This window comes from Lissotriton helveticus, chromosome 10, assembly GCF_964261635.1.
Source record: "Lissotriton helveticus chromosome 10, aLisHel1.1, whole genome shotgun sequence".
In the NCBI taxonomy this organism is placed as follows: domain Eukaryota; kingdom Metazoa; phylum Chordata; class Amphibia; order Caudata; family Salamandridae; genus Lissotriton; species Lissotriton helveticus.
The window spans coordinates 890,646,632-891,223,347 of record NC_136071.1 but is presented as its reverse complement, the minus strand read 5'-3'; the positions used below and the strand labels follow the sequence as shown (position 1 = coordinate 891,223,347).

The following is a 576,716-nucleotide window of genomic DNA, read 5'->3' as shown; positions in this document are numbered from 1 at the left end:
GAAACGATAGTTATTGTTCCTTTAAGTAAGTCCGTGTGCTCATTTCCAAATCATGCTTTTCATTAAAATTCCTCAGTGGATCGTGTCACATTCAAGCATGCTGCATTTCTTAAAGAGCGCTGTGCCCTCGAGTCACGAAAGGTAGCTGACTCGGGCCTCGTGCTGCTGGATGTCACTTCTCTCCCAGCAGGTGATGGTGCTTCGGCCACGGCCGGGCCGCCGTGTAAAGTATCAAAACACAAAATGCCCTTAGCATTCACCAAAGCACTCAACAGTTCTCTTGCCATTCGGCCTTTGTTAAGATGCATGCCTTTCTGCTTCACAGTTAATAGGTTGCCTGACGCGTTTCAGGGTCGGAACCCCGTCTTCAGAGGCTGCAAAAGATGACACATAGAAATCGTTTCAATTAGCATTTCCGACTGTTTTTAAATACCAAGCCCCACAGTGGGCGTACGCTGAGTGCATTGTCACACTGATACTTGCTGGGACTTGTAGTCTGTGAAACGATAGTTATTGTTCCTTTAAGTGAGTCCGTGTGCTCATTTCAAAATCATGCTTTTCATTTAAATTCCTAAGTGGATCGTGTCACATTCAGGCATGCTGCATTTCTTAAAGAACGCTGAGCCCTCGAGTCACGAAAGGTAGCTGACTCGGGCCTCGTGCTGCTGGATGTCACTTTTCTCCCAGCAGGCGATGGTGCTTCAGCCACGGCCGGGCCGCCGTGTAAAGTATCAAAACACAAAATGCCCTTAGCATTCACCAAAGCACTCAACAGTTCTCTTGCCATCCAGCCTTTGTTAAGATGCATGCCTTTCTGCTTCACAGTTAATAGGTTGCCTGACGCGTTTCAGGGTCGGAACCCCGTCTTCAGAGGCTGCAAAAGATGACACACAGAAATCGTTTCAATTAGCATTTCCGACTGTTTTTAATTACCAAGCCCCACAGTGGGCGTACGCTGAGTGTATCGTCACACTGATACTTGCTGGGACTTGTAGTCTGTGAAACGATAGTTATTGTTCCTTTAAGTAAGTCTGTGTGCTCATTTCAAAATCATGCTTTTTAATAAAATTCCTCAGTGGATCGTGTCACATTCAAGCATGCTGCATTTCTTAAAGAGCGCTGTGCCCTCGAGTCACGAAAGGCAGCTGACTCGGGCCTCGTGCTGCTGGATGTCACTTCTCTCCCAGCAGGTGATGGTGCTTCGGCCACGGCCGGGCCGCCGTGTAAAGTATCAAAACACAAAATGCCCTTAGCATTCACCAAATCACTCAACAGTTCTCTTGCCATCCAGCCTTTGTTAAGATGCATGCCTTTCTGCTTCACAGTTAATAGGTTGCCTGACGCGTTTCAGGGTCGGAACCCCGTCTTCAGAGGCTGCAAGTACACAAAACATGGTATCCATACTATCCACTCTAAATTTGCTCACCTCAAACATCTGTTTTTCTATCCATGCTGAGATAGAAAGGGACAAAGTTTTTTGCCATTTCTACAGCAAAGTCTATAAGCTTAGGTGTAGTATAGTGGCATTTAATATATATAACTCTTTGGCAATGTTAACTGGAGCAGCAACGCAAGTTTATGTCATGAGGTACACGGAAGGGTGCAGTTTGTTGGGAGTGAGCCCCTAAAAGCTGGGTCGTTTTGATGGAAGAAATGTGCACAGTAGTCCTGCAGTGGGGGGCAGCATCATCCATGAAACAGATGGAGGGCAGAGGATTGGAACTGTCATGACCGTGCAATGGCACAACAAACTGGGCTTAAAAACTTGCTAGCTGCTCCGGGGACCACTATGGGTGAATAAATGCTTTTAATGGGACATTTTTATGCAGGACCTACTATAGGTATGAACTTTATTCTCTAAAGGACTACCAAGTCCAGTATGCAATGCGCGACATGAAGCGTGGGCCAACTGTGGGTGTGGCATAAAGGAAGTTCAATAAAATGCTTTAACCGAGAACCGCCTGCGAGATTGTCTGAGCTATGACCTTTAAAAAGAGGTAAGGAACCTCGAAACACGTCAGGTCTTTGGCAATGTTACCAAGAGCAGCAACTCAAGTTTATGCCATGAGGTAGACCGAAGGGTGCAGTTTGTTGGGAATGAGCCCTTAAAAGTTGGGTCGTTGTGATGGGAAAAAAAAAAAATATATATATATATATATATATATATATATATATATATATATATATATATATTCACTGAAAAAACCATAGGTTTTACACACGTTATAGTTAGGAACTAGCATTTACAAAACCTATGAAATTCACTGAAAAAACCATAGGTTTGACACCAGTTATAGTTAGCTGGAAATTTTACTGATATAAAACCAATGAAATTCCACGTTATAGTTAGTTGGACTCACTATAACTTGCGCGTGTAATGCACTGCTGATGACGTCACATATTACATCACTCATGACATCACTGATGACACCATCCAGTGAATGTGTGTCTTTCTGAAAAATAAATATGTGTTATATATGTATATATTATTGAATATCTTAGTGAATACATATATTACTGAGTAATGCTTAAATATTTAAATATATGTATTAGTGTTTCACTTTGTGTATAAGTGGCTCCATGGGTTGATGAGTAGGTACATGTGTATGTATATAGGTTATTAGATGTTTTTCTTAGTATCAGTATGAGTGTTTGCATGGTTTGGTGGGAGTATTACTTACTACATAGATGCAAGAATGGCTGAGTCTCTGTTTGAATGTGTTTTGAAGACAGCATATGTGCAGGACTGTATGGGTGGATTAGTGTGCATATGTCTCTGTTAGTGAGTGAATGACTGTCTTATTAGTGTCTTTATCAGTAACTACATATGTTTTAATGTAGTATATGTGAATATTGATGTATATAAATGAGTATATGTGAGAGTGAGGGATTGTAAGAGTTCCTGTTTAAATTAGTATGTGTTTCTATAAGTGATTTTTTAAGAGATTAAGTATGTGTAAGTTTCCTTAGAAGTAAAGTGGTAGTGTGTGTATAGCTGTTTATGCAAATAAATGGATGTTCAATAGTTTATTTGCATGTGTGAGTATGTGTGTGAATAACTTTTGGATGACTGTCGGTGTGTAACAGGATGTGTAGGTGTATCACTACATATGATTAGTGAATATATGTATGAGTGAATATATAGAACTGTTGGTGAATTAGTGCATGTGTATATAGATGGTGGAATTATTGAATTGGTTGTTGTAACTGGTATGGGTATCTCCATTTTTTTGAAAATTTTAGTTTCTATTTTTGAATATGTGTTTCAAGGGTTAGATTATAGTGAAAGGAGGTCTGTCACTGTGTCACAAGGATGGTGTCATCAGTGATGTCATGAGTGATGTAATATGTGACGTCATCAGCAGTGCAGTACACGCGCAAGTTATAGTGAGTCCAACTAACTATAACGTGGAATTTCATTGGTTTTACATCAGTAAAATTTCCAGCTAACTATAACTGGTGTCAAACCTATGGTTTTTTCAGTGAATTTCATAGGTTTTGTAAATGCTAGTTCCTAACTATAACGTGTGTAAAACCTATGGTTTTTTCAGTGAATTTCATTGGTTTTTAAAATGCTAATTCAGAAATATCTCGTGTATGCAACCTATACTTTTGTCAATAAAGTTCTGGCAATATTTTTTTCGGAAAAAATCCATTTTCTTCACTGTTCAAGTTGCATAGAGACTCCTTGTAAAGCGATACAGAATTAGAAAGCCTGTACCTTGCCTTTTTTTCAACGCATTAAAATTTGTCTATAAATAAAAATAGCCTTTCTAAACTTTCGTGCACGACCCGGTGTGCGCACTCTCGGCAACAGTTCTCAATAAAATGGATAGCGCATTTCCAAGCTTTCGTGCGCGACCGACTGCGCGCACCCGCCTATATATTTCGTGAAAACTTTGCAATCTGAACCTATTGAATTTCTTCATAGACCCATCAAAGAACTTATAATACGTCAAAGAGACCTAACCTAGGCTTCTTTTTTAATATTATGAAAATTTTCATTAAATGGAGCCGAATGTCTTTTTAAACTTTCGTGTGTTACCGAATGTACACACCTTGGTATTTTAAAAAAATATATAAAAGGTTTTATACTTTAACAATTGTATGCTTGAATCGAGCTCAAAAGATATATTAAATCCGAATATGTTTGAATTTACTTCTTTTCACGTTTTGAAACTTCGCTGAATTAGACCGCTACTTCCAAATGATGTACGTGACTAGATACTATCACCGCGTACACGTCCTGAGACGCGCATGTGAAGTCATGTGACTTGAAAACAACACTTCCAATTGGTTCTTAGTAGTTTCTATTCTGCAATTTACACGGAGGACTCCACCCACTTCCCTCACTATCTTTTGTACTCTCAAAAGAGAACAACGTTCAACATCCTTCGGAAGACTTTGCTGAAATGGCTGCCGCCCCGCATTCATCTTCCGAATCTGAAGGAAATGAGCGACTACCTTTAAAAAGAAAAAAGGAATCTTTTATTTGGCAATTTTTCACTTATCCTGAAGAACAAAAGAAAGTTAATGCGCCAAAAGTTACCTGCACGATATGCAATAAGGTTCTCTCAAGAGGAAATCCAAGAAAAAAATATTCCTTTTCCATACATACCATGGTGGGGCATGTCAAACAAGTGCACCCTGTTGAATTTGCAAAGGCATCGACAAGAGCCCTGGCCACGCTATTACCATCAGAGGTGGCCAGCACATCTTCTGGTGGACGACCTGTATCTCCATCGAGTGCTGTGATGGACTTGAGACCATATCTTGCAAAGGTGCACATGAAATGCAACGAGTGTGGAGAAATTCTTCTGTACGGAGAGCAGAGCCTCATTCTTACTAAACTAAAAATTGAGAGTCATAAATGCCCCGAGAAAAGATGTAATGTAAAAAGGTATTTCTACCGCGCAACTTTCACTCCAGGGAGTATCTTGGCGCTCAAACACAACTCAGATGGAGGAGTTGGGGGGAAACAGCAGATGTCTTTAAGTATTACACACACTACACCAAAGTTCTACAGGTGGCATCAGACAAAGAGAAAATCCAGGTTTTTAAAGCTTTCCTGAAGGGGGCTTCCTGGGAAATCAACCGCAATAAGAGAGGAAGCTTTAGTGCCCAACACTGAAAGGGATTTGCCACCTTTTGTGGCCAATTTAAAATGGGGGGGGGTGAGTAAACACTGATGCTCGGATCTCAGACAGCGAGCTGGGTAGTATCTTTTAAACCTATTACATAAGTAGGTTGGGCCGCGTTGGTGAAATGCCCTAAAAGTGATCAGGAGAAGTTTAAAGAAGATTCTTTTGCCTATTGGCAGCCAATGAAGGGTGTTTAATGTTGCTGAGGCTGATGACCTACGGGGCAGACGTAGTACAAGACGGGCCGCCGCATTTTGGACCATTTGCAATTTATGGAGAACATTTTTATTTGCTCCAACATATAGTCCATTGCACTAATCTAGTCTAGAATTAATTAGGGCCACGGCGACTGTTTTCCTCGCCGATAACGGAAGAAGATCAAAAAACTTCCTTAGTGCTTTGATGATCTGAAAGCACATGCCTGCTACTGCCACGGCCTGAGGTTTAAAAGATAACTGATGGTCAAATTTCTTCATTTCATTTCGATCCTGTGTCACACATGAAAATGTTGTTGCAAGTTTAAAAAATCAAACACAACATAACACTTGTTTTAAAAAAAAAAAAAAGTTCTTTTCACAACTAACTCATTGTACGAAAAAGAGCTCCAGGAGCATACTATAAAGGGGGTTTATCTCCGCTTTTTTTGCTTTCGTTCGTGCGCGACCGTGTGCGCGCACTCGCCTATATATTTCGAGAAAACTTTACAATTGCAACTTATTAAATTTCTTCATAGCCCCATCAAAGAACTTATACTACGTCAAAGACACTAAACCTAGGCTTCTTCTTTATTATTATGAAAATTTTCATTAAGTGGAGCCGAATGTCTTTTTAAACTTTCGTGTGTGACCGAATGTACACACCTTGCTATTTTCAAAAAAATATATAAACGGTTTTATACTTTAACAATTGTATGCTTGAATCGAGCTCAAAAGATATATTAAATCCGGATATGTTTGAATTTACTCCTTTTCACGTTTTGAAACTTCGTTGAATTAGACCGCTACTTCCAAATGGCGTACGTGACTAGATACTATCACCGCGTACACGTCCTGAGACGCGCATGTGAAGTCATGTGACTTGAAAACAACACTTCCAATTGGTTCTTAGTAGTTTCTATGCTGCGTCAATACCTACGCCTGCTTCAAGCACATGCACAGTTTTGAAACAGCATGGGCCTGAAGGGAAACGACCACTACAACGAGGCCGTTTCAACGAAAACTTTAACCACGCATGCATTACAACGCATGCGTGGTTACAACGACAGCCTTTACCACGCATACTTTTACTACGAGGTACGTAGTAAAGGCATGTGTGGTAAAGGGTACATATAAAAAAAAAACACTCACCATTAGACGTGATGTGCAGGCAATCGGCATCTGAGAGGAAGGAAAAGGCCGTTTTTTTTTTTTACTAATGACGTCACCACGCTAAAATATGTGGAAAAAGATAGGCGTGTAAATAGCATTCCGCTGTAACGCATGCGTGGTAAAGGCATGCGTTACAATGGAGTTCGTTGAAAAAACATACAACCCTTACCGTTTATTAGAGGTAGATCGTCCGACTCCACCGGAGGACACCCCTAATAAAAAACACATATATATAAAATGCGGACTAGCCGCTGTATCGTACTAGCAAACTTTAACTTAAAAATCGTTAGAGAAAACAAAAAGAATAGAGCAAAATCAGTAGGCCACTGATAGGATCTCTTTTTGACCTCGCTAAAATAGAAACATTTGGAACAACCCCTCATGAGAAATATGAAACTAGTGAGAGAAACCGAGCTCCACGCCATGATGGCTGCAACATAGCTCGGCGCCGCCGCCCACCCCGCCCAAAATAACGACAAACCCTATGCAAATATTATAAATAAATACAACACACCAGCAAAGTAACAGAGTAAAACGTTTTATTAAATAACTATTTACATGCCAGCATGCTGCAACATGAAAACAACACTTCCAAAATGATCGACTACCTTTAAGAAGAAAAAAAGAATCTTTCATCTGGCAATTTTTCACTTATCCTGAAGATCAAAAGAAAGTAAATGCACCAAAAGTAACCTGCACGATATGTGACTCGTTTCTCTCAAGAGGAAATCCAACAAAAAATATTCCTTTTCCATACATACCATGGTGCGGCATGTCAAACAAGTGCACCCTGTGCAATTTGCAGAGGCATCGACAAAAGCCCTGGCCACGCTATTACCATTAGAGGTGGCCAGCACATTTTCTGATCGACGACCTGTATCTCCATCGAGTGCAGACATGGACTTGAGATATTTAACTATATATGGTCTATAACCTATGGTTTTTTCAGTGAATTTTCAAGGTTTTGTAAATGCTAATTCCTAACTATATATGGTCTATAACCTATGGTTTTTTCAGTGAATTTGCTCCGCCGCCCACCCCGCCCAAAATAACGACAAACCCTATGCAAATATTATAAATATATACAACACACCAACAAAGTAACAGGGTAAAACGTTTCATTAAATAACTATTTACATGGCAGCCTGCTGCAACATCGATCCAAATGCATGACACTGTTCCTGTCAAGGTAGCATAGCTGGCGGCCTAGGGGTGGAGGACCATTGTGCAAATACCCCGGGGAGGACTCTGGATATGCTTGGTCCCTGAGATTCTTCGATGTCACTGCCTTCCACAAATGTCATAAGTCCTGGATGTTGGGTGCCATAGTTGAGGGTTTGACCTAAAAACACGTCCTGCGGTGCCCTGGTCCAACCATAACATATACCTGCGCCAGGAGACGGCGTGGGGTGCACTGGAAGGGAGAGGCGGCGCAAACGAGCCTCCCCCACCTCCCCAGGTGGAGGTTTCTCAGCTACACCCCTAAAGACACGTCCTGCGGTGCCCTGGTCCAACCATCACATATACCTGCGCCAGGAGACGGCGTGGGGTGCACTGGAAGGGAGAGGCGGCGCGAACGAACCTCCCCCACCCCCCCAGGTGGAGGTTTCTCAGCTGCACCCCAGCACTTCACTCGACATAGGCGGCCGGCTCCCGGGGTCCGGCGGAACTTTTAGCCTTTTGGTGACTTTTCCATTCTGGACCTTGTCCCACAATCCGTTTGACCTGAAGACACGTCCTGCGGTGCCCTGGTCCAACCATCACATATACCTGCACCAGGAGACGGCGTGGGGTGCACTGGAAGGGAGAGGCGGCGCGAACGAGCCTCCCCCACCTCCCCAGGTGGAGGTTTCTCAGCTGCACCCCAGCGCTTCACTCGACAAGCTGAGTTGCGCCCGCTCCTGCGGCACATTGCCTCACTCGGCCAGCTCAATTACGCCTGCTCTTGCTATTACAGCGTCTCACCCGCCATCCGGCTGAATTGCACCCACTCTTGCGGTACAGCAACAGGCGGCTGCCACGGAGCTCAGGAAATGGCGGTCGGCTCCACAGACTTGGGCCTGGCCTGCAAGGATGACTCCGGACAACCCTGGAACTCGAACGCTTCACTGCTACGGCATGGGCCCCATTCCCAAAAGCGTCCCATCAGCCTTGAAGATTCTACAAGAGTCACCGGGGCCCCCGACTCCCGCAGAGTTCCGGTGGGAAGCTTCTGCCATGATTGCTCGCAGAATGGCCACGACGTAGCCACGGGGTGCTCTCATGCTAACGCCAGCTTCAGTCTGAAACATCCAGAAACACTGTAGACTACCAATTCAATCAGTTCCGGTGGAGCCCCAACGACGTATCGCGTTGTTGCATAATGCGTCATATGACACGCCGCGTTAGCGCACCCGGAAGTCCTCCGGTGCGCGAGGCGCGAAGCGCAGCTTCCCGGAAGCAATCCGGGGCGCGGCGCGCAGCGCGTAACGTAAGCATAACAGGTCATGTGACTTGTTAATAAAGCTTTTCATTGGTTTAGAAATATTTTTATGAGCATATTTGACTATTTTATTAAAGACACTACACATAACCTGTTTTTCAAGTTATGTTTAATTTTAAATGAAACGGTTTACATTTTCACTTTTTATTTCCAGTAAATTTTAAAAATAAATGTTTATAGTTCCATATGCTGAAGCACGTCAGCTTCCCACCCTATGTCATACAATTCTGACAAATCGGCATCCTCATCATGTTCTTCATCATCCTCAGGATTTAAATCATCTAAGGGATCCACTTCCACTGACGTTTCAATGACAAGTTCAACGATAAGATCGAGATCAACGGATTGCTCATTATCACTCATGGTTAATGTTGTCGTTATCTTTAAAGAAAGAGAACAACAATGAGATGTTGCAGAGTAAGAGACAAATCTCAGAGACTATAATAGTAAACAGGACTCATCTCTTTTTAACCTTGGATAAGCCTCACCAACTCTGTGTCCCCTGCTCATACTTAAATGTAAAGGGGCAGATTTATGTTAACTGGCGCATCCCCAGAGATGCACCAATTAATGTGCACCACTGCTCTGCCACCCATGGTGTGCCGCATTTACAATGTGGAGCACCATTGAGCAAAAACAACACAGATGCGTCACGCATCTGTGCCGCAAAAGCAGCACATTGCAGGAATCACGTCGTAAGCGCGACATGTCTACTGCAATGCACAGGAGCAAGCCACACATTGCATGGAGCATCACTCCTTATGCCTGTTTCAAACAGGCGTAAGGATTTGATTCAGCAATGCTATAAAGCCGACTCAGTGAAATCTTCTAAATTTCACTGTGTTAGTTTTACAGGGCTTTCATGCAAATGAATGCCCACCCTGCAACAAAACGCCTATATGAAACCTGACGCAGGTTTCATGTGGTGTAGAAAATGAAAATGTATATGTACATAAGCGGCGTTCATTTGTGTTCACCCTCACCACTGTTGGAGTTAAAGCGAAAGTCACGGCACAGTGGCCCCGCCATCTTGCCCCCTTTTAGGCCCCATCACGAACATAGATAGCCCCACATAGCAAAACGTGATCTTATCGCCTGCCCAACTTCAGATCTGACCCCCCCCCTTTTGCTCTCATGTCCTGTCGGAATGTCCGGCTGTAGATTACAATCACATGTTACATTTGGGAGGGGAAACGACATCAGAGCGACAAATATTAGAAATATACCACAAAACAGCAAAATAACAGGTTAAAACGTTTTTATTCTTGAACAAAAATATATTAAAACAACTATTTACATGACAAACGGCCGCAGCAACAAACCCACAATGCATTTCGCCGTCTACTTGACGCCGTCCCTGTCCCTCCTTCCCCAAAGTAGCAATGTTGGGCTACTTTTGGGATGCTTTCTAGTAGGGTTTTTGAGCGTCAGAAAGTCTACAAAAGCCGTCGGCAACGGCCTGGGGTGGAGAACCATTACGCGAATAGTCCGGAGGCGACACCACGCGCCAAGGCCTGTCCCCAGGATGAACCAAGGGATCCATTCCTGGGGCCGTGGCAAAGAGCGGCCGGCCGCCATCGGCCAGAGAAGGCATGGGCCCTACCCGAGTTGTAGTTGTCTTCCCATTCTCTTCTTCTTTCGGCGCCTTGCAGACCACAAGGGGGGGATGTCTTGCATATGCCTCCGACCCCCCCCCCCTCTCTTCATCGCCTGGTCCGGCCATAACAAATGTCAGCAAGATGCCGTGGGGTGCACTGGGAGGGAGAGGCGGCGCGGACGAGCCTCTTTCGCCTCCCCAGGTGGAGGCCCCTCAGCTGCACCCCCAACGATCCACGCACCCGGCAAAGGGTTCGTCCACTGTGGCGGTATAGGGACGCTCCACGAGCCCAGCAAAGGACTCGCCCACTGTTGCGGTACAGCGACGCTCCACTCACCCAGCAGGGTCTCGTCCACTGTGGCGGTGCAACGATGCTTCGCCCGACAGGCTTGAGTCCATCTGCTCCTGCAACCCAGTGACTGCCGGTGGTTGCAGATCTCCTAAAAATGGCGGTCGACTTTGCAGGAATGGGCCTGGCGTGAAAAGTTGGCCTGGTCGCCTGTTAACCAGAAAATGGGCCCCTGTCTTTCCTTTCAAAATGCTGCCAACAATATTTTCTGAATGGAAGACACCTGTCCAGAGGCGTTCTCCTCAACTTTGAAGATTCTACGAGAGCTGCAGAGGGCCCTCGGCCTCCGCGGGCCTCCGACCGCCCCCGATGGAAAAGGACTGCCATGATTGCCCGCAGAACGACCAAAGCGTAGCCACGAGACGTTGGCGCTCTCATGCTGACGCCAGCCTCAGTTTCAATGACCAAAAATCCTGCAGACTACTGATTCGATCGGTTCCGGTGGTACATCAGTATGACCCGGTAGGAAAGATTGTTGCCCCTCCCTTTTCTTTGATTGATGGTTCATGTCACCGGTCCCTTCTGTTGCCCCTTAACGGAACTTCTGGACTGCCGAAAGAGATTCTGGTCCAACCCCGAGTTGGTGGAGACATTTTGACTATACTTGGGCCCGCCTGACCCCACCCAAAATGGCGCCGATATAAACGAAACTCGCAATTCCCCGTTGTGTTCCGGATGCTCAGACTTCAGATCATGAAATATGGATGCAGTTCTTGAAGCACATGGCGGGAGGGGATGAGTATTGCTTGAACATTCGGACAATGAATTGATATTAAGTTCTGACGCATCATTAATTACAGTATTATTGAAAGGTCGATTTTTCAACACTGATGGTACTTGCCCACAATGAATTTTCGATATGATTCTATTGCACTTATCGTACCTTGATGAAATAAAATGACCACCGACTCAGTTATGTTTTCCTCAGATAAATATGCCCTCTTGTACAGCCCCAGTCTGCTCCGTGGCTGGCCCACGTGTTTTAGGCCTGCATTTGTGCGTCATCACTTACGTGGTTGTATGCCTGCATTTGTACGTCATCATTTTTTAATAAAGATTTTGTGAAAACCAAATATAATAGTAGCTCTTGAATTGGTAAGTTCGAATACATAGCCATTGTTTCCGATCTACGTAAAATACAGGCGAAATAAAGCAAGTCGGTTACTGAAAGGTCAAAAATCAAAGTGGCCAGAAATAGTGAAAATGTAAATGATCCAAGTCTGTTACGTGTATTTTTTTCTTTTGTGCAACATAAGGCAATCGATAAAGGTCCCGGAGTTCTGTTTTACCTTGTATGCCACATATCTCAGGGAAATTGTTTCAGGTGTACACAAAAGAAAAACTCGAATTACTAACAATTTTTGGGGCAGATTTACAAACCCCTATCTCCATGGGAACGTCACTTTTTGCGATATTCCACTTACTATGGCTTAACGCTGCTTTGCAAATAAGAACCACTTTCATGCAATACTTAACGTGAAAGAGGTGGGCAGTGGGTGTTGCGATGGGCGTTCCACTGCAACAGCCATTGATTTTTTAACGCTGCTTCCTATTTACAAGGGCAGCGTAAATAGGAGACTGCGCCATAATTAAAACCAGGAAACACCTGGACTTAACTTGATGAAACGAGGATAAATGCTTTATTTCTCCTCGATTTTGCTTTTTTCATGTGTGCTGCCTTATGCAGTACACATGGAAAAAGCAAAACGCCTTGGATTTTTTATGTTCAGGAAGGAGGATCTTCCTGTACATAAACAATCTTCCCCTGCACGCAGTCACACTTGCACTATGGTGCAAGGGTGCCTGCATTGCCGCTACCCTGCTAAGTGTAGCGCAAGCGCAGGGGGAAACACAGGGCTGCACCATATTCTTGTAAATATGGCCAAAACCCTCGTTTCCGAAGTGGTGGACCGTGTCATTAAGCCAAGGAGGATAACGACACGCTCCTCCACTTCTGTGAATTTACAAAAAACTAAATAATTTAATGGGAAGATTGGTGCTGCATCCCAGTGACAAACCTTTACATGGCTGGTTTTATTTTGCTGTTCGAGGCTCCTGCTCCTGCAAGGGCCAGTCTGGAAACCAAAAGCAGCCCTAGAAAATGTTTTCAGACCAGTCCCCATACGGTGCATACCAAGTGCAATGAGTGAGCCTGACCACTACAGAGGGTGCTTTGGAATGCTCTCCCCCAAAGGTTTTTGGGAAACAATGGTGCAGTCTACAACACAGTTATCATTACAGATTGAATTTTATTAGCTTTCAAAGAATAGTAAAAACTCTCCTCTCTCCAGCAGGTACATTAATCACTGGTGTTATCTTGACACTTTTATTGTTGCTCCAAAACTGATAATTCTGCAAGGAACTTTGAAGTGCTTTTAAAACTGCTGCCTGCGGACCCCCTGAGAATGGGTCAAGGACCCCTGGGGGTCCGCGGACCACAGTTTGGGAAACACTGGTCTAACCACTAGCATTTTCATGTATCGTTCCTAAACTGAAAAGCCAGAGACCTTCATCCATTTATTAATATATAATGAGCCTTAGTTATGTTAAAAGTAACGCACCGGCGGCTCAAGGCCTTCATAAATCTGCCCCAATATACTTCCTCATAAGAGTGTATAATTAATTTTGCTAAACCATATTCATTTTTCATCAACTATACCGTTTGTATTTTATGTACTAGTGGCTATACCGATTACTTTGTTTTTTACAATGTCTGCACTCGTATTAGATAAGAAACTTGCCTTGAAAACAGTGCATTTCTGAATAAACAATTCAAATATACACGTTCTCTCTTTTAATCCATAATCTCAACTAAAATGATTGTATATTGAAACAGTATTCATGAGTTCCACGTAACTTCAGCTGTACTAACTTAATATTTTCTTTTGTCGACCTGATTTACTCATACTAGAACCCACAGGCCTATAACAGCCCGTGAACCCTTTCTTTTACAGTACATGACAAAACAAACAGTTACAGACTTACCTTTACCAATGCTTTGTACGATGTACAACAGTGACAGTCACAAAATAGATATTCGTTTGACGGAAGTCTCAATTATGCTGCTATCACTGCAACCAAAATTCAATGGCACAGATATCCAGTCAATACAGACTCATATATGTCTCTTCAGCCAATCATATTTCCTCCCACAAAATTTTGTATTCAAATTCACATTTCAGTTGGTTGTCCCTCACAATATTTTCAATGTCACATAAAAGTCACCCATCACCCACTGCCATCTCTGGCTGTTTCCATGGTAACACCTCATTCTGCACCTGGCTGAAGGCACAGGTCAAAAGTTCATATCTCAACGTTCTACAGCAAACTAACAACACTGTTTTCCCTCCAGAAACACCTGCCTATCCACAGCTCTGTTACATGTCATTTTTTTCACACCCAATACTACTTTTTCTTTTACATAACATTAACATGCAACGTAGTCTTCAATCTTCACGTATTAGAATCAACCAATCATCTTTTGTTTTTCAACCACACCAAGCCTCATCCATTTTTTTTATCCTGAATTTCAGCTTCTAACTGCCATTCCACTTCCACAACCCATCGGAGCACGACTGCATCTGCCTTGAAAATGAAGGTTTGGCTTTTAGGACACAGCTATATTCACTGGAGTGGAAAATATGCAGCAAGCAGACGAATTTCCAACCTTGATTTACCAAATGTGCAGATAACGTGGATTGGGCAAAGAGGATTAAGATGTCACCAATTAATACCATTGGTGAAAACTTTTATGCATCTCCCAGAACCAGACCTTATAATTGTGCACTGTGGTGGGAACGATCTAGGCACATTGACTGGGGTAGGTCTGGAAATGCTTCTAAAAGACACCTTTAGACAATTGATGACACTTTTTCCTCGAACTGCCTTGGTATATTCCAATATATGCCAAAGACAGAAATGGAATTGGTCCAATCAACATTGTGCACAAATTGAGAAAGCAAGGAGACATGTTAATAAATCTGTTTCTGCTTTCCTCAGAGATTATAGCATGGGTTCTATTTACCACAACAACTTGTGTTACCACATGCAAGACATCTATAGGACAGATGGTGTTCATTTCACGGATGAGGGAAACAAAATCTTCCTCTGCAACATCAGACACTGCATCGGTACTTACTTATAAATGCAGAAACAACTCAATAAACACAAGGGCTCTTTTCAGAGCCACCTTATATCAAAGCACTCAAACTTCTGATTTATCTCCATTTTCACACTCTTGTAAATAGGTGTGCGCACCCGAGTGCGCGCACCCCGCAAATTTTTTTCGAAAAAAAAAATATATATATATTTTCGCCTTTAAGGACCTTACTGCACACCCTGAGAAAACCTACGCAGCAAAACAACCTCTACCTTCTCCCCTTTCCATGTTCCAACGCTTTGAAATGACAATATATTTACTCGCAGTGACAAAATGGCGGTCAACACTTCCTGATTTCCTTCGAATCGAACGTTAACAGACGTCACGCAGCAAAAAAAAAAATCCGCTCGCGCGCAGCCGCTCGAGTGCGCGCACCCGTCCGCGCTTATAGATATATAATTGACTTTAACTTTAATTTTCTCAGCAACTACTGAACGGATTTACACCATTCCACAAAAAGCGTAATCTGCGAGCCGGACTCTACAGTTTTGCCAAATTTCTTATAAATCCATTCAGCCGTTCGATCTGTAGCCGTGTCTAAACGTCCTATGGAAAATAACATGGAGAAAACACGTTTTGGGACCCCCCTTTTATCTCAGCCCCCACTTCACCAATCCCCCCCGAATTTTCAGGGAAGGAGCGCAGTGGACCGAGCCATCTTCTTTGAGAAATTCGCAAAGATTCATCCACCAGGGCCAAAGTTAATCCAAATAGAATGTTGACGATTTCCTATGGAAACTAGGTCCTAACTATAACTACCTACTGGCGACCGCCAGTAGATATATATATATATATATCATTCCCAACAAACTGCACCCTTCGGTCTACCTCATGGCATAAACTTGAGTTGCTGCTCTTGCATATATATATACCAGAATGAAGTTAAGAAAATACTAACAGCGGTAAATGACTGAATAATAATCTTCGAGAAAGACATCATTGAAAGGAAACAGAGGAAGTTATAAAGCGACGAGAGGTACTACAGGTCCGGGAGAATCCTGATATTTGCCAGAAAATTCGATAAATTACGCACCAATCTAACCAAAGATCGGGCATTGGGAGCCGCAGACAAAGGAAGATGGGAATATTGCAATATGGCACAAGTTTGAGCTCTGATGTGGGATCCATGGATAGCACCTGCTCCTTTCCACTGGAAATCACGTCTTTTTCCGAGGAACTGCGCCTCATGCAGGAGGCAAACAAACACTCAATAAGAGGAAGAACGAGGTTTCAAGGAAGAGGAGGAAAAACAAAAGCAAAAGAAGGCGACACCAGAGGAGCAAAGAACGACAACACTGGCGCGGGAACCAAGGGCCAGAACCAGAGGGGAAAGTCATGGATGAACAAGAACTCACTGTAAGGAACCTTTCGAATCGACTTTTGACCCCAATGGAAGAACAGATCTCAAAACTATGTTTAACCTTTTGTCCAGATTTTCCCATTGATTACACGCAAACCCGCATTGATGTGTATTGTTTTGTAAGTAAACTGAAATTGTTTAAGATTCACAAATTCAGAAAACAAAATCAGACTATGACAGCAGCAACGGCAGACCCCATGCCCCCCTCTATTAACGACATTGAAATCTTAAGGACACTAAATAGTATTGGTGATGAACAGGAAGCACATAACACACAGACAATAGAACTATCGAACCCGAGCATTATCACTACAGTTTAAACTCAAGGGCAAGATCCTTCAAGACCCAGTGTTACTCCATTTAGAGCTAAATCCAAATACAGACCACAGATCCCTAAAGATAATATTGATGTCTTTCATGAGATGGTGAATCACGACATTCTACAGCTCCTCAAAAAACTGGTTACTAATTCCAATTTAACTAGAGTACAAAGAGAGACGATAAAGGGTCTCTAAAACGATGATAGCATTATTAAAAAGTCAACAGATAAAGGTGGAAACATCGTTTTATGGGATAAAAAGAACTATATCCAGGAAGCCATGAGCTCAATAACTTGACATGCTACAGGAAAGTAGATGAATCTTATCTTACTAAATTGCAGGTTAGGTTTTTCGACCTCCTTAAGGGGTGGACAGACGAGAACCTCTTGAACTGGGATGAACAGAAATGATTTTAAAATGACACACCAACCATACCTAGTTTTTACCTCCTACCAAAGATACACAAGGAACTCAAGCAACCACAAGGGTGGCCCATAGTATTATCCAAAAACAGTCTACTCGAGAATGTTTCCATGTACGTGGACCATTTTCTATCAGACTATGTGAAGGATTTGACATCCTATATTAGAGACACGAAAGACTTTCTACAAAAGATAGAAAACATACATTGGGACAATAATTACTGGCTTGTGTGTCTGGACGTGGAGAGCCTATATACGAGCAGTAGGCATAGGGATGGACTGAAAGCGTGTGAGCACTTTCTGAAATCTAGAAGTATACACCTGTTAGCACATACTAGGATGATACTACAAATGATTGAGATATGTCTTCTGGAGAAAAAAAATCACATTTAATGGGGTACTATACAAACAAGTGCAAGGAACTTTAATGGGCACCTGCTTCGCCTCCAGCTACGCCAATCTCCTGGTTGGCTGGTGGGAGGAGCAGGTGCTCTTGAGTGAATCCATGGAAAATTAGACCAATAAGGTCAATATCTGGCTCAGGTTCATTGACAACGTCTTCTTTGTATGGGAAGGCAAAGAGGAGGAATTGCTTAACTTTGTGAGAGAACTAAATGAGAATGCTTTGAATTTGAAGTTTACCATGCAGCATAGCCAAGGAACAGTAGACTTCTTAGATATCAGACTTACTGTGAAGGGAAACAAACTAGAGACGGATATTTTTAGAAAAAGCACCATCGGCAACTCAGTACCACATTCAGCAAGTTGCCATCCCCCTAATTTTAGGTGGAGCATACACTTTGGTGAGTACCTCCGGGCAAAAAGAAATTGTAGCTCAGAAGAAGCATACAAAAAGAACAAAAAGGAGACGACACAGAGATTTCGAGCCAGAGGGTATCCCCTTGAAATACTCAAAATGGGTGAAAAAAGAGCAGATGAGACAGAAAGCAACGAAGCACTATACATAGCACCTAAACAAACAAACAGAGACAGACTCACCCATAAGATTCATCACAACATATAACTCCCAATCTAGTCTTTTCAGCCAAATAATCAAAAAGAGATGGGACATTCTGACACAAGACAGAATTATTAGAGAGAAACTAGGCCCACATCCAGCTATAACATACAGGAAGGGCCCATCCATTAAGGACAAGATCGTTAAGAGTCACATGAATAAGCAGAAATTTATGTGGCTAGACAAATTGGGAGGTTTTCACCGATGTGGCAAATGCAAGGTCTGCAGTCACAGCGAGAATGTGAAAGAGGTCACTCTACAGAGAACCAATAGGAAGTGGTACATCCGTAAGAACATACAGTGTAGCACTGATTTTGTAGTCTATGTTATCACTTGCCCATGTGGTAAGTGGTACATAGGTTTAACAACTTTTCCGGTCAAGAAAAGAATACTTGAGCACTGGCGTGCTATTACTAATAAGGACTTCAGTTATAGCGCGGCCAGACATTTCCACCGGGAACATAATGGGGATTGGACAAAGGCGAAATACTTTGCCCTTGACACCATCGCTAAAAACCCGAGAGGGGGGAACAGGATTCAAGCATTGCGTAGAACAGAATCCAGATTCATTTTGCAGGCTGGAAGTGTAGTTCCGTTTGGGATGAACATTAATGAAGAGATGCATGTGCATCTATAAAATAGATACAATAAAGCCAACCGTTGTACCTTTCAGAAACTAGAGTTCCTTGTATTTGTTGAGATTTTATTTTATCTGTAGTAATTATTATGTCACTTACCCCATCCTTGTTACATTTTATTTCCTGTATCCCTTCACTATTATATAACGCAAGTGATAAATGTCGATTGTCATTTAGAGACATGCATACCTAGTCTAGACCTAATTTCCCATGACCTAAAACACATACTGTCCGAGATCTGTAGAAGTGTGGCTCAGGGGTTAGAGGCAGCAGACCCGTAAGCTGAGATCGGTCCTGGACCAGGGTTCAATTCCCGCCTCGGCGGGTCTTGGGCTAAAAATTCCACGGACTCAATAATTCTCGCCCGGTGCCTCCTCGACTCATGGGTTCACACTCTGCGACTATGGGCAATAGCTTGCTTAATCTCCACAACGGCCCCTCGCGGCGGGATGCCTGACTTTCACCTTGTGGATACCCTGCTATCTCACAGGGGAATACCAGGAAGGGTTCCCTAAGCAAGCGCCGGGAAACCCACTGCGGGTAGCTGTGCGCTATATAAGCTCAACTACATTTACATTTACATTTACATCTGTATCCTTGGTCTAAAATTGTAGAAACCTGGTATTGGAACAAAAACTAGCCTTCTTTATCTTTGATTGTTTCCCTGAGATTGAACATATGGATCTTATGATCACCATTACTACCATTAAGAGCTACATGCAAGAAGATCTAGGTGTTTGTTACCACATTCATGTTCTCCTTTTCTAGAAAGTGGTCTGGGTAACTTCACACTTGTGACCAGTTACTGGTTACATTCATATGATCAATTATTGGGGACTTTTTTCTGTATAATTTAGGATTATTTTTCTTGGATATAATTTGGACAGTTTTCCAACTTCAAATGTCAGGGTACCAAACCCTGGATTTGTTTCTTTGTTTCTTGATTGAACAACTGTGATGGCATTGAGACATTATGATGGGTACTACACCATAGATTGTTCTAATTAAACAGAATTGAGTTTCTATTGTCGTCTTGCACAGGGTCAGGGGGACAATAACACACGACATCTCTTCCTTGACCAAATATCAAAATAGTAACGTTTTATTCGAGAAATGACAACACTTTATGCTTTAGTGTACACATTGCGTTATATCACTGGAATTATTTATTTGCCTTTTATCACTTACTTGTATAATGCTGTTTGGCTGGGGATGGCTCTAATCCCAAGTCTTTCCTTGATTTCTATTCAAATGTCTTTAAAAAAACAGAACTTTGAAGTATGGTAATGTGACCAAGAGCTGGATAGCTCAAAACGCGTCTTTTGTTTTGCCCTGAAATAAATACTTATTGATCAACTTGGATCGGTGTGGCTCGTGCTTGCGAGATTTTGGCATGTGAACAAGGGCGAGTGGTGCCTGAAACACGTCAGGAAGAAAAACAACAGAAAATAAATTACTTGCCTGAAGTTTGTGGTTCCTTTGGTATTCAAAGCAGCGTGCACGAGGTTGGTGAGCAGACGAAGGTTCCATTTGGATTTGTATATATTTATATATATATCAAAAGAATTCCCTTGCAGGCATAGAGTGACGCATAAATTATGCAAAAAAGAAGGAGAGAACTCTGGGTAGTTCCCAAGTTTAAGCGGAAGGCAGCTCCTGTATAAAGCACCCTCAACACCAGCGACACTCTAAATTTGCTCACCTCAAAAATATATATATATATATATGTATATATATTTATATATATATCCTAAAAAAAATATTAAAGTGGAGATATGCATCAATAGGTAGCAACATTTTAATTTGCATTAACAATCTTGGCAATTCATTAAAAAAAGTTAAAAAAATAAAAACACTGAAATTCGCCAGTTACATGTAACTGACATAGGTATAACTTGCACCACCATAGGTTTCAGATGTCATCAGTGATCTAATATGTGAGGTCATAAACAGTGCATTACATTAGTGCAAGTTATATTTATGTTTCAATTTCCATTTTCAAAAATCTTTATTCGGTTATTCATACAAACAACCATAAAAGCACAGTTCAATAAAAACACAGTTAAAATTAGATCAATCTAAAAACCACATCCAGAATTATCAATCACCATTGATCATGTACAGTGCAATGTTAAAAACGACAATTCTAGACAATTAGCCCTCCATGCTATCTCTAAATCTTGGGGCTAGTTTTAAAAAGCCAGTTACAAATAAAGTGCAATCGTAAGTTAGCAACTGTAAATAACAAAGTGCAGGTCTAACCTGGGTAAAGTTCAATTTTTTAAGAAGAGGCTTTAGATAAAACCTCCAAGGTATATCATAAAAAGGACAAACAAATAAAAAGTGCACCAGGTCCTGCGGAGACACATTGTCGCAGCCGCAGGGCGGTAGCACTTGACCTCGGTGATTACCCTTTGGAACAGCAAGCAATAGGTGGAAGAGGTCCAGACGGAACCTGATTAACAGGAAGCGATCAAAACCAGACATCGGCCAGCACAAATAAGGTTCCATGTTTGGTGTAGATTTCAGAACAACATATTTCCAGACACTACTTTTATTCAGTTCCACCTCCTCACGATGCAGAAACCGTGAGAGGGAAAAGGTTTTCCTCACATACTCAACATCAGCTCTGCTGATAGAGTCTGGACTTACAAAGAGCTCCGGGCGCCCCAGTTCTGAGAAGCAATCTTTCAGATATTTTAACCACGGGATTTTAAGCATATTATCCCAGGATAATGCTTCTCTCAGAAGTTGCTGATTAAGTGGCAGATCTTTATTTAACCAGCATTTTAACCAGCAAGTTAATGGCCGTAGTGCTATGGTGTCACTTAAAAAGGGAATGCCTAGTTCTTTATGCACTATAAAGCTGGCCATTCCCCTTGGGACCCCCAGCAGCTGTTTCAGAAAATTATTTTCTGCCACCAAGATCGTTGACTGCCGTATGCCCCCATAACTCGCTTCCATAGCAACCTATCGCCACACTCTTAGCCTGATACATTTTTAACAATGCAGCAATTGGGCATTTGCCCATTTTCCTAACAAAGTTAAAAATGGCCGCATTTGCCCGGGTTATCTCCCCCCTTTTCCTCTGGACTGCAGGGCCCCATTTCAACTGGTTGTCAAACAGGACACCCAGGTATGAGAAGGTTTTTGTGGTAGGAATCTTCTCCCCATTAACATGAAATAAGAACGTCTTCTTATAACCTTTCCCTACGTTCATTACAAAGGATTTTGTGTTGTTAATGGCGAGATCTCGGGATTTCAAAAAACTATTAAAGGTGTCAAGTAGCGAATGAAGCCCTTTTGCGGTCCTTGTCAACAAAACGGCGTCATCCGCATAAAGTAAAACAGGTAACCCTTTACGCCCAACATAGGGGTAATCTGCATCAGTGTTTAAAAGGTTCTCCTACAGATTATTAATATATAAATTAAAAAGAACGGGGCCAAAATACAGCCCTGTCTGACTCCCCGATACACTCCAAAATCCCTTGTTACATTTAACTCCTGAGAGTAGCGTACATCGGCCCTTGTGTCCTGGTGTAGGTCCGCCAGCAAATTAACAAGATTTTGCTCCACGCCCATGTTGCCCATTGCCTCCCAAAGCTTAGCCCGATTTACACAATCAAAGGCTGATGAGAGGTCCATAAAGGCCATGTAAATTGTACCCTGACGTGCTAACGTGTATTTTCCCAGGACCATGTACAAATTGAGACACTGTGAGATGGTGGAGTGACCGGGCCTGAAACCCTATTGAATCGGGGAGATTATGTTATGCTCTTTCGCCCAGGGTGTTGGTCTATTCAGAATTACTCCCCCGCTACTTTAACCACGGAGTCAATTAAAGATATTGGTCTATAACAGGAGGTGTTGTTACGGTCCCCTTTCTTAAACACTGGGACTATCGTGGAGGCCCCCCATGACCTAGGGCATCCATGTACAACGGCTGCGCTGAGCACAGCGGAAAGAACAGGCGCCCACAAAGATACACGTGATTTAAAAAGGTCCGGGGGCAGACCATCAGGCCCTGGAGCTTTATTACTTGATAAGCGCTTAATTCCCTTTTCGACCTCACAAATAGAAAAGCACAGAGGGTTATCTTCTAAGACACCTTTTTTGAATTCTGGTTGTGGCATTTTAATATTAAAAATAGAGCTAAAATGAGTGACCCACTCTTCTTCTGATATATTAGTGCCCATAGAGGAATCGCCTGGTGATTCAAATAGCGGTTTGTTTATAATTTCCCAAAACTTCGCACTATTTCCAAGAATTTTGGGGTCTAACAAGTTTTCCCAAATAGAGGCCTTCACTTCTGTTTTACGTTTAACTAAGGCCTTTTTATAATAAAGGCGTGATGCCCTAATTCGTGACGGGTCTCTAGGCCTGGCTTTTAGGGTCGCCTTTAAATCACGACTTGCCTTAGAGCAAGAGTGATCAAACCACTTTGGGCCACTACGAGCCTGCCCCACAAAAGGTACAGTTAACATTGCCCCAACTTTTGATACAATACCATCAAAAGCTGACAGGATCTCCTGGGCTGCAGGTACTGAAGACACACAAAGTGTCAATTCAGTGCCACACGTGTTATTAATTGTTTCGTACAATTGGTCCGAGTTTACCATTGCCCACTTTAAACGTCGTTTACCGTCTGTGCATTTTAGAACCCCACCATCTAACCTCTTCCCACGAGGTTCTAGCATCTTACCACCCAGTTGAATACAAACTGGATTGTGATCGCTGAATTGGTTCTCCTGAATTTCAAACCCTAATATAGAAATACCAAGGATACCAGAAAGAAGTATATGGTCAATATAGGATCCCCCGTCTGGCTTTTATATGTGGGTACATCATGAAGAGTGTGGTCATCCATCAAAGACATGGCCGAGGTTAGGTCAAATTAATTCAAGAGATCATTCAGCAAGTTACCTCGGCGAGTGTGATCAAAGTGGAAGCCTCTCAGTCTGTGGCAACCCAGTAAACCCGTTACAGTATTCACTGGGTTCCCGCAGGGATGTACATTGAGGTCCCCTGCAATAAGAATATGATGTGAAAGGCTCTCCAGGTTATTCCTGAGAAAATTGCCTAGGTCCACAAGCCTACACTCCCCTTTTTGGTTTACAGAATTATGAAAATTGATCAGGGTTAATGATTTTTTCCCTCTCTTGACCATCAGCACTTGAATGTCAGTGTTACAAAAGGGATATCTTTTAACTGTGCATGTTAGTGCTAAATCGATGTACACAGCCAATCCCCCTTTGGCTCTACTGCTTCATCATGGAACGGCTGGTACAAAGAAACTTTTATACCCTTCTATGAATACATTGTTCCCAACCAGCCATGTCTCTTGGAGGCATATCACCAGAAAGGATCTTATAAAGGTGAACCAAGTCGGGTCACTAATTTTGCCCGCTAGCCCGGCGATATTCCAAGAGATTACATTAACACTAGAGGCCGTCAATTCTGCCGGGGCTAAAATTCGTGCCCCTATATCTTTTCCTGGGGGAACAACAGGACTGGCTTCAATACTGTCCCCTGCGATTATTTTCGATTTAATGTCATTACTCTGCACAGTTGTTTGCGCTTGAGTAGGTTCGCAGGTTTCTACGGGATAAACTTTATGTAGACCTTTATGATTCAGTGGTTCGTTATCTACCACCAATTGCCCTGGATGATTCTCGGCCTCATCTATTACCCTAGCAATGTCAACTGTCATTATTTTTTAACTATCCCTTGAGGCAGATAAAGGATCCAGAGCTACCTGCCCCTGATCCCTGTTTACTACCCTACTTCGTGATTCAGGGGAATTATATCTTGCTGGTATCGCGTTTTTTTCGCAAAGTCAGTCCACTCCCTCAAGGCCTTCCTGGAAGTGGAAGGCATCAAATCGATTGAAAATAGGAACCCTATATTGGTTATCATAATGATCATAGTACCTACTTTCTTGGGTATAATTTGAATGCATATTACCATAGGCCATGTATTGGTTATCATGATGATCGTAATACCTACTTCCTTTTGTATAGTTTGAAAACATATTTCTTTGGGCCATGAGGGACGGTGGATAGAAGTAACTAGGTTCAACTGTTTGGATCCTACTTTCTAAATCGCCTTCCCTCCAACAGCAGATATAGTTTACTATACGCCTGTCTTTGAAATTTATAATGATGCAATCGCCTTCTAGGTCCTTTTTCCTTTGACCCACCCAATGTATTCTTCTGACATGAAGTATTTGGCCATTTAGTGATGGGGGAATGGGCCTATATCTGGTTAGCCAATGGCTAACCTTATTTTTTAATTTGCGATCATTTTCTGTCTTCCCCTCTCTTAGAGTTGGTACACCTATCATGACCACAATAAAAGGGTGGGATTGAGGTGGCAAATCAATGCGTACATTCTTGTTAACTGGCCTTGGTCTTTTAGATTGCTCCAGCTGGCTATTGCTAACATTATTGTTCAGGCCCTCTGCTGCCCACTCGCTCTCATCCCTCCCATTTGTATTTTCCGATCCTACATCCCTAGGCTGTGCACTAGGAGGAGGCGTCTCATCCCTACTCCCACCTGTATTCTTTTGAGACTCCTTAGATGGTTCCTTATGCCCTTTATCTAATGGTGTCGGTAGCTGTAACTGTTTGGCCCACTTACATGTGACTGATACAGGTTCTTGGGTATTTTTATTTTTTAATGGGTTCGCTGGCTTATCGCTAGGTTTATGTTGAGTCTGTGTTTCGTGGGATTTAGCAAATTTTATCAGGATTTAGTTATTTTTCTGTTGCACTTCTTCTATTTCCTCTAATTTCACCCCTATCGCTTTGACCCTTTCACACATGGGGAGCATAAAAGATCTCATTAGGTGTTCCATTCTTAACATGAGGGTCTCCACACAAGTGGTGTTATCACTCGCCTAATTAGTTAGTTCAATAATATCATGTCCTGTGATTCCCTGAGTGGCTATTGTCTGTGTTTGGTCTGCTGATGTAATAGGTTGTACTGTCCTATAAGTGATCCTCTGTGTGTGGCTCGGATTTCTCCTCTGCCCGGATCTGAATTTGTGCCTTACATCTTTCGATTTTGCCCTGGGTTTGTTAACAACCCTCACAATTCTTCTAGATAACAATTTACCTGTGTGCCCTTTCCCTCTCAAGCACCTATTTGAGGGGGTCACTTTATCAGATAGTATACTAACTTCGTTAGTGGTGCAGACATTAATCCCTTCTGCTCCGTCTAACACATTGATGAGATTGGGGGGTTCTACATTTATCTGCATGCTAGGAGTCAGTGACAACCGACTTTCCCGGTTGTCAAAATCAGATGGTGGGGTTTGGTCTAGTGGAATTATCCGATTGTTATCTTTGTCTGGGAAACCTGCAAATGATTGCATAAGGATAGAATCCTGTGAGTACGCTGTAGTAGTAGAAGTGCTTGCGTGCATATTAGTGCCCTGGATTGACTGATTAGATAGGCACATACTTGGGGGTAAAGAAAGGCGCCTCTCCGTGCTCTCTATCACATTAACCACAACTCTTATGGTCTTTTGGAGCATTCTGTCTATAGCGGTAAGGCTTGGTAGTGGTGTGGTGACTTGTGCCTTTTTCCTTGAGGTAGATCTAGTCGACATTGGTGTACTTTTAGTCTTGTTCATGTTGTTTTACCTCGGTACAGTTATAAATATACTATACCGTACCCCCCTTAATTGGAGCTATTGTGCAGTCAATATAAATGAACTTGCATCAATAAGGAAGTCCAATTGCCAAGTACTGAATCAAATGTATAAAGTATGGGTTTATAAAATTCACCTTGATCACGGTTCCAGGGGGCGCGAAGAAAAGGGGAATGGCCCAGCCCAGCCTCCACATGCCTCTGAGGGCCACAGAGGGCCCGCCCTTTGCCCAGGCTTAGCCCGGCGTGTCCCGCGCGTGTCCCGCGACGCGGAGGCTGCAAGGTCTTTATGGCGCCTCCGGTCGCGGTGATGATGGGGTCAGAGAGCGCCGCTAGGGATCCTGGGTAGGCGAGTCCTCCACTCGGCAGCCGCAGATGACAAGCAAGCGGCAGCGGGAGAACTCGCGGCAGGAAGGTCCGGTAAAGAGCCGCTTTCAGCAGTATGATGGGTGAGAAGTGTCCCAAAAATGCCACAAAGGTTGCGAGCACCACCCGCTCCTCAGAGGCTGCAAGGTCTTTATGGCGCCTCCGGTCGCGGTGATGACGGGGTCAGAGAGCGCCACTAGGGAACCTGGGTAGGCGAGTCCTCCACTCGGCAGCCGCAGATAACAAGCAAGCGGCGGCGGGAGGACTCGCGGCAGGAAGGTACGGTGAAGAGCCGCTATCAGCAGTATGATGGGTGAGAGGTGTCCCAAAAATGCCACAAAGGTTGCTAGCACCACCCGCTCCTCAGAGGCTGCAAGGTCTTTATGGCGCCTCCGGTCGCGGTGATGACGGGGTCAGAGAGCGCCGCTAGGCATCCTGGGTAGGCGAGTCCTCCACTCGGCAGCCGCAGATGACAAGCAAGCGGCGGCGGGAGGACTCGCGGCCGGAAGGTCCGGTGAAGAGCCGCTATCAGCAGTATGATGGGTGAGAAGTGTCCCAAAAATGCCACAAAGGTTGCTAGCACCACCCGCTCCTCAGAGGCTGCAAGTTCTTTATGGCGCCTCCGGTCGCGGTGATGATGGGGTCAGAGAGCGCCGCTAGGAATCCTGGGTAGGCGAGTCCTCCACTCGGCAGCCGCAGATAACAAGCAAGCGGCGGCGGGAGGACTAGCGGCAGGAAGGTCCGGTGAAGAGCCGCTATCAGCAGTATGATGGGTGAGAAGTGTCCCAAAAATGCCACAAAGGTTGCTAGTACCACCCGCTCCTCAGAGGCTGCAAGGTCTTTATGGCGGCTCCGGTCGCGGTGATGACGGGGTCAGAGAGCGCCGCTAGGGATCCTGGGGAGGCGAGTCCTCCACTCGGCAGCCGCAGATGACAAGCAAGCGGCGGCGGGAGGACTCGCAGCAGGAAGGTCCGGTGAAGAGCCGCCATCAGCAGTATGATGGGTGAGAAGTGTCCCAAAAATGCCACAAAGGTTGCTAGCACCACCCGCTCCTCAGAGACTGCAGGGTCTTTATGGCGCCTCCGGTCGCGGTGATGACGGGGTCAGAGAGGGCCGCTAGGGATCCTGGGTAGGCGAGTCCTCCACTCGGCAGCCGCAGATAACAAGCAAGCGGCGGCGGGAGGACTCGCGGCAGGAAGGTCCGGTGAAGAGCCGCTATCAGTAGTATGATGGGTGAGAAGTGTCCCAAAAATGCCACAAAGGTTGCTAGCACCCATATTTATGTTAATAACAGGACCATATGAGGGCCGAGCTGCGATTTTTATTTTTGTCCCCTGGGATGGTTCCTATGGGATCCTGCCACAAGGGCTATCCCTAACCTGCCCCGTTCGATATGTTTTCAAAACTATTTTCAAGACACAGAGCTCTGAGTCCTGTAATGGCACCCACAACAATCTTCCTCATGATGCTGCCGTCAATCACATTGAGGGACTCCCGCAGACCCGACCAATCAGAATTATATTTTTTGTTGCTTGTGGCAAAAGACAGCTATAACCTTTGTTTCTCTAAAACGGCTACCCAGAAATACACAAAATCACAAAAAGCACACTCTCTGGATATATGTCTAGCTTTCTGTCAAATGGTGTGTAATTCTGTTCTGCTGTTTTGTGTGTACAGTTGACTAATTTTTCCAATACAAATGCATAGGGGAAAAGAGCCTTTTGGGGTATTCCGGTGCTCCCTTTTTCTTAGCCCCTGCTTGACGGATCACCCGAAACTGCCCAGGCAGGAGATGATGTGGATGAATGCTTTTGGGGAATATTTTCATAAAGATTGATCAAATTGTGCCAAAGTTTATATCAAAACAAACTACGCTCTTCCTATGGAAAATCTTGCCCACGTCTAGCTTTACAGTGACTACTGCCTTTGTGTAGTATATATATATATATATATATATATATATATATATATATATATATATATATATATATATATGTATATGTGTATATATATATATATATATATATATATGTGTGTGTGTATATATATACATATACATATATGTGTGTATATATATATATACACACATATATATGAGTGTGTGTGTGTGTGTGCGTGTGTTTGTTTGTGTGTTTTTGTGTGTGTGAGAGAGAGAAAAATAGGACTAATGTACATGTAACTGCACACAAGTTTACTTTATGCCAGTGGACATCGGATTCTGTAGGCAAAACGTATGCACCCTTCCTAATGAAACTCACATGAAAATTAGAACAAGAGTAATGTGCTGGTGTTCTTGGAAAGGTGTGCTTACCAAAGTGAGAAACACAGCAAAACGTTGCGCAGTTCAGTAAATTAGTTCAATGTCTCTTAGCTTTCACATACTCTCCAGATAGACATCCACAAAAAACTTACACTGGGAGCTTTAGCTATGGAATTGTATAGTTTGCTCTTTAATGCCACACAGCTCTAATTTCTTGACTCGCTACAGGTCAAAGTCGGGACTACCTGTTTTTTTTGTTGCATATTTTATATAGCGCGAACTCGACCCGAATGTATTGGAGCGCTTTACATGAGCACCGTATTTACATTACACATTCAGGCACGGGGAGATTAAATGATTTGCCCAGAATCACAGGATGTGGACGCGACCTTGAGGCTCGAACCCTGGTTTTCAGCACCAGCGTCGGGGGTTGACATTAAAGGAGTTAATCTCCCTGCAGGTCTTTTCTAAATAGCCTCTGAGTCCATTTCACTCCTGATTTGCTTCTTGATGTTTCACTTCGTTCCTCCCAGAATAGCACTATTTCAATTAATGTCAGCCTTTCTTCAAGACACGTAATTTCATTTTCTTTCCCCAGCAGAGCTCTCATTCAATTGATGTCCATTATTTCACTTGGCTCTTGATGCTGGATTTCAATTTACTTGAGGAAAGGAAGTTTCAAAGGCTGCTTTTCTTCGCCAGGAGATTCACATCGCAAGTCGGAGCGTAATGGTCTTGCCTACAGTTATCCTCTATTTTTTATATGAGCAATGTAGCGCTAGATTCATGGGCAGTCACTAAGGACATTTGTCCTTGGCAGTGACAATGGAAGGGGCAAACAAAAAAAAACTGATGTTGTCTGGATTTGGCATAACCTTCAATGGATTTCCAAATGTTTGTTTTCACTGCATGCTGTCTTCCTGGCATCACTGAACAGAAGAAGCACCTCTGCTCTGTTATCCATATGGTGTCTACAATGGCTAAAATATAGCACAGCCTTTTTACATGCCCAGTTCGCCATCATCAGAAACAGCAAACCAGGAAGCCAACAGATGTCTCAACCGCAGGACTTCCCATCAACTAGATGTCTGTTCCATTCTGTTCTAAAAATACATTTGTAGAGTGCGAAAAGTACTAGGATTTAAACCCATTGCTGAAAAAGCTACGTTTTGATCTGTTGCCTATATTTAACCAGATTGGAGAAAGGTTCCACTTTATAAGAAAGAGAATTCATTATTATTTGCCCCTGAAGTCTAAAAGATCTTACGGCACAACAAGCATTCCTGAATTTAGGAATGTCAAACAAATTATGAGCCACAGAACATAAAGATTATTCTGTTTTACGTAAATAAAGGATGAGTGGTAAAAATGTAACTTGCATTAAGCAGGGAGATTTGAAAGTAAACCTCTGGCTGAATGGGAACCAATGTAGCTAGCTCCTGGTTGCTCTTGATATCCGCAAGATCAGATAAATGGAAGAAACCTACACAGATCTCTCAAAGTGGAAAAGGAGGCAGGTTTCACTTCTGGGAGGTGGGGTTGAAACATCCCCTGGGGCCACCAGTAATGACTATTTCTTTTACTTGTACGTAATGTTGAATATGACTAACTTAACCACAGCCAGAACAGCACTGGTCTGATACCCACTATGGTATCCACACTACCCTGTTACATAAGGCGTTGTAGTTATGCCACATTTCACAATGTGAGATTATATAAGGGCATATATCAGACCATGATCCACAAAGTAAAGAACCATAGCCCACCCATTATCTGCAAATTATTTTCTCAGCTGCTGTGGAAACACTGAACTGCCTATTCATATGTATATATGTTAGAAATGTCATTTCTGGTAGGCAGAGTATGCACACTGTCAAAGCAGGAGCCACAATCCTAGTCAGGGTAAGACCCTGCACAACCTAAATTACCTTGTGCTCACCCTCTGGTAGCCTGGCACAGAGTGGTCAGCATTAACTTAAGAGGCCATTTGTTGTGTATTTGTTCAACACTCAAACAGTAGAACAGTGAAAACACCACAAAAGCCTCCACAATAGTTTAGAAACATAAAGTATGACTATTTATAAAACCAGACAAAACGATGAAAATCCAATATGTCGAATGTGAGCTATTGATTCTGAAGGAATAAATGTCACAGTAGCACTTAGAAGCAAATAGCGCTTAAAGAGTTGATTGGTCATGCTGGACCGGGACATTGTCAAAAATTCAGGCCAACCGTGAGTGAGCAGGGGCCGGAAACAAGGACCCACTTAGGCCTGCAGGACAAAAGTACATTCATCCTAGGTTCAGGTCAACAGAGGTGGCGTGCAGCAGCAACGGTGTGACAAGGGCCATGAGCAAAGCATCTGTACCAGAGTGTGGCAGGTCCAAGTGTGATGCAGCATCTCTGAGTGTGGTGCGCAGATCCAATTCCAGTGGCACCAGATGATAGGTCAATAACACTGGGTCCAGGACTGGGTTGGCACCTCTTGGCAGGACAGACTTACCAGAAGATGAGCCCACGGGTTGGAAACGGAAGGTTTTAAGTCTTTTGTGTCCCTGAAACTTAGGCAACAGGAGGCAAGCCTGCAAGCTCTTGGAGTCACTGTGGGTTCAAGTGAATCAGGTTCAGTCCTATTCACCCAGGCAGAGAGAGAGCGGCAGCAGCAGGGCAACACAGTGAGGCAATAGGTCAGCAAACAGCTGATCCATCAGAATGGCAGTTCTTTAGCAGCACAGTGGCTTCTCTTCTTCATGGAAGAGTGCTCAAGGTCCGGAAGTGCACTACTTTGGTAGGGTCAGAGACCTGGTACTTATAACCAAATGAGCATTTGAAGTGGCGATCACTTCAAAGAAGGGTCTTTGAAGTGCTCAAGGTTCTTTCTTCCCATCCCGGGCTCCATTAGGGGATAATCAGCCGTTTGCGTAGGGTCAGGCCACTACCTACTGATGTGTTTTCCATCCCTTACCTACTTTCCTGCCCAGGAAGAACCATCAGAATGCAGATGTATGTAGATGGCTACTCGGACACACCTAGCCTTCCTGTTTTTGTGGTTGTCAAGAGGGAATGCACAAAGTGTAGCTGTCACCCACCCCAGGCAAGTATTGGATGCAGGCTGCAAGGCACACAGAACTAAGAGCAGAGAAATTCCCACTTTCTTAAAGTGGCATTTCTAAAACAGTAACGTTAAATTCAACCTTCCGGTAAAGAGTATTTGTCATTACCATTCCAAAGATATAAAACATAATGCAGCTTCTCCTTTCTGATAAGGAATTACAGCTTAAAAGTGTGTTAAGGAATTCACAGTGTTACCCTATGAGAGGAGTAGGCCTCAAAGTGGTGAAAACGAATTGAACTGTTTGTCAGTACCAGGTCATGTAAAACGTAAGAGTACATGTCCTACCTTTAACTTACAAAGCACCCTTCCTTTAGGGTTACCGAAGGACTACCTTAGGGGTGATATAGGTGTAATAAAAGGGGAGTTAAGGCTTGACAAGTAGCTTTAAATGCCAAGTCGAAGTGGCAGTAAACTGCACAAACAGGCTCTACAATCGGTGGCCTGACACAACTCAAGGGGCTACTTATGTGGGTGGCACAGTCAGTGCTGCAGGCCCACTAGTAGCGTTTAATTCACAGGCCCAGGACACATGTAGTTCACTTTACTAGGGATTTATAAGTAATTTAAATATGCCAATTGGGGACGAACCAATATTGCCATGTTTATGGGTGAAAGCACAAGCACTTTAGCACTATTTAGCAGTAGTAAAGTGCACAGAGTCCTAAAGACATCAAAGTAAAATATTGAAACTGTTAAAATATTGAAGAGACAACACAATACAAATATGACTCAAATTCATAAAACTAGAGTCATTTTAATAAGCAAAACAACCCAAAAATTCAATAAAGAAAATCGGGGATATGACTTTTTAAAGATTTAAGATAAAAAAACACCAAGAAACTGTAAATCACAAATATAATTCAATGATCGCATGGGCCGGGATCAAGGTGCAATATCAGGCCTAGCTCGATGGACCCTGGTTGGACACAGCAAGCAGAATGGTTCCAGCGAACGTCTAGAGGTCTAAAAGTTAAAAAACTTTTTGAGATACGAAAACCCAGACACCCAAAGAAGGTGTGCCAGGAGGCTCCTGGGATGGAATTAGAGAAAGACCTACTTGAATTTTCTTGCTGGTCCACGCCATGTTAGAAACCTGGGAAAGAAAGAAAAACAAAAGGACTATAATTTCCACTGGGAATCGAGAAAATAGAAAACAACAAAAGGATGCGGAGGCAGAAGATAAAGGGGAGTAGTCAGGCACTGAGAGGGAGTTGAGAAAAATGTCGAAAGCAGACAGTGGTGATGGGGCTCGGAAGATAGCAAAAGTGAGTCAGAGAGGAACTGCAGGATCGAACCTGACAGACAAGAGAAGAGGAGCCTAGTGAATTCCAACCCGTGCTAGCAGAGGGAAGTGCAGGAAGATATTCAACTGACCCCTGCTGGAGAAGTTGCAGGTGCGTAGAAAGGTTATGGGGTGGAGGGTAGGAATGGGGACACAACAAAAACGCTAGCATCTCACCCAAACCATGGAGTAACACCCCACTCTATCATTCTTACTGTTTTCTTTTAGTTTTTTTCTTTTATATTTTTGGAGTCAGACTCCTAGAAGAGGGAACAATGAGGAAAGAGAAGGAAACCCTAATGCATGGAAAAGGCCGCTGAAAGTTCCACAAGGTTTCAACCTTCAGTAGTTTTTTTCCCCAGTCATTGTTTTCCTGACCCAAAAGAAGGGAATAAGGGAAGAAAGGAAGGAAGAGAAAGTAAATCTTCCAGGGTTTGAGTAGGAGATGACAGTCCATAGTAAGGAGAGGATAGGCAAAAGACATAAAATACCAGATTAAGGAAGAAACAGGGAAGAACCCTTAAGTACAGAGAGTTCGAAGAAAGAGAAATAGGGCTCTTCAGTTAAAGAGAAGAACACACACCTGTGGCTTTTATTCTTTTGCAGAGGTATCCAGACGGTGTGATCACTAGAAGGGAAGAAGAAGAAGAAGATGACAAGGCAAGCTACACTCCAAGCAAGCCAGCTGGTTCTCTCTCGCCCTTCATGAGTCCAGATTCACCAGTAGACAGCTCAAGAAGAGATGGAGGAGCAGCAGGAGTACTGTAGACCACTCAGCCTTCTAAACAGCTGTCATCAAACATCACCTCCTCATTAGAATAACAAGGAAAGTGGCTCTACAAGAAAGGATTTCCACCAACTCACTCAATAGCAAAGAACTCTTTGCTGTGGTCAAAGAATTCACCAAACCCAGTACAGAAACAGCAGATATTCCACCCTCCCAAGAACTCTGCAACAACCTCAGCACCTACTTCCACCATAAGATTAAGCCGATCTATGACAGCCTCGATACCAAAGATCCTCCCACACCACCCGCAACCACGACACCCAATGACACCGGACCCCGGCAGACCCTGCTCAGCTGGACTCCCCTCACCACTGATGACACCCTCAAGATCATAAAGAACATCTCCTGGGAAGGTATAAGATTTTGACACATTTCCAGGTCTACTACTAATGGAAGATCTAGAAATGCGCCAAAATCCTTGGGTTGATGCATGGAAGCACCGATGCTCTACCCATGGAACACCTCCCTGGGGCAGAGTAACGCGTGGCTTGATAAATTTGACTTTAGTGTTGTTTCACCCTTGAGCCCCCTTGGATAGCGCAAAGGCAACGCAACACTATGATAAATATGGGCCAATATTCTGTGAAGCTGTTGCCAATAAACATCAGAAGTCAACTCAAGAAGTAATAATAACCAAGATGCCAGACATTTCCCATTGAATGCCTGATGATAGAACTGACTGCCATTAAACAATTCATGGGCTCAGTGAATTGAAGCACAAAAAAGCGTGATCAAAAGGCAATCTATGACGAATGACCATACATTGCTCAGTACAAAACTAGATACCACTGAATGGAGACTGACACTTGTGGAGAGAAAACTAAATGAACACACAGACTGGGAGCAGGTAAGAAGTCAGAGGAAAACCATTGATTTGCAGGACTGGGACCTCTACAAAGGCAGCAGCTCACATAAGCAACACCTGTAATACAAGATGAAAGGGATACACTAGAAGCTGTCACACACCCTGGGCAATGAAATAAATAGAGAAAGATCTCAATTCAAGAGCAGAGATGAATCCAGATCATCGCGCAAAGATGATTGATATTAACCTATGCCATTGTTATTTTTTTAAACAGGATCCAGTATAATGGTAGGTGTGTTAATACCAAGGCCTAGCCGGGCTACTTGAAACACACCAGAACCTTCATTCAGAGGTAAAGATGTTCTGTAGGTTTTCCTAATTTTGCTATGAGTATGTAATAGTTTGTTTTTATTTATTTATCCATCCTAGGGCATAGATAACTCTTGGTTATATTACGACTCTGCTATGAAATCTTTATACTGATAATATAGTAACAGTAAACAATTAAAACACATGTGGACAGTTAATTTTGACGTAATTTTATTGTCTTGAAACACTTAGGGGCATATTCTCAAGGAGCTATCGCCTAGTTAACGTCCCTTTATCGCAGCCAAAGTCGTGATAAATGTATTGCCCCATTCACAAGCTGGTGCTAACAGCCCATAGAACCAGTTTACCTGTGATACCAGCCGTAAAAAACTTTGCCACAGAGGACCCTGGCAACTATCGCTAATGAGATGCAGAGTAGGCGTTCCTGTGCAAATAAAAACCACCACTCCGCAACATTCACAATGACCAGCCAGATCGTCGATAAGATCACAAAACATGCAATAAGGCGCATTAGAAGCAGGAAATTAACACCTGCTCTGACCTGGTGCAAAGCCGGACTGCAGCCAGCACCACAAAAGGGAGTCTAGCCCACAGCCACACCTGAAGAACAGCAGATGCCCTGGAGCTACTGATCATGCATCTGGCAGAACCAACAGGGCCACAACACCCACCACCACCACCCCCAGTACCGCCACCTCCACCTGGATCCTCCCCCACACCACCCCCCTGGACCACCACAGAGGCAGCGGAGGCACAGACCGCGGACCTTCAGAAAATGCACCAGCCTCATAGACATGACACCAGAGTATGTAATTGATCACTACAGGCTCAAAAGGACAATCTTCCTCCGCATCCTGAACATCATTGCCCACAAGCTGACTGTACCAACACAGTGGACAACTCCACAGACAAAGCTGCTGGCCGTGCTGCCTCTGTTGGCCTCTTGTACCTTCCAACCAACAACTGCCAGATTCGGAGGAGTCTCACAGCCAGCCCTATCAAAGTTCCTCAAACCTGTCCTGGATGCCATTAGGAGCTGGGTACCCCGGGACCTATACTTGCCCCACACTGCGCAGGAACAGCTGGAGACCAAGAAAAGCTTCTACGCTATAGCTGGATTCCCACATGTTTTGGGACAATAGACTGCACACATGTCCTACTTGTGCCCCCTGCAGACACTGCACACAATTACCGCAACAGAAAGCACACACTTTCTATCAATGTGCAGGCGATAGTGGACCACCAGGGACTATTCACCAATGTCGTCGCCAACTACCCAAGCAGTGTCCATGATTCCTACATCTTCCGACAGTCCATCATCAACCAGTGCTTCCAGGATGGCACCTACGACAATGCCTTGCTCATTGGTAAGTACCAAATGAACACACAACACACACCTCAACTCCACAATCATGCAGCTCACAACTCTAGGAATGTGCACGTTACAAACTCCCATACAACATGCCAAACAGCATGCCCACCCACCGGACACAACAGCAAAACTCACTGTGAGAACCAGGGTCCACCATGCACAGAAGCCATCAACAGCACGGCACCTCAGCCACATAATAGCAGATTTTGGGGAGAGGTGGGAACTGGGCATATGCAAAAGGGGTAAGTGACCCATGAATAAGCATGTACACAATGCCAAGTGTGGCGTGGATGTGAGGGCCAGACTGTAGTATGCAGACCACACACATATCCATGTCGACTTAAACCACTAGTGTATGGAGTGTACTGGACAGTGGACGCAAACATGTCACCCCAACCAGAGGGTAAGATTCTGGAAATGTAGCTTGTTATGTCCCCTTTGAGGAACACCTGCCTCCACCGCCTTATTGACAGATTGCTGTAACTGATGCATCTAGGGCATCCACCAGTTTGTCTTTGAGGAGAGGACCCTGTTCCTCCTCGTTATACCCATACTCGTCTCAAAATTGGCCCTGCCTTGCAGCGCGATTCGTGCAAGGAATTATATATCGCACTGGAAAAAAAAGAGCCAAGTCATAATTCCCCAGGAATTAATAAAGAGGTAGCAACCCTTAGTACACAGTCAAACCACACTGCCCTCAGCCCTGCTGTAGTCACTAATTATTCCATCCCCCCCAGAGGGAGTCCAATTCAATACAATAAGCCTGCACCCGACTTGGGTCATCCTTATTTTCCAGCCTCGGAAAGGCGTCAGAATCAGAAAGCCAAAATAACTCACTGTTCTGTGTGAAGTTCTACTTTGAAAACAGCGTGGAACGAGGAGGAAACTGCCATTGGGCGTCGCGTAGCCCAAAAATAGCCAAATTGGGATACGCGACATCAGGCTCATTGAATAAGCAGGCCCGATTAGGGAAGGCACCGTTGACCCACAGCGGGGACATCAGAGGTAACACGGTGGGGCGAGCCGCGATGCAAGAATTGCTTTAATCGCGCTCGCCACCACCCGATCCCACAAATCCAACGCCACATTTGGCAGAAGACCACGCTGCTGCATAAACGCAAGCGCACCTGTACAAGACTGCGAACTACCGCTGCAGCACCACAAAGACTACTAATGACATTCAACAGTAGTCAAGAATAATATTCACTACAACTAACCCTGGGCGTAGTTTGCATAGTAGCACTACGCATAGTTACTCGAAGTGCCCTTCGCACTACGCGAGCTGCGTAGTGCACTGTACAAATGCTGTTCGCACTGATTGCACAGTGCTGAATGCTTGTCCGCACTGTGCAATCAGTGCAAACCGCATCTTGCACAGTGCAAGCGGTTGTTTTCTGCCGCTCGAGTAGATTTCTACTCGAGCAGCAGCTTTCTCGGCACGGACTGGTAGTTTCTCAACGCGAGCGGTCGCAAGCATATGCGACCGCGTTGAGAATCTCACCAGGAGGTTTATTTTCCACGCTCGCGATTGGCAACATGATGATGCTGATCGCGAATGAGGTAAAAGTCTCGCCGGGATGTCATTTTGCTAGCTTGCGGTCGCCAACTTGTCGTTGAGGACTGTGAGCAAGGAAAAAATTACTGCTACGCGTGTTTGCACTGTGTTCCGTGCAAATCGCGTAGTGCAAAGTAGTGCAGACTTTGCAAACTATGGTAGCGTAGCGTAGTACTTCGCCAAGGGTTAACTATGCCCATAAGGTAATAAACATTTAATGAAAAATATTAGTAATGAGTCACATGATGCTTGTCGTCCTTGCCGTTAGGCTACCAAAAATACAAGGGAAAGAGAGAGGAATTAATTGGTGTTATCCTCCCATTCAAGGACACTAACTGGAAGCCGTGCCCTTTCAACATGGCGCTGACTGCTGCTACAGTGCCTCGCTATTTTTACAACAGGCAGGAGGAGGTGGCTAGCCTCTGTTCTGGGACGTGCCCTGTGTCCTTCCACTCAGCATGTGGGGAGAGCTGTGGTGCACGGCCCCTTTGTCCCAGAGTGAGCGTGTACTACTGAGTGCTGCATTTCTCACCAGCCTAGCACGTGTTCAGCACTCTGAGAGGCTGGAGGATAAAAAATTTGCTAGCCAAACATTTTCAATTCCATTAAGGACACAGAGGCAAGGATTATTGCTTCTATTTCTTTACTGTTAAATTCGCAGCAGCCAATGAAAACGTTTCAAAATAACATTAAACTACATTTCCCATGATGCTCTTGCAACCAATCATGTCCCATCAGACCCTATGACAGCCACCATCTCCTTTTCATGAGCCTCTTTCTTTGCTTGATAGTCCAAGTGCGTACATTAATTTGACATACAATATTGTTATCATCCAACGTGTAATAACTTTAACCAAGAACTGGGACGTCGTCCAACCTCTTCAACCGGAAGAAAGATTACTCTGATTTGTTTTCTGAACCTGGAATAAATGAAATTGAAAAAACCCATAATCTCTCTTGAGCAAAATGCATATTACATACCAGTGGGTACTTTATTACAAGAATCATTGAAATACAATCGGTTGAGATAATCCTTGCATCCGTGTCCTTAATAAAAATTGAAAATTTTGGGCGCAAATGCTAGCGATTTTTTATTCTATTTCAGGACCAGAGGCTCCGATTATTGCTCGTTTAACACTTATCAAATACTACTGAAGTTAAATCCCCCACCGGTTTATAATAAAACTGTTTAAATGGAGACTCTGATGACCAATCAGCAGATCTCATAATGTTCTGAATAGTTAAACCAAACATAAAAGTTCCGAACACCATGGCACCACGTATAGAATGTGCCCCAAATATTTGGGTATCAATACCAGCTTCCTTCACGACTGATTTTAACCATCTGGCTATCTTAGCCGCTGATACTGGTTTGAACGTTTTTTGCATTGCAATTAACAGTTGTGTTGAACCCTCTGGTCGCAAGGACTGCATGTACTCTCATAGGTTTTTAGGCATTGGATAACACACAACTTAACATTACTGGGAAAACCACTATATTCTATACTACGTGACAATGTTTTCGTCCTGCCAGTAATGTTAAAGAAAATACTTGGCTATGGCCTGCAAAAAGTGCTGATCTGAAATTATTTACTGACCGGTATGACAAACCTTCTGACGCTTTATGCAACAGGAAATTCACAACATGGGATAATTCTGCACCCACGGGATCCACGTGCCATTCCAGGCAAGAACGTATCCAGCATTTCCAAGCTGATGAGTAACTCTTCCTTGTGGAAGGGGCCCAGGCTTGCTTAATGAATCCGGACATTTTGTCCGAAATGCCTGGCATTTCCCATTGTTGCTGGAAAGCCTCCATGCCATCAGGGACCACTGCTCCGATGCTACCATCAGATGTAGTTCTCCGTGAGGGCCCTGGAAATCATCCAAGACCAGGGGAGCATCCTGGATAAGTCGCAACTCATCTCCAATAATATCGGGAACCAGGGCTGTGACTTCCACAGGGGGGTCACCAAAATCACTTCTGCCTGTTGTTGGGCTATCTGGGTCATCACTCTGGGTATTAGAATGAATGGAGGAAATGCATAGTTCAGATTCATTGACCAATTCTGGAGAAGGCGTCTGTTGCATTCGCTAATGGTCTGGCTTCCAGCTGAAGAACGTCTACAATTGCTGGGTCAGTCTGGATGCAAAAAGGTTTATTTTGCAAGGGCACCACACTGCCTGTAACCATTGGAATAGGCGAGGTTGGAGTTGCCAGTTGCTGTAATCCTTTAGAAACCAGGAATTCCAATCGAAAACAGTATTCGACTATCCTGGAATGTACTCCACTATCACCGATATCTGGTGACTCAGGCAACTGTGCCAACATTCCTTTGCTATCTCCACTACCAGGGACGACCTTGTACCTCCCAACTTGTTGATATATCGCACTGCTGAGATATTGTCCATCCTGAGTAGGATGCAGCAAGAGACCTGTTTGGGGGAAAGTGTCCGTATCGCAAATGACCCTGCCAACAACTACAGACAGTTGATGTGGAGGGATAGTTCTTAAAGTGACCATCTTCTTCCATCAGAGATATCTCTGCAGCGTGCTCCCCAGCCCCTGTGGCTGGCACCTGACTCTATAACAACGTCTGGTTGGGAGCCAAAGACGTTGACCCAACCACCAATGCATTTCTTCCCTTACTTCCTGTGTCAGTGGGACCAGATCCATATATGACAGACCCTTTTGAAGGTGTTGGATTTTTAGTCTCTGAAGAGCTTGATAATGAAGAGGGCCCGGGAAGATAGCCTGTATTAACGATGCCATTAACCAGACTATTCTGGCAATTGTCCTGAGGTAGACCGTCTGTTTGTCTAGCACTGATGTGAGCTCTTTCTTGAGATCCCGTAATTTTGACCGGGGAAGACTCAGTTGAGCTGTCTGAGTCTATGACAAGACCTAGGAAGTCCATCGTCTGAGAAGGACATAGAGCCATCTTGGGTTTGTTGATTACAAATCTCAAATTCTGCAGAAGGGACATTGTCATCTGTAAATGAAGGTTGGCTAGGGATTGTGTCTGAGCCATGATAAGTATATTGTTTAGGTACACTATTATGCAAATGCCCTGATCTCGTAGATGGGCTATCTCCGGCTTCATTACTTTGGTGAAGCACCATGGATCCAAGAAAAGCCCGAAAGGAAGGGTCAAATATTCGTACTACTGGTTCCTCCATCGAAACTGCAGGAAGCACGAATGGGGAGGAAAAATAGCAATTGTCAGGTAGGCATCCTTTAGGTCCAGCCGGACCATCTGTAGAAAATAGAAACCTTCTCAGGGGTCTCACTGATAATTGGTCCTTTTAACACCATCAATGCAGTCAGATTTACAGCGGTGCGCTGCAGATTGCGTAATCCCGCGGTTCATGACGAGCTCAGCTCGTCATCTGTGTACGAGAGGTGTACCTCATGACGAGCTGAGCTCGTCATGAGCGTGGAAGGGGTTAAACCAACAAAGAAGAAATTGGCACAGAAGCTGAAATGTAAAAAGAATGCATTTATTCACCTCAGATGAGGGAGACTATGTCATACAGAAGTCTTAGCAACTGAACGAGGCAGTCCAAGGAGTACAGAAAACAGAGGCCTTATATATGCTTTGGGTTACATAGTCAGCATAAGACCAAGGGGCAGTCCTGGCTCATGTAAGCATGCAAAATGACTAATATGGGCATACAAGATCTGCTTGCTCAACAAAGTGGGAGGAGCTAACAGTTGCTAATTCTGGTGAACACATCCTGACATTTACAGACTAGGAACAGCTGCAAGGACAGCTGCAAGCTCAACTGAGCATGTGCGAAGCTGGAAGATGCCAAATATAGTTTGTTTCTAGGCAGATTACGAGAGCAGTCAACACTGAGGGAGGACAGAGCACATGGCGAGCACGTGGCAACACATGGCAAACAAGATGGCTGCCAGAAATACAAGATGGCTTTCAGCTCATTTTTATAATTTTATCAATATCCTAATTCATTGCTAAGTGGGCATTTTCCATTCTAAACATTTCATTAAACGGGTATGTATGAGGTTTAAGCAGGAATACAAGGAGAACGGAGCATTGGCCACTATCACAAACAGAATTATAATTTCTCCTAGTCCTAAGGAAATCCTAAAACAGTCTAGTAAAAACATTTTCAGGGCTCCCATGCCTTTCAGTTTCAGAATGACTAACAGGACATATCTAATGAAAACATTTTTAGTAAACTTTTCCATTGTTCCCTTTATAAGGGCTAGAAAATTAATCATATTTGGGACCAGGAGGACCACACAGTGCCATAATAAGTAAGTAAATTTCTTTATTGTTCGGTTAATTAAAACCATTACAATTTGTGGCATGCTACAGCATTTAAAACAGAATTCTTAAAATATTAGCAAGGAAATAAATAGGAAAAGGAAAAGAAAGGAGTTAAAAGAAGGGTTTACGTTATAAAAGGTTTACGATACAAAGAGTCCGACCAGTCGTAGCAGGATTTGCTGTAAGACAGATTTATCTATCAACAGTGACCTTAAGTCTCGATGGGGGTCCGGCAAGCGGCAGCGTGCCTTGTTTTCTCCGCGAAGCTGTCCAGGAATTTTACTAGTCTGCAGATCAGTTGGGCGTCCGCTGAGCATAAGGCCTTGACTATCACGGACTGGCAGGTATGGATTCCTAGCTCAATGAGTTTGTCCTTGAGTCAGTGCCGCCGTCCGTAGTGCATAGCTGGGCAGATGCAGACTATGTGTGTAAAGTCTTGGTTAACTGCACTGCAGAGATCTCATTCAGTTGTTACGTGTGGTCTCCATACCGTGCCATAGGAATAAGGACGAAGAGCTGCAAAGGGCTGATCCTCCTCAAAAACGGGACATCCAAAGGGTTACATTATTGACAAAAAGAAGAAGTCGTCCTTGGGGAAATTGAAGCCGCTGTACAACCAACCAGAGGGGAGTCTTCTCCCCGTGTCCATTTGAGCCTCACAGGCAGGCTCTTGTTGTTTCCACGGTGGAGCTGCACAACTCGCAACTCAAGAATCACAGCCCAGTTTCAAGGAAAAAGTCTCTTCTTTTGGGATAGGGCAGTCACCCATCAGGGCAAATGCTCTCAACGATCCTGTCCAGTGTCTCAGGCAGTGCACCAGTTGCCTTCATTTCAATCTAGCAGGCACCAGAGACACAGCACCTGCACCCTAAACTCAAGTCCTTCCCTAACTCCTGTATTGCTCTGCTGGCGCACTGCTCATTCGTTGGGGCCACACATTGCATCCAGTGTACCCAGGTATCTCTTGAGCAACAAACAAAGGAGCAAACTTGCATTCACTTCGGGACCAGGATTCAGATGACTGATGCTAGGATCTCTGAAGCAACCCTTGTTTCAAAAGGGGTCCCCTCAAGCAAAGCCTCTTCGCCTTTCTGGTCGGTCTGTGACTCTCAGCTGGGCATCAAATACTTGATCCATAATTTCTCCTTTCTGATTTGTGACCCCGTCTTTCACCCAAGACAGTGGCAGGGGTACACACTTGATCACAGGGCTTCCGCCTTCACTGAGGTCCTAGTTGCCAGCAATGCCTGTGCTGGTTACCTTCACTTTGGCTTCAAGCTGGACTGGTGCTGACGCTGACTCCCCAGGCTGAATCTGATGTCCGGGCCCCTCTGGCAATGGTTGTAAGGCAGCAAATATCTATTGGTGGACAGAACAAAAGGTCTTTAGATAAGGCACAGAAACAGTCTATCAACAGAGAGGATAGTCTCAGAATATTTCCTAGTCTTTGGACGCCCCATATATTAGCAAGGCACCCAAGAACCACTTTCATCTATCTATGAGAGAGTAAAAAAACAACAGCCTGGACCTATTGGCAAGTATGAAAGGAACTCTTTGGTGAACTGACTATACTAAATCATCACCCAACCCCAAGCAGCCAATGAAGTCTGTATTAATTTACTAAATTCAGAGAAAAAGAGAAAAACAACACAGACATACCCTAAATCCTTACATTGGTGTATTCCTGTGTACTAATCTGAAAACCCTCAAAATAAAAAAAGGAAATGTTCTAAACTTTTACTCATAAACTTTACATTATTTGTATAGGACTGCAGACACTTCTAAAATGATTCTTCATAATATAAGCACCTACATTGTACGCTTAGGACCATGCTCTCATGTTATAGGGGCAACAGAAAAATCTAAAACTGCTAATTTAACAGGGGTTCTTATCTATAAAACAACATTTCCTTCAAAAAAATTTTTTGCTAAGGATCACATGGGCATCTTCCCTGCGTTCTACCTTTCGTTAACCAAACCCAGCAACATAAGCTCTAATAAGGACTGTCAGTTTATTTACACAGACTAGCTAATAAAAAACTAGCAATGCTCTTACAAAACTATGTAGCATGAGAATAACATACAATAATGGTGTTATCACCTTAAGACTTGTAGAACAAAAACTACCCACATCTAGTTCCCCTTAAAGGTCAAAATAAGGGAACAACAATCTAGACTACTGATCCTGTCATAATCTCATCAAACAGGATGGGCAGTAACATAACATATACTTATTCATTTTATTAATGCTAACAATGTTTAAAACAGTATTACTGAATAGCCAATTAATTGTCTCATTGCTATTTCACTGACAACTTAGGCTAAAACAAAATTAAGAAAAATAAAGAGCAACATACATCTTACCTAGCCTTAATTTGTAGAGGAGATAGCCTCCTTCCCCCATTCTGACAGTAGGAAACCTGAAACAGGTGTCACTTCTGTCAACACTATCAAACCCTATTTGTAACAACTGGGCGTAAACAAAGTTATAGGAGGTACATAGCACTTTTGAGAGAGCTAAAAAACATGAATACCCAAACCCCAATCCTTTTAGCAAATGTACAAGTGTAACATGAGGGCGAATTAATTCAAAATAAATTTCATTGCCTCAGCTTTTGAATCCTCAGACTAAAAGCATTAGTGCTGCATATATGTGGCAAAGCTTATCTGTTAATCAAAGTTCACATATACCATTATATCGTTTTCTATCATATGAGTACATAAAGTGCTTGCTCTTGCCAATCAATCAATCAGAACAATTTGTAAAGCGCGCCACATACCTGGAAGGGTCTCAAGGCGCTGAGGGGGGGGGTCCATTACTGCTCGAAAAGCCAGGTCTTGAGTTGCTTTCTGAAGGAGAGACGGTCCTGGGTCAGCCGTAGGTGGATGGGGAGGGAGTTCCATGTCTTGGCCGCCAGGTAGGAGAAGGATCTTCCTCCGGCGGTGGCTCTGCGGATGCGTGGTACGGTGGCGAGGGCGAGGCTGGTTGATCGCAGCTGGCGGGTGGGCGTGTAGAAAGTAAGGCGGTTGTTGAGGTATTGGGGCCCAGGTCATGGAGAGCTTTGTGTGAGTGGGTGAGGAGTCTGAACGTGATCCTCTTGCTGATGGGGAGCCAGTGCTGGTCTCTCAGGTGGGCGGAGATGTGGTTGTGGCGAGGGATGGTCAGGACGAGTCATGCGGAGGTGTTCTGTGTGCGTTGAAGTCTTTTCTGTAGTTTGGCAGTGGTTCCCGCGTAGAGGGTGTTCCCGTAGTCCATTCGGCTGGTGACGAGTGCCTGGGTGACCGTCTTCCTGGTTTCGGTGGGGATCCATCGGAAGATCTTACGGAGCATGCGCAGGGTGTTGAAGCAGGATGACGATACGGCGTTGACTTGTCTGGTCATTGTGAGGGCGGAGTCCAGGATGAAGCCTAGGTTTCGTGCGTGGTCTGTTGGCTTGGGGGTGGTGCACAGGGCAGGGGGCCACCAGGAATCGTCCCAGGTGGAGGGGGATGATCCCAGGATGAGGACTTCCGTCTTGTCTGAGTTCAGCTTCAGGCGGCTGTTCTTCATCCATTCGGCGACGTCTTTCATTCCCTCGTGTAGGCTGGCTCTGGCGATGGCCGGGTCGTTGGTGAGGTAGAGGATCAGCTGGGTGTCATCGGCATATGAGATGATGTTAAGGTTGTGTTGGTGTGCAATGGCTGCGAGGGGGCTCATGTAGACATTGAAGAGGGTGGGGCTGAGCGAGGATCCTTGAGGTACGCCGCAGATGACTTCGGTGGCCGCGGATCGGAACGGGGGAGGCAGACTCTCTGGGTTCTTCCGGCGAGGAATGAGGTGATCCACTCCAGTGCTTTCCCTTGGATTCCGATGTTGCTGAGGCGCTGTATTAGAGTGCGGTGGCAGACTGTGTTGAATGCTGCAGAGAGGTCCAGGAGGATGAGGGCAGCTGTTTCCCCGTTGTCAAGCAGGGATCTGATGTCGTCGGTGGCTGCGATGAGGGCGGTCTCGGTGCTGTGGTTTGCTCGGAAACTGGACTGTGAGGGGTCGAGGGATCCGTTTGTCTCGAGGAAGGCGGTGAGCTGTATGTTGACGGTCTTCTCGATGACTTTGGCAGGAAAAGGGAGGAGCGAGATGGGGCGGAAGTTCTTGAGGTCGGTGGGGTCCGCTTTCAGTTTCTTCAGGAGGGCGCTGAGCTCGGCATGCTTCCAGCTCTCCTGGAAGGTGGCGGTGTTGAAGGAGATGTTGATGATGTTCCGGAGTTGGGGTGCGATGATGGAGCCGGCCTTGTTGAGGACGTGGTGGGGGCAGGGTTCGGTAGGGGATCCGGAGTGGATGGTGTTCATCGTGCGGGCGGTGTCTTCGGTTCTGACCGGGGTCCAGTTGCAGAGGGTGGTGGTGGGGGGGCATTGTTTCGGTGGTTGGGAGCGTGGTTGCTGCGTCGAAGCTGTTGTGTATGTCGGCGATCTTACGGTGGAAGAAGGAGGCGAGTGAGTCGCAGAGGTCTTGCGAGGGTGTGATGTCATTGTTTCCAGCGCTGGGGTTGGAGAGCTCTTTGACGATGCTGAAGAGTTCCTTGCTGTTGTGGGCGTTGCTCTCCAGGCGTTCTTTGAATGATGTCTTTTTGGTGGTGCGGATCAGCTGGTGGTGTGTGCAGGTGGCGATCTTGAGGGCGGTCATGTTTTCTGTGGTCTGGTCATGGCGGCAGGCTTTTTTGAGGGTGCGTCTGTTTTTCTTGGATGTTTTGAGTTTGTTGGTGAACCACAAGGCTTTTTTGCTGCCGTGTCTGCTGGGAGGGTTCTTCAGTGGTGCGAGGTCGTCGGCCCAGTTGATGAGCTACTGTGTGAAGATGTGGGCTGCTTCGTTGGGGTCTGTCGTGTTGGTGGGAGGGTTCTGGCAGAGGGAGGTGGTGAGCTGGTCGGCGGTGATCTTGCTCCAGCTCCTGCGAGGAACTTGTTGCGGGTGGTGGTGGGTCGTGGTTCTCTTGAAGCTGAAGTGGATGCAGCTGTGATCGGTCCAGTGAAGTCCGGTCGAGTGGCTGAAGGCGATGTGCTTGCTGGAGGAGAAGACGGGGTCAAGCGTGTGGTCGGCGTAGTGGGTGGGGGTGTTCACCAGTTGCTTGAGTCTGAGGTTGGCGAGGTTGTCCAGCAGGGTAGTGGTGTTGCGGTCGTTGTTGTTCTCCAGGTGGAAGTTGAGGTTCCCTAGGAGGATGTAGTCAGAGGAGGCGAGGGCGTGCGGGCTGATGAAGTCTGCGATGGCTTCTCAGAATTGTGTGCGTGGTCCCGGGGGTCTGTAGATGAGAGTGCCTCTGAGGGTGGTCTTGGGGTCGGTGTGTATCTGGAAGTGGAGGTGCTCGGTGGCGGTGAGGGTGTTGTCGGAGTTGGTCGTGATGCGGATGGTGTTCCTGTGGACGATGGCGATGCCTCCTCCGGTCTGGTTGACGCGGTCCTTCCGGGTGATCTTGTATCCGTCCGGGATGGCTATGGCGATGTCGGGTGCTGAGGAGGCGTTCATCCATGTTTCCGTGAGGAAGGCGACGTCTGGAGATGTTGAGTCGAGCAGGTTCAAGAGTTCGACGGCGTGTCTGTGGATGGAGTGGGTGTTGAGCAGGATGCACTTGAGGTGGTTGTTGCTGGTGCCTGACCTTTCGGGTGCAGTGATGGTCCGGAGGCAGGTGAACTTGCAGGCTTGGCAGGTGAAGGGTCCGTGGGTGCGTTTCGATGTGGTTCGGTGGCAGGCGGGGTTGCGGTCGGGTTTGAGTGCGTTGAGGGTGGCGGCGTTGTACGTCCATCGTGTTGGCTGGCATCTTCGGGGGCATGGGGTCCTGGCGTTGGGCGCGGTACAAGCCCGGACGGGCGCAGATGAGCTTGCCTTTGGCGCGCCTTCGGCACGGTCGCTGCGCGGTCTCCATAAGTGGGAGGGGGAGGAGGGGTCTGCTGGGAGGCGGGAGGGCAGGCTGCCAATGGGCACAGGGGGGCAGGCCACAGGGGGGTCAGTGGCAGGAAAAAACAGCAGGGTCAGCGGCGGGAAAAGCGGTGGCAAGGGGTCAGGGGCTGCTGGCACACGGGGGTGCAGGAGAAGGCTATCAGGCTGAGGAGGCGGCTGGCTGGCAGGCTGAGGAGGAGCTGTAGCGGCGGGGAAGCGACCTACCCGAGGGTCAAGGGTCGCTGTCTCCGTCACGCAGCAGCCTCCCTTTAACTGGGGTCAGCTGGGAGGCGGGAGGGCAGGCTGCCAATGGGCACGGGGGCGGGGCCGCAAGGGGGGTCAGTGGCGGGAAAAAACGGCAGGGGTCAGCGGCGGGAAAAGCGGCGGCACGGGGTCAGGGGCTGCTGGCACACAGGGGTGCAGGAGAAGGCTGGCAGGCTGAGGAGGCGGCTGGCTGGCAGGCTGAGGAGGCGCTGTAGCGGCGGAGAAGTGACCTACCCGTGGGTCAAGGGTCGCTGTCTCCATCGCGCAGCAGCCTCCCTTTAACTGGGGTCAGCTGGGAGGCGGGAGGGCAGGCTGCCAATGGGCATGGGGGGCGGGGCCGCAGGGGGGTCAGTGGCGGGAAAAACAGCGGGGGTGAGCGGTGGGAAAAGCGGTGGTGCGGGGTCAGGGGCTGCTGGCACACGGGGGTGCAGGAGAAGGCTATCAGGCTGAGGAGGCGGCTGGCTGGCAGGCTGAGGAGGAGCTGTAGCGGCGGGGAAGCGACCTACCCGAGGGTCAAGGGTCGCTGTCTCCGTCGCGCAGCAGCCTCCCTTTAACTGGGGTCAGCTGGGAGGCGGGAGGGCAGGCTGCCAATGGGCACGGGGGCGGGGCCGCAAGGGGGGTCAGTGCCGGGAAAAAACGGCAGGGGTCAGCGACGGGAAAAGCGGCGGCACGGGGTCAGGGGCTGCTGGCACACAGGGGTGCAGGAGAAGGCTGGCAGGCTGAGGAGGCGGCTGGCTGGCAGGCTGAGAAGGCGCTGTAGCGGCGGAGAAGTGACCTACCCGTGGGTCAAGGGTCGCTGTCTCCATCGCGCAGCAGCCTCCCTTTAACTGGGGTCAGCTGGGAGGCAGGAGGGCAGGCTGCCAATGGGCACGGGGGGCGGGGCCGCAGGGGGGTCAGTGGTGGGAAAAACAGCGGGGGTGAGCGGTGGGAAAAGCGGTGGCGCGGTGTCAGGGGCTGCTGGCACACGGGGGGTGCAGGAGCAGGCTGGCAGGCTGAGGAGGCGGCTGGCTGGCAGGCTGAGGAGGCGCTGTAGCGGCAGGGAAGCGACCTACCCGAGAGTCAAGGGTCACCAAAAAAGGTAAAACTTCTCCTTCTCTCCCCTGTCCTCTTTCAAAAAGTTTGAGAGGTCAAAAAGTCAAAGCAGACCTTGCTCTGGGAGCCCTGCCAGGCCTCTAAATATAGAATTGACATTTAACCCTTCCCAGCTGTCCTATTCTGGATTCAAGGGTTTCCATGCAGCTGTCCCAATTCAAAGTCACCCTAGAGACAGAGCTGGAAAGCACTCATCCCTCTGTTTGTCAGTGTAGAGTTTAAGAGAATAACTTCTGCTGGTTTTTTATACATATTTTCAATTATAAGCAGTGTGCAGTATACTTGTCTAACATTATAGAGGTCAGCTATTTGTTTTATACCAAAATGTATGCATTTAGTGAAGCCTAAGGCACTTTAAAAGCTGCTTTGAATTTCAGAATTTGTTTTTAAATTAGTGAATTTTGCCCAATTTTGACTTTGATATTTGGGGCACTTAAAAATGAATATCCTATCATTCTTTTGCATAATAGGAATCCTCAGAATGTTTTCTAGATAGCCCAGTAGTGAGAAATCCGAAATACATCATATATACCCTTATAAAAATGAGTTTATTGCACCTGCGCAGAGTGATATTTCATATGCAAATTTCCTCATTATGCGGTACAACACAACTTAAATTCAATTTTGATGCTAGGAGGTCACACTATGAGATTAAGCTTTATAGATATTAAAAAACAAAATTAAAAGCACTTTTTTTTAAATAATTTTATTCATAATTAATTTTAAAAAAATTACAACCAATCATTTTGATAATTCCACATAGGAAAAGCAAGCTTCATTCCTTGCCTATCATATTTAGACGCATTCATTCATAAGCCTAAGCACAGAAGACTAACTTGAAACATGAAAAGTTTTGTGCCACTTTTTTAAAAAGGACAATCATTATTTAATATCAAAACCAAGAATGTGCTTATGTAAAAAGGCCTTAAGAAACAAAATCCCTACTTTAAATGTTTTCCTGTTATCCAAAATAATTAACCTCATTTTTGTAACTTTTTAAAACAGCAGTCTGAAATGCAGGATTTTACCCCATGTTTAACTGACAAAATCCTAGCTGAGTCAACATTCCTGTCTCTCCGTGGCCTACAATCAAAATAACAGCTGCTGCTCAGGGGCAGTTAAAACACAGCTGTTTTTAGTGTTGGAATGTAAGCATGGTGGCAGTCTATTCAAACTGAGGCATTTCAATGCATGTTCTATAATATGTGTTTTTAGTTCAGCAACATCCAACTTACTCAGATGATGTGTTTGCCTGTTTATATCTAACACAATGTATCTAAGGAAAATGTTGTAACATTTTATAATTGTTTATTTATTGCAAAACACACACTTTCGTTTTTGAGGCCTATTTTATTCCTATTCAATGTGAATCCTAATGTTATCTTTTTAGCATTGTGGCCGTTTGTACATGTGCATAATTGCTTACTCTATCAATTTAATAGTAACATGCAGTTAGTTAGAATATCATATGGTTCATTTCTGGATTTTTATTATTTTAATTTAATACTAGCAGCCCGTCCCGACGTTGTCCGGGTATGAAATAGAATGTGTGTATTTGGCAAGGGCAATTTATTTTAAAATCTCACAGTAGACAACATTTTTTGTTTCATTAGAATCGGGACGGAGAAGGCCCAGCTGCAGCCCTGGTTGATGTTAGCAGGCGCGTGTAATTGGTGTAGTGATCCGCCGCCTGACCCCGGCTACAGCCCTGGTTGATGTTAGCAGGCGCGTGTAATGTCGTTGAATGAGATAGTTATCAGCCGCGGGTAAATCCGTTTAATGAGAGCGTTGAGTGACAGCTAGTAGGAGAGGCTGCAGTAATTGTCCCCGCAGACACGCTCATTTGCGTGTTCCCCCGCTTGAGGCCCAGATGCAGGCCTGTTTGATGTTAGCAGGCGCGTGTTCCTCTGCTTGAGGCCCAGCGGCAGCCCTGGTTGAAGTTATCAGGCGCGTGTAATTAGTGTACTGACCCGCCGCCTGAGCCCGGGTAGAGTCTGTTTGATGGTAGCAGGCGCTGGTAATTTCGTTGAATCAGAGAGTTCAGCGACAGCGCGCAGGAGAGGCTGCAGTAGCGCTACTTACCACACCTCCAGCTGAACCCGTTTGTCACGCCCCCAGCACACGGCCACAGCAGACGATCTTCTGATTAATGTACGACCCACATGGCATGAAGGGCGGAACGTAGCACACGCCCCCAGCGTTTCTCACGCCCCCAGCGTGCCCCTTGATGCAGCGCAATTGCGTTCACATGGCATGAAAAAGCTGGACACATGCCGCCAGCGTTTCTCACGCCCTCAGCGTGCCCCTTGATGCTGCGCAGCAACCTAATTGGCGCTTGTATGAACGACTCACATGGCATGAAGGGCGGACACACGCCCCCAGCATTTGTCACGCCCCCAGCGTTTGTCACGCCCCCAGCACACGCCCACAGCCCACGATATGATGGTCGTACCACACGCCCCCAGCGTTAGTCACACCCCCAGCCCACGTCCACAGCACAACGCAGACACGCCCACAAGGGACTACTTTGCTGGCACGGTTCTTTTACCTTTTAAATGTATATGGTGGCCGTCTGCATAGCCTATGTCCTTCTGCTGCAACTGCCTTTTCCAACGCTGTATTGGGTGTTGTGATTGGTGCAGTGGTTATTGAGATTACCCGCCTCAAAGGTTTGGGCTCTCTCTTTATAATATTAGTATGGATTAATTAAATGACATTTTGCAAAGCAGACTGATGACAGCAAGAAAACACAAACAAACACTTTGAGCTCATTCCAGACATATACAGAAGGGGTCATGCACTCAGAACACATGAAACAGCGCGTTTAAGGCTAGCCATTTTTACACAAAAGAGCGCAATCGCTATTTACTCACAGAATTATCACTAATGGGAAAACCACAAACTACATAGACATTTAAACACGCGATTAACCCACCGATCAACACTTAGGACAGAAACAAAGGACAGCCCACAAACTGTGCTTAAACCAAACCATTTGTAAATACTAGTTGTAAGTCATATTTACAAGAAGAGCTTCTCAATAGTATTCCAAAAGACTGCAAAAAAACAGCCCAACAGGCTGTTTCATTTCCAAGTAGCCAAAATACACTCAATTCACTAGCTTTGGCTGGCAGAACACCAAACAATTGCTCTGCATAGCTCCATTTATAAAAGTGCGCAGAAAAGGATCCTTGTTTGTAATATTGTCATATTTTAATTCCATTGGGGTACAGAGTCACCAAGGAAGAAATATGTTTTTATACCTAAACCTATGTAGGTATTCCCTCTAGGGGAGCCAGCTAATTCACTTCACATCTCACTATGGTACCTCCAAAAAGCAACACATTCTTCGATGTGTGCTTGAAACAGGCATGCCAAAAATATTGCAGAATATGCAAATATTATAACCAAAGTAGCGCTTAAGGTACTCTTCGTACGTTGAGCCGTTCAAACAAATTCAAACAGAGAAAAATCTCCTCATTACCTGCCTACATAAAACACATCCAGTTTCCCTTTTTTAGTAGATCTGCTAAGAGATGGATACCCTCCATCTTGAAGTGCTTGTAAACCATGAAGTGGTTGCATTCCCTCCAGTTTAACACTAATCTGTGACCACCACCCTCCTTCTGCACCAAGAAAACGTTGTTGCAAAAACCACGAGCCCCGTTGTCGCAATAGGCAATCCTGTGCTTCCGCAGCAAATCTTCTATCTCTGAAGGACTTAAAACCATACAAATTTATGTCGGACTGCTTCACGAAGTTAAAATATCGGTATTGATGGATAGAGGGAAGTTTCAAGAAGAAAAAAGTAAAAGGAAAAAGTGTCACCACAGTGGCGAGCATGGGTGAGGTGGCCATGCATGTGAAGTGATTTAAGCAAACCTTAATGGGTGAAGGAGAATCAACAGTCACTAGAGAGATGGGGAACTTAGGAGGTTCAGGGGAAGGGCGCTATTCAACAAATGAGTCACCAGATGAAAGGAGAGGAGTCAGAGGGTATCTACCCGGTTAACATACTGGACTCTATAGACGTTCTCTACCGGGCTCGGGCCTAAGTGCCCCTCTTTCCCCTATGCGTTACCTTCAAACTTTAACGGAGGATTCATCTCCAGCCCGCAGGGCTGCGTCTCGGGCACTTCTGGAGGCCAAGAATTCCCTGAACTGCCAGCGGCTAGAGCGCGGCAGCACTGTGAGCCATACACTTCAGGTGGTTCCAGGGTCTTCCTGCGCTCACCTCCCCACTCTGCTTCCCGCACTCACTCACTTTTGGTCTACGGCAAGGCTCGCAGGACACGCCACAGCAAGTAGGCAGACACAGCTGGGTCACGTGACAGCAGGAGCACAACACTCACCAGCTTAGAGTCGTTCCGCCTTATGTTGGAGGTCAACTGACCAGACGTTGCCTGACCCTCACATTGGCGGAGGCCATTTTAGGAAGATAAATAACTAATGTATGGCACTTGGAATAAATACTGAAGGAAAGTACAAAAATCCTTTATTTAATTACATACTGAAGGTTGGCAATTTCCCAGGTAATCTTATTTTCCCATAATAATTTCTGAAATTTATATTTTGCAGCAACATAGTATTTATTAGTAAAGATATGCTCTTTTGTGTGCCCCGAAAAGCCAGGGTCCGTGCGTGTGCCATCTGTTTCCAATTAGCGCTGGCGTGATAATTGGAAACAGATGGCGCTGCTGCTCTCTCCCGAGCACCCTAGGCCATGCACCCGCCTTAGGCCAATTGCATGCTGTCTTTCTTAGGAAGACGCATGCAAAGCCCAATAGCAAGTGATTTAAAAAAAGCACACGCACAAGTGTGTGTTTGGATTTTAAAACCCCTTACTAAATGCCTCGCAGAGCAGCGCATGCGCGCTGGCTCAGTCGAGAACTAAAAACGACAAGGAACCCCATAAGGGGCAAGTGCAGAAATCAAAGAAGAAAAAAGACAAGGTACAACATCCATCCCCCTAACAAAAAAAAACGATAGAGGCAAAAGTCAACAGTCACCGCACTGCCAAGCCCTGATGGGAGAGCCACTGGCCTTATCTAACAACCCTGAACGCTTCCAACAGCCAAGTGGTGAGGCGGTTAACTCCGCAGCTCTAAGGTCAACAGAAACAATGTGCAAAGATACTAATAAGGCCAAACCAGGATACACTGCTCAGAGAGCCCAGAGAGCCTAAACGGCCTCTTCCACCAACTAACGATTGCCCTAGCTGGAGGTTCACAGATAAAGAGGTCCAGGATGGTGTGCAAGACTCAAAACAAGTACCCCTCCCCCCCTCACCCCCCTCCCAAGTTGATAACACCCAAGGCAAAACCCAGGGAATACTATGGAAGGAACATCTAGTAATCAAGTGAAAACACAGTCCAAAGAAGTAACCAGCTTCGTACATGAATCTGCACCAATGGCCACAGCAACTCTGCATCTGCCAGCAACATAAACATCAAGAACCACGCAGCAAGAAATACAGGCTTTGGTTTTCGACCCCCTATACACTTCTTAGGGCCATCAGGATACGTTACATTGAGGTAATATTATAAGATTAATTAAGGCAATCCCAAATCTTGCCGGTATAAGTTCAAAGGACCTGCTCTCCATAGAGTTCATACGTACTGCTAATGCTCCAAGACGATAGGCTACAAAGGCAATGTAGAATTCAAGTAAAATTGCAGAGATAATCCTAGCAGAACTGGACACATTCCAAGACTGGGGTATTAACATCCCCCCCTTCCAAAAACCAGCCTATCCATCTCCATTATTACAAAGCATCCTAAGCCCTGGACCAAAAATACATCATGCACACTCAAACTCCGTAATTAGAGAAGCTCAGGGTAGATCGCGAAAACAGAGTGCTAGCAGTCAGCCTGACCCACAAGAAATATTTCGGACGGCATCAGCCTCCAGAAGCCAAGGATTCAACAGGGAAGTATTATCCCATACTATAATTGTGAGAAGTTAGCCTGGCATATGATGTCCACTATTCCAGTGGGCACCTTGCACCAGTCTAAACCACCCTTATTGATGGTGGTTGTAAAGTCAACCTTATAGACAAGCTATCCTAGTGGTAGCATGGACCAGCAGTCTTAAGCTAAACTCCAAAGAGCATGTGAATCTGTTTGTTTTACCAATTATAATCCCTTGAATACCAAATGAAAGGACACCACCCAAAGTATATATCAAATATATATGTATTTATTTCCAACACAACCTTTCTACACTCTTTATGAGGTCAGAGATCGAAGTTCAGCACAAGTTACTCAATTAGCATACTATAAGTTGCACAAATACAGTCATGCCCTAGGGGCCTCACATACCATATACTAAGTAAGTGGTGTAAGGACCACTTCAGAAATAGTGAATAGGCCTAGGGCCTAGGAAATAGCTGGGGCTACACTAGACAACCGAAGGTTAGGAAGTAGGAGACCCACGGGAGACGCGTGCAGTGTCTGAACACAGTCGCGAGTTACCATTGACTTACAATGAGAACGTAAAGGTTGCAAAGTTAAGGATTTAGGGCAGTTCCGGATGGACTACAACAAAACCACTTTGAAGTAGGACACTTCGAGAGTCAAGACCCACAGGAGCATGGGAGCACCGGAGTACTCGTGTTACCTCACCCAGGGAAGCAGGGTGCATAGATGCCTTTTGATGTCGGGTTTCGTCGATCGCTTCAATGGAGATCTGCAAAGAAGTGCTGCAGGCGACCAGATGAAAAGTGTCCGGGTGGATCCAAGGGTGGATAGAGGAACTGAAGAACCTGAAAGCAGAGGGGACAGAGTCTGGGTCACTAGCCAGTGACCAGGAAGGAACCAGGCGATGTCGAGTTGATTTCAGGTGAAGAGGTGAAGCTTGTCTCTGCAACCACGAGGACCAGAAGGTGTTGACGACAACTGGGAGCTGGATTCGAGCTGTCCCACAAAGGATCTAGTTGACTGCTGCGTTGGTATCCGAATTGGACCCAACAAGCCTTGGCAACCGCAACCCACGCAGGAATTAAAGATTGCCCTCGAGTCAGACCTGCAAGGTCAAGGGAGCTTCTCCTTTGGAGGGAAGCTGGAGCAAGCATGGAGCAACCAGGCCAGTGGTTTAAATTGAAAAAGGAGTCTTCAGAGAGCTAACTAGCCAGTGGGCTAGCAACTGGGAAGACGCATCGAGCTGAAATGCAGGAGCAGGCCCCACGCCGCACTCGTGAAGTGTGGAGGGCTTAGCTTTGGTGCAAATGGCGCTCGGATCTGGGGCTTCTCATACCCCAATGCACAACTGCGAGTTACCTCAGGAGTTGATGCAGTCAGCAAAGTGCAGGAAGTACAGTGTGTCCAGGCCCACGTCTCTCGTGTCCGCCACGGGTCTCAGCTTTGCTGTAGAGGTGGATCGGAGTCAGAGAAGTCTGGAAGTTTCGTTTCTGTGTCACTGAGTCTTCGGGTTCCGGCAGGAGCATCAACAAAGCAAACCGGCAAGTTACTGGTGGTGCCTGCTTGCACAGGGTGGTCACTCCTTGACCACAAGGGAGATGTCTTCAGTGTTCTAGTCGAAATAGAACATCGAAGGTCCAAGAGTTTCTTATCAGAGTTTTGTTCCAGGATAATCTAAAGTCCTTGGGACACAGCTCCTATCTTTATACTGATTTTAGGGGCTGGATTACCTGCTAGGTCCGATCTATGGGTGGACCTGGGAAGGGGGTGGTTACACCCCTTTCCCTTTGTCCAGTTTCCTGCCAGAGCGGGGCTGGAGTGCCCCAGCAACTGGTTTGAACCGGGCTCTGCATGGAGCACCTTGTGTGCCCCAGGCAGTGTCTGGAAAAGCATCTTTCCATTCAACCCACCCTGCCCCAATACACTAAAGGCTGTCTGGGTATTGTCCAGGCCTCCCTTGCTGGAGTTTCGTCCAGCTGCAGTAGGTCAGACTCATGGCTGTGGCAGCAGCATCCATTTTGTGATGCTGAGGCTCTGTTTAACTTTAACCGGGTAAAGCAGTAACTACATGTCTTCTCCCTCTAGAAGGGTGGAATGCTACCCCCGCCGCCAGGACTGGCGGGGGGGTAGTATTCCAAAGTGTTTGACAACTTACACGACATGTTTTGATAAAGCCAAACCAAAGTTAGCATTAAACGCAAGGATTATAATGCACTTAAGAGTATATGGTATGGCTATATCATAGAACAGCTATAAGGAGATGGTTCCAAAAGCTGCAGAGGGGCTCAGCTCATGCTAGGGCACCCTCTCACATAAAACAAAGCACTCTGCCACCAGGATTGTTAAGACCTGCCATAGGAGGGACTTATAGGTTACTATGTATCTATCTATAAGGTAGATATAGATATACTATATCTAAGTAAGGGGTGATTACCCCACCTTACCCAAGCTGAGTGTCAGTTTATATGGCCAGCCAGGGGTGGTATAATACATGCTGCAGCCCCTGGTAGACCTTGGATACACCTATGACCTGGGTATCTATGGTACACTATATAGGGGCTCACAAAGGTGACCCAATACCCAATCTGGTATGTACCTAAAGTACATGGTATCAATTTAGAGAGAGAACAGCTGGGCTGTGGGTCTGATTAGCAGGCCCACAGCCACACTAACGTCGAAAAACCAGAGAATCACAGCAAAAAGTGGGGGTGACCATAGGAAGCAGACCCTACTCTCATACAAAAATCACATGCTAAGTGGGAGACTAACGCTACTCACAGGATGAAGGCCATAGCAAGGCAAAGGGGACCCCATTTAGACTATGCTCATGGAACATCACTGGTTTAGCAACAAAAATAGAGGACCCGGATTTCCTGAGTTACATTAGAACTTTCAATATAATCATGCTGCAAGAAACCTGGCACACTGATCCTAAGCACATTCAGGGCTTCATATGTTTCGCCACACCAGCTACAAGGGGCGGCAGATTCGGACAGCAGTCTGGGGGGCTTGCCGCCTATGTCATACCTTCAGCAACTCTCATGGGCTTGACCTCAGCAGCAATAATAGCAGTTAAAATTACCATCTTCCTCCAGGGCAAAGAAATGGAGGTGGGCCTAATCAACTCATATATCCATTGCAAACGCAAAGAGAAAGACTAAAAAAAAAATTCACCAACCGAGTGGCAAAGTATGCAACAGAGATGAAAACATTTACGTCTATCCTGGCAGGGGACCTAAACCAATATCTCTTTGGCTCATCAGAAGGAGAGGGGGTAACTATCCAAACTGGAATCCACAACATCCCCATCCAATGCGCCCCACTGCATGGAAGGAAGAAATGCTTCAAAAGCTGCCTTCTAAATGATCTAGAACACCTAAACCTCTGAGCTCTTAACAGCAGATTCCCTGATGACTCCCCTCCAGTCGACTCATTCTATTCTGCAACAACAAGTTACATTCTGGAAAACCGTGAGTGAGATTACCCACCCTCATCATGAGGGCATCACGTCAGACACCTCGGAAGCAATCTTGGTGGAATTTCTTCCTATTCACTTTAACAACCAAAAAGGAGGCGTCGGAGCACAAATTCCTAAAAGCTGGCCACCAGAAGAACAAGCTGGAGACTGCAACACAAGACGAGGGTGCAGAAGTTGCCAGCCACTGAAGACATAACATCATGCGAAGCTAGCAACCCCCTGTCACTTTTAATAGAAAAGCAGATCGCCTAAGGGAGGAAAGAAGGGGCTCCGGGACCGAACAGTATTCCACCTGCACTGTTCAAAACAAAGACAGAGGACTGGGCTGACATCCTGCAACCTCTTTTTCTGTAAGTCAGGCTGTTAAACAGAATACCCAAATCTTGGAAGGGCTCGACATTTGTGCCAATTCACAAAAAATGAGACACAGTGAGCATAGTAACTACTGTTTAATTGCCCTGATAGATAATGAAGCAAAATAATGTGCAGGCATCATATTAGAGGAGCTCACATCCTGGACAGAGGCAAACCAGATAATACCGTTGAACCAGGCTGGCTTCCGCAAAATGGCCGGCGCATCAACAAATATTCTCACAATCTCTTTACTGATTGACGCAGCAAAAACCTCTAACCTATCCTTACATCTACGTTATATCAACTTTAGTGCTGCTTTCGACAACGTGGAGTGGGCAGGCTGTGGGGGAAATTGGCCCTCTAGGGCATCCCACAGCCTATCTTAAACATTTTGTCACTTCTTCATACAGACACCTGAGTGCAGGTGAAACTAGGCGCCGGCACCCACCTCTCCTCAAAAGTCCCCACAACAAAAGGACTGAAACAGGGTTGTGTGCTCACGCCCACCCGGTTCAATCTATTCATGGCCGACCTCCAAAAGGCACTCGAAACCTGCAATTCCCCCTCACCCAAGCTAGGTGGCAAAACATTGACCAATCTTATGTATGCAGATGACGTAGTTCTGCTTAGTCATACTTACGTTGGTCTTCAACATCTATTATCGGAAGCCCACCCTGTTCAATCTATTCAGGGCCGACCTCCAAAAGGCACTCAAAGTCTGCAATTCCCACTCACCCAAGCTAGGTGGCAAAACATTGACCAATCTTATGTATGCAGACAACGTAGTTCTGCTTAGTCATACTTACGTTGGTCTTCAACATCTATTATCGGAAATGCCGAATTACGCCATAGAAAACAACTTAAAAATAAATCTGAGTAAGACTCGGTCAATGACAATGAACAAAAAAAACTGCAGAGGAACTGGTTTATGGGTGGCACTAAACTTGAACCAGCTCACAAGTACAAGCCCCTAGGAGTTATAATCGACAAGGACGGGTAATTTAAGTGCCAGAAAGAGGAAATAAGAAGGAAAGGGAAGTTAATATCTTTATCAATGAAAAACCTTGCAAATAAATTGATGGAGCCGACACTGAGCCCGCTTCTGAAGGTTGTCCAGGCTAAACTACTCCCCTTAATTACCTATGGCAGTGAGGCAATGCCAGGCAGAGATGCCAAGGTTCTGGACAGCACACTGGTCAAAGCATATAGGACCATGTTCTGCCTCCCACATTATACTTCACAGGCTCAAAGAAGGCTGGAGTTCGGTCTTTTACAGCAAGGCCAGATCTTACATCATCTGCTGGCATGAGATCAGAAGCGCCACTACAAACACGTTAAATCATCTGCTATGGCAGGACATCCAGCATAGAGAATCCTCCTAAGTGAGAAGCTACCTTCAGCTAGCCCTGGAAACCACCAGGCTCAAAGAACTCTGGGGCATACAACTCGGCCATCTAACCATGAAAAAACTGGTCTGGAAAGGCATAAAACAACTTGTGTCAGGCTCCTCCGTTCCGAATCCTCAGGGTTGTATCGATGCTCTATAGGGGCCAACCTCTGGATAACCCCAAGTCTGGCATATGTAACCCACAGACTATTGGGGTAATCGAGCGGGGGAAGGAAAGGGTAGGGGCTGCGGGGAGGGAGATTGGTAGAAAACACAAAAGACACAAAATAAGTACAGGGTCTAACTTCAATCCTTCAGAAGCAGTTGTGTGTAATAACCCCCCCTCTTATTTCCCCATTTCTCTCCCCTCACCTGTAAAAGAAAGAAGGTGTGACCTATCAGGTAGAAGAGAGCAGAGGGTTGTGGCAGGTTCACTGCAAAGCAACTAGAATCTCTTAATCAGGGAACAAGAAAACACACAGATGTAACATACAGATATGTACCCCAGGGGTCTAGTTATACAAGCATAATACATAAGCCCAGTACCCCCCTGTTTCACCTACCAACTATGTGCTCGAGGTGGGAAAATAATGCCTTGCCTATAAGGGGCATCACCCTCTCTGTAGGCACTCTCCTATAACAGGTAAAAATAAGAGAACGTAAGAATGTTAGCCTCTTGACTATCTGGGCAATAACGTCTTGTCCAATAGATCAGAAGAGGTATATGCCAGCGACTGCTATGTCCGCAGTATCACTAGCATATTAAACAGCAAATCCAAGATTGTATAGGAATGGTTTCTTTAGATATCCCAGCTGATTTGTCTTTCCCTAGAAATCAACAGTACAGGATAAAGTATTAAGGAATGTTTCTTTTAATCAGAGCTTGACTTTCCAAGTTATGTTTCACCACCCGAATCTGGTGTTTGTAGAGCCCAAAATGACACCAGATTCATATAACTCCTCTGCAAGAAAACCAGGCAATTGGTCTCCACCAACAGAGGAGTCTGAGGCACGGGGTATTGGCACAAGGATTCCTCTGCAAGAGACCTAACGACCTGTCTCCGCCAACAGAGGAATCAATCACAAAACGAAAACCGGAGAATTTAGACTCCACTGCAGTATAATCGGGGTTTCCGATTACTGCCAACAACGAAGATCAACGATGTAGTTAGGAGCGCAACTTGCCTCCAAAAGAATACAGGAAATATCTGTAGTGCGAAGCGCACTCTTACTGCCCCTTTACCGGTGGCAATCCAAACGGTCCACTTCAGATGAGTCCCTCTGAATTATCGTCCAGGAGCGTTCTAACCGCGGTCCTCTACTTCCGCGTATGACGTCACGCGAATCACTTCTCGCGTGATTCGCATGGCATGTAGGGATTTGTAGTTCAGTATATCTTTGTCGCGAATCCGGCCACACAATCACGGCAGTCAGTGACTACCGGCGGCGGAACCTGACAGTACATTCCCGTTCCCAGAATCACTGACTGCCAGATGGTTTGCAAAGATACAGTCTATGGAACCAGGCCACCAATCTAGGTGCGTGAACTGCCCCAGCCGGTTCCCAGGAATCCCCCTCAGGACTGTAACCCTACCAAGACACAAAGTACCACAACTTACCCCTCACCCTCTTAGAGTCCAGAATACCCTTAACCTCGTACTCCTTTTCCTGCTGCACCTATAGAGGATTTGGGGGTTTCCTCACAGGTTTCTGGGAAGGTTTCAAAAGGGAAACGTGAAAAACCGGATGTATCCGGAAGTGGGAAGGCAATCTCAATCTGACAGCTACAGGATTTATATGCTTCTCCAATCGGTAAGGACCAATGAATTTAGGATTAAAAACACTGTATCTCTTAAACCTGATATGTCTGGTGGATAACCACACCCAGTCCCCAGCTTGTACCTTTCCTTAGCCACCCGTAGATTGTGCCTAGCCTCTAGCAAGGTTTTACGCATGCTTACCAGCCTATCCTGCAAGTCAGGGAGTTGAGTAGTAGAGCCAGGGAGGACTAACGGAGTGAAGTGTGGATGGAACCCATATGTACAGTTGAACGGGGTATATTTGGTAGATGTATGGAACGCATTGTTATAGGCGATCTCGGCTGCCCATAATCCATCCACCCAAGCATCAGTAGGGGTGTCAACATAGCATCTAAGGTATTGCTTAAGGGTTTGATTCAGCCTCTCAGTTTGGCCGTCTGTTTGGGGATGGAAACTAGTGGATAGAGCAGAGTTTATATGTAACCTAGAACACCATTCCTTTTAAAAACGTGGAGTGAATTGGGCCCCCCTATCTGACACTATGATTTGTGGAAAACCATGGAGTCGAACAATGTGTGTGAGAAGCAAATGTGCCAGTTGACCAGCAGTAGGTGCTTGTGAGCAGGCTATAAAATGACCCATTTGGGACAAGTAATCTACAACCACGATAATAGCCGTCTTTCCCTGATCCCTGGGTAACCCCACTATAAAGTCCACTGAGATTCTTTCCCATGGCGTTTCAGAAGTGGGCATGATTTGGAGCAAACCCTGTTCTGGTCTATGATCCGTCTTCATTTGGGCGCAGGTATGGCAATCTCCTACCCATGTATGGATGTCTGGGCGAACCATGGGCCACCAAAAGTGGCGTAACACTTTCTCCAAGGTTTTTACTCCTCCCATGTGGCCTGCACTCGGAAGGTCATGACATCATTTGAACACAGTTTTTCGTAGGCTGGCAGTTGGTACAAGCACTTGGAGGCCCTTCATGATAATGCCTTGACGCACCCTCCATTTGGGGTAAAATTTGAGCCATTTCTTCCACTCGTGCGTTTGCTGTCCCTTTCGGGTTTTCTCCAAGAAGTCGTCGGTGTGCATCACGCAAAGCACTCTGCTAGGTTCAATGATAGCTTTGTCTGACGTCTTATTCGCATGAAGAGTGTTATTTTGTCTTGTAAGTGCATCAGCCTTCTTGTTGTTGTTGCCTGGTCGAAAGGTCACCACAAAATGGAACTCGGCAAAAAAGAGCATCCAACGAAGCTGTCGGGGAGTGAGATTTCGTGCTGCTCGCATAAATTGCAGGTTGCGGTGATCAGTGTACACCGTGACTAGATGTGATGCCCCCATCAGCCAATTTCTCCACTCCATGAAAGGATCTCTTATCGCAAGGAGCTCCTTTTCCGCTATGGTGTAATTCTGCTCCGCAGAGTTTAGTTTCCTGGACATAAAGGCGATGGGATGGAGATATCTTGTGGTCTCATGTCTCTGTGATAACACCTCACCTACTGCTACTTCTGAAGCATCTTCTCCCACTACAAAAGGCAACTCGGGGTTAGCATGGGTGAACACTGGAGCAGTGGAGAAGGCTTCCTTTAGTTGATCAAACGCCTCCTGTGTTTCGTTGGTCCAAAGAAACGGGGTCTTTTTTCTTGTCAGTTTGGTTAGGGGGCCTACCATGTTGGAAAATTGCCTGATAAACTGTCTATAGAAGTTCGCAAAACCCAACAGGCTTTGTATGTCTTTGATGTTACAGGGACGTGGCCAGTCTGCTATGGCTTTGACCTTCCTTTCTGACATGATTTGACCTGAGGGTGTGAGCATAACCCCCAGGAATTCCACAGTAGTAACATGAAACTCACATTTCGTGAGTTTACAAAATAAACGATTTTTTTGCAATGCTTGCAGCACTTGACATACATGAGTGATGTGTTCGGCTTCCGTTGCGGAATATATAAGAATGTCGTCAATATAAACAACAACAGAAATATCCAGATATTCACGCAACACCTCGTTGAGGAAGAATTGAAACGCCGCTGGGGCATTACAGAGCCCAAAGGGCATCACCAGGTATTCGAACAGCTCATACCGCGTCTTGAAGGCAGTCTTCCATTCGTCCCCTATGCGCATCCGTACCAGGTGGTATGCCCCTCTCATATCTAGTTTTTTATGAATTCCAGCCCCTTTTACTTGCTCTAATAGAACGGAGATCAATGGAAGTGGGTACTGTTTTTTTACTGTAATGGCGTTCAATGCCCTGTAGTCAATGCAACACCTCAATTCCCCGTTAGCCTTCGGGATAAAAAAAGGGGAGAGGCTGCTGGTGACCAGGATGGACGAATGAACCCCAACTCCAAAAGCTTGTCCAGATAGGCCCTTAGTGGGAGATTTTCTGGTTGAGTAAGAGCATAAATCCACCCACAAGGCACCACGGCTCCTGGGACCAAATCAATGCGGCAGTCAAAATCCCAGTGTGGGGGAAGTTCTTTTGCTTTGGTATCACTAAACACCTCCATGAATGTTTGGTAGCAATCGGGCAAAACTACGTCCTTCTCCGCCGCCGTGGCTATATGATGCCAAGTGGCTAGAACCACTGAGGGCCGGGTTGGTAACATATTACAATGATCCTGACAGAACTCTGAACGTAGTTGCAGGGTCTTGTTAGCCCAATTTATGTTAGCCTCGTGTTTCTTTAGCCAAGGAAGACCTAGGATCACACCGTAATGTGGGGCTTGAATGATGTTAAACGACACCCATTCTCTGTGATAATCTTCATATGTAATGTCGTATTCAGGGGTGTGGTATTTGATGGGTCCTGATTCTAGCTGCTTACCATCCACTGCGTAGACTTGTTACGGGTTGTCTTTCCGGATTAGCAACACCCCAGCCTCTTGGCTTCTTCCTGGTCCATAAAACATCCCATTGCTCCAGAATCTATCATGGCCCTAATAGGTTTTGTTTCCTGGATTATCCCAATGGTCATCGGGATAAAAAAATATTCTGTATCACAAAAAAACAGAAAAATCCACTGACGGGATGGTACTTCCGCCTGATACATTCCTTTTAGATGTACTCAAGCGCTGCAGTTTTCCGCCCCATTCTCTGATGCCACTGTAGCCAGCTGCCCAGATCAGGATCAACCGTATTTGGGCTTAACAGGACACTCCCGGAGGAAATGCCCCTTCTTCCCACAGTACAAACACAAGCCCTGCTTGCGCCGATGATCTCTCTCACTAAGTGTTAACAAGGCTCTCACTGTGCCTATTTCCATAGGTCAGGTTTTACAATGGTCTTCTCATGGGTACTAGCACGATCGTACAAAGGAGTGTACTTTTCATTTCTTTTGTGTTCCCCTTTCCTCTCTTTAAGTCGGTGATCCAATCGTAGCGTTAGATAGATGAGGGCTGCACAGGTGCTTGGATGAGGTTCTATTTGGGCTAGGACATCTTTTAACTCCTCGGTAAGGCCTTGATAAAAGATGACTGATTGTTTAGCCTCTGGCCAATCGGTTTCTGCTACCAACCTACGGAAGTTGTTTAAATAACTAACTAAATCCATAGACCCTTGTTTGAGCTCAAGCAGGTCTTTGTCCGCTGAGAAGCTTTCAGCCCGACGATCAAATGTTTTCTCGAACTCATTCCTAAACTCATCCCAGTCGTAAAGCAGGGGGTCATCTCTCCCGACTATGGGGACCGCCCACTGCGCTGCCTCACTGCCTAAATAAGAAATCAAGAAAGCCACCCGTGCCTGGTTAGTGAGAAACATCTTGGGCTTGCAGGTAAAGTGTAGCAGTACCTGTGTCATGAACACTTGGACCTTTTTAATATCCCTGTGGTATCTCTCGGGAGGAGCTAATGGGACCTGCAACGGTATTTCTACCACCAATGATGTTAGGTGTGGGTTACCACCGGCATAAAAAGGATTACTCTGCAGTTGATCTACTCGGGTTTGTAATACAGCGCTTTCTTGTATTGAGGCTGCTAGTTCTGTCTGGATCAGAGCTAATGCCGCCATTACATCATCCAATGTGGCCGTCCTAATATCAACCCAACCGGGAGGAAAAGAATTCGTGGGCCGATAATTCTGTCAGGCTCTTCCGTTCCCAATCCTCAGGGTTGTATCGATGCTCTATAGGGGCCCACCTCTGGATAACCCCAAGTCTAGCATATGTAACCCACAGACTATTGGGGTAATCGAGCGGGGGAAGGAAAGGGTAGGAACTGCGGGGAGGGAGATCTGTAGAAAACACAAAAGACACGAAATAAGTACAGGGTCTAACTTCAATCCTTCAGAAGCAGTTGTGTGTAATAAACACCCCCTCTTAATTCCCCATTTCTCTCCCCTCACCTGTAAAAGAAAGAAGGGGTGGCCTATCAGGTAGAAGAGAGCAGAGGGTTGTGGCTGGTTCCCTTCAAAGCAACTAGCATCCCTTAATCAGGGAACAAGAGAACACACAGATGTAACATACAGATATATACCCCTGGGGTCTAGTTATACAAGCATAATACATCAGCCCAGTACACCCCCTGTTTCACCTACCAACTATGTGCTCATGGTGGGAAAATAATGCCTTTCCTATAAGTGGCATCATTCTCTCTGTAGGCTCTCTCCTATAACAGGTAAAAATAAGAGAACGTAAGAATGTTAGCCTCTTGACTATCTGGGCAATAAAGTCTTGTCCAATAGATCAGAAGAGGTATATGCCAGCGACTGCTATGTCCGCAGTATCACTAACATATTAAACAGAAAATCCAAGATTCTATAGGAATGGTTCCTTTAAATACCCCAGCTGATTTGTCTTTCCCTAGATATCAACAGTACAGGATAAAGTATTACGGAATGTTTCTTTTAATCAGAGCTTGACCTTCCAAGTTAGGTTTCACCACCCGAATCTGGTGTTTGTAGAGCCCAAAATGCCACCATATTCATATAACTCCTCTGCAAGAAGACTGGGCAATTGGTCTCCACCAACAGAGGAGTCTGAGGCACGTGATTTTGGCACAAGGATTCCTCTGCAAGAGACTTAACGACCTGTCTCTGCCAACAGAGGAATCAATCACAAATCGAAAACCAGAGAATTTAGACTCCACTGCAGTATAATCGGGGTTTCCGATTACTGCCAACAACGAAGATCAACGATGTAGTTAGGAGCGCACTTGCCTCCTAAAGAATACAGGAAATATTCGTAGTACGAAGCGTACTCTTACCGCCCTTTACCGGTGGCAATCCAAACGGTCAGCTTCAGATGAGTACCTCTGAATTATCGGCCAGGAGCGTTCTAACCGCGGTCCTTTACTTCCGCGTGTGACGTCACGCGAATCACTTCTCGCGTGATTCGCATGGCATGTAGGGATTTGTAGTTCAGTATGTCTTTGTTGCGAATCCGGCCACACAAACCACGGCAGTCAGTGACTACCGGCGGCAGAACCTGACAAATTGATGGAGGACAAGGCAAGCCTCTCAAATAGATCTCATGCCTGGATGACCGTGAACTCTTACAAATCACTTGCCCCACAAGCATTCTTTAATCAGGGATATCCCAAAGCCATAAAAATTAATTTTCTACTGCATAGACTGGGGATCTTTCCATGTGCTCAGCTTCTTCCACCATGGATGAGGGCAACATCACAAGACACTTGTAGGCGGTGTAACACCAAGCAAGGAGATGATTTGTTCATGCAAGGAGCTGCATCAAGAACTGCTACAGTTCCTTAAAGCACTCCTTAAGCAGAAAGGTATCCACACCAGGAGGGAAGCAGTGTTGGCCTGCCTAAACCCGGAGAACACACAACTGAGCTGTAGACTGTAGACTGGTAAATTACCTTATGCTGGCCGAACAAAAAATGCCCAAAATGCCGAAAATGTAATATATCTAACATAAACACGGAGCTCTGGTGTTACCTGACAGCCTTCAGATGGGAAGAGCTTTATTTAGACCACACCAAGGACAGACCACTAGCACTTTAGTGAATAAGCTCGTAACAAGTACAAACAATTGAACAAAATGTCCATACAACACGGGTCTAGGGGCAAGTCCGGCTCGAGCTAAAAATCAATGACCGCACTGCACTTTACCCTGCGAACTAATGACATTCATCAATGCCATTACTGTTAACTCCGATTTTAAACTGTACACTATTTTTCTATCCTGGGTTTTAACTGATTTTACTTGAAGATATTTTTCTATAACATAGTGCTCGAATAGGTGGCAATGGTTGATGAAATTATATTGAATATTTGTTTATATTTCTTTTTATTTTTTTAAAGCTTGTATTGCAATGGTTTTCGGTAACTATGACAAAAAGTAAGGTAAACTTTTGTTTGACAAGAAGGCGACCGGAGAGGAGATCAAGAACTGAGCTCAGTAGGCTGGGGATTGAAAATGCCCAAAATATCCCTATTTAGCCCTTGCCAGCCCTGCTGCTTAATGGAACCGGAACATAAGAACTAAAACTCCATTGATTCGTGGCTTCAGACCTTACCTGAGTCGATTGAAAGGAATCCTATGCTTCAGGAACAAGACTTCGCTGGTGACGACCCTCCACTTGACCAAACTCACCCACATTACCTTTGCCGGATAGAGGTCCTCCGCGATACCGCTGTGACAGGAAGCGATCTCACAAGAAAAACATCAGGACATCGGCTCCTAGTTCACATAAGAACACCCCAAGGAGAGTGCACATCTCCAGAAGCAGCACTGCACTATCCAAGATTCTGAAAGTAACGACCCACCCGCGCAAATGAGCTGCCACGACGATGAAGGAGAACAGGTGTCCCGGTGTAAGCACACATATCGGAACGAGCGCTCAGTGCAGGACCGGGCACTCCGACTCTCTTCCCACTCCGAGTCTCTCATCGCAGCAGTTTTTCAAGACCCCAAAAGGTGACGACCTGACCGGAGTCCATCCTCCACCTCATCGCCAGAGAGGAGCGAAGATTGTAGCAGCTTTTTGAACCCCTGATGATCTCTGTGGCATAGTCGCAGCTAACGAACTGCAGGCACTTTTCCCTCCCTCCCTCTTTCCCCCTGCCGCAATCATCACAGGAGTCTAGCTGCGCGGTGGCTTACACTGCCGTTAATCAGTACCAACCCCTTAGCGCTTGCAGTGTTCTTTGCAAATTCAAAAAAGCAGCAGCAGTCAGCATATTGGGACACATCGGACTTGCTTAATTAACAGGTCATGAAGAACTAGACCGCATGGCGTTCAACGATTTTAATGTTATGCGTGATTCAAGGAACCAGCCCTACGGATTATTTTTGGTTTTAATCATTAATCTAGACGTTTCCCCTATTTTGCTTTGTTTTTTTTAGTTCTTTTTCCCCTGCTCATTCCAGCACCGGATTAATTAGCTACATCGATGGCCCGTTAAACATGACAACACCACCATTTTGCTCACACGTTGTAAATAGGAGCAATTCCTCCCCTCAAAGTGGCAGGCTTAACTAACTAATTAGAGATTGCCTCTTCCTTCTCTACACCAAGCCATGAATAAGACATAGGACTACCTCGCTCTACACAATACTAAAAAGAAACAAAGGACCAACAACTGCAACCTATGGAAAGAGACAGAGGACTTTACCCAGATAGGCAATCTCATGGAAAGAGTGATAGGACTATACACTTGAGCCAAACCATCACTGGTCAAACAAGCAGCCATCTTGGAATGGCTTTTCTATTAAGCCAGACCTATGATGACTCTGTTGGCATGGGTGCACTCCACACCACATCGATCAGGATTCCCAGATATTGTTTTTTCCAATGCTGGGCTGCTCTGCCGCACCTCCACAATAGTCTCTGCTACTTACAGGTCACACCTGCTACCAACCGCCTCTCTACATAATCCTACATGGAGCAACCTTTTCATCTCTCTCCATGGAAATTGAGAAATGGGACAACCTTTGTACAAACAAGATAGCAACTATATTGGAGTGATCTATAATTTGGCACTTCCCTCATTATTCAGTCCAACCACTCACCGCTACAAGACGCAACGGCGCAACTAACTTCCCTCCTATCGATTCATATAGAACCCGAACTCTCAGTCTTTAACTATGCCTCCGCCAAACCCCTCCCAGAACTCTAAACCCGTATGCTATGGACCCAAGTCATGGTCCATAAAGTACAGAGAAAATCTGACAAGTAATGCTAAAAAGAACCTCAAAACAGCACGCAGAAACACTTATAGTAGACAACTACCACACCGTGACTAATGGCAAAATGAAAACTAACTTAATCTTTTACACAAATTGCCAGAATAAGTGGAAAAACACCTTCCTTCACTTTCAAGTCACCAAACAGTAAATATTCCCTATAGCGAAAAAATCTCCACAACAGTCATCCCTACCTTTAAAGGGGAACTCACAATTTCCATCTTCAGAACAGGAAACATTCTCATACAGGCCACTGACCCTCACCTCACCATTTTTGATCAGCACTTCCCAACACTTCTCTCCTCTCTTACTCATCAGTACCATCAAACCCAATCCCCCCCACCCGACAAGAAACCTGGAACCAGCCCAATTGTGGAGTAGTGTGGCTCACTGGTTAGAGGCGGCAGACCCGGGAGCAGAAGTCGGCCCGGGACCAGGGTTCAATTCTCGACGCGGCAGGGTCGTGAACTTGGATCAGCGGACTCGATAATTCTCGCTTCGGTGCTTACTCTAATCAGGGGTTCCACTCGGCAACTCTGGGCATTAGCTTGCCTAATCTCCACAATGGCCCCATCAATTCCGGGGATGCCTGGCTCCACCTTGGGGACTCCCAGCAGGGACCATCCCACAGGGAAAGCCAGGACGGGTTCCCCAGAGTTATACAGTGCCAGGAAACCTATGGACGGGTAGCAGTGCGCTTTACAAGCTCAAATACATTTACATTTACATTTACATTTACAATCCCCCTCCATGGACGACCCATGCTACAACTCATGGACGTCCACCATCACTAAATATAATCTCAATACCCCTATCATCACACTTCGCCGCCAAACACCCTCTACAATGGTTTCAACCTACACCACCGGGGCCAGCAAATGCACAGTTAATAAACACCACAAGATTGATCCTCAGCGAGGCAGATCAGATTCAAACAACAGTATTTCTGTTACGGAACACACTACAGGCACCCCCCCTTGACTTCTGGAGACTCTACTCTACCCTTGGAAACAATCCTCAACGTCAGCACTGTCCCTACTCCCCCTGCCCAAACCATCTCCATACCCAACGTCAGCAGTAATCCCTCTGACAATGACCTCCCTCAAACCACTGCACACTCTCCCCCGACCCTCCGCCACATGCCCAACCCGTCCCCACCTCTAATCACTCTGCCAATCCCCTGGACACGGACTTCCTCAATAGCATTGCTCACTCCCCTCCCTTGGACCAAATACCCACAACACCTCCTCCTAACATCTGGACCAGAAACAACAATGACCCGATTCTTCATGTCCAATCTACCCTTACTCCCAATCCCACTGATGCCACTCAATCCCACAACCTTGTACCCTCTCATTCCTCAGACCGTAGTCCCACACCACTTCAGACAAAGGCAATATGCCCTTTCGGCACACTTACCCTGCTTCTTACCCGAAAGGAGCAGAAAATTGACTCCCTAGCGGCACATATCCTACACCTACAGCTAGACCTTCCCAAACGGATAAAGCCACCTTGCTAACGCAATCCGGGCAACTACACAACTTCCCCCCTTACAGCTTCTTCCTCTTCCCCATTTAGCACCCCATGGCCCACCAACCCTGTGAGGAAGCAGGCCCATCGAGCTAGCCGAGCTCTTCGCCCCATCTCAGAATGAGAAGCAGATGAAACCAAAGACTCTTACTTCTAAATTAGCCAGAACTCGGCCCGTTGACAATTCCAGTTTTTGTGAGCACTAATAGAATCCCTAGACTAGTCCTCTCACCCAGACCCCCTGCTCAATACACTCCTATACATACAGTACACACCAACTCTGAGTCTCACCGTCCTCTATCATGCATTCTCCTCAATTGTAGATCAGCAGTACAAAACGCCACAGGTATTACTGAAGTTATATTTGCGGAAGAAATAGACATTGCGAGGGCGCACACGCAGAATGGCCACACTGTAGTGAGGCTCCTGCAGCCTGGCCAGAAGATCCTACAATTATCCTGCTCTACCGACACCAAAACCCAACTTACATTATGCAAGGGTGCTGGACAACCTGAAATGCAATACCGGTGAAAGTTTGAAGACGATTCGATTTCCCAAACGGAAGTTAGAGGCAGCGAAGTTTTTGACCAAGAGCGGCGCCGGAGCCTGGCGAATCGAGGCGCCGGGAACGAGTGCCTACTCTGCACCTCGGCGTCCCACGAGGCGAACACGCCCGAGAGAGAAACCGCCTGAGACGAAGCGCTCATCACGCAGCGTAGCAGCGGTGCAAAGTTTACTGAGCACCGACCTGACACCGAACGCTGCTGCACTTCTCGTGCCACCCCTGTGGAATTTCTGGAGATCGGAGGGCTGTGGGGAACCGGGCCGAGGCGTTGTGGTGAGACGCGCTGCCTGCTGTCCGGCTGAGGAACGGTAAGCACTGTCGGCGGGAGGTGAGACGCCTGAGGTGACCATACGGGGATCCGGAGCGCTGCGGCCGGTGAGAGGCCCCCCCCTTGCTGCACATACCTGGCGGCCTTCCTCTTTCATACTGGAGCGAGTCGGGCTGAGCGCTGCACGGCCATTTTCGGACTTGGCCGACTGGGGATTTTTTCCTTGGGCCCGGGACTTTGCGTTGCATCCCACTGCCGAGACCTGAGTTATAAAAAGAGGGGTGGTCGATTACAAAACAGTTAAACACAACATTACTTCAACAAAGAGGTACAACCACCAAGTACGTGTCTTTTGGGTTGTATTTAATCCAACTATTCATAATCATTTACTGCAAATAAACATATATCATATTTCATATTCATACAATACATGGTAAGTCTTATATCGTTATTCAGTCGGTGCTCGGTGATTATCAAATCAGAAAAGAAATATAAAGGGGGTGGGGTGTGTTTGGAAAAGAATAGGGGACAAAGAAAAGGAATTGTGTCCATAAACAATTCTGTCCTATTCACAGAACATTTCTAGTCATATTGCAGATCACAGTTGTTCCCAAGAAGTACACTATACACAGGAGCTAAGTTTAGCAGGTTTGGTAGGGTGTGTATGTGTTGAAAATGTTGTCGACGTTTCGACCCCCAAGTTAAGGGCGGGTGGGTCCTCAGTTTGGGGTCTTCCTCAGGACAGTTAAAAACAGTGATAATGAGCACATGCCCAGGCGTTCCGGTGATGTTCCCTTCTGAGTTGGGAATCGTGCCTGTGGCGTGGTTCTTTTGTTAGCCCGTTCTTTGAAGAGCAAATGGTCTCTTACAAATGTAGTGGATGCCAAGGTACGGTCTGTCCAAGGGTGGGGCAAGCGTCCTCCATCCAAAGGGCAGTGGAGTTCGACGTGTAGGTGAGTTACACCGTCTGTGTTACTGCTGGCGTTTGAATCCCAGGTCACTGGGATTCAAACGCCAGCAGTAACACAGACGGTGTAACTCACCTACACGTCGAACTCCACTGCCCTTTGGATGGAGGACGCTTGCCCCACCCTTGGACAGACCGTACCTTGGCATCCACTACATTTGTAAGAGACCATTTGCTCTTCAAAGAACGGGCTAACAAAAGAACCACGCCACAGGCACGATTCCCAACTCAGAAGGGAACATCACCGGAACGCCTGGGCATGTGCTCATTATCACTGTTTTTAACTGTCCTGAGGAAGACCCCAAACTGAGGACCCACCCGCCCTTAACTTGGGGGTCGAAACGTCGACAACATTTTCAACACATACACACCCTACCAAACCTGCTAAACTTAGCTCCTGTGTATAGTGTACTTCTTGGGAACAACTGTGATCTGCAATATGACTAGAAATGTTCTGTGAATAGGACAGAATTGTTTATGGACACAATTCCTTTTCTTTGTCCCCTATTCTTTTCCAAACACACCCCACCCCCTTTATATTTCTTTTCTGATTTGATAATCACCGAGCACCGACTGAATAACGATATAAGACTTACCATGTATTGTATGAATATGAAATATGATATATGTTTATTTGCAGTAAATGATTATGAATAGTTGGATTAAATACAACCCAAAAGACACGTACTTGGTGGTTGTACCTCTTTGTTGAAGTAATGTTGTGTTTAACTGTTTTGTAATCGACCACCCCTCTTTTTATAACTCTGTACTGACCCAGGTCGATGAGGTAAGGGTTCACCCCATTATTACCTACCACTGCCGAGACCTGAGCATAGGGGACGAGCTGCGCCCATTCACCACGTGCTGTGACTGGCCTGGAGACGGTTACTGCGCACCTGGTTGGGGATCGGCCCGTTGAGCAGCAGGAGATACGAACTGGAGCCTTTGCCAGGGAGCCGTGTTGAGGCCTGGTGCCCGCGCTCAGGCCTGAGCTTTGGCGCTGGGCGTACAGAGTGAACAGACACGGTTGGACTGCACCGGCGGAGAGCAGCAACGGGTGCCAGCTAAGCGGTAAGGGAAGGAACTACTGCTTCGTCGTATTTGTGGGCGCCTTCATGGTAAGGCTGGACAGAACGGGATATTAAAGTGTGCACTGGCGCAGAGACTGAGCGCTTCCCGGCGGCGGCACTGCAGCGCACTGACTTATTCCTATCAGTACGTAGGCCCAGTGCCTAACTCAAACTTATCACCCACTTTCACCTACATGAGAAGGCCCTAGAGACACTCGGAGTTGGCGGATGCTCTTCTCAGCGTCGTAGCTGTACGTCCTTCCTGCTCACTTGGCATTCCTCCGGATACCTAGGGCAACGACATACAGTGTGACATAACTGCGGCAGCGATCATCTGGGGATAGTACTAGATCTGACTCGCCTTTCTTGCCCTGTGTGCAGTGGATGGGCGCTGGTGCCCGCTTTGGCTGGACGGTAGAGAACGGCTATTGGTGTTGCGTCCCCAGGGCTCGTTGACTGCCGCGACTCACGAGCTACAGCCTGTGGAGAACCCTCCTGGCCTGGCGTGCTGAGGCTGCGGTGAACGCTTGCTGCCTCCATATCCTGCCTTTCTTTGTGTACACGGCTTCGGCTGCCACAAATAAGTCCAGACATCTTCTACTGTGCTTTTGAATATTGGCTCTTGCCCTTCCAGAGAGGAACGTGGGAAGTGATCCACCTCAACTACTGCGTTGCTCTGCAGGAGAATCACAATGGGTAAGCCGGATAATCGACAGCCTAAACTGACTTTTGAGTCCTCGACTGCTAAAAAAGGCCTATGGAATGTACCTGACGCTGGGGGTTCGCAAAGTCCACCTGCCACTGGAGTGAGTTCTAATGTGCCCACGTCTGACATACAACAGCTGATGCAGGAAATGAGGCAAGGCTTTGCTACAATCGTGGATAAAGTTGACTGTATGTCATCTAGGATGGACGCCATTGCACAGAAAATGGATGTACATGAAGAGCGAATTGCTGAAACTGAAAGGCGTTGTCTCTGCGAATGATGACACCACAGCATCACATACCACTCAGCTCTCGAGAATGGATAATATCCTCAGGGTTATTGCTGCGAAGAATGAGGAGTTGGAAGCCCGAAGCCGGCGTAATAACATTCGTGTCATAGGCGTGCCGGAATCCACCAACACTGGCCGGATGGAGGAATACGTGGAAAAGATACTCCTTGCTGCGGTTGGGCCTGACGCGTTCCCCAAACAATTCATTGTCGAAAGAGCACACTGTCACAAAGTGTACCTGAATTCCTTGAGTTTCCGTAGAAGCGGATGGCGTGAAGGAGAGGTTCCCCGCTGAATATTTCCCAGCTCCCCCACTCCCCTGAACCCAGATTTCTCTAAGCCCAGAAGAGTAAGGGAAAGGGGAAGTGGAATGAAAAAGAGAGACTGCCACACAGGTATCACCAAGACTCTTCAGTATTTCTGGTCTGGTCTCACCTACAAGATTGAGCACAACATTAATACAGTTCCCAAATATACTGTGGCACAGAATTAATTCCTCCTATCCAAGATCCTACCTGTGTACTGTGTGGATTTAGCTGCTCTCTATCAAAAGTGTCCAAAGAGAATGAGTGAGTTGCTTGACCCTGACTTGATAGCCCTTGAAGTAGTTCAGGAGGCGTTAGGTGATATTTCAGTTGGTATACATTGGTATCAATAATATGCATATCATTTAGTACCCCTATATACTTGTAGACTGGTAGCCGGGGAAGAACTCTGCTGAGAAGGCTCACTCTCTGTAAGGAAGACTTAGTTCTGTAATGACGCCTACTTATGACCTTTAATGTTCAGTCAGTTCATAGAAAGAGTGTCTTTACTCAGTACACAAGACTCGTTTTGGCTCCAAACAATGTCTCTACAAGTCTTAGAAATTGTGCTGAGCAGAAGGACAGAAATCCGGAAGATATCTCAAATTGAATAAACGAACTTGCAAATCATAATTCAGAAAACTCCTACCAGTGGTCTTCGGTAAAGCTGGAACACAGGCAAGCAGGACACCTTCCTGCCGAATTACCTCACAGACACTGGGCACAGGAAACGAGAGTTTCACTCTCAGACCAGAGGTACAGAACGGGAAACGCTGGAAGGCGGCCGTCGAGGAATTTCAGGGAGCCGCTACAGGTTCCTTCACTGAGAACATCCGGAATTAGGAATAATGAACTTGGACACTTGGTTGACGCAAACCTAATTTAGTACTGAGGTTTACCGGAAACAAAAGGGAATGATAATTCCCTGTCAGAAATGCGGCTTAAGGGAACGCTAGAGAAGCGCGACCTGCCGCCGGAAAAAACTACAGTTGAAGTGCGCAGAGAGGTATTCTCGAGCACACAAAATGGCGGATTGCCGCCTACTGCTAGAGCGCTAACTGAACGCGCTAATGGCACAACCAGGAACCACTAATCTACTAAGACCACGATTTGGCCAGACGCTGCCGCCAACTCCAGAGGGCTGAGACGGTGGGAACAGCAGGTCTAGCCAACCCCTTACAGACCAAGGAGATAGATTTAAAACGAGGTCTGACAGTACCCCCGCCCAAGGGCCCCTCCCTGGGTTTCTGTGGATAGGTCTTGTGAAAGTCAGCAACCAACTTGGGGGCATGGACATTAGAACTGGGTTCCCAAGATCGCTCTTCAGGGCCAAAACCTTTCCAATCCACTAAATAGAAAAGGCTGCCTCTTCTCTTCTTAGAGTCTAAAATTCTCTTCACCTCAAATTCTTCAGCAGAATGAACTTGTACAGAAACTGGGGGGCGAGTTTGTCTCAGCATTGGGGGGCTCTGCTTGAGTAAGGAGACATGAAAGGTGGGGTGAATTTTCATGGATTTAGGTAAAGTGACCCTGACACAGACAGGATTGATCATACGCTCAACTGGGAATGGACCTACAAACCTAGGTTGAAACTTCCTATTTCCAATTAATCTCATATGTCGGGTAGAAATCCAAACCAAATCCCCAGCCTTATATTGTGGACTCTCTCTCCGTCGTTTGTCTGCTTGTTTCTTATATCCAAGTTTTGCTTTGGAAAAATTCTGAGAAGCCAACTGAAATGTCTTCTGTAATTTCTGAATCACTTCCTCAGCAGCTGGAACCTCTGCCTCTTCCCCACCCAGGATCATATTTGGATGTCGACCAGAGTTCAAAAAGAATGGGGAGAAACCAGTAGCTGAATGAACTGAATTATTATAGGCAAACTCCGCCGTGCTCAACAAATCAGGCCACTCTCCCTCCTGATCCATTAAGTACAAGCGAAGATACTGCTCCAAATCCTGATTCACTCTTTCTGTCTGACCATCTGTCTCTGGGTGGAAGCTGGTAGACAGACGGGAATCTACTCCCAAACCTTTCAAAAATGACCTCCAGAATCGGGAAATGAATTGTGGTCCCCTGTCTGAAATCACTACCTTGGGGACTCCGTGTAGCCTAACTATGTGTTGGACAAACAACGAGGCCAATTGTGGGGCAGTGGGTAAGGCCTTCAAAGGAATAAAGTGACTCATTTTGGTGAACTGATCTACTACCACCCAAATGACTGAGTAACCCTGGCTGGAAGGTAATTCCACAATAAAATCCATTAAGATGGTATGCCAAGGAGAGGGGGCTGTAGGTAAAGGCAGAAGCAACCCCTGAGGGGACTGTCTAGAACTCTTTCCCTTAACACATTGCTCACAAGTGGCTACGTACTGTCTCACCTGAGTGTCCATCCCTGGCCAAAAATAGGTCCTCTTTACTAGTTCCAAAGTCTTGTCTGCTCCCTTATGACCAGCTAGGGGATGATCATGGAGCTGCTGAATGACTTCCTTTTGCAGGGTTTCACTCGGAACAAACATCTTTCCTCGCACAAATGGCTTCCCATCTCGAACCTCCCGATCCTGACCTTCCATGATCCAATTAGAAAATTCCTCTTTGCAGAACTCTTCTCTGATCAAATCTCCAATTTCCACGATGGCCACCACTTTTTCTTGGGGAATGATGTAACCTTCCGTGGTCATTTCTGCCCCTCCTTCAGTGCTGAGGCGAGAAAGAGCATCAGCTTTACCGTTAGCAGATCCAGGTTTATAAGTCAACACAAAGTCAAAATCTGCAAAGAATAGTGACCAACGTAGCTGACGGGGTGTAAGGGTTCGTGCCGATTTCAAAAATTGCAGATTTCGGTGATCCGTAAAAACTGTCACCACATGCCTAGCCCCCAATAGATAATGTCTCCAAACCTGAAACGCATCCTTCACTGCTAACAACTCCTTGTCAGCGATCGAGTAATTGATTTCTGCAGAGGATAATTTTCTGGAGTGATATGCCACTGGATGCAGCTGACCTGTCTGTTTATGACGTTGAGACAAAATCCCCCCAATGGCCAGGTTGGAAGCATCGGCTTCAATGAAAAAAGGTTCCTTCATATCGGGATGTTGCAAAATTGGGGCGGAGACAAAGGCTGCTTTTAAGGATTGGAAGGCTTCGTCTGAGTCCTCCTTCCAATCAAAACGGGCATTTTTCTTTAGCAATTTAGTAATGGGACTAACCTTCTCGGAAAAATTTTGAATAAACCTTCGGTAGAAATTTGCAAATCCCAAAAAACTCTGGATTTCTTTTACAGACTTGGGAGCTGGCCAGGAACGAATTGCTTGCAGCTTGGAATCATCCATGTATACGCCTTCTGGAGAAAGAATAAACCCCAAAAATTCCACCTTGGTGGAATGAAAAACACATTTTTCCAATTTCACGAATAAATGGTGTTCCAGGAGTCGTTCCAAAATTGCTCGAACATGACCCACATGATCTTCTTGATTATCAGAGAAAATGAGGATGTCATCAATGTATACCACTGCAAAACGATCTAAAAACTCTCGCAGGATATCATTTACGAAATGTTGAAAAGCAGCAGGGGCATTGCATAAACCAAAGGGCATTACTTGGTATTCGAATAACCCCAAACGAGTCCGGAAAGCCGTCTTCCATTCCTCTCCTTCGGCCATACGAACTAGGTGGTAAGCCCCCCTCAAATCCAACTTGGTGTAGATTCGAGCATCCTTCACTTGATCTAAAAGTTCTGAAATGAGAGGCAATGGATATCGGTTCTTTTTTGTAACCAGATTCAAGGCTCTATAATCGATACAAGTCCTCAGAGAGCCATCCTTCTTAGGAATGAAGAAGAGTGGAGAAGACACTGGGGACTGAGATGGTCGAATGAAACCACAGGCCAAATTTTGCTCAATGTACTCTTTCAAATGGAGATTTTCTGGTTCCGATAGAGCATAGATCCGACTACAAGGTAAGGAGGCTCCAGGCTCCAACTCGATCCGACAGTCGTATTCTCTATGGGGTGGCAATTTATTCGCCTCCTTTTCATTGAACACCTCTTGTAAATCTTGGTATTCGGGGGGAATTTCAGGTATCTCCACCGCACAAATCATTTGAGCATGATCAACGAATCCCAATGAAGTGGTAGACTGCATCTTTTCCGATGGTGAATGAAAACAATGCTCAGAGCAAAAAAGGGAATTCATTTCCACCGTCCGACTCGCCCAATCAATGTGAGGATTGTGCTCTGTGAGCCATGGTAACCCCAAAATCATCTGAAACTGTGGAGCGTCAATCAAATTGAAATGAACATAACTGCGATGCTCTTCCGGTCCCAAAATGGTGATCTTCTCGGTGTCAAAAATGATGGGTCCCGAAGATAGATTAGTTCCATCCACTGCCCGCACCGGCTCTGGGCGGGGTTTTTTCTCAAATTGGATTCCCAAAGATTTTGCAAAACGAATATCGCAGAAATTTCCAGTTGCCCCAGAGTCTAACATAATGGCAACATCATCCTCCAAAGAATTTCCAAATTGGATTTTGCAGGACAAAATCAAATGAGGGGCCGCTGACTGCAGGGTGTTTGCTAAAGATTGAGATCTGGGAGTTGTTTCTTGCGAACCTCCCACCAGAGCAACTCCATCTACTGGTGGGATTTGTCTTTTACCCATTGCCTTGACTTTGATTTTTTCGGACATTCCCGAACAAAATGACCAGATTGACCGCAATACATGCAAAGTTTTCCAATTTGACGTTTCTCTCTTTCCTCCATGGTGAGAGGGCCCCTCACCATTCCAATTTGCATGGGTTCCTCTCCAGGAATGCCTTCACTATTCTTGACCGGTTCTACACGTACCCGATCCAGCCGAGGAGGGAATGTTTTGAAATCCTTGCGTTTCTCACTCCGCCGCTCTGATTGTCGTTGGTCTATCTGGAGCACTAAGTCTATGAGTTCCGACACATCTGTGGGTCTCTTGGGAATTTGAGCAAGACCATCCTTAAGCTCATCCTTAAGTCCTCTGTAGAAGATTGCTGCCCTTTTTTCTGCTGGCCAATTAGTTTCTACAATTAATTTACTAAACTGCGCCAGATAAGCCACCAATTCTTTATTCCCCTGTTTTAAATCTAAAAGTTCGTTGTCGGTGGTCTGGGAAATGGTTCTTCTATCAAAAATCCGCAAAAATTCCGCTTTAAAATCTTCGAATTTATACAAGACTGGACTGTTAGAAGTGACCAAGGGCATGGACCACGCTGCTGCGTCACCACTCAGGTAAGAAAGCACGAAAGCCACTTTGGACTGGTCCTCCTTAAATAGAATTGGCTTGCAAAGGAAATGCAAAGAGCACTGGGTCATAAATATCTGCGCCTTATGAGGATCCCCCTGAAACCTCTCTGGGGCCGCCAACGGAATTGTCGGGGACATGGCATGTACCACCTGTGTGGTTAAATTTGAGGAGGAGGTAGGGGATGGATCAAAGGTTGGAGCTTTTAACCCCCCAAAGTTCGGACTGGGACTCATCGACAGCTGGTCTAATCTCTGACGAAGGTAGCCAGCTTCTAAATTGGATTTCCTAACTTCTTCCCTGGTTTCACTCAATTGTTTCTGTAACCCTTCTAGTACAGATGCCAACGCCTTCACATCTAGGCCTTCAGCCATCTTGCTCGGACGGAAGAATTGCAGGGCACTTCAATCTGTCACAAAGTGTACCTGAATTCCTTGAGGTTCCGTAGAAGCGGATGGCGTGAAGGAGAGGTTCCCCGCTGAATATTTCCCAGCTCCCCCACTCCCCTGAACCCAGATTTCTCTAAGCCCAGAAGAGTAAGGGAAAGGGGAAGTGGAATGAAAAAGAGAGACTGCCACACAGGTATCTCCAAGACTCTTCAGTATTTCTGGTCTGGTCTCACCTACAAGATTGAGCACAACATTAATACAGTTCCCAAATATACTGTGGCACAGAATTAATTCCTCCTATCCAAGATCCTACCTGTGTACTGTGTGGATTTAGCTGCTCTCTATCAAAAGTGTCCAAAGAGAATGAGTGAGTTGCTTGACCCTGACTTGATAGCCCTTGAAGTAGTTCAGGAGGCGTTAGGTGATATTTCAGTTGGTATACATTGGTATCAATAATATGCATATCATTTAGTACCCCTATATACTTGTAGACTGGTAGCCGGGGAAGAACTCTGCTGAGAAGGCTCACTCTCTGTAAGGAAGACTTAGTTCTGTAATGACGCCTACTTATGACCTTTAATGTTCAGTCAGTTCATAGAAAGAGTGTCTTTACTCAGTACACAAGACTCGTTTTGGCTCCAAACAATGTCTCTACAAGTCTTAGAAATTGTGCTGAGCAGAAGGACAGAAATCCGGAAGATATCTCAAATTGAATAAACGAACTTGCAAATCATAATTCAGAAAACTCCTACCAGTGGTCTTCGGTAAAGCTGGAACACAGGCAAGCAGGACACCTTCCTGCCGAATTACCTCACAGACACTGGGCACAGGAAACGAGAGTTTCACTCTCAGACCAGAGGTACAGAACGGGAAACGCTGGAAGGCGGCCGTCGAGGAATTTCAGGGAGCCGCTACAGGTTCCTTCACTGAGAACATCCGGAATTAGGAATAATGAACTTGGACACTTGGTTGACGCAAACCTAATTTAGTACTGAGGTTTACCGGAAACAAAAGGGAATGATAATTCCCTGTCAGAAATGCGGGCTTAAGGGAACGCTAGAGAAGCGCGACCTGCCGCCGGAAAAAACTACAGTTGAAGTGCGCAGAGAGGTATTCTCGAGCACACAAAATGGCGGATTGCCGCCTACTGCTAGAGCGCTAACTGAACGCGCTAATGGCACAACCAGGAACCACTAATCTACTAAGACCACGATTTGGCCAGACGCTGCCGCCAACTCCAGAGGGCTGAGACGGTGGGAACAGCAGGTCTAGCCAACCCCTTACAGACCAAGGAGATAGATTTAAAACGAGGTCTGACACACACCGCTCGCTTGGACTGCAGCCTAAACCTGGGGCTCCGCCACGGCCAATCATTGCTCGGCTCCTAAATTACCGCGATGGGGATACTGCATTGCGTGCGGCACGCGCCAACCAAAACCTAACATGTGATGGAGTCAATTTTTCCATTCATCCTGATTTTACGCCCATAGTACAGGAGCAAAGACGTAAATTTCTTTCTGTCAAGAAGAAACTCCGTGAATTGCAGATAGACTATGCTCTCCTGGTTCCTGCCAAATTGAGGGTGACCCATCAGACAAAGCAGCACTTCTTCACAAATCCGCAGCAGGTGGATGATTTTTTGAAAACTCTACGGCGGGCGAGACCGAGACGGCGTGAAGATGAAGACGAGAGGCAGGAAGATGAACGTTCGATGAATGGTGATGAATAACTTGGAGTATTATGCTGTCTCAGGGACACTCACTATGATGCTCACAGAGACGCCTCTGTTTTGAGAAGCCGAACTTATGGCCGGACATACCATGGACGGGTATTGGACTGTTGGTGGTAATGTATTCCAGGCGCCACCCCCTGCCCTTAGACTGGGCCCTAATGAGGCCGGACAGGACGAAGGGCAAGGAGGAAGGGGTGGATATGTGCATGCCTCAGATGACCCCAATAGGGAATTCCCCATTGGTTTTTTTCTGCACACTGGGGCTGTGGGGTTGTTTGATTAATGTCTGGGGTGGTGGGTGGGATGGGGATACTGGCAAGTTGGGGATGCTTCAGTGAGAGGGGGGTGGGACTGAGTGTTTTGAGATCCAATTGGTGGTTGATGCTATCATGACTGCTGTTGAGAATTTTCTCTCCGAAATGCTTACTGATGGTTTGTTGGGGACTAGGCTGTCTGTTTTATTTGCAGGAATGGCAGAACTGGTATGTGTTCGGGACTTGACTTTTGTTCTGTCCTGGTTTGTTGTGAAGGGGGAGATGTATCGCATGTTCCTTCAGAGGGGGGAGGGTGGGACACGTGACCTTACGTTTTTTTGGATAAGATTTCTTGCATGGTAAATTGGCACTGTAATGGAAGTTTCTACTGCTGACAGGGTGGGTTGCTTCAGTTGGGGGCAGGGGGGGTTGGTTGTTTGACATTTCTGGTAAGAGTTTGGGCGCAATGACTATCACAGAGATGTTGCATTTGTATCCATTCAAACCTAAGTTGGACGACAGGCAGGAGGGTGCTCTCGCAGTGCATTTTGTACACACAAGAGATAATACACAACACTTCACTAGCATGTGTGGAGCCGTGGGGCTTCAATCAATCAATCAAGTCATTTATATAGCGCACTACTCACCCGTAGGGTCTCAAGGCGCTGGGAGGGGGGGGGTGCCGTTACTGCTCGAACAGCCAGGTCTTGAGCTTCTTCCTGAAGGAGAGGTGGTCTTGGGTCAGGCGCAGGTCGGACGGGAGTGAGTTCCAGGTCTTGGCAGCCAGGTGGGAGAAGGACCTTCCTCCTGTTGTCGCTCTTCGGATGCGGGGGACGGCGGCGAGGGCGTGGCTGGTTGATCTGAGGAGGCGCGTGGGAGTGTAGAAGTTGATCCTGTTGTTGAGGTAGCTCGGGCCTTGGTCGTGTAGGGCTTTGTGCGCGTGGGTGAGGAGGCGGAAGGTGATTCTCTTGTTGACCGGGAGCCAGTGCAGGTCTCTCAGGTGTCCGGAGATGTGGCTGTTTCGTGGGATGTCGAGGATGAGTCTGGCTGAGGCGTTCTGGATCCGCTGGAGTCTCTTCTGGAGCTTGGCGGTGGTTCCGGCGTAGAGGGCGTTGCCGTAGTCCAGTCGGCTAGTGACGAGGGCCTGGGTGACAGTCTTCCTGGTCTCGGTGGGGATCCACCGGAAGATCTTCCGTAGCATGCGCAGGATGTTGAAGCATGACGAGGAGACGGCGTTGACTTGTCTGGTCATGGAGAGGGAGGAGTCCAGGATGAAGCCCAGGTTGCGTGCGTGGTCCGTCGGTTTGGGTGCGGTGCCCAGGGCGGGGGGCCACCAGGAGTCGTCCCAGGCGGAGGGCGAGGAGCCCAGGATGAGGACCTCCGTCTTGTCTGAGTTCAGTTTCAGGCGGCTGGTCGTCATCCATTCGGCTACCTCTCTCATCCCTTCGTGCAGGTTGGCTCTGGCGGCGTCGGGGTCGTTGGTCAGGGAGAGGATCAGCTGGGTGTCATCGGCGTAGGAGATGATGTTCAGGTTGTGTTGGCGTGCGATGGTCGCGAGGGGGCTCATGTAGACGTTGAAGAGGGTTGGGCTCAGTGAGGATCCCTGGGGTACGCCGCAGATGACTTCGGTGGCCTCTGACTTGTACGGTGGTAGACGGACTCTCTGTGTTCTTCCGTCGAGGAAGGAGATGATCCATTCCAGTGCCTTGTCCTGGATTCCGATGTTGCCGAGGCGCTGTACTAGGGTGCGGTGGCAGACAGTGTCGAAAGCCGCGGAGAGGTCCAGGAGGATGAGGGCCGCTGTTTCCCCGTTGTCCATCAGAGTTCGAAGGTCATCGGTGGCGGCGATGAGGGCGGTCTCGGTGCTGTGGTTCGCTCGGAAGCCAGACTGTGAGGGGTCGAGGGATCCATTCGTCTCGAGGAAGGCGGCCAGTTGTTTGTTGACGGTCTTCTCGATGACTTTGGCCGGGAACGGGAGGAGCGAGATGGGACGGTAGTTCTTGAGGTCGGTGGGGTCTGCTGTGGGTTTCTTGAGAAGGGCGCTGAGTTCGGCGTGCTTCCAGCTCTCCGGGAAGGTGGCGGTGTTGAAGGAGGTGTTGATGATGTCCCGCAGGTGGGGTGCGATGACAGCGTCGGCCTTGTTGAAGACGTGGTGAGGGCAGGGGTCGGTCGGAGATCCGGAGTGGATGGAGTTCATTGTGCGGATGGTGTCTTCGGTGCTGATCGGAGTCCAGGTGCGGAGGGTGGTGGTGGGTGGCGTTGTTGCGGTTGTGGCTTCCGTTGGTTGGTTGCTGAAGCTGTTGTGTATGTCCGCGATCTTGTTGTGGAAGTAGGACGCGAGGGAGTTGCAGAGGTCTTGCGACGGGGTGATGTCGTTGTTTGCGGCGTTAGGGCTGGAGAGCTCTTTCACGATGTTGAAGAGTTCCTTGCAGTTGTGTGCGTTGTTGTCCAGCCGGTCCTTGTATGTATTTTTCTTGGTGGCGCGGATCAGTTGGTGGTGTTTCCGGGTGGCGTGCTTGAGGGTGGTCATGTTGTCCGTGGTTGGTTCCCTTCTCCAGACTTTCTCGAGGGCTCGACAGTTCTTCTTGGAGCTCTTGAGTTCGTCGGTGAACCATGGTGTTTTTCTGCTGCAGGGTCCGCTGGGTGGGGTTCTCAGAGGGGCGAGTTCGTCTGCGCAGTTGTTGATCCACATCGTGAGGTTGTCAGCGGCCTGGCTGGGGTTCGCTGAGCTGGCGGGAGGGTGCTGGCTCAGGGAAGCGGTGAGCTGGTCGGCTGTGATCTTGTTCCAGCTTCTTCGGGCAGCCTGTTGCTGGTGGTGGTGGATCGTCGTTCTTTTGAAGGTGAAGTGGACGCAGCTGTGGTCCGTCCAGTGGAGTCCTGTTGCGTGGCTGAAGGTGACGTCTTTGCTGGATGAGAAGACGGCGTCGAGTGTGTGTCCGGCGAGGTGGGTGGGGGAGGTCACCAGTTGCTTGAGTCCGAGGTTGGCGAGGTTGTCGAGCAGGCTGATGGTGTTTCGGTCGCTGTTGTTCTCCAGGTGGAAGTTGAGGTCCCCCAGGAGGATGTAGTCGGCGGAGGGGAGGGCATGCGGGCTGACGAAGTCGGTGATGTCCTCGCTGAATCGTGTGCGTGGTCCCGGGGGTCGGTAGATCAGGGTGCCTCTGAGGGTGGTCTTCGGGTCGGTGTGGATCTGGAAATGCAGGTGTTCAGCGGTGGTTAGGGTGTCGTCGGTGTTGGTCGTGATGCGGATGGTGTCTCTGTGGATGATGGCGATGCCTCCTCCCGTCAGGTTGGCGGTGCGGTCCCTCCGGATGATCTTGTAGCCCTCCGGGATGGCGATGGCGATGTCTGGGGCTGAGGAGGCGTTCATCCAGGTCTCGGTGAGGAAGGCAACGTCGGGGGCTGTGGTGTCGAGGAGGTTCCAGAGTTCTACGGCGTGTCTGTGGACGGAGCGGGTGTTGAGCAGGAAGCACTTGAGGTGGTTGCTGCTGATGTTCGGCTTGGCGAGTGCTGGTGCAGGGCAGGTCCGGATGCAGGTGAACCTGCAGGCGTGGCAGCTGAAGGGTCCGTGGGTGTGCTTCGGGGCGGCTTGGTGACATCCTGGGGTGCGGCCGGCGTTGAGTGCGAGGAGGTCCGCGGCGTTGTAGGTTCGTCGGGTCGGCTTCCGTCGGTGGGGACCAGGGGTCCTGGCGCTGGTCGCGATCCGGTCGCGGACGGGCGCAGACGGGCTTACCTTTGGCGCGCCTTCGGCGCACCCGCTGCGCGTGGCCGCTGCGCGTTCGCACGGTCGCCATATAAGGCGAAGTGCGCGGGTGGGCGGAGCAGCTGGGAGGCGGGAGCGGGGAGGGAACAAAAGAGAAAGGGGCGGGGTAACTGGCGGTGGCGGGAAGCGGGGAGGGAGAGCGGCGAGGGCGGCGGGAAAAGGGTAGACGTTAGCACAGAAATACAATGTCACAGAAAACAGCACAAATTACGGCAAAACAGGCAAACTTACGGGGGAAAAGAAAAACAAGCACAAATTACGGCAAAACAGGCAATACTTACGGGGGAAAAGAAATACAAGCACAAATTACGGCAAAACAGGCAAAACTTACGGGGGAAAAAAAGACAAGCACAAATTACGGCAAAACAGCTGGAGCCGAGCGCACAGGGAGACGCAAGGCGGCCGGCGGCTCGGCAGTCAGGCACAACGGGGCAGAGGGGCACACGCAGCAGCTGGTGGCCGTGCGGCGCGGGGGTGTCCCACAAGTGGGTTCAGGGCTATTTGCCTACTATGAAGAAGGTGACTCGGGAGCTGCCGCGTGCGGCCTTAGCCCTCCCCAGACGCGCCGGATGTGCTATGCATTACCGTGTGACCGGCTTACCAATGGGGGATACTGATTTAAATATATTGACATGGAATGTGAGGGGCTTGGGAGACCATAGGAAACGGCGTCAGATTCTATCATACTTGGATCGCCATGCAGTGCACATAGCCCTGCTCCAGGAAACTCATTTTAAAGCACAGGCTACTCACACCTTTGCCAGCCGTTGGGCGATCAACACTGTCTTCTCGTCCTTCTCGACATATGCCAGGGGCACAGCGATACTAGTAAAGAGAGGTACGCCCTTTGTTATGGCAGGTACCAAGGTAGATCCCCAGGGGAGGTATTGTATGATGTGGGGTAGATTAGGACACATTGCAGTCACCTTGGTGTGTTGCTACGGCCCCAACATAGATGACCCTCAGTTTTTCACGGATTTATGGGTGGCCATTGTAGGAACAGGCCCACAGCACCTAATATGGGGGGGAGATTTCAACACTACTTTAGACCCGACCATTGATAGGTCTCACCCATCCCGCCACCATTATACTAGGGCAAGGATGACAATTCGTGAAGCACTCGTGGATCACAATCTGATTGACACCTGGAGACATCTACACATGGACACATGGGAGGGTGCACACTTTTCGGCACAAGCACGTTCGTGGGCGAGACTGGATTATATATTTATATCTCCCCAGTTTTACACTGCACTTAGTACATCTCACCACCTCCCTAGAACGTACTCTGATCACTCGCCTGTGAAAATTACTTTGCGATCAGCAGATTTGGGCCCCCCGGCCACTGCCTGGCGATTGCAACCCACGATGTTACTTGACATTACATTTCAGGAAGATTTACGCGAAGAATGTTTAGATTTTTTCAAGAGGAATGAAGATTCTGTCAATGACGTAGAAACTATCTGGGACGCATTCAAGGTAACATTGAGGGGGATCTGCATAGCTAAGGGATCGGGAGTTTTGAAGAGCATAATGGCACGATTAACGACACTAGAGATGGAGCTTAAGAACCTCGAGGCGTCATTAGCTAGCTGTCCTGATGATGCCACTCTCTCAAGTATACGTGAGAAACTGTCTGAGTACACTGATGAAGCTGCTAGGGAATCCAAGTTTAGGGGCAAATATTGGATAGCTCGCAGATATAGTGAAGGCGAAACACCAGGGAAAGCTTTGGCTGCGACGATGAAATTGGCACGGGCCCCTAACGTTATCCTGGAACTCTAAAATCCAGAGGGAGAGGTGTTTAAAGACACTGCGCATATCCTCACTGCCTTTGTGACGCATTACAGCACGCTGTACACGTCCACTAGGTCTGGGGACCTCCGCTTGCATGAATATCTTGACGATGTCTCCCTTGGTTGGCTAAGTGATGCCCAGAGGGCTTTTTTAAGTGCCCCTTTCGAGTTAGACGAGGTGCGTGATGCTATCATGCACATGCGGTCTGGGAAGGCTACGGGACTAGATGGGATCCTGATCAAATTTTATAAAACGTACATTGACTTTATGGCCCCGGTACTACGAGAGGTCTACGAAGATGCACTGGAAGTGGGCCACTTGCCCCCCTCTATGCGTGCAGCACTTATCACATCGCTTTTAAAGCCGGGAAACCGGCGAATAAATGTGACTCATACCGGCCCCTCTACCTACTTAATTGTGACGTGAAAATACGTGCCAAATTGATCGCTACTCGTATTAGTCTCTTACTCCCTACCCTAATTCTACCCGATCAATCGGAGTTCGTCCCGGGTAGAGCGACGTCACATAATTTACGTACTTTTTTTTCAGTCCTGAACTCAGTACGCGAAGACCAACCGATGCGGCCATTTTCCTTGATGCCACGAAAGCCTTTGACTCTTTAGAGTGGGATTATGTGTTCCGCATACTGGAGCGTATGGGCTTTCCGACAATATTTATTTCATGGATAAAACTATTATATGAGGCTCCAGTGGCCAGAGTGCTTATTAATGGCAGACTTTCCTCTGAATTTTCCGTCACTAGAGGCACTAGGCAGGAATGCCCCCTGTCGCCACTCCTGTTTGACATAGCTACAGAGCCACTTGCGGCAAAATTGCGGCAGCATCACAAGGAAAAGGCACTGAGGTGTTTCCAACGACAAATACTAGTATCCATGTACGCAGACGATATTACGTTATAGGTACGAGATCCTATTGAAAACTTGAATCCCATTTTAAGAGAGTTTCTTCGATTCGGTGGGCTCTCAGGAGTTCAAATCAATTGGGATAAGTCGTGCATTTTCCCGCTCACGACATCCACTAGACGATTCGGACTGGATTACCCTATTACTTGGTGTGAAGGAGATTTTAGATACTTGGGTATCCACATTGAAAAAGACCGAGATGAATTATTAAGAGCCAATTATGGCACGACGATGACCTGCATTGTGGAAAACATTACGAGATGGATCACCCTGCCTCTTTCCATGGCGGGTAGGGCATCTTTGATAAAGATGGTAATCCTCCCACAATTGTTATATCTCTTCTTAAACATTCCTTTTTACCCAGGCAGGTATTTCTTTCAACAACTACGAGCGGAACTCATCAGATTAGTATGGGGCGGAAAATCGCCTAGGCTAAAATGGGACGTTCTCACTAAACCATACAATCAGGGTGGATTTGGCGTTCCCGACTTTGAACTATATTATCAAGCTGCTCAGGATCACTTTGCTTTCTTCTGGATGCGTCAGCCACGGTATATGCCCCAACTGGCGGCTGAACACTGGTTGGCCCATCCAATCCTCATAGAGGGCGCGCTATATGCCTTAGTACCAGGCAGAGACAAAACACCCTCGACTGTGATGAGTACAGTAACCGCATGGACCAGACTTGCGGCTAAATTGAAGGCTGAGATGCTATATGCGCCTCTATTGCCTCTCGCTTATCATCCAAAGGTGCCGCTACTGCAGGAGGCGGGGTTTCGCCTGCTGCTCCAACGTATCCATGTTACGACCTGGGGCGACCTGTACCTGAATGGCGTATTTCGTTCTATGGACCACTTATATGAAGGCATACAGCCATCTCCACTTGACGTCTTTCTGTATATTCGGCTATGGCAGGGACTGAAAGCGCTTACGCCTGATTTCCCTCGTGAACCCCAGATTTTTATTCCATTGCAGCGCATACTCCAAGATGACACACCGAATAAACTGGTATCGACGATATACCGAATAGTACATACACAAGTAGACGCCCCACCATTAGCGGCTAGACTAAAATGGGATCAAGAACTGGAGGTGCCGCTCACGGACCACCAGTGGGAATTCTGTCTCCAACAAACGGAGCGCATTTCCTCTAGCAGCAGATATAGAATTATGCATTATAAGTTTGTGCATAGACTGTACTACACCCCGGCCCGAATGTGCAGATTTCAACTTCGCACCACTGATAACTGTGACAGATGCCACGCCCAGGAGCTGACTTTTTGCATCTGGCATGGGCGTGTGACGCAATCCAACTCTATTGGCGCCAGGTGTTCGCAGCACTGTCCAAAATGATTAATACAGAGTTAGACCCCTCCCCTATACTGGCACTACTGGGATATGTGGAACCCATACAGGCAGCACATCGTAAATTCACTGCACTTGCCTTATTAGTGGCTAAAAGAAGAGTTGCATGTAGATGAGGCAGGGGCAGAGCCCCAAAATTTAAGGACTGGATGCGAGACCTCACTTATTGCCAAGAACAGATAAATACATATTCGGAGTTACTGCCGGCCACCTCACGACCTGCAGATATATGGGCACCGTTGCAATGTTACCTATTAGACGGAAGCAACACTATAGACGATGGAATGACTCCCCTTAGGGAGGCCTGAAGTTTCTCTATGTGAGATTAGTTAAACACGCACACGAACACATGGCACTGAGAATGTGGGATTGAAATGTCAAAAGGAATGATAAATGAGCCATACCTGTGGGGATAGGGCTGCTCTGATGGGCAGATATATATGGCATGACGTGCTTGCTTGTGGTTTCGACACTGGGCTTGGGGAATATGTGCCCTCTCATATTGATTGAACAATATTGGAGTTCTCCTTTTATAGCAATGTGTTTATGCTACCAGGCGCCTGTAACGCAGGGGGGATGCTGATTAGGAACGATGTGGGTCTAGCTGATTACAGCAAAGTAATATGATGCTGAGAAGATATAGGCTCTGGCTCCTTGGTTCTACACAGGCACTGTATATTTTTTATTGAAATGTGTTCTTGTGAATGCACCATTTGATGTTGTATTGTCGCTTAAAAATTTTCAGAAATAAAGTTTAAAAAGAAATAGACATTGCATTCCTCACAGAATCCTGGCTCGATGACCATTCTTCCCCCATCCTAAACCTTTTCACCCCTCCAAGCTACATCATCATAAGACATGACAGACCAATCAAAACTGGTGGCGGCCCAGCTATCATTCATAAAGAAGGAATACCGATTACCAGATTAAAACCCACAAAATATCGGACTCTTGAGTACCTAGGTGTTGAAGTTACAGACAAAGGCACCACGCCCATCAAATTTCACACCATCTACCATCCTACTGGTGAACGTAACCTCTTCATTGAAGAACTAACCAACCTAATAACTTGTTTCTCCCTAACGGGCCCGGAAGACGTATTCCTGGGGGACTTCAATATCCACTGGAACAACCCTAAAGACACCACAACCAGAACCTCTCTAACCTGCTTGAAATCATCAACCTCAAACAACTCTGCAATGAACCAACACACAGCAAAGGAGCAACTCTGGATAAAATCATCACCAAAAACGAGCGGAGATCGATTTCTCCCATTGACTGGTCCAACCACCACCTCATAATATTTAATATTAACTCACACGTCAGAAACCATCCTATAAGACTGGATAAACCTAAGCACTGGACCAGGAACATCAAAGGAGTCCCCATAACCAAACTGAAATCCAGATTTCAGGCCCATATACTACCCCAGCCCTCCAATATGACAGCTGATGACCTCATAACCCATTTTAATGCCACAATGACAGAGGTATTAGATAAAGTAGTACCACTCAAACTCAAACATTTGAGATCTACAAAAGCCAAATCTTGGTTGAACGTGGATCTTAATAACAAAAGAAGACAACACAGACAATCAGAAATGACTTTGAGAGTTAACCCTTCAACTCTTAACCTAGCGCAACTTAGATCAACCCGGTTGGCATATAAAAAACACATTTTTAGAGAAAAGGACACTTTCTTCCACAGCCAACTAGACCGGGCGAAGAACAGACCTAAAAAACTCTTCAACATTGTCAAAAGTCAAACAAACAGCACACCCCCACAAGAAATAAAAGCCACCATAGATTGATGCAAAGAAATTGCCAGCTTCTTCACAGATAAAGTCTGGAAAAAAATTAGCAAATTTTCATACAAACCTCAAATCCTCCCTGTCTCCCAACTTGCCCCACTTTAGCCACCCTTGACCAAACAGAGCGTAACCATACCACGGACAACCAGGCCCGCTTCCAACTGAAAAATGACGCTAATTGGTCGAACTTCGAACTCATGTCAGAAATCAAAGTCTTCAATATAATTGCAAGCTTAAAGCCTACTTCTCACACTATGGTCCCCTCCCATCCACAGTAGTAAAAAAACTCAACCACATTATTACCCCTTTCTAGACAAAAATCATCAACTCTTCTCACTTCAGGTTGTGCCCCAGACTCCCTTCAGCTAGGACAAATCACACCTATACTCAAGAAACCAGGGGCAGACCGCAACAAGCTCAACAACCTCAGACCTATCTCCAACCTTCCGTTCTTAGCTAAAACATTGCAGAAGTACGTTCTCCAACAACTTAACAAACATATGGATAACTTCAACCACCTTTCGGTTGGGTTTCAGGAAAGGTTGTAGCACCGAAACAGCGATGCTCAATATTGCAGATGACATCCACAGAGCCTTAAATGAAGGTTAAGCCTGCCTCCTCATCCTTATTAACTTATCAGCAGCATTTGACACAATCAACCACGAGCTTTACTTGAGACTCTAAAAAGGCGAACTGGCATTAATGACACAATATTAGAATGGTTCACTTCCTTCTTGCAGCACTGTTCACAACAGATTAAAATCAACTCCTGCCTGTCTGTACCACCACGAGTCAAATTTGGAGTCCCGCAAGGATCGATCCTCTCACCATCCCTCTTCAATCTCTTCATGGAACCTCTCGCACTTATTCTGAAACAAGCAGGGGTTCAATACCACTTATATGCAGATGACACACAAGTCTACTACAAAACGTCAAACACCTCGATGTCACGCTAACCAAGATGCAAACCTGGTTTAACGCAAACCATTTAAAACTTAATCCAGGCAAAACAGAATTAATACTGTTCTCTCAGAGAAGTAACCACCGACAAACTCAAGACTGGCTCAAGAAGCTTGATGCTCTAAACTGCTGCCTCGTCCTATCCGACTTGGTAAAGTCACTTGGCATTACCCTGGATAAGAACTTGTCAATGAAGGACCACATCAAGAACTTTGCAAAAAGTGCGCTTTACTCTCTAAAACACCTCAAGAAAATTAAACCTTTCATTCTTCAAGATGATCTCAAGACAATGTTACAATCCTTAGTCCTTTCTAAACTGGACTATGGAAATGCTATCCTAACAGGGTCTCCAAAAGCTTACCTAACCTCACTAAGGTCAGTCCTTAACATGGCAGCTCGACTCATAACTGGTGTAAAAAGATTTGAACACATCTTACCAACCCTAAACGCTCTCAACTGGCTTCCCATAGAGGGTAGATGTATTTACAAACTGGCCTGCATCACTCACAAGGCCCTTCACACCCAATCCCCCAACTACCTAAACAGTGAACTAGTAAAAGTAGTAAAATCCAGAACCCTGAGAAGCACCAACTAATTTCTTCTCATCCCTCTGAAACTGAAAAAGAAAACGACGCAGTGCCGGTCCTTCTCTGACAACGTACCCAGGATGTGGAACGCACTCCCTATTGACCTCAGATGCAACCCCTCCTTTGCTTGCTTCAAAAAGGACCTGAAACTTCTTCTACGCAAGCAATACTTTACCGACCAAGGTCAACCATCCTAGAAATCAATAGTATAATGGAGTCCCCCCCTCACTCTGACCTTCAAGGATAGTGATTACCTGACGGTGTAAACTACAGGCGTCTTTCTCCCCTCATTGGATACTTACGTTTTTTTGTCTTTGCTTTTAATTCTAGGCATCCTCGTGTCCTGCAATGTTATGCAATTTTTCTTTTCCTTTGTGTATGTAAAGTGCCGTGATACCCACGGGTCTAGTCAGTGGTATATAAAACTTTATAAATAAAAAAATAAACTTGGATTTAGCTACAGACTGCTGATCCGACTCGAGGTACAGGAAACACATATTTACTTACAGATGCATCAATCAAAAACCAGGCCTGACTTCTAGTACACACGCCCTACCTCCCTTGTGGGCAGTTTCCTTGCTTCATCATAAGTGTTGAACAGCTGCTTCCAGGTACTATTTTTCCTCAGAAATTTGGCAATGTCTTCCCGGCCCGAGCCCCCTTGCAAAGCTCGCCGGGGGTGTAGAAGATGATGTGGTAGCAGAGGTGGCTCTCCTCCATGGTGGTGAAATTCCCTGGCAGCTGAAACTCTCCATGCCGAGGATGGCCTTCAGTTTGTCCCTGCCAGCCTGTAGAGCTTTCTTGCCTTTGGGGTTCTTCTTCATGTCTATGAAGAAGCTCACTTTGGTGTTGCCGTCGCTGATGGCCAGGTCCACGTGCTACCCTGGCATTACGGCGGGCGTGTCGACTTCTGGCTGTGTCATAGCCTTTCTTTTGACTCCAGCCGGGCCTGCGGGGGTGTATGGTTCGTCTCCACCGCCCGCTCCGGTGAACTCTGCATGGTACCTGCGCTGCAGCCAGAGACGGTCCCAGTAGCAGACCCTTCATCTCCGCGAAGAGGCTGAGGCTCAGACCGGCCTCGTCGATGAAGAAGGCCTCCATCTTCTCTTCACACAGGACCGCCCTCTGTAGGATGCGCGTCACCTGCAGGTAGTGCCTGGAGTCCAAGCACTTCAGCAGCCTCTGCGCCAGGGCCTCCAGCACACCAGGGGGGCAGCAGGTCGCAGACATAGGTCTCGGAGATCAGACGGGCCACCTCCTGGGGGTCTGGGGGGCCTCCAAGCTGCAGACGCCCTCCAGCAGCTCGTCAGAGCAGCGCTGCTCCCCGTCACACTCCGGCGGCTTTTCCTTTTCCATGGGACTCTTCTCCGTGGGCAGGTCGTCCTCCTGTAGGTGCTGTAGCAGTCACTCGCAGGCCTCCTCCAGGAGATTTCATACGTAAACCTGTGCACAATGGTCGTGTGCGGGCATCAGAGGGGTCGCAGCAGCCATCCCGGGGGTCCAGCAGGCTCACTCCGCAGAGTGGGAACTCTTCAGTGCAACACGAAGCAACACAACACAAAGCCTGTAGAATGCAAGAATGCTTCACCAGGCTCTGACACAGGCTGGGTATGTCCGCAGAGGGAGGGCCTTGATCTAGCCTGTAGAAAGTGAGATCACCTGTGCTCCACCAGGCTCTGACACAGGCTAGGCGTATCCACAGAGGCAGGCCTTCATCTAGCGTGTAGAAAGCAAGATCACCAGTGCTTCACCAGGCTCTGACACAGGCTGGGTCTGTCCGCAGAGGCAGGGCCTTTATCTAGCCTGTATAAAGCGAGATTACCTTTGCTTCAGCAGGCTCTGACACAGGCTGGGCGACTCGCATTTGCAATGCAATAGATCTTAGATTTGCAAGAGTTTGAGCTGTTGGCATTGTAAATGACAATGCCTTTTATTTACGTGTTGATTTTTAAAACATAAATAAAAGGCATTGCCATTTACAATGCCGGTAGCTTAGACTCTCGCAAATGCGAGACCTATTTAATTGCAATTGCTTGTTTTTGAAAACTGCATTATGACAAAAACACAGGGCCAGTCATCAGTGGCTGAGGGAGTGGGGAAGTCAAGAGGAGGCCCATGCACTCATCCCAAGAACCCGAGGTCAGACAAAAACTGTTATATTGTTCTCTTATGATTGTTTCTTCATGGTCTTGTTGTTTTGTTAGATTATTACTGTTTGCATGGTTGTCCTTTTTCGGACTCTTCATTGCCCTTCATTTGGTGCATGCTTAGTTATGCAATACTAAAGGTTCGAATTGGGTTTTGGGTGGTTGATGGATGCTGGTGGATGAAAGCTAATCATGGTCTTCAAAAACTCGTCTTACTTCCTCACCCCAACTGAGAGACCACCTTTATTACAAAAAATCATTTCTCAGATGCGTGTATTTCACCTTTGCCTGATGGTGAGCATTCTGCTCTTTCAAGGGGCTCTATGCATGTATTGGGGCTCTGTGGTGTCGCAGACAACTGATTTAACATACTTCCTTGTTTTTTCTAAACTGCAAAAGCTGCGCGTGAACACCGACAAATGCGTCATCATTTATTGTTGCGGGGAGGTGTGCATGTGTATTGGGGATGGGTGTGAGATGGACGCGTAGAAAGCTTCGCAAAGTGCCATAGGTTTTAAAACCCTACTGATCCCCAGACTGATGCCTCTTCCGGCAAATGCAAATCCAAGTCAGGGACATGGCCCAATGTATGAGCACTAGCTAATTTGCCCCATGCGACCATGGAAGAGCACGGATATTCCACACCAACCTCTACAGAAAGTGGGAAAGGAAGAGTAAGCAAAAGGTGTATATATAGACACTGACACTGAGTCTGCTAAGTCAGATGCTGAGGGACCCCCACAAAAGAAGAAAGCGAGGAAGACTGTCATTCTAGTACCCGATATGATGCCTCAGAATCCGTTCACCCTCTTCACTTTTAATCCAGCAGATATTGCTCCTCAGATTGGGCACCAGCTAGCGTATTACTTTCATGAAATCCTCAGGAAAGGATTTGACAAGGAAGTTCGTAACCGCTTGCGGTTGGAATGCCCCAGATCAGATATTCCAGACAAGGTGGTGGAAAAACCAGACATTGATGCCAGCCTTTTGACATTGCTGAAAAAGTTTGTTAACGATCCCAAAAAGGGAATTGAACGTACCTGGCGGAACTGCCAGGACAAATTACTTGATGTGGCAGAACCCCTAGCCAAGATTCTGGAAATGGCCCTAGCAGCGAAAGAACCGGCAAACCCTGTGGATCCTGACATTCTAGCTGGCTGGACGTATAGAGCAATATGCCTCCAGGGCAATGCAAATTGCACCATCTCCACGGAGAGGCGCAAGTCATTACTCATGAGAATGGACTCAAACCTAATAGAACTGTCTTCGGCTGAACCAGGTCCCCTAGCAGAGGGTAATCTCTTTGGAGAGACATTTGTCAAGGATGTCTCAATTACGTAGGCACGTTTACGCCTCTAGACAAAGCTCAATAGGGGATAAAGACAGTGTTTCAGGCAGGTCTTTTTAACAGGGCCGGGAGAGGCAGGGGACACTCGCCAGGCCGTCAATATTACCAAGGTCCTCCAAGAGGAGAGTAAGTGCCGCTTCAATCGAGGTGGACACAGAGCGGGATTCCAAGCTTAGAATTCCACAGGTAAGAGTTACTGAGATATCACAGTTACCTTTGTTCAGTCATACTTAGTTTTTTCTATACAACTGGAGAGTGTTGTCACAAGATGCATGGATTTTACAGACAATTCAAGGGTTTCACCTAGAATTTTACCGGACTCCACACCAAGACTCATACTCGAGACAGCTCAGTTTTCCCAACAAGAATGTGCTTTGAATTTTTCCTCTCTCCCTCCCTCCCTCCCCGAAGGGTCTGCTCAGAGTGTTTCCTCCCTACCTCCCTGAAGGGTCAGCTCAGAGTGTTATCTCCCTCCCTCCCCGAAGGTTCCACTTAGAGTGCTTCCTCCATCCCTCCCCAAAGGGTCAGATCAGAGGGTTTCCTCCCTCACTGCCTCCCTCCCTCCCTCGCTCACTCCATCCATCCCTCTCTCCCTCTCAGAAGGGTCAGCTAAGAGTGTTTCCTCCCTCCCTCCCCGAAGGGTCGTCTCAGAGTGTTTCCTCCCTACCTCCCTCCCTCTCCCTCCCTCCCTTTCCAAAGGGTCGGCTCAGAGTGTTTCCTCCCTTCCTACCTCGGTCCCTCCCTCCTCAAAGGGTCAGCTCAGAGTGTTTCCTCCCTCCCTCCCTCAGTCCCTCCCTCCCTGAAAGGTCAGCTCAGAGTGTTCCCTCCCTCTCTCTGTCCATCCCTCCCTTTCTTCATCCCTCCCTCCCTGAAGAGTCGGCTGAGAGTGTTTCCTCTGTCCCTCCCTCCCCGAAGTGTCGGCTCATAGTATTTCCTCCCTCCCTACCCGAAGGGTCGGCTCAGAGAGTTTCCTCCCTCCCTCTATCCCCCTCCCTCCCTCTCCGAAACATCGGCTCAGATAATTTTCTCCCTCCCTCCCCAAAGGGTCGGCTCAGAGTGTTTCCTTCCTCCTTGCCCCTCTTCCTCCCTCCCTCCCTCCATCCCTCCCTCCCTCTCCGAAGAGTCGGCTAAGCGTGTTTCCTTCCTCCCTCCTTCCCCAAAGGGTCGCGCAGTGTTCCCTCCCTCCCCGAAGGGTCTGCTCAGAGTGTTTCCTCCCTCCCTCCACGAAGGGTCAGCTCAGAGTGTTTCCTTTCTCCCTCCCCCTCCCTCCCTCCCTCCCTCCCAAAGGCTTGGCTCAGTGTTTCCTCCCTCCGTCCCTCCGTCCCTCCCTCCCTCCCCAAAGGGTCAGCTCAGTGTTTCCTCCCTCCCTCCCTGAACGGTCGGCTCAGAGTGTTTCCTCCCTCCCTGTCCCTCCTTCCCTCCCTCCCTCTCCATCCCTCCCTCCCTCCATCCCTCAATGAAGGGTTAGTTAAGAGTTTTTCCTCCCGCCCTCCTTCTCCGAAGGGTCGGCTCAGAGTGTTTCTTCCCTCCCTCTCCGAACAGAGATTTGGGACCTGCTACACGATTAACCAATGGACTTAATTTTCTTCATGGAAACCTGGCTCAACCCTGCATCAGCACCTGACATCGCCACAGCGGATCTCCATCATTCACAAGAACACTGTCAGTTGCACTACCTCTACAGACATGTCATCCAACCATGGAACACCTGTTGTTTAAGCTCCAAGTCTCAGACAATTTCATCCTAAATGGCATTCTCATCTACAGACCACCGGGACAGCACACCAACTTCACTGACTATCATGGAGATCGTCGCACTACTTGCTTTCGAAACTAGCAATTACATCCTACGCGGAGACATGAACATACATCTAGAAGACCACGCTGATCACAGCACTCACTGAAGACCTTGGAGGCCTGGGCCTCACCCAACAAGTAAAAGGAGCCACTCACATCGCCGAACACCACCTGGATCCTAATTTCACCACCTTCTATTACATCAGAGTCAAGGGGAATGCTCTGATTGGCTGTTCGCAACCTGAACAGAAAGTTGCAGCCTCCATGTTATCTTTCGGGAATGATTACCGGGGCTGAGAATGTCTGTGAAAGCCCACACAAGGGGTCAGGGTGGAGATACTCCGACCCTATGGTTGAAAAATGGACGTGTTAGTGACACAAGTTATATGTCCAAAATTGATTTTTTTTAATCGCACAATGCTGCGACAACGCTGCGACGGCTTGTGCGACCCCGCGGGGGACGTCAACTATCAACGTCTCCTGGACAGATGATGCCCCCATCAAGTTCAGCATCCCTATTCTGGTCCAATGCACAAGCACCACTGCCAGACTAGATCACAAAAACTGGAACAGCAGCACTAACAAGAACTGAATAACCACTCTCAATACCTACCAACCTGAACACAACTGCATCGCCAAAGTCAATGTCAAGAGTAACAAAGGCAGACACCTGGTTCCGCACCTCACGCTAGTTCCAATAGGTAATGTTCCTGCGCAATCAACCCCAGTGCCAGCCGTTGCGTGATGCCTCTGTGCTTCAGACCCAAAAACATTTTCAACAAGATGGGGGTGCACCAGGTAATGAAGTCCAGGAGTCGAATTGTAGTGTCAAGAAAATTCTTTATTTCAAACTCATAAGTCAAATCAGCAAAACGAAAAGCTCAGCCAATGCGTTTCATTCCCTCACAGGGAACTTCATTAGGGCTTCCATAAATGTTCAAATAAAGTGCAAGATCTAAAATGTCCAATATGTGGTTTCAGTTTCGGCATGTACTGCGGGAACTTCCCAATAAGATTCCAGATTCAGATTCAGAGACCCTGTATTCAGACACCTGTAGTGTTCCAAAGTGACAGTGATGAAGAATAAGGAGTACACGACCTGCGACTAGAGATCATGGTCTGTTCCATGCAGGACTTATAATACCTGAAAGCACTCCGGACTGTTCCAGAACAATACACTGGATCTGAATTAGCATACTGACTGCCCGTGCTCTTGATCACTTTCACTTTGGAACACTACAGGTGTCTGAATACAGGTTCTATGAATCTGGAATCATATTCCCTTTAACATTTTCCAACTATAGCCTGATTTCCCTGCTAGAGTTTCCAGCCAAGTTCTTTGAGAAAATCATCAACAGATGTCTCACTGAATATTTCAACGGCCACCAACTCCTCAACACCTATCAGTCTGGTTTCAGACCCAATCACATCAGGGAAACTGACTTTATTTCCACCACGGATGACACCAGCTTGACTCTGGACACAGGAGATGCGGCTGCCCTCATTCTCCTGGACCACTGCACAGCATTTGACGTGGTCTCCTAGCCCATCCTCATCCAAAGCCTACGCAACATCAGAATCCAGGGAGAGACACTCTGATGCAGCTGCTCCTTCCTGATTAGAAGGACACAGTCAGTCAGCTTGACATAATACCCCTCGGACACCTCTGACCTCATCTGTGAAGTTCTGTAATGGTCTTACCTGAGCCAAACCCTCTTCAACGCACACATGATCCCTCTTGATAAGCGTGGCTCAAATCCACCCGAGTGACTTACCGCACTCACCTATAATTACCAAGTAAGAAGTCAGCCGGACAGTGGCGAAGAATAAACAAAGTATTTTATTAGGCCACAAACTCCCATATGAGAGGGCCCTGTCCGACCTCACCCCTAGGAGTGCGCCAAGAGGACTGCCTCATATCATCACAGCAATACATTATAACATGGTACAGCAGAGTAAAACACGCCCATACTGGAAAAGTACTGGACCCCGGAGAGGGCAAACAATGGCCTCATACAAGAGGCATCTGCACCTGCAATAGCAACATTTGGTTATCTCTGCCCAAGGCCGCGGAACCGGGCCTCAGCATCTCCAGCGCATGAGAACATTACTGATTAGGGTTTTTGTTATTAGTTTCGATCACAGTTAGCTAACAAACGAAAACTGCTGCGTCCAGGGTTTTTCCTATTCCTACGGGAGGGGGAATGAGCGAGTGCGACTCGCATGCAGAGAGAAAGATCCAAAATGGTGGCACACAAGCTAAGAAAACTGAATAATATCACACACATAAATGAATAATGAGATGGAGAATATAAACGTAAATGCATAAATGAATATATCATTAGTTAGACACATTATGCTAACTCATAAATGTAAATGTAAGTGTAAGTGGGCGGGGCATCGGAAAATGAAACCTATCAGAACCTCCTTTTAGCATTATGTGGCTAACATGGGCGTAGCCTTTATTAGCTGAAAGATAAGGTCTTTACACATCATACTAGTGACGGGGGAAAACATATCAATCAAAAACATCATCATCAATAAGCATCAACCAGTTAACATCATAAAGCTCCATGTCATTAGAAACAGGATACTGGTGGGTCGGTCTTTTAGGATGTTGCAAATTACTGACACACATGGAGCAACAAGGGGGAAGGCAATAAACACATAGGCAACAAGTCAGCAATATACCCACTACTCCTACCACACCCATCAAAATCTTCCAGCCCCAAGAGGAGAAAACACCCCATAGCCATGTCTGTAGTGACCAAGTACCAGTGTCCTGATGAAGTTCAGTCGCTAATCTATGAAGTTTCTGTACGGCTAAATTAACAGTGAGGGCCGAGTCAGGAATGTACACACAGCAAGACGTCCCGATGACGCGACAGGCTCCAACCCTATCAGCAAGAATGACGTCAAGCACCATCCTATTCTGAATCGTAAATAATCTCATAGCCTGCATCTCAACAGACATATTAGCTGCAATGTCTGCCTCAGTATTCACTACTTTCTCCATCACCCTTGACAGTCCCCGAATAGCCCTACTGTTAAATATGGGACCCCAAAACGGCAGTAAACCCTTAGAAAAATCTGTCCATTGCTGCAAAGAAGTATCAGTCTGATCTACATCCTCAACTTGGAGTGCCCTCCTTTGACTCTGTCCAGGCATTATAGCAAACCGACGATGGGTCTTATGATAGTCTGAGGGTGCTACATAGACAGGAGGAAGCAGATAAGCCAGATAGCAGACCCCACCCCAACCCTCAGGCAACCACAGGTATCCATTGTCTCCACAAACAAAGTAAATATTGGGGGGAGTGACCAAAGAAGGACTAAGGGGCAGGCGAATCGAGGCAGTCACATTGCAAGAACTGTCCCCAACCTTTACAAGGCCCCTCCCCAGGATACAGAAGAATGGTGAGGGCCCAACAACTGCCAAGGGCACCAAAGAATTCCTACTATCGTTTGTCACAGCAGGCTGTCTATAAGCCAGAGAAGAGTTCAACTGTAGGAAACTCTCCCTAACTTTGTCAGTGTCGTTAGGAGTCACAAATCGTCCCACTTTCTTCGAGCATGTTTCCAGGAATGTTTGATCAAAACGTCCGTCCGTAAACAACTGTCCAAGAGAAGAGGTGGGCATAGGGCGTACTCGCATTGTCAGAGTAGATCCTTTACTAGGTAATCGAGGATCTAGAAAGTCAGGTTGTTGAAAGAATTTCACCATGCCAATTAAAGTATACCATCCCACATAACTATTCACAGGAGTTAAAGGGAGTGCTAGCAATCTATCCTTTTTACAGGCAGCAGAAGGTAGCAACCCACAAACCCAACAATCTGTCACATTATACACAGCATGGGCATGATGTAAAGTCTTGATAAAAACATTGTCACGGTAACCTTTTCGCAAACATTGTTCACCATAATCAACAGTAACCATATGGTGCTCGGGAAGGGCAGAAGGGGTAGGGATAAACATGTGAACAGGATAGGCTTCATCTAGGAAGAACAGTATTCCAAGAATGATTAGAAATACAATGATGAGTATTACAATGGCCACAATTTTTCCTTTCCGTGACAGAGCGAGCCATGGAGAGTCGGGTTCTGGTCTACGAGGAGCTGCAAAAGGCTGCTCCTCCTCAGGAATGGGACAGCCAAAGGGGTACATGTTCCCCAACTAGAAGTCCAAAACTAAACTAAAAAGGTAATCAAATAGTCACAGTCACACCGAAGCTGGCCAGGGGGGAGTCTTCTTCACCCTCAGAAGGGATCTTCTCCCTGTGTCCGTTAAAGCCTCACAGGCAGGCTTCTATTGTTCGCTCCCTAATCCCACGACGGAGTCGCACAGCTTTTTGCAACTCAGGAGCACTTAATCCGGGCCCAGGCGCAATCCTAGTGTCCCATCTGATAATGTCTCAACAGTGCACCAGGGCTCTTACCAGCAGTCCGTCCCTAACACTTAACTATTCTTCAGCACTGTTCTTTTCTAGTCCCTATCTCAGCCCTTCTTCCAGTGCTCAGTTCTCCTTCTTTCCCTTCCTGGGCCGTAGATTATAACGAGTGCTCCCTCGCACCTCTGGATCTGTGAACAAAATGGGGGGCTCAATGGCAGTGGACTTATCTGCTGATGTTTGCTCACTGTGATCAGGAGAGGCCTCACCACTTGCAATCAGAGCTGGCCTCTCCTTTCTTTGATCCGGCTCCTCACCCCTCAACAAAGCATCCGAGAAGGGTATGTACCGAGGAACTACTTCACATTCGTCATCAGCAATGCCGTTTCTCACCCATTCGTCATATGGCAGTGGCAGTGGGACGCGCTTCACGTGGGACGCATGTGTCCACGCCTTGCTGCCCTGGATCTGGAGTGCGGTACAGGTGGTGAGGAGAAATTGCCTCGGCTCCGACCACCTTGGATCCAAGCAGGACTTCCGCTGGTACTTCTTGATTACAACCCATTCCCCGGGTTGTATAGTGTGTCCTTTCCCTTCCGGCAGCAGCTTCAGGGTGTCTGCTACCTGCTGATGAACAGAATGGAGATCTTTAGTCAAAGCATAAAGGTAATCTATCAACAAAGGGTATTCTATTTCCGAGAAACATTTAGGCCTAGGGACACCCCACACGTTGGCCGGACGGCCAAAAATGACCTTGTGGGGTGAGACACCTGTCGTGGAATTGACTGTCACTCTAGTGGAAAGCAAAGCCAGGGGAGTTAGTCTGGCCAACGTAACCCTGTACTCTCTTGTATCTTGGCCATCTTTAACTTCAGAGTCCCATTGAACCTTTCTACCAAACCCGCAGCCTGGGGGTGTTGTGCTGCATGAAATTTCCGTGATATCTGTAGTCCCTTACATATCTGTTTCATCAATTCAGCATTAAAAGATAAGCCGTTATCACTCCAGATCACCCGGGGAAATCCGTAACAGGAGAAATATTTCTAACCGAAACGTGGACTCGGGAGGATTGCCTAGTTGAACTGGGTTTGGCCTGTCCCCCAGGTTTTAAAATCATCCACACCCCTCGGCCGAAGAATCGCGGGGGCGGCATCGGTATCATTTATCGTGAAAAGCTGGGTTTTTCCCAGCTCAATATCAGCGAGGTATCGGGCTTCGAGTTGATGGGATTTTCCCTCAGAAACCTGGAGAAAAAATCTGACGGGGAAGTTACAGCGGGTGCAGAACATGGCCGCCAAGCTGGCTCTCTCCCGCCCTAGGTCCAGCTCTTCCACTCTTGCTCTACGAGACCTACACTGGCTCCCGGTGGGTTTGCGGATACAGTTCAAAGCTGCATGTCTGGTGTTTAAAGCTGTACACCGTCAGGGCCCCATTCCTCTGCAAAACATGTTTACGTGGTACTCTGCTCCACGGCCCCTCCGCTCTTCCTCGGCTCATCTTCTTGTGGTCCCGAGGTTTCATAGAGTGAGGATGGGGGGCCGCTCTTTTAGTGTGGCAGCGGCCAAATTTTGGAACTCCCTGCCACTCTCCTTGAGGAGTCACAAGGACTATCTTCCGTTTAGGAAAGCGCTACAAACTCATCTATTTCCAAAAACGGCTTGAGCGGTTACAGTGCACGGCTTCTTGATCAAAGCGCCAGGATGCCCTTTGGGTGACAGGTTCTGCGCTCTATAAATATATTAAATAAATAAATAAATAAATATTCCTTTATCAACATCTTAGCTGTTGAGATAGCTGTAAAGTCCTTAGTTGGGAAAGCCTCCACCCACCTACTAAAAGAGCATACCACCACCAGGACGTACTTAAGGTTATTGACTCTCTCCATTTCAATATAATCCATTTGGATCACTTCAAAAGGAAAAGAAGGGGGAGCAAAATTGCCAACCGGAACAGGTGTTCCCTTTCCAGGATTATGTCTTAAACAAACCATGCACTGCTGCACTAAATGTGTTGCCACCTTTGAAATGTTCTTATTACTCCACACTGGGTCTAGTAATTTACATATTCCTTTCACACTAATATGAGCTGGCCCATGAGCCATCGTCACCATTGGGAGAACATATTCGTCCGGGAGTAACCAACGTCTTTTGCCTGACACATCCGTCCAACACTCATCCGAGTCCAACCGCCCCCCACCATCGTTCCATGTCCTCAACTCATCCTCAGTTGCTTTTTCTTGTATGTTCCGCACACTTTGTACAGTATTCATGAACATGTCAACGTCCGGTACCCACCTAGCTGGTCCTGCCACAAACATTCGTGGGAGTTTTGTCCTAGCTGTCTCCTTAGCTGTCTGATCTGCAAACGCATTGCCCCGTCCTACATCATCCATCACCGCTTTGTGTGCACTACATTTGATCACAGCCAGTCGTCTGGGAAGCGTCAATGTGGTCAACAGTCGTAATATCAACGGACCATTCTGGATCCTTTGTCCGTGTGATGTCAAAAACCCCCATTCTGCCCACAGTCACCCATAACTATGAGCCACGCCGAAGGCGTATTGGCTGTCAGTGTAAATATTCACATCCAGTCCTTCACTCAATTCACACGCTCGCATCAATGTATTATTTCTGCAGCTTGGGCTGAGTGTACGGGACCCTAAAAGTCTCCACCGCTAATTTCAATGTTGTGACTGCATATGCTGCAGTTGAGGTACCATCCGCAAGTTTAAAACAGGAACCGTCAACATACAGCTCCCCGTCGGGATCATCTAGGGGGTGCCCGTTAAATCTATCCTTCCCTTCGTCTCCTCCTCTGTCCGAAACAAACAATCATGGACTTCATCGTCCTTTTCATCTGAAGGGATGGGTAGCAACGTGGCCGGGTTCAAAGTGGCACATCTTGTAATCGTAACATGGGGTGCGAATAATGTGATCTCATAACCAGTAAGATGAGCACTAGTTAAATGCTGCATCTGCGTTCTGTTCAATAAAATGTCCGCAGCATGCGGTACCATCACTGTGAGATCAGAACCCAGCACGAGCCCCGCCGATTGTCTAATTGAGACCGCAGCCGCTGTAGCCCTTAGACAAATCGGCAACGCTCTCGCCACATTGTCAAGCATAGCAGAAAAATAAGCGCAAGGTCTCTGTTTCCCTCCAAAACATTAAGTTAGGACAGACAACGCGCAACCTTCCGCCTCATGTACATAAAGCACAAAAGGCTTCTGGTAATCAGGAGTTCCCAAAACAGGTGCAGAACACAAAGCAGTTTTTAGTGACTCAAAAGCTTCTTGACATGCTGGAGTCCAGGGTAGGGGTTCACGCACCTCCTTAGTAGTCAGATACAGAAGGGGTTTGGTTAGTAAAGCATAATTAGGTATCCACTGGCGACAATACGAGGTTATGCCCAAAAATACACGCACCTCTCGCTGCGTGTTAGGTACAGCCATGTTAGTTATCACCTTGATGCGCTCCGGTGTCAACCTCCTCCCCTCCTTCGATGGGAGATGACCTAAGTAGGTAACCTCCTGTCGACAGTATTGAAATTTAGAAAGGGACACTTTGTGTCCATTTCGAGCCAAATGGTGCAACAATTTAAACGTAGCATCTCGACACCCATCTTCGGTGTCAGATGCTATTAGAAGATCATCTACATATTGCAATAAAACATTGCCCTTGGGGAGTTCCAGATCATCCAATTGAGCCTTCAAAGCCTGACTGTAAATGCTGGGGCTCTCTGTATAGCCTTGGGGAATTCTACAAAATCTGAAGTTGCGGCCAGCCAATGAGAATCCGAAAAGATGACGGCTGTCAGGGTGTACCGGGATACTAAAGAAAGCATTTTTCAAATCCAAAACAGAGAAATAACTAGCAGTGGGAGGGATCATTGTCAAAATCGTTGTAATTTCAGAGATCACCGGATATTGAGGTTCAACCACTTTATTAATGTGGCGTAAATCAATCACAAAACGATAAACATCAGGTGCACCATCACCTGCATCAGCAGAGGGTCTTTTAAGAATCGGGAGAATGGGGCTATTACAAATGTTAGAAGCCGTCTCCTCCACTTCACCCGACCGTATCAAATCCTGTCGCCTCTCCTTCCTCTACTACGACTCCCATTTCTTCTTAATTCTATCTTATTCAGCATCCTCCTTTTCCTACTTTTTTGCTTGTCTTCCGCCCCCTTCCATTTCCTTTGCTTTTATCTTCCTTTTTAGTCGGTTTTGTTACTCTGGGGTTCTTATTCCTTTTCTTTTTTCTTTCCTTTTCTTCTCTGCTCTCTCCTTTTCCTTTCTTTCCTTTTCTATTTTCTTCTCTCTATTTTCTTCTCTTATCTTATATTTTTACTCACATACTCCTTGCTTCCTTACCTTCTAGATCATGGCATCATTGCTATTTTTTCTTGCTTATGCCATATCTTTCGTACAATGTTTTCACATGCACTATGTTTTATTTATCAATTCCTTCTGATGTACTCTCCCTCCATTTGTATATGCATTTGAATTTTCATCAAAAAATTTTCAATAAAAAAAAAAAATAATAAAAAAAAAATTTCAACACAAATCCTGTATTATTTGTAGCAAAGCCGTTTCACCCTCCCTAGATATTTTATACTGCGGTATTCGGGGCAATCGGGCTCCCACCTTAACCTTGATGGACACGGGGTCAATATCCATCTCTCCCACATCAGTATCACCACTGGCCCACAAAGTCTCCGGAATCCCCACAAACTCAGCTGGAAGAGGCTCGTCTTTTGAGAAGCACTGTTGCGCACGCGCGACAGTATTACCCAAAGTGATGTACACACCGTCCGGAGAACAGTAAATAGTGGAATGCAATCTCTTCAGCAAATCCAAACCCAGCAAATTCCCGCCACAATTCGAAGTCAAAAGAAAAGGAGAGTCAACGGTGAAAGGACCAATCGTAAGTGTAAGAGGCTTAGAAATGGGGCTAATTACCGGAGTACCTGAGAACCCAACGGAAACATTATTCCTGCCAGACAGAGCCGCACCTGGGCCCTGAGAACATGCTACAGAACTTTTCATAGCACCCGTGTCCACCAAAAACTCTGAGGAGACCCCAACAAATCAGCAGTCACATAGGGTCCTCGTTGATCAACATCCACAGAAACTGGTCCCATGCTCTGTCCTACGCTGTCCTAGTTGTGGGAGAAGCCAGTCATGTCATCCAATGCGTATGTGTCGTGGTAGTACTGTCTGTCTCTGTCATGGTTACCCTCAGTTTGAAAATGTTGTCGATCCCTCTCTCCATCAAAGTAATTTCTCCCTGGACGCCTTCCCTCATCAAACTCTCTGTCATCCCTGCGAAATTCACCACGACCTCTACCTCTACCTGGTCCAGCATAGGACCGAGGCTCTGGACAATCTCTCCACCAGTGCCCCTCCTTTTTGCAGTTCGCACACCGATTCGGCCCCAAACTCTCTCTCTTCTCTCCCCTTCCATAACTACTTCCACCTCGACCCGCTACCATAGGTGGGGCTCCTCGTTCCCGGCCCTTCGACACTTGCTGCAGCAGCACCCTTGTCTTCAAATCTTTGGCTTTCTTTTCCTGTCTGTCTTTGTTCTCATTCGCTCAATGTTCATAATATTGAGCCATACTCAGAATACCAGAAGGGGTGGACGTCGTCCACGTACTCTCCGATGCCTGCAATCTAGCCGATATTTCTGGTAACAAATTAGTTACGAACTTATTCACGAAAAGTCACAAGCCCCCATCCTGAGAGAGATCCTGACCACTAAAATCCATAAAGGCTTCCTCGAAACGAGTAAAGAAATCCAAAACCGCTTCGTCCTTTTTTTGTCTACATGCTGTCAACTTATCCCAATCCACCTTCTTTGGAGGAATAAGAGAGTGCATACATTTTATTATTCGCCCTGGTAATGCTAAGATCTCAGGTTTCGGTTTTTCCCCTGGCTTCCGTTCCTTGTCCCAGTCCTTAAATTCCTCCCAAGTACCTCCCAATTCCTCCGCATGATCCGTACCCTTCACCTGCCTCCACACATCCAGCGGAACCAGTAATCCAAAAAAACAATTCTATGTCAGCTAAAGTCATAACCGTCGAGGAAGCTGCTTCCGTCAGTTCTTTGTAACAAGCAGTCGTTTTTTTTCTAAGTCGGGCAACTGCGCCTTCAGCGCCAACACCTCGCTCCGTTTCCAAGGCGTGTATACCCACTGTTCCTGGAAACGAGCCTCTACACGAGCTCTGGTCACAACATTAGTTAATGGGTCTACCACTTCAGGCACTTCAGGATGGAAGATAGGGTGGACTTCATGCATTGGATGCACTCCAGAAAAATAGGGCCCTCGTCTGACGGCAATTCATTTCTATATTCCAGCAAACCCGCAAATTATGTAACACATCCCTCATACTAGTATTAGCCCTATAGGCTCTGTCCTTAATGTCATAAAGCACCTGGGGCGCCGTTCCCCCATAACCCTGCTCCCACAACGCTATCAGCGTCGTTGACATATGCCATAAAGCGTACTGCTGCATCAGAGGCTCATAATCCTTCATTGTGGACCAGATGTCTTCCAGTGCGTATATAGGATTCCTGGCCCACTGACAAGCCTGATTAGACACTATCGTTTTTTATCCAACCCAACAGTAGAACGTGTAAGCAATTTACGTACTTGGGAAAAAAGCCCACTTCCGGCACCTCGAGTCGGGGTCGGCAACTCACCTTGGGGGGTAGCGCTAGCAGAAACAGTAGGAAATGCAGGAGAGATCACAGAGGAGGCAGGTGAGCTTGGCGCAAAGAGAGAAACCAAGGGCGCAGTCACGGAAGAGGTGACAGAAGACAATGCTTGTTCAACATCTCTCAACAAAGTAGGAGCCGAAACAGAGGAAGTGGGGGTGCCGGACAAGGGAGGAACAACCGTTTGTGGAACTGAAACCACCGCAGGGGAAGCAGAACCTGTCAACACGGGGTACAATGATTGCGAAGCATATGGGGGAGGGGGCCGAGCATTCAAAATGTCCCCCATCTCATCTTGTTCTTCCTCTCTTACTACATAGCTTTTATCCGTCTGTAACCGATGAAGTCTGTCTGCGCGGTCAATCTGTATCTCATTCTCTTTCTTAGTATGTTCTCTCGCCTTTTGTGTCATCGTCTGAGCCACCTTCTCCTCTCTCATCTGTCGTTCTCTTACTTCTTTTTGCCACATCCTCAAGGAATCGAACATACTCTGGCGGCTACGCTTAGCAAATAATCTGTCCTGCAAATAATCTAGTTTTGCCACATCGAAAGAACCAGTCAACGGCCATTGCAAATCTACGTTACCCTTGGTATACTTGTGCCACAAAGTATTGAACAAAATCGGAGTAAATCCATGTTTAACATACATCTCAAAATTAGGTGAGCCCTCCACTGGGGCGGGTTGGCTCTCAGCCAATCTAGTGTCCGAGGCGCCGCAGCAGCACCCGAGGCACCGTAGCTTACTGAAACACGGCATCTTCACCCACTCAATCACACACCAACACGAAATTCACACTCACCCTCTCACTGACACCCAGACCGCACAATCACTACTAGACACACATATATATATTCACACTTCCTATGCATCAAATCCTTGCCAAACACGTGTTACCAAAATGGGACAAGGCCCGTCGACCAAGTCCTGGGGAACCTGGACCCTACCGCAGACTGAACAGTACACTCACTGTTCCGAGGTTGGGGAACACATCCGCCACCCGGGCGGCACTACAAGCCGCTGCGCACTTTACCACGGGAGACCCGGGACCCGCTCCCAGCAAACCACACACACTAGGGGTTCAGTGAGTCCCAGAATCCACCCGCAATGAGCCGCGCCTCGACAGCAGTACCATCCGGTCGGATGACCACAAGCAAACGTCCACCCAACCTCCGCCAAGTCTGTCAGAGCACCACTTGCACTCTGAGTTCCCCGGAGCACACAGGCTCCTCCAACCACTAGAGACACGCCGGTCTCGGAAACACACCAGTCTCTTGGAGCGTTCCAGCTCCCTCAATCAACAGTCGGACCACTCACCTTCTATACGCGGTACCGACCTCTACCGTTCTCCACCGCCGGCTGCTGGGACCAACACGGTCAGCTCCAAAGTTCCGCCTTCCGGACCCCGGCGTAAGATCATGAACCGGGACCTCTCCCGATCAGCAGGGTGGGGCAGCGCTGAGAGAACCAAGCTCGGCATCAAATGGGTACCCAGACCCACCGTGCCGACCAGAGGGTCCCCGGCCTTCTGCTACCCACTTACGGGTGAGAAAGATCCTTATCGCGGGGTCCCTGTTCGGGCACCATCTGGTAAGCGTGGCTCAAATCCACCCGAGTGACTTACCGCACTCACCTATAATTACCAAGTAAGAAGTCAGCCGGACAGTGGAGAAGAATAAACAAAGTATTTTATTAGGCCACAAACTCCCATATGAGAGGGCCCTGTCCGACCTCACCCCTAGGAGTGCGCCGAGAGGACTGACTCATATCATCACAGCAATACATTATAACATGGTACAGCAGAGTAAAACACGCCCATACTGGAAAAGTACTGGACCCCGGAGAGGGCGAACAATGGCCTCATACAAGAGGCATCTGCACCTGCAATAGCAACATTTGGTTATCGCTGCCCAAGGCCGCGGAGCCGGGCCTCAGCATCTCCAGCGCATGAGAACATTACTGATTAGGGTTTTTGTTATTAGTTTCGATCACAGTTAGCTAAGAAATGAAAACTGCTGCGTCCAGGGTTTTTCCTATTCCTACGGGAGGGGGAATGAGCGAGTGCGACTCGCATGCAGAGAGAAAGATCCAAAATGGTGGCACACAAGCTAAGCTAAGCAAACTGAATAATATCACACACATAAATGAATAGTGAGATGGAGAATATAAACGTAAATGCATAAATGAATATATCATTAGTTAGACACATTATGCTAACTCATAAATGTAAATGTAAATGTAAGTGTAAGTGGGCGGGGCATCGGAAAAGGAAACCTATCACTCTAGCCAGCATCCTCTACTCCCACAACATTAGCTTTTAAATGTATATGTTTCCCCTTTACCAGATACAGTAGAAGCCTTCTGCTTTTCCATTGTGGCTTACACTGACAACACTCAGAAGGTGGTATCTCTGCCTGGAGGCCGTGGCACGCTGGACAGAACTAAACTGCCTCAAACCTAACAGCAGTACAACAGAGATTCTTATTATGGGTATTCAGCAAGATCTTTGGGACCTTTCCTGGGGCAGAAGGCAATCGGGCATCTGTCAGCAGCCAAACAATTGATGAAGAATTTGGGAATATGACTGGATTATGAACGTAGGCTTGATCACAAGTTTAATGCAGTGACTGTCTGTTGCTGTGGACTCCCAAGATGTCTCAGAAAGATTCTCCGGCTTTTGCCTAAGTCCCTCAAAAACTATAATACAGATACCTCCGGGTCTAGCCAGCGCTATATAAAACCCTTTAAATAAATAAATGATGGCAAAGTTTTGTATCCGGACTTCCTAAAAAAGACTACAAACGATTCCAAACGGGGCTGAATGCCTCCTATGCCATATCCCTAAACACATTCCTGTGACTGTTGTTAAGGGCCTTAGACTGGCAGCCTGTCGAGAAGCACCTCTGTTCAGGACGCTGTGGTTTACCTATAGAGCGCAGTGCAATCGTGATCACAGTAACTTAGGCATCTGCTCGACCCTTATTATCAGAGTTGTGTAATTTCTTTTTTAAGTCGGTCCTACTCTAAAGATTCTCTTTGTGTCACTCATGTTAAAGAATTAATCTGCACATTAGGATCTCCAGTAAAGTTTCAGTTTAGTGAAATGTATTTTTAAACGTACCTTTCATGGAAGTGAGATCGGTTCCGTAACACTGTATCACTTACGCCATGTTTGAATAGGTTTTACACGTTTTATTTTCTACTCTCTAAATAGCAGAGCCTCATTTTTTTCTGGTCATAATTCTGCATTAGCTCCTAGAACACTGGTGCAGAAATAAGAATGTTAAAAATGTGTGAAACATAGCACTCCCCATACCATACTATTCAATGAGGCACGGATGAAGGGTTGGTATTGGTAAAGGAAGAGAAAAAGGGTAATATTTCCTATCTGCCACTCTTAGTTCCCGCTAAAGGTAGCCGAATTTCTGCCATCAAGTATTCATGGACCCACTTGCATAAATCGCTCCAAATGAAGCTTTATAAATTGCATTAAAAATGAAAAACGAGTCACCTCCTGGGGCGTAACTTCGAAGGGGGAGGGGTTATGGGGTTGTACACCCCCCTAAATATATTTATTTTCTAATAAATAGTTGGGTGCAGGTGCTTCCAGTGCTGTATGGCGAGGTGTCGGTAGGATTTCACCAGGTAGTTATACATACACACAGACAAAAATGCACACACTCTCTTTCCCTCTCTCTGGTTTGAAAGACTGCAACAATATCGGTTATTTTACAAAATATTGTGTTTTCTCTCAGTACTCCCACCAATCTGCATTCCTTTGCCTTTCCATTGCCCTCCGGGCCCCTCTCATGCACCCTGCTACTCGTATAATGTTTTTAAACATTATATAACAGCGTTATTGATGGAAAACCTGAACCTCACCCACCACCACCAATTATCTTACTGACCAAGCTACGCCCCTGGTCACTGGCCTACTGCGCAATCCAGAGTGTCATTTCATTATATATATATTGTTTTAACCAGACGTGCACCCTTGAAACCAGTAGCGTATGCAGTGTGCCATGGTCCCTAGGGAAAAGTAAGAAATGGGGACCCTGACTGCTGTCTGAATTATAAAATACAACCATAATCAGGGGTTTGTGGGCCCGTCATGCCTCTGGGCCTCGGTGCACTGCACCTCCTGCACCAATGGAAGCTACGTCATTGACTGAAATTCGCATTCTCCACCAACAGAACTCTCACAATATAGACTGAACTAGCAATGCTACTGATAAGGGCCACCTGTTTTTATGGAAAAGGAAACTTGCGGTGTTGTTGTCTGTAATGGGTTTGTTATTGTGTGTAATAATTGACCGTGCCAAAAATTGTTCTGTTTTTTGGGTAGCCGCCGTCATTCTCGGTAACTAATGCTTGCCTGCATTCGATATTTCTATGTATAAGGTGAGTAAGCATAGCTGCACATTTCCCATGTCGATATGTGGTCTGGTGCTCCAGTCCATTTTTTTCTTTGAATTTTGCTACTCGTAGGTATTTTTTTATTTTGGAATATACAACACTAAAGGTCCCATAGTTCAAAGAAAAAACCCGGATTGGCAAACCCAGTAGTAATCAACCAACCAAGCGAAACCGCTTGCCCTCTGTGCAGTGTTGCTTATCCCTGCTGGGAATTCTTAAGCAAAGCTAATCAAATTTCTTTCATGACATTTCGCAAAATACTCAACATTTGGTTTTTGTCAGGGGCTGTATCTGAAAAACATTAAACAATACATTCACAATGAAACATGGAAGTTTATGACTGTAACCTATGTCATTGGAGGTCATATTAGTGTTTTTCAGATACAGCCCCTGACGAAGGGCCGTGGGGCCCGAAATGCATAGGGCAACTGGGCATTTCTCGAAAGAAAGGATGGATTGTTAAAGGAATGTATCGTAAATGTAAACTGAATATTATGAAATGTAATAATGTTCTGATCAATTGTATACTTTCAGTAAAAAAGTATTGACAAAAACCAAATGTTGAGTATTTTGCGAAATGTCATGAAAGAAATTTGATTAGCTTTGCTTAAGAATTCCCAGCAGGGATAAGCAACAGTGCACAGAGGGCAAGCGGTTTCGCTTGGTTGGTTGATTTTATGTATTAAGCGCAATTGGGACATTGTGCAAACCTCAGTAGCACGCATAGAGTAGTTTATTCTTAAACAGCTCAGAAAAAGTTAATAAAAAAGGAGTGCCCTTCCTCAAACGATTTCTGTTAAAACCCACTAGTAATACCTGGAAAACTTGGCAGGGCTGGTAAAGGTAGGGTTGTACTGACCCTTGGCTTTATTTCAGCAAGCATTTACACCTATTGCATGTGCTGAACATGTGTGCATCAGTGAAGCGTGTGCGTCTGTTACCTTTCTGTGTGTGAAGGAAGCTTGATTTACTGCCGCCCATGCAATACCTCTTACTTTAAGGAAAGCTTGCACTGCTTGAGTCAGAAACTTGAGACAAAAGTAATTAATTTACCAAATATTTCACAGTGGAATTTGAATGACAGCACTTGCTAATTTGGGGACAATGGTATATAAAGTAATGGGAAATGTAAGTCTGGTATACATTTTTTTTTCACTGAAAAGGACCTAATTAGTGCATTTCTAGCATAATTCAAATTTCGGCTTTGTCTGCTGTTTCATGATTACTGCTTCCAAATCTTTGGAGACGCTTTATATGCCCGCCTCATTATTTATAGTTGCCTGTTAAGCCCTCGTTATGTACTTTAGCAGTTGCTCTGCTCTCAGAACTTGTCAATTCTTTATAACCTGGGGAAAACTCTGCTGTCTAGGGGTGAGATTTTCGATCTATGTATCGTTTTATTGTTCATTCTAATACCTTCCAATAAAATGTTCTTTCAAATTAAGTGGTGATAAACTATGTGAGGGGAGCGGAAAGGGAAAAATCAAAGTGTATAGGGAAACGCTTTATGCATTTAGAAAACTGATGAGGCCATGACAAACTGCATTTCATGGACTATTCCAACTGCCTGTACAATCTGTAGCATTTTAGCCATTGTTTTGGGAAAAGTGAGCTGTGCCGTTGGCTGTTTCAAAGTTCTCTCGGCCACGGTAGTGCAGTAGTAGAGCTAGGCTCTCTTGCCACTCTATGCCTGGAATATTCAATGAATGCCCATTCAGAATCCCATGGAAAGGTACCACACCATTTGTGCCTATTGTTTTTTGTTGTTGTTCCAACACTCTTATTAAATTTGATCTCTTTCGATAGGTTCGCAGACCAAGTGAATAGACATGCACCAGTCAGTGTAACAACTTACATGTTATTTATGTAAGATTTTTAGCTGTAATGTTAAACTGCTTTTATTTTTTATAATTCGTAATATTGCAGATTGTTCTTAAATAACTAACCAGTTCTGAACCACTCGACTGTTTTAACACCTCAGATTATTGTCTATGGGGGCATTGTCCTTGAGAACCACTAGTTTGCACCTGTGTGTTATCCCACTTTTGAAGTAGCAGTGATGTCTGATTTCTTATCTGTATTGATTTTATGTTGTATCTTTTAGGGCAAAATTGCCGAAATAAAGATTAACGAACGAACGAATAGACATAAGCCCACCAGATGTGAGTGATGAATTTTTTTTCTTCTGTAGGTATGCTTTTATGATTTTAACACTTAAAATCGAATAAAGCTCGTTTTGATTTGAGTATTACAGAAGAAACAAACTGGTAACAAATGGCATTCAATAGAGGGCTACCTGCTGCATCAGCCACACATCTTGCTACCATAAGGATGCACTTCAAGTGGAGAGAAGAAAAACTCCACCCAAAACACTGTAAATTTGGTGTCTGGAGCACACTATAGAGCAATAAATCCAGGCAAATTAGACAATGAACAGGCAAATCTCGAGATCCTATTTTATTTCAGTCCATTACAAAAAGTGGGCAAAGCAATAATCCAAATCCACGGCCTGTTGTGGACCCTGTTTTATTACCAAACATGTAGGACAAAGTGAATGGATTAATTGGTAATAAAACGCTATTGCTGTGGGTTTTACAATGAGGGAATCCATGTAAGAGTACAGCAAAAATGCTGGATGTAGTCTGATACAACAAGTGGTCAAAGAAATAATTCAAATTCATGGCCTAATGATAGCTGTCTTTGCCCTTGGTAAAGAAATCTTTGCGAAAATTCAAGACAACTGACACATGTTTCGTCAATATGAATTTACCAAGACTCCAATGACATGCTGGTAAAAGATAAACCAAATGCAGACAACAGTGAATGATTAGAACAAATCTGAGCAGAGTGAGAGAAGATTAAGTTGAGAACGTGAATGTCGCTCTTGTCATGCTATCATTAATGCCACACAATACACAATTCCAAGTAGCTACCAAGCAGCTGGTGGGGATCTGGTTCTCAGTTTACTGTGACACGTACCGCTGTGAACGTTAAACACAGAGACTTGCAAATGACACGCAGAGCACTCTAGAGTGAGAAAAGTTGCCACTCCATACCGTGAATAGAAACCATTTAAATGGTTGTCTTTGAGGACAGAAATGCGATAAGTGTAAAACTGGGTCTCTACCTTAAATCTAGTAACAAAGGGCCAGATGTAGTTAATCCCAATTTACCTATTCTTAAATACCGAATTTTACCGATTCGGTATTTAAGAATAGGTAAATGGGATGTAGATATATTTTCGGTAAAAATTACCGAATCTGTAAGATTCGGTATTTATTGAATCGATATTTACCGATTCGGCAATTGCCATTCATTCCTGTGGGCCTGGAGGCCTATAGGAATGAATGGCAATTACCGAATCGGTAAATACCGATTCGGTAGTATGGGGGAAACATTCAAGGGTGCCAGGGTGTCACTTTGACACCCTGTGGCACCCCTGAATCGTGCTTGTGTGCAGATGTGGTACACATACATGCCCTAAGGGCATGTATGTCTGCCACTTGACACAGTGCAAAATGCACAGATTTGCATTTTCAAAGGTATTAGTTATTTACCACCAACTTATAGTTGGTGGTAAACAACGAATCCTTCCAGGTGAAAAGCACTTACTTGAGTGCTTCCTACATTTCAGATTCGGTAATTTACCGAATCGGTATTTAAGAATTCGGTAATTTACCGAATTCTTAAATACCGATTCGGTAAATTACTGAATCTGAAATGTAGCCACCTACATCCCAAATGCCTAAAACCGGTCGGTAACGGCGGTAATTTCGGCTGTTACCGACCGGTATTGGGGTTCCTACATCTGGCCCATAGAGTTCTAAAAGATAACGGAAGTGCGCCAGGTAAGGAAGTCCAGTCAGTCTTGCTTTTTCAAAACCTTTATTTGTACTTATTCAATCGTTTGTAATTTCTTATTTACACATACTGTTCAGCCAACACATTTTGTTCCAAACTGTAGGAACTTCATCAGGTCTTTATCATTTGCGTCAGTAAATACAATCTCCACAAATAACTCAATATCCTTATTCCAGCTCAGCATGCTGATAGATTAGGGATTTCCCAAGGCATCACCGTGTCCGTTTCGGAATACCTTGATAAGTATCCTGCTTCTTCCTGACGGGTGATTAGCAGAGCTATACAAATCCAAATATCATCAATATTATTATTATTACTCACTCCAATAGCAATATCCCAATTGCCAATGATAAGACTGTGCTGGTAACATTGCATTGCAAAACAAAAGCAGTGAGAAATGTAATCTCAAAATATCACAAGTGTTAAGACACTGCAAATAAGAAAAACAAGGGAAGGATATTAAATATCCTGACAAAAAGTAAAAGCCCTTACCTCTCCCAAAGGATATTATGGGGTTACCCTATTAAATGTAATAATTGGTACCTTTTGATTGGGAGGACGTAGGAAAGTAATGTTTGGGGTCTGAGGAATTGTTAAAACCCTCTTTAATGGTAAAGTCAGATTTTAGGTTCCAATTCTGAAAATTCCACTTTTAGAAAGCTGGCATTTTCTTCTCCTACCCATTTGGTTCCTGGGTCACATGACTAGGATGAGTTGGCAGTTGGCGTTTCCTTTTTTCTCATGGACAGTATCACACAGGAGAGTCTGGGTGTTGACAGGATGGGCCATCTCTGTCTTATAGGAGGGTGTAGCTATCACTTACCACACTTGCACTTCAAAGGCACTTGCTCACCTCACACACCAAGCTCTTCACATTACCTATTGTGCCCCAGGCAGACTGGACCACGGCAGGAAGACATAAAATTCCAGACACCGCTGTAGGGGGAAACTACAAAAGCTTCTCTCCCTTCAAAGTGGGCACCTGGTATAAAAAGGGGCCGTAAGACCCACTAAAGATCATTTCTGGATCTATGAAAGCCTCAGAAGAAGGACTACTGCTACCCTGCTGCTCTACTGCAAGAAGGACTGCCCAGCTGCTCTGCTGTCAGAGAGATTGCCCTGCAGTCTGTGGAATAAGGACTGAGTCTACAAACTTAAACCCCAACTATCAGCGTTTCAAAGGGCTAGCTAGCTGGCCTACTGTTCTGAGCTACAGGGACATAACAGGATCCTCTGCACCAACACACCTTAACGCATGTATCTAAATACAGGACCTCGCTTCATAGCTCCTGTCAAAGGCTCCTCGATGCCCACACCACACAAGCCATTACAAGGACTTCACATCTTGAGGTGACAGGACACAAGGTACTTTTAACAGTGGACTGAACTCAGTCCTGTATCTGACCCATGCTCTATCGCGGACGGCTTGACTTGTTGACTAGGACACAGTGATTTTAAGCACTATTTCTTATCTAAAACTTTACATTTGCATATCTCCGGATCTAATGTTTGTTTTTTGTTATTTTGGTGTCAAATAATTTATTACATTTTCCTCTTTTTTTCTAAATTGTTGTGGGATTTTTCTTGTGTTGTGTTTTCATTTTATTACTGTTTGTGTGCTACATGTTTCACCATTCTAAAGTGGCTGAGAAAAATTGTGTGGATGCTCCCTAGCCCTACTCAGAGAACCCTAGTCCAGGCTCTTATTACATCTAGACCGGACTACGGTAACATCCTCTATCTCGGAGCCAATAAAGATGTTATTCGAAAGCTTCAGAGAGTACAAAACTCAGTGGCCAGATTTCTCTTTCAGACTCTGAGAACTGCCTCTACTTCTGCTTCTTTGAGAGATCTTCATTGCTTGAGAATTGAGAATCGGATCACGTTTAAAGTTCTGAACTATATGTTCAGAATTAAGCACGGCACGGCTCCTATGTCTGTGCAAAATGTAGCCCATCTTTACATACCTTCTCGCACTCTCCGATCTACTACTCACGTTAAATTTCAGGTGCCAAGGATCCGACTGGCCCGCATGGGCTGCCGTTCCTTTTCATATTTGGGCCCTGTTCTATGGAATGCTCTTCCGCTGTCTATTCGTACTCAGATGAATGTCACACTATTTCGCAAATCCTTAAAAACCTAGCTTTTTAATCAGTAAGCTCTTCTTTACTATTCTGTTGTTGCCTCCACTGGGCGCCAGGAAACACTTGCGGGTAGCTGTTGCGCCTAGATATACATTTAAATAACATAACATAAATACTCTACACACTGCCTCTAGGTTAACCCACGCTGTTTCTGTGCCAAGCTACTAGAGTGCTAAGCACATGTTAATTTGGTGAGGTCTGTGGTTCCCCCCCCCCCCGACACAGATTGTGGCTGTTGTTGGTTCAGTGGGTGTGAGCCCTTTGCAAGCAACTGACTTTCTCACAACCGTTAATTCCCAAACAAGTTAGTACCGTATTAAAGAGAAAATAAATATAAAGAGGATTAATAACTATAAATTGCTACCAGTGATTGCCTGTGATCCTCACTGTAAGTAAAAAACATTCTTTGAATTGACAAAGAATTAATGTTTTATTGGTAATTTTGTTTTGCACTTTTTTGCGCTGTGGATACACATGATAATACATAGGGCTGAATCTTGATTGGGATGTGCTGCAATATGCCCACTGGGCGACACTGTAATGTTCCATATATTTGATGAACCCATTGTCCTGCAATGATTTCATTACTGTATTGTTTAGATTATTATATGCACACTGTTGGTTGAATATGGAGTATAATATTATATATACATGTTTTGATAATGCTTTACATAGATTGATTCTAGATTTGTGAGTGTTAATTTATAGGCTGTTTTGTGTGGTCGTGAATTTACTAATTGTATTTTTGGGAAGCAGTGGGTCTTCTATTACTTTTACAGTCACTTATGAAAAACGCTATACTCCAGTCCACTTGGGGTGAACTCACTTGATTTCTGTTTAATATGGATTAATTAGGTAACTGTATTACCGTATGTAGTCCACTTTCTATTGCCAGGAATTTATATTTTGAGTAACTATGTTTTTGCCCACATGGACAACATGATTGTACTGCCGTGTTTAACTTGATTTGATGTCAGCAAATAAAATTGATGTATATTTTCTCAAGCTATCGCTAATCATTGCTGTCTTATTTTGGACTGCATTTACTATTTATTTTCTGTTGAACTTTGTTTTTCTTGGAATATTATGTACTACTTGACACCATTCAATATGATTACATGTTCATATCTGTGGGGAGTATGGTTTCTATGTTCATGAAATCACACATATTCATTTTCAGAGGGTGGTGGGCCCATTGATTTGAAAAAGGCATTCTTGACTAAATGTGTTTTCATGATTGTGTGAATGAATAGCATTCCAGATAACAGCTACTCTGGAGTGCTGCATCGTCTTTCCTGATAAAAGAGCGAGAGGGAATCGATGTATGTATGTGTGCATATATGTATATTCACTGAAAAAACATAGGTTTCAGGCATGTTATAGTTTAGAAATTAGCATTTAGAAAACCTTTGAAATTCACTCAAAAAACCATAGGTTTCAGGGGCGTTATAGTTAGTTGAACATTTCGCTCGTACAAAACCAGTGAAATACCCCATTATAGTTAGTTCAGCTAACTATAACTTGCGCCCCTGCAATGCACTCCTGATGACATCACATATTACGTCACTCATGTGGTGAGTGTGTGTGGGGGTGGGTGGGGGGTGTGACTCTGTGCATTATTGTGTGAGTGGGTAATTCACTGGGTGTATGGGATCAAGAGTGCATCTGTGAAGGGCTGTAGGATTGGGTGAGGGTGTGTTGGTGAGTGAATGGTTGTCTCAGTAGTACACGTGTGAGTAACTATATATGTGAAAGGCAGTATATGTGAGTGTTAGGGTATATAAATGACTATATGTGAGACTGAATGATTGTGAGAGTGACTCTATGGATGAGTGCGTGCTTGTATCAGTGATTGTATAAGAGAGTACGTATGTGTTAGTATCTGTATGAATAAGTGAGGTGGTATGTGTATAACTGTATAGGTGAGTAAATGGGAGTGTGAATTATTCCTTGCATGATTGTCTAGGTGTGTAAGTAACTCTATGGATGAGTGGTGATGTGTGAGTGTCTGTATAGGTGTATGAGTGCAAATGATAGTGGTGTATTGATAAGTGACTGCATATATGAGTGACAGTATGGGTGAATGAGTGGACATGTGTGTAGACCTAGGAATTAGTGAGTGGGTATGTACCAACTGGTATTGGTGTGTCTATGGTTATAAAAATGGCAGTCTTTAATTTAGAGTGGGTGTATCAAAGGTTATATTTGGGTGTGAGAAGATGAATGAAATTATCACATGGATGATGTCATCAGTGATGTCATTTGAGATGTCATCAGTGATGTCACTGACCATGTCATGAGTGATGTAATATGTAACCTCATCAGCAGTGCATTGCGGGGGCACGAGTTATAGCTAGCTGAACTAACTATAATGAGAGAATTTCACTGGTTTTATACGAGTGAAATGTTCAACTAACTATAACGCCCCTGAAACCTATGTTTTTTTTCAGTGAATTTCAAAGGTTTTTTAAATGCTAATTTCTAACTATGACATGCCTGAAACCTATGGTTTTTTCAGTGAATTTCAAAGGTTTTTTAAATGCTAATTTCTAACTATAACGTGCTTGAAACCTATGGTTTCTTTGATTGAATTTCTAAGGTTTTTTAAATGCTAGTTTCTAACTATGCCTACTGAGGTAGGATATGTGAAGAAAGAAGAAAAAATGCACAGAAAGAAGCAAAAGAAATGCAGAAAGAAGCAACAGACGTCCACAAAGGCGAATAAAAGTGCAGGAAGAAGCAATACATGTGCAGAAAGAACCAACAGAGGAGCAGAAAGAGGCCTTGTTGCAAAATCATCCTGTGCCCACAACTTTTTCAGACGGGTACTGGTGGCAACTGACTCTAACCATGCCTGGAGCCAGTGCTATGCAAAAAGACACTTAAAATACAGTGAAAACACATACGTACACTAGGGAACACTATGCGCTGGGGTACCCCTGTGATTAGCATGACCTCCTCTGTAAGGCCCTAGTACGTAATAGGGCAGGGGAATTAAAACTATCTCTAAGTCAGAGGTACAGAAATATGCTACTTTAACTAGTAGTCTCATTTGCAGAGTAGTGGAGAAAGGGTGCTGGGCGTCCAGCCAACGCTCAGGAATTCCGCTGTGTAGGACTTACAGGAGGTACCAGGAGGGATTCTTGGCCCCCAAACTGCCTCAAGAGTAAATTGGACTTCATCTCCCATCCCGTAGTCTGCCATGAGGCATATTTGCAGAGTGGTAGAGAAAGAGGGCCATGGCCTCTGAAGACGTCTTAGTAATCCCACTGTGTGGGACTTACTTGAGGTAACAAGAGTGGTAGTTGGCCCCCAAGGACATCCTTGGAGGCCAACGTCCCAAACTATTACCTCCAGTCAGTCCCACACAGCAGCATTGGTAAGTACTCGTACCAGGCCATGCCCACTTTGCCCTCCACTCTACAAATGTGCTCCATGGCATGCTCTTGGATGGGGATTGAAGTCCCCTTCACTGCTGGGGGTCCTTTACAGGCCAACTAGCCTGCCTTTTACCTCCAGTAAGCCCCACGCAGTGGGATTAGTGAGAGGTAGGCAAAGGCCATACCTCCTTTCTCCACCACCAGAAGGCTATCCTCCTGTTGGCCAAGAGAGCCCCCCAGATCTGCAGCTCAACAATGATTGGGAACAGCTATAGGAAGGTAATATTCCTGGTAAGCCCCAAGGCTACCTAGTCCACTGGTCAGTGCCGCATGCACCACTTACTGCCCAAGACTACCCAGAAACCCACGCTCCCTGCTGCATCCATGTAGAGGGCCAGGTCGGCACTGGTTGGTTTCACAACAGTGTACCATTCTGCCACAAACTCTGTCTATATGAGCAAATCATCTCTGACCTCCTGGAAAAGTCTAGTATGATGATGTTTGGCCCGGAGGCCAGACATGGGCCTAGCCATGTTTTTGGAACAGGCCCTTCTTATTGGAATGACCCTGAAAGCCAAATTCAGCTGCCGCACCAACACTTGGAGCTGGAGCAGAATCACTTTCTTGGCCCCCAGGCATGCATCAATTGGTAGCCGGAAGGCAACCACCTTTTCTTGGGGTAGCCTACAAACCCCTTCCCCAGAATGTATTTCTTTCCCCAGGAAGGACAGTGTGGTTGTTGGACCCTCCATTTTGTCCGCTGCCAATGACACTACCATTGCATGTGCTAACTCACAGAAGCCCAGCAGGGACTTCCTGCACACCGGGGAGGTCAAGGGCTTCATGAACAAGTAATCATCCAAATAGTGTACAATGTTACCTGAAGCCTCCAGGTCTCTCACTGCCCACTCGAGAAACTGCGAAAGGCTTCAAATAGTGAGCACCCCATAGGCATGCACATGTAGAAACACCCCTCAAAGGTGAACTCTAGGAGGCGGGTGTCCTTCGAGTGGACCAGAAACAGCAAAAAGCAGCGTCAATGTCTGGTTTTGCCATCAAAGCACCCTTGCCTAGCTTCTGCAACTTGGCCACCGCCTCGTCTAAAGAAGTGTGCCATCTGCACACTGCTCCTGCTCCACGCTGTCATTTACTGATAGCCGGTCTGGAAAGGATACATTGTGATTCAGGTGGAAGTTGCCTGGCTCCTTCTTTGGGACTAGCCCTTAGGGGGAGCAGATTAGGCCCTCCATTGGCTGGACATTATACAGGCCCATCACAATCCCAGCACAGACCTCCTTCAATATCTTTACCCTTGCTATCCCTGGCTGCTTTGCCACCAACTGCTGATTTTTGGGGGGTCTGAGGCTGGTGCAGCACTTGACGGGATCCAAAATCCATCCCTAAATCCATAATAAAGCAGGTGTGCATTGTGATAATTTTTGTATTTACCCAAGAAATGTGCCAGTATGTGCAAGTGAATAGGAGAGTGGGTCTTGGCTAGTGAAATGTGGGTGTTAGTGCTCATTGAGAGGCGGGCTGCTCTGTTGTCCTTTTGTGCTTCATGAAAGACTTGGTTTAGGGGGGACCCTGGATGACACAAAATAAGTATAAGTGCTTGAATGTACTGTCCGGCCCTATATGACACTCGTTGATTTACTACCAGCAGGCTGACTTCTTGTCCCCCGCTCCTCTCTCTGTCTGAAAGTGCTGAGGCTGGGAGAACCTCCCTTGCCATGTTGAACTCTTCTTGCTAAATATTAATCTCACTCTGGTCCCAAGCCACTTGGGTCTGTTTGTCTTCATTTGCCTTATTACGTCAAATTGCAACTGGGCTGAACCTTAGAAGTCTGACGCCACACTGTGTATCAAAGACATGTACCCAAACAGTTGCTGCACTAAGGCAGGGAACTTCTCTGTGAGGGTAGCAGAGTAAATGGAGAAAGCCGTCACCCAGTTCTTCAGGTGCCACTCCATCCATACCTTCTTTGCTTTCTGTTCACCAAGCTTCCCCTATTTACCTTTCCCAGGAATCACGCCCACGTTAATTAGATCAAATACATCACAGAAGTCCCCCTTGTGAATCTTGTCCCTCTTCTCTGCCGCTATGTGCCATGCTATCTCCAAGGAGGGGGTCACACTGGGTGATGCTGTGCCAAACAGGACTGGAGTTGAATGAGGCCTGTGCAATCCTAACACCAGTTGGGGGTGTCGCCATCCCCGGTTGTGCTCAAACCTGTGCTGCTGCAGCGCTGGACCTACTAGTCCCGCCCTTCATTCCCCCACCCGGCACTGCCGAATCTATACCAGATCCTGGAGTAGGCATCTGCGCAGGCACACTACCTAGTACCTGGCTAACCCCACCCAGTACCTTGCTAACCCCACCCATTTTAGGTAGTAAGGATGCAATTGAAGCTGCTTGAGTGTTAACTTGGGGTGCCACGGGCATAGCTTCCCCCTGTAGAGTCGGGAATATGACAACATTAATTTGTCCCACCAACCCCACATTTACATTGTACACTTGCCTCGTGGTGCCCTGTTCCACTGGGGAGGAGGTGCCCCATGGCTTGCAGACTCACCATTTGCACAGGGCGTAGCCTGAGGCTGATTAACTGCCCCAGATACTGGGGCTGGCACACTCCGATGCCACTTGGCCCATGCTGGCTGTTTCGCCCCTGGGCCCTCCTACACCCTCTTTAGTGCCCAGTTGATGCTGTGAGCCTTCGCCGCCTTCCATAATTTGCTAAATGAGTGGAGCTCCTCCTGCATTTCACGGTTATCAGCAGATAAACTTTTGTGCTTTGTTGCCATAATTACTAATGAAAAGAAAGAAGATTAATTGATGTCTCCATAAAGACAACATTTTATCTATATGTAGTGTGAACTAGGCCCTTCAATAAGAAGTCGGAGAGCTGGACCGGAGTCCTATCTCATGTTATTGCCCACGATTGCAAGAACAGGTGATTGCAAGTTAGACTAAGATGACCCCCAGAAATGGGACGTACCGATATTAAACTGCTAAGAACAAGCACCACTTGATCTTGGCCACAAATGAGCAGGAGTTGATTTAAATAGACCCCTTTTCCCAAACCTGTAAATTAGACCTATCAGGTCCCCACCTGCAGACGTACCGAATTTCAAGCTACAACGGGCCAAGATACCCCATGCTCGTAGCCCACACGATGGATGAACACAACTCATCCTGCCGAGCACTCCCCTATGCGGGGTATCTGCAAGACACCTTTACCACATTGTTCACCTGCTTGGGAAAGTGGCGTCATGCTGCTATACCTTTGCCATACTGGGCTGCCCGCAGCAATGTGCACACTGTGAAGGGTCCCATTCGGTCTCATGCGACCATGCACCCCCAGCTCTTTTGGCTTGCCTTTCTATGTTGCTACCAGTCCCTCCACCACACTCCCTGCACTCACCTCTTCGCAACCTGGCTGTCCAAGGAAATTCCAGCACGCTCCCCAAAAAATGTTCTTCTCTAAACCCTTTTTAGGACCTCACTTCTGGTTCAGATACGTCAATCATCACCTTCTAGAAAGCCCTATTTATTCGTAAGTAGTTGGTAACAAACTTGGCAAGTGCACAAGCTGTCCCATTGAACTTTTACCAGCCAAGGAAGGTCACGTTAGTCAAATATATACAGTAAATAAATACATTAACTCCATCTATCTTCATCCGCCTTCTTCTCTTCCCTGTCACCTTTCAGTTCCTGGGCAAAAAAGAAAAAAAAGGAAAAAAACAGGTTAGTCCGGGACAGGTAAGGGCAGGGGGACCCCTTTGGGTCCTCAGGTTTCATGCTCGTCTTCTTCATCTGATCTGTCCAGTGCAGCATAGTCACACAGGAGGCTGTGGATAATCTGTCGGCACACCCCAGGTCAATGTCTCCTTCTTCTCTACTACCAGGCGGTTTCTGGAAAACAGAAGAACACATATTTTGTCGGTCAGGACGACAAATATACTATGTTAATCTATTAAAAAAATGGGAGGACCCATCCTCCCTTGAGAATAGCCAGATGCCCTTATTACATGTGAACACAACAACCCCCTTAGACGGCGCTAGGTGGCGCACACGCAAGATGGCCGCACAACTGTGAAGCTCCTGCAGCTCAGCATGATTATCCTCTCATTTACCCTGCTTTGAGGTCCCACAGATGCGTTAAACTATGGCCCGTTAGAGAATTAGACCCAATGACGAATCACTGTGAAAATTAGCCGGATTGGGCTTACCCTACTCCTGCTGCGGAGGCGTGAAGATTCGGCCGAGGGTGAGAGGTGAAGCACTGTGACTTCTCAGCGCGGTCACAAGAGCTGGGAAAGGCCGCTGCTCCACACGAGGGGATTTTGCCCTGGGACGCGGGTCGGGCGGAGGCACCGACCCGACTTGCCTAATCAGAGCTCGCATTAACTGCATCGCTGGAAGCACTGTGAACATTAGCCAGATTAGGCTGAACCTGCTCCTGCGACGGAGGCGTGAAGATTTGGCCGAGGGTGAGAGGTGGAGCATTGTGACTCCTCAGCGCAGCCACAGGAGCTGGGAAAGGCCGCTGCTACACACGAGGCAACTATGCCCTAGGACGTGGGTCGAGAGGAGGCGCTGGGGGTACCAACCCGACTTGCCTAATCACCCTTACTGGCATTAGAACTGGTGAATTGGCACTGGGAAATACATGCGCCACTGAACACTGCACCGGTGGGGCTCTGAACGCTGAAGGTCTCCTGTGGCACTACAGGTGCAGTTCAGAAGTGAAGGCTGGCCTTTCTTGTCCTGTGAACTGGTTTGCAGGCGTGATCCTTTCTCCCCGTTGAAGATAGCGGGGGACATGGCAAGTGATTGCGGGACGGCCTTGTAGTAACGGCCCCTCGTTAACTGCGTATAGACGCCTGGGTGCTGCTGGGTACCATTTTGTGCGACAGAAAATTGATTGCGCAGGGCACTCACCTTATGTGCGCTGCTTCTCTCTGGACTCGGGAGCTACTGCTGGATGTGGCGGTAAATGCAAGGTGGGGCAGGAGTTAGGACTGCTCGCCAAAGGTGCCCTTTGATTTCCTACTATGCCGCCTGTGCAGTGGGGCATGCTTTGACGATCTCCTGAGGATGACTGTCTGCGGGTGAGTGGGGGCACATCTGTGGCATGGCCCACTGTACTCATCGGGCTGACTGGAGTCCAGCTGTGGCAAAGTGTGCGACTGGGGACGAGGAGACCCAAATATTCTACTCAGCTCATTGCTGGCTATCTAGAGAGGCTGAACCCTACCTGAAGCCTGGGTGTAGTGTGATATACCCGCTGTGCCGCTGTCTATCCCGGGCCTGGGCCTCATTGACCAGTGTGCATGGTTTATCCTTCCTCTGCGGGCAGAGAGGGGTGGCAGCTGAGTTGGACAAGCAGTCCGTGGATACAGGACACCATGGGCAAGCAGACACCCGTCGACCTAAACTGAACTTTGAAGCGGCAAAAGGGATACCCATAACATGCAGGAGAGTCAGGATCTGGATGGGAGGGAGGAGATCCATGCTGGAGCGACTGCACAGAACACTGATGTACAAAGTATACTCCAGGAGGTGCGACAAGGATATATACTATAGTGAACAAAGTGGATAGAATGTCATCCCGTATGGATGTCATTGCACACAAGCTGGAAGGACATGCGGAACGCATCAAGGAGGTGGAAAGGCGCATATTGGACACTGAAGATAAGACAACGCGAGTTTCAACACAAGCCGCACACATGGATAAGCTCCTGAAACTCATTGCAGCGAAAAATGAGGACTTAGAAGCGCGCAGTCGGCGCAATAATATTCGCATTGTAGGTATCCCGGAGTCCACAAACACAGGGAAGATGGAGGAATATGTGGAGAAAATGTTGCTATCATCAATTGGAGCGGAATCCTTTTCCATCCAGTTTATCATAGAGCATGCGCATAGATCTCTGGGGCCGCGCCCGCCAGCACACCACGTCCCATAGTGGCGAGACTTTTGAACTACCGGGATAGGGACGTTGCACTCCTGGTGGCGAGAAGCAAACAAAAATTACATCATGATGGCAATACATTTTCCATTTACCCGGACTTTACTCCCACAGTGCAGGAGGAAAGGCGCAAATTCATAGATGTAAAAACCAAACTACGACTGGCACAGATTGATTATGCGCTACTAAACCCCACACGCCGTAGAGTCACTCACCAAGGCAAGCAATGTTTTTCACCAAGCCACAGCAGGTGGAAGAGTTTCTGAAGCACTTGAAACGTGTGAATCGCACTAATGGGACAGCAGCATCGTTGCAGCAGTCTTCTTCGATGGGGGCGGAGGATGACTCACAGTGACCTTGTGCATTGCTATGCACTGTTTGCCGAAAGGCAGAGTGAGACGAAAAAATGAGGCTGATTGTCGTAACCACTTCGTGGGTCAAATAACTGTTTTCAACTGTAGGGTCAAGCTAAGCTCTACCCGTGGCACGCTGGGCACCTTCTGCCCTCAAGAGCCCATTTGTTTCATCAGAAGTGGACTTTCGGGGCGAGGCACACCTGTGCTGTCACCTAGAGGAATCCCCCACGGGTATTCCCCTGCAGATGGTCACCGCAGGACTCTAGCAGTGACTATTTGGGTTATGTTTTTGTTGTGGATGGGGGGGGGGATTATTTCTGGCAAGTTGGGGCTGCTTCAGTGGGTGGGGTGGGTTTCTGTGGGGATTGGTCTAGTTTAGACATGACTGTTGGCGAGCAGGATGGTTTTCTTTATTATTGCATGTGGATGGTGTGTGCAGAGCACTTTGAACGCGCGACTCACAGTATAGAGATACAACACGTATGCATCTTCGCATTGGGCTATGTCTCACGGGCATCGACCGTGTTTGTGATAGGCCGCTGATCAATGGCTGATACAGGCTCTGGGAACCTGAATATTGTTACATGGAACACAAGGGGGCTGGGGGATCCGTGGAAAAGGCAGCACATACTAGCCTATTTGGACAGGCATCGAGTACATATAGCGATGTTGCAAGAAATACATTTTCACCCTCAAAGTAACAATACGTTTGCATGTAAATGGGCGGACCACAGCCTACTCGTCTTTTGCGAGGGGGACAGCCATACTTATTAAAAACGGACACCGTTTCACCTGGCCGGGGCTTTCTGGAACTCGCAAGGGCGGTACTGTCTGGCGTGGGGGTGATTGGGGTCTGAGTCGGTCAGTCTGGCCTGCTGCTACGGGCTGAATGTGGATGCCCTGGATTTTTTTACCTCCTGTGGGCTAAGATTTTTGAAATAGGAGCCAATCATATAATCTGAGGAGGGATTTTAATGTTGCGTGTAACCCAAGTGTTGATAGGTCTCACCCTGCCCCTCATCACTACACCAAAGCACGCACTGTCCTGCAGGACACGCTAACATCTTAACCCCTTCCATGCTGCCGTCGGCCATTGGCCGACGGCAGCACTACCTCACTGGTGCTGCCGTTGGCCAATGGCCAACGCGGCCGAGCCCGTTTTTTAAAACGCCCGCACTGCCGCGAAATCGCGGAAACAGCCAACGGGTTATCAGTTGATGCCTGGAGGCACACCCACCCCCATGGGCTAGAGGGGATGCACTACACTGCGCAAGCGGCCCCTTGGGCGAGGCTGGACTATTTGTTTCTGTCCAGAGGGCTAGGCCCAGCTACATCTGAGGTACAACACCTGGCCCGCACTTACTCGGATCACGCTCCTGTCAGGCTCACACTTTCCTTGTAAGATTATGGCCACCCGCGAAATAATTGGAGATTACCTGCCCCTATTCTCTAGGATACAGTTTTCCAGGAGGAATTGCGGGAAGAAGTGGGAGATTTCTTTATGAGGAATAAGGATTCTTTCGAAAGTGTGGAAACTATATGGGAGGCATTCAAGGTTACACTGCGGGGGTACTGCATATCAAAAGGTTCTGGAGTGCTAAAAGACATCACTAACACACTGTACAAATTGAAAAAAGAACTTAAAGCTCTGGAAGCGAACCCGGCCTCAAATTCGGATAGCTCCACCCAATCTAAATTTAGAGAGACGCTCACTGAATATATAGAGTCAGCTAATAGGGAAACAAGATTCAGGGATAGATACTGGATGGCTCATCACTATGGGGAGGGGGAGAGGCCAGGCAAGGCGTTAACAGACACGATTAGGAAGCCGTGGTATTCCAATTATGTGTTAGAACGTGAGGGTCCGGGCGAAGTGATCTACAGGGACAACGCAAACAGGACAGGTAGTTAGAACTTGGGAGAATTATATGGAAGATGTGACACTGGGCTGGTTGAGCGACGTGCAGTGAAAGTTTTTAATGTGCTCCATTCAAATTGGATGAGGTCCGGGAAGCCATCATGTACATGCAAACTGGGAAGGCAACCGGGACAGATGCCATCCCAATAGAGTTCTATAAAACCTATATAGAACAGATGGCCCCCATATTGCGTGAGGTGTATGAGGACTCCTTGGACACTGGATGCCTCCCCCCCTCCATGAGAGAGGCTCTCATCATTTCACTGTTGAAGCCTGGAAAAACATCCCTCCAGTGCGACTCCTATAGACCACTGTCCCTCCCTAATTGTGACGCAAAAATATTGGCCAAGCTCATTGCTACCCGGCTCAGCTTGTTGATGGAGAATCTGATTCTCCCCGACCAGTCGGGCTTTGTACCCGGAAGGGCCACCTCCCATAACTTGAGAACCCTATTCACCATTTTCAATAATGTCTCCAATGAATTACCGTTGGCGTCCGTTTTTTTAGACGCCACAAAGGCTTTTGACTCAATTGAGTGGGACTATATCTTTGGAGTGATGTTGCACATGGGTTTTCCACCCCTTTTCCTCTCCAGGATACAATTATTATTATTTCATTTACCAACTGCTAAGGTACTCATAAATGGGCGTGTGTCCCAGGCGTTCCCAATCACCAGGGGAACCCGGCAAGGGTGCCCCTTGTCCCCCTTATTATATGTGCTTGCGATTGAGCCACTGGCTGCAAAATTGAGGCAGCCTCACAATGATAAAGCGTTACGTTGCAATATGAGGCAGATACTCCTGTCCCTAGACGCGGATAATATCACTCTGTATATTCGCGACCTGCAGCAGAACCTCAACCCAATTCTTAGAGAGTTTATTGTTTTTGGGGAACTGTCCGGGGTTAAAATCAATTGGAGTAAATCCTGTAGTTTTCCCTTAACGACTGCAACAACTCGCTTTCCGCTGGACTATCCCTTAGAGTGGTATGATGAAGATTTGAGATATCTGGGCTTTCATGTCACTAGGGACAGGGATGAGCTGATGCGCCTCAATTATGGTACAGTGCTGACTCGCATAACGGACTGTGTCACCCGCTGGATTACACTTCCTCTTTCGATGGCGGGACGGCGTCACTGATAAAAATGGGGCTATTGCCCCAGCTGCTTTATCTGTTTTTGAATATTCCGTTCCATCCTGGGGCTTTCTTTTGTAAATCACTCCAGGCAGAGCTGATGCGTCTGGTGTGGGGGGGGCAAACACCCGAGACTGCAGTGGAATGTTCTTACGAGGCCTTATTCGCAAAGGGGATTTGGCGTACCCAATTTTGAATTATATTATCTCCGTGCGCAAGCCCATTATGCATATTACTGGGTGTATCAGCCACGATAAATTCCTCAAGTGGCGGCGGAGCACTGGCTTGCGCACCCCATACCGTTTGAAGGAGCACTGCATGGCATTCCGCCTCTTAGAGAAAGGGAGCCCACCACTGTCACAAGTACGGTCACGGTGTGGCATCGCATAAGTCGAAAATTGGACAACTTGCTGCTCTATTCCCCGCTATTGCCTCTCACATACCATCTGAGCATGCCTCTCCTTCAGGGGACGATATTTCACAAGTTTGCGGAACGAATGCACATCAAGACCTGGGGCGACCTGTATCATGATGGCCAATTTCGCACAGCCGAACATGTCTTTCAGGGCACACACCGTACTCCAATGGATGTTTTCTTATATGTGCGTCTTAGACAGGACATTCACTCTCTAACGCTGGAATTTCCAGCTGAACCCCCAACACTTGCTCCCCTACACCTAATGCTTAGGAACACGACACCCAAGCGCCTTGTTTCCCTCATATACCACACTGTGCACACACACAAAGAGGAGCCGGCTGTACTGGCACGCACATGCTGGAGTGCGGAGCTGGGCTTTGATGTGATGGATGAACAGTGGGAATTCTGCTGCTCGCAAACTGAACAGGTATCGGCCAGCAGCAGACTGCGTATACTACACTACAAGTTCCTACACAGATTGTATCATACCCCGGCCAGAATGCACAGACACAATTTGCGCACTACAGATCGATGCGATAGGTGTAACGTCCCAGGAGCGGATTTCCTACATTTGGCTTGGGAGTGCCCGAGGCTACATGGCTACTGGAGACAGGTGTTTGAAGCTTTAAACTTAGTGACACACACTCACATTGAACCTACACCACTGTTGGCCCTGTTGGGTTATGTAAAGCCACTGCAGGCTGCACATCAGAAATATGTGGCTCTCGCGCTGCTCATGGCCAAAAGACGGGTGGCTGGTTGATGGGGGAAGGGGAAGGGTGCCCAAGTTCAAGGACTGGCTAGGAGATTTAATTTTTTGCCATGAACAACGTACTATATACAAGTGAATTGCTACCCAGCACATCCAGGCCGCGGGACATTTGAGCCCCCTTGACATGTTACTATTGTCACACCAAGGAGAGAATAATGCGTCGGGGGAGCAGCGCCTGTGTCTTCAAAGATTCTGGGGTGGCGCATGATAAACGGATACATATATCCCTAAATGATGTATAACCAGTATTTCCGCTATGCTTGTGTAGTGCTCAAACGCATTGAATTTACTTCTATATATATATGGAGAACTGAATGCTAATGGGATAACAGATAGATAGTGTATACTGGGCAAACATTGTTGGGCAAAGCTAGTGTTGCCTCACCATATGGGGACTGCAAGATGATCTACTGTACGGTCATTTGATCTTAGATATGTGTGTCAACAATATTTTATGCTCTAGAAGGTAATATGATGTAATCTGTGTATGTACGGAAACTGCGCATTAACCATACGGCTACGTGTGATACATGATATTATTAGATTAATCCAATGTCTGGTTTGTTTAACAAAAAACAATAAAGAGAAGTTTAAAAAAAAAAACATAGACATACCATTTTTCTCCCACCAAAAAAGCGAAAACGAGAGAGCCAACATAGGGACTGTAATAGACCCCTTCCAGACATGACAACTCCTCTGTCTGTTAGATAAATACCCAGGCCTCTTCTCCACAAAACCTGGTCTAACCACTTTGGTACAACACAAAATCATATCCTTAAAAGATCACATAGTAAAACTCAGACCATACCGCACAGCCGCCGCCCGCAGGGAGGCCGTAGAAAAGGAAGTCACAGAAATGTTACAACACAACATCATCGAACCTGCCCAAAGTGATTGGTGTTCCCCAGTGGTCATAGTACCGAAATCGGATGGAAGTCTGCGTTTCTGTATTGACTTCAGGCAGGTCAATAAGATCACTAAATTCGATACGTATCCCATGCCCAGAGTGGATGAACTCGTGGAACAGTTGGGGAAAGCGACCTCACAAAAGGGTATTGGCAGATCCCTTTGGCACCCCAAGCTAGAGAAAAGACAGTGTTCTCCACTACTTCTGGTTTGTACCATTTCAAGGTACTCCCCTTCGGACTCAGTGGGGCCCCCGCAACATTTCTGAGGCTTATGGACAAAATCCTTAAACCCCATAAAAACTATGCAGCAGCATATCTGGACGATATTGTCATCTTTAGTCCTACCTGGGAAGACCATCTCCTACACCTGTCCTTGGTCTTCACTGCACTACAAAAAGCAGGTTTAACCATTAATCCAAAAATATTGTTGCTAGCCACAAATAAGATCCAATACCTAGGATTTACCATACAAGAGGCACTCATAAACCCTCAGCTGAATAAGATTGAAGCCATTAAAAACATCCCTGTTCCGAAAACAAAAAAAAGATATACGCTCCTTTTTAGGGTTCATTGGATACTACAGCAGATTTATTCCTCACTTCTCTGAGATAGCAAGCTCCCTCACGGACCTCCTTTACGGGAAATACCCCTCACGCATAGCCGAGTGAGGCCACGACCACGAAAATAGCTTCAGAACCCTAAAGGACTGCATTTGTAAAGGTCCACTCATACATTGCCCAGACTTCATAAAAACCTTTGTGTTGCAAACAGATGCATCCGGACAGGGTCTAGGGGCTGTTTTGTGTCAACCTGACCAGCAAGGGGCCCTGCGACCCCTGTTATATATCAGTCGAAAGTTAATTCCCAGAGAACATAATTGTTCAACGATAGAAAAAGAGTGTCCAGCGATTAAGTGGGAAATAGAAGCACTACAATATTACCTTTTAGGTCATCATTTTATTATCCTCACTGACCATGCTCCCCTTACCTGGTTGGCACATAACAAGGACATCAACTCTCGCATTCTGCGCTGGTTCCTAGCATTACAACCCTTCTCGTTTCAGACCCTCCATGTTCCTGGAAAGACCCAGGTCGGTGCTGATTACCTCTCCAGACATCCATTACCTGAATGGCCACCGCGGCCATTCCTAGGGGGAGAGCTATGTGAGGAAATGCAGGAGACGTGGGATTCCAACATGGTGGACAGCTGGGGCCATAGTCCACTGATGGAGAACGTTCCAGCTCTCGCCGAGCCAGACTTGAAAGGACCGCCCCTCCCCTCCGGCAGACGTCAGGACGAGGAGGCGGAGAAGGATGTCGAGAGCGGAGCAGCGTGGGGTGACAAACCAGCAGAGACAGGCAACGGGCAACAAGAGAAGAAACCGGCGGAATCCAAGGACAGCGCGGAAGAGCACAGGACCGGACGACCTTCTGTCTCCGGACACAGTCTCGAGACGTCCAAAGAGGAGAAGAGCGCCCTTACCGCCCACACCATGACCCAGGTGATGGCTCGTGGTTCAAGGCAAGTACCAAAGACCTCCCAGGGCTTCTGGCTGAGCTGGTGGGGCACCGGGCAGTAGCGGCGCATAAAGAGGTGTTCGGTGGAGGGCTGCACTCTCCGGGTCACGTGTGAAAGCAAAGAAAGAGCAGAAAGGGGCAATACCCACACTCTCAGTGTGATAATCCCTTTATCTCACATGCACAAACACTCCTCTTCTCCTGGTGACGGTGGCACCCTTTTTAGGTCTCGCCTGCGTGGGCTGCACACATGCGCAATTTCGCTGGCGAGATTTTATGATTTAGAGGGGGTTTCAGTAATGGGCTTCAAGCCCCGCCCCTCTTTCTCATTGGCCGGAGTCACTGTTTATGCTAAACGGTGGCCAGCCATTGGAAAAGAGCATTCTGTGACGTAGACTTTTCTCTTTTTCTGCCGTCCGACTTGGACGGCCTGGCCTGCTTTCCTTCTGAAGTAAAAGGTTTCTTATCTTTATGGGACCAAACACATGGCCCCATAAAGATAACAAACCTTTTACTTTGGAAGGAAAGCAGGCCAGGCCGTCCAAGTGGGACGTCAGAAAAACAGAAAACTCTACGTCATGACTAGCATTTGTTATGTTTAAGCAACCCATATCTCCTGCTGTAGCTCGCTCCGCGTCACAATATCGAGGTTCCTGTGCATTCTAGAGCGTGGCCCGGCCAGCAGAGGGAAAATTCCATAGACTGGTTGATTGTCATTTTGTTAGGACCGGGAAGGGCGAGAGGCATCTTATACTGGAACGAACCTATACCTGCGTAGAGAAATATATTCCAAGATGTCTACAGACGTACCCACCCCCCTCTAACCCACTTTGGCTGGTTACTTAGACAATGAAGGCCCCCACGCTGCGCTACGGAAGTTCCTCAGCGTGCTGACGTTCAGTGTACTACGTCAATCGTACTGTGTAGGACCCGGATTTTGAGCTTGGGTCAAAGCCGAAGACTGAAGAAGATGTACGGACGGGCCAACAGTATTGGGTCTCAAGGAGGGTAAGAGTAGGGTGTGTTGAAACGAGAGGTCCGAGGTTGGTAGGGAATGGGACCTCCGATGGCGCTAGAGAGAGTGACGCAGGTGGAAGGGTTCTGTGACCTGATGAGGTTGAGCCATACCAGAGTCAGTGTTCAGCAGCAGTGGCGTTTCCTGCATAGGGGCGTTTAGGTGCCGCTCCCCTGCTTTCTCGCAGTGCGAGAAGGCAGAAACATAAATGGTAATAACTACCATTTATGTTTCTGCCTTCTCGCACTGTGAGAAAGCAGAAATGCCTGGTTGGGGGTGGGCGGTCCTTCTCGAGGGCAGGGCGGGAGTGGCTTGTCCACTGTTGTGCATACGGACTGTTTGGCTGGGGCCTGGGGCCAACCAAACAGTCAGTATGCACAACAATGTGCAAGCCACTCCCCCCTGCCCTCGAGCAGGACCACCCACTCTCCCTTTTCTCTATGGAGGCTGCTGCATCAGCCTACATAGAAGAAATGGCCCAGGTGGGGCAGGCTCAGATTCGCCTCACCAGTTCGGATTGGCGGAGGGGAGGGAGGGAGGGAGGCTGCCTTACATGACGCGAGGAGAGCTGCAGCCTGCCAGCCTGGAATTGAAAAACGCATGAATCAGACGGCGGGAGTCGGGACCCATCCAGAAGATGGCGCGGGACGGTAAGTTGTATTTTATATATATATTTTTCCATTAAACCCCTCCCGCCGCCCCCATCCCCCTGTGACGCGACGACCCAATTTCAAATGCCCCCCCCCCCCCCGCCCGTAATGCCTAAAAGTAATGGAATACTCTTGCCTCAACCTCTGAAGGATGAAATCAAAACTACAGGATTCAAACACGTGGCCAGATGCCAGCAATTTACTATGTCAACCCCCTTTCGAATTTGGAAGTAATACGTTGTGTTCATACTTGGTCAGAGGTCATATACAGGATAGTTGGAGCAATGTATGCTCTGCCCCCAACTGGCATTTCCCAGGGGGTTATCATCAATGTGGCCTCCCTGTCTCCTGCAGTCTTGTTCCTCTGCTCGCCTTCCACTTCAAACTCCATTTCCAACACACTGCAGGGGGAGTACTGACACTGGACTCTGCTGGCCTAGGTGGGTGCAGGGAGGGCGTAGCGTTTTGGCAGCCTGGGGTCTGTGTGTGTACAGGGCGGATGGTGGTGGGGAGTTTTGCAGAGTGAAAGTTGTACCTGTAGAGTCAGGTGCCTGCATGTATGAGTGCAGGCCTGGATGGTGTCTGCCCGTGACTGCAGGGAGAACGGTGTGCTTATGTGAGCGAAGCAGTGTATGTCTGTGAGTGCAGGGTATGTGGATCAATGTCTGTGCGAGTGCAGTGGGAGTGATGTAACTGCATGATTGTAGGGAGAGTGGTGAGTCTTTGCAAGTCTATATGTCCCTTTTATTTCAATAATTTTTAGCAAGTATTCTTGAAAGATATGCTTAAAATGTATCATTTGCTCCCATTTATTCTCTAATATTCTTGCGAGGGAAGAACCCCTGCACACATTTCTCCCAGTCTTTGATTCACGCTTGCTCGCAATTTATATTCTACTCATAGCTTTCTGCCTACCACTTTTAAAATGCACCAGCTACCACTGTTCACCAGGGTCCGGCCATTAGGGAAGGCAAACCAACGATGAGTTTAAGGAGTTTTGCGGTTGTGGTGTTGACTAAGAGGGTCGGTCCTGAGTGGGCAGAGGAGATGTGTTGAAGATAATATGTGTGTAATTTTGGCAGAAGGGGTACACGAGCGGGTCCTTTGCGAGTGGTCTGGTGGGCAATGAACGTGCCTCTGGGGCGGGTGGTGTGTTTAACGGAAGGTGCGATGACGGAAAAGACGTCTAGGAACTGTTTAAAATACAGACTTTTTTTTTTTACAACCGATAGCAACTTGTTTCAGCTCTAGAACAACTAAACCCCATAGTAATTTATTTTTTAAGAGCCCGCGTTGCTTTTGCGCAAGTCTGATGCTAGCAGTCAAGAAATATTTCAGTTGTGAATTTTTTGTTTTGTTTGGAAGCTTTATTAGAAGTACTGTGCCCCGGTCACGCAAAGTAGTGCGAGCCTATACCCATATGCAACTGGTTGGTCGAAACGTGTTCTTGTAGATTGTAGCCCAAAGGAAAAGGATCCTAATTTATCGACGCGGACAAGCATTCCTACACTATTGTTTTCTCCGGTTAGGGTACATTTTTATTTATTGACTGACCACCATACTGTTGAGGGTCATTTGAAATGTAAGTATAGATATCTATTTCAGTGTTTAAAAAAATACTTGAAGCGGGGATTTGCCTACTTGACAAATGGCTCTCGTAATTCTGAACCTGGCCAATGTAAACATGTGGAATTCCTTCATACCCATACAATTTTCAGATCATGTTTTCCGAAAGTTAGCACCAGATTTTGTCAACATTTCTTAGATCAGATTGCTCCATATTTGAGAATTGTCAAACGGCCCCCAATGTACAGTTTTTATTCTTGTAGGTTTTATTTATTTGGAAGTAAGATTTCGTATAGATATGCTACAAAAGAACAGTAATGAGTACGCTAAGAAACAAGGTTTGGATTTAGTGATTTTAGCTACAGCTCTTTCGGTGAAAACTAGGCTCACGTGCGTTAAGGTAAGCTGTAGCTAGTTGGTCATACAATGCAGTTTCCAAAATGTCACAGAAAATAGAACAAGGATTTGTAATGCAATAGGTCTCACAGTTACGCGAGTTTGAGCTATTGGCTTTGCAAATAACAATGCCTTTTATTTTTGTTTTCGTTTTAAAGAAATAAATAAAAGGCATTGTCATTTACAATGCCAATAGCTTAAACTTGTGTAACTGCGAGACCTATTGCATTGCAAATGCTTGTTAGAATATGAAATAGAGAGTTCTATTTCTAAAAACCTGTTTCTTTTGTTCTTTTTTTAAATTTTGTTTTCTTCATTTATTTCTCAAACCTGAGACCCTGGGACATACTGAAAGAAGGAACGCGTCCTGAGGAAAAGGAAGAACCAATCACCTGCAGCCAAGTCACTGGAGAGACTTAGTGGACTTGATTTGTCTTTTCTTTTTGTGTAGTTTTCTTTAAAGTACACCCTTGTACTGCGCCCAATAAAACACTTAATCTACCCGCCATAGAGTGTACTGTTGGTCCCTCCACTACTACACTACTGAACGGATTTATAGCAATCCACGAACCTAAAATTATAACTGCATGCAGGGCATGATGTAATTTAACAGTTAATATTGTAGCTCAGAATATTTGACAAATTCTACTATTTAATTTCACTTCAAAACAGGAAAGGTTGTCCAAAAATAACAAAACAGCAGCAATCATAATAATAAGATTAAAATATGGATTGTCAATGACATATTCAATGCATAACTCCATTTAGGCAATGCTGAGCAGGAATTAATCAGTACAAGTTAAGTGGGCTGTCCATTAGTAAATTGTCCTGATTTCATCTGATACATGTCAATCAAATGTCAATCAGTACATTTCTTTGGAACCGCTCAAGACATTTCTTTCGGAATGTGCCCCTTCTGAACCAAAACTTTTGTGTTAACATTAAAATTAGGTGATCGATAAGTACAGTCACTTAAATGTGGAAGTATTTCACCATAAAAATGTAAAAATTGATACTTGTATAGCGCACTACTCACCCGCAAGGGTCTCAAGGCGCTTGTACGAATACCGCTGTGGAACCCATCCTGGCTTTCCCTGTGAGGTGTCCACTCCTGGGCACCCCCAAGGTGGAGGCCAGGCATCCTTAGCGTTGTGGGGGCTGTTGTGGAGATTAAGCAAGCTATTGCCCAGAGTTGCAGAGTGGGACTCCATGATTGGAATAGGCACCGAGGCGAGAATTATCAGGTCTGTGGAATTTTGAGCCCAAGACCCGCCGAGGCGGGGAATTGAACCCTGGTCCCGGGCTAGACCTCTGCATCAAGGTCTGCCGCTCTAACCATTGAGCCACACTTCTCCACCATAAGAAGGGATGTCACTTTTTTGCTGATTTTATATAGCACAAACTCAACCCAAAGGTATAGTAGCATTTTACATGGTAACCAGTTAAATTACGTAAACAAAAAATGTAAATCAAGTACTTGTATAGCACACAAATCACCCCCAAAGGGGTATCTCGGCGCTGGGGGCCGTTGGGAAGATTAAGCAAGCTATTGCCCAGAGTCGCATGGTGCAGGGCAGACCTCTGCCACCGGAGCTGGGGATTGAACAGTGATCCCCAGCGTCCAGCGTCAGTCGCCCTGGCCGCGGCGCCACACCTCTTCTTCGTAAGGGCACAATCATTTTTTGAGGTACAGAGAAATGAAGTGATTTGCTCAGAATGTTGAGCCTACTCACCTTGAGAATGGAGGGAGTAGGGAGGCAGAGAAAAGATTGTTTGTGATTAATCTTTAAACCCAGTCATCTTGGATAAATGAACGTGAGTGCTATAATATAAGTGGCCTTTGCGTAACGGCCAGTGGTAATTTGTATTCTTGGTAAGAGTCACGTGACTGCACTCTTCACATTTCACGTCATCTTCTGGAGATTCTTTTTTTCTTTTTAGGTCTCGGCTAGACAGCGCATGAACTGTCTCGAAGAGAAGTGTTGAGTTCTACATGTGGGCTAACAAGCCACCCATCTCCTACCATTGGTAAACTTCAGTTTTGATTCTCATTTTCTTTGATGGCATTCGTCATGGCATGGGGACGTCATGCATTCTTCTTGTGTTTGGCCCTTCCATAGAGCATGGACCAAGTACATGTCTCCTTACAGCACTCCCGGTTCGCAGAGCTATTTGTTTCTTTGTTTTCAAGCAATCCATAGAAGTACTTGTGTTTTTCGTCTGTCTCCCTTACACATATACCAATAAAATGCAGGTGCATGTACATAAACAAATTCATTTCATTAAAAGTTGTTAAAACACAAACTGCACTGGTTTTTCCACTATCCAATGGTATTGGAGATCTTATTCCATCCTCCATCTTGCTCTTTGTTTTCAAGCACTCCATAGGAGTACTTGTGTCTTCAGGCCATCTCCCTTGTACACATAAAGCTAAATAAGGCATATAACAGTTACGTCCTCAGCTGTGGGGCTGGTGTACCGAGGACATAACCGTTACCTCATCTGCACACCACCCAAAATCCCACTGCTGTAAACAACAGAGGGATTTCCTTCTCTTTTTTTCTCGTCGGGAGCTGGGGAAGAACTTACCCAGCTGCCCGAGGCAGTTTTTTTCAGTGTACTGATGATTGGCTCATTTCACTTTCACTGCCTATGTGATCATGGGGCTATCTCAGCCCCCGAGCACCTAGGCCCCTGCTTGGGGATCACAGCAGGAGGGTGATCCTCAAGCAGGGATCCACTTCATTAGGACCGCGGAGGGGGAAGCGGCCCCTTGGGCAGGAGATTTTGTTCCCCCCTTATTTTTTTGCCAGATTAGTCTTTCGGCCACCCTGGGGGCCTGATGGGGGGGGCAGAAAGCCCACTAGGTCCTATGGATTATTCTTTGGGCACTATGTAGTGGCGGGGGCTGCCCAATATGGTCATGCCAATGCCCCCACTCTCCTAACAAAACAGGGACAGTCTTTTTGCCTACACTGGGGGGCAAAAAGACAACTAGTCCCTAGATATTTTTTTTTTTATATTAAAGAGGGGTGGTGCTGCCCATAATGGGCAAGCCCATGCCCCCACACAAGATAAATTAAAACACGTCTTTTGGGGGCACTAGTCCCCGATATGCCCCCCAGAGGGGCAGAAAGCCCACTAGGCACCAGGATTTTCTTTTTCTTCTAGGTGTAGGGGTGAGGAAAATTCAATTTTTGTAGCTAAATTTGAAGTTGCAGGGAATTCTGGGTATTAAAACATTGTTGGATCATGCAAGCCGCACCTTCCTGAACTCGCCCAGGGTGTCTAGTTTTCAAAAATGTCAGGGTTTGGTAAGTTTTCCTAGATGGCGATCAAGCCCACCTGGGACCAAAAACACATGTGACTCACTTGCAAAACAAGATCATTTTGTGATAGAAATTTTGATGTCTCCACAATAGGTTTTGGAACCTTCCCTCTTGCAGGCACTTGGCCCATCCACACCAGTGAGGTACCACTCATCAGGAGATCTGGGGGGATGTTGGGCAGTAGGAAATTTGTGTCAGCCCAGTGATCCCACAACTTTCCCACACTGAAATATGAGGACAATTTGATTTTTGTTTGCTAAAATTTAGTTTTGCAGGGGATTCTGGGGAAAAAAATGTTGGGAGATCCATTCAAGCCACACTTCCCTGGACTCCCCACAGGTATCTAGTTTTCATATGTTTCTGGGTTTGGTAGGTTTCCCTAGATGGCAGTTGTCCAAAAATGCTGGTGACTCTCTTGCAAAACCAGGTTGTTTTGTGATAGATAATTTTGATGTATCCACAGTAAGTTTTGGGCCATCTCTTGTTGTAGGCACTAGGCCTACCCACACAAGTGAGGTACCGCTTTTATAAGGAAACTTGGGGAAATGCTGGGTGGGTGGAAGTTTGTGGCACCCCACACATTCCTGAATTTTCCATCACAGAAATTTGAGAAAAATGTATTTCTTTCACAAAGTTTAAGGTATGCAAAGGATTCTGGGTAACAGAACCTGGTGCGAGCCACACAAGCCAACCCAACCTAGATTCCCCTGGGTGTCTAGTTCTAAAACATATACAGGTTTGCCGAGGTGCCACTGAGCTAGTGTCCAGGATCCATAGATTGGCACATTGCAAAAAAAGGGTCAGTTTTCAGTGAAAAACATTTTGTGTCCACATTGGGCCATTTCCTGCTGTGGGTACTAGACCTACTCACACAATTGAGGTATCATTTTTATTGGGAGACTTAGGGAAATACAGAATAGCAGAACAAGTGTTATTGCCATTTGTCTTTCTATGCATGTCTGCCTTCCAAATGAGACAGTGAGTAAAAAAGAAGTAATTTTGATAAATACTCTCTAATTCACATGCTAATATGGGTACCCACAAATTCAGAGATGTACAAATAATGAATGCTTCTAAACTCTATATCTTGTTTCCATTTCAGAAATGCATAGGTTTGCTTGATACCTATTTTTCACACTTTATATTTTACCAAATAAAAGCTGTATACACGGTGCACAATGAAAACTTATTTCAAGATGCAGCTCAGTTATTGGCTCTGGGTACCTCAGGTTCTTGGTTTACCTACAAGCCCTATATATCCTCGCAACCAGAAGTGCCCCGTCGACGTAACAGTATATTGCTTTCAAAAATCTACCCTAGTTAGAAGACATTACAGGTGAAAATATAGGCACAAATGGCTGACTATTTCAATTTTTTGTAAAAATATTCTTGATTATAATACATTTCTATTAAATATAGTTATTTGTTTGAAAATTATTTTTTAGATTTGTATAAAATAATGTCTGTAGGTAAGTTTTTTAGATTTGTTTAACATTATAAAATGTTTCTATCTTTTGTAATTTTTATTATTTTTTAAAAAAAATTGTTTTAAACAATTTTTGTATTGTAGTTGATATTTTGTTTGTTTTTAATTTTGCATTGACTTCAGTGAGAACATTAATGTTTACCCCTCTGCTATCCAACACTTTCCCCACTGTTGCACTCACTGGAGTGAGAATAGTAATTTGTACCCCTCCGCTATCCAACACCTTCCCTACTGTTGCAGTCACTGGAGTGGGAATAGTAATTTTTACATCTTCGCTATCCAACACTTTCCCCACTGTTGCACTCACTGGAGTGGGAATAGTAATTTATACCCCTCCGCTATCCAACACCTTCCCTACTGTTGCACTCACTGGAATGGGAATATAAATTTTTACCCCTCCGCTATCCAACTCTTTCCCTACTGTTGCACTCACTGGAGTGGGAATAGTAATTTTTACATCTTTGCTATCCAACATTTTCTCTACTGTTGCACTCACTGGAGTGGGAATAGTAAATTGTACCCCTCCGCTATCCAACATTTTCCATTCTGTTGCACTCACTGGCGTCGGAATAGTAATTTGTACCCCTCCGCTATCTAACACGTTCCCTACTGTTGCACTCACTGTAGCGGGAATAAAGATAGGATGTCGATATTTTTGGACACAATATTTTTGTGTCGATATTTGTTTTAAGGGGATATTTTGGTCAGCGATATTATGTCAGTGATCCCTCAATCTTATGAGTGAAATAGCAAGTTTTTTCCTTTTGAGTCATTTCTTTGTATGTAGCAATAGTGTGTTTGTAAGTCTCTTTCACTTTGGTGTCATAGTCTACTCTCCACCTGTGTTCCTGCCTGTGGTACATTTATTTATGGAGTCTAAGTTTTTCAGAAAACCAAGGCCCTGAAGGAGTGGTTCTATGACTTTTTGGGACTTTTTAAGGCACTAATACATTTACTGTGGAATTAATCTAGCGATGATAGTGGTGGCACTATCCAGGTTGTTGGAGGCTGTATGCAGAGTTTGCACCAGATCTGAGTTTAGTGTGGGTCTATTTTGTGCCAAGGATGTCATGTTCTATTGGAGTTAGGCATGTTAGGCATAAACAGTCTGGCCGGTATTTACAGATTAAACATAACTGCCTGAGATCAGACCATGAGAGTGGAAGCGTGGTGGTGGGGTAGTAGGTTGTCAGTAAATATCTCATCCAGCAGGTGACCTGCCAAATGGGTAGGGCCTTTAACCACCTGTTCTATGTCTAGTCTAGTCATCATGTTGATGAATGTTTCGGAGACTTTGTCTAATGTATTTTCCAAATGGAAATTAAAGTCTCCAAGGACTGAATAATCTGAGAAATGTACTTCAGTTTCCATCAGCTGATTAAAGGCTTGGGGGAAGGTTGCTCTTTGGCCTGAAAGGGGGAGGGGTGATAATCAAGTAGGCTGTTGATAGAGTAGTTTTTACTGATTCCAATTTTCAACGCCAGTACTTCGCATTCAAAGTTAGGGGGAATTGTGGAAAAATGGCTTTAAGGTGTTCACGATCGATAACAGCTTGGCTCCCATCCCGGTTCCCCTCATAGTCCTGCCTAAAGATGGAGTAGCCTGGAAGAAATGCGGAAACCAGTTTTACGTCGGAGCGCTAGTATGCATGCGCTCAAAGGGGGATGATAACGTGGTTGCGCGCTTCGCCCGATCAAAGCCGTGGGCCGCAAATGAAACTCGGGACACAGGGAGGCTTGGTTTTTGTTACTTGCGCGTGTGTGTGTGTAGGCTCTGATGTCACACACACGTGTGCAGCTATTTATTTCCAGTCCTGCGCTACGCAGGACAGACCACAATAATCACGCCAGCTGGGTAGAGCTCACCGCCCACTCCGCGTAGGCTCTGTTACACGCCCAAAGTCAGATATCGCGAGGAGCGATATAACATTCGTCCCCAAGCAAAAAATCCACAACTAACAACAATTAACACTTTGCATGACAAGAGAACGAGGTATATACTCTTGTAGCAGCAGCTAACAGTAAAACACATGCAGACCAATTTTTTTAGAGTAACATTAAAAGTGAAAGTTCTTGAGCCGACTCAAAGGTGCAGGATTGCCTCAGTCTATATTGGGTGCGATTCTCACGACACTCACCATAATCACTAGTGTCCACAGATGACTCAACAGCATCTCCTTGAACACATACCAGGGGCACTGGCTCCATGGACATCATGGCCAGGGTCAGACAAAATGCTCGAGTCATCAGGAGTGAGATCTCCGAAGGTTGGCTGATCATTGGGAGACCCATGATACTTTTTGAATGCCGACATGTTTCTCGTAAGCACCTCACTACCTCTCTGGGCTGTAACTAGGGTGCCTCTGACCTGAATGATTCACCTTCCTTTTGAAAAAGATCCATGGTGTAATTTACTGCCGGATGTCTTTCCTGAACAAGGACCAGGTCCCCAGTCTGAAGCTTGGGCGTCTCAGCTCTCCGTTTCACGTTGACCGTTTCAATGGCTCGTTTCCTCCTGCAATCCACCACGGTATCATTGAGACCTTTAGGAGCCCATTTAGGATGATGAGGGATTGAATCTCAAACCACTCGTCCCATGGATAGGTGCCCAGGCACATGTCCCATGGTCGTGCGACGAATCAGATGGTAATCTCGGAGGAAAGAATAAATGGATTGTTCCACCGACTCACCATGTGCCACAGCTATTCGGATGACTTTATTTAATGTTCGCTTGAAGCGCTCTGCTTCACCGTTTGTCTGTGGCCACTTCGGAGTAGTCTTCTTGTGCACTATTCCGTTAGAGGCAAGGTACGATGCAAATTCTTGTCTCTGAAACGGTGGACCGTTATCGGTTCTGAGCTCTTTGATGTGACCATGAGTGGCCATCACCTTCTCTAGTTTGGGTATGACTTCTCCAGCGTTCAGGGACTACAGAATCTCTACCTCTGGCTCTCAGCCAGGGGCCTTCTGGTCGTTGCTTTGTCAGAATTGGCGCTGGAGGATTCAGTTCACCAGTAGCCTGACACCACTGACAGGATCTCATGACTTCCTCCCCCTTGCCATCCATGAGAGGGAACCAGACTTTAGTTCTCAGTCTATTTTTGTTTTTCACCATTCCTTTGTGTCCCTCATGTGCCAAACTGACCACTCTATCCACAAGTGTTGAGGGAATCACCAGCCGGTGACCTCGTAGTAGGCACCCTTGGGGATCCACACTCAGCTCATGTCTCACATGGTGCAAACTGTCGATAATCTTCTTAGCGATTGGAGTGAATGTTGACAGCTGACTTCTTAAAGAATGCCATTTGTTCACTTTCCCCTTATTCAACACCTTCTACAGGCATCCTTCTTCAGCTGTGGCTTTGCACAGTTCTCCTAAGGATATCGGCAGTGGACGTGACCAGTCTGAGGCTTATCTTATATATTCTTCTGTTTCTTCGGCTTCGTCCATCTCGACATTGGTAGCCTCTCGGGGATGACAAGACAAGTAGTCTGCAGGGTTGTTAGCCCCAGGGTGATGTTCAATCTTGCAATTGTAGCATCCACTTTTCAATGCGAGGTGATGGTTTGGACACTGTTCCAGCGAAAGAGGTATTAGAGGCTTGTGATCGGTTGTGACAAGGAACTGTTTCCCATATACATATAGATGGCAATGCCTGCATCCCCAGTGTAATGCTATGGCTTCCTTTTCTATCTGTGAATTTCTTTGTTCAGTGGCCGTTAATGCCAGACTTGCAAAGGACACAGGAGCCCACTCATCTTCATCAGTCATCCGCTGAACCAAGACAGCTCCAAGCCCTTTTGGCCCAGCATCTACTACAACTTGCGTCTGTTTTTTTTAATTGAAATATCTCAATGTGGAAGTACTCGATTATTATTATTATTATTATTATTATTAATTAATTTTATACAGCGCAACAGCTACCCGAAGGTTTCCCGGCGCTAAGAACGCTAAAGATATGTGGGAAGGAAAAGATAAGTAGTGCAGGTATAGTCTATTGATTAAAAAGCCATGTTTTAAAGTCCTTGCGAAACTTCTGATACTGAGGTTCGATACGCAACGAGAAAGGCATTGAGTTCCAAAGTACTGGAGCCAGATAGGAAAAAGAAAGTCCCCCCATTCTAGTTCTTTTGATCCTCGGAATTTGAAAGTTGTGCTGATTAGCAGATCGAAGGGATCTCGAGGGACGATATTGGTGCACTAGCGCCTGAAGATAGTGCGGTGCCACCCCTGAATTAATCCTATGCATGTAGCAAAGAGTTTTGAACTTAATGCGATTCTCTATCTTCAACCAATGAAGATCACATAGTGCAGCTGAGACGGATGTTCTAACTGGGAGATTGCAAAGCATTCTGGCGGCAGCGTTTTGGACTACCTGTAACCTGTGTAACACCTCCTTTCCCACTCCTAAATATAGAACGTTACCGTAATCGAGCCTAGATGTAATGAGGGCTTGGACTACCGTTCTTTGAGTGGACAAAGGAAGCATCCACAGGATTTTTTTCAGCCACTTCAGTATGACAAAGCAAACAGAGGCTACCTTGCCAGCTTGTTGCCTCATAGTTAGTTAGTCATCAACTATGAAACCAAGATTCCGGGCAAATTGTACAGGAGTCGGGGGTAACCCCATCTGGGAAGGCCAATGTTGGGGGCCCCAGAGGGTTTTATTTTTACCAAAGAGCAAGAGCTCGGTTTTATCACCATTTAATTTGAGTTTGTTATTATGCATCCAGTCTGCAATGCTTATCAGCCCAGATCTCAGTGAAGAAGTGTTACTGTTTGAATTGGTTGAGAGAGAATAAATAAGCTGGGTGTCATCGGCGTAAGAGTACACCTTGAGCCCTGCTTGTTCCGCAAGGACAGCTAGAGGGCTGACATAAATATTAAAAAGCAGGGGGCTCATATTGAGCCCTGAGGAACTCCACATTGAGACCCAAGCACCTCAGATTTAGAGGAAGCCGAGAAAACCTGGAAGGTCCTGTTAGTCAGGAAACTGGATAGCCACTTTAGGGCTAGTCCCGTAACACCACATGACTGGAGAGTTCTCAAGAGGATAGGGTGGGAAACAGTGTCGAACGCGGCACTTAAATCAAGGAGAATAAGTGCCACGGTTTCACCTCTATCAACTTGACGAAGGATATTATCCGTAACGTCCAGTAGTGTGGACTCAGTAGAGAAGCCTGCACGAAATCCAGATTGGGAGTCCTGTAGGAGATTGTGTGTCTCAATGAATTTAACAAACTGGGCATTTAGATGCTTCTCCAAAATTTTTGAGAAGATTGGTAAAAGGGAAATAGGGCGGAAATTAGATGGTATTTCTGGGTCCAGGTGCATTTTCTTCAATAAGGGCATGACCATAGCATGCTTCCAAGCTGCTGGTACTTCAGCTTCCAGTAGAAAGGAATTTAATAGTTACATAATTAAATCATTGGTCGAAATGCTTAAGGTTTGAAGAACTGAGGGAGGAAACAAATCATTTGGAGAGCCAGATTTGATGCTACTCAAGATTTTACAGAAGGAAGTAATATCCAGTTGGGCCCAGCAATCCAGAACAGCGTTGTTATTTGAGGCAATCATATTCCTAGTGGTAGGTTGTTTAGAAGGGGATGATGCAGCTGATGCCTGTTTTTCAAAATCAGTATAAATAGTACAGATTTTTGTCACAAAAAAGTCGGCTAAATCATTACAGTGTTTAGCATCCAGGCATGGGGGCTTAGGCTGACATGCAGCCCCGGAGAGCTCTTTAACTACTTTGAAAAGTGTTTTTGAACAGTTTTGAGCTTCTTGGATGATCCGATTTGCATGTTCTGCCCGGGCATTACGGCACAGTCGATGATAATTATTCAAGACTGACTTATACCGTAGTTTAATTTGAGGATCATATAATTTCCGCCATTGCCTCTCTAGATTTTTACATTTTGTTTTTTCGATTTTGAGGGCCTCAGAGAACCATGGAGCAGGAGTGTAGTGATTCTTAGTTTTTCTTTTGGCAAGGGGGGGCAAGGGGGAGGCATAGGTCGATAGAAGAGCTGAGCCAAGAAAGCATGGTCGCTTCTTCATTCAAGGTGGTAATTGAATCGACTGGTCTCGTATTTCCGAGAAGTAGATTGAGTCTCATTATATCCAAGTTTTTCCAATTCCTGCCCTTTGCCAGCCCCGACGGTAGATTTTTTTGTTGCTGCTGCTGTTTAATTTGAAATTCGACCAAAAAGTGGTCGGACCAGAGAACCGGAATGGCTGGTTTGCAAAGGACAGTGTCTATATTAGAAAAAATTGGATCAAGTAAATTTCCTGCCTTATGGGTGGGACCTGAATTATGGAGAGTGACATTTAAAGCTGCTAAATGCGCTATAAAATGAGAATTAATTGGTTGAGACATGTCATGCGGAGTTCCACCTCTGCTCCTTAAGGAGAGAGAGTCTATTAGAGATCTCTTAGACAAATCTAAAGGATGGTGCAAGCAATATTCGAGTGGTGAACTAGACATTACTCCCTATATTATTATGGCCAGAATGGTAGGGTGGGTTGGACACGGAAATAAGAACATCATGGGAGACTGTATAGTTGTTAACTTCTCAGATAAAGGAGTGGCGGATAAATTATTCTGGGATGGATCGCCAACAATTAACAATGAAATCAGACCACTACCCCTGGGCTACTTTTACCCATCGAGGAGGGCCCAAAAAGCTAATTTACCCACACAAACACTAGAGGGGGGAGAATATAGTCCAACCTTAGGACCATGTGATTTTGCAATGCAACCCAAGGCTAGGCCCTCAGCACCCACCATTCAGTATGCCCCACGACCCACGATAATGACATCGCAACCGAATAACAAACACACAGAAGGTGTCCCTTTGTCTAATCGTTATTCCCCACTTTTGCCTATGGAAAATTTGGTATGACTAGAGAAGACAAAGGTTACCAATGATACCCCTTATGTGTTAAATAGGAAGACCTGTAGGATCCTTAGTTGGAACATTGCAGGATTAAGATCCAAGGCTAAGGATGACAATTGGTTGAGTTTTATCTCATCCTTTGATATCATAACGCTACAGGAAACATGGGACACTGATAGTAAATTCGAATTAGATGGATTTGTGCATTTTAATATTTTGGCTACGCCAAGTGCCTCGGGTAGAGCAAAAGGCGGCTTATCCACTTTTATTTCACTCAACTTGAAAGGGAAAGCCAAACAGTTACAACTTGCTCCCCACACTTCTTGGTTGTAGAATTGTTAATGGCAAATTTGTTTACTATTCTGTTGATCAACTTTTATAACTCTCCTGAATTTGTTAGCAATAACCAAGTTTTGATGTTACTTGATGAATTTTTGGAAAATTATAAATTAAGTAAATGTGGTTATGAGATTATTTTGGTGGGAGATTTCAATATTCACCCTTGTAGTAGGAATTGTATGATTAATGATAAGGATGGCCCACCCCACGCACTCCCAACACATTTTGAACACACAAAAGCTGGGGAGGGTTTGGAAAAATTTTTGGCCACCCATAATCTATATGAATCTAGCTGTAGCCCGCTAGGACCAAGACCATCAACATACAAAGGGAAAGACACAGGTTCAATCATAGATTTTATTTTCATTTCGTCATTTATTTTGATCTATATTTTAAGTTATAGAGTTGTGGACTCTATTTTTAGCGACCACAAACCTGTGGTACTAGAGGTTTCACAAGATGGATTGATCGATTTTAAAGACCCTAAAGAATCAGGTGTACAAACAGTAACAAACTTAACATCAAAAGATAAGGGGAGAAGGCTAAAATGGTCTAATGTAACACCAATTAGCTTCTTACAGGAAGTTTTAATAAAAGTAGAAAAGGAAGTTGGTATTTGCCTGGACCCCCTCTCGGCCAATACCATCATTGTACAGGCTTTTAACAGACTATGCCAACAAGTCAATAATGATTTAACCATGAAAACAAAAAGTGGGGGTCAGAATGTTAGCCGGTGGTTTGATTCAAATTGTTCAAGGGCTCACTCTGCCCTGTTAAATGCATTAAAAGAGTCACCGAGAAATAAAACCGCTATAACACAACTAAGGAAGGAGTACAAACAGGCCATTTGTAAAAGGAAGAAGGATATTAAGGAACAGGCATGGTTGGACCTTCAATCACCAGAGGTCCTTCGGGATAGCTCCAAATTCTGGGAAGTTATTAATCATTCATACTTCTCGGGAGTAGATAGTCACTCAGTGGAGTGTGTTATACCCGATGACCTGTGGTTATCCCACTTTGGTAATATCTATAAACATATCTCAACTAATCAATCACAGGATAAGTCGACTCACTCTGATGTTGATCTAATTGAGGTCTTTCAACCAGATGAAATTGAAGATGCAATAAATGAAACATCCAAAAATAAGGCCCCGGGACCTGATGGGGTCCCGGCGGACCTGTACAAGGTAGTACCTAAATTCTGGGCAAAAATTCTGACAAACGTGTTTAACGCCGCCAGAACAGGTTCGATTCCACAGTCTTGGGCTACGTCTATTATCGTGCCAATTTTTAAAAAAGGTCTAAAGAGTGACCCTGCCTGCTACAGACCTATCTCCCTTATTGACTCTGCTGTTCAAATCTTGGGCAGAGTCATTTTGGGGAGATTAATATCTTGGTTGGAGGGCAGGGGAATTCTATCTAATGCCCAATATGGTTTCAGGGCCAAAAGAAGTACACTGGATCAGTGCCTTAACTTATACTTGATAACCAGTAAATACACTGTAGTTAAAAAAGGGGCCTTATACATGGCATTTATGGATCTCTCCTCAGCCTTTGACCTGGTTAACAGGTCAAGACTGTGGGGGGTCCTTTTGGACATAGGCATTGAAAAATCATTAGTAGGCTTCTTGGCTGATTTGCATCGGGGATTGGAGGCTTCGGTTAGAGTTACTAGGGATGGCAGATGCACCAAACCTTTCAGCTCTGAGAGAGGAGTGAGGCAAGGATGTATCCTTGCCCCTCTCCTCTTTACACTTTATATAAATACGCTTGAGCCGGTGCTTTCCGCCCTGGGGGCCGACGTTCCGCGTGCAGGAGAGACTAATATTCCGGTCCTCCTGTACGCGGACGATGCGGTCCTCTTGGCGAGAACAGGTGTCGCTCTTAACAAATTATTGGCTTCTTTTGGGGATTTCATGACCTCCCTAGATTTAAAAATAAATACGCAAAAATCTCATGCCATGATCATGGGACTCAGTGGTGGAAGAGGGAAACCCATAACCCTGGTTTGCATGGGGAAGGAGTTACAGAGGGTTCCTTCTTTCACCTATTTGGGTGTTCTATTCGATGATAAAGGCAATTGGGGTGTTCAACATAAGGCCAAATCAAATGCAGTGAGTAGATCGGCAGGAGCCATCTTGAATTTCGCAAGGAAATTGGGGTCAAGACCGACGAACGCGATCCTCAAAGTATACAACGTCAAGAGTATTGCGATCGCCACTTACGGGGCATCGATCTGGGGATACACAAGTCCTGTCCTTATTCAAAGGGCAGAGAACAGGTTTTTAAGATCATTACTTACTGTTCCCCAGTCAACCCCCACTTTTACTATTCATTCAGAATTGGGGGTTGGGTATGTCTCAGACGTCATAAGATCTGCCTCTGTCATTTCCTGGTTAAAAACTTGGCTAAATGGGGAGGAGCCAAGCTCGCGTCCGAGATGGCCGCGCTTTAGCTCGGCTCCGTCTACTTTCCTGTTCGAAACATAAATCCTGCCTTTATCCTGCCCCGGGAAGACAATTTTTGCTACGCTGTGGATCTGCGGCGATCTCTAGGCACTTACCGTCTGTTCCGGTTGTCTCTGGGTGCCGTGGTTCCGGAGCTGTGCCTTCGCTCGCTTCGGGGCCTTTGAAGCGGACTGGCCTGAGTCTCCTCGGCGGCGCCCGGACGGGGCGCTACGCTATGGCCGGCCTTTGATGGTGCAGAGGGCTCGGCCGACGAGGCGGTTGTGCAGATAGGCCGGTTGCGGCTTTCTGGCCTGATCAGACGGTCCCGCGGCCTGAGGTGGAGGCGCTGCCTTTCGTTGACGGGGCTGACCGTAGATGTGGCCTGTCCCCCCCTTTGTTCTCCGGTCCGGCCATTTTGAGTGCCTCCGCCCAGACTCGGAGAACGGGGCCGGTGGCATTGGGGGGCCTGCGATCCTCCTTCTTCTGGTGGCCCCCCCTTCTTGCTCTGGAAGTGCCTCTGCTGATGGTTGGCTGAATTCTGTTTGCCCTGCTGCGGCCCGGGCCGGGGTCGAGGATCGCTGCGACCCCGCCGGGCTTCCAAAATGGCGGCCGACACTGTATATCTCAGCCGGACCGAGATGGGCGGCGGTGGTCCACGATGTGGCACAGAAGCCGGATACTGTAAAGGTGTTCCTACACTTGCCGACGTCCTCGCCGCCCTGCGCTCCTGGGGTGCTCCGGTGGCCGCACCCGCTGATAACCTGAAGGAGGCTTGTTTCGCTGGGCCGTTTGAGCCCCCCCTGGCGTGTGCGGCTACGTCGCTACTGGGTGCGGCTGGAACTATCCTGGAAATTATGGACCCGGTGGCTGCCGTTTCTGCGGATATGCGGAGTTCCGCTGCCCTCCATCGTGATGTGTCCTCTCCTGGGCTGTGGGTCGGTAGGCCGGGTCCTGTCCGGACCGGACGCGATGGTTCTTCCTGTGCTTCATCTCCTCGAATGGCCGACCGTAGATCCTGTGCTAACTCCGTTGGGTCGGCTTTCCTCAGATCATCTTCGGAACTGTGCCTGCATTGTGTACAATGGTTTCTGACTGTTCCAGATCATCCAAGTGATACACGAAACATCTTCTGCGGATTGAAGTTTGACCTCCCTGTTCTCTGCCTCCTGTTCCTCATGGTCTGGTTCTTCGTGAGGCGGACTGCCACAGATTTGGAAAAACAAGGACAGGGATGAGACGATCTTGCCTTTGTGGACTGGTGTTTTGTAGTGGTTGGATGAGCGGCTGGTAACGGTATGACCTTGTCGGATTCTTGTCGTATTCCTGTAATGTGTCCTTAGAATCTTTGTCTTCCCGTGGGCACTGCTGTTTCGGACGGGAGGGTGGGAGCGTATGATTCTGTTTTATGGCCCTCTCCCGTGTTCTTTCCTCCCTTGTTCCTCCTTTTCCCCTTTTTTGTCTTTATGGTTCAATCTTGCTTTAGTTCTTCTATATTTCGGGTTCTGATTAGGGCGACAGGCACGCTGCTGGGGGGTAGGCCATAGCCTTCTGCAGGGGTGCAGGGTGGGCTTGTGGGGTGGGGGGGGGTCTGTCATTTCTTTGGGGTTTTTCTCCCCTCATTTTCTTATTCTTGGTTCTATGGCTCTTGTGTGTCCTCTTTTTCGGGGCGCTGTCTCAGCATATGTCCCCCTGGGTGGGTTATTTTTGTTGCACTAACCGTTTGGTCTTACTGTGACTTGGGCTCACTACGTAAATTTGCTCCGGTTACTACTGGTTCTGTATACCGATTTGTGGTTCCCGATCTCGTTTGCCATGGGGCGCGTGCTTGAGGTGGCGTTCTTCCTTTCCCCTTTTGTCCCCTTCTTACTCTTTTTCTTTCCTTCCTCCCCCCTCTCGTGGGGGGGGGGTTTTCCTTATTCTTTGGGTTGTGTGACGGAGGGCTTTATTTGATAAGCTTTTTTCGATTCTGTTTGATATGATATGTTCTTGTTGTGGTGGGTGGGCGCTGCACGGCGGTTGCCAATGTTTTTCTGGCGGGACTCCTATTCTGCCTTTATCGATATGTGTTTGTCATTATTGCGTTATCCTGTATCTTCCAATGCGGCTTGTTCGCGGCCCACCCCGGGCCTCCGAGACTTCCTACCTGTTATTATTCTGTCATTCCCGTCTCTATATTAGAAAATCAACCTTCACGTATCCTGCCCCTGCTGGTTGCTATATGGCTTTTAGCCCTTATTTCCTGTATGCTTTGTTGTGATATTCTGTATGCGTTTCGGTGCAGTTGACTCTGTTTCTTCTTTGTGGTGGCCGGCCCGCTGGGTTGTAGGCCCGTATTTGTGAGCCTTCTCTGTACAATAAAGGTTTTAAAAAAAAAAAACTTGGCTAAATGATGAGATTTCTTTAAATCACAACATTTTGGAAGATTGTCTAAGTATGGATGGAGTACTTAAGATTCCATGGATAATGTATGTGAAAACTATGCTAACCCAGGTGGGACGTATTGACCTTTTTAATTCCCCCGAGAGCATACGAAAGGAGGATGTTAAAATAATTAGGGAATCACTGAGAAACCTTTTTATAACAGAGCGAGAGGAAACTGAATTAAAAAAATGACAGTGAAAAGGAACTTTACACTTAAAACTGTCCCAGGTCCAGAACCTTACCTGGTATTTGTCAATAAACCATTCCACCGCTTTCTTTTAATTAGATTTCGTTTGAATTTAATACATTTTTTGTTGGGCACATATTACAGATGGGATACTCCTGATAATAATAAACCTTGTGATTGCGACAACTTTTCATCCCAGGACACTTTACATTTTATTATGTTCTGTGATCACTATGATAAAATCAGAAGGAAATATCTTTTTCCCATCCTTAGAGAGGCTCGTTTCTTACAAGTTAGGCCTGCACTTTTATTCCTGCAACTTTTGCACAATGCACGCGTCACTTTTCATGTTGCTAACTTTTTAGTAGCAGGAGTACGCATTAATAAGAAGCGCAGCAAAGGTAATAATGGATTAATTATAAACGAAATTTCCTAAGCGTAACCATAATAGACAATAGATATTTTGATGCTCTAAAATATTGATGTTTTAAAATGTTTTAATTGTATCTTTTTAAACCTTTATTATTATTATTATTGTATACATTGATTGTTTATGCATATGTCACTTTACAGATCATCGCTTTGACGATATGATTTATGACTTATTATGTACATATATTATGTAAATATTTTTTGTGATTGTCTTCTTTTTTGTGTGTAATCTTTGAAACGTATCCTGTGTCTTTTTATGATTTTTAAAAAATCGAATAAAAGTGATTGACTGACTGACTGACTGACATGTCATTCAAATGAAGGTTTAGGTCACCCACTAATATAACATTAGGGGCTTCAAGCAAGAGCGGAGCAATATGATCCAGAAGGGATGCGGCCCAGGCACTGGCTGGTCCTGGGGGGCGATATAGCAATACACCAGAAAGAGTAAAGTTAGGAGAAAGATATAATTTAAAAAGACCGGCTTCACATTCAGAGAAATCGAGATTGCTCCATTTGCATTTGTATTTATTCTTGTAAATGACTGCAATCCCGCCTCCCTCTTTGCCCACCCGATTTTTCCCCAGAAAGGTACAGTTAGGTGGGAGGGCACTTGCAATATCGGGACCCGAGCCATCATTTAGCCACGTTTCCGTGAGAAAGATGGCATCGGGTAGGAAGCCTGATAGTAGGTCATGAATATTGTTCTTGTGCTTCGAGAGTGACCGACAATTAAGACTAAAAAAGATATGTTCTGAATGTTTTTTGTTGTTACTGGCTACGCTGCTCGTAATGGGTTTGCAAGGTATGGAGGGGAAACCACACATGTGGCAGTAAAAAGGATCAACATGACAGTTTAAATAAAAAGAGGAAGCACAAGTATTGTGGCGAGGAGATAGAAGCATCTTACGCGTATATTTAAGTACACCGTCTGATCTTTGAACAGGGGATATAGCCCCTGGCCCCGTCCTGCCGCGGACGGGCGCAGACTGGCTTGCCTGTGGCGCGCCTTTGGCGCGCCATCGGCGAGGCCGGGAGGGGGCACACATTATATACCGGCCGCTGCTGGCGTCAGAAAGACTGGTGCGTTAACCCTGGGCTACCCCCAAGATGGCGGAGAAGTTCCCTAGCAATCCCAGTGGCAGTGTCTAATCGGCTGCACGGATGAAGACAAGCTCGATAGAGCTTCTTTCATCACTTTGAACGCAGCTTCTTGTTCTGGGCCCCATACCCAGGTCGCTGATGCTTTGGTCAACTCCCTTAGGAGTGTTGTGGGGGACTTTAGGTCTTTAATAAATCGGCCACAGTAGTTGACTATCCCCAGGAAGCTGCACACTTCTGTCACATTCATAGAAGTCAGGGCCTCCTTGATTTCCTTAACTTTCTCAGGGTCAGGAGCAATCCCTTCTGCAGAGAAGGTATACCCAAAGAATTGCAGTCTCTGTTTGAGAAACGCACATTTTTCTCGATGCAATGTGAATCCTGTATTCGCTGAAGAACTTGCCACAGCCGATCGTTGTGTTCAGGGATTGACTTTGCATAGACCAGAATGCCGCCACTTACATTCATCACACCTGGGAGGTCAGCTAACAGTTCTTTAATGGTATTTTGGAATACCTTCGCTGTACTTGAGATACCGAATCTCAGCCTCTTATATGGCCTCAAACCCACATGCGTGGAGAACGTTGTGATATATCTGGACGGTTCGTCAAGGATGAGTTGATGATAACCAGCTTATAGATTAAGCTTCGAAAACCAACAGGCCTCACTTAGCTCTCCTATCAGGTCATGATTGGTCAGAGTCAAATGCCGCTCTCTCCTTATTGCTGCTTTGGGAGCCCTCATATCTACACAGATCCTCACTTCGCCCGGCTGCTTGGGCTTCCTCGCAACCATGATTGGTGACACCCAGGACATTGGGCCTTTTACTTTTTCTATGATCCTTGCTTCTTCCAGCTTACGCAGCTCCTTTTCCACGAGGGGTCTCAAATGAAATGCGACATGCCTGTGTCGCAGGCCACAGGTTGCATCGAGGGGTCGATATGAAGGTGAATCTGTTTGTCCCTTAAGCATCCAATCCCATTGAACACCTTAGGGAACTCTTTGAGTATTTGACTCACACCTTCTCGGTGTATGCCAAAGGCAAACTTGACAATGCCTAAAGCCTCTGCCGACTTGCACCCATGCAACATGCCATGCCCTTCTTCTGTGACTTATACCACAGCCTCTACTTCCTGCGTGTCATGAGCCAGTGTCGTCCTGAACTTTCCTTTGATGGCCAGAGGTTTGGACTGTCCAGAAGCAAACATTGTGATTTTCGCTAGTGACAATGCAGGAGCAGGGTCATCCCTTGATGAGCCTCATGGGACATGATGTTTATAGTTGCCCCAGTGTCAACAATTGCTGTGGAGGGTCGTCCTCCTACCGGGACTTGGCACTGTGGCAGTCGGCTGTGGGTACTCGATGCTTAACCTACAATGAATACCAAATGTACTGTGTGTTCTCCCTGACCATAATTGTCTATGTCACTTCCTTACTCCTGTCTCTCTGGGATCACGTTTACCTGTGACCTCATCTCTTTTCCTCTATTCAACCTACAGACTTTCATAAAGTGGTTCATTTTGCCACATGCCATGCACCTTTTTCCTTTCACTGGACATTCCGACGATCTGTGTGACAGTCCCCCACAGTAGCCACGTGCTGGTTCTCTGGCCTTGTGCTCTGACTGGTACAGTCACAGGGTTCGGGGTGACAGCATCACTGGTTCAGTTTTTATTTTTTTTATTTTGGCCCCCTAGCCTTGTTCCAATAGCTTCCCATGAACGGATTTCCTTCTCTAAATCCAACACCTTCCTGTGATACAGTCTTCTCTTCTCAGCGCCCTGAGCTCCCAGTCTCCGTCTCAGGAACGCTTTACATGTGTCCCATACGACTTCTTGTTTGGCTGACCCTTCATTTTTATCTAAAAATACTTGTATCTCATCTCTGAGAGCTTCTAAGTAGTCCCTGTCTAAGAGGATTGTACGATCTAGTCTCCAGGTTGAAATCAAACCCTTTGCCCCCAACTCTAAATTCAATCCAACAGCTGAATGGTCTGAAATATGGGCCCCTAAATGTATCACCTTCGTAACCCAATCCTTTAACCTCACATTGATCAGAAAGTAGTCTATACGGTATCTATGGTTGTATTTTTTATTGTAGAAAGTATATCCTAACTGCTGACCTGCTTTTATTCTCCAAATATCACATAAACCTTGCTGCGCCATAATCAACTTTATCCTAGACGACATCTTACCATTTACAACAGCTCTACTATTTCCCGACCTATCTAACTTACAGTCCAAAACCACGTTAAAATCTCCAGGCATGATTATTTTGCCTGAAAAGTCTAGTAATTCCCCAGCCAGCTCATCTAAAGGGGTTACATCATCCAAGTTTGGCCCATAGTACCCGACTACTACCAACACTTCCCCTGCCACTCTTAATTTCACGATCGCCCACCTACCTCTTTTATCTGCTCTCTTATCTTCTGTAACAATGTTAACCCCTTTCCTAATCAGAATTGCCACCCCCTTTGTAACTATTTCTTGGGGTGTAACAAAAGCACTAGCAATCCAACGTTGAGCAGAAAAAATTTCCTTGCTTTCTTTTTCAGATAAGTGCGTCTCCTGCAAAATAATCACATGCGCAAGGGAATCCTCTAAATACTTCAATATCAGCTGTCTCCTGGACTTCACTCGTAAACCATTAACATTCCATGTAAGGAACCTTAGTTCCATAAAGTTAGCCCCACTCATCATAGCTTACCCACATCCCCCACTTTTTGGTGACAAGGATGCTCCTCAGGATATTTTTCTTTTCTCCCACTCCCCTTTCCCCCTCCATCACCCCCTCCCTACCCCACACCCCCCACCCACCCACCCACCTCTCCCCCCCCCCTGGAAAACGCGACCAAAACACCCATGGCCTTGGCCATGTGGATGTCCCTAGTGGAGGTGCACCACATTTTATCTATTTCTCACTATATACCAGAATGAGTGCCAGGCAGTAATCTGACCTTCCTTAACCTGCTCACCTTCACGTTACTTACTTACTATTCCCCTTGACATTGTTCCAAAAAGGCATCCACCTCTTCAACCCCCCGAAATGTATACATTTTATTCCGCCACATTACCTTTAAAAAAGCTGGGAATTTTAATTGGACCGTAGCCCCCAATGCTCTGAGCGGCTCCATACGCTTCCCTAACTCCCATTGTCTACTTGCTGTAGCGGGTGATAGATCTGACCTTATATCCACTGCAATTCCATCCACCATTATACTCTTCCTCTTAAGGGCAGATGCCAAAATCGTTTCCTTCAAATTATAAGTCAAGACGTTAACAAGTATCTTTCTAGGTTTGGAGCGATTTGGGTTCAACCGGAAAGGATCTCGATGAATCCTCTGAATATCACGTAACAATACCTCTTCGGTTTCCTCTAGCTGTAACTCAGTCTTAAGAAGCTGCACTACATAGCTCTTTATATCCGACCCCTCCTTTCCTTCTGGTAGCTTCAAGATTTTGAGATTATTTCGTCTTTGCATATTTTCAAGCCTCTCAACTCTCTCATCATTCTCTGGCTCTTTGAATTTAATAAGCTCGATCTCCTTGTGGTTATCTAGGACCCTCTCCCGCATCACTTTCACCTCTGACTTAAGCACTTCTGTGCGGGCGCTTAATTTGTCGAGCTTGGCCTCCAGTAAACTGCATGAGGCTCTTATGCACTCCTGATTTTTATTAGAAGCCTCAAAACCCAGATGTATATCCCTCTCTAATTTTCTAAGAAGCGCCACAACTGAAGAGTCTGTGCTGTCTGGCTCTGGGTCCATCTGCACTTTTTCCAAACATTTGTTATTTGTCAGTGGGCTATCAGTTATCATCAGGGCCTCTCCCCCCGCTCCCCCAGCATCCAGCACACCTTCAGCTTCTGGCACCATATTCGACTGCGGTGGGGTATCTACATTAGCCATTTCAGCAGTGTCTTGCGTAATCTCCCCCTCTTCCTCCATTCCTATCGCAAGAGCCTGAAACGGATTAGGAGTTGAATGCCGGGACCAATCCTGCTCTTCTGTACCAACTATACGTTTTTTTCAGAGTCTGGACCCTGATTTAACTGTGTAGGGTGTGGTTTCAAAATCAATACTTTTGGAATTGGTTTAAAGTATTCACTGGTTCAGTTTTGACGAGAGCCTGTAAGGCTGCCTCCATCTAGGCCGCCCTTGCTTTTGACAGTTCTTTAGTCCTCCCCATCGTAAGTATCTCTGCTAATGACTTTCCTGACTGTTCCAGGATCCTTTCCCGCTGCTTCACTGAAGCGCACCCCTGAATGACTTGGCCTCTGATCTCATCAGTCACATCCTGAAACCCACAGGTGCTGGCTAACTCCTTTAGCTTGGCATGAAATGCATCTAGCGACTCTTCCGACTGTTTCTGGCTTGTCTCAGTACAAAGCGTTCGTAATTACAATTTGCTATGGGCTCAAAAGGAACGCTGAGGGCTGCTATGAGCACAAGATGAGTTTGTGGCACTGCCTCTTCTTCTGTCTTCGCTATTTTCTATACATCCTTCATCTCAAGATGTAGGGTCAGTGCTCTCTTCTGTTCATCTTCCACCTTTGTAGCTTCCTTGATCAACAGCACTCGCTCGACCCATTCTCTCCACCTTGGGCCTGAGCATATGGGGCCCCATCGACCTTGCTCTATGGAAGGGATGTGAGCCATGACAGGAAACACTCAAACTCGCTGTTATACCTGTAATGCCCACAGCGCTCTAGTCGCTGCACGCACACACGCATCCCTACATCCGCAGGCCAGGCGTGGCCTGCGGGGTTAAATAAAAGGATGACGTCCGCTCGGGGACGTCACTTCCGACTGTTACCCAGTGTCGTGTGGGTTGCTGATCGCAGCGCGCTCTGCCCCCGCGCTACCTCCCATGCCTAAGGGAGGCCTAGGTTACCCCCAAGAACATAACCCACAACATTTGCGACGAGCGGAGGGGGCCCAACCCTCGCCCGTACACCGGCAGCTGAAGCGGAGCTGCCCGATCCTCTCCGAGGTTCCACCACATGTCTCCCTACCACGACTTGGCCCCGCCTGACCTCCCCAGCCTCCCCACGCCTGGGCGCTGGTGTCCTCTTGTGGCGGCCGTATGTCCCTGTGCGACACCGTTTGTTCCGGACCGGAGACGCGACACGGGGCCATTCTTCACGCATCTCGCATGAGCTGCGCACACGCGCGGCACCCTGCCAATGCTCCCGCATTGCGCGTGAGGTGCGGAAATCGCTTCCTGACGGCATACACTGCGCCCTGGAGGGGTGTAAGCCACATTTGGACCAAGGAGAGAACCTCAGGAAGAGCCAGACACCCCACGCCACCGGAAGCCTGCGACACGCTCGAAGGAACGGAGGTAGGCCGCACAGCTACCACGTGGCGTCGCAAGGCAAGCGTGTGAGGGATAAGCGATCAATGAGACCACGCCCAGCACACATGTAGATCAGGGGGAAAGGAAAGCGGATCTACCCCGGCGAGCTGCCACCATGGCAGACGAAGAGGCGCCAGCAGCCACCATTAATATCCCATTTCAACACGCTGCATCGGGGGTATTACCACCGTTCAGTGAAATGGAGGACCCATCCACAGCGTCACCAAGGTGGAAGATATGGATTGAGAGACTGGAAAACTACTTCGTAGTCACAAGAGAGACAGACAAAGCTGTGAAGCGGTCGCTCTTATTACAATATGCAGGGGACGAGATATTTAGACTATTTAAATACCTGCCCAACACTGGGGCGGCGGGTGATTGGCTGCCCTCAACGGTCATTTTGACCCACAACTGAACTTAGACTTTGAAGTTTTCATATTGGGACAGGCACGCCAGAGGGAAGGCGAGACCATGGACCAGTTCTATGCCCGTGTAAGGGAACTAGCCAGTTCCTGTACCGACGAGGATCAACCGAAAGCCATACGGAGGCAGATCATACAAGGGTGTAGAGACAAGGCGTTGAGAGGGTCGATACTACGCAAACCAGGGATCTCACTAGAAGATATACTAATCCTGGCCAGGTCCCATGACCTCTCGAATGTAAGGGCTACAGCCATGGAACAAGCCCTCCACAAACCCCAAATCAAATCAGAGGCTGTCAAGAGCGAGCGAGCAGATGCGGTAAAGGCTCAGCCACGCGGACCACCCCAGAGAGACTACCGGAAGGACCAGTCCCGGACACGGTGTGGATATTGTGGACATGAGCCCCATGCGGCCAAGGATTGCCCAGCACAGGGAAAAACCTGCTCAAATTGTGGAATTCCAAACCACTTCGCGACAGTGTGCCGGAAGAGGAATACGACAAAGACCTTCAAAAGGTCACGCATGCCTACCAAAGCCATTCGGCATCTGTCAATAGCAGAACCGTCGCCATCAAAGACAGAGAGACACCTTCCCACGGTGGATGACAACTCGGAGTCAGAGGACGAAGAAGCCTACATCGTGTCATTCGCGCGCGAACTCAAACAGCGGCGGCGGCCACAGCCCACGTGCATTGTACAGATGGCGGGAAACGAAGTCAAGGCGATAATCGACACCAGAGCCACTGTGAATGTAATGGGTCTGCAACAATTCCGAAAACTGCGCCCACGACCCCAGATACTGCCATCCAAGACCAGGATCTTCGCCTATGGAGCGGACACGCCACTACCCCTCAAAGGAAAAATCACGATACCCATCCAGGCAGACGAGTCGGAGGTAACAGCGACAATTCACATAATCAACAGAGAGGCTGACACGTTGCTAAGTAGTCACACGGCTGAGGACCTGAAACTGATAGCGTTTGCCAACCGCATCAGGGCACACCAGGTAGAGGAGCTACTGGGACGTTTCCCCGAACTATTCCGAGGCTTGGGCTGTATAAAATGTAAACCAATCAAGCTACACATCGACAAGTCGATCACTCCCACCGCCCTGCGGCACCGCCGGGTACCTTTTCACCTACGCCCACTGGTGGAGAAAGAACTTGAAAAGCTAGAAAGCTTGGGTGTCATAGAAAAGGTCACGAGGCCCACCCCGTGGGTATCACCGATGGTGATTGTAGAGAAGCCCAAGCAACCGGGTGAAATACGCCTGTGCATCGACATGCGGTTACCAAATGCTGCAATCCGGAGAGAGAGACACCTGACCCCCATGATGGATGACATCATTGCTGATGTGAACGGGTCAAAGTGGTTTTCGAAGATCGATTTAAATGCTGGGTACCACCAGTTACCACTAGCGGAGGAGAGCCGGTTCATTACCACGTTCAGCACCCATCTTGGCCTACGACGGTATAAGCGGTTGAATTTTAGTATTTCCTCAGCGGCGGAGGTGTTTCAAAACACCATCAGAGAACTCTTGTCCGGACTGCCTGGGGTAATAAATGTCAGTGATGACATCCTGATACACTCCGCCACCGCATCGGAACATCACAAACATCTTCGGGATGTCTTGAAGAGACTGAGTGCCCATGGAGCAACCCTCCATAAGGAAAAGTGTCCATTTTTCCAACCATCCATTGAGTTCTTTGGATACGTTTTCAACCAGGAGGGTATCCAGGTAGACCCAAGGAAGTCCAAAGCAATCAAGGATGCCCTAGCGCCAAAATCCACGACGGAAATCCGAAGCTTCCTCGGGATGGCCACTTACTGTGGCCGATTCATACCGGACCTGGCCACTCGCAGCGAACCTCTACGAGCACTGACCAAATCCGATGCCATCTGGCAGTGGGGCCCGAAGGAAGACGAGGCATTCCAGGGAATCAAAGACGCTCTCCTGGAGAAGGCCACCCTCTCATACTTTGACCCCACGAAGCGCACGGAAGTGATAGTGGACGCCAGCCCAGTGGGCCTTGGAGCAGTGCTGACCCAAGAACATGAACCCGGCCAGTGGACAGCGCTAGCATTCGCCAGTAAGGCCCTCACTCCAACCGAAACCAGGTACACCCAGATCGAGAGGGAGGCCCTGGCTATCAAGTGGGCCTGTGGCCACTTTCACCTATACCTGCGAGGACACTCCTTTGTCATGGTCACTGACCACCAACCGTTGGTGCCCCTTTTTAAAGGGACGGCTCCACACCCGCCACCTCGCATAGAACGGTGGGTGATCCAACACCAACCGTATGAGATGGAAGTCTTATATCGGCCGGGGGCCAAAAACCCTGCAGATTTCTTGTCGCGAAATCCGTCTACACCAAACCAGAGGCAGAGGACGACGGTTGTGAGGAATATGTACAGTGGGTAGCACTCACGTCGTGCCCCCAGAGCATGACGACAGCGGAAGTGAAGGAAGCAGCCGCCAACGACAACATCTATCTGAGGTCACTGCAGGCGGTTCAAGAAGGGTCGTGGGCTGACTAACTCCGCCCACCCAACTCCTGGTCGGCGGGAGACAAAGAGTCGCTCACGAAGATGTGGCGGATTCGGCATGAATTGAGCGCTAACGAAGAAGGGGTGCTGTTGAGAGGATCACGCCTGGTCATTCCCCAGAGCCTGAGACACAGAGCCGTGCAGATGGCCCATGGGGGCCACCAGGGGACGACTAAGATGAAGACTCGAATGAGGGAAAAGGTGTGGTTCCCGGAGTTAGAGAGCATGGTGGAGGAATATGTGAGGAACTGCATGGCCTATCAGCTAACCAGTGACCCTGAAAGACCACTACCCGTGATCACCGAAGAAGCCTGTACTTCTCCCTGGACCAAGATCAGTATAGACTTTGGGAGTTTCCCAGGGGAAGGACACACATTAGTGGCCATCGACGCCTACTCGAAGTACCCACTAGTGGAGAAGGTGGCGTCCACGGCCTTTTCACACGTGGGGCCGGCACTAGAGAAGATGTTCTCCATGTTTGGGTATCCATCAGAAGTACGGAGCGACGACAGACCACCCTTCCAAGGGACTGACTTTGCCACATTTCTTCGACAAAGGGGTATCCAGCACCGCCGCATCACGCCCCAATGGCCCGAAGCGAATGGGGACGTTGAAAGATTTATGCGGACCTTAAACAAAGTCTTCCGGATAGCAGTGGTGGAGCAGGCCGATCCGGAGCAGAGGCTACACGAATTCCTACGGGAGTATAGGAGCACCCCTCACTGCACCACCCAGAGCAGTCCATGGGCTCTTATGTTTCAAGGACCACGAAGAGACCTTCTTCCCAGTGCCCCGGGGTTGTCACCACCACCACCAGGTGCCGTTGGTGAATCTCAGGAACGGAGGCTCGAAGGGAACCAACGAGCCAGCCATCGCAGAAAAGCCATACCCAGAAGGGTAATCCCAGGGACCCGGGTGCTCATTCGGAACAGACGTCCAGGGGGAAAATTCCAAACCCGATACGAGCCAGGCTCCTGGACAGTTGCGTCAACAAGAGGAACCATGGTCACAGCACAGAAAGAAGGTGAGGAAGTATCCAGGAACACCTCCTGGTTCAAAGCCATCCCGCCAAGGAACAGACAACCATCCGAGGAAGGCGAAAGGGAAACCGACTCGAACGTGGCCGCAGCTCCCGAAGAAGGAGAAGACAACCCAAATGGTTGGGAGTCAGGCAGAAGGACACGAATCAGCGTTGGTGCCACCGCCACCTCCCGTCATGGCCAGAAATACGCGCCAAGATGCCGAAAGTGGGAGGGCCAACTCCCAGCGTTACAACCTGCGGCCCAATCCACCACCCAGTCAGAGACTAAGAGACTATGCTTGCCTGCTGAAACCTTGAAGAGGTCACAAATGGACACGCAAGTACCTGAGTGTTATTTTCTCCAAATGTTTGCATTACGAGACTTTTGTTCGTTAAACAAAAAAATATATGGTTGGATAGGGATGTAAAGCCCACAGCGCTCTAGTCGCTGCACGCATACACGCATCCCTACATCCGCAGGCCAGGCGTGGCCTGCGGGGTTAAATAAAAGGATGACGTCCGCTCGGGGACGTCACTTCCGACTGTTACCCAGTGTCGGTGTGGGTTGCTGATCGCAGCGCGCTCTGCCCCCGCGCTACCTCCCATGCCTAAGGGAGGCCTAGGTTACCCCCAAGAACGTAACCCACAACAATACCCTTTCCTCTGGCAGAGTCTGCAGCCACTTTAGTAGACAACCACACCATCTGGGGAACTAGCGTCCTCGATCAGATGGTACTCACTGTTACTTCAGGGAACTCACAGCCTCCATTCAGGCCTGCACGATCAGTTATCACAGCTGTACTGCACGGGCTCGCAGCAGGGAGCAACTATCGCCGCCTTCAGGGTTCCTCCCACTGGCTCGGCAAGCACGTGGGATTGTGGGAAGGAATTCCCAGCAGCACGAGCACCATGCACATGATGGAACAGAATGCCGCCGTCTCCCGGGAATACAAGGGACCACCCTCATTGCCAGAAATGTTATGTCAGAGCACTAGTATGCATGCGCTCCGACTGGGATGATAACGTGGTTGCACGCTGCACTTGATGAAGGCCATAGGCCGCAAATGAAACTCGTGACACAGGGAGGCTTGGTTCTTGATGCTCACGTGTGTGAGTGTGTGTGTGTCTGCTCTGATGCCACACGCACGCGCACAGCTATTTATTTCCAGTCCAAACCACACTAATCACGCCAGCGGGGGAGAGCTCACCGCCCACCCCACGTGTGCTCAGTTACAATGAGCATGCCCAAAGTTAGATATTGCGAGGAGCGATTTAGCAACCAGGTCTGGGTCAGATGCGGTGTCAGCCCACATTTCGGTTATGGACTCTAAGAAGTCGGTTAATTCAATTTTATTTTTTATAAGTGATTTGGCGATTATTAGCGTGAATCAGATAATGTGTGAGCTAGTAGAAGGTTCTTCGATGGATGGGTGGTAGTCAACCTTATTCACTGCAAGGCTGGATGGATTGAATCCTGACTTTATGTATTAGGGAAAGGTTACAAGGGGACACTTTGAAGCATCAACGGAATCAAAGGGGTCCAAGAGAGGGCCAGGGCACGTCTTACCTGGGTAGTTGAGGTTAAGGAGATCCTCTTTTGAGTACTCTATCAATTTAGCAGAGTGAGTGGTCAATCCGGCAGGGGGACTGGCGTTGAGCGCTGTCCACGTGCAAATGGGTGCAGACGGGCTTGCCTTTGATGCACCTGAGGCACACCCACTGAGCACATTCTCCCTCCGGCAGCCATTAAATATAGTCGCCTTTGCAAAGACTAGACCTCCGACTTGTAACAAATGAAGAACAACTACCAGGGCTGAGTATTCTATGTCACTGATGATGCCCCAAGCGTTTGTTTCACCCCAATGTCAGAGCAATGCAAACGCAAATGCAACAAAGGTAAAAGAAATTTTTTAATTATTTAAAAGAGTCTGGTTGAGGTAACGGTAAAAAAAAAGATTCCTCACTCTTGGTACCGCGTCTTCACCCCAGCTGCAATTAAATATAGTGGCCTGTGCAAAGACTAGGACGCCGAGAGGGAGGCGACTAGTAACAATTAAAGAAAGGCTACTGGCAGTGAAAACGGTCAAGTAGTCTATGTCAAAGATGATGACCGAGCGTTTGTTTCCCTCCAATGTCAGCAGGATGCAAGCGCAAATGCAACAAAGGTGAAAGTAAATGTCAAATTATTTAAAGGAGTCTGGTTTAGATGCGAGTAGAAAAAAGATTTCAACTCACTCCTCTTGGTGGAACATGGGGGTGGAAGAGACTCCTGTTATTCTGGGCTGCCTTTCAGTAACTTTCAGCCAGGCTGAACAGACGCCTATGAGGGATACGTGTTATCTTTCGTTCTGCTTTGGTAGAGGTGCTGTACACAATTTATTCTTTTCTCTCCCACAGATTACAGCAGATGTCGATGTATGCTTATAAATGGTGTGACAGCGCCCTCTGCGGGTACATCATTAGAAGGCACGTTTACCCACGGAGTTCCAAGCTAATTATGTTAATATTTTCTATACTAGAAGAAATTAATGTAAATGGAAAATAATAAAATGCTAATCATGGTGTGCTGCCTGGCATAATACAAATGACACCGTACGATTTTCGTTACATTTATCAAGCGATCACAAGCCTGTGTATGGAGTGTGTGTTGTGTTCTGTGGGGTGTGCTGCCATTTCAGTATCTTTTTTTATACTTAATTCGTGCAGTTGACGGGACCTTCATTAAGGCTATTTTGATCTTGAGTAAGTACATACGTGTCTTTGAAAATAGGCACTAAAATATCGAAACCGACTATTAACAGGGAATATAGATGTACAAATAGAAAGGAAGAAGCCCTCTTTGAACTTCTACTAAACAGCTGAACGATTAAAGACGATTCACAAAGCAATGTAAGTTCATATATAAGAGTACTCCTGGCTTATAGCTTCCTGTACCCATTAAATGCTTCTGTGAACAGGGGCGTGCTTCAAGGGGTTGTCTGGGGTGCGATACCCCCCAGATAAATGCATTCTTGGCCTGAGTGTTGGGTCTGGAGGCCCTGAGTTGGGTCTCCCATGCCTCTGTTACAATTCCTCTTTGTCCTTATTTGTCTAAAAGATTGTAACTTCTTATTTTTTTTAACAGGAACTTAGGCAGAAGTCCACCTAATATAAACCAGTATTGAGCATGTTCCTCATGTGAACATTGTATCCCAAACCGTGGTCATCTCATCCCTTAACCCTTCACCCTACCGTTATTTAGTTGGGAAATTTTGGATCCACACTGACCCCCTCCAATGTCACTGACTAAGCTACACTCCTATTTGTGAATTGATGCAATGAATCATAACACAGTGACTATAATGTCCAATAAAGGCGTGGTCTGTGTTCGTTATTAGTTTAAACAGCATATCTTCTATTTTAGGTGATGTTTGACTCGCAGTGCCAAAGAATCATGCATGTAGTCCTGGTGTAGATTCACCAAAATGCCACGGGTAGCGGACATGACATCACTTATTCTTTGACTCTGGTGACATCACAGGATGTGACATCATATGACCGTTGACCATGATGATATTCTTGGAAGTGGTGCCACGTGACCTTCGGCCTTACATTATAGGAAGTTATTATTATTACTTATTAATAATAATAATAATAATAATAATAATAATAATGATGATATTCTTGGAAGTGGTGCCACGTGACCTTCGGCCTTACATTATAGGAAGTGATATCTCAGCTGAAGAGTAAGGTTATCAAAATAGCAAAATATTACTCAAGCAGGTATAACAAGCCCTATTAACTGTGGGTGGCTATAATATGACAATGGTGCAGCCATAAAAGGCTATGGGCTTATTTCCAAATAAAATGCACCATAACCAACTTGTTTTCAGTCTGAGATTCTTCCCCGTTCCTAGATTTTCCTTTTTGGGCTCATCCTTCAATAAGTCCAATCTAGACTTCTCTTCTGTTCTATTCATCGCTCCTTTCAGGATCCCCTTCCGGTACCCTCTCACTTTAAATCTCTTTATACTTTTTAATGCATCTAATTTGAAATCATCTTCCCTGGTGCTATTGCGTTTAATACTGCTCTTGGAATCCAACAATCTTAACCCTCTGTTTACGAGCAAAATTCACCTTCGGTTTACGAGCAATATAAGCTCAACTGAGGTTACATTTCTGGACCTGAGGATTTTTATGGCAGATGGTAAGATCCAGACAACTTTGTTTAGGAAACCCACGGCCGGGAAATCAGTACTACACACATGGAGTAGTCACCCAGACAACTTAAAGAAGAGTATCCCCTATATATTATATATATATATATTTTTACAGACATTACTTGTATCTTGTTATTACTATTTAGTAATTTTATCTGTTCTTTTGTAGAGAACTGTCCTGAAGGTTTTTAACCGAAACGCCGCGTCGACTGTTGTTCCTCGGAACAAATAATTTTTAACTAATATTGTTTGCTTTGTATTCTCTTTTTCATGTTCTATTCATTGCTTACGAATTGTATGTCAATCAATTGTTTTAAAATACTTACGAATTGTAATAAATGTATGTTTTGATTTGATACATTAGTTTCGTCGTAACTTTTTTGACTAAAATTACATAGGCAGTCACTCGTCTATACAGTTATAAACTTTTTAGAAAATGATGAAATTGCATAGTGTCACTCATTCGAGGTCTCATATATGTGTGGAGGTGGTGGTTTTGCCATTAACAGATGACAACGGGAATTCCCTAAACAACATCTCCCTTACGGGGTTATTTGGGACATTCCTTTGCTTTTCTACCGCTTTCAGCAATCCCACTACCTGGGACATACTGGCGGTATCAGGTAGGCTAGTTGTCCCCTAAGGATCCCCAGCAGCGAAGGGGACTTTAATACCAATCCAAGAGCGCGCCTGGAAATACGTTCGCAGAGTGGTGGGGAAAGGTGGCATGGCCTGCTATAAGAACTTAGCAATTCTTCTGTGTGGGACTTGCTGGAGGTAATAGGAGGAGTAGTTAGCCCCCAAGGATGTCCTTGGGGGCCAACTACCCCTCTTGTTACCTCCTGTACGTCCCACACAGTGGGATTGCTAAAACGTCTTGAGAGGCCATGCCCCCCTTTCTTCACCACTCTGCAAACACGCCTCCAGGCAGACTACGAGATGGGCCCCAAGGGACTTTGGGGGCCAAGAAGCCCTCCTGGTACCTCCTGTAAGTCCTATGCAGTGGAATTCTGAGCACTGGTCAGAGGCCCAGCACCCTTTCTCCACCACTCTGTAAAAGCAACTACTAGTTAAAGAAGTGTTTGCAATGTATTAGCTTTCGCATTTGCGAGAGTTAGAGCTATTGGCGTTGTAAATGTAAAAGTGTTTTACTAATGTTTTTTGGAGAGGATGTACGTTGTGTGTAGTAGAATTATGTGGTAAATTGTGCAGTGAAATTATGTGGATAGAAAGTATGTAGTATTTATTTTTATATGAATTATGTAGAGTGGGATTATGATTGGCTTGTCCCTTGGAGAACTCCTTGTGAGACTGGCATTGCTGTTGAGGTGAAGTTATTTAGTTTTATTAGGCGCCAGTGTTTATTCAGGATTGAAGCAAACCACTTAAGGACCATACCATTGATGCCTGCAGGTTGTGAGAGGGTGTTTACGATAATGTCATGGTTGATGGTATCAATGGCCTCTTAGAGGTCCAAGAGGATTAGGAGGCAAATCAAGAGATCTGGGTAGGTCATCAGTGATGTTCAGTATTACAGTCTCTGTACTGCAGCCTTTCCTGAACCCAGATTGGGTAGTGTCACGCAGGTTGTATTTTTCAAAGTGATTGTTGAGTTGTGAAAGCAAACATTTTTCAAACTTTTTGGCAAGGAGAGGGAAGTTAGTTATAGGTCTGTAGTTGTTAAGGTAATTCTGGTACATGTCTGGCTTTTTGATGGGCGGGGGGTTACTTTGCCAAATTTGAGGGAGGCTGGCATGGAGCCGCTAGATAAGGAGGAGTTAATCATTTTAGTCCATATAGGAGATATGATGAGTCTGAGATTTTTGACAAGCACAGCAGGGAGTGGGTCAGTGAGGTGCAATGTCAGCTTTACGCAAGCAAATATTTTGAGGACGACTTCTTCTGGTATATTGTCAAATTCAGTCAAGGCTGCATAGTTTTTTCAGTTGCAACAGGTTGGGGTTGGTGTTTTGGATCCCTTAGGGGGTGGCTTTGAGGGGGGACCACTATTAGTTGGAGGTAAAGCATTGTGTGGACCATCTTTTTTTGAGGGGTTTCTTCGGTATAGGGTGAGGAGGTAGATGAGGCTAGTGAGAATTCAATGTTTGTTATTTTTTCAGTCAAGCAAGTGGCGAACTCTTCACACGTCCTAGTAAAGTCAGTAATTGAATGCTGCGAGAAAGATGAGGTTTACTGTTTGATAATGTTGAAGAGGTCTTTAGGTCTGTTTCTAGAGGGTCAAGTTGCGTTCGGTAAAAGGATGCTTTTTTTTCTGAAGATGTGCTTTTTTGTATTTTAGGCGTTTAGCTCGGAGGAGTGGAGGCAGGTCAGCAAGAGTTGTGGTCTCCAGGTTCTTTCAGCCAGACTAAGTTTTTGTCTCTCTTTGTTGAGGTCTTTGTTAAACCAGCATCTGGACGGGCTATTTCTTGATTTCTTGAGTGTCAGAGGGGTGACTGTGTCAAGGAGATCTGCCATTTTTGTGTTATAGTGGGAGGTGAGGTCCTCAACAGAGATGAGGTGGGGTGGAGGTAGAATTTGGGAACCGACTAATGCTTATAACTCTGACTGTGGGATTCGAAGTGTCTACCTCTCCCAGTGCTTGGGAAGGATAATTTGGGAGTGGGCCTTAGGTTGGTTGGTTGACAAAAACTGAAAAAAGAGCAAACTTTTGTGCAAATCTTTCTGAACTACCTTTTGGTAGTGTTGGGCAGTATTCCCATTGTGTGTAATTATAAAAACGGAGTGGGACATTAACTTTGTGTAAGAAAAGTTGACAATAATGCTCAAAACAAAACATGTCTCCATAATTATTTGTACCATCATACGATTCAACATTAGAACATGCAGATGATTGCTCTAGATCTGCAAGCAAAGTATGCAGAGTTTCAATGTCCCAATCATCGGAGAAACTACTAGAGGCGATGATGTAATTTAAATAAAATCAAAACAGATAAGGAATTTGCAAAAGTTCAGTAGGACCATACACATCATACAATACCCTGTCCCATACAATTCCTTGAGGAACTGGAACTGTTTAAATGTTCACCAGGGACAGACCCCTCAGTTCACAGTGAGATGATGCATGTGGTTTAAGAAACAAGTTTACGAGTTGTACTGCGGAGCGTTCTGGGAGAAAGTGTCCATTCAGAAGTAGGAAAAAGAGAGTCACTATACCAAGCCAATGTACCAAGAAAAGTAAGTCAATTGTAATTCAGAGATGTATCCAGGGAACAACAAAGTAAGTCTTTGTCAGCCAATGATAGAGAGCATACATTTGTAGGTTGAAAAGGAGAGGTGGTGATGATAGTGCAGGTTCACTTGTATCTGATGCAAAATTGTCATAACGCACGAACTAGCCAGACGCCATCCGGTCTATTCTCGGCAGCTCAGCAGGTTTTGTAGAACTGGTAGATAACTCGATCTGTGGCATGTGTACATAGACGTCTCCAATTTTTCAAATATAAATTTCTGTACTTGTTGATTGTATAGTTGTAGTTTCAACAAGGAGAAGTATAATTTCATTGTTGTTTACAGCTTCTCTTTGAAAAGTGGAGTCTTCAGTCATTATTAAAGCATCCATCTGAACTTCCTGTACAGTAGCGAGAGGAGTGTGGTGGCTACCCAGTAGCCCACGTGGCCTACTGTTGAGAATCGGCCACATAGTGTGGATTGATCAGTTAAATTGTGACAAGCCTCTTGTCTTGGCAACCGGCAAGTGGCGGAAGTACAGTCCTGGTATCTTCAACAGCCAGGACAGGTACAGGTAAAATTCTATTTTGTCCACAATTTTCTCTCTGACCATGTCCCCAATCTTAGGGACCCACGCAGGTCTTGATGTTACTGCTTTCACTTCCCCAGTGTCGATGCATTTTTACTTGGACGTTGCTTTGAAAAGCTTGGTATTCTTAAGGTCCTGTAAAACAGCCAAACGATCACTGATGAAAAATGAGGTTTCAGCCGCCAGCGTGCTGACACTATCAAGGGCAGGTACCCACATCCTCACCACAAACAGGAGTTCATAATGTGTACGACCACCTAGAGATTTTCTTGGCATGTTGTTAAGTGCTCTTTGGACCGCATTTAGGTAATTGACCCAACTGCCACCCGAGCCTGTGGCTCGTTTTCAATATATTTATTGAACCAACATTATTCTCATATAGAATACATGTGCTGAAATGATTAATAGAAAGAAGCAGATGAGTGATTACAAGCACTAAATAGTAAATATAGTTCCACCCTGGTGCTAAAACAATGCATCTATGCGGGCATATAAAAACAGCCAGTAATTGAGCATACTCCTACTATGTGAACCCTACTCTAAGTGTACCTAAAGTGTGTGTAGGTGTAGACGCAAGAACCCCCCCCCCCCCAAGGAGGATCCAACAACATTAGCTGGTGGGAGAGAATGAAGGATCCAGTCTTGGTCACAAACTGGACACCCCTCACAAGATGTCAGACCGCTGCATGGTGAATTCTCAGCATGCACGGGCCTCTAACTTAAACTCTTTCAAATGCTAGTTCTATTGCATTGAAAATGCTTGTTAGGAAAGCCTGTTTCTTTCTCATAGGTATTAATAATTTACTTTGTGTATAAGCTCATTCCTCATACACCCAAAACATAAGTGGTGTATCATTGCCTTTCCGTCCCTGGAAAAGCTGTATCTCCTAAGTTTTTCAGTAGGGCATTTCAAAGTGGGTCCAGGGTGAGAACTAAAGATGAAAACCTTTGTAAAAACGCCTCAATACTTCAAAGATTTTTTCAAGTTTTTATTACCACAGGCCATCCCCATGACACTCTTTTCCTTTTTTTTGTACATCTCTAAACTCCAACTTGGTAAAGGTCTAAGTGCAAAAAAAACATAAGACACCATGATTCTGTTAATCAGTCTTCTAAATTTACAACAGGAATTCAACTTTCTGAACTCCTTTAGTGACTCTTGGATATGAAATATATTTTTTGTTAACGAGGCCCATATAAATTATCTTTGAATATTGCATAATAGCGAAGAGTATGGATTTGACCAGTTCAATTCGTTGAGTCAACTGTATGGCTGGAAATTTCATTCTCTGGGTGGTTATCGCCTTGACTAAGTCTAAATTTAACGTATACCCAGAACAATGGCTTCTTCAAAATAAAATGGCCATGCGAACGGTATTTCTTTGGTCTTGTCTGAGAAAGAGGACACACTGACACTTAGATGTTTTGATATCTAAAAAGAAAATGTAAAAGAGCTTTGAGCATATGCATTACTTACCATTGGTTGGCTTCCTTGTCACTCATTTATTTCTTTTCATTGGTTTTGCTTGGGAGGATTTTGGTCTCACCACCTTAGATTTGGCACCCATACCAAACTACTGCATGGAATCAGATGCATGTGCTTACAGAGTCTACTTGGTGCTCTCGCTTTCTGTGCAGGCAGTGGTTGGAGACATGCATTCATGGATTTAAGTTGTTACATTCAAACACAGCTCCTGGTCCTGTCAACAGAATGCCTCCTAAAGCACAGCCTGAGATTCTGCAGGGTATAACAAACAATGCCAATATCACAAACGGAAACTAAAACTGAACCTGAAATATGCCCTGCGTGGTCGGGGAGGAGGGAACGGGAGGATCCCTTTCCATAAGCTGCTTCCCACGTCCCCAAACCCCACAGTCCTTCAGCAAGAGATATCACCCCGGAATCAATTCACAATTTAGGGACTAAAGGGGGGACGAACTGCACATATTTATTCATCAAAGAAAACATGCACATTGCGAGTGGCCGTGGAGGCGAATTAAGTGTGTCAAGGGACATTACAGCCAGCATGCCTGCCTATCTCGTAAACATGTTCACCATCTCTGTTGGTTCTCAGCACAGGGACCCCGAGCCGAGGCACCATTTGATTAAGCACAAAAAGAAAAGCATTGGCAAAACCAATAGGTCTTGTCTATATCTAAGCCATACTGCACTGTAGCCTAGATGTTTTACAATATGTCAATAAAACCAGTGACAAAGCCAAATAGCTCTACTTTTTTGGCTTCATCAATGTTTTTAAGTAATGTTGTACAGCAGGTTAGTTGAAAGTTTAAAAAAGAGCTATGACAAGACCAGCATAGATTGCTTTACAGCACCTTTTTTTAATTTGACTTTTTGTCATGCTCTACAGCAGCCGGGCTGTCGTACAACATTGCTAATAAAAGCAAATAAAGCAAATAGATGTTGCATAGGCAACACTTATTGGCTTGGTCAATGCTTCTACATTGTTTAGTACCAACATTTGCAGTTTTGTCCAAAAGGGACAAAATCAATATTTCTTAGTACTAGATGTGATCCAAGCAATGCTTAGAGTGTGCAGGTGGTGAGCAAGGACATTCAATTTTGGCAACCACGTCATCATCTGATTTTTACCTCTAGAAAGTAAGGGAGAAAGAAGTGATGCTCTCACAGACAAATACTACATTCTGAACATTTTCTGAGAAGCATTGTGACGGAGAACGTGTATGAAGCAATCAACTCATCCAAGTACCTCTGATCACGTCATGATCAACCTGAACAACAGGATACTGTCATCAGTCAGCCAGGGCGTTTCCCACGTTACAACCCATCTACATTCCGGAAAGTGTTGAGTTCTAATCACGCTTGAGTGTAGCGTAGCGCAGCAACATAAAGACCTGCATAGGCGACTTCAGAGGCGGGTGTGGTTGCAAACACTGCTACATCAGTGGCGCTCGCTTGTATTTGTGAATTTTCACTGCGTATGATAAGTTGTTTTGAGGATTGACATGACTCATGGGTGAGATGATCTAATTTCTCATGTTGACAATCACCTGTTCTTCCTCCTTCACCACAAAGGACATTTATATGCAAATTTTACAGTGAGTGAGTCATCAAAATTTCCTCATTTACTCATTGAGTAATACTTTATTTTTTTTCAAATCAATAAGGAGACAGGAATAGGAATACAGTGATACGCATACCAAACTCAAAATGCCGGGGCATGCCTTTAGTGACAGGCACACCGAAGACAAAACATTATAAGTCATTTATTGAAACAATATATTTTCAAATGTTAACTGCATTTAACTGATGCTATAAGCCTTAATTAAAACAGTGAACTGTTTACCTTCACATACAGAATTGTGTCATATGGTGCATTTACTGCCAGTTATTATCCCCAATATAACATTATACTGGTTTGTAATATTCTTAAGCAGTATAAATTCATTTTTATTCACATTTGTTTTTCTGACAAACATGACAGCAGCAAGTATGGCACAACCACCATCTTTCATAAATGATACAAGATTAAATTATTTGAATCGTATTTTGTTGCAATTGGTGAGTAATACTTTTGTGGTGTTAGAAAACAACACATTTTACTGCATAACTTGGAGATACATGGCAGAAAAATCTATGAAACATTGCCTAAACCTACATTCTTTCCAGAATGGACCGATGAAAATGACTTGGATGTTTATAAAATGACATTTATAAAAATGGAAGCACAATTTGTTGACAAAGTAAATATTGTTTTGTAAAGATTTAGGTGTTTGAAGAGTACAAGTGAAACAAAAAGCTGTCACACATTATATTGCAAAGTGTGTCAATTTGGTGGTGTTTTAACTGATTACCAAATAATGTTGGAAGGTGTAGTATTATGTGGTGCTGCTGGTTAGGCGTCACCATGCAATACAGTCACAAACCCCAAAGATGGTATTTGGACTCACACCAATAAATCCTTAGCTCAGTCCTGGTAGTGTGGCAAAGAGAAGTCAGACTTTACTAGAGGAGCGTGTTAAGCATTTCAGAGTACTAACATGGATGATAAGTAATTGACATGACTCAAGAGAAATCTGATACAAATTTATAAACATAGAGAGCATTTTTATCTTAATTTAGCAACCAAAGCTAATGGAACAGTATGAATTTAACCAGAGTTATTGATTTTGGAAACAATATAAAACCAGTGCAAAATAATACAGTGAAAAATTTAACATTGCAGAGAATGGGAAAAAACACAGTGAAAATAGGTAACTTACAGGTCGATTTGCATGGTATTCTTGCAGGGTAAAGATGATGCGGGTCCATAGGACCAGGCCACGACAGTCTGCACCCTGGCTCCACAGGCCAGCTACAATTGAACAGAGTTGTCCTGGATGTGCCAGGGGCCAAACGGGAGCCACAAGAGAGCTGCTACTACAGCTGAAACAGTGCTGTGGGGGGAAAAGATGCAAAAGCACAACAGCTGGGCTGCTACGGACTTTGGATGAACATCCAATGGATTATCCTTTAGGTGCAGTACCGAATGGAGGGGTTGGTTGCTGGAATGGCAACCAATGGTTATATACTCCAGAAACTTATAAAGGAGTAAAATAATTGTCATTTGGGTTGCCAAGTTTCACATGTCCGCTTTTGAGAGAGAGTCGAAAACCAGCACCTAGTAGTTCAAATGGGGGGAAAAAGTTGGGGAACATCTGCCAAAAGCCCTGTTTTCGTTCAGAGACCAACTAGTATGCTGAACCAACTAATGAAAGATTACAAGAGAAATTACTGGTAAATAATCCAGTATTACAAGAGGCTATAGAAATAGCTTAATCTATAGAGCACACTTGCAATAAAGAGAAAAAGGTCCCTCAAAACAGAGGTCAGAAATAAGTGCAGATGTACCCAACAAGAAGTATGCAAAATAAAGTCACCACCAACTATTGCTCAAAGCAAATGCTGGACCCGAACAAACTCAAATGCTATTGTTTGGGTAGTAGCAATCATGTAGCCAATAATGTGCACAACATACACTAAAACAGGAGACTTTTCAATGGTCTGCAAAAACAAAAAATGTAAATGTATAGAAGAGGAGAGACAGGAAGTAAGGAAAATTATTGTTCATGTACAAGGAAGAGAAAATAGTGAAAAATCTCCTGTATACCCTGAAAGCAACATTTGCATCAAAGGAGAATTCGTAAAAATGTTTGCAGACTCATGCTCACAATTTACATTCATCAACCACAATGATTTTAAGTCCTTTGCAAAACATTTAGAAGCAGAACTAGAAAACCCTGACATAAATCCTACAGGATAGAACATCGGACCCACTCCTCAATAGGGATGATTAGGACTCTGTAGTGATGAAGGTTCACACAGGAGGTAGTAATTCAGGATGTTTTATTCAATGTAGTTAACAGGTAGTAAGGTTCAGAACATCAAGTAAGTATGTTGTAGATCAGAGCCCCACCAGGAGCAGCCTGTCTGCTGCTCAGCCCATGCCGAATTGTCACCTCAGCTCTCAGTGTCCAAACATTCTGAGGCTCATCATGACACCAACGTTCTATTGGGCACAGAGCACAGGCACTGGCTGAGCAGGTGGAGAATAATACTAAACCTTACAAATGCAGGATACTACATATCCCCTTTCGTTCTAACAGAGGCACAATTCCAATATGTGAATAACAAATAGCGAGAGAGAACCAAGGAAGAGGTGACAAAGAAGAACAGCAGAGGAACAGAAACAACGTCAAGGAAAGGAGTAAGCAAAGCAGCGCAAAGAGACAGGTGGAAGAAGATGAGGAGGAAGAGAAGGGTTAAGCGAAAACTGATAGAGATAACCCAGACTCATGGACATAGAGAAGGTGAGAGGAAAAAACAAGTAACCAGAAGGTGGAAACAACAAGGGGCAGAAGGACAAAGACACACCAAAGACTAACCCCTGAACGCACCCACTGGCCAGGCAGGCAGGAAGGGAAGGAAGAACTAGGCATGACACATAACTGACACCAGCCTACACACAGACACAGAGAGGAGGGAATAAGGATCTCCTCCTGAACAGGGAAGAAAAAGAATGAACAATAACAGGAGAAAAGGCTGGAGACAAAGCAAGACAACAGGCAATGTAAGTCCAGAGACCAGGGAAGAAAATAGGTATAACATCACGAGGAAACTGAACAACTCAGAAAACAGAGAAGAGTAAAAATACAGAAGTATAATACAATCTCCCCCATATTCTTAAAGATAACAAAATGAATGAAAGAATAGCATTGCAAAAAGACAAAGTAATACAATGTAAACAAGACAATATAAGTAAATTACAGCCAAGGAGAAAGAGACCCATGGCCGTTCTCTACTCTTAGGCAAGAGGGTGAGGAGCACTGTAAATGGGACTGTGACCCATAGTGTGAAAGCCCAAGAAAGGACAACCCCCGCTTAGAGGTACATTGCAGTACAGAGTAGAAATGGGTCAAAACCCATAAGACGGTCCCCTGTGTAAGGGAGAAAACCATAAGTAGCTGGTGTAGGCAATTATGTGAGCATATGGGGCAAGGACCCATTGCCATCCCTGTGAAGGGAAGAATGAAGTGTACTGTAGTGCACATGTAAAACAAACAATGAACCATGGAGATGCGTACCCAGAGTCCATAAGGAAACCCCATGCCAACCCACACATGGGAAAGGACGTCAGGCAAGAGCTCCCTGGAAATGGATATGCCCTGCAGCGCAACCGCAGCAAGCGAATACCCATCGGAATCATCAGAGGAGGAAACAACCGAAGAAAGGCAGAAATCCCAACAGCAAGCCACAGATGAGCCTCAATAACAGAAGAGTCTCCAGAATAAGGTGCCCAATCCGGGCATCAGCACACTTCCAGGCATGCATCACAGGAGGGGGGAGAAGGCCCCACCGGAATCAGGGGAAGAGGCAAGTACTGGAGAATGCACATGACCAACGCCCCCAAGTTTGAACCACAAAGAAAAGAAAAACAGCGGCCAAACAGCCGGCGTGCAATTACCCCTGTAATAACATTAGAGGGCAGGAGAGGGGACAAAGCACAGTATTTTAAGAAACACTTGGAAGTGACAAATTGTTCGAGGACAGGCGAGGCTCGAACCTTGATCCGCAGCACCAAAGTCGGCAGCGCTATCTGTATGGCCACATCCTCTCCCTTGGAAGAGCGCAGGCTTCGCATGGATGAGGCCCCGGGTCAATCCCCGGCAGCTCCAGGAGTCACCGTACAGTTACATGGCACAGGCACATTCCTCAAAAATAATTCAAACGTATTAAATATTGTAGACACGCAACCGTGAACGAACACGGAACAGGCATGTCCCTGCCCAGCGAGGAAATGGCCCCAAGAACCGGAGCGCCCGGAGCCCACCAGGGCGCCCGCCCACACCAGCACCCGGCACCGAACACGGCAGACGGGTGTAACAGAGGACAATGCGCATGCGCGCAAACCCAGGAAGACGCCGCCGAGACAGCCGGAAAAGCACCGCCGCCGGCCGCCCCAGTGCAGCAGGGCGAACAACGCGTCCCGGAGGCACACTCAGGAGCCGACACCAGGGCCCCCACAAGACAAAGAGGCACTGGCGAGATCGGGGAATCCAAAGGGGAGGAGCGCGCACCACAACAACCCAGCGCTCATAGCCCCAAACCCCTACCTGCACTCCTGGATCCAGCAGGAAAGAACATCGAGTAGCAGGAGTTCTGGAAGATCCACAGCACACCAGCAGCGTGAACAGAGACCAGGGCAGGAAACGAAACAGGAAGACCCACGAAGCCAAGCAGCATAGGTCACCTGAGCCCAGGAGGAGAAAGGGAAGCCCAGCAGCCCCTCTCCAAGGAATCCCACGACGGTCCATGGGAGCCCCCCAGAGCCCAGCACATATACTAAAATTGGAACGATACAGAGAAGATTAGCATGGCCCCTGCGCAAGGATGTCACGCAAATTTGTGAAGCGTTCCATATTAAAGCCTACATCAATCACCAGGGCGGGACCCGCAGTTCTTCCCTGACCCGTTGGCCTGCTCCATTTCGGACTGGGCGGGGGAGAATCTTCTGGCCCTGTCTGCTCAACATATTCGTGGTGTGGACAATGTGGTGGCGGATTCCTTGAGCAGGAGGTTTTCTTCGTCTCTGTCCCTGTGCCTGGATTCCCAGACTTTTCGCTTGCTTTGCCTGAGATTCGGGACTCCGGATCTGGACTTGTTCGCCTCCAGGTCCGATGGCCTGGTTCCCCTGTTCTGCTCCAGGTCTCCGGAGGTGGGCGCCTGGGGTGTGGATGCCTTGTCTTTCCGGTGGCCTCCTTGGCTTCTTTATGCCTTTCCTCCCTTTCCTCTGATTCCTGCCTTCTTGCTGGAGGTTCAGCGGGAGGGGGCTCAGGTGGTGGCTGTTCCTCCGCTATGGCCGAGGAGGTCCTGGTTTCCTCTGCTGCTGGGCCTAGCGGTGGGCCCTCCTTGGCTTCTGCCCCGCTACCCCTCTCCTCTGAGGTCCCCGTCCCCTCTTCTGGTTCCCCTCTCCTTGGCGGTCTGGTGGTTGAACGGTTGTCTCTTGGGGTCCGTGGTCTGCCCGACCACATCATTTCTGTGATGCAGGCCTCTCGTAGGCCGTCTACTTTGTCTTCCTGCTCGGAGCGCTGGGCTTCCTTCTCGGGGTGGTGTTCCTCTTCTGGTTTGTCACCTACCTCTTGCCCTGTGTCTGCTGTCCTTCAGTTTTTTCTGGTTGGCTTTCGGAAGCGCTTTGCTGTTTCTGCCTTGAGGGGCCAGTGGGCTGCTGTCCGGGCCTTCCGGGACCCGGATTTTTTTCTTTCTTCGGTTGGCCTATTGAGCCTTTGGAGACTGTGGACCTTAAGTTTCTGTTCTGCACTGTGGCTTTTCTGGTGGCCATCACTTCTGCGAGGCGGTTGGGGGAGCTTGCGGCTTTGCGTTGTTCCCCACCGTTTTTGCGTTTTCTGGATGGCGCTGTGGTGCTCTCTTTGGATCCTGATTTTGTCCCCGAAGTCCGCTCCCGTTTCCGTTCCTCTCAGGAGCTGGTTCTTCCTTCTTTGTGTCCTTCTCCTTCTTCTCCTTCTGATCTGTTTTCTGTGGCTCGTTCTGGGGAGTTTCGTTCTTCTGACTCTCTCTTTGTGACCTTTGGTGTGGCTGGTGAGGGTGAGCTGCTTCCTGGCTCACCTTGGTTCGTTGGATTACGGCTGTCATCACTCTTGCCTATCGTGGTGCTGGTTTGCCTTGTCCAGCGGGGGTTCAGGCGCGTTCCTCTCGGGGCGTGTCTGCCTCCTGGGCTGCTTTCCATGGTGTGTCTCTTGATGAGATTTGTCGTGCTGGGACCTGGGCCTCCGAGTCCACGTTTGTGGGGCTCTACAGGTTGGTTTGTGCCCTGTATGACGGGACCTTTGTTTTTTTTTGGTTGTGGGGTGTTGCAAGCTGTGGGGGTTCCCCCTCCGCTCTGAGTTCTATTTTGTTTCTTGGGCTTTTGTGCTTGCTGCACTCCTTTGTGTCTGGTCTGTATTGTTTGCTGTGTTTGGGTTGCCAAAGGCCTGTTTGGGCGTTGCTTTGGTATGCCTCATGAGTGATGACTGGGTCGAGGACGAGGGACGTAGAGGTAATCATATGATTACGTACGGTAATCCCCATTACTCTTAGTCCTACTCGTCCTCGACCCAGTCATACTTCCCACCCTCCCTCCCTGTCCAGGCCTTTGTTGCTTGGTGTGTCAGGATGTGCTTCGGGTGGTTAGGTCTGATATAGCACCTGGCAGGAGGGGGGGTGGAGCCTAAAAGCGTTTCCTGTCTGTGTGGAGTCCATAAGGAGGACGGTGGCAGAGTCTCCCGATCCGCTGTTCGCCAGCAAGCTGCTCCAGAGTGCCAGTAATAATCAAAGTATTGATGTGTGGGGCTGCCTGAACTCAGGATTTGCTTTTAAAGCAATTTTTAAATATCGCCGTATTTGCAACAATTGTATTATTTTATTTTAAATACCTGCCTACTGTGCTGGTGGTCTTCCCGCTTTGGTCGTAGTGGTTCCAGGAGCCTGGGGGATAACAGGGGTCCACTTTTGTAGAGGAAGGCTGCGCTCGATAATACAGCCTGCCCGCCCTGGTCCGACTCGGCACTTAGAGCCGTTGAGTGGAGGGCGGACAGGTAAGAGCCGCTCACTTCCGCTAGGAGCTGCGGTTAGCGCACTAGTCTTCCGGGACAAAGGGCTATTTAGCCTTTCCACCAATCTGAGCGCGCAGCGGTCGCGCGCAGGGGTGCGCCTAAGAGCGCGCCTAAGACAAGCCGAAGAGAAGCCCGTCTGCGCCCGTCCGCGACCGAACGGGGCAAGGGGCCATGGGCTCTACACCTAAGATTTTGGACCCTGCTGGGCATCATACCATCTGCTATTCTGCTCAGGTATTGAAAGAGTTACAACCAGCCTTTCCATTAGGATGCATGCAAGACACATGGCCGTGTCTCGAAGGTCCTTTTTCCTTGATTAGCTGTCGCCATCAGGCCTCTCTTATTCTTCCTCCCACTGATGGCGACAACAGAATACCCGAAGGGTTTTGCCCTCATGATCCTTCCATCAAGCACCCCACCTGTAGCAACATCGTAGTAAACCCAATACAATTTGGGCTAAAATGTTTCCTTTTAAACATTCGTTCTTTACCCAAACACTACCAGGAACTTTGGGACCTTGTTAGCACTGTCTCACCAGATATCTGTTTCCTTACGGAGACCTGGTTGAAGCCCCACACGGTGCCGGTCATCATGCTGGGGGTTCCTACTGGGTACAAGGTTCTCAAACTAGATCGCCCCATCAAAATAGGTGGCGGTATTGCTGTCATATATAGAGAAGGCTTGAAGGTCTCTCTACTTGATCAGAGATGCTGCTCTTTGATGGAGGTTATGATCTTTAAGATCAGTTCCACATCAAAAATCCACTGGAAAGGAGCATTAGTTTATCGCCCTCCGGGGCAGAGTACGAGCTTTTCGCTCACTCTAATGGAACTACTAGCCCCTTATTTTAAAGCTAAGGAAGACTTTAGTTTACTCGGAGATTTTAATATTCACATAGACCTCCTGAATCACTCAGATACAGTATCCTTGCTCTCCGATCTCTCAACACTAGGACTAGTAATTCGTAATAGTGGTCCAACACATACAGGTGGACATACCCTGGATTTAATCTTTTGCAACTGCCTTAAGATAAAATGTGATCCCTCAACCCCGGTAAGCTGGTCTGACCATTACATGGTCGAATTTACACTCTTAGGCCTTCACTTGCCACGCCACAAGCCTCTCCCAGCGGTCTGGCGACGACAGTGGCATAAGGTAACCCTAGAGGGGCTACAGAGGATATGGAAAGAACCCTTCATTCTTGAGAATGATGATGTCGAGAGTGGTCTCAATAAGTTCAACAGGGCCCTCCTAGAGGCGATGGGATTCACTGGCGCCTCTGAAACTCCATAAACAGTACCCAAGATCTAAACAGGAAGCATGGTACTCGGAAAAGCTGAGAGTGGAGAAACAGGGGTGTAGAATGCTCGAAAAAATTTGGAGGAAGTTACACACAACCCTTAGCAGGAAGTTGTACTTAGGGGCTCTGGCCACCTACCATAAAAATATAAAATCGGCCAGGAAGAATAGTCTCGCTTTACAACTGGCTGAAGCTGGCAACTCCACCAGAGAACTTTACAAAATTCTTCAATCTTTTGTAAAACCCGTGGCCTGTGAAAGCCCTGATGATTTCTCTCAAACTCTTTGCGATGACATCTCAGCATTTTTTGAAAATACAATAGAGTCAATATATGAGAAGATCACAAAGGCCGTAAATCTTAGGAGTGATGTTGATCATCCTGTCCTCAGGACACGTAAATGTGAAAGCATCCGGCTCTCTACATTTCCAGAAGTTAGCTTACCTGATGTTGTCTCCCTGTATAATCAAATCAAGACAGGGTCTCCAACAGATATCATTCCTGCTAAAATGGTTGGTCCGTTAGGTAATTTGCTCTCCATTGGCATTCAAATGGTGATCAACCTCTCCCTTAAAGTGATTGGAAAAAGGCGATAGTAAACACTATTCGGAAGAATGCGGCACTGCCATGGTCGGACCTTTCCAATCTTCGCTCGATCTCTCTCCTACCCTACCTTAGTAAGATGGCCGAGAAGCATGTGAACACTCATGTGTCTAATTTCATCGAGGCAGCGGGCGGTCTGGACCATTCGCAATCTGGGTTCAGACCTAATCACAGCACCGAATCAGCCCTCCTCTCCGTGACTGACACCATCAGGATGGCACAGGATAGAGGAGGCTCTATGATTCTGGTGCTGTTGGATTTGTCCGCTGCCTTCGACATGGTGTCACATGAAATTCTCATCGGTCGTCTGAAGAGGGTAGGGATAGGCGGATCCGCCCTGTCATGGCTAGAGAGTTTTCTCTCGGGCCGCTCACAAACTGTCCGATTGGGCTCCCATTTTTCTATCTCCAGGGAGCTCACCAAGGGGGTTCCTCAGGGCTCATGCCTAAGCCCGACACTTTTCAATGTGTATGTGGCCCCCTTGGCCGACATTGTGAGAGAATACGGGTTTACGCCCATATCGTATGCTGACGACACCCAGCTTTTATTCCCTTTCCAGACCCTAACGCCAGCAGTTAAACACACTTTCGCTGCAGGAATGGGAGCTATAGCCGATTGGATGACCTCCAATTGCCTACAATGTAATGTGGGTAAAACGGAGGTCATGCTTTTCGGGGAAGCCTCCTTCCTTTGGTCACCTGACTGGTGGCCTTTGGAATTAGGGTCTGCTCCCTGCCCCAAGCAGCTAGTAAAAAACCTTGGTGTACGCCTTGATCAGTCGCTGCTTCTGAAAGATCACGTGACTCAGGTCACTGGATCTTGTTTTAGGGTCATTGGACTTTTGAGGCGTGTATTTCCGTACCTAGCAGATAGTTACAGGAAAACACTGGTTCAAACGCTTGTGATCAGCAGGCTAGATTACTGTAACGGCCTCCTTCTCTCTGCCAACGAGGAACAACTTGGCCGACTACAGGTAGCACAGAATACGGCAGCAAGACTGGTTCTTAATGTCCCAGCTAGATCCCCTTCACGCCCTCTTTTGAACAAACTCCACTGGCTGCCCATTCGCCAGCGGGTTAAGTTCAAAATTTGCTGCGTAATTCATAAATGCCTGTTTGGTACTGGTCCAAAATACCTGACCGAAAAATTCAAATTCTATGAGCCAGGTCGCTCTTTGCGTTCTATGAACCAACTGTTGCTCCAAGTCCCGCGGATTAAAAGGGAAAGGCAGGGTGGTAGAGCACTCTCTTATAGGGGTCCAACGCTCTGGAACACCTTACCCCTGACCCTGAGACAAAACTCCAATCTAGGAGCTTTCAGAAAACTTTTAAAGACACACCTGTTCCTGACTATCTAAACCCTGCACTCTGTTTTGTTTGTCTACTGACCTCTGGCTCTTGGCTTGTGGTAAGAACACAAGCGCGGAGATACCCCTTCGGGGGTCGAATTCCTGCGCTATACAAGAAAATAAATAAATAAATAAATAAGCGTCAGGTGTAGCCCATGCAGGCAAGAGTGTAGTGAGCAAATGGGACTAGAACCCATAGCCATCCATATGTAGGGAAGAATAAAGTGTAAGTAGTACACACGTTAAATTCAAAAAGAACCCCTGAAGGTGTGTACCCAGAGTTCATAAGCATACAATGATGACTCAAGGGGAACCAACATACAATCCCATGGTGGATGAATGTGGATAAACGCAATTCCATTGTACAATGTACATGCAGTAAGACAACACAAAGATGCATATAGTGTAATCACAGCTAAGCATAAAATATGCATAAATAACAAATAGCATTGTCATTCAACTTGCTGACTGTTAGTTGGTTGTGCACGTGTAACAATGGTCCTCAGCAACTTTTCCATTGTAACCACTTCAGGCCTCCCTTGGACATGGGAATACTGCTTACTCTACCTGGTGTTATTTCTTGGATCCACCTTGGTGTCATGCTTTTCCTCACTGTCACTTCTCTGCAGGTTGTTTAATCTTTCATCAAGTCACTATCGAGTGACCCTTCTTTTCCTTGTTCAAAAGCATGGCACTAAATGGCCACTAGATGACAATATTGTATTAATTCTTTACTCCCAACCAGAATCACGACGTTTCAAAATCCAAGAAAAACTGAGCATCTGAAAAAACACAGCTGTTGAAGGGGCTCTCCTAGATGTCCCAAATGCGACCCAGAAGGCAAAGAAAGAATGCATTATGGTTGCAGGATGAAAAGTGAGGAACACCATAATCGCAAAATGGAGGCACGCAGGACAAAGGAGAGCCGGGTGGCTCCCAGCACGTACAAGCACCAAACTGTTCAACTTTGTCAGTACTGTCACGTAGGAGTGTCTTACGTCACAAAGGATCCTGAAGGGAGACGCGCTGTATCCAGGCTGAGGAGATTTACGCGCGCAAGTAAACTGACACAAAGCAGTGGTTATGATGGTCTGAGACTCCTTGTCTGAGGTGAGAGAAAAATACCATTAAAAAAATGTCTGAATCACCCTGGATGACTCGTAAAGTACAGACAGACGCAAAATAGGCAGGATACTAGATTCCAAAACTTTCCAAGCAATGAGGAAGGAAAGTACAAACACATTTCCTTCAGTAGGTAAAAAATATATAACATCACATACCGCCATAGTTGAACACCTTCACATCCAGATGAAAGCATATTTGAAGAAAACGACATGAAATATGACCAAGGTGTCAATATGTTATGTTAAAATGTTTCTAAAGTGCTCGAATACCCTTAGGTGTCTGGGCGTTGTTTGACTGGCAGTCAGGTGAGGGTAATTGGTGCTGAGAGTAATTATGCACCTAAGAATTGAAAAGACAGGTTTTTATTAGCTTCCTGAAACCCAACAGTTTTGGAGCTGCCTTGATGTTTATAAGTAAACTGTTCCACAGGGCAGGGGCTTCGGTGGTAAAACAACTGCCTCTCCATTTTTGTCTCTTGAACCTGGAGCAGGGCCTTGTCATGGTATTTTTAGAGCGAAGTTCTCATTTAGGTACATACCATGAAAGAGATTTTTTTAAATAGCTAGGGCCTTCATCGTGCAGGGCTTTGAAAGTAAGGCACAATGCCTTAAATTTGATACGGTTTGCAACCGTCAGCCAATGCAATTCCTTGATGGCAAATGAAACTGGATGGAATTTAGGCAGGTTGAAGACAAGCCTGGCAGCCGCATTCTGTACACTCTGAAGTTTCTTCATATGTTGTTTTTGAAGTTTGGCAAGAAGACCATTGCAATAGTCCAATTTCAATAAGATCAATAAAGAGACAACTGTTTTTCTTATGGTCATAGGGATAAACGGAAGAATCTTTTTAATGATCCTTAGGGAGTTAAAGGTGGCCGAGAGGACCGACCTGATGTGTTTATTAAAACTTAAATTGTCGTCTATTATTACGCCCAGATTTCTTGCTTTTTGTACAGGAGTGGGAAGAGTTCCCATCTCATTCAGCATTTAGCTTGAGACAGTGAGTTTCCATGCAGCCACTGACTGCTCTCATACAGTTGTGGAACTGGGAGGAAGTAGCATCTATGTTGTTCGAGGCTGCCACCACAATTTGGGTGTCATCTGCATAAGACGTAGGGGAAAAACCAAAAGATCTAACCAGAGGGGCAAGTTCTGAAACATAAATATTGAAAAGCAGAGGACTCAAAGATGATCCCTGTGGAACCCCACAAGGGAGTATAAACGAACCGGAAGAACATTTCTCCAACACAACTGAATAGTTTCTGTTAGTCAGGAATGATTGGAGTAGAGTCAATGCTTTGTCGGCAGTGCCCAATTTACTGAGACGGTTGACAAGAGTGACATGGTCAACCATATCAAAGGCCGCAGACAAGTCCAAAAGGATAAGTGCTGCAGAGCCCCCTTTATCCAGGATAGTTCTTAGCTCATCCGTTGTTTTTATTAGAGTCTTCTCGGTGCTGTGTTCGGCCCTAAAGCCGAACTGAGAAGGATCCAAAAGATGATTATCCTGAATAAACTTTGATAGTTTTGTGTTTATCAGTTTTTCCTCCAATTTGGCCGGAAAAGGTAACCTGGAGAAGGGACGGTAATTGGCTGGGTTTTCCAGGTCTAAATTTGTCTTCTTCAAAAGCGGCAGGATGGAAGCCCTTTTCCAAAGATCAGGAAAGATACCTGTGCTGAACATGCCGTTAAAGATGTCGGCTAAAGATGTTGCAATGAGAGCTGGTATTTGTTTTAGTACCGAAGGAGGGCATGGGTCAAATGGTGATCCTGACTTCGTGGAATTAATTAGCTTCAAGACTTCATCCGAAGTGGTGACTGTGAATTGTTTAAGGTTGGCAGAAAAACTAATGGTATCTACATCAAGGACATTTATGGAGCCTTTGCTAAATGGAAGCTCACTGGAGATAGAACATTTGTTATATATTAATTCCACTTTGTGGCAGAAATATGAGGCAATTTCTTTACAAAAAGATTGACTGATGTAATTACTTTTCGTCTCAGGGAGCTTAGTCAATTTGTTTATGACCAGGAAGAGTTCTTTAGCCAAATTTTTTGAAGCTTCTATTTGCTGAGTGAAATATGTATTTTAGCCTCCAAGCCCTTTCCAGTTTCCTGCAATTTTGTTTTTGGAGCCGGAGAGCATCCAAGTACCACGATGCAGATTTTTAAACGTTATTTCTGTTGGTACCTTTTTTTGGGACCGCTTTTGAAATGGCCATGTACGCCTCTGAGGCTTCATTTGGATCTGACCGCAGAGTACTTATGGCTTGTCCTAGATGGTGTTCTAAGGAGTCAAGATTGGTTTTGGACCACTGATATGAAGATAACTGGCTAATGTCAGGTTCCCTATTTTGAAAAGGAGGCTGGACTGTCAGTTGGAATAGTACCGCTTTATGGTCAGACCATGTGAGAGGCAGAATATCTTTAACAAAAATAGAATTATTGTTAGAGAAAATTGCATCCAACGTATGTCCTCCATTATGAGGAGGCTGATGAACTAGTTGAGGGAGATTAAAGGAATTCATAATCTCCAAAATAGCATCTGTCAACAATAGACAATAGACAAAATAAATGAAACCCCACAATGTATGGAGCAAGATTGAGTCTTACAAAACAGGAACACTGAAGGTGTAGGTAGAGACCAGCGCAATGCATGAGGTGAAGATTAAAATCTTTAAATTGTAGATGTTGCCACCTCAGCAATACAAAGTGATCAAACACAGCAACACTAGTGCAACAAAAGTCAGCAGGATGTGCACAGGATCAAACAATGTAGGGATCAGGTGTGGAGGATCACACTCCGTAATGTAGTAAAAAGGCATATCACTCAGCAGCCACATCTTACTGTTGTTGGAAAATCAAGATGAAACAAACAGGTGTCTGTAAGTTGTAGAAAGCGCGTGGCAGTGAAGCAGACTGAAATGGTAAAGCCAAAGGCCAGGATGAGTAGAGGATGAGCACAGCACACCTGGGCTCGGGCTGTCCGTTGGGGAGGACACTGGTGGGGCTGTAGGGCGTAGTGCTTCATCTTACTTGTGTTGTCTACTTTTGTTTTCTTTTTAATGGTAGTTTCTCGCTTGTTATCGTTCTTAATATTGATTTGAAATGTTCCTTTCCTGTGGATTCCTCCGCTTTTGTACATTGTGGTAGAAGTCACAGTAGTTTGTTTAAGACTGCGCCATCTCCAGGTCCTCTTGTTTGCCAGGTACCTAGGATCTGCTTGCAGCTGTAGGTTTGTCACCTCGTCGCCAAAATATATAATGATGAAGGTCCACACAGGAGGTAGTAATTCAGGATGTTTTATTCAATGTAGTTAACAGGTAGTAAGGTTCAGAACATCAGGTAAGTATGATGTAGATCAGAGCCCCACCAGGAGCAGCCTGTCTAATGTTCTGCCCATGCCTAACTGTCACCTCAGCTCTCAGTGTCCCAACATTCCGAGGCTCATCATGACACCAACATTCTATTTTGCACAGAGCACAGGCACTGGCTGAGTAGGTGGAGAATAATACTAAACCTTAGAAATGCAGGATACTACAGACTCACATAGAGCCTCTGTAGGAAAACTCTATATAGTGGAGAAAGGATCAAACTTTGGCACCATCAGAAAGAATTGGGAATTACCTTTGACTAATAACCCAGAGCAGGTGCAATTGGTGAATAGGTCAATAATGGGGATCAAGTAAGTGATGAGTTACCTGAACATTTTAAGGAAGAAAGACCTCCAACATAAAGTACAATTAAAATCCAATGCCAAGCCAGCAGTACATAAAGCAGTACATAAGGCAGGCAATGTGCCTCATTTGATGCAAGAGCCCCTGCAAAAGGAACTTTCCCGACTGACTGATCTGGGTATCAAAGAATCCATTGAGTGTTCAGAATGGCTTGCCCAAGTGGAGTTGGTTAAAGAAACACAATAATGACACACACCTCTGTATTCAACCTCAACAACCAAATATGGTTTTAATAACATCTCTTATCTCGTATAAATGATATGTTAAATACCATTGGACATGCTATTTGCTTAGTGTCATTGACTAATCAATGGCCTATCATCAAAACTACATCCTGATTCCATGCCCTTAATGGCTTTATAACTCCTTTGGGGTCATTCATGTTCTGTTGCCTCTCCTCTGCAGTAAAAAAAAAAATAATGCAGAAAGTATTAACTAATGTTCCAAATACGATGTTCTTTCAAGATGATATAATGTTATGTGGCTCATCAGTATCAGAACATGATGAAGTATGACGTTCAGTGTTGAGCCTCTTAAGTGAAGCAGGGTACACCTTAAAGAGAGACAAATGACAATAAGGGGTAAGCCTGGTAGACTACTTGGAACATACTATGTCAAAGGATATATTCCAACCTAAATTGAGTCTTCTGGATACAGTGAAGAGGACCCACCATCCTAAAAATAAGGATGAATTGAAGTCACTTCTTGGATTAGTTGAATATATATTCAAATATGTGAAACATTTATCAAAAATCACATATATTTTCAGAGAATGTTAAAAAAGGGAACAATCTTTAAGTGGGTTAGGATGTGCCAAAACTCTTTTGAGCTTCTAAAAAAATGCTATCCTTTCTGCCCCTTCATTCGGAAAGATGATTATAACAGGTCAACTTACTTAACTATGGTTGCTATTAATAAGGGATTTGGAGCCACATTGTGACAACTGGTAGAAGGAAAAGAGAAAATAGTTGCTTTTGACTTCCGTACCATGTCAAGTCAGCAAGCAACTGCTCCATGGTGGTTTACGAGGCCTTGGCATGTTTTTGGCCTATCACACATTTCAAATATTTTTGTGGGGCCTTTAATTCATAGCGAGAACATATCATAAACCACTGACCTGGTCTCCACTAAAAGTGCCAACAATAGTACTCCACGCATACTTAAATGGATCCTAGGATTGGAAGGTTTTTGGTATCCACAGAGTACGTTCCTAGGGAACGGAATCTAGCTGCAGAGTTTTTACCTAGAGCACCTTCAGAAATAGATGATACTTAGGAAGTGAATGACTATCAGATTTTTTAAATAGCTAAAGATGCAAAATCTAAAGATGAGCAGCGAGAATTGTCAACAAGATTACATCTAGAGTCAACTAAAGAAATACATAGCACAAGGTTGGCCTCATAAATACAGTTCCCAAAATGAAGATCTGATGGACTTCAAAAGGGTCAGAGATGAATTGAACATTATTGATGACCTGGTGTTGAGAAGGGACAGAATCAGAACCTCTGTGGCCCAACAAAATAAGACTGTGGCTCTAAAACGAGGGCCATTTAGGTAGAAGGCTAATACATTTTATACTAAGGTACAATTATTGGCTCCCTAAAATGGGCGCTAAAGTGAAGTTGAAAGTAAAAGAGTGTTACAGTTGTGTGACTAGTGACAAAACTAAAGTAAACCATGCTGCTCCACTAGCCCCTGTACAAGTTCCTAGTATACCATGGAACAATTTAGAATTAGACATTATTGGTCTGATAAATAAGAAGGAAGACAATGTTTTAGGTTTGTGTTCATTGATGACGAGTCTCATTGAATTATGATCAGAATGGTGAACTAAACCACAAAAAATGTATTGATTGATTTCTCAAGAGGTGCCTTTAACAAAGAGGGCATACCAGACATATTAATTACAGACAATGGAGTACAGTTTACTTCAGAGGCGATGAAGGGATTTTTATCTAGAGTATCCATTATACATCGGAAAACAAGCCTAGTATTGACCAAGGACAAATGGCCTTTCTAAAAGAGCTACTAGGATGATAATTTATTGTATCCAACTTGCATTTATAAATGGTAAACCTCTAGAAATAGCTATTCAAGACATGTTGTGAGCCTACCACACAGTCCCTAACCTGATTACGGGAGCATCCCCTTTTGCTGCCCTTGAGGGTAGACCACAGTGCACCAAATTATACTGCAGTTGGTTGGGAGAAAGGCTTCTTAAAGTACAATTAAAGAACGTGAAGAGAACAAAAGAATGAACCACTAAAAGAAGTACAAAAGATGATATGATTAAACCCATGGAGTGAAGGGTCAATGTTGGCGTTGAGGAGATGTGTGTAAATAAAAAAAGACCAACGCAAATGAAAGGGGAGTGAGTTAATTCTCCAAGCCAATGCGTACTGGCAAATGTAATATTATTCTGGAAAATAGTCAGATGTGGAGTATGGACAGATTGGTCAATTACACTCCTGGTGTTAAGGAACCTATAAATAGTAACAAGGATAGATATGAGCTTCTATCACAAAATTAAAAGAAACAATCTGACTAGAGAAGCAGAAACGCACCATTTGGGCAGAACAATTATTGCTTTATATAGATTGGGACTATTGTAAGATATTTATGTTTCTGTTGTAAATGGCTTGTTTAACAAAGGCTCATGGGAGTGCCTCATCTTTCTGATGACGATGATTTTTTTCTGACGATATATCTTTCTAGTGTTTGGTTTGCTAGTGAGGGGAGATGTCTTATAACCTGCCTCTCCCCCAATAAAATCACATTGTTTGGACTTTTTCTTTCCTATCACCCTTTCGTCCCCCTCTCCTCGGTATAATAGACCATTCCACCAGTTTAGAATGTTCTGTTTGATGATTTTTCTCCTCAGTGAGAGCCTTGAGGTGGTTGGAATAAATGCAATTTACCTCACTCCTTGAGCGCATGCATCGTTACTTCATATATCACTGCAGGTGATATTTCGAAACCTGTCTGTGGGTGAATAAAATATCCATTAATCTGATTTGTTGACTAGCAGTAACAAAACAAATGAATACAAAACCATGTGGTTTCAAGTTTGTTTATTGGGTGATGATGTTTCATTTTCAAGCAATTTGATGTGCTAAAGTTGATATATATGTGGGTATATATATTTATACTTTGGTGGCAATACAGAGTCTACTGCATCATATGCACACTGGAATTATAAATGTCTGCAATTGCTCAATTATTCTAAGATGTATATCCTTATTGGGCTTTTACTTTCTCTCATGGTGAATACAATGGTCTGAGGAATAATCCAAATTTGGGACTTCTATTTTGACATTCAGATAAAACATATTTAAGTTACTCGCAATAAGTATATACATCAACATAGAATTGACAACACTGAACAAAACATTTCAAGTTGAGGAAAAATGTATTTTATGTCTGATGGTCTTGCTAGGATTTTCTCCAAAAATATCATAAGTGCAAACAAAACAAGATTTACTTCAGTCAAAGGAGGTCGTGGTTCGGATTCATTCATAAGCACAAGAGAAAGTGAAAAGATTTAGTAGCAGTCTGGAAAAAATACAGATAGGTGAAGCAGGGTACACACTTCCAATAATAGTTAGCAGTTGGAGAGCAACCCATACAACTCAGTATGGTGGAGTGGAATGGTGTTTGAGTAAATTAGAGATCAATATGGATCCACATTCCTGGTTTATGATCCCTTTCAGAAGCTAGCAGCACTCTTAACCATAAATTTCAACATTTCAGTCCACACCATGGGTCCCTTGGATTCAAAACAATTCATAACCTAAAAGAAGAACATTTCAGGAAAAAAAAGCTCAAATACAGAATGGGACAGAATTCCAAGGTGCCGAATACGCCTCCAGATGAATGAGTGCTAGGTTAAAACAAGCAACAAGGAAGGTAATGTTGGCAGTGTGGGTGTGGTTGACTGCATTGCCTTCCTATCATCATCCGAAACCGGGACACATACTTTGAAAGCCCCCTGAACATGGTTTGATTTAGTGCAGTGAACCTGAGAGCCTTCATAGTGTAGCCACTAGTGTGGCATATCAATCTGTGAAGCAGGATAGAAAAAGAAATGGGGGCTTATAGAGCAGTCCTGCCAAGAAGATACAAACAGAAGCCATGTGCAGTCTAGGGACGTGTGGATGGGTTGTTTGGATTGATAAGGAATTGTAGAATGTAAGAACATGCCTCAAAAACAGATCATGTAACAACTCCTTAGACCTATGGGTTTGAAACTCTAAGACCGGTTGACGTAAATACCTGAAAGTTACTTCTGTGCAAAGGAAGGTGAACTAGGGAGAACCACAGTATATCTGTGTGGAACACTGTAAGCTACAGAAGCATACAGAGCCTATTGGTAGATGTTTTAGCTACTAGCACCAATTCCTTCAAACGTTAAAAGTAAATTTCAAGTGGAGGTATTCATCATAATCAAACAGTCACAAAAATGGCTAAGAAAATACAGAGATCCTTTAAGAGACAACAGCTATAGCACAGGCCAATTTGATCCTCAAGCAAGCCGGGTACAGATTCATTTATAGTACGAAATAAACCAGGTAAAGAAGTAGTTGCTTGATTCAAATTTTGTGTAGCAACAAGAGAGCGGTCTCTTAATCCTTAAAGTTATAAGTGGACAGCTTTTGGTGTATGAAAGCAAAATACTCAGAAATTGGAGAGGAGATTGTAATAGTTTTCCTTACTAATTTCCAGGGTCTCTTGTCATCTAAACCTGCCATAACAAGAGTCCATGATCAGAGTATTTGCTATGACACTAGGGGCCTTAGCCTTAATTCCTCTGTGGACATTGGACTCTGTAATTAAGCTTGGATCCATGAGACAATCAGTTGCTCAGTCCTCTCACACCACATTGTCTTGCTTGCCTGGTGCAGAGATATTGTATCCCAAGGGATTTCAGGAGCTACATTATGCATTAATCCTTTAATGCAGCTCACAAACAGCCGCTTACATCACAAAGACTAGAATAAGAATAAGTGACATCACAGTATCCATAAAAGGCATGTGCCAGGGAAGATCAGCCTCTTTTAAATGCGGCTCTCAAACAGATCGGTCCGATGCTTGTGGGTTACCCCTAACCTCTCCCCACCCCCAAACGTCCAATTTTTGGTCGTCTTGCCCTTTACCTCTGTTTGGTCCCTGTCCACTTCGGATACCTTCGCGCTCTCTTTCCCTTATCCCACGCTGTTCCGTGTTTGCTTCAAATGCCCCCTCTTGGCCTTTTTTCCACCGCTTTCCCCCTCACTGCCTCCGTTGCGGTGGCTCGCGCTCGCTCCGATATGTGGAGCTCATGCGTCATCCCTGATTAGAGGAATGACCCTTGGCAGCGGCGCCGCAGCGCGCCCTACCTCGTAAGGGTCATTCCTCTCTCCTCCGTGGGTTCAACTGCCTCGAGCGAGTCAGTTACCCTTCGGAGCCAAGAATCAGCCGTTCTGCCTTGTTTCCCCTCGGTGAAATAGATCTATTTAACATTATTGGAGCAAAGAGTCAATACAACTCTCTGCTTACTTTAACTGTGCCCTATACTTGGTAAAAAAAAAAAAAAAAAAGAGCAAGATAAGCTTTCCTTTGTCGTTTATATTACGTATACTGCCTTGAACACTATACCCGTTGTCCTCATGTCAGATATGGAGAGTGAGGACGCTGCAGCTTCCTCTCCCTCCCATAATAGTGACGCCTTTAAGAACTTTTTGAAAAAAGAAATGAGAGCATGCATGCTCGATACTATTAACGAGGTCATGTCTCGTAAGAGGACTCTCAGTGATGTTGGGCAACACCCTAACCACCCTACAAAGTCTAAAGCACCTAGGAAAACCAAGCACACTACGGGCAGTTGTGCGGGGAACTTTGGAGGTCCAAGCACCTCTCGGGATTTGGGAAGCCTTAGCGCTCCAAGAGGCATTGGTGCCCCTCGCGGCACAATGAGGTTGGGTACCCCTAGCGGTACAACTCTGGAAGGTGTCCTAAGCGGCACAAGTGGTGATGGTGCTAGTGCTCATTCTGATACCTACTCTGACGTAGAGGAGACTTTCGAGGAACCCTATGACAAGTTCGTTTTCGACCCTAATGATTACTTTTTCAATGACTCTGACCCCAACTCCTTCCCTGAGTCAGAACCTCCTCCCTCCTCCAAGGATGCCATCCTTGACCCCCTAGGGGGAGAGATGTTCTCTCCTGAGAATATCTCACGCCCTAATAGCTCTAAATGGTCCCCCCAGGAACATGTCGGCAAGTTTATAACCAAATGGTTAAGAAACTCCTTGGAAACTGATACAAGGAACACTATGCGGGCTGAGTGCCCGAGACCATGGATTGGCGATAAGGTCTGCCAGACCCCCAACCTTGACCCAGACCTTATTAAATTTCTTTTTAAGCTGGGAAAGGACCCAAGAAAAGGCCTCGAAAGAGCATTTAAGTCCTGCCAGGACCGTCTTCTAGACATGCTAGGCCCTCTCACCAAGATCCTTGACCTTGCTGAGCAGTCTTATATTTCAGATACTCCCCTTGACACTGCACTTATTAGGGGTTGGAGCCAGAGAGCTATCGTGCTTTTAGGGAATGCTAATTCGAGCCTGAACATGGAAAGGAGAAAAACTGTCCTAAACAGAATTAACCCCAAGCTTGGGGACCTTGCCGACAAGGAGCCTTCGTCCGAACCCCAAGGCCTACTTTTCGGGCAGGATATGATTAAGTCAATTGGCAGATATGTTGCGACCTTTACGGCGCTTGATAGGGCTCAAAGCAACTTGAAAAAAGTCTTCCCTTCTAATGTTTTTGGTCAGGCCGGAAGAAGGGGCCGTTCTTCCGGCCGTGCCAACTTCCGGCCCTATAATTCCGGCAGAGGAAGAGGTGGTGCAGGAAGGGGATACTACCCCTCGAACAAACAGTTTTATCCCCAACGAGGAGGTCGTGGTTGCCGAGGCAGAGGCTTCTCCTCCCGCGGGGCACCTAATATCAACACCCCAAGTAAGTGCCCTTTCTTCTCTTTCCCCTCCAAAGGTCGGGGGAAGGCTCAAATTGTTTTACCATGTTTGGGAAAGCTATACTCGGGACCCGTGGGTCCTACAAACAGTCCGCGGGTTCAAGATAGACTTCGTGGACATTCCTTACCAATCCACGACTCCAAGACCTCTGGACCTCCCCTTGGAACATCTAGCTATCGCCAAGGAGGAGGTCTCCTCTATGCTAAAAAAGGGAGCTATTATCGAGGTTCCTTGGTCACAAAAGAATTTTGTAAGTACCCTCTTCTTGGTAGAGAAAAAGGACAAAGGTTGGAGGCCAGTGATAAATTTACGGGAAGTAAACAAATACCTAGTTTATCGCCACTTCAAGATGGAGGGCATCCATCTTCTCAGGGACCTTCTCCTTCAAGGAGATTGGTTAGTCAAGCTAGACCTAAAGGATGCCTACTTTACTATTCCCATGGCCAGGGAACATCAATCCTTCCTCCAATTTGTTTGGGACGGACACCTCTACCAATTTCAAGCTCTCCCCTTCGGTCTCTCATCCGCCCCCTGGTGTTTCACCAAGGTCATGAGAGCCATTGTTTCGATTCTGAGAGCAAGAGGCATTCGTTTAATTATCTACTTAGACGACATCCTCATCATGTCTCAAACCCAGGAACAAATTTTAGAAGACCTCAGGGTCTCCATGGACTTGATAGAGGATCTCGGCTTCATTATAAACAGAGAAAAATCCATCCTGATGCCCTCAAAATCCCTCGAGTTTCTAGGTTTCACCGTGAACACTTCAAGCTGTCTTCTTTCATTGCCGAAAAAGAAGATTGCGAAAATTCGAAAGGAAATCAGGTTTGTCCTGAGACATCAATCTCTCTCCCTACGAGAATTAGCCAGACTCTTGGGTCTTCTTTCTTCTTAGATCCAAGCTATCTTTCCGGGTCCCCTGAACTACCGTGCTCTCCAGACGGTGAAAGCCCAAGCTCTCCGGTCCGGTCTCTGGTATGGAGACAAGGTCTCTCTAGACCAACCAGCGGGACTGGAACTCTCTTGGTGGCTGGACACTTTGGATGCATGGAACGGAAGGGCTATCTTCGGTTCCACCCCAGACTTTGTCTTGGAGTCAGATGCCAGTCTCCACGGCTGGGGCGCTCGTCTCCTCGACCAAGACACCGGTGGGGTTTGGACCCTTTCGGAGTCCTATCATCATATAAACTTTCTAGAGTTGACCGCTGGACTCTATGCCTTGATGAGTTTCAGACACTCACTTCAAGGCAGATCTGTCTTACTGAAAATGGACAACGTTTCTGCGGTCTCTTACATCAACCGTCTCGGTGGCACGAGGTCCGCGGACCTATCGGATCTGGCCAAGAAATTATGGATGTTCTGTCTGGAACACAAGATTTCTTTGAGAGCAGAATACCTCCCAGGGAAATCCAATATTTCGGCGGATTAGAACTCGAGGTTCCTTCAAGATTTCAGCGACTGGAAACTCGATGTGACGATCTTCAATTCCCTGAACATTCTTTGGGGTCCCTTCGACGTGGACCTTTTCGCAAGCAGGTTGACTTCCAACTCCCCCAGTATTTCAGCTGGATGCCAGACCCGGGTGCTCTAGCTGTGAACGCTTTCCTCCAGCCTTGGGCTCCCCTTCGCCCTTACGCCTTTCCCCCTTTTGCAATGATTCAGAGGGTTCTTCAGAAAGTGAGACAGGAACAATGCTCCCTTGTCCTGATAACTCCTTTCTGGCCGTCTCAAGCCTGGTTCCCCACAGCTCTGGAACTTTCTTGCGACATTCCCTTCCTGATCCCCGCAATTCAGGGCCTCCTCCTAAACGCAGACGGAGAGGATCATCACCTGGTTCTTTCAGGGAGTTTGAACCTTCTTGCCTGGAAAGTGTCAGGCAATCTCACCAATTGTCTGGACTTTCGTCGTCTGCTCTCAATCTCCTCGGAGAGTCATGGGCACCTGGAACCCATTACAGATACAATAACATCTGGAAGAAATGGTCTAGTTGGTGCTTGGAGAGGAACTTGGATCCCGTGGAGGCTCCTATAGTTTATATTGTTAATTCCCTTGTCGAAATCTATGATAATGGTCTCTCCTATAGATCAATTAATTGTTTTAGATCTGCAATTTCAGCCGGTCACGCTCTTGTCAATGGTAAAACGGTAGGTAAGAACGTTATTATCTGTAGAGTTCCTAAAAGTATTCGCCTTAAGAGACCCCCTCGTCCTAGATATCAATCCGTTTGGGATGTTAAACTTTTGCTTCATCTTTTTTGTTCATGGCCTAACAATTCTCTCCTTAACAGGAAATGTCTCTCAATTAAGCTTGCCTCTCTTTTATGTTTAGTTTCTTGTCGCAGAGTTTCTGATGTCAAAGCTCTGGACATCTCTAATAGATGTTATGACATGTTTGGTGTTAAATTTGAAATATTTAGAAGAACTAAAACCATGTCTGATTCTATCTTTTACCCTCGTTTTGACTCTCATCCAAAACTATGTGTTGTTGATTGCATGAAGGAATATGATTCCAGAATGTCTAACCTTCGTCCTCCTGATGCAAATCAACTTTTAGTTTCTTATGTTAGTCCCTTTAAACCCATCTCATCCTGCTCTATCGCTAGGTGGGTTAAAATTGCTATGAACCTTGCTGGTATTGACCTGTCTAAGTTCCAGGCTCACTCTCTCAGGAGTGCTATGGCCAGCAAGTCATTCTGGTCTGGTGGTAAGTTGGATGCTATCCTTAAGTCCGCTGATTGGTCTAATGCCTATACCTTCGCACATCATTATTGTAAACCAATTGAACATGTTTCTGATGCAGTTATTCAAGGCTACCAACATGCATAATGTAGCCTCCTGTCTTGTAATGAAATTGCGATTCTCCTATTAACATGACCAGAGAATCTGGATTTCATTAAAGACACGGAGGCTAACATTATCCCTCCCGTCCCTCCCTGGAGGGAAATTGAGGATTGATGTGGTTTACAATGTTTTCAATGTTTCTTACCCTTTTAACCTTATGTTATACTTTTTCTTATTGCTTATTCTGAAGGTTACTTTGTACCTTTCTTGATTTGCTTTATTTTCTTCCAGACAATTCAAATTGATGAATCTCTAAGGACTTTCCAAGTTTCGACAATTCTTCCTTCAAGTTTTAAGATGTATTCTTCGTTTGCAGCTTGACCTGTCGTTCGAGGCATTTAAAAGAGGCTGATCTTCCCTGGCACGTGCCTTTTATGGATACTGTGATGTCACTTATTCTTATTCTAGTCTTTGTGATGTAAGCGGCTGTTTGTGAGCTGCATTAAAGGATTAATGCATAATCTTAGCCTCCGTGTCTTTAATGAAATCCAGATTCTCTGGTCATGTTAATAGGAGAATCGCAATTTCACCCGGAGGAAGAAAAGCCAGGCCTTGAATCATATGAGTCACATTGGGTAAAGGTTCTCAAGTCTAGGGTTGTGAACGGTATATTGAATGCTTTAGTGAGGAATGACCAGAGACACACACCCAAATGCAACAGTTTGTATGTGCTTCTAAAGCTGGAATGAAGACTATAGGAAAGTACAAGAGGAGATTGTCTTCAGCATTGATTGCGACTTTCATACACATGAGTGGTGGGTGCTCAGTATTGCTAAAAACGTGCATAATTGGCCATCCACATAGGTGCCTTGCGTCTTTGATTGCACATACGTAGCGGACTTGCTACCACGCTTAGGAACTCAAACAGGTTCTTGGCTGTATATGCGGGAAATGTGTACCAAGGATCCCAAATTCTTCTCTTCTGCCCAGAACTCCCATTAGTTTCTGGGCAAGGAACCTTGAGAACATTTAGGGGATGTCAGCCAACAGAAAGCATGGAATCTGAATTCCTAAGAACATAATGTGAGATTACAGTTAGGCTATTGACATTGTTAGAGTTGAGTAGAAAACATTAGTACATAATGTCTTCTAGGACAGTGAACTTAAGTCAGAACTGAGTTATGATTAATACCACAGAGAATAGGGACAGATGCTTTGTTTCTGGGAAAGATAGCCCAGCTTCTCTAGTCAGGGAACATCTTTGATTTTTCTATTCCTTGAAGGAGGTTTCAAATAACTGGTACAGCATTTTCCTACATACGTTCATCTTTTTTTGACAGAACTGTGCCTAAATTAGTCTAGCAAATGGCAAGTTGTCTCTTCCAATGAACCTTATTATTACCACTCCGATTACCCTAATCCTGATGGCCCAGGCCACCAGATGAAAAGAAGATGAGCTGAACAACTTCCCACCCGATCCCAGACAACCACAGCCTTAGTTGTACAATAAGACAAGAGACCTAGATTTTCATCATGAAGCATTGCAAATCTGAAAGAAACCAAAACTGCACAGTTGGAAATTAACCTGGTTAATTTCAAGCTGTCTGGGACAACAGCACCATTGCCATTTGCATGGCCTGGTTAAAAAATGAGCTATTTGGCTGCAGGCACATCGAAGTCATCTACTTACATAGAGCTCATCACCTTAATAATGTCCCTAAGAATGAAGGACATGTGAAGTGATGAACTGCACTGTTGATCCGGAAGCCGAAGTGTTTACAGGATGAGAAGCCCCAGAAGGTTGGAAGACAACGTGGGAGGGGCTGCATGTTTTAACAACATCTAGTCTTCCATCGTCTCCACTGGTAAGGTTCTGAGCATTGACATTCTCATGGCATGCATTATCAGACCAGAAGATGGGTCAACATAAGACCCCGGTTTAAAAGTATGGAGGATGGGGCAGGCTGCATAGGCGGGAAAGCAGGAGTATCTTGATAGTAGACAAGTCCCGTAAGCCCAAGAGTAATCCTTCAACTAGAGACCAAAAGAGGGGGGACGCTGTGCTGTGGTGGGTGTGTTCTGGGTGAACTATATTAATAAATACAAGGTAGAATCTTTGGAAGAGGGCAAGAAAAGCAACCATCGGTGCCAGTGGTTGAATGCCTACTAAAAATATAATTGAGAACATTAACATCTACCAATTCAGCTCCTCCTGTCTGGGGTTACTTTTCCTCAGACGGGTAAAGAGCAATGGCGTCTGAGGAATGAAGTACCAGGTAAGAAACGATATGGAAGACGAATACATGGCTCTATCCTCTTTTTCAACACTTCTCAGAAAGTAGCCACTACTGACTTGCCCCAATAACTCTCCTTTTCCTCTGCCACTTGAAGGGCAAGGAATCCAGTTAAGAGGTGTTTACTTAGGAATAATATACAACGGAGAAGTATCACAAGCCCTACAAAGGAAATCGACCTTAACCAGTGGGCAGTACTCTGCTTTAGAGACACAGCCATGTTGCCTTTCCTTCCTAATGAACCACCACTGCTCTTGGGACTGATAGAATGGATTCCTCACAACACCAGTTACACTGGATCATTGAGGGTTTCCAATAAGAATCAAATAGCTACACAGTCTACATTAATTGGAAGGAGAGCCTGGCATTGAACATCCGGAAAAATGGGGAGTTGCCCTAAAGGTTGTGGTTAGCCCACAGCATCTTGGTCATGCCCTATTAAGGTAAATGCCAAACATCAACAAAATAGACCTCTGCTCATGCATTAAACTGCCCTTGCTATACAGTTAGAAAGTGTGCTACAAGGTTATTACTTCCTGTTCAGGGTCTCAAGCATCCTCCTATTGCATATCTGTATGTATCACTCACTCACTGAAAGGGAGTCACAAGGATACCGTCAGTGATCTTTGAGCAGCACTTACAGGATAACCTGGATGCCCACGCCACAGCCAGTGGACAGAAGTCTTCTAAACATCAGGGTGAACCTCAGTGGCAGAGAATGGGTCAAAGAAAGCCCACAAGCAAACAAATGTAGAGAAATCATTCCTTGCATCAGTAAAACAGAAAGCAAGGCTGAAAAACAGGACATTCTTCAGTGGTACCAACAGGGTGTGCGTGGTAACCAGGGAGTAAGGACCACGGAAGACCCAACGCCGGACCATTATCAAGGTACCCCAAGGGTGGCACACTTTTCATCAGCCTCGTCGTGCGTGTTCAACGATGCTAAGGCACAAATTCCTTTTCGTTCTGGGCCCTATCTAAGTGGCTGCGGTCCTCAAGCTTTTGGAACAGAAAAGGGCGACAAGTTAGCATCCGCCCTTAACCTGCAAGTGATGCCTCAACATGGTTATGGAGTGTGCAGAATTAAATGACTATTTCTGAAAATTGACAACTTTCGACCCCAAATTAATCCTGAAGTGCATGAAATGTATGTCTTCTGACACCAATCTCTCTAAAAAAGTTATGGAACGAGATAAAAAAAATGGTAACTGTCTGTGTGGTATAGGCTGTTGTGCATCCACCCAGCTACAAACTCCACCTCCTACTTGCGTTTAACAGTGTTCAATAAATAATGTTAATAATTAAAACAACATAATGAATACAGTTAGCATTCTCATCCAGAATACTAATCTAACACTCGTGGTAAACCCGCAAACCTTCCCATATTAAACGAACGTGGTTCAGTGTGGTGATGACTGCTCTGTGCAACAAATGCAAACAGTAAGGCAATTCAAATGAATGAACTAAAAATTAAAGGCAAGGGCAGTAGTATGCTGGGCCCATATTTAATTAAAAAAAAAACCTTGTGGAGAAAAACGTGAATGCATTCGTCTTGATTTATTTGTAAGCCAGACTGTCACTAAATATTGTAATTCCCACCTTGCAGATGTACATGAAGCATGTAACTCTTGTCATCGCGGCATACAATCTTTTACAGTGTTTACATCGCTACATAGTGGTGTACCTTTAAGAAATGCATTGTTATGATACATTTGAAGCATGAAAATGCTTTCTGCAAAGAATACTTTGAGAGGCATGGATCGCTATACATTGATATAACACAGTATACTCAAAACATCCTTCTCAGCAATCCAGTGTATGCATGTAATAACTGCGCTATGAATTGGTTTGTGCAAATTAAAAGGGATAGGGTGCCTGGGTTTGAAGTACATTCCAATACGTGACTTACATTGTGCCTATCTGCTCAAGGTAAAAGTTATACCATCTTATTGCACGAAACATAATTCAATACGTGGTACTGGTAAAAGGACATAGGCAGCAGGTATGGCTGCTCCACTGAAATTACCTAGAACCTAATTGTCTTCCAGTGTAAAGCCACAGGTTCTCTACAGTGGTTATGGCAGTGCACAAGCAAGCTAGGCATAACAAGAACGGCGATGTGGTGCTCAGGGACGCCTGAAAAAAGGCCATGATCCCTTCGTTAACACAGGCTAACTTTAATTTCAAATGTCCCCTAATCACGCCATTACAGTGTCCAATTGACCCAATATTATTTGTTTTTCAGTGCATCATTTTTACTATAAAAACAAACTTTCAAAAAGTTTAGAATGTGAAATCCCTTTAGACCAAATGCAGTGTCCAAGCATTTCCCACTCTCCTTTCAGTCAGTAAAATATTCAAGTTAGTTACAATTTATCTGGAACGTATTTACATACATATACAAAGTTTACACCATCTCCCATGAGGCACAGAATTGATTTGTCAAACACAAGGAGGAGATCATAAGAGTCAGATGGAAGGCGAAGGGAGGGAGCAAGGGTCCTAAAAGACCAGTCATGGACCAGGTGGTAAGCTAGTTTGCTTGGGTAGCTTTGCACCCATGAGTATTTCTGAAGTAAGAGTAGCAGGTCCTTTCATTTGCATGCTAGACCCCACCATGGTGGGAAAACTGCGATTCCGACGGATGCCCGTGTTCAACTGAAGACCTCCAATGGCATGTGTTACAACTGCGCAAGGAAGGGGTAGGCCTTCTTGAGCCAGGCCTGTAGGCACAAGTGCCTTCACCGGCCCAGGTATCCCACAGAGCATAGGCCCTTGCCGACTCACAATGGTATTAGCTTGTGCTGGTCCTGAAACTTTGGCAATTCCAAACTTCTTCACTTTGTCCACCAAATTAAGGTTGGAAACAGACACATCTGTCTGGCACTCGCTGCTTCGGATGTTCTTTTTCTCTCTCACCTCTTTCAAAATGGAGCTGGCCGGTTTCGAAGCCAGGAAGTTGTCATAAGGTGGACTGGTGCAACTGAATTCAGGAGGAGAAGAACTCGGAGTCTGCATAGGTGAGTTTGGAGGGGTGGAGGGAATAATAGCCATCTTGGGAGCATATGGATTGAGGATTGCTCCTTTATTAGCACGGTCCCAGCTCATTGGATCATACACTGCTGCTGATATTCCTCGTTCTTTGAGCATCCGCACCAGCCCCAATGATGTGCTCATGGTAGTTGTTGACTCTCTGAGATTGGTGAAGGATTCAGCCAAACTTAGTCGCCGAGGAGTGCAAGGTGTAGCTGCCGGCGTAGATTTCAGATTGGTAAAGTTGCCACAAGCAGTAGTAGGTGCAGAGTTGAGACTGCAAATAAAACAAAGGTTTGAGTGAGTCAGTATTAGCATTTCAAACCGGATGAAGACAAACATCTCTAAAGTCTCAAATGAATTCAAAAGCAATATCTGAAAATCAAAACTACATTACAAATGTCTAAATGTTTTAGCAAAATCGCAAGTTATTGTGTTTTTACATTTACTGAAAGCTGACAATCGTTATGCTGCTTCCTGTACTCGTCAAACACTGTCTTCTCTCTGAACATGCACCAGTCCACACTCTCTTTCCAAGCAGACACTGTAGGCGGCCTCGGGGACCCCCACAATTGTGCAATATCCCGTTTGACAACCATATTAGCAAGAGTCACCCACCGAAGCTGCGACACGTCATAATCATTCGGACCCCATACATTCAACAAACATTGCCGGGCTTCTGGCCCCATCACAACACCCGTCACCTCACTCATCACATCATGTATACGATGCCAAAAACGCGCCACCTCAGGGCACTCCCTTAGTATATGGAGATAAGTGCCAAGGAGACCACAACCACGCCTACACAAGCCATCCGTGGAATAACCCATGTGAATCAGACGGGGGCCGGTGACGTAGATTCTGTGGAGAATCTTAAGTTGGACCAGACGGAGGCGGGCCGAAATCGCAACCTCCCTGGGAGAGGAGATCGCGGATTGCCAGTCCTCATCATCTAGTTCAATACCATCAGAAATCCAGGTTTCACGAAGGCAATCCAGCAAACTTGAACGGTCATTAATCATCTTTTTATAGAACAGTGAGATAGTACTATCCGGCACATAACCATCCAATATACGATCTTCAAGGGGGGAGGTATCCGGAACATCACTACCTACAGGAAACACTGAATTCAAAGCATGACGTACTTGTAAATAACGAAAAATGTCCCTATCACTCAACTGATATTCCGCCTGCAAATCCGAAAAGGTCTTCACCCCTCCTTTAACCCAGAGATCACGCTCTTTACTAACACCAATCGTGTCCCAATTATCAAATCCCTTCTTCTTCCATAGACAACCCAATTTTGCGGAAGCATAAAGCGGAGTAGCGCCCGTCAATCTGTCGCTCCAGCCCATAGCCGCCGTCGCGCTATGCCATACCCGCACGGCTATAGCGGTAGGTCCCGAAAGTTGCGAACGGGAGGACCCCGAGTAAAGCACCCTATGATAGTCTCCACCCGGGAGTAGCAATCTATCCATCTCAAAGGCAGGGTTCAGCGCCGGACCATACATCCCATGGTTGATGGCAGCAAGTTGGGAAGCCCAATAGTACCTACGAATATCTGGAAGTGCAATGCCGCCATCCCACCAGGGAAGTGTTAATTTTGGAAGAGCGATGCGCGAACGTCCGTCCCATATCAGTTGCCTCTGCAACAATTCCACCTCTCGAAAATATTTCGTCGGGATCACGTCAAAACTATTCTGAAGTGCATATAGAAATCGCGGCAAGGACATCATTTTAAAAAGGGTCGCTCGCCCTAAGGGGGACAACGGTAACCTTCGCCAGCGCACTACATCCAAGCGTAACCTTTGGAGTGGGGGGGAGTATATTACGTTCATAGCGAACCTCCGGATCCAGTGAGATAAACACCCCCAAGTATTTAAAACCAGACTGCGACAACTGGATGGGGCGGCCTCGCGGTAAACAAGGGACATCACCTGCGAGCACGTAGATATAGGATTTTGACCAGTTTATGACGAGGCCCAAGTTCCTCCCAAAGGAGTTAAGCACATCAAACAATACGTTAAGCGATTTTTGGGGAGATGTGAGGTACAATAAAATATCATCCGCATATAGGGAGATACGGTCTTCAAATTCTGGGTTCCAACGTATGCCCTTCAGTGAAGGTTCCGAACGTAGCCAAGCGGCGAGTGGTTCCAACGCAAGAGAGAAAAGAAGCGGGGATAACGGACATCCCTGCCGTGTGCCCCTTTCGAGAGCGAAAGGCATGGAGACACGACCATTAACCACAACCTGTGCCAGTGGTGTTGCATACAGGAGTTTGACCCATCCGATAAAGCCAGCACCAAATCCAAACTTGGCGAGCACGGCCCAAAGATACGACCATTCAATTTTGTCAAAGCCCATCGTGGCGTCCAAGGACGCCAAGATGGCCGGTTCACGCAACGTCGGGGCCCTCGCGAGAACACCATGCAAACTTCGTAAATTTAAAGCCGTGTTACGATGAGGGATGAAACCCGACTGATCCGGATGGATCAGGTCGCTGATCACCGTAATCAGACGATTAGCGAGTAGCTTGGCGAGAATCTTAGGCTCAGCATTTAAGAGCGAGATGGGTCTATAAGACGAACAGCGATCCCGTGGCTTACCCTCTTTGTGGATCACCACAATAGTCGCAAGACGCTGATCCCTAGGGAGGGAGCCATTTTCTCGCGCAGCCAAAAACATATCTCGGAGATCAGGAGCCAGGACATCAGGTCGCAATTTATACAATTCTATAGGAAGACCATTGGGACCCAGAGCCTTGCCAGAACGAATGGAGCGAAGCGCGAGAGCAACTTCATCCACCGAGGGTGCGGCATCCAGGCAATCCCGATCTGATTCTGATAAACTCGGCAATGCTATATCTTTAAGCAACAATTGAGAATCCTCCTCGGGCCTGTCAGACACCGAGTTATACACATCTCGGAAATAATCAGCAAAACATTCAACAATTTCAACAGGGTCCGTCACACGCATACCATCCAACTTCTCAATTACAGGAACCACACGACTCGCTCTCTCCTTTCTGTCCAGCCAGGCAATCAATTTTCCTGCTTTATCACCCACATCATACAATCGTCCCTGCTGTTCCCTACTCATCATCTTGGCCGCCTCATTAACCAAAGTTTTATATTCTAATTGTTTAAGGTGGAGAATATGCAATGTCTCTCGAGTCACATCTCGCTCCAATGCAGTCTCTAAGTCTGTGATTTCTGTCTCGAGATGAACAATTGCCTCATTCTTACATTTCTTGGCACACCCAATCAAAGACAATGCCTGTCCCCTGATAACAGTCTTGAAGTCTTCCCATAGTGAGACCGGTGAGGACACAGAACCCACGTTTTCGGCAAAATACAGATCAAATGATTTAATCAATTCAGTGCGGGTTTTGGGGTTAAGAAGATACCAGGGGTTGATCGGGGCCGTCCTTCCCTCAGCGCCTGTGGTAAGATTAAAATGAAACCAGATAGGGGAATTGTCTGATATGCCCCGAGCCAGGTGTCTAATCTCTCCAATCGAAGGGGACAGGGCAGCCGGTATCAAGATATAGTCCAATCTGGAAAGACTACCATGTGCTCCAGAGTGGAAGCTAAACTGATTCTGCACTGGATGCGTGAGCCTCCAACAATCTACTAGCCCCAATGTGTCCAGAAAGTCACCCAACCAGGATTGCGCAGTGGGAAGGTCTCTGGGCGGATAGCGATCCACTCTACCAGAAACGACAGAGTTAAAATCACCACCCAATATCAGAACCCCCTCTGGGAGACCTAACACCAGACGCCCCAAGTCAGCAAATGTCGTGGAATATAGGCCAGGAGGAACATACACCGATACCAACGAGACTGCTTTCCCCTCCCACCGCCCAACCAGTGCAACATATCGACCCCTGGCATCGAGGACCACATCATCAACTTCGAAGGGGAGGGAAGTCCTAAGCAATATACCCACCCCTCTAGAACTAGATGTAAATCCAGAATGGGCAACAAGACGATAACCCTGTCTATTAAGAGCGTAACAAGTATTCCCAATCAGGTGCGTCTCTTGTAGCAAAACAACATCAGGCGAGAGGCGCCGCAAAAGTTGCAAAACCACCCCTCTCTTTATCCAGTCACCCAACCCATTCACATTCCAGCACAGTACCCTCAACCCCCTACCCCCCATCCAGAATCACGATGCACTCCCATCTCAATACGAGCACAACACCGAAGTCAAAAAGAGTGAAAGTTCTTTGCCTTGAAAAAGAAAAAACGACTAACTCCAACACATTTCCCCCCTCCCTCCAATGTTCCCAACGCAACTCCCCCCCACCCAGCACCCCTGCACAGACTCAGAAGCCACCCCAATTTTGCAGTGTGCCTGTCGCCCTAACAAATACAAACAAACAACTAACCTACACAAAGAAACCCCAGAGGAGGAAGGGTCTAGTCAACTTCGCTACCCCCCAGTATACGAATGGAATGATCAATGAAGTCAGTGAGCCACAGCCATTCACAGTGCGAAGTTTTGTTTGGGCACTGACGCCATAGTTATTCTTGGTCCAGCAGGCCCCCTTCAGCGCCACCAGCATGGTCCCGGCCAGCACGGCGAGTCGGTAAAGTGTCCAACCATTCACTCGCTTCCTCAGGCCGAACAAAGAAGAATGTTCGATTGTCATATTCAACACGAAGTCGGGCCGGGAACAACATCGCATATTTCAATTCCATGTCTCTAAGCCTCCGCTTTACACCCTGCTTCTGGACCGATTGGGAGAAGTCCGGATACAAGTTCACAGCAACGTTCTCGAACTGCGTCCGGCCGCTCGTCCATGCCGCCTGCAAGATGGCGTCGCGGTCTCGGAAATTAAAGATCCGTGCGATAATCGGACAAGGGGGGAAACCGGACTTCGCCTGTCCCCCCGGTACCCTGTGTGCACATTCAATAGCAAAGAATTTGCTCAGACCCTTGGGTGCAAGATGATTGAGGATAAGGTCCTCCACTCGAAGATCAGTGGAGAGAGAACTAGAATCCTCCGGTACCCCAATAATACGCACGTTGTTGCGCCTTGCACAGCCCTCAAAATCCTCCAAGCGACGAGCAAAGAAATCATTGGCAGTACGAAAATTGCGCACTTCTGTTTGCAGGTCGGACACATCCGTTGTGAGGCTGGCTGTTTTTAAATCAAGGGACTTCACCCTCTCGTTCGTCTTGGCCAAGTCGGTGCGAATGAGGTTAACATCAATGGCCACCGTGTCCAGCTTCAAAGCCAGGGCTTCATACTGTTGGCCGATAGAGGACTTGATACCTGCGATGGCGCCCATCACGTCCTGTAGCGTCAGGTACGCCGCTGGGGCAGGATCATCAACAGCCTCCTCCCGGGTCTTAGGTGTGGCACCGGGGGATCCTTTAGTAAGTGTGCAGCGGTCCATGACATTCGTCTGGGTTGAGCTTCCTCTGATGGTGGTCTTGACTTTCCGCTTTTCACCTTCGGGCTTCCCCGTCATGGCGAGCCGGGCGCCTCGAAGGGAGGCTTGGGATCTAGTCCAAATTGCTCCTTAGAATTCACCCACACCAATACCAGGGGCAGAGTTGGGTCAGTTTAAGTCCACAGCCAAACTTTCGCTAGCTTCACTCCCAATAAACTGGCATAGAGGCCAGCCCGGTCAGCCGTCACCCCGCAGAGGGAAGACGGTGCGCAGGAGAAACGAAACCGAAAGTGAAGTGAGGCTGGGAGCTGATCCCTGCCAGCCGTTGTTGTTGAATTACGACCTGGGTAAAGCCACCACTCAAGGCCCAGGCGGTTCCACGGAGAAGGACACAAACTTCAGGATGGCGGAGCTCGGGGACCCTACGTCCGATTTCGACCCAGCAACCTGCTAGCACCTCAGCCGGGCTGTGTTTTCAATGATCTTCCATCAAATCAGGATATTATCCAGGATTAATGCGGGTGGCGGCGAGGGTCTCCGGGAGCCCTGTGCTCACGCGGCCATCTCGGATGCGTGCGAAGCTCCTCCCCGGTGTTTCACTTTCTTGAAGTTTTAACAGTGTTGCTCTTTTGCAGGCTGTGAAAAACTAACATCATGTTAAAACTCTAAAAAATGCCAACACGAACGCATGACATTTGGCAATACTTCTAATAAACAATGCGTCCGTGATGGTGTTCTTACAGTGTTAAGACAATGTTGCTCTTCACAAGCTTTAGTCCACACAGGACGTCCCATTAGATTCCATGATAATTAAACATTAGGGCGTCTTTACCTTGATGGTCACTACCGGACTCACCGCCCAATTTCAGCAGCCACAGCCCCTATAAGGAGCGGTGGCATACACACTGTTAAGGACTGCATGGCAGCATGCACCTCTGTGCATTAACCACATATCCCGCCCGAGCCACAGGGTAGCCAGCCCTTGGGGGAGGGTTGTTTTTAGGTTGATCCTAGAGTAAGCGCGCATGAGCTGCTCTGCGAGACATAATGTATCTACAATATGGGCTTTAACCAAGTAAATGTAAATGTAAATGTACAGGAATTTATATAGCGCAAATCACCAAGCGGTTTCTAAGCACTTGCTTAGGGAACCCATCCTGGTATTCCCCAGTGAGATAACCCCGGCAGGGTATCCGCAAGGTGAAAGCCAGGCATCCCGCCGCGAGGGGCCGTTGTGGAGATTAAGCAAGCTATTGCCCAGAGTCGCAGAGTGTGAACCCGTGAATCGAGTAGGCACCGGAGCGAGAATTGTCGAGTCCATGGACATTTTAGGACTCAAGACCCCGCCGAGCTGGGAATTGAACCCTGGTCCCGGGCGCTGACCTCTGCTTCCAGGTCTGCCTCCTCTAACCAGTGAGCCACACTTCTCCACAAGCCCATCGCTTGCCATTGGTCTTCTGTTGTGCCACACTGAAATGCTGGCTTTCTATTGGTCGATTGCTTTCCATTGCTCTGCCTTTGGGTGCTTGGTTGAAGCCCAGACAATTTCACTCATTGTTTATTTTGTTTGGCCATTCAACGTTCATGGTTCCTACTGACCCACTGCAAGATGGCTCCTCCTCCCTTCTTGGATTTCACGTCAGTCAAAGCCCAGCCTACTCTCGCCGGCTGCTTCACGCCAACAACCATCGGCTCTGGTTACAATCACTTGTTTTACTTACGTTTTTTATCTGGAAATTAGTAGCTGTGCATATTGCAATACCACTTAGAATCCTGTATTGTACTAAGGAAACCCATATTCGCCAGGCTGCTCGTTAATTAAACAATGCTTACTCAGTACAGCTGGGTTTTTTTCTGACACGAAAACATCTTTTAAAATAGGAAATGGAGCTTTTCCTTGCTCCTGCTTCTGCGTGCTCTGTTAGCAAACACTGCACAAAGAAGTCACGGGCCAGATTCCTTCGCGTTTCCGACTGTTAGTCCATGGCTTGTTTTTTTATTTACTTTAGGGAATGTTACTTGTTTCTTCTGTGGTGTCCCAGCACACACAATAGACCAATCTCACTGTGTTCCTGTTGGGGGGTTTGTTGTTCTGTGAGTACACCGAGTGATCGTGCTCATTAAAGACAATAGCAATTTTGTAGCTGCTTGAAGAGCACCTGGAATGGCTCGCCTGCCCACACACGGTGAGCAGGGGCCGGCGACTGTGAGAAGGGAAGAGCCGAGCCTCCCTACTACAAGTGTTTAGATGTTTCTGCTAGAGGCTGCCAAGCACGCTAGCAAGGGCTTAGAGTACGATGGATAATGTCTGTCCCACTCAATGTACACATAATGTCAACATTTGCTATTAGGTCAACGGGTGTTTGCAAATCACAGCGTACACCGTTTGGCCCCTTGGAGATGAATACAGACAACATTTAATATATTATGTAATACTTTATCCTGATGTGGTGCCAGAGGTTCTCATTGTGTCATGTCCGGCTGGAGTTTTTTGTTTAGTTTGCATTTATTTTAACCATCTGATGGCATGCCGAAATAGCTCACCGAAGGGCCGAGCGCTTTGCAGATTGTCTTTATTGTAACAACCATATATTAAACATAAGGTGCTGTACAAAAACATTAGTGTGTTGTCCGTTTAAGTGTAATTCAAACAGCACACCACAGTTGTTTATGTTTGGTACATGTTAACACGCTAGTATGAGTTTCAGGAAGATAAAAGGATCTTAGCCTCCGAAGTTTTTTTTATCAAGTGCTGAAAACCAAGGTATGCAGATTCCAAAGTTATCAACCGAGCAGCATTCTTGTACCTGTTGTCATTTTCCATAATAAATCACGGAATTTGACTAATAAATCTGGGGTGGTTTAACCTGCATCAAAGGATCCCACTTTTTAGCAGATCACAAATCGGTGGCAGAGGGCGTTCAAGTTGTTCCATGTGTATGTCAGATGTTCTGAAAGGGTGATTTTTGCTTTTAACCTTCAGTTGTTGTATGCATGGGGGAAAACGATGACCCCCGCAAGGCTTCCAGTACAAGGTGATTTGGGCATCTTACAATGAAGCAATATGAGATAGCCAGATGTAAACTAGCTGCAGAGGATCACACAATTTGTGTCAGTATGGATGATGGAATGAGAACGCTGGCCACCTGGTTACACATTAATCATACAACTAGATCAGATTTTTCCACGTACATTAGTCTCCACACAGGATAATTATGTTCACAAACTAATCAGGGTCCTTTGCATTCCAGTCGCAGCGCTGTTCTCAGCCACCCAGCCCTACATGGAAACTCAAGAGATGGATTGATTTGTGCTGTGCAATCAGGGCAAAGTCGACCACCCAATGTTGATATAAGGTCACGTATTGTGTAGTGCTTTTTGCCTTCACAAAATCATCCAAAAAGACTGGTAGAAGTGGAGGAAAGGTAAACGAGCATTGAAAAAACCAATAGGTCTTGCCTGTACAAGATCTATTGGCTATGTCAATATTTTGTATGCATGTTGCATAGCAGCCTGGCTGCTCTGCAACGAGTCTTAATGTTTAAAAAATATTAAATCTAACAAACGTTATCATTTGCAACGCCCGATTGCTCATAGTTTCACTAATGCGAGACCTATTGCATTGCAAATGCTTGTTATTATTTTACAATCAGTGCGGAGTGAGCCTAGCTCAAGTGGTATTCATGTAAGGTGTTCCCAGACACACCCTTAAAAAGTGCATAAAGTTTAAACTAACATGAAATAAATAAAGTCACTTGAATTGAAAAGCAAGGTTATAACTCCGAAAACTGTTCGCAAAATGAGGCTTCGGAAACATGTGGGGTGCATTTGCTAGGGGCGTAACGCAGACCCCTGAAGCCCCTGCGGCACAGGAGGGCCCCTTTAGGGGCCTCCAGCACTTCAGGGGGCCCTCAATCAGCAGAAAACCAATGAATTTCTCTAAGCTATTGGAGACTCTCCGCAGGGGGCAGCATCAGTTCTTATTACGCCACTGCCATGTGCTTGATGGTTATAACTTAAATAAACATTTACTTATCTAACTCAGAAAAAAGAAACTGTATGTTAAGCGAGTGCGGCTTCTGTATACGAGACCTGTAGGTCACGCATTCGAATCTCGGTAAGAGAAGTAAAGTTATCAAACAGAAAGGCCATGTTCAGATGAATGCAGATAACTTTATATGGCGTTCTCTGAGCATCACGCCTGCTGGCCCATTGGGGTAAGAAGCTGCCTTGGGCCGGCCATGGGCACATTGATGTATACAGAGTAAGCAGGGGCAGAGGGCCTGAGTGGAAGTGTCCTTCGCTGGAGTCTAGGTAAGAAAGGCCATTATCGCCACCACTGGGGGCTGGCAGTGCGGCTTGACTGACAACCACTCTCGCTGGTGGGCAGGAGGTGACGGCCTGCGCTGCTTCAGGTTCTGCTCCTCCGTGCCTGAGAAGGTCATTCAGTCCAAGTTTTAGAGGCTCTGCTGATCCCAGCATGCAACCTTCTACATCCCGAACCGCCAGCTCCGGTCACCTCGCCCTCGCCACAGTCCCCTGCATCCGTTGTGCGGCCGCCGGCAGCAGATCATTCTCTCACCTCGCCGCACAAACCTGGAACACCCTCCCCATCCGCCTATGACAGATCCAGGAGCTGCTGGCCTTTAGAAGACTCCTCAAGACCTGGCTGTTCGAGCAGTAGTAGTAGTATAAATGTCACTGGCTCGGTTCAGTCCCCCATACTGGCAGTGTTATAATGATGTTAACTGCAGTCACAAGCGTCGAATCCTCTCCCAGGCGATGGGTATTCTGAGGCTTTTTGGTAACACGTTTTTCTGCTGGGACTTTTGATACCTTGACAGCAGGGTTAAACGGAGCATAGATTACTGCTCCCTCTGTAATTGCAGCTTGACTAGTTGATATTTTTTTCTTCATTTTCTGCTCACCTGGTAATGGAGAACTTGGGAACACTATCGGACTGCAATAACACAAAACCCACAGCCAGCTCTACAAATACTGGTCAGGCACAGGGCTTTGGTTCACATGTTTAAACATCCTTAATTACATAGGCAGTGCTTCTTGGAAATAAATCGGGTACACTTTTTTGGCCACTCCTCTTTTATAAGACCCCCTCCACTTTTTCATACCACTTAAAAACACTGAACCATTGTATTTTTGGGGTGACCGGGACTATTTTTGATCCCAATCCAACCATGTGGGGCCTTTGCAGATTTTTAAAACTTGAACGAATGGCCAGCATTTTTCTTTTGGAGAGAGGGCAGCCATTGGAAGCCAATGCAGGGGTCCTTTGAATTCATTCCCATGCTTTTTTTCGGGCTCGGCTAGTACTTCGGCTCTCAGAGCCACGCAGACCCTGTGCTCGGTTCAGCTCTTCAGATGAATTGTGTGATTTACCCACCTCTATTCAAACACTCATCCCCGCCAAGCACCTCGTATCAAAGGCAAGTGTACTTATTAATACATGTACACGTCATATGCATATCAAAAACAGTGGGAGAAACATCTCAATACTACTGGTGACAATGGGAGGACTTATGAGAACGGAGAACTTTACCCATCACGTACAGGGAAGAGAGATGCTACACTAGACACGATACAGAAGGTATAACACATCCGAAAAGTTATATAGATGTGATTACAACAAATGTAATCTACTTTGGAGAAAGAGACAGAGACAGAGAGACAGAGACAGAGAGAGAGAGAGAGAGAGAGAGAGACACAGAGAGAGAGAGAAATAAAGAAAGAAGGTGGGTCGTGGGCATGCCCGAAACTGGGTACCTTTTGGAATGAGGTCCTGTTAATTAAAACTCAGAACATTGGGAGGAACATAGATGGATGCCCAGAAATCTCTTATCTCAAGAATTGCAGTGGACGGTATGGACGCTTTATTTATTAATTCATTTTTAGAGCGCATGGTTACACCTCAGGTGTGTCCTCGCGCTTAGAGAGGACTCTGGGAGATGCGGCTGCTAGCTGACAGGCTCGCTTCGCATCCGAACGCTGGAAAAATAACTTTGCGTTTTCTTTTCGACACCAAACCAGTGATACTGTCCCCGTGGACAAGGATACAGCGTCTCCCTTTGCGCACTGGACCCAGAGATTGAGGGCACTTCCAGGCCACAAACAGATAGCTTACGACTTATAGAGAAGCGCATAGAAACTCAACAAACTATGGTCTCCAGCGCGAACGTACTTGAATGGCAACAGTACGCCATGTACTTGCCCAAACAGAGACATCGATTAGGATGGCGGACGGACTTGCGTCCGTCCGCCACCCCCGAGGTGGAGGGACCGTCCATAGGGGCAGCGGCGTTTCCTCCATCGGAATTAGGATGTGACCACCACCCTGGCGGTCACATCCCATATATTTAACATTGCGGCGGGTGCTGCTTTAAGCAGCACCCGCCGCAAAGTTAAATATGCATGCTTTGCATTTGCATGCACAAAACGGCAGGCACCGCGCGGTGCCTGCCGCTTTGTGCATGCAAATGCACGGGGGTACCGTAGGTACCCCCATGTGCACCCCTGACACCCTGGGGCCCGAAAGGGCCCCCCAGAAGCAAATCTCCACATGCTTTTCCACGGCGGAAAATCCGCCGCGGAAAAGCATGTTTGCACACACATCATACTTTGGCTGGCGGTGTCTTGTAGACACCGCCACCAAATTGCGGTCAACACCCCGCGGATCAGCGGCAGATGGACCTGAGGTCCGCCGCTGATTCCACCGCCATCATGATCTGGCGGGTGGGTTTCAGGGTCTGCGGCGGTGAATACGCATCCTCCGGGCCGGCGGTGGCTTCCACCGGCCAGGAGGATGCGGATTCACCGCAATCATAATCGACCCCAGAGTTCGAGCCTTGCTTTAAAATAACGGGAACAAAGCGATACTTGCTGTAGGGCAAGATACTGGTGATGCGGGCTAAAAACAATTTCATTAAACATGGGACGGGACGTTAAGAGGGCGGGGGTGAGTGTAAAAAGAGCGATTAACGGTTTACTTTTGTTTTCAAGGTGAGAATGCCCACCACAAGATGTATAGTCACAAACGCTAATCAATACGATTCCAACCAGTGCTTTAAATGGGCCGGTACTCACCGTCACTGAGTACCGGCACTTCTCAGATTTATCACTCTGAGTACCGGCACTTCTCTACTGCCGTAGAGAGTACCGGTACTCATGAAAAGTAAGGCTCATTGCCTATGCTGGTGAGCCGGAGTGGAACGTGTGTCTGGCAGCCAAGGCGCCTCTTCTCCAGCCCCCGATCTGAGCACCTGCTGAGCTATTCAGTAGGGCTCATTTGAATAATGTCTGGGTGCTCGCAATCACGCTGTGCTTGACAGAGCAGGGTCCATTCAGGCCCTGTGCTGTCAATCACAGTCACACTATCCTGTGAATTTGTGCAAAAAAGTGTCAGATGACAGAGGTTTCCGAGGGAGTGGTCAAAAAGAACATACGAGTCACAACTTTCATAAAGAACCTGATGAGGCAATGAACGTTGGATTGATAGTGTACATGTTATGGATGGATGAGTGAACATGGGTGGATGTATGGATGAATGAATAGCTGGATGGATGAGTGAGTGAAAGCATGGATGGCTGGGTGAAAGGGGGTGGATGATTGGATAAAAGGGCGGATGATGGGTGGATAAGTGAAAGATTGGATGGATGAATGAAAGGGAGGGAGAATGATGAAAGGGTGGATGATGGATGAGTGAAAGAAGATTTAGCGAAAGGGTGGATGGAATGAAAGGGTGGATGGAATAAAGGAGTGAAAGGGTTGATGGATAGATGAGCAAAAGGATTAATAAATAAGGGAAAGGGTGGATAAAGAGATGGATGAGTGAAAGGATGAATGAATAGGTTTGGAGATGGATGGATGGATGGATGGATGGCTGGCTAGGTTCGAATATGAAGGGAGAACAGATGGAATGGTGAAAACGGAATGATGGATGATAGACAGAATAGACAACAGAATGTAAAGGTTAAATTGTGGACATCAGCAGGTAAATGGCAGGATGAAAGGATGAATGGAGAGATCTATGGAAGAGACAAGAGATATCTTCTGAGGAGGGTCATGGTGATTTGCTTCATTTGCTTGGTGCCATAAGAGCTTTGGTGCTACGTGGGGGTATTTTCAGTTTCTTCCTACTCATGTGCTGAAAAATATATGGTTTTATGCCAAACAACAGAAATTAACAGTATAGCATTAAGAAGGTGCATCTATTGCAAAAAAGGAAATGTTAACATATTATAGCCTTTCTCTTTCATTTTGTGTAATGAGTTCACTTGCTTTGTTTAAATAAACACATTTCTCATGTGTTTTGGTGTGTGCTGCAACTAATATAGAAGTCATGAAGTATCATCATGTCTTGCCTTTAGCCCCACCACTAGCCCCGCCCCCTTTCTACACCTCTAGCTTTTTTTTTTAATGAGTACGAGTACCTGCACTTATTTTTTCCCGTTTAAAGCACTGATTCCAACTTTTAAAATGATATGCCGTCATTCGTCACACCCATGCCTTTAAATCACGCTTTGTATATGCAGGTAGGAATTTACACACCACCACTTTCAAAATTAAAATTGACCGGCATCCTATGATGTATTACTCTATTGGGAATGACTCGAAGCTTTCAGTGAGAATGAGAAGCCCAATCCTGAGAGGAAGCACACAACCTGGCATAAAGAGAGAGACATTAAAACCACACATTTACCTTTTTCAATGTACGCGTTCTGGTCGTGCTATTTCATGAATTTCGACGCTAGATGGCAGCATTGGCCAAATCAAGCTGTATGCAATTGTAAATGCACGCTTTTAGTCGTAAATCGACAAGCCTAAAGAAGTTGTTGGCAAAAATTGTTTGAATGTTTTCAGCGATAACAGAAAAGGGTGGTTAAAATCCAACAAGGGGTTTCCATTTTTTATTTCAATAGAGTAAACCCCTGTGTCCTCTGGGGCCCTAATGCAGGGTAATCAGAAGGTATGATTAAGGCGTGAGCCTCACGAAGGTGTTAAGGTCAAGAGAAACTGCATGAGCCAGGACCTGCCTGCCTCCAAATGACAGTAATCTCAGCCGTCTACTGAATTGCCTGCCAGTGTAAAGGAGAAACGTCTCCTTCATTGTCTGCCAATGTAAAGGAGAGAGCATGGGCATAATTTTATTCTAGTCCAACAATTAAGCCACGAAAGTAAGAGTACTACAATTGTCCTCCCGGAAGCCAAAGAAGCTTTGCACTTTTTTACTGAGAGTTAAAGGGCCATTTAATTATCTGGGGTCAATAATCCAGTGCTTTCTCCAGTAGATATGAATTTGGTGGTGAATTAAACCTTTTTTCATAGGCCAAGAATTAAATGTAACTCCCTACCCCATAATGTTTCTCTGCTGCTCAGTGACTCCGACTGTCACATAACAGAATCAGATCTATCGAAACCAAAACAAAACCACACTGCTTGAAGCTATAATTTTTCTGAAGGACGGGCCACCCCTGTAGGATATAGATGTATACATTACCTACTGGCGATAGCCAGTAGGTATATATAGTTAGGACCTAGCTACCATAGGAAATCCGCAACATTCTATTGGGAATAACTTTGGCGCCGGTTGAGGAATTTGCGTGTATTTTCCAAAATTTAGGCCAGCTCCGCTCCGCTTCTTCCCTGGAAGTTTCGGGGGGATTCGTCATGCGGGGGCCGAGAAAAAAGGGGAGTCCCAAAACGTGTTTTCCGCATGTTAATTTCCATAGGACGAATAGACAAGGCTACAGCCCGAACCGCTGAATGGAATTACACCAAACTTTGCAAAATTGTAGGGACTGGTACGCAGAGTGCCTTTTCTATATTTGGTGAAAATTGCTCCAGTGGTTTTTATGAAAATTAACTTCAAAAACACATATATATCTGGGCGGAGCCTAACCACACATCTCATCGTGAGATCTTATTGGCTTGTCAGCATTTCATCCAAGAAGTGTTGGCAGCCATCTTGGGACCAATATACATGACAGCACCTCATTAAAAAGCATTGTAGTTAATAGTTACATTATAAATCATTTGTTGATGGTACCATACTCATTTTAGGAATTGTGGTGTGTTCTAAGGTAATTTTACCATGTGAAAAAGCCTTCTGCTGGGATATCATGAATCATGTTTGAAAGAAAACTATTATCTCATGCTTTTCCCATAGTGGTTTGGAAGGGGATCTATAAGCTAAACTGAAAGCATATTTTCTGTAAATTCACATTATCTTTCTCAGTCATGTGAGAATGAAGTCTGACATTCTCAGTAAAACATGTACATCCAACAAGGACAGAGACTGTAAGTTGATTCCTTTGTGTTCTACTGCAGCCTCCTAGAGTGTTCTAAAGAACAACTAGAGCGCTAACAGTCCTACGTATTACAAAGGTATGGCACACCTGAAGCCATCTTGATTGGAATAAAGTGGTAACTCTTAAAACATTTGATTTAAAAAGGAACAAAATGAGGGGGTACATTTTGCCATAGAAAGTATGATTAGTGCTGCAGAAAGAAAAATTAAGGCACATTTTGAGTGACTTCTCAAATCCTCTTCTATTTCATTAAAAAATTCTGACATGCAGTCTCCCAAGATGGCCACCAGAGACAAAAGAGCCCAAATGTAGCCCAAATATCACCCAGATGTAGCCCAAGTATAGGCCAATGACAGAATGTCCCAGAGTGTTCTAAAGAACAACTAGAGCGCTAACAGTCTTACTTATGACAAAAGTATGGCACGCCAGAAGCCATCTTGATTGGAATGAAGTGGTAAGTCTGAAAACATTTAATTTAAAAAGGAACAAAATGAGGGGTTTCATTTTGCCATAGAAAGTATTTTTAGTGCTGCAGAAAGAAAAATTAGGGCACATTTTGAGTGACTTTTCAAATCCTCTTCTATTTCATAAAAAAATTCTGACATGCAGTCTCCCAAGATGGCCACCAGAGACAAAAGAGCCCAAATGTAGCCCAAATATCACCCAGATGTAGCCCAAGTATAGCCCAATGACAGAATGTCCCAGAGTGTTCTAAAGAACAACTAGAGCGCTAACAGTCTTACTTATGACAAAAGTATGGCACACCAGAAGCCATCTTGATTGGAATGAAGTGGTAAGTCTGAAAACATTTAATTTAAAAAGGAACAAAATGAGGGGGCTCATTTTGCCATTGAAAGTATTAGTGCTTCAGAAAGAAAAATCAGGGCACATTTTGAGTGACTTATCAAATCCTCTTCTATTTCATTAAACAAATTCTGACATGCAGACTGAAACATGCACTTTGAACACCAGCAGCAGACTTCCCTGGTGAGCAGTAGCTTTACTACAGTGATCTAATGAGCAACTAGAGTGCTAACATTCAGAACTTATGGCAAATGTGTGACACATCTGAATGCCTTCTTGATGGAACCAAAGTAAACAAGCATTGAAAATGCAATAGTTCTCGTCCTCGTTTAAGTTAAAGCCATTCTGTTTGTAATGAGGTGGCTTTTTAGCTTTGCTTTTATTAGTGTTTTTAAAACTTTCATGTAAATAACATGCATATGTATGCATATATGTATATGTATGCATGCATTTATATTTGTATTTATATAGATATGCAGATTATATATGTTTATATATGTATGTATATATATATATATATATATATATATATATACACACATACATATATATAAATGCATATGCATATATATGCATATATATATGTGTATATGTGTGCGTGTAGAGAGAGGTAGAGAGGTAGAGACTAGTGTAGAGAGGTAGAGAGTGAGTAATAGAGAGTAGCGAGTGAGTAGTAGAGAGCAGTAGAGAGAGTAGCAGAGAGTGAGTAGGAGAGAGTAGAAGAGTGAATAGTAGAGTGAGTAGTAGAGAGTGTCATGAATGAATGATGTAATATGTGACATCATCAGCAGTGGATTGTGGGTGCGCAAAATATAGTTAGTACAACTAACTATATAGGAGCAATTTCAATGGTTTTGTATGAGTGAAATGTCCAGCTAACTATAACACCCCTAAAACTTATAGTTTTTTGAGTGAATTTTAAAGGTTTTCTAAAAGCTAATTCCTAACTATATAATGCCTGAAACCTATGGTTTTTTCAGTGAATATATATATATATATATATATATATATATATATATATATATATATATATATATATGAGAGAGAGACACACGCACACACAGCGGTAATGTGGTAAGTAGCTGAGCCATAACACTGCCAAACAGAAGAATCCACGAGGTCAAACACGTTTCAGTAAGAATAAATTAGCATCTCTTCACTAGCTTGGAACGAACAGCAAAGCGATTCTACGATACAACGAACCATAACAAACAAGCTTTCCACCACTCACTTATACTTTCAGACAGTGGTCCATAGGGACCAGCTCGGAGGCAGTATCTAAGCAGGGCTCCGGTTGGCTTAGACAGATGAAGCAGAAGCTTTCAGGAAAGTGTAGACATCAGGATGTGATAACTCTGAATCAGACAAGGGGGCCAGTGCTGCTCACTGATAAACAGCCAGAGTCAGCTTAACTACCAGAAAGAGCATCACCAAAGGTAGATAACTAGTTATTCTAATGGATATCAACTGTGGCAACATACTAACCCCCAAAAGTCCCAAAGTTGCATCCCTAAACAGCGTGAGGATGGCTGACTATCAAAAATGAGTGTAAAACTGACCTGCCAACCTTAAACCGAGACTCACTTCTGAATACCAAGTATAAGCATTACAAGCAGGCTGCACTGGCACTCCCTCCACAAGATCCGAAGCGTGGTGCTAATTCTACCCCTCGTAATCTGAGCTCTAAACCTTCCAGCTAACATCTAAGCTCCCTCGAGCCGCTTTGAGCTGACGCGCTCGTGGAGAGGCACCTGCGCGCCTGGAGAGGTACTGTGACCCGAGAAGACTTTGGCAGCCTGCTCAGCAACCCCAAATATTTTCATGCCTAATCTCTACTGATGACAGATAATAATCCAGAAACACGTGTTTAGATACGGCCAGCATTGATCTGCACCAACCTGGTGAAACACTCGAAAGAACTTTTGTGCAAGTACACACGCTGGATGAAATGCATCCACCATAATGCTTAGGGGCTAACCCGCTGGGAGGTGAAGCAGTGTGACCCCACATTTGTTTCCTAACATGTAACAACACATCACTGCTAACAAAATCCAGCAAATGTCTACTTCCTAACGCAAGACCCTCTTTTAACTCCAACAAAAGAAACAAACAGACACAATGTTTTTGGAACCTAGAGATTCTCTGAGTATAAAAACTCAGTACCCTTTTTGAATCTAGCATGTGCAACCTCTCTGAATACTTAGTAAGTCACTGCAGAGGGAAGAAAGCAGAAAAAAGAATAGACGGTGAAGTGGAAGTAAGACACAATCTCAGGCAAAAAAGGTTTCACCTAAAAAAGAATGCTATCGCATAAAACTGTGAAGGGACAAGAAGCTGACAAATCCTGCTCATCATTACCCCTTCAGGCTGAAGTAATTGTAACTAAAGAGGAACCCTAGCAAGAAAGACATCTAAGATCGCAGGAACGAAGAGGCTCAAAAGGAGAAGCTATGAGATAAATCGAGACTAAATTCAAATCCCAAGCCAGAACCACAAATGGCTTTGGTGGAAAGCTACTTTCAGGACCTCTAAGGAATCTTATTACTACTGGACTCTTTCACAACTAATCACTGTTCAGGAGAAAACAACAATTCAAATTAGCACCATATAACTTTTGGCTGATGCCTTTGACAGCTAAATGAACGGACACAATTCCAAAACTGAAGCACTGGTGCATTTACAGGATCAAAGCAATTAAACCAGCACCATTCTGTTCTGCAAATGCAAATCACCTGCTAGAATAAGCCAACTGCACAGTAGGCCTACAGGCTGATATTAATGCACCCACAAGTTTCTGGGAAAGAGCCATACACAAATATAAAGTGCGCTAAAGTTTGACAGAAATATGCTCCCTCCTTTCTGGGAAAGTAGGTCCTCTCTCAGAAGAATGGATCAAGAAGAAGCAAGACTTTTTGGATATTTTTTTTAACCTATATCTAAAGAACTTTAGTTTACTTGGGCTTTCCAGTTAACATTATGTAGTGGGCTGGTTCCACTTGTTCAGGGGACATAATAAACTTCATGAAATACATCTCGGCTACGTCTACTAAGTCCTTAAGAAATATTTACAGCAAGCCCCACCAGGAGCAGCCTACTAGCTGCTCAACCCATCTTCCAACTGAAAACATTCACATCAGACACCCAAGCATTCCACTCATGTCAAACACACTAACATTCTGCACAGAACACTCACACTGGCTGAGCAGCTAGTTACAAAGTGAAAGGGAACATAAAGGCATAACCTGAGGATACTACATTATCCTCTTCCTTTCGAAATGAAAAATAAATTAAACCCTAACAAAAATGAAATACAACTATACACAGATACAATGAAGATAAATGTTCATGACCCCTTGGATGAATGGCGGAATCACATCACATAAGGGAAAACAGACAAACAAAGGAGGAAAGAAGAATGATAGAAACATACTAACACCATCCTCCTCCCTTAATAGTAGAAAAAAAGACTGTTTAGGTAAGTAATGTGAGAACAGCTCACAGATAACAAGTGAGCAACAAAACATTGAAAGTAAAGGGGAAACAGACTCCAGAACTAAAACGCAACGGGTGCACTACACACAAAGAAGTACTCCTCAACTAAGGAGACTGTGGCCAAAACGCCACCCCTCATGTAAGGGACCATGCTAAGATGGGACTAACCCATAAGCTAAGCAATGTAAAGACTGATGTTGCATGGGACTGGCAGCCAAGAACATGTGCAGCACAAAGCAGGTGGAGCACAGTGTAGCAAATGCAGACATTACGTCGATGTGAAGCACAGGGTGACATACACACAACATGATGACGTAAAACAACTGGGTGAAGCGCAGGGCGACTTACACACAACATGACAAGGTGAGGCACAAGGCAACATACACAACATGAGAACATGAGGTGCAGGGCGACTTATACAACATGAGAACGTGAGGCGCAGGGCGACTTACACACAACATGACAACGTGATGCGCAGGACGACTTACACAACAAGACAAGGTGAGGAGCGGGGCGGTTTACACACAACAAGACAAGGTGAGGCGTGGGGTGGCTTACATACAACAAGACAAGGTGAGGTGCGGGGCGGCTTACACACTGGACACAAAACGAGGTGGTGAGACTAACAACTAAAACACACCCAAAAGCAAAGAAGTGTCCAACAAACGTAAAGGGAAAACATCCCATAGGAATACACCCCTTAAGCCAATCCCTAGAGTCATGGTACAAAGGCTTAAATAATCAGTGACAATAGGGTAACGAAGGGAAAGAGGACTAAGACCCATTCCCATCCCATAGGCAGGGATACAAGGTCAAAAATAAGAACGTGAGAGGTCTATTGCCTACCAAACATCTACGTATAAAATGAAAAAGGACAATTTTGGCAATAACCAGTCACAGTAAACTAAAAGGTTTCCTTTTTCTTGTGAAAGAATACAATTAAGTGTTAAATATTGTAGACATACACCACAATTAAGTGTTAAATATTGTAGACATACACCACTAACTCGTGTTTCAGAAAAGTCAATGGTGTGCCTGTCACCAAAATCGTGCGAGACAGGCGGTCAAAGTAAGCAAATAGCAGAGTAAAGTTACTGTTTGGACTAATGACAGGTAGGCCGTATCACAACAGAAATAAGTCCATTGTCACAACACTGGTGCTTTTCAAAAGCGTTAATGTGCCATAAGCTGTGGCAATAAAGATACTTTAAAGTGTGTGTACACATTTAAGAATGGGTATTCCTCTGTCAAAGCTGCACAAATTTCCCCGCAGGCAAATACGCTGCACAAGGAGTTAGATCTTGAAAAACCACAGCGCTAACAGCAGAGCAACACGGTGGCTGGCCCTCGACTATGCGCAATACAGAAGAGTGTACCTGTGGTCACAAGCTGATCCCCAAAGACAATCAAGCAAGAAGCCACGAAGAGAAGACGTTCCTCGCCCCCGGAGATGCCGGAAAGATTCAATATTAGATGAATTTTATTGTTCAGGCAGGATCGCGATAGGCAGAAAACAGGAGAAACCGGAGAATACATCACAGTGTGTAGGTCGAAACATAGTGAACCTGCAGCCTCCAAACTTAAGATGATGGCACGCATAGGAGACGTACGCAGAGTGGCTCCTGGCACGCTCCTGCTGTGAAGCGACTGACCAGACGTGATGAAAGGTTCTAGAGTTGTTGCGCGACACCATGGACAAGGTAAGGTGCGCAAGCCGTATTTGAATTTAAAAACAAAGCGCAGCTGTTTTCTTTTACAGGCCTAGCAGTAGGGAAGACAAAACACTCATTGAATAAATTAAACTGTATACTTCTCACCATGACGGTCCCCTCTTGCAGCAGGCAGGGAAACCAGGCCATAAAAGTATAGGCCAGCCGTATGACTTTAACATGCATTGAAAATGCAATAGGTTTCGCCTTTGATTAAGTTAAAGCCATTTGCTTAGCTAATGGTATTCTATAGCAAAGCAAAAGGCTTTAACTTAATCAAAGGCGAGACATATTGCATTTTTAATGCTTGTTTTAGGTTCTTATGAGCCTCTATAATATTGTCCTCTGTCTTTAAACCCAATAGGAGGTCCCTCCAGAGCCTGTGTACTAGGCATGAAACAGATCTGCTGCCCCACTTGACATCTCTCGGTCTGGCTGACCTCGCTAATCGAGCATCTTTAGACCGGAATAGGTGGCTCGGGTTGTAATGAACCAACTTATTCTAAATGTGTATTTGTTGTATACCCGTTGACACATTTTAAAATTGATCTTTTACTGAACTGGATTTCTCAAGTACCCCGAGGCCAGACTACGCTGCAGGTCTTCAGGAGGACCTTACCTGCGGCATTCTGAAGTTGCTGTGACCCTTGGATAGTTCCCTTTGGGAGTACTGGGTAAAGTGCATGGCAATAACCAATCCGGGATAATACTACTGTTTTCTGTGACTCTCTGGTGGCAGCAGTAGAATTTTCTGAAGCATTCTCAAATAACAAAAATTTGAGGATTTCATGCCATTAACCTCTTGATTGGTCGTCAAAGCGTCATCCACACTGCCCCCTGGGTGTTCGCAAACTCAATGCCAATAAACTGAGATTTGGGCAGTAGAAGCTGAGCGATGGCAAAACAACCTATGGCCCAGGACCATGAGAGTAGCCGAGTCCCAGCACCGACACTTAAATCCTTAGGTGTCTTATGGATGCACATTTTTATCCTAAATTCCAGGTTAATGCAGTCTATTCGGCATGCTTTCAGTCACTAAGACTTCTTGGAAAAGTCCTTCAATATTTCCCAATATTCATGCTTGGTGATTTTGGAATGTGTTCCCTGGAGAACTGGTTATTGTAACATTCTATATTTTCCATAGTGCCAAGACTCCTTTGTTGGTGAACGAAAACTCCATAAAGATAAATAAAATCAAGCCTCTGCTTCTATGACCAAAAGTGCCAGATACAAACTTCTCCTTTTTAGGTCGAGCCTGGGCAGCACATGTGCTGCTCGGCAAGGCATGCTGTATTGAGTTAGGGATTTGAAGGTTCTCCCACATTTTTCATTGGCATGTGTCACTGTCCTTTGTAATGCTGGCTCGGATTCCTTAATCGCCTTGTTAGTCCCTCCATAGTAGCGCCTTATCTACATTTAAAACCTCCCATGAGGACTGGCCCTTTTACTTCTGTCGCTTCACGGTGTGTTTTATTTCCTTTGTAGGCACTATTTTCTTTCCTGGGTTTTCTCCTACTGCAGGCATGACTTGCTTTCCTTCACCTTCCAGGCAGGTAAGAGCTGTGGGGCAATTGAGAGATGACCACAAGGGATAATTAAATAAATAATTAATTTTCCCTTGTGGTCGTCTCTTGATATCTCCCCCCCCCCCCCCCCCCAGCTGACCCCACCGCCTTTACCTTCAGCGGCTGCCAAGCAGCCGGGACAATGGCGGCCTCTTCTTTGCAATGCCACAGCTCTCAAATTTAGGAGAGTTTGAGCTATTGGCATTATAAATGGCAATAGCTTAAACTCTCGCAACTGGGAGACCTATTGTATTGCAAATATTTTTTTTGTTGTCAAAGGGCCCATGCAGCACTTTCACGTGCATGAAGGCAGTGCCCCTTTCTTTATAAGAGCCATGTCTAAGGAAAGGTGCATGGCTGCTATTAAAGTGAAACCACGGGATGGGGGCTTTTTCAACAAGCATTTGCAATGCAATAGGTCTTGCATTACTAAATGTTTGAGTTATTGGTGTTGCATAATTATTTGCAAAGCCAATAGCTCAAATTTTCTGTAATGCGTGGCCTGTTGCATTGCAAATGCTTGTTTAGCCATGCGGCTTAGCATCCTGATGCTGATCATCATGGCTAAAGGAAATACATTTTAAAAAGACCATAAAATGCTGCAGTCGTGTCCTTTTGTAGGAAACCACACAACGCATGTGCACACATACAAATGATGCAAGCATTTTTTTATCTTTTTATTTGAAGCATCGGTGGAGAGGGCAAGCAACACAGATTGCTGGCAATGGGGGGAGAAGCAACCAGTGAGAGAGAATGAGGTCATGGGTGGATGGAAATAATGGAAGGGGTGAGGAGAAGCAACAGGCGAGAGGGCAACATGCAGCAGGAGGTGAGAAGCACTCGAGAGAGAGCAACATGGAGCGCAGGGGGTTAGAAGCACACTAGGGAGACAGATTGAAAACTCATGTACTCTAGTGGAGTGCTCCAGTGAAACGAAAATGGCAAGTCCCTCAAAAAAGAGCAGCAAAAGAACACAGGTAAGGAGGCAATGCTCCAGGGGTCGGACTGACACAAGATAGACCAGGCAAACCATCGAATAAGGAGCAAGCCAATGAGAGTGACAGGAAAGCCAAACAATAGTAGGCAATGGGTAGGCGTCAAGCCCCCTGTATGTCTTGATAAGCCCACAATGTCTCCCAACAGAGGGCAGGAACTGTCATTGACTGCAGAATGAGTCATGCTGTGATCTACGAATTATGTGGGAGCACTTATAGATGTATTAATATGGTGAGGAACGATGATAATAGGAGAAGGGGTTCATTTAATGTGTAAAGAAAACATAAAAGATTCCTGGCTAGTGGGTAAACTATTATTTATTCTGGACTCTAGTCGGTATGATTGAAAATAGGAAGAGGGAAAGATAGAATGTATAAACAAAAACATTTTTCGCTATCTACTTTTAGCATCACAGGTACAGTTGACAGAAACTCATTTTTTCCATCTTTACTTTTGTTCAACTATAATATCCCAAACATGTATCTAATATAAAGGAGTTATTACCAATTTAAGTGCAGCCCTCTGCCTTAGGTAGTCTTAAATTGGAAATAGATCAAATAAAGGGAAACATTTTAATACCTTTCTGATCATGAAGATGTATCACATGCCAAACATGGGTCTTTATACTTTACTAGAGCACTATCTGATTTGATGATTGCCTCCAGTTCTGGCCACAAAACGGTGTCAGACCAAAACTGGTCAAGGTATCTTTTGTATGTCTCAGCCATGTAAGTTAGAGAACATTATAATCTATAAGAGTATATCAAATAAAACATCTCGAAGACCATCCCGACTTTAGCTGCAGGATTAGACCACAGATGAATCCAAAAATATAGCATGCTTCAAGGTCACCATATCCTAAATATTCCTTATCCCAAGATCACACCACAGTAATCACTAGGAAATGAGCTTTTGTGTAGCTGCTTACATTTCTGTAAAACATTTCTCTGCAAAAGCAACAGAAAATGAACATTAAGTGGCCCATACGTTCCTCCTTGTAAAGAGCTGATGATTCAATTTTGGCTAGAAATGTTTACTACGGTGCCGAAAGGGTTCATTATCAAATTTGTAGTGATAAACAAAATGTATTACACAATACTTCAGTTCTTTTTGTGGCACAAGCAAAAATAATCTCTCCCAAAGAAGAACCCTCACCAGCACCACAGTGATGCTTCTGGCTCCTGAAACAGTGGAAGCATCACATTTGGTGGCTGCTCTAACACTGGCACCATAACCAACAAAACGAGTTCTTCAACAACAAAACAATTCTCTTGGTCACATCCTCCAGCAATGAAGCCTCATCTACCAATGTCAAAGGCATTTAAACCACCTGCTTTGGAGCCAATAAAGGCATCCAAGAGGGGAAGCAAATATTTTCAATATAGCCTCTTTAAAGTTCTCAATCCACTTAGCAGAAACAACAGTAGTTAGAAAATTCAAGTAATGGAGTGGTTGCAGGGTAAGCACCGGGCCTGATGAGGAGTTTGAAAAATCATCTTCATTCTTTTGCATTTTTGAGTGATGCCAATCAAGTTCATGACATTGAGGGAATGCTATGCTGATGTCCACTTCAAACTCAACCTCATCTTCTCCTCCACCTAGATCTGGATCTGGCCTGTGATTGTGAATGTGTTCGCCCATAAGAGTTTAAGGGAACCCAACATAAACTTGAACTCTTTCCCCAAGTGCCATACAGTGCATTCTTTTGTAAGAGGTCACAACCCGAAAGGTCATTATCCTGTCCCAGACACCACAAACACAAAAAGGTGTGGATCAGTTATGTACAGTTGGCTCCAGCTTGTCTTAAATGGCTTAAACAGTGATGATTTTGGAGGTGATGGATTAACGTCATTTGGAGGCATAGAAAAAAGAAACTGATTTTGCCAGCACACAAGACGCCTTACGTAGTGTTCAATACATAATTCTTGTTGGTGTAGTAATGTGATGCAAAGACACACCTTACCGAATCCAGTGACTGGTGAGTGGTTTTGTGAAAATGTCATACCGACTAGAGTCCAGAATAAATAATAGTTTACCCACTAGCCAGGAATTTTTTATGTTTTCTTTCCACATTAAATGAACACCTCCTCCTATTATCATCGTTCCTCACCATATTAATACATCTAACCCTGACGTGGTGACGGCAATCCCGCCTGATTACAACATCTTCAGTGGAGAAGTGTGGCTCAGGGGTTAGAGGCGGCAGACCCGGAAGCTGAGATCGGCCCTGGACCAGGGTTCAATTCCCCGCCTCGGCGGGTCTTGGGCTCATAAATTCCACGGACTCGAAAATTCTCGCTCCGGTGCCTTCTCGACTCACGGGTTCACACTCTGCGACTCTGGGCAATAGCTTGCTTAATCTCCACAACGGCCCCTCGCGGCGGGATGCCTGGCTTTCACCTTGTGGATACCCTGCTGGGGTTATCTCACAGGGGAATACCAGGACGGGTTCCCTAAGCAAGCGCTTAGATACCGACCTCGGTCAGTGATTTGCGCTATATAAATACATGTACATTTACAAGGACAGAGCCAAGGGAAGGGGTGGAGGGGTCGCACTGGTGGTGAAGAAGGGCACGTTGTGTACCGTCTTGCCTACGGAGGACATCCGCGGCTCGGAATCGCTGGCCTTTTCTATCACGCTAGCGCCGCACCAATCAGTGAAGGGACTTTTGGTCTATCGACCCCCTGGTCCGCCCGGAACGTTCTTTGCAGATCTCGACTCGGTGTTGCTGGGCCTGGCCTTGAGAGCAGAACATTGTATAGTAGCGGGGGATTTTAACTTTCGGATGGATGATCCGTCTGACCCGGCTGCTATAAAACTTTCCGAGGCCATGATCCCGCTGGGTCTTATCCCTTACCTGCAGGGGCCGACTCACGTTAAGGGGCATACTCTTGACCAGGTCTTTTCTTCATCTCCTCTGGTGATAAAAGAGATTCTCCCGGTTCTGTGGTCTGATCACTGGCTTGCCAAATTTGCAATCATTGGCACTGCCAGGTCGTCCATCTCTGTCCCACAACAACGGGGACGAGCGTTCAGAGCGTTTTACAGAGTGTCCCCCGAGATGCTTGCGCAGGCTGCGTCGGATCATCCCTGTCTTCTCTCCGGTGAGCTGGAGAGAGATTTGGAGTCCCTGCAAGCATGGCTTTCTGATAGGCTTAACGACCTGGCCCCTGTGCTGCCCCCCCGCTTGACACCAAAGCGGGTTTCGGCCCCTTGGTTTACCACTACACTGTGGGCTAAGCGGCAGCAGTGTAAGGTAGCCGAACGGGCCTGGCGGGCACACTATGATAGTACGGACAGGTTGGCCTACAAGGCTGTGGTTAAGGCTTACCACCGGGATATCCGCCTTGAAAAAAAAGCCTATCTTGCGGGGAGAATTGAAGCGGCCTCTAATTCCAGCAAGGAGATCTTTACCATAGTTAGAGAATTTATTTCTCCTCGGACCATCACATCGGTAGAGATGCCCTTAGAATCCTGGGCGGCGGACCTTGCTTGTTTTTTCACAAGCAAGATAAAACTTATACAGGACTCTTTTCCATCGGGAGTTCCTGTTAGGCCGCTTACATCTGCGGCCGGTATGTCCCCTCCGGCCTCGCAGGGTGTCACATTGGCTGCGTTTCCATCTTTGCCAGCCCCAGCCTCCTTAGCGCTTATGGGCAACTTGAAATCTGGGTCTCCACTGGACCCTTGCCCAGCTAAGCTTTTGGGTAAGTTGGCGGAAGTGATTAATCCACTGGCGAACCCTCTTCTGAATCTCTCGTTGAGTCAGGGAGTGGTTCCGCCAGTCTGGAAGCAGGCAATGGTCATCCCGCTGCTTAAAAAACCGGGTCTTGACCCGAAGGTCCCAGCCAATTATAGGCCGATTTCTTTGTTGCCGGCTCTCGTAAAAATCTTGGAGAAACACGTTCAGTCGGTGCTCTCCAACTTTTTGGAGACCCACGAGATCTTACATGACTCCCAGTCTGGCTTCCGCTCAAATCGTAGCACCGAGACCGCGCTCCTTGAGGTTTCTGAAACTATCAAAGGGGTGCTGGACACCGGGGGCAAAGTCATGCTGGTGTTGTTGGACTTGTCGGCGGCTTTTGACACCGTCCCCCATGATGGCCTTCTCGCAAGACTCTATGAGATCGGCCTTCGGGGGACGGTGCTCAGCTGGTTTTCGTCCTTTCTAGCTGGCCGCCGGCAAACGGTCTGGACATCGCCTGACACCGCCGTGATGCCGCCTTTGGGAGTTGGGGTCCCTCAGGGCTCTATATTGAGCCCGACCCTCTTTAACATCTTTATGACCCCTTTGGCGGCGGTGGCGGAGTCGTTCGGTGCCCGGATCGTGTCATATGCCGACGACACCCAGCTCCTCTTTTCTTGTGAGAGAGGGGCAGACTTTGACGGGGAGAGTATCCGGAATTGCCTTGGGGCTGTGTTTACATGGTTCCAACTGAACAGCCTCAAGTGCAATTCCGATAAGTCCGAGGTACTCTTCTTTGGGTGCGACACGGAGCCCAGCTGGCAGGCCTGGTGGCCCATCGATATGTTCCCTCCGTCCGGTTCTTCCCCTATGGCTAAGAACTTGGGGGTTAAGATGGACAAGGGGCTGACGATGAGAGCCCAGATCCTTGGGGTGACCGGCACCTGTTTCGGTCTATTAAAGATGCTGCGGAGGTTCTTGCCTCTTCTGTCGGAGGAGCACAGGAGGCTGACTGTGCAGGCTCTGATAGGCTCCAGGTTGGATTATGCCAACATTCTTTACCTGGGCCTACCAGAGTACCTGGTGCAGCGGCTTCAAGTTGCGCAGAATGCGGCGGCCAGGGCCATTTTTGGTCTAAACAGACGTGCCAGCGTCTCGGGTCTATTGCTGGCGCTCCACTGGCTACCCATCCGCAAACGGATCGCCTTTAAGGCAATGACTTTGGCCTACAAGGCTCTCCACGCGGTGGGAGCAAAGCATCTCCAAAGGAGACTGGCCTTTTACCATCCGGCCCGCTCTCTGAGGTCAGAGTCTTTACTTCTGGCGGTTGTTCCTCGAGTTAAGAGAGCGCGCCTGGGCGGCCGCTCCTTTGGCCTGCTGGCTCCGCAGATGTGGAACTCGCTCCCGCTCCCGCTTCGGGGGGCTTCTAGTCTTCTTGACTTCAGGAGGGGTCTAAAAACCTGGCTGTTCACCCAGTAGGCCACCAGCAGTCCCTTTCTTTACTTAGTTGTTCTTTTTTACTTATTTGTTCTGTACTCTCTTTTTACTCTGTTATGTTATTGCGAATTAGTTCTCCTTACCTAAAGCGCCGGGACACTCTTTCTGAGTAACCGTTGCGCTATACAAAAGAATAAATAACATAACATAACATAACATCTATAAGTGCTCCCACATAATTCGTAGATCACAGCATGCCTCATTCTGCAGTGGAACAGGATGGACCCAATGATGAATCATGCCCGCAAGGGGCAACCCAGGTGGATTTTCTTCACCATGTGGACGGTTATTTTGCAGCAAACTGAGGGGCTCCAGATTTGATGGTTACTTATCGGTAGTAGGACCTATCTGCCCCTCATTTTTGATGGGAAGATTTTTTATTCCCACAGAAATTCCACCTAATAACACGTTAACGTCTACTCCAAAATGTTTGCCTCAAACTAGACACTTGAGAAATGGTAGTCATTGGAGCAGTCCGACTGTAAGCCATTGCTTGAGAGATTCGTATCAAATGCCTGATTTGGCAGCAAATTCTTGTCCTGCCAATGGAGGACAACCACTAATTTTGTGAGACTTTGACATAAGCATGAAATTCCTCAAACACAAAACAAACATGGAATTGTGGAAACAATGTTAGGATCTGAAAATATAACAACACACTAGAAATAGACCATGATCTTCTCCTACAAATGTATGCAAGCATCAACAAGTTTTCCACTTAGTACTTAAGTGTTTGAGAGGGTCAATAAATTTGGTAGGTACTTTGTTGTAAAGATTTGGTGGCAAGATGAGCAGGCAACCAAAGAATACAAAAAAGTGATGAACGGAATGCCTTAATTAATCTCAGCCACTGGTAATTACTCGGGATGCATCCCAGTCCATCTTTATTTTGCACATCAGGCCAATTCTATTTGGACTCAGCCATATGAAAATCAGTCCAGGTTCGCCCGGAACCATAACATAAGCAAGTCAATTCATGTAGCTAAAAATGTATACTTGAATTAACATTTTGAATTCCTACCAAGGATTTCACAAAGTAATCAATCACTTCCATTTTAAACCTTCTACTAATAATGTTCAAATAATCTTTCCCAATTTTTAACTGTCCATAAATTTGAAGTAAACCCGCTATTATGAACTTTACCAGGGGTGTTGAACTTGCCTTCTCTTGGGAAGTCCACTTTCTCCATTACAGTTCTAATACAAAGTCTCAAGGGCTGTTACAATATGATCAGATATGTTTGCATTTAGAGGCAACTTTCCTTAAATGCAGCCCACTAGGAGTGTGTAGCACAACACTTCAGGAGTAGAGGAGTTCAACATACACTAAAATCAAGTCTCATAAAGACATATTTAATAGCCCCATCATCAATAACCAAGTTAAAATAAGAATCAAGTCAAATTAGTGAGTGGTTTCAAAGGTCCAAATCTTTCTTCAATGCTTAAAATGTACATCTTCTAAAAGGCAGTGACAACATGTTTGTCAGTGGACAGAATTATGACCATCGTGTGCAATAAAATCTTAATAAATCAAACAAGACACTGTTATTTACACCGAAGCATACTACCTGATACTCAAACAAAGATGTGTCATGTGCCTAAATATATGTAATGGGAGCAACACCTGTCTTTATCTACATCAAACATGCTTCCCTGTAGTACAGTATTATGGTTGTGTAATAAAGTTTCTACCACTACAAGTATTTAAAGAGGTTCTTGGTGGATCATTGTTTTAAGAAGATGAGGCAACCCATTTTAGGGATTAAGGCAAAAGAAAGCCTGCACCACCGTTAAATGTCACACAAAATACATTTATACAGAAGGTGCTAGTACCCAGGAACGCAATCCCTATACGAACCAAAGAGGGAACTGGGAGATCCTAGTTCCCTTAACAAATTTCACAAAAAAATGGTCTGCACCCTTCAATCATCTAATACATATTTCACATCTTACAAATAAAGATCTTATTAGAATAAAGCTATTTCAGTATTGTCAGTTTCCCAAGAAATAGTAAATGGAGGCTTCCTCAATTCTTGTTCAATTCTTTATTTAATTTTCTTGATTAAAAAGCGGATATGCTATCTGCTTTGTAATCAAGAAAATTAAATAAAGAATTGAACAAGAATTGAGGAAGCCTCCGTGTACTATTTCTTGGGAAAACTGACAATACTGAAATAGCTTTATTCTAATAAGATCTTTATTTGTAAGATGTGACATATGTATTAGATGATTGAAGGGTGCAGACCATTTTTTGCGGAATTTTAATAAGATGAGAATTGGTGCTGGAGAAAATAAAGTGAACCTCACAATAATTGCAATTTATTTACAAAGTATTAGAATCCCACATGCAGAACCAGTGCTGATCTAAGACGAATTAGGACATGCTCTAAATATGTAAACAGACAGATACCAAGTCGTTCATTGTAATCTAGAGACTAGACAGCATATAAGTGAATCTATGGTCACCAACTCCACAGAATCAGAATTGAAAACGGCTAAAGATCAGCCAATTTTGGCATATAACTCTATATATCTCCAATGGAGGATTTCAACGTACACTACAATGAAGTCTCATAGATACGAGTATTTAATAGCCCCATTGTCAGTAACCAAGTTAAAAACAGAATCAAGTCAAAATAGTAAATGGCTTCAAAGGTCCGGCTCATTCTTCTATGCTTAAAATGTAAACCTTCTAGATGGCAGTAAAATGTTTGGTCAGTGGAGCCTGCGAGGGGAGGCTTTCAGTGGAAGAACAGCACTGATGAAAGAAAGGCCATCTTAAAGCACAAGCAAAATGTATAGCAAAAAATCATAGTAGGAAACAGCATTATGTGCCTTGATTATTGGACCAAAAGAGCACAATGAACCAGTAGTTACTGTGTTCTTGTGTTGTGCTGGTGCACAAAATATAACCATACGGTGGTGCTCTGTGCTATCAAGGGTGAGTAGAAGAGATGCATAAATAACGTTTCCCCTTTTGGATATGTAACTATTTTTAAAAAAAACATTTCAGAAGCGGTTTCTCTTGGGCAGAAAATAAACCTAAGATTTCACACTTCACAGGAGAGTGTAAGTTTGTGCGTCCTGGTTGGTTATTGCTGCCCTGCAATGCTTGCCTTCTCATTTGCTCCTGAAGAAACCACAGCCTTCATAGTTAGCAGAGCAGATGTACTCCCTCATCTGAAGTACATTTTCGGACCATGCAGGACTCTCTCTTAATTTGACCACCCTGCACAATACAGCATTATGACTCCTGTGGAAAACGGGGTCACAGAAGTTGGAAGACTTGGAAGCTGGCCTCAGAAGAGAAATGCTTTGCATAACTGTCTTTTTGGTGTGAAAAAGATCACATGGGATACTGGGGTCCAATAAATAGTCAAATAGAAGGGTATTCTCTGGCCTAATTAGGCATTCTAGGAGTGTATGTCTGCAAATAATGTCTGCAATCACAATTTCACAAACGTATCATAACTGCATATAGATAATGTCATACACATTTTGATGTAAAAGTTCAACACTAACCACACCAGCATAATGCAGCTGCAAACTGTAAACATGCACAAACATTGGTTACAAATAAGAGACGCATTTCAAGTTGTCAATTTACTTTTCAGGCAATTAAAATGCATGCTGACTCATAGTGGGCGAGACACAACTGTATATGGGTTGAGACTCACCACTGGGTGACCGTGGAGGTATTCTAGGACAGTTTAGGTTAGGATGATTGCTAAAACACCTGGCAGCTACATGAGTATGTAGTTAGGTTAGAATGAGTAAAGTTTGTAAATCAGTGAAAATCACTATTTTCTGGGTTAATTGACATTATACAGACGCACACACTAGCATTCCTTCTACGAGGGCTGTACCAGTACAGACATCACTGGTATAGCAGCTCACCCCTGGCAGGCTGGGTCATAGCTTGTGCCCTACACCTCCACTCATGACCGCGTCACACACTGCAGTGTCGTCTTCCTCTTCACAGTCACTTGACCTATGAAGAATCATTCATAGTTAAGGAGTTCCTTTCCACAGTATCCACTTTTATCTACTTACATTCTGTGAGTGAGGCCTGGGTAAACATTGAACTGCACATTAATTTTCTATCATGTGTCATATTTATATATTTTATTTCATGTTCCTCAGGTGCTTTGAGCTCTTGTGGGGCTTTTTATCAGGAACCCCTGAAAATAAACTTACCTTCAGATGGGAGTCACATCCTGTTACAACCTTGTCTTCACCATCAGGCCAGGTTAGCACTCGTGAGAAACAATCCATCCCAAAAATATGGGTGGTTTACATTTAGTTTCAATACAAAAGTAATGATAAGTATTTTGGGCTTGATTTAGAGTTTGGCTTGTGGAATTTTCAGGCACCATTGTAACAAATTTATCTCGTCTACCAAGAGGGCAGGGGGAAATCGTCTAATAAATGGTTTCTGCACCAAAAAGTGAAGAGATCTACTTTACGAAGAACCCACTGAATGAATAAACTGTGGCACAAAACCTGCCAATCTTCAGTCTACACAGGGAGACTGTCGCTATGTGTAAGTAAAATGTGCCCACCATAATGTGGTTTACACTTTCAGTGCCTACAAACCAAGTCTCCATAACATGCTGAGGTGTCTCTCAGAACCCTAGGGACACCATAGTTACATTACCAAGAAGGGCCACACCTTTTCAGTAGCAGCATTTGATGGAGTTAACTCTGCACTCTGTATGACATGGTGTTAGATCAGTCATTCCTGATTGAGCAGCAGAACTTCTGTCATCTCTGGCAGAGTACCTGCATTGTAAAGTTGGACTGGATACAAACAACTTAAAAGCATACGCAGATGAATGACTAACATTACCATGCATGGCTATTTTTCAGTATCCTGTGCTTTCTATCCGTCGCAGTGCATGCAGTGCTGGAGATGCACCAAAGAAACTAGCAGGAGCCAAAGAACGCATCATCTAAGGGTAAATTGACTTATTGGATGAAAGTTTGCCTCATAGACGTCTCAGCTGGAGGAATTGTCCTTTGAATTCAGACAGTCAAAATTCTTCATTCAGCGATTTGCCATAAAAGTACAAATCATCAATTAAAATAAAAAAGTTTTAAACGCTCCTAAACCATCCACTTAATTATATATCCATTACATTTTATAAAATGATCACAATCGCAGCACAACAATGTTTACCTTTGTATGGCATACTTATTCGAATTCTTAGAACCCACAAGATAACACTAACAACTGGGCAGCAAATTGGATTGGTTCCTAAGCACTGTAAAAATTGCAGCCCTAGTTTATAAGACCTAATGTTTTCTGCACGCAATATTGGCGTCCTAGAGCAACTATAAAGGTACTAAATAACATAATATGTGCAGTACACCGGGATGATGTATTATCACAGGGTCATTAGGGTAAAGACGGAAAGAACCCATGATCCTTGCTGGGGTGATGAGTGAAGTAAAATCTATGTTCAGCACACCAAACTAGGTGTGTCCTAGATTAATAAGTGCACAAAATAAGGCCAACTTCTCAAATCTTCTAAAGCCATCGCAAAAGATAAATGCAGAGAAGAGTAAAACACAACTGACACATAAATATTATCTGCAGAAGTACTCCTGAACCTCAGAACAGCCACGAGCAAACATTCCTCTCTTACTTATGAACAAAATGTTGTCAAGGCATATGTTGTACTCTATATGGCTTCATTGACTATTCCTAGAGAACAAAATAAGAGCATCACATTGTTGCCACTGTCAAGTTGGCTTAGATTGGCAAGTAGATCCTTTGTATGTTTAATATAGAGGGGAATGGGTTCCAAGAAAAAAACAGATACAAGTTAGAATAAGGACTTAAAATCTCTCTCCTTTTCAAGACGTTTCTCAGACTTTGGGCAAGAAGATTTACTCAGAGTAGAAATGTATGGTGAAAACCTCACTAAGGAATATACTACATTTCGCCAATACATTTTAACCACTCCGGTAAAGAAGTTAAACATTTCTGATATTGCTGTGACCTGCAGTTCAGGAGTGTCAATCCCTTCAATGCCAGTACAGCTTTCGATCACTCTGAGGTTGATAAATTTAGTACCATTAAATTGTATAATATGAACACCGGTTATTTACACCACTTAAAACTTCATAATACAACTGAAGTATAAAATGATATCTACAAACAATTATTATAAAAAGGAACTTCAGAGTAATTTCAATAGTTTACAGAGTTTACAATAAGATGTGAAAACTGAAACCATATGAAGAGAACATAGAAACACTTCAAAAAGCATGATAAACCAATAATATGTCATAATACCTACCTTAACACTTCAAAGCAAAGATTTCTGTTTTCATTCACCATAACTATTTTGTAATTTGCCAAAATTCTTCTTACCTTGGAGTGACATGTGTGAGCTCGTCGGAAGGGTGCAGGATCCTGCAGGTGGTATAGGTGTAGGTGGAGTTTGTTTGAGACATGCATTTTCCAGGATGATGAACTAAAAAAGGAGTAAACTTTCATTAAAAGAAAAGAAACAAATGCTATTTATACAGAGTGAGATAGACCAATTAGATGGCATTATTTATGTAGATGTCTGTACAGAAAATACACATATACTTAAGCTTTTTATAGACTTTCTATTACATCAGCCATTAGTATGAACATGCCTTAAAAATACTTCCTCTAGAAATGCATGCATTACAGCAGCTTCTAATGTCTAATTCAAGACTTCTCACTGCTGCATACATAGTAGTGGATCCAGCAGACAGAAGTGTTTTAAATAGACTATACATTTTCCTTCATCAAGTCAAATCATTCTAATGTTGATATAAGGCCAAGAAATACATGTAATCTTATGGAATATCAGTGTCCATAATATGTTGGGGATTTATTTTTATTTTCTTTCAAAAGGGACCATTTTTCCAGTTTGGTTTCTTCAATTACACTTCCAATTTCTCCATTATGGAATCAGTAAGAGTAGCTTTAGTATCTTACTTTAATAAAGTGATACAATGCTGCTGCTGTTCTGAATGATGCAATGCCAAGACTTTTTTTGTTATGATGGGACACTCCAAAACATATTTAGAAAAATATTCATGGAAAAACAAAATGTAACCAAATAACCTGACAAACAGAATATAGGAAAAATAATTCTACGAAGTGTCCTATTTGATATTTATCAGGTCTAAATGCCAAAAATATTGAGACAGTAGTTTAAAAATGCAAGGACTAACTTTTTTACATATACGAGCCAATAATGGTTGCTGTTGTGTCACCCATTTTCAGGTATTGTTTTTTGCTCCTGTATAAACAACTTCTTTCTAGATTTGAATCCACAACTGGTCACAGATATATTTTCTAAAACAAACTGTTCAGCTAAAGTCTACATGGAAATCTATTATACAAAGTATGGACGAACAAAATTATTGAAGTTAAACTTTGATCCTAAAAATGTACAACATATGAAATTACATGAATAACATTAAACTAACAAGTTATCTTATTTTTAGAGAGGACAACATACAACTGTAATAAATGCAGCAGTATAAATCAGTGTAATGCAGGTGAGTAGAAATGTTATGAAGCCATGCACTGCATAAAGCTATTGAGAATAGAGTTCGAAAGTAGAGTGCGTAGCAGTAACATCGGATTCCACATTTAGAGGTTATTGAGTAATTATTATCTTGCCAGATAAAGCAAAAGGTTCAATGTGCTTGTGCATAAAGATGAGTAAACTCTTGAATATTGTAATCCAAAGTGAATCAAATGTCACTATGTCCCACTTAGGTACAGCATTTAAAGCAGCGATATCATGATTGCATAGCTGTTTTTATTTTAAGGTGGGTCCCTTGAAGGATGCACAGTAAGTCCCAAACAATGATTTTACTTTTCAAAGTGAAGGCAGGAGGCAATTTATTAAAAAAAAAGTGAATTTTTGGTATTGTAGATGTTAATAACTCAAAATTGGTAATAAATTCACAATACGTTCATCTTTCTCAACAGAAATTCATTGCTTGTGATATAAAAAGCTTATATGGAAAGACGAATGACACAATGTTCAAATAAACAAAGTTGAACAAGGTTTGTCACTACGACACCAGCAAAGATTTAGTTTTATGGTAATTTTGTGGTGCACACTACGTGTACAATTTGGAGTAGAGGCCACAAACAACCAATACAACGGCAATTTCACAATAATTAAGATGTTGTTTAATGTGGGTTCATTTCTAAGAGGAATTCCTTAAATAATTATAGTAATCTTACTCCAGTTGGAAACATGTATTTTTGCCGACATTTTACATTTTCTATGTAACTTGGGGAAAATCATCCCTCAGTTAAACTGAATAAAAGCACAAGCCCTGGATGATAATTGTGTAACTAGGTCAATGAGTCATAAAATGAGTTTAAAATTATTTAAATGGACACTACTCAAGTAGGTCCACTGCAGGAAGACCCATATGAATACGAGAAAGTTATAACAGTACAAGATAACTTCTGAGTTTCTACTGGGACATACCCAGGAGAGCATCTTAAAATTAAGGCACATTTAGTTAATACATGTAGAATTAGAATGGGGATTTTAAGGTGGGAACTGTTTAGCTGCTAACATGCTATTTTAGTGAGCTCAGCAATCATGAATCCCTGCTGAAGTGTTAAAGTCTTTTGAACTAGTATTATCATGCTGGAGAAACTACGTATGATTAGTAAAGACATTAAAAAAAGAAAGTAGCTTTTAGTACAAGGGACGTCACCCAACCTAGTACATGGGCCAAATTCACTTTTGATCTTTACCACTTATAGTAGAAGAAATCCCTTGGTGAAAAAATCCTATATGACCATGCTCATCAGTCTCTGTGTCCAAATACAAATGTTTGCCACTTGCAGATGTCAGAACAAACTCATTGCTAAATCATACATGTAGTAAATAAACGTGGGAAAAACAGCTTTTATGTAAATATGTCTTTGAAAGAAAGTAAAGGCTGCTAAAAGTATAGATGTCACTGTTTCTCAGCAGAAGCAAGATTAATTACAAAATCATAAATAGTTGGGAAAGGCAGGCATAAGAGAAATAACACATCAGAGTGCTTGCTAGAAATTGGACCTACTTTATCATTCATCATTCAATTAAACACTGGAATATCCATGGGAAGAGCATATGCATCTAGGACACCGTATATAGGTGGGAGGTATATATTGGATGCGGACAGATATTGTGACTGCTGCAGAGTATGCAAACTGAAATGAGAATGTTTAGAGATTCCCTAATCTAACACAATATATAACGCTCAATACACAATACAAAAATACTACCATCACTGACTAGGAATGGCATTTATGCGAATGTGAGGCATACTGCATAAGCATTGTACATTTACTTCCACCATCAACAAACATCCAAAGAAATCCACAGAAACAAGCAAAACAGAAAACATTTTTATAAAACATGGAAGCGGCAAATGTGCATGCACTCCTATGAGAATTGTGATATGCGGTGACCTGCATTTCTTGAAACGTGAACGGCTTGAAATCATGGAGCTTTGGCAATTATAAAGTTGCCATATCGCCTTAAAGAATTACTAATGGGCAGTGTGCTGCTTTGGTGCCAGCATTGAAGTGATATATGGAACTATTGGCTTTAGGTAAGTTTTGCAACACAATAAGCATTCCTTTCTAAGATAAAATGGGGCATCTGTCTCAAAATGAGTACAAGTGTAGTTCTAAAAACAAGTCTGGTATTTTGTAACGTATTACATGGTCTCACCTGGGATGTCTGAAAATAAGCAGTGGAAATACTAACATCTGTTAATGCATTATCCTGAGGGGAGTCCAACATTTTTCTCACATGATTTAGATAATGGGCTTCCCACACAGAGGCAATAGGTGTAATGTTTTCTGAGGGAGACAAAGTCCTCAGATTATATTTTGGACCCCATATCAAGAGGGGGCCAAAACACAATCTCAAAGATTGGTGTCACGGTTTTTTGTTCTCCCAACAAAAATAGCTTGTATTGGAAATGTAGCTTCCCGCCATTATCTATTGGTAGCCATGCCCTTGCAATAGGAAACAGAGACTAAAATTTGGAAAACCAAAAAGGAAAATCACCATCTGGATGTGAGGTACCCCACTAAAAGTGTTCACATTAGAAACAGTGTCCTGCATTAGGCAGACTTACCAATTAAAGTTAGGCATTTCTCAACTTAACAGCTACTCGCTTGCCAAACCAAAAAGGAGAATCACCATCTGGATGTGAGGTAACCCCACTAAAAGTGTTCATATTAGAAATAGTGTCCTGCATTAGGCAGACTTACCAATTAAAGTTAGGCATTTCTTAACTTAACAGCTACTTGCTTGCCATGCATCTTTTTAGAGCTGAAGTCTACTTGTTTCTGACTTTATTCACCAGGAACCAGACAGAGCCTTCTGTTTGGGCATTTAAGTCATCTAAGCTGATGAAGTCAAAGTGTCTGGAAGTCCATCCACATTGTCACAATTAAGAAGGGAGTAGCTTTTGTAAACTTTCTTGAAAGGCCTCGCTGAGAAAATGTTAATTCCAAGAATTCTTGATCTCTTGGCAACAGAATGAGTATCTGAATCAAACAGCTGCAAGTTGGGATCTACATCCTTTGGATTGGGATGTGTACTGTGCACGATAATGTAATAGTGTGGCATTCCACACAGAACAACGCACGACAAAAGGAAAGACTAGAAGACATCACCAATTCAATACAAATAATTTGCATTTGGCCTCCCTCATTGCCTGCCTTCACTCAAAGAATTACCACCAAAGCTGAGTAACTCTTATTAGACACAGCCTATAACCTACTAACAGCCCTAGAACCTGGAACACTCAGACATTTGCCTGGGATGCAGGGCCGGACTGGGCACTGAAACCGGCCCATGCACACTGCTCAGCCACCGTTCCCCCAACCCGTGGGGAAGGAAGGGGGTGCGGCTGAGCTGTTCCCTAGGGTCATTTCGACCGTTTTGTTGCAGGGGACCGATATTGCCGACTCCCGGTAACAAGAACAGCTCTCCAGGGGCCTATAACCGGCCCCCACCCTGGTGGCCCAACCGGGGAAATACCATGTGCCCGCTAGGCGCAGTCCGGCCCTGCTGGGACGTCAAGAATTAAGGGGTGGCAAAATCTTTTCATGCAGAGAACCTCATTAAACTAGAAATACACCAAATGAGTACTTCCCAAAAATAGACAAGAACCACATTTTATTTACTCAGTATTTGATTATGTTTTCATGTTTCTTGGAATTTTCCTCTCATATGGGAATTTAAGATACTGCATATTGAAGGCAGCGACCATAAACCTATGCAGTGGAAGACACAAGGGGGAACTAGGGAACACAGAGATAAAGTAATCCCACAACAAGTTAAATACCCCAAGAGAGCATTAACTAGGTTGACGGAAGAATACTTGGAAAATCTAAGGAAATTTCAGCATAAGGTAGAATTGGGGCATACAGGGAGCAAAAAACTGGAATGGTTTGAGGGGAAAACAATCCAAGTGGTACAATGTCTCTGAACGGAACTAAAAAAAGGTAAAAGAAAACAAGATACAAACCCGGTTAGACGACCGAAATGGTTCTCCGCTGAATGCCGTAATAAAAAAAGGGAGATGAGGATAGTAACAAGACGTATTAGGAAAAAGTATAACCGGGAGAGACAAAACTACCTTAATAAACTGAAAAAAAGAGTATAAAAAGATTATCACAGATGCAAAAAGGTCGTATAAAGAAAAATGCTGGGTAAACCTGCTAGAATCGATTGAATCAAAAAATATAAGACAGTTCTAGAACCTGGTAAAAGCAGCAGCTGATCATCCTGCTGGAGCAATGAACTGTGTCGTAGACGAGGCAGCTTGGGAGAAGTACCTGAAGGAACTGTATGGCCATTGAGGGAAATTAGTAGTCATAGAACCCCAGCCTTGGCAAGACCTAATGGAAGATCTAAAACCAGACTTCACTGAACAGAATGTAGACAATACAATAATGAAATTGAAATTAACACTAGCAGCTGGACCTGACAATCTCTCAGCAATAATACTAAAGTCTCAGATAAAGTGGTGGGCGAGATTTTATTCCCAATTGTTCCAAGTAATATTAGCTGAAGGGAAAATGCCATTGAATTGGAAGGGGGCAGTAATAAGGCCAATCCACAAAAAAGGTAGTATGAATGTTCCACAAAACTACAGGCTGATTAATCTGCTAGACATAGGAGAAAAAGTCTTCTCAAAAATAATTTTGAATAGGCTAAATGATTGGGTGGAGGAGTTCTCAATTGTACCCGCTGAACAGGGGGGCTTCAAAGAAGGGCACTCCACGGTAGATCACTGCTTTGCTTTGTGGGCTATAGCAGATAAGTCAACGGAACAAAACGGTAAGCTGTGCTGTTGTTTCGCTGACTTTCGGGCAGCTTTCGACTCAGTAGACCGGAACTGCCTCTGGGAAACTCTTGCAAATAAAAATATACCAGAAGGCCTGCTGGCTATGATAAAAGAGTTACACCAAGGTAATTGGGCACAAGTGATTAAAGACACAGAAGGGTCACTGACACCAAAAATACCAATTGAAAATGGCCTTAAACAGGGCTGTGTATTGGCCCCTCTGTTATTTTCCATATTTCTATCAGACTTACCAGCTTCCCTTGAGGTCGAAAGAAGTGCAAGCCCAAGAATGGACGGTAAAAAAGTGTCCAGTCTACTGTACACAGATGACTTGGTAATTTCAGACCAGGCGGAACTGGGCCTCCAAAGAAAGCTAAATGTTTTTAGACAATATTGTGAAAGGAAATTTTTAATTGTAAACTTGGAAAAGACAAAAATGTTATGCTTTGGGGAAAAAAGATATTAAGTTTAATTGGTGCTTAGGGGATCTGAAATTGGAAACAGTGAATGAATATCGCTACCGAGGGATGTGATTCGATAGGTCTTTAAAGTGGCATCCGCATCTCGAAGCTCAGAAAGCGAAAGCCTTTACATCGATCTGTGGTCTGAAAATATTTAACCGTGATTACGGAGATATGTCTCACAGACCGCTGTTAAAGGCCTTCAGTGCAATGATACCCTCACAAGTACTTTATGGAGCAGTAGTCCTTCATTTAAGCAGTAAAAGTGACTGGGACTTGGAGGAAGGAAAATGCCTGAAAACTCTGCTGACTTTGCCACGCTCATCGATGATCCAAGCAATAAGAACCGAGCTAAGAACAGCAGCTTGGGGGGTTGAATCACAAATAGCTTTAATTAGATTTTGGAAACGCTTGGACACCGAGAAAGGCCAGAAAGTATCCCAATGGTGCAGAAAAGAGTCCCAATCTAGCAACCTAAAGTGGGCAAAAGTGGATAGGAAGAAGATCTTGCAGGCCTGTGAGAATTTAAACGTTGAATTTTGCCACGAATCCTTACAAGTAGAATGTACTAAAAGTGAGCTGAAGATTCTTGGTCAATAAGTCTTTAGAAGAACAGACATGGAATATCTGGTTAAGAAAAAATCTGTACAGTTTATGATGGAGTCATGGTCAAACGAAAATTGGTTCCCTTACCTGGATATTTTACCAAACCATTGGTATAGACAGGAGATATTAAGATTGCGAATTGGTAGAAATCCATGGTTGGTAAATGAAGAATTAAAAATAAAAATGTTGGACCACAAAGGGTTCTGTAAGTGTAGGCTGGGTACAAAAGGTGATGTAGTGCACATCCTATTAGACTGTACAACAATACTGGAGCAGCGTAAATTATATCTCCGACCAATACTTTTAAAATACGATATAAGGCTACGGGCTCAGGTGGTCAACCTATTTACAGAAAGCCTACTATTAAAATCACAATTGCTTTAGGAAAATACATGAAAATACATGAAGGTAATGCAATGTTTCCTTAGAACATATGAGCCATAACCCTTAGAGTCTTTATAATATTGTACCTTTTAAATAAAATAGAGAAAAAGGAAAGTCAATATAAAAATCTTCTCCCAAAATAGATGAATTGTATAGTTTTTTTAACGGTTGGTTTTAATATATATATATAACGTTTTAGAGTGCAGGGTTGCCCAATGAATTATATGACACTATTGTTACTTCATTTTAAACTATTTATTCTATTGTTAAGATTGTATAAATTGTATAGTTTGTATAAATTATGCTGTGGAATGTTTTAACTGCAATCAGTTTTATCATTGTTTAAAGACCAAGGTCTAAATAAACATTATCTTGACTGACTGATTTTACTCAGTGAAAAGTGCTCCTTCTGAACGCACTCAGCAGGGACCCATTCCTGACATGCCCAAAAGCTCCATAGGTAACTAACAGTAATGAAATTGAAATCTACATGTTCTTTGCTTTGGAATGCATGCTTCCAAGTAATCATATTTCCCTGCTTTTAAGTAGCATGCTAACAGTAGGATGGCGTCTTCAAAGTGCTAACAAAAACAGCATGATCGGAAAACTGATGTGCCTAATCACACGTTTTTAAGGTAGCTCTGAGATCAACTTGATGAGTTAGAAATGAAGCAAACGCTTCATTCTGTAATTTGTGTTTCACCACTTCATAGAATGTTGGTGCCATTCCTGCGGAGATATGTTTACTTGCAAAATACATTCTGTCTTAGTGGCCTAGTTAAGAGAGGAATTCCGATATGCGAATAAATATTTTAACTATATCAGTGTGAATAAGAGGATGCTGGAAAATAGGATATATGACGGAAGGCTTACAAGAGCACTGTCGCCCAAGGTAAGAGATACTCTAGAGCCAGTCCTGTCTACTATCACTTGAGAAACCTTAACTCCTAAAATATTTTTAAACTAACAAAAGCAGAGCGCATTGTTTCTCAAAGTCTGCACACCCTGCTTTGATGTCACTGACCACTTATCCTGCAACTTCAGTTCTGCTTCATTGTGACCTCTCTCTGTGACACTGACCCTAAACTACAGAATCAACTTTAGACATCACCTGCGGCCAACTGAGTGAGTGAAAATTGTCTACAATTTCTATGTCAAACGATAACATATGATCGCAGCCCCTATTGACAACAGTTCACCCACTTGTTCCCTTTACAGCCTTTGATACTGATCTTGCTTTACAAATCTAAGACAACACTTCTTCCTGTCTGAAACCCATATCTTTTAGTGGTGTTTGACTACTACACTTACACTATTTCATAACTATGGCCCTCTGTTTTTTTTCTCTTAACCATACAGCACTCCATGTATGTGTTAATTCCACAGAATATATTGGAGTTTTAAAACTTGAGCTCACTCAAGTTACTAATCCAAGCAAACCTAAAAGAACCTTTGGCATACTTCCGTCCATTAATAGTTGGATTTGGCACTAGTATTTTGTGATTACAATGTGGCAAGCCCCCATCTTTAAGTGGCTACCAAAGAACACTAGGAAAATGGCCACAGGCCCATATGACCAGCAAACTTGATTACAGCAAGGTACTTTATGCAGGAATCTCCAAGAAGCTCCAGAACAGACTCCAAACCATTGAAAACACTACAGCTAGACTCATCCTCAACCTACCTCGCCCCACACACTTCATCCCACACCTCAGTGAGCTACACTGGCTCCCCATATGCAAACACGCTCAGTTCAAAGTTTCTTAGAAGCACTAAACAACAATGGTCCAGCCTACCTCAACAGCCGCATGTACACTAACACTGACCTACTTGGCACCTCCGCTGAGTTGGACTCTCACTAGCACACATATCCCTCATCCACATAACCAAAGCTGGAGGCCACGGCTTCTCTTACATCACCCCCCAAGGCATGGAACGACTTCCCACTTTGCATCAGAGCTTTCTCATCGCTTCTCGAGTTTTGCAAGAAGGCGAAGAACTGGCTCTTCGAATAAACTCACCAGTGAAACAGTTGCCTATCCACTTGCAGAGAACCTGGATACCCTCACGGGTGATAAGCGAGCTATACAAACAAACATAACATAGCTTAACATAATATAGTACACTCCTATCCAGCCAGTTGCTGTCTGACAACAAAAATCATGTAGTCGTAGAAGGAAAATGTTACTTACTAACCGGTTTGAAGATTGTCAAGATGCAGATTCAAATACTTTGCACACTCATACCAGTGTCACAAGTTGCTTTTCTCTAAAGAAGTTTCATTTTCAAGGTGACTTGTAATACCTCAGCCAAAAACCCACAATGTACCAAGACATAGACTCCACATTAAATTTATGTTTCTCCTATACGTTATTCTGAATAGGAGTAGAACTGTGAAGCTGTAAAGTCTGTGTTTACAGGTAGTTGAGTCTGCACTCACTAAGGCAGTAATTGTCAAAGGTTATATTGTAAGCCTGCATACAGAGAGGTGGGGGAGCGCAGGTAAATCTAAAGTGCTAAAAACTGCACCCCGATTGCCAGAGATAAGTAACTGCTGCTGAATACATATCCTGCGCACAGAATAAAAAGGCGCTTGTGTGCATTTTTATGGAAGATATTTGAAAAAAAGTTCAAGTACAGTTAAACTGACCTGTGCCTCTTGTCGGGCATGAATGTACATACTAAAATGCTTAGTGAATGTGTGTAAAGAAGACCTGGTAGCACTTTTTTTTTTTTTTTAAGTCTGCAAGACAAATCTTGCCTAGGAAAGCCATAGTTGCTCCCTTTTTGTGAGTTGAATGTGCTCTAGGCGGAGTGAAGCATGCACACGGCATGTGACAATCCATCTGTCAAGGCCTGCCTTGGAAATTTCTTGTCTAGGTGAGGCTAGCCAAACACTACAAAGAACTGCTTGGTTTTCCTGTCAGAATTTGAAAATCATTTTGGTACATGAGGGTTCTTTTAACAACTAGATTATGTAATGCTCATGCTGAAAAATTTGAAAAGGCTAGACAACCTTTGACAAACAAATTAGGGTTTGTTCTCAAGATAACCTGATATATGTGCACTTCCACAAATTGTTCTGCAAATGTCAGCTTGCAGCTCAATTACTCTGTGGAATCTAGTGATCGCAATAAGGAAGGGCACCTTCACAGGAAAGACTTGTGTTGGGTAAGAGTGTAGTGGGAGTGTAGTAGCTTAAAAGGTGCTTCCATAAGCTGTTTAAGACAAAGTTTAGGTCCCATGACCGGGTGGGCTGGTAACTTTTCATGGGGATGTATCGCCATTTGTATTGACATTTTCATTAGTAGTGAGTACCAGAGCTGCTTAGTCCAGGTGGGAATTATAACAATTATCTTTATTGGTGCTTGCCTCATCTGTGTCAGTATATATGGAAAAAGCTGTAGTGTGGGAAAAGCATCAGCACATATCCTTGACCAATTGATCCATACGTCATTGTCTGTGGATTTAAAGTATAGGTATCTAGAGGCGAAACTTTGGCATTTTGCATTGTAGCATATGGCAAACATGTATATCACTGGGATTCATCAACCGTGAAAATATTCACCTCGAATAGACCTGGCAACGATTTCCTATTTGTGTGTTTGCTCTGCAGATCCCCCGAGTTGTTGTCTACTCCTGAGAGAAGTTCTGCTAAGAGGAAAAACTAGTGATGAATGGTCCAATGGAAAATTGCTGGTGCTAGTTTGGACAACTGTGGTGAGTGACTAGACCCTTTTTTACGTAGGTAATACATGGCTGTCATGTCTGTGCCAGTGGGCATTGTTTTGTTGCAAATAAGTTTGATTAATGCCCGCAGCGGTAGCTGAACTATCATCAATTTCAGTATATTGATGTTCAGGTGCGGTATCTGTCCACTGCTCTCAAGGCTCCATTCGAGATCAAACTCGGGCAAACTGATATTGCACGTCTCAGACAAAACTCCCAACACCAGGAACAAGTTCAAAACTGGCATGACTGATGTAGCCACCTGGATGAAATCCATGTGCCTCAAATCGAACTCCGGAAAGACACAGGTGCTAGTCTTCGGGAAGAACATCTCTCCATAGGACTCCACCTGGTGGCCCATAGACCTTGGACCTAACCCTCCAACAAGCAAGAAGCTGCAGGATAATCATACAACTTACTGGGCATGACCACAAGTCAACGGAGTGATCTCAGCCTGCTTCAAAACACTAATGATGCTGAAGAAAATCTTCAAATGGCTACCAGACAACACAAAAAAAACGATCATTCAAGCCCTCATTGCCAGGAGACTGGACCATGGCAATGCCCTGTATCTAGGGATTACCAACCAGCTCACAAGAAGACAGTACACCATTCAAAACACAGCAGCCAGACTAGTCTTCAACCACCCCGCCAAGCCCACATCACACCACACATTAGGGAACTTCACTAGCTCTTGATACACAAGCACAAAACACTTTGAACTCATCGCCCACACCTGCAAAGCTTTCAGCAATAGTGGACCCTGCCTACCTGAACAGCTGCATTTACTTTCACCAACCTTCCAGACTCCCTTTGCTCTGCCGGTCTCTAACTAGCAAACACTGCACGCAAACACAAAGACCTGGCATGGGGCAGCGGCTTCTCATAACTAGGTTCCAAAGCCTGGAACGACCTCCCACAACACATCAGAGCCTTCTCCTCTCTTTTTGCCTTTCGCAGGAAGCTGGCTTTTTGAGTAGACCCCTGGGGCTGGCCTTACTCACCTGCTACATACCCTCATGGGTGATTAGCTTTATAAAAACACCAATAACATAACAGAGAAGATCCTGCGTTTGTGGTATGTACAAAGCCTTAAGCATGGTCTTTGTCTTGGGTGTATTGATGGCCCTGGAGAAGTTTGGTCGCCAAGGGCAAGGTAATTAGGGAACATGTATTCTGGACTCTGCTGCTGATGGATCTCCGGAGTACCAAATGCAACATACTTTCAACCATTTAAGCACGCCTTGTCGAGAGTCTCTAGACGGTGGCTTAGGGGAGTTTCATACCGCATTTTATAGTACCAATAAAATTTACAGTTCGAACAGCAGACTCACTACAGACCTGATGTTGATCCAACCACATGAACTTACTACTGCAGTTGGGGCAAACTTAAAATTGCATGTTCTCCATATCTCCAACCCACTTACAAGTCACTGTTAAAGTAACTGGCCCCGGGATTCTTTTGTCTGATTTGGCTCAGACATGGTACGCTGTCATATGGTTTCTGATGCAGCGGTCGACTACTGCACAAAGATCTCTGGTGAGGGAGTTATCTGTTCTGTGTGTCAATGTCAAAGTTTTCAAGTTTCCCAGATTCTGTAGCATGTATGTTTTGCAGCACTTGAAGCAATGTACAAAACTGTTGGAGGAAATAGTGCAGCCTATGTCCTAGTGTAGTGGTTCTTAAACCGTGGTCCAAGGACCCCAGGGGGTCCATGAGATCTGCTCAGGGGGTACCCAATTGGTTAACAGAAATAAATAATATATCAAATGAATAATTTCAATTTATAGAGTATATAATACAAAGAATCAAATTTGAAAACACTTTCTATTTTCCATTGTAAATTAAACAAAATATTTCAATATTTGAAGATGTTTGGTGTATTCTTATTTTTATATTTTTGTGTATTGTATTGAGGTCAATCATAGATATTGCTCGGCCAGAGCTCTGCAGCATCCAATAATGACTTAGTGGGGGTTCCCAGATTCCAGTAACGATTTTGTGGGGGTTCACAGAAGTCAAAAGGTTAAGAACCGCTGTCCTGGTGCATTCTGTTTTTTAAGGGAATATCACAAGTCTTCTTAAAACCAAAAACTCTTCTATAAAAAAAACGAATTGCAACATATGCGTCCTTCCCATAGGCATGTACACAATTATTGCAGTGAGCACTCAGAAGATATTAAGAGACCCTAAAGGGACTGAGCACATTTATACCATACTAATGGCTTAGATACATAGCTGCAGCCATAACTTGATATGTAGTTTAGTTCTTTAGGGACCATCAATATCACACATGGCTCTAGCCGTTCCCAGCAGGCAGGCCTCTGAGTAAATGAAATGGCCATTGTAAGTGAACAAACAATCTAAATAGGTAAAAACAAAGGGCCAGATGTACCAACATTGTATTTTGTGAGTCCTTAATAGCGAATTATACCGTTTCGCTTTTATGGACTCGCAAAATGCAATGTATGTAGGTTATGCAAATAAAATTGCGTTTCCTATACATTCCTTATTTGCGACTCGCATATTGCGAGTCACAAATAAGGAATGGCTTCTCATTCATTTCTATTGGCCTAGAGGCCCATAGGAATGAATGGGAATTGCATGTGCAATTTGCGAGTACCCAATAGGTACTCACAAATTACGCATGCAATTTCAAGGGTGCAAGGGGGCCAAAAGGACACCCTGTTGCACCCCTGAAATATGCATGTGTGCACATGTGGCGCACATACATGTCCAAAGGGCATGTATGTATGCCACAGGGTACCTAGAAAAAAGGGAATTTTTCAAGGAATTTGCACATGACCACCAATTTTAAGTTGGTGGTAATTTGCGATTCCTTAAAGCCAGGTCGCAATATGTTTTTGCTTCCAGCATAGCATTTAAGAATCGCAAAAATTGTGATTCCCTAAATGCATTCGCAAAATAGGGAATCGCAATTGCAAATGCCTTTTGGGATGATATATCCCAGAAGCCTTTTTACCGTTCGCAAATGGGCCGATTCTGTGAATCGGCCCATTTGTGAACGGTAAAACGTTTGATACATCTGGCCCGAAGCTTTTATGCTTTCATTTTTGGACCACTATAGGAAGACTTATGCATGGCTACCCACGCAAAACTACAGAAGTTAAATCGGAAAAGACCCATCTACAAACAAGACTTAATACCCATAAATAAATCGCCTTCGGTCAATTCAATCAACTGAAATCTATCCCAGAGGAGGAGAAGCAAACAAAGCAAGGATGAAAAATTGTAAAAGCAAAAGACACACACCTTTCAAACAATTTGGTTCAACTACCAAGGGACCAGTCACATTTTTTAAATGGTCAGGACAGGCCTTAAAATGAGCTTTTTGCATAACATTTAAAACAGAAGTAATGCTTATAAGGAATGCTGCCCTCCTCACTCAGGGACTGGGTTCAAACACATGGCCTGATAGAGAAAACACTGGAGGTATTTCCACAGAACAGTCCAGCCTACTAGTCACACCACCAAAAGGAGTAACATTATTCACCCAAGAGATCCGATGCTACATCTGCCTGAAGAACCAACACCACAAGGGGGTATGCCGATGTTTGTCTAGGCTAGTCAAACTTGGTGTCATCTGAGGAAGATTCATGGGGTAATCAGCTGATTTCACAGACAAAAAATACACCATGGCGAGGCAATAAGGGTACGTATTTAACTTTAAATAGAGAATGTTTTCTTTCTAGAACTCTTAGCTTGCACCCTTAAAAATACCATGGCCTAAAACGAGCATTTAACTCCGGAATAAAAAACAACCATAATAAAACGTTAAATGTTTATTAGTACAGATGTTAAATAGATTAAAAAAGTATGAGAACACAAGAAATGATTAGCACATAAAGACAAAAAAAAATTCTGAGATGGGTTGAACTAAACATAAAGGGAAGGCGAAACCACGAGTAATCGACACACCTTACAATACGACTGTTTCAACAAAATTATGCACTGAAACCCTTCTGCAGAGCAGAGTGGCTTTAACCAATTCATAATTCATATTTGAAACTGGAATCTGTGCAGAAATGGGGAAAGGTTTTTGCTAAAGAACCAAAAACGTGTACCATGCATAAGGTTTATTTCAATAAAAATGTTTATTATAAAATAAAAAGAAATAATACATACAACAGAATGTTTTACATGCACAATGAACAAAAAACTCCGTGCAAAACGTTAAACTTAATTTCATGAAATTGTTTAAACTTGATTAAAAAAAATCCAATATTACACATAAATTGTACTGAAGTGCATAGCAATAAATTAAATACATGAGGGAGTTGGTCAGTGCACAAGAGCAGTATTCAACAAACTGAACTTGGCCGTGCCTTAGATCTAATGCAGATGTTATGTCATTTGTACTGCTGGTGGGCACGAGCCACACCTATAACTCTGTGCTGGTTACAGGGCACAACCCTGTGGCGTTACATTCTGCGCTAGTAAAACCATGCGCCAACATTCGCTATTTCCCAAGCTCAAACCCTTAGGAATAAAAACATTTGGTTTTTCAATTAATTACCTATGTACTGTAAAACCACTAAAGGAATGCACTGGACGAGGAGGGGTACAATAAATTGCATAAAACCTCCCTATGCACATTTATCCAATGGCCATAGTTTTTACAGTAAACAAAAAACAGCACTGCTCTACTGGCCTTGTGCTTACATAAAAGGTGCCTCCATTAGTTTAAGAGCAAAAATGCGGACTATTCTCAGAAATAAGAGCTATGCAACGGTTCAGTTTTCCTTCATAAATCCATTGCTGCATTGGACGGATATACAAGTCTGTACAGAAAGGCTTATAATTCACCTCCCTGTGGATGGAAACCAAGTTTTGACAATCCATGCATGCATTCTCTTTGGCACCTGAGTATATGCTTTAAATCACTAGGAGTCCTGCTCCCACTTAAAATATTTACATTCAACAATCCATGAGTAAAGAGAACATTTCAATTTGAAGAGGTGATTGCAAAGCAATGGAGCTTTCTTTTGTATGCGAGTGTGTGACTGTGCGTATGTAAGCATGCACACGCACGTGGTGGTGGGAGAGTGGAATTGGTGGGGGGCTATCAGCAAAGCATGTTTACCAACTTCCAAGTGATCTTGGTAAGAGGAATAAAAGTTAATGAGCAGCTTTTATAATGTTACAAAAGTTCAATTTCATACTTCGAAAGCATAAAAGGGTTCAACATATTTAAGTTATATGTGAACCCACAAATGTAAGAAGCAGAACGCTCAGTCATGCTGGTTAAAGCTAATTAATAGTTTCTTTGGATTTTAACCGAATTATACACTCTTTAAAGGTCTGGCGATATTGGCATTTCTAATAGGTAAATAAATTAAATAGTCAAAGAAACTGCGAAAATTGCAACAGATGCTACAGAAATAAGACAATCTAGGGGATCAGTGGAAGTTTCAGGCTTTCAGAGTAAAGTGAGAACTAGACAGCCAAACAAAGAAGACAAGAATGGAAATAAGGTGCAATGCCTAACAAAGTGCGCTCAGGGGCAGAGGAGAGTGACGGGCAGCAGAATTGAGAACAGTGCATACTTGGAATAATAAAGGAAGGGTAAGAGTGGAACATGGAATAAGAAAAGCGAATGAAATAGCAAGGAGAACATAATAGCTAAATGAAACCAAAATACAGAAGGTGTCACTCGAATATTAAGGACAATACAAAAGGTCGGAGAAAATCAGGGAGTAGTGAGACAAATGTTAGAACTGGTTTAAAGAGCAGGTGAAGATGGGATCTGGAAGAGAAAGACGGGGGAATACGAAAACAGAATGGGACCAGAAAAAGAAAACTGGGGAGTAGAGACCAAGGAGAGGAGAAAATGAACATTCACAGAGCATTCTAAAGGTACAAGAGGAAGCACAATGGAGAGAAAAGGCAAAAAACAATTGGGGAAAAAATAAAAAGGAGGACTTTGACAAATAAGAATAGAGGGATGGGTGACAAACAGGGAGGAACCCAGGGAAGCCAATCAGAAGAAGTGCACCTATATCGGAGGGAATTAAGTACAAAATCAACTGAGAAAATGGCTTATCCAGCATCTTGGCTTCACTCCATGTGATTCTCATCCATCAAGAGCTGTCTTTCCAATAATAAGAACATCAAACAATAAATGTTATCAGAAAGTAGATTCTCCTTCTTCTTCTACTAGGGGCATGGACTGACAGATTAATACTGTGCAATAGCAGGCAGAATAAAACCCTGCTCAAATACAGCACACAAACAAAGATAAAGTGGCATCGATAGAAGAACTTATAAACACAAACAATGATGGAATGAAGACATAACAATAAAAAGAAACTAAACATGAAACAATGAAAATCAAAAACGAAATATGAAGTACGTTTTTAATATCATATTACCGTCCACAGTGGTGTTCTTCAGCTATCCCACAAGACCACCCACATGTTGAAGGGGTATAATAAATAACCCATTAGTGATAGAAATGTTTTAAACCCTTTTCTCATAGCCACGATAAAATCATTGGAGAACTCAACAAAACGATATTATAATTTGTGTAAAATGTGTGTAATTATACAAATGCAATCAATCAGTGTCTTACAATCCTACATATGGTATTTTTCTATTTGCCACAATAAATAGAAATTTATCATAGTGCAGACTTTTGTGGTCTCCAAAAAGGCATGGCTATATTTTGGGTATATTTGGGTAATCATTTTCTATGCCTTTTCACGTCTTTCCTAAAAGTATTTCCCTGAAGTATCATTCTCTTCTGATCACAGCTACAAAAGAGGCTTTTATATGGACCACACAACCAACCAACAAATTCACCAAGAGGAAAGGGTGCAACTCCCTGTAGATTCTCTCACCGTTCCATAAAATATGTTGACCATTACAGAATGTACGAATCGGAAGGCTGCAAAGACATCTTTTAGAGCCCATTAGTGGCATGGTTATACTATTCATACAGAATGGGTAACCTTCCCTTGACAGTATAGTCACTGCTGACTAAAAGGGGTAGCAGAAAACTATAAAAATGTATCATGGAGTGAATCACAAAATGCAAGGTTACAAGCTGTCTGATATTCTCTACAACATGCAAAGTGTGTTGCTTGAATCACTTAGGAACCGACCCGTTCTTTATAGTTAATGAGGCAGGTGGCCTTGATTACACTGCTGATTTGACAAACCTAACAGTGGATGTTGGCAGAATCTGAGTGAACAGGTAAATGAACAATATACTAACACCAGGAGCCTAAACAGAACCAGTTAAGTGGGTAGCAGGACAGTGTAAAGGTAAATTTATGATCCTCCTTACGAGGGGCATTATAGTTCGGCAGGAGTGTCTACTGTTGTTGGTTCTGCTCCTCCTTCTCCCTCTACCACCTCATAACCGACTCAACAAACGTCACTAACTCTGAAAGCACAACTCCACATAATTCATGCTTCTGTGCCCTACAAAATTACATCAAACATCCGGAATACTGAATAAAGATAAAGTGTGGACTATGTCTGAGTCTACAACCATAGGGACTTGAGGAAATGGTGATGTGAAAAACATATTTGGATGCTGTAGTCAATAAATAACTAAAACATAATAGTCTCTTTTAAACCCTTCATTCAAGTGAATATATATGCACTGAAAACCAGTGACACGACCTTTTAGCAGCCTTCTTTACAAAGACAAAATAAAATAAATAGTGCAGCAAAGCCCTTGAACCAGCAACAAAACATAATAAAAAGGAATCACAAAATAATATTATGATTCTTAAAGTGACTATTTGAATTGGCGCACATATTTATGTGCAGAAGCTAAATGTAAAGCATCACTATGGATGTTTCTTTTTAAGGATGTGAAAATGGCCCAGTAGTCGATTTCCTGCAAACATGTCCATTTTACAGGACGTAAGGATGATCCCTCACCAGACCCCTCATCCTCGACGTTCGTGGACTCGTGTGTCTCCTCTGTGTCACCCTGAGGCTGGCGTGAACAATTCTTGCTGTCTGAAACAGTCACTTGTACTTGCGACCTCTCACCTGAGGTCTCAGAGTGCTGAACGGGTGTCGAGGTAGTTAGGCTCTTGAAAGAAACATCACCTGTCTCGTCTTCCTCATAGTCATTAAGGCTGTACACATCCTCCATGTCAAGGTCCAGGGTCCTGAAGCCCTTAGTAACGACACCAGGCCTCGGGTCTAGGATCCCTCCAAGGTGAGGCTGAGCCAGCTGCTGCCAATGATGCAGTGTCACTGAACCTAGAAAACAAACCAAAATATTTAGCAAAAGCAAGGTCACCCACATTTAGGTTAGAGCTACAGGAACTTAAAAAGATACTAAACGAGGGATAATTACGCAAGAATGGAAAAAGAATATGATAAAGCTCCTCTAATGAATGTCAGTGAAAAATGCTTAAAGTGATCCGGTTTAAATCCAAGCATTGCCAATGTACCTTAAACAAGATTCAGCTGTGGGAATTACTTGAAGCTCTCATCGTTTTCAAAATTGCAACAATAACCATTCAAGTAAGAGGATTCATGAAGAGAATTCAAGACGGAAAAAAGGTTTATTCCTTTCCATATACTGGTAGTCAAGCAAAAAAAATAAAAAAAGATTGATTCAGGAGCTCACTTTTACTACATTTCAGTGTTTCCTGATCTTAGACAGAGCTGCATCTGGTATTTCGGCAACTTTATGAAATAACTGCTTAGTATGCCTAATTGCTATAAGGCACCATCAGGTATTTTAAACAGTCTCTGCTTGTTACTGTCTGATTAGTACCAACCTTCGCATGCTTAGAAAAAATGGGAGTCACAAGTGACCGAATTTGGAGTGGAGAACAAAGCTGAAACAAGAACTAAGTTGTGGATAGTTACAAGTCCCACTATCAACGAAGGATACGCATGACACTTGCCTACCTATCTATTGCCAAACTTCTATCTACTGCAGTTTAGTTTCCGTACTGGGCTTAATTTGAGTTTGTTCAATACTGAAAAATCTGTGGACACTATAATCAAACAAGAATCAGTGCAACAATAGGGTGCAATATATTTTCCCTTATGTACTACAAATCCAAAAACTACACAGTAAACAACCAGTTAGTTAGAAGATTCACAAGACATCACTCTACTAGACGTCAGACGATTAAGTAGTAGGTGAACAAGGAATATCACGTTATTAACAGATGTCAAGAAACCAGAGCAGACTGTATGAATCCAAAGAAGATTTTTTGGAATGAAACACAACAAGGTGACGAGCTGTCTTATTAGAAACCATTATGCAAGTGAGCAAAATTATGGGGTCATTATATAGGAAGGGTATGCAATATCTGAACAGAATCAGATGATATACATTGTTACCCTAAACATTCAAATTAAACTACCAATGCTACATTTAAAACTAGTGGACATAAACATTTTATTTTGATTGCAGTTCACCTGTAATGTATTTTATTGAAGGAACTGACGAGTGAAAAAATCTTTATTATAAATTACATTTAACTTTTCTGAATATCCAACCATTTCCCACTCACTAAGAAAGGAGATTAAAGGTCTTGCAATCTGTCAATTCAATTCACATTTGGAATTTTGCTAAAGGCTCACTCACATAGAATGCAAAGAATAGTCACCCGTCAGCAGGTGGTACAAATAATTCCTGCATTTGCTCCTTTATCAGTGGGTCTTCAACTTAACAATCACTGTACCCAATTACTCTAGTGCTAGCAAATCTGTTACATTATAATTTCTGCTATTCAATGTGTTTAAAAGTGTTGGGTACATTTTAGAAAAGAAAATGTGACCTTTAAAAGATGAAAGTGTATTCGTTGCATAGGTAATGTTGTGACTCAACACACAATGCAGAAAGTAAATTGTTCACCAAATGTTCCAGCCAGGATTTTAAACCGAACTAAAACAATGCAGAGAATATTTGAGGTTCTAAGCACACTCTAAAACACTGGGGGTTTTCTTTATGTGCCCAGAAATAAATAACTTCAACACTTCTTGTTCGGCAACAAACTGTTGCTTATTCACTGTTACAAACTTAATTACTGCAAGTAGACCAATGTCTACTTGCAGTTTCAAATGCACAGGCTTTGCCATAGACCTTTATCTAAGGCCTAAACATAAAGCAAAAGAGTGGTAAGTATTATATGCTGTTGAGCCACATACAGACAAAAGTCTAAACGTATGAAAGTTTAATGTGCATTGCAAAGTCACTTTAAAAAAGTGAAATATGTGAGAATGTGATTAATGTATGGTTGATTTTGAGCTGTCATTTTTATAGGAATGCCTTGCATTATTCAACTGCACATAGCAGAGTAACTAGTCAAGTGAAGGGGATGTCACTTCCTCAGCATTTTGCTAGCACATTGTTCTACAGGTCTTAGAAACACATTCCCATTGTATCCCAATTTAATAAAGCCATTCTCCTATTCAACAGAGTATTCACAAAGGTTAATGGTAAATCCACTGTTGCACTAAAACTGTTAGTGTGCAATGCAGGGAATGCCGTGGTACATGTAAAGTTTGCATTCCAATATTAGCTTCAGCATTTTATTTTACCAAGGGATGTCTGGGTTTCTTCCAAACGGATTTGCCGTCGTTTTCCTGCTCACCCTGATCGTTGCTGCCACTGACCTTTCTGGACTTTGTGTGGGACTGACACCTCGCCGGACCCGCTTCGCGGGTCCCGCAGCGTTCGAATCCATCCTGTGCTGCCCTGGGAAGAGGACCTGTGACACTTGGGGCGTGTGGAGCTGCCGGCAGGGCTGCGAGCTTGAAGGCAGGGACTCAACCTACCAGGAGTCCCTGCGAGCCCAATTTGCCACACCTGGGCTGCTCTCCCTGCTGGCCCCGCCCCCCGCCCACGGAGTGAAAAGCGGGTGAGGAGTTTGCTTCTGTGGGACCCTTCCAAACGGATTTGCTGTTGTTTTCCTGCTCACCCTGATCGTTGCTGCCACTGACCTTTCTAGACTTTGTGTGGGACTGACACCTCGCCGGACCCGCTTCGCGGGTCCCGCAGCGTTCGAATCCATCCTGTGCTGCCCTGGGAAGAGGACCTGTGACACTTGGGGCGTGTGGAGCTGCCGGCAGGGCTGCGAGCTTGAAGGCAGGGACTCAACCTACCAGGAGTCCCTGCGAGCCCAATTTGCCACACCTGGGCTGCTCTCCCTGCTGGCCCCGCCCCCCCGCCCATAATCTCTCCCCATTTTGTTAAAAGGAGGCTTACGGGCCGCGGCGCGGGAGCGCGCAAGAGAAGCCCGGGAGAAGCCCGGGACAAGGGCGGGACCGTCTGTGGCCGTCAGGGGCCGAAGGAGGCCGGGCTGGGCCCCCTCACTGACATTTACATCTCTGGTATTTAGTTTCAAACAGTGTGTTCTGTAATTTGTATTGCTGTGTAACCTTTTTCATGGTCTTTTGGTAAAAGTCCAGCCGACCTCACACTATGTCCTCATCATTTAGTGGCAGCACCCTGGTGCCTGAGGCAGGGCCTGCCATTATGGGTCCATTGGACAAATATTTTAATCGATGTACACAAGACATTAACAAGGATATTGCTATGGCGGAAAAACACGCGGAACGTAGGTTATCTATTGAACTTTTGAAAAATCCAGTAGAAAAACGTATCCCACAAAGCTTTCCGGCACTGGTCACCCCCTTATCTTCTACAACACTCCCAGTTGTATTGGAAACATCCTACCCCTTCCCTCCAACTATAGAGCCACTGGTTGTCTTGTCTTTAGAATCTGACACTTCTACTTTGCCCGAAATCCCTTCTAGTACCCCTACTGAATCATCTATGGGCCAGCCAAGTATGTCTCAATCTAGTGTACTATCCCATGTAGTACAATCCAAACCTTGTCCTAAAAGGAAAAGGAGTGTGGCTTCCAAGAAATGTTATGTCCCAAAACCCCCGAGAAAAACCAGAAAGGTGGGAATATGTACCAACCCTCCGGATTTAGTTGGGAGTAGCCCTATCGAGGCATTGACGAGAGAGAGGGAAGTTGCTCCAGTAAGTCTAGCCCCTATAGCGATAGTGTCACCTGAGACACTATCGTCCATTCCGCTATTGGTCCCCGAGCTGGAGAGACTGGTAAAGTCCCTTCTGGCTCCTATAGAGGATCGAGTTAAAAAACTAGCAGATCGTTTAGATCATTTTGAGCAGGCTAGTTTGGATAACTTCTTCTCCACAAAATTATTAATTAAGTCCCATTTAAGGACGGGTGAGAGTAGGAACACCCAGCATTCTGCAGGACAGGATGAAAGTGCTCCCACGGTTGAATTGCACCCTCCCGTGGTTAGCACTGTAACTGGGCCTAAAGGAAATGGACAAAGCAGTAAGATTAATACCGAACTGCCAGTGCCCCTAGGTAACACCATTGGGGGGAAAGAAAAGCTTCCAGATACCGTGTTAAAGGGTAGCAGAGAGTGTCCTAAAAATGCCCCTCCCTTAAGTAATAGTACTCAAAACCCACCAAGTACCCAGAAATCTTGTTCTGGTTCTGTGGCTGGTGGTAACATGAGCCACGGAAAAAGCAATGGTACACTGAATAACACCCTGGCTTTACAGAATGTCTCAAAACGCCGTCATGTTGTTCCAGACACTAGTCGCCCTACACTCCCAGTGATGAAGCCTCCCCCCAGGATACCCCCTATGAACCTTACCCCAGATTCCTACCCCTATGTGGCTGTCCTAACCAATGTTCCACCTTTATTGGTAGGACAAAGAGAAACCTTCCAGATGTTAAAAAATAAGGTCATGCACTGGCTGAGGGTTAATAGGCCATTGCCCGGGGAAGTTGATGGTCTGATTATCGGGGTAAGACGGATTAATTGGATAGGTTGTACTCCTAAAAATCTGGGGGGGGGGGGGGAATGTATTGTAATACATTTTCAAGATCCAAGGGTGGCAGGTTGGATAACAAAGCCGGGTTGGGGCACCAATAGCGGAGGGGTTGGTATTGTGGATCTTACCTTCTTCTACCCAAGACCAATGGATGTCCAACATGCTGTGAATAGCGACCTGGGTAGTTTTAGTTATTTTCCTATGCTAGGGAGTGTCCCCGACCCTGTGCCAATGTTACGACCAAATTTCTACAACGGTCAAACCTATAACTCCTATGATGGGACAAGAAATTTGGGATGGGGCTGGTGACCGAAACCGGGTGATTCTCTGAGTACCGGGGGAGATTTGATAAAAAAGGGGGACTTGTGTGGGAACTCAATTGTGCCTAGTTTGGACACAAGAGTGTGCCCAAAAGAGGTGAACATTGGTGGGAAGACTGCGAGTCCGAGGGCAAAATGTGGGGCCTGTATGTATAGTATGGGGCGAGAGGAAGTATTTTTAGCAAATACTAGTAATTCCAAGGAAACTGTTTATAACTCTCAGGATTTTGTGATAGTCCACGAAGGGAATACTGAAAGCCCAACTAATCTATCTTCCACATTAGTCCCCGAGGTCGGAGCCAGAGCTGGCCCAATCCCGGGGAAGTTCTTCTCGTGGAACATTGCGGGGCTATCTAGCCGGTTATTGTCCCAAAACTGGATAGATTTTATCAAGGGGTTTGAAGTGTGTATTTCAGGAGACATGGGCGTGTGAGCCTATTTTTTTACCAGGCTATTTAAACTTTTCGATCCCAGCAAATAGAGGCGCAAGGGGTTGACCTATGGGAGGCTTAACAGTTTGGGTTAAGCAAGGTATACAAGCTAAAGTAAAAGTCCTGGACTTGGGTTCCAAGGACATCCAATTGTTAAGAATGACATCGGACAAGTGGGGTGTGGTTGACATTTATAATATTTATGCCAGGGGTACCAACACTGGGAGTTCACCGACTCTAGAGGCCTTGTATACTTTCCTTGAATCACAGTCTTTGGGAAATAGTGTGGTAGTGGCTGGCGACCTAAATAGGACATTTGAACCGTTGGATAACTCTGAGAACCAACTAGGCCAGGAGGAGGACACCCTATGGGGTGTTCCAACCCTAAATTTGGTTGCGGTCAAACGGTGGACGAAGGACATATTACTACTAAATGCTATGTGTCTGGAATACGGGCTGAGGGCCTTAAATGGAAGAACTAAGGGCGACCAGGAAGGTGCCTGTACATTTGACAATGGCTATAGCAAAAGTAGAATAGACAACGTCATTTGTAGCTTTAATCTATGGCAGGGGGTATGCGATATGGAAATTGAGGGTAGATTGGAAAGCGATCACAATCCCCTCTGTGTCACCCATAATTGGTGGACGCCTATGATAGGTTGTTTACAACCTCGTGACGAAGTGTTGCCCGATTTAGCCAACGACACACGTAGACTTAACTGGCCAAGTGTGTTGGCGAATGCGGAGTCCATGGACTTTATAAACTCAGAGGTGGATTCTGCAATCGGTGCCATTGAGGTAGTAAGCCCTATAACCCCAGGGTCTAGGTTAACTACAAATATACACAACAAGTTCTTCTCCCTTCTAAAACCTCACTTTATTAGACCTTCTAACGCAAATAGGAAAGCTCCACCCAAACCAGCTAGGTGGTTCAATAAGCAGTGTAGGGTAGCCAGACTAGCATTGGGTAGAGCAATTAGAACTAGAGATAAGGTTGTGATCTGTGTAGCCAGGAAGCAATATAATGTTAGTGTTCGCCTGGCTAAGAAAAAGTGGGATGAAGATCACTGGGAAGAACTGCTTGAGGCCTCGGGGGCTAAGGACTCCAGGCTTTTCTGGAATATTGTGAAATGGGGTAGAGGAGGCATCCCAAATAAACCAGACAACAAGGTCGATGAGGCGGCTTGGGTGGAATACTTCAAACCCCAGTATGCAGAGGCAAAGGAAGTCATGGCAGTGGAGGCAATTTCACCTGTATTTTGCATTGGAAGTTTGTTTTCCCCGAAAGAAGCCGAACTTGTAATTAGTAGCTTGCAAGGGGGTAGGGCACCGGGTTTAGATGGGATACCCTCCGATGTTTTTAAAAATGATAAAGTGCGATGGGCCAGGTACGTGACCCTACTGGGAAATGCCATCGCAATGGGGGCTGTAATCCCAGAAACATGGAAGGGAGCAATTATTATACCTATCTTTAAGAAAGGAAATCGGTCACTCCCGGCCAATTATAGGCCAATAAGTTTGATTGCCACTGTCCAAAAAGTGATCGGGAAGATGGTGGTAAACAAACTGATGGACTGGGTTGAGGAGAATAATGCTCTGTCTCCCTACCAGGCAGGTTTCCGGCGGGCGACCAGCACGGTAGACCAAGTATTCCGTTTCACCATGTTGCGGTGGGGGACGGTTTTGCTTGGCGAGGGCAGCCTATATGTCGCATTTGTCGACTTGCGGGCTGCATTCGACCTGGTCCCAAGGAGTAAACTTTGGTCAGTTTTGAATAGAATGGGGGTTCCACCTGAGCTGCTCACCTTGATCATGAGGTTACATGAGTGTAACTTTGCCAAAGTCCAGTGGGGGGTGAATGGGGAGTCCACTGCCAACTTCCCAGTTGAGCGGGGAGTACGGCAGGGGTGTGCAATGGCACCCTTGCTCTTCTCCCTATTCATTAATGGAATCGTGGGTAGGATGTTGGATGCAAGTGTAGATGCTCCCTCGTTAGCGGGCCTCAGGGTCCCGATCCTGATGTTCGCTGACGACACCTTAATTTTGTCTAAGACTCCGGCTGGTTTGCAGCGTGCTCTCAATATATTTGATGTCTTCTGTCAGGAGCACGGCCTTGAAGTTAACGTTAGCAAGACCAAGCTGATGGCTTTCACCCCAAGGTGTAGACCTCGCCCAAGGATCTTCCTGAACAACAGTGAGCTTGAGGTAGTTAGTGTTTTTACCTATCTTGGGGTTGAAATATCAAGTAAGCCAGGTTGGTCCCACCATATAGGAAAGGCGGTTTTGAGGCACCAGCAGATCTTGGGGGCACTACGGGTGGAGCAATCAAAATCCAAAACAAAGCCTATAAAACCAGTTCTTCTCGTATACGACGCCAAAGCCATAGGGTTAGCCCTGTACGGGGCAGAAGTGTGGGGATTTGGACGGCTTCTCCCCCTGCAAATATCAGAGAACAGGTTTCTAAAGGGAATTACGGGGCTCCCTCAGAGTGCGCCACTAATTCCGCTTGGTCTCGATCTAGGGAGGAGATCGGTCAGTGACCGAGCTCGACTACGGCCTATTCTTTATTGGAGACGTCTTTGGACCACTCCTGAGATTCGGCATTATGCCGACGGGTTTCTAGCCTTAACTAAAGCAGATACCTTCCATAAAATACCCTGGTTAAAGAACCTCAGGGTTGCTCTGGGTGAGCTTGGCCTCCCTAAACTCTGGGACAATCCATCTGGGGAAGTATTTCCAAGCAAAATAAACATTAAGTCCCTGTATTGGGACTACATAGATGGTAGACTCTGGAGAAATACAAAATCTGATACAATGGGGGGTAGATTTCTGGAATTTAAAATGAGTCCTGTATTAGAACAGTACTGGGACAGTATCATTGCCCCAATGGACAGGAAGTTATTTTTCCAGTTAAGGTCCGGCTCCCTTCCCCTGAGATCCCTGACGGGCAGATGGCGGAGCTCTAATATTTCATCCTGCCCAATGTGCGGTGCAACCAATGAAAGTATAGTCCACTTTTTATTTTTGTGCGCGGCATATGCCAATCCAAGGAGAGTATGGTTGGCCCCAGTTTGTCGAAACCTCGGGACATTTAGTGGTGTGGAGGGGTTAAGAATTATTTGTACATCCACCCACTTGCCTACTGTCCTGGGAACAGCAAAGTATTTGGGGTGGGCATGGTCCATTTGGCGGAGGGCTATAAACTTTTAATGCAATCTGATATTGTTTTAAAAATTTTATTAACCTCTCTATTTGATGAAGTTGCACAACTGTTTTAAAAATACTTATATGCATGAAATAATGTTTTTAATTAATCTGTTTTTTAAATGTTTGTTTGTGCTTTTAGGAGAATATGTCTCGAATAAAGCTTTATCAATCAATCAATCAATCTTTAAAATACGTCTATAAAATACTATTTTAGTGGCTGCTGGAAAGACATTTTTAGAATTAAACATGAGGAAGAAGTATTGGCAAAGCCACTAGGTTATGTGTTGGCTGCCAGCCTATTTGGCTTTGCCATTGCCTATTTTGTCATTTATTTTGTAAAACTTTATTTTTAGGCGAGCCCCTGCACCCTCAACAATATAAAAAATATTGGTTAACCACAAATATTTCTTTTTGTCGGAAAAATCACAGACATTCCTTGCACGAAGGGAACTACTTAGTGTGGGGATGTGTTCCATGTTGAACAGCAGAATGTTGCCACTCACTGTGAATTTAGACAAAAGCTTAAGTGGGCTGACCCACTGCCTCATGTTGAAAACTGTAGTGGGAGGAAGAGTCAATAGAGGAATGGAAGAAGAGGGCTGGTTGAAGGCCTTTTTGTAAGTTAGAATAATATACAAATAGACTTAGTGAAATCAGAAGGTATTGGAGAATGCTCGAACAAAAATATTCAAACTCCTATTTAAATTGTGATAAGTGCGATGAATGTACAATATTCTCAATGCGCTGTGATATACCAATGTTTGTAGTTGGAGAAATGAAAAGTTAGTAAGACACTAATGAGCGACCATTCTTTCATAGTCATTGCCAGGCAGGACTATTTTAAGTCTGCAATAAATTTGCCATATATCTACAGATTAGTAAAAACAGAACTTAATATTGATTTTTGTAAAATAAATAACTAAAGGCATACTAATTTGTTACACATTTCATTTATGTTATAAAGTGCTGGGAATTGCTGTGTATGACTTGTTTTAATCACCCTTTATTAGCTAATTTCTATTTTTTTAATACTCTTCTCTGTGAAGCTCTAACAATGAAATGAAGTTAATGTTTTTAATTCATGTCACAAGACAGGATATATCCAACAAGAGCCTCTTTTGCCAAATCTCAGTCATGTAAAGCTATGATTTTTTCATTAAGCTACTGTATCTTTATTTCAGTTAAATGCACATTTTTCACACAAATGCCAGCCACGTCCACCAGTTGGGGAGAGTGCAGGCCAGCGGATGGGAGTCCCAGTCACATATAAAATAGAGGTAAACCTTGTTGAAGGTGTACGCATTTAATGGCAATGAGTTTCAACTCTGCCGGATCTTCATCACGGCCTAATTACGAAGACCCGGCAGGGTTGAAAAGTGTTGCCATTAAATTTCCTGGAAACCGACACGCTGGGTGCAGGCTTTTGAATTTTGTACACTATCAACAAGGTTTACCTCTATTTTACATCTTTATTTCAGATACACATTTTACTAATTGTTTAGCAAATGTCAAGCAATTAACATGTTTTTAGCAATTTGGACAATAGTTATAGCAATATCCCATTTTCTTTCAAGAATGTATCTATGATTGCAAAATAAATGCGTTTTGTTTTAACTGTACTTATATTGGAAAATACAAACCCAAAACAGAAACTATTATCAAGGTATTTTTGTTTTTATGCCAGTGTATTCATTGGTATCCAGTTCTGACTTTGCATCTAAGTTGTAGGGCAGGAGGAAATTTTACATTATCACTAATGTTTACAGAGTTGAACTGGAAGCTACATGAACCATAACACACCAAATATAACTGTATTTTAAGTTTATCCTATGATTTCTGACTGCAAAGGTTTTATTAGTCTTTCAATGTTATACATTTCAACTTCTATTGTACTAAAACCGAAGTGACTGAAACACCTGCTAACTTGCACAAGATCCTCTGAGGTAACATTATTTTGCTATCTGTACAACAGAACTTCATAAATGCCAATTAAGGCTTTTTATATTTTGCTAAAGTAGGAAAATGAAAACTCTTTCAGCATGTTTTACTGTAACCCACTTGCATTTAAAAAATATATAATCCAATACCTCATTTTAATACTCATTCAAAAGATAGGCAAAGACCAGCCCTGATTTGTATACTTTGCAGAAGTAGGTTTCATGTAAGTGATCTGGTTGAAAGCAAACCTACAAACATTTCAATCGGATTAGCCAAATAAGAATAATGCAAATGTCCAATGATAACGTTAAATGAAATGTACAGGAACCATAATCGAAGACACTATTTAAAATCAAAAAAAGGTTTTTTTAAAAGAACATCAGGATTGACTGCACACTGAAGACTGATCATATGTCCTGCAAATAGGCTGCGTATGTGGTGCCGTAAAATGAAAATAGTTAACTAGACAGCTGCAAACGTGAGACAGTGAAAAGTCCACTGTTTCAAAATTCCAGTAGGTGTAAATTAGCATTGTTCAAATCATTTTGTTCAAAATTAGCAAATATTAATTATGCTAAATCTGCATTTTCTGGGAAGTAGCCATGGAAACTGTTCAGCATGCGACGTAGCAGTGATTGATTGTAGGCACAAACTCGAAAATATATTTTCATGGCCATGTCAACTATGTACTTTCCCTTTTAAACTGTCAACCTCAAGTGAGGAAGCTAGATCTTAGGGATTTCAAGGCTAATCTTTGCAAAGAAAAAAGTCCTGCATGGAAAAAGGAAAATGAATAAATATATTGCTATTTGAGAGTGTGGGTAGCAAAGCTGAAAGATAAAAACGCATGCGCTAAGTAGATCTCATCTAGTACGATTAGTATTTTGTAACTTAATTATTAGTGATTCCTTCTATGCAAATGTTTACAATTACAGTAGTGCCTATATTACTATGGATAATGGCAAGTAAATGCCATAAGGCTAGTTTGATTTCTTTGGCGTATGGTCAAAGTGTACTGTTGAGTTGTAAAAGGCTTCACTTCAGTTCCACTGCAGAGGGCTACCCAAGCTGCCATGGCTGTGTTTGAATGGATCTTGGATACTGTCAAAGGGGAATACTTTCATATCTATAGCCCATGTCCATTAAGCCATGTCGTATGGCTAAAAGGTGGTATAGCTCATGTTGTGTTTATATGGTTAAAGGCTGGCGATGATGTAAATCTCATCTGTATCATTAAAGGCTTCTAAGGCCCTGGTTCTTTGTTTTATTTGTGCAGATGCTGCATCCTTTTCTGGAGTGGGCTACTTACTGTTACCTTGCAACACTGTACTGCTGCAAATAACAATTAGTTCATAAAATAAGTGTTAGATGTGAGGTTACCATAGTAAAACTTCCAAAGAGGATTCGTACTTTCCTCCAAAACATGGGCTTAAAAATACTGCACTGTGTAAAATGCCCAAAATCGTGAAGGTAAATGAAGAACTCCAAACCTAAGGCCTTTTTTTGCGCAATTCACTGCACCTAAAATAGTATTTGTAAATAACAACTATGCAATCCTAAAAAATATTTTCCATGATTATCTTGACATACCTTTTACCACATGGAGCATATGAGTTCATCATATTGAAAAATGAAACCACAGGGGGGAAAAAGCTTTCGAAAATGTGTCCTGGTTCAGCAGCTGACAGAGAATTTCAGGGTAAAATAATCTAAGAAATATATGTTAATAGGCTGTGAATGGGAGGCCAAGTCAAATTAATCTCCAACACTGTTTTAAAATTAACCAGTTAAAACGACTGCTGAAACATACTGTATGGAATTAAGCACTTCTCATTTGGGGACAAGTGTATCAGCCACTATATACTGGTAAGTATCTGTATCAAAATGTTGTGTAGACTGAATGACGTCATTGTAGTGTAGAGGTCCATTTTTGGTGGCACTAACTACAGAGAAATCTCTGTCCCTTAATGCTGTGTTTTTTATTTATAAGGTCTACCAACTGTATAAATTCATCCTGCTTCACTTTGCTTTCACACCAAATACAAACACATCTATTTTAACGTCTTGCCATTTATTTGGAAAGTGTTGTCCTTTGGAGCAACATGGTTAAAAAATGTAAATATTAATTTTATTCTGTCATCTATTTAAACTTATTCCAAGACGCCTGCTGCATCTTTTAATAGGCAGAAATTCTGTACATTACTACAAGGCTTTATTTTATTTTTGTAAATCCACTTCCGTTTGGGTCAAAATCAAATCTTGGTACTGACATGGGTTAAGTAAGAAATTCAAATATCTCTTTATTTTTTAGCTTTCTTTAAATATAAGTATTATGTGGTTTGTACAAAATCATAACATTTATTACATAAAAATACCATAGATAATAATTAATGCTCTTAATGACTATGCATAGCACACGTTTCTCAGGTCAAATGTCAGCTTTGGCAACTAAAATACCCAGCCTTGAATCCTTTCATATCAGAGGAGACTAGATGGGATTATCCACAAAATTAAAAGCATTAGGACTAAGAGCAAGACAACTGTTGGATTTTAAGTTATCAAATTGAAAGCTCATCTCCATGCTAAACACTGCACATGAATCAAGATTAGAAGTGCAAAAAGCCTTTATCAAAATAGGTTCTTTAATTTAATCAAAACAGTCACCTAAGTGCTGCCCCCATTGTTAAGTGGAGCATTTTAGACAGGTATAAGTGGATTAACAAACCACTGACTATAGTTCTGGTTAAAATAGTTTAGGGCATCCTTTGTTGCACTAACCTACTGACTTTTAGACTTGAGCAACAACAACCACAATAGCTTATTTAAGACTAGAACTGCAAATCATTTCAACACCCCTTACAGCTTTATATCATCTCGCTACAGGTGTCAGGATGGTCTCCTCTTAATTATCTCTAAAGTGAATGGTTCTACAATCGTAAGTCAACTTAAGTAGAGACCACTGAAGGCCTTCAATAGTATGGATAACAAAAACAGTATTATTAACATAGAAAAGGGCTGGAAGTTGTTCATTACACTGCCAACAAGAATGATTTTCAGCAAATCGTATTAGTTCATCCTGGTAATTAAAACTCCAATTAAACGGATGTGGCTCCCCGGGTACCTTCTTTCACATCTTATCGGATTGTCCAAGGATACAGTTATATTGGGACCTAGTTCTGTCGGAAATCTCAGAGGCATCTGGGGTGGAACTGCAGAGAGAACCTAGATGTTGTTTGTTAAATATTTGGTCACCTACTGATATGAATCGAGGATTGCAGACTTGGGCTACACTGGGTCTCGCTCTTGCGAAACCGAACATCGCCAGGAAGTGGGGTTCTGGAGTGGTGCCCTCGCGCGCGCAGTGGGGGAACGACATGGACACAGCTATGGTAGCAGAAAAGGCGGTATATGTGCATAGGGGTTGCCCCAAAAAATGGTCCAAGATTTGGGGGAAATGGAACGAACACCGGGGACACTTATGTGATCCCCCACTAGAACTGTCTGATCCTGAAGCAAGTCCATAGAGGGAGAGACCATAGAATATTACGATTATATTGAATGTTTGTTTTTGATGGAGGGGAAGTGAGATACTACCTTCTGGTTGTTGATACCGACGATTGAGGGGCGAACTGAGTTAAGACCTATAAGGTGGGGGGAACATCCTCGAGGGAAAAGACACTACCAGAACTCCCAATGTGTGATACTAAAGGAACCTAATGAATATACGAATAATATGGTGAACAAGATTTTGATAAATATACTGTAATGATATGTTTACATTCATACTAATTGTATAAGTACGCAAACTGTACTTCAATGACAATGGTGTTGTGTAACTTGATGAAAAGCTCAATAAAATGTTATAAAAAAAAAACTCCAATTAAACAATAAATATGTGAGGGTACAGCCCTGTATAACTCCCCCATCTTACAGCAACTCTCCTAGTCCATCTCGTTATTGTTGGGCTATTTTAGCAATCCATTATCCTGGTACAGAATTTAAATTCCTTCATATAGTTCTTTTGTCATACCCATACTTTGTAGTTTTTTTCCATTGAATGAGTTCTAGGTGAATTCGATATCAACATAACAAGACTTTAGGGGGCACAGTACTTGAGGACTGCCTTCCTTTACTCATACATTTTGGATAACAAACCTCGCAAAACTGAATTGATTCTATGCGTTGGTGACTGGGCAAGAGAACACGTTTAGCACCCCTTCCATAAACCTCTTTTAATTTTAGGTATGATAGTGTTATCAACAACTCAGCCATATGTGTATTAGTGAAATATATTGACAATTACTTCTTGAGAGGTTGTAAGAACTAACATCACCCTCCTATTTCCAGGCTCAGATCCAACCCCTTAGATAAATGATGGATAAATATTAAGTTCTTACCAAGCAAGCATGTAGTTGTAACAACTACGAATTGAGGGTCTCATGATTAAGTTCCTCCACTGCACACAGACCAGCCTCTAGGGCCAACTGCCCAAGAAGTTCATATTAGGCTGATTGTTTGTGCCAAACTGGTGGGTTACAAATTAGCAATGCTGGAGCTAACTCCACAGGATTCAACCATTGTCATAATACGGATGTATGACGTTACAACGCATGCTTTTACAACGCAAGTATTACAACGCAAACCTTTACAACGCATAGCACTTTGGGTTGCTGGATAGTGAATAGTTTAATTTACTATTCCAACTCCAGTCCCCGTGGACACTAGGGAAGGTGTTGGATAGTAAATTAAATATATTCCCTATCCTAGAGCGCCCCCCAGCGCAATGCGTTGTAATGGTTTTCGTTGTAAAACCTGCGTTGTAAAAGCACTGCGTTGTAAAAGTTTTGTTGTAAAGGATGTTTCCCTCATAATACCATAGTTTCTCTCCGTCTCAAAACACCTGCCACGTAGAACTTCATTTTACAGTATTGGTAACCTGGATCTAGCCGCGACGTTATTCACCCAGTAAGTCAATAGACACCAACCACTTAATTTGTTTGGTGTCCAAATTGTAAATAATTACAGACAAAGGAATAACATTTTGGAAAACAATACTAGACCCCTTCCATATTGTGAGATCATTTTCAAATCTGGTGCTTTACCATAGAATTGCTGTCTTTTCTAAGCAGCCTGCACTGACTGGTCGCCACTGATCGAATGGGTCCACTTAATTCTGCTGTCAGTGTCAAACTAGGTAAAATCTACCCTATCTGTTTGGCTGACAGAAAAGTCAAGTTATAAACTGGTAATTATTTAATAACCATCACACTTTTGACACCTTATTCTGGATTTTCTTCTTCATTTGTGATTGTTTTTGTTTAAATAATAATTTGTTTTGCCAAGCTCTATTTATGTAGATTGTGTCACTAAAAAATGGCAGTATTCACTATTTTACTACCCGAGTGACAGTTTACGTTTTTGTTGTTGAGTTTCTCTCTCTTTAGAAATTTTGGCAAGTTAGAACGTCAATATATGTTTTTCTAAATCAGAAATTCTGAATACGATTTAAAAAACTGAAAATTACACATACAATCTTCCACCACTTTATCAGCCACATCCATTACTCTTCACTATGCATGATGGTGTAACACCAAACAAAACCACTGAAACTGGGAGCAGGCAAATCAAAGGTTTGACCAAAGAATAGGAAGCATACATGGTCAGAAAATACTAGTGTGTTAAGGATGAGAAATATATGAAAAAGGAAACTAAGAGAAAATGTAAAATAAAAGATTTAAACTTAGTATAATAATTCACAGTTCAGAGAAAATGAGTCAAAAGAAATGTAGAAAACAATGACAGGACAGATAAAAGAAGTATGTATGTAGAATGATTTTATTGAAAGAGAAAAGAAGTCATACATACTACAGGTGACAGAAATCCCCATACAAAAGCAAAATGTCTGATGTATGAAAGGAACATGAGCAGCCCAGTTTCAGGTGATAGAAAATTTCAAACACACGCTCATTCAAAAGAAATATTTGCCACTACATGTTGTTGATTTGATCCTATGTTGTGCAAAGGTAAATGTACAAATACATTAGTAGTGCACATGCAAGCCTTTACAGTAGAAAAGGAGACAACAAAATCAAAAAATTTCAAACCAGCAACGTGGGTGGCTATCTCGAAAATAGAAAGAGTATGTGGTATGAAAGTTTCCTGGTTTTTGGTGATTGATAAAAGCCCAAAAAGAGTCACTAAGAAGAACAGAGAAGGGCCGAGGCCCTCTTGCATCACCTTCCAGAGGTTTCACGATCTGCAGCTTTTCTGGCAGGTATGAGCGGCTGCTGATGGACATTCCTGATATTCCAGTGAATTCAGATATCCTAGAGTGAGTCCCAAGAGACATGATGCTGTCTGTAGGTGTTGTGGAACCGCTGTGGAATTCCCCCTTCCCGGCCAAGTAACGCAACTTCCTTTCCTGTTCGTCCTCAAAAAACTTCCTCTCCGAGAGATAGTTGTCCCTGCGCAGCGACAACCTTCGCAGGGCAGTCTCCAGGTCACTAGAGCCGGGCGTCCCAGGGGTACCAGGTTTTTTATTCTTGTCTCCATCTCTATAAAAATATGACAATATATTACATTTTTCACATTTCCTGGAACATAGATGGATCTAAACATAGAAGCAAGCAAGGGAAAACATTTATATGTCCAAATACTGCAAACTTCTGGCTACAATTTGGTTGGTGGCCAACGAAAACTACACATAACACACATTTGAAAAGAAATACATAACATATCAAAACTACACGTCATTATTGTATCATGACATTTTTTTTCACATTTTACCTTACACCAAACTGAAACATTATTGAGCGCAACCTGAAGAAAATAATTTACTTACATGTAACTGAAGTTATCCAGTATTGGTATCTTTCATAGATTTACATGCTTGAATCATTTTCCACTGTCGGAATGTGAGTCCGACTGTACCATAGTAAAGCAGTATGTAAAACCATCATAGGCTATAATGGCACTAGGCCATCAGTTTAAAAGACCGTCTATGACCTTTTAAAAAAGGTCCAAACTTGAACTATAACCAATCAGGTGTTATCATCCCTCTAGAACACTCACAAGAGAGGCTGAGTCCCTTAGATTTTCAAGCACAAGAGGGAATAAAATCGTTGGCTCTAAGGGGAGCCTCTCAGGGGGGGAGGGTGGGTAGCATGTGAATCTATGAAAGCTACCAATACTGGATAACTGCAGTTACAGGTAAGTAACTTATTTTCTTATTCAGTATTGCATCTTTCATAGATTCATATGCTTGAATTAGAATACCAAGTAGTATTGTAGGTTATTAAAGTACCTTTAGAGGATTGTGGATAACAGTGCATAGAAGGTAAAAAATATATAAATATATCTAAATACATATATTCATAAATATATTGCAATAGTAAGAATGCATATTCACTACCTTTACTTAAGTACAGATCAAAAGAACAATCAAGCAGCAACCTTCATTAGCCTGAAACATTTGAATTTAATATGTATAGATGAAGCAACAGGGGGGGGGGGGTGTGGCCAGCAGCATGACTGGCTAGGACGTGACTCCCCGGAGCTCTGGCGAGCTGCCTCAATATCCGTCTAAAAACCGAACCACGAACCACCAAAATAACGTAGGAGCTGCCCCAGAGCAATCGGACCCCGTGGAGACGACTTTGCCGAAGCGCCCACGACCATATGCACCACAGCACCGACTTTGAGCCCAGACATCGGGAACTCCGGCGGCGGCAAGATGGCGGCCGCTGAGACGGAGGTCCGGGATCGGCGTTGAAACAGGGCGACCCGGTCTGCAGGAGGTCCGCTGGTGGGCAATGGCACTGTCTGGTCCGAGGGCATGAGCCCCGGAAAGACTACGAGGTGACCAGAGGTGCCGGTGAGGTGTTTGGAGGCCCCGTCGGGTCTGGTGCACTTAACCAACATGGCGGCTGGTGCGGCGCTGCGGGGCTGAGACCGTCTTGAAGATCGTTCCCCATCGGTCCAGCCGACCGCAGGACGAGGCGGTGAGGAGCAGTTGGAGGGCCTTGTGGGGTGCAGAGATTGCGGGGAAGGCCGTCGGGACCCCCTAGACCACCGGGGACTTTACCAATATGGCGGCCGTTGCCGCGAAATAGTGCCTGAGTGCGCCGGGACCTGGCTCCTAGCCCCCCTCCCATGCCTGGGATACGAGTCCTCCCGAGCATTGTACTACCTCCGGCCGAGGGGATATTTGAGGCCACGTATCCTGCGGGGGAGCCGCCACCGCCCTTGGAGGGTCCCTCGGAGGCATCCGGGGGCGAGAAGACGCAGAGGGAGCCATAACCAGTGACCCGCGGACCTTGAGGGGAAAGAACACCTAGGATTGCCGAAGAGGCCAACCGGGACGCCACGCACTCCTGAACCGCGACGGCTAGAGTGAGGCCTGAGACTGCTGTAGATCCACTCCTGACTCCGGGCCGTACTTGCGTCCTGCGGCTTACTGCGCCCTCCACGGCCTCCTGTCTGGTGCAGCAACCTGACGACCCTGGCCCTGCCTCACCCCTGCCAGCGTGTGGATCTCCTGGTGGTGTCCCTTCAGCCCAGAATTTGCGAGGGGACCCTCGTCCCCCACTGAGAGGGACAATCCAAACCGTCGGAGAGCAAGGTAGATGAGGAGGTGCAGCACCCTACGGGACGGCGGAATTTGATGATAGCCGAGACGGTCGGCACGATGCATACCCCGGCATTGAGGAGAATATAGGATCGTTGTCCGAGACGGGCACATCGCCGAGCACGGGAACTGAGGCGCCCTTGGGAGTGGGTGAGCGGCGCAGTTGACCCACGGCGACCGCGACAGGGAGAGACGGAATCGCTCAACCTTGCTGCGGACTACAAAGGTGGCTGGTCCCTGGCGGCAGCCAGATAGCCCGAAGCGGGGTACACCTCGAGAGGCCCGGAGGGCTGCATACCACAGACACGCCAGCCATGGGGAAGAAGGACCCTCTTTCTAAACCTGCAAAGCAGGGGCCTATGGATAACTTCGCTGCCCCATGACAGTTGACAGACACCCTCCCGCCGGCCTCTGGCGCGCGTTTGGACACTGAGCGGCTGCTGGGAGCCATTCAGGCGTCACTGGCCGATATCCAGGAATCCAGGGCGGCTCTAGAAACCAAGATAGGCGAGGTGGGATCGGAGGTGACACTACTAAGGCAGGACTTCCGCAATTTGTCGGATAGAGTGACCACCGCTGAAACGCGGATTGGAGAAGCCGAAGATTCGATCTCCACCTTGAGAAAGGACATGGCGGAACTTAAAGCCTCTCATCGACAACTAATGTGGAAGGTGGATGATGCCGAGAATAGGGCACGCCGCAACAATCTACGCTTTGTGGGTTTTAGAGAGGGAATCGAAGGGGCGGACATGGCAGCATTTCTCCACGCCTGGCTGACTAAAACCTTCCCAGCGGTGCAGTTCTCAACGTGTTTTATCATCGAAAGGGCGCATAGGGCACTCTTGGCGAAGCCGCCGGAGGGGGCGAGACCCAGACCGGTTATTGCACGTTTCCTCAACTTTGCCGACCGAGACTTGATCCTACGTGAAGCGAGAAAACTGGGAGAGATCCGTCTTGAAAATACGAACATTATGATATTCCCAGACTACAGCCAGGAGGTGCAAAAGCAACGTCGATCCTTCGATGCAGTCAAAGCAAAATTGAGGGACCTACATATCTCCTACATGCTCCTCTTTCCCGCGAAACTTAAGGTCATCTACAAAGACAAGTCAATTTTCTTTACCCATTCAGACGACGCCTGGCAATGGCTAGAGGAACGCCCTATACTCAATAGCAGAGAGACAGCTGGCCGCAGGGCAATGGACAGGTCACCGTCACACGGACCCCTGTGGGAACAGCCGAAAGCACAGAGACTGAAGTCCCAACGGATAAAGAGACAAACTCCGGCTACACCCTACCAAGGACATGGCCCGGGGGGCACGAGATGGGGATGTTCGACTTCGCCTGGGGGAGGCGCCGCGACGGGCTCGAGGTACAGCAGTCTCCAAAGCCATGTACGATCGGAGGGAGATGACGACGACGAGGTGGGGAACCGTACTTCTGGAGGTGAAGAAGAAGAGGGGGGGTCGCGCTCAGTACACCCGTTGGTAGAGGCGATCCGGACTTTGGAACATGACATGCCGGGGAGCAGTAGTGTCCCTGACACTGCCACCGAAGACTCCCACTCATGAACATTGGTGGACCTGGTTACGGCTATTGCAGCTCGCCGCTGAGGAGCATGCAAGTTGACACGCCCCTTTATGTTATGTTCTACACTTCTTGTTTCCACTGGTTCTGTGCCCAACCACACGACTTCTGGGATTGTTAATAGCAGTGTCAGTTTTGGGAAAGTGGCGCTGCATGTTTTGAGAAACAGTGGTTAGAGAAGACTAATAGGGGGGGGGGTACAAGGGAGGGCGACAGACCTTCTCCTACGACCAGTTCTGTCTTGTAAAGGGATGAGGCTGGAAGGGGAGGGAGGTGGGGTGGGGGGGGGGGAAGGGGAGTTCTGTTTTGTTTTTGCTCATTCAGGTTGGGGAGCGGATGGGGAGAGTTGGGGGGGGGTGGCAGTTGGGAGAATACAGCAGGGCACTTTAAACCTACACACCACATATGTAAGCCAGAGACCAATCACGTACAGCTACCACAGCTTTGAATGGCGTGTACCTTAGGCACTCCACGCGGGGGAGATAGGGGAATAAGCATCCTGACGTGGAATGTTAACGGATTAGGCTCTAGAGTCAAGAGAGGTCTAGTGAACTCCTACATCAAAAGGGTGGACCCGGATGTTACTTTCCTACAGGAAACGCACCTCAAGGGTACACAATGCACCTTCATCGCTAGGGGCCGACAGAGTTCTGGCCCATGCGGGCTACACACCAGGTTCCAGAGGGGTAGCGGTACTCATTAAAAAGTCCTCGCCATTCTGCATCACACACACTTTGATAGATCCACAAGGGACATACGCTGGAGTACAGGGTACCTGGAACAGAAACACGTACACGCTAATTTCGGTGTATGCACCACCCAGATTACCGACCCGTACGCTTACAGCGCTGGTGAACATCCTTCTAGACACGGCAGACACTATACAAGTGGTGGGAGGGGATTTCAATGACGTCATGAATACAGAACAAGACTGGTCCGGGGAATCAGTGAGGGGGGTCACCAGACCACACTGTCCAGTCTGATGTCTACCATAGGACTTACGGATATCTGGAGATGGCTACACCCAACACAACAGGCCTACTCGTACTACTCTGGGGCCCACAGGGTATTCTCGCGATTGGATTATGCGTTCATGTCCCGACAGTACTTGAGGGTGAGTGACACTGCAGAATATAAGGCTAGAGGTATATCGGATCACTCGCCATTGCTCGTAAGGGTGGGATACAACCAGGACAGGGGCACCGGCTCCTGGCGCTTAGCGGCCTGGGACCTCCAAAACATGGACATACTGAGAGGCATTCGAGTGGACATTAAGGTCTATATCGCAGAAAATGAGGGTACAGTAGAATCGGGTGTCACCTTCTGGGAAGCCCTAAAGCCGGTGCTGCGAGACAGGATACAAAGTAGACTGGGGGAGGAAAGACGTAAACTCCAGGCTGAGGTTGCAGCCCTGGAACGGGCTATATTGGGATGGGAGAGGGAGTACCAGACCCATAAAAATGGCGAGACTCTTAGAAGATTACTTGACAGCCAGCGACAATACAGAGAATTGGTTACTAATGAGGCGAAGACCCAATCCCTCGCCACCCTTCACCGCCTATACGACGTAGGTGACAAGTCGGGCAAACTCTTAGCGTGGCTCAGTAAAAAGGAACGGGCGGCTAGATGGGTAGATAGCATTTCTGCGACGGACGGAACTAGTATTAACACTGACATCGAGATAGCTGAAGCCTTTGCTACGCATTATGAACAGTTCTACGCAGCCCGAGATCTCGTAACCTGCGAGGAAGCACTACGGTACATGGAACGGACGGACCTCCCTGTGCTGCCTCCTGAGGCCCTGGTGGGCTTAGAGGCGGACATAACGACTGATGACATCACAGAAGCCATTGCCAAGCAGAGACCGGGCAAAACCCCGGGCCCGAATGGTTTCCCGGCCGAGCTCTTTAAGCGCTCGGCGGATCTACTGACACGCCATCTTAAAGGCCTCTTTGCTGGTGTCTACCAGGAGGGGGAGCTCCCTCCAGATCTCGCTATGGCGACGATTGTACCAATCTACAAGGAGGGCAAGCCACGGGACGACTGTGCCTCCTACCGCCCCATATCATTACTTAATACGGAAGTAAAACTATTGGCAACCATCTTGGCGGCTCGCTTACGAGCGGTCATTCCAGGCCTTATACATTTAGACCAATCGGGTTTTTTACCAGATAGGGCGACTAAACTGAACCTTAGAAGAACCCACAACTGGCTACAGGAAGTGCGAGGGTGGAGCGAACTTCACAGGTTCCTCTCCTTAGACGCTGAGAAAGCGGTACACTGGCCATTTCTCTATGCAGTGCTCCACAAGTTTGGCTTCGGACCAAACTTCGTAAAATGGGTCCGACTTCTCTACACCTCCCCGAGAGCCAGGGTGAGGGTGAACGGGACGATGTCGCGTGAGTTCCAGATCCAGAGAGGTACCCGACAGGGTTGTCCCCTGTCTCCCCTCCTCTTTACACTCACTATCGAAGTACTCGCAGCCAGGATCCGGCAAAACAAGGACATCTCTGGCTTTACAAGCAATGACACGGACCCGACACAAGAAAAGATCTCGCTCTATGCGGACGATGCCCTGCTGTACATTACTAAACCGGAGACCACCGTTCCAGAGTTATTCCGGGAATTGGAGCAATATGGCGGGCAGGCGGGACATAAAATAAATTGGCACAAGTCTATTCTCTATGACCCTGGGGGACGTGACAGGTGGGGGAGGTTACCAGAGGACCTACTGACGACGACCGAAGGCTTCCAATACCTCGGGATCTATATAACCCTGAGTGAGACCCTCTCGTTCCAAAGAAACCTGGAACGGATCATATTGATCGTTGGAGACAGCTCCCACTCACGCTCTTGGGCCGAGCGGCCATGTACAAAATGATCACTCTACCCAAATTCCTCTATGCCTTACAAAACGAATATTATCCATTACCAACTGCGGTCATCGCTAAGATCCATGCTGACCTGGCTCGGCAAACATGCTAGAGTGGCTCTGTCAACGCTCCAGAGACACCAGTACAGTGGGGGGATATCACTACCTAACCTGGAGGCCTACTACTGGGCGGAACATCTGACACCAATCAATGATTGGCTCCATGTCCCGGCGAATCACCCGACTTATGCTTTGGAGAGAGTTAAAATGTCGTCCAAAAACCTATTGTGTTATCTCTATGGGGGTGCTGGCAAGACACCGCTCCTACCGGCAACGTCTCTCACACTCAATGCGTGGACTAAGGCCACAAGACGCATGGGCTGGGAAAAGAAGCCAACATGGCAGACACCGCTGTGGCACTGCCGGTGGTTGACAGAACTCTACAAGCTGCGAGGTTTCCAAAGGTGGGATGATATCGGCATCTCCACTATAGGAGACGTGATAGCCAAAGGGGAGCTGAAATCGTTTCAGGTGCTTAAAAAGGAGTTTGGCTTACATAACACACAGCAGTTCAAATACATCCAATTACGACATGCATGGCGAGCCCAAAATGTCACACTCGCTGATATCCCAGAATACACACCGCTGGAGGGGCAGCTCCTCCAAGAGCAGATAACGGGAAAGGCGGTCTCCTTAACCTATAAAACCTTAACTAATAATATGCTAGGGGACCTAGCAAAACTCAGATGTACGTGGGAGGCAGAGGTAGGAGAGATGGAAGACCTAGATTGGGAGATAGTGTTGATGCATCCCCGGGAAGTGGCAATCAAATCAAGACTGAGACTCATTCAATTCAAGGTGCTACATAGGACCTATTACGACAGGGTACGGCTCAGTAAAATGGGAAAAGTAGACGACTCACGGTGCCTTAGATGCCACCAATGTGATGGGGACTTCTATCATACCATCTGGGCATGCGACATAATACAAGAATACTGGACACAGGTGTTTAGGGAACTAGAGGAGGTCCTGGGGGTTCCAATCCAACGCGAGCCCAAGCTGGCACTGTTGGGCATGACCAATGAGGTGGACCTGACTCGCCCACTCCTTACATTCCTGGTTCTTGCACTGGTTGTGGCGAAAAGGGACATCGCAAAATACTGGGGGGCGCCGGAGCCTCCGGGACTGGAAGAGTGGAGGAGGGGGCTGGATCTCTATATGGCAGCCGAGAGAGTTACTTATAAGGCATGGGGTTGCCCCAAGAAATTCCGGAGAGTTTGGTCCAAGTGGCGCCACTATCACGGGCTAGATGGAGGGATATGAGGGATATAGATGTTAGGCATAGGTCAACACACGGAGAACGATTTACATTGCTAATACGGATGGGATGAGTCGAGATGAACGCGGGGGGGCCTGGCGACACTGGACATTTGAGGCTTCGAATGGTGACAGACTCTACTGGCATTGGTGGGTGGGGGGGGGGAACTGGAAGTGAACCTGCTGCTATTTGCGTGACTGCATTGTTTATGTATGTTTCTTTCACGTACTGTTTGGTTGGTTTTATTGGGGGGAGGGAAGGGTTAAATAAGAAAAAGTAGATACTCGAAACGCCCATTGGATGCTCACATTTGTTTATGCACTGGTATTTCCAGCGCCCTAAAGATATTTGCCGCCCGACCTCCGGGATGTGGGCTAAATGGCCGTGTGTTGCTCTACCGACTATGCGGTGTACTATTACTGATGACAGGACTGGAATACTGATTGATTACGGGTATCCTTCTGTGTGTCTGCAATAAAAATAAATAAAAATAAAAAGAATTTAATATGTATAAAGACCTCCATTAAAGAGGCTCACCTTATTGGAATAGATGACGCAACACCGCATGGCCTAGGGCTGAATCACTGTGTTGTGTCGATTCCAGGCAGGAGTGCTGCATGAACATGTGGGTGCTCTTAAATGTGGCAGCACGGCATATCGTCTCCAGTGGAATGCCTGCAAACGGAGTAGCTGAAGTGGACACTGCTCTTGTAGATGCGCTTTCGCTTTCTTTGTTAGGGGTTTGCCACTTTGCAAAGACAAAACTGTTGACGAAATCCATTGTGCTATTGTTGCTTTTGTCACTGCAGTCTCTTGTCGACCCTGACCAAAAGAGACAAGTAATTGATCTGTCTTGCGAACGTGCTTAGTTCAGTGGAGGTAAAACTTGAAAAACTGTTTAATGTCTAATGTATGGAGAGCCTGTTTAGCCGGTGTGGCTGGATTGGGGGAAAAGGTTCGGAGTATGACAGGTTCGTTGAGATGGAAGTGAGAAGGAACCTTTGGTATGAATTTTGGGGTTGTTATAAAAAGTACAAACTTGTCTGAGAAATGTAGAAAAGGCTATTGTATCATGAAGGCCTGTATCTCACTAACCCTTCTTGTACATGTAACAGAGAGCAACATTCCAAGTAAGAAACTTTAGGTCATCCTTATGAATGGGTTTGAAAGGCTGTTTCATAAATTGGGAGCGGACCAAGTTGAGATGCCATTCTGGAGGAGGAGCTTGCACCAGTGGGAAAGCTCAAAAGAACCCTTTAATGATTTGCTTTAGGAGTCTTGTTAAACAGAGAAACAGACAGTGTAGTGTCTGTATCATAAAATTGCAGCAAGGTGAACCTTGACAGATGCATAAACCAAACCTGATTTGGCCAGAGAAAGGAGATGAGGCAAAATCTGTTTTTTCACACCAATGAGAGAATCTTTTTCACTTTAGTTTGTAAGTCTTGTTTGTGCTTTCTGCTCATGCCTTGGATAGAATATCTCTGCACTCTTGACGGATGTCGAAGTGTTACAACTCATGGAAGATGACAAAGGATCATCCCTTGTGCAGCTGCTATATGGGAAGCAGGTGTAATTCTTTGAGTGGTGGGCTGAGTGATAGGTGCTGGAGTAAGAGTAGTCACAGGTTGTGGTGGTGGTGCCCCTAGTTGCTCCTCAGGAGGTTTTGGAAAACATTTCCTCTAGTCCATGAGCATAGCCTGAAGATGCTAGACGAAGGATCTGGGCACTTGTACATTATCCTGCATAGTTTGAGGATCAGGATAATATCCATAGGGTTCATAATGTCTCTGAAGATAATAATGTTGAAAATATTGTCTTTCATCATCATAATCGTCATCCTAGCACTTAACATGCAGCTCTGAAGGGCTGCCTCCTGTTCCAAAAGGGCCATCATCAACAGATTCCTCAAGGTCCAGTAAGTGGCTGGGAGGCAAAGGTGAGACCTTGCTAGTGGAAGGAACCTCAGGAAGTATCATCTTGGATATTTTTGCAATCTTAATCCTTGTCAAAAGTGGCATTGGAGGAGGAATGAAAGTATCTCATCTTGGTGTCATAGTCGACATTGTCAACAGATTTATTGTCGATGGGATCATAATTGGGGCGGCTGTCGTCGTTTTAGCCGTCGACGGTCTTGAGGACAAGACAGTGTTGATGGTGGTCACCGACAATCTCGCGGTCGATGGAGATGGTGCCTTTGGAAGGGATTTGACTGAGGATTTAAGCCTTGTCGACAGGTTGGAGGAGGCATGAGAGCAGTCTCCATCATTTATAGAAGGTGTAGAAGACACTGATAAGGCTGTCTCTGAGGAGAACTGTTTTTGTTTCTCCTTTTTCTTAAACGTCCTTAGCCTGATGAGAAGTTTTCAAGGATTTCCTGGTCTCCTCAGATGTTCCTTCATGGAACCTAGCTCTCTTCTGAAAACTAGAGGAGGTGTCACTGTCGTCCTCAGAAGATTTTCTTTGAGTTTCGGCCGTCTGAAGTCACAAGAGTTGCCTCACCTCCCAGTCCCTCAAAGCTTTTGAGGAGACAGTTGCACTCTTTTACCTTTCTTTTAATTTTGCAATCTTTATGTGGGTCATCCACATGTACCCATTTCTTCCCACAGGTCTTGCAGGGACGGAAAAGGCCTTTCCTGTCATACATTGTAGCAGTAGTAAGGTTTAGAAGCTTTCTGAAGAAAACTGAGCAGAGCTCGTCACACATGACGTGCGGTAAAAATCTGTGGGACTCAGCCTCTCTTGAGAGTGTTCTAGAGGGTGCTAACCCCTGATTGGTCATAGCTCAATTTTGGACTTTAAAAAAATGATGGCTTATTATACAGCTTCACTATGGTACCGTGGAACTCCCACTTCCACGACGGGGAATGATTCAAGTATGTGAAGCTATGAAGGATCCAATACTGGATAAACGAATGAAGGGCATGACAGATAGACCGATATTTCATTGATAGTGTGGGACAGACTGCTGTGCCCATGTGTTCCACTTATTTTGCTACCTAGTGTAGTACTGTTAGGCTTAAAGACTGGTTATGCCTCATTCCTTTTTTCCTGAAACCTATTTTGCATCCACCACATCTGCTGAGAAGCAGAACAGTATGCTACATCCTATAATATGTTAGCTGCTTGTTAAACCGTTCGAAAAAAAACTCCAGTTTCAATACGAAGTATCACTTCTATTGAGTCCTAGAAGCCATGACGTGTGTGTTTCCCGAAATACTTCATGCATGTGAATAAGTGCATCTATTTTAACCCCTCCGGTGCTCATGATGGCCCCTGGCCGTCATGAGTCACGGTGGGCGTGTGCGCACGACGGCTGGGGGCCATCCAAACCATGCCCAAGAATGGAATGTCCAGCACCGCGGCAGAATTTGCGCCGTAGCGAAGGTGTTAAAGCTACATCTTTCTTTATGTCCATCAATACTGCCACAGCTTTGTCTAATGGATCACTAGATGAAGGAAGTTTAAAATGTCTGCAAAACACCTTCTCAATCTTCTACTATATTCCAGACACTATCCATCACGAAGGTATACCTTTTGAGTTGAGTGTATTAGACATATGCTGACATTGATTCAAGTGCTCTTCAAAATTTCTTAAATCCTTCCAAATTCCTACTCCTTTGAGGTGCATCAACTCTCTTGCATGTGCTATTCTTTTCTGGAGTGATTCAATAAAAGTGGGAGTCACTGTTACTTTAAATTATTTTTATAGGATTCAATTGATATTGAGACTGGTAACGCAGTGGCTTCTACTGTATGGCCAATATATAGTGCATATGGCTGGGGTCAAACTGGGGTGGCGTGGTGAGCAAAAGAATGATGGATTAAACCCAGATCTTTGTGACTCGGTGAACGTTTTCAGCGTTCCATCTATCATTTTACCCTTTTGCTTTTGTCGCCCTAAGTGGGAAGGGTATGCCCAGATGTGGGTCCCGTGCTCACTGCACCAATGGATTCAAACTAGCCTGGCTAATGTGGGGCGATGCACCAAAACCGGTTCATAGATGCTTGTTTCTTGTCAATGGAGGACCTGGCTTGGCAGTTCGAGCTGGACTGTTTGCATATGGCTGGGTCCAAACGGGGGTGGCATGGTGAGCAATAGAATGATGGATTAAATCCAGATCTTTGTGACTGGGGTGAATATTTGGATTGTTCAGCGTTCCATCCATAATTTGTCTCTGTTGCTTATATAGTGCTGGCATTTGATGATGCAGAGGCAGAAATGCCTTTTTATACTGAGGGAAAAAGGTGCACTGTAAGTCTCCAATGTACTATGCATCAATAATGTGGCATAATGTGCCTTAGTCAGAGGATGCATTTGATCCACACCACCCTCCATTACCGACTGTGGTATTAAACATATTTGTAAATTTAACAATATATTCTGAAGGTTAAGACATTCTCTTTATTCTGATTGGTCTGAAACCCCTACTAAATTTAATATTAATATCATATAATTCCTATCTAGAAATCAAAATGTGTGGACATAACTGGAACACATTTCTCCTAAAAATGGATGAAAGGGTTGATGATGGAACTGTTTTTAAAGACATAAAATCATATATAGATGCTATGGACTTCTTCTACTAATTGATTTAATTTCCAAACCTTCTGAAATGCCAAGGCATATATGTATGGAACACTCTGGTGTTTGGACTGGGAGTTGAGGGTGAAGTACGAGTTACTTACCTTTGGTAACAATGTATCTGGTAGAGACGATTCTATCCGCAGATTCTTTAACCTAGGATTATCCCCAGGCGTGAGAATTTTCTTTTCTTTGCCACAGCAACTCTGCGCGCTGGGGGCGGTACCACGTGTCTTCGCCCTGACGTCGTCCGCGGGCGTGACGTCAGCAAGGTCACATAAGCCCCAGCCCGGCGCGCTGACGTCAGTTTTCTTCGGAGAACTTTTCCACGCCACAACGCGGAGCTATCACAAACAAAAACTGTGAGAATATGGGAACAGTGTGCAAAAAAATCATATAAACAGAAAAGGAAAAAGCAAAAGGCAAGGAACAGCACCATTCGGGAGAGTGCCAGGCACTGTGGCACCGAAAGTCATAGAAGGGTAGAGCAGAGCACAGCTACTGCAAAGCAACCCTGCAAGCAAATTCGACATCCTCCCTGGAGGCAGAACAGCATGTGAAAAATGACACAGCAGACTAAGAGGCATGCAACCACAGTCTATAAACAGTGAAGGACAACAAGGTCTTAACAGAAGAGCAACGACAAATTACCCCAGGACAACACTAGCAAGGAGAGGCGCATCCCCTGTAAAGAGCTACGGGACGAGGCACAGCCAAGAGACCCCAACTCAGTGGACTGCAGAGGAGTCCGATATTGCAAGCAATGAAAAAGGGAGAAGAGCATGAGTAGGCCCCACACTGGAAGACCAGGGTGCAGGGACGCAGAAGTACCCATGAACCCACCAACCAATCCCCAGAAAGGAAGGAGTGATCAAACAAACAGAACGAAGCATCCCACTAGGGAGGAAGTGAAAGAGGCCACTCGCAGAAGACAAAACCACTGGGAGGCAGGCGAGTGCAGAAGACCAAACTGAAGGTCCTCGCAGAACGGGGAGGAAGGGCGGGTCATGAAGGAATCTGCGGCTAGAACCGTCTCTACCAGATGCATCGCTACCAAAGGTAAGTAACTTGTACATCGCATAGAGACTACCAGCCGCAGATTCCTGAACGTAGAATAGATATGCTAGTCATATCCAGAAGGGAGGAGGGTCCGCAAGAGAGCCTCCCAGTAGGAAGAAACACAGGGCCCCAGCGGGGGATGTGTAATGGGGACAAGAAGGGCGGCCCAGCCCCCACCAAGAAGAATGAAGCAAGGACGAGGCAAAGGCAGGCCAGGACACCCCAAGCCCAGCCAAGGTACCAGGGACATCCGCCAGAAAGCCCCGGAGGGACAGACCACGGCAGAGGAGAACCAAGGAAGAAGAGAATCACCCCAAAACTCCAAGGAGAAGAGGTAGAAATGGAGGCAAAGTCCTCCACACGAAAACACACACAGTGAAGGGGACAGCTGAACCGGCCATAGCCTCGAGTCGGCGGACAAGGCAGGAACGGCTCTACAGTCAAGAAAGGCAGGCTTGAGAAGAAAGACGTAGTCTTGCAAGGTTCTAGCAGAACAAGAGGCAGGAGCACAAGGGCCCGCGCCAAGGCCCCCGGCCGTGTGTCAGAAAGAGCAGGCATGCGCAGCGGGCAAGTACAATGAGGCTGAGCGCCCAAACCAAGCCAAGCGCAAGACGAAGGCAAAGGCCAGGGGAATCCAGAACAACCCCTAAAGGGAGACCGTTCCGGACATAAACCGACCCATGAAAAGAAGTGGGACCAGCCAGAAGAGGAGAGGAGAAATACATAGGACGGACTAAAGCCGTCAACCAGAACACAGGACAATACCAGGAAAACCTATCCCCCCTGGAACACCAGACAGAGGACCAGGCCGAAACGCCGGACAAAAAAGGGCAGAAACACCAAAGCACAAAGCCGCAGATGGCATGCCAAAGCTGGTCCAGCGATGCAGCGGATACTGAAATGACAGAACCTGGAGCAGCGCAAGCTACGCCCAGACAAAGATCAAAGAAACCACACCAGCGGTTTACAGTGACGCCAGGAAAGGCGAGGAACCCGCAAAGGGGAATCCACACCCTCCCAGTGTAGGAAAAAGCTATACAATAGCTACAAGTACCCCACTTAGGGTGAGACATGTCCCAAAGGAAACGTGGGAACCACTCGGGGGGGGGGGGGGGGGGGGGAAATCCCGCATCAGAGGACAAGAACAGAAGGACCTGCGGTTAGAACCGCAGACGGCCTATCAATCAACCAAAAAATACACAGTTGCCAGGGGGGGCGCTGTACCAGCAGCCAACAGTAGAGAGGGGCCAACCCAGGGACCCTGAAGGCACAGCAAACCACACAGAACACACAGACGGTTTAATCAAAACACCAGATTCGAGGAAAAGGTGGGATAACGCCTCCCATCAAGCCCCGGGGGATCAACAAGCCAAGCTTACGGAGGGGGAGGATGGCGGAGCCCCGCAAGAAGATGTTGAATGGCGGAGACCACGTGGGTGTTAAACAAAAGTACCCCATCAAAGGGAAGGTCAAACAGACGCTTCCTAATATTTTCAGGAATAACACTATCTCGCAGCCACGCATGGCGACGGAGAGCCACAGAGCTGGCCATAGCGCGGCCGAGAGCATCAGCAACATCCAAGGCCGCATGGAGAATAAACGCGGCCAACTCCCGACCATCCAACACATGGTGCAGTAGATCAGCGCGGGCACCTTCGTGGGAGATGCCAGACAGAAGGGACTCCACAGAATCCCACAGGCTGGAGGTAGCCCTGGCCAACACATAAAGTGTGTTGAGCACTCGCAAAGCAGCACTGGAGGAAGCCAAGATGTTACACCCCCTTGTATCCAACCACTGGGCATCCCGTGACGGAGGAAACAACACCAAGGGCAAGGAAGGAAAAGCAGTCTGCATATAAGGGCCCTGAGTAGAAGGGTGGAAAGAAAGGGGGACTGGATCATACAGAGCAGGACGGTGGTGGTGTAGGAGCGGCTGAGGCACCGGATCACCCATGGCAGGACGCCCCAAGCCCCCAGAAGAGAGTTGTGGAGCAAAGCTTCGAATGGAAGAAGCAGCTCATGTCCACCGGAGCCTTGGTGGAGAACTTCCAATAGATGATCCATAGGGAATGGGGTGACGGGGTCACCCATCTGCAAAATGCCAGCGGCCATAAAAATAGCCTAAACAAAGGCTACACTGGCCTCCGTAGGGAGTCGCGGGGGAGAAAGCAATTCCTCCGTGGGAAACGGCTGTAAACTAAACCATCCGTCCCCGAGTCCAGCTGGAGAAATAAACGTACAGGCCCGGAATAGTGTAGGATCCACAGACGAGTGGGGGGCCTGAGGGGCTTTCGAGGAAGGCGGAGAAGCCGGCGGAGCAACCAACCACGAGCTGCGGAAGAGAAGGGTTCGAGGATTGAGGCAGCGGGAACAGCGAAGAGCCCTCCCTAGAAGCCTCCGGTGAAAAAGCAACGACGCGGCGTCCCGTCTCCGGAGAAGAAGAGACCAGGAGATGACAAACCTCCGGAGAGGAAGGAACTTCTAGAGAAGAGTCGAGGACCCGATGCCGGCACTGCACAATGGAGACCGCCACAGGCGCTGGTGCGACGTCGATCGGCGCCAGAGTGGACATCCACCACCAAGTGCTCCCTAGGAGAATGGGGCGGTGTCGGAGCCGGTTCGACTAAGGAACGGCGCCGAAAAAGCGCCGGCTCAACCTCACACGAAGCAGCCGCCTGCGTAGAGGACCAGGAGGTACTCGGGGTAAGCGCCTCGGCCCCGGCTTCCACCCGCGGCACCGCCAGGGCCGGGGAGTAAAGCCTTCGGTGCCGAAAAGGCGTCGGCTCTGCCTCTGGCGAGGCAGCTACCTGCCCAGAGGACCGAGGGGGATTCGGGGACGAGCCCTGAGTCCAGGTGATTTCGTGCGATGCCATAGGGAGCCCAGTAGAGATTTGCAGCGAGACAGGGACGCCGTGGGTTGAAGAGGGGAACCCAATAGGGCCGCACCTCAACGACCCCACAACCTAAAGCCGAACTCGGCGGCGGCGGGGTCGAAGCAGACGTCTCAGGAGGAGGGGGGCTAAAGAAGCCTGCAGAGCGGTAGCGTAGGCTTTCATTTGGGCGACAGGCAAGGGAGCACTTCCCGAGGGGAACCCGCGCCCTTCAACGAACAAGGACAAGGTCTCGGAGACAAGCTGCATGACCTACCAGCGGGCGATCAACGCCCTTGGAGCCGTGGCGAAGGGCGATGCCGCAGTCGGAATCAGCGGCTCCTGGCTTCTGAGGTAGGGGACGGACGCTGGGACGACACCGACCTGGACAAGTGTGCCGACAGAAATTTCATCCAGAGCTCCCGCCGGGACTTTGGTTTGAGGTGCTGACAAACGTCGCAGTTCGTGGAGTTATGGTGCTCGCCAAAACCCCACATGCGGATAGGGTGAGGGTCCGTTGCCAACATCTGACGTGCACAAAAAGTACACGTCCTGAAGCCCGAAGGCATTCGCACACTGTTCCTCAAAGCTAAGCGTGAAAAGAAGGCCTGAAAACAGGCCAGGACAGGATCCGGATCCGCGTTGCACTCGGAAAAGAGAAAAAAACGACGTTGGTGCGCCGGTGTGGGTAGGGTAAAAAGATTAAAGCATACAACAGAAACCTTGTCGCCACAGTAGAGAGGGGCCAACCCAGGGACCCTGAAGGCACAGCAAACCACACAGAACACACAGACGGTTTAATCAAAACACCAGATTCCAGGAAAAGGTGGGATAACGCCTCCCATCAAGCCCCGGGGGATCAACAAGCCAAGCTTACGGAGGGGGAGGATGGCGGAGCCCCGCAAGAAGATGTTGAATGGCGGAGACCACGTGGGTGTTAAACAAAAGTACCCCATCAAAGGGAAGGTCAAACAGACGCTTCCTAATATTTTCAGGAATAACACTATCTCGCAGCCACGCATGGCGACGGAGAGCCACAGAGCTGGCCATAGCGCGGCCGAGAGCATCAGCAACATCCAAGGCCGCATGGAGAATAAACGCGGCCAACTCCCGACCATCCAACACATGGTGCAGTAGATCAGCGCGGGCACCTTCGTGGGAGATGCCAGACAGAAGGGACTCCACAGAATCCCACAGGCTGGAGGTAGCCCTGGCCAACACATAAAGTGTGTTGAGCACTCGCAAAGCAGCACTGGAGGAAGCCAAGATGTTACACCCCCTTGTATCCAACCACTGGGCATCCCGTGACGGAGGAAACAACACCAAGGGCAAGGAAGGAAAAGCAGTCTGCATATAAGGGCCCTGAGTAGAAGGGTGGAAAGAAAGGGGGACTGGATCATACAGAGCAGGACGGTGGTGGTGTAGGAGCGGCTGAGGCACCGGATCACCCATGGCAGGACGCCCCAAGCCCCCAGAAGAGAGTTGTGGAGCAAAGCTTCGAATGGAAGAAGCAGCTCATGTCCACCGGAGCCTTGGTGGAGAACTTCCAATAGATGATCCATAGGGAATGGGGTGACGGGGTCACCCATCTGCAAAATGCCAGCGGCCATAAAAATAGCCTAAACAAAGGCTACACTGGCCTCCGTAGGGAGTCGCGGGGGAGAAAGCAATTCCTCCGTGGGAAACGGCTGTAAACTAAACCATCCGTCCCCGAGTCCAGCTGGAGAAATAAACGTACAGGCCCGGAATAGTGTAGGATCCACAGACGAGTGGGGGGCCTGAGGGGCTTTCGAGGAAGGCGGAGAAGCCGGCGGAGCAACCAACCACGAGCTGCGGAAGAGAAGGGTTCGAGGATTGAGGCCGCGGGAACAGCGAAGAGCCCTCCCTAGAAGCCTCCGGTGAAAAAGCAACGACGCGGCGTCCCGTCTCCGGAGAAGAAGAGACCAGGAGATGACAAACCTCCGGAGAGGAAGGAACTTCTAGAGAAGAGTCGAGGACCCGATGCCGGCACTGCACAATGGAGACCGCCACAGGCGCTGGTGCGACGTCGATCGGCGCCAGAGTGGACATCCACCACCAAGTGCTCCCTAGGAGAATGGGGCGGTGTCGGAGCCGGTTCGACTAAGGAACGGCGCCGAAAAAGCGCTGGCTCAACCTCACACGAAGCAGCCGCCTGCGTAGAGGACCAGGAGGTACTCGGGGTAAGCGCCTCGGCCCCGGCTTCCACCCGCGGCACCGCCAGGGCCGGGGAGTAAAGCCTTCGGTGCCGAAAAGGCGTCGGCTCTGCCTCTGGCGAGGCAGCTACCTGCCCAGAGGACCGAGGGGGATTCGGGGACGAGCCCTGAGTCCAGGTGATTTCGTGCGATGCCATAGGGAGCCCAGTAGAGATTTGCAGCGAGACAGGGACGCCGTGGGTTGAAGAGGGGAACCCAATAGGGCCGCACCTCAACGACCCCACAACCTAAAGCCGAACTCGGCGGCGGCGGGGTCGAAGCAGACGTCTCAGGAGGAGGGGGGCTAAAGAAGCCTGCAGAGCGGTAGCGTAGGCTTTCATTTGGGTGACAGGCAAGGGAGCACTTCCCGAGGGGAACCCGCGCCCTTCAACGAACAAGGACAAGGTCTCGGAGACAAGCTGCATGACCTACCAGCGGGCGATCAACGCCCTTGGAGCCGTGGCGAAGGGCGATGCCGCAGTCGGAATCAGCGGCTCCTGGCTTCTGAGGTAGGGGACGGACGCTGGGACGACACCGACCTGGACAAGTGTGCCGACAGAAATTTCATCCAGAGCTCCCGCCGGGACTTTGGTTTGAGGTGCTGACAAACGTCGCAGTTCGTGGAGTTATGGTGCTCGCCAAAACCCCACATGCGGATAGGGTGAGGGTCCGTTGCCAACATCTGACGTGCACAAAAAGTACACGTCCTGAAGCCCGAAGGCATTCGCACACTGTTCCTCAAAGCTAAGCGTGAAAAGAAGGCCTGAAAACAGGCCAGGACAGGATCCGGATCCGCGTTGCACTCGGAAAAGAGAAAAAAACGACGTTGGTGCGCCGGTGTGGGTAGGGTAAAAAGATTAAAGCATACAACAGAAACCTTGTAAGATACCACAATTTCCTAATAGCTACCAAAATAAGACTATTTTCATGTTTCTATTACACATTTCTAGATGTGAATAAATCTGTGGACATTAATGCACTAAACACAGAACCCAAAAATCAGTTACTGCAGTGACACTAGGCCTTTGTAAAGTTATTTTTCCCACAATGATGACAGCTGTTTTCTGTGACATTATTCTTCAGCAGAACCTTTTTGTGTTAAATTAAGATAGATTTAACTTCCATTACAATTCTCTTGCAAATTGATTTGCAAAATGTACTTTGTACTTCTCTAGTCATCAACTTTTATGAATGAATAACTCACTGATCATTAAACATGTTTTGTTAATGTATTTGCATTTTAAAACCTCAAAGCAACCAGTGGACTGACCTGAATTTTGTGTTAAGTGTGATAATTAAACTCGTATGACGATCCTAGCTTTGTTTCACCTGCAAGTCCCTGGGTAAATAAACAATGACATCCCTCAATGAAGAAATACTTCTTGTGGTTCTTTACGCTGCAGATAAGCACACATGGAGCTAGCAACATTGGAAATTAATCTAAAACATTAACCTTCTGTAATGCTACATATTAATGCTTAAGAGCGTTTCAATTTCCTGTTATGGAAATGTGTCTGTGAATGCATACATATTTGCTGCTTCTTGATTTTCATCCAATAAACTTAGGTGGTCATTTAATTACAAACAGTAGACAGTATTTTCTATGTGATGCTGATCAGTTTGCAGTTTATTCATGATGCATGTAGTTACTACACACACAGAACAAATAATACCATTATTTCATGGAGCCACTACAAACTATCAGCAGCACTTCTATTATAATCCCGCATCAGAGGACAAGAACAGAAGGACCTGCGGTTAGAACCGCAGACGGCCTATCAATCAACCAAAAAATACACAGTTGCCGGGGGGGGGCGATGTACCAGCAGCCAATAGTAGAGAGGGGCCAACCCAGGGACCCTGAAGGCACAGCAAACCACACAGAACACACAGACGGTTTAATCAAAACACCAGATTCCAGGAAAAGGTGGGATAGCGCCTCCCATCAAGCCCCGGGGGATCAACAAGCCAAGCTTACGGAGGGGGAGGATGGCGGAGCCCCGCAAGAAGATGTTGAATGGCGGAGACCACGTGGGTGTTAAACAAAAGTACCCCATCAAAGGGAAGGTCAACCAGACGCTTCCTAATATTTTCAGGAATAACACTATCTCGCAGCCACGCATGGCGACGGAGAGCCACAGAGCTGGCCATAGCGCGGCCGAGAGCATCAGCAACATCCAAGGCCGCATGGAGAATAAACGCGGCCAACTCCCGACCATCCAACACATGGTGCAGTAGATCAGCGCGGGCACCTTCGTGGGAGATGCCAGACAGAAGGGACTCTACAGAATCCCACAGGCTGGAGGTAGCCCTGGCCAACACACAAAGTGTGTTGAGCACTCGCAAAGCAGCACTGGAGGAAGCCAAGATGTTACACCCCCTTGTATCCAACCACTGGGCATCCCGTGATGGAGGAAACAACACCAAGGGCAAGGAAGGAAAAGCAGTCTGCATATAAGGGCCCTGAGTAGAAGGGTGGAAAGAAAGGGGGACTGGATCATACAGAGCAGGACGGTGGTGGTGTAGGAGCGGCTGAGGCACCGGATCACCCATGGCAGGACGCCCCAAGCCCCCAGAAGAGAGTGGTGGAGCAAAGCTTCGAATGGAAGAAGCAGCTCATGTCCACCGGAGCCTTGGTGGAGAACTTCCAATAGATGATCCATAGGGAATGGGGTGACGGGGTCACCCATCTGCAAAATGCCAGCGGCCATAAAAATAGCCCAAACAAAGGCTACACTGGCCTCCGTAGGGAGTCGCGGGGGAGAAAGCAATTCCTCCGTGGGAAACGGCTGTAAACTAAACCATCCGTCCCAGAGTCCAGCTGGAGAAATAAACGTACAGGCCCGGAATAGTGTAGGATCCACAGACGAGTGGGGGGGCCTGAGGGGCTTTCGAGGAAGGCGGAGAAGCCGGCGGAGCAACCAACCACGAGCTGCGGAAGAGAAGGGTTCGAGGATTGAGGCCGCGGGAACAGCGAAGAGCCCTCCCTAGAAGCCTCCGGTGAAAAAGCAACGACGCGGCGTCCCGTCTCCGGAGAAGAAGAGACCAGGAGATGACAAACCTCCGGAGAGGAAGGAACTTCTAGAGAAGAGTCGAGGATCCGACGCCGGCACTGCGCAATGGAGACCGCCACAGGCGCTGGTGCGACGTCGATCGGCGCCGGAGTGGACATCCACCACCAAGTGCTCCCTAGGAGAATGGGGCGGTGTCGGAGCCGGTTCGACTAAGGAACGGCGCCGAAAAAGCGCCGGCTCAACCTCACACGAAGCAGCCGCCTGCGTAGAGGACCAGGAGGGACTCGGGGTAAGCGCCTCGGCCCCAGCTTCCACCCGCGGCACCGCCAGGGCCGGGGAGTAAAGCCTTCGGTGCCGAAAAGGCGTCGGCTCTGCCTCTGGCGAGGCAGCTACCTGCCCAGAGGACCGAGGGGGATTCGGGGACGAGCCCTGAGTCCAGGTGATTTCGTGCGATGCCATAGGGAGCCCAGTAGAGATTTGCAGCGAGACAGGGACGCCGTGGGTTGAAGAGGGGAACCCAATAGGGCCGCACCTCGACGACCCCACAACCTGAAGCCGAACTCGTCGGCGCCGGGGTCGAAGCAGACGTCTCAGGAGGAGGGGGGCTAAAGAAGCCTGCAGAGCGGTAGCGTAGGCTTTCATTTGGGCGACAGGCGAGGGAGCACTTCCCGAGGGGAACCCGTGCCCTTCAACGAACAAGGACAAGGTCTCGGAGACAAGCTGCATGACCTACCAGCGGGCGATCAATGCCCTTGGGGCCGTGGCGAAGGGCGATGCCGCAGTCGGAATCAGCGGCTCCTGGCTTCTGAGGTAGGGGACGGACGCTGGGACGACACCGACCTGGACAAGTGGGCCGACAGCAATTTCATCCAGAGCTCCCGCCGGGACTTTGGTTTGAGGTGCTGACAAACGTCGCAGTTCGTGGAGTCATGGTGCTCGCCAAAACACCACAAGCGGATAGGGTGAGGGTCCGTTGCCAACATCTGACGTGCACAAAAAGTACACGTCCTGAAGCCCGAAGGCATTCGCACACTGTTCCTCAAAGCTAAGCGTGAAAAGAAGGCCTGAAAACAGGCCAGGACAGGATCCGGATCCGCGTTGCACTCGGAAAAGAGAAAAAACCGACGTTGGTGCGCCGGTGTGGGTAGGGTAAAAAGATTAAAGCATACAACAGAAACCTTGTAAGATACCACAATTTCCTAATAGCTACCAAAATAAGACTATTTTCATGTTTCTATTACACATTTCTAGATGTGAATAAATCTGTGGACATTAATGCACTAAACACAGAACCCAAAAATCAGTTACTGCAGTGACACTAGGCCTTTGTAAAGTTATTTTTCCCACAATGATGACAGCTGTTTTCTGTGACATTATTCTTCAGCAGAACCTTTTTGTGTTAAATTAAGATAGATTTAACTTCCATTACAATTCTCTTGCAAATTGATTTGCAAAATGTACTTTGTACTTCTCTAGTCATCAACTTTTATGAATGAATAACTCACTGATCATTAAACATGTTTTGTTAATGTATTTGCATTTTAAAACCTCAAAGCAACCAGTGGACTGACCTGAATTTTGTGTTAAGTGTGATAATTAACAAACTCGTATGACGATCCTAGCTTTGTTTCACCTGCAAGTCCCTGGGTAAATAAACAATGACATCCCTCAATGAAGAAATACTTCTTGTGGTTCTTTACGCTGCAGATAAGCACACATGGAGCTAGCAACATTGGAAATTAATCTAAAACATTAACCTTCTGTAATGCTACATATTAATGCTTAAGAGCGTTTCAATTTCCTGTTATGGAAATGTGTCTGTGAATGCATACATATTTGCTGCTTCTTGATTTTCATCCAATAAACTTAGGTGGTCATTTAATTACAAACATTAGACAGTATTTTCTATGTGATGCTGATCAGTTTGCAGTTTATTCATGATGCATGTAGTTACTACACACACAGAACAAATAATACCATTAATTCATGGAGCCACTACAAACTATCAGCAGCAACCACTTCTATTATAATGTTGCTTTTGAATCTCCAGTGATACTAACCCATTGTCCGGCGATTCCGTTTGTAAGAGGATACTATTGGTCTTGTTGTCTATCACGATGTTCGTGATGTCTCCTCCATAAAAACTTGAGCGTGGTGTGCTTACGCAGCTAGAAATAGCAGAGTTCATGGCAGATGACTGGTTAGATCCTGGGATGTTCATGGGAGATGGGGCCAAGGACCTCTGCTTCACCACCTGGTTAACATTCCGCACAGTCTCAAAGACGCGCTTCTGATGACCACAGCTAAAATAAAAAGATACACATTAATTGCTACACACCACAAATATTCAAGAGAATATATTCCAAAATATATTAGAAAAGAAAGTACATGTTCATAAGAAAGCTATTTGTTCCTCAGGGGAATACACTGACAGCCAAGAAGAGAGTTAAGACTTGAACCATGTGTAGTACAACACAGAGCAGATTTGTGCTGACAGCACAGAAAGGTAACCTCACACAAATCAATTATCTCCTTGTCAACTCCAGGAGCAATTGGTTATTCTCCCTTCATTACCCTAAAAAGCTGCATACTACACCCAACCATAGTTATGTAACTATTCAGAGACTACTGTTTCTCCTAATGGCAACATCAGATAACGGAGGACTTTGGAGTGGGTCATTACAGTCAGTTCAATGTGATAGTCAGTTAAATTTGTGCATAAGAAGCACTTGGACTTTGAAACTCAAAGTGCATAAACACTAGACCCGAAATAAAGCAAACCAGCCTTCTTTTAGATGGTTCGAGCTGGGCATCTTAAGAAGAGTTTGAAGAAAACAACAAATTGGTTCATTGTAGAACATAATTCTTACACACATTGGCTAAAAACAGAGGTCCTGAAAGGGCACTAATGAAACTTTCCAATGTTCTTTTGGTGTGCTAGGCAATCTTTAGCCTTCTGAAAAGGGGTGCTTGTTCTCACTGTAGGTCAATCCTGAAACAATTGTGACAAAAACAGTGGCTTTCACAGCACAATGTTCATTAAAAACTAGGTAAAGTGGTGTATGTACTAAAAGCAGTTAAAATCTGGTTATAAAAGTCAAATACCCTACCATTTTTCAAACATATATGGGATCTGTTCATATTTTGGCTTTCCATTCTGCCTCTCTCCATTAACTGACAGCCAAACGTTAAGAATGATAATCTTCTTGGAAGAGGGATGAATAGAAATCAAACGTTAAACAAATGTTGCAGTCACAAGTGGTTGACAGCAGAGCTAGACTAATGCTATAGTTCATAAAATAAACCTACTGCTCAATTACATAATGACATACAGCAGACAGGTTATCACAGAACATACAGAATCGAGGCACAAATGAGGATGCATCATTAATATGCTATGAATAGGTAGAAGGCTACCAATCTATAGGAGTGAAAGGGGGAATTTAGGTAAGGCCGCCCCCCACTCAACCAAATAACAACAATAGAGGGCCTCACCTTAATTGCACCAACATAAATGAACACGATCTCAGGATTTGATAACAATTTTTATCTAAAACCCCTTGGTGTGTTAATTAACACTACTCTCCTAGGTCACGGTGCATTTTCTTACTTTAAAAACGTCACACATGGTCTAATCTCACTCATACAAAATGTAGTGAACAAAGAGAGAGTACCTCACGGTAGCAGCACCCGAGGGGGTTACTGGCTGATGATTGCCAGTTTACCCACTTCTCATCATCGGCTGCGCTCTCTTTGTTGTGTGTGAAAAAAGAAAAAATGTGTTCCCTTTTTTTTTCCTCACAATAATCGTGTAGTGAAGCAATAGTGAACATAGCCAATATGTCCACTATTTACAAACTGTGTATGTGCCCTAAGAACCCCCTTGAAAACCAGTGCAACTGGTTCTCACTTTTAAAACCTGGCAAGGCTTGCTGGCCATCCAACTTTATACCAATGCTGCAAGACCTCCCAATTAAAAATGGTTACCAATATACCATAGTTATTTTCTCGTTGCCAACATGTTTCGTTGCTAATTATTCCAGCAACTTCATCAGGGCTGTTAGGGGTTCTGTATTCTCAGTCTTCACTCAAGACCCGTAGTGACATTAAAAACAAGAACCAGCAGTAAATATACGTTCGCCCTCTCCAAAATCGTTTCAGTAACTGTAACACATCACATGTGATCTACAAGCTGATGTGCAGTTGTGGTCTGTATTATATTGGACTTACCTCCCGGAAGGTTAAAGTCCGTATACAAGAACATCTCAGCACAATAAAGGCAAAGAAACTGACTACACGTCTAGTGCAACACATCAGTGAGAAGGGACATGACCCAGGAGATTTGAAATGGACCGTCCTAGAGACAGTGGTGGGCGACACACACTTTTTGGAAGCAATATTAGAAAGAAAAGAGGCTAACTGGATTTTTTCGGAAAAAGCGGATCAGGAGGGACTTAATTAATGTATTGAATGGAACAAAGTGAGCAGGCGTTAAGAGGGTTGGGTTCATGTATGGGGACCAAATGAGAGGTGACTAATGGGCATCTACTCTATGACTCTTTAATCTTTGATCTCACTGGAGTACTCCTTTACCCTCTTAGTGTGAGGTTCTCGGTATTGCCCCTTGAAATAATAACGTTTTAACTTATTTGACATGGGCGATAATTGTCCTGAGAGGGGCTAAATACATTAGAAATGTGGCTGGGCAGTTGCCCCTTTCCTCCCGTGCTGCTGCTGAATTACAAGCCTGGACATTGCTGGGTACATGAGAGAGTGATGGTCCTTTTCTCCTGTAGGTGCAGGTGTGCCTCTCTGTGCGATGGTATACATAACGCTGGGCTTTATGAAGGTTTGCAGTCGTTTGTATTAATTGAAGTGGTTGCATTTCAATTGAGAGATGTCTGCCATTGGTGTATTATAATGGCACAGCATCGACTCGGAGGTACTCTCTAACCATTGGCACTAATGAGAGCGGCTGCTAGGTCTGTTAGGGTAACTCCCAATATAGGTCTTTTAAAGTATTCCATGCGGTTCTTTCTGAGTCCTTGTTTGCATAAAATATTTTTTGACGTTTTTTAGTTTTATATTTAGCCAAAATCAGGCGATATGTGGTTTATGTTACTTTCAATTAACTTTATTCACAAACTCAGGTCGGTACCTGATTATGAACCCACCCCGTTCCTAGATTGCCACCACAGGTTGTGGTGACGCTACGCAGACGCCAGTGGCTGGCGCGGGGGATTGGCGTGGTTTGTGCCTCAGTAGAATCCCACGGCGGTACGAGCATGAAGAGGGAGCTCTATACGCGCCGGAGGGACGCGACACCGGTAAGAACTTGCGATTTGGTGCGACCGCATGTGAGATAGGTACGAGGCTTGTAAATTGCAGGTTGGAGCTCTGTGCTGAGACCGTGGAGAGCCTTCTCTTGCTTTTTTTAAAAAAATGCTGGTTACGACATGTAAAGACTCGAATGCCTGAAACACCGGTGGGGAGCAGCCATTGGGTTTCGAGGCGTTTGTAGACATCAGCGAGGAAGTGCTCGCCTTTGATAAGGGGAGTTATGTCAAAAGGACATGTGGATAAGGGTTGAAGTGTTCAGCCTATATGGTTTGGATTGACTCTTCGCATTTTACCTATTTCGTAGGGGGGCTAGACACTGAATAAGCCACTGGAGGACACGTGATCTTGTGACACGGCGTCCAGCATTTTGATGGTTGTAGGTATGCAGTAACTTGGCAACCATCAGGTAATGAATGTGTTGTATAAACAGTTTGTGTGTTGATCAATCATGTTTTCAATCAAGCCCTTTGGAGGGGGCGAACGTATATTTACTGCTGGTTCTTGTTTTTAATGTCACTACAGGTCTTGAATGAAGACTGAGAATACAGAACCCCTAACAGCCTGATGACGTTGCTGGAATAATTAGCAATGAAACATGTTGGCAACGAGAAAATAACTATGGTATATTGGTAGCCATTTTTAATTGGGAGGTCTTGCAGCATTGGAATAAAGTTGGATGGCCAGCAAGCCTTACCAGGTTTTAAAAGCGAGAACCAATTGCACTGGTTTTTCACGGGGGTTCTTGGTGCACATACACCGTTTGTAAATAGTGGACATATTGGCTACGTTCACTATTTCTTCACTACACGATTATTGTGGGGGAAAAAAAAGGAACACATTTTTCCTTTTTTCACACACAACAAAGAGAGAGCAGCCGATGATGAGAAGTGGGTAAACTGGCAATCATCAGCCAGTAACCCCTTCGGGTGCTGCTACTGTGAGGTACTCTCTCTTTGTTCACTACATTTTGTATGAGTGAGATTAGACCTGGTGTGACGTCTTTAAAGTAAGAAAATGCACCGTGACCTAGGAGAGTAGTGTTAATCAACACACCAAGGGGTTTTAGATAAAAATTATTATCAAATCCTGAGATCGTGTTAATTTATGTTGGTGCAATTAAGGTGAGGCCCTCTATTGTTGTTAATAAGTAGAAGGCTGCCAAATGACAAAAATGCCCACAATTCTCAAGAAATTCTTGCAATACTTTAAGGACAGCGGAGGCAGTACTGCCAAATTGGTTACTAGGTATCAAAATCGAGTCGTATTAAATGACATCAGTGCCTCCAAATTCTGGAATTCATTTCTAGTTAATTTAATGGAACATGGCAAGGTGGTGGATACCAAAATGGCTACACCATTGGCGCTCCTACCTTGAGTTGAAGATGAGGCTCTACTATAGAAATCCTGGTAAGTACTAAAGAAAAGCAAGCGGTAAGGCATATTTCCTGGAACATAATGCTATGGCACACCAATATTACTAAAAAAAAGTATGCCCCCTCACCCAGCTTGCACAACAGGCCTGTGATATTCCAAGGCAGCCCAGCCTACTACTTTGACAGACATCATGTAATTCTGGTATTTTCAAAACAACTCAATACGAATCTTGTGCACAGTCACTTATCTGCCTTCACAAGTTTCTCTACACGCTCTACTTGTTAAACTATCCTACTAGTCTTCTATGTCTTACCAGGAAGCAATAAAATCAGTTTTATTTATTACTTCATTGTATGTCATCCTGACTGCTGCCTCGTAATCCTCTCTTTCGCTGAGGGCCACACCCTATTTAGTAGTTGTTCCGTTCGACTGCTTTCTAGAGTATGTGACTGTGGTGTCTCCTATTCGCTCCATCTCCTCTGAAAATCCATAAACTGAGCATAAAAGACAACCTACATACACAGAAACAAGATATTCACTAATTCCTTGATAGCATAATTACTACTTCTGTATGTTACAAAGCAAGTCTGGCATAGGGCACTTTCAGCCAGCAAATTCTGCTTTTAATTTTACTATGATAACCCAAAAAGTGATGGGTAGAATACTTGGATTAATAAAAGCCACTTTCAATTACTTGGAGCCGTATTCCAATCCATTATTTTTCCCCAATATGAAGCTCAAGGCAAAGACCATCTGTATTTCAATAAATGTTCTGAAATCAGAGTCATACTCATTTTTCCAAGTACTGCTTAGTTTAAGTATCTTTATTCACTAGCAGATGATTCTACGGATTTTTTAGGTCTCGCATAGGCAGCGCATGCGCTGCCTCTACGAGGCATCAAGTAATTAGTATGTAGGGGTGAAGCTCTGCCTATTTCCTGTCATTTCTATTGCTGCTTGCCATTAGGTTAACTTAACCATTGCTCTTGGTAGCTGGTTTTTAATTGGATATTGATGCGATGCGATACTTCCGTTTAGACCGGAAGCAGCAGCGCCTAACTACTGTGCTCGTACGCGCTCTAAGCGCAATAATACATTGTCCGATTTTCGGTGCGCACAATCTTCTTTTAGGCGGCCGGCCACGCGTGCTTTCACTTTCGATGCTGGCAGGATACTTGCGACTTCTCGCAGAGCACCGTGCCCGACTCTCTCGCAGCAGCCGTTTCCCACTCGTTAATCTCAGCAACGCCATGGAAACGCTGTCGCTCTAGCCACTTTCCGCCTCTTTGGCATGGCTGATAGCAGTGGGCGGGCCTGAGGTGCTAGCGTCACTTGGAAGATGGTGACGCCCATTGTTGTGGTGCGGACAGGAGCAGTGCGATGATTGCTGAAGGCTGCTTGGGGCACAGAGCATCAGGCAATTGGCAGTAATATGTTTGCATGACCAGTAGCGACCACAGCCGATGCTTTCTGAAAGTTGGCGCAGGAGCAGCTCAAAGGGATTGGCCTCGTCTGTCTACTGCAGGGCACCCGGCATGTGCGCATTCCAGACCCTGCCACCCTCATTAATGCTGCTGCTCTACACTGCAGAGTGACTGCTCAGGCGCCTCTATGCTGCTGCTACGTCTCCATTGAGGCAATTTCAGGCGTGAGACAGCCAAAATAATAAAGTCATTATGTCGTAAAAAAAAATCCGGAGCATCTCGCCTGCACAGGGTTTATTAACGTGTATGCGTTTGCCAACATCTTAAGACCCCATGCGCAGGAATGCTGGTACTCGGGCAAGGTTCCAAGGGCTCGCTGCCAGTACCTCTAGAGCCACCAATTTAACACTGCTAAGGACGGGTTGTCAACATCTGCTGGCGACCTATTCCCAGACTGCCCGGGCGGTTTCAAAAGTCGTGCCCGTAGCCTGTGACGAGCGGCTTGGGATGCATCACATCTCAGCTTCCCCGGGCCGGCCGCTCTTGTCTGGCTTCTCTCCCTCCCTCACTCCACTCCCGTCCCCCCGTTCCTCTCACTTTCTTCTCTCCTGTGTGCCAGGTGTACATAACCCAGCACTAGTATTTACAAGTCACACTACTGTCACTGTCCCTTCACACTGCTCATGTTCTTACTCTGCCCCTCTTTCGCTGCTCTACCAGCTGCTCCTCTGACCCACTCTTACCTTGTCTCACAGGGCTCCCTTTCACTCTAATTCTACCGTCTCTCATTTTAGACTGCTGCTGTCTGCTACCCATGCAGTTCCTGCTATTTGCCAAATGCTTTCTCAGTCTGCTGCTCCTGTGTGGCAGGTCCCACCCTCCTGCCCCCTGCCCCCCTTTGTCCTTTTCTTGCTGTCTCCTCTGTAAGGGCACGCCATCACATCTCTGCTTCGCCGGGCCGGCAGGCTCATGATTGTATCATAATACGTGATAAAACACAGCATACACATGCCTGTAAATCAAATTCGTGTTTTTATGCCTCTGTTACAGAGATCTGGGGACAAAAGCTTGTGACTAGTAATGGTGCTGACTCAGGCTTTCATCTTTCCAAAGTCAACAGAGAGGCAGCATAATTTATGGGCTGCAGATTAATCATAACCGTCAGCTTCCCACAATCCTAACTGGCGTCTGTACCTCTCACATTTCCTCCTCCATCAAAATTCTAGGCGCTGCGATTCAGGGCAAGAGTTTCTCTGGTCACTCGGGCACAAACTCAAAACGCTTTTTACAAAGGTCCACAAAGATCGACACCATCACAGCACATTTCGAACTACATGCTCCTGCACCTGCCCTGTTACAATTTTCCACCCCACAACGGTGAACAAGATGAGCAAGAAATCGCCACAATACCATGCATTGGTAACATCTGGTATTTCTATTGCTACAACGCTGCACACCTGTGACAGACAGAAAGCCCTATGCAACAATATGGTTGATTTTTACAGATTAAATCTCTTGATTCTTGTAAACAGTGTAAGACACAGTGGTTGCTCATTACTGCATTTTAGATTCGCTCCAGAGGTACTAGATATATCATATATAATATTGTTTCATTATTTAATGGCATTTGTAAAATCGTGTTATGGTGTGCGCCTTATTTTTTGCAAAGCGCAATAGAGAGCTGAGAAAAGAGCGTTATTTCAATGTTGTAATCCAATAATTATACAAATGGATCGTTTTGCTGTGTCTGACTACATTTTATTTTAAAAAATGTCCAGGAAATTTAGAAAACACACGTGTTTTGATTGTGCACAGATGCTCATGCATACACAAGTACAATAAATATTTGTTTGCCAGTATTCTATCTTCCTAACTGCTTTTAAAACTGTCAAATGCAATAGCTCTCTAATTTGCGAAATTTTAAGCTATTGGCATTGTAAATGACAATGCCTTTTAATTATCTGGTTTCAAAACAAACACATAAATAAAAAGATTGTCATTTACAATACCAGCAGCTCAAACTCTTGCAAATGCGAGACCTATTTCATTGCAAATGCTTGTTTTAAAGAGTTAACAGTTTGACAGCTTTTGTAACTAATCTCCTGGTCCGTTTATCATTGAAGCATGTTATACATCCCAGGGGAGATCAGTTTAAGGGTTTCTTTCAGTGCATGCTCTTATCCTGACTGAAGAGTACCTACGTGAAAACTTTGAAGCTCCATCTTTACTTACTAATGTGACTATCCAACTTGAAAGCTTTCGCCCATTTCTCGTGCTGGCTACAGTTAGTGAGATGGGTAATCTTGGGTTCAGACTGCATTAAAAGAACCTTTTCAAGCTAAATATGATTCGGGCTTGAGAATGGTTTTCTTTTTTGGTATGAGAAGTAGATGCCAGAATTTTAGGTGCAAATAAACTGTTTGTATTACAATGTGGTGATGCATTTTTTGCACATTTTAGAGGACAAATATATTTCAAGTGTACATTTTAAACATCCAGAATGGATTTTTACCATTTAGAGTACGAAAACAGGCTTTGGAATTTCAAATGAAATGGAATTTTCTTGCAAAAAGATCACATTCATTCATTCAAATAAGTCTTTATTTCGACAAAAGTCATAAAAGACAACATTCTAAAAACACATAAAAACACAACATTTCTCATAAGTTACATCCCTTAATCCACAGTGTCCGGGGTGATTCCAATGTTTGTAATTCAATTGATGATATGTACAGGTCGTTCCATTCACATTAATTAAACATAAATATTTCCGCTTTAAAACACATTAGAAGAGTCTACATTAAAAGAATATAAAAATATATATATATATGTATGCTCTTGCTATACAATTAATTCATAGTTTAGAATCGAAATTTAAAACCAGATTAAACCATAACAATCTTCCGTAGTTTCAATTTTTCCCTTCGTATTGCCCACATCCATTTTAAGAATGTGGCTACTGCAATTACCATGCTATCAGAGCAGTCTGTTTTTAGTATCCTTAAAGCTTCAGTACCACTCAAGATGCCTTTCTGTATGCATATTGGTCTGATCCATTTAAGCCGCGGAAGTTTATATTCTGGACATAAAAAAGGGCGGGGGCTAAACTTTCTGGTTGGGTAGTGCAGAAGGGGCATAAATGGTCATTATTTGTTGACCATTTGCTAGTAAACGTATTTATAGGAAGGGTTCCCACCCTGTACTGGTGGAAACGTTTCCTGTCTTCAGGGATGGTGATAATATCCCAATAGTGTTCATATGCCGGTGCATGTTTTTGGTCCAGAAAAGCTCTTGTGAGTGAGGGGGCAGTATGTTTCTGAAATTCTTTTTGGGATACCATGGCCCAGTAGAGCTCTTTTAACTTTTTTCGGGAGGAAAAATATTTCCAGTTGGATTGTCCCATAAATCTCAAGGCCCAAGGTTTTATAGAGCAGCCGGACCTCTCTAAACCAGGGTATTTTGCTCCCCATATCCAAGTTTTTAATTTCTAATAGGGCTTGAGCATAATGGGTGAGCTCAGGTGTGACCCAAAGCCTTCGTCAATAGGCGAGCGCTCTGAACCTCGCCACATCCTGAATTCGCTGACAGCCCAGGTCCAAATACAGGGGTATCAGTGGGGTAGATGTTGGAAGCCTCGTCAGACACCTTATAAATTTATTTTGAGCGTTAGTTAATACAGAAATGTCAGAGGATCCCCACAATTCTGCCCCATATAACATTGATGCCCGAATTTTCGTGTCATATATTTTGAGAGCTGGTGCTATCGGTTGTGTGGCTGAGGAACGTAGTTCTCTCAGAAGAACTCCTGCCAACTGTGCATGTTTAGTAGAAAGAAATGTCAGATGTGGTTTCCACTCCATTCTAGACCCCCAGGGTGATTCCCAGGTAGCTAAAACAATGAGTTTGTTCCAGGAGCTCTCCATTCATGAAGACTGTGCCTCTCACCTTCTTGTGTCTATGCATTACCATAAATTTTGTTTTTGAGACATTAATAATTAGCCCATAACCTTTACAGAAGGCCTCGAAACACCCAATTGCTTTTTGTAGCCCTTCTTGCGTCTTGGAGATTATAAGGGTGTCGTCTGCAAACATTAGCAGTGGTATAGGGACGCCATTTAATCTCGGTGCATCAGTGTGTACATCCCTATAATATTCAATAACTTTATTTATGTAAAGTGTAAACAATGTTGGAGCCATGACACACCCTTGTCTTACTCCTCTTTCAGTGGGGAATTTGTCGGTAACCTCACCCTGATTTCCCCACCTCACCTGTGCAAAATTACTGTCATGAAATTTAATCAGAAAGGCAATAAGTTCTATTGGCATACCTTGCTCCTGGAGCGCTCTCCACAGCCTAGTGCAAGGCACAAGATCGAAAGCCGATTTCAAATCGACGAACGCTGCGTACAGAGTGCCACCCCCAAGAACTACCCACTTCCAATAAATAGTAGCAAATCTAAAAACCTGATCCATGGTACTCGTAAATGGACGAAAACCGGCTTGTAATGGTGACATAACCCCTGAGTCGCCTATCCAACTCTGAATCCTATGGAGAACTAGTCTGGCCACAACCTTTTGAATACATGCTATCAGGCTAATTGGCCTATAATTCGCGGGGTCCGCCCGGTCACCTTTTTTAAAAATAGGAATTATTTCAGCTCCCTTCCAAATATCTGGAATGGGGGAGCCCTTGGAGATAGCATTGGCAAGTAGCTGTATGTATGGTATCCATACCTCTTTACTGTGCAAGAATAAATCTGCTGGTATCATATCCGGCCCCGGGGCTCTTCCTCTAGGAATTGTATTTAGGGCGTGTTCAATCTCTTTCCCACTAAATTCCAGAGGAATACTACTTACAATGTTGGTAGATAAGTTCCACTCTTCACCCCTTGTCTGATCAGGGTGCGCAAACTGAGCTTTAAAATGCGACACCCACAGTTCAGGAGGGACAGAGTTCATTGGATGGGTCCTATGACATCCCTTGCCCCATTTGACTAGATTCCAGAAGCCTACCATGTTCCTTGACTTGCTGGCTTCGTATAGCTCTTCCCAATAGATGTTATCCCAGGACTTTTTAGCTTCCTGCTGGATTACTTTGTACTTTCGTCTAGCCTCTAGTATTAGGTCCCTGTTTTTTTAACGTACTGCTACTGCTAGTGATTTGTATGCGACTCTACAACTTTTACCATACCAGGATTCTGCCTGTTTTCTGTCCTTGCGACGTGGACCAGTTGTCTCTTTTAAAAAGTATTTACTAAGATTTAAAAATAATGTTGTGTGAATTGGAACCACCTTGGACATGAGATTATCATTATTAGTACATCCCTGGAGCTCTGTGGTTGCATTCAATACTAGTATGTCCATTTCACTGATACAATGATGTTTCTGAAGACAGTCAGCCCATTTTAGTCTTCTCGTGTCATTTGTAGGGATAATATCATTAGTAGTGACACTAGCGTCAGCTTCATTTCCCTTAAATAGTTGTATCTCTAAGCTGAGAGGGTTATGATCACTTTCGATTCTTTCGACAATGGTCATGTCTCTGATGGCTGTCCAGAATTCCAAATTAACTAGAATATAATCTATCCTGCTAGTACTCACGCCGTTATCGAAAGTAGGTCTTCCTTCCTTATCCGCTATTGTCCTGCCATTGACTGCTCTAAGTCCTTGTTCAAGACATAGTGTCTTGAGCTGTAGAGCAGCCTGAGTCCACCTTTTTATGGGGGGTATAGTTAGTTGGGGGATCAACCAGCTACGATCTTCTACCTCAGTAAGATCAATGTCAAACTGATCCAAGGGCTCAAAGGAGCAATTAAAATCGCCTGCTACCAAAAAGTTTATGCTTCCAGAAGATAACCCAAGTGACTAACTATTTCTGATGGTTTACCTCCCGGCACTCCCCTTGCATAGACATTAAAAATAACTAGATCTCCAAAAACTGGGGACTGTATTTTTACCATAAGAATGTCATTTGAGTCGGAGTTTAGTTGTTGGGTGGTATACCTATCATCCTGCTTAACCCAGGTGGTCAGGCCCCCCATAGGCCTGCCTCTGTTAGTACGGGTTGCTGGTATGAAAAAGTTTAAATAGCCCTGCCGATGCTGGGGTACCGTCAACCATGTTTCCTGTAATGTTATTATGGTATAGATATCAATAAAATTTAGCCAATCCTGGGATACCATTTTAGTCCTTAGGCCAGCTATGTTCCAGGACACCAATAGTTGACCGGGCTGGTTGGCACAAGTGTTGTCTATTACAGGGGCATGCCGTTTTTGATCCTGCCTCCCTGGCAAAATAGTTTTGGAAGTATCCTTATATCACACTACTCGTTTCGGTGATGCTTAGTCCATCTACTGGGGTCTTAGCCAAACCATAATCCCTCCCATTTCCAGCTTGGACTACTGGACAGTAATCAATAATTCCATTCCCTGGAGCCCTCCTACTATCTTTCTGTGGGTATAGACCAGTCCTATCAAATTTACCCTCACTTGCCTCTTCCCAATCAATATCTCCGTGGGCTCGTCGACTGTGGACTAACTCCGCGGTATGTCAGTCCACCCCTTCAAGACCAGACAACCGTGTGAAGCGGTTGAATGTAGGGATGTTAAAGCCAAAGACCCCTGCCTCCCTTTGAACATAATTCCTTGCCGCTCGAGTGTTGGATATCTGATACTGGGGGTAAAAATATGTTAAATCCTTAGTGGATATTCCCCCCCTCCAGGTTCCAAGTACCAGTCTCTAATATACGCTGTTGCTTTGCGATCCCTAAAGTTTACCACTACAACGTCCCCTGGTATATCCTTTGTCCTCTGACCAACCCATCCCAATCTTCTGACATTTAGAATCTCTGCATTTATGTTGGGTGGGAGCGGTACCCTTCTTTCCTGCCTACTGCGTGTTGGGGGATCCCAGTAAGGACTATGACATAAGACGCTGATTCTGGTGGCAGATCTATTCTTTGGAATGAGCCATGATCATCCCTATCTTGGTATCTAGCACTTTTCCCGTTTGAGACTGCTGATTTGATGTCATGTGTTTCTATTGGACCTGCTACCCTCGCATCCTCACCACCCTTGTGGCTTCTGTTTTTCTCAGGGGGAAGGGGATCAGTTACCAATATCTGTGACATATTACTAATGCTAGTAATTTGTTTAGCCTTTGAACCTTCCGATGTTATTGTCTGAGAAGTACCTTTCTCTATGGGTGTAGCTAGTTCAATTAAGGCATTGGTATTGGTTGTAATGGCCTACTCTATTACCCCCAGCTGTTCGTTCATTTGCTTTACCCGCTCCACTAGAGGTAAAATAAGAGATTTAATTAATTGCTTAATGTCCTCCAATAAATGTGAGTAAACATCCTTTGGAACGGCGGAAGAAGACTGCTCTTTTAAATCAGCCAGTTTTATTTGCTGGCCCAGCAATGGACTAGTGGTTGTTGTTACAGTTTTCTGGGCTTTAGCACACCTTCCCTTTTGACAGTTTCCCCCACGTTTCCTTTTGTTTTTTGGTCCTGAGCATGGTTTATTTTCAGAGCTGGGCATCGAGGTGGATTCTACATGCCTGTCAATTTTGTTACTAACTGTAGTAGATGTTTCAGGACATATATCCTCTGTGTCAGACTGCCCGCTGGTGTTGGAAGAATGACTGCGTTCAAGTAATTGTCGTGGGATGCCGGTGTCACCTAGCGGATCCCTCTTGATTAGTGAATTAGGGGGGGGAGATGGAATACTGTGTTAGGCCCAAGGACGAACGCGTATTGTACAAAAGTTCAATGGATAATCGGCGTTCTGTAAGAGCTATTTCTCGTTCTATGGCATATTTAGCCCTGGTTATGAATAAGTCCAATGTCCCTTGCACAGACCCTCCCGTAGAACTAATTTTGCTAGGGATCATTATTGGTTAGTAAGTGGCACAGCTTACTGGACAGTACAGAATGCCTGACAGTAAGACCCTGAGCTCAGAGAGTAGCAATGTGGGGGTTCACGGTCTTTGCACAGAGTCAAAGTGTGAAAGTAATGGAAAGTGCTGCTCCCTTACTTTGCTTGTCCTTGGATCAATCCCCAGCGTCCTGTAGCAGCGAATAGGTTAGGGGGGTTGCCCTGCCCGGCGTAGGACGGCCCGCCCTCTGCCCGGGCTCAGCCCGGCGACCGCCCGTGCACGTCCCGGGACAGGCGCAGGATCTTTAAGCTGCTCCGGGCGCGGAAGTGCAGCTTGTGGGCGGGTCAGCCCCGCAAAGTCCTCTGGTCAATGTGGTCCCCCCCCGCACTGCGGCCGCTGTGTTGGTAGGTCGCGGCGGCGGAGGGGACCGTCAAACACCACACTCTGGAGCGCGGATATCAACCACAGCCCCAGACAGCCAAACTCCTTCTTCTACGGGTGTGACCATGTACCCAAACACGGGATGCCGGTAGTTCTCACTGTCGTGCGTGCTCTCACTGTGTCTCAATTCTCGCTTTTTCTGGCTGCTCAGCCAGAATGAAGATTCCTGCGGGGCTTTAAGTGAGTGAGGCGCCGCTCAGAAGCCCTGCGTTCGGCGGCGCTGAGCTCTTCTGCCGAGCTCCTCCAAAATCCGAACGCTGATTGCCAAACTCGGCGTCCTCCCGTTACCAGTAACACGCCAGTGCCGGCGCAGGTTTGTCCAAAGAACGTGAGGACGGGGATAGACCCCCCTGCGCTTCAAGCCGATGCCTGCTGAGACTCGCCGCTTTTCTCGCTGCTACGGCTACAGATTTAGCTTTTCAATTCTCAGGGTTTTTCGGCTTCTTGCAGCGCTGCAGTGCTCCACCCATCCATCCAGATCACATTTGAAAATGTTATTATTTAAGTGCTGACCAATCACAATGGAATTCAGCCAATAATGGTTTCCATTAATTTCTGATAGGATGGAGAAGGTTATATTCCACTCACTCCACACTGAATGTCCATCCACACTTAAAACAATGAATATTTGATATAAACTGTGCTCACTTCATCAGAAACTCGCACGAGCCAAAGCATCTTAATGCACTAGGCCTAAAATAAATGTGTCATCCTACTCAATTTGTGACAAGCAGTTAAAGTAGCACATAAAAAAGCATATAAATATGTTTAATGCATAAATATGCTTAAAAGTTAAGTGGATAACAGACACTTCACTGCTGAAGAAACATTATAAAATGCGAAAAAATCATTAAAACCTAGCTGCTATTCAGTGTCAACTAGTACTCATTTCATATTCCTTTGGCCAATTTTACCATTTGAGGCTGAGTACTTATGAAAATGAGTCATGCTTTAAGGTCATACTTAAGTTCCGGGGATTCAGGATCATCCATTTGCAACTCTTTGCGCATTGATCCTTCTATTTCAGCAGCTAATGAGTCCTACATAAAGAAATAGAAAACAGACAACGTTTATAACTTGTGTATTATACTCTTTTCAGAAAATGAAAATAAATTATTCATTCATAAATATAATTACATGAATAAGAACTGTGAGGCACCAACATTAATGCAATATGATGTTTTATTAACCAATCCACAAGCAGAGGCAACCTGACTCCATAACACATAGCATGAGTTCCCCTTTTCTTTCAGTCTCTATTTCCCTGGATGTGACTGGGCCCGAAATGCTTTCCAATAGGGACAGACAGACACGGTACAGAGCTGTTCATCCCATGAGCTGGTGGGGCATATAGTCATTGTTTTTAATTATTAGTAGCTAAAATCAAAAACACCCGTTGCTTATTAATAAAGTTGGACGGTTTAGGTATGACTTGAAGACATGGGGTTCCAGTAACAAACTGTGTTTATCTGTTATGTTGCAAAATCACTCTCTTTAATGCTAAGATCCATTAGCGAACAAGTACTCTAGAAAAAATATTACTTATTAATCTGGAACCCATAAGACACCCACTTGTACTTCAAGGGGAGAGATGTAATTTTATTCAAACACCACTGCATGTCCCTGAGTGAGTACGTCACCGAGACAATTCAAGTTATAAAATGGCTGATCCCTTTCAGTAGCCCAACAGGATTAGCTTTTCCCAGTTTGGGCTCGGCCAGACAGGGGTGTGTGACTGGAACGATGTTGAAGACAGAGTATCTCCAAATTCAAAAGTCAAAAAATGTTGTTCGAACGCTACCTACAGGCTCATATCCTTACTCATTTAGACTGCAAAGTGCATGCCAAATTCTTCCAGGGATTCTCTTTAAGTCATTGTTACCCTTTCACATCCCAGTGAAGTATGTTTTCTGAATGTGCAGTATACCAAATAGCTTTAGAAGCAAGACAATATCCCACTTGTGCATGGAGGATACCAAATCTGCTAAATGTGTGTGCTTTGTATCAAAGAAGCAGAGAGGTGCCCACTGGTGCTATTAGTAAACTAGTTGAGTTCCTTCCACCAGAAAAACTACACAATGTATGAAGACTCAAATGAGAAACGTAAACTTTTAGAACCAAGTTAAAATAAATGATGAGACTGCCGATAGCCTTGGCTAGAAATAGATATTCATGCAACTTCTGATACGTCATATAGTAAAGTTACGTTTAGTAAGAGTCTCTTCTGGTACCTACAATTTACAACATGTCTTAAAGAGAAACGGAAGCAGGGAAAATGCAGGTGTAGTTGCTTAAAGAAGGAAAAAAGAAAATAATAGGAAGAAAAAGTGGCAAGTGTTCTGGGGTACCTAGCAAAGAGAATAGCACATGATGCTGTCACATAATACCTATTTCAAATTCAGAAAGGGTAGTCAACACAACATTGTTCTTTAAGAAAAAAGGCATTTGTACTCGCATGAAGATATAGCTCCTGTGACTGTCAACTTCCAACACTTAAAGGGGAAAGAACTTTGCTATTTCTGTCCACTTCGTACTTCAGGTTTAGCAATGTTTGAAATATCATTGAGGGTCTTGTGCCGCTTTAACCAGCTATTGCTCTGTGTGGTTCGACGTTACAAATGATAGTTATTAACTAACATATCAGTTAATGAACCCTTTTCTCTAAAGTATGAGGATATTTCAAGTCACATAGGAATAAAGTAATTCTACAGACAAATTAGGCCTAAAGATGTGTTCCTTTATATAGTCACCAAACTGTAAGGTGACTTGCAGTATTCCTTTACCCTACGGCAGAGGTTATTCTTCCTCAGGGGCACAACATTACCCTTTCCATAAAAAACAGAAACCCTTAGACTCTTGTGATTTAAGACAGAAGAGAGTGATTTCCCATTTTATTTTGCAACGTTCCGCTAGAAAACAAAAACTGAATGGAATTACACCACATTTGGCACAACTGTAGAACTTCACTTAGAAAGTATGCATTTTGTGATTTGGTCTAAATCCGTTCAGACAGTTTTGAGAAATTAGCATTTAAAGAGGGCGGGTTGGGCATGAAGGGAGCTAGCCATCTAACTCACTGCAAAGACTCATGGTCTATTCAACTCATCCTTCCATGGGTATATTACGTTTAACAGGTGTCTGTATACCAGTCTGTTTGTTCTCTTAACAATATAACTTGAATATTTGTCTGCATAGTTTATAAAAGGTCAGCTTTTGCTATTCTGAATTACACTGAAATGTAGGCATATATCCATTCATAAACATAATATTAAGTTTGTTACATGTCAAGAGGAATCTCTGCTTTCGAGGAAAAATACTGTGCAAGTTTCCGGTTTTGTTATCTTTGAAACAGCCATACCAGAATGATGAAACCTCAACCTTTTTGACACTCTCACAATACCCAAGTGCACCACTTAAGTCCAAAGTGCTGTACTTCTCAGCCACAAACTGAAACAATACACAGAGGAAACGGTATGCATCGGCCCAGTTGATGTCACTACCCACCTGCCCAATGTTGCCACCTACTCTTCAGTGAGGCAGTGAAGATATATCACTCACCTGGAAACCTCAGATATGACCTTATGACTCCCAGGCACCTCAGGATATGAGCCTGCAAGCCATGGGGAGAATCCACAGACACTACCCCCCTTCGTAGAAAAGAGGCCTCTCAGTGATCCACCACATTGGGTCCTACTGCAGGCACATTCACCAATCGTGATGCCAACATCAAGCAACTGAATAGTGATGAAGTAGATAAAATGCTGAATCCCTTAGTTGACAAATAAAACCGATTTTGACACCTTTGAGAGGAACATGAGAATGTGCACAATTGAATGCTCACTATACCTTGTTTAATCTTGAGAAATAGAGCATAAAAAACTAAGTTACTGCATTGTAAAAGCATGCAGATGAGTGTAGACTAGAGGAAAATGATCATTTGATTAACATAGGTTCATGTTTTACTAAATTACACCGGTGTAATCATCTTTTAACGTGAAATAGAAATGTGAATGTGGTGACTCATGTATTATAGAGATTTCATTAACTATGCTCTTTAAATAATGATGTTTGTGAAGAATTTATGAAACTAAATGTAAACTAGATGACAATATGAATGTTTGTTGAAGAATTTTGGTTTTTTTAACAGATTTTATTGATTTTCCATAGTACCAGATGGGCCGAGCCCAGCAAGCAAAGTACATTTGAAATGTATACTGTAAAATCCCTAGGTACTGTAGATTACTCACCCCTGAAGTCTGCGGAACATCAGACCAATGAAAACCCCCCGCCCTCCACCCCCCAAACTCGCACCATACATACTTACAATACATTATATGGACATGGCGATGGAGTTCCCGTCTGTGTCCGTGTAGCACCATCACTTTAAACTGGCAAGTCATTCACCACCAGCCGTTCAATAGGGTTTCGGGTGGCCGGCTGCACCATTAAGGACAAGTCAATTCCCCTGTACTTGGCCCACCATGCCCAGATCTTCCCATGCTTCTGTGTACAGCCCCTCGCCTGAAACACCGCAACCTCCACCAACATGCACCTATCCATTGCCTTTTCCCAGGTAGCTATACAGGGCAGGGACATATCCTCCCAGTGCTGTGCTATATCGCACATGGCCAATGTGGGGCCAAGAACAAAAGATGTCTTTTATACCAGTTCCCCCCAATGTCTTGGGCAGTGTGCAAATGCGTTAGTTTGAGGTCTGCAGGGATGTCCCATGCCAGAACCCGCCCCATGCAAGTCAGCACACCCGACCAGAAGAGCTGCAATGTCCGGCAGCTCCATACAGTGTGAAGGAAAGACCCTTCATCTGTTCCACAACGGAGACAGATGGGGGACTGAATAGCCCCCATCTTCCAGAGGGGAAGACACGTGTAATATATCGTATGAAGATATTTAAATTGGATTGGCCTATATCTGGTGGAGACGGCGGCATACCAAGGGCTAGCCAGCATCTGGGCCCAATCTTCATCAGTTAGGGCGGGCAGGTCTGCCTCTCACACCACCCGGGTTCTGTGGATCTCACACCACCCGGGTTCTGTGGACCACGATTCACGAACCCGGCCAACCTTCCAATGCGTGCAACTCGGGTAATGACTCAAGATGCCGTATCAGGGGGATCAATGAGTGATGGAGCTGCAGATAGCGGTGAAACTGTGATTTGTGAGGGTCAAAATCCGGCTGTAACTTCTGAAAGGATTTAAGAGTGGTCCCATGCATAATATCCCCGAGAGTGGATATCCCAATATAATCCGAAGAATTTTATTTTAATTTATCTTTGCTCATGTTAACATATGCACAAACAGAGAAAAAGAGAAACAGGTGCTGCAAATTTGTAATAATTCCAATTACTTTGAGAATTCTACAGAATATTATTCATACATGTACTAATGAGAATTTCTAGAAACGACAATCATTTTATATTTTGAAATGATTTTACATGTTCGTACTTTGAAAATGTAGTAATGTGTCATAGTTATATGTGCCATAGAACTAGAATGCTTTAGGAGTGCAAATGAGTTAAAAGAAATATATAGGGATCCCAAGATTCTAGAATGAAATGTCTATCTCCATTATTCTATATTCTATATTTTATGATCCGAAATCAATTTAGGCCTGCATTTTCTTTTCTTTGCTTGATTCCGTTCTCATGGAAAAGCTTCATAGACTTACAGTGTGAGATGAAATTATGTTTCATAGAAAGAGTTCCCATGGGCATAGTAGGACTAATTGCAACTTTTTTGTTACATTGTGAACATCTGCTGTGAGAAACTGTTCTCTTGAACTTACTCATGTGCCTTTGGCTAGAAGACCATTGTTCACAAACTTTATATTTTGTAAGGTTCGACAGCTTATGTGGTGATCACCACCTTTTTGGCATAACATGTGTCTTCTTCATGCTGCATGACAATCACCTGATACAAACTGACCAAGGGACTGAGTGGTCTGACCAAGATGAGGTCACCTCAGGAGGTGTCACCGCGGAACTTGAGAATTAATATACACTGTGACGGAGCGACAAAGGAGGGAAGCCTTTTTCTTCTTTCTTTGGAGATTTTGTTTTTTGTGGACAGAGAGATATTTTTTGATCTTGCAGATTCTACTGGCTTTCCTTGGGCTGACGCCTATGCTGTGTGTGCTATTCCCAGAGTCATTTCTCTCATTGAAAGAGAACCTTTGAGTTGATCTGATTTATGTACGCCCTTTCCTGAACTTTCTTCTATAGCTTTGGTAATTGATGGGCCAAAAAAGAAATTCAGAATATTCTGTATTACGAAATCCTGTTTCTGTCTCTCTATGTCTCGTCTTCAATTATTGATTGTGCATTCCAATTGAGTATTCATGAGGGGGAGAATCTAAATAGAGAGATCTCGTGGACAGCAGATTCTAATGATACTATTCTGCTTAGCTTTAACTAAGTTATTGGTTTGTATGATTTTAGTCCGACTGATGTTATGATCTATTGGCAAATTAAGAAGTTTACAAGGCGTAGCACTTCTGTGAATTACTACACTATCTTTTTTAATGTATTTTATTTAATGGTTTTTCATAACTGCACATCTACCAGTAAATAATACTAATAATAAAATACTCGAGCACTGGGACATGGAAAAGTAAAGACAGAACTGGGTCAGGAAGACAAGGATATGATCACTGTGGCAAAGGGACAATATTACACTAACTGGAACAGAAAAACAACAAGTGGAAACATCTGTAATACTAGGACAATGAATACATTGACACAGGATGAACATACATGAACATTTACATTAGAAATGCATAGGCACACTGAAATGGAGAAGCCGGAAACTCAAGTGAAGAGAGACAGAATCTAGGTCAGGAAGCAGGGGTATGCCAACTGTAACAAAGAGACATAGATACACCTACTGGGACAAATCTCAGTGGAATAGGAAAATAGCTGCAAGCACAATAACTCAAACACAAGAACTGCTTCTCACACTTAAATGGTGTGGGCAAAGACTAAGATCTGGCCATCCTTGTGAGCTCGTCACTGTTAGAAAAGCCCACACTTACACTATAACTCAAAAAGAAGACCATTCGCTCACATTGGTCTGGTGTAAAGTTACAACATCCCTCCTATGAAGGATCTTTGCCTGGAAAAATCCAAAACCTGCAGGCAATGATCTGTAAGGTATGACTCCCAACAGCACTAAAGGGACAAGGAGAAGTGAATGCCCACTTCACAAAAACAACTTAATACACATGTAGCACTCACTTTAATCACCTCTCTGCTATTAAATGTGCGTAGCCATCTTTCCTGCATGCCATGTCATGTCCTCCACAGCAACCACAGTTTTAAAGGCCAAACAAATAGTAATGCATCACTCTCCTAGTACAATTCACCCTTGCCAACTGCTCTGACTGTCCTAGCTCTGTCGACGTTGCCCTCCCAATGAAGCCCAGAAAGTGCATATACAAACTAGCACCAATGGACAACTAAAAAGGGGTGTTATATAGTATTTATTTAGTTATTTTCTTCTTTTTTTATACTGAATCGGAAGCCAACAAGTTTGTCTTAGCGTATTTTCAGAGGGTAGCACATTCCTCAGTGGGCGTGATTTGGATGGCTGAGTGTGTATGATTTGGTCTATTTGAGCAATGTTTTGATGTTGTGCCTGAAGACCAGAGCTGTGCTCATATTGTGTTTGCTCATGTGACTTTGAAATGAAAAAGAATGGTATGTATGATGCTTAAGCATTAGATACTGATGTATGGATAAAGAGAAAGTGTGAGTACAGTGTGGCTTAAGTGCAAGGGTTTTGGTGGAGCATGTGTATTGGGGAGACCGTGTTGTCGCCTGCAAATAGCAGCTCCTGCACAAGGATTAAGAGAGGAGTGTGAGAAAGACATGCTCATGTCAGCATGTTGTTCCCTACCAATTTTGGATTGGTCGGATATTATATAGTTAGATCACATTAAATATAGGCACAGAAAGTATCCAGATGTAAAGGATGATTCCACTGCTGTGGCATGCTTGCATCAACTAGTATATGCTGTTTGGACAGCGTAATTTAGTACTCCACACAGTTGTATGCAAATTATAATCAAAGTATTTAATAATATTAATCTGTGTGCAATTATTATGAATCAAATGTAGTAGGTGGTGTATTTATCTTAGAGGAGACGCACACGTATATTATGGAAATGTAATCAATGCATTTACTCATACTAATTACACCTGCTTGGAAGCCATACTTGTCTAAAACTGACCTAACTTCTAACCAGGCCAGAATTGAATGTATTCATTTTCATAAAATGCTCTACAAGTCTCATGCTCTTCCACCTTCTGCAGTTGTCCTATCGAATTTCTTTTTAGCTAGAACAGACTTACTGTTCTTGTAGTACTGAAGCTGTTAGCTAGAAATGAATTCGAATTTGGCAGTGAATACGTAGATTGTGGTGGTGGGAGAGATCCTCCTATATCAAGCAGATCTGACCAGTGATACATCCAAAGTCGCGCAGATGTGTGTTTCATTGTCAAGCGCTGGCAAACTAGAGAGGCTACCTGCTCTCAGAGAACAAGAGTAGCTGATTCGATTGTTTGGTGGGCACTGATGTAGAGACTTCCAGAACTTCACTTCAGATATTAATAATTTGTTTCATAGAATCATTTGGCAGACCCTGTCATGACTTCGCAGAACAAAGATCTCTTCTTGACTCTGCTGATTTCCCCTGCCCGGGGTGTTGAGCTTCATGCTTGAGCACTCATACCTATCCCCTATAGCTTAAACTTGCACTATTTGATGCGGAGACCTTCCGCTGAGAAATCTCCTGTTTATCTTTCGATACTTATTTAGACTAGGGAAATTCCTTTATGGAGCTAGTCCAGCTAATATTCTGTCTTGTTATGTCATATTTTGCATCTTTTTCCTGACAATATAAAAAAATTGAGATTGCTGGAGGATAAATGCTTATTTTATAAGCTGACTAACTTGCTGATTATTGATTGAATTGTACCTTTGACTAATATTGTCAAGAAACCCTTATGGTTTTCTCCTCTTCTCATCTTTGTGGATCCACTTTGGATTCACTATCATTGACATGTATTGCTGATGCTAGCTCCTTTCTTACGCTTCAAGTCGACAATCAAAGGTCTATACAATCAGGGGAGGGTTTTTTGATGATTATCCTAAGAGATTGAGTGTGAGTGATCCCCGCTCCATCGCTAGTAAGCTTACACAGCAGCAACAAAAATGTAAACACACAGTAGTGGGCATTAAACAACAAGCCATGTACTTGCTCTGAGGGCTTCATCCAGGAGCAGTAAAAGGGTAGCCATTTTGGCAACAACCATAGTACATTCTCGCAGGAGGCCACAAATGAGTGGTCGAGGACCAATATATGGAACTTGTAATTCAAACCAGCCTATGTCATATAGTTAGAGTGGGACACCCGAGCAAAAGCAGAGCAACCCATAAAAACTGGTATTATAAACCAGCATTTGTATAGTCTGTGGAGTCATCCCAGGAATGGAAGGAATGTGCAGAACACAACCAGCAGTGGAATATGCTTTGAGGCATCAACGAAAGAGAAGCAGTGAGGCAACCCATGGGTATGGGAATCATACACCAGCCATTGTATAGGGGATGTAGAGTCTTTACCTCGCTCCCCTGAATAGACAGGCAGCAGCCCACTTGAGTGGGCTTTAGGCAGTCACCCAAGCTATAAGTGCTTTGGCAGCCCCCAAATCAGTAGGTATCTAGGAATGTGCATTACACAAACAGCCACAGTATAAGCTCCACCCATCGGTGACAGACAAGCAAATCGATGACAGACAAACAATCCACGAAACTAACAGTCACCAGATTTTCATGGATCTCTAGATACCACCTGGCAATATTGTTGGGTATCTAAATTTCTAATAATAAAGAACTAGTCCCTCATCAGCTCTCTGCCTGTCTATTTCAACCTTATGCTAATCTCACAATGTTCTGCATGTCCAAATGTATACACATGCACACCTTTTCCATTTAAAAACATGCTACACCACACCACAATGGTTTCGGAGTCTGAGAAAGCCATGCAGCAACACACTTCGAAAGCCCAGATCACAAAGGGTATGCATAGTATGGACAGCTCAAAACGTGCAGCAACATACAACCACTCAGCAAAAAAGCAAAGAGCTCAAAGTAAAAACAGAAATCCTTTGAAGAAAACCGGTAATATGACGACAAAATAAAATCTACATTAAGAGCGCTATTTGTAATTTCCCTAGTATACCCTAACAGTGACAATGGGTCTCATTAAGTAATGGGTAGGAAGCCCACTCTGGCCCAATTCAATACGGGTGTGCGTTCCAAGTAAGTGGGTATTAATCTTCAAAAGAGACAACTGGGAGAGTCAGACTTGCTTGGGGAGCTCTGCATGAAAATAATGCCCGGCTCTCTCAAAACATCAGTTCTGCACACAAAGCCAATGTTAATGACGCAACGCTTTGCTGGTCAAAATGTATGCAGTGAATACCACCGGCATATAATGGGGCGTAGTAGGACTCCACATATATTTGGAATGGGACGAGCAAACCAGGGGATGACACGACACAGCTCCACCATCGCTGAGTAGAATGTTTTCAGTGTTGCAATACATATGGGTTACTCACTGAAAAAGAATAACAAGCCCTTTTCCCTTCATTCTGGGGAGAACTGAATTACTCTGTATATAATTGTACAATTGAAAATCACGTCTTTTTGCCCAACTGTTTCTTCGGTCTGTCCATGCAGACTGAATTTTCCAGAAATAGGGGCCATTATATCTTTATGAGCCAAAGCTTAAATACAAATATTATTAAGCTTGATCATTATTTTCATTCCCAACCTTTTTATTTTGCTGCAGTTAGAGGCCAAACTATAACAAGAAATAAACTGAAGGAGACACTAACAGTGAACCTACTATAAGTTGTGAATATTTAGTCACTGAAGCCCTCCTATTTGTCAAGAACATTTTCCTGCGTGATCCAGGCAGTCTGCCAAACAAGTGCCACCAGTATTAAAATGATTCAGAAAAGGGGGTGGTGAAAAACGATTCAGAAAAGGGGGGTGGCCAAAAACGATTCAGAAAAGGGGGGTGGCCAAAAACGATTCAGAAAAGGGGGGTGGCCAAAAACGATTCAGAAAAGGGGGGTGGCCAAAACGATTCAGAAAAGGGGGGGGGGGGATGGTGCAATGAGCTAAAAAACGGTGTTGGATCTAGCCCTGATCTCTTGACTGGGTGAGAGTACTCTGCTTAATTCAGAGACTCTGTCCATCACCACCCCTTGTTGTAAATAATACCAGTATTAAAATAGCATGAAAACTGGTTTAAATTAAACTCACCATTGGGAAAAGGCCTAGAGTGTGGTAGCGCCGCGATATGGTATTTGGCATGGTTTTGTTTCTTAGGTTCTTCAGCTCTTCCTGCGCCTCATGAAGCATTTCCATGCACTCTGCATATTTGTCTTCCAGCTCACGTAACTGAAACACACCAAGAGTCATATGTAAGCAGTGTACCACTAACATACTGAAGTCCAAACTGAACGAGACTGAACAGTCTGATTCAGGCACTTGTGACAACTACATGATAACCACAAGGGATTATGTTTGTTCTGAAACCTGCTAGGGTGAGGCAGTACTCAGAGAGTAGAATTTCTTTAATGTTAAGTGAAATACAAAGTCACACTTCTTCGAAACAATTGCGAAGTTCATAAAAAAGTATACCAAAATAAAAGCAGCAGCATGGAAATGCTATTTTAGAAATGTTTAATATAAAAGGCAACAGCCCAACACTTCCTATGCTGGATGGGCAGTAGATATCAAGCTACTACAAATAGCCATCCACCAAAAATCTAGATATTTCAAATCAGGTGTTCTTGCTAAATTTCAAGCTAGCACCCGAATCACGTTTCATGTCTGGTTATTCTTCATCTCAATTTCACAAAATAAAATTAATAACCAATGAAGTCGGGAGTTCCGAGGGTCAACTTATCACGTGAGACACTAAATATGTAAGCAATGAGTTGCATGAAAATGTATCTGAAATGTTTCCTGCAAATCTAGAATGGAACTGGTCCTTATGGAGCTACGTTGGACACACCCTTATTGAGACAGTCCAGCTATTAGTTGTTTCGTTAAAAAAACTGTAAAAGAATGAACAGGAAAGGCTGGTAAAGCCAAGCCTCGTCCTTGAACCTTTGAATCAAAGTTAAATAAAGGTCTAAAGAAAATCCAGATAATGCTGAGTTTAGAAGTTATTGAGAAGAATCTATCCAGCATGATTATCCTGAGCATTTCTGTTACTTCATAGAATTCCTGACTATTGATTAACATTTGCGGAAATCCACTATTGCTACGAACATAAATACATACCTCCGCTGTGAGCTGCCGCTGAGCATCTTTGGCTGCCCCCAAATGCTGAACAAGTTCTTCATTTTCAACAGCATACTGAAACAAGACAAAACCACTTACTGACCACAGGGCTTTCCCATGTAAACATGAATTTACTGTTATTTCTCCATGTGAATTTCCATTTAGTGTCTATTAGTTTACTGCGGCAGAGAAGAGCAGCTAAAAGGGTACCCAAAATATAATTAACCACAAAAACCTTTCATGTAAACTTTCTTGCCTTGTGTCCACCAAGATAAATTTGTTTTGTTACAGCGTTTTTGTATAGCTCAACATTCAATTATTCTAAAGGCCCTTTGGTGTTTGTTGTGGTAGTAATACAGTGCTGGATGAGCGTACAGGGAGGGTACTAACTCCAGGAGTAGCTTGAGTGAACTTTGCCTCCGCCCTGGTTAGCATCCTCCCACCTCCACACTTCATTAATGTGCAGAGTCGGATGCGGACAGCCTAGTTCACTATTCCTTGACAGGGAATTAATTTTCCACCTCAGGTCTGACAGTCGACTGTGTATTCTTGTTCTGCAGATTTCCCCTGTCTGCTTGTTGCTAATGTCTAGTGATGAGTTGCCCCCACGGAAATCTTCTTGGGAACTGATCTTCTAGCTCACCACTGACTTGTGTGAGTGTCACTGTCATTGGGTTCCTCTGAAGTACCTGCACTGATGATGCGTGATTTTGATTTGCATATGTGCATCTTTCAGAGTTTTGATATCAAGGTGTCAACCACTATAAAACGCTTAAAAAAGCACAGGCCCAGAGTTAGAGTTCTAGATCAATCAACACAAATTCTCCGAAGAAAGAGGTATATTTGATTTTATGTACAACCATATAAGGTTTCTTGGCTTAATTATGGAGGTTTTATGGCACATCTGTTTTGTAGAACAAAGAGGGATTGTTTATTTTTACATTTCAAATTTCATTTGGTTAAACAATTATGAAATCATCAATTATAAATGTATCAAGATAGGTGCAGTTAAACCTATATGAATCCAAATTACTTAAATATGTTTATCTTGATTAAAACATTCCCAATAATGCAACCCCTTCAATTAAACATATGCCTCCAGCACCTCTTCGTTCTCAGGCTCTTCTGTCAGTTTCATTCGTCCCCGGAGCCCTTTTCAGTCTCTTGGTTCCCTTTCTTTCTCTCTGTGATCCTTCTTTGTCTCCGTGCACTGTGCACCATGGTCTGGGCGCCACTTCGTACTTTCAGTGACTTTTTTTTCTTTCTGTACTACCCAAGTCTGTGTACCGCTTCTTTTTATCAGTGTTTCTTCTTTCTCTCTTTGCCACCTTCTATTGGGTGGCCTTCTTGCATTCAGTGTCCATTCATTCTCTTTGCCCTTCTTGCCTTTGAGTACCCATTCGTACTGTTTGTGACCCTTCTTTCTCGGGGCAGTCTGTCTGTAACATAGGTCACCTACCATCACCACTTTCCAAGGAAATTTCCTCATCATTTGGCTCACACGGGTTTTCATGCAACACAGGGTAAAGTGCTCTCATTTTAGCATTGAATGGGGATAAAGGATTACAGGCTTTTAAGTGCTTTATCATATTCATGTCATTTTGTTCTAACGTAAGCTATGTCAGATTCCTCGTTTTAAAAATAGGGTTGAACCTAAGCCCGCCAAGTCCTCCATAAATATCAGTGCATAGCATGATGTTGTGGTGAAGGAGAAGATGAGGGTGCACGGGTACAGCTGTAGGTTAATCTCGATGCAATTTTGGCAGACTGCGCTTTTACTCGACGTATATGCCTGGTCCAGGTAAAAGAGATTGCATGTACAACATGTCTTGAACTCTGTGAACTAAAGTTGCTCAATCAAGTGAGAGTAGTAAGAATCAATGTCTCCTTCCTACTTCTACGGTTCTCTCTTCTCCACCAACGTTACACTTTAAAACTACAACTGTTTAAACTGTGAGTCATCACACATTGGTATTTCCCAAGCTTTTTTGTGATGTGTAAATTTGGAATACGAGAATAGGTGCTCAAGAATAAAGATCCAATATCAGTATTAATGAAGCACACAATTGTTATTTAGGTACTTACATGTTAAATACAACTGTACTGCCTTGAACAATTAAAGTTGTTCACCGTTTACATCTTATGAGTCTTTACTTGCAGCTTACATTAAATTTTAAGGATATCAAAATTAGTAAAGGTCTGTGACTACAGCGGAAGTGGACTTACAGATTTCGCCTTCTTCTGCAGATCCACAATCTGAGATAGCAGGTGGGTGATCTCTTCCTGCTGTCGTGCAGCATCTTCCGTTTTCTTTGATAACTCCTCTGATATTGTTGAAATCTGGATACTTGCTTCCCCTGTGACAAAAAAGGATATATAGTGACATTTGACTTATACAATGAAAGAATGAATGAAGAACATTGACGGAAATAGTAAAAAGAACACAATCTTGGCTTCACAGTAATGTGTGTAATTCTCTAAATTCTAACATGTTAGGATGTGCACTATGATTGCGCATTAGTGCTATGGCATGCAACCTCTAGTTGTGCCATTTGGTAACTTCCTCCTAGGAGACATGGCACACATTTTATAGAATGTCAAAAGCTGATGTAATTTACAAAAAACATGAAACAATAACAAGTGTGGGTAACTTCATATTGTAAAGCTGTGAAGTTAAGAAATTTCGAGGTACTGCTATGTGCTTAGTCAAGAACATGATCCTTTTGTTCACATACGTTTTCCATTTGCACACAAGGATGCAATACTCCACCCACAAGCACCTTCTTCGATGCCCCTACCGACTGCACCCGATCTGAACATGTTCTACAAACCCATGATCGAAACCTCCTTATCTCACACACACACACACACACACACACACACACACACATTTCACTTACTGCAGGAATAGAACATACAACAGAACCATCTACTGACATCTATGCACTTCATTATCTCAGGTATGTGTTTCACTCTCTTGCCATTACTCCTTTAACCACCACCCTTTCCGCAAGTATCAACTTCAATAATCAGCTGTTCTACGATTGAACCCAGGAACGTTTTCAACACTAAACATTTGATCCGTTACGCTCATTAATGTTTTGATTTATTTTAAATGGTTTTTTTAAAAAACATTTTGAGAAACCTTCCTAAAAACTCAAAGAGTGTTGAAAATATAACCAAATGGCTTCAGTGAGAAGACTATCATAGTACTAAGACATATGATGATATGCATTTATAAAACACGACAGAAACCCTGAAAAGGGTGTCCTGCCACTAGGTGGCCACAGTAAGCTTAATGAAAGAGCCAGGGTTTTAACCTCTTACAAAATAGTGTTAAGACAAAAACTTTCATGGCAACAATGTTCATTTCCGTTCATCTTGTAAGGTAGGCAATAAGCATCAACCCAAGTTTGAGGAATGAGCACGAGACTCTCCAGGTATTGAAGAGCTATTGAAAAAAAGAACCTTGTTTGAAGTACAAGATTACTTGACAAAAGGATCTCGAATTGAATTATCAACTTACGGCGAGCCACACTTCTGTGATTAAACTCCACCCATATCTGGGATCAACAAATGGAAATGAACCCGAGTCCTTCTTTGTTTGACTGAATCATTCCTTACCACTTACATTCTGTTCCCATTATTTAAAGCTCCAGCATTTAGATTTTTCTCCCTTCAGAATAAGAACCTTCTCTTGAAAATTTTCCAACACGCCTATTTCTACCACACAGCCCTCTTCGAATCCTCCTAATAGTCAAAATGCAGACACGTCACACAATCGGAGGTCCCTACACTAGGTACTACTGTTATGATCAGAACTTCCTAGTCGCATGCCGGAGATTGACATGCAGCAGACACTCTCAGATGGGAAAGGTCTCAGTATGCCTTATTCGGCATTCTCGGATAAAAAGAGAGCATCAATTGCAGGATGCACCACTTGTGGTGGCTCTCAGAGGGACAGGAGCCATGAAGCAGGATAGTGGACAAGCGCAGGCATGCTCGGCTTATGGGAATGATGAAGCAGCATGTGTAAAGTGTTTGCAAATGTGGAGGATCTAGTGCTGGTTTGGGCAAGGGTGGTGCAAATATGAAACTCAATGCTCAGGAAAGCCCCTCAGACTGCGGACAGGTCTACTTGCAGGCATGGACAAGCAGCGTGTGAAAGCAGACCAGCAGCTTGTGGAAAGTGGTGACAGGCCACACCAAGGTTGAACAGGGCTAGCAGTAGCCATGAGTAAGTTAAATATTACTAGCCAGCCTGGCAAAAAAATCGATTGTAGATTAGGGACAGAAATGCAGATTTCACACAAAATGTAACTCAGTCAAAGCATACTCCTTCTTGGAGAGACAATCAAGGTCTCACAACTACCAACAGAAAATTACCAGTGCCCTTTTGCTGTAAAAATAAACTTATCGCCACATATGGAGTTCACTAGTGTCCAACTACTACCACAGCATTCACCATCATCCTACTATAATGTTTCATTTTCAATCATAAACTAATAACACCCACATCATACTGGTGAACACAGTTGGATGTCTATCAAATACTGAAAACTGACAGAGGCAAAGCTGCCTGCAATATGCCAAACAAAATACATCGTCAGTGGGGCAGGTGCATGTCTAGCATCTAAAATACATCAATGGCGAACAATATTGGAAACTTGGCCACTTACATACCAGAAGCTGTAACCTTCACCCACGAGATTGTAAGGTCTATGTACAAATTACAATATGTCATACCAATTGCCTTTGTCAGTGATGTTCAGGTTACATTATGTATAGACCAGCCTTGTAAATGAAATGAATATAAGCTCTCAGACTTACTTAGTTCCTTAACACAGTCGTTCACAAGCTGCTGTTCTTTTTCTTCATACGTGATGGTTTCAGTTTGCAAATGGCATGCCTGTTCAAAAGGGAATCGCAAAGGTGTTATCCACTGTACTCTACTACCGTGAGGTAGTGAACATGTGCTAAGATCAGAAGGAAAGGAAAGCTAGCAATACATTTAGAAAGTGCCTCTGAAGGATCTAGACCAGCATTGGTACCGGTTTAGCACCCAAATATAGCAATACGCACCAGACAGGGGACCAGTTAACTTCAGTGAAGGGCCTTTTAGCTGTGCAGCAACACTGTGCCATGTTTTAGTAACTTTTGATCCGTTTCAGCTAGAAACCAATATTTTGTTTAAATCCGCAGATTATGCAGCAGATGATTAATTATGTGGCAAATCCATAACTATGCAGAAAGCGCTGTGCCCACAAAATCACATAGATCCAGTGACCACAACTAAACCTCACTTATGGCTATTTTACATTCCTTCCTTCCTTGCATGAGGGGCCAGTGCACACTTGCTGTTGCAGTGCTGCTTTGGACTTTAGAGCAATGGCTCACAGGAGGGAAAAACTGAAGCAGAGAAGACACCTTTGGGCGTCACGGAAACGGCAGGGAGGGGGGTGAGGCAAGATGGGAGCCCATGTTTTTAATAAAGGGAAGAGGAAACAACCCACTTCGCAGGGCAGAAGCTATCAGTAACGAAGCAGGTGCAGCGGCCATGGGGCCCACAGGCCTGATGGACCCACCAGATCACAGTTATGACTGTCCTTCTCTAATAAATTAAAATTAAAAAGGGGGTGGGTGGGATGAATTTTCCTTGGTAGTATTAGGGCTGAAGGCCCCTTAACTGCAAACGGTGGGGGGCGGGTGCAACAAGTGGGAGCTATTTTCTTTTCTTAGGGAGGAGATGTGGTCAATTTGCAAGAATTGCAGACGGTTCAAGTGCCAGCATCAGCACACCATTCTTTGATTCTGGGCAAAGGAATTAATCACGCTGTGCCTAAAAATGAATCTGACATTGTGTAACTGGTGCACAGTATTTGGATGCTGTTGGGAGGCGTTCCCGCTGTGTAAAACTCAAAAAATGGAACAAGAGCCCGTTTCAAGACTGGAGTGATGGTCAGGCATGTTGGGGAATAAGTAAAAGAGGAGAGGCAATGGTTATAATCTGCATATAAACACAAGCGTTCCCCCCTGTTACTTTAAGGCCTAAGAGGAGGGGGAAGGAAATAAATACTAACAGAAAAACCTCTTATCTGGCCTTTCTTATTCCTGAAATGGTAATAACTCTAATCAAAACATTTCCTCACAGCATTGAATCTCAACACAAAAATCGACTTTCTTTTTGGTTTTGTTTATTTATCAAAAATCTTTTTATGTATTTGTTTTTTATTTTCACACTTGTTTTGAATCTATTATATTGACAAACACATTTCTAAATAAAACAAGATCACATTGTTTCAATTGGAAAAAAGACATTCTTTGACTTTTCTTAATAGTGATTTGAATTATAGCAACTCCCAAGTTTACACCATCATTCTTCCATTCTCACCTTTCATTCTACTCATACATACCAACTATCATGCCACACAAACAAATTCACAATAAAAACACATCTGGAGAGGAGTCCTACTGGCTATTTCTGTTTGACTTGGTCATTAAATTCCACAATTCTAAACAAACACTAGTCCAGCAGTTTAATTATGACTAGTTCATCTTTTGGCTTGGTTCCTGAGTAGGGCTCTCAGATGCGTGTCACTGGCCTACGTACGTTTCGGTGAAAACAAATTTGTATCACCTTCTTCAGGACCAAAGTAGTACATTTTTCATCCGTGAGGTGGTCTGGGGGTCTATACGTCTCTCGAAGGGCTGGAGGTATTGATAATCCTCAAGGGTATAGAGCAGTCCAGGCGATTATTAGATACAAAAATGATTCCTTAAGGGATATAACCTTATATTTTAGACATAGATGTTGAAAAACAGGTATGGGGAAGCTTCAATCAATGCTTTTCCTCCATATTATGAGGTTTTGGTAGCTCAGTCTGCAATCTAGTGTAAAACGTTGTCTGATGGTATCTTGATATCGTATTAGTTACTGTTTTTTTCATGGGAAGGTTTAAAACTCCTGAGTGTAGTATTCGCATTTTTCTCCTAGTCTGTCTCGGGTTTCTATTTTTACAACAAGTTTCCAATAACTAGTTCCAGGACTTGTCTGCTGGCAGTTTGCGATGGTACTGGCTTGTTAAAGTGCATTGTAACTTTGTAGTTACACTGCATCTTGTGTGTTTGCACATGTGTAAGTTAGCAGGATGTATTCCTCTTTTCATGTGTATTGAAATCTTCTGCAAACTGACTTTTGAATTCTGCTCACATTTTACAACAATATTTCAACAAAACCTATTTCCAATAGGTGGGTTAATTAAGAACCTACCTTATAGAAAGCCCAACATGAAGCAAATATCTTGTGTTAATTTGTTGAAGTGTTGCAGATTTTCAGTTGGGAGAACCCATGTGTTATTCAACTATGTTAGAGATGGCAGGAGGATGGGTCGGGCTGACTCTAATATATACATGCTGGCAAAGCAGAGCATGCTGTATAAGATTACAATTTAGAAGCGTTTCCATGCAGCAACTTTCTGTAATGCCCCAATTATGGTGCAGTACCAAGGAGAGTAGCAACCCAACCCAGTGGAATAAACCTCGACTCCCGGTTAAACAAGGGAAACTTTCAGAGTATGCCGATGGCAAGAAAGTAGCCGGCTGATGGTGAAAATTTACTTTGTGGTTAAACATTTTTTAACCTGGCTGGCACTCTAAGGACCAATAGAAAGGTCTTACAATTGGTTTTCCAGTAAAGCTTCCATGAGCAACACAATCGTTTTCACTTTTGCGAAACCTTAATGCCTCTTTAGCTTTACTAAGCTTTTGAAGTAATCGCACAAGTTACTACTTGTGTAACAATATATCTGTAAGAGACATTAGTTAGTAATAGATTCCTTACCTTAGAATATCCCCAGGCGTCAGACTGTATCCGGAAAGCTTTGCTAGCAGTACCTCTGCTCGGCAGAAGGTGGCGTTGTGCGGCTCTGCGTCCGTCGCTGGCGTCGTATGCGCTGAGATGATGTCATGGAGACTACTTAGGCGCCACCCATGCGCGCTGACGTCAGTTCAGCACACGACTTTCCGCGCCAGGAACGCAGAGCCATGCCAAAAACTGACCACTGGTGCCAAGAAACTAGGGCCCTGAAAGGGATGTCCTTAACCTTAGAAATCAGGTCGCAGAATGAGGAGAATGGGTGGGGCGGTAAGGAATCTATCACTAACTAATGTCCCTTACAGATATATCGTTACACAAGTAGTAACTTGTGCATCTGAAAGAGACACGTTAGTGATAGATTCCTTACCTTATAATAGATACCCCAGCAATACCAATCCCGGTGGTGGGTCTGCGAACAAGATTACACCAGAAAAACACAGAGAACAGAACGGCCAAAAAAGCCGTCTCTTCGGACTTGACTGACAAGGCAATAATGCTTGGTAAATGTGTGCAACGAGGCCCACGTAGCTGCCTGACAAATGCCCTGCAAGGGAACGCCGCGTCCCAAGGCAGTAGTGGCTGCTGTTGCCCTGGTAGAATCGGCACGCAGCCACACAGGAGGCTCCTTCTTGGCCAACGAGTAACATGCTTTGATGCACAGAACAACCCACCGAGAGATTGTTAGTTTGTGCACCGCCCGACCTTTTTTGGCGCCCACGTAGCCAACAAAGAGCTGGTCATCAACCCGGAACTGTTGTGTGCACTTCAGATAGAACGAGAGTGCACGTTTTGGGTCCAGACGGTGGAGCCTCTCTTCCTCTTTCGAAGGATGCAGAGGTGGAAAGAAGGTGGGCAAAGTGATGGTCTGCCCGATGTGGAAGGGAGTGACAACCTTTGGCAAGAAAGAAGGACGGGTCCTCAAAACCACCTTGTCCGGATGAACAGAAAGGAATGGAGGTTTGGAAGAAAGAGCCTGGAGCTCATTCACTCTTCTGGCAGAGGTGATAGCTACCAGGAAAGCAGTCTTGAGAGTGAGAAGACACAAGGGACAGTTATGAAGGGGCTAGAAGGGAGCGCACATCAGAAATGTCAAGACAAGGTTTAAGTCCCATTGAGGCATGATGAACGGCACAGGAGAAAAAGTGTGTGTAATGCCTTTCAGAAAACCGTTAACAACCAGGGACTTAAAAAGAGAAGGCTGATCTGGAAGTCGTAGAAAGGCAGAGATGGCAGAAAGATAACCTTTGATAGTGCCCAGAGCAGAGCCCTGCTGGGCCAAGGAAAGAAGGAACAAAAGAACTTCGGAAAGAGGGGCAGAAAGGGGATCCATAGACTTTGCTGTGCACCATGCCACAAACTTGTTCCACTTGCAGGCGTATGCCGCTTTTGTGGAGGGACGCCTGGCTGCCAGAATGAAAACACAGACTTTGGGAGGAAGGTCGAAAGCTGTCAACTGTCGCCGCTCAATCTGCACGCATGGAGGTGGAGGCTGGACAGGTTCGGGTGGAGGACCGTCCCCTGCTGCTGCCACAGAAGATCCTCCCGAAGAGGCAGTCAGATCGGGGGATCGGTCGCCATGTTGAGTAGCTCAGGATACCAGTATCTTTGTGCCCAATCCAGAGACACAAGGATAACTTCGGCCCGGTCGCGCCGAATCTTTTTCAGCACTCTGGGCAGAAGTGGTATGAGCGGAAAGCCGTACAACAGACCACAGTTCCACTCGCGAAGAAAAGCGTCGCCGAGCGAATGCCGCCTTGGAAATTTCCATGAGCAGAACTTATGACATTGGGCGTTCTCTTCTGTGGCAAATAGATCTAACCAAGGCTCTCCCCACTGCAGAAAGAGACCTTGTGCCACGTCCGAGTTCAAACGCCATTCGTGATCCATCAGGGACTGGAGGCTGAGTTTGTCCGCCCTGGAGTTCAGAGAACCTGCCAGGTGTTGAACCACCAAGGTAATGTCTTGATGTTCCAGCCATGTCCAGAGGTGCAGAGCCTCCTGACATAGGGTCCACGACCCCACCCCACCTTGTTTGTTGCAATACCACATGGTGGTGGTGTTGTCCGTGAACACCTGCACAACACTTCCCCGGACAGAGGGAAGGAATGCCTTCAGTGCAAGTCGGATCGCCTGAAGCTCCAAAAGGTTGATATGGAGTTGGGACTCCGCCGGAGACCAAAGGCCTCTGATCTCCGCCGCTCCCAAGTGGCCGCCCCATCCCAGGAGGGACGCTTCAGTCACCACTGTGTGCTCCAGTTGGGGAAGGAAGGGGGATCTGCCATTGACCGAATCGCGATTCGTAAGCCACCACTGCAATTGTCATGAAGTGCCCTCTGCGATCAGGACATGATTGGACAGGTTGCCCTGATGCTGTGCCCAATGGAACGTCAGGTCCCACTGCAGAGCCCGCATAGGCCACCTAGCATGTTGCACTAGCAGGAGGCCATCAGGCCCAGGAGCCGGAGGGTCATCCTGACAAACTAGGGATAGAGGCTGAAAGATCAGAATCATAGCCTGAATATCTTGGACTCACTGTTCGGGAGGATAAACTCGAAACCGCGTTGAATCCAGAACCGCTCCGATGAAGGGGAGCTTCTGAGAGGGACTCAGGTGTGACTTCGGCACATTGATGGAGAACCCCAGCAAATGCAGGTCGGCCGTAGTCTGAAGGTGGGTGACAACTGCCTGGAGCGAGCCCGCCTTCAACAACCAGTCATCAAGGTAGGGGAAGAATGACACCCCTGACCGGTGCAGGTGAACTACGAACACCGCTACCACTTTCGTGAACACCCGAGGGGTGCTGGTAAGGCCGAAAGGGAGCAAGGCAAACTGAAAATACTCCTGGCCTACCGTGAACAGCAGGTAACACCGGTGGGCCGGCAGGAGGGGGATGTGAAAATATGCGTCCTGCAAGTGTTGAAAATAGCAATGTGTATGTACATAAGCGGCGTTCATTTGTGTTCACTGTACCTCTTGTCGTAAGCAGAATGGACATTGCAGAACACAGACTGTGTTATCCCGCCAGCATAGACCCATACACGCATATATACAACAGCCATTTTAGGTACCATGGTCGCTCTGTTTTCGATCACCAGCTCCCTTTCCTGACCCTGCAAGCTTCCCCATGCACCCTGATCGCCCCCGCTCTCACATGCACAAGTCATGAGCCCTCCCCTCCCGCATGACTCTGTCTCTGAGAATCGCACCCCGCGCCTGACCAACACCTCCTTTCCCTCCATGAATACCCCTCCTTTGATGACCTCTTCCTCTGAACCTAATTGTCTACATGGACCGCTGGTCATCCCTTAGCCTGAGGATACAGTTTATTGCCCACTACTGTATGCACTCGCCTCTCTTGAAAAGAGCCACTATTGATCATGACTTCCCCACCCCCTGAGATTCGATCAGGAGCACACATTCCAATGGAATCAGCAGAACACTCAGCTGCTTGACAGCCCCCTCCTATTGTATGGAGGATAAGAGCCCCTACTGTAGCCACGTGTTGGAATATCTTCATACTTCACAATGTCTTGATTGTAATAAAGGATGCCTGTGTGCCACAAACCTGTGTATAAAAGGCGAAGCCTCAGAGAAACTTGTTAGAGCACCTCCTGAAGACACTATGAGAGTGTCCGAAATGACATGCTCTCCTCATGAGAAATAAACTCTGTTCTTGTTTTCCTGCCTTCAGCGCCCGTCTCTTTATTTGGTAATTATTCAAGATGAGAAAGAAGAGTCGCCCTGCACCAGCAGCCTGGGCATCAGGTGCGATCTGGGCTGACTTCTCCACAATTGGCGCCCAACGTGGGGCCCATCAGCGACATAAGGTCCGGTAAGAGAGGTCCGGACGATGGGGTGAACATCTAAATGATTGGAGTATACCTGCCTTGAGAGGGCCCTCGTCCGGCTGCCGATTGAATGAACTTCACCGATTCCGAACGGACCTCTCTCAAGTGACCTATTGTCCTGACTGGAATCCCACAGGAATGCTGCGGTAAAAACATGGAGAAAAGAGAACGATCAGGCGCTGGAGAAAGGAAGGCGAAGAACTGTCCACATGGTCCGGTCCGGGTAAGGTTAAGGAGGACGTCTTTACGTCTAATTGGTAGGATGGCTTTATCCATCCGATTGATTGATTGATTATTGATATTGGAAACGGTATTTAGATACTGGTATTGTTCATTGATTGGTTCATTTAGCCTTGGGTGCTACTTGAAGTATTGGTTCTCTCGGAGACATTCTCTGTCTGCAAACAGCGACAGATAGGAACGTCTGTCTCCCTTTGCAGATAGTGAAGGATAGGTAATGCAGACTTTTGTCCCCATTGTAATCCGTCATGCCTATCTTTTCTCCCCATAGATTGTTTGTTAATCGGTTTTTATCGATTATTGCTTTTTGAGATATTCCCTGTCTACAAACGGGGACGAATAGGAATATTCTGTCTCCCTTTGCAGATAGTGAAGGATAGGTAATGCAGACTTTTGTCCCCATTGTAATCCGTCATACCTATTTTTTTCTCCCCATTGATTGATTGTTTGATCGAGCATTGAATTGCTCGAAGTTGGTTCTCTTAAGGATCTTCTCTGCCTACAAACGGGCAAGAATAGGAATATTCTCTCTCCCTTTGCAGATAGTGAAGGGTAGGTAACGCAGGTTTTTGCCCCCATTGTAATCCGTCGTGCCTATTTCATTCCTCATTGATTGATTGTTTGTCCGAACATTGATTGTTCGGAATTGGTTCTTTTTGGAGGTATTCTCTGTTTGCAAATAACATAGAGAAAATGCTCTGTCGAGTCTTTGCAAGTAGTGAAGGGTAGGTAATGCGGACCTTTGTCCCCCGTTGTAATCTGTCATGCCTATCTACTCCCCATTGATTGATAAACCAGTTCCACCCGGACCATTTACTAGAGGTGGGTCATCTGGCCCGACCAGAGGAGCACCCCTAGTGAAAAAAAAAGGACATACGCAATAATAACGAAGTGATCACTATATCCTGTTAACAGAAACTTTAACACAAAAACAAACTAGAAAAGAAAGAAATAGGAAAACGAAATCAGTAGGCCACTGATGGAATTTTTATTAAATAACGAATAAGGAAACGATAACAATACTTAACAACGAAACATATGATTGTCCTAGAAACAAGAAACGTTAGAAATAAGCCCGTAATAAGAAACCTGAAAAATGATAAGAGAAGCCAAGCTTGACATTGCGACGGCCACGAGGCAACGAAGCTTCATCGCCCCTCACTGCTCCAAACATGTCTGTCCCACCGCCTGCCACGCCCCAATAACGGCAACCTGGGAAAGATACAAGTCGGCAGACATCCGCCCCCGTTCTGGAAACTCCCAAAGTGCAACAGGTTTGCGGCTCCGCCCAGGCGGAAGCAACACATGTAGGGCGGGTCCTGCTGCCAGCCGTCGGCCGGAGGTCATCGCATGAGGTGGGCCTGAGGAGAGGCTGGGGCCGACGGGATCCGGCCGCGATAATGGCTACGACAACCCTGGAGAGTTGCAGGGGGGGGAATGTCCATGTCCCCGACCCCCCCTCTCTCAGACAGTCTGGACCAGCGCCCATAAGAGGCGTGGGGGTGGAGGGGCCACTGCACAAATAGCCCGAAGGCGGCGCCACGCGCCAAGGTCTGCCCCACCGGATGAACCAAGAGACCCGTTCCTGGGGCCAGAGCGAAGAACGTCCGGCCGCCATCAACCGGAGGCCCGGCCCGAAACGTGCCAGGCGTCGCCACTTCTTCCATAATGGCTGCGACAACACTGGGGGGGGATGTCTTGCACATGCCTCCGACCCCCCCCCCCCTCGTCCTCATCGCCTGGTCCGGCCATAACAAATGTCAAGCGAGACGCCGTGGGGTGCACCGGGGGGGAGAGGCGGCGCGAACGAGCCTCTCCCACCTCCCCAGGTGGAGGTTCCCCAGCTGCACCCCCAACGCTCCTCGCACCCAGCAAAGGGTTCGTCCACTGTGGCAATGCTGCAACGCCTCGTCCGGCAGGTTGGAGCCCGTCCGCTCATTTGACCCCGCGATTGCCGGTAGCTGCCGAACTCTCAAAATGGCGATCGACCTTGCAAGAGTGGGCCCAGCATGAAGGAATGGCCCGGTTGCTTGCTGATTCCACCATCATAAAAGTTCTCCTCGACCTTGAAGATTCTAGAGGAGCCGCGGGAGTCCCCGACTCCCGCAGAAACCCCCGATGGGGAATGACTGCCATGATTGCCCACGGAACGATGGAAATGTAACCGCAGGACGTCGGCGCTCCCATGCTGTCGCCAGCTTCAGTTTGAATGACTAAAATCCTGCAGACTGCAGTTCGGAACAGTTCCGGTGAAAACCCCAGTATGACCCGGTAGGAAAAGTGTTGCCTCCCTCCCCCTTTTGACTGATGGTTCAGACCACGGATCCTTTCTTTTGCCCTTTAACGGAACTTTTTGGACTGCCAAAAGGAAGCTCTAGGCCAACCACGAGTTAGTGGAGATTTAGACTATGCCTGGATCTGCCTGACTGCACCCAAAATGGCGCCGATGCAAATGAAACTCTCAACTCCTTATTGTACCCCGATTGCTCAGCCTTGGTGTCATGGGATATGTATGAAGTTTTAAAAAAAAAAAAACATATAGATTGTTATAGGATGTGTACGGATTATATGTTCGGACAATGGATTGATATAGGATGTATACTGTCAGCTCGGACAATGAACTGATATGTGATGGGTACTGATTATGTGTTCGGAAAATGAAGGACAATGAATTGACATGAGATGGGTACCGATTGAGCATTTCGGACAATGAATTGTTGTTAAGTTTTAGCGCATCATGGTTATTGAAAGTTCGAAATTTCAATGCTTATGATACTCGATCACACTAAAGGATTCGATATGATTTTTATTGCACTTGGCGCACTTTCTATGAAATTAACAAACACCGACTCCATTAAGTTTTCCACTAATAAAGTATCCCCGCATCTACAGTTCCAGCCTGCTCCGTGGCCGGCCCACGGGGTTGTAGGCCCGTATTTGTGCACCGACATTCTTATTAAAGGTTTTTTGAAAAAGCAAACGTAGTTGTCACGCATAAGTTGATAAGTTTCAAATGAATGACCACTATTTCCGATATAACTAAAATGCGGATGAAATGACTCAGCTCGATTAGATAAGGGTTAAAGGGTATAACATATATAGAGATATTGCAGATATGGAGGGTCCAAGTTTTAGTTGTGTATTTTTCCCTTTTGTACAGCCAAAAGCAACCGCTAAAGATCCTGGTATTTAGCCTATACTTTATATACTACCTGTATAAGAAGAGTCACACTAAGGGTCCACCTGGGCTTGAACGCCCAATTGGCAGGGACTGCATCCCGTGGAGATAGGCCGAGTATGCAGTAAGTAAAAGCCTTTTCTGGGTTTATGCGCGCTAAATGTGTCTATCAATGTAGCCCCTGCCCCCTTCTTTTTCCCTCTCTCTGCAGGTCACATCGAAATGTCGATTAATGTATGAAAATGGTGATCTAACGGACGAAGAGGCGGGAAAAAAAGGCGTTTGATTATAATACCTAACTACGACAAACCCCGAATAATGCAACCAAAAATGACGTACAATAATGAATACATTCCTACGTCTAACTAAATAGGGAAAGTAAGGAATATTCCGAGGTAAGGCTTACACAAGTATCCTCCGCCGAGAGGACTAGGAATATTGCCAATATTTAAAACCTACTACCTCCTTTTTCGCATCCTCGTAGACATGTAACTCTAAGCTGCCCCATTGTTCTCCAACTAACACCGACTATTGTCTCAGCCTAGAAACACATTTGCTAAAATGACTCGAAAATACCACCGTGAGCATTAGCCCGACCAGGTTAGTTCATGACCAAGTCAGCCGACAATAAAAAGAAAAGAGAAAGTAACGAGAGCCTAGGATGCTGAGAATGCGCAGCGTACAGGAAGAGATCAATTTGGCCAATAACTGTTTTATGTTTTGTCTTGGATTTTTGTATATAATACATGTACTGTCTCCCCCGTCTGAGTTTGTGTGTACGTGATGCATGGATCTACGTCATCCCTCTGCCTGTGTTTCCGTATTACTTAACCCCTGTTGTTTTGTGTTGTGCGCGCACTGAATGGCCCATTATTGTACACGTGTCTGTCTCTCTCTCTCGCTCTCTCTCTCTCTCTCTCTCTCTCTCTCTCTCTCTCTCTCTTCCCCCCCTTCCCTCTCCCCTCCCCCCCCCCCAAAGGCCCCTGTTCCCTCTTTCCTCGTATGGTGACGTTGTGCCGCCCCCCCGGCACAAAACTTAATTGGGTCCCCTCGAACACAAAGGTGTTTGGCAAAATTGATAGGAACTAAAAACGATTGTGACTTGCCATATCACTACCTCTCCTTTCTGCAAAACGATAGAACCCGAGTTGGTGATGAAGGAAAGGACAGGTAAGACGACGGATGTCCCCTAATCTGGCTTTTATAGGGGGGCTATAACGTCAATGGCCTTCTGTTTCTCGGTTCGCTAGAAATGCAATTCCCAATGCACCGATCACTTCACCCCTCTGCACTTAAGTGCGGATGCCCAGAATACCCCGCTTCCCCCGATTAACCTCAGCTTCATGTCATCTACCCTCGAAAGCGAAATTTATGACCTTGATTAACGGCCACTCCCCAGGAAAAGCATGTTTAACATCTGTCCCCCTCCCCCTTCTTCATGACGATAACGCCCCTGCTTGCAAGAGTTAGCCGACCCCGAAGGGAAGTGTAAGACACCATGTATAAAAGTCCAATTTCTCTCACCATACATCGCGCATGTACGCCACACAGGTTCATGAAATGAATAACAATACACTCCTACAGACTCCATAAGTGACGACTTCTGACTGTGATCGATGAACATATCCCCCACCTCCGCAGGATTGGGGACGGAATTGAGATGTATAAATGTCTTCTCCTGTCAGTGTTTCTAAAACTTGTTTTCTACCCATTCAAAGATACAATCACCGGAGGAGAGGAGCTGGACGTGACGCACAGCCTGGCCACAGATCATGGAGCACGTGTGACCGCGACCAAGGGTGGAGCCACCGAGCAACGAGACGCGGGACGAGGCACCACTCTCAAACTCGGCAGATTAAGGAATAAAGGGCTGCCTTGAAGCCCTCGATTTGCTGCCCCACTCGTGCCTGAAGTCCCTGTCCCCTTTTTGAGTCCGACTGATGGGCCTGCCTGCTCGTTATCCTTTGCTCCCTTGGTCCCTTGGTGTGTTCAAAGATCTGGCCCCACTCCGCCCTCTCTTCCCTTGATTATTCAACAAACTCACCCTTTTCGCACAAACTTTGACTATAGAATTAGGTTTTGCCACGGAAGAAGAAACACACGCAGGTGCCCAGCATAAGGCACCCCTAAAGAAGATCAGTTAGGAAACAGGACTGTGATCTAACAGCAGAGGACTGATCGCACCCTGCAACGCGTAAGGATGATTCCGAGCTGGACTTATAGCTCCACCACCGGTGCTCAAAAGCGCCAACGAAAAGAAAACGGACTACCAGAGTCTACCAGTGGTGGCTCGTTGTTGAAAAGACATTTTCGCTAAAACCCCCCTTCCTGAACTTTCTACCCACCCCTTGACTAGTTGCTTACATCGAACTGAATTCCTCCCTCAACTATTTTTATTGCTTTTAAAAATGTTTCATCGATCACTCAGGTCCAAAATTCTCGTATAGCACTTTTTACTGTATGTTGATGTCATCGGAGAAAAAGTCAGAACCTGATTCCTTGATTGACCCCCGACAAAGTGTTATGCCGATCTCTAGATTTGTATGAATAACGCAATGACTGTAAATTCATATGTACCGCATTCCGCCAATTTTATCGACTGCATATGGTTACACGCAATTTACTAGCATTTGACGAACGTTATTTCATTTTGCCATGCATGACTATACGTACACCCCGTCAGTTAGGATAAACACAAAAGAACTAGCTTACGTTAAAAAGCGGCGACTGTTGAAAATAGCAATGTGTATGTACATAAGCGGCGTTCATTTGTGTTCACTGTACCTCTTGTCGTAAGCAGAATGGACATTGCAGAACACAGACTGTGTTATCCCGCCAGCATAGACCCATACACGCATATATACAACAGCCATTTTAGGTACCATGGTCGCTCTGTTTTCGATCACCAGCTCCCTTTCCTGACCCTGCAAGCTTCCCCATGCACCCTGATCGCCCCCGCTCTCACATGCACAAGTCATGAGCCCTCCCCTCCCGCATGACTCTGTCTCTGAGAATCGCACCCCGCGCCTGACCAACACCTCCTTTCCCTCCATGAATACCCCTCCTTTGATGACCTCTTCCTCTGAACCTAATTGTCTACATGGACCGCTGGTCATCCCTTAGCCTGAGGATACAGTTTATTGCCCACTACTGTATGCACTCGCCTCTCTTGAAAAGAGCCACTATTGATCATGACTTCCCCACCCCCTGAGATTCGATCAGGAGCACACATTCCAATGGAATCAGCAGAACACTCAGCTGCGTGACAGCCCCCTCCTATTGTATGGAGGATAAGGGCCCCTACTGTAACCACGTGTTGGAATATCTTCATACTTCACAATGTCTTGATTGTAATAAAGGATGCCTGTGTGCCACAAACCTGTGTATAAAAGGCGAAGCCTCAGAGAAACTTGTTAGAGCACCTCCTGAAGACACTATGAGAGTGTCCGAAATGACATGCTCTCCTCATGAGAAATAAACTCTGTTCTTGTTTTCCTGCCTTCAGCGCCCGTCTCTTTATTTGGTAATTATTCAAGATGAGAAAGAAGAGTCGCCCTGCACCAGCAGCCTGGGCATCAGGTGCGATCTGGGCTGACTTCTCCACACAAGTCCAACGCTACCAACCAGTCTCCAGGGTCGAGGGCAGCCAAGACCTGAGCCAGAGTCAACATCTTGAACTTCTCCTTCCGGAAGAAGCGATTGACGTTCCTGAGGTCTGAGATGGGGCGCAAGCCCCCTTTGTCCTTCTTGGGGACCAGAAAGTAGTGGGAATAACAACCATGTCCTACTTCTGGCCCAGGAACGCCCTCGATGGCCCCCTTGGCCAAGAGGGCCATAACTTCCTGCTGGAGAAGCGTGAAGTGATCCCCCGACATGCGGTGGGACGGAGATGGCATTGCCAGGGGGGTAAACTCGAAGGGGAGGGAGTAGCCCTTCCGTATGAGTTGAAGCACCCACTTGTCGGAAGTGACAGAACGCCAATGGGGAAAGTGATGCTGAATCCTGCCACCCACTGGCATGGGGTGCGACCCAAAGCTCAGACTAGGTAGGCTGCGAGGCGGACGTCACGGGCGGAGGTGAACTGACCCTCACATTGGCCCCAAGAGCCGCCACGGCGACCTCCACGCCCACGGAGAGTTTGGTTCTGCGCAGGCTTTTGATTGAACGAGCGGGCAGGGGCACCCCTTCCATGGCCACGAAAGGAATAAAAAGTAGAAGTGGCCGGGCACATGGTGGAAAGGCCCAAGGACTTGGCTGTAGCTCGAGAGTCCTTAAAACGCTCCAGTGCACTATCGGCCTTATCAACAAACAGGCGAGTGCCATCGAAGGGCATGTCCATGAGCGAGCTCTGAACGTCCAGGGAGAACCCGGTAGATCTCAACCAGGCGTGGCGACGAAGCGCCGCAGTCGTGGAAATTGCTACTCTGAGGGAGTCCGCAGTGTCCAAGCCACAACGAATGGCGAACTTAGCCACGTCCTTACGCTCGGCCACAGCCTGAGACAGCACAGCCTGGATCTCTTCCGGGCACTGAGGTAACACCTGGGTAACTGTATCCTACACTGCGTGGGAGTAGTGGCCCAACAGACATAAACCCAGACATCCTTAAGTGCACCAGAGAAGAACCACAAGAGACAAAAGTCCCAAAAAAGGTAGTCAAAAAGTGACTAAGGTACGTGCTCTAACCGCATCTGCACTTACTGGGGCGGAAAAATAAAGAACTGACGACAGCGCGCATGGGTGGTGCCTAAGTAGTCTCTGTGACGTCATCTCTGCGCATACAATGCCAGCGACCGACACGGAGCCGCACGACGCCACCTACTACCGCGCAGCGGTACTGCTAGCAAAGCTTTCCGGATCCAGTCTGACGCCTGGGGATATTCTAAGGTAAGGAATCTATCACTAACGTGTCTCTTTCAGATAGGAATCATAGTAAATAGTACATCTGGCCAAAAACATGCAATATCAGCGAACTGCGTCTTTCTAAAATACATGGAATCAACTGGTCCTCTGCCCCGGGATGCTTCAATGACTCCATATGTACCAGGAGGCTCCGTAGAGTGAAGAAATGACCATTGCTTTGGGCTCTCATGACAAGGATGCTTTATTTCCTAGTAGTGAAAACAATAACCAGCTCTAATTATCCATACAAGTTCCTAGGGACAGCTGTATGCTAAACCAACAGGGCCCCAAAGAATAAAGGGTCGTATGTACTAATTACTGGTTGTAAAAATAAAGTCGCAATTATTGATCATTATTTTTGCGAAGGCATTATTAGCCCAACTCGGGAGTCAGAAATATCGAAATGTTGTAAGATCGGATTTGGGTCTCAAAACACCGATAAATCTCATACCAAATCACTATTTTGGAAGGGACTTCTACAATACGCCCCTTCCAGATAGAGTTTCAGTATAGAGTCACAAAGATATTTTAGGAGTAAAAATTCACAGTCTCTTAAAATGGCCTTAGTACATAGTAAAACAAAATAATAATATGGTCGTAAACAGTGACTTAAGCTGTCTGTGACCATAAACACGGTTAGTACATCTGGCCGAATAGGTTTCAGGGCTGGTTGCCTGCAGGTGTTTATGGTAACGATATACTTTGTATTGAAAACTGTTAAAGATAATATCTTTTCCATTTTTTTTTAGTTGCCATAATACAACCAGTATTGGCGAAGGCACGACGGGGAAAGGTCTGGCCTGTCTGTAAAATGCAGCGAACTCAACATGACTAGAGAGAAAGGCTGTTACCTCTGACCGCAGGACGATGTTCTCATCTTCAAGGTCTTTGAGTTTCTTCTGGAGAGAATCAAAATGAAAATAGTTTTGGACGGAAACGGCAGATTCATTCCTCTTTAACCTGGTAAAACAAACATTTGCATGTATTCATGTGCTCTTAGATCATTTCTTTTCAGGAGCTAGAGATTACAACTTTAAAAAACTGGGAACTGTACAGGTATTTTATAAAGGCTCTTATTTCATGAAATAACGGTATACTTTTAACTTTTGTTGTAAATTCAGACTGTAAAACACAAAAGCAAAAAAACAGCTGCTCTCAACAGAACTGTTGCGCATCCATGAAATAAATGCTAAAATCCTTTCATGCTGTATTCTTTCAGAAGTTCTATCGAATTGATAACCTATGTATGTACCTATACATTCACTTAAAATAACAGGTTTAAAGAAATGTTATAGCTAGGAGATGTGTTCAGCAGCAACGTAACGTTTTTCAACAAAAAATAATAATTCACCATTTATACATATAGTTATCTTATGTAACTAAACTCATGCCCTACGGTAACTATAACTCGCTCCCTCGCCAGGCACTGTTAAATACCCAACATATTGCATCACTCATGACATTTCTATGTCATCATATATATATATCACTACAGCATTTGCAATGAAATTATTGATGAGACAACTGTGCTTGGCCAGGGTGTGAGGCTCTGCTTCCAAACTGCTGCACGCAGCAAACCCCATGTAGTGCACATGGCTGTGCACAGCAAGAGGTTGCCTATAGGCAACCTGTTAGAAACGGGACCTCTGGCTGGCCAAGGCTTGCGCCAAGGTCAGTCAGGGATCACCATTTCCAAGGTCAGGGCAAGGGAGTCACACACCAAGATAACCCCCGCTCACCCTCTAGGTAACGTGACGCGAGCAGCAAGGCTAATCTCGGAGGCGATGTGTAAAGCGTTTGCGCGCGCACCCAGCGACAACAACCAAAGGCCCACCACAAAGGAAACTCCACACAAGGTTATATCAAAAATAGCCTTTGTATTATAATAATAAAAACACATTAGATAACACACACACTTTACAATGTGCCAACAGGCACGGGCAAGATTTACAAGGGATTATGTACAGGACAGGGCCACCTGGACCACTGTCAGGGGTATGCACTTTTTAGAAATAGCACTTGTAGGTATAACACTTAGCACATAAACATATAATGACTGTAACACAGAAATAGTAAATGTAGCATACAACCAGTAACTACTGGTAAAGGGTAAATACCTCCTACGCCACCCTAAACACTGTAGGGAAATCACGCAGGGAACTAGGACCTTATCATCAGGACCTATGGAAGGAAAACCTATCACCTAAGCAAGTCACATTTAGCAAAGGGAAGGAAACCTAAAATAATCACCTAGGCAAGTAACATTTAGCAAAGGCAATAAAACTTCAACATTCCTCTAAGCAGGTCACTTTTAGCAAAGGGAAATAAAAGCACAAGGCATTACCTAAGCAGGTCACTTTTAGCAAAGGTAATGACACAAACAATCCTCTAAGCAGGTCACTTTTAGCAAAGGGGATAAAAACATAAAGAATTACCTAAGCAGGTCACTTTTAGCAAAGGTAAAAACAAACATTCCTCTAAGCAGGTCACTTTTAGCAAAGGGGAATAAAAGAACAAAGAATCACCTAAGCAGGTCACTTTTAGCAAAGGTAATAACAAACAATTGCACATGAAACATTAAAACACATTCAGAGGGTGCAGGTAGAACATTTGCGCAGAAATCAAATAAGCAAGTAACTCATAAATTGCGCAGGGTGCATGTAGCACAACACTAGAATGGTCCCTCAGGCCAACTGGCCTCGCAAGGGCTGAAATGCCCTGAGTCTCAATGTCAGGGGGTCTGCGCAGGCAGCACAAACACAAAGGCTAAACGTAGCAACTGTCCACTAAGTGCTGGACAGTTGTAAATAGGGCTGGGCAACGTTGGAGCCACGTGGGCTCAAGAACAATGGTGGGGAGGAGACACTGTGTGGGAGCCTCGGGGCTACCGACCACACTCTTGTCCCCAGAGCCTCTCTGGCTCGCAAAACAAATGTGCACTTAAGAGCTTCAATGCTCTAAATCAATAAAATGTCCCCAGAGCCTCCTGTGGGCTCGCAATCAATGTGGGCGATGAGCCTCGCTGGGCTCGAAGAACAATGAGGCCGGGTCGGAGCCTCTCCGGGCTCCAGAACAAAGGACTGGCCTCGAGCCTCTCAGGCTCGCGAAACAACATATGGCCGGGAACCTCTCTGGGCTCCAAGAACGATGGGGCCGAGTGGGAGCCTCGCAGGCTCCACGAACAATGGACCTGGCCCCTCGAGTCTCTCGGGACTCGGAAAGCACTTGCGGGGCACGTTGGAGTCCCTCACGGGGGACTCAGGACAAAGGCCACGGCCCCCAAGAGCCTCGCAGGCTCTTCACTCTACCGGGGAGGGGCGAGCACCGGCAATGTGCTCCGACGCCCTCCTCCCCGAATTTATACTCCCGGGCCCCACTCACCGGCTGTCTCGGGCTGCAGGACGGCTCCTCGGCGACTCAGCTGGGGCCGCGGGCGGGGCTCCTCTTCCTCGAGGGAGCTTCGGACCCGGCCGGCCGCTTCCTGCCTGGCCTTGTCTCGCTCTCCCCTCCGCCTGACTTCCGCGGGGGCCGCCAATGGCAGCGCGGCCCTGGGGGTCAGGAGGCGGGACTTCCGGGTCGCTCTAGGCAGCGGCCCGGCAACAGTTTTCACTCCCCCTCGGCTGCGGCGGTGATCACGGGGGAACGCCGGGTGGGCTACGGCTTTAATTAATTAAATACTCAAGGGGCAATGCCGGGTGGGCACCGGCTCTCAAATCAAATATGAAGCGAGGTGGGCACTCGCTCGGCCTGGCAAAGCGCTCCAAAGCGCTAGAATCAAAATACAGCGCACCCAGCGCTTAGGGGTAAAATAAAGCGCTCTTCAGCGCTAGGAATAAAAGGAAAAGCGCTCCACAGCGCCAGTGGGCAAATAAGCGCTCCCAAGCGCTAAGAGCAAAGCAAAGGCTCCAGCAGGGTCTGGAAGCAGGCAGGGGGGCAAGGCAGGGCCAGAGCCAGCACACTGGGTCTCCAGGCAGGTAGACAAGCCAAGTGGCGGTCCTCCTGGCCCCAGCAGCAGCAACAGCCCCCTCTGGCAAGGATCCAAAAGTAGAACAACTTCTGTGGGGACACAGCCCCATTTTTATACAGCGAAATCCTTTGTTTCCAGGGTGGGGGGAAACCAGTTGCAGCTGGCTTGGGAGTACCCTTGATGGCCCAACCACCCCTTTCATTCACTGGGGAGGCTTGGGTCATTAGACAAACCACAGGGGGGCGGAGCCAGCATTGTGTGGGGAAAACCCCAGCCCATCAAGGACCCAGGTGCACTCCTCCCACACATCACTCATGCTGATCTCACACTCACCACCGGGCAGACCCATCCAGACTTCCTGGAGCCTGGCATGCCAGCCAGCTCCAGCCAATCACCCTCCAGCACCCTCACTGCACACATACATCAATGTCCAGAAGTAGCACTTCCCTTCTAGACACACACATGCCGCATACACCATCTCGCAGCATTCACTCTCATGAGTTCATACATACTAAACTCGAGCCTGCACTCCCCACGCATCAGGAACTAACATGGACACTCACATTCCCCATGCATTCCTATGGGAGGGCAGGCCAGCCATACTACACGCACGCACTTTACTATGGGACACAGGGAAAAAGTGCGCAGAGACCCAAAAATCACTACACAGGGTCACAAATAAAAGCAAAAAGATTAGGGGTGAACCTGCCCTAAGGCCCAAGTCCAACACAACCCATCCGGAGGCAGCCAAACGCCTGCTGGCTTCCAAACCCACGCCGCACACAGCCTTAGCTGTACATGGTAGAGGTCTGGCCTTCGGACACCAGGGACCCCATCCCCAGGGCCAAAACATATATGTTAAGGTGAGAGGGGTATGCAGTCCCCTCCCCCAAGCCTTAATTGGTGCCTGCGATCCCAGCTCCCAGGGCGAAATTCCATTAAAAAGGGGAGGTGGCCCAAGCCTATTGTGGTCCCTCTCTAAATTATAGGTGGGTTCCCATCCAGAGCACCCACCAAGCAACACATACTAAGGGGAGGGGGCACATGCCCCCGAGCCTCATTAGACCTCGGGGATTCATCCCCCTTGGCCGTATGCTATTTAAAAGGGGGATGCGTGTACTCCCTTCTCGAGCCCCAAGTACCCCATCCCCTGGGGCCATATTTTATTAAGAAGGGGAGGAGGGGTGCGCGTTCCTCCTTTCAGAGTCTTCTTGGGCCCCAGAGACCCCATCCCCTGGGGCCTCTCTAAGTTATAGGTGGGTGCGCCAATGCCCACCCAGGGGACCAAACAAACAAGTTGGGGGCCTCTAGGGGGGCCCCAGGGCCCCCACCAGCACCCCGCATGGTGCAGGAGGCAGCATTGTTGCCCCACAGAGGGAGCACCGTTCAATGCTTGCTCCCTTCGGGCAGGAACAATATGTGTTGTGTTTCCTTGCTTGCAGGAGTGCGGCAGGGTATACATAACAGCAGTCTGATCCCAGCCGTCGACAGCATGTTTAAATCTCCCACCAGTTGGGAGCAGACTTGCACGTTTGCTCCCTTTTGCCAGGAGATTTAAAAATGTCCTTTCCAGACGGGAGCAAACACGTTGCCTAGCCCGCGCTAGTTAGGGCAGGAAAATTACTGGGTACCAGGGATGGACTCCCGGAGACACAGTCACTGAGTCATCCACAGGAGAAGGGGTCACCAGGGCCTTTTAAGGCTCGGGGAGAATGGAAGCATTCTCCCCTCCCCTTTTTTTTAATTGATTTCAGCCTTGGAGGATGGGATCCCTGGGGTCTATTTAGGCTCTAAATACAGGGGCTTCACGGCCATACTCGGTTTTTTAAAGAAAATCAGGCCCAGGTGTTAGGGTCTCTGGGGCTTACAAAGGCTTAAGGAGGAGGGCCCCGGGGCCCCACTCCCCCTCCCACCTTTTTTTCTGCCATAAGTGGCAACATGGGCCTGGGTGGGGGGAGCCCTACTCCCAATATATGTTTATTAAAAAATTGTGCCTCATTTCTTTATTTGTGCGATCTCTTGGAATTGCTGATAAAATTGCGGATTTATTTTTTTTTGGCCCCAGTTTGGGGAGGAGGTCCTCCGGATCCCCACACAGGGCCTAGGGAGCAGGGTATTCCTACCCTGGCCCCTTCTATTAGTTTTCCTTTAAACATTCAGGGCAGGGAACTTAGTCCCACAGTGCTGTAATGGCCGCGAGCAGCAAGCTCCCTAGGCCAATCAGAACACTCGATTTTAGAATTGGCGCTGCTGTGAGACTCTCGCCAGACGCAATCGTCTAGATGTACAATAATTTACACTAAATCACAAAAAGCACAATCTGCAGGCCAAGATCTAGCTTCCAAATATGGTGTATATCTGTCAGCAACTTTTGCGGTAGCGCTGCCTAAAGAAGTCGATAGAAAATGCATGGGGAGATCTGCTTTTGGGACCACACTGTTTTGTCGGTCCCCACTTGACGAATTACCCCGAAACTTTCCAGGAAGGAGCAGAGTTGAATTTTTTGGGGAAAGTGTGGAGCAGATTTGTCAAACGATGCACAGCGACCGGTACCTACTTACATACATATTTTACAGTGTGGCAGTAGCTACTATATAGAGGTAGGTTGACCAGTGATAGGGATTTTTTTACATTTTTGTCCATTAATAACTTAGCACCCATTTGACGAATGCCTGCGAAAATGTGCAGACCTACTGCCACAGTTTCATTCCTGGAGTCCTAAAAAGCTTTGCAAAGTTTCATCAAGATGGTGCGGAGAAAAAAAGGGGGTCCCAAAACGGGCGTATAACCCAATGCATTTTACATAAATGTTTGTATTTTGCCTAGCGCGAAAACAGTCAGTTGGATTTTTACTAATTCTGGAAGGATTACATATTATGGTGTACAGATGATTGTGTGCGGCACGGCATGTAAATAGGGTAAGCATTTCATACATTTTAAGTTAGCTGTATTTGTGGCTGCGGTATTACCGCAGTACTCACGAGGTATTTAACGATGACAAATCATTAGCTGATTTATAATGACTGCCTTTACAAAGTGAAAGGCAGCCATCTTGATTTCAGCTCCAGTGACGCCGTGTTCTGCATTACGTCATTCAATGTAGGTAAGTACAAGGTTTGGTATTTTTCCCACACCTATTACCACCTTACTAAAGTGGTAATAGGTAGGAAAAATATTTATAAGTTTACATATATCTAAAAAAAAAATCAGAAGTACCACAATTCCGAAAAACCTTTCTAAAAAGAAAAAACGATTTGAAAATACACTATAAGATGTATTTTATTAATATAATAATTAATCACACAGTCCACTCCAGTGTAAGAGTTGACTTTATGCCACTGCACTCTACTCGATTTAAAGTGTGCCACTCCACTTTATGACACTCCAGTATACACCAATAAATTGTTTGCTAGTCCTCTGTACATTCTCCACTCTGCGCTATACTAGGCTACGCCACTATACTCTGCGTTGTTATACTACTGTTCACCACTGTATTCTATTATACTTTGTGTATGCCAGTATACGAGTTGGGCCTACACTGTACTGCTCACAACTGTACGCTATTCCACTGCACACATTTCCATTTGAGGCTATTCCACTATATGCTAATTCCACTATGCCCCACTTTAAAGTACACTACTGAAGTGTACGTGATTCCAGTGTACATTACTCCACTCTATGGCACTCAATTCTACCAAAATGCAGTATATACCCCTGCAGTGAACCACAATGTACTGTATTCTATTTCAATTAACTAAACTACATTTTGCCCAACTTTACTAAACAACACTTCAGTGCACGTCACTAGACTCTACGTTTCTATAATTAACCCTACGATTCTCTACAGTATGATACTCCATTATACGCCACTCCAATGTACGTCACAAGACTTAACAATGGTAAACTCGATATTATTACAGTAAATGCAACTTAATGGATGCTACTCCACTGTATAGTACTACACTTTAGGCTACTCCACTATACACCATTGCACTATACCCTTTTACACTGTAGACCACTGTAGTGTACGCTATTCCGCTCTGCACTTCTGCACTGTATGGCACTCCAATATATGGAACTCCACTTTACGCAATTGTACTTTACAACACTACACTGTACCACACTCAAATATGTATAAGCCCACTTTACCCAAATCCAGGGTTCACTATTCTAGTTTACGGCACTCCAATGTACCATACTACACTAAACTCCACTGGACTCTACGCTATTTTAGTACACGATAATCCAATATATGCCCCTACACTACACAACACTCCATTCTATAGCAATCCACTGTACACTACAGTCTACGCAAATACACTTTACAATATTTACAGGACGTAATTCCACTTTACCACACTCCACTCTATGACACCCCACTGTATACCACTGCACTGTACGCCACTACAATCTATGCCACTGCAACATACTAATATGTCCGGCTTCAGTGTACGCCACTCCAGTGTATGCAACTCCGCTCAACGCCATTCCACTGTATGCCATTCCAGTATACCTTATTCCACTGGAGTATACCAAAATATAATGTACCACAGTACACTTTACACCACAATCCACCACTATACGTTACCACATTACACTTAATACCACCCCACTAAACTGTACCAATATTACACATGTGTAATTAACATTATAAAAAACATTGAAATTCACAACAAAATAAAAATAAACATTAAAGATAAGTTATAGTTAGGAAAACCTGCTTTATTTTTGGTACAGAAACCCAACAAAAACTACACATACATTACAAATTCCACATTTATAGTCACATCTTTATTATATCATTTAAGCACCACTTTCAAAGTCCTATTTATAGCTCTCATTTATACTTAGGCACCACCTTAAAATTCGAGCATCTCCGGATACAGTTTTCTCATCTCACTCGCCAAACTACATTAACTATAACTCTGCCCTGCTCCATACACAATCTATACCCTTGAATATTACAGACGTTAGAGCCTATGAAATCCCGGCTTTAATAACAACGCTTATGACAACTCAAATTACATGATTTGCCTGAACCCACTGCTTTGTACAGTGCCGAGTTTTGTGGCAAGTGAGGTAAGAAGACTGGGTATGGAGGTGCACGAGTTAACTGAATTTTTAGATGTTATGCAAGTATGACATATTACTTCGAAAGTGGTGCTTAAATACTACAGTAAAGATAGGACTATAACTGTACACTTTCTAATGTTTGTGTAGTTTAAGTTGGGGTTCGATACCAAAAATAAAGCACGTATTCCTAACTATAACTTATCTTTCACCTTTGTTTTTTGTGTGAAAATGTTTATATATATATATATATATATCCAAAACTACAGGTCACCCCACTTTGAAGAGCCACCAAACAGGTAGGTTTGAATCTTCGTTTTTATTGCAAGTTTACAGCGCAGAGAGGGAAGAGCAGAAGTCCTGTATTCAATGAAAGCCTGACGCGTTTCATGCTCGTTGGAGCACTTCCTCAGAGGCTTGTAGGACACTGCGCCGAGCATACAGTTTCTTTTAATCACTTGCACCTGCCATGATAAGCGTTAGCACTCCCAGTGCTTGCTGGTGCATGAAGTCCAATTCATCACGCTGTTTGTGCGCTGCTCTCTAAAATGTTCAAAAAATAAAACCACAGTGGGCCAGGAAATTGCAATCCTCGTTCCTGCGCCGTGAATGCCCACCTGCAACACGACCTTCCTGTAATTATCACGCTGCTCTCCGTTAGCTGCAGCATGAACCACTCATGTGTGGGGGGCTCTTCCCGACCGGGACCGGCCGGTTAAACATCCAAAACTACAGGTCACCCCACTTTGAAGAGCCACCAAACAGGTAGGTTTGAATCTTCGTTTTTATTGCAAGTTTACAGCGCAGAGAGGGAAGAGCAGAAGTCCTGTATTCAATGAAAGCCTGACGCGTTTCATGCTCGTTGGAGCACTTCCTCAGAGGCTTGTAGGACACTGCGCCGAGCATACAGTTTCTTTTAATCACTTGCACCTGCCATGATAAGCGTTAGCACTCCCAGTGCTTGCTGGTGCATGAAGTCCAATTCATCACGCTGTTTGTGCGCTGCTCTCACAATGTCTAAAATGTTCAAAAAATAAAACCACAGTGGGCCAGGAAATTGCAATCCTCGTTCCTGCGCCGTGAATGCCCACCTGCAACACGACCTTCCTGTAATGATCACGCTGCTCTCCGTTAGTTGCAGCATGAACCACTCATGTGTGGGGGGCTCTTCCCGACCGGGACCGGCCGGTTAAACATCCAAAACTACAGGTCACCCCACTTTGAAGAGCCACCAAACAGGTAGGTTTGAATCTTCGTTTTTATTGCAGGTTTACAGCGCAGAGAGGGAAGAGCAGAAGTCCTGTATTCAATGAAAGCCTGACGCGTTTCATGCTCGTTGGAGCACTTCCTCAGAGGCTTGTAGGACACTGCGCCGAGCATACAGTTTCTTTTAATCACTTGCACCTGCCATGATAAGCGTTAGCACTCCCAGTGCTTGCTGGTGCATGAAGTCCAATTCATCACGCTGTTTGTGCGCTCCTCTCACAATGTCTAAAATGTTCAAAAAATAAAACCACAGTGGGCCAGGAAACTGCAATCCTCGTTCCTGCGTCGGGAATGCCCACCTGCAACACGACCTTCCTGTAATTATCACGCTGCTCTCCGTTAGCTGCAGCATGAACCACTCATGTGTGGGGGGCTCTTCCCGACCGGGACCGGCCGGTTAAACATCCAAAACTACAGGTCACCCCACTTTGAAGAGCCACCAAACAGGTAGGTTTGAATCTTCGTTTTTATTGCAGGTTTACAGCGCAGAGAGGGAAGAGCAGAAGTCCTGTATTCAATGAAAGCCTGGCGCGTTTCATGCTCGTTGGAGCACTTCCTCAGAGGCTTGTAGGACACTGCGCCGAGCATACAGTTTCTTTTAATCACTTGCACCTGCCATGATAAGCGTTAGCACTCCCAGTGCTTGCTGGTGCATGAAGTCCAATTCATCACGCTGTTTGTGCGCTGCTCTCACAATGTCTAAAATGTTCAAAAAATTAAACCACAGTGGGCCAGGAAATTGCAATCCTCGTTCCTGCGCCGTGAATGCCCACCTGCAACACGACCTTCCTGTAATTATCACGCTGCTCTCCGTTAGCTGCAGCATGAACCACTCATGTGTGGGGGGCTCTTCCCGACCGGGACCGGCCGGTTAAACATCCAAAACTACAGGTCACCCCACTTTGAAGAGCCACCAAACAGGTAGGTTTGAATCTTCGTTTTTATTGCAAGTTTACAGCGCAGAGAGGGAAGAGCAGAAGTCCTGTATTCAATGAAAGCCTGACGCGTTTCATGCTCGTTGGAGCACTTCCTCAGAGGCTTGTAGGACACTGCGCCGAGCATACAGTTTCTTTTAATCACTTGCACCTGCCATGATAAGCGTTAGCACTCCCAGTGCTTGCTGGTGCATGAAGTCCAATTCATCACGCTGTTTGTGCGCTGCTCTCACAATGTCTAAAATGTTCAAAAAATAAAACCACAGTGGGCCAGGAAATTGCAATCCTCGTTCCTGCGCCGTGAATGCCCACCTGCAACACGACCTTCCTGTAATTATCACGCTGCTCTCCGTTAGCTGCAGCATGAACCACTCATGTGTGGGGGGCTCTTCCCGACCGGGACCGGCCGGTTAAACATCCAAAACTACAGGTCACCCCACTTTGAAGAGCCACCAAACAGGTAGGTTTGAATCTTCGTTTTTATTCACTGAAAAAACCATAGGTTTCAGGGGAGTTATAGATAGAAATTAGTATTTAAAAAAAAACCTTAGAAATTCACTAAAACTAAAAATCGCCTGTATAGTTAGTTGAGCTAACTATAACTTGCGCGCCCGCAATGCACTGCTGATGATGTCACATATTGCATCACTCATGACATGATCAGTGACATAACTGATGACATCTCAAATGCCATCACTGATGACATCACTCATGACATCATCCAGTGAATGTGTGTTTCTGTAAAGGTTAAATATGTTTTACATATATATGTCAAGGTGTATTGAAAAATGAATGCATTTACAAGTGCCTAAAGGGATTATTTAGTAGGTGCGTGACTGACAGTATAAGTGAGTGATTGAACATGTCTTACTGAATGCATAGGTTAGGGACTAAACTGTGTAAAAGTCTGTATTAGTTTATCCGTTGGTGTGTAAGCAACTGCAAGGGTTGCTGAATAGCTACATGAGTGTCTATATAGGTTATTGATTTGTTGTCTGAGTATCTGTATGAGTCCCTGAGTGTCTGGGTGGGTGGGTGGGTGTGTGGGGGGGTGTATGAGTCTGTGCATAGATGCCTGAGTGGGTGAGTCAGTGGTTGTATGGATTAAAAAGTGCATCTGGGAAGGACTGTATGGGTGAGTTAGCGTGTGTGTATAGGTGTGTTGGTGAGTGAATGAATGTTTCAGTGGTATATCTAACTACATATGTTTTAAGGCACTATATGTGAGTGTTGGAGTATATAAATGAGTATAAGTGAGACTAAGTTATTTGAAGAGTGCGTGGATAAATAAGTGTCTGCTTCTATCAGTGATTGTATAAGACAGTAAATATGGGTTAGTATCTGTAGAAATTAGTGGTATGTCTAAAAATAACGAAGTTGGTGTGTATAACTGTATACATGAGTTAATGGGTATGTGATTAATTCTTTGCTTTAGTGACTAGGTGTGTGAGTAACTATGGATGAGTGGCAGAGTTTGACTGCACGTATAGATGTATGAGTCCATATTATAGTCCTGTATTGATGAGTTACTACAAGTATAAGTGACTGGATCTCTGTGTAGACCTAGGAAATAGTGAGTGGTATGTAGTATATGGCATTCTTCTGTGTACGGTTTCAAAAATAGTAATGGGTGTATCAAAGTTTATATTAGAGCATCAGTATGTGCATCAGATTATCAAGTGGATGATGTCATGAGTGATATCACTGATGTCATTTGAGATGTCATCAGTGATATCACTGACCATGTCACGAGTGATGTAATATGGGACATCATCAGCAGTGCATTGCGGGCGCGCGAGTATTAGTTAACTCAACTAACTATAACAGGCGAATTTCTCTGGTTTTATATGAGTCTAATGTTTAACCAACTATAACTTCCCTGAAACCTATGTTTTTTTTTTGTGAATCTCTAAGGTTTTTTAAATGCGAATTCCTAACTATAACGCCCCTGAAACCTAGGGGTTTTTCAGTGAATTTCAAATGTTTTTTAAATGTTAATTTCATATTTAAATGTTTTTAAAACCTATGTTTTCAATTTTTTTTAAATATTTTGGAACTCTACTATACTTTTTTTTTTAAACTTTAAAAATTATGTAATGTTTTATATCTTCCCCTAAAAATATGTATATATTTTTTTGATGTTGAGAAAACTGCACTCCCATACCGGCAGCATATCAAGCTCCATCACCACACGAATCCTATCTGCCATATTGCTAAACTTGTAAATGATGCGCATTTCGTATCCGACAAGTTCATGGCACCGCGTAACATCATATAGGCATGAAGTCACCCCAACTGTTACTTTGGTATCCGCCGAGTATGCAGTACCAAGCCACGCGTTACGTCATGTACGTATGGGGTCTCGCCTGCTGCGAGTTGCATATGCGACGAGTACACGCTGCCAGGCCCTGTGTTACGTCACAGACGTATAGTGCCGCGCCGGGTACGCTTTTCACTCTGCTTTTTTTTTGTCTCAAAAGTATATCTAAATAACTTTAAACAGTATATGAGAGCAAGCGATAATCTAAAATATTTTCAACATTTATATATTTTTTACTGTAATAAACGTATATTATGATAAATACATTTTGTCAAAATCGCGTCAGGTGCGGCCTCCTTGCGCACTGGGTGCGCGATTGCCATGTGACCTTAAAAAAAAACATTTGATAGCTTCATACCATTTCCCATTGTAACAGTTGGACGACCCCACCCATTTTAGTCATTCTCTCTACAGCGTTTGATGAGAGACACCTCTTCTGCTTATAAAGCTTTTTTGAAAAGTGTTTTCCTGTATACACATATCTTATACTACACACAACATGCAATGATCATCTTGATCAATATTCATGGTCTGTACAATAGCCTTCCACGAGTGATTGCCATGCATCTCAAACGTTCCATCAAAAAAAAATGTGTATTACACAATGCCCCTAGTTTGTGTGTGTGTGTGTGTGTGTGTGTGCGCATTATCCACAACCTTGACAACGCCATGTGATGTTCCGTCATTCAATCTTTTCAAACACCGTCTCATTAGCGATAGTTGCCGCCCTCCCTACACATGCTACACTAAAGTAAATTGCACACTTTGCGAGGTCAAAACTACTAAAGAAACACACATAAGTACACTTCCTGGCCAGGCAGGAACTGAACAACGCCCAGGTCCCCGAAATAATTATTCACACCCCCTACACTGGCCTGGCGTAGCAAGCCCAGCCCACTTTGCATACGTATAAAGAGGATAACCACAACGCCACATGTCCCTCTTCTTCCATACTGCCTCAGGTGATATGGCCGCATCCACCTCGCATATCACAATGCGCAATTTAAAAAAAGGGAACGATGAGGTGTACACCATTCTGGCAATCAACACTGGCTCTAAATTGTGATGCCTACTGCCTGTCGTCTTCGAAAGGGATCCATGAGGTGTACACCATCTTGAAATCATCACTCCAGCTGAATTGTGCGCACTGCTGCCCGCAGTGTTTGCTCACACAATGACAGCAAGTGAGCAGAGCGGCCTGGGTGCACAGGGCCTCTCATTGAGCACGGGAGAGGTGGGGTGTATCAGTCTGGCTGCGCAGACGCGAGCAAGCGATGTTGCTGTGCATAATGATGTGATCTCTGACCTGATTCAGTCTCATCTCTGTCTCATTTTAAAGACCGGCTAGACCGTACTGTAAGCCTGAGCCAGCGGGCAGCACTGCCCTACAGACACGTGTTGAGCGCGGTTCTGCGGAAGGGGTGGGGTGCATCAGCCTGAGTGCACATGTGCGAATAAGTGATGTTGCTGTGTGTAATGATGTGATATCTGACCTCATTCATTCACATCTCTGTCTCATTTTAAGGACCTGCTGGACCATACTGTAGGCCTGAGCCAGAGGGCAGCGCTGCCCTACAAACATGTGGAGTTGGCTTTTAGGGCACTGTGAGCTCATTGCGAAGTTTACATGCACACAGCCTTCCGCCACTGTATTACACGCGCACATTATGCTTCTACCATGAGCTCTGTTCCTTTCTATGTGAACCTTCCAATAACGTATTATTATTTAACCTTGTGTATTCTCCTGTACTCCAACTCCTCTTTGAAGTACCATCTACCAACTGTTAGTGGTAATCGTGGTTCAAAAACGAAGGATGCACTCAACCAAGATGCATTTTTTAGTATAAACGCATACTAACACTACTTATACACATGTAGTACAGCAACCAGAATGTAGTGAAGAAGCAGAGGAAGCACAAAATCTAAAAATATAAATCCTACCAGAAGTCGGATGACCTAGTTAAATGAGCTGACGACCCTGGCATGACTAGAAACAGCTACACGAAGAAAACTGATCTTCAGCACAACGCAAGCAATTTTGAAATATTGATGAGTGCTGCCTTCTTTTTATCTTCTCCAGCTCGTTGCTAAATTTATGTAGTGAAGAGGCAGACAGCAGTGGATCCGATAAGTGGATTTATTACAGGAAAACAAGACACCTGAAACAGCCACCAACAGGAGAAGACAGCAAGGCAACCGTCTTCTCCAGCACCGTGTACAAACTCCACAAGGTTCCCCTCATGGCAGCCCTACATTTTAACATTACATAAATAGATTCAAGTAGAATTACATACAAACATTCTACTATTACTTACATTGGAATACTACACATAGCATATTACTTTACAGCAATGAGCTCATGGTTTCATCCACAAGTCTTGAGACCGGTAGGGGCGAGTAGTTTGCTTCCCACTCACTGTATTGTATAAACGCAAACTAACACTACTTCCACAGGTATGCTACAGCGCCCAGAGCACATCTCTTTACAGCAATGAGCTCACAATTTAGCCTCACTGTTTAATCCCAGAGTCTTCAGACCAGTAGGGGTGAGTAGTTCGCTTCCCACTCCCTATATACTATAAACTCATACTAACACTACTTACACACTTAAACTACAGCGGCTATTATCCTACAGCGCCCAGAGCCCATCAATTTACACAAATCAGCTCGGTTTGATCCAGACTCTTCAAACCGATAGGCGTGAGTTCTTGGCTTCCCACTTCCGGCGTAGTATAAACGCACAGTAGCGGTCAGTAGTTTGCTTCCCACTCCATGTATTGTATAAACGCAAACTAACACTACTTCCACAGGTATTCTACAGCGCCCAGAGCACATCACTTTACAGCAATGAGCTCACAATTCAGCCTCATGGTTTAATCCCAGAGTCTTCAGACCAGTAGGGGTGAGTAGTTCGCTTCCCACTCCCTATATACTATAAACGCATACTAACACTACCACGGCTATTATCCTACAGCACCCAGAGCCCATCAATTTACACAAATCAGCTCGGTTTGATCCAGACTCTTCAAACCGATAGGCGCGAGTTCTTGGCTTCCCACTTCCAGTATAGTATAAACGCACGGTAGCAGTCAGTAGTTCGCTTCCCAGTCCCTGTATGGTATAAACGCCTACTAACACTACTTGCACACGTATGTATGCTACAAAGACCAGACCACATCACTTTACAGCAATGACCTCACGGTTTAGGTGCTCGGTTTCATACCCGAGTGTAGATATCATATCAGCACCATGTCACTCTGAGTAACACCGCACATTCAGACCGGTAAGAGTGACTACTTCGCTTCGCACTCCCCCACAGAAGTTACAGTGCTCCTACCCTCCTTTCCAACTTTTTTCGCCCTTTTTGCCCTTTCTCGCTTCAATAGAATCACAAAATGGCGGGCAGCACTTCCTAGTTGCAACCACTAGCAGCCAATCACCAGCAAGCTTGTGCTCATAACGCCTCAGTCAATCAGATGGCAGAATTCCCAAATAGCAATATCTGTAAATTTCGATATTTCTCTAAAACTACAGAACGGATTTACACCAAAACCAAAAGTGCTTTCTAGACCAAGACCCTTCTCCCTGCCAAATTTAGGGTAATTCCGTTCACCTGTTCGACCTGTAGCCTTGTCTAAAGTTTCCTATGGAAATTAACTTGGAGAAAAAAAAAACGTTTTGGGACCCCCCTTTTTTCTCGCCCCCCCTTGATGAATCACCCCCAAACTTTCAACATAGGAGCAGATGAGAACAAAGAATTAGTTTTGATACTATGAAGATTCATCAAACAACACCAAAGTTATAACCAAAACAAAAAATGCTCTTCCTATGGAAACTCGAGCCTAACTATAACTACCTACTGGCGACCGCCAGTAGGAAGGATATATGTATATAAAAAAATGTACAGTTTTTTATACACACTTTCATACACTTTTTTACTCTTCCTCCCCAAGACATCCCTACCCTTCCTTGTGAATTGAATTGGCACTTTGCACTTTATTAATGTGATCACATGCACAAAAAAGAAAAAAGAAAAAAAGTACTTTACATGTATAGTAAAATAAGCAAATGAAGCCAAAGTTATGTAAAAAAAATTGCGATTAGTTGGTGCCTAAAATTGTGAATGAAGTCGGCAGTCTAGTTGTTTTTAACTATGGAAATCAATGATGGTTTGAGCACTGAGCACTTTAAAAAAAAAAACGTTCTAGACAGCCAGGACTCTATGGTCCAGTTGAAGACTGATTGCAGTCGAAACGCGTAGGCCGTCCATTTTGCACTTTTTTGCACATGGTGTACTTAAAATAAACTAAATTAAATTATCTTACTGTTGTGGTGCCGTGACTTCTGTCGTGAAATCTGACAACGTGAAGATTCGAAGAGATATATATATATATATTACCTACTGGCGATAGCCAGTAGGTGTATATATAGTTAGGACCAAGTTACCATAGGAAATCCGCAACATTCTATTGGGAATAACTTTGGCGGCAATTGAGGAAATTGCGTGCAATTTTCCAAAATTTTGGCCAGCTCAGTTCTGCTCCTTCCCTGAAAGTTTTGGGGGGTTCGTCAAGCCTAGGCCGAGAAAAAAGGGGGGTCCCAAAACGTGTTTTCCCCATGTTAATTTCCATAGGACGTTCAGACACGGCTACAGCCCGAACCGCTCAATGGAATTACACCAAACTTTGCCAAATTGTAGGGACTGGTACGCAGAAGTGCCTTTTCTATATTTGGTAAAAATTGCTCCAGTGGTTTTTATGAAAATTAACTCCCAAAAAATGTATACATCTATATGCGCGCTTCGAGCGCTTACCTGTACGCGTACCGGGGAGCACACCCGGCGCGCCACGGAAGATCACGAGCGGAAAGCTGATTCGCTCTCGGGGGTCTATCAACATTCTAAACGGTCCGGAGAGTCCGCCATCTTGTGTCTCGGTAGAACCGAGACACAAGAGGTGAAATACAAAAGGGGAAAACTGTAAAACGGGGCAGGGTAGAGACCCCCTGACCCCATAGGTTTTCTCAGGGGGCCTAGGAGGACCCCGAAGGGCAAAAAAACTATTTTTGTTTTTGAAAATTTCGCGGTGTACGCTCTGGGTGCGATGCCATGCACGCTTACAGGTACGCGTACCCTGAGCGTACCAAGGGGAAAACCAGAAAAAAAAATATTTTTGGGCCTGGGGGGTCCTTGTGGGACCCCCTGAGCAGGCCTAGGGGGCCAGGAGGCTTCTACCCTGCCCCCTTTGCGTGTTTTGCACCTTTGTTTCACTGCTTTCTTGTGCCTTGGTTCTACCAAGGCACAAGATGGCTGCCAACACTTACTGGTTTGGAGTGTTGACAGACAGTGGCAGCCAATCAGCATGCCTTTCACAGGAAAGCAGCATGCTCATTGGCTGTCAATACTTCTAACCAGGAAGTGTTGGCATTCATCTTGTGCTAGGTAGACCGAGGCACAAAAGAAGCAAAAAACAAACGTGTAGAATGCAAAAAGGGGGCAGGGTAGAAACAACCTGACCCCCCTAGGACTGCTCAGGTGGTCCCACAAGGATATTAACATATATATATATATATATTAAACGTTATCCGCTAATAGAATTAGCATTTAAAAAACCTTGCGAATTCACTGAAAAAACCATAGGTTTCAGGCCTTATATAGTTAGGAATTAGCATAAAAAAACTTGCAAATTCACTGAAAAAACCATAGGTTTCAGGCCTTATATAGTTAGGAATTAGCATATAAAAAACCTTTGAAATTCACTGAAAAAACATAGGTTTCAGGCCTTATATAGTTAGGAATTAGCATTTAAAAAAACATTTAAATTGCTCCTATATAGTTAGCTGTACTAACTATATTTCGCGCACCGGCAATCCGCTGATGATGTCACATATTACATCATTCATGACATGATCAGTGACATCACTGATGACATCTCAAATGACATCACTGATGACATCACTGATGACATCATCCACGTGACAATCACATACACCTTTTCATACACTAGTAAAATCTTTCATCACTCTTTGTAAAATACAAAGTACCATATTTGAATCCATTGACACAGCAATACAAGTATCTAAAAACCCACTCAGTGATTCCTATATGTATACACACATCTAATCACTTACCTGTAGATTCATTCATACATGCTGTCAATGAACAATAGAACACTATCAAAAATACTTATACATCTAAATCGACATTACACACCAGCACACAACCTATTCACATATGAAGTTATCCTACTCACTTATGCAAACAAGGGATCATACTTACATACTTACTTAGCTCCACACTTATACAAACACAACTTCATCTATTCATTTAGATAGCAAGTCATACTTAGTGTATTATAAAATCATTATTACAAGTATACAGTTATCCATACAGTCACTCACACAATCATTGAGTCTTATGTATACTTATTTATATACAACAACTGACACATACACTGCCTTTTATTTTTCTAGTTTGTTGGACATGTACCATTGAGAAATATATTTGCTCATCACCACACCCATAAAGATATTCACTCACCCAAACAACTGTTAGAACGTGTAGTTTTAACTTCATATATCTAATGAATCAACTATTCACACATCTTTGGGCAGTCACACACCCTCCACCGAACCACACACACATTCACTCTCCCATACAAATACTCAGTTAACTAATCAATAACTAATATAGACTTTCACATAGCTGGTAACCAACTGGAGAACCAGTTTACACAACAACTGACAAAGTGATACAGATATTCACGCAGTTTAATCACTATCCACTATATTTAGTGAGACACTATAAATTGGTAAACAGTCAATTACACTGCTACTAAATCCTCCATCCAAATATTTATTTTTATATATCCACTCATTCTTCAATTCAAATTACTATATATATAATGCATATTTAAATAACGAAGCAAACCACATTCACTGGATGATGTCATCAGTGATGTCATTTGAGATGTCATCAGTGATGTCACTGACCATGTCATGAATGATGTAATATGTGACATCATCAGCAGTGGATTGCAGGTGCGCGAAATATAGTTAGTACAACTAACTATACAGGAGCAATTTCAATGGTTTTTTAAATGCTAATTCCTAACTATATAAGGGCTGAAACCTATGTTTTTTTCAGTGAATATATATATATATATATATATATATATATATATATATATATATATATATAACCTACTGGCGGTCGCCAGTAGGTAGTTATAGTTAGGATCGTTTTCCATAGGAAATCCGCAACATTCTATTGGGAATAACTTTGGCGCCGAATGAGGGATCTGCCTGTAATTTTCCTTAACTTTGCCTCGCTGCGCTCTGCTCCTTCCCTGAAAGTTTCGGGGGGATCCGTCAAGCGGGGGCCGAGATAAAAGGGGGGTCCCAAAACGTGTTTTCCCCATGTTAATTTCCATAGGGCGGTTGGACTCACTTTTAGCCCGAACGGCTGAATGGATTTCCACCAAACTTGGCAAAATTGTAGGGACTGGTACCCCGATGTGCCTTTGCTATGTCTCAAGATATATGCTCCAGTGGTTTTTACGAAAATCAACTTTGAAAAAATAGATATTGGGCTACATTGGGCTATATATATGTTAGAGCCCAAATGTAGCCCAATGTAGCCCAATGTAGCCCAAAGATGGCCACCAGAGACAAAAAAAAACAAATGTAGCCCAAATATCAGCCAGATGTAGCCCAACTATAGCCCAATGACAGAATGTCCCAGAGTGTTCTAAAGAACAACTAGAGCGCTAACAGTCTTACTGATTACAAAAGTATGGCACACCTGAAGTCATCTTGAATGGAATAAAGTGTTAACACTTAAAACATTTAATTTGCAAAGGAACAAAATGAGGGGGTTCATTTTGCCATAGAAATTATGATTAGTGCTGAAGAAAGAAAAATTAGGGCACATTTTGAGTGACTTCTCAAATCCTCTTATATTTCATTAAAAAAATTCGGATATGCAGTCTCCCAAGATGGCCACCAAAGACAAAAGAGCCCAAATGTAGCCCAAATATCAGCCAGATGTAGCCCAACTATAGCCCAATGACAGAATGTCCCAGAGTGTTCTAAAGAACAACTAGATGGCTACGGCGATGTCGGGTGCAGAGGAGTCGTTCATCCAGGTCTCTGTCAGGAAGGCGACGTCCGGGGGGGATGTGTCGAGCAGGTCCCAGAGTTCAACTGCGTGTTTGCGTGCGGAGCGGGTGTTCAGGAATATGCATCTGAGGTGGTTGCGTCCTGTCCTGGTGGGTGGGTGGGTTGGTGGGTCGGATGTTGGTGAAGCTGCAGTGCCAGCAGGAGAATGGTCCTTGGGTGCACTTTGGGGCGGTAAGAAAGCAAGTGTGTGATCGTCCGGCGTTGAGTGCTTGGAGGGAGCTGGCATTGTAGCGTAGACGGGCGTCTTGGAGTTCTCGGGGCCAGGGGTTCTGGCACTGGGCACGGTCCAGGCGTGGACGGGCACCGTCAGGCTTGCTTTAGGCGCATCTTCAGCGTGCGTGGAGTGCCCGCTGCGCGCTGCCGCGCAGCGACCGCCATATAAGGGGATGTGGGAGGGAGGAGCAGCTGGGAGGCGGGAGCTGGGCAGCGAATGGGCGAGCAGGGGGGCGGGCCCACAGGGACACAGCGGCGTGAAGAACAGGTGGGGAACGGCGGAGGGAACAGAAGGCAAACAGGGCACAGACGATCACAGGAGGGAGAAAGGGAAAAAAGCAGATAACAAAACAGCCAAAAAGAATACAGATACCAAAACAAAAAAAACAAGGGAATAAAGCAAAAAAAAAAGGATAACAAAACAGCCAAAGACAATCCAGACACAAAAACAGAGGGCAGACCTCGAACTCAGTCAGGCAGCAGCAGCGAGCTGGGGGTGGCAGTCACAACAGGTGGAGCAGTTGCGGCGGTGTGGGGAGCGACCTGCCTGAGAGCAGAGTCACAGCCCTGAGGAGAACCCCAAGGTCTGTTCCTTTCACCGTGCAGCGGCCGCCATATAAGCGGATGTGGGAGGGAGGAGCAGCTGGGAGGCGGGGCGGCGAATAGCCGAGCGGGGGGGCAGGCCACAGGGACGCAGCAGCGGGAAGAACGGGTGGGGAATGTCTTAGGGAACAGAGGGCAAACAAGGCACAGACTATCACAGGAGGGAGAAAAGGAAAAAAGCAAATACCAGATAACAAAACAGCCAAAAAGAATACAGATACCAAAAGAAACAAACAAAGGAATAAAGCAAAAAAGCAGATAACAAAACAGCCAAAGACAATCCAGATACCAGAACAGAGGGAAGACCTCGAACTCGCGTCAGGCAGCAGCAGCGAGCTGGGGGTGGCAGTCACAACAGGTGGCGCTGTTGCGGCGGTGTGGGGAGCGACCTGCCTGAGAGCAGAGTCACAGCCCTGAGGAGAACCCCAAGAATTGTACTGGGGCTCCAAACCCATCGGCACTTCTCAACCAGGGGGCCACATTAAACAAACTCAAATCCATTAGTAGGAAATTGTTGTTAATCTGAATAAAATGTTCCCTATGAGTTCATATAGTGTTCCCTCGAGCAGCAACCTAATTTTGAATGTATAAAATAGTGAATAAATTCCCCATATGGTTGCTTCTACTTTTCTGAAATCATGACTGGTCTGAGCTCACACTTTCGTTCATGTATATCAATTTTGTAATTTGTATTCTATCTTTTGTAACAGTTTGGTTATTTCGATTTCACAATATGAGTTGATTTTATGTCTAAATGTGGGAAGAATTATGTGTTTCCCTTGTTCTGATTCTAAATGAACAAGGACTCTTTTTTCAAAATAAGAAATAATGAGTAAATAAATACTACAGACCAAGTAAATTAGTTGATGGTCTGTTTCTGTTTAAGCAACATACAGCGAGAAAGGTGATGACTAGATAATTTGTTGGTCTACGTTTTAGAAAGTTGGTATTTCCTTGTCCTAACCATTCGGTGCCTGCAGCCTTTTCCTAGGTAATATTACTAGGAGTTGCTGGCAGTTGGTCTCTGTATATTGCTCCCAGACAGTAAAATAGAGGGAGGCTATTCCCTGACAGGATGGCCCACTCGGTGTTAACGAGCGAGAGAAGCTGTCATCTACCACACTCGCACATCACAAAGGCTCTGCCTGAACACACTCACAAAGAGTTTCTCACTAGTCTTTCATGTACCCAGACAGGCTGGGGCCACGGCAGGGACGAAGGGGATGCCCTACACCTTGGGAACCTTCTATTACTTCTAAGTGGCATTAGGTGTAAACAATGGACCTTCAGACCCAGCTCTTCAGTACACATCTAGACCTATGGAACACTCAGAAGAACTCATGTACTACTTTGCTTCACAAAAAACTGTCACTCTGCTGCCCAGCTGTCCTCCTGCCTGAGTGAGAAGGACTGAATCTGTATCTTGAACCCAGTACCACCGGAGTGACTTCAGGTCTAGCTGGCTGACCGACTGATCAGACCAGGACAGAATAGGCTCCAACAACTTTTAATTCAGCACCTGGACTCTGCCAGCTGTGAGTCTTGTCCTGGACCGAACAAAGTGGGCCTGAAGGTGCTCTTCTAGCCCAGCTGTGGTCCCAGCAGAATCGGTGCAGCGCGGCGCATCACCCGACTTTGGAACCTCTGTGCAAAGCATCCTTGACACAGGACTTCGCAGTGCAGCCTGCAGCCTCCTCAGAAGTGCAGCTATGCACCGCATCTTCAACGCAGGTCTTCACATTGCAAGCCCTTAGTCAACCACATCCTCGACGATGACGCAGGACTCCACATCGCAAGCCCTGGAAATTCTCCGGAACCAGCCGGTGCATGATGCATCTTCGATGCAGGACTTCACATCGTAAGCCCCTCTTCTACAGCATCATCGATGACGATGCAGGACCTCACATTGCAGTCTGGCAGCTGCTCGGAACCACCGCTGTGTGACACATCCTCAACGCAGGATCTCACAACACTAGACAACCAGGATTAAAGGTACTTTGGCCCGCGGGCCTAACTGGGTCCCTGTAGCTGGCCTGTGCTCCTTCACCGTCAGCCTGAAGTTGTGACTTTGCCCTGGTCTAGCGTGACCAGATAAGCATAGTTGGCGCATTGTGATTTTTGGAGCTACTTTCACTTAAATCTTTAAAATTGCACGCCTATTTGTTAAATTCTAATCTATCTTACTAAATTGGTGTGGAGTTTTTATAGTTTTGTGTTTTACTTTTATCAATGGTGTGAAGTGTTGCATAAATACTTACCACATTGCATTTAAGTTAAGCCTGACTGCTCTGTGCCAAGCTACCAGGGGGCTGAGCACAGCTTAATTTGGGGTTTGCCTGTGACTTCACCCTCACAAGTATTGTTGTTGCTTCTTAAGTAGGATTTCACCCCCATCAACCAGCAACCCAATTTCTTACTGTACATAAGAATAATCCGATAAGCTAAGAATTGATGGGCTTGGAAAGAGAACCTTAACACTTGGAAGGCACCATATTAAGAAACTGCTGTTTAAGGTGCATACAGTGCCCTTTATGTTTTTAACTAGAAGTGCAAATCATTGGTATTGCCAGCAAAAGGCCAAGTTGTTTCAAGAAGCAAATAGGGCAGTTCAATTATAAATATTTAAAAAAAACAATCTCAAACAAAAAGTGTAGCTCTATGGCACAAACAGGGCTCACTTACTAATCTACAAGAGACTTATGAAATGTACTTCTCATATCTATGTAATGTATATTAAGCTGAATTTTGGCAAATTTGTTTTACTCAGGACGAGGATGTTCCGGCCATATGAGAGGGACAAAAATGCTCAATGACTTTCAGCCTGGGTGGTCTTTTGGCAACTTTCTGCACCCTTTTTTGCCTAGCACAACAAGAGGGTAAGCTGTATATGGTGATCTATAGTTAGCCAAGATAGTTGTGGTCGGAAGGTGAATACATGATCCTTCTTCCTCAGTGCAATTAAGATGGCATAGGCTCAGTTTCATGCACGCTGGGGTTTCTGGATTGCTTTGCCTGGGAGATTTAAGTATATTGCCTTACAGTACTAAATTATGGACATTTTAACAGCCTCTCCTAGCAGTTGCTGTGATAAATAGTTAACATTGAAAAGATCTTTGATAAAGAATATAGGTGAATTCCAATGGATATTAACACATAAGACACAGGCTAAAATGCAGTTGTGCCTGATAACGTCAATGACCTTCTCCCCATTTAGCCAAAACAGAGGAAACATAAGAAAACCACCATGGGATTATCCTTTAAATTTAAAGAAGAAAATAATTGGTAAGCAAAACAGTGTATCATTGAGATTATAGCCCCTCCATCTCTCTTCATTCAAGCCACCAGGTTGTCAAAGGAACTTACAAAAAGCACACCCTACATGTAAAAGTCCCATTTAAAAGATACCATTCAGACTGGTTTGAAAATTTCTGAGCAGCTAATCAACATTGTCAGGCAAGACACCAAACCCAACCTCACTGTCCCACCTCGCTGATATTGCAACCAAATACAAGTCGTCTGCAAAGCTCTTGTGAATAAAGAAGAAAAGATATGATCAAGTACTTCTCCTCAGCTCATTCCTCCTCTTTCCTCACTCTTCATCTGATTGATTGATTCAGTTCCTCAAATAGACATCATCTAAACAATATCTGGCTTTAGTTAATCCAACATACTATGCACATCCAATCCTAGTCTTCCCTAAATCTGACAGCCTCTGTATTCTCCCAGCTGGACCAACTTCATGAAACCCAACCCACAGCAAGTGTCCTAAGTGCCTCAAAGTTCAACAACTCAAGTATCTTCTAAAGAAAGCATAAAAGAGCTGGTCATGTTGATTTCAACAAATATAGTAGGATAGGATAGGTTAGGAATTTGTAGAGCACGCTAAACCAGGAAGGTGTCAAGGCGCTAGGCGGGACAAAGGGGAAGCAAACAATCACCAACTAAGAGGCTTAAAGCCAGGTCTTTAAGATCTTCCTAAAGGATGCGAGTGAGTTTGCCGTGATGATAGAAAGAGGCAGAGTGCTCCAAAGTCTGGGGGCCGCCACAGAAAATGAGCGGCCACCCCACCTGGAGCGACACAATCTAGGCGAGACAAGCTTCTTCTGAGTGGAGGACCTCAACGTTGTGCTCGGGGTGTACCAGTGGAATAAGGTTGCAAGGTGAGATGATTCTGTACCATGCATGGCCTTGTACACCAAATTCAGAGCCTTAAAGGTGATGCGCTTCCTGATCGGAAGCCAATGCAAGGCACGGATTCCTTCTCTGATGGACTGATGTTTAGGGATGTTCAGTATAAGTCTTGCCGCAGCGTTTTGCACTACCTGCAGCTTGTTCATGGAGCCTTTACTGGCATTGAGGTATAATGCATTGAAATAATCAAGCCGAGAGGTGACTAGGGCAATGATAGTAGGCCGATGCAGATCGAGGGAATTTATTGCAGCACTTTAAGAATAAGGAAACAGGTGCTAACCGTGCGATTCACCTGGGCATAAAAAGGCCCTTATCAAAGATAACGCCAAGGTTTTAGGCAGTTGTCACAGGGACATGTAGAGGGCCGCATATTTCAGGCCATCAGGCGCCAGACCAGCTTGAGGTCGGAGGGCCGAAAACCAAAACTTTGGTTTTCTCTGTATTCATTTTAAGAGGGTTGTCCTTCATCCAGCGTATTATGCTGGTCATACATATATTAAACCTTTGAGCAACCAGCTGCAAATCATCAGAGATTGATACAATGATTTGCGTGTCATCTGCATGGGAGAGGACCTGGAAGCTGGAAGATCTCACCAGTGAAGCCAAGGGGGTCACATAGAGATTGAAAGGAGTGGGTCTAAGTGAGGAGCCTTGGGGGACCCACAAGCAAGACTGAAGGACTTGGCTTTTAACCCGTTGTAACGGACTACATTGGTTCTGTCGTGCATAAAAGAGTGGAGGAGCTGTAATGCCTTCCCAGTGACACCAACATCCTGCAGTCGCTGAAACATGCGAACTGGGGAAATGGTGTCTAACGCCGCCGAGAAGTCCAGCCGGATCAACACCGCTGATCCGCCCCGATCGACCTGCATGCGGATACAATCTGAGGCTGCAACCAAGACGGATTCAGTGCTGTGCCCTGCCCGAAACCCATTCCGGGAGCTATCCAAGAAGTTGTGTGTTTCAATGAATTACATAAGTTGAATATTAATAAATGTTTCCAGCATTTTGGCAGGAGCGGGGTAGGGAAATAGGCCTGTAATTCTTCAGTTCTGAGGGGTCGGCATTAGGCTTCTTAAGGAGGGGTGAGACCGTGGCTTCCTTTCAGATGTTTGGATAGTGTCCAGATAGAAGAATGTTATTGTAAACTTAGCACAGGGACTCAGCTATAAGATCTCGTGCAAGTTTAAGTGTGGAAAACCTACAAGGATCGATAGGAGTTCCTTAGTGCGAGATACTATGATAGCTGAAAACAGTGCCAAGCTAGGCGTAGCAGGTAGGGCTGTGGCAGGCTTGGTTTCCACGGAAGGGGAGAACTCGTGAAAAAATGTTCAAGACTTTCTCCTGAAAGTAGAGGGCTATGTCGTCACAGAAGTCTTGGGTAGGATTCAGGAGTGGTGCTCCTGGGGGTTCAGTAATTTCTCTGATGACTTTGAAGAGCGTTCTAGATGAATTATCGGCTGACCTAATCAGTCGATTGACTTTAGTCAGCAAAATCTTGGGATTTCACCTGGAAGATGGCACTTATAGTCCTTCAGCAAGGATCTCTGCATCACTTTTTCCTGAAGGCAAGGGGCCGCCCGCCACCTACGTTATTGCCTATGACAGAGCTGTCTAAGAGTCCTAAGTTCATATGAGAACCACAGGGCTGAGTATTTGGTTATCTTAGTAATACAGCATTTGACAGGAGCAGCTGTCCAGTGAGTTGGTAATCGAGTCAAGGAAACCCTCTGCCGTTGTAGGATAAGCAGTAGGGCTACTGTCCGAAGTTAAGGTCAGAGCCTCCTTCCAGTCCGAGGCCATGACCTTATGTATTCTTCTACTTAATATATTTTTGGGGGGTACATTAGACGTGACCTTAGTGAGGGAGGGAAAGGTGACATCAAGCTCAACCAGCCCATGGTCAACCCAGCTAAGAGGCAGGACAGCCTTGATCCTAAGATTACTGTGGTTAACAAAAGTGCCGTCCAGAGTGTGGCCGGCCCTGTGGGTAGGAGAATGAATAAGTTGCTCAAAGCCCATGGAATTCATGAGGTCAAGAAAGTGTACAGAATCAGTGTCCAGGTGTATTCAAGATGGAAATTGAAATCCCCAAGAATTGTATAGTGTGTCATGATAGCAAAAGGTTCTAAAGGCTGGCCCCTTGTATCAAGAAAATCAGCCTGGACCCCGGAGGACGATAAACCGGAAAGGCCTGAGAATTTGCAGTTTTCTCAGATTTAATACCGAAGATGGCCGCTTCTAGAAGCGAACCCGGGCTCCCACCAGCGGGGTGAGGGTACATTTGAGAAAGTCTCTAGCCACAAGGGCTAGGCCACCACCCATTCTGCGGGGTCGGTCATGTCTAAGGATAGTGTAGCCTGGGGGAACAGCATCAGTCAGGTCGGGCCTGAGTGTTCCTTAGCCCAGGTTTCGGTGATAAAGAGGCAGTCCAGATTAAGCGTAATAATGGGCAGGGCAATTTCTGTCTTATGCGTAATCATGGAACAGCCGTGAATAGGTGCTCCCTTAAGAACAGAAGGTCTACTGGTTATCGGGGGCTCGTAAGTATGCATCTCAGCACCTCCCAACCCATGCGGCCGGTCTGCAATGATCAGCCTCCCCTTTAGTAAAGTTTATACTAGGTGCACACTTCCTATGCGGGGATTTAGGTAGTAGTGCAAGTAGTTGTGACCTAGAGTACATAATATTCTGTCAGTTACTGTATTTAATGGAACCGGCAGCATGCCTGGCCGGCCAGGCGCGGACGGGCGCAGACGGGCATGCCTTTGGCGAGCGCTCGGGGAAGCATCCAGTTAATATGCCCCCGTCACCAGAACCGGAAGAGGGGTAGGAGTGGTGAGAGAACTAGATCGCATCTGGCTCGGTCAGGCAGAGGAGCAGAGAGGGCAGCAAGGAGACTCTTTCCAAGACTCTTTCAGCTCAAACGGGAAGCCCATCGGCGGACCAACGAGTCAAGGAAAGCAAGGAAGGTAAAAAGTGCTCCCAAAGGACTGAGGCAGTTAAAACAGTAAAAGCAAGTAAAACTATTAAAACGCGATAAGCAGCATGATTAGCACCATAGTAAAAGCAGGTAAAATGCGATTAGCAGCGTGATAGGCAGCACAATAATATCAGGTCACTGGCACAGAGTAGTAGGCAAGTGCGACTTACTCAAAGCGTCCACTGCGCGCTCAGGGAAGCATTCAGTTAATATGCCCCCTTCACCGGAACCGGAAGAGGGGTAAGAGCCGTGAAAGAACTAGACAGCAGACGAAAAAAAAATGTTTTCTTTTGCAAAAATCAGAGCCCCCTTTTGGCATTGCAATTTAAGAGTTATATTACAAACAACATTCTACTAACTGAATGCCAGTCTGAATTAGGGCAAGTTGTAGTACCAATGCCGCCATGCTTTAAATCATTGCTGAAGCTCCCAGGATAATCGGCATATGAGAACGTTGCCTTCTGATTCTTTGTGAATGGTCTGTGGCCTTGACAAACCACAGCATGGAGTTCTCTCTTTAACATCCTAACATGTCTGCTAGGCAGTGAGGCAAACTACCTCAACTATGTTATCCTTTACTTGGACCATTAATCCCCCTGTCATCTTGTCCTGCTACACAACGAAATCCACCAAGGCTCCATCTTAGCCCTCACTATTTCTATTGTTGATTTAAATCCACTTTGTAAAGTACCGCACACATTCCAAATATCTAGACAACAATTTGCTGGAGGCATACAACTACCATACCTGTAGGTATCCTCTGATTCGTATACCTTTCAACATTCAATGTCAACAGAAAAAAATACAAACATGACTAACAAATTCAAATTCTAGAAAAAATGAATACTTCTTCCTCTATTCAGCATCCTCTGACATGCTTACCTAATCCTGAAGCAATAATCTCACTGCACTAAGCATTGCTCTCTCTATCAATTAAAGTGCTTCATTGCTGGGTTTAATTAATCTTAAACTCCAGGAGGTTATCATAACATGGGATGAACAATACCAATGTGGGCTACAAAAAGGCTAACTTTGATTAAGCAGTCCAATATTATGACCTTTCCATGCTGAATTATGGCAAACATTTCTCACTGTAAAACCTAGTTTGCAATAGCAGCCTGAAGGCAGACCTCTATTTAGCAGCTCCCGTGGTCACCAGCATAAGTTGCTTTGGTCAGATCACTCCAGTCCTAATTGTACTTCAATGGCTCTAAATTGATGCTAGATCCACCTTCAACATAGTTTCATACACAAACTTCTGCACAGTGGGTTCACATTGGGCCATGCTAAAAAGTTGGTCTTCTTTAGGGGGTCAATGTTTCTCACCACACTTGATGGATGTTTTGCCAGGGAGCTCCTAGTCTATGAAGCACTTTATCCCAATTATTTTCAGGCTGTGCACCCAGAATGTAGAACTCTCCATCCACGGAGTTTTACATGACTGTCTAACACATGAAAAAACACTTTGGACTACTTCTTTTCTGTCATCACCTCTTCATCGCTGGTCTCTATGTCTTAAGACGCAGGGAGTCAAGCTACTTTATTTCATGGCCCTTTTTTTATTTCCTTCTCCTATGGTGTTTTTCCGCTACCTGGTCTACACTTCTTTGTGTACCTTTCCCAGGGCAACCACCTGATTTCAAAAGTGTTCGACAATACTGTAGGTAGCCCTCTATTCAATGCAAGTACTAGGGTATATTAGCTTGCACATTTTGTAGAATGCTTTCCCAGCAGAACTTTGACGTTGTTGTTGACATGACTCAAGTACTATTATGTGCTTCTTACACTGTTTTAACGTATAGTGCAGCCCTCTAACGTTCATAGGAAACATGCACTCGCAGGTAGTTCTGGACGGTGGGATTCTTCATCTAGGGCAGTACCTTACCTCTGGCAGGAAACCACCTGGGAGCATCTTTTTCCTTGTATTACACATCCTTTGTCACTCAGACCACAGACATATTTTTTATAACAATTTCACTCTACTATTTTAGGTCGAAGGTTACATATAAGATAAATGTGGCTGCATTGTTTATAGTGCATAGGCAGCCACCATCATCTCTCCTGGTTTTTCAAGGAAATAAAGGTTCATAAAAAAGAACTTTACAGTGAAATGTATTGGATGGGACAAATAATCTTGAGAGTCACAATAAACAAATGGCAAATAAAAAGGAATTTATGAAATTTAAACAAAACGTAATTTATTGATTAAAAATTCTACAATAATCTTATTTGCATCTGTTTATGATTAGGCTCGTCTCGGCTTTTAGTTATGAATAAATAAATTAATGAATCAATGAAAATATTTATAAAGCGTATGGCTACTCAAGAGTGTCCTGGTGCTAGGCATCCCTGTAGATACTGAATCTCTGGAAACCAATCAGTTAAAGGGAATTTAGTATTTCACTGCAGTCTGTTTTACAAATAGTCCTTACATGATCCCTTCGAAATGTGAGAAAAGCACTTAAAAATACAGGGACCTCCAAAGACAACATAATAAAGGATATCGTCTCACTTTCAGCCCAGGGTGTGTTGCCTGCCTCCAAGGCTGGGCTCGCTAACACAAGGCAAAGGCATCATTAATAATAATAAGCAACTGCAGAGTTAATGTTTAACATTTTAGGCAGATATTCTGAAATAACAACCCTGTGATTCACGCTAGGGGAAAATACAAAGGGGAAAAGGGGAAAATTCGCAGTTTTATTTTTGGCCGCAATATTATCTATACCAGTAATTGTCACTGGGCACAGTTCAAGTTACCAGTTCAACATGTAAAATAAGACAGGCCTCTCCAGCCATTTGGAGACATACTGTGAGGGAAACTGAAGGAATAGCTTACGGTGTTGAGCAGACAGACTCCGGCTCGCTTTCCTCTGCAGCACTGGTGTAAAACTGAAGTAACTCATCTTTCATGGACAACTCATGGTGTAGCTGAGAAACCTGTGCAGGGAACAATACGCAGATTTTTACAAAGTACATTTTATTTTTTAACCAAATTGTCATTATGAGCTGGAGAGTTAGTGTCCTCCGACCTCTAACCCCAAGCCACCTGGATTCATAATATGAAACCGGCTCTTGTCTCTACTGGTCTACTCCAGGAGGGAGGCTGGACAAAGTGGTAGTGTGCTGTACAAATGAGGCAGGACAGAGCAATGCTATATGAGACCAATGTTGCATTAGGACCATCTGATGGTGCTGAGGCTAGTGAAAACTGAGAGAATAAAAGAAAGTAAAACATCAAAAACAAAAATAACGGTCATCGCTTTTAAAGGGTTTGTGAATAAGAAGTCGAAAAGAAAATCCCCTTCAGAATACTGAATTTACTTGTGAATATACGTTTACAATGTGGGAATCACAACTGTCACCTTCAAGGTACAGTTTCATGGTAAAGAAATGTACAGGACTTGATAGTTATATGGAATGCTGCAATTTCATGATTGATTACATAAAGGAATGACGAAAAACATGAATGAATAAAAATTCAACAAGAATCTAATGGAATCACAATGTTTTTTTGGGAATCAGGATCAAATATTTGATTACTTCCCAGGAGGTAATTCAGCAGTGCATCAGGGTGACTCTTCCCCAAGGGGCAGCGCTTCTTTTTAATTTTAACTAACTAAAATATGTCAAATTCAAAATAGTCTTTATTCGATATATTTCAATCATGAAAGACATATTACAATCCATAAAAAAGAAAGAAAAACGACAAAAAAGTAAAAAGAAAAGAAGAACAATTATTTTTGAACCCCACCCGCTATCCCACAAAGGTGCCGGAACCACGATTATTTCTCCATAGGCAAAGTACAATTTAAAAATGTTCAATATACAATTTAAATACAATAAATAACACCCTCACTCATCCTATTTACATTTTTACATATTCTAAAATTAAACCTAATTTAAAAAAGTATTTCTAAGTAAAATCATGTGAACAAATTCATCATTTCAAAAGAAAAATTACCAAATTATCAGTTACTAGTGCAGTGCACATAGTTAATCACTTAACAATATGCTAAGCAGAATTGAATATCCACAGACGACAAAAATTCATGGTTATTCCAGGCTCATTTTGCGTGACCGAATAATCCATATCCAATGCAAAAACTTTGACATGGCTATAACAACAGGCTGTGATGTATCAGTTCTTAGTACCCGAAGTGCCTCACTAGCATTTCTCAAGTTTAACAGGACACAAATCGGTTTAAGCCATGACCGCCTGGGAACAATATATTCGGGGCAGGCAAATAGCACATGTCCAAAGTTTTCATTTTGCTCAGGGCAGAAAGGGCACCTTGGACTTTTACTCTTATTCCATTTCTGAGTTAGGGCATTTAAGGGTAAAGACCCTACCCTCAACTGATGGTACCTTTTCCGATCCCCTGGTACAGTTATCCAGTCCCAGTAAGGTTCAAGTGCCGGAGCATGCTTAAGTTCAAGAAAATCTCCAGTAAAGGATCGTTCAATGCGATTACTAAAGCACTTAGTCTCAATCATGCTCCAGTATAGGTCTCGAAGTACCTTTTTTGGGGGAAAAACATTGTTAACAGGATCATCCCACAATAGGGATAAACCCATCGCCCTGTATATACTTCTCACATCTCTCAGCCAGACAATTTTACACCCTTTGTCCAATGATCGGACCTCTAGGAATCCTTGGGCATACTGAGAAAGTTCTGGGGTTACCCAGAGCCTTCTCCAGTAGGCTACAGATCTATATCTAGCCATATCCTCAAAACTATGGAAACCCAGATCATATTTCAGGGGTATCAAAGGTGTTGACAATGGTAGCCCAGTAATGTTACGAAGAAATCTATTCTGCGCTACCATCAGCTTTGTAAGATTGCTGGGCCCCCAGAGTTCAGCTCCATACAAAACAGCCGCTCCAACCTTTGCATTATAAATTTTTAAGACTGGTCTGATAGGTTTAGTATATGATGTGAAAAGTTCCTTAGCAAGAGCTCCAGTTAATTGAGCGTGTCTTGTCGCTAGCTCATTTGTATGTTGTTTCCAATCCATATTATAAGACAAATTAATTCCAAGGTACTTAAAAACCTGAGTCTGTTCCAACTGGACCCCATCCATAATGACTTTCCCTCTAATATGTCGCCGTTTATGTAGAACCATACATTTTGTTTTACTTGTATTAATTACAAGACCATGTTCTACACAGAATAATTCAAACACTCCTATAGCCTTCTGCAATCCCTGTTGTGTCTTGGATATCAACAGCGTGTCGTCCGCAAACATCAACAGGGGTATCAGTTTACCTGCCAACTTGGGGGCATCAGTTGGTTGACATTCATAGTATTTGATCACCCTGTTGATGTATAGCGAAAAAAGCGTTGGAGCGAGCACGCAACCTTGGCGTACTCCTTTCTCAATTGGAAATTTGTCAGTGACATTACCCTGATGATTCCATCTCACTTGTGCAAAATTATTTTCATGCATTCTTATTAATAGGGACAGAATGACATTTGGGATGCCCTGTTTTTGAAGAGCATTCCACAACTTGTGGCGGGGGACTAAATCAAAAGCCGATTTTAAATCGACAAAAGCGGCAAAAAGCATTCCCCCCCCCCCAAGTATAACTACGCGCCAGTAGATTAAAACAAATCTAAACACCTGATCTATGGTACTTGTATGACTGCGAAAGCCTGCCTGCAAAGGTGACAGTATATCCTGATCGTCTATCCACCCATGGATTCGCTGAAGCAAAAGTCTGGCTAAAACTTTCTGAATACATGCAATGAGGCTAATAGGCCTATAATTGCCTGGGTCCGAGCATGCCCCCTTTTTATAGATGGGGATGATCTCGGCTCCCTTCCAGGTCTCAGGAATAGGCGAGCCCTTTGCGATTCCATTTACTAGCAGGTGAATATACGTGGCCCAAAGGTCTTTATCGTGCATAAAAAGGTCTGCTGGGACAAAGTCTAAGCCCGGTGCTCTGGCTTTAGGGATATTATTTAAGGTTTTTAGGACATCAGCTTTGCTAAAAGATAAGTAGCTCTCCAGTGTATTTACTGGAGTCGCACAGTCCTCTCCATCTATTTCCTCAGCAGCAAACTGAGTCACATAGTGGGATACCCAAGCTTCTGGTGACACATGGTTCATGGGTTCTCCTCTTATGGCACCCCTTCCCCATTTAACAATGTTCCAAAAGGGTGTCATAGATCTTTCCTCACTTGCTTTAAGCAGATCCCTCCAATAGTCCTCCTCCCATTCCCTTCTTGCACTTGTCTGGACCTTTTTGTACATAACACGTGCTTCGCTTATTTTATTTTTATCCTTAGACTTAACTGCAACAGATAATGCCTTATAAGAATCCCTGCAGGATTTATCATACCACTGATCTTCCTTTCTTACTGGCCTACGCTGCTTCTTAGTAACTGTTCTGACAAAAAATGTTTTTAACCTTTTAAAAAATTCATCGTGGATCCTACTAATTTCAGATAACTAGGTATCCATAAGACTTATACTCCTTATTTCTTCAATGGCCTGTAGCGTTAAATCCCTCATAGCTGTTAGGCTTTCCTCGGTGGCTGCACAAGTTGCCCATCTAATGCGTCTAGTGTCATTTGAGAGATTTATTTTAACAATTTCCCTCAAATCATCATCTCTCAGTACTCCATACATTTTAAATGTCAAAGTTAATGGATCATGGTCGCTTTCCACTCTAGGCTCTACACACATATCAACAACACTGGCCCAATTCTCTTTGTTGATTAGAATATAGTCAATACGACTGTGTGAATTTCCATTAGAAAAGGTAGTAGCACCATGTTTGTCTGAGATCACTCTTCCATTAGTGGCCCGCAAGCCAGACTCTACACACAGGATTTTTAGCTGCAATGCAGCCTCACACCATTTTTTAATTGGTGGTAAAGAAAGTTGAGGGATATCCCAGATATAATCCTCATCTAGCGTAAGATCGATATCGTGGTTGTCTAGGGGTTCAAAACAACAATTAAAATCACCTCCAACAATAACGTTTGCTTTTAAGCAGTATTGTTTTAAGAGGGAATCTAACAAGTCAACCACCTCCGTGGGTTTGCCACCTGGTAAGCCCCTTGAATAGATGTTAAAAATATACAAATCCAAGCTAGATGGCCGTTGTAGCTTAATCAGCAGAATATCAGGATGGTTAGTAACAAGTTGAACCACTGAATAGCCACTATTTTGTTTTACCCATGTTATTAATCCACCTTTAGGTCTTCCCCTTAAAGTTGGTGTGGCCGGAACATAAAAGTGTAAATATCCTTCCATAGGATCTGGATCTAATTGCCAAGTTTCCTGGAGCAGGATTATATCCTTAGAATCCAGGAAAGATTGCCAATCCTGTGAAGGTATCTTGCTTCTCAGACCTGCAATGTTCCAGGACAATAGGATACATTGTCCAGATGCTCTGTTAATAGAAGATTCACTACTATAAGGTAGGTTAGCACTTTGTTCCTGACTATTATAGTTTGCACCTAAATTATCCACATTTACAACCATATTTGGGGATAAATTGGCATTATAGTCAGTTTCTTCAGTATTATCAACAGCAGCAATACATTGATACTCATTACATGTAACACCTGTGACTCCTATATCCCCCTGTACACTACTTGAATTTATCAACAGATTAGTAGTTACAGAGTTTGTCTGGGCATCCACTTCCCCTCTTAAGAATACCCCAATAGGGGTTGGGAAATCAGTATGGAAATTACTTCTGCCCAGTCAATCACAGGCATTTAGATCTGATAAGACTTCATATCTATTCCCTAGGGTCAAACCCCATTCATTTGGAGCAGCCCTTGATCCTCTGTTGTTTCTAACTGATTCCCATAACGGGCCAGGAGTTCTTGGGAATGTCACATTTTGTTGCTCACCATAAAAGAATTTTAAAGTTAATGGGACAACAGACCCAGCTCTTCTCTGTGGTGGAAAAATATAGTTTAAAACATTGGGTAGTACAGCAGCATGGCAAAAAGTCACTATAACACAGTCTCCTTTGAACCTTTTCGGGCGGTTCCCAATCCAAGCAACCCTTTTCACAGACTTGATTTCACCTGCAAGCTGATGCTTGCCTCCTGGAGCCATTTGCATATTAGAAGTAAGCCAGTGCAGAGCCTTACTTGACAAGGATGCTGGTGATTCCATTTGGGTATCCGTTGCCGGGGGCACATTGGCCAACACTAATACCACTGGCGATGCTTCTTCAATAAATTGAAGGGGATCTAATTCCTGGCGTATTACTGGTTAAATTGATATTGGCGGTGGTATACCATCTGTAGTCGCAGGATGATTAGTAGGATTAGTCCCCTTTTGAGCTGTAGGATCAGGGAGTATTTGCCCATTCACGTTCTCTGCCAGACTTCCTTCCTTAGACTCGGCTGGCTCTCCCAATTGTGACACCAATGTAGTTAAATTATCAACCCCATCCTTTGTCTTTGACTGAAGAGCACCCATTCTTTTTATTTCCGCATTTAGTCTGTCGATCTTTGCAACAAGCGGCTTAATAATAATTTTAATTTTTGAATCAATGATATCAGCTATTTTCAGTAGCAGGTCATCCTCATTATAGCTGTTATCCTGATCACTTTTTTCAAGGGTATTATTTTCTGCATCTTCAGTGGGTTTTACTTTGTATTTCCCTATGGGTGGGGATTTTCTCTTCCTATTTCCTGATCGTAAGCCTGACCGTTTTTCCTGCACTCTTCTATGTCTTCTGGCAGGTCGGGCTTCTAGTTCAGGAGACGAAGGGTCATCAGGTTTATCATCCAAAGTCACAGGCTCAGAATCAGAAGCGGCTTCTAAGTCTGGAGAGACTAAATCTACTTCAATGTCTAGTGAAAGGGTATTATGCTGGTCCATAATTGGATTAGAATCGACCATTAGATCTATCAGGTCGGTAGAAACATCCGGAGCTGTGATGCTTATCTGGTGACTATTTTGAGTCGGGCTTAATGGATGTAAATCCGGGGACTGACTTAAGCCCAATGACTGTCTCCTTTTATCATTGATCTTACTCACTACTTGAACCATATAATTCTCTATAGGCTTAGTATTCGCTTGAGCCGGTTTTTTAGTCATATTTTTAGGCATGACACGATTACGCCGTTAAGTTAGCCAAGCAAGAACAGGTATAACACACTGACCCCTACTAAAAGCACTAGCGGGGGTTCCAGAAACACAAAAATACGCAAGCAGAATAATACCAAGGAGCAAAAGTCACATTTGACAGTCAATCAAAGAGAAATACCCCAGATGAGTACTATCCGTAGCATATGATGAATAATAGGCTTGTTTTCTTACTTGTATGTCGACTTTCAGGGGGGTGGCCCAGTCCAGTCCCGGCCAGTCTAGGACTGTCTAAGACTGTCCCGCCCTTGTCCCGGGCTTCTCCCGCGCGCGACTCGCGTGTGCGAGAGGCGTTCCCTGCTAATAAGGCGCCTCCTGGCGCGTGGCCGCCGTCACACCCGCCGCGTCCACCCCCGGGGCAGCTGGGTGATGTAGTTCCCCAGCTGCTGCTGCACCGGGTGGATGGCGGTGGATGGCGGTATGGGCGCTGAAGATTTTAAGCGCTCGCCGTTTCCCTCACGGCGCGGTTCTGGCAGTGAGCAGGCGGTGAGCAGGGGCAAAGTAGAAAGCAAGTTGGCCGTTCCCCTCACGGCAGGTAAGGCGGCGTCTAGAGTGTCCCAATAGCGCTTCGGCGCTCCCTGCTAATAAGGCGCCTCCTGGCGCGTGGCCGCCGTCACACCCGCCGCGTCCACCCCCGGGGCAGCTGGGTGATGTAGTTCCCCAGCTGCTGCTGCACCGGGTGGATGGCGGTGGATGGCGGTATGGGCGCTGAAGATTTTAAGCGCTGGCCGTTTCCCTCACGGCGCGGTTCTGGCAGTGAGCAGGCGGTGAGCAGGGGCAAAGTAGAAAGCAAGTTGGCCGTTCCCCTCACGGCAGGTAAGGCGGCGTCTAGAGTGTCCCAATAGCGCTTCGTCGCTCCCTGCTAATAAGGCGCCTCCTGGCGCGTGGCCGCCATCACACCCGCCGCGTCCACCCCCGGGGCAGCTGGGTGATGTAGTTCCCCAGCTGCTGCTGCACCGGGTGGATGGCGGTGGATGGCGGTATGGGCGCTGAAGATTTTAAGCGCTGGCCGTTTCCCTCACGGCGCGGTTCTGGCAGTGAGCAGGCGGTGAGCAGGGGCAAAGTAGAAAGCAAGTTGGCCGTTCCCCTCACGGCAGGTAAGGCGGCGTCTAGAGTGTCCCAATAGCGCTTCGGCGCTCCCTGCTAATAAGGCGCCTCCTGGCGCGTGGCCGCCGTCACACCCGCCGCGTCCACCCCCGGGGCAGCTGGGTGATGTAGTTCCCCAGCTGCTGCTGCACCGGGTGGATGGCGGTGGATGGCGGTATGGGCGCTGAAGATTTTAAGCGCTGGCCGTTTCCCTCACGGCGCGGTTCTGGCAGTGAGCAGGCGGTGAGCAGGGGCAAAGTAGAAAGCAAGTTGGCCGTTCCCCTCACGGCAGGTAAGGCGGCGTCTAGAGTGTCCCAATAGCGCTTCGGCGCTCCCTGCTAATAAGGCGCCTCCTGGCGCGTGGCCGCCGTCACACCCGCCGCGTCCACCCCCGGGGCAGCTGGGTGATGTAGTTCCCCAGCTGCTGCTGCACCGGGTGGATGGCGGTGGATGGCGGTATGGGCGCTGAAGATTTTAAGCGCTGGCCGTTTCCCTCACGGCGCGGTTCTGGCAGTGAGCAGGCGGTGAGCAGGGGCAAAGTAGAAAGCAAGTTGGCCGTTCCCCTCACGGCAGGTAAGGCGGCGTCTAGAGTGTCCCTTCAAGGAGACTTCACAGCACATGGGGTGGGGGAGGGAGTACAAACCTCCATACAGTCTTCTGTGTTTTTTTGTTTTATTTATGGGGGAAGATCATTAGCTCAGAGATAACACATCTGACCCCATCACAGTATAAGTGCAAATGACCAGTAAGTGGCGCAGAGACAATTCCTCCCGGTTAATAAAATTGACAGAGATGTTGCAATTCTTGGATTAGACCTTTCGGATCGGCTAGGGGATGGTATCTGACGTGAGGGATAGCCCCATAGAGGCAACAATTTTCGAAACACATCCACATCCATGCATACAGTGGTGTCCAGTACTGTTTGGTTGGATCTAGCTTGTGCCAAAGTGAAAACGGGATTTGATTGTACATCCTCTATGTTTTGTTAGTTTGAACTTGCTTTGGCACAATCAAGCAGCCAGCTAGATCTCAAGGTTCTTCTGGACATATTGTGCATGTTAAACTTCGCAGGTTGAGTAGGCCTCTTTACCACATAGCCTTATACATGGTGCCGAAGATACCAAACCTTAAAAGAAGAACGGGCCTATTAGAGAAACAACCATAAGCATGGTACAGAAGGCATTGGACTCGAATTATTAGTGTACTCAAGTCAGTTGAGTGATTTTAACGTGGGTCATATACTCACATTTTAAACATTCAGATTCCAATGCATTCTTTCTGCTTGGGTCTGGATTTTTATTTATTTTTCTGTCAGACTTAGGCAGGTCAGCATAAATTATTTTGCAGCCGGCCTAGTTGTTAGTTCAATTCCGTGGTCGGCAAGCAACAGAGGTACCACTCTTCTTAACAGACCACCATAGGAATCTGAGGTTCATGTGCAAGTTTAATATTTGGCAAAATGTACAGGTGTTTTTTTTCTTTTTACTTTTGAGCCTGGGGTGGAGGCTAACATAGTACACTAAAATTGTGCATTGAAAAGGGCAAATTAATGTGGTACATCTGCTAAAATAACTACTGTAGGTCTCTCCTCATTTAAGTAAATAACCAAATACATAAGGTGATCAAAATAAATAAATGCTCAAGGCACTTCCTGATGCCACTGAAAATTGGGTTTCAGAATCCATTTCCATGCATTTCCAGAAGTACACACCTAGAAATAAGGGTCATAAAGTGCAGTGATATGTACACATTCAACAGGAGTGGAGAAAGAAAAATGTGCTGTTACATATGAGATCACTAGCAGATTGTCACATTACATTTTGGGAGGCTCACATGATTATTAAAACCTTGGTATGTGGTATGCTTAGGCCACCATGATGATGGAGGAAATGCCTCAGCACACCCCATGGCAAACTGCAAACCATATTATGTGTTAAGTGATTAATTTCTGATGAAAGCACTTTCTCCGACAAGCCATGTTTTGGTGAACCACTTAGCACTTTTTTTTAATTCCACATCTGTAAATAACTGCACGTTTGGTGGAGCCAAAATTCAGATTTTCCACAGCTGGGATGGGTAGAAAATCATGATTTTATTAAAGACATGAAGGCTGATATTATGCATATCTCACCAAGTGAGAGGAGCTCCTTAAAACCAAAAGAGGTGGAACACCAAATAGACTTAAGTCAAAAAATAAATATTCTCTTTGGCAAAGTCAAACTCAATTACAACCCCACAATATATCCTTAGCGCATCATCAGATTAATTCGAACAAGCACGTGGGGGAGATTCTCTCGCTGTGCTTAAATTAGTTTGAACAAGTGCATGCAGGAGGTTTTTTCTACTCGGGCTTGTATTTCTGGCTTTGCTTTTACGTACATGCCTGAGTGCATTGAAATGTGCTCAATTTTAACATGTAAGCACATCACGCAGATACTTGTCGTGAGTGCGGTTTAATATTTTGTTAAAACAGATTTCTTTTTTAATTCCACAATAACCTTTCCCTGTATGCTCGAGTGCAAGCTAGTTTGGAAACTGCTCATCTAAAGGTCGCCAATATATATGAATTTCCATTACCCTGGCCTTCATGAACTTAAGAAGACCCAGGACAAGGTAAAGGGGGTCTTCTAAAAGGCGGTCATGCTAAATATTGGCTTTCTTGTACTGAAGATTCAATAACACAATGTTCATCCTGCTATTTGAGTAAATCAAGCACTATTAAAGCAGATTTGCAAATGCAGAGGTAGAATCGAAGTTGGCCTCTTCCTTCAACCAAATTAGAAGCAACTATCTTTCAGATTTTTTAAATTACTTTGGGCTCTCATTTCAAAGTTTTGCTTATGTTGATGATATAGTTGTAAAATATATGTGGAAGATTGTCGCACACTCTCCTTAAATTTAAACTCTTTTTAGACGGTATGTGTGCTGCTCTGCATTAATACCTGCTAAGTATTAGTGAACAATTATGAATTATGGCCTAACACCACATGGGCTATTAGGACTGCAGTGCGCACTACTTAAATGAAAAAATTCAAAAAAATTATATTCTTAAATGTTCAAACCATTTGACCAATAATATGCCATGTCATAACATTTAAATCATCTTTAGATCATGAACATAAACATTATTCATGCTATGATATCGAATTTCAAACTTCAAACATATACATTAATATTTGCAAATTTGTCAGAACCACCACCCAATGCATTTCGGGACTTCGTTGTCCCTTCGTCAGGGGTTCCAGTAGTCAACTGTAAAAGCAACAAGGAAACAATATAAAACGATGCCTTATCGCATACGATGAAATCTATCATCACAATACATCAACATGAAATATATACTGCAACGTTCACATGAATGTTATTAAACAACACTACGGCTATTTCTACTGATGCAATCTAAAACACAATATGTATAATCATATATGCAAAGACGTGAAAGAACTCATGCTTGAACAGTGCCCAGCCACCAGGAGTGCAAACATAAGAAAAAACATACCTCACAAATATTTGAAGACTTATTTCTGAAATGAAATGAAAATGCATCCAAAGCATCACTTCTACCAATCGCGGCAAGATGTTGAAAACATAAATTACCAATGTTATACTAATGCCTTGCTCACCTTTTTAGAACAGGACTACAACTTAGTCCAAACAACCAATCTCGTGGTCAGATGCCGACTCTAAAAAAATGCAGTATCTGTGATCAGTGACACGATCCTAATGCAAATAATCCGTAATACGTGTAGTCCCCGCCCACTGCTCACCTCTAATTGTAGCAGTAAATCACACCGAGAGTCTGTCAACTTAATCCTCGGTACCTACAAAAACGTAAAGGTAACATCAATACCTTAGAAAAATTAACCGCTCGTTGCCTTAGCCAAAGCCAAAACCCCTCCTCGCATACCTCTTAAACGCGCCGAGTGCCTTTCAAATTCATCCGCCTGGCTGTCTGATGCACTTCCGTGTCATCGTTTACAGCTTATAACCATACCTTCCGGTCGGACTCTCATCATGAATACTGACAACAGACTATACTTAACTACAACAGAAGAGTTGTGGAACTACAGAAGGTCCGCTCGTGTACATGCAAATATGACATGAATGAAAATCCACACATATGATTCAATAATTATTCCGAAACTACCGCGTATTCAAAAACAAGTCATCTCTGATGACAATAACAACATACTCGCCGACCACCAATATATTCAAATCAATGAAACTTTATCAAATACAAGACTCACTGTGTGAATGTGACATAAAAAGCGTGACAAAAAAAGAAAGAGTGGCAGAAAGAAGGTGAATAGCTGAAAAAAGAAGAATTAATAAAATAAACTAGATGGATCCCTGCCTGCTATTTACAACTTAATAAAGGATTAACATGAATTAACCTGCCTACTATTTACAACTTTTGCTCCCACAATATATATGCATCGATGTTATTCAATAAGCCTTTTAGTGTAGATTACAATGTGTAGTGTTATCATGTATTTTAAAATGTGTCTCTATAGGATTCCTTAAGGCAAAATGAGGCTGTCCTCCTGCCCAACTATTAAAGAAAACAGCTAAATTCGAATTTGTCATTAAGCCCCCCTGGGCTCAGAGTTTGTAATTTTTTAATCCAGAAAGCCTCTCTCTGGAGGAGTGCCTGGTCATTGTCTCTACCTGCATACCGGGCGACTGCTTCAATGATCTGACACTTCATCTGTGCGATGGTGTGTCTCAGTTCGATCCAATGTACTGCCAATGGAGACGTACGGTTTTGATTCCGTATCCTGCTCTTGTGCTCTGATATTCGTATTTTAAATTTCCTTGTGGTTTTCCCAACATATAATAGCCCACATGGACATTTGATAGAGTAAACAACGAATTCAGTATTGCAGTCAGACGTGTGATATAATGGAATTTTTTCACCAGTTCTAGGATGTAGTAACGTGGTCCCTAGTATCATATTATTGCAGTTGTTGCAATTCCAACATTTCGTAGTGCCCCGGAATGAACCACTTTTTAGTTTGGCTTTTGCTGGTTTTGTTAGAAATTCTTTTAGATTTTGGGCTCTTGAATATGCACATAATGGTTTTTCACTAAACAAATTTCCAAAATCTGGTTCCACTTCCAATAGTTCCCATCTATGCAGAAGGATCTTTTTAATGTCTCTCGAAGCTGATGAATACTTAGAAACAAAAATCATCCGGTTCGTGCTGGTTTTTTCTTTTTTGGTCAATAACGAGCTTCTTGTCATGTTGTTTACTTTTGTCAGTTGAATGTCAAGTATTGGTTCTGGATATCCTCTTTGGATGTACCTTGCCTTTTGTTGAGTTAATGATGCTGCACAATCAGTTTCGTTCGAGGAGATACGTTTGATCCTCATAAATTGAGATGTGGGTAAATTGTCAATTAGATTTTTTGGATGGAAGCTGGTATATAACAATGCATTATTTCTGTCGGTTGGTTTCTTGAACAGCTTAGTTTCTATAGTTTGCTCCTTCAATTTTACCACAACATCCAGGAACGAAATTTCATCATGATGAATCGTAGAGGTAAATTGTATCCTCGGATCTATTTGGTTGAGACGAGTAATGTTTCTCACAAGTGAATCTTCAGATAGACGCCAAATTAAAAAAATGTCGTCAATATAGCGTCGAAAGAACACAAGACCTTCTTGCCATTGTACATCCAACAGTATGTTATCATGTTCAAATTTCGCCATGAATGTATTGGCATACATGGGTGCCCCTGGAAAACCCATGGATGTCCCGTTCATCTGATTATAGAAGACATCTTGCCACTCAAAATAACTGTTCATTAGGCAGAACTCCAATAACTGTAACACGAAACATTTCTGACTGTCTGTTCCTTCTTCTTGAAGAAGTGCCCATTCGACTGCTTCCAAACCAGACTGATGTGGAATAGATGTATATAATGCCACGACATCTATCGTGCATAGTATCCAATGTTCCTGAGTTTGAGGGATCGCTGTTAAACTTCTCAAAAAGTCTGAAGTATCTTCAATGTAGGTTGACCATTTCTGCACAAAAGACTGAAGAAAATGATCAATATATCTCCCTGGATTTTCAAAAATTGATCCGCAGCCAGATACAATGGGTCGAAATGGCGGGTCGTGAAGATTTTTAGAAGGCTGATAAAGGTGGAGGGCTTGTCATGATGGATGGTGATTTCTACATGAAGAAAGGGACTGAACATGTCACGGATGAAAACACGTACCTAAAGTTGGGTCAAGATCCCACCTGTGAAATTTCGCAAATCCTTGATAAGATTCTTGAGCAAGCAGTAAAACTCAATTGGATTGATGAAACAACTAGGAAATATTTACAGCAAATTCATCCAAGACGCCCTAGGATTTATTTCCTACCTAAGATTCATAAAAATCTTCACGACCCGCCATTTCGACCCATTGTATCTGGCTGCGGATCAATTTTTGAAAATCCAGGGAGATATATTGATCATTTTCTTCAGTCTTTTGTGCAGAAATGGTCAACCTACATTGAAGATACTTCAGACTTTTTGAGAAGTTTAACAGCGATCCCTCAAACTCAGGAACATTGGATACTATGCACGATAGATGTCGTGGCATTATATACATCTATTCCACATCAGTCTGGTTTGGAAGCAGTCGAATGGGCACTTCTTCAAGAAGAAGGAACAGACAGTCAGAAATGTTTCGTGTTACAGTTATTGGAGTTCTGCCTAATGAACAGTTATTTTGAGTGGCAAGATGTCTTCTATAATCAGATGAACGGGACATCCATGGGTTTTCCAGGGGCACCCATGTATGCCAATACATTCATGGCGAAATTTGAACATGATAACATACTGTTGGATGTACAATGGCAAGAAGGTCTTGTGTTCTTTCGACGCTATATTGACGACATTTTTTTAATTTGGCGTCTATCTGAAGATTCACTTGTGAGAAACATTACTCGTCTCAACCAAATAGATCCGAGGATACAATTTACCTCTACGATTCATCATGATGAAATTTCGTTCCTGGATGTTGTGGTAAAATTGAAGGAGCAAACTATAGAAACTAAGCTGTTCAAGAAACCAACCGACAGAAATAATGCATTGTTATATACCAGCTTCCATCCAAAAAATCTAATTGACAATTTACCCACATCTCAATTTATGAGGATCAAACGTATCTCCTCGAACGAAACTGATTGTGCAGCATCATTAACTCAACAAAAGGCAAGGTACATCCAAAGAGGATATCCAGAACCTATACTTGACATTCAACTGACAAAAGTAAACAACATGACAAGAAGCTCGTTATTGACCAAAAAAGAAAAAACCAGCACGAACCGGATGATTTTTGTTTCTAAGTATTCATCAGCTTCGAGAGACATTAAAAAGATCCTTCTGCATAGATGGGAACTATTGGAAGTGGAACCAGATTTTGGAAATTTGTTTAGTGAAAAACCATTATGTGCATATTCAAGAGCCCAAAATCTAAAAGAATTTCTAACAAAACCAGCAAAAGCCAAACTAAAAAGTGGTTCATTCCGGGGCACTACGAAATGTTGGAATTGCAACAACTGCAATAATATGATACTAGGGACCACGTTACTACATCCTAGAACTGGTGAAAAAATTCCATTATATCACACGTCTGACTGCAATACTGAATTCGTTGTTTACTCTATCAAATGTCCATGTGGGCTATTATATGTTGGGAAAACCACAAGGAAATTTAAAATACGAATATCAGAGCACAAGAGCAGGATACGGAATCAAAACCGTACGTCTCCATTGGCAGTACATTGGATCGAACTGAGACACACCATCGCACAGATGAAGTGTCAGATCATTGAAGCAGTCGCCCGGTATGCAGGTAGAGACAATGACCAGGCACTCCTCCAGAGAGAGGCTTTCTGGATTAAAAAATTACAAACTCTGAGCCCAGGGGGGCTTAATGACAAATTCGAATTTAGCTGTTTTCTTTAATAGTTGGGCAGGAGGACAGCCTCATTTTGCCTTAAGGAATCCTATAGAGACACATTTTAAAATACATGATAACACTACACATTGTAATCTACACTAAAAGGCTTATTGAATAACATCGATGCATATATATTGTGGGAGCAAAAGTTGTAAATAGTAGGCAGGTTAATTCATGTTAATCCTTTATTAAGTTGTAAATAGCAGGCAGGGATCCATCTAGTTTATTTTATTAATTCTTCTTTTTTCAGCTATTCACCTTCTTTCTGCCACTCTTTCTTTTTTTGTCACGCTTTTTATGTCACATTCACACAGTGAGTCTTGTATTTGATAAAGTTTCATTGATTTGAATATATTGGTGGTCGGCGAGTATGTTGTTATTGTCATCAGAGATGACTTGTTTTTGAATACGCGGTAGTTTCGGAATAATTATTGAATCATATGTGTGGATTTTCATTCATGTCATATTTGCATGTACACGAGCGGACCTTCTGTAGTTCCACAACTCTTCTGTTGTAGTTAAGTATAGTCTGTTGTCAGTATTCATGATGAGAGTCCGACCGGAAGGTATGGTTATAAGCTGTAAACGATGACACGGAAGTGCATCAGACAGCCAGGCGGATGAATTTGAAAGGCACTCGGCGCGTTTAAGAGGTATGCGAGGAGGGGTTTTGGCTTTGGCTAAGGCAACGAGCGGTTAATTTTTCTAAGGTATTGATGTTACCTTTACGTTTTTGTAGGTACCGAGGATTAAGTTGACAGACTCTCGGTGTGATTTACTGCTACAATTAGAGGTGAGCAGTGGGCGGGGACTACACGTATTACGGATTATTTGCATTAGGATCGTGTCACTGATCACAGATACTGCATTTTTTTAGAGTCGGCATCTGACCACGAGATTGGTTGTTTGGACTAAGTTGTAGTCCTGTTCTAAAAAGGTGAGCAAGGCATTAGTATAACATTGGTAATTTATGTTTTCAACATCTTGCCGCGATTGGTAGAAGTGATGCTTTGGATGCATTTTCATTTCATTTCAGAAATAAGTCTTCAAATATTTGTGAGGTATGTTTTTTCTTATGTTTGCACTCCTGGTGGCTGGGCACTGTTCAAGCATGAGTTCTTTCACGTCTTTGCATATATGATTATACATATTGTGTTTTAGATTGCATCAGTAGAAATAGCCGTAGTGTTGTTTAATAACATTCATGTGAACGTTGCAGTATATATTTCATGTTGATGTATTGTGATGATAGATTTCATCGTATGCGATAAGGCATCGTTTTATATTGTTTCCTTGTTGCTTTTACAGTTGACTACTGGAACCCCTGACGAAGGGACAACGAAGTCCCGAAATGCATTGGGTGGTGGTTCTGACAAATTTGCAAATATTAATGTATATGTTTGAAGTTTGAAATTCGATATCATAGCATGAATAATGTTTATGTTCATGATCTAAAGATGATTTAAATAAATGTTATGACATGGCATATTATTGGTCAAATGGTTTGAACATTTAAGAATATAATTTTTTTGAATTTTTTCATTTAAGTAGTGCGCACTGCAGTCCTAATAGCCCATGTGGTGTTAGGCCATAATTCATGATGATATAGTTGTAGTCACGGTGTATCCTGCCTATGTGGTGCTAAGTTTTGAATCATTAACAATGCATTTTGGAAAATTTCATTGCAATGCTAACAAAATTTAAATCCTACAGGTAAACATGTTTTATTTTAATATCCCTTATGATTATGTTCAAATTACTTGACTACTGTTAAGTTGTTCAGGAATGCATTTTGAGACAATGTTGAATAAGGTCTCATCTTTTTAAGCAGTAGCAACATCCACCTCCAACAATGATAAGGCAAGTCACCAATGTTATAATTTACATTCTACTTAGTGTTTTTTTATTTTGAATGTTAATAAGTCTTTTATGTTAATCATTAAAACAAGACTTAATCTGCAAACAAATGGACAAGTGCACTCTGCATAACTGTGAGATTTGACTATCTGTTCTACGCTTTCCTCTATACAAGACAGTTGCTTAAATCATGGCAAGAATTAATGACAGACGTCGGCAGATTGTCAGAGATGCAAGAAGTAGAACAGAGGAATGTGCAGAAATTATGAAAGTAGGCAAGAATAGTTTAGTTGTCAATATAACCAGATCTATTTTGATTGAAGTTTGCTACAACAAAATATTATTTGGGGTGGGTTTACATAAGCCTTTTATCAAAAATAATATGTGTGGCTCCAACAAAACAGTTGCATGAAAAATCACCCTAGTAAACGGAGGACAATGAAAAACCATGGAAAATGGCTAAGAGATGATTTCATCCACAAAACAGCTTTGCCAGTTTGCAAAATCTCTGTCTCTATGCCATTAACACACAGTCAGTTTTCATAGAAGATTCAGTATTTACATATAATTTAAACATGATTTCTACATCCATTCGCTAACTCCTAAATAGATTTGGGTGACATCAGCCTAAACTAGAAGGGCAGGCTAACACCTGGTATTATCCAAGGGCTGAAGAAAAAAACACAAAAGGAAAATGCCTATCAATGATCCACAGTACAAACACTATGAGGAGGTACACAATCAGATTTTATAGAAGCCATATGTAGAGTTGTAGACTTCCTACCATGCTGGACCTAGGGGGTTTCCAAGCATGTTAAGAGCTCAAGGCTCATACTTGCCTTACCTTTTGGGGCTAGACAACCTCCATTTCTCTAGGGGTCTATCCTACAGGCAGCTCTGCCAGAGATGGTGGAGTATAAATTCCACAAGACTAGGAGGCTGTTCCACCATCATTCTCATATTTGTAACTTTCACAAATTGGCAGATCTGATGCTAAAACCAGAGCAATTACTGCTACCAGGATAGCTGTCCTTCGCATAACTTCAATTCAGTGATGTTCTCACCTTCAGGGTGTAAAATTAAGTTAGCTGTATTTTGGCAGATTATCCTTTACTGTCCCCTGCTAAATCAGACCCTTAGTTTAACTGATGCAGAACAGTTTTAATGATGCTATTAGTCTGTCTACCACTTCTACAACAAAATGAACCTCAATAAACATGTGCTAGAGTAGTATTCATTAATCAATAATATGGAAAAATACTCCAGCAACAGAAAGTTCTGAAAACTCTAATGCTCATTAAGAAAACTCTTCAATATATTACAGATTCAAAAGTTTTAAATAATCCAAACCTTACCTCTTCTCGGATATGCCCTACTTGTTCTTCAAGGTATTCATTTCTTTCTGTTAAGGCTTTATTCTTCTTTAGTAGTGACTGGCCAATGCGTGCAGCTAACTCTAAATCCCGTTCTTTCTGTAAGTTGCAATGAGAGACCAAGAGGGGGATTACTTTTAATACTTTTCTTTAACATATGGTAATGTTAACACAAGACCATGCAAACATATGAGCTTAAAATAAAATGTATACCTATTGATGATACTTTTCTCTATAACATTCAATACAATATGACCTTATATTGTCTTTCAGGACTTTGTTTCTGTAAGCTAAAGTTTGACAACAGAATTTACCTTCTACTAAGAGGGGGTTCTGTGTTTTACCATGCATTAACTGAGAAAGCAAATGTAACCGTAGAATTTTTTTTGGCAAAGTTAACTTCACTGGAAGGTTTACCGTCGTCATATGAATATCTGGTTAAGATAACATAGGTTTAGAAGGCAAAAATGGTTTAATAAACTACAGCAATTAAAGTAATCAAATAAAAATATGTGCCTATGTAGAGACACTTCCTGACAATCTATTTAGTTATGCTTTTGGAAGGGTTGTTAAATTTTAAAACAGTAAACATGCAGATGAATAAACTTAAACCATCAGGCATGATGAGATTAGTAAACCAGGAAGCGAGCTGAAGTGCACTTGGGCTGTTGCCAATGGTGGCACCATTGAAAAAGTTGGCAGTGGCAACATCTCTCTTGTTTGTTATATAGAGCAGGTACGGGTGGTAAATGTGGTGGTTTTCTTGCTGACAGTACAGGTAATGTAGGAGCGGCTTTAAGTGGTAGCTACCAATTTACTGCGGGTGGTCATTGTAATGATGATGATACTGTGGAGATGTTGCTAATGGAGATTCTGCAGGTCAGAGAGGCCACCATGAGTAATAGGCTTCAGATCTCTGTAGTATCAAGGGTTAAGACCATAAAGTGATCATGCACCTGAAGTGGCTATTGCCAGCTCTGGTGTCACTTCCCAGGTAGCCCATGTGGAGCTGGTAGTGTTGCTAAAGTTTGCTTTCTCATTGAAGACATGCTTTTTCAACATATTGTGCAAGGGTTGTGGTGTAAACTACAAAGCTAAAGAAGGGAATCTAATTGGGCATAGCTATCTGTATCGTGGATGCATGGGGAAATGGTCACTAGCTAAGCAAAGGTCTTAAAGCCAAAAATTATAACAAAGGTTCCCCAATGTGAAATAATTGAGATTCTCTGTTAAAACTTCCTTCATACACAAACATCTAGCACATGCAAAAGGCAAATATTCGTAGTTGAAGAAGTCAGATTTTATGAAGGTTTTCATGGAAATCCTATATAATGTGACAGACAATCCTCTATAGTCTACAATATTAGTGTTAGTGCCACCTAGGGAAGAAACTCATGGGTCTTAATTTCCTCGATAGTGCCAAAATCCTAGCAATGGCCAAAAAGCTCTGCGATAAGAATCAACATAAACTGCCTCTAGAGTTATCTTATCAAGCATATTTTTCAGTTGGTATTTTTGGTCGAAAACAACCCTTTCTGTGTTACACACTTAATCACATAACTAAAATACAGAAATGAACCCCTACTTCGCATATTACAAATTACATTGTGTCTTATTTTTTATTGCAATGAATGCTGTCTGGTGTTATTTCAAAAACATGAAGTGCTGTATACTTCATATGGGGTAAATACCATCCACTCTCTGAAAAGTAAAATAATATATTTTAAATCCTTTAAATATGTATCTGAAGTAGAGAATATAATTAGGACAATAAAGAGAAATGCATCATTGTTTAACTAATTGGTGTAAATTTCAAAACTGCGAATGACTCAGTCTGCTTCACATTATATTATCTCTATTCACAAACCTCTTCAAGTAGTCGTGTAACAGCATCTATATCATTGTATGTTTTAGTCATCTGGCCCACTCGTTCAGCACATAGGACTGCAGGGAAAAAAGAAAAAATAATTATGCGGGACATCATTAGTTGAAATTTTATATATTGTAGTACCAAGCTTTTTTGCTATAAGCACCACTGGTATCAGATTTTTATTTGTCAATAAAATGAAAGCTACTAATGCTGGATCCGAGATTCCATGGAGGGTGGTTAGCTAGTTCTGCTACTATTCCTATAGGTCAGAATATCAGGATGCTTGTCATTTTTTCTTCAGTTCATTAATTCACAACAAATGCTCATGAACTCATTAGCTAGAAGTATATTTGTTGAAAATCATTTGAGGTAATTTCAGAAGCTCGAAAATTGCTCTCACATCAGCAGTTCATAACCAGATTCTTAGTCAGAGGAAATCACATTGTACTCTCAGATCATTCAATTATCTGTGAACAGTCAGTTGATTAGTTTATTAGTTAATCTTCCTGATGTCACTTCACCAGTTTCTAATAATTGCTAAAGATTTCCGTTTTCTAATTGGTGATCCACTTTGTCTGCATAAGAGTAGAGCCACCATTAATCCACTGCACATCTTCTGCAACAACCACTAAAAAGAAACAGTCCTTTCTCAAAACGTGGAAGTGAAAAAATGGCTCACCACACAAAACATAGTTAGAAATATTTCTCCTGACAGTCAGAATTTATCAGTAGGTGGGTTTCTGCTTACGGCAAAGGGGTCCAATGTGGCCCTAATTAATTCACATGTAGAGGATGAAATATCTTACCCAATAATCTCCATCAGAAACAAATCATGTAATAAAGGAATGTCAACAGCAGTGACAATTTTTGAGGGTGAGGACATTTACCTGTAAGCAAGAACGTCTAAGGAGAGATCTGCCTGGAATGAAAAGCGAATTCTTGCCTTGGAGATATGAATGTTAGATGATAAAAGAGGCAAAAATAAAGAGGTTGCTAAGAATTTTAATGATTTGCCAAGCAAAATACACACAAAAAGAACAGAGACCCCAGCCCTTAGAACATAGACCATTTACTACTACATAACAAAGTTTGTCATTATCTTAACAAAATGTGTGGGAAAGCATTGTCGCTTTATTCAAATTAACTCAGGATTGGGAGCAGATTTTAGAGTACCTACAGAAAGATAATAAAATTACTTTACTAACACATTTTGCTATACAAAACTAAATGATCTCAATCTGGATATTTCAATGTATAAACAATTTACAAAAGCTTTGGTGCCTGAATCAAAATAAGCTAGGATTGACTGCCTTCTCGAGTTGTTTTTTTTAAAGCCAATTCATGCTTATTTTTACATTTCACTTTTAACTGAGAGCAAGTATATTGGAAATGTTTTATTATTCACAAGTTTATTTTAATTCACTTTAATGTTTTTTTCGAAAATTGTGTTACTAACAAACCTGGAGCTATGAAACTGAAGACTAATTTAAGAATTCACGCATACAATTCAAGAAAGTAAGAACCTACATTGTCCCATAGCCTGATATGAATGAAGAATGCAACATTCCTCAAAGTTGGTTATTGGAAGACAGTGAAGTTGGCCCACTATCAAAATGAATTTGTTAATTTAAGTTTAAATGATGAGAACTGAGGGCGACTACAACAGGCAACGAGGATGTAAAAATGATTCTAAATTGATAAAAAGTAGTGTGACGTGACACCCCTACATGAAGAAATGCAAAGTTAGTGGAGTAACAGCACTACAAACAGGCTACAAGAGGAGCAAACACTCTGAAAATAAGTAAAACCAGAATAATGCATTTGAACTGGACTTGTACGAACACAGATTTTGTAGCAGTTTAAGATGAGTGAATATATTGTTTGAGGTGCCTTATCTAGTCATTTTGTGTCTGCATTTATTTGTATCACGTTTGATGTACTAATACTTTGATATTCATAATATGCTGATTGTACACAATTGGTTTGTTTTCATAAACAAATTTCATGATGAGAGCAAAAGGGGTAATGTAAATCCTCAAAATTCGAAGAAACTTCTTGTGGATTAGCCGTAGCTCCATGTAACAAATCAAGAACATCGTAGCAAATAGGTACTCTGGCTGTCTATAAGAGTAGCTGGACAAAGAGCCTTAGGATAAAGGTGCAAACCCTAGGTCTATCTTTCCTGACTTTTCAGATGTATGGTAATGCGCATGGAACAACTGGTAGGTACATATTACAAAAAAAGTGAATACATGTAATATGCTTCAATGGAAATAAAAACTGAAATAGTATTAACTTTTAAATTTCAGCATAATTGCCATTTTGATTGCACATTTTCCTACATCTCTAAACATATCACATAACTGCTGCTGTAGAATTGCTGGTTATATTGTTTATTCTAATAGCATGAAAGGGAATACAAAAGATTGAACAATGGAGCCAACAGGATGATTAAAAGTCTGGGATAAGAACCTGCCGAGGTATAACGTGATGTACCATAGGCCTCATTTGCTATAGCGGGATCGATCTTGTTTAAGTGACGATGGGAAGTTCTTGGCGGCCCATGGGTTCTGGGGTTTTTGGAGGGAGGGCGGGGGATAGGGTTTAAGGATCAGCGAATCAGGATACTTTTGAGAAGAAGCTTAGAACAGCTAAATAAATTAAGTTAGAGACAAAGAAATTTTGAGAAAGCAATCCTAAAGTAATTAGATATGTAGAATTGTTTTGCATATCGTAATTTCTGCCAAAACTACATTTACTTCCAGCTATATAGTTGTGTGCCTGCGGAGAAACTTAAAGTCAAGTTGCTCTTATTACAACATGCACAAACATAGTTAAGGACACGGGAAGGCCTTGCTCGATCTAGTGACAGATTGTGATTCTTCCAATGATGCACTAAAACAGGAGTATAAATGTATCCGGGCAATCAGAGATTTGTATATAATGGATTTCTGGATTGTTTTTAAGATATACATTGATAACGAGTGCAGAGTAATGTGTTTTTATAATGTGTGTACATTTGAAAGATAAACAGACACAATGTTCCTCGCGCACAAAATAATTTGCAGTTAATCATTAACCACTATTGCAAAAAGAGGAAATAAATGTATTTGCAATATGTAGATCGGTCTGCTATTTAAGAGGGTCTCCAAGTACCAAGGAATCAATTAATCATTTAATAGGCAAATCACGCCAACCGGCTAAGTGCACATGTGGTTCACAACAAAGAAGGATAGAAAAAGCTAGCAAGATAAAACATTGAGCGGATGCTTATTTTGGCCAACACTGGTATACAAAAGGAAGAAACTCAGAGCATTGAACCTTTTGTGACACCAAGTCAAAGCACTGCATTAGAGTCATCTCAAATATTCTGAGGGCTCTGCTGATAACTGGAAACGGCTATGTACATGTTCTTTTAATAGATTCAAACATTGTCCACAGAGGGCAAGACCTTGTAGCAATGTGAGTGCATTGCTCCTTGGCGAAGAGTTTTACTTTATAATCCACTTACAGGAATGACTCTGCGAGGTCATCACTGTTGCATTTTTTTCACCAAGCTTAAACCAGACATAATAGAAATTATTTAGAGAAACTGGCCAGGACTGTAATGAAGAAACCAGCCATTAATAACACTAGATGTGTGCTGGGCAGGCTTGCATGGTGTTGAAGAGAACTCTGATGGCTCTATTGCCCCAAGACTGAAAAATTAAAGGTTCAAAGCGTCGTTGTTTTAAAATCGATTGTTTTCTTTTGATATGCTTTACATTGTGAATGCGGGTGGTGGGTTCCCCGCACTCAATTCTGGGGAACGGGACTTATTTTTATCATCAGGTTTTGACTCAGAGCAAGGGGGAAAAGCCAAAGGGAGAAAAAAAGAGGTAAAATTAAGGCTGAAAAAACAGTGAAAAAAAGATAAAAGGCCAGGGACAAAAAGAAACTACAAGAGTGAGATGAATAGACAAGACGTATAGGGTGGGGGAGGAAAGAGGCATGAGGTGGATGCAAGACGAAGCAGCCTTGGTATTCAGAGAGCATCGGTGGTGGGCTCATAAAAAAAACTTTTGACCCCTGCACTTTTTTTATTTGTTTGTTTATTTTTGCAGTCAGCATGCTTGTGTATCCGAACACAATTCAAGACTACATGCGACAGCTGGTAAAACATTTTTTTCTCAAATTGCGTTCTTTATTTTGTTGTGTTACGTCACGTTTCAAATTTGATATTTTGCGTGGTGTATTTTATTATTGTCTCACGTCGCGTATCTAAGCATTGATTGCATGACAGGATTATAAGGCAGTGTCTTGGGGTACACGTGTGGGGTGATGGAAGTCCGGCAGTGGAAAAACGCATTTCATGCACCAAGGTACGCAGGAAAGCAGAGTTAAAGTTGAGTAGTTTTTTGTGAACCCTAATCATCCGAATCAATTATGCGAGGTGTTATCGCCACCGTGTGGACCGTTCGATGAAATGAGCTACAAGTGGAACAATTATTGAGTCAGAAAATGTATACGAAAGCTGGCTGCCCAGTGCTCCCGTTTACTGACATGATGCATTCCCCACGCCTCATTTCAAAGAAAGAAGACTAATTAGGTGACAACTTATCCCGTCACTGCTAGCCTATCTACACGCTCTGTGCCAGAAGAATTTACAGCATTCTATTATTAGGCTCTTTCAATGGTTATCTTCTTTACCCCATTGTCCTTTGATGCATGTTTTTTGTCTGGTATATGTCCTGTTTTAATAGAGCAAATATAAACGGATATATTTCGATTTTCTTTTCTTATTTTAGCTAAAATTGTGTAATGCACTAATACTTTGTTGTGATTATAAGACAGACCACCATAAATGGTGGCATTCTTACATAACACGTTTACCTGAATCTGGCAAAAAGCAAGTGTGCAGGTTTTCATATATGTTTTTGTCTTAATTTTCACCTATGTATTCTGAGCATACATCAGTACATTCTGAGACTAGTCCTAGTTATTGTGCACACACGGATCACAGAACAATCGATTCCCTACACCGTGAGGAATGCATCGGCGTCTGGCAGATGTTCATCCTCGTGAACGGTGACCGGGAGCACTTATGTCCAATTGGCATCTTTTTTACATGAACTTTTATATAACAGAGGGTGCCAGGAGGGAAGGGGATGCAGAGATAGCCTTGTTTCTCATTAGTGTGGGGACAGCAGAGCTGAAGGCACAAACCCCGACACAGTGAAGGCTTCAGTTTTCATAACAAATCCAACCAGAAAAGCTACTCTCGGTGTTGTGTTGAGTCTCAGTCGCCCTGATTTGGTTGCTGGCAGACTGCAAAATATGTTTGCTTTGTAAAAAATATATTATTTCCTGCACTTCTTTTTCATGCAAGAGCTTATGCATGGTAAAAGGAGAGACATTCTTTGGATTTCTGGAGTGTGGGGATGCTACACTCTGATTTTATTTTTACGTCTCGTATAGGGCAGCGCATGCGCTGCCTCTACGAGGCATTAAGTAACAAGCACTGGCGTTGCCAATAGGTCTCGCAGTAGGAAAGTTGGAGCTATTGGTTTTGTAAATGACAAAGCCCTTTATGTTTTTAAAATGAAAACCCAAAAAAAGGCATTGTTATTTGCAATTGTAATAGCTCCAACTTACCTATTACGAGACCTATTGGCAACGCCAGTGCTTGTTAAACCTAAAACCATGCTTGCATGAAACCTGCCCCTTAGCAGCAGCATGCACTTTTGCGCCTAAATCTACCCTGTGGGAATCCAAACAGGACACACAAACTGCAGCGGAACACAATTCCTATCCACCATTTTGGCACACAGACTTGGGGAAAACTTCTGCATCCACCAAACGTGGTGTCAACAAATAATCCTTGTTAGGTTGTGAAAGGTAGTCTGTTGCTCAAACGCGATTAACACCCAGTTGTAACAAGGATCTACATCTAGCTCCGGTCCAGTTTTCAGGTTATATCACCAAACAAAACGAAAAAGGCATTACTAGGGGGTGAGTTACATTCACAATGAATGAAATAGGCCTCTGACATCAGTGCCCAGTTTCCTCACCACATGAACAGACACAGCTACAGTAATTCGCTCTTTACTCGATATCCCTGAACTAAGCCAGCTCTCACTGGGCCCGATTTACCATTTAAAGAATACATTTACATCCTAAGGTTTAGGCCTACATATGCAGCAAATTTAGAACTTTTTCTAATTCACCAAAAAATCTAGTAGTAGTCATGCAAAGGTGTGGCACTCAACTATCCAGGAGTACTCAAAAGGGCAGACATTCACACGTGCATAAATTAATGAAGCAGAAATACATTTAGACCTGCGTAAATGTTTACAAAAGGTGTATGTTCATTTGTGTTTTTAGAGGGGTTGCGAGGTATGGTTTCCAATGAAGTAACACATTTCAGTACACCCAGGCCAACTTTTGCGATATTACTATCTCATCCTTACCGTGATAGAGTCGTACTCATGCCAATGACCAAAGTACATCACTGACCATATACGGCATGGAGAAATGCCTTAAAAAGTTTTAGAACGTTCTAAGAAATTACGCGTTCGTAGGTGTTCACCAATTATAAGACATCTCCACCCTGAAATGGATACGCCCCACCAATATGAGGAAATCAGTTCACACATGAAATTATAGTGTGGTGACATTTTATATGTAAGAAAATACATTTAGTACACAGGCACATCGCATATAGCCTTTCTAGAACTGAGACTACCTCATTTGGTTCACTATAATGCCCCAATAATTTTATGAAATCATGTTTTATAACTTGTAGTTGACGATTGGGCTGGTTTACTGAGGTAATGTGTCACCAAAAATCATTACTTAGATGTGTCCTTGTTAACTGCTATCTCTTTCATTTGTTAGTAGTCACATAAAGAATGTAGCCAAGCTCCATAGAGTCTAGTAGTAACATTTAGAATAGAACTGTGCAGGGATAAATACCCACCCTAAGGGAATTTCTAACTCTAACCTTAATGATAAGCTCAAGAAGACTTGTAATGTATAATTGAGCTATGGGGTGAGGAGACAAATCCATGCCTTCCTCCATGTGTGACATGAATCCCCAATGATTGGAGGCCTGTTAAATATGGACCCTGATTTAAGCATATTTAAGAATACAAAGACTGAATAAGACTTAAAAACTGAGCTGGTTTGTCCGATGCTGCAATTAATGTTCACAGTCTAGCACCATAAATATCTTTACGGGTGATGAAGTAATCAATTAAAGCACACTAAAAAAGGGAAGCATTCCAATTCCAATGCCATGTAGGAAGAAATAGGAAGGTGGAGCCTTAAATCTCCAAGCCAGAATATTTTTGGGTCAATAATCTTTTAGCATCAAACACAAGCCTTTACCTGTTAATGAAACCCACCCCTGCCAGATCTAGCATTGTTGAAAAACGAAGATAACTTGTTTAAGGTTTGTTTCCCCTTTTAACACAGGTACAAATCTGCATTGCCATTAGGCAGACACATTCAAACTAAATCCTACTGCGGGGGGGGTTGGTCACAGAAGAACCTGTCTAATGAATAATAATTCGGCAGGTTTTTATCAGCGACCACTGTGATTGGCTACATAGGTATGGTGGCCTGCAAGGAACAGCAGATAATATCCCAGTGTCTTCATTCCCAAAAAGGAAAGTTTTTTTTTTCTTTTAAGCAGGCTATGCTAGTTAAAAGGCACAGTACTGGTTTTGAATTAAAAAAAGTCTCATTTATTGAATGAAAGTCACTAAATAAAAATCAAACTGAACAGAAAAGAAAGAGAACCAAAGCTAAGCAATGGGGTGGCCTAAAGCACACTGAACGTTTTTCTACTGACGGATTAGCTAAGAAAGGAAATTATGTCATTTGGGAATTCTTGGGGAGGAGCACTCGCAACATATTTTCACTATGGAATGCATGCCTGCTCCCTCCCCAGGCTGTCAGACAGTATTCACAAGGCGGAAAGTGTCCCAGACAGACTAATTCTCTTGTACGAAGCGTTACCACCCCATTTGATGTGTTGGTAACTGATCAATGGTTTGCTGTCATAAACCACTGATGCATACCACTGAAACTTGCAATTATGATGGACGCATCTTTCACGTCTGCTCCTAATTGCAAAACCCATTCTGCAAAACAGAAAGGCATTTCCAATTTGCAGAATGGGTTTTGTAAAAGTAAAAAGAAAAAGAGGTTTTGGAGACGCAAACCATGATATTGCAAATCTCAGGGTTTGCAAGGCTTTGTACATTGGGCCCTAGATTTTTTACTTGAATGCAATCCTTGTAAATTATCCAGACATTCTTGTTCATGTGAACCTCTTCATATCCATTGAAAATCATGCTCCTTGTTACAAATGGGGGTGTCTAGTTGGCAGAGGGAGGTACCTTTGACCAAATAGGGACACTTGCTTCTAGTCAGGGTTAAGGGGGATACACACTTTAGATAAACCCTGCTTACCCCCTTGGTAGCTTGGCATGTTAAAACAGCACAAATGGATACCACACCAGGTTAGAAAAATAACATATCTTTACTAAACTTAATCAAGATCAAAACGATAAAAATCTAACATACGAAACTCAGTAGAATGTATTTAGAAAGGTGGTTGCAAAAATAAAATTGTCGAAATCAAATAGCACCAACTAGGGCTATCACGATGTCAGGACAGGGCAAAATCCAAAGTATGACTCCGCCCGCGAGGATCGCGGCGTCGGGCGCCGAGTCATACAGACTCCCGAGCAACAGTACCTTGCAAAATTATGTCGGTGACAATGCACGGCGTCGAAGAAGAACAATGTCGTCTCCTGTGATGATGTGACATCGCGGTTCTTGTGAGTCACCCTCAGCGGTTATCGGTGCCGCGATAATAGGAGGCCGGCACTTGGCGAAGAACGGAGTCGATGAGAGAGCTGGCGTCGGTCACGGCAGATCGCTGCCAGTGTCAGCGGCGTCGTAGGGCGTCAGAGCTGCGGAGCAGGCTCTGCGCCGCATCTTCACTTTACGAGCGGCTCCCCGGGCTTCGATGCAGGTCGCATCGTCACGTTGACGGCGTCGGTAAACAGATTTTCTTCCTCTTCTTACTCTTGTTCAGCTCACAACAGCAGACAGGCCTCACACACAATTACAAGTCCTCCTGGCTGACTGGAACTCCCAAAAGGGGGTGGTGATGGACAGAGCATCCGAATCAATCAAACACTCACACCCAGTCAAAGGATCTGGGTTGAATCCATCACCGTTCTTTAGCCCACTCTGCCACCCCAGTTCAGACATGGCTATATGCAAATCAGTCTGACCCTGTGCCTCATGGGTACAGTCCAGCCCGAACTGCCAAGCCACGTCTTCCCTGGACCGGAAACAAGCTTCCGAGGACCGGTTTCTGGCATTCCAGCCGTCTTCAGCCCTGCTTGCTTGAATCCAGTGGCAAAGTGAGCAAGGAACTCATGTCTGAGCATACCCTGCCACACTTATGGCGGCCAAAAGCGGTACAAAAGGGGGTGGTGATGGACGGAGCATCTGAATCAATCAAACACTCACACCCAGTCAAAAGATCTGGGTTGAATCCATCACCGTTCTTTAGCCCACTCTGCCACCCCAGTTCAGACATGGCTATATGCAAATCAGTCTGACCCTGTGCCTCATGGGTACAGTCCAGCCCGAACTACCAAGCCATGTCTTCCCTGGACCGGAAACAAGCGTCCGAGGACCGGTTTCTGGTATTCCAGCCGTCTTCAGCCCGGCTTGCTTGAATCCAGTGGCAAAGTGAGCAAGGGACTCACGTCTGAGCATACCCTGCCACACTTATAGCGGCCAAAAGCAGTACAAAAGGGGGTGGTGATGGACGGAGCATCCGAATCAATCAAACACTCACACCCAGTCAAAAGATCTGGGTGGAGGTGAAGTCCGTTTGTGCTTGGGACTTCAGAAACAGGAGACCAGCTCTACTCAGGCCCTTGGAGACTTTTCTTCAGAGAGACACAGCAAAGTCCTTCTTCAAGCAGGGGACACAGCAAAGTCCTTTAGATCTTTCCTCAGTAGAAACAGCAAACTGCAGGCCAACCCCAGACACTCAGCAAGGGCAGTACTTCTCCTCAGTCTCTTCAGCTGATATTCTTTGGCAGGGATTCCTCTTGATCACAAAGTAGTAGTCTAACTTTCAGCTCTCATATGTATACCCCAAATGTTTTTGTTCTCTATGTGTGAGGGGTCCTGGACCCAGCCCAAACCAGTTCTGGGTGCACTCTACCAGTGCACAACTTCTTCCTTTGTCAGTGTGGTCCAGGGTCATCAGACGCACCACAGGAGGTGGAGCCAGCATTGTGGAAGGCAGGCACAGCCCTATTCAGACCCAGGTGCTACTCCTCCCACCACTCCAAACGCAGATAGGACTATTCAGCCTAGTGCTGACTCACCCAGACTCCTGGAGCCACCCCAGCCCCTGTCACTCTCAAACCAGACAGTCGATCCACAAACAGGCAGAGGCACACAGAAAGGTTAAACAAGAAAATAGCCACTTTCTAAAAGTGCTATTTTCAAACACAGGATTTAAAAAACATCCTTCCTAAAAGATGTGTTATTAAATTCTGAGTTCAGGGATACCAGACTCCAAGTTTCAATCTCACTCCTATGGGAAGATATGCAGGCAAACATGTTACACAGCATTCCCCATTCTGTCCTATGAGCAAGATAGCCTTTCAATAGTGAAAAACGAAATTGGCAGTATTTCACTATCAGAACATGTTACCCACACTAGTACATGTCCTACCTTTCACATACACTGCACCCTGCCCAGGGAGGTACCTTGGGCATACCAAAGGGGTGTCCAATGGGTAAGAAAAGGGAAGACTTAGGGCATGGCAAGTGGGTACACTGGCCAGGAGAAGATGGCAGTTAAACTGCGCACAGGCACTGCGGTGACAGGCTGAGACCTCTTTTCAGCGCTACTCCTGTGGGTGGCACAATCAGTGCTGCAGTCCCACTAGGAGCATTTGAATTACAAGCCCTGGTACACTCAGTGCACTTTACTAGGGACCTACTGGTAAAACAAATAAGCCAATCATGGATAAGCAATCACAATAACAATTTACAGGGAGAGCATATGCACTATAGCGCTGATCAGCAGTGGTAAAGTGCCCAGAGTTCTACAGCCAAAACCACAGGTCAGGAAAAACGAGGGAGGAAGAAGCAAAATGTTTGGGGATAACCATGCAAAAAGGGCCTTTTCCAACACTCCTTCTGATCATCCTTCGATGTCTGGGGCTCCCTTTTCACTTCTATTTCTCTATCAAACCCCTCCCACAATTTTAATAGTCAACAAAAGTCATGGACTGTTTTTAAAATCAAGTTTATCACAACTCTATTATACACAATTTTTATTTTTTTACTTTTTTTAGACTCTCTATGTTCAGTAACTATGATATTGTTCCACAGTTTCTTATCCAAATCAAATGTATAACTTGAAGACTTGTGGAAATTCGTAGATCTGTCCATCATGCTTTTATTTATGCACTCACTGCTACAGGATACATAGCAAAAACGAACTTACTGTCTCTCCCCATCACACCTTTGCTGAAATTTCTGTGGGTAGTGCTCACTTTCAGAAAATGAAAACAATGAGCAAAGAAACAGCTGAAATCCTAGTATGTTTACCAGGTTAATCTTAGATCTTACTATTATTAAGTGCTATTATAAGGTCCAATTCAATTATTTTCAACATACAATGCCTGCTAACATAAATCTTAACAAAACTTGCATTCACAGGAGAAACATTGGTGCATGGATATAATGAAGATTTTAGTGAATTTAGAATAAATATTTGTGCACTTACATAACGAAAGCTCACCGTACTTGTTTCTCTTTGGACCCATGCTAGAAAGAAATCTGCATACTACTTGATGAGAAAAGGCTGTAATCAGCAAAATATGTGCATGTTTCTCTAAATTCAATAGCAGATTTTAGAACAAAGCAGGCCCTATGACCCATAAAAACCTCAGCATTGCGATCCAGTCCTCCTTTTTCAGGTACCCAGCATCGGTGAAACGTTTTCTGGCCAGCATCAAAAACTCTTGTCTGAAAACGATCATTTTTACAGTGTTATTTCTTTAATTTACTCTTAGGGAGGCAGTTTTTAAAAAAAAGAGGTGTTTCAGCATTGCCTTTCATAAGTGCTACTAATTCTCATTTTGTGATCCAGCAATGAAGCATTTTAAACTGAAGAAAGAGGCTGTTCTTCAGAGTTATCAGCTGGGGAATAACACTGAATGGAGTTGACAGAGAGACCTGCAGCAGTCAGCTAAATTTTAATTTAGAAATTTAGGAGATGGAGATGAAAAATTCTTGTCAGGCTGGAAGAAGAAATCCCAGGACAATACTGAATCAACGGCCTAGTTTTCTGATTCAGAGGCTCTAAGTAAAGTCTCTTAGTTTATGGTGAGTCACGGATCAGTGCTGTACTCCTGCCCCAACCACTATGCTGAAGGGGAGGAAAATGGCTTCAAAGTGTCAGAACATTAGTAAAGACAGGAGGTGCAGGTAGTTGTATCACCTCCTAATAATAACAAGCACTGGCAACGCTATTAGGTCTGTCATTACTGTGTTAAAAGTTATATAACTAATATTGTCGTGCATTAATACATTGAAGCCAGATCTGTTTTCAAGATTTGTTTTTCTTAGAGGTGACAGAACTAGTAAGTTGGCTGCAAAAGTATACAGTCATATCACTGCTGCTAGCAATGAATTAGATGAGCAGCTACTACAACACACAACAAATATTAATTTAGTCCTACCCTTATTAACGTTGACTCCGCAGAATCCATTACATCTATTCAACAATTTTGGTCCACAGGAAACAAGGAAGATTTTCCTGTTTAGTTCCTTGAAATAAAAATCACGGCGCCCGCAAAAATCACATTCAGACACAATGTTAACAAAAACATATTTCCTACACATTGTAGGTGCAGGAGAGCTGCAAAAATCTACCTTAGCTGCACACATAAACAGCGGACACTAGGCATGAGTGAAGAAGAGCGTTGTGGGAGCAGAAGAAGAGCGTTGTGGGAGCAGAAGAAGAGCGTTGTGGGAGCAGTAGAAGAATGGAGGCCAAAAATTAAGCTAATGATGTATGTACAGGCGGAGCAGCTCTCGGTGTCAGACTGAGCTAACAAAACCTGCAGTGGGGGACATCCGCTCTCATTGAGCCCACCTTGATTCAGACTACCCACCAGCATTGACCCTGAGGTACCAAACTGCTGGAACTGTATGAGGCCCGGGGCCTGACCCTGCAATTCGACTGGTTTGCAGCACCGGACCAACACTTGGGCTGAGGGGTTATTGTATGTGGAGACATTTGTACTTATTCACATAGGCAGTGTGGCAGTGCTCGCAGTAGCCAAGCTGCTCGAAAATGAGTGATATGCCACATGACAAGGTGCCCTGTTCCCATGATGCACTGGGCCAGGGACAGACTAATTTGCATACAGCCAGGTTCTGAAACTGGGATGGTGCAATGAGCTAAAAAACGGTGTTGGATCTAGCCCTGATCTCTTGACTGGGTGAGAGTACTCTGCTTAATTCAGAGACTCTGTCCATCACCACCCCTTGTTGTAAATATTTTTGTCCACCCTAAGCGTGGAAGGGTATACTCAGATGTGAGTCCCTTGCTCATTGCACCATCAGGATTCAAGCAAGCCGGGCCGAAGCCGGCTGTAATGCCAGAAACCGGTCGCCGGAAGCTTGTTTCCTTCCCAGTGTAAGAATTGGCTTTTGTAGTCTGGTCTGCCCTGTTCCCATGATGCACTGGGCCAGGGACAGACTAATTTGCATACAGCCAGGTTCTGAAACTGGGATGGTGCAATGAGCTAAAAAACGGTGTTGGATCTAGCCCTGATCTCTTGACTGGGTGAGAGTACTCTGCTTAATTCAGAGACTCTGTCCATCATCACCCCTTGTTGTAAATATTTTTGTCCACCCTAAGCGTGGAAGGGTATACTCAGATGTGAGTCCCTTGCTCATTGCACCATCAGGATTCAAGCAAGCCGGGCCGAAGACGGCTGTAATGCCAGAAACCGGTCCCCGGAAGCTTGTTTCCTTCCCAGTGTAAGAATTGGCTTTTGTAGTCTGGTCTGCCCTGTTCCCATGATGCACTGGGCCAGGGACAGACTAATTTGCATACAGCCAGGTTCTGAAACTGGGATGGTGCAATGAGCTAAAAAACGGTGTTGGATCTAGCCCTGATCTCTTGACTGGGTGAGAGTACTCTGCTTAATTCAGAGACTCTGTCCATCACCACCCCTTGTTGTAAATATTTTTGTCCACCCTAAGCGTGGAAGGGTATACTCAGATGTGAGTCCCTTGCTCATTGCACCATCAGGATTCAAGCAAGCCGGGCCGAAGACGGCTGTAATGCCAGAAACCGGTCCCCGGAAGCTTGTTTCCTTCCCAGTGTAAGAACTGGCTTTTGTAGTCTGGTCTGCCCTGTTCCCATGATGCACTGGGCCAGGGACAGACTAATTTGCATACAGCCAGGTTCTGAAACTGGGATGGTGCAATGAGCTAAAAAACGGTGTTGGATCTAGCCCTGATCTCTTGACTGGGTGAGAGTACTCTGCTTAATTCAGAGACTCTGTCCATCACCACCCCTTGTTGTAAATATACATGACAAGGTGCAGCCCGGGTCGCGCTTAGCACTGCAGCACACCAAAATCTTTTTGACACCTGATGTAGCCCGATTCACAACTGCAAACTTTAGACCAGCTCTAAGGGAAGCAAGTGTGCTGAGACCTCCTAATCTCCCTTAAGGGTGATGACCAATGAAACCCTTTTTTTTTAATACAAACAACCTTTGCCAACTCTCTTCTCACACCTCATAATAGGCTCCTTTTAACGTTTTCTGTTGTACGGTGGTTTGAAGTGGCGGTGTTTTATCTTAGTTCTAAGTCTACGAAAGGCAACACTAAAACCATGGGTCTCCGCACAAATGCAGCAGAAAACAGACAGTGCCGTCTAGAACCAGCCATGCGCGTTTTGTGTGACTCAACTGCAAAAAAATACTTTCTCAAGGCAGTGCTTGGCTTAAAGCCAGGTCGTGGCGGGGTGTGTTACTCAACCCCATTTTAGAAAGATAAGAAATGACTTTCTCCAAACCATTAGTTTCCACTTTTTACTTGCAATTTAAGGATACCAATACATTGACAAACTTCGCTAAACATATGACTACTGGCAATTTACCACTCTATTATTCCCCATCATGTACCCGACCTGCCCCTGAAAAAGAGAAAAATGCAGGAAAGAAACAAACCTGTGAATGCACACTCCACCAATAGCACCACTCCTCGCGAACAATGGACGTGAACCATCACAGCATCACAGCTGCTCCTGGCATTCCCTTTACCAGTATGTCTAAACGAAATCTAGAACAAGTTGCTAGATCAATCTCGCGACTGTATGAATTAGTCAAACATTCTCACTGCGCTCAATCTAAGTGGACAAGTCAGTTGTCTGTGATCTCCTGCCATAAACTGCAGGACAGGTAGCCATACGGCTAGGAAGTCATCTCTTTCTTTAGTCACATGAACCACAAGTCTCTTTGCTGCCAATGTTTTCCAAACACTAACACAAAGCATGCAGAGATCCCTAGAGCCATAGCCAGACTAGTCATTTTAGCTACTAACAACTCCAATATTAATTTCCGGGTTTTGGAAGTGCCCTCTTCACAACGGACATCCGCACCTACAGAAATCTGACGCTGTCTTTAATGGAGGCTAAATCTTATTTTCAGTAGGTCTTCAGCCAGGAGCAAACCTACCACATGCGCAACAGTGTACCTTCTCCTCGGCAGCCTCTCCAACATCTGACACCCCAGGAAGCACTCTGGGATTTTCCTATTTTAAATATGGAGAACAAAACAGTTAAAACAAACAAAAAACAAAGAGATGGGCACGCAGAAATCCGACAAAAAGTTAATGAGATTTCTTTACATCCATGACCATCTTCTATCCGTGACTGAACGAGATCTGATCTACATTGACGACTGTCCAATTGCATTATGTCTACAATAAATATGATCATTAGGACTATATGATCTCCAGATCTTCTTCCTAATAAAGTGCTTTTCAGCTTTCTTTACACAATGGGTACGGACCATATATGTGCATCCTTTAACATTGAAACTCAGATAAACAATCACCCTCTGACAATCACCGCAAGTTGTTACATCAGAAACAAAACCATCCAGTTCAACAGGATAAACTGTCCATGTACTTTAGTTAAAGCCTCGGCGCTGCACTTATCTTCCCCAAATGGATGATACAACAGTGAAAACAGTAAATCAAGTGCTTGATTACTGGCAATGGTTTCAAGGAAAAGAACTACGTGCAACATCAATCATTTGAATCGAGAGAAGGACAGATGAATCATTATATACACACAACTTTGCCATGTGTTTGTTTGTGCTCTAGAGCCCTTCTCTTGAAGGAGGGAAGAAGACGGGGTGAGTTAGGCGCTTGCTACATAGATGTAGGGTTCTGATCTTAAGGTCACAAGTGTGAAATGTGCCAGGTTGTACTTGTGTGCATTAGTTGGAAGTGGGAAACTCGGACCTAGCCGCTGAAAACATTACAATTGTGGCGTTATAGAAGGCCAAGCGAACAGAAGAAGCACAAAACCTGTTTTGCGACATTAAGTGCATTAATAAGTCAAAGCAAGAATCACAGTTGCCCCTTAAGATTTTCACAAAATGTTAATCGAAGTATTCATGCATAAACACGAACTCGAGTTTCTTTACAAATAATGCTCACCTTCCCCTACCTGAACAAACCCGTAGAAGGTCCTATGGCACGGGTCACTGGAATTAGGCGGCGAGGGGGCGTCAAATTATGCGGCACGGTTGATTAAATTATGCCCCACATTAGCAGGAGCAACATGGATGACATGGGAGAGAGAATTTGTAGGGAAGCAGCACATAGGGAGAGCAAGAAAACTACACTCGCAAAGAATGCTGAGAGACAGAGGAAAAAGTAATCCCCTGAGTGTACGCGGTGGAAGGATACAAGTTGTCCAATCAAAAGATTGTAAATAAGTTATGCTCCAAGTGAATGGCAAACACAAGTAGAGGAATGAAAGTCACTGAATAAAAATCAAACTGAACAGAAAAGAAAGACAACCAAAGCTAAGCAATGGGGTGGCCTAAAGCACACAACGTTTTCCTACTGACGGATTAGCTAAGAAAGGAAATTATGTCAATTTAAACGAACACAATTTAATTTTAAAAAAATCACTGCATTTTAAAATGTGGCACCTTAGGTGATCCTTAGAACATGAAAGGCAAATCCCTAGCATTCCTAAAGGCAATCATTTGGCACTTATACAGAAAAAAAACGGCTTCACATGCATCACCGAGGAACAACAACAGGTGTTGTGCAGCCAACGCAGAGTGACACAACATCTTTGCAATGTTTCTTCTTGCAGAGAAGTGGTACAGGCCAGGTACAGTACCGACAGCAGCTTCACAGCTCACAGGCGGCTGCCGGGTCCCTCCTGTTGCCCTCGTCCAAGACTCGTGCCAGGGCCTGTTAGATCACATGCTGCTAAGGGCATCTGTTGTTACCCCACCCTCATCGTGACACAGACTGGCCAACACTCAACTGAAGGGTCACTGTGTCTTTTCTTGGATGCTAAAAGGTGACTGCCGAGCCCCTTCTGTGTTCAGTGGCAGTGAAATGGCTCCATCTCAACGCTGCCCACTAGCATTTTATAGGGTTTTATCCCATGTGGCACATATTTTTTCACCCACCGGCTATCCTTTTGCCAGAGTTGGCAGACTCGCACCAGAGCTTGGGTCTCCACAGTCAGTCTCTCTGGTGCTCACTCCCTGAAGGCAGTAGTGAAGGTCACCGTTTGCAACGGCGCACTGCATGCAGTGTGGAATGATGCCACGCCCTGGCAGTGCTATCACTCGCAGGAAAAGTATCCTCCTCGGCAGCAACAGGGACGGCCATGGAGGATCCATCTTTTCCAGGACTGGTCCTTTATTTTCTCCCCAATTTTAAATTTTATGGGACACCACACACACCCAGACTCGTTTATCAACATTCTTAATTCACCAATGATTATAAAACTAGTTTCCAAATAGCCTTTCCAACTTGACTTTATTAAAGTTGGTTAGAATGCTCCTTTTATTGAAGCCACTCACAGATGACTATAAAGCAAAGGCAATCCGGTTATCAAGATTCTGTGCGAGAGACAGGGCCTTCGTCTCATCCAGAGTGAATTTGCATGCAACAGATCACCCTGCCATGCTGCAGCACACTGTTCAGCAATGACAGCACTCTCTTGAAAGAGTTGAAAAATGACAATGAAGGACACTAACCTATCACATCACTACCATACCTAGGGTCACTTCTCTTCATGATATACCACTGCCATACATCTCCAATGTCCAGTGGCTGCACCACTACACATATAGATTTGTTAAAAGGATATGAACATTTTAAAAATCAGACTATGGTTCTTTAGTCATAGCTGTAAATCTCTTCTGAACGCCAACGAACAAACAATACCCAAAAAGCGAACAAAAACTAATAATGATACTCAAGTACTCAAATCTATAAAACAATGCCCTTGAAACGATTGTTCTGTGCATGGTTTCCCTGAAGGTGCACCCTGAATGCGAAGCCTTCATTTGTACAGACTGGTGTTTGGGATCTCCAAGACAACGCATGTCCCAAGCCCATCAACATCAATGATAGTGACCTAGGAAACCAGAAGCCACCCGGCGGACGACAAAACTTGCTGAACATGAAAATCTAAACAACAATCAAACGGTGACCAACCCGCGGGAAAGCAAAAGGGCAGCTGGAAAGTTCACCGAGCCTTACGTGCAGCAGAAGGTGACTAAGTGCTTCATGAGAACTCAGGCACCAAATCATTTACTCAATGAGTGCCCTGATGCACAAAGGCCACAGCCCCACCAGCTCTAAAGTGCATGACGCAGACCAACGCACAATCCGGCAGTTTTCAACCACATTTATAACTCTGTATCCAATTGCACAAGTGCTGATGCGCACAGACACATTTTCATCAACTTTGGGAGGTGAAAGTCTGAAGTGACTCGGATGTGATGTGAACCAAGGAATTAATAATTTATAAATATGTTAGAAGCACCTCTTAAAGTATGACGTGTCTAAACATGTGCTACAATGACTCGAAATAATGGCTATCTGTGAAAACGGCTGTTCTTTGGAGAAATAAAGTCAATATCACTTTCCTACGTGGAATTTTGTTAGTAACTTTCAGAATTACTGTGAATGAAACAAACATTTATGGGAGGTATCACCATTTCCGAGATAGCTTCGCAATGGTAGTTCACCTAAGCCTGCCAGAATAGCAGATAAAGATGCTGACAAGTCTTGAGCCAGCTTCTCACAGCACCGAATGTCTGCATATTTTAGTTATTTAAATATTTTAAACATACCTGCCTCGCAAGAACACAAAACTTAATTATTAAACTGCTGGGTACAGAGATGTGATCTACGAACTGAACGACTTAGTGATAGCTGTCAAAGTCCAACATACCACATACACTACGTTCAACTCTACTGGTAACGTAGCTCTGGAGAAGAGCAGTGAAAATTAATGGGGAAGTGTTAGTAGTTTTGTAATGTTCAATTAAAAGGTGCCCAAGAAAAACTAAAATGCATTAAGACACCTCTTGCAGATAGATAGTACTGTCCAATAGGACACATTTCCTTAATGCTACACCAATGGAATGTGTGTTCCCAGCACGGACCAGAAGTGGGTGCCTAGTTTCTCCAGCTGACCCTTGCATGTGGGACTAGTTGTGGTAAGAGGAAGGTTTCATTAAACAGTCCTGGTTAGCTTGTGGCGCCCCATCCCTATCCCGCCACATGAGTCGCTCAATAACTTCCTGCTGCTGGACTGCCCATATGATGCCAGGGCAAGGGTCCTATAATATTAATGAAGATAAAGCACAAGGTTTCAGCAAATAATTTGTAAGGGAGACAGCAAATCCAAGAAGGTTATTAAGAGTGATTTCAGATCGGGGCTTCAGCGTAAGATACAGACACTTATTAGCCTCCCTACATTCTGACCTATCCCTTGTACCTCAAATTGTTATTGACCCAGAATTCCAGTGGGATTGCTGAGGTCAGCATCTCCATATTGAAAAAAGTAATTAAATGATCTCCCTATCTAGCTTTACCTGCACTTTGTTTCTCAGCCACATTAAGTCCAGCCCATAAGCCCCGATGAGTTATCGGGCTTGACAAGTTAATACTATAACTAACGACTTGGATACAAATGAGGATCAAGTCAAAAGTCATCATTCTGACAAGAGCAATCGAGTCTGCAGCGAACAAGATGGTGGTGTGATTAATCCAATTACAATAAGCCTATTAACCTATGCCACTTTAATGATGCCCGGCTAAAGATTTCGCTTTGAAGGTCTTCTCGAGGTGCCCAAAACCATCCTTTGTTGGAACAGGAGCAGGCAGGGAAACTGATACACAACAGGTGCTGCCGGTGCTTGTGAGACTAGATGGCACTAGTGGCCACACTTAAATTCTCTCGGTTGTACTAACATCACAATAGTCAATCTCTAAGAAGTAAAATATCCAAAGAGTTATTGCAAAGAAATTCCATTATAGCCTACAACGAGGGTCTGTACATGGTAAGAAGGCATCGCTCGAGCTCCTGCAGTGCGCCTCTACCATGAGATGCAGTGCAGCCTCATACTGCAGGGCCGAGGCTTTGAAAACACCCTTCTCTCTCCCGACTTGCTTCACACACTAGTACATCAGTACTGAGACATTCACTGCCTGGGTTCTCACAAATCACATCTACAGTGTTTTTTGGAGTGTAATGGAACTTAGGTGCTAATACATACTTAAAAATGAATCTGGCAACACACATTCTGCTAGGAAGGTCAAGTAACTCCCTCTTTCTGGCAAGATAACTAAGAGGTCCTGCAAATCTGCCACATAGATCAGCTCAACGCGGATTTACCCAACATGGGCCAAAACAGCTTTTCATCTTTACTCAATACCACTGGGTTTATCAATACGACAAGTGTAAAACTGCCTTAAAGTAATTCACTTTTAATATGTCTTACAAATCCCACTTCAGGCTATAGAGTGAGGTAAACAATCCAGGCTATCCAAGCTTTGTATACAAAGACCTAGAGGTAAGCTGGCAGTAAAGCAGATTTGAGAACAACCTTCAAGGAACAGCTTCTAATCCTAATAGAACATCTCAGGTTTAAACGTTTCATGCAAAGATCAGCAGGTAAACTGTGGTTAAAGATTGTATTAACAGGATAGCTTTACGGGCTAATGCACCTGCTGCAGGCAACGAAGTGCGTTTGAGAGCTGATCTCAATAAGAAACCTTTTCAGATTAATACTCCTGTAGACAGGTATCTGTCTACATGTGTGCCCCCTGGCTTCACTTTATAACAGCAGTGAGATAAATAAGGAGGTTTAAGCACTCGTTGCAGAGATCTGTAACTCTGTGTCCGTCTCCAAACCCAGTACTATAGGTCATGGGGTAATGTGCCTACTTCTGATGATTGAGGGTTACTTGCATGCCACATGTTCCAATCATAGCAGAATGATTCGGTGTGGAGAATGCGCATGCTGCGCATAGCTCGCCGGTTATCTTTCTGCGGAGAACAGTGGACAGCCCTCAGGTCAGAGATGTGGTTGCCCAGAGAATAATCTTCGCCTTTTATTCTTAACAGTTAAACAAAATTAGTCTATTTGTACTGGTTTGTACAGGACATGGATAATTCAGAGTTTTAGCCATTTTATGAAGAAATAACAACTACTAATTTCTTCCAAAATGTTCCTCCTTGCAGATTTCTTGAATGGGGAGGCAGGACTCAGAAATACAGATATTTAACCTGCTTCACATCTCCACTTTCCAGAACAGAAAGCATGCCTACGAGCATAAAAAACTGCAAAGGTGCTCATTGGGCGTGGTACAAATCAAAAGGGTTCCATTCCCAAAATCATAATTATAGGGCAAAGGACAAATTAAATGTTATTACCACATTAAATTATAACTAGCCATCTTCCCAGAAGAAAATAACTGATGCCACAATTAAAATAGCTAATGAATCAGGATGCACAGCACAACCCTGTCATACACGTTGCTTGTTTCTCTAGAATGCAGTGCTTAATTTGAGCCAGTGCTTTCCGGTGCTCTGCAGCGGCACTTGATCATCAACACCGGCAATTATAGCGCGAACTGGATCCAATGAGCACCACTAGTTAATGACACACTCATTTTTTAGGCACAGGGAGATTAAGTGATTTGCCCAGAATCACAGGCTATTGAGCCAACGCCGAGATTCGAACCTGGTTCCCCAGCTATGAAGTTTGCAGCACTGGCCTTTACGCCACATCCCTGCCCCATTCATTTCTAGTAATTGGTTCTGTTTTAGGTGGTGCCAACAGGAGAAACGGACTGGTGCAAGCTGCCTATTGACGAGAGCACCGTGACTTATTATTCTTACAAATTGACCACTGCCAGCATGGCAGAAACCATATTTATATGAAGATCAGTGGAGAATAATATGCCTTTTACCAATCTCAATATAGTATCTTTCTTACACCGGTTCAGGAAGGCCCACTCGTGGCTGCGTATCTCTTAAACAATGGCCTCCCAACAAACTCAGGAAAAGAAATAAAGAACATGCAATACACTCATCCTTTACTTACCCCAAGAAACCACGCTCATGACCTACACCACAGGTCGTCACGAATAACATCAACAATAACACCATCAAAAACTTCAATGGTGGTGTGTATTTATATATTTAATTAACAACAGAGAATCTTTAGTTACGGTTCAGATCACTATATGAAATTTGTTTTTGTGTTCTTATTGCTGATAACATTCGCTCTGTTTCAAACATTTCCACAGAACCTTCCATAAAAGGTACATATGGACATGTATGTATGATCCGCTAAAGGTTTGGTTAGTTTGGTAAACAGAAAACTAATTCAAACTTCCAAAGTTTATTTTGTGTAAAACAGTTCAGCAGTTTTCGAGAAAATGAAAGAAAAAACAGATCTCTGGAAGGCTCAATTCAAAATTAACTAACTTCTGAATATGAACGGATGACCATTTTTAGTCTCATCTGCCATTTTGTGACTCAAGAACTAGTTCTCCAGTTGCTAAAATCTCATTGGGGACATGTGGAAGAAAACTGAGCCATCTGCAACCCCAGAGGGCTCTAAGAAACTTCCTGTGTGGGTCGAAAAATGTCTTTATGTCTCCTCCAAGTTAAAATTATGACACAATGTCCGTGACCAGCTAGTCCAATCAGCAAACTGCCACGACGTTTTTAAAACATTTTTTTCCATTTAGTATGCCATAAAACACTCACAAGGGGCCTGGAAAAGGGGAAAGTTCTTTACAAATGATAGGGGAAGGCGTTCTTGCTACAAGCATTGAACAGGGCATATTCTTGAGATAAGTCAAAGGGGAACAAAGAGTTGCAGTGAGCCATACACAGGGCATGCTGAAGGTGGTGTACGAAGAGAAGCTATAGGGAATGGCTTAAAGCCATACCCTGTGCCCAGAGTCTGTTGGACAGATTATCAATTATGCAGTTTCTAATGTCCACTGTGATATCATATTTGACACCCAGAGTCGTATATTGGATGTCTTTACAGTTGCCCAATTACAACTCAGGAACTTTACGGGGATTTAGTTTTTGGATTATAATATTCGGACCTCCAACCTTTTTCAGGGAAACGTGACAAAAGCCTTACTACAAAGTCGCTACGGATAAAATGGGTTGTCTAAATGTGGGCAGCGTTTGACTTCTATATGCTGGTAATGTAATATTAAAGAAGTCAGAATGCCGTATGAGTGAGGAGATGGGCACATATGCGATGGGACACAATACCTAACAACACCAACCCTGCCTATGGATATTAGACCTTACAGGTGGAGTTCCTCCTGTGTACTCCCAAACTGACAGTAAACACCACTAGTCTCTGCACAGCCCTGCATAAAGCCTCCACTTTATGGCCAGGGTAATCACAATGCTGTTCTCAGCAGTACACTACCATCCAATACATAACTGGGCACAAAATGTCTCCCTAATGTTCCACTTTTACTTTTTTATGAGATATGATTTTTTTCCAGCTAACCTGGATTCAGGTGCTGTGTTTTTCCCTGAAAGACAATAAAATAAGTATTAGAAATGCAATAGATCTCTTTTTTTTTTTCAGTTAGAGCTATTGGCATAGCTAAACAGCTACCGGACAGAAATTGCCACTTTGCAGGTGCCGGACAGAGCATTGCACCATGAAATGGCCTGAAAGCCCAAAACGATGTTGGTAGCCTACAAAATAAAAGGGCAGATCAGGATGACGAGGAGGAACCGGGACGTATTGGGATAGCCAACACAAGCAAACAATGAGTGAAATCGCCTGGCGTGACCCAAGCATGACCCAATGCTCCAAACAAAGCCCCGTATTTCTAAATGGCACAACAATGAACAAATGGCAATTCATGGGCATTCCAAAAGCCTACAGAGGAGATAAAAGGTCTTGCAGCCAGCGCTTGCATGCTGCCTAGGCTCGACCTAGAAAGGGCTAAGCAGAAGCTGGTTTGGAAGACATACGTCAGGTGGAAACATTACCATCATTGCACAGTAGGTGGGTAGAAGATGGGCACTTCACAATAAAGGTTACAGGTCCTAGGCCCTATTACCAAGATTTGACCTGACCGTGCAGTACATGGTTGTTGGTTGTACTGGAAGTATTACTCGACTAAAACAATCTCATAGAATCAGTTTTCCCGGGGGGCGTGGCTAAGCGCCCGTGACGGATGGCAGCAGCGGGGTGAGGCTCCGTCTCCATCGGAGGATTTCGGCGGTTCCAGCCCCTCTTCACCGCAATGCTTACTCACATATGGCAGCGGACCCCTTCTGGCGCCTGTTCCACCGCACGCTGAGCACCGGCTCCTCTTCCCGGCAAGGCGGGCTCCGTTTTTCTTCGGTCGCGGCTCCACCAATGCCGCGGCCGCCATTTTGATGCTTCAGCCGGCGCTTGCCGAGGAGCGCGCCTGACACGTCGTTACCAGCAATACAGTGCGCAGCCCATGGCGACATCCCATAATTACAGGAAATGATGGCGCTTCCTAACTACATGGCCAGGTGACTCTCTTTTTTTCCGAAATTATCTTTTTTTTCATTTTTATTCGAACTTCAACATTTTCCTCAGCTTTGGTGGCCATTTTGCATATTTCATTGCTTAATTCAATTGCCACTTATGCTATTTATCACATATTGATCGGACTGCGGCAACTTCTTCTCATTTGCTCCTCACTTGGGTTGGACTTCACCCCAGTTCCTCCTGTCATTGCCTCTGCTGGGTTTTCCTCCTTCTTGCGCAGTGTATTGGCTCTACCCATTACTGGAGATTTCTTTTACTGTCGCTTTCATGGCGGAGGGTCCAGGCAAAACTCCTAAACGCAACTTTGTTAAAAACTCAAAGCTATTCACTGCGTTGGCTCAATTAGAAGCCACTGCAGGTACCTCCAGTTGCGACCCCTCTCTCAACATGGACGCCCTCCCCCAGCCTGGAGCGAAAACCACTCCTAAGAGGGTGAAACACAATCCCCCATCGCCCCCAAAATCACCGACTGCTATTTCCATGGAACTCCTTCTTGAGGAAATACGAGCATTGCGTCCATTTATGGAGGAGACTAACTCAAAGCTGCAAGTTCTAACTGACAATTGGTCGTTAATGGATTCCAGAGTCTCTCACGTGGAAAAGGCTGTATCTTCTCTCCAGGAAGCCGCTATCAAATCAGTACATATGGATGGGAGACTTTCCACTCTCCAGAAGCAGGTGGAAGACCTTGAAAACAGGAATAGGCGCAATAACCTGCGTCTTTACGGCCTGAAGGAAGGTTGCGAGGGGAATGACGCCATTGCCTTCTTCAAATCCTTCTTGCCCAAGCTCCTCCATCTTCCTGAAGGTACTTCTCTTAACATTCAGCGCGCACACAGGCTTGGTAGAGCACCTTCCAATGCTTCTCCCGCGACAAAACCAAGAGGCGTCATCATGTACTTTCTTGAGTATACTGATCTGCTGAAGGTGCTTTTTGCGGCTAAAGCAATACCTCACTTGAAATGGTCGGACTCCACCTTGTTTATTGCTCAAGATTACGCCAAAGCTACTGCATCTCGTCGCAAAGAATTTCTCGACATGAGACCAGAACTGCGGTCCATTGGCGCCAAGTATGGACTCTTTCATCCCTGTTTATTCAAAGTTACTTATAATAACAAGACTATGACTTTTGAAGATCCTCTTCGACTACGCAGCTTCCTTAATTCCTGCGGTCCGGCTAATATGGAATTTTCTGGCCTTTCTTCTTCTTCCTTCCCGCCATGACTTTGTTGCTAACATTTCCGGTCTTCTTTGCTGTTTATGATATTTTGTTGTTTCTCTAACGTGATGATATTTCTTCCACAGGTTCCCCAGTTACTATATGGCTCTGTTGATCTCAGTTTGTGTTGGTCTATTCTTGTTTTCCGACTGTTTAGACTACCGTTTTTCTTCTGTTATTTAGCCGTTTGCTTGTTTTAATCTCAATGTTTTCTTTTTCTCACAGATCATCTCATTGTGTGCCGTCGTGTCTCTCCGATGGGACGTCCCGTGACCCCGTCTGCTTGTCCTCCGTTGGTTGGCCTTTCCCCCCTCCTTACGTCTCTCGGTTCCACCCCTTCCCTTCTGTTTCCTGTTCTTGAACATCCATCCCCCATCATTTATTGTAAGTACTACCCCATGTTTTTCTTACCGCAGTTTTTTCTCTCATGCTTTACCCTTTTAGTACTTCTCTGCCTATTTTCTTCTGTATACTTTCCTATCTTCATTCCTTTTTTCATTCTTTTCCTTTTTGAATTTTTGGAGGCTTACCTTCACCTTTCCTCTGTGCTTTCCCTTTTCTTATTTTCTTAATGTCAGTTCGTATTGTCTCTTGGAACGTTAAAGGTTTGCATTCGCCTATTAAGAGGCAAAAGATACTTTCTCACCTAGCTAAATTCAATGTTGACATTGCCTTTTTACAGGAAACCCATTTACCCAATAATGAGGCTGCTAAACTCCAAAGAGGTTGGGTGGGTACGGTTTTTTCTGCCCCTGGTGATGGCAAGAGAAATGGTGTTGTCTTGTTAATTCGTAAATCTTTTACTCATTCAGTGTTACACTCTGACTTTGATCCTGAGGGCAGGTGGTTATTTGTCAAATTATCCTCTAAAGGTGTCCCTTTCTCCTTGCTTAATGTGTATGCACCCACAGGTGGGGATCCTATTTTTTGGAAGGCGTTTGCTTCCCGTATCACCGATTGCATGGATGACAATTTCATTTTTGCAGGTGACTGTAACCTGCCATTAGACCCCTTTTTGGATAGACGCTCCAAATCTTCATTTGTTCCTAATAAATCACATAAACTTTTTGCCCACGCCATCTCCCAACACAAATTAATTGATGCGTGGCGACTTTGTCATCCAACCGACGAAGAGTTTACATTTTATTCCCCGGTTCATCATTCCCAATCCCGTATTGATTATGTGTTTCTTTCCCACCATCTCTCCCAATCCCTCACCCAAGCGGAGATAGGTCCTATAGTTTTTTCTGATCACGCTCCTGTCCTTATCAACACTGATTTTTTACCGAAATCCAGTGGTCCTAAAAGGTGGCGCTTTAACAACTCCCTCCTCACTGATCCCAAATTTACCACCTCCTTTACTGAATTTACTAATGAATTTTTTGTTATTAATGAGACCCCATCTATGCCTGCTCACGTTGTCTGGGACGCTTTCAAGGCAGCTGCCAGAGATTTTATTCTCAGACATGTGGCGGCAAAACGTAAAATAGCTCGTCAGCGCACTAACGATCTGCTGTCTCAAATTAAACTCCTAGAGCATTCCTACTATACCTCTCATACTTCGGAGACTCTGACAGCTCTCGTTACTGCAAAAATGAATTATAATAAACAATCCACTGATGATGCTTCCCTGTACTTACTGAAATCTAGCTCAAAATTTTATGGTGGGAAAAATAAGGCGGTGAAAATTCTCGCTAATTATTTGAAAGTCAAACAAAATAAGTTAAATGTGGAGTCTGTTTTTGATATCAATTCGGTATTGCAACATAAAGATGCTGACATCCTGGAGGTATTTTCACACTTCTACTCTGCACTTTATTCTTCCGGCACTCAACCCTCTGCTCACTCTATTTCCTCTTTCTTATCCAGCATCCACCCTCCTTCCACCTTTCCTGTTGATTTGACCTCCCTTGAAGTTCCCCTTACCATTCCCGAACTCCGCACTGCACTTCACTCACTTAAAAAGGATAAAGCCCCCGGCCCAGATGGCTTCACCGTCGAATTTTACCAACACTTTGCAAACCTTCTTTTACCCAAACTTTTCCACCTTCTTAACTCTTTCAAGACTGGTGATGCCTCCTCAGGTACTTTCTCAGATGCTTACATATGCATCATACCGAAGGAAGGTAAGGATCATCAACATTGCAAGAATTATAGACCGATTTCCCTTGTCAACATTGATTATAAAATATACGCTAAATCTTTGGCCATTAGACTTGATCCTTTTCTTCCAGATCTCCTTGGTCCTGAACAGTCGGGCTTTGTTAAGGGTCGTTTTATCTCCGACAACACCAGGCTCCTTTTCAATGTCTTATCTAAATCCTCACGCTTCAATGGTTCCCTAGCTGCTATTGCCCTAGACGCCGAGAAGGCGTTCGATAGAGTAGAATGGTCCTTCCTTTTTTCCGTGTTAAAATGGTTTGGATTCGGCCCTAACTTCATCTCCCTTATTTCCCTCCTTTATGCCAATCCTAGAGCAGCGGTATGTGCCAATGGTCTCATTTCTTCATTTTTCCGTCTCGGTAGGGGAGTTAGACAAGGCTGTCCTCTTTCCCCATTTCTTTTTAACCTAGCCCTGGAACCTTTCTTATCCAGAATACGTCAAAATCCGACCATTCATGGCTTCCCTTTTGCTCAATCACAGATTAAACTTGCTGCCTATGCAGATGACATTTTGCTCTTTTTATCGAATCCGTCGGTTTCCATCCCCGCTTTCCTCGCTGAAGTCCACACTTATTCCCGTCTTTCCGGTTATAAGCTCAATAGTGACAAATGCGAAATCCTGCCTCTCACCAAATTCACCTTTAAACCCGATTTTGCTGCATCCACATTCACTTGGAGCCCGACTCACATCAAATATCTCGGTTTGTATATTACTCCTTCTGTCCCAGATACTATTTCACTCTGCCTTACTAAATGTTCTCAAAAATTATCTGACCTTACTTCTAGGTGGCATCCCCTATACCTTTCTTGGTGGGGACGTCTCGACACTATTAAAATGATGCTCTCACCAATTATCCTCTACACCATTTCTAATTTACCGATTTCCATTCCTGCCAAATTTTTCACTAAAATAAATTCCATACTCTCTGTATTTTTATGGTCTGGTAAGAGACCACGTATGTCCCTATCGCGTCTCCGCCTCCCCAAATCGGAGGGTGGGGTTAATTTCCCTAATTTCCCCGCTTATCATAAAGCTTTCCTTCTGAAACAGGCAGCCGTTTGGCTTACAGACCCTGCAGACCCCCTTCCTCTATGGGCTAACCTTGAGCGTCTTTCTCTTTCTCCCTTTACCTTTGCTGAGTACTTATCCTTCTCGCGCAAGCCCCAATTTCTGTCCACTCCAATTCATAAACATACCGCGACACTACTTTTGGCCAAGACTCCGACCCCTCCCTCTTCTATTAAAGAACTTCTAGCTACTACAATATGGTATAACAATAGCATTCTTATCAAATCGAAACCCATTTATTGGAAAACTTGGCGGCAACGTGGTTTAATCTGGGTCTCCCAACTTTTCACGGGATCTGCCTTCACCCCTTTTCCAGTTCTTCGTCAACTCTTCTCCCTCCCTGCCTCCTTCGTCCATAAATACGCCATACTCAAAATTGCAGTTATGTCTGCCTATGACTCTCTCTCTAATTCTATTTCGACTACATCCCATATCACTCCCATTTCTTCTCTGCATACTCAACTACGCTCTCACCCATCAGCATCCTCCATTTACCATTCCTTTTATGATCCACCATCGCCTAGGCCCAAATCCAGCATTGAGGAGCAATGGGAATCTGATCTTGATATCTCGTGGCCCACATCCCTGTGGGACAAAATATGGACTAAAATACGCAAGTCTTCCAGGGCGGCTTCTCTCACGCAAACCCTTTTTTTCCTTTACAACCGCCTTCTTTACACACCATCTCTCCTCCACAAACGTTTTCCCCTGACCTCTGATCTCTGCTGGACTTGCTCTAACCCCAATGCCACACTTTTTCATATGCTTTTCACATGTCCTTCTACGCATGCTTTCTGGACTAAAGTCTGGAACCAAATCAACTCTATCTTTCATACCTCCATCCCCTTTTCTATCACTGACATTTTCCTTGGTTCACTTTCCTCTTCTTGGATTGATGTTGATGCAAATGTTCATATTGTTGATTTATTGTTGGCTGTTGCTTTCCAGCAAATTACTGTTAACTGGAAAGACTCCAAGGGCATTACTTTTAAAGCTTGGTGGTTTAATGTATGTTACAACCATAGACTAGATACTGCATTTGTTTACCCTACCTCCCTAGCTCCGAAAAGACTTGCAATGTGGCTCCCCGTTACCCTTTACCTAGATGCATGTGCCCAACGCTCCGTTCACATATCCCCAGTTCAACAAGAAGTTTCAAAACCTCCTTGAATAACCTTTTGTTCCTTTTTCTTCATTAATGATTATTTATTTGCATTTTAGTGCATTGCCTCTAATGTTATGTAGATTTAATGATTGTAATTTTACAGTTTTTAGCCTCATGATTATCTCTCTGTATCATTCTCCTCCCCTTCCTCCCTTTCCCTTTTATCCTTCCCCTTATTTTATTTCACTCTACCTCCTATAATGCTCTCAGTTATTATTCATAACATTCTTATAGTTTTTCTCTTTGTATACTATGTTGCAATTATTCAATTATTTTAATAAAATTTTCTTTGAACTAAAAAAAAAAAGAATCAGTTTTCCCAAATAAATATGCAAATATTTTGCACAGCTTGTCTAGTGAAACTGATAAATAAATCAGACTTCAGTCACATTTGTTTTGGGGTGGAAAAACTCTTTTTACGAGAAAATGTTTTAGAATTTCTGAGAGGTTACACTAGGACATTATGAACAACCAACCCAAGACAGATTGAACCAAATGAGGAAAGAACAGCATGCCACTGAAAAACTCTCACAGAACATAGATGGGCGTGGGTTTAATTTATAAGCAAGTTAAGCAACATTTTCAACTCACGAAAGAGCATCGAGGAAGGGTGTGGGAGTGCTTAGATTTAAGAAATGTCCGGTCTACTGAGTCTGAGGCAGCTATACTATTCGAGAGAGCTTTGCTTGCAAACATCGCAAACACGTTTTGCTGTTGGAGGGCTTATCTCAGAGACCAAAAATACCCAATAACCAAATTACCGAAATCCACTTTCCTTATTGAATTACTAATACAGCTGTGCACATCAGCCTTACTCATATTAGACAACAAAGTCTTTCTCTGGGAATGTTTAACTGAACTCTGAACTTCAAAATATTTCGTCAGTGCAAACTGGCCGTCCCAGTTTCTGCAAGTATGAAGGCACTGTAGAATTCTTATTTGCACGTAAAAGAAAAACTTGGAAGGAAAGAACACAAAAATTACTGACAAAATAATTGGAGGTTTAAAACAATGAAGACAAGGTGGGTTACCACTTTTGCTTAACGCACAACATTGAGCTTTAAACCTTGCTAATTTGAAGTGAAAGTGACAAACTTAAAACAGAAGAGAAAGAAATCACTGTATTATTTAGGCTTACTTACAGGGGCTTTCAGTCAGCCTTCTTTAACCATTGTTCTATTGTAGTGTGATACACATGCTGCATCTGCCTTCCACAGCATACATAATGAGCACAAGGCCAGCCCACTTCAGTCACCTGACTTTGAGTGACTACATTCTGCTCTTGCGCAATATGGACATACCCAACATAAGATGTCTCCTCTAATGCAAGGAGCTACTGGTGCAGTGAGTGCTTTAACACAAAAACATATAGATACATTTTGGCTTTTAGACAACACTTGTTTCATATGTGTGCCTTCATATAAAAAATATTCACAAACCAAATAAATGTTTCCAAAGCCAAATGGTCATTTTCCAACGTCTGACCTACTGGTTTTAGCAATACATTTCTAAAGGTATTTTGATTGTTGAAAATATTTGGCAAACAACATCTATTTGGATCAACAGTATTCGACCCACAGGCTCTTGTCCCACCTTGCCCCTCATTTCTGATCTCTTTCAGCCTGAACAGACTGCAGAAACTTTTTGGACATACTAGGCAAATTTCCAAGCGATCTGATGTCCCAGAAACAGGGACAACATCTGTCAGGTGACAACCCTTTTACATAAGAAAGAGCACTACTACCCTTGTCTCTGTTCATATCCCACCTAATCCCCCTCCACCTAACAAAGAAACCTAGTGCCCTCCTTAACTGTAGTCTTGAAAAGCATGCCAAAAGTGTGCAGTCCCATGAGGTTGCTAAGGAAACATGGTCTAGAGCCATCACTAGTTAATTCTGGATCTGCAGTCTCTACTTCTTTGTATCTGGCTTAATTACGTGAAAGACTCGTATGCAAACATGTCAAAATGGACTTCGTTCAATCACTGAATTCTGATAGACACCAAGATGAGTCTCTCACTTACTGCAAAGACCCTGTGTTCTGTTCTACTTTCCAGTAGTACTGCGTGTCCACTACAAAAAGGAACTGATAGTTTTTCAAATTTTATACAGCGTGGGTCCCTATCGGATGCAGAACTGTTAGGTTCATTACATAGACAGAGCCAACAATTCGATGAGGATCTCCTTCTGAGAACGCCACTAATTCCACAAAAGTTCAGCTGATTGCAAATTTGAGTATGGCCTGTGAAGTCTGAGACTCTATTCGTGTCAAGAATGTGAAAGGAGTCTGCACAGAATGACCTTTCTCTTCTGAAATATTAACTTGTTTTTGTTATAATGTATTCATTATAATTGTATGCTGTTTTATTTTGAAGGGTATTCGGAACCCATAAAATCAATAATCTATATGTTCCAGTCATTTTATCACTTGCTGCATTGGATATTACCCTCAAAGTTACTTTGATTGGAACAAATGTTTTTAAGTGTTGGCCAAATTCAATTTTTGCTGTTTTCAGATGTTTTTTTTCATCACGAAGGTTCAAGTTAACAACATAAAAAAGTAACTAATTTCACCAAGATACAGGGTAATCACAATTGTTTTCTTTTAATTATATTGTCTTGTCCTTGTTTAAGCTCCATTCTCTACTTTGGGTATAGTCTGGGTACATGTGAAATTCCAATGGGTGCTGGTAATGAGAGTAGATGTATTAGAATGTTGAATCGCAAGGGTGATTAAGGAAGGACCCAAAAGGGAAGCCACAATGCTACCAACACATAGAGGATGCTACTGTCCTGATGGACTGGCTGCGGTTCGGGAGGACCAATGGGAACCATTAGAGAGCAGCCTCTTATATTAACATCCTTTAAGTCAGTTGTCATGGGTGATTGACATGATTCACTGCACAGGAAGCCGTATGGGGTTCTTGTAAAGTCAGTGCACTTTAGGAGTGGCATCACAGTGGTTGTGTCATTTGCCATGGGATTGTCTGAAGACAAGTTTTGGGAGAAAGTTATTTGGACAAGGAGCTGCCTATTGCTCTCCAGGCAGATTAGAAGCATCTGATTTCAATACTTCTGTCTTCATTCTGACCCCTTCCATAGGCTTGAAGGTGCTTAAAGATAATTGTACTGTGGAAGGGAATTTGGGAAAATAAGATTGTTGCTGTTGATAAAAATCATAAAATCAACAAAAGAGAATTATGACCTGCAACCATTTTTTCCACATGACAAATAGCAATTTTATATCTTCAAAGTTATGAGGATGAAAGAATAGCGTCTCACTAAATTAACTAAAAATCTTTAGTTGTCAAATATTATTTCTGGGATAAAACTGGCTATACTCATAGGCACGTTCCTTTCTGCCCGAAATGAAAGCATGAATCAGTGTTTCATTGGATCTGGCATTGCGTAATGCACTGGTAAGCCCAGTTCCATGTCTTGTTCTTTAAAAGACATACGCTTTCTAATCCAATTTTAATCGCTACCGCTCTAGATAGGAAGGAACATGCTTAACATTTCAGAAGAATGAATTACACGTGCCCCATAGAACTGGGGTGACTTAAAAATCTATTACGTGGTTTAAGTGGACACAATTTTAAAGACATGGCTCCTGGTCCTGGGCTGCCCTTGAACCATAGACCTAATAAGCTGGTGAACCAAGCAAGAAAGAGCGGAGTAATTATCTGCAAACCTTGGAAACTAGAGAGGATGATACGGCGACGGTAAATACACCCAGGCCGTATACAGGAAGAACAGTACTTCTGAACACAGACAATGAGGCACAGTTGGCACAATGTAACAATTCCACATGTGGCACATTGAGAATAACCTCTGTTCCTTCAACAAAAATTATAGAAATGTCCTGGCTGTGCATAAAACGAAAATAATTAATTAGCAAATAATTAACTGTAGCAACACCATCCACTCACAACCAGTGAAAATGTAAACCCAGAACATAAAAATATTTATATTTTTCTTCGAACATTAACATTTCTTTGACGCCGTCTGAGAAAATGTACTAATACAAAAAAACATTGTTGCTCTCAGCAGTAAATTACAGAAACAGCAGGTAAACTGGTCAATGCAAGCAATGATAACTTATGATTACACAGTGCACGCTGTCACAGATTTTCCAACAATCATGCTTTTTTATCAAGGCTTAAGACAAAAGCTTGTTTCTTTTAGAAATAAAATATAGTTGTATTAAAGTCAAACTCTTGCTTTAGCAAATGTTTTAACCAGGAACGTTACTGCCACTGATATTGCATTAACTTTGAACATTGAACAGTGGTGAGGTGCTCTTTGCATAAAGGAGCACAGTAATGCTAGGCTACAGCCACTTTTAATAAAATATAACATTTGTATAAATATGCTTACGTTTACACTGTTCACATCAAGCTGTGTCTTTAATTGCTCCATGTTTTAAAACAGCTACGCATGTGTTGAGGTCTTCTAAATATATTTGGTACTCGTTTTTTAATTGCTTCGCAAGGGTCCAGGGATAAATGTTGACTAGCAAAAATTAGTCAACTGCAAAATATAGGGAGCTTTTTCAAACTTGTATATTGCTGCCCAGTAATACACGTTTTGGTCGTTGGAGCGCTGGGGTTTGACCTGGAATAGTATAGTTTCAGAAGTGGAGTATGAGGACGGTAAGTACTCTACTTTGGGTGATCCTGGAACAGAAGTACAGTTGGCACTTAGAAGAGACGGGTTGTGTTGCTGCCTAATAGAAACAAAACCCCATAGATAATGATGTGGGAGAGAAATATGCTGTTAAGTGAACTAAAAAGTTGCATTGTTTAGGTGGGAGAAGGCAAGAAGGATTTGCATGGAGTTAATATTAAGTGTCATACTTACAAGGTGCAGACGACAAATGAGCAGGAGATATAAATAAATGTGCATTCTAGGGTGAACATTAACAAATTGAGGTGTGTGATTGATGGTTATGTATCACAACCGAGCATGAGCTGATCCTAAGGTATGTTTGACGTATATTTTGGAAAATTATAAATTGAGTTTATTAAAAATAACAACAAAAAAACCACACAGCCTCGAAGGATTAGCCCTTGAGCAATCAGGCACCTTTTCTCATTGCTTTATAAAACAGGTATTGGCAAAGCCAATAGGTATCGTCTATGCAAGAGTGATTGACTTTGCCAATATATTTTAGCCATGTTGCACACCAGCTGTTCAGCATGGTTAAAAGAAAGTGGAATACAGGAGAGTGGTGTGGAGTGCAGTGTTGTTGCTTGCAGTGCAATTGAGTGGCATAGAGAGTCGTGGAGTGGCTTAGAGAAGAGTTGGGTGAAAATGAGTATCATGAAGTGGTGCAGTGTATTGTCAAGTATCATGGATGGAGTTGTATGCGAGAGTGGAAGGGCGTAGAATGGAGCAGAGTTAAGTGGCATGGAGTGGAGTACAGTGTCAGAGTGGAGTGGCATAGAGTGTCACGGAGAGGTGTAGAACAGAGTAGAGTGGAGTAGAATGTGTGGCGCAAAGTGGAGTAGAGTATTGTTGAGAGGAGTGGCAATGAGTGGCAAAGCGTTACAGTGGAATGGCATTGAGTGGCAGAGTGTTACAGTGGAGTGGAATAGAGTGGGGTAGAGGGGTGGAGCAGAGTGCATCGCATAATAGAGTGGAGTAAAGTGGCACACACTGGCAAGGAGAAAGTTGTGTAGCATGTCAGGAGCATAGAGCAGTATCATAAAGTAGAGTGGAATTGAGTGGTGTGGAGTAGAGTTTAATGGAGTAGTGTGTCACAGAGTGGAGGGTCGTAGAGTGGAGAATCAGAGTGGAGCGGTCTACAATGAAACGGTGTGAAGTATAGTGGTGCAAAGTAGATTGGAGTAGAGTGAACTAGTTTTGAGTAAAGTGGTGTAGACTGCAGTGAAGTAAATAAAGTGAAGTAGCGTAACAATAGCCCCTGCAGTGCATGAGAGCCTGAGCGCCAGGGGGTTCTATCAGGCACTGTGCACGGGCAGGCCTGAGAGCTTCTGCCTGGGTCCACAGTATGGGAGTGAGGCCTCCATGCACTTTGCAGGAGTGCCCCCAAAAGTTTAATAGCGTACAGTAGAGTGGTGCAGAGCAGATTGCTGTGCCAAGGAGTTCAATGGCATACAATGGAGTGGAGGAGAGTGGCACAGAGTGCAGTGGACTGAAGTGAGTGGCGTACAGTAGATCGTCTAAAAGTAGAGTCAAGTGGTGTAGAGTGCAGTGAAGCACGGTGGAGTGGAGTAGTGTAGAGTGGAGTGGTGCAGGGTAGAAGGCAAAAGTGCAGAGTAGAGTAGCGTAGAATGTAGTGGATTAAAGTAGAGTGGCATTGAGTGCAGTGGTGTTTAGTGTAGGTGTGCAGAACAAATTAGTGTGGTGTAGAGTGCAGTGATGTTAAGTGTAGTGCCGTAGAGTGCACTTGGAAGAGTGCAGTAGTGTGGCTTTGAGTGCAGTGGTGTAGAAGTGCAGTGGCGTAGAATGTAGTGAAGCAGAGAGTGGCCTAGTGTAGTGGCAAAGAGTGCACTGGCGTAAGTTGTCAGAGTACGGCAGAGTATAGTGCAGTGGCATAGAGGGCAGTGTTGTGAGGTGCAGTAGTGAAGTGTAGAGGGGTTTAGAGTGCATTGGTGTAGAGTGCAGTGGCGTAGAGTGCTGCAGAGTAGGGTATAGTGGCGTGCACTGCAGTGGTGCAGAGTAGATTGGCATAGAGTGCATTGGTTATGAGTAAAGTGGCGTAGAGTGCAGCGGCATAGAGTGCAGCGGCATAGAGTGGAGTGAGTGACGCAGGGTAGATTGAAGTGGCGTGCTGTCGAGTGAAATGGCGCAGAGTGGAGTACAGTGGCATAGAGTAGAGTGTCGTGAAGTGCAGTGTCGCTGAGTGAAGTGGTGCAGAGTAGAGAGGCTAAGAGTGGATTGGCATGAGTGGAGGGATGTAGGATTTAGTGGTAAACAGTGCATTGGTGGAGAGTAGAGTGCAGTGGAATAGAATGCAGTTGTGCAGAGTAAAGTGGGTAGAGTTAAGTGGCAGAGTGCAGTGTTATAGCGTAAAGTTAAGTGGCGCAGAGTGGAGTGAGGCAGAGTAGTGTGGAGTGGTGCAGGGTAGAGTGCAGTGGAGTGATGCAGTGTAGAGTGGCGTGAAGTGGCATAGAGTAGAGTTGCAAAGAGTTCATTGGTGTAGTGGCGTAGAGTGGAGTGGAGCAGAGTAGCGGCATAGAATTCAGTGGTTGCAGTGTTGCAGAGCAGACATCAATATAGATTTTTTCTGACCAGATTTCGTCAGCCCTTGGTTCATTTTTGGGTGGCTTTCCCTCAGCAATGTAGTAGGTGAAATGCCCTCTGTCCATCAGATAATTCCATACCACAGAGCACTTTGTTCTCTTTTGCCGTTTGTACAAGTTAGTAAGAGCTTAATATCTACTTCCAATATTTGTCTCTCCAACTGTGTTCTTGTATAGATGGTTATATGTCTCTACTCTCTTTGGACTCCATGGCTGTCTAATGTGCAGTTTTAAATTTCATAAGAGAAGCAATTGTATTAAGAAAGAAATATGGCTAAGGAAGAGTTGGAGTATTCTCTATGGGTGATCCAAATTGCATTGAATATGTTGCGCTGAAATTATTTCAATATTTGTTCTGAAAATCCCTGGGTGTTTTACGATGATTTTTTTGTGTGTTTTATTATCTATTTAAGTCGAATACAGATTGTTTGACTGAGTGGCATAGAGTGGAGGGGCACAGAGTGGTGTAAACTGCAGTGGCAAAGAGTGCAGTGGTGCATAGTAGAGTAGTGTGGAGTAGAGTGCATTGGCACAGAGTAGACTAGTGTATAGTAGTGAGGAGTGATGTGGTGCAGAGTACAGTGCAGTGGGGAGTGGCATGGAGTGGTGAAGAGCAGAATGGAGTGGTGCAGAGTAGAATGCAGTAGCAAGGAAGAGTGCAGAGTAAAGTGGAGTAGGGCAAAGGCGAGAATGCATTGTGTGGTCGCATACTGCCATTAAAGAAAACACATCTTCAACTGAAATGACCATTGCATTTACACAAACATACAGTTTTACTGATGAAAGTATGCAACACACAAACGATGTGTGGAAATTTCGTCATCTTGTGTATTGAATTGTTTTGATCATATTATAATATATGTTTCCGCCACATTTCAGAATTACCAAAAAATGTACTTTATTTGTCCTATTCTAATTCCGATATATTCTGAAATAACTTCACAGTTAATTAACAGACATTTAAATTGTGCTGTGTGTTAGAAAAAAAACGTACAGTTTTCCGACCAGCACGAGGTCACACTAATCCTCTTACTTTGAAGTCAGAGAGAACAATAAAGGCCAAGCCCCCTGGAAGACAGAGCCTGACATTCGAACTCTTCTTTGACTGCACAGCAAATGTGACAAAATCAGAACAAGATTTAAAGACCTGTGTACGGAAATTCCGTGCTGGTGGAAGAATACAGCAATTAAGGTTTGAGCAAGGGAAGGGACAAACTCGAGCTGGTCAGCCTAAAACAAATAAAGCCTGCAAATGGAAAGCAAGCACATTTGAGTTCCAAACAACAAAGACAATGGTAAGCAAAGGGCGGAATGCATTCCCAGGGAAGCTTTCTGAACGTCCCTAAGATGTCGTTAGCAACCAGGCAGCTGCATTGTCTGGTAGGCTTCGATCTAAAAAGGTATTCCACACCCTTGAATGGTAGGTGATAATTATGTGGATTACACAGAGAAGAAACTTACTAAAGGTGACAAATGAAGTAGCCACACTTCATTCTTTCAAGTGTCAAACTTCTGTCAGTTGTGTAGCCCTATTGAAGCAAATATTCCCTGAGCCTCCTCGAATGGAAGTCGGATTATTTATTTTTTCAAGAGGTTCATCCAAACCTAACGAACATTAGAATTATGTAATGTGATATTGTAGCTCAACAGGGTACGTTTTAGTGCTATAATTATAATTTAAGGGCTTGAAAACTGCACAAATCACATCTCTGATTTCATCTATTATCTACCAATCTACTCAGACTCGTTCCATCTTCATGCTAGCTTGAATTTTTATAAGGACTAACCATGAAGAAGGTCTTCACAAGAACGCATATGGAACGGAGTGGGGTGTTTGAGAACTAGGTGCCTTGTTTCCTGGACTGTGCCTATTGGCAACTTCTGCAATGTGCCACAATGCCTAGAAGCCCAGAGGAGATAGGATAATGAGGCTTACCACAAGAGACGTAGAAGGCACATGCTCTTAAGAGAGCTTAAAACAAATACCCTGTAGCCCCAAACACCTCCTACTCCCAAAAAGACAATAATGAGGCACAGGGTCCACCAAAAGCCTATGTCTGGTTGATTAACTTTTCCAAAAGAGAATTTGGGCTTTTACAAGCTCTGTTAGAGTACGGGCCTTAAAGCTGCACGACTAGACAACTGCAAACACGACTAAACCCCTTTTTGCCACCTGCTCTGCTCTCTCCTAGGTGCTAGGAACCTACCTGTCTGAACACACCCCTGCCCTATAAATTCCTCCTAGACACTGCCTTGGGGCAATATCGACAGGATTGGACTGAATGCCACAAACAAAAATGATAATACAAATTGGAGAACTTTTACCCTCACAGCACATTTGGATCGTATTGATTATGAAATGAAACGCGTTTAGATGTACTTTCCACCCACATCGCTACTGTCAATATTCTTCTAATCTCTTAACGTCGGAGCAGAAACAAATTTGAACACGTGGGATCTTCAATATCCTCAGCTTTTCTCCAACTAAATGGAGAACCGTAAGCATAAGAATTAGCTACACCCACAAGACATTAACACAGAAATGCTGGGAGTTGCTTTATTAGAGTGTACAACTCCATCGAAACAAGTTGGTGCACTTCACAAAGAAAAATTGTTAAGCTGAAAAACCTCTGCTTAGTGAACCGATCTACCAAAGTATAATGAAATATGGCAGGAAGATAAAAATGAAAATACAGGGGATGGACTCTGAAATCAAGAATAGCAAGATAAATTATGAAACAAGATGGTTACAGAAGGATGACTGGGATGTATGAAGACTACTGAAAAGGGGCAGAAAAAAATGCAGTGAGTGCAGATTTGGCACAGTAGGAGAAAAGAGGATGTAGGGTAAAGAGAGACAGTAGGCAAGAGGAGCACATTGATTTAAAACAGAATTGGGCAGGATTTTTTGGGGACTTGGAAGAAGCAAAAAAAAATAAAAATACACAAGTGTGAAAGAATGTTTTTCGACCATGCATAACCCCTACTTCAAAACCCGACTCAGAATGCTTGATAAACCCTGTTCCATAAAAACAATTTTGGGGTGAGTGAGTTTTTCATATACCATTTCCATGCTTCTATTTTTTGTTAGGGACTCCACAGACTTCAAGGTTTAACAATCATTGCTAATGCTTTCTATTTATTTTTTTACTTTTTGTGATAAAATGTCTATTTTGCCCATGCTTTTCAGTTGTACACGCTAGCACACCTGTACAGCCATGGGTGTCAAATATCACAAATATTAATACATGCATCATGTTGGACAGGCCACATGAAGGGCTCGCTCCCTCCCCGCAGGACAGGGCCCGGGCCACCGTCAGCACCATTGCCCGGCCCAGCCGCCATCTTGGACACGGCACCACGCGGCCGCGCGGCCTCAGCCCGACCCCAACCCTGGGCCTGGCCAGGCCCCGACATCCCGGCACCACCCTCCACCCAGGAGGTGAACGGACCACTTGGCAGGTCAATGGGAGTAAGAAGTGTCGATGGCTCTCCCCCGCCAGGTGCCGAGCACCCCCAGCCTCCTCGGGCGCTGGCTCCACCCCCCTGCTGGGTGTCTGGACTCCCTCATCCCAGACCTCCCGACCTCCAAGAGCGAGGGTCCGGACATCAAAGGGCGCCAGACCTATAACTGAGGCCGCCCCAGGACAGGAAGGCAGTTGTATCCTGGAGTCGAGAGACACCGCGACGAACTCATCCTTGACGGACTGCTGGCGCTGCCACAGCCCTGCCTTGTGAACTATTGTCCTGCCTGCTGGCGCTGCCGCGGCCCTCTGCAACCTTCATCCTCGTGGGACCTGCTGGCGCTGCCGCGGCCCTCTGCAACCTTCATCCTCGTGGGACCTGCTGGCGCTGCCGCGGCCCTCTGCAACCTTCATCCTCGTGGGACCTGCTGGCGCTGCCGCGACCCGTTGTAACCTTCATCCTCGTGGGACCTGCTGGCGCTGCCGCGGCCCGTTGCAACCTGCATTCTCGTGGGACCTGCTGGCGCTGCCGCGGCCCGTTGTAACCTTCATCCTCGTTGGGACCTGCTGGCGCTGCCGCGGCCCGTTGCCACCTACGACCTCTTCGGGACCTGCCGGCGCTGCCGCGGTCCGACCCATCCGAACACCGAGCTCGAGGATTGTGAGCTATCACCGTTACACCTCCGTACCCGTGGGTACCAAGACTGTCCCGCTACCCCCTTCCCTTAGTAGAGACTAGAATTGAGAGGATCATCGTGTCCTGATCGCCTTGTATCGTACCACTCTACTACCCGAAGTGCCTATAAAAGGTGTTACCCTGATCTTTGTGTGGTGTCCATCTGTGGGGGGGAAGTTACCTGTCTGTGCGATCACTGTGCTCGGCCGACCCTCCAGGTCCCCGTCTAACACATAATGTATAGGTGTAATTTTGGGCATTGTACTAAGCAATGTGTACAAAATCATTGAAATTATCAATGTTTTCAGACACACATTGTGTAAAGTAATTGCTCATTATAACCACTAATAGTGCTGGCATCAGTGCTGCGGCACACCCATAGACATTTGTTTATATAGTGCCTTATATGGGAGATGAAAAAAATCTGGCAATCCTTTTCGGAATATAGGTCAGTGCCAAAACTATCAACAAAGGTGTTTACTGCCACCCAAGGGTGGTTCCCATTTAGATTCCCAGAGACAGATGATCACATCACGACTGTCCTACCCACAACAGAACAAATCACAACTATGGATCTTCAAAGTCTCTACTAGCCGCAAGGTCGTCTGGGGCTTCTGAATCACTCATTGACCAGGCCTTAGCTAAACAGAATACTGGGCTCTAGGAGCTGTATGCCAGTAGTCTTTGTGTGATTCAACTGAACCAAATAGATAATGAGTGGAAAGAAGGGTCCAGCCGGACCTGAATGAGGTGCCAAAGCATAGGTCAACAAGGCCTTAGGTTAAGATCCTCAGATAAACATCCAAAAGACTCCAGCGGTTACTTCTTTCTCAGTGCTCATACGGTGCTCCTTGTGTTGGATGTAGCCTGTGTCACACTGAAAAAGGTAATCATTCTATAAAATATCAAATGAGCTACATCAAGGTTTGTACACGACAAAATCGTAGGATCAGCGGGCAGCAACAGAGACGCTAGTGTTTCCTTCACATATACTCGAAGGGTCACTGACATCTCTAGTTCTTGCATGACCAACGTCGTTCTAATTGCATACATTGTCAGTGTATGGGTTCAATATAATTCAATGCACCAAATTCCATTTCAGAGTAACAATTTAACAGCAGTATACACAAAGATAAGCTTTAATTCTCACTTTATTATTAATAAGTGTGGTTGAGAGAGAGGCTTTCGTACTAAAACATGCAAACTGTCGCTGCTGGGGTGGGGATCAACACGAGGCAGGCAAGAGAACATGGCCTATAAAAAAAAAATTACAACAAAGAATACATGCTTTGTTCAAAGGTTTATGTACAATGGGGAACACGAACAAACCATGACGCAAATCTGATATTGTCCGTCAGAACACATTGGCGAACAATATAATACGCACCAACCCATTAATAGGCTAGTAGACTCTAGAATATACTAAATGCAGGGCAAGAAATGAATGACCATCAGAAATAAACCTCCCCTCGATCCTAAGGGCGGATGTGTTTGGTGCAGCCACAGACACTGGTGAAGTACTGAAAACTTTACTCTGCCACACACTTATACCATTAACGCTAAGTTAATTACATTAGAAGAGAAGAATCAACGTTGTACAAAAACGTAAGCTATGTTGCTAAAAGTCTAAAATTACAGTTACTATGTAAGCCAAATTTAAAATGCATAAATACACTAATATAAAAACTGTTTTATAGTTTCGTTTTCCTTTGCTCATTCACCAAATACCCATGCACTGATGTTTCAGGGTGCACAGGCAGTCACTCACCTCTGTAAACATCCCCAAACTTTATCACCTGCTACCTGAACTCAATTTGCAAAACGAAGCTATTTCTTCAACATCACATAATACAATTAACTGTACTAACAGCAAGTTCAAACTCTGAGCAGAAACCGAAGGCCCAAGAGAAAACACACACATGATATGCTATCATATGTGTATTTGCACAGCACATTATCCCCCGCGAGGGTATCCAGGCGCTGAGCAGGTGCATGTGCCTGGCCCTGCCTCTGGTAGGTTTGCTGCATTGAAATGCCAGGTGTTCAGCTTCTTGCGGATTTTAAGAAGAGCGGGAGAGGCTCTAATGTGGAGTTGGAGGTCGTTCCACACTTTAGGAGCGTCACAAACAGCAGCTGACTGAACACACTACCCTGTAGGGAATGCCCCCAAAGAAAGCCTGTTTGTGTTACTTTCAGAGGATGCTTTGAATACAATGTCATGCACTCATCCAATGATGAATACATTCGACCATTTGCTTAACACTGTAAATTCACTTTAAATAATTTGTCTACAATTCAGATATTCCACAAATGTATCATTTACCTTCTTCCACAAATTCCAGTTGTTCAGGGGTGTCGCCGTGCACTGCCCTGCCTTCATGTTCACAGTCATATTCAAAGCTTTCTTCTTCATGCACGGGTTCCACAGAGGACATTGTAAAAATGCAAGAACTGCAGGTGAAATGGAGGAGAGGCCAGGGGGGCCTACATCGTGGTGCCTAATCGGAAGCCGCCCCCCTCGGGGAGAGCACCGGCACCCCGGGACCTAGCGTGTCCCACGGAGCGGACGCTGTGCCTAGAAGCAGTCATACCTGCAGCGGGGCTGTCTGCTTGTGGTTACCTGTGCTCCGCGTCACTGACGGAGACACTAAAGCCGAGGGCCCGCCCACTCCGACGGTAACAACATCTTAACACGTCCGACACTTTGAGCTGAAAACGATCTACGGCAGAAATCACTGCATTAGGAAACACTTCTAAGGAAAGCTTGTTTTATTTTCCTGGCGCAACTCTAGAGAAACAAAGCTTCTCCCTGTGCCGAGTACGAATGGTAGCTCCCGACAAGTTTCATAGCAACTGGGCGGGGAGGCACTGACTGATACTAAAACATTAGAACTGAGGGCGTAGACTGCAAGGCTCGGGGAAGTCACCTCTGTCAATTATTAATTAACCCTGGAAGGGACGCATTCTGTGGAACTTGTAAATCAAGCCCAGAAACATGACGCCACGCCAGGCTGATGTTCGCTGTCAGGGCAAGGAATAAGATATAGAAGACTGAATAGAGTGACGGTCTATGGATATGTAAGGCGACCTGACTATCTGTACGTACCGTCCACGAGGAAAATACTGACAATTCAAAACAATAAAAAGGCAATATCAAGAGAACTCCACTACAGCTGCCACGAACAACTGCTGGACGGGACGCTAGAAGCAATAACCTTCTGCAAGTGCATGACAAATATCAACCACAAGAAGCTTGTGTTGATAAAAAAAAAACAAATAACTTCTGTCCGGCAAACATGGAGGTTAAACGCCTGGTTTCTTCAGGATGGGGATTTCATAAAGGTGGTGAAGCGGGAGTTAAAACAATACGTTATCTCCAACGAGGGCTCCGTGTCTTCTCCGGGCACCCTAGGGGAAGCGGGTAAGGCCACGATTAGGGGTCACCAAGGGTCAACTCAAGCTCCTACGGCAAGCCCAGCTGGAACAGATTACCTCGCGGGAGGCACAAGCCTTGCGCCTTCAACGTGCCGCGGCCCGATCCCTGGATACCTCCGATACTAGACTTCTGATCTGACTCCGGTCGGAGATCAAACAACTGTCGCTGGACGCGGCCAAACTCGTTTGGTGCTCCTCTGTGGCCAAGGTGTAGGGGTGGGGTGACAAGAATGGCTCGCCTGGCGACATACCCAAGGGGGAACCGCATAATCCCTGAGATAGTGGCCCCAGACAGATCACTATGCCGCGCCCCATTGGAAATGGCGCAGGTCTTTGACGCCTATTACCGCAGACTATATGAGGCCCGAGATCCAGCCCTGTCCCTTACGGACTTGATGGATGTGGAAGGTAGTCGCCTTACATGTGTGGATGCCGCCACCCAGTCCGATTTGGACCGTCTCATTTCCCGCGAGGAAATCAGCAATGCAATCGCTCTTATTTCCTCTGGCAAGACACCGGGTCCAGACGGCCTACCGGGAGGTTTTGGTCCCCCACCTAGATGCGTTGCTTCGTGAGGCTGTGGAGAAAGGCTCCTTCCCTCGGGAAACGGACATGGCCACCATTGTGGTCCTCCCGAAATCCCAGCACCCCTCACCCCGATTACAGCCCCATCTCCCTCATCAACACTGAGGTCCAACTGTTCGCCACCATCCTCGCCCAGCGACTCATACCCCATCTGTCTGTGTTGGTCCACCCCGATCAATGTGGGTTTATGCCCTCTTGCGGCACCCTACACTGTCTCAGCAGACTGCACTCCACCTTGGCCCACCGTCACCTCTTCGCCCCATACCTGGCGCATCTATTAGTAGACTTTGAGAAGGCCTTCGATTCGGTGGACTGGGGCTTCCTTCACGATGTTCTCGACATGAGGGGACTCGGTCCCTGCTTACGGGCCATGGTCAACGGTCTATACACCCTCACCAGGGCTCTCATTCTAGTCAACGGGGTCCTGTCGGAGCCCTTCTCGGTCTGCAGAGGGACGAGGCAGGGTTGTCCCCTTTCCCCCCTGCTTTTCGCCTTAGTGATGAAGCCTCTAGCATCCTTGATAAGGTCTTGCAATCGGATGCGGGGATGGGAGTGGCCCAGTGCTGCTTCGGATAAAATCGCCCTCTTCGAGGATGGCGCCCTCATTTACCTGGCAGATCCTGCCCGGTCGGGCCGCCATTGCCTTCGCATCCTGCGGTCCTTCTAACAGGCCTCTGGCCTCCGTTTAAATCCCTACAAATCAATCCTGGTTCCCGTCCACCTTTCCCGGGAATGCTTTGACTGGTAGTCCGCAATACCCCTGCGTCGTCAATCATTCAATTATCTGGGGATCTGGGTGACCTTGCTACCGGAGCTTAGCTGGGCTCTCAATGTCACTCCACTGGTGAAGCAAGACAGGGCGGACCTCCAGCGGTGGCAGTCATTGCCCCTCAACCCCATCGGGAGGGTGGCCCTCTTTAAGATGATGGTGCTCCCCCGCTTTCTTTATATGCTTCAGAACACCCCCATGTGTTTCCTGAGGGCCTGGTTCCGTGAACTCGAAGGCCTAACTAGCAAGTTCTTATGGGGGAAGGGTAGGTCCAGGCTAGCGCTCAACACCTGCAGGATCCCCTCGTATGACGGAGGTTTGGGGATGACTCACCTTTATCTATACTATCTAGCCACGTGACTTCTCTCCATCCATGACTGGTTCAACGGGGGTGGTCCGATCCGGCCTATAGGCTCGGGCTTGGGGAGCTGGGCCGTGCTAAAATCCAATCCTTCCTATATGGGGCTCCGATTCTTTCACACCTTCCGGAGGTGACGCATTCTGTGTTACTGGCTTGGCGGGCGGCACTGTGGCACACCCACTGGACGCGCACACTGACTCAGTGCACACCGCTCTGGCACGGGACCTGGCTCAAGGAGGTGACTGGACTTCGGGGCTTTGCAGTCTGGGATCTCATAGGCATCACGCAGCTGGGAGACGTTTGGGTGGGGGACCGCATGCGCTCTTTCAAAGATCTCCAAACCAGATACTCGCTGCACCACTAGCAATTCTTTCGCTATCTTCAGCTGCGACACGCCCTACGCCTACATCTCGCGACGATACGCGGCTACCAGACCACAGGCCGCCCGAAGCCCAGATTATGTTTGGGGACCAGGGGAAGGGTAGCATTTCCCACATTTACCGCACGCTGATAAACAGCACCCCGACTTCCTTGGACCGACTGCGGACACAATGGGAGGACTAGGTGGGCCCCTTGGAAGAGGAAGACTGGCAAGATGCCCTTATGGCCCCCAGAACAGTCACCACTTCTGCTAGGCTGCGCTTGGTGCAGCTCTACTATCTACATGCTGCATACCGTACCCCTGTGCGCCTTCATCGTGCGGGGCTTAGCCCATCTTCAGCCTGTACCAGATGGGGCCATGAACCCGCTGACTTCCTCCACATGTTTTGGGCCTGTCCCCTCCTAATGAGATTCTGGAAAGGCATCGAAGAGGAACTCTCCGAGGTTCTTGGGTGGGGAGTCCCACACGACCCTAGGCACACAATCCTGGGCATTACTGATGGGTTAGACGGGTCACGCAACGAAAAGTTGTTATTCACTACAGCGATGGTGGTGGCCAAGAGCGACACTGCGGCCTCCTGGAAATGCCCCGTACCCCCAACGGTGAGAGGTTGGCGGGATGGGGTGGACTGGTGCGCCACGCAAGAGAAGGTTATGTATGCGGCACGTGGCTGCCCCAAGAAATACCACAGAATTTAGGGGAAGTGGTTGGGGGGTGGGTTCTAATTATGGGGGGTCCGACTGTTTCTGTGTTATCTCTACTCTATCAATGTCAAAGGGCCTATCAAAGGGGAGAGGGGTTGGCCTAACGGCTAAGGCGCTCGACCTCGGACCTGGGGATCTGGGTTCGAGTCTCGGTAACGACGCCAAAAACCCCCTGTGATTCTGGGCAAATCACTTAATCTTCCCGTGCCTAAAAAAATGAAAGTGTGTGTCCTCATGTAACGTAGTAACTGGTGCTATGTAAAGCGCTCTGATAACTGATTCGGTTCGGTTCTAGTTCGCGCTATATAAAACTCTGCAAAAAAAATTTTTTTTTTAAAAAATGTCTGTATATTGGGTAACGAGAATTTGTGTGCGTAATCCTCGATAATTGTATTACTGTGCGGATTGGCTGGTGTTTTCCATCTGTAAACTAAATAAAAAAATGTGTTTATCAAATACAGTTGCGTTTTGTCAAATAAAATGTACTTCCTATTGTGCACTTAACTCACATTTGAGGATGAACGAGCTTTAAAAAATCTTAAAACCACACTTCTTAACATGTCAATACGAATTGCGTTGTGGTAAAAAAAAAAAAAAACATGCTGGCGTGGGTACCACACTGCCATTAATAATATGTCTGGTAGCTGGTATCATAATCATTTCCTCAACCTAACACCGAATGTAAAACTTAATTGTCATGTCGAATCACATAGTAAACTAAGTTATATATGCAAATGTAATGTATTATGAGTGCATTGTGACCTGCCCAAACCTCACACAGGAAAACAGGCCCCAACCACATTTCTGAAAAACATTAAGTGTTTGAACAAAGATTAGAACAAACTGCCCATTTCCCTACATATTTCAGTACCACAGTCCGACAGAATATCTATTGCAAGACTTTTTTTTATTTCTATTGTTTTTGCCTAATTCCTCTTCTGAGAGGAACGAAACTTAGAAACAAGGAAGGTAATTAACAGTTAGACAACAGGATCTCTGTGATGCCCAGTAGCAAAACAGGAACACATTTCCTGATTAAAATGATAATCAGAGGGTTCAGCTTTCTGGTGAGGATGTCATGTGATACATGGAAAAACAAGTATTGGCAAAGCTAATAGGTCGGGCATTTGCTGCCAGTGTTTTGGCTTTTTCAATGCTGGTTTTGGTGTTTGTAAAACTTTACTCTTGTGGGAGCTGATGGGCCCTTGACAATACAAAAAAAGGCTAAAATTATTTTTTGTTTCCAACAGCAAGTATTGCCACAGCAGTACGTGGCACTCGAGAAATATTTTGTGTGTAGATGTGCTCCTTGTGAAAGAACAGAATGCCTTCGCTCGCAGTGGGAACAAGCATTTACAATGCAACGGTTTCGCCTTTACAAAAGTTAGAGCTATTGGCATTGTAAATGACAATATTTTTATTTAGGTGTTGGTTTTGAAAACAGATAAATAAATGGCATTGTCATTTACAATGTCAATAGCTTAATCTCTCGCAAATGGCACACACACACCCACAGAGAGCCCCCCCACACAGAGCCCCCCCACACACACACCCACACAGGGCCCCCCACACACACCCACACAGAGCCTCCCCACACACCCACACAGAGCCCCCAACACACAGCGAGCCCCCCCCACACACCCACACAGAGCCCCCCACACACACTACGAGCCCCCCCACACACACTGCAAGCCCCCCCCCCACACTGCGAGTACCCTACCTTTTTTAGTCTCCTGTTTATTTTTTGAAACGTTCTATTGAGCGTTTCTCATGTAAAGTAACTGGTCCTATAGTACAGCGCTCTAACACCTTTGGGTAATGTCCACGCTATATAAAAATGCACTAAATAAAAAAACTCTGTGCTTAGTTTCTTCCGGAGTCTGCACCTCTCTGTTCAGGTGTGTATATATATATAGTGTGCACTGGTGTATGTTCCGGATTATGGATTCTAGCGTTTACTCCGTGGTCTGGATTCCAGCGTATCCCCTGTGTCCTCCTGGTGTGTAACCTTCCGTGCCAGTGTGTTCAGAAGTTTATTGCACACATTCTTCAGGCGCAAACATACCCACAACAGCCACACATTCATCCTGCACGACACACACACATGCATTCAGAGAAATACCCTATATACTGCCTGAGCTCCCAACATGATTAGTCTCCTTGCTGGATACACACGCATATATAACCATGCATATTCACACACATACAGCCATCCAGAGGCATAATAATAGTGCAAGAGCCCTAAGCAAGGTAACGTAACCCAGTAGGACTCCGTGGAGTATTTAAAAGACTCCATTGTGGGGGGGCAATGTACCTCTCACTCACCTGTGACCTCATTCTTATTACACTGCATTTGCATACTAGTGTACTAGTGATAGCGACACCAATTTAATTATCTCAAACACATGCCATGCTGCAAGGAAGTGCACCGATCCTGCGGAAATAATCCGTGAAATAAAAAATACACCTCACGCAGATAAATAAATCCACGCTGCAGACACGCCCGTGCATGGTAGACAACCTCCTAAAACATAATACAGCAGAAGCCAAACTGCAGGGGATGGTGACAGCAGAAAGGCGGATGGGGAGGTTGGGTGTTTAAACTCCCGTCATGAAGGAGATGCCGTGAGATGAGGGGTAGTGCGTGGGCTGTCCGTGTGGATGAGATGGGTAATTGCAGGTATTGGTGCTAGTTGATGGACAGAGGACGAGTAGCTCTGCATTCATGAATGGAGGTGCGGAAATTCTACTTATCCAGCCGAGCGCTGTAAAGCGCCAAAGACAATAAATGGCACAAGCATAAAGACATATTATAGGAAGTAGCATTGATAGAACATGTTCTGGAGATATTAGGTACAAATAAGTGCAACTAGGTAGATTGGGGCATCAAATGAAAGAGGCTGCATTGTGATCAAAAAGATAGCAACATTTCGCTAATTCAATGGCTAAACAAGCATTAAGCACGGGCACACGGACAGCGGGAGGGGGGGCGGGAACGGGCAAACGGACAGCGGGAGGGGGGCGGGTTAACGGGCACACGGACAGCGGGAGGGGGGCGGGAACGGGATAAAAAAAATAGTGAAAATGGCAAAGAAAAAAGTGGCTGCACAGCAATCCGGGGCGTCAGATGCCCCCCGCGTTCGGGCTCCGTGTGCACATGATCCTGGCGTGGACGTGGGGTGCGAGAGTGCCTTCCAGGCGCTGTGCTGGTGCCCCCCGTGAGATTAAAACAGGATGCCTGGCATATAAGGTTGTTAATTTGATCTCTCTAACTTACGTAGTCCCAAAGATGAAGATCTCAGGCTGATCAAAAAAACTCAGGCCTCAAGTACTGCCCTGGTTGGGGCTAGGCCTGGCTCCACCAGATGGCAGATGCATTTGGCTGAAGCTCTGCTGCTCGGAGCTCTCTGCAGCCAGAAACACCATCTGCCTCCGCCAACTAATCCACAAGGTAGGCAGTGGCACTTTGGCGGCGACAGCAGCTGGAGGAGAGGTAAATTGGTGGGTAAGGGGCTGGTAGGCCCTGGCCACACCGGGAGAGGCCACTAGGGCCAGATCGACGAAGTGCTTGTGTCTGCTCACTGAGGGGCCCTGGGGAGTCCTAAAGGACCCCCCTCACATGCTAAGAGAGAGTGGTGAGTAAGGGTGCCACTCGGGGGTGGGATGGTTGCAACAGAGCTGTTTGGGCTGCGTGGCAGGGGCCTGATTCCCATCAGACGGCCTAAGACAAGGAGGCTGCAGTGCTGTCTGGCCCACTGTTTTTAGGAATCCCCCCAACCTCTGCAAAGAGAGGCAGAAGCTTTCGCTTGGGTTGTGGCTGGCTAGTGGGAGGATGCAGAGTTTATTGAAGCGACTGGGGACCGGTACGTCGCCCTGATAGGAGGAAGGCCACAGAAGACGCACACAAGCTAAACCAGGACGACTGAAGATAGGGGATTGCCCCTCGGGCCCCTTAATTAATTATTCCCTGGTGCTTCATGTGCCCTGCTGCCCCAGTCGCACGAAATACAGCACTGATTGGATGTAAGACATTGATGGCACGTGGGGGATACAGACAAACCCCCTCCTGCGCCAGGGAGGGGCTTGCATAGCGCCTTTCACAGCTGAAGAGACTGTTCCTGTCATGGCCTTGCAAGCTTCATGTCCAAAGAAACGCTCAACTTAGAGTCTGACCATGAGCGGTACTGTTGGGCTGCTCGTGCCTCTCTGGTGAGCTTAAGAGTGTGACTGTCACCGAGGGACGGCTGGCCTGAAGGGCTGGTGTTTCTACCTGAGAAACTGGCTGTTGTTGAAGTTGCCGTAGCGTGAAAGAAAGAACCCACTGCAAGGGCGAGCCACCCTGGCTGCCCCCGTAATGCTGAGCTTAGGGAGGCGGGCAAACGGACAGCGGGAGGGGGGGCGGAACGGGCACACGGACAGCGGGAGGGGGGGGCGGGAAAGGCACGACAGCGGGAGGGGGGGCGGGAAAGTCTGGTGAGCTGAATAGTGTGACTGTCACCGAGGGACGGCTGGCCTGAAGGGCTGGAGTTTCTACCTGAGAAACTGGCTGTTGTTGAATTTGCCGTAGCGTGAAAGAAAGAACCCACTGCAAGGGCGAGCCACCCTGGCTGCCCCCGTAATGCTGAGCGTAGGGAGGCAGGCAAACGGACAGCGGGAGGGGGGGGCGGAACGGGCACACGGACAGCGGGGGGGGGGGGCGGGAAAGGCACGGACAGCGGGAGGGGGGGTGGGAAAGGCAAGAAACAGCACTCACCTGGACTTCTTCCGGCGGCGGTCGGCCTGCAATGACCAAAACGAACCTTCCCCCAAAATAAAAAATAGGAACCGCCCACCACCGCAATGACGTTGACAAAGGGGCAGGATGAGTAAAAAAGGCCGTAACGCCCCCGAATCTGCTCCGCAATTGACGGACAGATCTCTGTTCCAATGGCTAGCCTCCATTTATGGAGCTAGCCAATGGAACAGAGGGGCGGGACATGAGTACACATCTCTAGACATAAGCTTTCGCCTTGCGCAGAAAGTCTGCTGCGCAGCCTTTCGGCGAGGCGAAACCTAAAAATGGCAGCAGACAACTCAGTCTTATGTGAACAGCTCAGTCCCAAGCAAGCCTTTGCAAAAGCCTCTGTGCTTTATAGCCTTAAATGAAAACGTGTGAGACTTTTACAAACAGATGCAGCATAAGTGGGAAACTCGTCCAGGTCCACATTATACAAAATGCATTTTTGCAACCTAATAAAACGACAGTTAGCACAATTTTAGGAGGCTATATACATCTATAGGAATCCAAAATGTCACCGTTTGCATTGTTTCTCCTTGGCGGGGACTTTACACGTAAGATACCTGTCTCAGGCCAAAAAAACACATGATGCAAAGTTGTTATGTGGGCAGATAGGTTGTCCTTAAAATTATAAATATTTTTTGCAATACGCTTGGCCGGGGTGACTTTGATTAACATGCTGCTTTTGGCCTATATTAAGACTTAAAGTGTGCATTCCATAGAAAAGAGAAAACATTTGGCGATGGGGACTTTTGTGTCCCTAGAGGTAGCAAATTGGCTGGCCTTCTTACTGCTTAAATGTTTGCTAAGTGATATGCTTTATACTTTCTTTGAATACCACAATGATCACAGAGAGTCAATTTATAACTCTAATGAAATAAATAAGGGCACATTTATTAAGTTTGTTTAGAATCTGGCACAAATCAATAAACTCGATGTTGGGCCACGGTAACCATCAAACACCACACTTCTCGGTGCCGTAACAGTATGTGATGTCTCACCGAGAGAGAGAGTGTTCATAGATAGCAACAAGAGGTCATCTTAAGGTAAGGGCAGATCTTCTCGCACATGAGGCAAAAGGCACTGCTAGTAACTCCTATATGATGCTCTATGGCCTCATAAGTCAAATAATTTTGAAATCTAAGTACCGTCATGTGCAGAAATGTCGTATTTCACTCACACAAACATCCAAATTGACACTTGCCTCGCTCTTGTAAGCATTCTCAGTAGTGTCAATGACGTTATGAAAATTAGGGACCATTTTCTCAGGTCTGAACCCTTTACCCCGAAGATGATAAACTCAACACGTTCATACGGGCTTCTTACCCTGTTACACATAGCACTATGTAAGTTCACCAACAAACCCTCAACCGCCAGAACCAACTTCCACAGTGAAATGGAGGCCGTCACTCCATGGATGAAAGACAGCTGCTTCAAACTCAACTCGGACAAGACCGAAGTCCTCATCCTGGAACCCACCCCTTCATCCTGGGACGCCTCCTGGTGGCCAGCCGCAATGGGTGCTCAACCCACCCCAACCGACCACGCACACAACCTAAGCATTATACTTAACTCTTCGCTCCCAATGAACCGCCCAATGAACCGCTTCCACATGCTCATCTTCTCTAAAAGACTTTCACATGGATCCCCACAGAATCCTGAAGGAAGGTCACCAACGCACTCATCACCAGCAGACTTGACTACGGCAATGCACTCTACACCAGCATCACCCAGAAACAGATAAAGAATCTACAGAACGTCTAACACACCACCGCCAGCCTGGTTCTCGACATTCCCCGCCGCAGCCACATCACGTAACACCTCCGACAGCTCCACTGGCTGACAGTCAACAAGAGAGTCACTTTCAAGTTCCTCACTTATGCCTGCAAAGCCCTACATGACGAAGGACCAGCGTACCTGAACAACCACCTCACATTCCACATACCCACCAGACAACTCCAATCCTCTCAACTCACCCTTGCTTCCATCCCCAGGATCCACAAGACCAGAACCAGAAGATGATTACTCTCCTACCTCGCCGCAAAGACTTGGAACACCCTGCCCCTGCACATCAGGCAATCAGTGTCACTAACCCAATTCAGGAAGGACCTCAAGGCCTGGCTCTTCGCATGATCCTCCACCAAGTCCGCCAAGCAGACCCCCTCCCCCAGCACCTTGAGACTCTCACAGGTGCGTAGCCATGCTATACAAGCCCTGGATGGACTGAGTAAGTTATAAAACATAGCGCTGTATGCGTTCTGTGAGTAAGTTGATAATGTCCAACTTTCATAAACAGTAAATTCACGCATTTCAAACAAGTCGTAAGATGCCAGGCTGAAATTTCCAAATATAGATTTATAGCGGGACAGGAGCCCAAAAATATGATTCTCCATACATTTTGAATAAAGTGTTAGTGTGTTCTGTCATCGTGAAATTGGACGTTTCATGGTTTCCTCACAGTTCTAATCCACTGAACAGATTAAATGATTTGCATTGGAAGGTCAGAGAGTCTAACCGCTGCAGATGTATGACGATCCACTATGTATAAAACAGTGAAAATGAACTGATAGTTTCGCTATCTGGGAAGAGCAGTAGATTCAACAAATGGTGCACCGGTCTGAGAAACATTGCTAGCTTTGCTTTTGTTTGTCACATCGGCTGCTTTGAATGACCAACTAAATCGGTCTGCATGATGGATTGCTTTATCTCTTTCAGTTTAAGGCTGTAGAAATGGGATTGGGTTAGTTCACTTGATCAAACATTTCAGCGACAATTAAACAACCAGGTTGATTATGTACTCAAATACAGGTGCTCCAGCAGGGACTGTGAGGAACAACACGGTCATCCTGAGTGAGTCAGAGCAAGGGACATTACAACACCTTCCTACTCTTAAGGTAATGAAAGGCCTATGGAAAGAAACTCAATCAGGATAAACACGCCACTACAAATCACACCTGATGGGCAGGGACTTCCTGGGAAACAAAGTATTAACTAAAATCGAATTCATGAGAACTCCTCTCGTGATACAATTCTGTTGTACTAGAATACATTTGAGCTTCCCTTCTCTCGTATGGCCGGCTTCACGGTTACCTGGTCCAAATCGGAGATTTAGCAGTGGGACACAGAGCTGACATACTGAATTGAACCTAAAACATCAATCAACCAATTCTAACAAAAGTGCATTTTACAGGTGGGTCGCTAGTGCTACAGATCTGGGGATCCTAAAGGACAGGTTAGCCGCTCCAGCTAAGTGCTGAGGCTACAACAAGTGTTGTAGCCTCCAACACCCTTCCGTTTTAGAACAAGCACCAGGCAGTACCATTTAATGACTGCGTTATGTAAGGAGGCCCTAGCCCTGGTCCCAAAGTACTCTAATGTTGGCTGCTGTGAGGAAGCAGCAAGGGACAGAACTACTCAGGTACAACCTTAGCACCAGTAATTGGAGGTGGGGAGTGGTGAATGAATCAATGGCAACTTCATCCTGTTGTGGTGATTGGCTGCCATGGATAGGAATATCAACCCTTACATCCGCTGGCCAGTCCCAAATCAAGGAGTGAGCAAGAACTCCCTTGCTGCCCCTGCCACGCATTCAGGATGGCCACAGCAACTGAAAGCTGGAGGGACAAGACGGCTGGAGGCACGCACAGGAGTGCTGGCCAAGCTTCTTGCGACTAATTCTGGGGGGGGGGGGGGCATTCTCATCTCCTTCTGACGTAAGGACAGTAGAAAAATAGTAATGGCCGATCAGAAGTTAGCAAATAACATGAGACTGTAGAGACAGAGAGATGTTTATTTTCAGAGCTTACATTTCCACAAAACATATAGCTATAATAAATATTTCATAAGACTAACATCATTTACAGAAATAGGATTTTTGTACAAAGTTTGGAGAGCAGTAAGTGATCACCTCATACCCCACTATGAGATGTGAAAAAACAATACATGTCCCAGTCGTGCTAGTCTCAGTCCTGGTGCACTCAAGCAAGGATTTTGGAACCAAACTCAGAATTTCAGCTATCCCCCACTAACTGTGCTTGAACATTTTGTGGAAGGTTATTAAGCATTGTTTGCAAGAGCTCCAACCTGCTTGCGTTTGTAACCATGAACAACTGCTGTAGCAAAACTTCGATATTAACATCACTTACAATATTATACGACTAGAAACAAGAAATCCTGTCATTTTTTTTTTAAGTAAATTAACTTTTGCACAACTGTGCTCTATAGGGAGGTCAAACGGAAAGTCAACTTGCATGGCTAACTCAGGAGTTGTCCATAAAGAACTGGAGATCATGCTAGTGTTGCAAATCCACCCGACGCACCATGATCTGACTCCACCAACAACTAAAAGTTCTTTAAATAGCAGAAAATTGTAACACACTATGTTCCATAACGGAGAAAGACACTTTAAAGTTACAGCTTTGCGATCTGATGAATACACTGGAGACACATCAGCACAAAGTACAAGATGTTCAACAGGGGGAGGTGTGGCTTAGCAGTAACAGCTTGTCTTTCAAGCAGAGAAACAACAGTTTAAAAACCACTGCGACCACCTCACATTCGTGGGAACTTGGCGAGTCGCTTGTCACCTTACGCTCAGCTCACTTCACTGGAAAACGCAAACATGAATGACTGCGTGATCTGGTGCAAAATTAATAAAATAATTTAATTAAACTGAACAGTATCAAATCTATTGTCAAAATAGGTAGCAGCAAAGGTACCCTGATAGAACACAGCACATTTAATCATGTGAGCCAATGCTACCATGCCCACTTACTCGACCGTAGTCCAATTGTGTGCAAAGGCTCTGCTGAAGCGCACCAAGAAAAACTAGAGAAACAAACTTTTTGTAATGGAAGGTTATCTATAAAATGTTACCTACGTAGGCAGTCGTCGGCAACAAGAGCCCAATAAGGGGTCTTATATCTTGACACACCATTAATAAATCAGCAGAATTATCTAGTGATGGCAAAGCCCTACATAGTGGGTTTACATTTTTTTATTTATTTATTTTTGAAATACTTAACTTACAAAATTACAAATAAACTAGATACCGAAGGTAACATTGCAGTAATTAGTTAAGCATTCATAAAAGATTTTATCAGTAGTCAAATATTATTGCTCAAAGAAAAGGCATTTAAAATATGTAAGTTACTGCAGAACAGCAATATCCTTGGTAAACCTCCTTTGGTGACCCTGTACCTATAACATCAGATACATCCACTAAGAGGGCCCTACATGATGCATTCTCAGAAGAGGTGCCTTGAGCTTCAGTGGCTGCGGGATTAAAGCCAGGCCCTCATTTCTAAAAAACTGTACATACTTAGGCTCAGAGTTCTGCCTCTTAAAAACCAAAGATTCTTTAGAAAAACCCTTGCTAGGGTAATTTGTGCAATATAGCTCAATTTAGAGTATGTGAGATACTGAATTGAAAAAATATATTTAAGGCGAAACTAGAAACAAGAAGGACGATTTTAATGATTTTTTTTGCGAGTGTGAAGTCTGAAATGAAGCAGGAATAAAAAATAGTATGTTTGTATAGATAATTTGCGTGCTCTGGTTATTGGTCTAGACTAATACATTTTTGATTTTCCAACTAGAATATCCAGTACTATAAAAAGTTTTTTTTTTAATATGTGAGTAATCTGTCCACATATATTTTGAGAATCTGTACTATCTATGGCAGGCCTTGCCACAAAATATTCTGTGCAGACACCACATACCATGCTGCAAAGTTACTTGAGTAACGATCACTAAGAAAAATAATCACTAGCGCCAACTGTTGCAGTCTCTGCAGCACAATGGCAGGACTGATGTTTAATATATATAAAAAAAATAACCTGGCCCTGCCACCTCACTGGCTCCTCACATTCCTTCGACTCTTTTGCTCTCATCAGCAAAGGCACTTACTGATCAGAGAAATGGGGCGAAGAAGGAACATGATATGACGGGTGACAGACAAATAAACTGCGAGGACATAAAAAAAGAAAAAAAGTTGTATGCTAGAATTTTTTTATCGTTTTAGAGAATGTATATACACTTTCAGACTCAGACTTTATTATAAATAAGGGTCAGGGCACTTTTCAAGCACAGCTGTTAGATAAACGCACTGACAACAACGCAAGACAGAGAGGTTTAGACTTAACAGGGGCCTAATGGTCATTCCCTGCTCCAACCTGTAATTTATTTTGAACAGTGCTGTAGGCTGACTGTTTTAGTGGTTTTTATACCACAATGTGATTTAGGTGAGCGCAGAACACAATACTCGTTGTTGTCAGCCGCCTTCTTGCCTGGCTCTGTCATACAAATGCCACGGGCCAGTGACACATTCTTTGGGTCCCGCGTCACTTGATATCAGAGGAGAAAAGAACGGGACGCTTGTCCGCGCTCTCTTTCCGTGACCCCCGGCAGTACCAGTATGTATAGAAACCAGGACTCGGGTCACTTGGCACCGTCACATTTAGAGCAGCACGTCTCGCCGCCAAAGAGAGCCAAGAGGCCCGGTATGGGAAGGAGAGGAGCGGCAGAGACGGGATGTTACTGCGCGGTCTGAAACACACAACACCGATGCAATTACTTCACGGTGACTCTTCAGAGAGGGTACAAATGTTGACTAGCCCCTATTTAAAACGTTGTCATCTTACTTTACCAGGAACACCACGCGTTCTCTTCTCTCCTCGGCTACAGTCAGATGCTGCGCGCTGCAGAGATCAAGGAATAAGACCTCCTTGGAGTCTGATGCAACCTGCTCACGCGATCACGCGCTGCTGTACGGTGGCCGTCGCGCGCCCCTCAGCTCCACAGAACTCGCCCAAAAGGCTTGGCGGTGGGGCGGTAGCGCACGAGAGCAAAAGACCATGGGCCAGCAGTAGTAAATCTGCCCCGGGGTGCCCCTATTCCCAACATGCTGCATCAATCCTTATGCCTGCTTCAAGCAGGCGCAGGGTTTTGACACAGCATAGCCGTAAAAGTGACTGAGTGAAATCTCAGCCACTTTTCGGAGGCGTTCCTACGCCAGAACGCCCCCCCTGAGCTGGAACGCTCACATGTGGCGCAGGGCTTTACAACGTGACGCATCTCCCTAGATCCGTCACGTTGTAAATAATATGACGCATCTCCCTAGATGCGTCACATTGTAAATACCAGGCAGCATGGCGCAGGCTTTGCGCTGCCGCTACGTCGCAAAAGAGACGCAACTGCGGCGCAAATGTGCCGTACGGGCTTGTAAGTCTGCCCCCATGTGCCACTGCCCAACGGCACTGTCACTGTTCCCAAGGCCTATTGAATGCACACAATGGACAACAGCAGAACATGTATCACTATCACTGCTCCACACATCTATCCCTATTCCAAAGGTTTGGGCATACAATGTAGTGTGCAGCAGCACCCAGCGCGCACTGTGCTCCCCAGCACTACCATCGCTCCAGAGCCCTCGTGGAGGCACTGTACTGTACAAGAGCATGCACCATCTCCTTTCTCAAGGTTTTCGGAAGCAGCTGTGCTAATCAGAAACAGGCCGCTGCCTCTCCTTAAAATAACTATCAACCTTTCCAAAGCCTCGTGAATGAACCATTCTAAATAGCAATAACCATTTGGCATGCACCTCCGGTACACAGAGCTATCACAATTCACAATGCCGCATTCGTGCATGGCGCTTCTGCAGTGATGCACTATCATCACTCCCTAGAAGGCCTCGTGAATGCACCGTGCATGCAGCACCGAAATAAGCTGTTCTATACCACATCAGGCCAGGCACCTCCGCTCCACATACCTGGCTACATTCATAAAGGTTTGTGAATTCACCGCACCATACAGGAATGATCAGCAAGCCATGCACGTCTAAATACTCCACAGCACTATAGCCATTCTCAAAGTCTTATGAAAGCAAAGTGATGTATAGCAGCTGGCACGCGCCTCTGTGCCACAGAACTATCTATCACCATTCTCAAGGCTTTGTGAATGCACCATGGTATGGAAGTAGAGCTTTTGCCTCTACGTAGAGTATTATTGCAATTCTCAAAGCCTTGTGAATGCAATGTGCTCCAAGGGAGCAGGCCATGTGCCTCTGTACTACAGCAGTCTCCACTACAAACTGCAAAGACCTGTGAATGCACCATGTTGTGCAGAAGGCCACACACCTATGCACCACCACATAATGATCACTGACACAGCTTTGTAAATGCAAAGTGCTGTAGAGGTGCCGGCACTGAACCTCTTCTGCATGGAACTATCACAATTCCCATGGCCTCATGAATTCCCTGCTCTGTACAGAAATAACCAGCAATCCATCTACCTCGGCTCCACAACAACGTGGGAATCATAGACTTGTGAACGCAATGCGCTCTATGCGTTGTATAGGGGCAGGCAACGTGCCTCGGCTCCACAGAACTACCACCACTCCCAAGGCCTCATGAATTCACTGCGCTATCCAGAAATAACCACCAGGTTGTGTACCTCTTTTCCGCAGCACAAGAATCATTCTAAAAAAATAGTGAATTTAATGGGCAGTACAGAAGCAGGCAATGTGCCTCTGCTCCACAGAACTGCCACCATTCCCAAGGCCTTGTGAAAGTACAGAGGTATCAAGCAATGGCCACCAAGCCACACACCTCCGCTCCACAGCACCATCACTGTCTCAAAGCCTCAACAGTGCAGTAGCGCAACATAACATGAGTCGCTTCTCCGTCCCTTGGGAATGAGATGTGGGTCCCTTATACCCCTATATCCAACAGACATCCATCAGTTTTAGATCGAATGGGGGCTCTCTGTAGTTTGGGACCCCTTGCTCTGCAGGCGCTGCATTCCACCCCTGCATCAATGCACTGTGCTGTACACAAGCAGGCCATGCACCTGTGTTACGCTGCACTGTACGGTCCTCAGGGTGTGGGCACACAGGGCTGCTTTCGCCAGGTCCTGTACACAAAAGAGACCCCTTACCTTCGGTGCACTCCTCGTAATACCAGTCCAGCTCGTAGTAATCGTCTTCAATGAATTTCTGCATAGTCAGTCTCCTTGGCAGAGCAGGGCTGCGTTGGAAGAGTCGAGGTCACGTGAAACGCAGCCATGCCTCCCTGCCTCGACAATATTCGGTGTTATAAAAGAGCCCACGGCATGCAGAAGCCGAGCCACGCATTTTCAATGGCAGGCTGGGAGCAGGAAGGAAAATGGCAAGAAAGAAGACAAGGGGAAGGGGGCTGGCGGATACAGCAGATGCCCGGGCCGCATGCTCTCACAGAGAGGCGCTGTGTAGGCGTCTTGGATGGGAGGCGACCGATCTGTCCTATCAAGGGGCCGGGGCACCGACGTCACAGACACACACCACCACTCGCCCATCACAGGCCGACCGCCGTCCTTCCCACCCGGGCACATGATTTCATCCAGGCTGTTCCCATGGAGACCGGCTGGCATAGGAATAGTGCAGATGCAGTTAGCTCCTCCTGCGGGTTCCACAGCTCGGTGCTCACTTATCGGAAATGAAGTCTTTATGAGGCATGGAGGACAGATCAAAATATCAGCATACACCATCCTTCTGCTGGCTTCACATGTAATGCCTTGAACGACGTTACATGTGGGTTGGTTCACAAGTTGGCATCCTTTGAAATAATAATCTAAGCCTAAATTGAAGAAATGCTCTCACAGTGTAATGCAGAAGTAGTTTATCTAACACTGGGAATTAAAAAGCATTACACATCTTTTTGGGAATACTACTTTCAGCTACACTTGAAACATGCATTACCAAATCCAATAGGTCTGGCTTTAAGGTGCCAATGCACGTGAATACAGTTATTCACAAACGCTGTGTCCACGTGTTGTAAATACAAACGCTGCATACCACATTAAAGCTGGTCACATTGGCTTTATGACAGCTGGAACAAAAACTAACACGCAAGACTGATTTTTGTATGGAATACATACAGGAGATTATCCACTGATTGTTCGAAAAAGCGATGGTTCGGAGTACATTTCAGATGCAAAATAGTATGTCAGTCATTAAATGGAAGCATTTCATGAAGGCAAAATAGACAATAGCATGAGATAGGATGGTAACATCCTAGGTGGAGAAGCACAACTCCACTATGTATATTTTAAAGAATTAGCAAAAGTACGTATGTAAACAGATGCACTGTCAAGCCAGGCCTAAAAACAAAGAATCGAGGTTGGCTTGTTTGGTACTGAAAGTCGGTACTGGTGTCATAAAATACAATAAAAGAGCAGTCACTTATATCATAAAAACAAACTGTCTGTGCTGATGTAATTAAAGACAGAGTGTGCACTCTCAAACTTTCTGACTTTCTGAAGCCTTCTAGGAGTTTTCAATTGACTGGGCCTGTTAATTGCTCCCCTCTTAGGACTACATATTGGGCCCAGACAGTGAACATTAGGACCTGGGTGTAGCTAGGAGACAACCATGCTGCCAGGATGGGAAGCAAGGAGCTGCTCTCCGCCCCACTTACACTTCAAAGGAGCTACCGCAGCACACACACAAAGAACTTGACACCAGGGGCTTTTGTCACCTCAGGCATCTTGGGACCAGGGCAGGGAGGAAGGAAATTCCAGACCCACTCTTCAGTTCATTCCTGGACCTGCAGAACACTAGAGAAGGACTGCTTTGTACTCCAGAGAACTGCCCTCTGCTTGAGAACTGCTGTGTTCTTCAGATGACTGCCCTGCTTCTTGTGGACTGCCTGGCTGCTTGAAGGAGAGGGGACCATCCCCTTGAACCTATGACTACCAGTGACTCCAACGGTCAGCTAGATGACCTCCTGTTCTGAGCTACAGGGCCACAAGCAGCTCCAGAGGCGTCCCTGCAACTGTGCAGCTGATCGGCTGTAACTGGCTCTACCTGGACCTCCAACTGGACCTGCCCGAGCCCTGCTGGAGTGATTTCCTGATCCCCAAGAGGTACTTCCCCAGGTCCTAGACCCTTGGCTGGCAGAAGTTGAAGTTCTCATGTAAAATTCTGAAGTTTAGTACTCTGCAAGCCAGAGTTTGAGAAGGCAACTTTTTCAGCGGAACAAACCTGGTCCCTATTGGCAGCCCACACTTCATCACAGGCGGCCTGAACGTGTGACTTTGTCCCAGCCTAGTATGACCATATTTTCACAGTTAGCTCTTTCTGCTTCTTGCTGCTATTTTTTACTTAAACATTTTGAACTGCAGTTCTCTGGTCTACTGATTACATTTTTGTCATTTTAGTGTATTTTATTTATTAAACTTCACTCCATTTTTTCTAAATTGGTTTGAGATTTTTCTGTGCTGTTTATTTTACTACTGTTTGTGGGCTGCATAAATACTTAATACAGTGCCTCTAAATTGAGCATGACTGATGTTTTGCCTAGCTACCAGAGCGTTAAGCACAGGTTAATTGAGCGGAGGTGTCTTTGTGGTTCACCCAAACAAGGGTTGTGGTTGTTGCTTGAGAAGAGTTTAAGCCCCCTACCCCTCAACCACCAACCCAATTTCTCACAATGATATTAAATAGAGACATTTCTGTCCACGATTGGTGGTAATGGACAGTAAGTAAAATGACTAATATCACTGCTGTCATTAATACTCAAGAATGCTGCATCCCCTATTGATGAATGACAATAAAGCAAGCAAGACTAGTGCCTTATTTAGAGTTCAATGAACAGGATAGCATGTCTCAAATGAAGCAGATATCCTGTCCACAAGATTATCAGTGCATTGATATTATAAAACAGGTGGACGGATTAACCATCACATTTTAATGATTTATCATATCCATCATACTTTAAATAAGGCCTTATGTGTTTTGTTTCCGGTGCTGAACAAGAGGGAGTTACACATGTTGTACCAACAAGTAAACAACGTTTACCACAAAACTTTTTCCTCACAGGGAATTATAACGCGGTCGTTACAACAACTGCGTTATAATTCCCCAAACCATTACTCCGCAAGTCAGAACAACGACTTGCGGAGGGGGGAGAAGGTGTTGGATTTAAAATCCAACACCTTCCCTAATGTCCGCACAAACTGGGGTTGGAGTAGTAAATTAGACTATTCCAACATCCAGCGCCGCCCCTCCGCAAATCGTTGTTACGACTTGCGGGGTAATGGTATGCGGATTTACAATGCGGACATTGTAACGACCGCCTTGTAATTCCCTGCGGGGAAAAAGAATGCGTGATAACAAGCAGACCCTCCAGGATATCGCGATTTCGCGATTTCGCGATTTGCCGCGAAATCGGCACTTTAGTAAAAATGCCGCGATTTTTACAAAAGTGCCCGCGAAATCGGCACTTTTTGTAGAAATCGCGGCATTTTTACAAAAGCCGCCTATATCCTGGGGGAGTCTGACTTACGTTGTTTATTGGGGCGGGCGGGAAGGACACAGAAGCACGAAATAATAACATTCCGGGCTTAATGGGGCATTAGCAGCTCACTGCGACAGGCTTTGAAGTGCCCCTCCCGCGTCTGGCTCCCCGCTGGAGACCCTCCCGGTGACTGGGGCGAGCCCCCGCCCTCTCCCCTGGAGCCGAGGGTCGATATGGGAAAGAATAGAAAGGGTGATTGTTTGCTGACCTGGTGAAATCAAAAAAACGTAATGGTGCAACCCAGAGGCCAGAAAAGACTGAGAGGCACCGTGCGTGCGATGGCGACCGCCACGCCAGCCATACTTTAATTATTTCTAAATGCTAGACTTGCTGCCCTGTCTGCTGCCCGCGCAGGTGAGTCTTCGGCTGTGCCAAATCCAGTCGGGTGGAATGGGAGGGATGCATGCATGATGCATCATCATGGGCAGTGGGCGGGCAGGCCGAGATTAAAAGCCAAACGTAATATAGGTCCCAGGCACCAGGTCCGGTTCTGCACAATCACACCGTGAAGATACATATCTCCACCAGTCAGTTACAGCGAGAGCAGAGGGAGGACTGCCACATGCCTGTCAATAAGCTGCTGATAAATTTCTTCTGTTTTCGCTCGGATCTGTAGGTGGGGCAGTTCACCGAGTGTGAAATGCGATATTCACTCGATATTCACTCTTTCTACCCAGGAATGCAAACGCGCCAAGGCTGATTCATGAAAAATGTATGCCACGCGTCCCTTAAGCCCGTCTCATTTGTCGTGGAGAAAATCTAAGGCCTTGAATTTAGAGAATCGTTTAAAATTATTAGGCAGAAAAGTTTGAAAAGTTTGACTGAATCATCACCGCCGCTATAATTCAAAAGTGCAAAGATAACATAATGCATCTCAAATGTAGCCGAGGTGTCTGCGGGATGAGCCGGGAGCAACAGGCTTTACTTCTTGTTCTCGTGCAGCAGAGAATCATGCAGAGGGCTGTGTCTTGGAATTTGAAAATATCCACAACTGCCACATTGTTCACGCACTGTACTTCTTCCTACTAATACGAAGCCTCTGTTTATCTCATGATATATATAACTGATTCCTGGCAACGTTATAAAAATAGTTTTCTTCATAAAGGCATGGGTTGTTTAACTTTCTTTTTTTAATGTGTAGTTATTTTTTTTCCACAACCGGAGGAGGCACATGTGGGGGGAGAAGAAAGGGGTAAAAGAAAGGGAGAGTGGCTGGGTTTAGAAGGAAAGCGTAGGGGTGAAAGAAAATGGGAGGATAAAGGTGAAAGGTGGAGCGCAAAGGTAAAGAGGGGGAGCAAGAATGAAACCTGAGGGTATGGGGCAGGTGAGACGAGAAAGAAGGGGTGAAAGAGAAGGGGGAGTGAGCAAAGAAGTCAGAAGTGGGAAAGAAGTAAAGGGTAGTAGGGGGTGAGAGAAACTGGGCGAATGAAAGTGAAAGGTGGAGAAAAGTAGAGAGGAGTGAGCGGGAGAAAAAGAGGGAGGGTGAATGCGCGAGAAAGGGCGAGAGAGGAAGGGGAAGAAAGACAGTGTCTGGAAGAACAAAAGTATGAGAGCTAGAGAGAGAAGAGAGGGTGAGGTAGGGAGAGAGGGCGACAAGAGAGAACTAGAGAGATCCAAAGATGGAAAGAGAGAGGGACGGGGGAGAAGAGACTGGGCTGAGAGAGATATCGATAAGAAGAGAAAGATGTGTGTGAGAGAGAGAGAGAGAGGATGAGTGAATGAGACACAGAAAGGAGGGGGCATGAGAAACAGAAAGCTGAATGGGACAGTGGAAAGAGTGAAACAGGAAGGAAGATAGAGGAGCTAAAAGCGGCAAAACACAACTAAGAGAGGGAGAATTGGGAGGCAGAAAGAGTGTAAGGAAGGGCGGGTGATGGATAGGGTCACTGGAGGCCGCTTTATCAAGGTCCAGGGCCAAATGAAATGCCGCACAATTGCCGCTAAATTTCCATATTTGTGCCGCTAAATTTCCATTTTTGTGCCGCTAAATTTGCTAATCCATGCCGCTATATCCTGGGGGGTCTGAACAAGGCATATTCGTACCAACAAGGTCGTTCCACCCATGCAAGCCTTTCAGAACCTGAGAATAATCACTATAAGCAGTTCTTTTGATCCGGAGATACTAACTGAATGGAAACTTGAGGTGCACGACAAACAGATCAATGCGAGTTATTACAGGGTCTGCTTTGCAGAGGGTCAAGAAATTGATATGCGCGGTGAAGATGACCAGTGGAGTGCTTTAAAGGTCATGTTTGGTGATGTCCTATTTAAAGGTGTTGCAGCAGTGTATAGATCTACATTCATCTGATTAGAAGGAAAGCCAGCCCCTCAGCATATATTGCATTTGTGTAACTTAGCTGGGGGAAGTATGAGTGCCAAGGCAGCCTCATCCCCTGGAAGCATATGATGGGTCTCAGGATCCTCAGCGCTGCAGGAGGATTTGGTTACTTGAGGGGTTAGTGAGAGTTTAGTGACCCTGGTGATTCAGAGGTGGGTCATCTTTCTGGTCAAGAAGGAAGAAGCTCCAAATGGATGGTGGACTAATCTGTATCAGAAATTCACTTTTTGATGTTTTGACTTCTGGTGGTTGCAGGCCACCCCTCTGTCCACTGGTAGGAGACAATGAACGAGAGGAGAGTTGTCTATGTCTGAAAGTTCTTTCAAGTTTGGGATTATCTGGGTGTACATTAAAGAAAACAGGAGTTGATTTAGAGACGATGGGACCATATAATCGAGGTAGCACTCAAGAGCACTATGAAAAGCCTACCTCGACACCCACCAACAACAAACACAACAAGCATTTGCAATGCAATAGGGCTCACATTTACGAGAGTTTGAGCTTTGGCATTGTAAATGACTGGCTTTTTTTCATGTGTCGTTTTTAAAACAGATAAATAAAAGGCATTGTCATATACAATATCAATAGCCTAAACTCTTGCAAATGCAAGATCTATTGCATTGCAAATGCGTTCAGTGCCCGTGCTATATTTATTTTTTAATAAAGCGTTAGGAGAGAGCTTGCCCTGTCGGCAGCAGCAAGCAGGACAAAGCTATCTGAGAAAATACGGCTCGGATGTTGTAATTAAAGACTATTGAGAAACAACACCCGTAACCGGAGGTGTCCTCATGGGAGATTACAAAATAAGACAAGGACGTACTAAGGAGAGACTACTAAGCCTATTGACCAATGAAAAGCAACAATTTACAGTGGACAATTACATTAACCAATGATAAATATGAGCGCAGAGTGGGCGGAGCTTCAAGTCCATACCTGAATACAGAATGCCTCGCAGAGCAGCACATGTGCTGCCTAGGCTCGACCTAAAAATGTAGAAGGACAAAAAAGTTTTGCAGAAGATTCTGGACCCAACCACTAGAAGGTGGAATAACGAACAGCATATGAATCTAGAAAAGATTCACGCTACAAAAAAAGATTATTTTACCATTGTACAGCATATCTTCAGCTGCACAAGCAACATACTGAGGGGAGTGAAGTAAACCCCTGATGCTGAAATGCCATCGGGCCGTCGCAGCATCTGAACTGTCGGGTGCACTAGAGTCCCCTTCCTCAGGACTCCTCAGCACTCCAGTATCCGTGAAAATCAAGCAGGACCCTGGAGGAAAGTACTCTACTGTTATTGTTACCTGTTGTAAAAAGAAAATTCAAGGCGAACATTTTTTAAAAAAAATTATGTGAATTTCCAGCTACCATGGCATAAATAAAATTCTGTGCTTTAAAATATATGTTAATTCTCTTACCCGCTTTAAAAAAAATACTTGCAACGGGAATGAAAAAATACAATTTTAATTAAAAAAAATGGTTAAAGTCCAATTTAAGAAATCGGGGTCAATAATACCCTTATTTCAAAACCTTATCTGGGGCTTTTAGGTTAGGTATCTGTTAGTTTTGTGGTTGTGGCAAAACACATTTTAGCTGGAGTTCCCCGTTCAAAGACCGGTCTACTAAACCGGAGAACTATTAACCAAACCATTTGGCAATGTGCCGGAGAAGCAAGGTGCCTTTGGCTCGGCGATCATGATTATTGTTGTGGTTTGACATTGGAATGAGTGCCAGGAGTCGTGGGTGTTGTGCGCGTTTTCTTCCAACTTTGCTCTGCAATGACGAACATAGAACACTGAAGGGAACAAACATCTCAGAATGGTATTTAAAAACTATGTATTGTACACAGGCTGTTTGGCGAGTTATTGCTACACGTTTAGCACTTCTGACTAGTGCGAAAGGGCCAGCCAGGAGTACGCAAAATATTTTCTGTCAAATTCAGCACGCTTGTTATCATAAAGAAGCCAGCAGATAAGCAATGGTGGCTAGTGTTCTGTGCTCACGTGCTCAACATAAACGATTAGGCTAAGATCTGTCCCATGCAAACACACATTTTGCTCTTTACTAAATTTCTTATACAATGTTATTCTTCATAATGATATCAGTATTCAGTCAACATCGTCGTACTCGCTTTTGGAAATCCTCTCACGGGAGACCCCTTTTGGTACCACATTAATGTGTCTTCAGAAGAAGGATGCTTTTGGTTGTAGTAAAGGCAGGGAGCCCAGGATTCTATAGCATCTGATTGTGGCAAATAAGTTCTTCCTTAACCCCTTGACTTCTAGTATGTCTCGTTCCCGAGGCTTTGTCAAATGTTTGCACAGACCTTCTACAATCATAGGGCTCCTCCCCGGACATATTCGTCTTATTGCCATGACGTGTATGAGTACGTCATGAAGGCACACCCAGTGCATCTTTTATCATTTATGTCAGGTGCCAGACAAGGGGTTAATGTCAGTGAACCTGGAAGAGGTACCCGTGCTTAAAAGGAGGACATCACATCGTCCTTTCAACCTAGAAGGACTGGTACTGGTTCTAGAAGAGGCACAGACGGGACCTATCAATTTTCTGTAAATCCAAAATCAGTTATTAAGAATGGCTAGAAGAGGGCACAGCAGAATGCCATACCTTCCTACATTTAACATATAAGCTTTTTCCTAAATAAGCAAAGTTACTCACTCAAGGAGTTTGAAAATAATGTCATAAAATTCATAAACGGTGCTTAATTTGAGCCAAGGGGCCCACTCGCACTAATAATTGGGAACCAGCACTTAATTTTCCTCATCAAACTTTCAGCCAGATCAAGAACATTCAATAAGGGGAAGAAAGAGGAAGTGGAAGACAGAACAAATAAAGAGAGAAAGCAGGGGATACAAAAGAACCTGCTAGAGGGAAATAAAGGAGCACCGAGTGCCTGGTGGTGATTAAAGAAGCATGAAGTGGATTAAAGACTACACAGCCATGGAATTTGGCATCCTCAATTTACGTAGCGCAGCTCCTGTTTTCTGACCAAATCCTTGGTCCCGCTACTTATTGGATTACAACTTAAGCACTGGTCATAACTTCAAGGTGTGAACCTGAATTACTTGGTTTGGGACACAAATACTGGAGAAGAGGTCTCTCGAGCAGATTATGTAAAGATTTCTCACTTATCGACAGCAGTAAGAGATAGCTCCTGGTGTGTATGGAAATCCTGAGAAATGGATGGGCTTGGAGGTTATTTAGAAAAACTTTAAAAGTGTGCATGGTTCAGTATCAGAAGGATCTAACAGGTCAGACTGGATAGACTAACATAATAAAATAACACGTTTCTAAAATAATTCACAGACGCCTCATCGAATACCTCAAGGACCATCAACCTCTCAACGCCACTTAGTCTGGTTTCAGACCCAACCAAATTTCAGAAACTGCCTCTCAATGCCACAACAGACGGTGTTTTGAGGACTCTGGATGGAGGAGACACGTTGGCCCTCATCCTCCTCGACGTCTTCTTAGCATTTGAGACTGTCTCCCACCTCATCTCCATCCAACACGTACACAACATTTGAATTCAAGGACATGCCCCGATGGATCTGCTCCTTCCTGACTGGAAGGATCCAGTCTATTAGCCGAGAACCATACCCCTCAGACGCCTGCAGCCTAATCTTGAAATGGCTCCACTTCAGCACCCACAAAACCGTTACACGCACCCTTATCACAAGCAACCTGGACTGTGGGAGCTCCCAATATGTTGGGATCAACAAAAAACTCACCAGAAGGCTGCAAACCAATTAGAACTCTGTGGCCAGAATCACACTTAACATCCCACACCGTTCTCCAATCACACCACATCGGAAGAAACTCTACTGGCTACCCATATATAAAAGAGCACAATTTAGACTCCTAACTCACACTTTCTAAGCACTACATAACACTGGTCGAACATACCTCGACAATCGTATCTGCTTTCACAAACTTACCAGACACCTTCGCTCATTCGGACACCTACTTGTACACATCCCATGCGTACAGAAAACCAGATCTGGCATTCGAGCATTGTCTTACATTGCTCCTAACGCATGGAATGACCTGCCACTACACTTAATAGCCTCCTCCTCACTTCTTGATTTCCGCAGAAAGCTAAACAACCAAGCATTTCAAGTAGTGCAACTAGGCCATATGTTTGGCTAGACTCACTCCTGATCAGCACCAGGGTATGCTCCTAGGTGATAGTTTGCACTACAAATTAGGCCTCCCAACGCTCGTAAACCTCGGATCTTTATGTTGGTTGCTTGCTAGGTGCTAGAATAGAGTTGCGTTTTGAGTTGCTTTCTGAAGCTAACTTCAGAGCTGCCTAGACTGATGTGGACAGGAAGCAGGTTTAACAGTTTGGAGGCAAGAAATGTCAAGGAACTTCCCCCACTTCTTGCTTTCTTGACCTTAGGGACAAGGAGTTGTTTTTGACCTTCTGAACGTAAGTCGTGCTTTGGCACGTAGGGGGTTATGAGACGCTGGATGGCCTTTTTTTATGGATGGTCTGATGAACCAGACAAATATTTGAATTGTATCCTCTTTTGGATTGGTAGCCAGTGAAGCCATAGCAGGGAAAGCAGTTTGTTTGCTTGGAAACACTGAAAAGTATATGTGCCGCCACATTAAATACTACTTGTAGCCAGTTGGTTACATATTTGGGACTACCTATGTACAGGGAATTACCATAATCCAAATGTGAATTAATTAAAACCTGAACTACCACTCTGTATGTGGGTGCTGGGAGCAAACTCAGTAGTTTTCTTAGAATGCAGGGCATTCCAAAGCAGCACACTGTTCGTTTCTTAGCCTGGCCTACCAAGAAAAGCCTTCAGTCTAACCAAAACCACAGGCTCTTTACTGCCAGGGTGGGAGGAGGAAGGGGCACTAAGTTGGCCAGCCAGGTGAGTTCGCTCCAAAGGGAGGGCTTGTTTCCTACAACCAAAACCTCAGTTTCATATCTGCTTAATATTGAACAGTTGTCTGACATCCAGTTGTGACATGGTTAAGATATGTATGCATTCATCTGATGGGAGGTTTACTTGATGTTGGTAGACAGTGTGATGACAAGTTGTGTGTCATCGGCATAGGAAACTAGTGCGAACTCATGGCTCCGTACTATTTCGGCCAGTGAACGCACATATACGTTATAAAGGGTCGGACTTAGCGTTGATCCCTGGAGTACTCTGCACTTTAAAGCATAGGTTGCCGAGGCTGAGGATTCTTCCTGGACTTGAAAACTTCACTAGTCTAGGAAGTTAGATAATCATTTGAGGGCGATTCCACCTATACAAATCTCCTAACGCATGGAATGACCTGCCACTACACTTAATAGCCTCCTCCTCACTTCTTGATTTCCGCAGAAAGCTAAACACCAAGCATTTCAAGTAGTGCAACTAGGCCATATGTTTGGCTAGACTCACTCCTGATCAGCACCAGGGTATGCTCCTAGGTGATAGTTTGCACTACAAATTAGGCCTCGCAACGCTCGTAAACCTCGGATCTTGATGTTGGTTGCTTGCTAGGTGCTAGAATAGAGTTGCGTTTTGAGTTGCTTTCTGAAGCTAACTTCAGAGCTGCCTAGACTGATGTGGACAGGAAGCAGGTTTAACAGTTTGGAGGCAAGAAATGTCAAGGAACTTCCCCCACTTCTTGCTTTCTTGACCTTAGGGACAAGGAGTTGTTTTTGACCTTCTGAACGTAAGTCGTGCTTTGGCACGTAGGGGGTTATGAGACGCTGGATGGCATTTTTTTATGGATGGTCTGATGAACCAGACAAAGATTTGAATTGTATCCTCTTTTGGATTGGTAGCCAGTGAAGCGCTGCCATAGCAGGGAAAGCAGTTTTTTTGCTTGGAAACACTGAAAAGTATATGTGCCGCCACATTAAATACTACTTGTAGCCAGTTGGTTACATATTTGGGACTACCTATGTACAGGGAATTACCATAATCCAAATGTGAATTAATTAAAACCCGAACTACCACTCTGTATGTGGGTGCTGGGAGCAAACTCAGTAGTTTTCTTAGAATGCAGGGCATTCCAAAGCAGCACACTGTTCGTTTCTTAGCCTGGCCTACCAAGAAAAGCCTTCAGTCTAACCAAAACCACAGGCTCTTTACTGCCAGGGTGGGAGGAGGAAGGGGCACTAAGTTGGCCAGCCAGGTGAGTTCGCTCCAAAGGGAGGGCTTGTTTCCTACAACCAAAACCTCAGTTTCATATCTGCTTAATATTGAACAGTTGTCTGACATCCAGTTGTGACATGGTTAAGATATGTATGCATTCATCTGATGGGAGGTTTACTTGATGTTGGTAGACAGTGTGATGACAAGTTGTGTGTCATCGGCATAGGAAACTAGTGCGAACTCATGGCTCCGTACTATTTCTGCCAGTGAACGCACATATACGTTATAAAGGGTCGGACTTAGCGTTGATCCCTGGAGTACTCTGCACTTTAAAGCATAGGTTGCCGAGGCTGAGGATTCTTCCTGGACTTGGAAACTTCACTAGTCTAGGAAGTTAGATAATCATTTGAGGGTGATTCCACCGATACAAATCTTTTTTGACCTTTGGATAAGGACCAGATGTGACACCATGTCGAAGGCCGCATTTAGGTCGAGTATGCTCATTGCGGCTGAACCCCCAATCCAAAAGGGCTCTTAGTTCCTCTGTAGCTGCTAACAGGTCAGTCTCGGTGCTGCTACCGGGTCTGAACCCTGTTTGAGTTGTGACCAGGATGTTATGTGTTTCCAAGAAAGAAATTAAAAGAAAACCATAACACATCTACCTGAACAAGACTTTATCCATCCATTCACGCATCCACATGGTCATTCTACTCTCCAACACCATTCTTTTACTGATTCTTACACACACTTTTATTAGTTCAATCATCCATCTTTACACTTGTATCAATATATTTATACTCCAATTACACATCCATTCTCATTCATTTATACATCCCACCTAAGCTACTCACCCATTCTTAACTGCTCATTCATCCCACCAATTTCCATCCGCCCATCCATCGTAAACCCTTACCAATCATCCGTCCACATTATAATTCATTTGTTCATTTTTTTTATGATCAATCCTTAAACATGTTTATACATCTATCAAACTAAACATTCTCATTCATAAGCACATACACATTAACCCCATTAGTAAACAAATACATTTACGTACTGACAACAAAGCCAAACCAACTGGCATTGTCAATGCTTTTGGAAACAGCTCTGGATACGATTACATTTTCGATATAAAACAAAGAATTTAGGCTACTACAACAGCCACAGGCAGGTTTGTCCCCCTGGAATGCGTGGTGTATATGGATGATCAGAAACACAATCAAAAGAAAGTATTCTTGTGGCTCATTACAAGTATGCAAAACTCATCAACTGTTGTGTAAAATTACACCATTTCCATTATGGCAAAACAATAGACCATTCTATCTTCTACAGAGTTCGTCCTTTTGTGAGTAGTTTGCAAACAAACACATTTTAGGCAAACTGGGAGGTAGTTGGCGCCATAATGCAAATCAAGGGCAAATTTCATGCACCGTGGGGTTCACTGTCTTGTGAACAAGAAATGCTTGGAAGGAGGAAAGTAAGTTGTACTGAAAGTTATGATAAGCTGGGTTGCCCTATTTTCCCACAGTTAGCAAATAATCTTGACGAACTGCCAGACTGGCTTACAATAACAAAGGACTCGGCCTGGTCGAGAGTGATCTTGACTATACGTATCGGTCGATCTGACCTATTGCTAACAATATAAATAGAGTGGGCTTTGTGTCTGTCTCTTTCAACTGCTGGCATTCTTCCACAAGCATCTTGCAGATATTGACGATACTTTGTCAATCATACCTTGGCTCAGTGGAGTGGAGTATTCGACTAAAATCGAAATATATTGGCTGTCTGAGTGTATCCTTCCACTTCCAATCGCACTGAACTACACGAGGGGCTACTTTACGACTATAGTCCAGTCTGGCACCTACTGCTGCCTTTCTCTCACGTGTCTCTATTTAATATGCCGACTGGCTTCGTCGTTGCTTGTGTTTTTTTTAAAAGCGGGTGGAAAGTATTATATAGACAGCAATGACATTTACTGCCATTTGCCCTGAATACATTCTAGATTGTTAGTGCCTGCATAAATGTATGCATTGCAAGTATTATTTCTCAAAGTGCATTAGGAGTAGGAAAATGTATTGGGACTAAGGCTTGCCATGACACTTTAGTGCTAAGTATATTTCAGCTGGGGCCTCAACTAGGTGAAACCACAAGAATAAGTAGGGAGGTTTATGGAGATTATGGAGGACTTTACTGGGGAAATAATCAGTGGAACATGCTTCGGCAGATGACAGACAATGTCCCCAGCTACTAGACAAGATCCTGACTTTACTTGAACTTGCAGGACGTGCCAACAAACTTACAGTCTTCAGACAGGATTTGGGCTTGTCAGGAATCACCAGAAAGGAGAGTGTCCCTTTTCTGAATGCCAAGTTTTTTTATCATAAGTGCCAAAAGTTACTTTCTGCGGAGTATTCTTACTCTTGCTTGCACAGCATGCTGGTGCCAAACGTGTGGCCCTATGGTGCACAAATATGTAAGAATTTACGTTGGCCAAAGTAAGCTTGAAAGTTAGTGTGAGGGTGCACCGTGGCCTATAAGTTAAGAGGATTGTGGAATGTATGGGGTTCCGTACTGTGCTCCAAAACAGTACACTCCTGAGTTGTGAGTAGGTAAGCATCTGCTTGGAAGAGTAGAGTATGCAGATGTACCTTCACCCGGTGCACCACCATGGACATCTGTATGGTTCGTATGACTTGGTATCTTTCCATAAGGTCCCCAATTTTCATAAGCTGTCTTGAAAAGTGAGTTATTGGCTAAGGCTAGCCTGTGCTGTTGCTTGGTGATCTTGATTTCACAGATGTCTTGTCTCCGCCTCGGGTAATAATGATCAGTGCTAAGTACATAGTCAAGCTTCTGAGGCTTGTGTGGAAGATGAGTGGACAAATAGTTATAGGAGTCTTGCGGTATCTGTTGTTAACAGCTGAGTCACAAGATGGTCTGCTGAGGCAGCTGGGCTCCCGAACCAGAAATGCAACAGCACCCAAATGGCTGTTGGCAAGAATATTTTAACATTTGTTGGCAGCTCAGAGATCGTCATTGATTCACACTGTTGTTGTGTGATGATGGACTGTAAAAATTGAACTGATTATAAAATCTCCAGTTTTCTGTTGTGAAGTGTGCAGTACATTGGGTAATATGTTACGTGGTGGGGATTGGCAACAGACTTTTTAGCCAGAATGGGTCTGGAATTGGAAAGAAAAATGACTATGGATTCATGCAGAGTAGTAACAAACAGCCTGAATTGGAACCAACCTAAAGGACGCTGCCTGTACGAGAATAGATTCAACCTAGCTTCTTCGGGCACTTAATGCCAACACTCAAAATCATCCATAATTTTTTACCAATGAAACACTTTTTTCAAAATGTAACCTGCTGAAATTGTAAAGGGTAGTCAGTCCTGTGAATGATGTCTCCATTGGTCCAAAAACCCAAGCATACATCACTAAATAAAGGAACATTGTCATGGGTTCTTCTGGTGCCCATCTAGAATATGCTCAAATTGCATGCACACACATGAATATTGGAGCGAGGTAAAAAAAAAAGGCTATCTCAGAACAGGAGAGTTGAAATGTGCTCCGCATTTTAATACAAGATTGTAGCTACCATAATTGGATTTGTTAATACAGGAATATTCCACATTTGGTGAAATGGTTGGACACAGAACATGAGCGAGCTCCACGCTTTAGCAATGATAACCACAACTGAGTGTTTGATGTTTGAGAGCTCAGCCAGACACAATGGATTCAACTGCAGGACGAAACTCCATTTGTGAAATGAACAGAGTAAAGAATGCAAATAAATGCACAAATGTAAACACTGGCAAACGCCTGAACAGCGCCACCGTCGTGCATTCATTTCCGGAGGACTTGCTGGTTTCCCCTTTAGACGAGTACATTTCAGAGTGTGTCCGTGATTTTATGTTTACAGTATTAGGAGCGTCAGTCTTATTTACCTTTCGGATTTGTCCACAAAGGTCTCCCTTCCTGCAGTTCCCTTCCACTCATCTAGCCCTCCGAACTTCTGTTTTAATAAGCATATCAGAGTCAGTGCTGCTGAAAGGTGGGCTTAGGAGAGTACATCATTACTTTCATATTTCACTATACTAATTCACCACTAATCCTTTATGGGTTCCGAAGCAGCGTGCTACTCACCAAAAAAGGGCTTCAGCACACCATCAAGGATAGCAAGCGCTATTTAAATGCAACCCTTTTCCCATCTTCTATCCCTCCACTATCGTTCTCTATCCAAATAACTAACATACCCACGACTGAAATAACTTTAATATTTCACTATACTAATTTACCATTAATACTTTATAGGTTCCAGAGAAGCGTGCTAATTGCCGAAAACGCACTTCAACGCCTCTCCCGGGGTATTAAGCTCTATATAAATGCAATTACAATACAATCTTTAGAGACAATTGGCTCCTGGCCCAATTGCTGGTCATTGTTAGAGATGCAGAGCTGGTTAAGGAGATTTTTTTCTCTCTCTATATTGACTGGCCCCTTTAACAATTGGCAGTTTGTACCTTTCTTCCTTCTTGCTATTCCTTTACACGTTTGCAGGTGAGGTGTTTTTGGATGTGGACTCTTTGTTGTGAGCGCTCCACACAAAGTAACCGAGTAACTTGGTCCTCTCCTCAACTTGAAATATATCACGAACAGCAACGACGGGGAAAGATGTCTTTGCTGAGTTGCTTCCCGTTTGACATTTCCCGGGACAAATTCCAGGTCTACCAAAAAGATATCCTGAAATTATAAAATAAACACAACCTTTTTGTTATGCACTATCTACTGTGTATTTACAACAAAATAGTTTTGTGGCGCAAAATTAAGAACCGTCTCTCCATCAGGTTTTCAATTTAAATTTAAGGAGGCAATGATTCGTAGTGTGCAAATTGTGTGGTGAAACATAACAAAAAAAAGCACCTAGAGATAAAATGGGGACCTTGCCCAGCTAGAGCTTATGGAATAGCGCATAAGGGTTTGAAATCAAGCCTGCATTGTATATTGTACGGGAAGCCAGTGCAGTTGTTTCTGCAGAAGGGTGGTGTAACCGAAAGGAGAAAAGCCTTGGATGATTCATGGTGAGTGGGTCTGGACAACCTGCAGCCTATGAGATCATATCCTGGGAGTGCCAAGTTGTGTCATTTATCACAAATGGGCAAAGAGTCAACAATGGCAGATGCTCTAGCTGCTCACTGGCTCAAGATAAGAATGGCATAATCTTTCAGAGACAAAGAAAATAGAATGTGAAAGAAGACACACAAAAGAAATATGGAGACTAAGACGGATGGCAGAATCAAAATGGGAGCTGAGAATTTTACTCCGGAAGGGTAAGGGGGTAATGCCATCAGTAGAACGTATCTGTCTGGAGCTCAACATTTATATCTTCTATGATTACAACTTGAGGTAATGAGTTCAAATTCATATCCAGTCCTCTGCCAGACAATGTTTGAAAACTTCAGCCGACAGCATCCCACATCTAAAAGGAAGAGGAGAGCAGTCAGCATATATGCAAAACCGGAGGCCACTGGAATGGATGAGCTTAGCCAAATATTGAAGTGACAGGGATAGAGATCAGATCCCTCTGGCACCCCAGAGCTTGAAGGGCATGGCTCACAAGCAAGCATAGGAGTAGCTCTGCATTTACTATAGCAGCTGATGAAAAAAACAAGCCAAGCAAGCGCAGTGCCAGAAAGCTTCAGCTCATGGAGTCAAAAGTCCAGGAACCGATGGTCAATGATGTCAAATGTCACAGACAGAGAGCACTTACAACACCACCATCAGACACTAGGAACAGATCACCAAGCTGTTAAGAGAACCAATTCTGTGCGGCATCTATTGTTTAATCCAGCCTGGGAGTCATCCAGGCTGGTTACAGAAAGGAGCAAAGTAGGTTTAAAAGATAACTCTCTAGAAGTTTGCACTTGTACTTTAGTGTAGTTCCTATTATCCCAATAGGCTCTGCGCATTGGAATAATACCTTCAATAGTATAGGCCTAGACCAGACGTTAACTAGGTCTACTACTGTCGATATTAGACTTAAAGTTTTGGGTTTGCCAGCTAGCTCAGAGTTCACTAGAAACTTTCTCGAATAGGCAAGGAGGAGTTGAACCTCCCTGGATAGACAAGAAGGGATTTAGTTTCTGACAACCATAGAACATGACAACTTTGCTCTCCCCTAATCAAGAGTGTATCTCTAGAGTCGTGTGAAAACAAAAGACGACTTATTTTACTCAGTCAGTACGTGCATTCTTAGTCTCACCAGATTGTAGAGAAAAGGAAGAGACGGGCGTGTTCAATAAAAGATGTTATTTATTGATCAGTCTCTTTTCTCATACAAGAGAAATGGATCGATCTTATTGCAATACTTATGGTTAAGTAAAGTGCATACATTAAAAGCAGAAGTATAAAATAATACTGTAAAAACATTGATATGGTTTCTAAGCCATATGATGGTTTAAAATGGATAAAATAGATACATACACATATACATTTGACTAATCGTACTCAACTGGTGTTTTTAACTACGCCTACCCCAGATGTACCTGACCTAAAGCCTAATACGTGGGCGGGAATAGAAAGTAGCAGTTTAAGTTAAGTTTGTTTTGCCAAGTGACTGACTAAAGAATTCTCTGCAAGGGGTTATTCAGTTCTGTACCTGGAATCTAGGATGAATGAGGGATGGTATCTCTCGTCTCCGGTCTCGATATTCCAGGCTGCCTGCGAGGGCTACCCGGAAGCGCCGGAGCTGGATTTCTCGGCAGGAGAAAGCAGCGTCTCGTTCTCAGCGCGTCAGGAAGGCGGGGCTGCGCCAGCGGGGTCTGCTCTGCTCTGGGCTTCGGCAAGTCTGGCTGCTCCGATCTCGTCACCACCGCGTGTGTTTGCATAGGGCAATATCGGTAATATTTATACCTTTAAGGTGCCGAGATTGACGTAAGGATGGACATAGATACGTCAATAAGGATGTCATACGACCTGGTCGTTAGCACATTCTTTTGCTGAAGTTCTCGGTGAAATCAAAACAATGGCCGCAGGGTTTTTCCCAGGTTGTCATAGGTTTGATTTGTTTTGAGAACTCCGTATGCCTTATCAGGGGCTGGAGGAATATCGCTTGTCTAATTAGATGGCAAGCGTTATGACCTAATCAGATAATACGTTCCTGTGCCATAGTGTGGCTTAATCAGATAACGGTTCCTGCATCATGGGGGTTTTCTGCCTCATGGGATGGCTGCTAGTTAACTTGTTAACCAGAATAGGGTCAGGAATAGGGGGATCGATACAGAACCTATAGGAATACATTACAGTACGGGGGCATGAAATTGCTCAATAGTGGAGAGACTGGAGCGGTGTTCACCAGATTTCGCGACAACTGGCCAACAGTGGCATCTCTGATTTAAGCTAGAACGAAGCTCAGAATAAGACAAGATTTTAGGATCTTGGAAAGCAGGGACAACCAGAACGTCGAGATCCAGACTACACACTGGAAAGTGCATTGGACAGACGTACATGATTAAAGGGTCAAAACTATCGAGAGTTAGAGGCATTAAAAAAAAAATACTCTAACATATGTTATGGCATAATATGTTTTATATAGCCTTTAATAAAGCCGTTTTGCATCATCTAAGCTCTGCATACAACAGAGTACTATTATCTTGTTTTAAAATTATTTTTCGATTTGTTGGCCATGCAAGGATAAATGGCTAAGATGCCTGCAGAATTCAAATTTGTACCCCTTTACCTCATCAGTTGTTTGCAGCAAGGGCTCAAGTCGCTGAGCCACCTGAAAGTGGCACTATCATGTCTGGCAGGGATACGTTTTTGGGAGAGTTAAGTCCAAGTCAGGAAGTTACACGAAGCTTCACATTTTCAGCCTCTATAAAATAAAAGTGTCCCCTATGCTGGATATAATGAAAAGTTGGGGTACCCCTCGTGCACTCCACCTCTTGTATGCTGATTGATGCTGCTCTCAGGTGATTGTCGTATACTACAGGGGACCGGGAGCAGCACAGCTTTTTCAGGGCTTGAAGGAGGAAGGCAACAAGGAGGCAGACAAAGCAGTGCTCCCCTGCTGCCTTGTGACCTCTGCTTTCACCCAACAGCTTGCGTCCAGAGACGGATACTACAACTGCCCAACCCACCAGCTAATTTCTAAGTATACTGCATTCCCTGTGAGCCCATGTTGCCTTCTCCTCACTGTCATGATCCAAAGGAACCAAGTGCCTAGAGGCCATCCATGCCCTATAGATTCAATGCAAACCAGCACAACTGCTAATGTCCACTGCTGACTGTCCAAGATGAATATCCACACCACTACTGAAAACTGCTGTCCATATAAATTCACTGGACACCAAAAAGGGTGTCCTCATGTGGACGGTGTTATGATTTTGAAGGCAGTGAAGAAAGTCACATAGGAAAAATATTTATTGATGAATTGTTCCCAATGTACAAATAATTCAGTGGTTTTAATTCTCAGGGAGAATACTCCACCCTCTTTCCTTTGCATTCTTCCACTTTTCCTTTGTGTCGTGCCTGATTCATAAGCTTTATTATACCTTATTCTGTGGCTGTTAAGGCTGCAACTTGCAAGCCATCATCTTTTTTCAACTAGCAGACATAGAAAGGGGACTTGCAAAGAAGCCTGCAAAAGAAGGCACTGCCATCGCGCAACGAGCATTAGTGTTGGCCAGTGATGAGCAGGGCATTGAGGCTAGTGCGGTCTCGTCTCGAAGCCTACTCTTTTTGCCCCAGCTCCAATGTATTTTTGGGCATTTCTGCCCATACACTGCAGACCTGCAAAAACACTTGTGCCACATTGTGTCACACAATATCAGCTCGTTTCACACAGCCACCCTGGAAGGAGCCAATATAACACGATGGACCAAAAGGTGGCTTGGAAACCCCTGCAAAGAGTGGGTTTGTAGCTCACATTTGAAGCCTCTGCACAACCAATCTTCATTATGGGGTGTTAGGATACCCCAGAACCTCAACTGCAGACGGATATGCTTTTAAAAAATATATCTTTTTTGGAGGGGTGGGTGTAAGTACCTCACAAGCAGAGGTCGACACAAAGCCCCGCCCCTCCAATGTGTGGTAAGTGTTTAGAAACTGTAAGAGACAGGAATTCAATGGTTTTAAAAACTGCTGAAGTTCAATATTATTTTTCTGAACCCTCAGTCGTAAAACTTAACTATCTAAAAGCAACATTCTACAGTCAACTATGAACTGACATTGATGTGCTGAGGGCCACATCCTTCCTCCCCAGTCGGTCACTCAGTGAATGTGAGGAAGAGCTTTATTAGTTGGTTTCCACCATAAGTAAAATGTCACTATTCTTGTTAGGTCCAGTCAAAGGTTTCTGTAAATGAAACCTGAGCTCAACCCAGGGTAACCATGGCACAGAGCAGATAGACGTAACTTAAAGTGTAAAACATTTAGAAGTACCAAAACAGTTAAAAAGTAAACACCATGTCAAAATTCCCATTTCAATTTAGAAAATTAGAGTACAGAGAACAATTTGATGAACAAAATGACACAAACAACACAAACACAAGCAGGAGAACCAGAGATATTCATGTTTAAGGATTTAAGTGAAGAAAATACAGCCAAAAAGTGCAAACCATCCCTCGTAGTGAATGGTTGCAGTGGACCGGGACCTAGGTGTGATTTGAGGCCAACTGCAATTGAGCACGGGTCAGAAACAGTAAGCACGTTAGAAAATTAGAAAAGTTAAGAACAAAGTTATAAGTCCCAATGTAAAAGAGGAATTTGTCGTGTTTCTGAGAAAAAAACACTCTTTTAGTTCAGAAACAAACACAGCAGTACACGTCTAAGGCCCTTAGAGACTGTCAGGGTGCTAGGCAGAGTCCAACAGACAAGCCCAGTCTAAGTTCCTGTCAGACAAGCCCAGTAGAAGTTCCTGTTGCCACTGGTCAGCTGGAAATTTCCAGGAAAAGGCCTCTTGCAGCTTGTTGTGTCCCTGAACCATGCAGGAGGTCAGTCAACTGACCCTATGCATCCACTTCTTTATCCGGAGTACAAGGGGGAGAAGGCCCAGCCCTTGAGGGCTCCTCTCAGGTGAAAGCCAGCAGCTCCAGTCCTCTTCTGTAAGTACAGAAAGAGTTCTTATGGGGTGCTTTAGGATGCCACATGTACACCAGGCAACAAGTGGGTGTTGTTGACTCCTGGGCATTCCCTAACCAATATGGCAAATTCCTGGGGGCAACCCTACTCACTTTATCCGTAGTTCCCGTTTGCCTTACTGCAAAGAGACCCAAAATACCACGTGTCAATGCATCTTCAAGATGGCAAAAGTTTTCTACCCCACTAAACTTTGGATATGAGGGCTGTGAGTATATAGGGGAGTGCCAGTATGGTAATCATTAGTGACCTTCCATGCATACCACTTAAATCCAGATTAAAGAAGGCCCGTCCCCAGAACAAACTAGGAGACAGAAGTCTCGGGGGACAAACGCAGGGCCCCACAGAGGGGATACACAAGAATTGTCCTGGCATCCTGTTGTGTTCTTTTCAAGTGCACTAATATGTTACTTATGGTTCAAAAAGACCTCACAGGCAGGATTTGACTCTGTGCTGCCAACAGGATGCCCACAGCCCACACTCTGATGATTCAGCCCAGTTCAGAGGAGTTATCCCTGCCCATTCACACCAACCTATTGTGTAGCTCCTTGGAGGAATTTCACACCTAGCTCACAACTCATTCAAGTATGAGGACAGGCTGGGAGTTGGCAGAGTTTAAAGCTAACTAATCTTCTGAAAGCACAGGCAAGTACAGAGTAACTTTCTAAAAGTAAATTTTCATTATTATTTATTAAAAATCTGACTTCACCATTGAAATAGATTTTTAATAATTATTCAGAATAGGAGTTTAGTTATTTGCCTAGCTGGTTCCTTTCCCCGAGTAAGCAGTATTAGGAATTTCATCTGCATTGTGGTATTCTACACAGGACAGGTAGGCCTGCCACACACAAAATAGCTTTTATGGACGTTTTACTATAAGGAACTGCTAACGTTAATTTTCTACATGTCCTGTTTTTAAATACCGTGGGCTCTACCTTGTGGGCTATAAGGTCTACACAGGGATGACTTACTAACATTTTAAAGAGAGGGTTTTACCGTCCAAAAAGGTTTTTTGCACAGGTTGCAGAACAGGTTTAAAAGGCAGCAGTCAGGCTGCAACAGTAGGACAGATGCAATGTTTGTCTTGTCACACTAGTGGATGGCAAAAGAAAGTGCTGTAGTACACAGGTGACATTTAACTTTCCATGCCAAAGGTGACGTTTCTACACCATATAAGTCTTTAAAGGAAAGTGAAATATACCAATCAGGGATTAGTCAATTCCTACATGTTTTAGGGAAAAACACATACACTGGGACCTGGACAGCAGTGCCCCCATGCAGTTTAAAACCAGCAATAACATTTACCAAAAAATTGGCGGTGACCAAAAAAAAAGAAGCATTTTCTCAGTTAAGAAAGCGTGCCATTGCTTTCCGCACAATAGAAGCTACCAAAACTTTCTATACTGATCTACCAGTGCGTCTAAATGGCTGCAATTCAAAATATTTGCACTTAGCAGAACTCTTTGTTAAATGACTAAAACAGGAAATAACTCATTCTATGGGCCACCACAAACCCACTGAGGAGCAACAGAAAGATGATATATCAAATGTGCGACTGGTAGAAGCAGAGGTACTAATCCGGACGTGTGGATGGGAAGTGTGCATTTTAACTGCGATGGAGTTTCCTTAAAAGATTACAACATTTTAAAGAATGGACATTATTTTCATATGGTCTAAATGCAATCCATGTACAGAAGGAAACAGCAATTACAACAAATTAAACAACAATGCATAATAAGGTACTTACTATGTTTACTTACCGTTCCTCTAAATGACTAAAATGATTGATCATACATACACTAAAACTGAAACAGGGAACTGCAAAACTTTGAATGCATTAATATAAACTCTTTAGTGTCACCAGTGATAGAATGCTAAACATATTCCTTGATACTAAATCCAATTAGACATTGAAATGTAGTGGTGTACTGTGATAACCAACCTAATTTAATTAGCCAGCCAGATTAACTACATAGATAATTAGTTCACTCAGCTGCGTTCGAGAAAGTTATCGCCGCAACACTGCTGTGCCACATGACATAGCAATCAGTGCTTAATTTTTAAAAAAAAAGGGCCCGGGCTCTTGTCAGGAAGCCACTGCAGCCTGCACCACACATTGCCCTTGCTATGTTGCCAATGATAGTAACAACACAACTACTAACCATCACACTCCCACAAGTGTGACAACTCAGACTATTTCAGGCCTTCAAAGCTATAATAATGGCTTGGGCGGCAGGTACATTTTAAATGTATATTGAATTAATAAATAACTGTTGACGTGGTGATCTGTAAATTAGCTAGACAGCGCCACCTTGTAGCAGACTGTCACAAGCGCCAGTGTGGACAGTTAAGTGCCAGTGCCGGGCACCAGAAACCACCGGCTCAAATTAAGCACTGTAGCATATGCAGAATCTTTTCTACCATGGCTTTCAATTCCTGTGCTGCAGGGACAGTGTACGGGTTATAACTGGTAAACAAGGATCCGCTGATCTTTCTCTAGTTAGAACTTAGTCTTCAATTCTCTCTTAACAAATGGAACTGAGTTTTTTGTTTGAGGCTGCGCAAAAGTAGCAAAATAATCAAAAATTCTAAAAGAAGATCCCAATTGCATAGCTTGAGACTGGGCAAGTAAGTTTCTGTAGTTAAACATCCTGCTGTACAACTATATGCTAACACGCTCTAAAAAATGTAAATTAAATAAATGTGATTTTTATCCCACTACTCTGTTCTGTTGACGTCTATTTGCTCATTACTCTGGCCATCCGTTTCTGTCACCTGTAGTATGCACAAGCTATACACATAGGTTTGTGTGGTGCACCATGCAATTTGCAAAAGGAGCAACATAGAGTTCCTTTGCAGGCTGCCAGACTCAGGTTAGTAAATAAAACCCCAGTCAATCAATCAATCAATCAATCAGGGGTTTATAAAGCGCACTACTCACTCGTGAGGGTCTCAAGGCGCTGGGGGTAGGGGGAGTGGGCGCAGCTCTGGTTTAGTTGAAAAGCCAGGTCTTGAGGTTCTTCCTGAGGGTGTGAAGGTTCGGGGAGCGTCTGATGTTTGCTGGGAGCCCGTTCCAGGTCTTGGCTGTGATGTAGAAGAAGGCTCATCCACCAGCTCTGTTTCTGTGGATCCTGGGGGTCTCTGCCAGGGCGAGGTCGGCGGAGCGGATGTTCCTTTTGGGTACGTGGAAGGCGACTCTCTCGTTGAGGTATTTGGGTCCGGTGTAGTGGAAGGATTTGAAGGCATGGGTGACAAGTTAGAAGGTCAATCTCCTTCTCGACTGGGAGTCAGTGCAGGTCTCGTAGGTGTTGGGTCATGTGTTCGTGATGAGGTGTCCCTAGGACAAGTCTTGCTGCGGCGTTCTGGATGGTTTGGAGCTTGTGCAGCAGAGTTTTGTTGATTCCAGCGTAGAGGGTGTTGCCGTAGTACAGTCTGCTGGTTATAAGTGCGTGGGTGACAGTCTTTCTGCATTCGGGGGGGTATCCACTTGAAGGTCTTTTGGAGGATGTGAAGGCAGTTGAAACTGGTAGAGGCAACGGAGTTGATCTGGCGTGTCATGATGAGGGAGGAGTCCAGGGTGATGCTCAGGTTCCTTGCGTGGTCTGTAGGGGTGGGTGGGCTTCCGAGGGCAGATGGCCACCAGGTGTTGTCCCAGGCCAAGTTGGAGGGTCCTAGGATGTGGGCCTCCGTCTTCTCCGAGTTGAGCTTCAGGCAGCTGTCTTTCATGTAGCGCGCGATGTCCTTCATTCCTTCCTGGAAGCCGTCTAATACACGAAATGGCATTAGAAAATAAGACCGCATTCATTCATTTATTTGTGTGAATCTCTGTGTTTTAGGTGCAGAAAGACCTATTGTTTACAACACAATGCCAATATTTAGAGTGGGGTTTCAGTCAGCCCATTGCTTATCACTGTTTGGTTATCTTGCAAATCTCATTTGCAAGCTTCTAATTCAATGCCTTTCCTCCCCTTCCTCTGTTTGTTTCTCCGCTGCATCACAGTCTCTTTACCACCCTATTTGGTCTCGCCATCCAGACAGTACATGCTTATGATGGGCATAGTTCCCACCTCTAGTTACCATTGGTTAGCCTTATTGATCCTTTCACTTACTTTTTATTCATTAACTTGTGTGGGCTTTCCTTCCTCTTCCTGCATTTGTTCCTTCCCTGGAGCATAGACTATTTACTAATGTTCTTCCATTACTCCGTTTTTGGACATAACATTTTTATTTTTGGTTAAGCACTCCATAAAAGTGCAAGTGTCTGCCAGCTGGCTACCTCGTTTACTTCTCTCCTAAACCTCTGCCACCCAACACACTGGTCTCTCTCACCTGTGTGCTTCTCCACCGCCTCTCCATCTTTTATCGTTGTGTGTTTCACCCCCTGCATTTCTTTCTTGCTCATGTGCTTCGAACCAAAGTGTTGCTTCTCCATCCCACCTGCTCGCTCCCCGATGCTGCTCTTTCTTCCCTCCGGCTTCCCACTGCTGCCCTCTCAATGAGCTGTGATAAACTGCTGCCGGTCCAGCCTTAAAAGTGCTCTTGCACAATTTCTATATTATTATTTCTTTTTTTTTACCGCTCCTTCTTGAAACAGTAATTGATTTTTAAATGTTGTCTGTTTAATTTTCTAAAGCAAACACAAGTAGATGATGGACGGAGTGCTGAAACTTTTCAGACACTTGCCCCCAGTCACAGATCTGGGTTGATTCCATCATCGTTCTTAAGCTCACTCCGCCACCCCAGGATGCTAGTGTCCAGTCAAGGGAAGACCTAGCTTGGCAGTTCGGGCTGGACTGTTCCCATGAAGAACAGAGTCAAGACTGATTTGCATATGGCTGGGTCTGAATTGGGATGGCGAAGTGAGCTAAAGAATGACCACAGATTCAACCCAGATCTGTGACTGGGGGTGAGTGTCTGAAAAGTTTCAGTGCTCCGTCCATCATCTCCTTGTGTTTGCTTAGTTCGGCCGAGGTTGGCAGAGTATGCCCAGACATCGATCCCTTGCTTACTTTGCCACTGGATCCAAGCTAGCCTGGCTGATGAGGGACGCTACCCTGAAACTATTCCCAGGCTGCTTGCGTCCGGTCCAGGGAAGACCTGGCTTGGCAGTTCGGGCTAGACTGTTCCCAGGAGGTACAGGGTCAAGACTGATTTGCATATGGCTGAATCTGAACTGAGGTGGCAAAGTGAGCTAAAGAACGATGATGGATTCAACCCAGATCTGTGACTGGGGGTGAGTGTCTAAAAAGTTTCAGTGCTCCGTCCATCACCTCCTTGTGTATGTTGTTTAATTTTCTAGGCACACATGCTCTATCTATTACCTATGCACCTGCCTACAAAATTATTTGGCCACGTAAATGCCTTTTCTAAAAACCTTTTTGCCATGCTGCACAACATTTTGTCAATGCTGTGCAGCACGGCTCAAAGGTATTGTAAAGTCAATAAATACCAAAGGCCAGACCTACTGACTGCCAATGCTTGTTCCTTTTGCTTTCCGCAGTCCATGCAAATGAACGGCTTTTTTGCGCCATCCTCCTCTCCTCCTCTCCTCATCCCCACCTATCAGTGCACTCCATGCTGCTCCTCCAACCCGCTACTCATCCACTGCTTACCCCAGCCAACCCCATCTAGCTCTGCTTTTCTTTTTTAACCCCAATGGCCAATGACGTTCACATGCTCCTCCATCCTCTCACTCTTATGTTCCTCCGCACCACTCCTCATCACTTTTTTTTGCGTAAGTTTAGTATTTTTATTTCTTTTTAGGAGAGACTAGCACTTGCAATTGGCTTCTGAGATGCTCCTTTCATATTTTATTCCTTACTGCTCCAAGATGAGTGTCTGCCAACAGTAAATTAAATTAAAAACCTGGCCATTTGCGTCAAGCGCATGTATGTTGTGACGCATGTGCATGTATTTCATCACCCTGGGGAAAAAAGCCAAAATGACCCCAGTGTCATGAGATTTGCAAGCCCATAAGTGGTGACACTTGCATACGCATACCTCATCATGCTGGACTGCCTTTTGTTTGCGGATGCTGTTCAGATGATGATTGGCAACAGTCATATGTTTGATTTTTATAAATGCTGTTCAACATAAGCAACAAGCATTTGCAAGCCTCAGCGGTCAGCTTACACCTTTCAAAAGCAAGCTCTAATGACTTTGCCAATGGTTGATTTCAATCCGCCCTCAACAAAAAAGGATGTGAAGGTTCAATATCACAGGCACCAGGGCTACACAATATTCCCCCAGGAGACTGTGTATAAATGTAATCATAAAATAATAGCCCCCTGAAGGAGTAACTTATGTATACTCTCTGACTTGAGATAAAATAGAAATTCAACCTATTTGAATTAAACACACAAGACATACATATCATAAGGTGTACCACAAAATAAATGATGAGAAAGTTAAATACTTCAGAATTAAACCGGTCAGCCTTAGGGTGGTCTTCCCCCAAACATGTCACCTTCCCCCTCCATTTTTGCTGAAGTGGTTTTTGCTGGCCTTAGGACTCTGTGTTCTTTACCACTGCTGACCAGTGCTAAAGTGTTTGTTTTCTCTCTCCTTCTCAATGGTAAAGAGTGGGGAGGCTGTTGTTGTTGTGCTCTGGACATATGGCAACTGCTAGCAGTGCTTTATTTGAGCCGGTGGGGGCCACATGCACTCTTTTTTAGGGACCGGCAATCATAACTTCGCAGCAGCAATTTACTGAGAGCAAACACAGAAAATCCGTCTTGAAGGGAAAAAGCAGGAACCTCCTAGAGCGAGATCAAGGAGCAGGGAGTGTCTGGGAAGTGATTTAAGAGAAACGAGGTGTATTTAGGACTATGCAGTCTCGGTGCACCAACTTTAATTGCACCTTTGGCCACTGACACCCATTATTTAACAAATAAAACACTGACTGCTAGGTATGCACTCATTCTTTATCAAATAAAGCACTGACTGCTAGGTATGCACTCATTCTTTAAAAGATTAAGCACTACCTGCTAGGCATTTTAGGACACCCCTGCTTCAGGTTCCTGGCCTAGAACAAGGGACACTAGAAAGACACAGATTCTTGCACTGTGTTCTGGCCGTTTGGGCTGCTTGGGTGGACTCGGTTATATAAAAATGGGGTAACCCGAAATACCACTGGACCCGGGTAGCACAAAGTACAACAGAAAATGGCCACTGTGACCATTTTCTGTTGTACTGCATGAGTGGACTCAGCAGAGGTGTGTTGTACCTCCACATCAGTTCTGGGGTGTCTGCAGCACAGCTAGACTTGGAACATTCCTCGTATACAAAGGGTGCGCAAATGACCCTTCCAAACGTACAAGGGTGTCGGATGATTTTTAAATCACTTCGCTCATGAATGTCTGCTAAGATTAGCACCGGCACTTGTGCTCGAACTCTGCCTACAGTGCAAACGAATAACGTTTTATGTAATCAGCTTCAGAGTAGGGAGTTTATTTACGGTAATCAGGTGGAAAGTTTGTTTTGGAAATAGGCCTGCCGACTCGCAAAGAGCTTGTCTAGTTTGATGAAGTTATGACACAGTTTCCAGAGTTGAACGTCGAGGATACATAATTAACTGCGCGAATTCGGAGTATTACATGAAGGTCATTTAAAGCAGGAAACGGAATAGAACACACTTACTCAGGAAATGTAAATATGCTTAAGGACTTTGGTGAAATACACATTTTTGGCTTCATTATATAAGGGATAAAGTACCCCCGCCACACATTATAAGGAAATTGCAAGTCACCGAGGAGTTCCGTAACCAAATAGAGGAGGGGGGCCTTAGTCCGAGTTCCTTTATAAGGTTATGGAACTCCGAGGGGACTTACACTATGCTTATATTACATGGTCAGCGACTAGCTGCCGCCCCCCCCCCAATCCGGCACCCAACACCCAGGAACGTGGACACGAGACGTGTTTTACTTTTTGGAAGGCGGGCGCTAGTCGCCCGGCCGTATTTATTAAAGTATGAAATTAAAAAAGGTTTTAATTGCATAATCAACAATGAATACAAAAATCAGCAGGACATTCAGTTATACAATTGTTATCAACAAGTTTGAGAGCCTGACCTTAACAAAACTCTAATACAAGTCGTTCCTAGCTTAAGCTAAACATCCTACCTTGATTTTTGTACATTTCTGGCCATATGGCAGGGTCACTACCGGTGTCAGGTCCTACAAGCTGCGCCTTCTCCCTAGAAGTGCGCATGCGCAGTGTTACCCCGGGAATTGCCCGGTCTACGCCCCAAACTCCATTTACCCACTAAAGGAGGGCCCTTACTCTGCGCCGGTGGCGTCATGAGTCCACGCGCGCGGGGTGGCTACCAGCCTAAGGAAAGCGTGAACTACTCCTACCCGCGCTCCTTTGCATATTACCTTGCCCCTGGAGTACTGGGAGTGGCCCGCAGGCCCCTCCCCCCGGGCGGGAACCTCCATAGGATGATGCCCGCCCCCTCAGACCTCAAATATGTGCTCACCGATAATGACCTTACCGCCACAGGCCAGTATTGTTAACCGACGATCTGGCCTCCCCTCCTAGCCCCTGCCTAAGGACACACTCCTCCTATCCCAGCCCTCTAGCCAAGCCCAGATATTGTCAGACCATAGGACATTACCCTCTTCTGTCAAATGAACCCCGTCCTTTAAGTAATACTTGTGACCCCAGATGCACCCATGAGGTATTGACTGCAACACGGGGGTTCGAAACAACCTATCCAACCGTGTGTTGATCCTCTTTACCGAGTGATTCAACGCCCTGACCGAATGACCCCCCCGCCACTGAAGTCGAGGTATTAGTTGTGACCATACTAGTGTGCACCCTGGGCAGGTCCTAGCTATCCAACCCGCTGTTGAGATAATCTCCTCAATCAAGATGCGCCTGCCCAGTGTTGCCAAATCGTTCTCCCCAAGGTGAAGTATCACCACTGACGGTGGAGCCCGCTGGCGTGCTAACAGCCCTTGGAAGAATCCCCGAAACTCGTGAAGACACAACCCTCCTCTGCCAAAGAACGTGATATTCAACCCTAGTTGTGCCGCCCTTTCTTTCTTGTCACCTGACAGGAAGACACATTCCGCTCGCTTTACATATGAATGACCGACAATCCAGACAGTGTTCTTTGTTGTTTCCTGTTCGCTGCTCCGTGCCGATGAATATTGGCGGTGCCCGACGACAAATTCCTCCCCTGCGTAACAGGTCTGAGAAACTGTAAGAGAGCGGAAAGAGACCAAGCGTGAGTGACAGGTAATCATAGCATGTCAATCCGAACATAACGTTTATAGCAGTCTGACGACCACCTCCCAATTGTCTTCACTCTTTCCACTGGGAGGCCCCCCGCCACCGCCTCAGTTGCTGCCCCAATCCTGAAGGAATGAGATCCAAAATCTCTAGGATCAAGACCCGCTTTTGTAACCCCTATTTCGAACACTCTCCTGAATTGGTACCTGGTCAAGGGGCTCCCGTCGGCGTGACAAAGCAACGCCCCGCCTGCTGAACCGACCCATAGTCCCATGAGTGATTCTACGTGCCTCACAGGGCAGCACGGGTTGGCGGGGGCCCGTTGCAGAACTATGGTGTGACCCCTACCTTCCTGGTCAGTCTTTGATTTCTGGATAGTCACCCACATGGTGTCACCCCTTATCGTCACCCCAGCCTTCTGCAAGCCACCTAGTATGTCAGACTTGGATCCTGCCACAAGTTCACTAATTCTCAGTGCCCCATAAAATGCCAGGGAGAATGCCGCCCTAAAAAGAAGCACTTCCCACTCCGAGTTACAAACAATCTCCAGCATGCCCAGTAAGGCTGTTAGCCGGGCCAACCCCATGGGCTTCCTCTTATCCTTCTGGTGTCCCTGAATACGGCGCCATCCCCTTAAAGCCTTGCGTATCATAAAGGTATTAGTGGGATCCCGGAAGCCCCTAGCTTGAGCGAAGAATGACACTGCTGCCCTATGTCTGGTTGCCGCTGCCACTGAGCGCCCCTCTTTGTGCATCCATTCTAAATAAGCTGCAAACCCATCCTCTTTCGCCCAAAGCACTTCCCACTGTGGCCCCAAGAAAGAACAATAAGACAGAAACGCCCCTTCGTAAGCCGTCTTGGTCCTGGGGGCTAGGCTAGCGACCACGAGGTCTTGTAATCTGGGGCACCAATCTGCCAAAGTACTGCTGGGAAGTGTGCTGGCGAGGGGTCTGCTGTGGGGAGATGTTCCCTGAAAACCTGCATTTTGAAGCGAGAAAGGGAGTCAGCAGCATTGTTTAAAACACCAGGGACATGTTTGGCTCTAAAATTAGCATTCAGTTTAAGGCACCGCAGAACAATTTCCTTGATCAGACGAAGTATGAACGGACACCGCGCCCCCTGCTGATTGATACATTCCACCACTGTCATGTTATCTGACCAAAACACCACTGATTGGTTACATAGGTGTTCGGGCCAAACCATCAGTGCCACCCATATTGGAAAAAGTTCCAGGAAGCCAATGTTGCTGAGCAAACCCCATGTGTTCCATTCTTCTGGCCATTGTTGAGCAACCCACCTATTCCCTAGGATGGCACCAAAGCCCACACTACCGGCCGCATCAGTCCATAGACCCAACTCCGCTGACGTCGTGAGCGGGTCGGGCCAGACCACCCTACCGTTAAAATCCTCCAGGAATGCCATCCAAATAAGCATATCCTGGCGAATTTCAGACGATAGGCGCGTGCGGTGGTGCTTTTCCTTCAGCCCCTTCATCGCGTGCGCGATGGAGCGAGAGAAGGGGCGAGCCATTGGGATGATTCTTAGTGCGAAATTCAGTTGCCCTACCACCTCCTGTAATTGCTGCAAAGTGACCTTCTCCTTCCGGAGGCATAACTGTAGCGATGTCTTGAATTTGCACACCTTGTCCTTAGGTAGTCTAAAACATCTCTCCATTGAGTCAATCTCGATGCCCAGAAATTCCAAGCAGGTGGTCGGGCCCACCGTCTTCCCAGGCGCAAGCGGGACCCCAAAAGCCCGCATGAGCACGCAAAATTCCTGCAATGCCAGTGCGCACTCCTGAGAACCCGCTGTACCGAGGAAGAGGAAATCATCTAAGTAATGCATGACCCTTTGATGGCCCGTCACTTGTCTCATGGCCCATTCAAGAAATGAACTAAACATCTCAAAGTAAGCGCAAGAAATAGAACAACCCATAGGCATGCATTTGTCCATGTAGAACCTATCCCTAAAGGTGAAACCTAAAAGATGTTGGTCCGCCGGGTGGACTGGGAGGAGGCGGAAGGCGGACTCTATGTCTGATTTCGCCATCAGCGCCCCGGGTCCAGTGGCCTGCAATAAGGTAACAGCCTGATCAAAAGAGGCGTACTTAACACTACAGATACCTTCGTCAATGGCATCATTCAGTGAGGCCCCCTTTGGCGCTGACAGGTTATGAATCAATCTGAATTGCCCCTTCTCTTTCTTGGGGACAACTCCCAGTGGGGAACACACAAAATTGTGTACTGGCACTGCAGAATAAGGGCCAGATATCCTGCCTAAGGAAAGCTCCTTGTCAATTTTGGCGGCCACAACAGCCGGATTGTGTGTGACTGATAATTGATTCCTACAGTGCGCACTGCCTGTGTATCCCCCGGCCGGGATCCTAAAACCTTTAGAAAAACCTTCCTGGAGTAGGGTGGCCGCTTTGTGGTCAGGGTATCTGTTCAACAATGGAATCATTGCCACCACATCCACTGGAGTGGGGGGGCGTGACCTGTCTGACTTATAGTGGCTTTCCCCTACCCCTCTGTCCTGTGTTACCTTGCTTGGACCTACAGGTAGTTTCTGGATGAGAGGGGTGCCCACAGGAGGCACATGCATGCCTAAACTTACACGCGGCCCTTGTGCAGGTACGCTTATTAAAATCCCAGCACACCCCTTTCTTCTCTGGCCCACCTGCCCTAAATTTCCCAGGCACTTCACTCGTTTGGGGGGGCCGAAAGGGCTGCTGCGGTCTAGTGAACGCCTTGACCGCACCGAACTGAGGGGGCGGTGCAGTGTCAGAGAACTGTTTGTGCCAAGCCATGGAATCTACCGAGTCCCATGGCAATGATCTATTGAATTCCAATGCCTTCCTAAAGTTGACATCATAACCCTTCCATGCTTCCCCAGAATACTGTTGACTCCACCCCACAATCCTGCTCGAGTAGCAAGCCAATGCAGCCTGCAGATCTGGAGGACGCTCAGCCTTTACTGCAGTGAAAACGGCCCATGCTTGCATCCAATTATTGAGATTTTCCTCAACCCTGAATCTAGTACACTGCGCCCTCCATTCACTTGGGAGCATCCACTCTTTCAGTGCTTTTGCCTGCTCCATTTCCCTATTATCCAACAATAAAGAATAAATGTACACGTATTTATCTGCCCAAATCATTTCTTTCACAGCTAAAGACACATGCTGAGCTAGATTTTCGCTCCTGGAAGGTATCACACCGTCCCCCAAGAGCGGCAATGCCACTTCCTTACCAAGTGCGGGCACCGGGGGCGGCTGCCCTTTTACTCCGTCCAGCTGGGGAACACTTGGACCTGCAAGGGGAGAAGAAATTGGCAATGCAACACTGTCGGCGACCGGTGCCGATCTGATTTTTTCTACAAACCTTGCCGCCTCTGCCGCATGGTCTGCAGAATTCGGGAAGGCTCCCCCTTTTTGGAGCCATGGCCTCATGGCCGTTAACTGAGACAACAATTCGGGTGGCATTGAATCTATATTACCCCCCGGGACAACAGGTACCACTGGGGTTATGCCCAGTGGTCCTGGCACGGCTGGCAGGGCGGGCGCCGGGTGCGGCCCGCCTGTACCCGGGATTGTGGGCACCGGTGCGGGAGCAGACCCAGCGTCTACTGGTTGACCTGCCGGCACCGGCACCACAGGGGCAATGGGTGTGGGCACATGCGGGGGTGGGACCACCGCGGGCGGTGCGGCTGGTAATGGATCCACTGGGCCTGGGGTGGGGACCGCCTCCTTGGGTCTTTTTGACCTTGGTTTCCCTTGCGGGGTGACAAATTCCCCTCTTGGCACTGGTGCCACCCTCTTGCGGATCGGTCTCCCCGACGGGCCCGGTGCTTCGCCCTCCCTGTCCTCCAACTGAGCTTCCCGCTCCTTAATTTGTCCTAGCTGTTGCTTAATGTCGCTCATCTCCCGCATCATAGCCCGCATCATAGCCTCCATGTTGGACCCCCTTTTTCCACCCCTTGGACCTGGCATGACGCTTACCCCAAAAACACCCGCTGCCTACTTAGCTCCCAACAGGTCAACTGTGTGTACCTTTCAGATGGAGGGTCACCAGGGGGCTTTCAGCACCATGCAACGGCGACCGCAACACTAGCGGCTTGTCCGCTTATGTAAGGGGTGAGTAAACCTAATGTAGACCCACCCGGCGGCCACCAGGAGCGATGAATGCCGGCCCCCCGTACCCCTCTTACCGATCAGTCCTGCGCACTTGCTGGCGATCTCCCTCTGTAACGACGCCCCACACCAGGGTGCTGTCTGGCCTTACGACCTCACGCCTCTCCAGATGAGGATCTGCACAAAACAGCGACGTAAGATGCCTGGAATAGAAAAATTTATGAATACCGTGTGATAACAGCAGGATCAAATTTCAGGACAGACCAAATTTATAAACCGTGAGATGCTTGAACCCCTGAGCGATGTGGGCCTCCCCCACGACCAGAATTATGTTATGTCTGCCAATAATAACGTAACATTCGTCCCACGCCTGCAAAAGGGGCTGGAAGGATCTTTGAAATAGCTTTTTACCCTCGGTTGGATGTAATACAGTTTTAGATTAGTAGGTGTAAAACACTCCTAAACAACATTCACTGACTAATACTTGTTTTCAAAAACAATCGAGCAAAACAGTCCTAATTATCGATATGTAAACCTAAGGGTCTCCCATCCAGGTGCTGCCCTGGTCGACCCTGCTTCGCTTCCCTACCCAGTATCTTCAATGAAACTGCCCTGTGGCCACAAGTAGACAACACGTGCTGAAATACCGTTCAGTAGCGTGAACACGATGATAAATAATTCTCAGATGAGCTTCCTTGCCCAGCGCTTCCAACTGTAATCCCCTTTTGTAAAGCGCATTACCACCCGTAAGGGACACGAAACGGAGCGCCCTTCTGTGCACCGGAGTATCCCTCCGCCCTTTGCACGTTGTATCCCAGCCGGCCCGCTGCTCTTCCCTGTCCCCCCGCGCCAACCAATACCTCCAGCGGACGCCGTGCACACGCGCCGCTTTTGTCTTACACTCCCTGGACTGGGAAAGCCTCCGCTACCGCCGCCTTTGTTGCTGCAGTCGCTCCGCGTCCCTCGACGACGGTGCTGGCGGCCGGCTCCACAAATAATTCCCTGAAACAGAAATTGAGAAATATAAAACGTCGCCCCGCGTCCCTGTCGATAATCAGCTTGGCGATCCCTCCACGCGGCCGATCCTTGCAATCCGACGGCTGGCTCCAGGAACCGCTTCGCTATTCAAGCTCCCCCTGAAATATAAAGCGGGAAAATTAATGCAAACAAAGAAGCCCCGAACGCGGGGCACAGCGTTCAGTGAGGGAGCGTCCAGGGACAAGGGGGTCTCCTGGGCGCTCCCCACCTCTTATTCCCGAGGGGCCGGGTGGCCCCTCCTATCGCCCGCCCCCCCCGACCCGGAACCAGTCCATTGAATCCGGGTCAGGAGGGGCGCCGGCCAATCGGCGGTGGGCCGCGCCCAAGGGCACGCCCCCCCCGTCGAAGGACCCGAGGGAGAGAGGGGGTGAGGCGGTCGCCGCGCCGCCATGCGTGCGGGGGGGCCGAGGGCCCCCCCTTTTCATATGGGAGTCTGCAATCCCTATGTAAACAACAGTCAGTAATTTCTTTATAATTACCGACTTGGGGCGACTTGTGACATACCAAGTCACCAATTATAAAGAACTAGACTATTATAAGGTTATTACAGTTGAGTTTTGACTTCACATTACCTGTAGCCAAGGTGAAAGGTCACGGAGTGTAATTTAAGCAGCTGTTTAAAGTAACTAATATAGAATTTTGCCTTTCTTTCTTCTGCACAAATGTAATATCTTACAATGATAAGCAGAGAGAATATGTTTATTTTTTGCTCTCCTTAGATAGTGTAAAGCTAGAATCTTTCTGCATGTTTATAAATGTTCCTACCTAATGAAAGGTTCTTTTTTTTTAAATACAGGGTTGTTTTTTGGAATAATTATTTAGCAAAGGGTACAAAAGAGAGATAACCTTAAATTAATACATATACATTGTGGTCATAGTGTGAGTGATAAATAAAATAAACCAAGAAGAAAGAAGCAAAAAAAAAAAAAAGAAATAGAAAATTGCAAATTAAAAAAAAAGTGATAAGGAGATGTCATCTTGAATCGTAATCCAATTTATAGGTAGGATCAGACAAAGCAGTCCAATGTACAATCCAGTTTTTATAAGGACCGTATACCTCTAGCCTTAGCCAATGCTTGTTCCCTATTACAGCTCTTTCATGACTACCCACCACTCTGGAAAAAAACGGGGTTTGACGAGATCCATGCTCTTGCAAGGCAGAGGCAAGCTGCCACTAAAGCAATAGAAAGGAAATAAATCAACCCTCGGTTAACCTCCTCTTTAAAACCTAACCTAGTCTCTGTATTGGTAGGATGGAAATCCAGACCCAAGCGGCTTCCAATAGATTGAATTACTTCCCCCCATAAAGTATCAAGCATGGGACAAGTACAAAGCATATGCACAATATTAGCTGCAGCCAATCCACATTTTGGGCATAGTGTCCTATCTCGGCCATCTCCCCGTACCATTTGCGCCCATTTCACAATCTTTTCAGGAGTGTAATACAGCATGCCGATAGCACGAAACTGTTGCAACTTTAAACTTGTAGAGTGGATAGAACGATCTAAAATATCTAAAGCAGAAACAATTTCTGTGGGAGTAGTAGTTATACCCAAAGCTTGACTCCATTTAGTTGCTAACCATTAGCTATCATCTCTTCTTTACTGACTGAGTTGTAAATACATTGTGCTGATTCGTGATTTCTGACAGATTTGAAAAGCAGGTCAGTAAGTCATGAGTATATGGTATTTGTATCAGCTGTCGTCTTAAAAAATAGTCCCTTAGCTGTAAATATTTAAAGAAGAATTGTTGAGGGAGGTTGTGTGTGGATTGTAAGGACGCAAAGGTACGAAAGCCATTAAGATCGTACAGCTGCCCAAGCCGTTCAATCCCATGCCTTGCCCAACGTTGAGCAATAGAGCCATGAAATACTTCAGGGAGGGTGGGGTTATCCCAAAGCGGGAGATGGGAGTCATGCGCTAGATCTTTAGAGGACAGCGAGCCATAGTCAAGAATGTCATGCCATATACGTACCATGCCCCTGACAGTCTTAAATAGGACTCTTCTGTATAGTTTGAATCATTGATCCTATACATAAACCTATTACTGTCCGCACCTAGTGCAAGGAAAAAGCAAAAGTAGCAATTCTTAATAGTTAGAAGCCCTTGAAGGTGCCCTGCAAATGCCGCCCAGAAATATAGTTTAAAATCAGGGAGTTGGAGCCCTCCTTGCTTGTAGGGTAACTTAAGTAATCGGATTGCGCAACACGCTTGCTTATATCCCCATATAAAACTATTTATCGCACCTTCCAGTTGTTTATACAGGCTTGTATTGAACTGTTTCTGATATCTTGGTTTAGATTTGCACTAGAGGTTTTATTTTTATTCTTTATGTTTGTAAACATGCTCGCTCTTTCATCTAAAAGAACTATGTTTCAAGGTATTAAGTGGTTTATGGGAAAGGTGATGGTGTGACTATATATGAAATGGGATAAAGTACCCCCAGGCGTACATGATTAGGATATTGCCATAACCTCCATTCAGCCTTATTCCTCTATATGGTTATGGTACTCCTCAGAGACTTGCAATATCCTTATATTGTACGGCAGTGGGTACTTTGTTCCATATAATAATAGGGGTAGATGCCCATTAGCCAGGGTTTGCACTAAAAGAGGCCCTCAATTCCATTCAGTTAGTTACTGGCCCCACTCACAAGGCAGGTCACAGACTTGAACTGATTTTCGCAAACTGCCCTATCAATGAGAGAAGGGATAATTCCTTTAATCTGGTCGGACCCCATGCTGGCGCCTTCTTGTTTGTCTTGTACGGATACATAATAACAACAGTATGAGGTTGAAGAGTCTTTTCGAACATGGCAAAACATAAAGGTATCTACCTTTGCTGAAGCCCTTCCTTTGGCAAGTTTCGGAGCAGAAGGTGACTTGGAAGCTGATGTTAATAACCTGGTAATTCAGGTGCTGAACAAGATTGACCCATTAAAAAAAAGGTACACTTAGGAAAACAAGACTATGTGCTCCATGGTTCACAGCTGAGCTGAAAGATATAAAACCAAAATGCAAGTAATTGGAGGAAGCATTATGATGCATCCTCCTTTAGATCTCTCAGCGCCTTTTGACAGTGCTTACTGGATCACCTGGGGGAGATAGGAGTGAGAGGAATAGCAAAACAACTTTTGAAATCGCTTCTAACTGGCCGCTCACAAGCAGTCCACCTTCCACCCTATACGTCCAATTATACGATTCTGAGACATTGTGTCCCGCAGGAATATGCCCTCAACCCCGCCTTCTTTAACATCTACTTTGCCACCTTAACCAAGATTGCAGTGCCACAGAGTTTCAGCACAATATTGTCTGCAGATGGCACGGCTGTGGGAGGATTCCAGGGATATTTGAGTGAAGTAGCAAGCAGGATGAAAAAGAGCAGTCTCAAGCTCCACTCGGAAACATCCGAGATTCTCTCTTCAGCAAAACTCAGCCCAAGGAGATACAATGCTGGTGGCTGAGGCGGCTAGGTTTCCTGCAAGGTCAAGACCATCCTTGAGGACCACCAAGGGAGAGGGTGGGCTTACATCCAAACCTAATTTGGAGTGAAAGGAAGAATGCCTCTGGCCGGTCGGCATTCACTGCGATGGCTGCCACGTACTGGGTCAGGTTGAACCTGCAGGAGACCTAGCCGCCTGAGCCAATGCGAATGACGTGTAAGGCTAAAGAAGGAAAGAAGCAAAGCAGTAGGAGAAAAGAGATGCAGAGAAAGAGGTAAAGTGAGAAAGAGTGAGGAAAGGCATCACTAGGGATCTATAGACAGGACAAAGAAGGGAGCAGGCGGGTAGAGGGAGAGCAACATTTCGGATTTAGGACACCTAATAATCAATGGGAAGTCTCTTCTCAGAAAAATTATGTAAAGTTCGAACAAGCAAACTCTTGGGATTCTTCTGAAGGTAAAGTAATGTCTATGCAAGGCTATTTACAGTTAAGAATTTCCATAAATGTCGCAGCACCTGAAAAGGTGTATGTTGACACTCGTTGTGTGTTTTGTGGTTTTCCAAATTAATTTCGGGAGGCTCTTCAGATTCCAGTTACAACCACAGATTTTGATGGTGGAGCAAAAATATTCAGTTTTGTGAAGGTGCACAATTTGTACACAATACACACCAATTTAAACTTCTGTTTCCGAAGTAAGAATGAAGACTTTTGAGCACTAGGGTGATGTGAAGATATTCTTTGGTGCCAGTGATTAGTCGAGAACCAAGTGGATGAATCATTTGATCGATGTTAGTACAGAGAAGAGTACAGAGAAGAGTTCTTGCTAGAACAGAGTTTCTGTAATCAACTTCGATATGGTCAAGGAATGTACAAACTGTCAGAAATCTTTGGGCTGGAGGAAGTGATTAAGCTTTTGGATATTAATCAATTTAGCTCAGGCTTCAGCAAGGCAAATCATAGATAGACATGAGCTGAACCAGATGCCCAGAGATTTTACTTGCTTAGCTGAAATGGATGAGAAGTGATCACTAATAAGTTTGGCAATCAATATTTACTTAAGGTCTGAGTTATGTTGGTATCTGATCCGGATGCAATCTATTTTCTCGGGACTCAGTTTAATTAAGTTAGTAGATATCCAGCCTTGATTCATCCCATAGGGCCTGATTTAGATTAGAGGGACAAGGGGGCTCCTTCACAAATGTGACTGATAGCCCATCCGCCTTATTACAAGTAGATTATTTTCTATAGCACCTGTAATATGGCGGACAGGATATCAGTCACATTTGTGATGAAGTAACCTGTCTACCAAACTATAAATACTGTGTGGAAATGCCATCTATTTAAATGTATCTGGTTGTCATGTGCCTATTGATTAATGTCCAACCCAGTCTTTACCATCATATTTCTTAGATGATCCCTCTTTAAACTGAACAACATAGGAGCCAATATCGAGCTCTGGGGAACACGACAAATCACTGAGGCAGTTTTGGATGTGTTATTCCCTATACTGATGACTTCTTTACGATTATTCAAGGAGTCAGATCAGCTTAACTTGTTACTAATGCATATAAGATTCTCTAAACTCTGTAGGAGTCTATGATGATCAATTGTGTCAAAAGTTGCTGATAAGTCTGATGAGGAAGCAAAAACATCCTGATAAATGAATTAAGTTGGTGAAAGAATGGGGAAATGAGACATTTCATATTGTACTAGTAGCGTGAGGAGGAATCTTGGTACTGCTCAACTCGATGCACTGTGAGTGGTTAATGACAAAAAGTGCAAGCTTGACATTGATCAGTAACTCTATGTGGGTCATTAAAACCCAAAGAGTGGCCCTCTCATTGATGTGACATAAAAGAAGGCTACATGGTATGATCTGATCTAACTTTCCAGTGCAAAACTTCAATCGTACAGAGCGAACTTTCTCAAATTTACTTCCAAAGGAAAGGGAGGCTGGTTATCAGACGAAAGTTGCCAAGATCATAAGAATATACAGATCATTTTTCTCAGATTGTTATTGTGTTCATGCTTTGGAATGATGCAAATCACTTCTCTCTCATTCTTCTTTAATAGTGATGATTTCATATTTCTATCAAGGGAGTCCCACAAAGAACACATTAACATCCTGGCTATTTTATGTTTTGCCTGGAAGCTATTAAACCCCAGTCGTATGTTTTGTGTGGAAGCTATACATGAAGAATTTACTTTGTCAGATAAATCTTGGCTCTCGCCAAGTGAGACTTTTTGTTTCTTTGGTCCAAAAGCAACAGTTCATATATCTAACAAATGTACAAATGTGAGCGTTATTGCCATTTTTCGGTATCCTAGTTAGACTCTGCAAATCGTGATGTAAGAAAGAACCCGCACTCACCCGGATAGGACAGACCCGACCATGGTATCAGCCACACACTAGTGGACTACAACGTCCCTGTTCATCTCCCGTTTTTTCACAGGAAGATGTCGGCCGCCGGCTTGACCCGGAAGTCCTGCCCCCATACCCCGGAAGTGAGACGCGCGAACCAATGAAAGGCGCGCGGGGTCAGGATACAGGGGAGAGAGCAGACGCGGAAGGAGGAACAGGACGTCGAAGCGGGACCCGGTGGTGACCAGGAAGACGCGGGACCCGGTGGTGACCAGGAAGACGCGGGACCCGACTTGGAGGACTCCAGAACGTCAGGAAGCCCGGAAGACGGAGTGGAAAGCTGGTCGGAGGACTGGTGGTGTCCGGAGGAGGCTGGAAAGCGGCCGTAACTCGGAGGAGAGTTACGGTGGGGCCGGTGAGTGTAACTGGCTCGGGGTCACGCAGAGGGAGGGGGTGGAGAAAGTCATAGTGGGAGGGCAGAGCACAACGGGGCATGATGTGAAGAAGGAGCCGGTGTAATGTACGCTAGACGCTAGACGCTCTGAACGCTATTGGTAGCTGTATATAAACATTGTTTCCCCCCCCCCCCCTTCGCTAGGCACTTAAGTTCACCATTCCCCATCCCTACTCCACTCCTGACTTAGTGATAGGAACACTCGGTTCAATCCTGCATCTTGTTGATACTCTTGAACAGTCACAATGGTGTGGTGAAGGGACACCCCAATATAATCATAAAATAACCTCATTCTGATGGTTCCCCTATTGTTTATTTCCATCCTTCTATGAGCCTCCGGAAAGACCATCCCGGTCCAGAAGAACCAGAGGGCAAGAAAACACCTTTGCAAGCCTCAAGTTCCTCCGGCTCATCCCAGGAAACGTCAGAAGAAGAAGAATCTCCAACTTATCAACTCTCTCCACTTCCCCTTACTATCAATTAACCCACTTCTAAACCTTTATTGCAGCCTCCTCGCCTGTTTATCAAGCCCGCGCACCCACACGTGACTACTTGGAATCACCAGACAACCTACTTTGTTAGATTCATATGTTGTAGAAATCATGGGCTGAGACACACTTCAGGGCATATCCCTGCAACACTGCAATCCTTTCACTATCTGTTTGCAGCATATCTTGCTCATGCTTTATTGAGTTATACAAAGGCTCACTGTTTATCCGTGGAACGCTTAGCCATCAGAGGCTTATCAGATCGGTAATATCAAAATACACCCAGCTACTAAATATTAAAAGACTTCCTTGTCTCATATTTTTACATACGAATTTGATGGCCTAGACCCATAAATGTTGTACACCCTCCTCAGTTCTCACTGTTCTAGTAAAGCCAGACCAACTTCCAGGAATCGACTTGGGACTTTTCAGTCTATGCCTTTGCTCCTTATCTTTGCTGATAGCCAGCACTCAGTGGCTTTCCACAGCAATATTCATTCTGCAAGTTACATGTATAAGTAGTGTAGACACCTGTAAGAATCACTATCTCTATCATAGTTATAATTTACAAAACGTATAACATTTGCCCTGAATTTCCAGATGCTAAGCTTTCTAAACCAAAATATTACTGTAACAAACGTCAACATCCTTCTTTTCACTTAGCCTGAGAGGGTGAGGGAGCAATATTGTGCGCCTCTTTAGCTCCTTGATAAAAAACAATCTTTAACACTCCTAATAACAAGAGATTTCACTCTAAGAAAATCTAGGAGTGTTGGACACAGCTGCTTTCCATAGATCTCAAAATGACTTGGAGGAAATACCATTTCGGGCTACAGGTATAAGTGAAACTGACTGAGGATGTAGAAAACAATTTTAAAGTGAAAGTGCTCAAACTATTTTAAAATCTAATTACCCTAAATGCATTAAAGTGTTTGGGATTGAGGACTCTGTTGCAGTCTTTTCTAAAAATATTATGTAGACAAGAATAACATTTCACTTGCCACTCAATCCAAGAGATCAGTGCAATTACTAGAGAACGATCCATGTGATGTATTCAATGTCTCTACTGACCCTACTATAACATCCGTAGTCACCTTGGGGAATTTTTCACCTCCCCTAATCCATGGCAAGCTTCTAACACTAGGTCTAAATGCAAAGGGTCCTCCCTCAAGCACCTAGCATCAGCGGTTCCCTCTCAGGTGGAGAGGTACAGATTACTAAGACTTTCTGCAAAGAAAAAAATATTTATTAAGCACTGTGTGAACTCAAGAGCCTTCATTCTACTGGACACATTTTGAATTTGATGATCATTTCTAGCGTATGCTACTGTATTGTGGAAAACAATGCTCTTCTAGAAGACTATTTAGGAAGCACTGCTAGCATCGTCTCAACATGAAACAAATAAACATTTAGCTGCTTCCCAAAAGGGTCAGAGAGGGCCTTTTCCATATGGAGGGTGAACTCCCCCCCCCCCTTCTCGACCAGTGGCAGCCATAGGCACCCCATTCCCAGTGGAAGACAGCCCACCAAACTCAGATCCTCAGCAGGCAAGGATCTCCCCGTCTCTGCAATAGCTGTGCCACTGAAGGCAGGCCAGCCTGTAACAGCAAACTGGTTTGGGTTTCAAGAATAAACTTCCGAAGCAGAGGTTGATTCTTGAAAAATAAACAATCAATGACCCCAAGAAGCAGTGGGTTCCCTAGTTGTGCATAAGAGTCTCCTGAGCAATTGTATCTGTCTGGGACTTCCACATCTTGCTGTCCTTGGCAGAGAAATCTAGTGATTGATAGTCACACTGTCATAACAGGGTGGGATGGCTGTCACTCTAACCATCTGGCCCTTGGGACATAGGTCATTAAACCCTTCCAGGCTGATGACGGCCCCCGTCCGTCATGCATCACGGTGGGCGTGTGCTGACGACGGCTGGGGCCGTCATGATCCCGCCCACTCATTAAAACGGCCGCACAGGCGCAGAATTGCGCCCGCGCCCAAGGGGTTAAGTCAGCGTTTTCTGAAAGCAGAGCAAGTGTGGGCTAAACCGTTGTAAACCCAGCGCTTCTGTGACTCTGGATAAGCTCGTGAACTGCAAGTTTGTTAGACAGAAAGAAGCACCACTGATTTACACTTCACTGCTAAACTCTAAATGCCGACTATAGTTTGCAACTGGGAAAAGCTCTCCAGAAGGCACATTAAATGATTTTGCTTCTGAATAAGAAAAGCCCAGTCTCTGGGTTAAATAACTTGGGTTCTATAACATTGGAAATATCAGATCTTCAGATGAAGCAATTGCTCAAGCAGTCTTTTAAGCTTGATACCATTGCTTAATTTCAGATGGTGGTTTCCAGTAATCAGCACCAGCACTTCATTGTCTACACTTTTTTGACAGTCTGCCACATGGTGGCACTGTTTAGCTCATAGAGAGACTAGCACAGCAACAGTTGGTTATTAATACAACATACCTTAAAATGGCTATTACCTGCCTTTCAAGCCATTCCAACTTTGGGGGCCTGGAATAGTCTGAACTGTCACATTTGTAGGGTTTCATGGTTAGTAGATGTGTTAGTTCTGTCTTAGGCGGCGCTAACAGGAGCAATGGCCTGGTGCAAGCTGCAGTGGCCTCCTGACGAGGGCCCCAGCAATTCTCTTTTCACAAATTAAGCACTGCTTGATACAGTTTATTAGCAAGTGTGAACAAATACTGTATAATGTTTCATGAACAATGCTCATGACGAGATGCATTGCCCATGATGGGTTCTCTTAACAGCCAGTGAGACACATTATAAAAGTGCTACAACTCTGTAAACTGGTACTTTGGGATTGTCAAACATAACCCATTTCAGTAGACAGAGGAGGAAAAAGTACAGTGATGATTTGCCAAATAGTCAGAAAATTATTAGAAGCAGGTACAATCCTGTAGCTCCAGAAACAAACTGAATAACTTATTCTGAAGGATGTCAATCAATGTGTCTGATTCACATTGCTAGATATCAGAGAGCAACTGCTATGGTTATTAGGTGAAGGGCAGTCAGTGAACGAATAATTACTGGATTACCATCTATATTTTCAGTGGTTGGAGACAATAATTATGAAATTATTAATTTAAAGAGGGCTCGCTCGACCATAAAATAAACAACATTTTTACATTAAGTTGCCACTTGGTCTTTATACTAGTGGTAAGCAAAATTATTTTCTGTACACTTTAAAACCTTCAAACAATAACAATTAACTTCATACGTCTCAAGTTTGATCTAGAATTATAAAGGCGGTAAACAGAAAACCGGCACCACAACGAAAGAACATGCGAAGTAAGTAAGTCTGATAGACCGCTGAGAATGCATATTTATTCGAAGAATAGAAAGACTTTTGGAAATGTTGTAGCCTTTTATTTCTACCAAATGGCTTGCACATGCCCCGGAGAATGGATGGAAGGTGCCTAAAGAGGTAATTGCAGAGAAGCTCACAATGTCCCAGCATGATCGAACCTGGAATTCTTGCCTGAAGGTACAGTGTATGACTCCGTAGATCGCACCACCCGAATACGATTTAATGGTTCCTCCTATGGAATGGTAATTTATCTTATTCCTTAATCAAACACTTCACCCTCTGCAAAGGAGGTATTTTGCAGAGATTGTTAATGAATTTTCTTGCTGAGAATGAGGAAACCAAACAAGCAGATGACGTATTGGAACAGCCTTTGTCCATGAGGCTCTGATCAGGCCTAAACCATTGTCCACAGAGAACCTCGCTTGCAGAATTCGCAGCATTGAGCTAAATGAAAAGAAAAGACCCAAATGTGGAAGGATTGACATGAAGCGTCCATGGGTCATGCCTACTGCTGAAATAATGTATGCGCAGCATTAGAATTAGAATGCACTTTTGTGTGTCTGCATGACTGAACAATTCTGACCAATGCAACTGGCTACAATCCTCAATGCTAATTTGTATGCGAAAAAAAACATTGCCTCTAAAGAAGGGCCGAGGTTTGATTTGAAATTAGCACAGGCTTGTGCAGGTTGGAGCTCGCGCTTCAATGCCTTCCCTGCAAGACTGCCTACGGAAGAAACGGAGCACGCTGGTCCTTTTAAATAATCTGAGGTAAAAGGAATCGAACTTTGCTTGAGATCAAGTTAATAAGGTAATTTATCCTTAAATCCCAAGGCCACAAAATTCCTGATGCAATCAACACTGCCTTTAACCACCTCCATATCCATGAGTCTAGCCTTTCCCTAAAAAGTATATGAATTTATTAACCTTTGAAGTAGCTGTGTGACATCAGACGTTCAGTAGTAATGGAAAACAAGCATTGGCATAGCCAATAGGTCTCGCCTTTGGGACCTTATAAGTGTTTAGTTATCCAGCACAATATCCTTGGTGCAACAACATCAACTGTTGCATGGCTGAACACTTATAAGGTCCCAAAGGCGAGACCTATTGGCTATACCAATGCTTGTTTCATCAGTTCTCACCTCTCGCATTCTCTTTTTAACTTAAGCATGTAACAAGGTTGTCATATTAAGTCCATCTTTCATCCAAGGCCTTCCTGGTCCGATGGTAGCCCTAACTTTTGATTCATAATACGTTTATGGTGCAGCTTGACAAACAGATGTACTTAACAAATTCCATTAATGGAGTGCCCATTCTTTACCACCGCCCAAACCGGCACAGCCAAGGATACCGGTTTTCTTCTAACTTTTGCCTCAAGGTGGTCGAGTGTCAGACTCGGGTCTTTCTGCCACAAGCTCAGTTAATAAGGCTTGGGTGACTTACATGATGTCGCAATGGTGCATTCAACCAGGACAAAAGCCAGATCAAAACCCTTCTCGCTTGGCTGTGGGTAATCAAGGGCTGCAAGATGGCCAATGGTCCTCCCAGTTCTGGCCCAATGCATGTATTAGGACATTTTATATATACATTTTATATGATGAATTGACCTGGTCCAACTAATGCTCGTCCTCACTGTTTTGTATTGTGCAAAGCATCCTGTGTACTGAAAGGTCGTCCAGTGTCGTGGTCCGAGCTTCTAGCCAGGGCCTTTTGTCTAGGGGTGGGCGTTTAACTGCGCTCCGTTGGAGGAGTACACAGAGTTTTAGCACACAAAAAGAACTCTGCCAATCTCCACGGAGCAGAGTTTACTGGTGCCGCCTCCCAACCTAATGCCGCATGTCTGCTGCCACCCACTGTCCAGGCCGGGAGGCAGATGTTGCTTCTAGTTCTAAGCTTCGATATTCGTATGTGTTTTTTCCCTCTCTAATGCAGAAATGCATTCATCCTGCTGCAGCTTCATTTAGACCTCAAAGTGCATGCGAGTCACTTTCTGTGCAAACATGCATTATTTGTAAGTGGAAGCCTTCTCTGTGCACTTGCTTCCACGGCGTCTTCATGCTTTCGAGTGTGGCCTCCTGATTACTATAGGCCACACATTATAGGGCACGGACTTCTGCAGATGCTGCAATGAAACTGACGAGTAATCAGGGACGACGCGTTTTGCCTGGGTTAGTTTTGCCTGGGTTAGTGGCTCGTTAGGCACCTGATGGCCAGCATTATCTATTCTGCAACAGTTGCTTTTAAAAAAAATAAGCCAGGGTGACGGCGCCACGCATTTGCTAGGGCAGTCCTCCCTTTTCAGCACCTGTTCTGGGCTCCAGCAAATTTCAGAACATTTAGTACAGACCCAGTTTTCCGAGAGCCCTTTGCACGTGCCGTAGTGCAGAATGAATTAGCAGCCGCTAGCAGTGTGTGTAAAAGGTGCAATGGATTGCCCGCCCACTGTCTGCGTTCTCTCTGACGATGAGCGCTGTCAATCAAGCCACCGTGGGCCCCTGGGCGATGCCAAATTACAGCCGTGCATTTCTGTGAGAGAAATGTCTCGGTTTTTGGTTCTCAGAACCTGCGCCTCCTCACACTAGCCCTGCGCCGACTCCGACAATACTGCGGATCAAAGGAGAGGTCGGAACCAGAACAGACAGACGGAAAGGTTAAAACACAAAGTAAAAGAAACCGGCTCTTTGGACTACTGCATGAGACCGGAGGACGCGGCACCCAAGTGCACAACTGAGCGAACAGCTGCGCTGACCGGATCAGCCGGGCTCGGATAAGAGTGCATTAAGCAGGAGCCGCGGAGTTCATTTGACTTGGCAACTTAACCCTTGCAGTCCCCCTCCCCCCAGGCACGGCGCCAGCAGAGGCGCGGCTCCTTACGTCAGAGCTGGAATGACGTGGTCACGGCATGGAAGAGGAACCGGGGAGTCCCCTAGCTGACGAGCCTTCGGTTTCTGATGTTACAATGACGTAAAAGTGGCCTACACTGCTCCCAGAAGAAGGGGTGCGAGTGCGACAGCATTTTTGTTTTTAAGTCCGTCCTCTGTGACTGTTTAGCCCGGTGAGTTTGGGAGGGGGGGAGTGTGCGTGCGTGCGTGCGTCTGTCTGTGCGTGTGTGCCTGCGTGTGTGCCTGCGCCTGCGTGTGTGCCTGCCTGTGTGCCTGCCTGCGTGTGTGCCTGCCTGTGCCTGCGTGTGCCTGCCTGTGTGTGTGCGTACCTGCCTGTGCTTGCGTGTGCATGTGTGCATGTGTTGTGAACAGCCGGCCGGGATCGGAGCGCGTGACCTGATCCGATCCCGGCCTGCTGCGTGCTCGTGACAGTCTGTTGTCTCTGCCTAGTCCTTGAACGGGAAAAGGACTGAAATGATAACAATAGATCGCTTTGCGACAGCAGGCGCGACCTAAAAAGAGCTGAACAAATTCTGCATAATCAACAGCACACATTAAAAATAAAATAAAAAAATCAGTTTGTGGTGAAAATATACTCATTTCCTAAAATACATCTTTAATTTTGGAGAACACAATTCAGCCTGGTGCCTTTGGATTGTCAGTGCCTTGTAAAAGGTCAAACTCCAGAGGAAAGTTGTTTGCGCCCAAGTAGGCTCCTTTGTCATGCAGGAAGGGACGAAAAGGGCTTAAATAAAGCATCAATGTATCTTTTTGAAAAAAATTGGGCTGTATCTTAAAAATAATAAAAACTTAAAAAATACTCATATGCTCAATCTTCTGCCTTGAGGACGAGAACAGGGCAGTTTTATCAGATAATTTATAAAGCAAAACATTCATTAAAAAAAGTATTAATTCTGCATGCATATATTGGTATTCTGCAAAGTCAGCGTGTTGTTGGTAGGTGCCAGTAGTGAGTAGAAAATGCATTTGTTTTCTTCACTTTGCTAGCTCCCAGCAACTGGAGAAATACATTTCTCTAGCACAAATATAGTTTTTTAATATAATTAATGTATGTGTCAGACAGTAACCCAGAGAATAGGCTAAACAGCACATCACCTTACCATGTTCATAGTTTACGCCAGCTGTAGAAGCAAGAGAAGTTCTCTCACTTGACAAATATTTTTTGGGTTTTGTAATTAGTTCTCTGGTGGTTTATTTCCGCGAAACAAGGCCTTCAGAAGACGAAAATAAATTTAGACCATTCGTCTGCGTGTGCTAGAATGCTTGATAAATTACATTGGAGCACACAGCAACTTGAAGTTGTTTTCATTCTGTTTTATTGCACAACAAGCTAATTAAGTGCGCCTTAATAGGTCTCCAGCTAGCACTAAATGTTGGACAACATTTTCAATAAACTGGCACAATTGTTTTGTTACTTTTCGTTAATAGGAATTAGTGGGCATCCACCTGCTCGAATTACTACTTGAAAGTGCGCAAGACTGCTTGAGCCACTGAAGTGTCAAACAAAAAAGCTACTTACAGGCCTCGATTTAGGTGAGCCTGGAAGCACCATCCAGGCATATATCCTACCGCATTCCCACCTTGGCCGAGAAGAGAGAACGGCAATAGTTAACACAGTGCTTAATTTGAGCCGGTAGTTGCAGGTGTGGCCCACTAGCACTTATTTTTCCCCAACAGGCTTTGATCCAGAGCAAAGAGGAGAATGATCCATACAAAATAGGGAAAAAACGAGGAAGACAAAGATGAATATTCGAGACAAAGCAAAAAAGCAGGAATGAAAAGGAACCTGAAAGAGTCAAATAAAAGGGCAAGAGGGTCCAGTGATGGATTTAAGAGGCATGAGGTGGAATCAAGACTACGCAACCTTGGTATTAGACACCATGTCATTCGATAGCACCAGCCGCAGGCTACTAAACAAAACTTTAATTCCTGGCACTTACTCTTTTACAAATTAAGCATTGAGTGAATATCAGAATGACTTGGGAGGCACCGCCGTACTTATGTCCCTGTCCATCCTACATGATTCACTGCCAGAGCTTGAGCTGACGAAAACCACTATGTCTTAGGGAATCCTCTTGATAACCATTGTAGAACTATGCGTGCATGGGAGAGCAGGTGAGGACTTCACTGGGGGCATGGGTTTGCATACCCCAAGCAAAGTAGCTCCATTCATGTGCAGTCATGGCAGGAGCCATTGCCTCTATTGTGGGGATCAGGTATTACATATGGATTCCTTCAGCCCCTGGATGAATGGAGATTTGGGTGGTGTCACCACAGCGCAGAACTCCCAGGACCCACTGCCATTCCACTGTTATACTTATAGGCTATTCAACATTAGAAACCAGGTGAAAGTAACATGGTGAGTATTGGGCAGGCCGCTGACAATGCAGAGACAGAGATTCTGCCATCTCATTGGAGGTGTCCCTACCCCTGGCTTGCATACTAATTGGCAGCCTAGTGTTGGCGTATAACCTTTGGTAACCGGAGAAGAGCACCTCCCCTCTGACAAGGTTAAAATCAAGACCCAGGGGAGCTCCCAGCAATCTACAGCATGATGATACAGTCTATGGCAAAGTGTGGTCCTTGTACTTTTCTAAAGCCCAAGGTTATTTGCTTCAATCACTAGGGGTAGTTCTTTCCTTAGTCTGTCAACCACCATAAATACAGTGAGACATTCCTGCTACCGCCCACCTAGCTGCCTTGCTGGAGGGGAGTAGATGAGACTGCAAGTGTCTTGAGTATGTATCCTAAATTCACTCTCTGTTTGATAACTGTCCCATTGCCGGTTCACCTTTGTAAGCAAGCGGCAGGATCTTTCCCTGTAATTGCAGTGTCACCGACAGTCACTGTAGCCTGCCAGGCCTGAGGTGATAGGATCACAGTTATTTAGTTAGCAAATTGTTATGACTGTTACATTCTCTGGGGTCTCACAAAGGCCGGGATAGCTATGTACAGAGAATTTACATAATCTATTAATCAGAAAAGGGTCTTATTAAGTACCCATTTCAGGAAGCTAGTCCTTAAATGTTCAGGAGGCTAGTCCTGTTAAGGTATGATGTAAAAGTTTGAGTTAGGGTTAAATTGCAAGAATATCTGTTATTTCTTGTAACTCAAAAAGCAACAAAAAAAAACAACGCACATTGTAATATTTTCATTCATTGAAACAGAGTCATGAGTAATAAGTTAAAGATTAAAAATAAACATAAATACAGAGAGGAGTTCATTCTTAGTTCTTGAATATTCTCACACTTTGTTTTCAAGCATACTAACTTTCAACCATAGTCATACAGTTTGCATTGAGATATTCCGAACTCTGGGATTTAAATCATTTAGGTTGGACTATTTAATTGTGGAGTTTCAGCACAATTTCTACTCATCATATTTTAAGATCTGCCATTAAATAATCAACTTCAGGGTCACAGTTTTTGCTTAATATTATATACAATACAGATAATCAGATCGTTTTCATACAAGTTAGAAAACGCCCTTAGAAAGTGATATTTCCGGAATGCAAACAGAAAAAATGTTTAAGCTTAGTGTGTACCTTACTTCAATATCCAGGAGGAATTAACACTTAAACATATTTCTTCACCTAATTTTTAAATGTGTTTTTTCTTAACCTAAGAGACTCTGAGCAGCATTTTAGGTCTGATTAGAATTGTAAATTCTTTAATTTTATCTACTGTCTCCAATATAAAGCAGGGCGTAAGATTATTTATAGTTGGTGAAGGAGAGGCCTATATTGAAAACCTTCTGACTAGAGCAACTCCTTCATATTTCATCATTTTCACATTTGATAATACAATTATCAACACTTCGTCTCATTTTCTTTTTGGGTGAGCATGTTTTAGAAACCACCACAATGTGACTATAGTGATATTCATATGCATGATTATCATAAAAGACACTTTTTGCACACCAGGACCTAGCGTTATTAAAATATAAAATAACTTTATATGCCTACGTGTTACCTTTATTTTAGCTTAACAATGAAACTGTGACTAGATATTAGGATTACTTCGAACAGGAACACAACTCATTCTTTTCCATCTCACTACCATTAGACCTATCGTAGAAATCCATATAAAACTACCTAAGTAGACATTAGGCACAAGTGTGTTCCAGGGTAGCAAAGGGAAGGTATCGCCCCAAATTTCCTAGGGTGCACCTTTAAGAGTTTCACTATAGAGAAGAAAGAGGCAGAGAAAAATTAGTAAATGATCGAATCACTAACAGGAAATGTACAGGGTAAGAATTGTGCCAAGAAATACCTGCTTTGAATAGATGTCCATTCAGAGCTCAGAAGAATATAAGAAATAATATAATTGTTCTTTTGTGTGAGACAGTTAGACAGACGGATAGACAGATACAGACAGATGGACGGATGGATGGATGGATGGATAGACAGACAGACAGACAGATAGATAGATAGGAACATTTGATTATTATTTGGGATTTTGATTTGGGGAAGCTTAATAATACCACTAGCGCTCCCACTTTTGTTCCCTTCTTAAATATACGAGTATGCTTAGCAGAACACTTCTATAGTCGCACCAGTGGATCAGCTCCCAGCCATTGCCATTATACACACAGGAACCAAGTTTTTCACACGGAGTGATTGCGCTGCCTAGAGATACAAGTGGTCACTAATACTTTGTGTTAAATAGAAACACAGGGTTATGTTATCTAAATGCTTTAAAATATTTTCATTCCTTCCTTAGATATTAATAGTAGTAATCAAGAGAAACTTCGATCATAAACAAGATCCTCACACGTTCTGATGCCAAAACATGAGGGTGATTAAAATACACAGTGTTTGCTATTATCATATTGATTAGTATGGCCCACAAAGGTGATACTAAAGTATTTACAGGGAGCAATATGGTCCATACACATGACACTAAATTTGAATTTTGCTTGTGATTGTTCACAGTGGTTTCGTAATAATACGCGGTGCCCCAGTTTACACCCACACAGACGATACTGAAATATTGATCACACTATTATTATGGTCCATTCAAGAGATATAAAATTGTGTTCTTGATCTAATTATTTCTGGATTTATATGAACATAAGGTTTTCTCAGCTACTCCATAAGAATACGCGTTGTCGCTTTTGATGCCTACCCATCCATCCATCATCACCATTGTAAAAAAAAAGACACCATCATATGCATAACATCCTCATGTCACACTATACAATTTAGGCTAAGTGGCAGGAGATTCCTTTGACTATGGGACTCTTATTGCACCTATTTAGTAGTGGTAAAGATCTTCTTAAGACACAGATTCGAGTTTTATTCTCATTTATGCCTTAGTGTCTGACAAGGGTCCCCCCAATGTGGCCCTCTCCATGTGGCCCGATTAACTTCTAGATATGGTAAGATCAAGTGAGTGTGTCACTGCATCACTAGCTTTATAGTGGGGTGAATTTTTTGCTAGCTTGTTTATCCCATTTGTTGCTTCGTACGTTCTGCGCCAGTGCTGAACGTTCGAAGAAACGGGTGCGGCCGCGTTGGCCAGAGGACGTGCGCAGCACTGGCAAGGTAGTGCTTGCGACGACCATTGGCCGACGGCAGCACTAAAGGGGTTAAAACAATACGGTCTATATGATTGTGATTACAGTGTGGAATAGCAGTGATGTTTGTATTTGTAATCAAATAAGGGCACTATTTGATATTTCACAAAAAACACGTGCATAGAGTTGATAGACCTTTCAGCGTTATGCTACTAATTGTTTTGTCTCCTAAGAATGTGTGTCATATCCTAAACTATATCCCCACAGGGTTTCGTCATGGAAGACTCGACCAATGGCACAAGTAATGTTGTGCACTATGCAAGAATGAATGGAAGTGTGAGAATAATATGCGTGTTCTAGTCTCGAATTAGAAAAAATAAACAAAAAAAAGATCTCACAATTAACCTCAAATTCGAGATCCAGGTCCTGAAGAAAGCCCAGGACCCTGACACCAATAACACTGCTGAAGCATCTTGATCAGTGGGATGCAAGATCAACAGCTATCCCCAACATCCTGATAAATGTTTTTAATATCCCTCTACAATCCATTACTGAAGAATATTTAGTAGAATCTACAGGGATTTTTTTACCTCACCTGCTGGATTCCTCTCATCTTTCAAAAGAAAGTTCTGATTGAAAATAGGGAGACCATCCGTCCCTTTAAGAATTTTGGAGAAATGTGAGTTTGCCTTACATTTTTATGGAATCCATAACTGAGACATCATGGTTTTCCTGGAGTTAGGTAGTTAATTTTAGGATAGCCTTTACTTCTGGATTACCGCTATACAAAGCCTACGCTCCGGAGGAAGCAATTGGAGACAGCCCACTAATCTCATTCCCCTCCCCCGTCATGATGCCAAGTATCGGGAAGACTCAGACAACAAAGTTAAGTCACTACTGGTTAGCTGACCACTTTGGGGAAATGGCCTCTTGCAGTTGTGTCCCTTTATCAACAGAGGATGCCAGCCAACTGACCAATGCAGCCCATTTCTTTGTCCTGGGTAAAAGGGTGAGCAGGTACAGTCTTTCAGGGCTCCTCTCAGGTCTCAAACAGAAGGTCCAGTCCTCTTCTGTTCCAACACAGGTTCAAAAAGTATTCTAAGGAAATACCTTGTTGTGCCAGATTTATGTCTGGCACAAATAGGCAGGGGTGTCTCCTGGGCACTCCCTAATTAAAGGGGTGAAAGTCTCCTGGGGCAATCCTATCCACATTTTCAGTAGTTATGGTTTGCCTCACTGTGAACAGGCTCAAAATGCCGTGAGCCAAGGCATTTTCAAAACATCAAGTACTCAGCCAGACTAAACGTTGTCTCTGAAGTTTTGGGTGGGAAGGAGAGTGCACTATGGTAATCACTAGTGTCCTCCCAGAACTAGCATCAAAATCAAGTTTGAATCAGGCCTTTTGCCCAGGCAAAACAAGGAGACAGAAGTCTGGTAGAACAAAGGCAGGGTTTGGTACCACCCAGACAGACTACACAGGAATTGCACGGGCAGCCTAGTTGCACCTGTTAAAGTGCAGCAAAGAGTTACATGTGGCTCAAACAGATCTGACTGGCAGGATTTGACACTGTGGAGCCCACAACCCCCACCATCAAAATTCAGCTGAGCTCTGGGGAGAGTACCTGCCCTTCAGGTCAACCTATTGTGTGACTCCTGGGAGGAACTTCACATCTCGTCACACCTGCTTCAGGGCTGAGGACAGGCTAATGCAAGCTCAGGCTGGTCCAGGATAACTTTTTAAGAGTTACCTTCCTTAACATTTATTGGAAATCGGACTTCACTATGGGATTAAATTTTTATTAACTATTAGAGTGGATAAAAAATGTTTCTAGCTGGTCCCATTACACAGTTAGCACTATTTCCATTTTAATCTGTACTCTGGTTTTTTATCCAGGACAACTAGGCCTGCCACAGTGAAAACAGCTATTTGGACATTGTCACTGCAGGGATATGGTAATTAAAATGTTCTACATGCCCCAATTTTAATTGACACACGCCCTACCTTGTGTGCTACAAGGCTTAAATACGAGTGTCTTACAAATATTAAAAGGGAGGTCTTCCCCAAGTCACAATGCAGGTTTTATATGCAGCAGTCAGGCTACACATGGTAGTCATATTTGCACTGCCACTGTGGAAGATGGCACTATAGCTGCTGCAGTCCATAAGCGGCATTTAACTTCTAGGCCCTAGGTGCACTTTCAAAGCCATATACTATGGACTTACCCACATGTACATGCGCCAATCATGAATTAGCTATTGTAATCATGTTTAAAGGGGGTTCATAGGCATTTTTACACATGAGTCGCATGGTTCAAAGTGCACAGACTTCAACAGCCAGCAAAGCAGAGAGGACACAAATCTGGGGGCCAAATCAAGTATAAGATGGTCCTACAGATAGATAGGTAGATTGCTAAATTCCCTGCTAAGGACTCAAGTAAGGAACTCTACGTCAGCAGAGATTTGGAAAAGGCCTGCAGCTATCTCAATGCTATGAATAAGTGCATTTTATAGCTAACCCTCATTTTCAAAACACAGGTCATATAACGTTTCTTAACACCAGTCCACAAATTCACACAAGTGGGGATGCAGCCATGCGGATGGCATGAGTCTGTCTGAAAAGTTTCAGGCAATGCATGGAACCTTGTGCACCAGTACAGGGTGTTTCCGCCTTATCTTTCAATGTGTTTGAGGTGTGTGGGTGATTTCCCAAACAAACAAGGGATGCAAGGAACAGTCCACAAAGGATATTTTAACGGCTTGACACACTCTTTGCTAGACCCGTCAGCTTTAGGCGGGTCTTCACCCAAACTTTTTGCCTTACTCCTCCATTTTTGCTGATCTCTTTTTTGTTGGCTTTAGGACTCTATGCACTTGACCACTGCTAACCAGTGCTAAAGTGTGTGTGCTCACTCCCTAAAACATGGTAACACTGGATTACACCCAACTGGCACATTTTATGGACTTATAAGTCCCTAGTAAAGCGGTACTACATGTACCCAGGGCTTTTAAATTAAATGCTACTAGTGGGTCTGCTACAAACCAACACGAGCACCAATATTGCCAACCTATTTCTACTATGATCCTTACTTATCACTCGAGTTACTGAAACAAAACAGTAACTCTTGGGGAATTCTTTTTCCAGAATAAATCAAATGAGTTTTATTAATTTTGCATTGAGATAACCAATTAAATGGTCACAAGTTTTTCTGTTTTTTATGCAACACAATACTTATTTTTCAAATCCACATCACATATAAATAGACATAATCATCCAACATAACAGCTTTCACTCAAAACACTCATACATAACAGCACATCAATATATACAACATCTATTTTCTAGAACTTTACAACATTATTTACAATTTCCTGGTCAAAGTAAAAAGTAGCACTGGAAAAATACAAATACAGAGGTTTGTATGATTTGAATTCAATCCGATATTCCTAATGCTTGATGAGGGGGCTGTTAGGCATGTCCCAGACCTGCGAAAAACCTCTTGCGAGGCCTAAACCTTCCTTTGACGTACATGGCCCAGAGGCCTGGGTGCAGCGTATTTAAAAAGTTGGACATGTACTTTTTCAAGTTTCACATGTCCTGGTAGTGAAAAGCTCCTACATTTGTTTTTTTACTACTGTGAGGCCTACCTCTCCCATAGGATAACATTGGGTCATCTTATTACGTTTAATAAGTGACAACTTTCAAATGGGCGCAGGCAGGAATGTCGAGTTTGTTGTCTAAAGACTTGTAATTTAAGACCCTCTTTAAGGGTGAAGTCAGATTTTAAGTACAAATTCTGAAAATGCTACTTTTAGAAAGTTGGCATTTTTTTGTTCCAACCATTTGGTGCCTGCAGCTTGTATCCTTGGTCACATGACTAGGCGTATTTGGCAGTTTGTCTTTTTGTATTACTCCCAAACAGTGAGACAAAGGAGGAATAGGTGTTGGCAGGATGGGCTATCTCTGACTTGATAGGTTGACGAATCTGTCACCTACCACACTGGCACACCACAAAGACTCTGCCCTACAACGGGTTTCACACTAGTCTATTGCATCCCCAGACAAGTTGGAGCCAGGGCATGGAGGAAGGAAATCTCAAACATCTCTTGTCAGGACTGTCCGGGACTATGTCAGGAACACAGTCAGGGACTTGAGCAAGGACTGGGGACTGGGTAGAAAATGTACAGTGCACAGAAAGAGTAGTACAGTTCTGCCCAGGATCACACAGGGACCCAGAGGAGAAAAGGGGATCCAAAGGAGAAGCCTGTACAGTGAACAAGATGGCTAAGGCTCAGAGAGTAAGGGCACTCACAAGGCAATTCACCATTCAGACTAACTAAACCTAGGACAGACATGCAAGACATATATAATACAACATTAACAATAAAGGGGAAAATGGGGTAAAGCACTCGGGAGCTCCACACGGTAAGACTGAAGCTCAGTAACTTCCTCACCCACAATTGCGGTTACATATACTGACTGAAAATACACACATATAACACATGCATGCACAGGCAGGGTCTATGGAGCTTATACCTATGGGGATGTTATAACTGTAACTCAAAGACAATACTCACAGCGAACAAGAAACACCACCTAGGTAGACAGCTGTGCCCACGGATCCTGGCGATCAAACAGGAACACGCAAGGCAGTAATAGCAAAGGGGTAGAACTAAACACAAGCACAATAGACAAGGAGCTAGCAAGGAGGGGTGCATAACAGAAAAGGAAGGAAATCACAGGGCACGCTTGGCAGAAAGCAGGTAACAAACATACAAGGTAACAGAAGCAAGACAGCAGAATAGAAAGACAGCAAACTAGAACTGGAACCAAGGAAATGGGAAGAAAGGCAGGGACTGGAAAAGGATATATAGAAGGGGAGGCTACACAGGTATACTAAAATTGTTTTCTTGATTCCTTAAATCGAACTAAGTAGCATAGAAGGCAGTTCTGGGGCAGGAACAATAATTGAGCTAAGGCTCAGGAGTCAAGGTAGCACTGCAGGTAGTGCTGGTTCAAGACAGGGAATTACTAAAGCTTCAGGAGTCAAGATAGCACTGCAGGCAGTGCTTGTTCAGGAACAGTGAAATTAGTAAAGCTTCAGCGGTCAAGGTAGCACTGAGGGCAGTACTGGTTCAGGAGCAGGTAATTACTAAAGCTTCAGGAGTCAAGGTAGCACTGCAGGCTGTACTGGTTCAAGGAAACGGGAAATAGCTACAGCTCAGGAAACAAAGGTTAAGATAGCACTGCAAGCAGTGCAAATCAGGAACAAGCAATATCACATTTGGTGCTTTGGGATTCTAAGCACGGTTTTCACTGAAATCTTTACTACTGTATATCTCCGGGTCTATTGCTTGGATTTTTGTTGTTTTGGTCTCAAATAATTTTATTAATTTTACTCTATTTTTTTTAATTTGTGTGCTGTGTTTCCACCTTATTGCTGTTTGAAGTGCGCATTAAATACTATATATTGTCTCCAAATTAAGCCCGATTGCTTTTGTGCCAAGTTACAAGATGGTTGAGCACTGGTTAATTTGGGGTTTGCTTGTGTTTCACCCTGACAAGAATTGTGGTTGCTGCTTGTGTAAGGTGTCAAAGGAGATTGGGTAACCCAGTAAACCCTTGTAGGCTTGGGCAATATAATGTATCAATAGAAAGTTGTCTACAAGGGATTTATTTGAAAGAATAGTGAAGAAAAAATTAAAAGCATTAGTCAGGCAGGTTAGTTGTGGAGACAATCTAACTCTATTGTATCCGCGGGATAACAATGATTAAATCTCAAATAGATCAAAGAATTAGAGAAAGCACACGGAAAACCTATTCTTTAGAAACTGAATTTTATCAGATTTTAAATGTGGGGAACATACAGAGAATTATCTCACAATATACAGTTATGAACAGATAAAGCAAATCAGTGGCACATCAGTTCATAATCTAGACATCAACTCCTACTAGATCAGCCAAGAGTAACTCAAGTCAAACATGAACCAAGGAGACTCTTTGGATCAATAAATTGTTATTGGAGATGATGTGTTGGTCGACGTTTCGGTCTTGGTTGCAGACGTCAACAGACCATCTTCAGGACAATTAATATGGTATGAGAAAAGCTCCTTCAAAAGATGATGACGTGTTGATTAATAGGTGACTCGCTGCACGAGACAGGCAACCCACAGTATTCTATCAGTGTTCCAAGGATGCAAAGAGCTATCCCGGTGTGTTAATTTGTCGACAGTTTCAGATAATACTTCAAATTATATTTGATAGACGTTTAGACCAATAATGGTTCACGGGATAAGACGTGTGTTACACGCACTTCCAGCGAGCACCCCTTATTCAGCAACCTATTTTCCTACACTCTGTGTGAGAATGTTTAAATCTCATTCGAGTTTCTGGCCATTACCTCTGCAGTAAAGACTTCCAAGCCTGAAGAAGGCTTTGACATATCAAGACTTGTAGATGCTTTTGAGTTAGGTCGTTCCTGAAAAAAGTTCTCAAACATGTCTTTACTTGTCAAACATGCTGCAGTTAAAAGGTAAAAAATACTTGAAACGTATGAACAAAATGCACGACTATGATGTCAAAATGAGGGACTTGTGTTTTTATAACTTTAAACAGCTGAACACCAGAAGCCTATTTTACCCAAATGCTAACCAGAGACACGGCTACTGTGTTGATGATCGATGTCTAACGTCCATTATGATTTTTGACTGAGTCCAAATAAAAAATAGTTTTTTTTATTGAAATACAAATCTTTATCGGCTATGAATAATCACCACAAAACAAGTATTTACTAACCCTAAATATATCACTTTATGGATACTTCTCTTTAGCTTAAATATTGCACATTTTAGAAGGAAATACTATGATGCACGCAGAACATTTCTAAATTAAGCGTTATGATCTAATAAACTGTTTTCGGGGGGAAAAAAAGGTTTATTTGAATGACATTAAAGCCAAAATGCAGCTTATAATGGCTTTACAATACTTATAACAGAGAATGCAGTGTGTACACACCATAACAGAAGGGCAGACATGTTTATTTTACTCACAGTACACAATTAATTATGGGAACAAAGAGGTGCACGAAGAATGCCTGGATTACGTTGTTGAATACAATCTGTACCGTGCAGGGAGGCGCCCTCACTTTTCGTTACGCCAGTGCTTTCAAATGTTTGACCAAACAGAAGCACAACCTAAACAGTGGAACTGGGATGTCATCACAGTCAATAATTCAAATGTAAACCCCTGCCAGAAACTATCAGTTTCATACATAGGTGGGGCCTGAATGAAAATTGATCTTTTCAGTTCGTTTACCCCTTACCTATTTGTGGAAATAGAATTGCCACTGGAGCAAGCTACAAAGGTCGGCTAAACTTTCTCAATGAAAATATTTTGCATTGTAAAATATGACAGGGATTGGAATTCTGATGTGAGAGGCTAGGAATGCTGAAACAAAAGCGCCACACACCCTGGGAGGAGGGAGAAGATATTGTTACTTCGCCCTACAGCTGTCAGAGGGGCTGTCCCCCTTCACTCATGTCTATTGCCCTAGCATGTTTCCAGTATCATGTCTGATGTCAGTCTGTATAGACGAAGGCAGCTGATGTTGCTGGGAGAGGGAGAGCCCGCCGGCTGTAAAGAACAACTTCTGCCCCATTCAGGAATAATCAGAATTAATGAGAGAAGAGGCACAGACGAGAACTGTAGATCGGATCACTGAATTGCAGGAAGAAGAGACTGAATCTACAGGGAAGTACCCAGAAAACATGATATTAACTCACAGGGGGGAAAATGGATAGTAAAGTATCTCTCGAAGACAGCCATTCCCAACTGAGGCAACCCAGCAGCGGAGGCTCACACAGGTAAATACTGTAAGGCAGTGGGGTGGGGTGTAGTGGAATTCGATATACGACGGGAATGAATGAATGAAATAAATTAATGAAACCCCTTACCTTGCGCTCGCCGTATCGCCGACTTCAGCTGTGCTTGCCTTTTTGAGCAAAGCATGATGGGAGCTAGCCCGAAAAATGTATTATGATATTCCCTTCTCCCCAAAGCTGTAGGTGGCGCAAAATCCTCTATTGCCTATAGTGGGATTTACTGCGACGGGCAGATATACACCCCATTGGCAACCTGTTTGGAAAGGATGCATTTATCTCCTATAGTAGTTTCTGTGCCCGCTTCAATGAGACTTTGTTGACATCTTACTGATATCTCAGACTCCAATCGTCTGTTAGGTCTAACCTCTTCAACTATCCTGCACCATTGCCAGATATGCAGCTCCTCAAGACATATATATAGCCAAAGTGGGATGGTTAATCTAGTATTTCTACGCTGGGTTCCTATCAGATGCACTGGACAAATTACCGAAACCTAGACTTAAATAGATCTCTTTAGGACATTTGTTGTCTTTTAACACCTCGGAATACTGCTGCGCACATGTGTAAAAAACACACCACTCTCCTACAAGCATAAACTTATACAATTTAAATATCCACACCAATACTACTACATGCTTTAATGCATTACTAACTGTAGTGGGGGCACTGAAATCAAATGTGCTAGATCTGACCTTCCTAATGCAAACTTTCTCCATATGGCCTGGATCTATCACGAATTTGCCTCAAATTAGTGTATGTTTTCTTGGTGATTTCTGAGATAACGGATACCCCAGCTGAACTCTCTCCCCAGAAGGCCATACTGGGCAACACCTCCAACCTCCCCGCCTCATACCTGCACCTCGTCACCATTCTACTTGTTCTAGCTAAAAGATGAGAGGCCGTGAGATGGATGCAGAGAAGGGTGCCGCCTCTGAGGGCATGGTTACGTGAAGCTGCTAACAGTCAAAACATGTCAGATCAGTACGGTGATACAATCCATCCAACCGCTCGACTCAAGCACATATGGGCACCATTTCGTCTCCGTCTACAGCATGGCACTGGGTACCACCACCTATCTCGTCCACTCAAGGGAATAATGTGTCATGATTTTTAACTCGAAATAAATTCATCATGCAGACATGCCAAACTTATGTAATTTATTTTCTCAAAACCTTAATGTGCTGCATAAATTATGCAAAACAAACAAAGGAACTGGAAGATGTTCCTGATTTAGAGAGAAAGCTCATAATAAAATGCATCAAGAATGCACCAGCTACACTATAGAATGTCAGATGAAAACTTCCATTTTGTAGCTGGGCATAAGGTAAAGATATTGGTACAGTACTAAGCTACAAAAATTAAGCCAGCTCAAACGTGGAAGTGGTTGCTGGATGCTATTTATTACATGTATATGCTGAAAAGATTTTCCGTGTAATGGTGTTAGCTTAAGCCAGTTTCTGCCTTTGTGCTTCATACGTGGCTATAACATAACATCGGCTACATTATGCCCTTCCTCTGTGATGTTTTCACTGGAGAACACTAAAGAATCAAGTTTTACATCCTTTTTTTTCTTTGATTGTTTATTGAGTTGCAGAAATCAATAAGTCTAATGCATTTGCAAACACCATGCGCTTCAATGGGAACCCTGCCCTTCTAAAAACATTTTTAACAAACTAGTTATTTTCTGCACTCACAAAATAGGTGTTTGTGATTGGAAAAGTATGTTTGTTGCCCTCAGAAACTGGAAAACAGCCTGTTAAGTTCAAACCTTGGCAGACAACTGGCAGATTATCTACAAAATTGTCCTAAAAATAACTAAACCTTTCTGAATCGAAACACTACGAAATGTATTTAACAAACAACTTAATGAATCTCCAGCAGTATAAAAGAAAAACCTCCCTCAGCCTTATCGTATTAGACAATTCCGCTGAAATACGATATTTCAGAAATCAATACATCATATTGAAGCATTATGAAATACTTTTACGCTGCTCTCACTATGGGGGAGTAGCACCAAATTGAAAATCAATCTATTGCTTGTATGTGTCAGGATCTTACGAATTGCAGCGACCTGTGTTCCTCCGTTTCAGGGAAAGCCTCGAACATTGATAAAACCCAATCGGGTAAATGTTTGGTTTCCTTGCCTGTAGTAAAAGACTTCATTGTATCTTGTAAATAGTTCCTGTGTTCCAGTTAGTTAATTCTTGTATCACAAGTATCTGGTATCCCCTCCTAAGATGGCCGACGAGTTGGGCTGTCTTCCTACACTGTAGAAAGCTAGAAGGTCTAGTTGACTTAGGAAGCACGAGACCTCCGTGTTGCGCACTTCAACATAGTTCGTTCTGGAAATCTGCCGCTTGTTCCCCGAGCGCCGCGTCTATTTTCCTGACGGGAGTTCAGAGGAGCAGGCTTTTCCAGGGCAACTATTCTTAGCTCAGAGCGAGGGTTAGTTTAGACTCACAGACTGTAGGTCTCAAATCCATAGTCCGAGTGAGGTTAGCGTTCGACTTCGCACCTGAGGAGAAAGAATGGCAGCAGAGACATTGAGAAGTTCGGCGCTTCAGAGCACAGCGTCAATACGAGTGAAAGCAGTCTGGAGTATGCAGCAACTAGGACAATTACAGTAAGACTGCTGGCACGCATTTTGAGCTCGTATTTATGGCCAAGAGAACCCTACCCTTCGCGCTTGCCCTATCTTCACCTTTCCTCTTGTACCTTACCCTGTTCCTTTTTGCGCGCTAAAGGAATTCCTTTTGGCCAGGAAATTGCATTTTGGTGACAAGCTGAACTTAAAAGCTCTGCCGAGAAAGAACCCCATTACAGCCGCAGTTGGAGGATTCTCAGGTACTTAGTGAAGTGAACCTTAGACAGAGAGAGAATTCTCAATTACAGTACAGTGAGTAATGTTAGTCTCCCTTGCCTTATAGCCAGAAAGTCTTCTGCTGAGTATTCCCACTACATGAAGAGTTGCAAATGCCTTGAGAACCACTGGTAGGATAAGCTTACTTTTATCTAATATAGAGTGGCATAAGAAGAGATGGGTGGTTGTTCATTCTCTCCCCCTTCTGTGTATTAGGCACTCCTTTGGGACCGACAGCAGACGTTACTAAGAGTCCAGCAGGCTTGCCAGTGACTACCAAGTTCAAGGTGTCTCTTCTTTCTTCCACTTCCCCTTTTCCCTCTGGCTGGTGTATTCTGCTCTTAGTAGCGGAGACACTGGTGGGGGGGTGATTGGGACTAGCTTCGATACTGCCTCTGCGAAGTGTTCCGGAGCCTTCTGACAGTTTGAAGTGCCCACGTATTTACTTTGCCCGGGCAGTATGGTTGAGGGAATGAATTTGAAGACTTTGGGAGATATTCTAGAGGGAATTCAGCGAGAGTTAGGTGCAGTTTGTGAAGAGAATAAAAGTTTGAAGCAGGAATTGGTGGCGTCTCGTCAAGAGACTAGGGTGATAGCTCAGAAGGTCGATGGGTTCGCTATGGGGAATCCAGTTCAGAGTCCATCCACTCCTAGTATTAGTAATCTCAGCCCTGACCCTAAGGCTGTAGCTCAGGTCATTCACTCGGTCTCTCCCTTAATTCCTTTAGCAGCCCCAGAAAGATTCACGGGGGATCCCCAAAAGGCTCAACTTTTCCTAACGCAGTGTTCTATACATTTTCTGTGTAGGCCTACACTCTTCCCTGATGCTCAGTCGAGGGTGGCATTTATTCTTTCCTATTTGGGGGGTGATGCAGCCAATTGGGCAATGCCATTGATTAGTGAAGATGATCCCCTTCTTTGTGACTTTGCTCGATTCAAGAGTGAATTCCTTAGAATATTTGATAGGAGAAGGATTTCCCAGGCCACAGATAATGAGCTGCTAGAGTTGCGTCAAGGATCCAAAGACTTAATCACGTACCACACGCAATTCAATAAACTCATCCTAGAAACCAACTGGCCTGAAGAAAAGAGAGCGGCGTTGTTCTATCGGGGTTTGCGAGATGAAATTAAGGATACTCTAGCTCAAGTCCCTAATCGTCCGATGGAATTATCTGCCTTGGTGGATTTGGTGTTAGAACTGGATTTTCGCCAGTCGGAACGCAAAGGGGAGAAGAGAAAAGATTGGAGAGACGCTTTCCCTCGTTTTGATCGGACTCGATCGGAGAAGGGAGCTGGAAGTTATAACGATGTAGAGCCAATGCAAATTGGAGCAGTCCGGGGACCCCTGAGCAAGGAAGAAAAGGAACAGAGACGACTTAAGAAACGATATTTATACTGCGGGGGCTCCGGGCATTTCGTGAAGGAATGCACTAAGCGGCCAAAGACTCCGTATAAGGGAAACGAGGTGAGCCATCAGTAGGCGGAGTCGCTCTGGTGGTAAAGGAGGAGAATTCGGCTCCAGAATCCCATTTAATTCTCAACACTCTACAGACCATGACTCCTCATGTGATCCTTCATATGACAATTAAGTTCAGAGAACTTCAGTTTTCTGGAGTGGCCATTATGTTAGACTCAGGGGCCACTGGCAATTTTTGCGATATCAAATACGCTCGTCGCATGCGAATTCAAGCTATTCGTAAAGAAAGGCAGGAACCAGTGCGAGCAGTGGACGGAACGAATTAGACCTCAGGCCCCATCACCAGTCACACTGAAGAACTAACGTTAATTCAGTCCGATGGACATTGGGAGACGCTGCAATTTAACTTGATTGATGCACCCCAGTTTCAATTGATTTTGGGGTTACCATGGTTAGTTACTCATAACCCAACTATTGACTGGGAGAGCAGAACTGTCAGTATGCAAACTCAATTTTGTTTGGAACATTGCTATGGACCCAGAGCAGTTTTGGAAGAACCATCTCAGGCGTCTCTGTTGTCGTTTGGAGGTCAGTCAATTGGAGTAATGTCTTCTGGGGAAATTCCTGCGGAGTACCGAGATCTTGAAGCTGTTTTTAGTGAACAGGAAGCCGAAGTGTTACCGCCTCATCGCTCGTATGACTGTACAATCGACCTAGAGCCTGGAGCCGTTCTTCCGTGCAGTCAGATTTATGCCCTAACGGAAGCAGAGAATGCTCATCTTAAAGAGTATCTGGATCGTTACCTTGCTAACGGGTTCATCAGACCCTCTCAGTCGCCGGTATCCTCTCCCTTATTTTTTATTCCTAAGAAGCAAGAGGGAGGCTTAAGAACTTGTATCGATTACCGCGCTTTGAACCAGGCAACTATAAAGAACAGATACCCTTTACCGTTGATTTCAGTCTTGTTAGATCAAATCAAGGAAGCTCAGGTATTCACCAAATTGGACTTGCGAGGTGCCTATCACCTTATTCGTATGAAAGAAGGGCATGAATGGAAGACTGCCTTTCGTACAAGGTTTGGCCTATTCGAATATTGCGTGATGCCCTTTGGGTTGTGTAATGCACCTGCGGTGTTTCAGCATTTCATTAATGACATCATGGGCGACTTGATTGATAACATTGCCATAATTTACCTGGATGACATTTTGATTTACTCTCAGAATTCACAGGATCATCCTAAGCATGTGAGATTGGTTTTGGAGCGACTTCGGGCTCATTGCTTGTATGTGAAGTTGGAAAAATGTGTTTTTCATGCAAGCAAGGTGGAATTCTTGGGATTTGTCATCTCCCCACAGGGTATCACTATGGATCCTGGGAAGGTGCAAGCTGTGGAAAATTGGCCAGCCCCACATAACATCAAGGAGATTCAGAGATTTTTGGGCTTCGTTAACTTTTACAGATGCTTTATTCAAGGATTTTCGCAGTTGATCGCTCCTTTGACTCGTTTGTTGAAAAAGGGAGTCAAATTCGAGTGGACTAATGAGACAGAAAAGGCATTCTCTGACCTGAAGAAGAAATTCGTGTCTGCTCCCATTTTGCTACACGCTGATCCGGCGGAACCCTTCATTGTGGAGGCAGATGCTTCAGATCAAGCCATTGGTGGAGTCCTTTCGCAACGTCATCTGCAGACTGGACAACTTCACCCGGTGGCTTACCGTTCAAGGAAGCTGACTCCAGCAGAATTAAACTACACCATCACGGAAAAGGGATTGTTGGCAGTGAAGGACGCCTTCGAAGACTGGAGACACTACTTACTTGGGGCCAGACACACTGTGACTGTATTTTCTGATCATAAAAACCTTCAGTTCTTGAAGACAGCAAAGACTTTGTCACCCCGGCAGCTCCGCTGGTCCTTATACTTTGCGGACTTCGATTTTGTGATCACATATCGCCCTGGTCCTAAGAATGGGAAGGCGGATGCCTTGTCCCGTTTGAATACTGAAGAATGCGAACATGCTGTGGAACCTCAACCAATCATTCCAGAAGCTAAGATTATTTGTACCCTTTCCATTGACAACTTCCAAGAAGAGGTCCGGAAGTGTTTGTCGCAGGAGGAGATTCTGACATGGGTCTTGCTTGGAGAAGGAAGACGTTGCCATCAGCAATTACCTTACTTCAAGGATGCACTGTATCTCCCAACATCCACTCTGCAGCAGAAAGCGCTACAAAGTTGTCATGACCACCCCGTAGCGGGTCACGAGGGAATTTCCAAAACCCTGGATTTGATGCAGCGGTATTTTTGGTGGCCTGGGTTGTCCTCTCATGTCAAGGAGTACGTGCAGCTCTGTAAGGACCTGGTGTGACCAGGTCTGACCGGGAGCTCAAACTAAGTCCATTGAAGGTTTCAAGGGTTATGTTAATCCAATTTATGAACACTTGTCCTATTCAACAACATTAAACATTCAAAAAGTTCTGGTTCATAATCAACGTAATTTTTACTGTATGTGAAACATCTTATTCATATGGTTTCAGTAAATACAATAATTTAAATAGAGTGATACTCTTTAACAATACACTGTTAAATCACATATGTGTTTTGCATACTTTACACCAATTGAAAAATCAAACGAGAAACAATAAAAAATCAAAACATATCCCAATGCATTTCGGGTCATTATGCGACCCTTCTTCAGGGGTAATCCTTTGTTCAAAATGTTTAAATCCTTGATTTTCGGTGCATGTTCTGTGTGTAAGCACTTCAAAGAGGTATTTCCAACACTGTAACAACAGTAATCGCCATCAATAACATATCAGTATTTGCTTATAAGAATCTATATGATGTCTATAGTCATGCACATAGTTACGCGACCCCCAGCTAAGGCATACGGCTCGGATGAGGCAGCATCGATTTATTCCTTAATTGAACAAGTTCGCACATTCAGCACTTCTAAGGGCACCACAGCACAGATGTTGAAGCAACTAGAATACGTTATGCGAAAAGAAATCAACCAAAGGCTACACGCGACAACTCTCATAGAATATCATAAAGTCAAAAGGATACCGAGAGGGCTTCGCATCGCACTTAAACCAATGTTGTTTAAATTCAATAAGGCGTTCATGATCAAATGGCAGGCAATCCTAAACAAATGTTCGCTCGATTTGATTCTTTTGATCATAGAGGAATTGTCACAGATCTTGAACGAGTTAAAAGAAGACATCTATAACCTACAACAGGATCTGATCAAAACCATACCATCTGAGGATTGGACAAAAATTCTAGAAGACATCAATCGTAGATTGGATATCCATGCGAAAGAAGTACACGACCGCAAAATACGCAAGTTTCGTAGAGATACGATCGATTACAAGTTAGACGAAGTCTACACGTGGGCGGAAGCCTATGCACAAAGAAGATTCACAAGCAGGCCGACCCCTAAACAGACATCGTCCGAGGAGAGTATTGTACAGGATGAAGACTTGACCCTACAAAGGGCACCGGCTCCAATTGTGAGCCTAGAATCCCAAGAATCCACATCATCTGGGTTATCCAGAGGTGTTCAACCTTCTTTTTTAGCGGAAGGACAATCAGCAACACATCCACCCGACCCACCCACGGAAGTAAGACCAAACGGCTCAGGAGGGGACAAAGCAGTAAAAAAAGTTCCAGAAGGAGGAAGACCACAGAGAGTAGTAGCGAAAAAGGGAACCTTGTCGTAAATATCTCCAGTCGTAAATTGTCAAGAGATCAACTGAACATTCTAAATAAAGGAACCTCATTTGTTCCCACCTATGTATCTAATGGCCTGGAAACAGAGATCGCGCTTTTCAAATTTTTACGAAAGCTGAGACTCAAATGGTTCTTTTCCACTATGACATCTGATGGGTCACAGCGACCCAAGGAAACATTCAAGCCCAAAAGTAAGTTCATGTCCCCCATCTCGCATAAAATTTTGGATAACTTCGAAACCTTAGTAAAAAAGGACTTAGAATCTATCAGGTACGAAATTCCGAAACACTCTAATCTTTCCAAAAGTGAGAAACGAATCCTGGAGAATCTGAGACAGGACAAGTCTATTACTTTCCAGCCAGCGGACAAGGGAGGAGCCCTTGTGATGATGGACACCACCTTCTATGACCGTAAGGTAGAAGAGCATGTACAAGACACACTCACATACATTAAACTTGAAAAGGATCCTACCTCGGAATTCAGTGCTTTGTTAGACAAGATCATCACCAAAGCAGAAAATGATGGGACTATCAACATTAACACTGCCAGATACTTGAAGACTACCACACCACAAGTGCCTCACATATACATGCTCCCCAAAATCCATAAGAGCCTGGAGGATCCACCTTTCCGCCCAATTGTAGCAGGATGCGGATCGATACACGAACCAGTTGGACGCTTCGTCGATCACCATTTACAACCTTTAGTACAATCATGGGGAACCTACTTGAAAGACACCACGGATTGTCTAACTAAACTATCCGAAGTGAATGATCTCATTGATGATAGCACATTACTGTGCACTATAGATGTCGTGGCACTATACACGTCAATTGCACATATGGAAGGTTTGGAAGCCATTGAATGGAGATTATTAGAATCAGGCATAGACCAACAACTGGGCGTGTTTCTAATCGAATTGTTACATTTTTCACTGTTTCACAGTTATTTCAATTGGAAATCAGACTTTTTTCTACAGAAAACTGGGACATCCATGGGGTTTTCAGGAGCCCCATCGTATGCCAACACGTTCATGGCATATTTTGAACAACAGCACATACTCTCAGACCACAGATGGATGGACAACCTGATACTTTTTTTAAGGTATATTGATGACATTTTGGTTCTTTGGCGGGGTACGAAACAAGAACTAGTTGAAAGGATTCAGGAACTTAATACACGTAACCCACGCATTCAATTTACCTATGATGTACAAGACTCAAAGATACATTTCTTGGACATAGAAATACAGAAAACATCACAGGGGATTTCAACCACTGTTTACCGCAAAGCTACGGATGTCAACAACGCGTTGCACTATTCTAGTGCACATCCAAGAAATTTGAAAAACCATTTGCCCACATCTCAATTGATGCGGATCAAAAGAATTTCATCGGATGGAGAGAAGTGTGAAGTAGCTATCAAAGAACAATTAAAGCGATACACTGACAGAGGGTATCCTCTTCAGGTTCTAGAAGATTCAGAGCTGCGCGTCCGATCAATTGACCGTGAGAGCTTACTGAGAAAAACTGAGAAGTCACCTAGTGAACGTATCGTTTTCGTCATGAAACATTCCACACAATCAGACAGGATCAGACAAATACTGAGGAAACGATGGGAAATGATAGCGAATGAACCTGATTTCACTCACATATTCAAAAACTTCCCAATAATAGCATATACCCGCGCTAAGAACATAAGGGAGCTACTCAAAAAACCTCAAAGAAACCAAACAGTGATTTTCAAAGGGATGAGAAAGTGTCATAACTGTGGACAGTGCAACAACACCATTGTGAGCAAAACCTTTGCACACCCACAAACGGGCAAAAGCATCATTTTGAAATTAAGTGCTGATTGCAACACTGCAGGAGTCATTTACGCTATACAATGTCCATGTGGGCTCACGTATGTGGGACGCACATCAAGAAAAATCAAGACTCGAATAATCGAGCACAAGAGTACAATACGCAACAAATCCATCACCTCTAGTTTAGCAACACATTGGTTTAGTGCATCACACACTATACCACAATTGCGATACACAGTGTTAGAAGTGGTAGAAAAACACCCAGGTATTGATCATACTGTTGCTTTGTCTCGTCGAGAGACATTCTGGATTAAAAGATTGGGCACCCACACCCCTGGGGGGCTCAATGACCAATATGAGATGTTATGTTTCTTGTGAACAGATCCAATAGGCAGATGTCAATCATGTTTGATAATTAGATAGTTCTAACATTGAACTATTTTTGGACAGGACTAAAACATGTATTGTTTTAGGTTACTATGTACACAGGTGTTGTTAGGTTTACATTGCATTAATGGCAAGAAGCGTACAGATTGATAAAGAGATGGTGTGATCCTTCGTACATTAGACAGAATTTAATCGGTTGCTTTTACATTATGTAGTAATTGTATGTTAATTGTATGTATTTTGTCATTAATAGTGTTCATCGCCTATGTATTCGATTGTTGTTTGAACGATTGTTAAAAAGTAGCCATGTGATTACCATTAGAGTCAACTGTACAGTCAGAGTTAAGACTATGATGTATTGATTGCACACAGTATGATTAAGAAATCTATACACTATTTCTTGCATGAATGCACATTGTGACCTTGTAAAGTATATGGAGGCTTTTTTTCCCTTATGATTTAGCTTTTAGTTTTGAGCTCATTCGATAACACATTAGGCTAGGATCGCCATAAATATTGTTAAATATTTCCTCACGTTATTTAGAGACACGCACACTCTTGAGGTCCCCCACAATTCTTTATTGCTTGGGTCAAGCATCATGACATGGACTTGCACCAACCGGGTAGATTCTATCACAAAAAACCGCATTATCCTCCAATGGGTATTTATGACTAGGAGCATCTATCGCTTTAAGGGCACACGCATTCCGAACTGGACGCTAGACTGACGTTAGGGCGTACGTTTATTTAAAGCAGGTCATGGTGCACCGGATGTTGTTTCCGGAAGTCATCATCAGGTCAAGGGTTAGAGCACGCCACGGCGGAGTAACGGTAGGCATGATAGAAGCGCTTGCTGCGCAGTTGGAATATTATCCCAGGGGAAAACGCGGGTGCGAGACTGATGTACTCACATCATTTCGTTACAGGGAACTTTAAGGCTATCTGGTCGATGCTGCACCGCAGTGCGCGTGAAGCGCGTGAAACACGAGATTGACTTTCATGACCCTTCCCTTTTCTGGTAAGCCGGCGAGCTACACACTTAGTTAGCGAGACGTTTTTTGTTGGTCCAATGTTTATTAACCTTTGTATTGACAAAAGGACCCATTTAAATTCACAGAGCCGGACATTGCACGTTTGAGTCCTTATAACCGTCAACTTTCGTGTGCATTGGGCGCGTAAGTTGAAAATCTCAATCTGGGTGCATTGAGTTGCACATATTCTTGTTCACGCGGTGTTTGGTGATAGGCACACACATGACAGTAGGGTGTTTTAAATAATGTTGCACCTGGGCATAAGCAACTTATTGGTCCTGACCAATTCCCTCACATTGTTGAGTTCCGCTGTTAGTAACTCTAAGACTCATTTACTCATTTATACTTCATGTGCATGACTATAGACATCATATAGATTCTTATAAGCAAATACTGATATGTTATTGATGGCGATTACTGTTGTTACAGTGTTGGAAATACCTCTTTGAAGTGCTTACACACAGAACATGCACCGAAAATCAAGGATTTAAACATTTTGAACAAAGGATTACCCCTGAAGAAGGGTCGCATAATGACCCGAAATGCATTGGGATATGTTTTGATTTTTTATTGTTTCTCGTTTGATTTTTCAATTGGTGTAAAGTATGCAAAACACATATGTGATTTAACAGTGTATTGTTAAAGAGTATCACTCTATTTAAATTATTGTATTTACTGAAACCATATGAATAAGATGTTTCACATACAGTAAAAATTACGTTGATTATGAACCAGAACTTTTTGAATGTTTAATGTTGTTGAATAGGACAAGTGTTCATAAATTGGATTAACATAACCCTTGAAACCTTCAATGGACTTAGTTTGAGCTCCCGGTCAGACCTGGTCACACCAGGTCCTTACAGAGCTGTTTAACCAAGAATTGTGGGCACAATTCTCACTGGGTTAGCTCCTAAAACTGTATAAGTTGTAGTTACATTCGATTAATTGGTTGAAACTTAGTAGGTGTGCAGGCTAGACCCATTACATTGAAGGAGTACGTGCAGTCATGTGAGATATGTGCACGGGGTAAATCGAGTAGACAGGCTCCTCAGGGGTTTCTACAGCCACTTCCCACTCCTACTCATCCATGGCACACCATCTCCATGGATCTCATGGTAGATCTGCCAGTTAGTAAGGGGTTTGATATCATTTTAGTGATAGTGGACACCTTCACTAAGATGAGCCATTTTATTCCTATGGTGGGTACCCCTACTGCTCCAGAGTTAGCTCTTGTGTTTAGTGAAAACATTGTGAGGATTCATGGAGTTCCTAAAATTGTGGTGTCAGATCGAGACCCCAGTTTATCTCTCATTTTTGTCAAGCTTATCTTAAGGGACTGGGAGTTGAGAGTAGATTGTCTACCAGTTATCATCCTGAATCTGACGGTCAGACGGAAAGAATCAATCAGGAGTTAGAGCAATACCTCCGTTTGTTTCTCATTGATCAGGGTGGTGAGTGGTCAGACCGGTTGTGGATGGCTGAATTTGCTTGCAATAATGTGAGGAGCGCTTCTACAGGCTACTCTCCGTTTTATTTGAATTTTGGTCGCCACCCTAACCCCTTTGTAACTCAAGAAGATTTGCAGGTTCCGGCAGTAAAGAATTTGATATCAGATATTAACTCTCTTCATAAATCTGCAGAACAAAATCTAATCAAAGCTAAGACCTCTTACAAGAGATGTGCTGACAGACATAGACAGGCAGCTCCACAATATAGAGAGGGAGATCTGGTGTGGCTATCTACTAAGAATCTTCGTGTAAAAGGGAATAGAAAGTTCCAACCGAGGTTTGTGGGTCCTTATCCAGTTGAGAAGGTCTTGGGTCCATTGACAATAATATTGAAACTACCTACTAAGATGGGTATTCACCCAGTCTTTCATGTGTCATTATTGAAAAAGACCAAACCACAAATGCGTTTAAGTAAACCTCCAACCCCCTAGATATTCAAGGCCATTCCGAGTATGAAGTCAAGGACATTTTAGATTCTAAATTCAAGAGAGGTAAACTCCATTATTTGGTGGACTGGAAAGGGTATGGCCCAGAAGACAGGTCGTGGGAACCTGTATCTAACATTCCTGCACCACAATTGATTAAGAGATTTCATGCACGAAACCCATGCAAAGCAGGACCGATAAATCGGTAGTTGAGAGGGGGTACTGTCAGGATCTTACGAATTGCAGCGACCTGTGTTCCTCCGTTTCAGGGAAAGCCTCGAACATTGATAAAACCCAATCGGGTAAATGTTTGGTTTCCTTGCCTGTAGTAAAAGACTTCATTGTATCTTGTAAATAGTTCCTGTGTTCCAGTTAGTTAATTCTTGTTATACAAGTATCTGGTATCCCTTCTTAAGATGGCCGACGAGTTGGGCTGTATTCCTACACTGTAGAAAGCTAGAAGGTCTAGTTGACTTAGGAAGCGCGAGACCTCCGTGTTGCGCACTTAAACAGAGTTCGTTCTGGAAATCTATCGCTTGTTCCCTGAGCTCCGCGTCTATTTTCCTGACGGGAGTTCAGAGGAGCAGGCTTTTCCAGGGCAACTATTGTTAGCTCAGAGTGAGGGTTAGTTTAGACTCAGAGACTGTAGGTCTCAAATCCATAGTCCGAGTGAGGTTAGCGTTCGACTTCGCACCTGAGGAGAAAGACCGGCAGCAGAGACATTGAGAAGTTCGGCGCTTCAGAGCACAGCGTCAATACGAGTGAAAGCAGTCTGGAGTAAGCAGCAACTGGGACAATTACAGTAAGACTGCTGGCACGCATTTTGAGCTCGTATTTATGGCCAAGAGAACCCTACCCTTTGCGCTTGCCCTATCTTCACCTTTCCTCTTGTACCTTACCCTGTTCCTTTTTGCGCGCTAAAGGAATTCCTTTTGGCCAGGACATTGCATTTTGGTGACAAGCTGAACTTAAAGGCTCTGCCGAGAAAGAACCCTAATACAGCCGCAGTTGAGGACTCTCAGGTACTTAGTGAAGTGAACCTTAGACAGAGAGAGAATTCTCAATTACAGTACAGTGAGTAATGTTAGTCTCCCTTGCCTTATAGCCAGAAAGTCTTCTGCTGAGTATTCCCACTACATGAAGAGTTGCAAATGCCTTGAGAACCACTGGTAGGATAAGCTTACTTTTATCTAATATAGAGTGGCATAAGAAGAGATGGGTGATTGTTTATTCTCTCCCCCTTCTGTGTATTAGGCACTCCTTTGGGACCGACAGCAGACGTTACTAAGAGTCCAGCAGGCTTGCCAGTGACTACCAAGTTCAAGGTGTCTCTTCTTTCTTCCACTTCCCCTTTTCCCTCTTGCTGGTGTATTCTGCTCATAGTAGCGGAGACACTGGTGGGGGGGGCGATTGGGACTAGCTTCGATACTGCCTCTGCGAAGTGTTCCGGAGCCTTCTGACAGTATGGATCCTCTTAATTCAGTGCCACAGCCACTCGCGCGGAGATCGGATTCTGGTCTACATGGAAAAGGAGATCACTGTGGCCATAGTTTGTATCCGGATCCGAAGCCTCTCTGCAGTTGATTCATAGGGAGGTGATTGCCAAGGAGGAAGGACATATAGAGGAAGCTCAGTGATCGAATTTTGTATTGCTCACTGAGATTTGTTTGGCAGCTGTGATCAGTCTCTGCTTAAAAGAATCAGAAAGGACACCATTAAGGTCCTCTATGATCCTTGAAAGAGGGCTATTCTGGAGAAGATCTATAGTGAACTGGTATGAAATGCCCTTCCAAGGTACTCCGCAATAACAATACCTGGCCCCTGTGAAAAGGATGTCGCATAATTATTTATGGTTAGATTAATTTCAGTTTTACACAGATCCTCATTTTTGTTGTATGAAATGTTTCTTCTAATCTAACTCTAGATTAGTGCAGCCCAGTGAGGTACTGAGCCTGTAATGCAGTGCAGAGGGTCAGTGCTGTACAATGCAGTGCAAAGTATTGAGTTAGTGATCCTAGGGTGCAGCGGAGTTTGGTGGGTTTGGTGGGTCAGTCTCCATATGATGCAACACAGTGCGGTGTCTTAACCTGCCAAAGGTGCAGTGTTGTGGGTAATTCTCCCTAGGATTCCGAAACCTATCCCTCTCTGCTTCAGTGAAATGAAGTGTGTGAATGTCTCTAAGATTTAGTGTAGTGTAACAGATTAGTGTCTGTAAAGAGCAGGTTGATCTACTGATTTAGTGTCCCCATGGTCTGCTATGATGCCGTAGGTTTGGGCCCTAGATTGCAGACATATGGAAGGGCCTTCAATCACACATCTAAAACTTAAGAAGGCACTGAAGAAAGGGTAAGAGAGCAACCCTTCTGACTCTACATCCTGGGACTATGGAAAAAGTACCCTCTGGCACTCAGTTTCTTCCCCACAATGCTAATCTTCAGGAAGTCTAAAATCAATACTGTTCGCTCTCACTGACTTTGGCAGGAACACCTACGATCCTAAACCTACGGCAACACCATTCAAGCCACCATCTACTTTCACGCCAGGGGCCTACTGCATGAGCCAACGCATATTGGCATTTAAACAGGTCGTCATGCAGGAAGTGATGGACTCACTGGAAGACAGACAGTATATCAGTCACAACGTCACCAGAGAAGAAAAGCTTGAACTCAAGGACCTGAGTGAGAACTGCTCCATTGTCGTAAAGGCTGCCGACAAAGGTGGGGCAGTGGTGGTACAAAACACAACAGACTACAGTGAGGAGATTGAGCAGCAACTCAAAGTACAAAAGAGTTACCGCACAACACCAAGGGATCCCACGATGGACATCAGATCTCTCATTTAAATAAAAACAAGGCAAAAGAGCAATACAATCACTCTTTTGATGCGGAAGCATACAACTTCTAACCAATCAAGATCTGTACTCAAGGGAATCCATATCTGGGTAGAGTCAGAGCGCCTTTCTTGGTGAAGTTTCTTAAAACTCTTTATTTGATCACATGATGTCTATCAACAGTTACACTGTCAAGCCAGAGCTAAGAAAACCTAATGACAATTCAGAGACGTTGCACAATTTCATCGTTAAAAAGCAAACAAGCATGGGAATTGCAGACATTTACAGACCCTGCAGACGGTGTTGTCCAAACTTACCTCTACTAACCCAACCAATGTGTTGAAGACAATGCAAAAAGAACCAAGTAAGGAGCAGTTACTTACGGAAGTACTTCAGCGTTTCTTCGATCTGCTCAGTAGTTAAGTCGATGTTGGCATCCGGAGAAATGAGCGGCGTCTGGAGCCAGTCGTCGTGGTCATACCCATAGATTGTGTCTGCTCTTAGCTTGTAATGTGGGAGTTGTTCCTCCAGCAGACTGATGATTTCAACTTCTGGAAGGTCAGTACTATTGCACACATCTACGAGCAAGGAAATAAACATTTATTTACATATAACTGGATAAAGAGACACAACCAGCAGAGTACATCAAATAATGATTCTTTGTGTTTACACACACAACTAATTGCTACCCACCAACATCCATGCCTTCAACATAAAAGAAAGAATCAGGTGGTGGAGCAATGGCTCTTTGTATGAACTAACCATAATCAATGCACAAATCTGAATTAAGTAAAGGCATTTCCCAAAATTTAACTCAAGATGGGGTCAAATAAAGAAATAAGACCTGCGGGAGGTGGCGTAAAAAGCTCGGCTCTACAGTCCGTGGGGAGTTAGACATTGGATTAACAGGCTTGCAAAGAAATCTATAGTTACTGGTATGTGATATTATATTGAAAAAAAATCAGGAACCGTTTTTGTGCTAATATATATTTCACAAGCTGAGCTCGTGCATTATTTACACAGGAAAAAACACACAATCTACATCTGTAAGTGGGTGAGTGTACTCTCACGTTCAGAGGTACGCAAATAACGTTTTTTCAAGAAATGATTGATGAAGGTAGGTAGTAGTGGAAAACAGAACTTTATTTAAACCTATACTTTAGCTAACTGTGAAACACTTTGAATTGCTACACCATAAACCCTCAATTTGTCCCACACCAATAGTAAGATGATCTGTCAGTCCATGCTTTTTAGCTCATCACTTTGCATTTCAGTCAAGAGCCTGGCAATTTTCTCCACATGCAAGTACCTGCTCAGAGAACATGAGATGTCCAAGAGGTTTTGGGTAGAACCAAGTTTTTTTCTTTTTAAACCAAGTGCACAAGATCGGGAGTTGCATCAAAGATATCATTGGTTACATTACTGTAGCTGTCTGCCAGGGCTTGTTTCCGCACGATACACAAAATACAACACCAGTAAAGAGCTGAGAGATGGCTCCTTTCAGACATTGGCTTGTTTGGATGAGTCCAATTCAGGCATAGGCTCACATCAGGCCGTTTCTAACATTTTGGGACCAGCCCACTAAATGTTTCAGATGTATATAATTCCAGCCTCAGAGCTGCATTTGGTTATATTTAATAAGCATTCCCTCCACTGTTCACAACCCGATACGGATTCTCCAAACTTGGCGGGTATGGCTAATTAGACAAACATACTGGGAGTGAGGTGCTGACCGATGTAGCCCGGAGCCACTGAGAAAAACTGATTATGCAGTACAATGCTCATGGGTGACCTCACATGTCTGGCCTGCTGCTGGGGAAGACACCATGCAGCTGCCACGTCACTACTCTCTCCTGCTCCATACTACCCTATTACTCAGTCCCCAAAGCAGAGGGGCGCTCACTGCTGTTCCATAAGACTGTTCCTCATACGCTAATGTGGGTAAATACTGATGCTCCATGTTTATACGATACATCTCATACATTCTGCACTATAGATCCCAGAGGAGAGCTAGAAACTGGTACGGGACCCGCAGTCCGGTACCAAAGACTTGCTGCTATGGGCATCTCCATTCACCTGTGTGTGTTCTGTCTGATGTAACGTCCTGCAGTGAGGCTGCTTGAACAAGTGGACCATGTCAAGTGAGTGCTTTGGCTCCACTGCATCACACGTTTCCACAGTACTTCTGCTGCCCACTCTGCTGCCAAGGATGCCTACTCTGGGCATCAGCAAATCTCCGTGCACCTGTCAAGCCAGAATTGGGAAGGGCTGCTGCAGGCACTCAGCACTGCTGTATCATCCGTCCCACTGAAACCTATATTAAAATGCTTAATAAATCATAAACCACCCTTTAACAATTCCTCATGGGTGCCTACCTCTATTAGAATTTAGTTTTATTCCACACTTTATGTCTGCTGCATTTTGTCTAGAATCTCGAAATGGATAAAAGTGTTCGATTACACCCTGCAGTTCTAAAATCATAAATACTAATGGAAAGATTAGCATTAATTTACATTGGGAGCTAGCATGTGGTGGCCCAGGTGATTTCTGTCAATAGATTATTTTTGCACAAACGTTATTGGGTTTTCCATGGTAAATACAGTGCTTAGTGTTCTAGCAGTTCTGCACTTCAATTATGATCAAACATTTCACATATTTCATGTATAATGTCTATGTACGGATCAGTAGTAAACATTCAGTCATTACATGGTTTAGTATGTGTATAGTGTAGAACACTGCATACATTACATTACTGTCCCTAAACATAGTGAACTTCAAACTCCCTCCCACCTCCGTCCTCAACATTCTGAGTTTAGACCTCAGTGAAAATTAGTTACATGGACAGTACCCTCTTAATGGATTCCGGCATGCATAGTAACTACAATGCGGTGTGAAATGATTAAACATCTGGGGCATAATTGATTGTGTAGGGACATACATATGACATTGGTTCCATTCTATTTGGGTGTTGCGTTGATTGGTATCTTACTAGTGGTCACCCAAGGTCCATTCGGACCTGGGTCAATGTGTGTGATATTCTGGTGCTCTGTATATGAAGAGTTTTAAAGGATTCTAGTAGTGTGTCCCATTCCGTGGCCACAGATGGGTTAAAACGGACAACTTTTCTGCTTAGAAGACATTGAATCTGAAGTTGAGTCCAACACCATCAGTGTCCTACCAAGTGCTGATATGATCGGTAGGCCACACCCACTAACTGGACACACTCATACAAATGTATATAAACAGGCTTAGAAGCCTTGAGTCAATCTAAAAACTATTCCCCCTATAGTTTAACTCTCATGTAAAGCAAATATATATTGAATTATCCACATGCAGGCATAGGAGTGACAGGTCAGGCTCCATCTCTTGCACATAAACACACACACAGGACTGTCAATAGCAGTGTAAGATTCCAAAACACATGCAAAGCACAGCACAAGCAAAATCAGTGAAAATGTCTCACAACAAGCAAAGGCTTGTAGGGCCAGAGGTAATAGCTATGCCTTTTCACCACAAAGAGTAAATTGATTCACTAGCTCTTAGTAATGGTAAGGCATGTTTCTTGTAGTTGACCAATGATTGGTCTTCTTTGTGTAAAAAAGAAAAGCAACGTCTAATTTTCTCTCATACATAACATGTTTTACCATGGCAAGTGCAAAAGAAACAATTGATGGACGGAATGCTGGACAATGCAAACATTCACCCCCAGAAACAAGGATCTAGGTTTAATCCATCCTTCTTTTGCTCACCACGCCAGTTTGGACCCAGCCATATGCAACTATGTCTTGACCCTGTTCCCTGTGGGAATAGTCCAGGTCGAACTGCCATGCCAGGTCCTCCCTGGACCGGAAACATGCATCCTGGGACCGGTTTCAGGGCATCACCCTTAATCAGCTAGGCTAGCTTGAATCCAGTGGTGCAGTGAGCACGGGACCCATGTCTGGGCATACCCTTAACACGGAGGGGACATGGCAAGTGTAAGCTCCCTTAACACAGAAAAGGGACAACACAAGCTGCAGCAAGAGAGCACATACACAGCAGCAATCCTTCCCTCACAGCAACAGAACAGATGAGCTGCTCCCAAGAGCAGACAGTGCTGCTACAACAATACTAACAACCATTGATTGGCACAGACTGCTGGTTCCATGTCTCTTCTAGATCTTCCTTGTTTCGATGCCTCCTAAGGCTCTGGCCATCTAAATTTCAAGTTTGTGGAATATGCATCAGAGACAGAGAAAGGGCAGGTTGCACAGATACATGACACAGTCTACGTGAATGTGTGCCTACTCCTGTTGGCAAGCATTCGAGCGTTAAAGACGGATAAAATGGCTTTGACAAGGTTTCATGAATTTAAAGATGCAAGTAGGATTGTGAATACCAGCACTGGACAGGGCCAAAGCCATCAGGCGACTCGCCCTAAAACCTCCAGTATTGTGCAGCTACTGCTACTCCAACATAAACTTTATCTAGTTAATGGTCTGTCCACCCTGCTTTTATAACTTGTGAAAAACGAAACTACAGGTGCCCAAATGGAAAGCAATGTGCCTCAATATTTAACTCCTGACACTGGCCACTGCATACAAAACAGACCTGGTCACCAGTGCAATACCGGTGTTATAGCACCACAGCTGCTCTTCACTGCAAAAAGTGTGTGTGAGAGAGAGAGAGAGAGAGAGAGAGAGAGATAGTGCGTGCTTGCATCGGACGAGAAAAAAACAGAATCTTCTAAGTCTTCTATCAACATGCATCTCAGTATTTACTGTGGATGGAGACTTCTTTTCCGCATCTGCATAATTCACCAACATTAGAAGGCAGAACAAGAGGCTTAAGCTCCCTAATTAAACCCACTGAAATGAACAGACAAAATGGGTGATAATACAAGCATTAAAAAGGATTCTGTTCTAAGTCCTAAAATAAGGTACATAAAGTATTTTTCATCTTCTTTAGTTAATTTCTCTTTACTGTCCTTTCCCATTTTTGCATTTCTCCTTCGCTTCCTCTTTTCTTTCTCTTCACCATGTTCTTTTTTCCTCCTCTTATCTCAATCCCCACTTCTTTCACTCCTCAATCGTCATGCCTTTATCTTTTTTCCTTCCTTTTTGTTTTTTAGGTCGAGCCTAGTAGCGCTGGCTCAGTACAAGGGCTTCATGCCGGCCCATCTTTTGTCATTGGATGTTCTGGGTGCCCTCCTAAATTCCTTACTTTTGAATGTTAAATTGTGCCCACAGCGACTGGACCTGCTACAAGGCTCATTTTGCTTCTGTCCATTTCAGTTAGTTTTGAGCACTATTTTATCTGATTGCCTGCCTCGTGTTCTAGAAATTAACTGTTTCCCCGTTTGTTCTCCCCTTTGCATTTTAGCTTTCTCTTATGATCTACAGAGTCTGGGTCACTGAAGATCGACTTGAGAAGTCACAAAGTTAGAAGGTTAGAAATGTGACTTTACTCAATAGCTCCCTTCCACCCAATCTTTCGTTTTTAGCATACATTAGGATGTAAATCTTATTCTTTATCTGGTCACAAATGTGGCATCTGTGTCTCTGTTTTAAGTGGTAATTTCCCTTTCTTAGTCCTATAGGTAATGGCTGCAGCTGTCTCTCTGTTCCCAGTGGAATGTCCTCATTCTTAGTCCTTTAGTCAGTGCAGCTAACGGCTCCTCTGTGGAAAAGTGTAAATTTTACATTAGCATAAGCGGCAACCATTTTGACTGTTGCGTCCGTTTCATTTCTTTTGTGTTTATTTTACTCTCTGCTGTTCATCTTTTTACCCAGCCTGTGTCCTCTAACTTTATCTGACCTCTCTACATGGTCAAACTGGTGTACGTGCTGGGGGGTTGCAGCTGCCTGTGCACCTCGTCTCAAAGGTTATCGATTGATAGCTTATTGCCGCCATAAACATTCCTTCTTCCCCCTCCTTATCTCCTGACCATATGGCCAGGCTTTGTTCTTGTTTGCCTATAGCTATTTCCGTGCTTAAACCTATTCCCACCAGTTTTCCTTCTCATGAGATTGCATTCTAACAAACAGTATATAAGGACGATGGTTTTTGCATTAGATGTACTTCCTCCCACAACACTTGAGGGTGCTGTTCGGACGCAGTCTTGCTCATGAGCATTTAATAAACGGTGTTTGTTTTACTTCACTCCAGTGCCAATATCTCTTTTGTAAGTGTTCGGACCCATGGACGAGAGGGTGACCCTGCACCAGTGTGCCCTCACAGAGGTACAATCTAGTGTACGTGCTGGGGGTTGCAGCTGCCAGTGCACCTGGTCACAGAGGTTATCGATTGATAGCTTATTGCCGCCATAAACATTCCTTCTTCCCCTCTCCTCATCTCCTGACCATCTGGTCAGGCTTTGTTCTTGTTTAGCTATAGCTATTTCCCTCCAGTGTTCCTTCTCACGAGATTGCATTCTAACAAACAGTATATAAAAACAATGGTTTGTGCATTAGGTGTACTTCCTCCGACACACTTGAGGGTGTTGTTCGGACGCAGTCCTGCTCATGAGCATTTAATAAACTTGGTTTGTTTTACTTCACTCCATTGCCGATCTCTCCCTTGTTAGTCTTCAGACCCGTGGAAGAGAGGAAGACCCTGCACCAGTGTGCCCTCACGGGGTACATTTCCACACCTCTGGTCCAAGAGGTAATTTCTCATTCTTAGTCCTTTAGACAGTGCTGCAGCTGCTTCTCTGGTCCTGGTGGTAAATCCCCATTCTTAGTCCTCTAGACAGTCCTGCAGCTATTTCTCTGGTCCCATTGGTAATTCCTCATTCTAAGTAATCTATGCAGTGCTGCAAGCTGCTACTCTGGTTCCATCTGAAATTCCTCATTCTAAGTTCTCTAGGCACTGTTGCAGCTGTGTCTCTGTTCCAAAGTGGTAATTCCTAATTCTTTGTCCTCTAGCCAGTGCTGTTAGCTGCTTTTCTGGTCCCATTGGCAATTCCCCATTTTTGGTCCTCTAGGCAGAACTACAGCTACTTCTCTGGTCACAGTGGTAATTCCCTATTCTAAGTCCTCTAGACAGTGCTGCTAGCTGCTTCTCTTGTCCCGTAGGTAATTCCTCAGTCTAGGTCTTCCAGACACTGCTATTAGCTGCTACTCTGCTGAAGTTGTAAATTCACACATTCTTAGTACTCTAGGCAGTGCTGCTAGCCACTTCTCTGGTCCCACTGGTAATTCCTCATTCTTAGTTCTCTAAACAGTGCTGCAGCTGTGTCTCTGGTCACAGTGGTCTTTCCTCATTCAATTTAAAAAGTCTTTATTTCGATTATTCATCATAAAAGACAGAAGTATACATAAAAACTATACAGAACTCTGAATTTCATCTTAAAACTGTTGGATAAAAATTACCAATTCATGGTAAAAATATAAATAACAAGAATCGCATTATAAAACCAATCGATAAGAACAGATTAAATGTGGTACAATCACAAGACTTTTCATATTAAAAAAGGACACGTGCCTTGAAGGTAAAACTCTACAAGCCATGTATAAAAACACATTTAGCTCAGAAGACCACCTCTTTTTTCCCCGAATAGCCCAAGACCAGCTCAGGAATTTAGACACCCCTATAACAGCAATATCGTTGCAACCAGTTTTCAATAGCCTTTTAGCGACCATTGCAGAACTAGTACCCAGGGATCTACAAATGGGTTTAAGCCACGTGCTTCGGGGGAGCTGGTAGGCAGGACAGACATAGAGAAGATGGCTAATATCTTCGATATGCTCTGGACAAAACGGGCACTTATCTCCTGTACCAAGTGACCATTTACATGTGAATTTCCTCGTAGGGAGTGACTCCACACGGAACTGATGGTAAAGCTTGCGATCTCTCGGCTTTGTTATTAGATCCCAATAGCTTTCCATTTTTGGTTTATCTTTGAGTTCACAATAGTCTCTAGTCAGAGATGAGCAGGTCAAAGAAGAGAACCTCTCAATTTTAATGAGGTTCCAATATGCTGCTTTGTAGGCAGTTTTAGGAGGAAATATCGCAGTCTCCAGGTAATCCCACAATTCTCTCAGCCCCATCTTGGTGAGCAGAGATTTGATGCTGTTTAACCATATAATTTTGTTGGCACTATCCAACCCCCCGACTTCAATCCAGCCTCTGACGAATAAATGGAGTTTGGGGGTAATCCAAAGCCTTCTCCAGAACGCCAACATCCTAAACCGTGCAATGTCCTCAATTACCTGGCAACCAAGGTCTAACAGAAGGGGAATACACGGAGTTGATTTGGGGAGGTCCACGATTGCTCTCAAAAATGTATTCTGGGCCTGAGCTAACTGATACAGGTTGGATGCTCCCCATATTTCGGCCCCATACAGGATTGCGGGAATGATTTTCGTAGTATACATTTTGACAACAGGAACAATGGGTTTAGTAATCGATTGGCTATGTTCCTTTAACAGGGCTCCAGCTAGCTGTGAGTGTTTCAATACCAATAGTTTCAGCTGCGGTGACCAACTCAATCTGGCGCCAAAGGTGACTCCCAGGTAGGTGAAGACATTAGTCTGCTCCAAGAGTTTCCCGCTCATGAAAACCCTTGAGGTTACGGGCCTTGCCCCATGAAGAACCATGAACTTCGTCTTCTCAATATTTACTACCAGTTCATGGTCGCAGCAGAACTCCTCAAAACGAGACAGGGCCAGCTGTAGCCCCTGTCTCGTCTTGGATAAAATTAACGTATCATCTCCGAACATGAGCAGGGGGACTCTTTGGCCTGCCAGCATGGGTGCATCCGTTGGTTGATTGTCAAAATACCGCACAACCCCGTTAATGAAAAGTGAAAACAAAGTGGGGGCCAGAACGCATCCTTGCCGGACCCCCTTTTCCACTGCAAATTTGTCTGTGACCTCCCCTGGCTTTCCCCAGCGGACCTGTGCATAATTAAACCTATGAAGCCTGACCACCAAAGAGACCAGATCCTTAGGCATCCCCAGGGCCAACAAGACATCCCACAGTTTGGATCGTGGGACTAAGTCAAATGCGGAATTTTAGGTCCACGAACGCAGCAAAAATCATACCCTTACCCAAAAAAAACTCCTTCCAGTAAAGCATCTTAGCTTTCCTCATTCTAAGTCCTCTAGGCAGATGTGCTAGCTGCTTCTCTGGTCCGGTCGGTAATCCTTCGTTCAAAGTCCTCTAGACAGAGCTTCTAACTGATTCTCTGGTGTCATTGGTAGTTCCTAATTCGAAATCCTCTAGGCAGTGATGAAGCTGCATCTTTGGTACTTTCAGTAATTCCTCATTCTATGTCCTCTAGACAGTGCTTCTAGCTGCTTCTCTTATCCCGTCGGCAATTCCTCATTCTAAGTCCTCTACACAGTGTTGCTACCCACCTCTCTGGTTTCATCGGTAATTCCCCATTGTAAGTCCTCTGGGCTGCTGCAGCTGTTCCTCTGGTAACAGTGGTAATTGCTCATTTTAAGTCCCCTAGGCAGTGCTGCACCTGTGTCTCTGTTCATACATCCACTACACTCCAAACAAAAACACATGGATAAAAGACATTTTCTACCTCTGACAAAAGCGAGACCTATTGCATAACAAATTCTTGTCTTCTATGGCCTCACCTTATTTCCTTCACAGTTCCATCTTTCCTCATCCATCATATCCAATACCCTGTCATTGACTATCCGTCTTATTCACCCATGGGAGAAGCTCACTTTAAGGAACCTCCCCCCCCACCCCCCTTCAACCCCCCTTCTCGAACCCCCTTCCTCCCCCAACTACACACTCACCTTTGCTTAGAGGAATACGTCTCTAGAGCGTTTCAGACTGGTACTACAGTAAAAATGGGCAAAGAGAAGCTACACTAACAAGAAAGCATAACACATTTCGACCAAGTAGCGCTGCGGTATGCCACGAGGCGCAGGGGCTGTATTTACAGGGTGAATGAATATCCAATCACAACACGGAGGCCACGCCTCCAGCAGGCCTCTGACTTGGCACACAGTAAACTGCATTGTAGTTAGAACCGATACCGTCCTCCTGCAGCAGGAAGTGGTTAAGATACGGAAATGCGTGCTTATTGAAACCGAGTGTTCGCTGGTAAAACGAGAAGTCAAAATATGGATCAGGCCAAAGGCATTGTTTGTGTTTTCGTATTACACAAAAAGCAAGTGGAAGCAGATCGACAGACGATAAAAACACGCTGTAAGTAGGAGAATGGACTGAGGGCTCTTCTTGAGGCGGGTCAGGAGCTCGGCTAATGGCCGATGTCGTGACTGCACTTTGCCGGGAAAGGACCCGGTCCACGGACACTCGAGGCCACACACAACATAGTTTCCCATGGAACGTTTCACTTACTCATGTTGGCGCGCCTCGGCTCCCTTCTCCAATGGTCACATTCTCCGAGCCGTCTGGGGTCTGCGGCGTCTGTCCTGCGGCCGGCACCAACACATGGCTGCGCTGGGCAGAGCTCCGAGGGCGGCTGCCGCACGCAGCTTTGAATTTCCTGACTAAACATAGACTGAATCAAGCCCGATCTGCTGAGGGACCATTTCAGTTCGCCTAAATATGGCTGCCCTTTAAAGCGGTACCAGCCCCGGCACACGGGCAGCGGAGACAACATTTTAATCTCAGAAGATGCTCCTTTACAAAGTAATGAACAGAAAGGGTTGTGGGGACTTTACAGGATGTTCTTTAGACAATTGAAATCCTTCTTTAAAATACCGCAATAACTCTCTAGTTATTCCAATAACTTGGCTGGCTTTTGGCATGGGCGAGCTGGGCGAAGGCCCAGGACGCCTCTCTTCTGAGAGGCGCATGGAATGGTCTCACTTGCCCCAGCCTGGTCCATGCCCCTGCGTGCTCGTTTCTCTGTCAGATTTGCCATTTTAAATCATTATCATCACACAGGCAATGTTTTTCACCCCGTTGGACCCTTTCTTTAGCCTGCCTTCAGTTTGTCATCCCCTACGGACACAGGCCAACAACACCCTCATCAGTGTGGGCATTTTAGGTGAGCAGGGGGAGGTAGGGGATTGTTGTATTCGAGGACCATTCACCGCTCAGCCAGGGACAGACCAGAAAACACAAAAGGGGCCTCCTCATTATGTTCACTAGAATTAGCAGGGCACCAAACTTCTCTCCACCCAGGGCACTAGCTTAGCTCTGCCAGTAACTAACTTAAGAAGAATTACAACATCTGATGCAGCTTTTCAGCAGGTTTCTAAAGAGACTGAGAGTTATCACCCCAAACATTTTCTTTTCCTAACAACGCCATGTAGTTATGCATTTTAAACAATTCCTGGACCAATATAGTATGAAACTGAATATATACAACAGAAATACATGTAGCTTAAGAGTCTTGGCTCGTAAGAGTTTTCAACAAGCTCGTAAGAGTTTTCAACAAGGCAACAATGCTTACCTCGTCTCAGACACAAGCAAGCCACAGAACGTTTGGCCTAAAGGAGATGATAATAAAGTAATAAAAAACATTCCCAAAATAATGCAGCCACTAATACACTCTTTACCCCTGCAACTTGCACAATGTATGAAGGTTACCACAAAACTTCCCTACCAGCCTCAGCTCTTTAAATCATTGGTGCGATAGCATCTTTATTCCATTCCATCCTTTCTTTATACTGAAAAAACCTTTACAACTTAATTGCCAATATAAGCACCCACAGAGTACTTAAATAATGAAAGCTAACAAAGAAAAATAATGAAGTAAACCCCTGACCTCAAATTTGCCTCTATACTACAGGACCTGCCTAATGACGGTTAATCACTGATGTATAACCAGTGTTTCAATTATCCAAACAATCCTTTGAATCCATAAAATACCTTTTAACAACTATAATCCAGAACAACAAATTGAAAAGCTGAGCAAGCAAATTTTTACTTGCCTTTATGGCAAAAATGTGATGCCGACCTTATTAAAAGTTTACTAAACCCCTTGTGCCATTGGGTATCTCCAAAATAAAATTTTAATTAGAGATTAATCTGTGTGTTTCACCAATTTCAGTTTAGCAAAGCTGAACAGCGGGGCAGTATCCAATAATCACCTGCACATCATGGGTAGGAGAAGTGGTTTGGCAGATCATGCACCCAGATCCTCGGAGAACATGTCCTGCAGTGTTAAAAAATGTTCCCGCAAGCTTTAGACAGAAGATTGCTACAGGAAGGCTTGCATGTTTCATTATACCTGCCCCACAGGACAGTAACACAACTGCAGCAAAGGCACATTGAAAACACTCCACTCTACTGCAAGAAAGAACAAACACAGCACATTCAAATACTAACCGGAGTGAATTTGGTCAATGCCATGGGGTGCACAGTTAGGGCTTCAAAACGGGCTTCTTTTTGTTGTTTCATAAGTACATATTTTTGATTAAGTTGAAGAAGATTGTTATGTGGCACTGACTCCACCAAAGGTAATTACTTGGCCTGCATTAAAGTCCAAAATTGTTTTGTCCACTATGCAGCTCCAGAGAAAGGCCATATGAAATTCAGACTTAACCCTGCTCCAACAGTCTAGCCTGAACTACCACGCTATGTATGTCTCCAGTAGGCGAGAACACAAGCAACCACAGACAACATTCAGCCTAGTTGGGCCTCATCAATTTGGCAAGCTTGGTTGGTTCTGTGGCACAACAAGCATTAGACGATATTTGGCCATTGCTGTCACATTTAGGGAAGGGCCCTGTAAATGCAGAATACCACAGCCCTACTTTGTCTTGATGTGTTATCCTTTCTTGCTGCAACTTCTCTTTGGCCAATTTGATTGTAGGACCCGTCTGAAACACTCTAGAGGCTTCTTCCGCTAAGCAAAGGGGGAAGTCCTTAAAGTGGGCTACCCCCACAGGTGATCAAGGCGGATATCACACACTCATAAGCAAGAAGATGAAGGAGGAAGGGGCATAGCTATCATTAGACTAGCATGTACAGGGTCACAAAAGCCAAGGACGAGAGTGGCCACTGCAGTCCTTGTAGGTTTGTCTTTAACGTGGGAAGTGAATCTTTCTTGCTTGTGTTCAGGACCTTGCTATGCTAAGCTGCTTGCAAGAAAAGTTGCCATGAGATTGCTATCCAGACATTAGTAAGTGAAGAGCCATACCATAATCAAGCTTTTTCATGGATAAGTCAACTCCACAATTTGTCGCCTCTACTCTGTGGGACATCCTGGAGACATGTCAGCTGAAGATGCTGAAATGCACTGAAGTGAAGTTGGCTGAACTAGTGAGATAAAAATGCCCTTAGCTATTATGAATCTTAACCGGCACTTGACTTTTGGGGTATTTTAGCAACAACAGCCATTATCCAAGGACAACAACTATACCAAACACTACATGTGATTTTGGGAAGCCTTTTAAAGATTGCATTAGAAGCACTTCCAAACAGTATGCTTGCGCTCCTATTAAAAGCCCCTGTTTGATCTAATGGTACTTCAGAATGTGCCTAGAAGAAGAAAGAGGAGGAGATGGAAGACTTCTGTGCCTACTGTGTAGGAGGGATATGTACTGGTTTGGTACATGAAAACTAGAAGAGCAGCTCTTACAATTGCCTGATTGTTCAACATTCTGGGGTTATTTCGAAAAACAATGAGAGACAGTTTCTAGACCTAATCCACAGGGACATTTGGAGAAGCCATGAAGCTACGTTCCCACTAGTAAAACTTGCCTCAGGACTACCCGAGGTCCTGGAAGCTCAAGGACCAGAGGAGGCTGCTGCTCAACTCACAGAACCCCATCAGATATCAATCCGATTTCCTTCAAACGTTCAATCGTTGATAGTTTAGTCCAAAAAGCCACTAAAGAGTACGGTACAATCAAAAGTTCAAGCTGTAGCCAACTTCATTGTTACTGCCCGTGAAAAGGATGATGATGTAAGGAAAATGGAGCGAGGGGAGAAGTAGAATTAGGTGAAAAGAAAAAGGGTCAAGAGGAAGTATTAGGTGAAAGCAAGGTAGGATTAGAGGAAAATGGAATTAGAGTGAGATGTCACGAAAGGGAGGGAGGATGTGGCAAGAGGCAAGGATGGGTGACAAGAGGAGTTCAGCAAAAGATGGTTATGACTTAGCAGCGAAAACAGCAAATGAAGACAACAGAAAATGCTTTATGATATAAATCTTAGTATGTTGCATGAATAACTTAAAACAGTCCCTGGAGTCTTCGCCTGACTGGTACAACTTTCTACTCCATTTATAATTTTAGTACTTACACCTGGCTCCCCAGACCAGCAGACCTTGCTCTGTCCTGCTTTGGCGGTCAGCACACAACCTTAAGTCATCGGCGCCTTGAGAAAAGGAGGCCCATGGGATCCCTGACCACAGGCTTCAAGAAAACATCCATTCTTGTCCTCACAATAGTTGCAGATGGAAGACGACAATATACAGAAAGGGTCTCCAACACGCAGCCTGGGCAGCATCGTCTGAGAAGGATCACCTCCAGGTAGGCTGGAGAACTTGAGGAACCGAAGGGTAGTCAAATGCCCCCATCAGTGGGCTCGGCCAAAGGGACATCTACCAAGATCTCTAACACTTCAGAGTGATCAGGGGCAGCTCTAGGCTCATGGCGGCCCTGGGCAGGGAGCGTAGGTAGGGGGCCCCGGAAGAGGGGGTCCAGGCAGGGCAGAGCCCCCTGGAGCTCAGGATGGTGTTTTAATAAAACGTCCAGAAAAGGCGTTAGATGACCAGTACCTGCGGCTGCTCCTAGTAGGATTTTCGAATAACCAGATTTGTGTACTCAAATTCTCTTCATTTTGCTTGCAATGCAGCGGGCTAGCAGTGGGTTATGGGTAGGGAAAAAAAGAAGCCAATCAGGAACCAGGAGGAAAGCAGGTGCGGAGGCCACTGAAGAAGGGGGGGGGGGCAGGGTGTTTTGAAGTGGAACAGAGGCGCAGGCAGCCAAATCCCTGCCAGTTACCGCCACGCAAATATGTATCCATCCTCAGCAGAATATTATATGAAGGATATATACTGGCGTGGTGGCCCCTGGGGTTTGGTGGCCCTGTGCAGGTGCACAGCTTGCACATGCCTAAGGCCGCCCCTGGAGTGATGCTGATGCCACACAAACACCACTGCAGACCCTAAACTAGGACCACAGACATACCTATATTTGCGAAGATCGAAGGTTGATCACCTCTCCCTGACAGGAGTGGGGGGACCTTTTATGATCAGATTACCACCCTGCTTTTTCATTTAAAAAATAAGCATGATATTACGCTTTTCTATGCCAGCCTCTCTCTTTAAAATATATGCTTATTTTAACCAAGTCTAATTGAACAAAGTCTTCTGGACACCGTAAAAGGGTATTTGATTACCACTAAACTGACACACCTGTCAAATTTAAAGTTTTTGTTATCTCTCCAACTTGTAATGACAATAGTTTTCCTCAAAACGACAGTGTTTCAATTGTAATGATGTACATTGTATTTGCAAGGTATCCAGTATGGAATTTCAGCAAAAAAATGTTTCCTTGCCAAGAGGCGTGACTTATATAAGTACAGGTGTGGCTTAAAATATTGTAAATAAGGAACACAATTTGTGACTGAGGACTGCAGGATGTGCCTATTATGCCTTATTAGTAACTTTTCTTTGCCGAGCATCGGCAACAAATAATGCAACACAATGTCTGATTATATCCACACAAAAAAGTCAAGGGCATATATATATACGATAATTATGTATACAGTGTGATCATAAGCAAATATTGACATTTGGGTTCGGTCTCAGAGTGAAGAATGCAGCTTCCCTCTGCAGAAAAGCCTCGCCTGTGCAAGTTCTAAAACACCTCTAAAACAGAGTGCGGTTTGTAATAGGATGAAAAGGTAAAGACAGATGAAAAGTAGACCTGTTTCAACATCAAACACCCAATTAGGGAATTCTAGCAAACTAATGTATCCGGTACAAAATAGTACCGAGAAATTAGTGCCTTTTAACCCAAAACGGATTTTAGGTATAAAATGTTAATTAAAAATTAAAGCGTGCGCCTTTTCCCTTCTAGCGATCCAAGTACCCTTGAATAATGAATGAAACAGAGCAGCCTGCAAGGACAAGACTGGACTTAAAGTGACTGTTCCGCCGTTCCTTCTTCGTAAAATAGTGGACACTGCCATCTACTGTTACAGACGATCAACACAGGTGTGTGTATTTAATAAAATCGAAAAATATGCTTCTTTCCACATGCTATCGAACGGAAAAGGTTCCAGATGTGCAACTCCTAACAAAATCCATATGATTTCCATAAACATTTGTAATTTGGCAGCTCAAAGCGATACTTAAAAAAGAAGCTGCCTCGACTAATGCAGGAAAAAAGGATCCTTGCTATACACTGTTCTCCATCTTGAAAGAACCTCCCCGAATCCTGCACTGTTAGCAGTGGCATATATTGTAACTGTATTTATATGTGCTTACGACCTCTGACGAGGTGTCTAAGCACTTTTTCGGCGAGCAGCACACTACTCCGGAACCCTGCAGCAGATTACCAACCAAGCGCCTATCACAGATGAGCGAGCGTCCACAAACGCTATACAAAGCAAATATGTTGCACACTGTAACCAAAATACAGTCATCGCCTTTCGCTTTTTTTTTTTTAGGTCTGAGCTACAGACAGATTTAGCTGTCTATAGGCAGAGATTCCCTGTTTCAAATATATGCACAGTGGACTTTGGGTCAGCTCTTGCTCATGATTGGATGACTTTGCTGTCCATACCAATTGAAGAGGTCTATCTCCACCTGGGGATCGTGGTCGACAACTAACTACCGACGTCCAACCAAGTCAACTTAATTACCTCTTCCTACTTCCACAGCCCCAAGATTCTCAGGGAAACTGCAGGTTGCTTCTTCTGAAGACCTGCCAAGAAATCAGCAGCACACTTATCACCAGCAAACTAGGCTACGGAAACGCACACTATTTTTGAATCTCTACCCAACGCATCAAAGGCCCCCAGAATGTTCTGAATGTAGCAGCCTGACTCAGACTCCTAGTCTGCCACCTCGCACCCACATATCCACTCACCTCAAAGACTGGCTTCCCATCTACAAGCACGCCCTGTTCATTATTACAACTACTCACACAAATGTATAAAGCACTGCACAACTTGGGTCCCACCTTCCTGAACATCTGATTCAGCTTCCCCACCTTCACCAGACACCTCCAGGCAGCCAACCGCCTGCTTACCGAGCCAGAGACGGTGATTACACTTTTGCATACCTGGCTCCTAAGCCAGGAACAAGCTAACCCCACACATTAGGGCAGCCAGCTCAGTACTAGAATTCAAGGAGAAATGGAAAACTAGCACTTTGGATAGGCCTCAGCCAGGGCAGCACGACATTCTCATCAGTACCAGGATACCTTCCTTGGGGAGATGTACACTTAACAAGTAAACATAATATAACATAACATTAGTGTGATGATGATTCAATAGCTTTCCTTATTCCTTTTTTCCTGCCCAAGAGTATTTCAGGCTCACAGGGGCCTTACTGGATGAGTTGTATCCTTCCACTGCTGACTTGAGGAGAAAGTTTTGGTCTCCACTACTAGAGTTCCAAAAGCCCTGTTGTGTGGTTAGCCTGCCCATTGCTTTCCTTTGGTTTGCTTTCTTGCCACTCATTGCTTCACTTCTTAGTAGATGCATTTCCTTGTCCATCTTGTGTTTCCATTCCCTGGAGCATAGACTTTTTTTCAACAGCCTCTTGACTGGCAGACTTGCGTCCATTCATTGCTCATTTTTAGATTTCTACTCTCTTTAAAATATTCCTTTTTTCTTCTTGCTTTACACTCCATCAACGTGCATGTGTTTTCCAGCTCCCTCCCTCTTGGTTTCCCTCCACAGGGCCAAATACCCATCTCCTGGGTGCTCTGCTTGCTCTCTCCCTCGTGACTGCTCACTCTCTCTCCCCCACCTACTTCTTTGCTGAAATCTCCATACACGCTCTGTACTGCTGTCTCCCTCAGGGCCTTCTCTAACTGCCCTCATGTTGCTCTGTCCATCACGTGCTACATTTCCCTTGGCTTCAATTCTAGGTTTTTCCTGCACAGCGCTTGAGCTGTGCTTGTGAAATCTATTGCTGTTGGTATGAATCTTAAAAGTGGCTTTCATCCAGCCACCTCTCTTTTCTGCCTTTTCATTGGTACCTGTGCTTGCCACTTACTTTTCCTCCATTTTAATTGGTTTTAGCATATTTTCCTGCATTTACAAATCAGTTTCCAGTAGCCGAAATACTTTTAACATGCGCTTTGGTGGAACTCTTTTTTCATAAAGTTGTGCCTCTTTCTGCTTCTTCGTCTTGCAGCAAATTTATATAGCAATTAATCCCCCAGAGAAATTAAGTGATGGTTCCAGATCCCTGGATGTTGCAACGCCAAGACTCGAACCAGGAGCCCCAGCTCTCGAGTCAGCAGCACTGGCTGCTGCGCCACATCCTGTCCTGTGAGACTGGTCAGGGAGCTCTTTCCTTCATCCCTGACGGTGATTGATAAAAGCAGCTTATTACTCATCACACATGCGAAACCAATGCATTACTAATGCTTGTCAATTTTCCCTTTGCTCATTCTCTGTTTTCTTCTTCCCACTCACGCCACCCACTCATCAATGCCTCTCAACCCGCAGTTATTAAAACAATATTTATTATTTTTGAAATGGCAGGCAACAAATTGCTGCCGGCCCTCCAAAATAGCACTTGTATGCACTTCCAATGTTTGTTAAATGACCCGATGTAAGAGATATTAGATTCATAAAAAAAAATATTTAACGAAAATGGTGTCCACGTCTTTCTGTAGGCACCATGCGCGATGATGCATGTGTAGGCAAGCACGTACATAATGATGCAACTGTCAACAGCGGCCGCATATACACGTCTTTTATTTATTTTTTAGCAACACTAATCAGCATTGGCAAAAAGGATGGACACAGCCAGGTGGGCCCTTTAAGCTTTGCAAATGCTTGTTAATTTTCCTTTCAGCACTACATCAGATGGCATGCATCCGTACTCTCGCCCCTTGTTTCTCCTGTCTCCCTGCAACCCAAACTCTCTTCATTCCCCTCCCCCGCTGAGTCGAGCGCTATAGACTTTACAATGCTGGTTTCTGTTTACTATTTCTTTGTGAGTGGTTTGAAGTGACTAAAGATTACACGTTAGAAGTATACACAACAGTGAAATAATCAAGTATCAGAAATGTGAACATGTGCTTATTTTAATGCGTAATCTGCTTCAAGAAACTCTGATCGCTGATGAAAGGGGTTGCATTTTTGATTCTGCTACATTGAATCACATCTTATAAAGGCACAAAAGGAATTTCCCTAATAAATAACTTGCATCTGTAAAATGCGACTTTTTGTTCATCTAAGTTTCACTTATGAGCACAATAGTTTCTGTACAGCAGGCCCAATGAAATCACGCATGAGACTTAATACTGACGATGGTGTGCGGGTGTTGCGTGGGGTAACCCTGTAGCATAAGGCTTCAAATATATTTGAGCACTTGTGGAACAATATTTAAGTCTTAATACCACTTAAAGTCAATTTAACACTTGCTATCCAAAACAGTTTCAATAAATCACTGTTATTATCAGATTAAGACTATTAGATATTCTGAAAATAATAACAATAGAATCAAGCAAGTACTCCAGGGGCTAGCAAACAGGCTTTGTGTCACGCTAACTGGCCCACAGCGAAATGCTTCAAAAAGTATTGGGTCGACTAGTTTAAACATAACCCGTTCATTGTGAATTGTAAGATGGTGGCTTCCAACAACTTTATCCTTAAATGTGCCACGGGTGAGCAACCCAAACATTTTCCTAAAACACCATAGCACGCAGAAAAAAAATGCATTTCAGTCTGTGGAATACTGAGGCTAGAATATTTAAACTCCCACCTCGGTTAAGTCACAAAACTAATATTTTTGCCTCCAGAGGTCCTTTTTATGCACAGCTTACCTCCAAATGTATGGCCCAACTACATTTTAGTTTTCTATGAAATCCCCTAGGCAAAATATATTTGAAAATACCTATATGATTTACTTTATATTTGATTTTAGCTACTGAGTCTACATCACAGTTAATTTATCAAATGAAAATTCTCCACCTTGCTAATGATTTGATTCAATTCTTTTTCCCACCTCCTTATGCTGTGTTGTGTTTGTTATAAAATAAAAATATTGTGATGAACAGAAAATGGGTCCGGCCAGCATTAATTGTCCTGTTTTTGTTTTAATTGTAGAGAAAAGTAACATATATAGAGGTGGTGGCCGGAGCATATAAACAGTGGTGGGGTGGGTGGGTGGCCGGAGGGAAGCACAGGTTTAAAAAAATATATAAAAAAAACGTACCTGATGCGGTCTGCCGCCGGGCGCCTCATTTCTCCAAAGCTTCCTGGATTCCAGCAGCCCCTAGGCCAGCACCAGAGAATCACTGTGCTGCTCACAAACATGAGAGCAGCACTGGGATTGACCTGAGCGAGTTGCTTTGACTCTCCACTCAGAATAGGGTGTCTGTGCTGTTTCTCCATCCCAGCTGTTTAGCACCTTCGCTGTGGCGGCTATTCTGCCGCAGCGCTAAGGGGGCGGGGGGGCCGAGCGGCGCGCCCATGCTGGTGACCAGCCTCGGTTGAGCTGTGCTCATGACGGAGCAGTTCCGCCATGGCCCCGCCCGGTCAATATAACGCGCCGCGCAGTCACGAAATCAGCGCCGCGCAGGCGTTTCGGGCGGGCCATGATGGAACCGCTCCGTCATCAGCACAGCTCTACCGCAGCTGATGACGGAGCGGTTCCCTCATCAGGTTAATAGAGCCGGGTTGGAGAAACCTAAGTGCATATGTGTGTTTGGGCGGCCTGGGAAGGCCAGCCAAACACACATGGCACTTACAGTGCATGAACCAGTCCTCCTCCCCCTCCCCCTCCCATGGCCCAAGCGGAGCCTCCCTCCCTGCACAGGCTTGCTGAGCCAGCAGGAGAAAAATAAAACAGTTGTAAAATATAGTTTAATTTTTCATCTGCTGGCTCAGAGCCAGTGGGTGTAACGCTACTCCACCATTGCAGAAGTGCCGCAGCATATATATCGGACATGTATGTCTATGGTTAATATAGGTTATAATATCAAAATTGGTTTTCTCAAGTATGCATCATATCAAATAAAATGATTTGACTTTGACAATGAGATCACCTTATCCATGTTCCCTATAGGAGACAGGTTTGCCCTAATAAGCGCAGCTACTCACCATAAAGGGGGTCTCAAGGTGCGGGGGGGGGGGGGGAGAGAGAGGCACGCAGCTCCCAGAAGATCACAGAGCTCCGTTGAAGAGATAGGTCTTGAGCTCATTCAAGAACTTGGGGTGTGACATAGCAATATGCCCAAATTCGGTGTATGATGTGTTTGTTAGACTTGAGATTCAGATGGAAAATTTCATACAAGGATGAAAAACACTGAGCTCTGTTTTTTCTGTGGTCGGACACTAACACCTAGACATAATAGAAAAATCCAGCTGCTGTTTGGAACGGATCACTGACACAATATCGATTACACTAATATAGTAGTACACAAATATCGAGGATAAAATACCTATCTACAAACAGGTAAGTACAAAAATATCGAATCAAAAATATAGTTTAAAAAATATAGTTAGTCAAAATATAAAAAAAATTCAAATGTCTTAAAAATAATTTAAAATTAATGAAATATTCAAAATAATTAGCTAAAATATACTTAAAAATACTTAACCTTAAAATTATTAAATAATTTAAGTTATACATTTTTTTTACAATTCAATTTTTCAACAAAAAAAAAAAAAAATATATATATATATATATATATATATATATATATATATATATATATTAACATAATATTAATAAAAAAAATATACAATATTTTTACCGTAGGATAGCAGGAGGGCAAAAATTATGATTCCCACTCCAGTGAGTGCAACAGTATGGAAAGCGTTGGATAGCGTAGGGGTAAAAATTACTATTCCCACTTCAGAGAGTGCAACAGTAGGGAAAGCGTTGGATAGCGTAGGGGTAAAAATTACTATTCCCACTCCAAAGAGTGCAACAGTAGGGAAAGCGTTGGATAGCGTAGGGGTACAAGTTAGTATTCCCACTCCAGTGAGTGCAACAGTAGGGAAAGCGTTGGATAGCGTAGGGGTAAAAATTACTATTCCCACTCCAGAGAGTGCAACAGTAGGGAAAGCGTTGAATAGCGTAGGGGTAAAAATTACTATTCTCACTCCAGAGAGTGCAACAGTAGGGAAAGCGTTGGATAGAGTAGGGGTAAAAATTACTATTCCCACTCCAGTGAGTGCAACAGTAGGGAAAGTAAATACTTCATATATTAATAAAAATAAATAAAATATTAATACCAATAAAAAATTAATCAAAAGTAATTACCAATTTAATATAATATAATAATTAACCAATTAAAAATACAAATAAAAATTAATTATTAAAATGCATGACCTATTAATAAAAATTAATTACCAATTAATTAATTAGCAATTAAAAATTAATTAACAGTTAAAAAAATACCAATAAATAAATTACAATATTTAATTAATTATAATTAAATTACTTCCCACCCTATTCTCGCCTATAAACCCACAACCCGTTACGGGAAATAATTTTATAAAATGAACATAATTATCAATTAATCAACTAATAAAAATTAATTACCAATTAAAATTTAATTAATTACCAATAATTGAAGATAAATACCAATAAATACATTAAAATATGTAATTAATTATAATTAAATTACTTCCCAACCTATTCCCCTATAAACCCACAACCCGCTACAGAAAATAAATTAATAAAATTAACATAATTATCAATTAATCAATTAAGTAAAAATAATTGCCAATTAACATTTAATTAACTATCAATTAAAAATTAATTCACAATTAATTAAAAAAAAACACCAATAAATAAATTTAAATATTTAATTAATTATAATTACTTCCCACCCTATTCCCCTATAAACCCACAACCCGCTACCGAATTAAATTACGCAAAAATTAAATAACATAAAATTCATTACTTAAAATAAATGATAAAATAAATATACAATTTTCACACATATACTAACATGCAAAACACTTAAAAAAATCGATATTAAAAATAAGATATATTTAATACCTATATTATATACTTCGATATTTTGACTTTCTATATTTATGAAAATCAATATTAAATTACTTACCTTAAATTCGATATTTTTGTTGACTATATGCTGTCCATTCGATATTTTGTCCATTCTATATTTTCCCTTCAATATTAGTGCAATTCTATATTTTTGATTCAATATTTTGTCTGTATACCGTTTTGAACAGGTAATTCTTATCATATAAGCTGGGACTTGTCGTTTTGAAAACAGAGAGGACACATTCTCACAGAGCAAATGTCCAGAGACGAGAGAGCTCAGCTGACTGAGATATAAAACTACCTCCTATGTATGCCAAGTATGGGGTCCCCCACTAATCCCAGGGATCTATAATATAAAACTGTCTTTCTATAGTGAGGGTAGGCTTAGGAAGATCTCTTTCAATATGATAGAACTTTTTATTGTGTACAGTCTGCTGAATATGATAATCACATTTTGACCTGTATATGTCTTAATTGCAGCACAGTTATTACAAAATCGAGCACAATGGTTTCAATAAATATTGTAAACTCTTTTCATGTCTCTTTTGAGTTTATTGTGGATACGTATGAGTGAGTAAACAAAAGGTAATGGCCTGCTACCACGATCCCTGAGAGGGTCTACAGTGTTGTGTTATGAGGTGCCAATTTACTTGTTTCTCTGGAAAGGTTAGGAGAGCAAGTAAGGCACTAGGAGATACTCTGGATGGGCCCAAAGGTACTGATGTGGTATGGTGTCTCAGTTCCTACATACTGATGTTCTGTAGTCCCAGGGAGAGTTCTGCTTCCAAGTAGAATCACTGCAACAATCTTATACAGAATATACTATCACATCGTTCGACTCCACTGCATGGGCTTAGTAACTGAACTCACATATATAAGAGGTCGAATTGAACTCGGGTCATTCCACTACACAATCTTGGGCTTTCCACCAATACAAAGCTTTTGGGTAAGAGTACATATCAAACTACTTGGGGTTCTGGAGGAAAATATCTGCCTAGTGCCCCCAAGGTGATTATACTTAGATTGAGAAGTTAGAGGGGAGCTGACACAGACTAAGTACCAGATGAGGTTATACAACACGTAATAATGGTTGTACGTAGAGCTATCGCTAAGCAGTGGGGCACACACACAATTCTGTTATGAATACCGGGAAGAGAGGAATGTTCTGGTATATGATTATCGAAAATCAATATACAAAGGAAGCTGATGCTCAAAGAAATTAATAAAAATGTGGAAAGAGAGGGAAGAGGAATCATACGTCTTATTCTTTGACATTAATGAACACATAAGACTGAAAAATGGACAATGATCCAAATCCCCCTTTGTTGAGTGGTGATGAACAATACTGCTTTTTTGTTGAATTGGATTGAGTTCATGGGTATTTGTCAGTTGTCGATATTATACGTTCACTATTACTGTATAATTTGTTTTTAAAAATACAATTGAAAGATAAAAAAATTAAGATTAGACATTTTTTGTAATACTGCAGGGTGGATTTAGAGTTAGAAGGATGAAAGTGGACATTTTGTATAAAAGCCATTGAATACTTGGAACCCAAAAGTACAAATGAGTGGGCAAGCCAAAAAAATATGTGGAACAAAAGATCCCACGGGCAGCTGTGCAAGACACCAAGGGAAAGTAATGGGTATTTACAGGAATGGCTTAGCATTACGTGGGTTTTGTGAGCAATTTTCCAACCATGATGGTAAACGTATATGTTCATATGTATGTCTTGGTATTTCTAAAGCACAAATCAGGTTGGCTAGTAATGGAGCGCTGCACAAAGAGAAAGCACCACTTAGGAACCATCTGGAAGGAGGGACAGAGGGTGGCCATAAAGTTAGTGTAAGTGTGAAAAGTCCCCCAATCTGAGGTAGTGATCCCTGAGAAGGTGAAGTTATATTTATTCCTGAATTATAGGAGGGTTGGTGCATTCTGATTTTGTAGGGGTTGTTGTTGTTCAAGATCCTGGGGTGTAAGGCAAGAAGGCTTATTTTCCTTGTTTCGTACTGTTTAGTTTCTAATCTGATGATGTCAGAGCTCCCCACTTGGCGATATTATCAAAATATTGTTAATTTTTTTAATGTAGACAGGGGCCTTGGTGTAGAGGGCCTTCTAGTGATGCAGCTGATCTTTAAGATGATCTGGGGTTGCAGAGGGGGCTAGTATAGCTTCTTTAGCACGTGGGTGAGTGGTATGAATTCTTCAACACCTTGATAAGTAGTGCTGCTGCCTGAAGGATGCCTTTAAAGGGAGCAAGGGTGGTTTCAGGGACACTGTTGAGCAAGGCGTCGCCACAAAACAAAACGAGAGAGACCCCTAAAAACACCAAAGGGGACAGGGTTGCAAGGACAGAAAAACAATAGAACTACCATATGCAGAAATTAAGAACTATCAAAAGTGCATACCGTCCAAAAATGAGTGCAACATATAGATATACAAATATAATATATTTATAAATTTCGACCATGTAAAAGTCATAAAACATACAAAACGAAGACGCCATTTAAGAATTTTTTTTAGCAAATTATATATTTTTCACAACACTTTCCATCACACATCATGAGATCTTGAATTCATATTAAAAATAAAATATTCCAGAAATCAAGCGTGGCAAGAAAAGTACAAATTATGCTTGTCAGGGCGTTGCCTCTGGCTAAGTGGCAAAGGACCAGGGTTTGAACCGCCACTGCAAAGTATTCTCATAAGAGAAAAGGTTTCACATATTTCAGGACAGTTGGAAGCCGACAGTTTGGTCTTTTTCGCAATGCATTCTTTGAGTGAGAGGTTCGAGGCGAGGGTGCATCAGAGGGATTTGGCTAATCTGGTATATTGTAGTATGAAGTTTGTTAGGATGAAGGAGGAAAGCTAAGAATGAATCAGAAAATGTTTGCTGTTTATCGTAAACAGGAGAAATTCAGCCTGCTTTGGACCAGGGCAGGAGTATACGCCTGCAAGTCGCCCAGCTACATGAGGTGACATCACCCAGGGACATCCAAGACCACCTGTACCTGGAGCACCAGAGTTCCAGGTGCTTGCCAATACCAGTGTGCCCCATGATGATGGGCCAAAGTTGCAAGGAAAGATGGTCCACAAATTCAATACATTACAGTCTAAGCACTTCATTCATAAAAGATAGCACCTTGTAAAGTAAACCTAAAACAAAGGATATAAAACACAAGCTTATCAGAGTGGAAACGTCCTATCAGGAAAGAAAACATCCCTATCCAGAAATATAAGAAAGGTATGGCATTCAATTATGTTAAGAAACAATTATATTTCTCCTGCAAAATGGAACTCCTCTCTTGGAGAATGTGTTAACTCCTTGAACAAGGGGCTAGTTTTGGGTTATGTCTGATTTGGGGTTTAATAAAGAGGGCAAACTGATAGTTTATAGAGTTCAATCCCTTGGGCTTTAATGTGCTGTACATCCAACATTATTGTTAATAGTGCAATACATTTGTTATACGGTACAGAGGACTGAAACAAAAGGGCCCTAGATACAGGACCCAACCATAGTGCTGATCTTGGGAAGAAATTATAAAGCAGGAAGGAATTAGCAGGTGTGCTGATTAGAAAGTGGGCTGAGGGAGGCAGGTCAATGTGCATGGTCCGTTTAAGGGGTCAGTGACGAAGACTGGTGAGCAACGGGTTCTAAATCTGTACGCAAGATTTTCCTTTAACTCATTTTCAACACACATCTTTTTCATATAATTTTTCAGCTGGGAGTAGCATAATTAACCATTCCTTTTTGCTACCATGAAGGAAGGGGAAGTGGAATAACACAAGTGATATTAAGGATGAACGCAATCCTATCAGAGGGATTAGCGGTGTGTTCAATTATCTAGGTCCAATACCAATCGAGGGCTATCCTAAATATAATAAGAAACGAGTGCCTTGTTACTTTACACTACTGGAGCCATATAAAAGGGTGATGACGTCGATGATTGTTTTTAAACCAGCAAGGAAATAGAGTGAGGAAAAGATGAAGATACAACTAGACCAAGCTTGAAGGATAGAGATGAAGAACAATTAGAAGTGGGAAAAGGGATTTGGATGGGTTTAATGGGTGGGGGTGAAAAATTCACGCAGGTGTCACGCCAGGAACTTTATAACAAAGCAGGGTAACCTAAATACTGATTTAGGAACAATTATGTACCATCAATAACAAATTTAAGATATAAATTGATGGATTTGCTGCCCTCATAGTGAAATGAAGGTCATTCTGGCTCTTAACTGGATATTATGTGGATACAACTTACAGGAGAACAAAAATTACTCAAGATGGATGTAAAGGTGGTAAACATGGAAACCGATAGAAACCCACTGAAAATGGAAAATACTACATTCAAATACCTTGAGATTTTTAAAGCAAGAGGAGACAGCTCCATATGATGTACCTTAAGCCATAACATGAAGTACGATAATTTAATTGGATAAAAAGGCTATCTTCAACATTAATATCTACTTGGCCTCTCCTTTGAAAGCAGGCATTAATAGATAAATAGCACATACCGGTAATGGTGCCGGCATCCCGGTACTCCCTGGGATCTGGATCATCTCCTGCTTCGATGGCTTCACTTACATACTGCTCTTCACGAAGGCCCGCGTCACAGGCTAAGACTGCATGGCCATGAAGCTCTGAGGGGGGCACAGTGGTGGCCAAAGTGTCTTCGAGCAAAGCTGTGGCGTCCAGCTTGGCAGGTTTCACCGGAGCGGGCACACTGCCATCAGGGGGAGCAGTGCTGGCGGCTTAGTCCCTGGCACACTGGAATACAGTTCTTCCCGAGCATCAGAGTTTTGTCACCAAATGTATCTGGTAAAGAAAAGAAGGAGTACATCATTATAGCTTCTGCACCTCGTACATTTGGTTTTTAACATCGCAGAATAAGCTCCATTTTGCCTCGACCAAGCTAATGCAAAAACACAAAGTTGAATATCGTTGGCGGCTTAGAGTTTACGATTCTTCATTAAAGATTCTTCTATCTACCAAAAATAACTGCATTAAACTTGTACGGGGTGTCCAACATTGTTTCATAAAAGTGAGATAATACAGCTGTACATCAGCTCAGCTTAGGTATGAGCGGTGACTATTTTCACATCCAACTTGTAGGATGTATCTGCTCGCATCGTGGAATCTCTTTCTGGCCACACTACAAAGATTACCAGACCGCAGTGACATCTAATGGTGGCCATAGTAAATAAACTTGAGGTCTACCCAAACATTGTAATTGTGTGAAAT

General features: G+C 44.6%; 1 protein-coding gene and 1 pseudogene across 5 annotated transcripts; one reads left to right on the top strand and one right to left on the bottom strand.

Annotated features, from left to right (window-relative positions):
* The first annotated feature begins 186,162 nt into the window (after window positions 1-186,162).
* Window positions 186,163-186,261, top strand: LOC144786310 (U6 spliceosomal RNA; annotated as a pseudogene).
* A 13,351-nt stretch (window positions 186,262-199,612) lies between these two features.
* Window positions 199,613-576,225, bottom strand: TRAK1 (trafficking kinesin protein 1). 5 transcript variants are annotated; one of them, XM_078663533.1, is made up of 17 exons: window positions 575,990-576,225; window positions 548,778-548,972; window positions 407,451-407,527; window positions 405,566-405,682; window positions 387,018-387,118; window positions 355,307-355,415; window positions 339,244-339,322; window positions 336,640-336,770; window positions 334,414-334,488; window positions 333,385-333,522; window positions 323,003-323,079; window positions 307,644-307,886; window positions 283,677-283,993; window positions 266,626-266,955; window positions 247,529-247,631; window positions 206,937-211,950; window positions 199,613-201,486 (listed from the first exon to the last, which is right to left on the bottom strand). In XM_078663533.1, the coding sequence occupies exons 3-16, from the start codon at window positions 407,499-407,501 to the stop codon at window positions 211,155-211,157; spliced, it is 2,667 nt and encodes an 888-aa protein (XP_078519659.1). In that variant the 5' UTR covers window positions 407,502-407,527; window positions 548,778-548,972; window positions 575,990-576,225; the 3' UTR covers window positions 199,613-201,486; window positions 206,937-211,154. The 5 variants fall into 5 exon arrangements, with proteins under 5 accessions (XP_078519659.1, XP_078519658.1, XP_078519660.1 ...); XM_078663532.1 differs by lacking the exon at window positions 575,990-576,225 and adding an exon at window positions 558,703-558,827 and having other exon boundaries at window positions 266,800-266,955; XM_078663534.1 differs by lacking the exons at window positions 199,613-201,486; window positions 575,990-576,225 and adding exons at window positions 245,047-245,140; window positions 558,703-558,815 and having other exon boundaries at window positions 211,846-211,950.
* Window positions 576,226-576,716: the final 491 nt, after the last annotated feature.

Bases quoted from the DNA above. Each gene is read 5' to 3' on its own strand.
- TRAK1 (XM_078663532.1), bottom strand. The intron at 387,119-405,565 runs GTAAGGTTTGGA...TTCCCTGCACAG, and splicing joins TAGGGCATATCCGAGAAGAG to GTTTCTCAGCTACACCATGA. The intron at 355,416-387,017 runs GTAAGCTATTCC...TTGTTTTACCAG, and splicing joins GAGTCTGTCTGCTCAACACC to GTTAAAGAGGAATGAATCTG.